This window comes from Acinonyx jubatus, chromosome D3, assembly GCF_027475565.1.
Source record: "Acinonyx jubatus isolate Ajub_Pintada_27869175 chromosome D3, VMU_Ajub_asm_v1.0, whole genome shotgun sequence".
Taxonomy (NCBI): Eukaryota; Metazoa; Chordata; class Mammalia; order Carnivora; family Felidae; genus Acinonyx; species Acinonyx jubatus.
The window spans coordinates 77,972,123-78,548,838 of NC_069392.1; the positions used below are offsets into that span (position 1 = coordinate 77,972,123).

The window sequence follows — 576,716 nt, forward strand, 5'->3', positions numbered from 1 at the left end:
TACGGCAAGTGGTTCAGATAGAATTCAAACCATGCTCAACAGCTGCTTGTGGATTACCACATACAATTCCATCGCAGGCCAAGGCTGGTATGTTTCAGGAAAGGGCTAGGTCAATTTAGAAGAATAACAATATTGAGCTTTATCTTCAGGAACAATCAACCACACCCGAAGTTTCTAGTGAGTATGCTCTGGCTGATTTCCAGACTACATTTATAAACAAGAATTGCTGCTTGTTTTCACACAAATACATTAATTTGTGAAGGGATTGGGCTAAGAGTACAAAGAATGATGAAAATCCAAATTGGGAGCAGCACTGAAATGCAAACAGCATCATACACTGATAAACTGCTTATGGATTTTCTGTCTTCGACTGATTGGAAAAAAAAAAAAAAACTATTTTGAGGTGATGAACTGTAACATGTTGGAAGTAATTGGTTTAGTAAGGAAAAGGGTGTTAATTTAGAAATATCAATACTACTACCCTCCTGGTGGATTATATATAGACAGAACAAAATCAGAGCTGCCCAGTGATCTGATAGTTTATTGTTTCATTTACCACCGTGTATGCCCCAGAGTTGGCACTCAGAATAAATGGGCTTTTGCATTTTCCAGAAACACAAGCGCTTTGCTACCTACTCCTTGCCATTTATATACAGAGGGAGAAAGCATGAAAGTCAAGGTCACCTAACGAAACAGGGATTGGGAGTAGAAGATACAAGGCGAATTGAAATTTCCAATAATCATATCAATAACACTTAGTCAACCTAACCTTCAGAAGAAAGCTTCCCTGAGGTTCTCCAGTTAGTTCTACCCAAGGAGAGGACCACTGTCATTCGATCTCAGAGACTCCTATGTTGTTCTTTTGTTACATTATGTAAATTGGAAGTATTTATTAATGGACTATCTTTATCTTGCATGTTGCATCCTAGACTGTAAGCCTTATGAGAGGAGATCAGTAAGTTTCTGGTTCACCTTTTTTTTTTTTTTTTTTTACCCCTTGTACCTCCCTACAGCACATTGTCTGTGACCCAAAACAGAGGCGTGTAAGAGAGAGCTCGGCTGGGGAGGGGGGCATAAGAGAAAGTTAGGGGGAGGGCTATAGAGAGAGCTTGGGGGGGGGGCTGTGCTCTTGATTAGCTGCCCCAACCCCCTTCCCAATGGCTTCTTGAGAATGAAATCAAAATCCTTAACATAACCCACAAGGCACTGGGTAGTCATGCCCCTTCCTACCTCTTTTTTTCTGTCTCTTGACTTCTTACTTTCAAGCTCCAGATTCATGGTCCTTCACTGTACTTGTTATAGCTCCTTGAATACATTGCCATCCCCCCTGTCCCAGGGCAACTGTGCACATCTCCCTTTCTGCCCTGAATTCTGAGCACACCCCTGTCCCCTCTTAAATAACCTGTCTCTCAGCTGTAAGTCAACCATCATTATTGACTTCTCAGACCAGGTCAGGCTTCCCATCAGAGTCTCTCATAGAACCCATATCGTTGTTCTCCTTGGTAACCCAAACCACAGTTGTTATTTTTCATTTGTTTGTGCGATTATTTGATTACTATGTTCCCTCTAGACTGTAAGCTTCATGAAGGCAGGAACTGTGATGATTTTTGCTTACCATACAATACCCAGGATCTTTGCTCTTCACCAAATATCTAGGGCTTAACCCTGTGCCTGGCTTTTGGTCCGAACTCAAAAATATTTATTAAAATGAATCAATCAATAAAAGAAACACATACACATCTTTTACGTTTCTTTTCTCTCTTCCTTAGGGATGAGCACCTAGAGGCAACAGACCTGGTTCTCAAAATAACTTCTGTTGGTATATCAATAAATTTGAATTCAAGTGACCTTGGTTTTAGCCAAGTCCTAACCAATTGTCCATGGCTTCTATGCTAATACATGGCAAGAATTTTAACTCACTACAGGCCACCTCTTTGCAATCTTTCAATATATAAAAAGGCACAGAAATATCTATCTCAGAGAGAGAGAGAGAGAGAGAGAGAGAGACTTCTTTCAAGGTATCACTTCTTACTATCAAACCAATCATTAATGAGCTTTCTAACTCAGACACTTATCACAGTTTATCACTTGTATTTTAAAACTCAGTCTATACCCACCCTGCCACATATGGTCACAGCTTGTTTACAAAGAATGCTGATCATGCTTTCAAACAAAACTGTTCCCATATGCTGTGATTCATCCCCCCTTCCTGCCTTTGCTTCATTTGTTTTAGAACTGGAGTTTAATTTTGAAAGGGTTGCTGTGACAGGAAGTGACTGGGGGAGGGAGAATTGGAAGAGGCAGATAGATGCGCTGAATGGTGCTTATTAAACCCACAGCCGGGATCAGACTGTTGGATTGGGAAAACCCCTTAAAGGAATACCAAATTCCCACTGAAGCCCTTCCTTCCAGTTTAAACCAGGGGAATGAGGAGGACACAGAAATGGGGGGAAGGCCTTCCTTTCTACAATGCATGATAGTCCCATTTACATTATGACTGAATCCAACATATGGTTCAGCTGCTGACCAGAGTGACATTTGGAAAAGTGGAAGCATTATCATCTCCAGAGAATATTAATGAAACCAAGGAATGAGGTGGGTGATTGCTTATTACAACTCAGTGCAAGAACTTTTAATGAAGTAAAATGTGATGTAACACTAACTGAGCATTCTTGGATAATTCATTCCTTCAGTAAATACTATTCAGTATCCATTATGCATCATAGCCCTTTCTAGGTATCGGGGATACAATGCTGGTAGAAAAAAAAAAATCCAGATAGATATCCCTGCCCTCACAGAGCTCACATTTTAATGGGGGAGGGTGAAGAATTAAACAACTAAACAAGAATAGGTATGTCAGACTTTGATATGGTTGTGGATGAAGTAAGAAAGGAAGAGCATTACAATGTGAGAGTGAGGTTGGATGGCTGGTATTTTTAAAAGAGTGGACACAGAAGGTCTCATCTATCAAGTGAAGAAGTAAGCCAGGTGGCTATGGGAGGCAGGAGGTCAATCTAAGTAGATGGAAGAGCAAGTGCAAGAGTCCTGAGGCAGGGACACACTTTGTATGCTCAAGGAACATCAAGGAAGCTAATGGTATGACAGTGGAATGTCAAAGAGAAAGTCAGACAGGTAAAAAGGGACCAAGTTAAATAGAGCTCTGTAAGTTGATTATGAAAACAGTATATTGTACTCTGAGAAGGGAAACAATGGAAGGGTTTTGAAAGATGAGTGACGTGATGTGAATTACATTTTTAAAGGTACACTGTGGCTGCTGTGCGGAGATTAGACCACAGTGAGTGGGACAATGGTAGAAGCAGAGTGGTCAGTGAGACAGGAGGCTACTGGAATAATCCAGACACTCTGTGGCACTCTGCAACATGGCTGTCAGAGAGGAAGTGGTAAACTGGTTTTGGTGGCTGCTGTAACAAATTATCACACACTTGGTGTTCGAGACAACAGAAACTTCCTCTGTCGCAGTTCTGGAGTCCAGAAGACCAAAGTCAGTATCACTGGACCACAAGCCAGGTGTTAGCAAGGCTGTGTGTTCTCTGGACTCCACTTCTTGCCTCTGAGCGCTTCTGGTAGCTGTGCCATTCCTTGACTTGTGGCCACATTTTTCCAATCTTCCAGGCTGACATCTTCGCACCTCTCTCTTCTCCATCTTCATATCCCCCTTCTCCTCTGGGGGAGATCCCAAATCTCCCTCTGTCTCCTCCTTAAGGATACATGTGATTGTATTTAGGTCTCATGTGGATGATCTCCCCATTTCAAGATCATTAATTTTATCAATGCTCCAGACCCCCTTTTTAAAGCCATTTTGGGTAATATTCACAGAGTCTAGGGGTTCGGGTATGAATCTTTTGGAAGGGGGGGCTTCTACAGTAGAAGTAGTAAGTCATGGATATTTCTTGAAGGAAGAGCCAATGGGATTTTCTGATCAATCACTTGTTGGGTGGGACAGAGAGGAGTAAAGTACAATCCTGAGATTTTTAGCCAGAGCACCTGGACGCTTCCTCAGAGGAAGATTCTGGAAAGAACAGGTTCAGGAAAGCAGATTAGGAGCTCATTTTTCTTATATGTTAGGTTTGAAACGTCTATTAAATATCTAAGTGGTGACTTGAGGAGGGGGTCAGACATAAATCTGGATTCCAGAGAAGGCCAGACAGGGATTAGAAATTTGTGAATCATCAGAGTAGTGTGGAATTAAAGCCACAAGACAAAGTGAGATTACCTCGCATGTGCTTTTGAACTGTGTCCACTTGGCCAAACAGAAGTATATTCCAGAATCTTTTTTCTTGTATAGTTCCGTATTAAGACTGACCAAAAAAGAGATGTGCATGAATCTGGGAGGCGGGAGTGAAGCAGCCATCATTACTCTCTGACGGTGTTTGATTAGCTGCGGACAGAGACAGACACTTAGGCACTGGTGGCTCCAGCTCTTCTCTCCCCCTCTCATCCAGCTCCTCTTCCCAACTGGTGGCCCTCTTGGCCAACAGTGGCCCCGAGCCCACCACCAGACTCAGAGGCAACGGCCTTCCCTAGACTTCTCCATCTCTCTGCTGTAGTCCCACAGTAGCAGGTGGATGTGCCTCTGGGAGTTCCAACTCTGTCCGTCACCCCAGTGCTTCCTACTCAGGAATTCTGCTCAGATCTCTTCCTGCCCCATGTCAGACCTTCCTTCCCAATGGTATAAGGTCTTATCCCAACAATAAATCCCAATTCCATTGTGGTTCTGCTTCTCTGGTTAAACCCTGACTACCCATATACCTGGGGAGTTAATCCAGACAAGGAAAAGTCTAAGAACTGAGCCCTGGGGCTCTCCAAAGTTTGGAAATCAGAGAGAAAAGGAGGCATCAGTGAAGGAAACTAAGCAGGACTGGCCACTGTAGCACCTGACATTTATACAATGAGGAGGGGAAGGGAGGGGGTTCTTAAAGAGAAGGAATATAATATTATAAATAAAAATTAAATATAAAAATAAATATACATTTAGAATGTGAAAAGAGGTTACATCAAATTACAATTTTTAAAAGCTGGAAAATACAATAAATCACATTTTAAATTATTTCACTGTTAATATACCCCTATAATACTTCTACCTGTACATTTTTTGGCTGCTTACTTTTTGATCAGCCTTTCATATTACAATTATTTTATACTGTTACTTTCTACAGAGAAAATAGAAAAATAATCATTCTTCCTTCTAGGATGACTGATCTCAGTTTTTAAATTATTTTTAGTTTGTATGCATAAAATGCATAAAATCTGTGCATTCACAAACAGGCTTCTTTGGTGTTTGTAATCCTGTTAGAAGTCTGGGCTCCACAAAAAGAGAACCTTCTAAATCTGGGCTGTAGTCGTGCTGAGTTTACGTCTCCCTGCTGGTGCCACCTGGATGGCTTCCCAGAACTGAGACCCAGCCACTGCCAGTGTCGCCACCACCCACAACTTTGCTGAGCCCAGTGGGGTCACCACCCGGGGCCCCGTGGGCAAGACGCTACAGCAGGAGCTGATGACCCTCATGATGTCGGGTGACAAAGGGATTTCTGCCCTCCCTGAATCAGACAACCTTTTCAAATGGTTGGGGACCATTCACGGGGCAGTTGACACAGTATATGAAGACCTGAGGTATAAGCTCTGCCTGGAGTCTGCCAGTGGCTATCCTTACGATGCACCCATGGTCAAGTTCCTCACACCCTGCTACCACCCAGTGTGGACACCCAGGGTAGCATCTGCCTGGACATCCTGATAGACCACCCTGCTGTCCATCGAGAGCCTGCTGGGAAAAGCCAACACCAAGAGCCCTTTGAACACCCGTGCTGCCAAGCTCTGGAAAGACCCCACAGCCTTTAAGAAATTCCTGCAAGAGTGGCACCCGGGTGGCTCAGCTGGTTAAGCAGCAGGCTCCTGACTTTGGTTCAGGTCACAATCTCATCGCTCAAGTTCGAGCCCCATGTTGGGCTCTGTGCTGACAGCAATGGAGTCTGCTTGGGATTCTCTCTCTCTTCCCCTCCCTTGCTCATGTGCTCTGTTTCTCTCTCTCTCTCTCTCAAAATAAATAAACTTCAAAAAAAATTTTTTAAAGAAATACCTGCAAGAAACCTACTCAAAGCATGTCTCTAGCCAAGAACCCTGACTCTCTAGCCTCTCTCCTTGTATTGTCTTTTTATTTCCTCTGTAGATAGTCTGTCCTTTCCTTCATTTCTGTCTAGGACTCTGTATCTTAAGCTGTGCTGTCATTTTTGAAATTAAGTCTCTGGTTGAGTCCTTGTGTTGAATATATTAAACAAATAGGTTTTTTTTTTTAATAAAAAAACAATCTTCTAAATTTGATTTCAAACAATCCTTATGTTTAACAAGATTTAAAATATACAGTACATGTATAATTGCGTTCTCTTATATTCCTGATAAGAGAGAACTTCCAATTTTAATAAGGTATCAAAGAATCAAATATTACAAAAAGAGAATATGATTTTACCCATCTGATGAAAAGGAGGATTTTGCACCGACTGCTTCTCAAACCTTCTCTTTGACTCTCACGTACTGGTGCTCTGTGCCAGGGGACAGACACATTAATATCATGATTTGACTTCTGAACAACACCTGTGCGTCTTGATGCCCGTTAAGTCAGCACGTTAGGCAGCGGGGGTATTTTTCAAAGCCATGCCTGCCCCAAAGGGATAGAGAGAACTCTACTAGACACAAAAGAAACTACAAAAGAACACAAATGTATCCCACTAAACCCCAACTAAAGCTATCTCCAACTAGACTTGCCCTAAGCCCCATCTCCAAAGGGCTTGTGGCCATTCTGCAAGGGAAAATTCGAACTTTCTAACCTGGAAACTTTCAAACATACATACAAGTAGACAGAATGGTGCAATCAATTCCCTATAGTCTCGGTAGGTCAGCCAAAGCAGACCTTCTGGGATGCCCCGTGAGCTAATTTGCTCAGTCAACTTAAATGGCACACTGTGGCGGGGCACCAAGGCCCAGCGCCTGTCAATCTTTGTTCGGTAGATCACCCATTTCGGACACGAATGCCTGACTCCGAGAGAAGGAAAATACCCAGGTTCCAAATCAGGCCATATAAATCTTAGTTTTGTCATTTATTTCCTGAAACATTGTCACCTGCAATACTGAGAAATTTCACTGTGTGTGAGTAGAGGTGAGTAAGAAAGTCATTCACTGTATGAAAAGTTCTGTAGAGAACTTCTCTCTACCAAATGCCCAGACGCTTGTCAACCACCAGCAGGTGGGCCCAGAGGCCAGACCCTGCAGCTATGGATGAACCAATGTGTGCCCCTAAGGTGAGAACAGAAAGAAGCAAGGCCTTGGATGACCATATGGCTACCTAAGGCCCCAGCTACTCATCTAACAGAAAAACCTCCAGGTCATCTTAACTCACGTCTCTCCCCAAGTCCTGGCTTTTGCCAAATTCTGACCGTTTTTCCTTCACGTTTCTCAATCGGCCCTACTCCTCTCCCTGTTCTTTTGCAGAGGCAGGGTTGTTCGAAGAACATGTGTAATATGGTTAAAACAAATAGCCAGACATGTTGGGATGAGCATTGGGTGTTGTATGGAAACCAATTTGACAATAAATTTCACATTAAAAAAAAACAACAACACAAAACAAATAGCCAGACAGGCTCAGAAAAGCCTCAGAACAGTCAGAGCCTGGAGAGGGAGGAGAGAGGAAGAGGAAGACAGTGTGAATCTTGCCTTGGATTGTGGGAACAGCAGGTGCTAAGGATGGGGAGAACTAAGCTGGTGGATGGATGGCTATGATCTCCGTTGGCTTGTCTGCACCAGGACCATGTGACTGGCAGGGAAAGGGAAAGTCTCAGAGACTCAAATTCCCTGCTCTGTCCATAACCACAGTTCACATCTGTTACAGTCAAGACAGTGTCTTCGCCTCTTCCCTGCCGGGCCTTATGCTGGGTTTCCCGGGGGTATGACCAGGAGCCTACCAAACACTTCCAGGTCCTTTATGGAGCACCCCGGATAACCTTGCTACTCTGGAGTCTACCCAGACCTGTCTCCTTCCCTCACAAACCTAGCTCCCCGGCATCACTCTCCCATCTCAGAACATTTCTCCAAATTTACCTTTTTTTTTTTTTGAGAGAGAGAGAGAGAGCACGTGCATGTGCACACGTGAGCAAAGGCTACAGGCAGAGGGAGAGAGACAGAATACCAAGCAGGCTCCACACCCAGTGAGGAGGCCGACTTGGGGCTCGATCCCATGACCCTGGGATCATGAATGGAGCCAAAACCAAGACTCTGAAGCTTATCCAACTAAACCACCCAGGCACCCCCAAAGTTTCCCTTCCTGACCAAAACTTGACTGCCCAGCCCAACTCCCCACATCTCCTGCCATCGTCATCAATCTCAAATTCACGCAGGAAGTCTTTTGCCCACAGATTGAACCAGGACATTCTGTTGCTCTGACATTGTCACTTGCCCAAAGAAAGTGCCTTCCCCTAGCCTCGTATGACACCTCCCACACACGGGCCATTAGCATTCTCAAAGAGCAACACAAAGAAGTGGCTTTGCCGTTTCACAGCAGAAAGTGGAAGATCAGATCCATGAAGTCTGTCCCAATATGAGATTAAATGTGGAAATAACCTTGACATTCAGAAACAAGAGTTTTTGCCCAAAACTTGGCTTTGAAAGACAGCTGAGCCACTGAGGGGGTCACAAAGACTCAGCAGGACTGAAGACAGGTATTTGTTAGTTTTCAATCAGCATTTGGAAATTGTGGCACTATACAATTTTCTCTAGTATTTTTTCTTATAAGAGTAACATTGCAGTAAAATTATGATAGAAAATTGAAAAATGTGAAATAGCTTATAAAAGAAAACGAAACCAGCTCTGATCCCACGAAATGGAAATAACTGCTATTACTGTTTTAGTGTATTGCCTGCATGTGTTTTTCTACTCATATGTAATACATTATTACAGCTTATTTACATACATATAGCACGAATTCCTTATTAACATAAATAGTTTGAATTATATCTTATGAGTATATTCTGCATCCCTGAGAATGCTAAAGAACAGCGTTACATGTCATTATGTAAATACTTAACTTTTTAAATGAGTTCATTGATACCTGACTACTCCTATAGAAAGTTTATGGCATTCTCAGATCAACAGAGCAGTGATCTACAGAGTATGGCTAAGCAGCTGTATGACCTTGGGCAAGTTTCTTAAATCTTGTGTGCCTCAGTTTCCTCCATTTAAAATGAGGATAATAGGGGCGCCTGGGTGGCTCAGTCGGCTAAGCATCCGACTCTTGATTTTGGCTCAGGCCATGATCTCACGGTTCGTGAGATTGAGCCCCGCCCTGGGCTCTACTCGGACAGCACAGAGCCTGCTTGGGATTTTCTCTTACCCCCTCTCAATTTCCCTCTCTCTGCCCCTCCCCCACCCGCACTCGCTCTCTCAAAATAAATAAATAAACTTAAAAAATATAAAACAAAATGAGGATAATAATAGTTTCTACTTTGAAAACCTCATGCAGCCATTAAAGGGGAAATAGTGTGTTAAGTGCTTAGACTAGTGTCTGACATGCAGTATTAAATACAGCTGAATTCTCCTTCATCATCTCTTTATTACTCCAATACTTCTTAATGAGCGAGTACATTTATAAGAAATCACATAACTATTCAAAGTTTGGTAAGAGTTATGGTTGACCAGCACCTTATTCGAGGTTCGAGTGACTTGGAAGCTGAACAGCAAACATTTCCCAAAGGCCAGATAGTGTAAGTGGTGAGAGATGAGTTTTGGATGAAGACAAATAAAGGTTTAATCCTTGATAACTGTGATCAGGATTGCTGCAATTAGTACAAAGGGCCAGTAATGGTTCTCAGAGCTTTGTTTATATTAGCTCATTTAAGCCTCACAACAGCCTTAAGATACGGGTATTATTATTAGCAGGACACTGAAGCATGTGAGGTTATGAAATTTACAGCCAGGCCACAGGCTAATAAAAGGCACAGCGAGGATTTGAACTCAGATGACCTTAGTCTAGAGCCTCTGCTTTGAAACACCGCTATAGTAGTCCCTCCTTATCCATAAGGGGTCGTTTCCAAGGCCCCCAGGATCCCTGAAACCACGGACGGTACTGAACCCTCTATGTACCACATTTTTTCCCCTAAACATAACAACCTGGGATAAAGTCTAATTTCTAAATTAGGCACAGTAAGAGATTAACAACAATAACTAATAATAAAATAAAACAATTATAACATACTGTAATAAAAGGTACCTGAATGTGGTCTCTCTCTCTCTCTCTCTCTCTCAAAATCTTGTTGTACAGTTAACCCTTGAAAAACATAGGTTTAGGGGTGCCTGTATGGCTCAGTCGGTAAAGCGACTGACTTCAGGTCATGACTTCAAGTTTGTGAGTTAAAGCCCCAGTTCCGGCTCAGTGCTGACAGCTTGGAGACTGGAGCCTGCTTCGGATTCTGTTTCCCTCTGTCTCTGCCCCTGCCCTGCTAGCACTGTGTGTATGTGTCTATCTCAAGAAGAAATAAACATGAAAGAGGAAGGAAGGAAGGAAGGAAGTTAGGAAGGAAGGAAGGGAGGGAAGGAGGGAAGGACGGAAGGAAGGGAGGGAGGGAGGGAAGGGAGGGAGGAAGGAAGGAAAACACAGGTTTGAACTTACAGGGTCAAACTTCTACGCGGGTTTTATTTTTTATTATTACAGTATAATACTGTCCGTGTACTCTCTCTTCCTTACGATTTAACATTTCCTTTCTCTACCTTGCTTGCTTATACAAATACAGTATGTAATACATATACAAAACATGTGTTCACCGACTGTGTTCTCGGTAAGGCTTCCGGTCAACAGCAGTCTATTAGGAGTTATATTGGGGGGGGGTCAAAAGTTACAGGTGGATTTTTTACTGCGCTGTTCGTCACCTCTGACCCCCGTGTTGTTCAAGGTCGTCTGGACTCACCTTTCTTCTTGCGACAATGCGAGATGATAAAGCGCTGGCCAGAAGGATGAGTGAGGGGAATGACGTCACAGCGTGACTTAGCGCCGGACTATCATCTACGTTCTGACGCTGCGTCAGAGGCGTCAGAGACGTCAGAGGCCGATCACCGGCTTCCGGCTGCGGTCGTCCAGGTAACCGAGACCACCGAAAGCGCGGAACTGAAGGTCAAGGGAGACTACTGTATATTGTTCCGCCTTTGAAGAAGTTATTTAACATCAGCGAGTCTCTTGTTAACTAGCTTGTGCCCTTTTCCTTGTGGATTTGAAGAAACGGTATGTTCTTGACATAAGCCCTCTGCCAATTACATGTATTGCAAGTATCTTTTCTGATTCTTTAAAAGCTTCCCTTTTGACCAACATAATGGAGTCTTTGTATGAACAGAAGTTCTTAATTTTTTTAAAAAAAGATTGTATGTTTTTATTCCTTTTTGAGTAAACTCTACACCCAAGGTGGGGCTCGAACTAACGACTTGGCAATCAAGAGTCACATGTTCTACCCTCTGAGCCAGACAGGTGCCCCTAGAAGTTCTTAATTTTTTTTTTTTTTTAACATTTATTTTTGAGACAGAGAGAGAGCATGAACGGGGGGAGGGCCAGAGAGAGAGGGAGACACAGAATCTGAAGCAGGCTCCAGGCTCTGAGCTGTCATTACAGAGCCTGATGCGGGGCTCGAACTCACGGACCGTGAGATCGTGACCTGAGCGAAGTCGGACACTCAACCGACTGAGCCACCCAGGCGCCCCTAGAAGTTCTTAATTTTAATGTAAATCCAAAACTTCAATATTTTCCCATATACTTAGTGACTTTTGTGCCTGTCTTTTCTTCTAGCATTGTGGCTTTCCTTTCCCTACAATGTCCTTGGAACTGCCTTTTTAAATATGGTGTGAGGTATGAATCAAGACACATTTTATTCCCATATGGATATCCAATTGACACAACACCATTTGTATTGAAAAATTGCGTTTCTTTCACTGCTCTCAGGGTCCTTATATATGTGAGTTTACTCCTGAATATTCTATTCTTTTCTACTACTCTATTGATTTACCTTGTACCAACATTATAGTAATTGTGATTTTAGAATAAATTTGCCCGTTTCTACACTACTGCTGACCCTTTGCATTTCCATGTAAGTTTAGAATCAGCTTGACAATTTCCACAACATGGCCTGCTGGGATTTTGATTGGAATTGCACTGAACCTATAAATTAATTTGGGAAGAATTACAATTTTACAAAATTGTCTCTTTATTCTCTCTTCCCAACCACAAACATGGTAATTCCTTCCATTTAGTTCAATATTCTTAGTTTCTTTTAATGATATCATATAGTTTTTACAAAGCAATTAAAAAAAAACACACATCTAACGGGTTTGTTCCTAGGCATCTGTGGTTTTGAGTTATTATTGTAAATGGTATTATTTTAAGTTTCATTGTACCTCCAATACAATGTTGAATAGGAGTAGAAAAATCAGTATCAGGCATCCTTGTCTCCTTCCCAACCATAGGCAGGAAGCCTATATTTCACCATTAAGTATGTTAGCTCTAGGTTGCAGGCACTAATTTTTATGTTCTTCTCCTCCACTAATTTCCCTTCTTGTCCATCCCTTCTCCATCTTCTGTAAAAACTTCTCAACTTCTCTTGCCTGCCTCTCTCACCTCTTATCCTCTCTTTGTCTTTGTGGGTTTCTGTATTTTTATTTCTTTAATTTTAGTGAGGTTCCAAGAAGGAATCAAGATAAACATGTGTTGAAATTGTCATGACTAATTAGAAGTCCCCTAAGAGTAGACATGAAACAATCCATCCTTTTAAGTTTATTTGTTTTGAGAAAGAGAGAGAGAGCAAGCACACGTGTGAGCAGGGGAGGGGCAAAGACAGAGGGGGCAAGAGAATCCCAAGCAGGCTCCATGCTGCCAGCACAGAGCCCAACATGGGGCTCTATCCCATTAACCCTGAGATCACGACCTGAACCAAAATCAAGAGTCAGACGCTTAACTGACTGAGCCACCCAGGTGCCCTGAAACAAACCCCCCCCCTTTTTTTTAATTTTTTTTTTTAACATTTTATTTATTCTTGAGACAGGGAGAGACAGAGCATGAACAGGGAAGGGGCAGAGAGAGAGGGAGACACAGAATCTGAACAGGCTCCAGGCTCTGAGCTGTCAGCACAGAGCCCGACACGGGGCTCGAACTCCCGGACCGCGAGATCATGACCTGAGCCGAAGTCGGCCGCTTAACTGACTGAGCCACCCAGGCGCCCCTGAAACAACCCCTTTTTTAATTAAGGTGTACTTAATACACTGTATGACACTTCTGTTTCCTAAATTGGCAGAGTTTTTTTTACAAGTTTCTTTTTAAATCTTCATGAATTTGAAAAAATGTGGGAAGCAGAAATATATCACATACATCAATTGTAGCTTCCTTAAGTGATAAAATAATAAAGAAATTTTATTTCACCGTAATTAGAATCTCACTTTGAGGTGCCAGAAGCCACCTTTATCTCCAATGATTCTTTTTAGTTGTGATTTATTTTTTAAGTACTCTCTACACCCAATATGGGGCTTGAACTCACAATCCCAAGATCAAGAGTTGAATGCTCTATGAACTAAGCCAGCCAGGCACCCCTCAAATGATTTTCTTTATAGGCTAATGTGCTGCTTTTCTGACAAATTCAACTCCCCACTTCCTGGAGGACTCCCTTAGGCATCCCTGAGTAATGACCATTGAGTTTTTGCTTACGTACCTCCTATGCCAAAGAGTTTATCCATGTATAGACACAAATATTTATCTCAATTTCACACTTAAAGGAGGTTCACTTAGACTTGCATACTGAAAATAATGGAAAAACCAACTAAACAGTGGCTTAAATAAAGCAGGGGTTTTATTACTGTCCTAGAAGAAGGAGTCCAGGAGTGGTCATCCAGGGCTGGTCTGGCAGCTCCCTGGGGCTACCAGTAACCTGCCCTATTTCTTGCTGTCTGTTCCTTCATTTTCAGGCCAAGCATGGCCTTTAGCACCACGTTTATAAGAAGTGTCCTCCACCTCCAGAAAAGGTGAAAGGAAAGTGCAAAAGGCGTGGCCTGTTGAGTCAACCCCTTTATAAGGAGCATCCCCAAAAGCCTCCCCAGGCAGCCTGCTCTTACATCTCATTGGACAGACCGTTTCACCTTAAGCACAAAGACTGAGGTCTATATTTTAGCAGGCCACCCTGAACCAAGGTGAGGTTGAGTTAGTAAAACGGAAGGATAATCGATACTGGGTCAGCAGCAAACAACGGAGTCTGTTACAAGACTTTACCTGTTTTCCCCTATTGATTCCTTTCCCCCATGAGAGAAGAGCAGTCAGAGCCTGTGACAATAGCTCAAAACTCCAGGGACCAGCTCTGAGCCATCTGGGAAGTGATGGCCATTAAGACGTGAAGTCAAGAACAGAGGAATCTCTGAGAATCTACAGAGAAAGCACAGTGGGTTCCTACTTCCCTGAGGAAAGGAAGCTTAACAAAGTCCCCCTGGATGACCTCCAGCCAATCTGGTGGAGCTAGGAGGCTGGCAGAGGGAGAGAGCAAGTTGAAGACCAAAATAGAAACAGCTGTTGGCTGCGTTTTCCGGCCCTAAGGGAATCGCTTGTGTACATGTTCCGTGAAACAATTCCGTTTGATCCATACACATGTAAAAATCATTGCCTCCTTCATTTTTCAAGTGCTTGGAGTTACTCCTTTCTTATTTAAGCCTTACATTCACCAAGGCTACACACGGCCATCAGCCTGAACTTGTAGAACTACCAACTGGGTACCCACAGGCCATATAATGCTTACTTACCACTCATTACTCTAGAAGTTTCATTTTTTTGTGGCCTACCACAGACTTCAATGTCGTGCCAGGCCCCAGGCTTAAGTTCACTGCTTGCTATCATTTGTCCTCCTAATAACCTTAACGTTAATGCAGTTTTTAAGATGAGAAAACTGGGGCTCCAGAGGGAGCAGTTCCAAGGTTCAGAGCCACATCTGACAGACTGATTCTAAAACCAGGTACATGGAACAAAAGCCTTCTCCTCGTTTCCTTGAAGCCAGAAAGAAGCTAGTCTAATGCCTTGGTTTATAGAGGAAAAAATACACACACAGCCCAGAGGAGTCAAGGACCTGGCCCAGAGTGGCAACTGTAGCGGGCACAGTGAATATCCGAACCCAGTCAACTCACCTCTTGACACAAAATGAGAGTCTGGCACTACCTGGTGCTTTTAATGTTTGGAGGGCTTAATTCTCCTTTTTGCCAGAGAGGGACATCGTTTTCAAAGCTGAATGTTCCTTCAAGACACTTCATTAACCACATTAGGGTTTTTACTTTATAGACTAACAGAAAACATAGTTTAAAAACATATCACATCCTGAATGTAAACAGCTAGGGGACCCTACTGGGAACCAGCTCTAAACACATTTGACTTTATGATTTTGCTGAAAACCAAAAACAAAGCAAATTGTCTTTAAATTTATTGAAATAACCCTTTTTTCCCTTCATCTCAGAGGAACCGGTTAGGAGCTCCACAGCTTGATAACCCTAGTCATCATCTGTTCCTTGGAGAGGTCCTCCCTGACCTGCCTTTCTAAAGGAAATTCCTCATTCCAGCACATTTGGGATTCTGCTTCTGGCCACAGCAGATTAACTTGCTACTAGACTAGCTCTCCTACAGTGAACAACTATAACACTAGACAAAAGCACATGGAATTATGGTTTCCAGAAGTTGGGCAAAAGGCAGCACAAGTCTGTGATCCCTAAGAGAGGTGTCCCATGATACCCTTTCTGCAGGCACTTTTTAGACTATGTCACGAGGAGGAAGCCAAACGGAGAACAGTGGTCTTGCTGAGCTAAGGAGAAAGAAGTTGGAAGTTCGGACTAGTAAGACAGTTGGAAAGTGGAGGGCAAGGTACATAGAGAAGGGAGTTATGCAGGGAGAGTTCCAGATATCTGTGGGCGGTGGGGGGGGGGGGGTACCCTTGAGTCTTTGTCTAAATATCAGGCTACTCATCTTAGGACAAGACACCATGAGGCTGATCCAAGATGCTGCAGGACTGAGCAGGTACTGCAGCCTACATAGGACTGGGACATGTTCAAAGACTGGCCAGTCAGACTGGAGAAATGTCATTGGCCCTGGGTACTCAATAGAGACCCCAGAGAGGCTATTCTAGACCTACACTGACACAGCTCTAAAACAGCCCTTGAACATATCAAGATGATCTACAAATTCACCACGAGCCAGAGCAAAATTCCACACTGTATTAAAGAAGCAACAGAGTCTAAACACTCAACTATGTAGCACCCATAGCTAGCTTACGATCAGTAATTTCCAGACATGTGAAGAAGCCTTAAGATCTGATCCACAACCAGGAGGAAAACAGCTAATTGAAAGACCTAGAAATGACAGAGATGATGCAATTAGCAGAGAAAGACTTACAGATAGATCTTTTAAACAGCTCTATTTTGTAATGGGCAAAATATTTGAATGGACACCTCACCAAAGAAGATATACTGACATTAGCATATTAACCCAGTAGTCATTAGAGAAATGCAAACACAAACCACAGCGAGATTCCACTACACGCCTATTAGAATGGTTAAAATTTAAAAAGACCATGTCAAGTGCTGGCAAGGAACCGGGACTCTCACACTCTTTTGGTGGGAGTAAAGACTGGTACAAACACTTTGGAATACAGTTTGAAAACATATTGAAAAAATAAACATACACCTACCATATGATCCAGCCATTCTACTCCTAGGTAATTATCCAAGAGAAAAGGAAGTATACGTTCACATGTTCAAAGACTTACATACAGATGTCGATAGCAGCTTTATTTATAACAATTCCAAACTGGAAACAAGGCAAATGTCCATTAAAAGATGGGTAAATAAACAAAGTGTGGTATAGGTCATGTCAAGATCCCTGTAAGGTTTTAAGATGTTACTCTGATTGCAAGCTAACCAGGGATCTTCATAGACCCAGACAGAAGACTTCTGAGCCACAGGCAAAAGACAGTTGAATACGCGTGGCAATAATGTAGCTACAGTGACATAACCACCTCCTTTCTCTGAGCTGCAGTCCCACTGGGTGATATGAAGAGTGTCAGGTGTTGCCTTCACACTCAGTGTGTGTGTGTGTGTGTGTGTGTGTGTGTGTGTGTGTGTGTGTGGAGGGGGGTGTTGTAGCAGAAGAAACATTGAGATTTGGAAGCCCTGACTTTATACAGGAGCTATTGGTAAACCAGTCCATTTTCTCCTCTGGAAAGAAGTCCTCTACCAGAATTTCTGTGAAGCAAATGAAGTCAACTTTTACTGGCAACTGCCATGAAGTGTTTAAGTCTTCTTTTGCTGCATAATCACCACAAACTTAGCATCTTTTAAAAAAAAAAAAAAAAGCAGGGGCGCTCGATCCCATGAACCGTGAGATCCTGACCGGAGCTGAAATCAAGAGTCGGATGCTTAACCAGCTGAGCCACCCAGGCACTTTATAACCCATTTATGTTTGATTCGGATTTTGTTTACAGTGCTGTCACTTTTGGTTTCTTTATCACAATTTCATCTTTGTTGGTCAATTCCCTCTTATGATTATCCATTTTTGTAAGAGGTCATGTGGTTTTATCACTGGGAGACAAAGAGGCAACAGAATGACACGCATTGCTGTCTGCGTACGAACTGAATAACCGACGTGCGTTGACCACCTGACCCACTGACAGACTTTGAAAGGAGTAACATGACTGGTCAGTGCTCATGATGTGCATCTTGTATTTACATAGTGACCTGGGGACTGAGGAACTACCTGTGAAGTTCGTCCTTCATGAAATTACTGTCGATTCAACAGCCTGCAAAAGATTTGTCTGAATTCAGCCTCAGTCAGTCTTTTACCTAGACAATTGCCATCCATGCGTCTCAAACCCGTCCGGGTTAATGATAACTGTCCCCAAAAGGCTTACTTCAAGTATTACGACTGTGAAATCTCCCCCAATTTCTTTCCACCTTGTCAGAAGTTATCAGTTTACCTCTGGGCTCCCACAGAGCTTGGGATATATATTAGTTATATCACATATATCATGAGAGCCCAGTGATCTGTCTATATCTCTGTCATTTGCTGCAATGTCGGTAGCACGTGGTAAGAACCCAGTAAATCTTTGTTAAAGGGACAAACAGAAGAATTACACAGAATACTTAGGTAATAAGAAATAGTATTCTCAGTTCCAGAAATGTGAATGTGGAGATCTAAATGACAGAATATAGTTTAATGCTATTTTATGCCTTTTCAAGAGATCACTTAAAAGTAGGAAGAAAATCAGCACCCAACTCTTGGTTTCAGCTCAGGTCATGACCTCACAGTTCATGAGTTCGAGCCCTGCATCAGACTCTGCACTGATAAGTGTGGAGCCTGCTTGGGATTCTCTGTCTCCCCCTCTTTCTCCGCCCCTCCCCATTCACTCTATTTCTCTCAATAAATAAATAAATAAATTAGAAGTAGGCAGAAAATCAAAGGGTCTGGGAAGCTAAAGGATTATAAACTCTAAAGAATGGCATCCCCCTGAATTTCAAAAGCCAGTGAAAAGTCTCATTCTGTGTCTGATTAGTACAGACTCCACCGCCCCAAGAACTAACCAAAGACAAATTATCCTAATACAGGCAGAAGAGCCAAGATAAATAGCAGCCTGCAGGCCCCCATTAAAAAGCCAAACCTTTCAAACTGGAGAGTAATCTACTTTAAAAATGTCTTGGGTAATAACCATAACATAAAGTTTGATGTCTGTTATTACTTCACAATGTATGCAATATGCTTTCCTCCGCTGCCATCCTGTCAAAAGACATTCCAGGATGGATCTTCTTTGGGGACTTGACAGACACATCACAAGTTGCCAGAGAAGGAAGGAGGTGACACTTTTGTCATCACAGACCAAGTATGAAACCAGAACAACTGCCAGTGTGCAAATCAGGGTGGTTTGGGAAGGATTCTTCCCCTGACGGACAAGCTTTTAAAAGACACCAAGATGATAAATACTTATTTTTATTTAAATGCACTCCCCCTTGCCCCCCAACAGCACATATTAAATTCCAATATCCTTGCTTAAACTGCGCCCTCCTGCAGCCAGGCTGTTGCCAGCACTGGATTCTGTGATCCACAGATAGATCCTGGCAAATTCACTTCCAACTCCCTCCCCCACTGCCCCTGGTGACAGTGAGGATGAGGATAAGAATGCCTGACCCTTGTGAGGTGTTTCAGGCCTTTGTATACCTGGCCCTCCTGGGGGAGTCTTTCTTTGACGCTGGTTATGGCCGAAACCTACAAGAGCAGCAACATAACAGGGGGATCCACTGACTTTATCCTGAGCCATTTATCTATCTGTCCTTCCAAGGTGTCAGCAACCCTGAAACAATGAGTCAAACCATCTTGACAGGCTTAGGCCATTTAGACCATCTACTCTAAAAAGAAACAGAAGAAATTAAAAGCCTTTGAAAATATGTTAGTTAAAGGAAGTGCCATTGTTTACGTGGCAGTAGCTGGCAAAAATAGTCTTCTTGGCAAATTTTCAGGAATTTTCTGCTTAAGCTTTTAGAAGCAAGTTTCTACTCCTTCTTATCCATACTGCGATTCTAATTATTCAAACTGAAAACCACTGTGCGATAAAGGATGACAACTCTGAACAAAGTGCCAAAGTCTCTGGAGTTTTCCAAGTAAGACGTGTTACAGTTTCTTGCATAGCAACCACCCAATTCTGTTTTCTTAGTCCTTAGAATATGGATCTAACAAAGCCGACATTTGGGGTTTGCCTCCCAAGTAAGGAAGCTGCCGTCAGAAGGAAAAAGAAAAAAGGTCTTCATAGATAGCAACCTCACCCTGATTCCCCCAAAGCAATTCAACATGTTTGTCCTTTGGATAAGTAGATGAGCACCATCTTGTCTCCATGTGAAATGCAGCACAGACATGGTAAGGCTATAAAATGGCGGCCACAAGCAAAGACTATGGAAAATTCAAGCACGACACAGACTCGGGCAAGCCAGTGATGGGGCGTCGTGGAGGCTGCTGGTGACTTTGGTGAGTCACTACCATGAGCCTTCTACGTCATTCTCCCCAGAGCTCTCCCAAGCAGTAACATGATTCTGATTGGGACAGGAAGCGGGCAGTAAGAAGCATTGGTGGAAGATCTCTTCCATGTCTCTTTCTTTCTTTCTGTCTTTCTTTCTTTTTTTTCTTTTTTTTAAGTTTATTTATTTTGAGAGACAGCACACGCATACAGATGGGGGATGGGCAGAAAGAAGGGGAGAGAGAGAATCCCAATCAGGCTCTGAGCTTTCAGTGCAGAGCCCAACACGGGGCCCAATCTCACGAACTCTGAGATCATGACTTGAACTGAAATTAAGAGTTGGAAGCTTAACCACCCAGGCACCCCAGATTTGTTCCATGTTTCTGATGGCTTTATACCGCTTTTCATTTTTGCTGCCTTCCTGGGTAAACTGATCCAGAGAACACCTTCGATCCTTCCCTCTTTTTTTCTTTTTTTTAATCTTACTCCTGCTAGCTTTTCTGTCCACCTGCAAAGCCTGAGAATGGGATTGTAAAGTCAGTATTGGATTTTAACCAACTTGGGTTCCTTCACCCAACCTCAGAGCTGACACACAAGGACTCAAGGAAAGCTTTTTGTAGGGAGATCCAGGGGTGCTGGGGTGAACGGAAGAATGGTTGGGCAGACAGATGCATGAAAGGAAGAAAAACTTTTCTTTCTTGAAGGAAAGAGTTTTTGCTCTGTTGACAGTCAGGTGAACCGGCTCAATCTGAAAAAGCTGAATTTGCTGAATAAGAGAATAGGGTATTCAGTACTGGTGACTGCTACAGCCCAGGATCTATTCAGGAGCAAGGCCAGAACCTCAAATTGCCAATCAGAAAAGCAACAGTAACAGCTGGGAGCTGGGGTCACCAGGAATGAGGAGAGCAGACAGTTCCCTGCAGGAGGCACTGACTAGCCATTGACAGCACTGCATCTAACGCAGCGACAGGGGTCACGCGCATCTTCAGTTCTCATCAAAGCTTCACCTCACTAGGCCAAACTGGTAATGCCATCCAGGCCCCACCAGCTCTGTCCACCTCGTGGAGGAGCAGGTCCCCCAGGTAAAACAAGGAAACCGGTAAAACTCTGGCCACACAAGTTCTCCATTCCAGGGGATGGCTAACAGGCCCTCACCTCATGATACTCCCATCTTAGACCCCGGTGAGTTTGGTCAGGCTCTGAGGCCCCGGAAGCATTAAGAACAGCAGCTCCAACCATCGGACTGACACGAGATAGGATCTCATAAACCGGAGTGTCAGTTAACATTACACAAAATTCGTGGCTTAACAAAGGAAACATCACTTGAAGGCTTCACTCTAAGGTTCAAGGAATGTTCTTGTGATGGTGCCAGGCCCTGTCACGGGGCCTGTGGTGGCATGTCTAGTTCACGCCAAATCTGGATCAAGACTGAGAGGATTTGTGTGCAGGGCTCCTGTGGGAAAATTCTCTCCTGCATTCTGGATTAGGTCATGGATGCCGTGGTGTTAAGGAGGGTGAAGGCTCTTCTCAAATAAGCCCAAGGGCAAGGGTTTGAAAGACAACCAGATTTATGACAAGCTTTCAACTTTCTGGTTTCAACTGAATCCAGATGCATAAACACCAAAAATATTGAAGGGAAATGGAAAGTCTAAGGAGCTCTTTACTTCCAGAAAAATACGGCTGAAATATTCCAGAAAAAAATCATCAGCAATCTTGACATTAAAGGGTGTTTAACTCCACCCCCTAAGTTTACGTGCTGATATCTTTATATCCACATTTTAGGGTGAACTATGGTACTCAAACTCGTGATCTAGAAAACTTTATGAATTAGCCATGCAAGTGCTGTGATTCAGTCTGATTCTGTAAGCTAAATTCCCCATATATATTCATTTCCTAGGGGTGCCATAACAAATTATCACCAACTGGGTGGCTTAAAACAATGAAAATTTATTCTCTCAGAGTTCTGGAGCCCAGAAGTTGTAAATCAAGGTTGCTGGGGGAAACCCTCCTTCTGAAGGCCTGAAGGGAAGATCCTTCCTGGCGTCTCCCAGCTTCTGGTGGCCCCTGGCCTTTCTTGCCTTGTGGCTGCATCACTGCCTCTGTCTTCACGTCATTTCTTCTCTCACAAGGACACTTGCTATTGGATTTATGCCCGCCCCCCCCCCCCCCGTCCCCGGATAATCCAGAGTGATTTCATCTCAAAACCCTTAATTATATCTGCAATGACCATCTTCCTAAATAAGGTCACATTCACAGGGTTAGGGTGTGGACATATCTTTCCAGCGGCCACAATTTGACCCACTACACTAAGCACACTCTGGACTTTCAGGTCTTTACAAAACTTCAAGTGCTTGAAAACAGCAAATATTCCCTTTCTTATTTTAATGCTAATGAAATAAAAGTGAGGAAACTTTGCTCCTTTTGCTTTATATACCACTTGGAAGACAGCTGGCATTTGCCTCAAATGTGAAGGATCCGGTGTAAGTGTGTCACATGCCTATTACAGACGTGTAGGCAACTTCAAAAGTATGTTTTCTTAATCGTGCTGTTTACCCTGGATTATGCACACACAACTGCAGTCTACTTTTCATGTCACCTGCTTGGGTACAGTGACTGTGCTTTCAGAAGCAAAAATCTACAAATGCTCGTATGCAGAGATTCCGGGATATAATGTTTCGGCAGCAACCGTCTGTTGAAAATGTAAAAGCAAAGCCAGTTATACTAGTCGTGGGATCTTTATAAATCACCCTGGGCTTCAGTTTTCTCATGTGTAAAATGGTATAATAATACCTACTTCACAGGGTTGTTACGAGGATTAAATAGTTCAGTATGTGTAAACCATTTAAACAGGGCCTGGCACTTTGTAAGTTTTACCATAATTTTTTAAAAAGCCATAAATAGAAATTGCACTAAACATTGAAGAGATACTTGTACAAACACATTCAAGGCATGCACGTCAATTAACGCTCTTGGATGCAAGTCACAGGAGATCGAGACAAAATTATGTTGGAAATGAATGGGAAGGGTTCCAAGATGGTTGGAACAAAGGGAACTTGGGCAGCAGAGGGCAGAGCCACAGAGATCTGTGAAGAACATCACTGAACTATTCTGTCCCATTGATTTCCAATCTAGAAAGCATAAGGTAAAAAGAATATACAAAAATCAGCATTTTAAGTGGAGTTTTGGAATGGTTCTTATCCGCTGTCCTTAGAAATCACAGCAAAAATAAGCCTTCTTTTTGTCAGATAAGCATGTGATGGAAGGTTACCTACTAGAAGGTATCTAGAGTATCTCAATCCAACCTAACCATCAATAGCTCCTGAACTTTGCATCTTAGAAATTTTCTCTCCTTTCTAGCTTGAAAGTCTTGCAAAGAACTCAGATTGGCCCAGATTGGGTCAGATGTGCACCTCTAAATTTGTCAACTATGGTGAAGGAAAAGTCATAAGAAACCACTTGGCTCCTGCCAGAGATACACGGTTAACAATGGAGGCAGACTTAGTCCCGAGGAGAGAGTGCCAAGCAGACATTGGCACAGCTGAGCACTGTGTACTCACACCATGTCTACACTGAACATCAGAACCGATGGGAACCAATTCGTGAAGAAAACCCATTATTTGTATACACACCGGGTTCGAACATGGTTGAGAGAGAGGAGTGACATGAAAAGAGAGAAAACGGCAAGAGAGAAATAAATAAAACAGAAAAACCAAGGAAGGCATAAAGCTTTAGTAATCGCCTTCTGTAGGCAAGTCGCAAGAGAGTAAGCCAATATTTGCTGTGATTTTTATTTTTCTGGTAAAGGCTATACATTTATGGCATAAAGACTTAGTCCAGATTCTACCAGGGCTGTCTGATGATCTGTGATGGACTGGATGCCATCCATATGGTACTACCGAAGAGTCCCACGTGAAAGACTAAATCATCATAGGCATAATTTATACAGAGGCAAGTAAAGTTGCTAGTACACTTTTTAAGTGTATTTATTTAGAGAGAGAGAGAGAGAGAGCACGAGCAGAGGAGGGGCAGAAACAGAGAGAGAGAGAGAGAGAGAGAGAGAGAGAGAATCCCAAGCAGGCTCTGCACTGCCAGCACAGAGCCTGACACGGGGCTCAAACTCATGAACCTGTGAAATCATGACCTGAGCTGAAATCTAGAGTCAGATGCTTAACCGATTGAGCCACCCAGGCACCCCAAATTGCTAGTACATTTTAAAGTTTTCCCGCATTAGGGGTTAAAATCTTTTCAGGAAAACAGATTCAATTAAACATGCAACACCCCAAAACAGTGTGACAAACTAAGGTTTTAAGCATCAAAGTATACGACAACATTTCTAAAGTATGCTCGCCAGTTGGAGGGGAGACTTTAAGATAGGTCTGCAGCCAAGCAAGTAGAAGCTGCTGGTATACTGCGATCTTTCTCCCTCCATAATGCGTAAATCAAGTTAAATTCCCTAAGTACTACAATAAATACACCTATTAACTTTGTTTGACCAAGTGCTTCTCAAATATATTTGATCAGGGAACCCTTTTTATTATGACATCTGTATCCTAAGTAAACGATGTTCTAAGGGACATACTTTGAGAAATGCTACATGGCAAATAAATACTGCAGTTTGAGTTGAAAATAGTTGTGATCTGTTTGTGTCTCTAAAGAAATTAGTAAGTGATACATTACTTCTCAAATGCCGTTGGTATAGAATGAGTTATTCTGTACTGTATTAAGTGCAGAAATCTCATCTACCTTTTTTACATACCATGCTGATGCAGAAATGTGAAAATGCTACAACATGTTACCATAGTACTGAAAACACGTACCATAACAATCCCATTTCAAAGCATCTTACAGAGGATGAGAAAATGTCAATATATAAAGAACGACTCTGGAAAGGTGAGAAATTACCAAGTTCTCTCTGGTCTCTTAGAGGAGTCCTTGGAACTGCCCGAAGGATGGGCGGTGGGGAGGGGGGTCCTCCCCAAATGACTGAGTCAATTTAGCTCACTCTCTTCAGGCCCCTTGACCAGCCGGTGTCTAGTGTAGATATAGGAGCTCACCAGGCTCTCCCCTGCAGAGTTGATGCCCCACCTCTGGAGACAGTCCCTCCCCCACCCAACACAGCTGCCACCTTCCTCCCCCTGGGCCAGCTCCACCAAAAATTACATTTTTCATGGCACAGGTATGTGTCAAAGGTGGAGGAGCAAAGGAGTCCCTAGTCTACTACAAGAAGTGTATAAAAGTAGGGGGTGGGGATGGTGGACATACAGGTTTCTAATATCTGAGTTGGCTGAAATTTGGAATGAGTTTTTCATGAGAAGCAATACTGTGAGTGATAAATAGGTTATCTAGGTATGCAGTCAAGCTCTATCATTGTTAGGTCATTTTGAGGGAAGTATTATGAAAATATATTACCATTTATAACATTTTCCCAAAAAACAAAAAAGCATTTTTTAAAAAACTTACATCCAAGTTAGCATATAGTGCACCAATGATTTCAGGAGTAGATTCCTTAATGCCCCTGACCCATTTGGCCCAGCCCCCCTCCCACAACCCCTCCAGTAACCCTCTGTTTGTTCTCCATATTCAAGAGTCTCTTATGTTTTGTCCCTCTCCCTGTTTTTATATTATTTTTGCATCCTTTCCTTCATGTTCCTCTGTTTTGTATCTTAAATTCCTCATATGAGTGAAGTCATATGATATTTGTCTTTCTCTAATTTCACTTACCATAGTACGCTCTAGTTCCATCCACATAATTGCAAATGGCAAGATTTCATTCTTTTTGATTGCTAATACTCCACTGTGTGTGTGTGTGTGTGTATACACACATATACATATATATGTATGTGTGTGTGTGTGTGTGTATATATATATATATATATATATATATATATATATATATATATCTACCACATCTTCTTTATCCATTCATCCATCAATGGACATTTGGGCTCTTGCCATACTTCAGCTATTGTTGCTAGTGCTGCTATAAATATTGGGGTGCATGTGCCCCTTCGAAACAGCATACCTGTATCCCTTTTTTAACATTTTTAATTTTTTGAGGAACCTCCATACTATTTTCTAGAGTGGCTGCCCCAGCTTGCATTCCCACCAACAATGCAAAAGAGATCCTCTTTCTCCGCATCCTCACTAACATCTGTCATTGCCTGAGTTGTTAATGTTAGCCATTCTGACAGGTGTGAGGTGGTATCTCGTGGTTTTGATTTGTATTTCCCCGATGGTGAGTGATGTGGAGCATTTTTTCATGTGTCGGTTGGCCATCTGGATGTCTTCTTTGGAGAAGTGTCTCTTCATGTCTTTTGCCCATTTCTTCACTGGATTATTTGTTTTTTGGGTGTTGAGTTTGATAAGTTCTTTATAGATTTTGGATACTAACCCTTTATCTGGTATGTCGTTTGCAAATATCTTCTCCCATTCTGTTGGTTGCCTTTCAGTTTTGCTGATTGTTTCCTTCAGTGTGCAGAAGCTTTTAATATTGATGAGGTCCCAATAGTTCATTTTTGCTTTTGTTTCTCTTGCCTCCGGAGACGTGTTAAGAAGTTGCTGTGGCCAAGGCCAAAGAGGTTTTTGCCTGCTTTCTCCTCGAGGGTTTTGATGGCTTCCTGTCTTACATTGAGGTCTTTCATCCATTTTGAGTTTATTTTTGTGTGTGTTGTAAGAAGGTGGTCCAGGTTCATTTTTCTGCGTGTCGCCGTCCCGTTTTCCCAGCACCACTTGCTGAAGAGACTGTCTTGATTCCATTGGCTATTCTTTCCTGCTTTGTCAAAGATTAGTTGGCCATATGTTTGTGGGTCCATTTCTGGGTTCTCTATTCTGTTCCATTGATCTGAGTGTCTGTTTTTGTGCCAAGACATTTGTGTTCTAAATAGTGCATACTAAATATAATAATACAGAGAATTAAAACACTGGTTAATTATGAATGGACTGCAGGTAGCTTCCTAAATCCTTAGAGTATCCTCCAAGGTTTATCCACGGTCCACGTGACATACCATGGCTTTTTTGTTCAGTATTTTCTCAACCTGATATGCTGCCTTTAATTCCTATAGCAATTCCTAATTTAAGCAAATGCTAACTAGCAAATGTCTTAAGTTTGATTTGGAAATCTGGTGTTAATAGTTAGAATGAAAAAGTAAATGACTTAAACAGAAATACATTTAAATAATATTTATTTTTTCTGTTATTCAATGTAAAAATATGCATTTCAAAACGCTAAGATATTTGATAAGATGCACAACAGAAAAGGCCTGTCTAGATCTCTGTTCCCCAAAGTCTGAGGGGTCCAGGTAACAGTGCGGCAAGGCGAGCCCACGGCTGCAAGTACACATCACTCTTTTGTCAGCTCACATGGACTCAGGACAACATGAAGACGTGCTTCAAAGAGCAAAATAAAGGCAAATCGCTGAGCACCTTTTACAATGTCATAATAAAATATTCATTAATTCCTCTGTGTGGAAATCTGGGAAAAGATGGAAGGTAAAACTAGGCATAAAAGGAGTTAAATGGTGTTTATAAAGTCGGTTTTCGCTGACTTGTGAAAAAACCGATTAGAAATCCTGAGGCAACGTGAAAGTTCACGGGTTCCGTACCTGCCAATACCATCATCCGTTACAGCAGCTGCTTAGTTGTCCAGCAAGATTTTATATCAGACACGGATGCAAGGGGCCTTACACTGAAATCTACGTCTCTTTCTTTCCTTGTACCATAGTGCTGTCACTGGTACGTGAAGTACTATCACGACTTATTACCGCACTTCATTGTAAGCAGAAAGTAAGAAAGTGCGTTTTGCCAAACTGCTTTCTGAATCTTCTAAATTGTATTTGTTCACTCACCGGCCAATTTAAAAAACATAGTAGTTTGTAGGGGGCTTCCTGGTCATTAGTGTGAACTAGTAGTGCAGTAATTTAACTCAAAAGGAATTCTTTAAAAAGTGGGACTCAGACTAGCAAAGCTTAGCATCAGCCAAAATCTACCGGCACGCCATGGGCTAAAGGCCAAGTCTACAGTGATGCATAAAGGTCACTTTGTGAAAAACCCAAGTAAAAATTACTCTCAAACTATTCTGCCCATTAGAATTAGTTTACAAATGGAAATTTAAATTTAGTGAGAGGACTCTAAGCCTTTGGGCTAGAATCTTCCAACCAGAAAGATAAGCAATTTTAACACTGATTCCTATGATATGGTCAGAAAGTTTAACCACTGACTTAAAGAATTCTGTTGAAACAATATGTGATAAAAGCTATGCGGGTAACAGATACTGAATCTACAAGTAAAAATTGATCCTTTAAAAATTTTTCCCTGAATCAGACACAAACACCAAGTATTTTCTACCTTTCTATCTACAGAAATTCCAATGGGAATCCAGAAATGGAAAAAAAAAACAAAAGGAAAAAAAAAAGGGACGGTCAACCTGCACCTGGCTGGGACACTATGAAAACCCTGAAGAGCACTAAGAAGACAGTGTCGCTGCACTCCGAGGGAAGATGGCAAACACCTGCCAACACTGTTTCTACTGAAGCTTCGGTAAGGTACAGATCCTGATTCTCTTTCTAGCGTTATCATTCCTTGCAAAACCAGGGCTGAGCGCTGATAAATATTTGTGGTGCAGCCGGGTGACCTGCTCCAAGCTCAGCCAGTGCTGGCTGTGGAGGTGAGCAGCACCGCCCCCACGGGAGCACATTCTCGGCCGCATCTAGGGGACGCTGCGCGGTTGCTGACCCGACTGTTCCGCATCTAGGGGACGCTGCGCGGTTGCTGAGCCGACTGTTCCAGGTGCTCTAAAAGCTCAGTGAGAGGGGCCGACAGCTAAAGGAAGAAACTGAAAATGGAGAAAGTCCACGATGCCCTTCCACAGACAGAACCACTATTTCACACACACAGAAACTCAAGAAAATGGAAGCTCCTTTATTGCAGATAACCTGTAAACTCAGAATTCCGCATGTCTTTTTCTCTGTAGGAGCAGAATATGCTGTATATCAATGTCCATTTTCTTACTGAATCCTTGATAAGAGTTTAGTGTAAAAGGAGAATGGGAAGCAGGATCCAGAGGTTGAATGATGGCTTGGGCAACATCATATGAGGTGGCTTTTGGGTTTGCCACAGAGTCTGAGTTTCTTTGTCATGAGCAGGTGGGCCAGGCCATTGAGAAACACCAGAACGATGGTCATGGACATGACAATCACGTAGTGGCTGATGCTACAGAAAGAGAAAAAGAAACATGTTATAGGAAGACACAACACACATGGGAAAGAGCAGGAGAGCTCTCTAAATAATGTTTCTAAATGTATACATAAAATACACAGAATTACAAAAGATACCAGTGATGGTTCTTAAGTTTATCTATATATTTATTTTTAGTACTCTCTACACCCAGCTCATAACCCTGAGAGCAAGAGTCACATGCTCTTTGAACTGAGCCAGTCAGGTACCCCGATGATCTGGAAATAGGTATCAAAACGTTAAAAAACAAATTTGTCACAGAAGCAGTGATGAGCACAAATATTTTGAGGTATGTCCAATAACTGCAACGTGTTATGAAAATGTCTGATTGGTATTGCCACTGCCTGTGTCTTTGTCACCAATAGAAACTGAATTTCAAAATCCAGCTTTTAGAAACAAAGACAATTTTCCGCCTCTAATTCTTGCTCCCTCTGAATAATATCCACAGACTCCCCAAGATATCCCCAGGTTTAGTAGTTTGGCATTTTAGAGCACACCATTCTGTGCTTTGATGGAAGTTAGAAGTACTTCAACAAAACTACCAGCTACCCTCCCCCCCCACCCCCAAAGCGTTACCCAAATTCAAATTCAGGGAAGTAAATGTTTCAGTCAAGGAATCTAAACAAAGGAAAAAGGATACATTTCTTTATGAATCTCTAAGTCAAAGCTACTATCTCCCAGATTCTGCTTTTTTAGACCTTTTATCACTTTTTAACACTTTAAATTATTTTAAATACTTTTAATATTTTAAATTTTTTAAAAAGCTTATTTATTTATTTTGAGAAAGAGGGAGAAGAGAGCACGCACGTGAGCGGGCTAAGAGCATGGAGCCCCACTTGGGGCTCGATCCCACAAACCGTGAGATCATGACCTGAGCCAAAAGCAAGAGTTGGACCCTTAGCTGACTGAGCCGCCCAGGTGCTCCTAAATTACTTTAAAACAAATACGTATTAAATATGACTTGGTTTCTTAACAAGGTAAGTTTCATGACACCAGTAGATAGGTGACTATCCGTAAATTTAATGGAAGTCTATTTATAAGAGGTATTTTATAGATCACTTAGCTCCTTCGAGTGGCCTGAAATCACAAACTTTGGGCCCATTTAAGCTAACATTATTGGCAGGAAACAGTCGTGAAGCTCATCACCTTCATGCAATTGAACCATAAGGCATTCAGCTTGTGAGATTTTCCATCAATTAGGTCTTGGTATCATCTCAGCACACCAGAGTTAAAGCAGCATTCAATTTCAACTGTAAATGAGTTTGGCTGTTCCCAGTCTCTCACCTTGACTATTCTGACATCATTTAAATCAGCAATTCTCAAGGTGTACATGTGTGATTGGTAGAGGGACAGGGTGTCTGTGTGGAGGGGCATATAGAATCACCAGGAAGGCCTATTCAGCCTGTACAAGGGGTGATAGATAAAAGGTTGATTGTACTTTTCAATCAGGGTAAGGGGCAACGGAAGCAGGTCAAATCTGTCGGATGTACTGGAGAAGACAAGTTTGAGAATCACTGATTTTTAATAAAGCTTAGTATTCATTATAAGAGTAAGGATATTTTATCACACTTATTAGTGATATTTCGGAGGATATTAAAATAGTATTGAACACAATGAGAAGTTATCATTATATCTAAAGAGAAATGACACTTGAGTTGCCATCTGTATTTTTGTTCAATTTTTTAATGTTTTTATTTATTTTTGAAAGAGAGAGAGACACACACACACAGAGTTCAAGCTGGGGAGGGGCAGAGAGAGAGGCGGAGACACAGAATCGGAAGCAGGCTCCAGGCTCTGAGCCGTCAGCACAGTGCCCGATGTGGGGCTCGAACTCACGAACCGTGAGTTCATGACCTGAGCAGAAGTTGGGCGTTTAACCGACTGAGCCACCCAGGCGCCCGTCATCATCTGTATTTTAATAAAGTATAACAACAGTGCATGCAGGAAACAACTCCAAATGAACACCACTATCAAATCAAACCAATCAAACCGATGATCCTGCCTCTATTCACTTCACACCAAACACATTTAGAACATAAATTTAAATGTTTTTATAGTTATGAAAATGACCTCAAAGGACTCTCTCTCTAGTTTTAAGAAATGCACTTCTTTCAGTACACCATATGAAAGGCAGTACTGTGTTCAGTTTATGACCTGCTACGAATGAAGATACAGTAGAAAAGATCAAAAGAAGAAAATACTACATTGTAGCTCTGTCAGCCCAGCTCAGTTTTATGGCCTGGGCAGAATATTTTTCACATGGCTGTTAAAAGAACACCTGATGCCACAAGGTCCTCCAGAGAACCACAGGCTCAGCTGACTACACTGGCTGGAGTAGATTCCTGTAAGATTCTCAATTTAACTCTGATAAAATCTGCTCAGAAGATGCATTTTGAAACATATTGGCCTATACGCATAGACGCAAATACCGTCTCAGGCCCTAACAATGCAATCTTTACTTTTTTTTAAGTTTATTTGAGAGACAGACAGAGAATCGCAAGCAGGTTCCACACTGTAGGTACCGAGCCTAATATGGGGCTCGAACTCACGAACTGCGAGATCACAACCTGAGCCGACATCAAGAGTCAGGCACTTAAACTGAGTGAGCCACTCAGGCATCCCAACACAATCTTTATTTATTTTTATTTGTTTTTAAAAGTTTTAAAAAATTTTATTTATTTTGAGAGTGAGGGAGAGAGAGAGACAGAGAAGGAGAGAGAGAATCCCAAGCAGGCTCCACACCGTAGGTGCGGAACCTGATGCAGGACTCAAATTCACGAACTAAGAGATCATGACTTGAGCCGAAATCCAGAGTCAGACACTTAACCAACTGAGACGCCCAGGCGCCCCTACAATCTTTATTTTTAAAGAAACTATTACTTATTTGTTAACCTGAAACTAATTGCTGAGGAATCTCGCAACCCTATTTTGAAAACCCACCGCATTCGCCACACTGACACTACGATCATCGTAACCGCACGCAGGCCACATTCGCAGGGCTGGTGAGCTCCCAGTCCCCTCGAGAATCCTGGGACACAGTCTCACCTTTCCTGTGTTCATAAAGCAATCACTTAGTAAGGACAAAAGGACAACATTCCATCCCTGTGTATAACAGGCATATTAGAGCTGGAGTTATTAACTGTATTACTAATAAAAAGGAGTTTAGAAGTAAAATTAGTCACACAGGAAAACTACCGCAGGAGCATAATTCAAATAACTCGGGCCTGGTAAGGAAACGCTGCCAATAAGTTTAGTAACATCTGCAACGTGATAAGAAACAACTCAGCTTTTCATATATACGTTCACACAGGAAAAATGAGAAACCCAAAACTTAAAAAGCAACTTTCTCACAAACAGAATGCAGGAAAAAGTACAACAATGAGCTTTTGATACGTGAACCTGATTGTATGGTGCTTTAGCTCGGTCTCTTGAAGCCTCTTTTCCAGCCATTATCCAAGCCTCTTCCTCGCAATAAATTAGATGCCGGGGCGCCTGCGTGGCTCAGTCGGTTAGGCGTCCGACTTCAGCTCAGCTCTTGATCTCACGGCTTGTGGGTTCGAGCCCCGCGTCAGGCTCTGTGCTGACAGCTCAGAGCCTGGAGCCTGCTTTGGATTCTGTGTCTCCCTCGCTCTCTGCCCCTCCCCACTCTCTCTCTCTCTCAAAAATAAATAAACATTAAAAAAAATTAAAAAAGAAATTGGATGCCGACAAAGATGCATGAAGCAACTCCTGCCCACCAGAGCCTGAACCACACGGCTCGCCGAGGCAGAGCGTGCTGTTACCGCTACACAGGACACCAAGAGAAGATGACAGAATTCTAACTTGTCAACAGGCGAAGCGGCAAAACAAAATCGTCCCGCTACAGCCCCAGTCCGGGTGATTCCATTAGAAAGCCTAATTTCTCTAACTCAGATTTCAGTTTGTTTCTCCATCCCAACCCCTGCCACCCCCCCCACGCCCCTCTGCAACCATCTTCCTTCCTTACGAGGGCATGTTTTGGACATGATAATATGGGACAAAGAAGACGAGCAGAGCAGAGCAAGGGGTGACCAGGAGAGTGTGTGGGGACTTATGAGGCACTGCCTTCAGCCTGATGAAGAGAACCGAGCTCTGAAGTCTGCTATTTCACCCGCCTTCGAGAAGTCTCTCAGGGCAAGCACCCCATTTCACCGAAGGGAGTTAGATCTGTGAGGGCAAAGCCCTGAGACGGAGCTGAAGTGCAGTTTAACCTAACTTAACTGCCTATGCCTTTATCACCTTTCCATCCCCTCTGGATTTTAACGCTCTATCGATGAGGGTGCAATGATTATACCAGGACACCAGACATAAACCAGGACCCTTCCAGATAAACCTGTCCATGTGGTCACCATATGTGAAGGGCAGCTCCCATTACAAAAAAATACTATTAGCACAAAATATTTCTACAGCGTAGTTTTTAACCCTCTATAGCATTAACCAATTATATAATATTTTCATAAATATCATAAGTAAATTATAGCATGAAACATGGAGTTAACATCCTTTTCTCCCGGCTAGCCCTGCAGAGTGGGTGGGGGTCATCAAAGTGTTCCTGACCTGTGGGTGCTAATGCACCATTCTGTTTCCCTTGGTGTGAATGATGCTCAATGCTTGTCTTATGCGTCTATAGTCTCTCTTTCTGCAATTATCTTGTGCTCTGATGAACACTTTATTCCCATGATGGTTGTGTAAAGGAATGCGGGAAACAGGCCTGGAGGTACCATGCAAGTGCCAGGGAGAACGTCATGCTAGATGTTAAGTACAAGTTTTGCAATGGCTCAAAGACTCTGAAAAAAGATCACGCAAGCACAGGTAACAAAAATAGACAAATTGGACTACGTAAAAATTGAAAACTTTTGTGCCTCAAAGGGCAGACTCAACTACTTTTGGCTCCTTCCCTCCTCATCGATATTTCTTCCTTCTTTAAATCCTAAATGTACAGTGCTCAAAACTCTGCAGTGAATGGTTCCTCTGCAACAATCACAAACAGGATCAGACACAAAGCCACTTTTAAAAAAGGGCTTAGCAGAGGTACAAAACAAAGGCTTTGGGAAATTCACCGCAAGTAGAGGCAGCGACAGGCAGTGGGGATACTACAGACCACGGCGGCTCGTCCAGTGCCGTCCTGCGGACCTGTGCAGCCTTCTCTACAAGTCACAGAAGCAAGTCACAGTCTCCGTAGGGCCACAGTGTCCTCATCTCTAAAATGAAGACAGTAAATACAGCTCCTGTGGAAAATATCTACTTGACAGTGTTGTGGTAAAGATCACATGAAATATCGTGTTAGTAGACACCGTAAACACTGCAGCGCAGCACCAATGCAGGTTATTTGTGGCCGAGGTATGACTGGGGCAATCCTCTGACTGGCATCCTGGACCTCCTACTTAAGTTCCAGCTTCTGTCCTATTTTGCCTTTTACCCACGTAAACCGATTCCCTGGTCTCCGAACTGCCTTCCTCATGTCTTTCAGGACCCCGATCTCAAATAACCAACTACTGGGAGTGCGGTCACTGTGTTGCAGTCCACGGCCATGCTCTGACCTTGTGGGTAAGTCTCGGCCTCTACTCTACTCTGTAAACAAGCTTACTCCATTTGAACCCCAATGCGGGCTCCAGAACCCCAGCTTTGACAATGGGTAATTAGTATTGATGTATCTAGGGACATTCATCCCTTCCGACTATGATATTCCTCATGCTCATGAGTTAAATGAAATGACAATAAAATCGTAGAGAGAAGTGAGGGTATTCCATGTGGTTTCTGCTCCATGTTTCTCCTTTTCTTTCTTTTCTTTTAATTTTCTTGATGTTTATTTTTGAGAGAGAGAGAGACAAAGTGCATGTCGGGGTGGGCAGAGGGACAGTGAGACATAGAATCCAAAGCAGGCTCCAGGCTCCAAGCTGTCAGCACAGAGCCTGACGCAGGGCCCGGACCCCCGAACCGTGAGATCATGACCTGAGCCCAAGTCGGACGCTTATCCGATTGAGCCACCCAGGAGCCCCTCTCCTTTCCTTTCTAACTGAGCTAGAAAGAGCTCTACACTTATGACTCTATTTCCTGATCTTCCATCTCATTTATCCATTTTCCTTTCATTTTTATCAGTTATACATGCAGTGCTAAAAACACAAAATAGTGGAGAAAGATTTATAATGAAAACCAACGGTCCTCCTTCCTCCTTACCCGCTTCTCAGGGTGGCTGCTTTAGTCACTTCCCTTTTTAGGTCTTCTGGTGCTTTACCTCCTGAATGTGATTGTCTTTATGGTGCTGTTAACTGATACATCGATTTAAAACATTATATATTCAGTCCCTGCTAGGAAACAGCAGAACTGAGCCTGCTTATACTATAACCCACTCGCTTCAATTTTAGATCTGTTTGCTATTAGCCAGTTTTTCTTTTATTTTTCCTTCTGAGTCAGTTTTGACGTATAATTTATATGTAGGAAAATGGAACTAATTTTTAAGTGTCCAGTTAGATGAGCATTGACAAATGGTGCACCCAGGTGACCATCATCACTGTTAAGGTGCAGAACATTTCCATTACCCCAAAAGTGCCCGCATTCTCTTCTACAGTCAGGCTCACCCTAACTCTCGGTGCTAGAAATGGGTGATGGTGATAATCACATTCCTACACAGTAGGAATGAAGCTAATGCTGCTGGACTGCACACTTAAAAAACATTAAGATGGTAAATCTTATTATCTGTATTTTACCACAATTAAAAATAAGATGAAAAGGGGTGCCTGGGTGGCTCAGTTGGTTGAGTGTCCGACCCTTGATTTCGACTCAGGTCATATTCCCAGGATTGTAGGATCGAGCTCTGCATCGGGCTCTGCGCTGAGCATGGCCTGCTTAAAATGCTCTCTTTCCCTCTGCCCCTCTCTCCCTGATCACACACACTCTCTCTTTATAAAAAAAAACAAAAACAAAAACAAAAAACCCCAGAAGTCTCACACAAAAATACTATATTTAACAAGAATATGTTCCAAACAAAATTCTGGCCTATGTCTAAGATGAAAACAAATTAATCAAACTTTGGAGAGTAAAGGGAAGTATGTCAAACACAAGAAGCAGTGTGAAGGATAAAGACTAGAATAACATCAATACTAATAGTTGCCTTTACTGAAGCTTATTAGATGTTGGACACTGTGCTAAATACTCTACATGGAGTAATTCATTCGGACGACTACACAAGACAGGGGAGAGGTGAGAGGGATTCGATCTCTTGCAGATGGTCTCTCAGCTAAAATGTGGCAGAAACTGTTCAACCCTAGCTGCCCTGGTCTAAAGCTCATGCTCTGACCCGTTATCTTGTCTGGACACTTTGGGATCAGAGGAGGAGACACCAAAACTTTCCCTAAGCATTCAAGCTTAAGAGCAGTGAAAACAAAATGGCCTAGGGAGGACCTTTACATGCCTGGCACACATTGAATGAAAGAGATTCAAATCAGATGAGGCAGGGAGGCAAACACGTCTATGAATAACGAGGCAGTACCGGGAGTGAGCTGCCTAAGAGGTAGGAAGAAAGGAGAGAAGATCTAACAGTCTCACCCAGGCCTACACAATTCCCAGCAACGCAAGTGCTGAATGAATGTTGACTGAATGAAACAGAATCAGTCTAGGGGTGCTTGGGTAGCTCAGTCAGTTAAGCATCTGACTCTTGATCTCAGCCAGGTCATGATCTCACAGTTCGTGGGTTTAAGCCCCATATCAGGCTCTGTGCTGACAGTGTGGAGCCTGCTTGGGATTCTCTCTCTCCTCCCTTCTCTGTCCCTCCCCCACTCGTGCTCCCACTCTATTTCTTTCAAAGAGAAGAAATGTAACAGATTAGAGCAATCATTCACAGTCAAATCACAACAAAGAAAAAATAGACTTTTGGTTCAGATTATACTTTAAATAACACTGGTGTATGTTTCCCACATTAAATGTTCTCATATTAAAGATTCTAAGGGGCAGATAATGACTACATGCAATTGAAACTGCCACATAAACTTCATATTGCAACTGAGCATCATTTCTCTAAAGAGATTGACAGATATGGAGAACACGCAGATTCTGGAAGTGACCTTCTCTGAAAATCCCGGTTGGATTCAAGCAGTGTCTCTTGCACCTTCCCTGCTCTCCAGGGTTCCCATCGATCCCTACACTGTCCCAAGAAAATGCTTGCTAATGTGCTAATGCCGAGAATTGGAGAGATGGGTCTCACTTCCAGAGGTTTAAAATAATTGCTACTTGCTATGCTTACCTCAAAACTCAAACTGGCACCTTCTACTAAGGTATCAAGTTCCTTTTTTTTTTTTTTTTTTACCGTACTGTTAAGAATTTCTACGTGAATATATACTGCACCTTGTTCCAATATCAAGCCAGCTGCCATAATCCTTGACCAAGAAGAAAAAATGCTGTAAAATAAAACAAAATAGGGCTCCATCAAAAACAAAGTTATTTGGATTCAGCTGAAAAACAATGTTTTAGGATTATGGGTTTCAGATTTCTGACCTCTTATAACCAATATCTAACTAGAAGCTAGAAGAATATGCCCTTTCCAGGAATTTTTCCTTGGACTAAAGCTAGGTATAGCATTACCATTCAAATGAACACAAAAGTGACATTTATGAATAACTAGAAATAAAGATAACTAACTTAATCCTTTTTTCAGTAAGCTCTATGCCCACTGTGGGGCTTGAACTCATGACCCCGAGATCAAGAGTCACAGGCTGTACCAACTAAGCCAGCCAGGTGCCCCAAAGATAACCAATTTTAATAAAAGACACTATGTAATACCAAAGACCTATGTGGAAAAAAGCCATAACATCCATTTATCAACAAATATTTATTGGCAGTGTACTATGTGCTAATCACTGTGTTAGGTCCTACAAATAAACTCTCTTGCAGGAGTTGTATAATCTAGTGAATAATTCAATAAAATTATTAGGGGTGTGTGTGTGTGTGTGAGAGAGAGAGAGAGAGAGAGAGAGAGAGAAGAGTGTTATCACTGGAAAACACAGGCAATTATGGGAGCATAGAAGAAGGGGTACATACCCCAGATGGAGTAGAAGGGAAGGCTGTCCCAATGAAAAGTCTACAAATCTAAGTAAAAAGTAATAGTCAGTTGAAAGAGGAGTCTGAGGACATCAGAGAAGTATGTTCCTGCGAGAGGGAATAACCCATATAAATGCCAAGAGTCCAGGCATAGCGTGGCAAGGCCAACGTGAGGCTGGTGTGGAGAAAACACGGTGCGAGGCGATGCAGGTCAAGTAAGCAGAAGTTAGGCCACAAATGGCTTTGTAAGCTAAATTAAGCAATATGACTCTTTATAAAATGAATCAGAATCTAAATTCCCTTCTGTTAACATGTCTTGTTTATTGGCCCCTTTTGAGCAAAATTGAAAGCTGATTTGTCCTGACATTATTATGTGTAATCAATTTCATAAATATACTGGATATCCAGTTCAATAGAACACAAAAATGCTCTCATGTAAATCAAGTGACTAGGAATCTGATTTGGGAAGTTATGCTACTTGGTGTCTCTAATCAGTTCTAGCATAGGATGTTGTATAGTGAAGAATTAGTTTTGCCCAAAGAGAGGTCTGGCCTTTGCCTTCAGTTACTTGGGGTGACATCTAGGCCCATGGGATGTCATGCCTGATGGGTGTATTTGCCTGGAGCCTTAGCCACTGGACAATCTTGTATTGGGGGCTCTGGGCCATGTGGTATCAGTTCCACCTCTAGAAGGGCTGGACGTTAAAGGTCAGCCAGGGGAACAAAATGTGATTGATCCCCATTAAAAAGTTGACACGGGGGCTCTGGTGAGCCTGGTTGGCAGGACTCTCTGTGTACGTCACACATGGATGCTGTCATGACTCCATAAGGACAAGAGGACCAGAGGTCCCCTCCTAGACTCTGCCTTCTGAGTTTTTTCCCTTGGCTAACTTCAATCTGTATCCTTTCCTATAATAAACCATAACTGTGAATATAACAATTTTCAGTGAGTTTCGTCCTTCTAGCGAATTGTCAAACCTGAGAGCAGTTTTGAGAACCCCCCGAACTTGCAGGTGTAAAGTATGTTCTTTTTGTGAATATACTCCACACGAGAGGCTCGCCTACCTGCTCTTTACTCAGAACTCACTTATTAGAGCCATCAACTTGGTAACATCTTCCAACTTAAAAAGCTCTATTTCCTCTTTCCTTCCTTCCTTTCCTCCCTTCTCTCAATCTGAGAGAAGGCTTAAAATAATCAACATTTCAAGCAGGGAAATGATGTATTACCTATATCTAAAGTTAGCTTTTCCTGTTAACTTCCTATGGAAGGTTCATTTCAGACATAATGCACCATGGAAGACTAGGTATAAAATGACAGATTGAAATAAATCAAGTAGGAAGGCTTCTGATACCTTCAGAAGAACACCCTTCCTGCACAAGTCATATAAAAAGAAAGTAATTTATATGTGTAAATTATGCCAGGACTTTTAACTTAATATCTAAGGATTTCATGTACAGAAATGCATTCAGATTTCTCTTGATTACATTAAATCAGCACTTAACTTCTCAATCTTATTTATACTGAATATCCAATAATGCCTTACCAAAGCCATAATGTCTGATATGACGAGAACCATGAGAAAAAGGCTGGAAAAAAATAAAGATAGATTACACATAATAGAACAGGCACATTTTAAAAGCACCGCAAAATAAAAATTACAACAACCAAATAACCCAATATTCTGTTAGCACTTTTTCTTCTGAGAATACTACTTTTTTGGAAAGGAGCTCTTTTCATGTTATCATTGGCAACTGACCTGCAGTGACGGGCCGGAACCCAAAAATGTTATTTAACATTTTGAATATTTATTTCAACAGTAGGAAAGGGACACGAATTATGATTTTTTAATTAAACTTTTTACCTTGAGATAATCACAGGCAATTACAAGAAATAACATAGGGGGATCTCATGTACCCCTTGCCTAGTTCCCCCCAAGGTAATATCTTACGAAACTATCATACAGTATCGCATCCAGGATATTGACAGTGATACTGTCAAGACACAGAACATTTCCATCATTACTAGGATCCCTCATGATGCTCTTTTAGAGCCACATGTATCCTCCCTGCACCAACCCTCTGCCTTATCCCATGAGAACCACTAACTCTTCTCCATTTCTATAATTTCGTCATTTCAAGACTGTTGTGTAAGTCGAATCATTTATGTAATACTTTGTGACCTTTTGGGAATCTATTTTTTTTCATTCAGCTTAATTCTCTTGAATTCATCTGAGGTACTGTATGTACCAATAGTTTCATCCTTTTTATTGCTGTGTAGTAATCCACTTGTGGATGTACCACAGCCTGCTTAACCATGTTAAGCACTGAAGGACATTACAAATAAAGCTGCTATAAACACCTGGGTACAGTAGATTTCTCTAGGAAAAATACTACAGAGTGCAATTGTTGGATCTCATGGCAGTTGTGTGTTTAGTTTTATAAGAAACTAAAACTCTTTTCAGAGTGGTTATACCATATATGTTCTCATTTGTAATATCTGAGAGCAATTTCTTGGCATCTTCACTAGTTTTTGGTGTCACTACTTTTTATCTTAGCTATTTTGATTGTCGTAAAACAATACCTCACTGTGGTTTTAATACACATTTCCTTAATCATTAACAATGTTGAACATCTTTTCTTCAGCTTCTCTGCCATCTGTATATGCTCTCAGGTCTTCTGTTCATTTTGTCATTAAATTGTCTGGTGTGTACTGTTGAGTTTTGAGAGTTCTTTATATATTCCAGATAGTAGTCCTTGGTCAGATACATAGTTTGTAACTATGCTCTGCCAGTATGGGCTTGTCTCTTCATTCTGTTAACAGGGTCTTCTCTTTTGCAGAGCAAAAGCTTTTAATTTTCATGAAGTCCAATTTATCAATTATTCCTTCTATGGACCATGGTTTTGGTGTCAAGTCTAACTCTTTTCCTAGCCCAAATCTCAAAGATTTTTCTTTGATGCTTTTCCTAAAAGTCTGAATCTGTGGTCCATTTTGAGTTAATTTTTATGTAAGATGTAAGATTTTGGTCAAGGCTTAAAAAAAAAAAATCACAGCATGCCTCCTTGATTTCCTTAACAAGGCAATGAAAAATTTAATGCTCATGGGTAATACAGAATCTTAGCTTTTTTAGTTGAAGAAATGGACAAATTTCCCTCTGCATTAAGGTATCACAGCAATTAGATAATAAAAGGGAGAAAATGCAAATCCTAAAATCAACTGGTGCTTTTCTCATAAGTCCAAATAGAAACCAACAATGGAAAGTGTTCATAGAATTTTAAATTTCTATATACACTACAGAGGTGCAAGAAAGCTGCCGATTTCTCTCATCTCATTTATAAATTTAATGTTCTAAAAAAGTCTTTCCTCCCAGGCAAACTCATGTGATCAATTATTGAATTTCATTACACAATTCCATTTCAACTAGTCTAAAATCAGTGCTCCTAGTCTAAAATAATCCTTGACTTCTTTTTAAGACATAATTGTTTTTCTAACTATAGGTCTGAAATATAGAAATGTAACTCAATAGTTCACATACATAGATATGTAGCACAAGTCAGACTTATCCTAAGTGAAGTGTTGTTACCATTCAAAGCAAGTCTGATGTAACAGACATACAAGAAGTGTGTTAAACTAAGAGTTTGTGGAGAGCGCAAAGGTCATCCAGTACAACCTTCTGTCCAAAGTATCAATTCTCAAAGTAACAATCTCGATGAAAGCATGGGCTTTAATGGTTCCAGTTACAGAATCTACCCCAATTTACACAGCCCCAATTATTTCAAACTGCTTTCCTTCTTTGAATCAAAATCCGTGAAACAAAAATTCTACCCTATGGCTGTAGTTCTTCGGGAACAAGAATTAAAAAATAAAGGCAATTTAAATGCAACAGACTTGGGGCGCCTGGGTGGCTCAGTCAGTTGAACGGTCGACTCTTGATTTTAGCTCAGGTCATGATCCCGAGGTTGAGGGATCGTGCCCCGCGTTAGGCTCCCACTCAGAGTATGGAGCCTGCTTATGATTCTCGTTCTCTTCCTCTGCCCCTCTCCCCCACTTGCACTCTCTCTCTCTCTAAAGTGAAAAAAATGAAAAAAAAAATGCAACAGACTTTTAAATATATTTTTTGAAGTTTTGTTTGATATTTTTAAATGTTTTTCTAAAACCATGTTTTACTGTGGGACACAGATGATGTTCTGCAACCCTTTTAAAGTAAAACACACCTGATGGTAAGAAGACTTACTATCTTCTTAGCCTCGGTTTCCCTATCTATAGAATGGGCAGGGTAACCGCTACTTCATAGTACTGTTGGGAAAATTAAGTCAAGTAATACATGTCAAGTATCTAATACAGTGCCTGCCTGCCTACTACTACTGATTTCTTTCTTACTCCTTGTAACAAAACTTGAGATACAATTAAGGACACGGTGAAAGATATGACCTCTGCCCTTACAGAGTTCATAGGGTGTGCATTAGTTTGCTGAAGCTGTCATAACAAAGTACCACAGACGGGCGGCTTCAACACCAGCGATGTGTTCTCTTGTAGTTCTGGAGGCTAAGTTTGAGATCAAGGTGTCAACATGGTTGCCCTCCTTCTGAGGCCTCTTTCCTTGGCCTGGGGATGGCCATGTTCTCCCTCTGTGTTCACATAGTCTCTCCTCTGTTTGTGTCTGTGTCCTGATCTCTTCTTCTTATAAGGACACCGGTTGTATTGGGTTAGGGCCCACTCAGATGACCTCATTTTACCTTAATTATTTCTTTAAAGGTCCTACTTCAAATATAGTCCCATTCAACGTATGTATCTGGTGGGCTGGGGGTGGTGGTGGTGTACAACTGAGCCCACAACAGGGTGTGAGACAGAAAAACAAGAAACAGTTCATCACCGTATGAGTTACCTAACTTACCTAGGAATTTGAGGGGAGGACAGCTGACTAAGAAAAGTACATCGGACAGTATGATGTTTGATCTAAGACTTAATTAACAGCAAGGAAAAAGCTTTTCCAGAGCAAATTTTGAACTATTCTGTGGAGACTGAGGAACAGAGAAGTTGCCCAAGTCACACAGCTAGTGAGGGCCGACTTTCAACACAGCACGTCTGACCTCAGGGCCTCTGCTCCCCAGCCATGACGCACAATGTCTCCCCAAGGCACTATCTCCTCTCAGAAAACTTCAGCACGCTTACCATTTTCCCATGAATGTGTCCTTTGTTTACCTTGCTTTACTCATATAGTGTTCAGACAAGAAGGCATAAAAGTAACAGAGTGTTCAATACCTATGGTGATCAAATCACTGTGACAGGAGGATGGGATTATTATTTTCCTGTCCTGGATGTAACATTTCCATGAAAAGCAGATGAGTTTGGGTGTTTTATCTCTAAGATGTTTTCCCACTACTCAGCACCTAGATCCTATGAGTCTGTCCCATGAATACCCCCTGATTCAGGAAATAAATACATGCTACTGGGTTTTTATACAAATGATAATGAATGTTCCCTCTTACCACCTCCACCGACACACTATGATTGCTCATCTCTAATGGTCTCTTAACTGATCTCCCTGCTGTGACTCTTGTCCTCGAGTTATTATCCATACAACAGACAAAGGAGCCTTTGAGCCCTTCCAGTGGCTTCTTGCCACAACTAGGAAAATTTTGGAAGTCCAAACTTTGGCCTAAATGGCCTCATATGATCTGGTCCCTGCCTACCTCTCCAGCTTTACTTCCTCCAGTTCTCCTGCTAGCACCTTCCACTTACGCCTGGCCCTGGTGCTGTCCTTCCAATACACGGTCTCACCTCAAGCCCTTTGCGTGCTCCACACCCTCTCTACCTGAAAGTGCTCTTTCTTCATACGGTTTCATGGTTCATTCTGTGTTTATTCCTGTCTCTGCTTAAATGTCTCTCCAATCTATTTTTCTTCCTGACATTTAACACAACCTGACATTTTATGGCAAACGTTTTATTTATTATTTGTCTCACTGAGTAGATGGCAAGCCCTATTCGCCAGTGTATTACCAGCAGCTAGAACAGTGGCTGGAACGTAACGGAAATTGAAAACATCACGTGCTAAATGAATGGTAGAAGCAATCGGCGTAAAATAAAATTGAAAATGGCTACTACTACACGTTGTGACATCTCTTTCAGATACAAGACTGACTTAACTTCTTCCTTTTGGGTCCAGAGAACACTACAAAATTTGACCCAGAAAAAATCAGATGCGGTGGAAACAACACCAGATAACACTGTAGAAAGCTAAAACCACTCAGGGTAAAATCTGTAACTGACAAAGCAATGATGGAGGAAGCAAATCTTCTTGACAAAAACCAGGTCTGTAACTGACCTAGGTACATTAGACCTGCTAGAGATAATAACCATTACAAAAAAAAAAAAAAAAATCACACCAGCCTGAGCTAAAAATTCATAAACTTTACGATAGATAAAAATTAGATAAAGGAACCAAAATTTTAAAAATTGACCTCAATAAAAATAATTTCAATAAATTAAAAATCAAAATGAAAACATTTGGAAGTAACTTAAAATTACCTCATATAAAATTAATTAAAAAATTAAGCTGGCTTAATAGAATTTCCCCTGGAAAGTGCTCTTCCAATAAAAGTGATTTGATATTGGTGTAATTCTGATTCAAATTTGGATTCCTAAATATGGGAGCATACATCCTGAAGATCAAAACATCTAACAGAACAAAACAATATTCAAAGTGATAGTTTCAAAACATCTTACATTCATTTCAGTTAGTGCAGGGCATGAGAAACTAGCTTTTTGGCTGCTGGATCACAATTTGACCACCCCCCCCCCCCCCACACACACACACATTCTTTTTCAATCACTACTGTTTAGCCATGGCTCTCTTGTATAGTTGAGTATGTACTCAAATATAGAACTGAAAATTATCCCTTTTAGGTCTCATTATTTGGTTGGTTGTTGAATCCTTCTGTAATTCTAAAACTCTTCTCATTCTCCGCTGCTGTCCAGTACTCTCTTATGCTTTGATGCATGATGAAGGTGAGGAAGGTCTTCAAATTCCACGTCACCTCATGCTGTGAAATAGACTGGGCTGAAAATATCCTTATCAGCTGTGAAAGACACTTTGGGTTGTCTGTTTCCAACACTCACTCCAAGCCCCAACTTCTTTCTCTCTAACCACCTTCCAGGTTAGAAGGAACACGTGCCCCTTAGAGTTCTGCTCATTCAGACATACTCTGAAATACGTTGGATGGGTCATTTGGGAAAGACACTGCTTCCCTGATGGGAGGGGAGAACCAGCTGACACATCTCTTTGCCTTTTCCCCTAATGGTCCTTCTTCCTACCTGGATGGTAGATATGATGCATGGAGGTATGAGGAGAAAGGCCAAACTCTAAGAATGGAAAAGCAAAAAGGCAGGGTTGCTGATGATATCACACCAGCTCTGGACTGCCAACCTCTGCACCCCATGTTATGTGAGACACATAATTCCCTATTTCAGCTACTATTGCTTAGATTTTCATTGTTTAAAACCAAAAACATCTTTTTTTGTTGTTTTCAAAAGCATCCTTAATGGATCAACCATTAAGTAATCTTCATGCCTGGATACTTCCTTTTAATGACCTCTACCCAAAATACACAAGTCTTCCGAGATGAAGCCAGTTATCAAGGCTGAGAAAATAGATAAGTTAATTTTTTTTTAATTTTTTACGTTTTATTTTTGAGAGGGGGGAGGGGCAGAGAGAGAGAGAGAGAGAAAGAGAGAGAGAGAGACAGAATGCGAAGCAGGCTCCAGGCTCCGAGCTGTCAGCACAGAGCCGACGCGGGGCTCGAACTGATGAACACCGAGATCATGACCTGAGTCGAAGTCGGAGGCCCAACCGACTGAGCCACCTAGGTGCCCCGATAAATTAATTTTAAAGTCATGAAAAATAAAATAATATGAACACAGCTTTTCTACTTCACCTTTGTTTAATCCTAACTTAAGCAATGAGTTAAAAGAAAAGCAGTTAGAATCATCTCACGGGTTTGTTATACTGAACCCATCCCTGGCATTATGGATCTAACAAGCCAGTCATTAGTATAAATTCTGCCTCCACCTTAACCCCTAGGCTTTCAAAAATTGTGTTGTAAGAAGATGCTTAGCAACATAAACACTGAGATTGAAAATGAGGATAAAAAGGAGAGATGCTATCAGTGATATTTATCAAGTGGCTACTTTAGCAAGTGGCAGGCAGGGAGCGATGGACTTGGGCTTGTGTGATGAATCAGATAAAGAAGACAAGGTGAGGAGCTGGTTCTCACCGGGCAGAAAAGGAATTGCCGGGCTCAGCCTGTGGCATATTAAATCTGAGGGGTCACTGTGACATTGAGGGGGAAATGCAAGTGACTTGTAAAGCTTTAGAATTCAACAGAGAAGACATTTCTGAAGTCTTGACTTTGTCTCCTTGGCCTCTGTTCTCTACCTTGACATTTAGTCTTTTGTTGTGCCAGTCTCAGGACAGTTACTACACACGTACCCACCCTCCACTTCTCATTCCACACGACACCAGCTCTTCCTTGTTCCACATTAAAATCCCTGCCAACAAACATGTATCCGCTCACAGAGATGCAAGAAGTGCATGTCATTTGCCAGGTTTTTTTTAATTGCATCTAACTATTTTTATGTGATATTGACAAGGTATGTTTTCAATGTTAAATTCATGTAAATATGCTGTAAAAATACTAAATTAAACCGGAAAGAAATTGCTACTATTTTTAAACGGTGGAAGAAAATCTTGTAAAATTATTACTATTACAGCAGATGCATAAGAATATGCTAAACTCAGTTCTAGCTTAAACTCATCAAAAAGAGTATGCAAATTTATGCTAATATTAGTTATTTCTTTCAGCATTGAATATGCCAGTTTGATTCAAGAATAACTGCTAAGAAGCTTCATATTTATCTCAAGTGTCTTTCAAAGAGCCTGATCAGTCCCATGCTGATGAGGCAATTTTATTGGTTAAAAAAAGCAAATAGTTGAGTTGACAGCTTCTCTTCCAGAGTCTTGATTGCGTAAGACTGACTGCTCAGAAATTTCTCAAAACTTAGAAGGAATAATTCCCATTCCACTTGTCAAATGTGTAGAAAACAAGACTAAGAAACTATGCAAATTATTGACATGCAGAACAGTTCATTTAAAGCCATGTAAAATGAAATAATGTTACACATTTGTCTCATACATATTTAAGAAATAACCCAAAAGAAGAGAATGATATCCCTTGTGTTTTGTAAGCACAGTTATATCTATGATAAACAAGTCATTAACTATAATTTAACATTTATGTTTTACTGTTTTCTTGGGAAGCTCTTTGCTAGCTTGAATAATATTCTAATAACATTTTATTGTTGAGAAAGCATATTTGTCTGCTAGAGGCTCTAATCAACTAATTTTCTCTAATGACAGCTGAACTCTGGCTACAAGGGTACAACATTTTTTCCCCATTTTTATAATAAACAACCATTTTACAGCATCTTAGTAATCACGTTTACTCTCACTGCCTCAACATGGACAAATCCAATGCTTCTTAAATATTCACCTTACCTTTTTGATGATAACTGCGTAGTTAACTGAACTGCTTCAAAAGCACACATCACAAGAACGAAGGGGATTAAAATCTGTTTAAAAGGACAACAGACCATGCCATGGGTAGTTGAAGAATTTGAAAAACTTAAAAATAAATGCTTTTTCTGCTTATAGCAGTAATTTAACCTCTCAAACAAATTTTATCTACGTTAGTAAAGAGCAAACTCTGAAAACCATGAGATCAATGATATATAGAATAGTGATGAAATGGATTTAAAAATCAACATCAATAGCATATGCAGTATAAAAAGATAACAAATATCAACACTCATTCCAAATAAAACCTAATATAAACTTTTGATTTACGTCATTATAGTAATTAATGACCTGTTCAAATGATTCCAAGAGAGTATGAGAGGCACAGAATGCCCCAAATCAAATAAATTAGAGAGCCTGATAATTTGATTCACAGATCCCTGAACCCATCTGGTCACTTGATACTTTAACTCTATATACATGATTTAGCTGTTCTGCCATTGCTTTTTATTCCTTTATCTTAATATAACTTTATTTCTGATTAAACAACTTAGACTCACTGTAAAATATTTATTAAAAAATTGAGAAAGTTATAATACAATTTATACTGATTGAAAATCCATAATCCAGAGCTAACACATTAATAGTTTGAGCTACTGCTTTCCAGTAACCAATTAAGTATGTGTATACACACACACACACATGCGCGCACTTGATATATAATAAAAAGAAAGGAGAGAGAAGCTAATGAAAAGAAATGATGTTCAAGACTGGATGAGATTGTTGCAAGTGAAATAAAATACAGTTTGGGAGGACCTTCCCTTCTGGCCACATCAGTCAAAAAAGCCATCCAGTGCATTATGTCAGTACAGCTCTGAATGTGGCTGGAGAGTAAAGATCTAGTATTTTAATTTAAACTTTTGTTTTTCTTTGTTTTTTTTTTTTAAAGGAAGTTCTTTTTTTTTTTTTTGAGAGAGAGAGAGAGAGAGCACTCAGGAGATTGGGGGAGGGGCGAGGGAGGGGAGAGAGAGAGAGAGAGAGAGAGAGAGAGAGAGAGAGAGAGAGAGAGAATCTTCAGCAGGTTCCATACTCAGCATGGAGCCTGACACGGAGCTCGATCCCACGACCCTGGGATCATTACCTGGGCCGAACTCAAGAGTCAGAAGCTCAACTGACAAAGCCCCTTCTTTACTTTTTTATTTTTTAATTATTATTTTTTTTTTTTGAGAGAGAGTTTCAGCAGGGGAGGGGCAGAGAGAAGGAAAGAGAGAATCCCAAACAGGCTCCACACTGTCAGCACAGAGCCTGATGCAGGGCTCCATCCCATGACGCTGGAATCATAACCTGAGCTGAGATCAATAGTCAGCCACTTAACCAACTGAGCCACCCAGGTGCCCCACTTTTTTCTTATTTTTAATGAAAGGCCAATACTCTTCAATAGACTAAGAAAAGAGCAACTACCATTTAAAAATGTAATTGAGGGTGCCTACGTGGCTCAGTCAGTTGAGCGTCCAACTTCCGCTCAGGTCATGATCTCACGGTTGGTGGGTTCGAGTCCCGTATCGGGCTCTGTGCTGACAGCTCGGAGCCTGGAGCCTGCTTCAGATTCTGTGTCTCCCTCTCTCTCTGCCCCTCCTCCATTCATACTCTGTCTCTCTCTCTCTCTCTCAAAAATAAATAAAAATGTTTTTAAAAAATTGAAAAAAACTAATTGAAAGTTAAAGAAATAACATGTTTTACAATAGCTCAGTAGAAAATGGGACATGAGAAAAACATCCTTTTGATATTTCTTAGGATCACATTTGTATCAATGCAATAACAAAAAAAAGGGGATATTAATCTAATTAAGAGACACATACTTTTAACAATGGTTACTTTTGTGATCTGAACAGAAGGTAATCAGATTTTAGGCAGATATATACTAACTACGTAAAATGTGCCAGGCACTGTGGTAGAGGGAATAAGACAAGCAGAGTGACCCTGCAGAAGAAAGGAAAGAACATGAATTACATTCCACAGGAGTCTGAACCTCCAGAGCTGAGGAGTCTGTCATGATCTTGGTGCCATGTCATCCAGCTGGTGCCCACTGCATTACTGTAAATGTAAGCACTCAGTGACATACCTGGTGAGTGAATCAATCACTTCTAGATACATGGATTATGAGAACAGATTATAACATGTTGGCAGTCTTGTGGGGAACATAGAGAATCTTTGGGAGCACTACAGCTTTGACCTGCACTGTACTTCCCCACAGGCTTTAATCATCTGTGCTGGGACTTCCCAGGATTTACACAGAATCTGTACTTTGTGGAAGTTAAATGGGCTTAAGCATAAGGCAAAAAGGTTAGCTATATTTTGGAGTAAAAGCTAAAGGGCCCTACCTCCCATACAGCATTGTCTGGGAAGGTATCTTCTTTCTATGCGATCTCACTCTGTCAGAATGACTTCATAATCTTAAGGTCATGTAATGTGTTACATAATCTATCTTAATGTCACAATGAATTGATAATCTTAATCAGTATCTTAATATAATAAGAACATAAGAAAACTAACCTTCCACATCATCAGGGCTCCCATCATAAAAGGACTAAACACGGTCAGAAAGCAATAGACAGAGGCAAGATCAAAGCTAAGGAACCAACATAAAGAAAAAAGATTTTAGAATTCACATCGTAACTTTAAAAGAATGTTCTACTAAAAAGGATGTTTCAACTACCTTTCTGAAAGCTACTCCTACTAAAACACAAGCTTACATCATATCAAGAATATCAGGAAGCCACTCAGATGAAGTAGATATGCATGTGCCGATGCACACCAATCTCCAAAATATATCCTTCGGGATAAAAAGTATGGTACAGAACAGAAATCTAACTTGTATTATTTTTTATTATAAATATGCTGTTTTCATTTAAAATTACCTGTTAACAGGGCGCCTGGGTGGCTCAGGCGGTTAAGTGTCTGACCTCAGCTCAGGTCATGATCTCACGGTGCGTGAGTTTGAGCCCCGCATTGGGCTCTGTGCTGATAGCTCAGGGCCAGGAGCCTGCTTCGGATTCTGTCTCTCCCTCTCTCTCTGCCCCTCCCCAGCTCACACTCTGTCTCTCTTTCAAAAATAAATAAACATCAAAAAAAAAAATTTTTTTTAATTACCTGTTAACAGAAGCTATGTTCCCAGTTCCAAAAAATGCTGTCACTAAGAAGAAAACCTAAACAGAGTTAAGGAAATGGCCAAAACAAGTCGGAATTCATACAAATTTCTCCTTCATTTAGAAAAGATATGCTTATTCTACCAGGAAGGTAACTTGATTTTTAACCTGTACACTTGGTCATAAATTGTCATAAGTGAATGTTCCATTACATGTCCTCACAAATGAATTTTGAAGGAACCAGGCTGAAGAGGCAATGTGCTAAAAACACGAGGCATGTGAGGTTATCCTCACTTGTCACTAGCACCTTTGGGAGGGCATTTTCCAATTCTCTAACAGAAGCAAGTTGGAGTGTTGTATCTGTAGTTGGCCACTGATGGTTTTTTCAAAAGGAGAACATGGACCCAGTGCATGTGACAGGCATCTTTAGGTGAAATTCTGTTTTAGTTGATATACTCTCACCGTGTGCCCACCACATGTGAAACGTGCCAGGTTCTTTGGAAGGCTCAGAAGGAAATAAGATACCATGTTCTATAATAACTCAACAGAGAATGAGACATGAGAAAATGCTAGACATCTTTTTGACACTTCTTACACGTAACATCTGTTTTAATGCAGTAATAAAAAGTATTAATCCTATTGGTATCTAAGAACTAACTGCTAGAAAAGTACTTATATACTGCCTGGTCCACTGAAAGGACTCCATAAATGTTAGCTACTATATTATTACAGACACATACACAAAAGTGGTAAAGAAACACTGAAGAGGATGTATGAATTATGACAACTTTCAGTGAAAAAGTGGCATTCGAGTTGGTGACTTGAGATTCAAATGTATTCATGGATCTATTCACTCAGCCAATCAACTGACCAACCAATATTTATTGTCTAGAATGAGTCAGAAGCAGAGCTAGGCACTAAGCATATAAATACGAATAAAATAGTCTCAAAGTGCTCACATGGTAACTAAGATTATGACAATATATAGAAGTACATGAGGAGCGTTTTAAGGTAAACGGTGGGGAAATAAAAGACATAGTCAAGAAATATTAACAGGTATGACAGAAGCTTAGAGTTTATTGAAGGATACAGTGAAAGAGAAAGTAAGATTAGTGGCATACTAATTAACTAATAGATTAGTGGCATATTAATAAAAAGCCTTCAACTTTACTGTGGAGACAATGACAAGCCCACAAACATTTTAGGTGAGCGATACAAATAAGAAACACCAGTGACAGTGAGATATTCAAATCAGGGAGACAAATAAATATAGGCAGGAAATACAATTGGGAAGTTATTTCAGTAGCTCATGTTAGGGGCAAGGAAGGTCCGAGCTGGTGCACTGGGAGTGGAAATGGAGAATGAGGGCAGACAGTGGGACTTCAGAACTGGACAAGGAATAGCTAAATATGACAACAAGTTTGATGGCCCGGGTGGTTGGGAGTATGGTGATGCCATTCAGTGAGATGAGGCCCGCCAGAGAGAGACTTTGGAGAAGGGTGGACCGTTGTTAGTTTCAGACATATATTTGATGATGCCCCGCAGAATACTGGACATATGGCTCATGAGGTCAGGAGAGGTCAAGGCCAGAGAAGTAAACCTCAGAGTTGTCTGCGTGGAGGCGTCAGTCAAAGCTATAGGAGAGGGTGACATTATCCAGGCACAGGAAGAGGAGAAAGTTAAGCGTAGAGCTTGGAGAAGAACATCACTCAAAATCAGACAAAGGAAGAGTAAGTTTTAGTGCAGGAGAATAGAGCTGATGTAAAAGCTACGAAGAAAACCTGGATCGTGTCCTGAAAGTCAAGGAAAAAGAAAAAGTGAACAGAGTTGAATGTTACAGAGTGGTCAAGTAAAACTCAAGACCAGACTGTGCGGTCAGGGAGCGCCTGCAGACCCAGTGAGGATACAGTCTCAGCAGGGACATCTGACAGATCTCCACACAGCTGCTACGTGCCAGGCACCGCTCTGAGCGTTCTAGGCTTAAGGCTATAGTACCTAAATGGGGAGGAAATGGTAGCAGCAACTATGGATTTTTCTTCCAAGAAGCTTGGGAGTAAACAGAAAAGACAAGATAAAATTATACTTTAGGGAGACGAAGGGTTCAGGGGAAGGAGTGTTTATTCGTATAGGGTGAGTGGAAGGAGCCTGCAAAGACAGAGCAAAACGGAGGGCAGAAGCAAGAGGCAGAGAGAGGGAGAACACCACGGTAAGTTCAAAGGGAATACCTCCCTGCGAATTTATTGAAGCTGATCAGCCAGCCTTCCCAAAGTGAGATTTTATTCCCCCATATTGTCCTTTAGACTTCTACCACTAATAACTTTCACACAATGTTGCCTCAGATGTGATCCGAAAACTTTGGGAGGAAGATATTACATAACATGAGTATAGTACAAAATACACACATAAAAAGATACAAACCAAACTCATAATAGTGGATTCTTCTGGACGAGGGAAATTAGAGTGGAGTTGGGAATTAAAAAAAAAACAAAAATAAAAACTTAAGCTTTAGCTGTAATGTTTTAGTTTTTTTTTTTTAATGTGTGACATATGTGACAAAATATTACTTGTTGATATCTTGGATGGAGGGAATACACACATATACATTTGTTTTTAGTATCATTCTGTGTGCTTTTCTACAGTTTCACCATTTTTTAAAAACACGAACCATATGAAGAAAATTACGGTTGATGGGGCTAACCCCTCCCAGGTGATACCACTATTAAGTGAAAAGGGGAAAACACCTTCTGACCCCACTAAACGGGAGGTGGCAGCGCCTTAAAGCCAAAGCCCAAACAAAGGATACAAGGAAAAAGGCCCTCCGGACGTCATCCAGACAGAGCTGTCGGAACTGGGTTATATCAGTACTGCAGGTGAACCGGACACTGGTGACCTGGGAGACAATTGGAAATATACGAACACACAAGAATGGTTCGCTTACTTCTACCCTCAAAGGCAACCTTCCAGTCTAAGTTACAAGAGCTAGAAAGTTATCCTGTACTGACCAAAGCAAACAAAATAAAGCTGTTCCTATAGCTTAATTACACCTTAATAAAATCTGCCAAAAGGCAGACTACGTTGCTAACAATATGCTGAATGGAGCTGTAGTACTGCTGAATGTATAATAAACGGGAGCTTTTCCTTATCCCATGTAAATGGTTTACTTTCAATCCCTATGTAATTCTTCCCTTTTGAAGTCCTGATTCTTCAGGGTCCTGACCTTCTAAAACCCAAATATGGCATGATATGAAAAAGCATGATGAAATCAAATATTTCTCTGTTTCTTCGTTATTCTGTTAATTCTATTTGTAGAAAAATTATTTTCTCTCTATAAAATATAAAAGATTTCTACTTTTGGTAAAATAGAAAGTCACTCAAGTCCAACAATGTGGATGCACTCTTGCTTAATCCCCCTCTCTCTATAAAAATAAAAACTCATGGGGGAGTTTAAAGGGAGATCTTCCCCTTCCTCCACTTTCCATGTAATTTTCTAGTAAATTTACTAGAAATTTAATACTTTATACTTTAATACTCCTTTATATAAAAAAATCTCTTCCAATAAAAAACAGAACTTAAAAAATGACACAAAAAATGTTACTTTTAAATTTAATATCCACTTAATATTAAAATATTTAATATTTACTATTAAGGACAGTCTGACCACTTATTTGAATCTGATCAAAACTGCTTTTCATGTACTGTTTTAATATTCCAGGGCTGAAAGTTAAAAAACAGTAATTATTTAATATACTTCAATAAAGTTCCTTCATTATTGAAATTCATTATTCTAAATTATCAATTACTTTCTGTAAACTCAACTGGAACCAGTTATGGATGGATCAATGGATCAACTACGAAGGTGCTTTTCTGCAATATTCTTTTTATCTGACCTCAGTAAAAGTGTAAATATTCTGTCACCAATTTCTTATAAATTACCTTCAGTTCTAAAATAAAGGCAAGAGACATCAATTTCACTGTATAGCTCAGCATGATAAATGTGTCCTTAAAATTTAGCTGGCTTTTAGCCAATTCAAAGTATACTGTGGTGAATAAACAGCTTAAGATTTGGACTGAGGCCACGATCACTAAGGCAGCAGAATAAACAATTTGGGATAGGACCACTAGAAAGAGAAAAACAACACAGAAAACACAAATGGCACCTTCTGATCAAATTCATGAACTGACTTGTGACAATGTTGAATATTCTTGTGACTAAAATAAATTGAGGGAAAGAAAAATTAGATATGAAAACAGAAGAAAATAAGATCAAGAACATTCTTTCCCCTCTACTCCTTCATCTACATTGATGTTTTTGTACATCAGTGATTCACAAATAATCCCTAAGCCCAACCTGTTTAATGCCTATAAAACAATGAAATCATGCTTTTCTGTTATAAGTGAAAATTTTTCTGACAAACGAATTGTTTCATTTTTATTACTAAATTCATTATGACTGCCTTAAATGGCAGTCATTAAAATTTTTGATGGACTAACACTGCAACTTCCTTCTAAAACAGAAAATATTTATTCTCAAATAAATGCAACAATGGTTCTGCCCAGCTACCTTCTGTTTGCAGGAAATACCACGTTGCTGCAGGGTTTCTTGCTCCACCTGTATCCAGACAAACATTAAGCATGACAATACTAATGGAAAGAGAGCTTCGTACCTAAGCAGTAAAGGCATGGGGGAAGAAGTGGGAGGGGAGGGGGGAAAAAAAAGAAAAAAAAATTAAACAAGTAAATTTGCAAATTTATGCTGAGAGGTCTTTCTCAAAATTAAAACATCCTTGATAACATTTCTAAGTCAGAATATCACAAAATTTAAATTTTCTAGGCTTTCCAGAAGAAGAAAGTGGGAAGGGAAAATTTAAATATCAACTCCAGCATCATCTTTTTTAAAATTTATTAAATCTTGAGATCACTACAATTTTAAAATAGTAGGGATATTTAGAAATCAGTGTAAGGTAAAACAACAAATACACAAAAAAGGAGAGAAAACATTAAGACAAAGGTAAAAAGTCAATTCTTGAGTTAAAATCATTAATAGACATAGAAGAACAAGCAAACATCCCAAATTTTAAAAAAGGGGGGGGGTGTAATACAGGCATAAATCTCTCAGAAAGGAAAAAAAAGGAGCTAATAAATACATGAAATATGTCTGACCTTACTGATAATTGATATGGAAACTAAAAGAACAGGAAGATACCATATTCGCTTATCACATTTATCCATTAAAAAATATAATAATGTCAACAAGAGTGTAATGAAAACTAACTCTCGTATACTCTATATAGAAATAAACATGTTCTGGAAGACCATTCAATACTGTGTATCTATAATTCCCCAAATAGTCATATACCATAATCCAATGATGTCACTTTTAGGAACATACCCTGAGAAAATAATCCAACATGTGCACTACAATTCTCATATGAAGATGTTTGTTGTAATACTGTTTACAGAAGGGAAAAAACAAAAACAAAAACAGGAAGCAAGCTAGGAAGTGATTCCATAATGTACGGTACATCTCTGGGGTGGTCTAATGTGGACATTATCAGGTGGACAAGGGAAAGGCTCAGGAGATAAGACAGTGGCAGAAGTCTTTTCTCATCCTCGTCCAGCTAAGTGTGCCACCCTGGCCGCCCCCCAAATATTCCCTTACAGTTCTTCTCACACCGTTGGAATCCCATGTTCATTGACATGTCTTTCCCGCTAGTTTGTAAGACCTCTGCCTGTGCCACCACTGCAGGCCCAGCTAACAGTAAGTATTTGCTGGGTGAGTTACTTATCCAAGTGGAAGTTTCAAAACAAAATCAAACTAACCAAAACAAAACAAAAAAAAAACCTTTATTTCTCTCAAATTTTTCACTTAGTGAACTCTATTCCAATTGGCACTATTTCCTAAACATGAGAAAGCAAAAGAAGCAAAATGCTTTAAACTCTATTACTGATCATAAAAATAAAACACTGAAGACCAGGCAGAAGGAACTATTGATATTTAAGATAGCATACACAAATCACTTGGTATATAAGATGTAGAATGCCCAACTCCCTCTCTCTGCCCTTCCCCCACTCATGCTCGCTCGCTCATAAATAAATAAATAAATAAACAAATAAATAACTAAATAAAAATAAACATTAAAAAAATAAAAAGGGGGCTCCTGGGTGGCTCAGTCGGTTAAGCATCAACTTCAGCTCAGGTCATGATCTGGTGGTTCACAAGTTCAAGCCCCACATCTGGCTCTGTGCTGACAGCTCTGAGCCTGGAGTCTGCCTTGGATTCTGTGTCTCCCTCTCTCTGCCCTTCCCCCACTCACACTCTGTCTCTGTCTCTCTCTGGAAAGAAAAAAAATAATAAAAATAAACATTTAAAATGATGTAGAATGCCCAAGCATATGAATAGAGAATATATACATGAGAAAATATCATTAGTAAAACAGGTACAGAAAATTACACAAAGCTGTGCCATTTTTGACCTATTAAAATCACATTTGAAGCTCTTATTTAAAAATGAAAATACCAAATACTGTGGAGGATATGATGAAATAGGACCTGTCATAGGTTGCTGGTGATATTATAAACTGGTACTGTTCTGAAGACAAAAGTCAAAAAAAAATTCACGGCCCACCTATACTACATGTGAGAAGTGAAAAAGGGATCTAATCTAAACTATGTAGAAAGCTTGTATACAAAAACGCAAATCAAAATATTATTTATGATAATATAAAATGGAAATAAATGATCAAAAATAGAGGAACAGCTAAATAAATCAAGGTTCATTCACATCATAGAATATTAAGTGTCTATTAAAATGATAGTTAGGAAGCCTATGAGCCACCAGGGAAAATGCTTCTAAAATAAAGTTAGGTAGGAAAAAAAAGATATAAAATAGTATATGGACTATAATCAACACCATGTTAAAAGACAAATACAGAGGTTAAGACTGGAAGAAATATACCAGAATATCAGGAGGAGGGGTAGGCTTAATAGATTGATTTTCCTCTTTATCCCTATTTTTCAAACTGTGATTAATACTATTTTTACAATGATATTTTAACAAATAATTGAAAAACAAATGTTGATTTAGAATGCCTACGTCCCAGCTATTCTTTACAATTTAGTTCAACTTCTACATGAGTCCTTGATGGCACCAATTCAGCTCCCCTCCTCAAATTCTTTCACTAGGCATTCCTTTATATATTTATTTTATTTTTTAAAATGTTTGTTTATTTTGAGAGAGAGAGAGAGAGAGAGAGAACGTGAAGGGGGGTGGGGAGATGCAGAGAGAGGGAGGGAGGGAGAGAAGAAGAGAGACAGAGAGAGACAGAATACCAAGGAGGTTCTGTGCTATCAGCACATGATCCCATGAACCGTGAGATCATGACCTAAGCCGAAATCAAGAGTGGGACAGTTGACTGACTGAGCCCCCAAGGCACCCGTCTCTAGGCATTTTTTTATATCTTATAATTTTCAATCAAATTAAGTCACAATACCTTAATTGTTGCATTTTGTAATTGCCTAACACCGTAAAATAAAGTCCTTATTTTACAGCAGCTTATGACTCTATGATGCATCTGGGGTAAGCTAACTGTTGTGCCCATTTGTCTGTCTAGTGGTCAGGACACTGGAGGCAGGAAAGGAAAAACAACTGTTGTTGAATTGAATCAAGAAGGTGTATGCTCTAAATAAAAGAGGACCACGATTTCCTAAAATATTTGCAGTTATATAGGAAAGCATTCTTTCCTAATATATGGAAACATAAATCTCATAGTTCTACAAATAGTGCTACAGATTTATTTCCTTTCAGAAACTATAAACTATGATCATTTTCATTTGTAAAATGTAGATGAATAAATCTGATAAAGACAATCTTCCTATGGGACTTTATTTCTTTAGACAATCAATATCTTGTATAAAGTCTGCATATCTGAATTAATAAACTGAAATACCAATAAAATGTCATCACAGGCTCACAGTGTACATAATAAAACCTTACAAAATTAGGATCTGCCACTTTGGTCTCTGCAAATTCAACAGGGCAGAAAAGGCATTTAGCTTTGTTTTATAGTTAGCTAAGCAAAGGGATAATATAAATAAAATTTTAGTGGGAAATGTTTAACAAACTTAGAACTACTTTCAAGCATTACAATAGCTTCCATTTGCATAAAAATAATCAAATGCTGATTAAAATGACTCCCCTTTATTCATTAAATCAAGGATACATTGTTAGAACTTAGGATTACTATTACTGTATTTCTGTAAAGTAATAAAACTGCATTTCTTTCAAATATCCTATAATTGTGACTATTCACTACTTTACATAGAGAATCCTCCAGATTGTCCAAAATAGTTAATGTGGAACAATGACAGGTGGACTATTAGTTTTGCAAAACTGATTTGACATTGAAAAATGAACTAATGGAAATTGTTAGACTGTGCTGTTTTAGGCTATTCCTGTTGCATTTTTCTGCAAAGGTAAATATGCTTTCTGATGTTGAATAATATATTTCTTAATACATTCATTAACAAGGTCATACTCATTACTACTGTTCTGATTTTATACCTGAATTTTTTTCTTTTTAGATTTTCTTAAAATAAATTACAGTAATATGTTTTGGTATCTTTGTGACTGTGAAATTGACGATTTAAAACATCATGAAATATTTTTTTACTAAAAATTCAACTTTAATCGTCCTTTCTTCTTTCCTTCCTTTCCTTCTAAAGAGCAAACAAGATCTATTTTTAGATTTGTTTGTATTTCTTAAATCTTCTACACATTCGTTCACGTTTGTTTATTGCTTTAGAATGTGAAGTTTCAAAACAGAAGAGGGATTACTGATTATTAAGTGACTACGTAGAAGCTGGCACATATCTCTGGACCCTCTCAAACACGTACTTTCTTTTTTTTTAATTATTTTTTTAATGTTTATTTATTTTTGAGAGAGAGAGAAATATAAACGTTTATTTATATTTTGAGAGAGAGAAAAAGCATGAGTGAGGGAGGGGCAGAGAGAGAGAGGGAGACAGAATCCGAAGCAGGCTCCAGGCTCCGAGCTGTCACTACAGAGCCTGACGTGGGGCTCGAACTCACAAACCGCGAGATCATGACTGGAGCCTAAGTCGGATGCTTAACCGATGGAGCCACCCAGATGCTCCTCAAACACATACTTTCTTAAGGCAACCTCTAGGTATGATCTCTTAATGAAACTCATGTGTCACCCCAAAATGCTGGGTTAGAATAGAAATGATTTTACCTTTTGTCTTCTTATCCAGACTAAAAACTAATTCATAGAAATTTTGATGGATTCTTATTGTAACTAAATTATTTATCCTGAAATTTCACCAATGAAGGGGAAAAGAATGAACAGTTTTAAGGTCACCTTATGTTTATCACTTTTGAGTAAGAACATGCTGACAGACTTCAAGCTTAATTTGAAAATTCAAAGTTCTAAGTCTCAAAGCAAGCCCCTCTTAAGATCTTATGAGGTAACTGGTGAAAATTTCCATGTTGCTTATATTACATCTTCACAGCTGTGCTCCAGATCTGGGTATGGAGGGAGAAAGGAAGGCAGGAGGTGTGAGGAGCTCTGGTAAGGGAAGGTTTTGCACCCTTCTGGATCATCTCTTATCCGAGGACTACAAGAGCTCCCAGGGCCTAGGCCACTAATAATGTTAGGGTCTACTATGAAAAGATTTTGGAGAACATCCCTCTAATTCTGAATTAGGACAACCAAGTTTCCCAAAGAATAAACCTACATCTTGAACCCAAAATAGATTTACAAAATCATCTACACTGGGAATAACCTGTTGATAGCACAGGGAATCCCTAGGTTTAGTCTACTTGAGATCAAGATCCTATATTTGGACCAAATTTAGCCCAAGTGAGTAGTGGTGATTTGAGCTGTCTGTGGTATCCAGTGTTGTTATAATGCACATATTTCGCACCCTCATCAGCATTTAAGTAAGGATGAAATAAAAGTCAAAGGCAAGTAAAGAATCCTTTTCTTCAAAAGCAGGCGGGACGATTATATCACTGTTTCACGGCCTTCTAGAGAACACTTCAAGCTGCTAGTTTTTGTGTTTGTTTTACAAGAAAATTTAAATCTTAAATAAAAATGGGCTCTTTAATTTCTGGGAAAATATTCTGAGAGTTTCTGAATCGAAAGAAATATTTGGAGTATGGTATACATAAGACTAAAAATTACAAGAAAAGATATATTCAAATAAGAACAGACAAATCAAGGCATCATTTGAAGTGCACATAAGTAATGTCACAGAGCTACAGTTCTTCCAAGTCCTTGTTTGAGACTTTAAGTTTCTCCATAATCAACCAGAACTTTCTAACACCGTAGTAAAATGACATTTTAGCAACTCCAAGAAATAAACAGAAAGACAACGACAACAGGCAATACTATGAAAACAAGAAAACAAAAGGTTTAAGATCAAGTCATATACAGTTCTTACGAAGCAGAAAATATTTCTAATTTTCTCAAGATTTACACATACTTCATTTCCAGAGGTAAAATATTCAAAGAGAAATGTCCATATCATTTAAAACTTGCTACTAAAAATTAAGCTCTAAAACCAGTGCATACCCTGTGCTTAGCAGTATGTAGGTTGACATCAAGGAAAGAAGAATGCTAAACAACCGCTCGAAGAGACTTGTGGGACTCAGCAGTGGCAGGACGAGGGAAAAGGCTGCAATAAAACAAAGGAGGGTAGTGTCAGTACAGCCAGCACAATGGACATGAGTTCAGACGCACTGATCCTAGGATCATTTATAGCAGCTATTGTTTCTGTGACCTCTCAATTGGGCTATACTTGTCCTAATCATTTTTGTAAGAAATTTGAAACTTGAACATTTTTTTAAAGTTTATTTATTTATTTCAAGAGAGAGACAGAGGGAGCAAGTGGGGAAGAGGCAGAGAGGGAGAGAGTGAGTGAGAGAGAGAAAGAGAGAGAGAGACAGAGAGAGAATCCCAAGCAGGCTCTGTGCTGTCAGTGTGGAACCAGACGCGGGACTTGAACTCAACAAACTGTGAGGTCATGACCTGAATCAAAACCAAGAGTCAGACGCTTAAACAACTGAGCCACCCAGGCACCCCTGAAACTTCTCGGACAGAGAAAACAGAGCGTGAGTGGGGGAGAGGAAGAGAGAGAGGGAGACAGAATCCAAAGCAGGCTCCAGCCACAGAGCCTGACTCGGGGCTCGTGCTCACTGACTGCGAGGTCATGACCTGAGCCAAAGTTGGATACTCAACCGACTGAGCCACCCAGGCACCCCAAGAAGGAGAGATTCTTAAAGGAGAATGCTGAGAACCTCTGGTAAATGCAGTGTGAGTACTGGAGCTAGAACATCATCAATTTTATAGCCATCGTGACAAAAACTGGATCAGGAAAGACTTATGAATGGATGCTACATCTAGGGAAAATTTTGATGAGCGTATTTGATGGCCTTAGAGTGTGTCCCCACAGACAGCTTATTAGTTGCAGGGAGAGGGAGAAACAGTAAATATACAGTGAAAAAACTGGGCAACACCTTGATAGGGTGATGGAAATTAACATCAACAATGAGGGACAGATAGAGACCATGAGCCTATAAATGTGACCTAAGAAGGGCACAGCATCGCTTATGCAGTATGCTGGCCGACAATGCATAACTCCAATTTAATTACAAAGAAACATCAGACAAATTCAAACTGAGTAACAGGCCATTGTAGGGTAGGGCTTGTGGTTGGTTATAGTCTTCAAAATGTCAATGTCATAAAAGACAAAGAAAGAAACAAATGCCATGAGCGTTGCTGGGTCAACTGAAAACTTACTATAAGGATGGTAGAATAGATAAAAGTGCTGAATACGGTCTTCAAAAAAGTGTACACATACACACATTCATAGACACAGATGAGGGATAAGCATTTGACGTGGAGGATGGCTTTCTGTAATTCTGGTAAGTGCACTATTCTTTAAACCTTTTTAGAAGTTTTAGAGATTTCAAAATGAGATATAATGCCATGCGCACAAATTGCGTTTTCTTTGCTTCTCTTCTGCCCTGTGGTTTACCCTTCAGTGGGTAAGAAAACCGAGGAAGTGAGCCAGGCTGCGCTGCAAAGGAATGAGGAAAAGCTGGGTTGCTACTACGTCTATCGGACCCCCAACTTGCCATATGTGGTTTCCGCTGGTATGTGCTAACTGTGTATTTGTGAAGTTATACACTATGACACAAAGACTTCCCTTTAATGTTACAGTTCTCGCTCAGAGTTTTTGTTTTTTCTGGGGATCTATTTTTTTTTTATTTTTTTTTTTTAATGTTTATTTATTTTGGGGACAGAGAGAGACAGAGCATGAATGGGGGAGGGGCAGACAGAGGGAGACACAGAATCGGAAGCAGGCTCCAGGCTCTGAGCCATCAGCCCAGAGCCTGACGCGGGGCTCGACCTCACGGACGGCGAGATCGTGACCCGAGCTGAAGTCGGACGCTTAACCGACTGAGCCACCCAGGCGCCCCTATTTTTTCTGGGGATTTAAAAACTAACATGTCCTATGACAGAGATCATTACTTATAAGTCACCACACTAGAATATTACCACTCCTTCCTTGCAGAATATAAGCTCCAGGAGGGCAGGGATTTGGTCCACCTTTATTATTCTCAGGGAAAAAAAATAGTGCCAGAACATAGTACAAACTGAACACATTTTTTTTTTCTAATGAAGGAGCAGTCATTAATATTGTTTAGGCAGAATGAACATAAATAGTAACTTCATTAAATCAAGATAACTGAAGGCCTGCCCTTCATCAATTTTACAGTAAGTTCCATCCAAAGATGGAACAACAAAAATCATTTAAAAAAAAAAAAAAAGGTTACACTGCATGCCACATTATTCACAAGTATCACAAAGTGTCTTTTTTTTTTTTTTTTTTAATGAAAAACCTGGACTTCAAGCTTGTCCTGGTCCTCTAGCTGGAAGAAAACCCCTACATCCTTAAATTACACTTGTTTTCTCCACATGCACATTTCGGGATCCTTAAACAAAGGTACTACAGAGGAATGTGTTTTGAAAATTTTAACTGGCTTTATAAAATGTGTAATGTGTTGGGAAGTGACTAATCAATGTTATTTTCAGCAAGGGAAATACAGATAAAATTGAACTGTTTCTTAGTCCCTGTGTAAGAATGGAGAATTTATGAACTGACATGAAATTTCAGGATAAGAATCTCTTCTCTTCTGGAATCACTTAGACTTTTATCAGATGTGAATAAATGCTTAGTCTTAGTATCAGGCCAATCATATTCTATCAAGTAATTCTTATTAACACATCAATGGAGACAAACGTTCTAATTTTCTTTGTCAAATTCTACCATGAGATAAAAATAATCACTGGTTATTATTATTTTCATTCAACAAAATTATTTCTTTCCATAACAAGAATATAGATGTAAATGGATAACTTCAAGGTATGACTTGATGTAACGTTAACTCATTTAATTTGACCTCTTACCCAATATTAGCCAGCTAATGATCTGATTAAGAAGAGGCAGTCCTTGTTTCTTGCGTAGACTGCTGTGGGTGCTATACATAACACACATAGAAAGCACTACGCTCAGCATCTGAAAACAAATACAAACACACAAAGAAAAGAGAAGGTGGTGAGAGACTAATTTATATACAAAAAGAATACTTAGGAAAGTGCTTCAACAACTGGAATCTAGCCCCAAAGCTATTGACATTGGACCAGCTCACCCTCTTGCAGCAAGGTTACAAGTTAGAACTTTGTACTATGCAGACGCCCTCCTTTACAAGCATGAAATGAGGCATTTTACACTTTCAACAACAGTTTGGTATACGTGATCACACTGTATCTATTTAGAAATATTCATTATTGGGGCGCCTGGGTGGCTCAGTTGGTTAAGCGGCCGACTTCAGCTCAGGTCATGATCTCACACTCCGTGAGTTCGAGCCCCGCGTCGGGCTCTGTGCTGACCGCTCAGAGCCTGGAGCCCGCTTCAGATTCTGTGTCTCCCTCTCTCTCTGTCCCTCCGCTGCTCACGCTCTGTCTCTCTCTCTCTCAAAAATAAATAAAAACATTAAAAAAAACTTAAAAAAAAAAAAAAGGAAATATTCATCATTAACTCTGAAGATTTCCTAAATCATGGAAACGCAAATGGTGTGACATGGTTAAGTGTCTTCCACCTCTGGCCCTTGCCCAGTCATATCCATTGATTCAACACATATTTGTGGCCTGAATGTTCACCTGGTACTGGGAACACAAGGAGGTACAGTACTCTTCAGGGAATATATACAAACTAGTGGAGAACTGGGAAACTCTCACTTGGAGGCTGTTTTCAGAAATACTGTTTGGTGGGAACATGGTCACTCCCGTTCATTTATGTGTCGTCCACAGCTCCCTTTGCACTACAGTAGCAGGGTGGAGAATTTACAACAGACTCCATACAACCCACAAGCTTAAAATACTTAGTTATGGGTCTTTAGAAAATTGTTCGCTAATCTCTGAACTAGAGGATTAACTGCCATTTTAAGAAATGACATAAGCTACGGCTGTAAATAAACTCTTAGAGATCAGATTAGCAACCTCCTCACCAATCCTTGAGATACATTAATTTCTCTTATATTTTCAGTGAATTTAGAAAAAATGCTGTTGAGTAAGTTATGACACAATCCTAGTATCCTTTCAATTATAAGATGCATTCTGTCAGAGATGTTAAAATGTTAAAAGATATCTGTCTTGGAACCACCAAAAATATGCTATACAATAGAGCAATTAATGCAAATTAATAAAGTTAACATAAAAAAGACATTTCATAACAGATTTACCTTATATTCAGGGCTACTTATAAAAAGCCCGTAAGAATTTTAACATATTTGCTCCTATAGAGTGGGATCCAGAAACATTCACTTCTGTCAAAGTATTCATAATTATATGTGAATTCTGTCAAAGTTACCTATGGGCTTTAGTGTAAAGCCAGTGAGTGTACCATTTTTTAAAAAAATTTTTTTAACATTTATTTATTATTGAGAGACAGAGAGACACAGAGCATGAGCAGGGGAGGGGTAGAGAGAGGGGGAGACACAGAATCTGAAGTAGGCTCCAGGTTCTGAGCTGTTAGCACAGAGCCCGACACGGGGCTCGAACTCACAAACTGTGAAATCATGACCTGAGACGAAGTCGGTCGCCTAACCAACTGAGCCACCCAGGTGCCCCAATACCATTTAAAATGAAATACGTGTTCCAATGTCTCGACAGGACATTTGACAAAATACTTCTTCTCTTTTTATGTTTTCTGTTGTTCTCCAAGAATAAATTAACATCTTTTAAGTGTTGTATATTTTTATTTTGGAGTATTCTTGGCTTTATTTTCTATTATCCTAAGCTTTGTTCTGAGGAAATTTTTTCAGAAAACTCCTGTAAGTTTTCTTTTGTCAGTGGTCTGGATGTGGTTTTTAATTTTTTTTTTTTTTTAGTGTTAAAAGAACAAACAAGTGGTTTCCATGCTTATGTAGAAAACAGCTATCATTTTACAGAATATGACATTATATATTCTCCAATTCTCACAACCCTATATTAGAGAGTATCTCTACAGATTGAAAACAAGCTAAACAGACTGAAAATCACACATCTAGTATACAGTATAACTAACTGGGAATTGACTCGATTTTGAAACATCAAGTTCAAAGTTCTTTTTGTCACAGCAAAGCCAACAACCAAGGTGAAGTCAACTTTCTCCTGGCACGTCATCTGAAGTCTTAAACAGACTATTCTTCATGTAAACATACTCAGAGGTTGCTCTCACTTCAAAGATTACCTTTGTCCTGACTCAAATGAGAGCAACACAGAATCTCAGTCCAGAGAAGGCCATTTCGAGTTCAACTGTTTTGGTCAATACGGATGCTTCTCAGGTCTCCTTAATCTCTGTTCTCTTGGCATCTCTGGGCTGTCTCCTGCTGAACTTTTTGCTATTTCATACCTTTTAGAGAATGTATTTCCATATGATATCTTACACAGAAAATTTTCTTCCCAACTGGCAGATATTGAGTAATGTAGACATGATGGCATCTTAAGAACATCATCATTAAATACAACCATAAGATATATTTTGGTATGTCATTAGCATGACATGGTGTTGAAATGTGTAACTGACCTGAAATAGATGTAACAATAGCTCTTCATTTATAAAACTGTCTTTTCTTTTTATGAGAGATGTTAAAACACACAGGGATAGCAGAAGAACCAGCAAGCCTGCGCCCATTCTGTTTTAAAACACAATTCACAATTTCAAATTTTCTTGATATATTTACTGAACACATATCATATAAAAATATTAGACATTTTACTCTAATGTAGACCCTCCGTATCAGTCATTTGGTTTTATCAAGATGAAACAGGTATAACAGGAATGAAAATCTGAGGATGAAGATACACGAGGGATGGGGTTATTTTTAACTTCTCACAATTTTTTAGGTATCTTTACCTTATTTCTTGACTTCGATTTTTTTTTTGATGTTTATGCATACCAGCCACCACAATTCTTAGGCTGACTTGGACAAGTTTACAGAAAACAATATAAAAAATAGTTAAACGTATCATCACTATCTACAATATAAACTTTCTGACTATACTATGAGCACTTACTCATACCAAAAAGGATCAACATTTCTAATCCTTAGTGTTGCCGGGAGGAAAAAATGGTTCCTTCTATTATTAACCTTTAGCCAGCGGCTCCTGGGTAAAGGAAGGGTAGGGAAGAGGTCACAAAGGCAGCAATGCAAGTGAGGCATTTGTACAGTACGGAGACCACAAATTACAGTTCTTCAAGAGCACTAGGTATAGTATGGTTCCTGAAGCTGCAGGAAACTGGTATCAAGGAAATGGTGTACTGATGTCGAGTTCTATTTCTCACCTCCCAAAAATCTGAGTAACATAGGACAACTGAAATTAGATTGAGTGCAGAATCTGGAGGCAGGCAACATGACAACAGAGAAAAGGAGTTGGTTAAAAAGAAGTAAGAAAGAGCAAAAAGCAGGGCTAAAAATAAATGCAAAGCAGGAATTCCTAGGAAAATGCTTGTTTGTTTTTGTTCGAAGTCGTTGAGAATTGTAAGGGGACAAAGTAGTTATACATTCAGCATGGATTACCATTAAAACTTATGAAAACAGCCATCTATGGTCAAGATACTTTGCTTTTTCTTTTTCTAAAAAATAATTTGGTATTTTAATTCATTGGCAAATATGATTTTATTTTATTTTACTTATTTAAAAAATTTTTTTAATGTTTATTTTTGAGAGAGAGACAGAGACAGGGTGTGAGTGGAGGAGGGGCAGACAGAGAGGGAGACAAAGAATCCGAAGAGGCTCCAGGCTCCGAGCTGCCAGCACAGAGTCTGACGTGGGACTCGAACCCACGAACTGTGAGATCATGACCCAAGCCGAAGTCAGACGCTTAACCGACTAAGCCACCCAGGTGCCCCTATGATTTTATTTTAGAGAACTTAAGAGGAATATTATAGCCATGTGATTTTTTTGCTTTTTCTTTTAATTTTATCCTTAAATGTTTCACATATCTATCTTTGCAAGTTTCTAAAGAAGGGAGGTGAGGTGAGAGATCAAATGAAGAGTAGAAATTTCTCCATGAACCAGGAGTCAAAATAAAGAAGTTGCAAAAATAGCTACCAGAACACCAACACAAAGTTAAATCACTGAAGAATTTAAATTAAGATGCATAGAGGGAGAAAACATAATTTTTAAAAATACAAATTAGATTTCTCATGTTTTAACAAGTTTGCCTCCTGAATTCAACTTTAGTAAAATATGCAAGTAGCAAATTTCTATGGAGACCATTTCTATAATCTCTTATTTTAGCATATAAAAACTGCTCAACTGTGTCAACACTGCTTGAGCAGGACAGAAAGGCAGAGACTGACCAAAGCAGAGAAAGGGACTTTGTAAAGATAAGAGGAGAGCTCACAAGAAATATGAAGCAAAAAATAAATGAAAATATTGGAACTCATCTTCTCACAGGCTATTATAGTTTATGACAGGTGCAAAATATTTTTACTTCGTAACACTTATTAATAAAGTATGGCTTAGAAGTATGGTCTTAGAGTTCAATACAATTTATTTTGGGCTCTGATAATAAATAAACTTTATGGAATAATTCCACTTATTCCATACTGGTATTTCACAGAAATGAGATACAAATGTGTTAATTGACAAATAACACATACTCAAAAATTAACACCTACTTTTAAAAAATATCAATCGTTTAGTTAATCTTCCTTCAGTCAAAAAAAGATACACTTCATCTATTAAAGATTATGTTAAGAAGCTAAAAAGAATTGTTTATACAGAGTTCAAAAGAAAGTAACAGATGGGCGCCTGGGTGGCTCAGTCGGTTGAGCATCTGACTTCAGCTCAGATCATGATCTTGCAGTTCGTGAGTTCCAGCTCTGTGTCAGGCTCTGTGCTGGCAGCTCAGAGCCTGAAGCCTGCTTTGGATTTGTGTCTTCATCTCTCTCTGCCCCTCCCCTGCTCTCTCTTTCTCTCTCTCTCAAAAATAAACATTAAAAAAAAGTAACAGAGATGATTATATGATTAGAAAATGAGAAGGACTCTTACATGAAGCAAAGATCATTTAGCCTGCCGAGCACAGACATGCGTATGTGCGAGCGCACACACGCACACACACACACACACACACACACACACACAGCCAGTTGAAGTGACTAAACATGGTAAAGCCATCAAAGTACAGAGCTCCCTCCCCTAGAGATCATTACATGCAGATTAGGAGAGACTTTCATTTTTCTAAGACATTTAAAGCTTAGACATGCTCAAAGGCAAAGACAGAGATTAGTCTATCAGTGGCTTTTCGATCTTTACGTTTTTGGCAACCGAACATTTTTCATATGAAACCTTTTACTGATTCCTTAATATACAAAAGCCTCTAGACTTCTTTTTTTTGGAATTTTAAATTATCACTGTTTGGCCCAATTTCACTTTTTTGAAGGCCCAGAAGTATCTCCAGGAAGCTTTAATGCTTCTCAGAGTCTGAGCCAAAATTATCACCAATGGTCTGATATTAGTATTTTAACTTTTGGTTTATTCACTAGTTTGTTTTGAAACTCATGACCAAGATTAGGCTCATATTTCATAGTGCTTGAGAAAAACAATTATATTGAAAAGAAAAGAAAATATTGTTCATACACTAGAAAGATATCTGGCTTTCGTCCTACAACGGGCATCAGTGGGAACACTGCCAGGAGCAAAGAGAAGAAAATCCAACTCAGTGAGATGCTCTAAAATAAATAAAAAAGTTATCTTTAGACAAATATGGTGAAGAAAATAGTCTTTAGTGTTTCATAGACTGCACTCCTGTAAAGATTAGATGTGAAGCCTTATAGCTGTTTAAAAAATAATACAGTTACTACTGGTGAGAGATCTGTTAACAGTAGGTACTGCATTAAATAAAGTCTCACAATAACCTCAAGAGGTAGGGTATATTACTCACAATATTTCAGATGAGGAAACTGAGATCAGAGATGTGAAAGTACATGTACCAGGTCTATGACTAGTAAATGAAACAGCCAGGATTGAAACCTGGGTCATATTTCCTAGCAAGTACTTCCATCAATTTATGTTATACCATACACTGATAATATCTATAAGAAAGCTGGCCTGCAACCATAATCAAGGGATTGAGCTCAGGGGGGAAAGAAGTCCAAGTATGTTTGTAATTAGATCAAGACAAAAAACTATTAATAACGCCATTCGACGGAGAATCCTAGAAGTTCTCTCATAGGGTGGAAAGAAGATTATTTCTATCCTCCTGCTACCTCCCTCAAAAAATATCAAAGTGGAAACATGAGCCTATTCTCAGGGCTCGGCGAAAGGTGACTCCTTTGACTTGAGTTCAGAGCACTGCCTCTGAAGCCATTGCATTGCTCTGGACAATACCATCATTTAGATATTTGGTACCAGTTCTGCACCTAGAGTGTTTCAATCGCCACGTGACCAACTCACTTTGATGTGAAAGTCTATGTGAATCACTGAAACATTAGAGGCAACCGCAGTCCCCCTGTCAAAAGGACCAGGCTCTTTATGTAAGGACACATTCTACTCTTTTCTTTAAAAATGAACAATTCCCTGAGTTAAACACATATCAAAACAAAGTAGCTACTAATCCGTCTAATGTCAAAACAAGTACTTATACCTTTGCTCGAGTCCATAGCTGGGTGATAAATGGCCAACCCGCAAATGCTAGAAGTCCAGCTGTAAGCATGTAGCGGTAGAAAAAACTGAGAACCTAGTAATGCATTCCAAAGAAGAAATGAAAAATGAGGTCATTTAAAAGGAGTTACATATGTATGAAAGAGGTCTGAAAATGCTGTAACGTGGTAAATTACTCACTAATATTTCAATTCCCAGGATAAAGACTAACAGGTATCCAACAAAATAACTTGGAGGAACGGTCAACAGTAATGTGACAAAGTCTTGAATAACTTGAAACCTGTTTAACAAGATCATTTATAAAAATATTATTTATACAATATATTGAGCAAAAAAAATGAGGTCATATATGATAAAAAATAAAAACTGCGTAAACCTAGAAATCAGGGAATTTTCAATTCATAGGCTATTCAAAAACTAATATAATCTCTAACAGATTTCTTTCAACGGCTTCACTTAACTAAATCTCTTTTTTTGAAACCTAGAAGTATTTCAGAAAAAGTATAATTTCTGAATTAATTTGATAATGATCACAAAAGTCTGTTTTTAAAACATAAACATTAATGATAAATCTTTGATTTTAGCTTAAACGTGAGTACATGCAATTACGGATACATTATCAGAAATAAAATACGATGAACTCAAAATGGATTAAAACTGGGAAAAGATTTAAATCCACCAAAGTTAATTTTATATTGAAATCTCAACTGTCTTAATAAAATAAACATATGTTTTCCTAATCTAGGTAGCGAAAAATATTTACATTTATTTTTTATTTTTTTAATGTTTATTTATTTTTGAGAGAGACAGAGTCCAAGTGGGGGAGGGGCAGAGAGAGAGGGAGACACAGAATCTGAAGCAGGATCCAGGCTCTGAGCTGTCAGCACAGAGCCCAATGTGGAGCCCAAACCCATGAACCATGAGATCATGACCTGAGCTGAAGTCTGACACTTAACTGACTGAGCCACCCGGGAGCCCCGAGAAGAAAAATTTTTAATGTTTATCTATTTTTGAGAGACAGAGAGAGAGAGAGAGAGAGACAGAGCATGACTGGGGGAGGGGGAGAGAGAGAGGGAGACACAGAATCTGAAGCAGCCTCCAGGCCCTAAGCTGTCAGCACAGAGCCCAACATGGGGTTCAAACCCAGGAACTGTGAGATCATGTCCTGAGCTGAAGTCAGAGGCTTAACTGACTCGGCCACCCAAGTGCTCCAGTAGAGAAAATTTTAATTGCACTTTTTCACTGAGCTAAATAACCTTTTCCAAACCCAATTTAAAATGTCACTAATTGTACACTCATTGTAATTAAATGTGAACCCATAACCATTAAACATGTATTACATACTTGAGTACTTTCTGCATTTCATCACTAGAAAAAAAATTTTTTTAGCATTTGTAGTGATTAAGTAGGTAATTATAAAAGCTCAGTATCATTTGGTTTATGATCTTTTTCTGCTTGAAAACAATGGCAACATAATATTATCAAAACTACTAAGGTGCCATGTAGAAAAGAAATGTTAACACCAGTCAAGAGGAGAATGCTTCTTTTGTTCTCAACAGCTGAATAAGCACAGAAAAATAAGAGATGACTTTGTAAAATCATTTAGAGGATTTTACAACAAGATTTTAGAAGAAAGGTGAATTTTTATGTTTTACTTTCTATGTATTTTCAAAAAGATAAAGATAGAACACAACATACATTCAAAATCACATTTCCTCTTAAAGTTTAAATAGATAAGTCACCTTCATAATTAGGACATTTGATAATTCAGGAGGATTCTGTAGTAGAATAGAAGTTTCTGCAGGGATAAAACTTCCCATTCTAAAAACTTTTAAACCAGAGTGAATGACATTAGAAAAAATCTGATTTAAGTATGTCTATCCAGCAATCCTATTCCTTTCAAACGGAGAAGCAACACTATGTCCTTCTGATAGTGTCTTTTTGCCTTATCCTTCTAAATGTTATATTTTAATTTTAATTTTTGGTACTTTTAGTATTTCAATGTTTTTAGTACTTAAGGATGAAAGATGTGGTCAAATCTGGAGTTAAAAAAAATTAGAATAAAAATACTTACCGTGTCATGACAAACATACTGGCCAACCCTGAATATACCCTTAATTCTGAGCTCTCATTTCCTGGTCTGCTTTCCGGGTCTGGTTTTGCTCAGGGGATGCTTGGACGCCCAAGACTTAAGTTCAAATTCTAGATTACTGGAGCAAATATAGAACAAGATGGGCAACGTGTCCCTCGCTGTCTATGAATGTGAACCAGCCCAATGTTTGAGTGGTTTTATATTTAAGTGCTTGAAACTCGCCTAGGAGCTCTGCCTCTGATGTTTTCTACAGCAGTAAGAACCCATTTTACTTCCAGCCTGTGAGGAGGCACTTCAAGGAGGACCTGTGGCACCCATGAACAATATCCACCATTCTGTATGTTCACATTACTAGTGTGGATTTAATTACCAACTCCGTTTATCTAGGTTTACATGATAGCTAGGAAAATAGCTAGGTTTACATGATAGCTAGGGCAAAAAAATGTGTGGAAAGAAAACATGTAAATTTCCTTGTGAAACCTGAAGATACACTGAAATCTGAGATGATAAGACAAATTCAAAATATAAGTTCCTCCTGGCATAGTACTGTCAATATTAATTACTCTATGTTTAGTCCAGATGTTTCTTAGAAAAGGTACACAAAGAAGGGAACGAGGTCAATACAACCTCACGGCAGTAAGGGAAAGGTAAAACAAAAAAAGACGTTTATATGCCACTTTCCTTCTGCTATCAATGAAGTGAGAAGGCTCAGAAATTGGAGGGCATTATAACTATCTCTGATGATTTATGCTACAGAAATCTAATGCACTTTAAAAATAGATTTCACTGTCAGCAAAGTGCAAAATAAGACAGCATGGGAGTGTTACTTACTCTCTTAGAACCGCATACCATATTGGCACTGGCAACAAACAATATATGTAATAAGTCCAGGGACAGCCTTGAAGCAGCAGGAAAAATGCTACAAAAACACCAATAGCTATACAACTACATGACAGGAGGTGGCTTGGTTTCTGAAAATCAAACAGAACATTGAAACGCTTCTAAATTCATGCTGATTGACAGGTTTTTAAAAGAGATTTTACAAAGTGAAGACATCTATTACATGATTAATTGAAGAACTGCATTTAAAAAAACCTGTCATTGGAGAAGCATTATTACAGGAAGAAAAAGCTGGCTATTCTGAAATTGTTGCTATTAGGCAATTCTCCATCTAAAAGTGACTATGTTCCTCAAGTTTGTCTGCGAGTAACTTGTTTGGAACTCTGAACATATTTCTCCTTAGTAACAATCTTATAAATGTTGATCGAGCTCCCTCACTAGCTCACAAAAGCTCATTTAATCCACAATAAACTGTGGGACTTAATCTTCATTTGGAACAATGCTTCTATCTATTCAAACTCCAACTTGACACGCTGCCCACGTTTCTCTCTCCACTGCCCAACCACAGTGTGTTCTTCTCTTCCCAACCACCTGCCAAACAAGAAAGGAGTTCCCAATGTGAGTCACGAGTGATGGCCTCCATGGGCTGTGCATGCCCGGGGTGCTCTGGGCCAGGAGTAATGAAGCAAGCTTCAGGGATAGACATTCTGACGATTGGAAACAAACGCACCCATGGAAAGCTGTGATGCTAAGAACAACCACAGAGGAAAAACACAGGAATGGAGGGGTAATATGGCATTCTCTTTTCTCTGTCCTTTGTTTTGTCTGTTTTCCCCTTGCTTTGCCAGCCAAAGCTAAATAAGGTGAGAATTAAGAATTACTCATTGTAGTAGAAGCCTTGTGGGGGAGAGAGACAAGAGGGTTATTTTCCTCTTTATAATTCCTCCTTACTGGCACAAAATGTCACCAGAAAGGAAGTAAAAAACAAGGATAAATTAGGACAGTTGGAAAAAGGAAGGTGAGACACAGCAATGTGATTAAGAGTGTAGAACTACACAGATCAGAATTCAAATTCTGGTTCAGTCAAAGTCCAAAACTATCCCGAGACTCAATTTCATCCCATTTATAAAATGGGAGTAATAATTCCATATCTATTTGTCAAGGTTGGTAATGCTTAAATGAGATTATGTAGAGCTTAACAAAATGCCCAGAATATTATAACAGCTTAATACATAATGGCTGCTGCTATTACCTTCATTTTTATTCTCTCCTCCCTACTTCTCTGCACTAGTCCCAGCAGGTGCTGTAGAAATCTGAAGGTGAATGGAACTGGAAATGGAGATGTGTGACACAGCATGGGGGACCCATAGCAAGGGGCAAATCTCAAACAGATGTGGAGATGGAGTCTCTAAAGCTGAAGGTGGCTGAGGCATGCATTCATCATTTAAGAGATGACACTGGTTTCACAGCATATTGAGAATAGGAAAATAATAACAACAGAAGTTTAAAAGAGTACATTATGGGGCGCCTGGGCGGCTCAGTCGCTTAAGCATCCAACTCTTGCTTTCAGCTCAGGTCATGATCTCACAGTTTCATGGGTTCAAGCCCTGCGATGGGCTCTGTGCTGGCAGTGCAGAGCCTGCTTGGGATTCTCTCTCTCTCCCTCTCTCTCTGCCCCTTCCACACTCATGCTCTCTCTCTCTCTCTCAAAATAAATAAATAAACTTAAAAAAAAACAAAAAGAAATGAGTACCTAAAAAAACATTTTTGAGGGATTTTCTAGAGTCAGTATAATATGGTATAATAATCTAATCCTTTGATACCTAAAATACACATTATCAATGATATTCACTCATAGGAAACGAAATCATAAAAAAATTCAGTTCAACTGAAGAAGAGATTGAAAGGCGTTTTTTTTTTTTAAAGCTTATTTCTTCATTTTGAGAGAGAGAGAGATAGACAGCGTGCCAGTGCATGAGATGGAAGAAGCAGAAAGAGAGGGAGAGAATCCCAACCAGACTCCACGCTTTTAGCACGGAGCCCAACACGGGGCTCAGTCCCACCAATTGTGAGATCGTGACCCGAGCTGAAATCAAGAGTCGGACACTTAACCAACTGAGCCACCCAGGTGCCCCAAAGGCTTTTAAATAGTAAGAGTGGGGGTACGTTTTCTACTTCCTCATGAATTGACTCCCCACCTTCCCTTAGCTCCTCAAAACACAACTAATGATAACAAACCATGCTGGCGCACTATGATGACTCTTCCCTCCAATAAGCACTTACTAAGCTGCACACTCTGGGTCTGCTCTGTACTAGGTGCCGGCCTCCAGGGAGTTCAAACCACATGGGTTGGTATGGACTCACGAGACTTGGTTCAAGGGGTTAATATTTGGGGATTTTATTAGGTAATACGAAAATAAAGGTCAACATGGGGCAAAATAAGGGTATTTCGTTCTAAAGCAAGTAACATCTGAACTGGCCCAAGCAAAGGAGAAGAGTATGTACAAGTTACATACAGAATACAATTATGAGGAGCTGTAGCAAATTATACTTAAAGAAAATACTCACTGCCTGTAATGGTGATGAATCAGAAATGACCTGTATAACTTGAGTGACACCATCACGAAGAAGTGACATAAATTTTGGAGTCAGGCATAAATTTAATTCCAAGGCTTTCTTCCATTTGCTCGCCAATTTGACTAACCCATTTAGCTTGTCTAAAGCTCTGTTTCCTCATCTGGCAATGAGGATAGTGTTTGTTTCAAGCCCACGGCTCCCTCCCCAAAGGCCTTCTCTATCCCAGCCGTACCAGTGACTTGCACTCTTCCAAAAGCCATGCTGCCTTTCTCCTCTTCTGGGGCCTGCTGCTCTCTCTGTGCGTCATCTTCCTTTTTTCTACGGAGCTATCCTATTCACCCTTTAAGACTTCACTTTGGCAACAGCCTCCCCGACGAAGCCTCCCTATACCCCACCCACAAGCATCGCGTTCTAAAAAGTACACGGCTGGGGTCATCTTACCTCCTAACTGCTCTCCATGCCTCCCTCCAGTTAAGACTATTGACCACTGGCATTTTAGTTTTCCTTCAGAACCGTTCAGGTTGTGTCACTTCACTAGGTTATAATCTCTCACTGAAGATGAATCAGAATGGTTTTGCAAACAGAACCAGAGGGTTCAAAAAAAATTTCACAACCTCACCTGTAATGGTCAGTTTGTAATGGTCAAAACTGACACAATGGTCAGGTTTGTGTGTCAAAACTTGGCTAGGCTATATAGTGCCCATTATCCTCAAACACAGATGTAGGTGTTGCTGTGAAAGCATCTTGTGGATGTGATTAAAGTCTACAATCAGCTGACTTTAAGGGAGATTATCCAAGGTAACTGGGGTGGGCCTGATTCAATCAGTTGAAAAGCTTGAAGAGCACAACAGCAGGCTTCCCTATAGAACGGAAGCATAGCTACCGAGCGTGGCTTCGGGTCTTGCCTGCAGGCTCCTGTCTGCGCCTCTTCACGGCCTGACCTGTGGCTTTAGAACTTTCCTAGCTAGCTCCCACAATCACAAGCCATTTCCTTACACTAAATCTACTAATACATAGATCCCACTGGTTCTGTTTCTCTGGTTTAACTCTAAGTGATACACCAACTCCTCACAAAATCCAATTTAAAATCTATAGTCTAGCATTTGAGGTCTTTGATTATTTCAACCTAACCTACACTCTTGGTATAATCTCCTCTTCGTCCCTTGAACAAACCTTCCACATTCTCCCCAAGTTGAACTTTTTATTCCAAAAGCAGCATGGTGTAGAAAGAGCATGAATTTAAGTATCGGCAAATATTAGTTCTGTCATTTTGTAATAGTGTGTCTTTGAAGACACCGTGCAGCTCTCTGAGCCTAAATTCCCCTCTTCATATCATGAGACTCCTAACTGTCAGATTTAAGGTTGTGTTAAGCTTAACTGAATAACACATGCAAAGCACCCAACATAGTCCTGGGATAGTGGAGCTCAATAAATATTACTTATTATACCAGCATAATAAACATTTTCCCAACTCTGCCTCTGTTTAGATCATCCAGTTTGCTTTATTCTCATCCTCTCCCTGTGGTAGTTAATTTTCTATCAAGACTTACTTTTTCCTGTTGTCATCGTCCTCTCTAAAGTGAGCTCTCCTCTATTTAATATATATCACAAACACTTAATATATATTAAAGTTGTCAAATGTCAAAGCTGTCTTTTGCAATGTAGTGTAGTATAAAACCTACGTCTGATAAGGTGGTCATGTGTGTACATCCTTACCTACTTTACTCTAATTCTAAGCTCCTGGAGGGCAGAATCTGGATTTTCTATTTCTCTGTATAGCCTATGCAGTAGTTAGCATTACATTGTACATCCAATTAAACATTCACTGCATTACCAGGTTAATGGATAAAGGAGAATTATCAGCTATGAAATTGTGTTGACTCATCAAGCTAAAGACTTCATATCTTTTCTCAACGACCAAAACAGCAAGATAGACGTGAAAAGATAATGTTTGGCACAAGTCTGTTCTGGATTCAAATCTTAATTCCTCCACAGCCTAGCTCAGAGTGGCCTTTTGCAAAATACTTAAACAGCTTTGGTTTCCTCTTTTGTAAAAAGAAATTATAATGCTTTCAGCACTGTTATGAGTTTAAAATGACAAAATAAACTCCAAGTACCCAGCAGAATGCCACTACTAAAACATGGTTGGTTCTGTCTCTCTTGCTATCGTGTCAAAAATTATCCCCATTCTAGCAATTTTACTCACATTCAAATAATGAAAATTACTTGGAGGGAATTATTTAAGATGCATTAAAGCACCATAAAAAATTGGAATAAACACCACTGTTCTTCCTTCCATTACAGAAAAATAAAATATAAAATTAGAAAAAGTTACCACTGGGAATGTCTGCAAACTATTATTATTAAATATACCATCCTGATTATATTGCCTTTTAGAGGACTTGGACATGGTAATAATTATTAGAGAGAATAAAGAAAATGCAAGTGGCATATTCTCCCCAAAAAATGATAATTAGCAATATATGTTAAAAGAGTAAAGTGTTTTAGTGTAGTAAAACCATATATGTACAGTTATTACTTACTCAGTTATATGAAGTATTATTAAAATTTTTTGAGGGTTTTTTTTTGCATTCAAAGTACAGTAAACTAGAGACTGATTCTTAAAATAAAGATAAATAGAAAGTTCTGAAAATTTGCATTAGAAATTTCAGAAAGTTGTAAGAAGGTAAGAATAGTTCCAGAAAAGCGCATACATTATTTAAAAAGGAACATTTTGAGTAAATGATTTTGTCACTTTCTAGCTACCAAACTTTTAATATCAGATAAAGCTAAATATACTGCTTTGAAGTAGTTTTCTGACCACCTGTACTAGAAAGATATGGGATGCTTACAACAAGCTAAGTAATTATTACAAGGAACAGATAATCCACAGCTAATGCCATAGGAAAATTTAAATTATGCAGCTATCTTTATAGCCCTCTTAAGTTATGGGGCCATTATTATTAATATACCTTTTTCCCAACCAAAGAAATAAAGATAACTGAAAAAAAGGGACCCAATATGACAAAAGCAAATGAAAGTAAGAGTTCGCTTAGTACACCTTGCACATTGTATGAACTCATTACAGTTGATTTGGTTCAATTTCTTTCTCCAGCCCTAGTGATTTCACACCATTATCTGAACTTCATTATATATTCTGAACATACCTTAACTTCTTTATTAACACCTCTAGTAAGGTTAAAATGAGACTTGATGATCAACAAAGAAGCGTAAGATGTCCATCCCAAAAAACCAAGAACAACATTGATGGCCAAGAAGAATCTGTCATAAGTGTGATAATAGGACAATCCTTTCAATGCAAGATGAATCAGCTCCTTGCAAAGGGAGACCTATGGAGAAAGGAAGACACAACTTGCCACATGGGAAGAATAAGAAGTTTTAAAGGAAGGAAATATATTAAAATTAGAGTGCATAACTGTAGATGATGGATCAAGAACAGATTTTAATTATTCGAGGAGCTTCTTGCAAAGTATAAGAACAATTCCTGGATAGAATGAATTTTGAATCTTGATAAGAAAGGGCATTGAAGATGTAAATTATGATATGTATAGTGATTTAACATGATTCATTCTGTGGAAATACCTACAGATGACACATGAAGGAAAGTAACGAAGGCTCTCGAATATTGGTCCCACAGAGCAAAGATACTTACATTTCTATCATTTTTCATTTTCTCATGTCAGATTACCCAAGTCAGTTATAAAGCATCATTAAAACAGGAAAACAGTAGCTCACTGTTTTAAAACCATAAACAAACATTAGAAATGCACGGTATTACTTAGGCAATTTGAGAAACTGAAAACAGAATTCTTTCCTTCTTTGAAACTATGACCATTTAAGAAAAAGAAAATTAATGAAAAACATAGCAGGGTAGTTCTTGAGAAGCTTCAAAGCGGCAGTATAAACAGTAGGCTCCTGATAGTGTGTAGATAAGTCCAAATGTACAAATATGCCATGTTCTAAGATGTTATGCATTTAAGTATGGTTATAGAAATTTGGAATATACTTTCTCATTATAGAAAATGGCAACTGTTCCCTTCCAACGCTAACCTTAAAAAGTCTACCCTGGCAATATCTGAAATAACAGAAGTTTGCCCGTGGCTAAAGCAGCTACTGAGAAAATCGAATCCTTACTTAAGTGTTCAGGAAAGCTCCTTGGCCTGCCCACTTTGCTCTCCATTGCATATCTCGCCCCTCCCCATACTCCAAACGGTGACCAGCTATTTCTAGACACCAAGCCCACATACTTACTGCTTCATCATACTTTCTCTGTTTTATGTAAGATCTTGCTTTTCTTACAATGTTTAGCTGTTTAGATTCAGGAAGCAACCTACAAAAGAAAAGGTTAGATTTCCAATGTCTCCTCGTTTCAATGACAAGTTTTCTTTCTTGTTTTTCTTTCTTAATTGAAAATGAAAGGATGGTAAAAGCTGAGAAAATAAAAACTGAAATCAAAAAAAAAAAAGGAAGAAACCTAAAGCTAAGTTGCATTATTGCTAGTCATCTGAACCCTCCCAAGAAATAACTTCTAAATTTGGTTCTCTTGACTCAAAGTTTCAACTCCAAACTATACTTATGAAGTCATATGATCCATCATTTTGAAGAAATGAAGTACTCTGGCTAATAAAGAAATTCTGACTAAAACAACGCAATTAACGGAGCAGCAAATCAGTGGCGTGAGCTTCAGTACCCAGAGCTTTGGGTGTTCATCCTACACAGACACAACAGACAAGGCCAATCCACTATGGATGGATCCTTGTACCCCTGAGCTAGACAGGGACTTAGAATTGTCATGATCAAAACTGCAGGCAATCAAAACCAACAAAGTTGATGAGCAATTTGAACCTCTTTACCATTCTTATACTACACAATATACTTGTGGTTCCCTTATCTTTTATTTCTCTTTCTGTCATTTTCCTGTCATTTTACCACAGTAGAACCCTTATATACACAAGAGAAATACTCCTAATACTGCATAACCAGGAAATATACCTAATGGCATTAAGTTTATGGAATGTAAAAACTGAAGAAATATAACCGGAACTCAATAACCTGATTGAAATAAGTATATTTAAACACAAAATTGAACGTATACTGCTTAATTAAAACTTATAAAGTGAATACCTCCAAACTTAAAAGGTATAAAAAAGTTTTTTAAGGCTTTATTAGGGTTAGATCATTTGAAATTGATATTTTTGTATGTAAAAAGCTACTAAATTAAATATTGACGATTTCAATGATTTAACATAATATAATCACTTATCTTTCTTCTACTTGATTCCAGAAATCTCTAAAGAGATAAGATGGGAGACCTGCAGGAAGTAAATCTTTTATGTAATGTTATTAATTGGGTGGGGGTCATAGGCTTCTTTCTGAATCTGATACTCTCTAGAAAATGCATATAATATTACATACAATATCCGAAAATTCACGAACCCCAGAAACTCATCTCTCTGAGTCCTATAAGCACACCTGATTAAGAACTGCGCAACTCCAAGGATCCCCAGATCTTTCAACTCAGAGGAACCCAATCACTATTTCAGACTGCAAGAAGTCTCCACCTCAGGACTCACTGGGATTTGGAGGAAAAAGATACCAGGAAGTGGGAACACATGAAAGAAACACAAGTTACTTCAAAATGTTGTCATGGTCCCATTCTTTGTCCTTCAGATACCGCACATTTTGGAATATTTTCCTAGAAGTTTTAGGACTGGAATCACTGGGCCAAAGAGCACCAGAATTCTCTGAAGGCTGTATCCGAGTCGAATTTTCCAAATTTCTATAAAATTCTTCTAATCGGTCTCTCTTCCTTGCTTTGATCCCCTCGGCTTCCTAAAACAGGAATTCCATTTTCTAACTTAACTTGAAATTGATATGGGCATCTTATTGTCTACTTTATCAATTCTAAACTTCCTGGACTATTGATGACCATCTCTTTCCATTCTACTTAATTTCCCATTACCCCAAATGTACATCCTCAGCTATACAATGGTTACACACTTCATTCGTCACCTATTCACATCTGAGTTTTTGTTCATAAAGATCCTTCCCTCTCTGCTTTCCAAAATCAAATCTTTATCACCCTTTATGGCCCTCTCCCAATCCCGCCTCACACCATTGGCATTTTAGTGTGGTCTACTATCAATTTCTCATCAATTAAATTTTAATTTCCATGTAGACCATTAATTATTTCTATTAAAAACCATAATACTATAATAATACTTAGCAAAGTACTAAGCACATAAAATGAATCAATAAATCTTAATTGATTAAAATGCTATCAAAATATTACAAATCTAAAAACAGGGGAAAGGGGCACATGGGTGGCTCAGTTGGTTGAGCATCTGACTTCAGCTCAGGTCATGATCTCATTGTTTGTGAGTTTCAGCCCCACAGCAGGCTTTGCCCTGATAACGCAGAGCCTGCTTCAGATTCTCTATCTCCCCTTTTCTGTGCCCCTCCCCTGCTAATGCTCCCTCCCTCTCTCTCAAAAATAAACATTAAAAAAAAATTTTTTTAAGGGGAAAAAATAAGAGAATAATATACATTGCCATTTTAAAAGCACCTAATTATTTGCTAAACTAACTTAAAAGATGAAAAGCAGGCTTGTCTGGAGCTAAATTTCTTAGGCTAATTTAATACATGTTCTCAAGCAAACTCTTAAGAATGAAGGAAGAAATATTTTTAAAGAAAAGTATTTATGCTATATTATGTTACATTTCATTACATTATATATGAAATTTTATATATGGAGCACTTAGGTAAAAAAAAAAAAAACAGCATCAGGCTAATTTATGCTTTTCCTAAAATTAATATTTATAAGTCTTGGGGTATACCAAAGGTGTTTTTTTTAATATTTATTTATTTTGGGGGAGAGCGCAAGCAGGGGAGGAGCAGAGAGAGGGGACAGAGGATCTGAAGCAGGCTGTGTACTGACAGGCTGACAGCAGTGAGCCCACTGTGGGGCTCAAACTCATGTACAGTGAGATCATGACCTGAGCCAAAATTGGACACTCAACTTACTGAGCCACCCAGGTGCCCTGGGACACACCAAAGGTTTATGGTATGTCTGGAGTTCATCAAAATGTTCCATACAAATCTCACTGTAGCATTAGGACATTAAAGACTTACAAACTTGTCCCCAATCAAAATTTTTTAGCTTTCTGTAAGTTGAGAAAGGTACAAAATCATTCTTAGTGTCACCTATTATTTTTAATTTTTTTAATGTTTATTTATTTTCAAGAGAGAGAGAGAAAGAGAGAGAGAGAGAGAGAGACAGAGTGCAAGCAGGGGAGAGGCAGAGAGAGAGGGAGACACAGAATCCAAAGCAGGCTCCAGGTTCTGAGCTGTCTGCACAGAGCCTGATGTGGGGCTTGAACTCACGAACTGTGAGATCATGACCTGAGCTGAAGTTGGATGCTCAACTGACTAAGCCACCCAGGTGCCCCAAATAATTAAAAAATTTCTAAAAGTAAAAAAATAGGGATTCAATTACATGACACCATTTTATTATTTTTTTTTAAGTTTACTTATTTATTTTGAGGGTGGGAGGGGCAGAGAGAGAGAATTCCAAGCAGGCTCCATGCTGTCAGGGGGACTCAGTCTTACAAACCGAGATTATGACCTGAGCCAAGATCAAGATTTGGGTGCTCAACTGACTAAGCCACTCTGGCTCCCCTTACACCATTTTATTTATTTATTAAAAAAACCACTTTTTTTTAACATTTATTTATTTTTGAAAAAGAGAGAAAGAGAGCACGAGCAGGGTAGGGGTAGAAACAGAGGGAGACACAGAATATGAAGCAGGCCCCAGGCTCTGAGTTGTCAGTCAGCACAGGGCCGGATGCAGGGCTCTAACCCATGAACTGTGAGATCATGACGTGAGCAGAATTAACCAACTGAGCCACCCAGGCGCTCCATACACCATTTTATTTCTTAAGAAAAAGAGAAGATCTAAAGAAATATGGTAAGATGTTGACATTTCTTAAATCTGGTTGTGGGTACAAGGATTTTTGTTATATTCTTCATTCTTTTCAGCATGTTTGAAGAGGGATACATATGTACATAGGACATGTATGGAAAGATGCATAACAAACTGCCACTTTGTCTCCAAGGAAAAAGACTATAAAACTAGAACTCAGAAGAGGTAACATATTATTATTGCTTGTATAATTTCTATTGTGTATATGCATTACTTTTTCATTCACATTTTATCAACCAGGTTTTAAAAAAAAAAAAAAAACAATTAAAACATTAAAATTTAACCACAGTTTCTGGCTATGATGGAGAATCTTGGACATACCAATGCTCCCACCAGGAACAACTAGAAAGCCTAATAGAATAAAATAAAAATCACTTTGACGGTGCTCGAGACTCACTGAGACCATCAAGACTAAGAGTTATTAAGATCCTGGAGAGAAGCAAACCGGAGAAGTAGTCCAGCATTCTACAAACATTAACTCTTAGGGCATCTGCCATTCTTATTTTTGGCAAAGGTTGAGAACGTGGGCATATATCTGCTGCCAAGAGGTAGAGAATCCAATACAGCCTTTGACAATCCTATAAGGCTGCGGAGATAAAAACTAAAATATGTGGCTGCCAATGCAGCCAGGACTTGAGGATCCAAAAGAGAAGAAAAATAAGAGAATAATATACAATTTTCATCCTGGATTTTTATTTTTTAAGTTTATTTATTTATTTTGAGAGAGAGAGTGTGTGTGTGCGTGCACTTAAGCAGGGGAGGGGCAGAGAGAAAAGGGAGAGAGAGAATCCCAAGCAGGCTCCGCACTGTCAGCACAGAGCCCGATGCGGGGCTCAAAGCCACGAAGTGTGAGATCATGACCTGAGCCAAAACCAAGAGTTGGAGGCTTAACTGACTGAGCCACCCAGGTGCCCCTCATTCTGGATTTTTTTTAAAAAAAGACATGAATGAAAACCTATCTGGAATGACTTAAGCTAACTTAACAGTTTCTGAGGTGAAGTCTTAAGAAGAATGGGAGAAGGAACTTTTATAAGCAATAACTTCTATGTGGAGAATTCTGGTAAAGAAACAGAGGTCACGTGCTAGTCAAAAGGGAAGTGAGCTGGACACCCAGCAAACTCTTCAGCTGTGTGGGACACAGCAGACAAGCAGCTCTGAAGAAAGACCTGAACAGGAGGGCGGAAGTTTTGTCAGTCTCAAGATACAGAAGAGACAAAACTTGGTGTTCAGGAGCCACTGAGGAAGGATAACACTTGCCTTCCACTGAGATGCCCTGGAGGCTATACTCCAAGAGCAGACACAACCAGAGGGAAGAGATGCAATGCGGCTGTGAGTCAGCTGTCATTCTGTTAGAGGATAAGGTAAAACCTCACTGGAGAAGGAGATAATCCAGAGCTTCCAAAACTTTTAATTCACAACGATAAGCATTCATCTAAAACCCACCAGACTCCATAGTAGAACCAAATGAAGACTGGAGAAGCACACTCACAAATGATATGGTTATTGGTGGTGTTATCAGCTGCACTTTAACTGTGGCTACTATACTCAATAATAAAGGGCAAGATAGAAAATTGCACCAAAGAACTGGCATCTATTTTTTAAATGAATTGAAATGGAAATTCTACAACTGAAAAAAAATGTAGTAACTGAGACTCAGAACTCAAAAGCAGCAAACTGGACAAAGCAGGAGAGAGATTTGGCGTATTAGAAGACAAGTCACTAGAAAATATCCTGCCTGAACTTTGAAGAGCAAAAAGAATGAAAAATACAGAGAAGACTATTAAAAAACTCCCAAATAACATACAAGCCCCTGTGAACGGCCCTAATATTTACACATGTAATGAGAATGCTAGAGAAGGAGGGAGAGAGAACTTGGTAGAATATTTGACGATCGTGGCAGCAGATTGTTTCTAATAGTAACTTGTATGAAAAAAAATTTCTTTATTGGCTAAATCTTTTATATTTAAAACATCAAGTTTTAAAAGAATCTATTACCAGCAGGTTATGTTTAAATAAAAAAAAAGAAAGAAAAGAAAAAAGTAGCTATGATAGCTACTATTTCATCTTTTTTTAGTTATATGAATATTGTAGAGGCAAGTAAACCATGTTTTAGGATTATCAAGAATTTTATCATTAATTATTCAATATCTCTAATGTTTGGAGGACAAAATCTCCTTAAAATGCTATCCTTTGAAGTGTTTTGTCTTTTACATCTTCTCAGATTTTTATTACAAAAATATTTCACTTGTACTTATGCATGATATTTTAGGAATACCTAGTGATATCTAGTCCATTCCTTTTTAGAATATTTATTTAGATTAAAGGAGAAATATTTCAAGAAGGTAAAGACAGAGAAAGGATGTTATTTCTAGAATAATCTGCATTCCGTTACACTGACCATTGATGTAGAATCTTATTTTCATCTTTTAAGTCATAACTGAGTAAATAAAAATTTTCCATGTATGTATGTGATATATAAAAGTTACTTTTTTAAAAAGAGGAATTTCAATCTTGAAGGGGGAAATTGCATTTATAGTATATCAGATGGGTGACATGGTAGAAAGATTCACATGAAAAACAGTATTTAAATTTGGTCTAAGTGAGGAACTTTAATCCATACCACCTAACAGAAACAAATACATTAAAAAGAAACAAAGTAGTTTTTGCCGGTTTTGGCAAAAAATATATTAAAATGTTTTGTTAAAGTTTAACTGCCCTGAGTTTATATAGTAATTTTTAAGTAAAAGAGAATCGCCATTTTTGCTTCTATTGGCAAGGTACGTTTCTTCTAAAATATCCCTTAAGAAACCTTTCTTGTTCTTTTTCCATTTCATGTAATTTTTTCCTTTAAAGTTTTGCTGGGCCTTACTTTGGCCTCTATTGTACAGTTTTCATATACAAAGTGTATTTCCTCCTCCTCAAGGTAAATTGACAGTCAAAACTTTTATGTTTCTCCTAGTCATGGAGCTCCACCTGCTGTACGTCCCTTGGCATAGCATTAGATCGGAAGGACCCAATCTTAGGTTTGAGTTTCTTTGTTGAATTCTACTTGTCAGAATAGATATTACAGGACTTTTATTCTTTTTCAGAAGTATTTAAGATATAAAAGATAAAATCTACTTATTTTTTTACAGAACAGGATAAAATAGGATATGCAAATACCATATGGATCCATTGGACTCTTTTACAAGATATGGTAAAGGACCTTAGCAATTGTATTTTTCTCACATCTTGAAACATTTGCTATTTCACCACCCTAGGAATTATTACATTATTCATGCTAGACAAGACTAAATAAGAGAATGGAAGAATGGTGGAATATCATTAAACTAAAATCTAGTGATGCTGGTGAAGTTGATCACGTAAGTAAAATTTCAAGACCATGAACCTTCTGATGTCAATACCCTAGATAAATTTTCTCAAACTTAAGAATTGAGGAGTGAATAATGTATTTCTAAGAAGGAAAAGGAAATATGGCATTTATTCAAGAAGTCAGGCCTTCAATAAACAATTATTTGTAACAAGAACTTGAGCTATTTTGTAGAAAAAAATCTGTGACAACTGTTATCTTTCTTCTACTATGATGTTTACATGCCAACAATCACTTGATATAGCTTCTAAGTGGATGATGTTGACATTATCTATAAAGGTGACTGTAAGAAAACAGATGGTATAAAAATGAATAAATTCATTGGATTACAGAAAAATAAAGAGTCCATGGTACTCAGATGGTAAATGGCAACAACTGTTTTTCCCAGCATACTGAACATATGTAATAAAAAAAGATACTACTCATAATAGAAATAAAACGTCCAGGAATAAAATAATGAAAAATGTATATTGTGGGGAAAACTACAAAATTTTACTTAAGGACATAACGGGGGATAGGAATAAGTAAATGTTGGATAGTAATATTCTATACTGTAAAAATGTCAATCCTCACCAAATTGCTTCCTAAATATAGTACAATAAGCAAAGAAATTTTCACTTTCATAAAACTCAAGGTAATGATTCTAACATTTATATGGAAGAATACATTTCTTTTTTATGCCCATTATTTTTATGATTTTGTGATTTGTGCCAATGATTAAACTACCTATTTATTTTTTGTTTCTTTTTTAAGTATATGCTTTATCAAAGTAATATATGCACATAATTTTAAAAAGTAAAAAACTGTGCAGAGGGGACAAGGACAACCAATAAACACCTGCCCCACCCTTCTCATCTCTCATTCCCCAGTCCAGGACAAAAACTTTTACAAGTGTCTATTTTTAGTTATTCTTGTAGTTACCTCCATTTTTCTTCATAATATGCTTTTATTACTATTTCTTGACTGGATGACCCGAGGCATTTTCTGTTGACTCCTCACTGATTCTGCCTGTTCCTGCTGTCTCCTTCCCCCTCAATATGGTTATATTACTATTTTTACCTCTTCTGTTGGCTACATTGGTCACTTTATTTTTAAGTAATCTCTACATGGGGCTCAAACTCATGACCCCGAGATCAAGAGTTGTATGCTCTACCCACTGAGCCAGGGAGGTGCTCCTACATCAGTCACTTTAATAATGGGCCTAGCAGTGCCTTGGTGGCTCAGTCGGTTGACTGCCCGACTTTGATCCAGGTCATGATCTCGTGGTTGATGGGTTCAAGCCCCATGTCAGGGTCTGTGCTGACAGCTCAGAGCCTGGAGCCTGCTTTGGATTCTGGGTCTCCCTGTCTCTCTGCACCTCCCCTGCTCATACTCTGTCTCTCTCTCCTTCAAAAATAAATAAACATTTAAAAAAATGTTCAAATAATGTAGTACCTAAACCTCTGTCTTGTTTTGTCAACTACGTCCAGAATCTCCACATTCTATGTTATGAGGACAATAGCGCCACTACTATTCCATTTATATTTCTCTTTTCCTCTGACTTCCAACATGTAACCCTGTAGGCTTGTCAAGGTTGGGAACATTTGCGTTCTATTCCATAATAATAATTAAGTCTTCCTTGCTTTGCCTAAGGTTTGAGTCTAAAGGCTGAAAACCAGTATTTACTTTATTATGATTATTTAAATACTGTTCACTGAGTAGTTAAGTTTTATGCTAGGATTAGATTTTCTCATCTATTTAACTGAAGCTTTGATCTATGTGCCAATGTTCAAATGAATTCTTCTTCCCACTTCCAGCAACTGTTCAAAATCAGCTTACATACTAGGTTGCTTCATATACGAAGCATGCTTTCTTGCACAGTTTGAAATGTTTCCTTTTCCCTAAAGCTTCCACTTGTCATTGTTTCAGAGGATGAAGAAATATATGCCTTCCTGTTTTCCTCCAGCTTCTTACTCCATCCATATGTTAAAATTCTTACTCAATCCACATATGAAAATTCATTTCCTTTCACTATTCTAATTTGGAGGGTTTGCCTCCCATTTGGACTATTCTTGTACAATTTATCGTTCTGTAAGTTTTTAGTCGCCATTTCTGGTTTTTAACATATGCATCCCATACCCTTTCTCATTTTGTGACGTGTGCTTTTTCTTATAGATACAATAGTTCCTCAGATATTTTTTTTTAAAAAACTTTCAAATGTTTTTATTTTATTTTTGAGAGAAAGACACACAGAGAAAGCGAGGGAGGAGCAGAGAGAGAAAAGGAGACACAGAATCGGAAGCAGGCTCCAGGCTCTGAGCTGTCAGCACAGAGCCTGATGCAGGGCTCGAACCCATGAGCCGTGAGATCATGACCTAAGCCGAAGTCGGACACCTAACCGTCTGAGCCACTCAGGGGCCCCTGATATTTCTGAGAACTTTAACATTGTAAGTTCTTTTCTTTTCCTTAAGTTATTTCCTCAGGAGTCAATTCTCCACTTTACCTTAAGACACTTTTTGGTCATATTGGAGGCTATTGAGAAATGGTGACTTTTAGCCAGACAAGTCTGCAGGCAGGGCTAAAGCTTTGCTCCAGTGTTCAGGAATCAACCATGCTGTAGGGTCCCCAGAGGACAAAAAGTTAGCAGTGTCTCTGCAGGCAGATGTTGAGCATCAAAGCAGGGCAAGTTCATGGTCAGCCAGCAGGCCTAAGTAGAAGAAGCCAGGCAGTGTGCACCTGAACTCTTCACAGAAGAGTACCTCTTCCTTGACCAGTTTTTCTAAAGCAGCCAGTCTAAAGTAACCCATAGTCTCACTTTCAATGTCCCATGTGTTTTCTTCGTCCCAGGAATTGATCATATATTTCTTGTTCATTATGCTCTGACTACACCACTACACTGTAAATAAACAGATGCATATGATATGTATATGACATCATATGGGGCAAATAGTAAAAACTTGCCTTATAGTCTCTATATGCATATATGGTATCTTACAATTAGGGAAAGTCTTCAAAAATAATTCCACCTTTGATGGATATAACATAATATTTAGGGTAGGTAATTTCATATGATTGTAAGTTGCAAAATCCCAACTTTGCTTGGTTTTTGCTCTCCTATTCACACAGATACACATATACCCAAAGTCAGGCATGTAATCACATTATTCAACAGGTAGTGCAATGTTTAAGCCTTTCTAGTTTATGAATACCACACTAATGCTACAGATTTGTCAAAAAGAATTCCAGTGAAGTCATTCAAACACTTCACTAACATCCATATTTTGAAGAATTTCTATTGATCTTGGTCAAGAGCAAAATCCTCCCTAATTACACGTGAACCCTTGCAAATTGAAAACGAACCTTGAGGAGGAGGAGTAAAGGAGGCCGAATAAACCTACCCAAGTCAGTAGTGCAGAGCCAGGTTTGTGACTCAAATCACAGGAGTGGGGACTCCAGATTCAAGGAAAAGAGATCTAGGACAGCAAAATCCTGCTGCCCTCCAAAGTCTGTTCTCCCCACCCACCCAGTAGTTGTCAATGTCTCCCAGAATTGTATCATCGGCCTTTTCTTGTCACTTTCTACATTCTCCTAGAGCCTCCTACATGTGTAACAGTTAACATCTTACCTTATGCTGATGCCTTCAGATCTTCATAACCAACTCTCAGGTCTATGTTGCAAGCCAAGTCCCTAATTTGTTGCCCTAATTTTATGTCTAATTTCTCACTAATTCTAACTAACTAATTGGTTTCTTCAAATGTAGGCTGAACGCAGAAACATTCATCCTTGCCCCTAACCATCTCTTCTTTATTTCTACAAGCCATCATGGTACCAAATGTCCCAATCAACCAGGCAAAGAGCCCCACACCTTCAATTAAGCCCTGTTGAATTTATCTCTTCAATGTCTCCCACAGCTCTCTGTGCCCCTTTATCTCCTTTACCAGCCACTCAAAGGTATCTGGTATCTGGCCCATTATTTATAAAAGCAAGAGAAGAGGCTTTCGTTTTGGAGTTTGCACTAATACAAACAAAAAAGAAAAAGTTTCTAAGTAACTCATCTATCCTGTCAGCACTCAAACTCATTAAAATATTCCTTCCTACAAGTTAATAAAAAATATGAGACTTACTTAAATGGTATAAACAAAAACGGTAAAGTAACTTCTTTTTTCTGAGTCATTTTCACCTGGGAACCAAGTATGAAAATATTTCATTATATTATAAGTGAGACACAAATTAATTTCATTTTGAAATACAAACATTCATTAAAATGGCTCTTTGGGGATGGTTCACTACTTTGAAACTAAATGGAATTTTATGTTACTATATTATTTCATAAGTATTTAAACAAAAATTTCAGATTATCATACTATCATAATGAGCTTAGAATTAATCATATCAAGCTTGCAAAAGAACATACTGTAATCTCATTAAACTGTATTTCTTTTACTATAGAAGACAAAATAAGCCAAGCTGCCTTGACAATACTAACAGAAAGTTTCAGTGAAATGGTCACCTCTTTAACTTGTCTTAATGCATATGATAGTTGTATGTGAAATGACAAGAAATGTTGCAGTCTCTAATACTACTTCTATGGGGCAAATTCCAATCAGTAAATTATAAGCATATGCAGTGGTCTTCGAAGGTCATTCTACACACTCGAACTGATTCCTGGGATCTGCACCTCACAAATGTTAAACTTTATGACACTAGTCAAAGACACAAAATTTAAAGATCATAAACTATAGAAAATAATTTCTTTACATTTTCACTTAATATATTTGATGTTAAAATTGTCATAGTATCTATTTTTGTGTGTCCTGTTTTACCGTGAATTGTTGGAGAATCTGTATTGCATTTGTAAACATGCTCTCTGCTTTGAAGAGATCAGTGTTGTTAAGATAATCTACAGGAAGGATGCCCTGTAAATAAAGAACACTGCTTTAGTATTGGTATTAATTTTACTAGTATAATATTATCAGTATTAACAACTCAGGCTATTCTTATAAAACAAAAAGAGTTACAAATGAAACAATAAAGATAAGACATGTAGAGGAATAAATTACTGAAATAATTAAGCAAAATGTTTTTAGAACCATAACTGAAATATTATTTTTTCTATTATTTTTTCTCACAAAGTGTATATAACAAAGTAAATAAAGCAATAGAGATGAAGTAAGTTCAATAAAACCTAATATCTATTGAAAGACTACTGTGTGCTGAGCAGTGAGCTAAGTGCTTTGCACACACGAAAAATCCCTATGGTGGGCCACAGCCGGTATCCTTAAAAAGGACACAATAAGAAAATTGAGAGTATACCGTGCATAGTAAGAGTAAGGGCTGTTTTGTTAATACACATACACATATACTTATGACTAGAAGGGTCACTTACAAGTTCTGAGTTAGAGGCCATTATTTAAAAAAAGTTTTTTTAATGTTTATTCATTTTTGAGACAGAGAGAGGGACAGCGTGCGAGCGGGGAAGGGGCAGAGAGAGAGAGGGAGTCACAGAATCTGAAGCAGCTCCAGGCTCTGAGCTGTCAGCACAGAGCCTGATGCGGGGCTCGAACTCACAAACCATGAGATCATGACCCGAGCTAAAGTCGTGCTCAACTGACTTAGCCACCCAGGCACCCCAGAGAACATTATTTTTTTAAAGTTTGCTTTGAAAAGCTAATATGAATGGCTAGTTGGAATGGATATTTTTGTTTGTTTTTTTGGCTTTTCAGCACCCAGTTCCCATTTTTAACAGCATTACCATTCTATGTTGAGAAATCTCCCCCATTGGATATAACAGTGGGTTTCTTTTTCTTTTTCTTTTTTTTAATGTTTATTTACTTTTGAGAAAGAGAGCAAAAGTGGGGGAGGGGCAGAGAGAGAGAAAGAGAGTGGGGGAGAGGAGAGGAGAGGAGAGCAGAGGAGAGGAGAGGAGAGGAGAGGAGAGGAGAGGAGAGGAGAGGAAAGGGAGACATAGAATCCAAAGCAGGCTCCAGGCTCCGAGCTGTCAGCACAGAGCCCGATGCGGGGCTTGAACCCACAAACTGCACGATCATGACCAGAGCTGAAGTCGGACGCTTAACTGAATGAGCCATTCAGGTACCCCAACAGTGAGATTCTAATGGAGCCCTACCTTCCTTTACTGAAGGATAAATAAATAACCCAAGCTAGCCCACTCAAGAGGTAAGCAGTGGAATCTGACTCCTGAGAGTCAAGGAACAAAAAGTACAAGTATAATACTATTCTCCCCTAGTGTTGGTGCACTGAGCACAACAGCATGGTTCTTTCTTCCAAGTCCCTGGCGCTCCCTTAGTTCCTGTTCATTTCCAAGCCTGGATTTTGAGCACCCCTTCAAATCAACAACCCAGTAATATCATTTTAATAAATTCCCTTTAAATGGATTCAGTTTCTGCTGCTTGCAATACAATTTATATATATTTTACCACTTATAACTGAAATACAAAGATAAATCTATATACATTTTAGAAAATAAAAAATTTTAAAGAAAAGCTATTAGGCTTCTGCTCTATGTTGTAGATTATAATACATACACAGTTAGATACTTAGAAAAAAAAGAGAGGAAAGTAAGTTTTAAATGTAACCAAAGATTATTCCGAAAGACATAAAAAGTAAATTTTACTGTACAGTAACATTTTTTTATTCTGAGAGCTGATAAGAAATTTTATTCCTTACCACTGAATTAAGGGGAAAGGGAACTCCAATAAGAGAAGCCATCAGTGGTGCAATATCAGCCTACAAACAGAAAATGTTCAATTCTAGTAAGTTTACAGACATCAATAAGAAAATTATATAATTTAATGCAACAATATTTTGGACTATAATCATGATGTTCATTATAATCCATTGCCTTCAAACATTTATTCAGTACACAATAGATATCAATCTCTAAAAATGTCATTTGCTACAGCTGCATCAACTTACACACTAGAACAAAAAGTTACTACCCTGGTAGCTAAGAACTTGACCACTTCATGTAATAGTTTTTCAGTATTATGAATAGGATGCCTTAACTAGACAAAAAGTAAATAGCAAGAGAAGGCTTTAACTGGGTAAAGGTACATCTTAAGAAATAAAGTATATACCAGAAGGTTTGGCCAGACAGTGAAGTCCAGAAAAGACATAAACCCCCAGTTTCCCGGACACTTGTGTGTGTCTCTACCTCCATTTCCTTATCTCCCTCTGGCTTCTCAGCCACCTACAACTTCCTTTGATCCTCCACCATCCCACAGACACTCTCCCTGAGGGTAACAGAGCTAATACCCTCTATTTTTCTAAATCCGACTGTTTTTATATTAGTCCTTATAATTTTTCAGGCAGTAAAGTGCTTAGATGTCAAAATGCCCAGTTCCAAATCCTTGCCTGAAATCTGAGTCCTTGGGCAGGTTATCTGACCTCCTCAATGCCTCAGTTTCCTTATCACTTATTTATTTTCTTATCATTTAGTTATTTAAAAAAAAACCCTTACAGAGTTATGGCATAATTAAAGGAGATTAAATTTATAAAGTACATGGCACAGAATAATCCTGCAGTGAATGGTGGCTACAAATGCTCTTCTGATTATTTTAATCACTTGACTTTTCAGCAGCACCGCATACACCATTCCCTTCTTGGCATCTGTACACCACACACGCCACTCAATGTCTTCAGTCTCACTGGGGCTCCTTTCCAGATACTATCTCTAGTTCCCCATTTAAAGTTGGAGTTTGGTCCCAGGCTCTCAGTGCTTCTCACGTTTTACCATCTGGACTCTCTTTACTAAGTACCATCCCCCAGAAAACTGGAAAACTCCAATGGCCTCTAATTGCCTTGTGCCTTTCCCCCCGGAATCCACTGTTGGCCTCCTCCAACCTGTTCTTCCTGCTGCATCCAGAGAAATCCTTTCCCCAAAAAACAGATCATGTCACTCTCCAAGCTTCATATACTTCAAGGGCTTCCTCAAGCTTTAGGATTAAGTCCATAGGCCCATAAGGCCCTTCGGGGTCTAGTGCCCACCCAGACATCAGACCACAGTCTCAGTTTCTCTGTGCTCCTTTAATACACCATGTATCCTCTTACCAGAGCTCTGTGTACATGTTGCTGCCTCTGCGTGGAAAGGGAGAGGGAACACCATGTGCCTGGTAACTCCTACTTAATTCTGCAGTCTCAGCTCAAACCTCTATTTCTCAGGAAGACTTTGCAGACCATACAGTCTATCAGATATGTCCACTCTATACTCTCACAGCTTCACAGCCCTCTTTTGTACTAATTATCACACTGTAATTTTACATGTATTTGTATAATAATTTGCTTAATATCTGTCCTCACCCCTAAACTGTAAGCTTCCCAGGGCAGGCATTTTGTCTACTTTTCCTCACCATTATATCCCTTACACATATCTAATGTTAATGTTTGCATAGTGTTTTACACCACTGTGGACACATAGCAATGTTGGTGAAAGAATGAATAAAGAAACTCTCATCTTATGTAGATTTGAAGTAGGAGTAGTCACAGGGCAATAGCTGAATCTATATTTAGATTTAAATCATAATCCAGTCTGGCTATATGTTTTATGATTTTCAAGTTATTCCCTATCCTTCTGATGGTGATTTTTGCGGCAAATTAATTAAACTGTTATTCTAATTTTATACATTTCCATTTATTTGGGTAATATGTAGCCATCCCTCCTAATGTACTGACAGAGAACAGGCTTCTGCACCCACAGGCCTAAAAATGAGATTCTAGACCTTGGTTTATCCACCACAATAAGCAATGCCAGTTTGTAAGGTGACCTGGTGAGGGTAAAATATTCCTGCCACCTTGGAGGTCATATACCAACAATGCCTTGCCTTCTACAAATAGTGAAGATGGCTGTTTGCAGAGCATATCTTCAACAATGAAAATTCCATGCTTCATATTTACACATAACATTACCAGTCTAACTTGATTAGGTTGGCCACGCATTTCCCTGTAATCTAAAGTTTCTAGCTGAGTAATCTATGTTCTTGTTATCTTTTTTTCCATTGCATTTGTAAGCACCCTGGGTAGAATTAAGGATAAAATATGTGTTAATAAAAAAGAAATGGTAACTCACATACTACAGGAAAAAAAAACCCATAATAGGGTTTTATTAGGTCTGTGCTTAGAGCAACTAAGCCAGGCAACCATGACAAGAAATCACAGGAATTGAACAGCCATGCAGATTTCAATTTACATAATAATTCTTTAATTAGCCAATGTTATTTGGAGGGAATCTTCTTTCAGTTTTATGTGGAGCTTTTTCTATTTTGCCAAAAGAAAGATTAGTTGGGTTAAAATATTTGCACTAGAAGGATTTCTCTTGGTAATTGAAATGTTTTGAAAAATACTTTATTATTAATACTCTTGTTCAGATTTTTTTTTCAGCCTAAACTTCTTCTAGGAGAGAAAATTAAATGTGAAAGTGACTAAATTGAACTGAATACCTGATGGATATCTTGCCTCTTCCAGCTCTCTAATCTCCATTCTGAAACAAAACGAGACACAACAGCTGATGTTAAGATTTAAAAAAAAAAATAGTTTCATTATTAAGAGAGATCAATGTGTAATGTGAAACAAAAGTACTGGGAAAGTCTATTTTAAGTCAACTATGAACAAAAAAAGACACTTAAACAGGCACAGCTGTATGTTTTTAAAACCAGAATTTAAAAGAATAGCTTTAAAAGTAAATATTTGATGTTTTCTGTGATGATTTATTAAACTTTCAAAGTGCTCATTTGCAGATCATTGTTTCAAAGCATCAAAAGGGTAAGGAAGGGAAGATGGAAGTAAAAAGCACAATGACAACAGCTGTCAGCATGACTAGGACTAATGACAGTCCCGCTCCAGGGAGTAATTAAGTAATTGATGTCTGTTAGACAACCTAAGCCCTTCTTTTTTTCTGTAATGGCAGTTGCTTGCAAAAATACTTAAAAATGTAGCTGTGATGTTCCTACTGTCCACGAATCCCAAATGTGAAAATCCTATAGTGAGTTACAATTAAAATTGCCTTCAGACATAACCTCATTCCCCTATTTTTCCACATATAAATTCAGAAATTTCAATCACCAGTAATCAAAACAAATGATTATGAGAGAGCATGCCTTCATTTAATGACTTTAAGATATATTACAAAAAGGGTTCTAAGATATTTTTATGATGAAATTTCCTTTAATAAGCTAGCAAAGTTTAAAAATACGTTCCTGGTTCTACTAGTCAGCTACTAAAAATTCACCCTAATTACCTGATAAGGAAAAGATGCACATTCCCTTTCCCTCTAACTTATGACACCTAATATTCATAGAAGAAAAAATGTATTCCTCTGTACTGATTCCTGAAGTCAAGTTATTCTAAAATATTAATTCACTGAGAAATCAAGAGCCAAAGTTTTATATCCTCAGTACAAACATTCTATTGAACCCAGCTTCTATTAGACCCAATCTAATTCATTTACCACAGAGCATAGGAATATAAAATGCTGAAGCTGCTTTAGCAAACAGTGTGGCAGTCTGCAAAAAATTAAACACAGAGTTACATATGGCCCATTTATTCCATCACTAGGTACCTATCCGAGAGAAATGAAAACATGTCTACACAAAAACTGGTACACAAATGTTCATACATTTGTGTCATTGGCACTATCAACAGTCAAATGTGGAAACAACCCAAATGTCCATAAGATGATTGGATAAATAAAATATGGTCTAGACACACAACGGAGTATCATTCAGCTGTAAAAAATAAACTATTTATACATGCTACACTACAGATGAACCTTGAAAAAAATTATGCCAAGTGGAAGAAGCCAGACACAAAGACCCTACAGTGAGTAATTCCACTTATAGGAAACGTCCAGAATAAGCAGATCCAGAGAGGGAGAAAGTATAATGGTTGCCAGGTGATGGGGGGGGGGGGGGGAAATAAGGTGTGACTGCTATTGGGGAAGGGGTTTCTTTGGAGGTGCTGACAAAACAGTTTGTAATTAGACAGTAGAGGTGATGATACAGTCTTGTGAGTATGCTAAAAAGAAAACCTGAAAGGTACCCTTTTAAAACATGAATTAAAATGGCAAGAGAATTTTATCTCAATAAAAAAATAAATTCAAGAAAAGAGTCTAAGGAACTTTTATGATGCAAACCAAAGAGTTTTCTATGACAGAAATATATAAACATGGCTGTGAGTGTGAATCCCTGGAGAAGATTTTAAAAAGAAAATTTCCAGGCCTCACCCAGACTCATGGAATTAAAATATCTAGTGACAAAGTCTGGAAATTTGCTTTTTGTTTGTTTTTAAGTTTATTTATTTATTTTGAGAGAGACAGAGAGAGACACGTGGAGGGGCAGAGAGTGAGGGAGAGAAAGAGAATCCCAAGCAGGGTCCCCACCATTAGCACAGAGCCCGGTGTAGCACTCGAACTGACGAACTGTAAGAACATGACCTGACACAGAACCAACAATCAGACATTTAACCGACTGAGCCACCCAGGTGCCCCAACGGAAGTTTATTTGTTTTTTAATCTGTATTTTTAACAAGTGTTTTGGATAAGTTTTATGCAAATAATCTGGAGTGAGGCATTTGAAAGGAATTTGTTTTGTCCAATTAATAAAAAGTTTGGAACTCTTAAAAAAAAAAAAAACCTTACCTCACAAAATAAGCAGAGCTCCAGGAAAAAAGAATTCATTTTCCTCATGGATTAGGAAGGAAGGGAGGCTTGGGTAACACAGAAAGCCTTCAAAAGTACTAGAGACAGGGCAAAATCAGTTCCAGGTGTGAAATGTCAATTGTGACATATGTGTGATTTATCTGATTGATAGTCTTTGCAGGTTAAGATATGACTCAGTAGTTTAATCTAAATCCCAGCAATAAAAATAGGCTTGTGGAAAAAAAGTAATAGTATAATTTATATTTGTAACTTCATAAGGCAGATAACTAAGACTATATATTTCAATCTGAATATTATAAACCAATAATGAGAACTATACAAAAATAACACATAAAAATAGTAATGATACAAATATCAAAATGAAAACTGTAACTTGAAAAGTGATTTTTTTAAGTTAAACTTTGGTTTTATTTTATTTTAATGTTTATTTATTTATTTTGAGAGAGATAGAACGGGGAAGGGGCAGAGACAGAGAGAGAGAGGGACAGAATCCCAAGCAGCCTCCGCACTGTCAGTGCAGAGCCCACCGAAGGCCTTAAACTCATGGACAGTGAGGTCATGACCCGAGCCGAGAGCAAGAGTCAGACAATTAACTGAATGAGCCATCCAGGCGTCCCCCTAAACTTTGGTTTTATTTAAAAATTTTTTTTTTAATTTTTTAAAATTTTATTTAATATAATTTATTGTCAAATTGGCTTACATATAACACCCAGTGCTTATCCTTTAAAATGTCGTATTTATGAAAACAATAAAGGTAAATGTTTATACCTTTCAAAAATGCATCATCAAATTTCTGAGCTGATACTTTTTGGGGATACTTGATTCCAGCTCCCCAAGTGACAAAAGGAGTTAAAGTCTCTGAAGGATGACCAGCCCCATGGGAACCTACAAATAAGACATCAAGAGTATTAAGACAGGGATATAAGAAATTATACCTAAATATTTATTTATTGTTTAATCGTTTTAAAGAATTGACCCATATGTATTTCTACTTCTAGCCACCACACTCCCAAATGCGTGCAACTCTGCATAACAATTAGTTTTAAAATATTCCCAAAGCAAGTCAGAGCATCAATAGACAGGCAAAAACAAAACAAAAAGGTCTGTTGACTGGTTGAAAGAAGAACAAGAATATTAACAAGAAGACTTGGAGGAGATGCGACCAGCGTAGTGCCACATGGGACATGCAGTAGGTCAAGGCCAGGTCTGTTCTGGAGAGGACAGCGAAGTCTCTTGATGAGTTTCTTCCAGGCCACTCTGGCTGGTGTAACCAAAAGCCCTTTATAGAGTGGAACCGGCTCACTAGAATTCTGTACTGTGATGTGGGGACCCAAACTTCATCTTTGCCTTGTTTTGTTCTCTGTGCACACACTGTGTTTGCCTTGGGAATCTCACAGAAAGGACAAGGTCATGTAGGGTAGACTTCCAGGAGCTCCAGGATTCCTGGTTATACCACCTTACTCTTACATTATCATCACTTACAGTTAACGCTAGGTAGATAAATAATAGGATAGGCACTTTTTGTTTTCTTCTCCATACTTTTCTCTAATTTCTCATTTTAAATGAGAATATGTTCCTTTTATAGTTAGAAAAAAGATCCTTTATATAAGATCAGGTTTTTTACACTAACATGTTAAGCATGCAATTGCCTGTTAGACATTCTGCATATACGAAGACATTTAATCCTCTTCCACATTACAAGATGTCTGCAAGCTACATTTACAACTACTTTAATCATAAAGTACGTGTCACTTAGAGACAGACTAACCCCAGTCTGTCATTCCATGGTCAGAGGTAAAGATAAATGCCGTTTTCCCATCATTTCCATAAAAGTGTTCAAGAATGGACACCATTTCTTTTATTCCCGCATCCACTAGTTTAATATTGTCCTTATATTCCCTGTTTAAGAAGAAACAGAAGAGCACATTAAAGTTACATTAATTTGGAAAAATAAAATTTCTTCAACATGAACCTAATATGAATCATCTGAAGTTATTAACTCCTAAATACTTTTATATCTCATCCTTAATATTTTAAAATCAGAGATCTTTATATTGTTAAAGGTAACAATCTCTCCTTTTAAAGAAGCATAAGAATCTGAAATCGTTTTCAGAAATAGTTTAAAAGGAGAATACTCTCCAATATTGATTAGCAAATATATTTTAATGAATACTTTTTACATCTCAAATGCATTAATTATGATTTTCAAGTTCATGCATCTCATAATGCACACTATATTGTTTTTGTCACATTAATAGGTATCACTGTTTCAAGTAGAAAATGTTCTCATCCCTTAGAGTGTTTGTGACATAAAACATTAATATAACATTATAAGCAAATTATATTTAAGCTTCCATACAGTTGAATAGGTTGGTTTGGTATGAATTCTATCACTTAAAATAGTCCATCATGCTAAAGAAGGGGAGCATGAGGTATTTATTACTGGTAGCTAACCAATAGGCATTATTCACAGACTTAGCTAAACCAAATTCTAAATAAAGAACAAAAGTAAAACATCGATTCTTCCTCTTATGGTCTGCAAAACTGAGAAAAATATTTGCTATTCTATATAAGGAGTTCTACTGAAATAGAACCCCTGTATACAGGGGCGCCTGGGTGGGTCAGTGGACTAAGTATCTGACCTCAGCTCAGGTCATGATCTCACTGTTCGTGAGTTTGAGCCCCTCATCAGGCTCTCTGCTGACAGCTCTGAGCCTGGAGCCTGCTTCAGATTCTATGTCTCCTTCTCTCTCTGCTCCTCCCCAACTTGCACTCAGTCTCTCTGTCTCTCTCAAACATGATTAAATGTTAAAAAAAATTTTTAAAGGGGTGGCTGGATGGTTCAGTCAGTTAAGCATCCAACTTCAGCTCAGGTCATGAACTCATGGTCTGTGAGTTCAAGCCCTGTGTTGGGCTCTGTGCTGACAGCTCAGAGCTTTGAGCCTGCTTTGGATTCTGTGTCTCCTCTCTTTGCCCCTCCCCTGCTCACGCTCTGTCTCTGTCTCAAAAATAAATAAACATTAAAAAAAAATCTGAATATTCTTTTTTCTCTGCCTTGATAAATGAAGAATATAGAATATAAGTAATGTGATAATTACAAAAAATACATAATACTTTAAAAGTTCAAATAGAATACCCGAGTCTCTCAAAAACATGAAATTAAACACAGCATTAAAATTACCTTGATGATGGTCGGTGAGCATGTCCGTTTGTATCTATTCCTAATAAATGTAAGAAAAAAACTATTTTTTCTTCATTTAGTTTAGAAAACAAAGACTGGTTGTTTCTGGCAGCATGAAAGAATTCCTATAGGTAACAAATCAGTTAAAGAAATTTAGTCCATTTATTTTACGTAAAAAATAATTCTGATGAAAACCTTGAATTAAATGTATACATAACTATAAAATTAAATTATTTTATTTTAAGTTTATCCTCAGAACCAACCAATACAAAGTCCTTATTGTCAGTTCAGACATCAACGCTTGAATCATGAGTGAGCTGGGCTATAATTAGGCCAAAAAAGGGTTACAGAAAGGGGACCTTGATTTCACGAAGATCTCCTAAGCGCTGAATAAAATATACCAGGTTGAATTAATATGTTGACAAGAGCCAAAAATAAAACAGTACAAGTGGCGACAGTTTAGGAACATTTTATCATTTTTAAATGTTTTAGGAGCCAGACTACTTCTTGTCCTGTCTCATTGCTGCCCTCGTCCAACTGTTAGTGCTCACTTGAACGGTGTGAATAGCTTCTGAACAAGTTCCTTTTCCCCAAGACTAGAACCTGTTCTTCACGCCGTGTGATAGAAAAATGCCCACTTAATAAAATATGGGTCGAAAATTATTATATTGTTTCATAATTGCAAACTGGATTCACAAAGCCCTTCTAAGACAATGAATTAAACATCTACTTGCATACACATGAATATGTAAACAAGTTTCTGTGGGGAATACTTATAAACTACTTTCAATAAGTCAACAGGCTCTGCCAAGATACGTAATTGTCATTCACATAACTCTCTCTTAGTAGATGGTAACTTTAACGAGGAAAATGTCATTGCCCGACAAAAGTCTGAAGTATTTTTTGAAATAATCCTTCATTATTACAAATACCAAAAAATACAAATGGTGCCATTAGAGAAACCTGCTATTCAAGAATAGAAGTAAATAAAAAAAAAAACAAACCATAATATGTAACCTACTGCCATCCTCCTCAAAAAGCATAAAACTGCCCCCTAGCTTTCATATACATTCTACTTAGCCCCTCAGAAGTTTTAAATTTAGATGGAAGTGGTGAGTTCTTCAAGAGAATGAAGTTAAATTCTAAAGATATCATTGAAAGCCGACAAAAACCAAAAAAAAACAAAACAACAACAACAAAAACTAGCAACTTTAGTTGAGGTACGTTTATAATTTGTTCCATGATTGGTAAAAAAAAAAAAATATTCAGCCATGTAAGAAGTGCTATTCATTCACATATGGACACAAGATATGAGATGCTATGAAATTCTATTCTTGCGGAGCTCAACCTGTTAGATTCCTACTGGCTTTTTAAAAGTTGGTCTTTTGGACCAAAGAGGTTTTGAAATATACCCCTGGCTACTTTCCCCTTCATATCTAGTATATTCAGGACCATCAGCCCCCGCTTTTTCTCCTCCCCTTGCAAAGGCACTCATTCATTTCTGCACTCCACAAATATTTGTTATGCATCAAGGGAGACTGCTAGATGACTACCTCAACACGCATTCTCCCTTTCTGAGTAAAAACCTGTGATTTCGTGAAACATGGCAACGCTCCAACCTTAAAACCCAATTTCCCATCCTCTCTCACAGCTAGATGTGCCTTAGCGGTTGTGGCCAACAAGATATAAGTCAAATATTTCAGTCAAAAGACTATAAGGACCCTAAGGCTCTTTGAAATAAATATAATCAGGAAAGAAGGTCCTTTCCAATTCCTTGCACTGTTGACCTAAAACATTGAAGTAATGGCTGCAACTCCAGCATCTCTTGGATCATGAAAAAACTTGGAAGATAAAACGCATGCTCCAAGGATAGAGGAGAAATTCAAGACCGAGCCTTAATGACACCGTGGAGCCATCATGGCAATCCTGGACCGCACCAATCCTGGGCTGCCTACTGCTGGCATTAACTTTATGGAGATAAAAGTAAACTTTTAAGCCATATTTCTTCCCTATTATACAGAACTGAACCTAATCTAAACTAATACTTGTATCTATGTACCAGACAATTCCTTGATAGGAATTTAGAGATAACAATGGGAAAAGTCAGTGTCTCTGCCGCTAAGATGTAAATAGGATGGAAGGGGGATCAACTGTGGTATAGCATAAAGAAGCACTTAAGACAGTGGTATTAAGGGAATATGGAAGAGAGTTATCTAAGTCTAACTGGAAGTGAGGTACAGCAAAGGAAAGCCATGGAAGGCCTATATGAGGAGATGATGTACAAAGTGAGTTTTGAAAAGCAAAGAGATTCAACATGTATGAACCTCAAGGGCATTATGCCAAGTGAAACGAGCCATTCACAAAGGACAAATACGGTATGATTCCAGTTATATGAGGTAGCTAGATTAAACAAATACATAGAAACAAAGTGTAGAATGGTAGTTGCCAGAGGCTGGGAGAAAGAGGAAATGGGGAGTTGTTCAAGGAGCACAGAGTTTTGGTTTTGCAAGATGAAAAAGTTCTGGAGATTGGATACACAACAATGTGAATGTACTTAACGCTACTGAACCTGTATACTTAAAAATGGTGAAGATGGCAAATTTTATGTTATATGTATTCTACCACAGTTAAAAAAAAAAAAAAAGTGAGTAGACACTCCCATGGATTTGTTTTGTTGGATTAAACATGAGTCTTTAGGCAGGTCCCAAGTCCAGATTCCCTCTCTAGCCTTATCTCAGACGTTGCTCCCAGTCAGTATTCCTGCCGCACTCAACTCCTTCCTTCACTTCCTCAAATCTATTATGCTGGCTCTTCCCTCAGGGCCCACCATTTATATAATGCTGTTGGCTTGAAACAGGCTTCCACACTGCAATCTAGCTCCATTTCTTTGTTTCCTATGCTTCTTCAGGGATCATCTCAAAACTCTCAGGAAAGCCTTCCCCTAACTGTCTGAATCACAATTTTCTAAAGATACATTCTTTAAATATATCATATTACTTCCCACTGCTGATGATTTCATGTTTACTGTTATTATTATACATATGTACCACATTTTATAAAGTCATGGGCAAATCTTTTTTTCTAATCACTAGCATATCACCAACACTAGCAGTGTTGAAATAAAAGGAAGAAAGGCATAAAATCAGGCCAGCCACAAACTATATCTTCCCACCCACAAGGAATCAAATCCATGATTCCAGAGCATTTTTAGCTACGTATATGAAATTAGAAGCCAAGTGCCTTTCAGCATATGCTGATATAAGTAGATTCTCTTACAAAGCAATAATTAGAAAAATAATTTGCTAATTACTTTCTGAAAGAGATTTTATTTAACCTGAAAGTTTTCCCTGTTGACAAAAGCATATGTTAAAAGAAAACAGAAAATTTCAAGAAGATCCTGATGAAAGAAATAGGGTTTATCAAAGCATGCACTGAATACTTAATTCATGCTAAGTAAATACAAAGAAAAATGCCGGCATATACTGAGGAACACATTTACAAACTAACAAAAATGGCCACATTGTGAAGAAGTCCACAATGTCAGTCCGAAAGATAGTACCAGTAAAGCAAGAATCATTAAAGGTCAAGCAATGAATGCTTCTTACAACAGATAAATTATAAATTGTAATTTGTAAATGAGAAACAATGGACAGGAAGAAAAGAGAGCCAATGTCCACAATTAAGATTTTCACACAATTTTTAAAAATGTAAATTCTATTGGGTAGCTGGTGAAACTATGATAATTGCCACTATCAAATAGTCCAAACAACTTTACTTCTTAGCAACTCATGGATAGTTTATTAGGACTGATTTGCTAATTTATGTTTGCTTACCTTTCTGGAAAGTACAATTTTTTAAAAATCATCTTATTACAAATATATCAATTTGAACAGCATTTTCAAAAGCATTTTTCATACATCTCACATGGTCCCTCTACTGTTGGAGACTATCGTATGGTCAAAGGAAGATCAAGATTTACCTAGGATTATTCAGCAAACTGGGAATGAAACACAGGTTCCCTGAATTTCCAATCTATGGCTCATTTTACGGTCAGAAACATGGAATTTTAAAAAGTTATCTTTTCACATTATTAACTTTTTAAAATTTTCATTAACTAGGGGTGGCTGGGTGGCTCAGTTGGTTGACTGTCCGACTTTAGCTTAGGTCACGATCTCGCAGTTCGTGAGTTCGAGCCCCGCATCGGGCTCTGTGCTAACAGCTCAGAGCCTGGAGCCTGCTTTGGATTCTGTCTCCCTCTCTCTCTGCCCCTTCCCTGCTCATGCTCTGTCTCTCAAAAATAAATAAACATTAAAAAAAAATTTTTTTTTAATTTTTCATTAACTGGTTATTACAGAATGTGCAGTTTCTTAGAATCCAGTCTTTCTAAAATAGTATGCTACAAATACAGGACTTTCAAGTTCATGCAAGTAGGAAAAAATTAAGATGCATTTACTAACAAATCTCTCTAGTACTTTGGGTACAACTATGTGTGCTGAAGACTATCAACTCAATAGCACGCACCTTAACTTTATCAAAAACCCAAGTATCCAGTTTTGTTACATCATGGGCACCAAAATCTTCACTGTCAGCGCCATAGGTATATGTAAAAACATGGTCTCCATAAGCACCTAAGGAGGAAATTTGGGGAAAAATATTTTCAACAATTTTTTAAGCCTTCATCAAATATGAAACAGTCATTTAAAGATTCCTGTGAGTAACCAGAATTTTTCACAAAGCATTGTGTATTATGACAGGGAAGAGAAAGATAGGAGGAATAATTAACATTTATTTTATGTGCCTCAGACCATGATTTGTACTTTAACACATGCTATTGTTTTTTGTTTTCACAATAACATTCTAATTTACAGATACACTACATGTAAGTTAATTAACATGGCCAAAGTCACAATGCTGATACACAACAGCACAAAAATAAACACCAAAATCTGACTCCCTGTACAGATTAGCCTATTCAAAAAATTTGTGTGTCTTCAGATCTACAATTTAGAATAGATGAAGTCATTCGGTTTCCAACACTTCCTAAAGCAAGAAGAAAATTCAAACATTTCTCTTATTCCTAGAATATGTGTATTTTTCTAAATATAAGAGAATAAGTATTGTCTATTGCTACATTCTCTGAAGGAGTCAACAAACATTAATCTTACACATTTGCAAGATTTTATTAAGAATCTAATCAACTTAGTGAATTTCTGAGATACACTCTTATAGGTCACAAGGAAGAGATATAACAAAGGAATAATCTCTTATAATAGCAATTCGGCTCCAAAGATACTACCACTGCCCAGCTATTCCACTTCCCACATCCTAAGGAAAGATCTCAGTGGCTTTGTTGGTTACCATTACCATAAGAAATGGAACATTTCTATTAGATTGTTTTTGATTCAGGCGTTGTTCCTGTCCTATCAACTACAGCCAGAAGTAAGAAGGTAAACTTAGTGAGTCCTAGACACTTAATCCATCCTCACCACTGCCAATCCCCCCAAAAGCTAAACTGCTTTCCAAAGAAGGAAGTGTATATAAATGGCAAGCAGTCTGGGGTTTTTTGGCTTGACCTACATAAGGATGTTCTATGAATATAATATGTAAAATTCTGAATGTATATTTTGCTTTCAGGACATACAATAATACTCAACAATTCCAATTACTAAGATTACGCTTATGGCTAAACATAAGGTTATAAAACCTTTTCATTAGGTGAAATGACCAATCATTCTATTCTCACTAAAAAGCATCTAAAAGGGGTCCCTGGGTGGCTCAGACAGTTAGGCATCTGACTTGAGCTCAGGTCATGATCTCACAACTTGAGAGTTCGAGCCCCGCATCAGGCTCTGTGCTGACAGCTCAGAACCTGGAGCCTGCTTCAGATTCTGTGTTTCCTCCCTCTCTCTCAGTCCCTCCCCCACTCATGCCTTGTCCTTCTCTCTCTCTCTCTCTCAAGAATAAACATTGAAAAAATTAAAACTAACTGAATAAAAAATACAAAGCATTTAATGACACAAAATTCAAATGGAATCCAATTGATTTTTAGAAAATAATATATAAATGAATTTTCTAATCAATGCACAGAAACAAACACAACAAATCCAAATGGCATGATCTTGAATATGTAATAGAAATTGTAAGTTACAGCATTTAAATCTTTCTGTGAATATCAACAAACGTCTTATAATTTATCAAAACAAAATGAACCAGACATCAACATCATCGTCATAACGAAGAATTACGTGATAAGCACGTTGCTAAATGTCTCACGAGAATTATCCAATTTAATCCTAAAAACAAACCTATGAGACATAGATTATTATTATCACATTTTTAAAAAGGCAAATTGAAGGTCAGGGAAGTTATCTAACTTTCCCAAGATTATAAAGCTGTTAAATGTTAGAGCCATACAGCACTTCATTGAATCCAAAAACTAACAAGTATATGATGTGCCAATATTTCAAGTACAACTAAAAGAAAGAATCAAATGGACATGTCCATCCATTGTAATACACATCCCTATGTCAGAGATGTTGAATATTAAAAACAAGCAACTCAAAAATCAATAAAATACAGTAAGTAATATATAAAAATTATCATACCGATTTATTACCTATACCATGTGAGGGAATATAATCAATGACTCTTACCTTTGGCAAACATAGTCAAGATATCAGGGCTTCCCCAGCTCCATGTGTACTTGCTCTCATTAATAAGAGAATCAAATTCCACAGGATTTTCCTTCCACCCTTCAGGTCATTGAGAGAAGAAGCCAATAGTGAAAACAGTAACATATACCTGGTGAAGTATTAGTATAACCCCTAACGTGGTATTCTTCAACTAATAACAATGAGGATTAATTGCAGAACAAATGCAAAACTGGTAAGAGATTTTGTTACATGTATTATACCATAAACTATTTTAAGATTTTATTTTTAAGTAATCTCATATACCATAATTTTCTTTGAAAGTTTACAATAGATAATTTCCTTCTTACTAAAATACAGAATTTCTTTTTAAGTTTTGAGCTCTAACATCTAGGAAAACCATGGATCCATCCAATCAGATTGTTTCAGGAGCACAGGACGACAAAACCAAAGCTTAATTCTTGAATCAACACCAGTGTGTGTTTATGAGTAAGGCATGCTAAAATACTTGCCAAAAGTAGGACAAAACACACATCACTTTGTGTCATGATTCAGTGTTAAGCAATATTTATGCAACAAGTTTTTCATATAATAAAGTCATCCATACAGACAATACCTTTGGCAACTGCACTGACATCTTCATAAAACCCAGCGATCAGGGCCACATGACCTGGCCGAGACTCAGTTGGCACACGGGTATGAGATAACCCCCAGCTGCCTTCATGCATTATGATATTCCTAAAAGATATTATTGATCAATAGTTAACACAGACTATGATTAAGTCCTGTTAGAGCTTTAGAAAAAGAAGATTATTCCCGAAGGAATCAAAATCAAAACGCGAGTCAAAACTTAAGAAGGAAAGGAATCTTTATGGGGCACCTGGGTGGCTCAGTCGGTTAAGCGTCCGACTTCAGCTCAGGTCATGAGCTCATAGTCTGTGAGTTCTGATCCCAGCTGAACCCAGACCTAACCCTCTGACTAGTTGGATTCAGCACTGTAAGTAAGCCAAAGTGAGACAAAGAACCATCTTACCACTACACATGTGTATGAAGCCATAAAGTATTCAGATGGCTTGTTACCCAAGAAATAACTGACATATACAATATTCCATCAAAGTGAGATTTCATCAGGTGTGATATGTATGGTATTACGGTCATGCAGGAGAAAGTCCTTCTTAGGTGATACACGCTGAAGCGTTTGGTGGTAAGTGTATGAGATCTTGCTTTCAAATTATGCAGGAAAAAATAATTAAAAATTTAAGCACGCGTGTGTGTAAATGTGCGGGTATATTGAGAAAGAAATGTAAATATGAAAATAATTAAAAACTGTTAAACCTACAATAAGGGTATACAGATGTTCATCATTATAATCCTTTCCATTTCTCTGTGCTGAAAAATTCTCAAAATAAAAAATTGAAGGTAGGAGAAATGGCTAGACTCCTAATTAGGAGTTAAATTACATTCCTAAATTTGAGATTAAAACAGGCATAAGTTTTCTTTTGCTAAAAGGTGGTGTCAATATTCTTTAAGTTAAAAAATATATATATATTCTTTAAGTTGTATCCCAGAGAAAGCAAACCACCAGCAACACCATTGCAGGTGACGGACCAGCAGAGCAACCTGCTATACAAGACTGACTGCACTGGTAACGGTTTTCAAAATGAACGCCTGACACCCAAAATAATAACTACTAGGACTGGTTTAGATACTCTTTTTTTTTTTCTTAATGTTTATTCATTTTTGAGAGAGAGACAAAGCACGAGCAGGAGGGGAGCAGAGAGAGGGAAGACACAGAATCTGGAGCAGGCTCCAGGCTCCGAGCTGTCAGCACAGAGCCTGACGCAGGGCTTAAACCCACAAACCCAGAGATCATGACCGGAGTGGAGCTGGATGCTTAACAGACTAAGCCACCCAGGCGGCCCTGGTTTAGATATCCTTAAATACTGACTTACTTCATACTAAAACCAATTTCGGTTAAATGCATGCATAATAAATAAAAAGTCTAAAAACTACTGAACCACTTATTAAGGGAGAAATATTTTTTAACTTCTTCAGTTATTTAATGAAAACTGAACTTTAACACAAAGAGGTAGGTATAAAGAAATTTGTATCTCTCTGTTCAAAAGCATTTTCATCAGTTCATGGGGCGCGTGGGTGGCTCAGTCAGTTAAGCGTCCAACTTCAGCTCAGGTCACGATCTCACAGTTTGTGAGCTCGAGCCCCACAACAGGCTCTGTGATGATAGCCTGGACTGCTTCGGATTCTGTGTCTCCCTCTCTCTCTGCCCCTCCCCTGCTCATGCTCTGTCTCTCAAAAATAAATAAAAGTTAAAAAAATTTTTTTTGGTCAGTTCAGATATTTTTTAAAAGACAAAGGGAGGAATGAATAAAACCTTTCACAAACAGGTTTAAAAGAAACTAGAAGATTACTGAAATTGTAAACACACAATGGCTTACAACACAAGGCACATCAACCATGCACGCCCTTGGCCTGCCACCCACCACCCAAATGAGAAACAAGTGCTACCAGCAAAGCTCGCCTTTTCCTTCAGAACCAGCATATTTTTATCCTATTAATTTGCAATGAACTATATTTCTCTTTCTTTGACAACTAGGAAATTCATCAAAATACATCACCCAAATTTTTAATTATTTGTAGAAATTCACGTGACATATTTTTGTGAACCGAACTTAACTCTGGTTTGATTTTCTTTTCTTACTCATCTTTTCCCACTGCCCTGAGTTGCTCACTTATTTACTTTGATCCTTTAGTATATTATACATTTATCTAAGCCACCGTTAATTTATTTCAGGAAATTAACAGGAATCCAAGGTCCTTCATTCTTCTAGCAGTGAACAAACACTTATTAATCGCCTACTATGTTCTAAGGACTGGAAATAAAGTCGTATGCAAAACAAACGCCCAGGCTTCACGGACCCTGCACATGCTAAGTACTATAAAGAAAACTAAAAAACACAGGAAACAGGGGCACCTGAGTGGCTCAGTCATTTAAGCGGCAGACTCTCAATTTTAGCTCAGGTCATGATCTCACGGTTCGTGAGACTGAGCCCCACTTCTGACTCCATGCTGACAGGGAGCAGAGCCTGCTTCTGACTCTCTCTCTCCCTCTCTCTCTGCCCCTCCCCTTCTCACACTCATTCTGTCTAAAAATAAATAGACATACATACATATATACATACATACATAAATCACAGTAAAGAGATAAAAGTAATGATGGCAGGTGAGAATGGGGAAGATGGAATAATATTTTAGATAAATATCCACTTGAATCTGAGTTTCACTCTCTCTACAACAGCATTAGAAGGGCTTTTGAGGGGCTGGCCACTAATCGGAAAAATAATAATTATTTGTAGGAGCGCTATAAGTTTAAAAACTTAAATATTTCTCTTCAAAGCCACTTCATAGAATCTAAAGTCACATTTAACAGTGACATAGACGTGGAAGGGCTTTCTATATTTTATAGGTGTATTCTGAGTTGAACTCTGTATTTTCTAGTTAAACACCATCGTAATTAGCAATTCATTAGTACTTACTCTTGTCATTATTTTAGAAATGTAACCGGCTTGTTTTATAAGTATAAGATAAGCCAGGTTTGGAAAATTAGGACAAGTTGGGCCAAGCAGCTAAGGTCACACATAACTCCTGGGAAGAAAGAAACCTGTTAATCCACAGACAAAGGCAGATATATATGTGTCCTATTGTCTTTCTCACCATCACTTCTATGTCCACCATGAGATCAAATAATATCAGGATAACATTTTCTTTGTATCAGTTAACATGCTTACCTAATAAATGGTGCTCTCGAATTTCCATTTTCATCTAATTCATAAAGCGTATCTGCCCGCAGGCCATCCGCAACAAACAGTACTAATCTTTTTGCCGGAGGAGGCAATGGTGTGAACTGAGGAGTCATTCCATGAACCAAAGGAGAGGTAAAATAAATATCGAAGATGGAGCCGAAGAACACAAAATGTACGAACAATCCCAAAATAAAGAAGAGCAGCATATCCAGTGTGACCAACTAGTCTTCGAGGAAAACTGAGAGAGGGGACAAGATTAAATCTGGGTAAACCTTAATGCAATTGTACATATTTTTAAATATTTTGATGACTGCATGTAGAAGTGAACATATATCATAAAATATCACATAATTTACAACTTCACTTTCATTTATGGTGGTAACAATGAACATTATTTAATAATGAGATAATACTGAAATAAAATATGTGATAAAATACACTCGCACAAAGAGAAAGTTCAAGTATGATACACAATTAGCGCCACTAAACTATTTATGTAGAATAAATGTAAGTGCATGCTAAGTTCAAAAAAACTAACACAGGATTAAAAAACAAAGAATTAAATGAGTGTTAAAATGAGTCAGGGTTCAGTCAAATCAAATCCTGTATAAAACAGAAAATCATGCATGGTGCTGTTGGCTGCTCATATGACCCCACCACTGATATTCTTGGAATTTAACATTACTTAAATGTTTGCGGATTTCTTTTGACTTTTGGTTATCAGCTCAGGACACTTGTAGATTCTCCTGATAATCACCAAGTTGAGCAGGTAACATGCATTTTTGTCTATTTAGCTGAATTATAGGAAGGAAAAAGTAGTTAAACTCCAAGTGTTTCAGAAAATGTATACTCATTAAGGGAACACTTTCAGTTCCCTGAACCAATATAAAAAAAGCAAAGGTTGGGGCGCCTGGGTGGCGCAGTCGGTTAAGCGTCCGACTTCAGCCAGGTCACGATCTCGTGGTCCGTGAGTTCGAGCCCCGCGTCAGGCTCTGGGCTGATGGCTCAGAGCCTGGAGCCTGTTTCCGATTCTGTGTCTCCCTCTCTCTCTGCCCCTCCCCCGTTCATGCTCTGTCTTTCTCTGTCCCAAAAATAAATAAACGTTGAAAAAAAAAATTAAAAAAAAAAAAAGCAAAGGTTATATTCATTTATGTTTGTGCATATATTCTGTGCATAACTGTGTGTGGGGTACAACCGAGAACACCAAGAAGACATAGTCACATATCTGATAAGCTTACAAATACTTACAGAAAGAAAAGTAAGCAATATGAAATATTTAAATAATACTGTAGGACAGTATGCCATTAACTGCCAAGATCAAGTCCATGGGAGTGTTTTCCAAGTCAGTCTATAATTTACTTTTGTTGGTCAATCTCCCTGCAGATTAAAAACAACAACAAAGTACTCTTAACTTGTCTTTCTTGTAATATAACTACATCAGTTACATACAGTGACCCTTGGCTGGAAAACACCAAAGATGAAGTCGTTTTAATTATAGACACGTCTTATTCTTCCTGGCCTAAAGAATTACATCATGGAAGGTGGCAAAATACCTTGTAAAAACCCTAAATCATTGGAGGGGGGAACCCTTATCAAGGTCAAGCACATCATAAAAAGAATATGAAATACAGTAAACAGCCAAATTATGGGCCACTATTTTCCTAAGAGAATTAAGAGTCAAATAAGTATTAAAGACATTCCACAAAGTATAAAAAGTCCCTTAGTGAGAAGATGCAAGACCCTCAGAATACATATTCTGCTTTTTCTAATATATATGAGCTTCAACTACACAGCAAGCACCATCTTAACAATGGTATTCTGAACATAAAACAATCACTGTGATACATTTGGAAAATGCAGAAAAATCACCTATGATTCTACCACCTAAAGAAAAGTCAGTTACATTTCTTATAGTTATTATCCATTCTACATTTTTATAAAGGCTCACAATTTTATATATTTTTATATATATTTTTCCCTTTATTATACATTAAGATTTCTTTATTACTTAAAAAAAATCCTCTTGGTACATACCATTTACCATTACCATGCTCTATTCTTTTTTTTTTTAATATATGAAATTTATTGTCAAATTGGTTTCCATACAACACCCAGCGCTCATCCCAAAAGATGCCCTCTTCAATACCCATCACCCACCCTCCCCTCCCTCCCACCCCCCATTACCATGCTCTATTCTATGGGTACACTGAAATTTTCTTGATCACCCCCATGCTGTTAAATATCGAAGTGTTTTTTTTCCATTTTTTCACTATTAAAAGTGTCAACATTATTTGTAGTTTTTATATTAACTTTTTGACATTTCACGTGTTTAACATACTGTGTATAAATGCAATACTGGGTCAAAGGCTATGAGCCCCTCTAAGGCTTTTGATACACTGTATCCAGATGCACTTTTTTTTTTAGCTAAATACTGATTCTCCTAATGATAAACTAATGTAACACATGCAATATAGATTTCTCTTGTTTATCTCACAAGCCCTCCTAAAGAAAAAGCTATCCCTTCAAATAGACGCAGTGTAATTTGATGAATTGAAAAGGAGACATTGAGAACAATACTCTCAGTGACAAGACTTCAAATAGAGAAATTGTTATTAATAACAGTGTTTCAAGAAAGGAAGGTATGGTCAACTGTGTCAGATAAAGACTGGAGTAAGAGTAGGGCTGCACAGTGACTTGGTGGCTGAAGGGTGTCGTTAACCTCACTGAAGAATTGCAACAGAGTACTAAGGGCTGAGCCCTATTAAAGTGCTTGTTTGGAAAGTGAACAGGAGGTAAGGAAGGGAAAGACAGTGGAATGAATACAGCTTTTTGGGAGAGCGTTAACTCTGAAGAAGAAAAATGAAAATTGACATAGGGCCACTAGATGGTTTTCTTCTCCTAGAAATAAATTTGGGTGCTGAGGAATGATTCTGAATGCAGAAAGAGATGAAAGCTGGGGAAACTGCAGGAGTTACAAACCCTTGTGAAAGCCAGAAAAGATGGGACTGAGAGCACAAGTGGAGGAGACGACCTACTCCTGGTTAGCCTGGGACCTTCCTGCTTTTGGCCTTGAAGGTCTTGCAGCACGGGGGAAACCTCTCAAGTCCACACAATCTATCTTGGGCTCTTCGGTTGACTCCTCCTCTCAAATTTCTCACATCTGCCTCTCAAATTTCTCACATCTTCTCAACTGTCACCTCCTCAAGGTTTCTCTGACCACCAGAAGTAGACCCCTCCCCTTCATTTTCCTTGATTTAAATAATCACACATTCTGGGGCACCTGGGTGGCTCAGTAGGTTGAGCACCCAACTTTGGTTCAGGTCATGATCTCACAGTTTGTGAGTTCAAACCCCGCATCGGGCTCTGTGCTGACAGCTCAGAGCCTGGAGCCTGCTTCAGATTCTGTGTCTCCCCCTCTTTCTGCCCTTCCCCTCTTGCACTCTCTGTCTCTCACTCTCTAAAATAAATACACATTAAATAAATAAATAAATAAATAATCATATATTCTGTATTTATAATAAAAATATAATATCTAGCAGCCCATTTTTCAATGCTAACAAGGAATTCTGCTATAATTCTTTCAGATCCAAAAAACTATCTACTAATGGATGTTTTTAATTTTCTTAAACATATGTCATTAAATTAAAATTACCCCTGTTTTTCTTTTTGAGTGTAAGGGCTCTCTGTCATACCTTCCACTTATTTAAACGTTAATTATTTTAAGATCAACAGTCTTACTAATTTTTTTCTGAAGCATTCTAAAGCATTCTAAATTTTCTGAAGCACCTACTTTTTAATTTTTCAATCAACTTTATTAAAGTATAATTTATATATAAAAATGGACCCATTTTAAGTTTTATGTTTTGGCAAGTATGTACTCACATAAATAAACAGAATCGAGATCTAGAATAGTTTTCTCTTTCTAAGAAGTTCCCCCATGTCCCTCTGCAGACAATCCCTGCTCTATAGTCCTGACCATAAGCAATCACTAATCCGTCTTCTGTGATTCACGATTAATGTTGAGAGGCGCCTGGGTGGCTCAGTTGGTTATGCGTCCGACTTCGGTTCAGGTCATGATCTTGCGGTTTGTGAATTTGAGCAACGCATCAGGCTCTGTGCTTGACAGCTCAGAGCCTGGGGCCCGCTTCGGATTCTGTGTCTCCCTCTTTCTCTGCCCCTCCCCTGCTCATGCTCTGTCTCTCTCTCAAAAATAAATAATAAACATTAAAAAAAAATTCAAGCAAAATGTTCAAGCATTAATGTTGAATGTTCTAGATCATCACTGAGATGGAATCATAATACATAGTTTATTATATCTATTTTCATTTAGCATGTTTTTGAGATTCATGCAGGTGATTTAGTTGTTTTTTCCTTTTTAATATTAAGAAGTCTCCCACTGTAGGGATATACCACAAATTGTTTATGTATTAACCTCTTGAAGGATATGTGAATTGTTTCCAGTTTCTGGCTATTATAAATAAAGCTTCTTAAAACAGCAAATGCACAGGACTTTCTGTATACATGCTTTCATTTCTCTTGGGTAAATATGCAGAATGAGAATTGCTGGGTTAAATGGCAAGCAGATGTTTAAATTCATATAAAGAACTGCCAAACTTTCCAAATTGCCCTACACACCTGTTATACACTCTGTTTTTTCAGAAAGTGCTTTAAAACTTTATTGACAATCTATAATTTTGCTATAAGTGCCATTTAAGAATTTAACCTAATTTTTAGAGTAAGTGTAATGTGCTTTACATTCTTTTATATATTGTGTATCACATATCTCCATAGTAAGAGTATTCAATTATAGCACTAGCTACTTACCATTGACTGTCTACTCTGCATCAGATCCTGCATTGGGTACTTTACTTACATTCTCTCCTCTAATCCTCAGAATCTGCTTTGTCAACTATGTATTAGAACCCCATTTTCATAGCAAAGAGTCTAATGGGGCCTAAGTGATCCTCCCAAGATAGTAAGGGGAAGAGCTGAGATTTGAATCCTGGGTCACATCACTGGAGAGCCTGAGCTTTTTCTAACACTTATTCAGATAACCAGTGTGTCCAGAACTGATCTCAGTATCTTTCTTTGAGGGGCTGGATGGCATTATGGGAAAGAGTGTGTACCGAAGCATTCCACTGCAGGGATTCAAATCCTGTCTTCTCTACTTACTGGCAGTGTGACTTAAAGCAAGTTATTTAACTTCTTTGTGCCTCAGTTTCCTCATCCGTTAAATGGCGATAACAATAGTACCTTCCTGAGGTGTTATTAGAATTGAGTGAATATGTGTAAAATACGCAGAAGAACACCGACCAGAGTCAGCACTCATTAAGTATTAGCTAATATTGTTCCCGATGTACATGAAGCTGGACTCATCATGTGAGAAAAACTTGTTTGCCGTCCTTGTTGAGTTTAAAATCTAATTGAATAGATGTAAATCTCTTAGAGAACCAAATCCCAAACTATGTTTCATACCAATGCGTCAACTTTAGCTTCATTGCTCTGCTGCTACTTTCCTTATCTGTATGGGTATTTTTTTTTTTTAAATTCTGGTAAGAACACTTAACATGAGATCCACCCTCTTAAATTTTTAAGTGTACAATACAGTTGTTAACTATACGCACCATGTTGTACAGCAGATGCCTAGAATTGATTCATCTTGCAAAACTGAGATTTTTCTAGCTATTGAACAACAACTCCCATTTCTCCTCCCCCCACCCAGTCCCTGGAGACCATCATTCCACTCTCCACTTCCATAAGTCTGACTCTCTTAGATTATCTCACGTAAGAAGGGTCATGCAGTGTCTGTCCTTCTATGACTAGCTCATCTCAGCCAGCGTAATGTCCTCCAGGCCAGAAGTGTCTGATAGCCCCAGTTGCTCCATTTATTTGCCAACATATTTGGTGTTTTATCCTGCTTAATTTCACCTTTCCTAAAGTGGGAGTGTCCTTGTAACCTACTGTGGTTTTAATTTACAGTTCCCCAATGACCAGTGACATTCAGCAACTTCTCATGTTTGTTTTTTTTTAATTTTTTTAAAATTTTTTTTTAATGTTTATTTATTTTGGGGACAGAGAGACAGAGCATGAATGGGGGAGGGGCAGAGAGAGAGGGAGACACAGAATCGGAAGCAGGCTCCAGGCTCCGAGCCATCAGCCCAGAGCCCAACGTGGGGCTCGAACTCACAGACCGTGAGATCATGACCTGAACTGAAGTCGGACGCTTAACCAACTGAGCCACCCAGGCGCCCCAACTTCTCATGTTTAACGGACATTTTCTTAATGCTCTTCCCCCCCCTTTTCATTTTTTTAAGCTTATTTCTTTATTTTGAGAGAGAGAGAGGGAGAGAGAGAAGGAGAGAGAGAGAGAGAATGAGAATCCCAAGCAGGCTCCCCACAGAGCTGGATGGAGGGCATGAACCCACAAACTGTGCGATCGTGACCTAAGCCAAAAACAAGAGTCAGACACTTAACCTACTAAGTCACCCAGGTGCCCCTCCCTTTTCATTTTTAAGTGTTTTTCAAAAAGCAGTCCTTTTAAATTTTGGTTAAGTTCAATTAATTTTTCTTTGACTTATTTATTTTGTGTCCTACATAAGGAATTTTTGTAAGTGACAGCACTTTTTTAAATACAGATTTTTAATCTTTTTTATTTGAAAGTAACTTCAAACTGAGAAAATAGTTGCAAGAATAACGGTACAAAAACCAGTATACCCCTTAGCCACACACATCTAATGTTCACACTTTCCCCATTTCCTTTATCATTTTTTTGTCTTGCCTCTCCTCTCCCTTCCTCATCTATCTTACCCCTCGTGTACGTACATGCACACCCACGTGTGTATGCACGTGTATACAATTACGTAATATTGTTTTGGAAGCATCTGAGGATAAGTTACATACTCTGTGGCCCTTAAGCTCTAAATACTTCAGTGTTTATTTCCTGAGAACAGTGGTACTCTCTTACAGCAGTTGTCAACTTCAGTAAATTCAACATTGGCATTTCATCTCATCTACCATCTGTACTCCAATTTTTGAAGTGCCCCAATAATGTTCTTTATAGCATTTTTATAGCTCTACTGAGGCATAACTGGTCTATAATAGATTGTACAGATTTAAAATGTACAATAAACACAGGCGAGATAATGAACATACCCATAACCCTCAAAACTTTCCTCATGGCTGTGTAATTCACCCCTACATACTCTGTATTTTTTGATATTATTGCAAGTGGTAGTTTTTATTTCAATTTCTCCTCGTTAGTTCTTCAATCACCAATTTTTATACACTCACCTTGTATCCTGCAACAGTGATAAACAAGTAGCTTTTATGTAGATACCTTTCAATTTTCTAGAGATAATTATATCATCTGTGAATAAAGGACTTCTTCCTTGTCAATATAAATGTCTTTCATTTTTATCTCATGTTTAGTGTACTGTCCAGAATCTCCAGTATTCTCCGGATGAATAGAAGCGGTAACAATAAAAATCCTTGCCTTGTTTCCAATCTTAGGGTGAAAGTTGCCAGTTTTCCAGGCTCTGTAGATTTCCCTTATTAAGTTAAAGAAATTCACTTCTACTCTTGATATCACTGTCACATCCTAAAATCATGAATGGATGGTGGATGCTGTCAAATGCTTTTTACTGGACCTATTGAGATGATCGTGAGTATTTGTTTTTTCTATTTCAGTCTCTTAATGTGGTGAATTATATTGATTGGATTACAAATGTTAAAACGAGCTTGCATTCCCACTTGGTCATTATTAAGTAATATCTTTTCTATAGACTGTTGGATTTCATTTGCTAAAATACCGTTTAGCATTTTAAAGCAATGTTTATGAAAGATATTAGACTATAATTTTCTTTTCTTGTGATGTCTTTGGTTTTGGTATCAATGAGTTTGGAAGTATTGCTTTTATTTTTTGGAAGAGTATGTGTAGAATGTGTATTATTTCTTCTGTTACTGTGTAACAATTTGCCAGTGAAACCAATGGCTTGAAGTCTTCTTTGTGGGAAGGTTTTCAACTATAAATGCAATTTCTTCATATATATAGGGATATTCAGATTATTTACTAATTGTTGAGTGAGTTTTGGTAGTTACATCCTTTAAGAAATTTGTCCATTTCAGGGGCGCCTCAGTAGCTCGGTCAGTTGAGCTTCCGACTTTGGCTCAGGTCATGATCTCATGTTCTGTGAGTTCAAGCCCTGCATCAAGCCCTGTGCTGACAGCTCAGAGCCTAGAGCCTGCTTTGGATTCTGTCTCCCTCTCTCTCTGCCCCTCCCCAACTGGCACTCTGTCTCTGTCTCTCAAAAATAAATAAACATTAAAAAAATAAAAAAATAAAAGAATTTGTCCGTTTCATACAAATTGTTAAATTTATTGGTCTAAAATTATTCATAACATTTTATTAAATTATTCTCCTTTTTTCTATCCTCCAGTCCAGGACAGAGTCTATCAAATATCATATTGAGTTGTTTAAAGTAAGCCAATTTTCAAGCACTTAATTCATTTCAGTTAGATCTTAAACTCTAGTCAGAGCTAAAGTATACATGGTATATTTGAATATACAGAAACTCACACTGATTTAAATATCTCTTGTTTATCATGGAAAAGTTAGTACTCTCTTTATCATGATTACAAATAAGCAAACACCTAGATCACTTCTCACTTTCATTTGCATTTACAAATAACTCTCTGGACTTATCTTCTCTTTTTCCCATTGCTATTACACAGCTTTTCGGAATAGAGTAACAAAGTCTGTGTGTTAAAGGATCATATAAATTTTCTACTATCCAAAAGCTTATTTAAGTAGTGAAACAAAAATTTTATTTGAGAATGTTGACCTTCCTAGAGCTGTAATAGCCAAAACAAAAATTGTGCTGTTGTATAAGAACAGCAGGATCCCAGTCATATCACTCCTTGTCTTAGTCTCCTTACTCCTAAAAAAAGACACCGTCAGCCTGATTCTATGACAGAAGTCCAGTGGAAAGTAACCAAGACATGTAAGGTACAAATGTAAAGTGCTAGGAATACTCTAAACAACTAAATTGTTGATTAAAGCAACTCAACTTTTATTTTTATTTTTCAAATGGAACTCAAAATAGCTGAGTTTACATTATTTTGAAAGAAAGTAATAGAAAAGAAAAAGGCATACTGTATTTTTCTATTCCAGTCAAGTCAACTTCATAACTCCTTGATTACAGACTTGGAATATTCATTATCACCAAATATTAATGACATACACACTGTATTTTTATTTAATATTTCTCAGTGTCCAGTTGGGTTCTATTTTCAAAAGAGCTTGTGTTTTTTACTTCTCCACATTCACAACCACCACAAAAGTTCATCATTTCCTTACCTGGACCACTGCAAAAACCTATAAATGGGTTTCCCCACTAAACTCCATGATACAAATTTTTCCCTTCCTCAAAGTAATTATCATATATTGTACTCTACAAATCCTACTAAATTTCATTGGTGATTATATTTTATTCTAATTGGTCTTCAGGAATTTTATACACAGGTCTTAACCCCAAACTCATGTATTCCTAGCCTATTTTCAAGTGATCTTTATACTTAAATAATTTATTTCAATATAAGGAAAATAAGGTCAAATAAGGATATTAAAAAGAATTCCAGGAAGGAAGGCTCCTGGGTGGCTCAGTCTGTTGAGCGTCCAACTCTTGATTTCAGTTCAGGACATGGTCCCAGGGTAAAGGGACTGAGCCCTGTACTGGGCTCCATGCTGAGCATGGAGTCTGCTTAAGTTTCTCTCTCTCTCCCCCCACCTCAGGCCCTTCCCCCACTAAAATAAGAAAAATAATAAAGTAAAAAATTAAAATTAAAAAAAAAAAGAATTTCAGGGGCGCCTGGGTGACTCAGTTAAGTGGCCGACTTTGGCTCAGGTCATGATCTCACGGTCCATGAGTTTGAGCCCCACACTGGGCTCTTTGCTGACAGCTTGGAGCCTGGAGCCTGCTTCCTATTCTGTGTCTCTCTCTCTCTCTCTCTCTCTCTCTCTGCCCCTCTCCCACTCACACTCTGTCTCTCCCAAAAGTAAATAGACATTAAAAAAATTAAAAAAAAAAAAGAATTTCAGGAAGGAAAATTAAATGAGAATATAGCTGATCCTTTTTTCTTTAACATCATGTTAGAGATAACTACTTAATCAGGTAATAACTTGATTATGATCCCATATCTCCACCAGAATGCAATGATACTGAATTTAGAATCTCACACCTCATTTCCACAGAAAATTCCAATTAATAAATGCAGAAGGATTGAGGGAAATATAAAATTACAACTAGGTAAACACCACAGTAATAGTTATTGCCACCAAGATCCATTGATAAATGCTAAACTGAGTGGGCGAAAGTTTGAAGCAAAACAGGATATTTGCAGTCTCAAAAGAATCTCTCCTAAATATATATTAATTACAAAGGAAAAAGAGTAACTTACAATGGAGAAACCCCTCAGACATCACCACACCAAGGGGTCAAGGCTAACCTAACCAGTAATAAGATACATTAACATCATATAACCCTAATATGGAACACTAAGAAAGGCACGACATAATATTTTTGGCAAAAGAATATGTGGTATACTTTCCAAAAATGCTAACCTCGATCTATTCAGGGGAGTGTATCAGATTGAGAAACAGTCCACAAAAGAATGGACCAGTACTTTTCAGAAGTATCATAGGCATAAAACACAATGAAAGACTGAGGAACTGTCATAGAATGGAGGCTGAAGAGACATAACTAAATACACTAAGGAAACCTGGATTGGATCCTGAGCCAGAAAATATACAATAGTGGAAAACCTGGTGAATTTCAACTAAGAACGGTAGTTTAGTTGATAGTATTGGACAACTGTTAATGTCCTGGTGTTTGATAATTATACTGTAGTTCTATGTTCACATTAGGTGCAGTGGGTGAAGAGTGTATAATAACACAATCACTCTCTGTAGTATTTTTGTAACTTCTCTACAGATCTAAAAATATTTCAAAATAAAAAGTAGAAAAAAATTACTTTGGAGCCTAAGCCTGTACTCAAAAGATAACACTGGCTAGAGCCAGAGTTGTAACCACCACAAATTTTATGGATAGCTGTGATTTCATGTAACCTTTGTTCTTGTAAATAAAGGTTATTTCCTAAGCTCACAGGCTTGAAGCGATTTAATGCTCACATCAGCTTCAACCATACTAAAAAGCTCATTATTTAAAGATGGTGTTTTGCAGTTCTCTCAGGCTTTTCTTCAGTTCACTCTTCTTTCAGCTTCTCCAGCTGGATAATTTCGATTGGCCCCAGCTCCACATTCTTCTTTCCACCTGTCCAAATTTCTGTTAGATTCATCTAGTGAATGCTGCATTCCAATTATTGTACTTTTCAGCTTCAGTATGTCCATTTGGTTCTTCTTCATAATTTCTATCTCTTTACTGATGCTCTCATTATTCATGCATCACTTTCTGATTTTCTTTAGTTTTTTGTCCATCATTTCCCTTGCCATTTTAAGCATATTTAAGACAGTTTACTGAAGTCTTTGTGTAATAAGTCCAAAGTCTAGACTTCCTCAAGAATCATTTCTGTTGATTTTTTTCTCCTTTGAATGAGCCATATTCTCCTGATTTCTTTCTGTGCCTTGGAATTTTTTGTTGAAAACTTGCATTTTTAATATTACAGTGTGGTAATCCTGGAAATCAGATTCTCCTCCTTCACCAGGGCTTACTTATGTTGAATTTTGATGGTGTCAGTCATCTGTTTGTTTTGCTAAGCCTGACCAATTTCTCCTTGCATGGAGCTCACAGATCCACCAGATGTGGAAGGGACCTATTAGGTCTTTTCCCAGCATGCATTCCATGCATTTGGGGTTATATGTGGGGGAAGGGGGAATGTGAGACAAAAGTCGGCCTCTGCATTGGTCTCTCAGGAAGCCACCAGATCATAGTATTTTAAGAACAAAATCCAAAGTAAATACCAGTAAGTCACACCAGGAATACAGGCCGCAGTCCCCACAGGTGCTGCCCCTGCCACATCAGTGAATGGAGATGGTAATCCAGTGGGTAAAAACACCACTGCGTTCTCTTACCAAAACCCAACTGCCCTTTTCTTCATTAAGCAGTCTGCTAGTTGCCATAAATATTGGATCAGATTCTAGAGTTCCAAAAAAGCCAATTCTATCACTCTTTGACAGCTTGTTTGTTTCAGTAGAGGAACTGTTCTTTTAAGGGCCATACTCAGCCATTTTCTGTGATGTCATCTAGAGACTGTGTTAACTACTTTTGATAGCTAATAAAAATATAGAAACCTGCCATGTGAGGAGCAAATATTGCCAGTCAAAACTGTAAGAAAGTAGTTGAGACCTGCACGCAAGAGATTATCAGGTAAACTAGTAAGCTATGTAATTAACACTAGTTCATATGCTTCTTTATACTTAATATTTTGGGGTGTATATTTTTTTCAGCATGAGGTATGTCACTTCCAAGTGACAACGGTATGTGACTTTACACGTGTCATGTAAGAACTAATTATCAAATTTCCTCATAGCCAGTAACCACCAGAGGTTGCTAGTTATGCAGATGATTCATGTTCAGCTGTACACTTGAGAAGAATTCGCATTTTTTTCTTCATACCTAATGTCCTTTATCTGTTCCAGGATATCACAGTACAGTTACCTGTCATGCCTCCTTAGGCTTCTCTTGGTTGTGACAATTTCTCAGAGTTTGCTTGTTTTGAAGACTTGCAAGTTCCGAAGAGTACTAGTCAGGTATATTGTAGGAGGCTCCTCTATTGGAATTTGATGTTTTTTTCATGGTTAATTAGAAGGGGGTTATGGATTTGGGGGAGGAAAACTCCATGTGTAAAATGCCGCTCTTAGCACATATCAAGGGTGCATACCATCAACATGACTTATCACCATCGATATTAAACTTGATCATCTGCTGAGGGAGTGTTTGTCAGGTTTCTCCACAATAAAGTTAATGATTTCCCCTCCCCTTTCATATTATGCTCTTTGGAAGGAACCCACTATGTGCAACCAATACTTACGGAATGAGGAGTTATGGGGAGTTATACTCTATCTACTAAGACCATCAAGTACCTACATAAATTATTTGCAATTCTTCTACGCAGAGGATACACATTTTAAACTCAGCCACTTATGTGATTAAAAGCTGTCATTCTACAAGATTCGATTAACATTATAATCACCAATATTTCCATTCATGCTTTCCCCATTCTACTTAGAAATTAATTTTTACCAGTATATATGCAAAGTCCTTACTCCTTTTATGAGCCTATTCTAGCCAGCATTATCAAAAAATTTATGTTATTTAAATATTTAGGCACACATGTATTCTATTATAACTATACTACAATTCATTTGAAAATTATCCTGATAGACGTTGTCCCCGATTGTCATTACTACAAAGAATTCTGCAATTTTGCATACCTCCCCTGGTAAAATTGGGAGATTCTCAGAAGACAAACAGAATGATGATTCATTACAAAATTAATTTGGCGGATTGCAATTACCTTTTTCTCTTTTATATAAAATGAAATAGAAGGGAATACAATAGGATAGAGAATACATCACAATAAAGTACTTCAGAAGTAGTAAGGTAAAGGATTGTTTTGAAAAAGTATTGTTAATTTTTCTATGTATGTGCATGCATACGAATATAGCACACTGTAGTGAAATATCTATTTCAAACTATTTTATGTACACATAAGTTTGAAAACCATGTCTGTTAAGTGGAATTGCTAGAATAAACCGTATTCTCAACTTCACAAGATAGTAGCAAAGTGTCAATCACAATTTAGATGTATATCGACAGTATATGAGATTCCTATTTTCTCTAAATCCCCACAATTGACTGGCATTATCCTATTTACCTTAAGCCAATCTAAACAGGACAAAATGGCATCCTGTGGTTTGGGCATCTATTTGCCTTATTACTAGTGAGCATGAACATCTTTTCATGTTTTTACTGGCCAGTTGGGTTTCCTATCTTTTCAACTGTGTGTGTCTATATCTTTTGATCAAATAGGATTATAGTTGTTGGCCTTACTTCTTTGACTTGTACATTATATTATATGCAGTTGTATGTGTGTGTGTCTCTACATATAGATAGAAACATGTATATACTTACATAAAAATTGTGGTGGTTTTTGTTAAATAGAAGCTTTAGAAGTTTAATGTAACATAATTCACCAAATTTATCCTTTCTGGACTGAACTTTTCTGTGTTTTCTACGAGAAAATTTCTCGTCTTATGTTGCATAAAAATAGTTTTAAATTTTTTTCACACGTCATTATCTAGAACGTATTTGTACATGGTGTGAGATAGAGCTCTAATTTTACGTTTTTAACCAATGGACAGAAGCACTAGTATAGTTACCACTTTAGAATGTATTAAGATAAATTCCACATCAGATACAAATACAGGCAACAAATTTTAAATTCAATTCTTGTCTTTGGCTATTCGTAATAAAAACTGGAAACAATATCTAACAAAAGGAACAGATACAGTTTTTATTCATAATGAAATACCCTACAGCATTGAAAATTAGTTAAGCCCACACCTATGCCAAGGACATACCTCACAAATATAAAAATTGATAAAGAAAAATTTTAAAGGGATTGGCTGTCCTTTTCTCCCCAACACAGCCAAATTTTTTGAAAATAATATGACCTCTTTTTCCTTGATCTTCTAAATCTCAAACAAATTGAGACTTGTTTCCATTACATCAGAGAAAGAGAGAGCTTTCACTAACATAATGTAGCCAATATTGCAAAATCCAGTGGCTTTCAGTCTTCCATCTTCCATTCAGTTTGTGTCTATTGACCATGATCTCTTTCTTAAATAGCTCTCATTTCTTGGCTGTTGTGGACATTCCTCCAGTTTTCCTTCTACTTCTCTGTCCAAAGAAGAATGGTCTCTGTCTGGTCATTGCGTTTTAGAGTTACTCAAAACTTGATCTTAGGCTTTTATTCTCACTTTTATACTTCCTATTGTTTTTAAGATTTTATTTTTAAGTAATCTTGATACCCATTGTTGGGCTCAAACTCACAACCCCGAGATCAAGAGTCTCATGCTTCACCAACTGAGCCAGCCAGGCACCCCTCCGTCCATGTAGGCTTTTTTGATCCACCCTTGGCTTCAGCTCGCACCTATATGCAAGTCTTACAAACAGCTCCAAATCTCTGTATGTAACTCCAACCTTAACACAACCACTTGAGACACAAACTGAATTATGTTTAAAACCAAACTCACGATATCCCCCGTGAACCCTGTTTAGGTAGTAACCCCCCTACCTCCTTAGTGTTTACAGTCTCAGGGGATGGCACCACCTTGCACTCAGGTACACAAGAGAACCAGCAGTCATTCTTTACAACTTTTCCCTGTATAGCCACATATTACTTTTTGATTTTGCTTTTTTCAAAATGCAAATCTGAACATCTCTCCCCTTGTGTAAAACCCTTCAGGGCCTCTCTCCCATCCTAATCAAGACTAGAAGCCTTAATATGGTTAACAAGGTGTTACAGGGCCTGGCCTCTGCCTCCCTTTCTAGCCTTGCCTCATGACACTCCCCCTTGCTTTAAGGCATCTCGCCACATTGGTCTTTTTCATTTAAGTGGCCTATGCTTCCTACTGTTATAGACCTCTGCATAATTCGCACTTCCAACCCACCCTCCATCCTCTCTCACTCCATTGTTTCATGACATCTGCTTGCATTTTTCAAGCATTACTTCCTCAGGGACTATGCAGTCCAAACCAAAACCCAAAACCAGTACTTCAGTTTGTTAGTACATAGCTATGTCCTTTATGATTTGGATTAATGTCTGTCTCTATCACTTAACCATAATTCCATGACAGCAAGACCGGGTTTCTCCAGCACTCATTTGCTTAGTAAAGACTCAAATGTTTGCTGAATAAATTATTTAGGATTATCATTTCAAATGTACATGTAATATGCACTATAGCCACTAGAGGCTGCCTTGCTTCTCTTTTTATTCCTCCAGAAAACAGGAACTATGAAGATTCAGGATACTTAAAAAAACAAAACAAAATAAAACAAAACACCAAACTTTTATGCTTAAGTCACTTACTATACATAAAATGGCAGTGATTCCAAAATATCATCCTTTACATACTACCTATTTTATTATTGCCCAGCACATGTATATTAAATAACATTATTACTTAATATTTCTCTTTAAAGAGAATAACATTTTATTCAGATTTATTGAAAAAGAAAACTCTGTCATCGTCGAATCATTTGGAAACCTCTCAAAATAAATGAATAACTACAAAAAATTTTAAAACACCTACGTATCCATGTTCCAATAAAAGTGATTTAGCTTATTCCTGTGGAATATTTACCATGCATTGAAAAACCATTAAAAAATTAGCCATTTCTAAAACTTTAATCAACCCAAAATTTGCATTTAAAATGTTATTTGTGGTTATTTTAAGACTATTAAAGCCAAAAATTATTTTTTAAGCCCTAAAATATTTGAACTGTTTAAAAGAAAAAACAATATTTAACATTTCATTGCTAAGATACAAGCTTAGATGACTGTCCTCATTATTCAATGAAACTTTAGCCGTAAAGACCTACACTAATGCAAATTTTGCTAAGTAGAAAATTTCCCAACCACATTCATAATAAATTATCATAAGTAGCAATCAGCAATTATTAATATTCTGGTTTGTGCCACTTCTTAAACATTTTTATTGATAATTAAACCTTTGTGTATTGCGGAAAAGCAAAGCACTTACTGAGAAGATGGCCAGTTGATGTGTTGTGGTCTTGAAAGGTCATATAAACAAGTCCATGATTACAGGTTGTGAAGAAGAATCAGGAAACTACAGATTTGTATAGGAAGTCAATCATGGAAGCAATTCTACATCCAACTTCTTACAGCTCTCTGAGAAGACATATTTTAAATCTGTTTTCAAGTTACATTTTGGAAATCAGACCCTAAATTAAAGATACTCCCTTTGCACCCTACTGACTTGTTTTTTTTCCAGCTTTAGCTACTAAATAGTTGATATTTGTTTTATTTTTTAAAACCTCTCAAATATTTTCAATATATACTAATATTGCACTAATTGAAAACTGACTATAGTAACAACATTTATGGTGTACTAGGTACCAAGCACTGTGACAAGCACATTCCTAATTGTGTACTTTCATTACCCCCTTGACAGATAGATGTTAAGGGAGACTGAGAGAAGTTAAGTAATTTTTTTAAGGTCTCGCAGCAAATAATAGGTAGAACTGGGATGTAAACTCTGGGCTCTCCTACGTAATAAGCAAAAGCCTCTTCAGGGACTCTAAGTGCAGGAGATTCAAAAAATTCCATTACAGGGATGGAAATACTGTATGTAAATAATCCATTTCCAATCATGCCCTTTCCATGCCAATCACTAGTCCCTCCCATTCCTCCATTCCAGAAATTGATTCCCTTTCAATCTCTCTGGAAAATTCAATTACAGTAAATATCAGCAATACTTTGTGCTAATAAATAGTAACAGGATACAGCATTAGCTATTTTGATACTATTTTCCTAAGATCGGGATCTTTTTTTCATATTTTTCTACAATGTATAGCACAGAAAAATATTTAGAATTTGAACATCAGCAGCTAACGTTCTATAAAAAATATTTTGAGGGGCGCCTGGGTGGCTCAGTTGGTTAAGCATCTGACTTCGGCTCAGGTCATGATCTCGCGGTCCCTGAGTTCGAGCCCCACGTCAGGCTCTGTGCTGACAGCTCAGAGCCTGGAGCCTGTTTCAGATTCTGTGTCTCCCTCTCTCTGACCCTCCCCCGTTCATGCTCTGTCTCTCTCGGTCTCAAAAATAAAGGTTAAAAAAAAATTTTTTTTAATAAATAAATAAATAAAAAATATTTTGAATTCCTAAGTACTAACAGTGTCAAAAAAAAACTTCTAGCAAAAACAAAAGAAAAAAACCCCAAAGCCTCATTCAAATGAAAATCTTAGTTTACTGAGTCTGGGTAAACTGAAAGCCGACACTTAACTGTTGGCATACTTTTACACGTAAACCAATAACCTGACCTATGGTTATATAAGAATGCTCTATTTTTATTTTTCCACAGAGCTAAAGGAGATACTTTACTACTTCCATGTAACGTGTAACTTGCCTGATAACACAATTACTGCCACCTATTTATTTTGGTGCTTACAGGGAGCTATACAGACAGAGAGGAAATTTAAAACCTTGCAAAAGCGGCAATCTATGGGTGAAGAAAATAGAAGCTCTTCGGAATAGCGTTCCAATGCTGTTGACTGGAAACTAACATCCCTTTACCACTCGCACGGTGATCAGGGAATGACATAGAAGATAAACGTCGAACTTCCAAACTTAGTATACTCTAGGTGCTAACATTTGATAAAGGAAATTAAAAGTGTCCAAAGCATCCAAGCTTTAAAATAATCACGTTCCACAGTCAATACCTTATTTTCAGCCTAAATGGCCAAGTCAGAAAGACTGCAAGGCATAGTGGGAGAAGAATGGCTTTGGACATAATAAGAAAACTGACTTTAAACTTCCTCGGAATGCTTCCTAGTGTTGACTTGACCAGCCATTGAACGTTTCTAGACTTCAGTTTACTTAGCTCTCTAGTGATGGGGCTGCATTTGTGCAAACTGTGTTTTAAATCCTAAGTGCTCATTGAGCCCCTCAGAGCTTGTTACACAAGCCGAGGCTTTAAGAATATTTATCCACAGATCCAGGGAAATCCAAAACCCAGAGTTCTACAGTCCAGTTACTTTCTCCACCTCCCGCACCCCACCCTTTTGTGGCACCAACTCGGTGGCTAGAAGGCGGTCTTCCAGAAGTTCCAGCAGCCGGTGCTGTGGCCAGGCCTCCAGAGCGGACAGTCACTTGGCTGGGAAAGGAAGAGAAAGGATGTCAAATTCTAACAACTGCCCTGAGCACCTGCTACACGTGCGAGGGCAATGTCACCACCTGGCAGCAAACAACAGCAACAATAAAGTGAGAAGTATTACGGAAGCAGCGTGTCCGCAGGCGTGAGGCCAGTTTTGGTGCCACCACACCTCTGCGCTCTGGTCCCCGGGCTTACCTGGGGCTTAGCCGGGTTACGCGTAATCTCGGGAATGAGGCCTCTTCCGCGCAAAGCTAGCTCTCCTGCAGAGTTACCCTCTGCCCCCTGAAAGGACAGCCAAGAGAACGTTCCTAAACCACAGTCATAACTGCCTCTCAACCGCGGAACGCCCCCGAAACCTACCTGCCCAGAGGCTGCTCTCGCGATAATTCTAGGGCCCGTCCTTCGTAACTCCATTCCCTCCCTCCTCCTCTGGCCAATCAAACAGGAGTGTGGGCGGAGTTTTGCCTTTGAGTTGGGAGCGGGCCTTTCAATCTTTGCTCTCCGGCGTTAGAACGGGCGGGGCTGGGGCGGGGCTGGGGCGGGGCGAGGGGGCAGGACATGCACTCTTTCTCGCGAGACTGAAGACCAGGAAGACGCCTGCAGAGCCCGGCTGCTGGTGCAGCAGTGGCTGAGGCAGCGGGTGCTGCTGCATCCGGACCTCCTGCCTCAGAGTCTCCTCCTAGTCTCCGGGTGGGGAGGTGGGACGTGGCCAGGCCAAGGTTGTGGTAGTGCGCAGTGCCCGCTGCGGCTTAGGGGGAATTGAGGCTGAGGCCTGTCAGAGCCAGTCAGGGAGGCGCCCACAGTCCTGACAGGATAAGATGGCGGCGATGGCGCCTGGAGGTGGTGGCAGTGGTGGCGGCGGTGTGAATCCATTCCTCAGCGATTCGGACGAGGACGACGACGAGGTAGCGGCGACCGAGGAGCGGCGGGCAGGACTTCGGCTGGGTTCCGGGAGCGGCCTAGATCCTGGCTCTGCGGACTCGCTGTCGCCCCAGGATCCCGTGGCCTTAGGGAGCAGTGCGCGGCCAGGGCTCCCTGGGGAGGTGTCGGCGGCTGCGGTGGCACTGGGGGGCTGTGGGGAGACCCCTGCCCGCTTGTCCATTGACGCGATCGCGGCTCAGCTGTTGCGCGATCAATACTTGCTGACCGCTCTGGAGCTGCACACCGAGCTGTTAGAGAGTGGCCGCGAACTGCCTCGGCTGCGCGACTACTTCTCCAATCCAGGCAACTTCGAGAGGCAGAGTGGGACCCCGCCGGGGATGGGGGCGCCGGGGATCCCTGGAGCAGCTGGCATTGGAGGCGCAGGAGGTCGGGAACCGAGTACGACGTCTGGCGGGGGACAGCTCAGTAAGTGAACGCAGCCTGTGTCTCTGGCGAGGTGGTTGAGATTGTCGAGCAGGTAGTGAGCATTAGAAACGTTGTAGAGAGAGAGCTGGAAAGGGTGGGAGTCTTTGCGGTGGAAGCAAAAGGATCTGGCGGCGACTCTTCTCTCTTGTGTGCCTCCAACCTTGGGCTGGTCTTGCATTTGCTCCTGGGTTCCCCTGTTGGCGTCGGTCTCTAAAATATCCAGTTTCCAGTTCACTGGCTGTTACGGGGCTACAGAAGGCTCCCTTGCAAACTGGCTTATCGCCTTAGTCATTTTTTTTCCTTTTCCTCTAATCTCCTGAATCACCACTACCAGGAAACTGTGTTTCTTAAATTGCGCGCAGTAAGTCTTTGACTCAAAGTCAAGCGAGAGCAAAGAATGGGAAATGTTCTCTCCGCAAAGTCAGATCCTCTAAAGACCCTTTGTGTTTGGAGTGGCCTTCGCACTCAAAAATTGGATTTCCTGCCGCACAAAATGTGTTCTGTTTAACTAAGTCCATTCAGTTCCATTTCGATGCCTTAATTTCAGTAGTTTCCAAAATTGCGAGAAATCTAAAGAGCAGGGCGGTGGAGTTCTGCCTGTAGTCTATCTATCTCGTGATGCCACCACCTCGCAGGCTTCTTTTTCCCTGCATAACGTAGGAATTTACCTTTTTACCAAGTTATAATCATTCTTAGCACGATAAAGTAATTGTTTACCCCATCTGGCGTATATTTATAAGCGTTTCTTACGGCTTGAAAACCTACTCTCGAGGATGTCTTCTGCATTACCGGTATCCTCTTCCGGCAGGCAACTTAGATTTTCCCTTACTAATGGTGTGAGAAGTTTTAGTGTGTCAGATGAGGCCAACTGGAATTTACTAAGGAAGGTTAAATGTACGATTTTTAAACTGCAGCGCAGTTGATTGTTTTGTCTCTCCGTTCGCACGGTGCCAGAGAATTCTGTTGCCAAATCTAGACACGGTGCAAGTGCAAAGGGTGCATTTTCCATCAAGGTAAATCCCAGGCAGATTTCTGTCTTTGATACAAAATTTTCTCAGTAGGTACAACTTCCTTACTCAGTATGTAGGATAATCTTCTTTTCAGGAAGAGCTGTTCTTGTTGCCGGCCGGCCTAAATGTCTTCTTTGTCAATGCTTCCCCCTCCTCCCCCCCATGTTTAGTTAGTTGCTTGTGTCTTTTTTTTTTTTCCCCCTCAGTGTCTTGTTTCATTGTACTACTTGCATATGTAAACCGTGGTCTTTAATTGTTTTGTATTTGGTTTGTTGACAGCATCATTTTTCTCCGTTAGATAGGTACTTCTGGAGGGACCTCTATACTCTTCACACTTTGTATAGTCCCTAGCCTATTGTTGAACGTAACTTAATTACATCTTCTGTTTTTCTACTCTGTTAATATAATGAAATAGGTTATTCTTTGCTTTGTGACTTCGTTCTAGTTGAAAGAATTTCTTAGCCTACCTTATGCAGCTTGATATCACTGTTACTAGTGAAAATTTCTCTTTAAAACTTTCTGTATATAGAAATAGTTATATTTAGGGGGGCCGGAGTGGCTCAATCAGTGGAGCATCTGACTTCGGCTTAGGTCATGATCTCATGGTTCGTGGGTTCGAGCCAGACATCGGGCTCCTTGCTGTCAGAGCAGAGTCTGCTTCGGAGCCTCTGTCCCCCTCTCTCTCTGCTCCTCCCCTGCTCACGCTCGCTCTCTCTCTCAAAAATGAATAAACACTTAAAAAAAAAAAAGTTGTATTTTTGATTTAAACTCTAAGTAGTATTTTCAAAGTGAATACAAAGGACATGAACAAAAAAGAAAAAAGTAAAAATTATCAGTAATCTCACCAATGATATTTGCCTTTCCTGTCTTTTCCATTCATATATATTTAAAAAACTAATACTGGATTAAATTATTTTGTATAGCTTTATGTTATTTGACAGGCACTTTTTTATCATCAACTTTGATGTAAGATGGCATACAACAAAATGCACCTATTTTAAAGTGTATAGTTTGATGAGTTTTGAAAAACTAATCGCTATTGCAATTAAAATATAGAACATTTTTATCATCCTCAGAATTTCTTCATATTTCTTTGCATTATATCCCCAGTCCCACCTTTAGACATCCACTGATCACTAACTATATCTATATAACAATTTTGCAGCCTGGGCACTATCAAAATTTTGGGCCTGATAATTTAGAATGTTTAACAGGATCTCTGGCCTCTCTATCCACACTAGATGCCTGTAGCAACCATTCCTACTCCATCTCTCAAGTTGTGACAACCAAAATGTCTCCAACATTGTCCAACGGGAGAGGGAGGCCAAAATTCCCCAGATTAGGAACCACTTCTATACATAAGTTTTGCCGGCTCTAAAATTTCATATAAATGGAATCATGGAGCGCATATATTCTTTCCTGTATGGTTTCTTTTTGCATAAACACATATTTTCATTTCATTTGGATAATACCTAAGAATACAATTGTTGGGTCATATAGTTACTATATACTTAAGTTTATAAGAAGCTGTCAAACTGTTTTCCAAAGTGGTTGTACCATTTAGAATTCCCATCACCAGTGTATGAGAGTTCCACATCCCCTAAACACTATTTTCAGGCTTTTTATTCAACTTCTTCTATGAGAGATTGGTGGTATCACGTGTGTTGTGTTGTTTTTTTTTTTTTCTTTTTCCCCAAATGTTTATTTATTTATTTTTGAGAGAGAGAGCAGGGGAGGGGCAGAAGGAGAGAGAGAATCCCAAGCAGGCTCCTGGTGTCAGCACAGACATGGGGCTGGAGCCCAGGAACCTTGAGATCATGACCTGAGCTGAAATCAAGAGTTGATCACTTAACCAACTGAGCCACCCAGGTGTCCCTCATTGTGGTTTTAATTTTTGTTTCCCTGGGAACTAGTGATGCTGAACTCCCTTTTCCTGAGCTTTTTGCCATTAGTATATTTTCTTTTGTGGGAAATGTCTGTTCATGTCTTTAACTGAATTTTTAAATTAGGTTTTATATATTCTGGACCCAAGTCCTTTATTAATATGTGTTTTGCAAATACTTTTCCCAGTATGGTTTGCATGTCATTTTTTAAATTTCTTCCAAGTCCAGTTAATCAAGTTTTTTCTTTAATGATTCATGTTTTTTGTGTCCTAATGAGAAATATTTGCCAATCCCAAAGTTGCAGAAATTTTCTCCTACATTTTCTTCTAGAAGTTTTATGGTTTTAAGCTTTTGCATTTAGGTCTGTGATGGCAGGACTGCACTTCAATTAAGGTTATAAAAAAAAGAACTATTTCTTAAATATTCTTTCTATAAATGTGCAAACATAGCACAAGCTTTAGTACAGTTTAAATACAAATGCGTTGTATATATCAAAATATCAGTGCCTATAAATTTCTTAATCTAGTTAGAAAATATATAAATGCTAAAGTAAGTCTGTAAGACTGTGCTTAGTACCATGTTTTGAAGATTTTGACTAAGCTCTGGAATGCACAAATTATATTTTAGGAATTCAGAGGATAAGTGTTCCTTTAGGATTGGACTACTGCCTGTTTTTAAAGATCCCCTATGTTCAAGTTTAGTGTGTTGATTATTGGTAACTGGATTATGATTTTATAAAGCTCAATAAGAACGTTTTGGTTGATTATACAGTGTAAAAATTGATAGTTTGGATTATCTAAAACATTAAGTTATTTTTATTTCTTTTTTGTATATATTTTGATTGATATATATCAATCTGAAAATTTATCATACTTTGGAATATTAAATATGTAACCAAAAGTAGTTTCTTTCATTGATATCTAAAAACAGTTTAATTTTGCAAGATTTACTGAATTATTTACCTAAAAGTCTGTTGACCTTAGGTAAATATTATAGTATGATAGTGCTTTTAAAATACTTAAAGAAGTCTTCATACTGTATTTAATCTTTTTTTCTTGACTAAAAGAGTAATCCATGTTTGTAAAACATTCAAATGGTAGAAGAATTTTATGGTTTGAACAGACACACACCATTTATATTTTTTCTCTGTATTTTTGCCAATTGGGCCAGAATAAACTTCCATTTAGTAATTGTTTTGCTTTTCAATTAGATTGCAAGATAAAAATTATGGCAATGTCATTGATTTACACTGAGCAGATTGTAGTATCTTTGCCAGAGGAATGCTGGTTCCACTTTGAAGTTTTAGAGCACTGATCGAAATCGGACTGTAATTTCAGAGATGAGCCCAACTTTTTTTTTTATTTAGTAGAGACAGTAGGTGATCAGACGGAGAAGACAAATGACTTAATGCCTGTCAGTAATGGATTTCTTTTATTCTGTATTTACCATGTCTTCAAGGTTTTTTTAAAATTTTTTTTAAATGTTCATTTTTGAGAGAGAGAGAGAGAGAGAGAGAGAGAGAGAGAGAGAAAGAGATAGAGTGCTAGTAGGGGAGGGGCGAGAGAGGGAGCCACAGAATCCAAAGCAGGCTTCAGGCTCCGAACCGTCAGCACAGAGCCCGACCCAGGGCTCAAACCCACAAACCACGAGATCATGACCTGACCTGAAGTTGGACTCCCAACCAACTGAACCACCCAGGCACCCTACCATGTCTTCAAGTTTTTATAAGGTAGCTTGTCAAGAGGCAGTCATTTATGATTGTGATAATTTCACTTGTGAGTCTACAGCTCTCTTGAGTCATTTTCCTCCTTTTCAAAGTTTTCTGTTTCATGATCCTACCTGTCTTTTCTCAGAATTCTCAGAGTGCATATCTCACTGTGTTCAGTATTCCTTTTTCAGTATCACCAATGCTAAGCTGTCATGATGACAGTCTTCCAACGTTCCCATCTTTTTCACTTTACAAAGTACTTCCTCCCTCGTTAGGTTGAAAGTGGGTTTAGTGCTTCCTCTGGCTTCTGAGAGAAAATATCAGTAAATATTGCTAAAATATTTCCAAACTGTTTCAATAAAATAATTTATTAGTTTCACTGCTTTTAGTGAATGAGACTTTCCACTATTGTCTAGACCATATACGTTCCTAAATTTATCTGTTGTATAACTGGCATTTTTCTTGCCAATGCCTTTCTTGTATCAAAAGTAGTCACAGAGTCTCACTGGCTAGCACGGTGACTTGAATATAGTTGCTATTCAATATCTTATGTTGATCAATATATTTATTAAATTGTATAATCAGTTAGGATTGTGGGAATCCAAAAGATGTTTAATGCAGGTCCTTGAGCTTATGTTCTTGGTGAAAAGGCAGCAGGACTAACACATGAAAAAGCTATAGAACAGTGACACAAATAATAGTGTAAACATTCAGATATAGAAAAATTATTGCTGATTGTGATGATGAAATGGTATTTGTGGAGAAAGTGGAATTTTGAATAAATAGTAACTTTATTATTTGGCCATATTTAGACTCTTTATCGCGAGTGAGGAAAAGGAAAAGGAAGTGAGGGTAAAGGAAAGATAATATTTAGTTTATATTTTGCCTTATTTAAAACATCTGGGACCATGCTTACCATTATCTGGCTCTCCACTAAATAAAGTGATTCCATTTGGGTACTTGTAAAAATGCAGTATGATATTTCAAGCCGTTGTGGTATTTGGGCTGAAAGGAAACAAGATAGGGATTTTAATCAGAGAAAGCAGACCTTATTTCTGTCAGAAATTGAAATTATACTTTCTATTTTTCAAAAAGAAAGTGATCTTCAGAATGTATGCGTGGTTTTTTTTTTTTTAACTTGATTGGAAAAAAACCTAGAATTAATGTAATTTTCATTTTGCTTAGTATTTTTAGGTCAAAAACTAAGTTTGGATAATTTGTTTTTATATGGCTTTAAAAATTTTTTTCTTAAATGTTTGTTTATTTTTGAGAGAGAGCGAGAGACAGAGTGTGAGCAGGGGAGGGGCAGAGAGAGAGGGAGACACAGAATCGGAAGCAGGCTCCAGGCTCTGAGCTGTCAGCACAGACCTTGATGCAGGGCTTGGACTCACAAACCACAAGATCATGACCTGAGCGGAAGTTGGCTGAGCCACCCACGTGCCCCATTTTTGTATGGCTTTTAACTGTGCTTCTCTCCCCCGTGTTTGTTTGGTTTTTTTTTAACGTTTATTCATTTTTTAGAGACAGAGACAGAGCATGACTGGGGAGGGGCAGAGAGAGAGGGAGACACAGAATCTGAAGCAGGCTCCAGGCTCTGAGCTGTCATCACAGAGCTCAACGCAGGGCTTGAACTCAAGAACCAGGAGATCATGACCTGAGCTGAAGTTGGACGCTCAACCGACTGAGCCACCCAGGCGCCCCTCCCCCATGATTTTTTGATGAAAAACATTTACCTTGGTCTAAAAATTACAAATACCGAGAAAGGTCTTAAATATTAATGGCTTATTTTTACTGGCTTCTACCTATAAGTACTGAGATTTGATGATAAATTATGGTTTCTAAGTTATTTATACTAAAAATATGCTGTTGATGTTTAAGTAAATAGTGTTTTGCTATTTGTCCGTATTTTGAACTCTGTGCCTCTTTGATTTGAGGAGATTTACATTAGTTTTATTTTGTTTTGTTTGGAGTAAGTTATTTCTTCATACATGTCTGGCACTTGTCTACTTTTTTGTTACTTTATATTGAATATCTATTAGTTGAAATTGCAAAATAACTGTAAAAAAATCATTTTTTGCTCACAAACTATTGGTACCTGTGTACCAGTTTATCTATTCTTAATCTCCTGTTGCCATTTGTGACCTTGAGGATCAATGTTGTTTGGAAAGGAAATCTTCAGAATCAGTTTATAATTCTTATTATAGTGTCGATACAGATCTCTTTTAAGATATATTTAGCATGTGTCAAGTGAAGAAAACTATTTTATACCAAAGTTTTTTATTGCATTGCACGGGGTGTCTTGTAAATATTCTGTGCGTGTGTATGGAAGTAGAATTACCATTAGAAAAGGACCTAGCAGGGCACCTGTGTGGCTCTGTCAGTTGAGCTTCTGACTCTGGATTTTGGTTCAGGTCCTGATCTCCTGGTCGGTGGGGTCAAGCCCTGCCCTGCGTCAGTCTCTGGCTGGCAGCGTGGAGCCTTTTGGGATTCTCTCTCTGCAGCACACCCTCTTCCCCTTCCCCTGCCTCTCTCTCAAAATAAATAAACGTTTAAAAAAAAAAAAAGGAAAAGAAAAGGACCTAGCAACAGTCTTAAAGTTTCTAATTTTTCTTAAAGACTTTCTTTACCATCATGGTGAAAATTGAAAAAAAAAATTTAAGTTTCTTTATTTATTTTTGAGAGAGAGAGAGTGTATGTGTGTACAGGGAAGGAAAGAGAGAGAATCCCAAGCAGGCTCTGCGGACGCTGGGCTCGATCTCACGAGAACAGTGAGATCATGACATGAGCCAAAATCAAGAGTCACATGCTTAACCAACTGAGCCACCTACGTGCCCCAGGAATTAAAACTTTTTTGTTTTTTGGTTTTTTTTGTCAGAGATGGATGTGTAAGGAGAGTTAACCAAAGAATGTAAGGTGGAATGATGAGAATTACGAATGTATCACCAAAATCTCTAGTCCATTTTATCAGTGTTCTTAAGGATGAATATTTGCATTTTGTGCCCTTTAGTACGTCATAATAGTAAGAATACTGATTTTTGTCTACTAAACTTTTATTTATTTTTAATGTTTATTTTTGAGAGAGAGAGAGTGTGAGAGGGGGAAGGACAGAGAGAGAGGGAGAGGGAAACACAGAATCTGAAGCAGGCTTCAGGCTCTGAGCTGTCAACACAGACCCCGACACAGGGCTTGAAATCACAAACTGGGAGATCATAACCTGAGTTGAAGTTGGACGCTCAACTGACTGAGCCACCCGGGTGCCCCATCTCCTAAACCTTTAAATAAGAGGTCCGTATCAAAAAGGTAGCCTGTATTGATAGGTAATTTTTGAATCTGTAGTCTCACTGGACTCTTCCCAACAATTTTTTTCTACAAGCAATATTCTCTTCTGATTGTAATTTTGATAAAAATATGTGTGACACGAAGGCTGGAACATAAAATATGGACTCCTGCACTGTTGGTTTGATACTCTGGAAAGTAACTTGGCAATATCGATCACTTTGTAAAAAAACATATTCTTTAATCTCCAGTTCTACTTCTGTAATTTATTATAGACATATATGTTTGTTTGCATTAAAACAATTGAACCATCATTTTTTAAATATCATTTATAGGTAAAAGTGTTAAAGATTTAAAAAACCCTAAATATCAACAGTAAAGATTGGTTAATTAAAACAGAATAGTCTATATGTGCTAATGTGGAATGATCACCAAGTTCTATTATAAATTGAATAAATTAATAACAAGTGTATATGTTTCCATTTATGTACAAAAAAGATATTTGCATATGCCTAGCATAATTTAAAAGGATACATACAAACAATGGAGTATTACTTGGAAATCAGAAAGAATGAAATCTTGCCATTTGCAACTACGGAGATGGAACTAGAGGGTATTATGCTAAGCAAAATTAGTCAGAGAAAGACAAAAATCATATGACTTCACTCATATGAGGAATTTAAGATACAGAACAAATGAACATAAGGGAAGGGAAGCAAAAATAATATAAAAACAGGGAGGGGGACAAAACATAAAAGACTCTTAAATATAGATAACAAACAGGGTTGCTGGACGGGTTTGGGGAGGGGTAGTGGTCTAAATGAGTAAGGGGCATTAAGGAATCTACTCTTGAAATCATTGTTGCACCATATGCTAACTAACTTGGGTGTAAATTAAACAATACATCAATTTTAAAAAGCAACAACAAAAAACAAAAATAGAGTCTATACCAAAAAAAAGGATACATACAAAAGAGGCTAAACAATGATTGATACTTCAGAGGAGGATTGCCGATTGGGAGATGGGCACAGGTCCTTACCTTTCCTTGTGTGCCCTGTTATATTTTCCCACAAATCATGTAGTTAGTGGCAGGACTAGGATTCCACCCCAGATCACTAACTTCAAAGCCTACACTCCTTTCATTACAAACAACTGCTGTTCTATGTCTGCTTTAAAATAGCTCAGCAGGAGTTCTTAGGTCATTTTAGTGTATGATTGGGCAACATAGCTTAATTCATTCAGAGTATATCTTATTAACTCCATCAGAATAGCCACCCTCCTTAATGCAGAAAGCAGGTCAGATAGTATAAAATTGACCATTTAAAAAACGGTCAAAGTGACAAACCGTAGCACCACACACTAAGGCAAAGGTGAATACTCTGCCTAAAGCATCACTTAATTTCATCAAGAGGTCCATGTTACAGAGTGCTTCACTTAATCTATATTAGGACCTGCATACCCTACATGTGATTGTAGGATATCCAGGTTGTAGACCAGGATCAGCTGAGCCTCACATTAGAGCCAAATATGGTCACTAATGGTTCTTCTGAATGAAATAATCTTACATGGGCGAATTCATTTATACTCTCTTTTTCAGTCTTGACGTTTTGCTGCACGGTTACATCTCAAGTTTCTGGTGTAGTCACAGAGCATGACTAAGCCTCAAAGAAGAGAAGACCACAATGGAACTCATGGGTGTAGCTTTCTTCCCAGCAATCAGAAATGATGTGCATTTGTTTTTGTAACCAGTTGGTCCTGTTGTAGGTGGATAAGATTGCTCACTCAAGGTAGTGTCATCATATTTTCTGTTATTTCTCACCCTCTCAGTTCTGTGCTTGTGTGCTGCCTTAGTTAAGGCCTTTAGCTCACATCTGGACCATCATTTTTAACCTTCTAACTGGTTCATGTGCCCTTAATCTCTTCTTCCATCATTATTCTTACTTGATCTTAAAAGCTATTTATTTATGCCACTCCAGCTGAAACCTTTTAAAATTGCTTCCTCCTGTCTAAAGCAACTTTTTCCAAACATTTTTTTATTAGCAAAATTGTATATTACAGAAAAAAAGAATTTGCAAACCTGTTTGGGAATTTACAAACCTATCTAGGAATTTTAATATTTTCCCATTTTTTTGCATAGTATATGATAAAAGTGATTTTAAAATATTTTATTATGGATATATATAATAAAGTTCCTCCTAACATTTTGTTTCTTTCTGCCTTTTCAACCATGCTGTCCATATACAAAACTTTTATTGTGCTCCCATTGTTTACTCAGTGTCCCTTAAACATAATTTTTATATATGTATGTATGTGTGTATATATATTTGTTATTTGATAGCTCAGCCTGGAGCATGTCTTTTTTTTTTTTTTTAATGTTTACTTATTTATTTTGAGAGAGAGAGAGAGAAAGAGAGCATGCTTACATGACAGCAGGGGAGGGGCAGAGAGATAGGAGAGAGAGAGAATCCCAAGCAGGCTCCGAGGTGTCAGTGCAGAGCCCGACCAAGGGCTTGATCTCACAACTATGAGATTGTGACCTGAGCCAAAATCAAGAGTTGGACACTTGAACTGACTGGGCCACATAGGCGCCCTCTAATAAACTCTTAATAGTGAATTTTGGGGGTGTTAGTTTTAGCTGACTAGGTTTTTTTTTTTAATTTCTTTTAAATGTTTATTTATTTTTGAGAGAGAGAGACAGAGTGAGAGCAGGAGAGGGAGACGCAGAATCTGAATCAGGTTCCAGACTCTGAACTGTCAGCACAGAGGCCGACACGGGGCTCAAACTCACAGACTGCGAGATCAGGACCTGAGCTGAAGTCAGACACTTAACCGACTGAGCCACCCAGGTGCCCCTCGCTGACTAGGTTTTTTTTCTTTTAAGATGTTAGTTGGAGTTTATGCCTCATATCTGTGTCTTCTTTCATACCTGGAACCAAAGCCTAAAGTAGGCAATTTATAAATGTTTATTTTACACGAGTATTGAAAGGAGACCATGTTTTGTCTTTGTGTCACCAGCGCCTAACACCATGCCGGGCAAAAAGCTTTGAATAAATGTGCAATATGTGCTAAAGAAATGACCTTTAGGTAGATAGTAGTATCCTCTAAATATGTGAGTTTAGCATATTCCTTGTGAGAATTAGCCTTTCCCTCTGTAGCCTATTCCCTCAGCTTTGCCTGAGCAAAGCCCAGTCAAGTGTGATCTTTCTGAGGCCATTCACATTATCAAGCCCAGCTTACCTGGAGCCTGGGAGATCTGAACCTCCGTGCCCTGAGTTATTATTCAAGAGAACTTAATGGCTTAGAGCTCAGGCCTCCACATCGGAGAGCTTGACTTTACATTTCTGCTCTGCCGCTTGCTAGCTGTGCAACTCTGCGTTGTTTGTTTCCTCTACTGTAAGAGGCAGATGGCGGTGACTCCTCTTGTGGAGGGGCTGTTTGTTATAAGGTTAAAGAAGGTTACATGCGGAAAGTGTCTGGCACAGCATCTGGCATAGAACAAGCGGTCAAAACATGTTAAAAATGCAATAATAATAATTTTTTAATGTTTATTTATTTTGAGAGAGAGCGCGCGCACATGTGCAAGCAGGGGAGGGACACAGAGAGAAGGAGAGAGAGATTCCTAATCAGGTTCCACGCTGTCTGCACAGAGCCCGGTGTGGGCTCTTTCATGAACTGTGAGATCGTGACCTGAGCTGAAGTTAGGAGTAGGATGCTTAACTGACTGAACCACTTAACTGCCCCCAAAATATAATAATAATTATTGATAATAGTTACTAATACCCCTCCTTTTTACCTGACAACTGTTCATATGGCAAAATCCTCCAGCACTATAGAAGTTTTAACTTAAATAAATAGTTTGTTATAAAGTTTCTGCATTTAAGTCTTTTCTTAAGGTTTAGTCTTGTGACTTTGAAGCCTAGCCCATTGTGGAATCTTGTGACAAAGAGAAAAAGACAGCTGACTGCAATCTGGGAGACTTGATTCTCTGCCTTACAGATTAATTCATTGAATCTTTAACATACAGTGATCTGATTGTATCATTGTTATCTATATACATGACTTAATTCCAGTGACTTACAGGCTTATTTAAGGCAAGGACCAACTCTTACCAAATTTATATTCCCCACTGAGGATTATTAAATACTGAATGAATACATAGTTCTATGTTCTCATCTGTGAAAATGTGGGGGTTGGGCTATCTCTAATCTAGTTTTCAAATATTTTGAACGTAGGGGTCAGTGAAATGAGCCCCAGCATTGGAGAAAAATTGAGGATCAGAAAAGATCCATACTTAATTTAAGTGGTTAACATATTAAAATGTTTATATACAACCTCAGGTTTAAGGATGATTTATTATTTTTCTATATATTGAATTTCTATAGTTTATATTTCTTTGTTATTTACTATGACATAGATTTATTTAGGCATGGTTCAGTAAACCACCTTTACAGAAAGAATTCAAATATAAAGCTAATTGTTTGGTAATACTTTTCTCCCTATCCTTTCATTATGAATTGGGTACTTTCATGACTTTTTAATTATCAAATGCTCACATTATAAAAAGTATTAAATGCCTTTGGGGGTAAAATACCAAAACACCAACAAAACTAGATGGTACAAAGAAGAGTATATAGTGAAAATTTTTAATTCTTTTTTTTTTTTTTTATGTTTATTTACTTTTGAGAGACAGAGAGACAGAGCATGAGCGAGGGAGGGGCAGAGAGAGAGGGAGACACAGAATCCGAACGAGGCTCCAGGCTCTGAGCTGTCAGCACAGCTGACAGAGCTGGTGCTTAACCGACTGAGCCACCCAGTGCCCCTACTTACAGTTAGTTTTTAAAGTACTATGTAATTTCCATAAAAGATACCTTTTCAGTTTTTCGAACTGTTGTAAAAGTATATCCTGCCAATAGTGCTAAAATATTAAAATAAATATATGTGAGACTTTCATATGTGATTTATGAAATTAATCTGCATGCTTTATAGTCACACTGTGTATAATGAATTTAGTTCTCAGACTTAATTTGAAACCTACATACAGGTTTTACCGGTTTGCCAACTATGATGAAACTTGTGAGCCATTCAGTTTCTTGAGTTATAAAGTGAATTATTAAGAAGTTACATAACCCTAGAATTTGAAGAAATGCTTTGTGGCATACTCCATATTAGAATATGATAGCTTCTTTCTTAATAAAAGAGGTTAAAAGTTTCAAACTCTTTCTCTTTTAATAGTATTTAGAAAGGCACTTACCTTGGAAAAGAATTGTGGCTGAATCTAAAGAAGCATGTTTCTCTTAAGGCTATAGTATTACCTGTTATTAGTCTGAAAATCCAAAGTACTTTTACAACATTTGTTATAGGTTATTTCAGTCAAAATTGAAATTATTTTCTTCATTAGTAGTTTTTTTTTTTTCCTGAAATAGAACAAATTTAAATGAATTAGGAGATTTTTACTTTTGTGACATCTTAGTTATTATTTAGACAGGTGTCAGATTTTTTTTTTTTTTTTTTTTTTTTGAAAACAAAGTTGTGGTTAGCCTGGACTAAAAAAACATTTGGAAAATATTTTTCAATGGCCATAATAATGCCAACTTGAAAACTGTGTGTATGTTTGCTTTCCCCAAGGACTTTCCCATTATACAGAGGAGTTCTTTGAAAATTTCAGAGAAATACTAACAGTATAATGGAGAAATAATGTATGGTGGTTAAACAGCTCTAACCTAGGTCTGTATGTATGATTAAACATAATATGAAGAGGAAAAGAAAGACATACTTAGAAAACTAACATTAGATGGATACTTAACATTAAAAAAATACTGATCTGAAATCAACAACCAACAGCATTCTTTTTTTTTTTTTTTAAGTTTATTCATTATTTTGAGAGAGAAAGAGCAGGTAAGGGGCAGAGAGAGAGAGGGAGAGAGAGAATCCCAAGCAGGCTCCATGCTATCGTCATGGAGCCTGATGCAGGGCTTGAAGCACGAACCTTAAAGTCATGACCAAAGCTGAAACCAAGAGTCAGATGCTTAAGCAACTAGGCCACCCAGGCACCCCACAACCAACATTGTCCTTAGCATTCCATGAAAATCAGGAATAAAACAGTGAGGACTGATGTCACAATACCAGAATATTGGTTGATAAAAGTTCATCCTATTGGGTATACATGCTTTATACATAATACACATGTTGGAGAGATCAGAATGAGTTGCTAAGATGTGACTAAGAGTAGAGGATATAGTGCTCAGGTGGAGTTTCTGGTTAGGGCAGTAATGGCCAGATAAACTAATATCAGAAAATCTAGATGTTAGATACATGGTCAAAGAATGTGAATAGAAAATTTGCACACACACTTAAAGTAAATGGCTAATATATTTTTTCAAAGAGTGTTCATGTTCACCAGGAACCAGAGATGCATAATTAAGGAAGGTATACTTTTATGGTATGTTAAATTGGTGAGATTAAAAATAATAATACCAAGCATTGCCATTACTACAGATGGAATTTAGATTGCTGTATATACTTATTTTGGAAAGCAGTGTAAGGAATATGTATCACTAGCCTCCATGGTAAGGCAGATTCTCACCATATAAGCTTTAATTTCAAACAGTAGAGGGAAAACATTAAAAGAATTTTTTTTTGTCATTTAAGACAATAATAGCTATTTTCTAGTGTTACAACTCTAATATCAAAATCTAGGAGTCAGTGGATCCTAGCAGTGTTTAATGTAACAAATTTCATTATTTTTACCTTTTTTTACTTTCTTTGTCTCATATATAGATATTTCTCAACCCTCTGTTCATCCAAAAATGCATCCTATTTTTTATGCTTTTCAAATTAAGCTGCAGATAACAGTATACTTTCCTCTAAATGCTTTAATATGCATGTCATTAATAAGAGCTCAATATCTAGAATTATTTTTCTAGATATAAAGACAATAAGATATAGAAGTCTTTTTTTTTTTTTAATGTTTGTTTGTTTCTGAGACAGAGAGAGACAGAGCACGAGCAGGGGAGGGGCAGAGAGAGAGGGAGACAACAGAATCCGAAGCAGGCTCCAGGTTCCGAGCTGTCAGCACAGAGCCCAATGCAGGGCTCGAACTCACAAACCATGAGATCATGACCTGAGCCAAAGTCGGTCACTCAACCAACTGAGCCACCCAGGTGCCCCAAGATATAGAAGTCTTAAGTGTACCATTTAATGAGTTTCAACCAAAGAATACACCTGTTATAACCCAAACTCCTGCCTATATATACATTACTTTCACCCCCGAAAGTTCTCTCATGCTCCTTCCCAGGTAGCACCCCACTCCAAGAACCACTATTATGATTTTTTTCTGCCATAAATTACTATTGCCTGTCCTAAAACTCCACTTAAACGAAATTTTATAGTGTGTACTCTTGTGTAAGGCTTCTTTCATTCAGCATAAAGCACTGAGGTTCATGTTGTTGTACATATCACTAGTTGTTTTTTGGTTGCTGAGTAGTGTTCCTGAGTACAACTCATTTTTAGTGTGAACTTTTTTAAGTAATCTCTCCACCCAACATGGGTCTCGAACTCATGACCCCGAGATCAAGAGTAGCATACTCTACCAACTGAGCCAGCCAGGTGCCCTTTCAAGGTGAACTTTGGACACTTCTGTGTTTACTATTGCTGTTATTTCTTGGCTCATGCATAAAATTATGCTGTAATGAGGGATACTGTAATATTTTGGGTTTTTTGTCATTTTTGTTTATGCTGTGTTGAAACTTAAATTAATAGCAAGTTATTATTTATCAGGTATAATTAAATTATAAGGAAATTAAATGCTTCTCTGGATACAAACACAGTGTTCTAAGAAGAGTGCTACATATAGAATTTTACTTAGTTCACCTTAATAGGAATTTAAAGGTAAGGTACATTGATAATGACCTAGCTCTATTTGAAGAGTGAAATCATTTCAATCATTGCCACGTACTGATTGTTTTAAAAGAAGATGATGAGGGGGTGCCTGCCTGGCTGGCTCAGTTGAAGAGCATGTGACTCTTGATATTGGGGTTGTAAGTTTGAGCCCACATAGGATATAGAGATTATTTTAACAAAAACATTTTTTTAAGATGGGGGAACCCTAGGTGGGGTCCAAATCTATGTTTCTATGATTTGCATTGAGTCGTCCATATTGTGCTTTCTCAACACAGCTGGTCTATTTCCTTACATCAATATAAGTAGTGAGTACTGCGTAAAGCGGCTCATTTTAATAAAAGACAACCTAGCCTCTAGTTTTTCCCTTTTTTGCATTAGCCAGATAGGTCACCCTTAGTAAGTATCAGCTTTGATTTCTTCACTTAAGTGAGAATGTTTTATATAGTGTTCTCTGTTTAGGGATACTTACAAATCTGGTGAAAGCTAAGGACTCTCCCCCACCACTACCGTGCACTTAAAACACAGAACCAGTGAGGCTCCTCTGTTCACCTTCTGTATCTCGTATTATAAATTCAATAAATGAAGTCTGTAGGAGTCATTTTGTTTTCTCTTTTTTACTTAAACCCACATCGTTGTATTAGCAGGACATGTGGTTCTACATTAAAAACGTAAACTGAATCTGACCACTTCTCACATTTCTGCTGCCACTTTTCCAGCTTAAATCTGATTATCTCTTACCTGCATGACTGTAATAGCCTCTTTTTAAAATTTTCATTTTATCGTTTTTTAAGTTTTCATTTAAATTCCAGTGAACATGCAGTTAATACTAGTTTCAGGTGTAGACTTTAGTGATTCGTCACTTCCATACAACACCCAGTGCCCATCACAAGTGAGCTCCGCTCCTTAATCCCCATCACCTGTTTAACCCATCCCCTCTGGTAACCATCAGTTTGTTCAACAGAAAACATCTGTTTCTTGGTTTGCTTCTCTCTCTCTCACTTTTTTTTCCCTTTGCTCGTTTGTTATGTTTCTTAAATTCCGCGTATGAGTGAAATCGTATGGTATTTGCCTTTCTCTGACTTACTTCACTTAGCATAATACTCTCTGGCTTAATTGCTGTGTCTACAAACCACTTTTGCATATGGCATATATAAGCCAAATATATGAGCCAAAATGATTTTCTAAGAATTGGATGCTTTGTTGTTTCTCTTTGTATTTGAAATAAAATTCAGACTGGGGCGCCTGGGTGGCTCAGTCGGTTAAGCATCTGACTTCGGCTCAGGCCATGATCTTGCAGTCCGTGAGTTCGAGCCCCATGTCGGGCTCTGTGCTGACAGCTCAGAGCCTGGAGCCTGTTTCAGATTCTGTGTCTCCCTCTCTCTCTGACCCTCCCCCATTCATGCTGTCTCTCCCTGTCTCAAAAATAAATAAACGTTAAAAAAAAAAAAAATTCAGACTGTTTACAGTGGGTTTCAGATTGTTTACACTAGCCTCTGTTGTTCCTGACTCAGGTCTGTTTGAAACTCTTCTACCTCATTCTCACCTCCTCAGAAGGGCTTTCTCTGAGCGCACTAATATTACACCCCAACCTGCAACTACCTACTCTTCTGGCCTTGTCTTCTTTTATTTTCTTTATGCCATTTTGATCCTCGGAATTAATTAATTGATTGATTGATTTTCTTTTTTTACTTAATGTTCTCGTCTCCACTGTAGACTTTTCTCTAAGAACGGGGACCTTGTCAGTCTTGCTGACTCAGAATCCCCTGCACTTAGGATGGTGCCTGACAGATAGTGATAGGGTGTGAAGGGTGTTCAAGCGTTAAGTGCAATTCACTAAGCCTTTACCTAATTGGAATATTTGAGTCTCTCATTTCTTTTTATTGTTTCCTAAACAGGAAAACAGCAATATATTTTTATAATAAAGGCCCCAACACTTGCAAAATCCTACAGTGTCTTCGGAGTAGGAAAGCTAGGCAGTTGTGTACTATCTTGGAAACAGTAGAAAGCTGAGCTAGTGTTTACTAAGGAGGAACCACCTTCCTTGAAAAGCTTCTTTGAAAAACCAGTTCTGCATGTGTAAGTGTAAAATTTAATATAGAAATAGATTCCTCTGCAAAATCGATTTTATTAATGTATTTTACAGACTGGTTCATTCCTGTACACTATATAAAATGTCCTTGCTGGTCCTTTACATCCCAGCCTGCCTGACCCCTCGTAGCTTCTATACACTGAAATCTTACTACTTACACCATGCTAGGCCTCCACTTTGAAAACTCCATATACTTGTTTGTTCTTCCTCTCATTAGTTAACTTGGTGGACATTTATTCTTTAGGGCTCAGTTTAAACTGTTTTCTGATTGGGGCACCTGGGCGGCTCAGAAGTCTGAGCGTCAGACTTCGGCTCGGGTCATGATCTCACGGCTTGTGAGTTCGAACCCCGCGTCGGGCTCTGTGCTGACGGTTCAGAGCCTGGAGCCTGCTTCAGAGTCTGTCTCCTCTCTCCCTCTCTCTCTCTCTCTCTCTCTCTCTCTCTCTGCCTCTCAAAAGTAAATAAACATTAAAAAAAAAAAACTTTTTAAAAATATTTTCTGATTGAAGCCTTCCATGGCTCCATTGAATCTGGGAGTCACTGATAGTGAAGTGGAATCTAAGAGACAAGACAGTTGTGTTTAAACAAACAAACAACAACAACAACAAAAACAACTACATCACAGAGATCTAATAAGAGTTGAGATATTTTTGTATAAATTAATTTTTCCTTTTCTATCGTTGTACTTTTCTGCATCGTACTTGATCTTTTGGCATACTATGTCTTTCTTCTGTCTTTTTCACTGGTTATGTACCCAGAATTGACAACAGTACCTGGCACAGATTATGGTGCTTCGTATGTGTTTGGTGAATGAATAAATGATGGAACATTAAAACCACCCTTAGTATGGGAATCATATAAACACAGGCCTCAGGCCATATTTGGTTCAGGCCTTGGCTGGCCAACCGCTGTTCTAACACATTATTTCTTTTAACAAATGAATGCTTTTAAGTTATAGAAAATAGGGAAAGCAGTTCTTTTCAGAATGTGTTCTGAGTAACATTACCTCCTTGTGGTAATACATAGATACTCAAAAAAGGAATGTGTTGGATAAATGATTTCGGGAAATGCTATCTTATTTTGCTTTACCTCACGACTTTTATGATTCTTTGATACACTGATGTGCTCTATAAAACCTGAGGTTACACCCATACACACCTGTATATTTGTTTCTTTCTTTTTTTAAAACTCTTCTTAGGAGCATCTTGAGGCACAAGGACCTTTGGTGAAAAATATTTAGGGAACTGATTAAGTTTACTTGCCTTCATTTGAGAAGGATATTTTTGTTGAATACAGAATTTGAATTGCATTTTTTCTCATTGCGACTCCAGAGTTGTTCCTTTTTTTTAAATTAATAGTTTTATTTAGGCAGAATTTATCTTAAAATTCACCCATTTGGAGTGTATGATTCAGTTGTTTTTAGTATATTTATAGAGTTGTGCAGCCATCTCCTAATCTAAATTTAGATCATATTCATCACCCCAAAAAGAAATTTCTCACCCGTTATCACACATCCTATTCACCTCCATCCTCCAGCCCTAGGAAATTACTTAATCTACTTTCTACCTCTATAGTGTTGCCTATTTTGTACATTTCTTACATGTAGTATGTGGCTATTTTGTGACTGGCTTCTTTCACTTAGCATACATTCAAGCTTCATCATGTTGTAACATGTATCAGTATTTCAGTCCTTTCTATTGCTGAGTAACAGTCAGTCCTATGGGTGTATATGCTACATTTTATTTCTCCATTCATCAATTAATAGGCGTTTTGTTCTTTCCACTTTTTTTGCCGTTGTGCGTAATGCTGCTGTGAACAATCATATACAAGATTTTTGTGTGGACATACGTTTGCATTTGTTTTGGATGGAAGAGGAATTGGCTTGGGTCATCTGGTACCTCCAGTGTTTAGCCTTTTGAAGAATTGCCAACTATTTTCCAAAGTGGCTGCACCATTTTACATTCCCACCAGCAATATATGAGAGTTCTAATTTCTCCACATCTTGGCAAACACTTGGATTTTTTTGTCTTTTTATTAAAGTAAGGTATAATTCATGTACCCAAAATTCACCATTTAAAGGGTACAATTCAATTGTTTTAGTGTATTTACAAAATTATACGATCATTACTCTTCTGTATTCCAGAACATTTTCATCACCCCTAAAAGAAATCCTATATCCATTAGTAGTCACTATTCATTCTCCTCTATCACCACTGATCTATTTTGTGTTTTATGGACATGCCTATTCTAGACATTTCATATGAATGAAATAATACAGTATGACCTTATGTGTCTGGTTTCTTTCACTTAGCATATTTTCAGGGTTTATCTACATTGTAACATGTGTGAGTACTTTTTCCCTAATACTCCATTTTATGGATATACCACATTTTATTTATCCATTCATCACTTGATGGACATTTGATTCATTTGTGTTTTGTTGTCATTGTGAATAATATTGTGAGTGAACACTCATGAACAAGCTTTTGTGTCAATGTAGGTTTCCATTTCTCTTGGGTATATACCATATGAGAATTCTATGTTGAGGAACTACCAAACTTGTCCAAAATTGTGGAGCCATTTTACATTCCAGCCAGCAATGTATGCAGTTTCTGCTTTCTCCACATCCTCTGAAATACATGTTAGCATTGTCTGCTTGATTATAGGCATCTCGTGGGTTTGAAATGGTAATTCATTGTGGTTTGATTTTCATTTCCCTAATGACAAATGGTGTTGAGCATCCTTCAGTGTACCCATTAGCCTTTTGTATACCTTATTCTTTTACAAGATTGCTTCAGCTTTGGGGGTGCCTGGCTGGCTGAGTCAGAAGAGCATGCAGCTCTTGATCTTGGGGTCGTGAGTTCAAGCCCCACATTGGGTGTAGAGATTACTCAAATGAATAAACTTTTTTTTAAAAAAAGATTGGGGTGTGCCTGAGTGGCTCAGTCAGTTGAACATCTGACTTCTGCTCAGGTCATGATCTCACAGTTCATGGGTTTCGAGCCCTGCATCCAGATTTGTGCAGGTGGCAGGGAGCCTGCATCAGAATCTTGGTCTCCCTTTCTCTCTGCCTCTTCCCACTGTTGCTCTCTCTCTCTCTCTCTCTCTCAAAAATAAACATTAAAAAAAAAAGATTGCTTTTTCTAGGATTAATTTCTCAATATTTGCAAAAGAAGGGGGGAAAAGTCAGCAAAGATTTTTTTTTTAATTTTTTTTTAACGTTTTATTTATTTTTGAGACAGGGAGAAACAGAGCATGAACAAGGGAGGGTCAGAGAGAGAGGGAGACACAGAATCTGAAACAGGCTCCAGGCTCTGAGCTGTCAGCACAGAGCCCAACACGGGGCTCGAACTCACGGACCGCGAGATCGTGACCTGAGCCAAAGTCGGCCGCTTAACCGACTGAGCCACCCAGGCGCCCCTCAGCAAAGATTTTTTTAAAATAGGGATTGCAAGGTTTCCATTGAATCTGTGTATTAAGGATTTTTGCTGCACTAACATGGATGGATCTTCTCATCTCTGAGCTTGGGGTGTCTTTCTTAAGTATTTTATTCTTTTGTATGTTATTGGAAATGGATTTTTTTAAATTTTTTTCATGTTTATTTATTTTTGAGACAGAGAGAAAGACAGAGTATGAGAAGGGGAAGGGAGAAAGAGAGGGAGACACAAAATCCAAAGCAGGCTCCAGACTCTGAGCTGTCAGCACAGAGCCCAGTGCAGGGCTTGAACTCATGAACAGCAAGATCATGACCTGAGCCTAAGTTGGACACTTAACCAATTAAGCCACCCAGTCATCCCGGAAATGAAATTCAAAAATAAATTTTTTTTTTTTGCCTTAGGATTGTTCATTGCTAGTATCTAAAAATTTGAATTTTGTGTGTTGATCTTATGTTCTGCAACTTTTAGAAACTTACTTCTTAGGTCTAATTATCTTTTAGTGGGTTCCATAGTTTTTTTATATTTAAAATAGAAATAGTTGTACTTCTTCCTTTTCAATCTGGATATCTTTGGTTTCATGGGGTTTTTATGAGGAATCAGTAGTCATTCAAACTGCTGTTTCCCTATATGTAAAATAATATTTTTCTCTGGCTGCCTTTAATATCTTCTCTTCTTTATTTTTGGTTTTCAGCAGTTTGATTATGATGTGCCTAATTTCTGTTCTCTTTAACTTCATTAGTGTTTTTTGAGCTTTTTGAATTTGTATCTGTCCCATCTCTTGTCTTACCCATTGTTGACCCCAGTTTCACATTTATCAGATTTTTCATTATTTTCCCATAGGTCCCTGAGCTCTTAATTTTTTTTAATCTTTTTTTTCCCTCTCTGTTCTTAAGATTGTATAATGTCTATTCATCTATCTTGAAGGTCATTGACTCCTTCCTCAGTTATTTCCATTTTGTTATTAAACTGTTTAGAGGATTTTAAATTTCAGATAATTTCCTATATTAGGATTTCCATAGTTATTTTTGATATTCTCTGTTTTTCTGCTAAGACTTTTCTCCTTTTTTTTCATTGTATGCACATATTCTTCTACTTCACTGAACATAGTTTTAGTAGCTATTTTTAAATCTTAGTCTATTAACTCCAATATCTGGATTATCTTCGGGTTGGTCCTCATTGATTGTGTTTAGTCTTGAGACTGGGTCACATTTTACTGGTTCTTGTGTATGAAGTAGTTTTGGACTGTATGGTGGACAAATGTGTGCTATGTTGTTATATTTTTTCAAAAAGTGTTGTTTTTTTCATTGGAAATTATTTTCTAGAATTCAGTCTGCAAACTCTCAGACAGTAGCTCAAATTTCATTTCAGGTTTGTTTTGTTTTGTTTTGTTTTTTGTCTTTAACAGGACTGGTTGCAATCTGCCTGTGTGCACATTGTTAAGGAGTTAGCCAGAGTTGGGAGCAGGGAAACTTTAGTTATTTTAAAGTAGTTTAATTGAGGGGTACCTGGGTGGCTCAGTTGGTTAAGCGCCAAACTTTTAATTTCAGCTCAGGTCATGATCTCACGTGAGACTGAGCCCTGAGCTGGGCTCCACACTGAGTGTCGAGCCTGGTTGGGATTCTGTCTCTCCCTCTCTTTGCCCCTCCCTTGCTGGTGTGCTCTCTCTCAAAATAAATAAATAAACTTAAAAAGAAAATAGTTTAATTGGTGTAAGCACTTTTACCTTATTTATTGTTTCAGTAAAATTTATTTATTTATTTTAGAGAGAGAGAGCAGTAGCAGTAGCAGGAGCAAGGGGCAGGGAGAGAGAGAGAGAGAGAGAGAGAGAGAGAGAGAGAGAGAGAGAGAGAGAGAGAGATTGACTTTAAGCTCCACATGTGGAGCCTGACATGGGGCTCGATCCCATGGCCCTAGCAGAAATCAGGAGTTGGATGTTCAGCCAACTGAGCCACCCAGGCCTCCCTGTTTTAATAGAATTTAGAATCATAGTTTTATTAACTGATAATAATCATAGGTAAGTGAGTTCTAGTGTTTTATCTTGACAATTAAATAAAAATAAATTTCTTTTATTTTTCTCATTATTACAGATCGAGCTGGGAGCATCAGTACTCTTGATTCTTTAGACTTTGCAAGATACTCAGATGATGGGAACAGGGAAACAGATGAAAGAGTGGCAGGTGAGTAACATTGTAAAGACAGATTTGGATTCTTTCACATTCAAGAAATAATAAAATGACTTGAGGAATTCTCTTCCTTCTACAGTTTGGTATATGAATATAATTATAAAAGGTAATACCAAAGTTATGTCACTGATTTATTGGCTATAGGGAACATCCTAATCCCCAGCTTCCTCTCCCAGTCTTGCTGTGCATTTCTGGTTATGCATACCTAAAATTTGCTTAGTTCTGTTTATGGGCAACAGTTGACAACCATGTACTTCTCTAACTGGTGTAAAACCGTTTCCTTTGATCTTCCAAACCAGAGCTGATATTTAGGTGTTACATATCAACACAACACTACTGACTGTGAAAATTGGTTGAAATACTTCTGTGCTGGTTGGTCAATAAAACTTTGTCTTGAGACATGTAAATGCTCCTTAGTCTTCACAGCATCCCTCCAGAAATTTCCCTTGACCTTGCTCTGTGCCAGAAAATAAAGGGTTAATATGTGGCACAGCAGAGGCCTCCAGGACCTTGTTTATTCCAATAAGAAGACCAACACTCTTTCTAAATGCTTGGTTATTTATACCAATCTCCTTCCCATCTCCACCTTCCCATCAGTTCTGCCTTCTAGGCAGCACCATTGTATCTGTAAGAACTTCAGAAGACCAATTTGTACTCACTGTGTTCTGCCCTCATCTAATGAAGCCAGTAGGATTCTGGTCGGGGTCCATCCAGAAAATTACCAATGTAGCAGGCTTGGCTCCTTTAGCGTCCAAATAGCTGGTACCTGTCAGGTGCCTCAAAGCTGTGGCTATCTGTAATTGAAGTCATTCTTGAGTGCTTTATAGGAATTGTAGTTTTCATAGAACATTGGTTCTTAGATAGGGAAAGCAGACAGACATCAGTTAGGTATTTTGCTCTCCACCAGAATGGTGAACCCTCCTGGTACAAGAGGGATGCCACATGGGACAGATGGAGCCCATGGGGGCAGTATGGGATCAGGGAATATCCATAATGGCAGGGAATACCCATAATGAGGGTTCCTTTCTAGACCAACTCTGTTGAATTTTTCTTCCATTTACTGTGAGAAGTTTATTACGATCTACCAAATATTTACCTTTCACGGTCATTATGAATAAAAGTGAGTGCCAATTTTTATGTAGCACTTGCTCTATTCTAATCACTGTTCTAAATGTGTATTAACTCATTGACTTTACAGGGTTGTCATCATCCTCTCCTCCCCAGTAAACTGAAGACACTCAGAGGGATTATATAAGACTTAAGTGGCACGGCTAGAATTTAAATGCAGATAGCCCAGCAACAGAGCCCACACTGACTGTCTAATACACTACCTCTTAGCAGGAAGAATGAGGTTTGACCTGATTAAAAATGACATTTCAATATATGATTTTCATTCATTGCTCAAGAATAGAAATAATGAATAATTTTAAATCTCAGATGATATTGTATGTCTTAGGAAACAAAACTGATGAAACTGTTTTCAGTTTAGCAGAAGCTAAGAGGATTCAGCAGTGTAAATAGTAGCAATATCAATTGAATGGGGGAAGTCACTGGAAGAGTTTAATGTGGCTCCCTATGTGAAATCATGACTTAGTCATAAGCATTATTTATTGACTGTTGTATCAAAACAATAAATCACATCAGTAATATCTTAAAATTAACAGATTAAATGGAAATTATTTGAATACTTTGGGGACTAATTTATCTTACTTATTTTAGTATTTGTTAAGTATTGTGTTGTATAATTATATAGTATATGTTAGATGTTAGATATTTTCTGTTATATATTAAATATTAAATACATGGTAATTTATTAGACTAATCAAATATATCTGGTTTTGTACATTGTGTTATTGTTCAAATGGTTATGTAATTAGAAAGTAACTCCTATCCCAAAATTGATCACATAATTATCTTATTTCCTTTAATTTCAAAAACCTAAATTTTAGATTTAGTCAGATTTAAGGGGTTCATCATTATTCTCATTATTTAGGTATTTTAGTGTTTCTGTTTAGGGGAAACATTGATGTAAAAGCAAAATGTTATATAACCAAACATAACTAAGAATGAAATGTTGTAAATACATGGTGGTTTTGACCTTGTAGTTTTAATCTAAAGATTATACTCTGTGTCTAGGTTTGGGGAGATAAGGTAATTTTTGATCATTATACAGTGCTAATATGTAAATAAATGCTATCTTTCATCTTCATTGGAAAAGGGAAGGAAAACATGTGTTACAAGAGAGTAGCATTTAGACCTAGCTTTTGTACCATTGCCTATTATTGAACCTAGTATGTGATATGTGGGTGACACTTTATGAAAAAGTTTCAATTAATCACATTCCCATTTTCAAAAAGATTTTTGACTCTTTGCTAATCATTGGTAGTAACTAAAAAGCTTATCAAAAGACCAATAATCCAGAAAAGATTCTGTCATCTGTGACTGGATCCCATGTAAACCTCACTAAGAAAGAACAGAAATGTCTTTATTAAATTTTTCTATACTCATCTTGGGCAGAAGGAGTTTATAGGTAACACAGGTATCGGTTTGAGTTCATTTTCAGCATCATTCTTACCATCCTTTTCCTAAATTTAAAAATCTGGTTATTTTTTCAAGTCTGTATAGGTTTTCTTCAAAGAGGAAGACATCTCAAAATGAACTAATGTTTCTTGAGCGTCTGCTCTGTGCCAGGCACTGTGCTGGAGTGCTTTGTGTAAAATATTTTATTTATTTAATCTTGTTAACAGTCCTGAAGAATAGGTCATGATATCCTTATTTTATAGATCAGAAAACTGAGGCTCATCACGATTAACAAATTTGCCCAGTAGCCTCTGTATGATAAGGGATCAGGACATAAGTTTTTATTCCAGAGCCCACGATATATCTTTTATTATCAGCCTGTCACTTTAACCCATCTGTACATTCATATGGATAGCAGAATCATGCCTTTCCCATACAAGATGATTTCAACATAGCCATTTTCTTTTAAAAGAAGTAAATTTTTAAAAAGCTTTTCATTTTAAATATTTTCCATTTCTGAATTTAGAAGTGTAAATTTTCACATAAAAATGATTTAAAAAGTAGTAGACACCAAACCAAAATGAGCTTATTAACCTTAGTGTTCTGTATGTTATTAAAGAAATATAGTGTTAGTACGTATACAGTTCACCCCTTAAATTTTCAAGTTTTCTTAAAGATAGCAAGGGACATGTCTATTTTAAATGTTGAGACTGCCATTTTAAAGTTTATTTTAGACATTCTAAGCATCTGCTATGTGTTAGGCACTAGATATAGAAGCATGAAATAGATAAAGTTTCTGCTGTCAAGGAATTGGTCCTGAAAATGTCCGTATCTGTAATATAATTAAATATTCAGTACTTTAGAGACTGTGGTAAGGACCTTGTTAATTTTGGAACCACAGATAACCCTGTCTCAGTTTCACATGATCTGTCTTTTAGCATCAGAGTCTCTGAATATCCATTCATTCAACTAATATTTATGGAGTGCTTACTCTACTCAAGGTATTATGCTGTTCTGTTAACAATAACCAACAAAGTAGACATTTGAAGCCTTTACAAAGCTTACATAATCTAGTGTACATTCTAAAATGATCTGATTTTTGCCTGGGAAATAACCTGGCCTGTTCCCTGACGAAGAAGGAGCATCAATAGCCCTCTCATCCCTTAACTCTTGGCCTGCAGAATACATATCCAGATTTACCAGATTAAATAAGCCCATTTGTCTCTTTCTTATGTATTTCTCTCGTGGTACAGATATCTATACTTCCTATTAGTAATACATTTTGTTTTTCTTATTTTGACCTTACTTAAATCTTTATGATTTCGCGTGATTTGAAATGGGATAGATGCTCCAACAAGGCTTTAAAGGCAACAAGCTTTTAATATGGTTATAGGGTGTTATGATTTTTTTTAAGTTTATTTACTTGAGAGAGAAGGAAGAACGAGCTGGGGAGGAGCAGAGAGAGAGAATCCCGAGTATGCTATACGATGAGCACGGAGCCCGACATGGGACTTGATCTCCCAACTGTGAGATCATGACCTGAGCCGAAATCAAGAGTTAGATGCTGAACTGACCTGAGCCGCCTGAGCACCCCTAGGGTGTTATAATTTATATGATAAGTCATAAAGGTCTGAACTAGGACAATTGCAGAGACAATTGAGGTGAATAACTTTTTAAAGGGTTATTCAAGGGTTGGAATTAATATGGCTTGGACATTTAATAAATGTGGACTGAGTAAGCACAAGGGATAAGTGAAGAGTAATCTCCAGGTTTCCTGTTGAGGCATCTGGATAGATAGTGGTGCCATTAATGGAGAGAGGCTGCAGGAGGAAGAAGGAGAACAGATTTGAGAGGAGGATGAAATTCATTTAGATAGAATCAAATTCAAAACCTATGAGACATTCAGGTGGGCATGTCCTCGAGATAATTAGGTAGGACTGTATCTTTGGGAAAAGGTTTAAAGATTTTTGAATCTTCGGAGTAGTTGTCACAGTTAAAACCTTAAGAGTAAATATCAATCCAGTGGGGTATGTAGGGTAAGAAAAGGACCAAAGATAGTACCCTGAAAAACATCAGCTTTGGGATGAGTGACAGAGGATTCTATGAGAGAACCTGAGCAGGTTCTCACTAGGATGAACAGAAAACTAAATGTTTATAAACTATGGAGATTGCCTCTTGCTTCCATTCATTTATTTTTCACCATCTACTAGTCTTGCCTAACAGTAAGTAGTATTCCTTTCTGACGTTTATAATAGGCAGGGAGAATTCTCTAAACCCTGGAGGGGTAGTGATGGTACTGCCTTACGATTTTTGTATCATTTTAGGAATAGATTTGTATTTTAACTCAGATTCTTAAAAGAATTTTCCTATTTCTTAGAACTGTTCCTGGGATAATAAAAATGGGGAAATAGTTGTGGTACCTGGCTCAGTCAGTTGAGCGTCCAACTTTGGCGCATGTTATGATCTCACGGTTCGTGGGTTTGAGCCCCATGTCCGGCTTTGTGTTGATACCGTGGAGCCTGCTTGGGATTCTCTCTCTCCCTCTCCTTCTGCCCCCCCTCCCTTGTTCACGCTCTCTCTCAAAAATAAATAAACATTAAAAAAATGGGGAAGTGGTATTTTATTATGAAGTCAAATCTCTTTGAAAAAAAAATAAACCAGGAAATTCTGACTTGAAAGAAGACTGTTTGATGTCTACCATGGCAAGGACCTTGGCTCAGCCCTGTTGATTGGGACTCTTCAACAATGAACAGGAACAGGAATGAAGAAATACTTGACTCTGATCAGAGTTATATCAGAGTTATGGAAAAAATTTTCTAAAATAATATTTTGAGTTCTGTGCCAAAATATCCTAGACTAGCAAATATTTCAATATATTTGTGATACATAGTGATACATTGATTGGGCCACAAAGGATTGATTTTTTTTTTTTTCTGCTTTGAAATTTAACATTTTACCTTTATGTAAAGTCATGAGAACATGATCTTGCAGCACTCAGATACCTCTGGTAGAATACCGGTACTCCAACCCTCGTTGATAAATAGCAGTTACAACCACTCTAGAGTTGTTTATACTGGCAATCATTAATTATTTTGGTAAGATTGTAATATGTAATATTAGAATATACCTACACCTTTGCACTTACTACTTTAGTTCCAATAAAGTTGCCTTCAGTAGGGTTAGGCTACTCGTAGAGGATTTGAGATAGTGGAGTGAGCAGGTTGGTAGTTGGTTCCTACAGTGTTTTTCTGTTGTTGTTGTTGTTGTTGTTGTTTGTTTGTTTACAAACATAAACATCCTCAAACATTTTTATGAAGAATTAAAATATGTGAAAAATACTTGGAGGTTATTTGGTACAATGTATCTCTTTTGGTACAATTTATCTCTTTATAGAATATTTAATTTTAAGCTTTAATCCAGTGTTTTTTAATAAAGAAGAGACAAATTTGTCTATGTGTAAATATAACTATTTAGACTTTCTTGTGAAACTTTCTCATGTAACTGCAATTACTTGATCATACTGTGCCTTTATAGAAATGTCCTATAGCTTCAAATATATATGCCTTTGTCTTTCAAAGTCTATATTGTATATTAAGAAACATGCAGCAGAGTGAATTCATTTTGATAAGCACTATCTTTTCAAAGCATTGGTAACTTTTAGTGACATTTGGCAATGTATTTGTAGATGTGCATAAAAATATAAATTCTTGCCGTCTGACATGGGTTTTTCTGGCTTTCTGTGCCTTGATCATTCAATGTTTTGCTCTTAGTCACCTAAACTTTTCACCAATTGAATTTGAGTTTTTCACAGTTTGTGTTTTAACCTTTTTTTTTTTTTAATTTATTTTTTTCATATTTCTATCATTCTGGTGCAGGCATTTCTGATCTGCAATTGTTCTGTAATATGTCTTAGTAAATTGTAAGTGATACTGAAAGCATAATACATATTACTGATTTTACTTAAGGCATAGTTAAGTATTTTTAGATCCAAATCAGTTACCTAGAGCTTTGAAATTAAACCTGTTTTGTACTTACACACTGAATGTGTGCAGTCGGATTTTAAACACAAACTCTGTTTCCAGAAGTGTAAGTTTTAGGAAAAATGTTTTAACTTTGTTGCACAGAAATGTTTGCAGATCAGCATTGCTAACTACCAAAAAAGAAGTAACATACATGTCATCTGACTTTTAGTTGTGCTTTCATGTTGCTGCAGTGAAGTTCTGTGCATCAAAATAATTGGCCTTCATGTACTAGATGTGATTCAATTACATCTTAAGTTTTTAATGGAAATATGCAAACTGAGTGAATCCTAATTTTTCCATATATTTTTATAGCTGTATTGTCTCTGAGAGCATCTCATTGCCATCTTCTTTTTCTGTTTATTAGCCAATCAGGAAAAACTTGCCATCTTTAAATTTTTTAATTTGCTGGATTTTATGCAGAACTATTTAAATAGTATAATTTTTAAATATCTAGTTGTGACAAAGATCACTTAATTTTCCCAGAGCTTTACTTCATGGAAATGGCTTCTCCCCCCGCAGTTAAGCTTGCTTTTTCTTCAGAGCAATATTTATGTATTTTAAAGACAGTTCCCAGTAACGACACATATAGTTAAATCTTGCCTATGATGAAACATTTTAAAGAGCTTTTAAAAATGTTTCCTCAGATGCATGTTTATCTTATCAATAACAAGAGAAATCTTTGAGTTTCATTAGTTAGTATCTCTTAACATGAAGAGATATCTATTTGGAGAGTTATCAGAAACTTTGAAATCCTACCTAATTTTACTTAGTATCCTTAGGTACTCTGCATTTAGAATTAACACATTTACTTTAGAATGGTCTTAAATAAAAATTGAAAGACAAACTGTTTCTACCCTTTGGCTTTAAATGAAACCTAAAACCCATAGGAACATTTTTTGAGATATGTGTTTAACATATCTATGCTTGTTTGTAGAAAACAGACATTTGTTGGTAGAAAAGCTTACAGCTATGACAACATTTGTTAAATATTTAAACCGTATTTCTTCAATATCTTAATGAAGGGATATATTCACTAATGTTTCTGTATATTGATTTATGACATTATTCTATATAATGCATTTAAAAATACCCTTACCTTTTTTTTTTTAAGTATATTTTCTTGGACTTGATCTAAGTTTTTGTCTTTTCCCCTAAACTATGTCACCTGAAAACGTTCCGTTGCATTTTCTTACCTCCAGTGAGGGAAGTACAAGCACCCAGATGACTACTATTTTTATTTACCTAAATGAGAGTATGCCATAGATTTTATTTTTAAATAGAGCTATTCCTTGTCAGACAGCTAGAACATTTGATCAACAATCCCCCTGAATTGTAAAACTATGGAAAACATTCACCAGTTTGCTTGCAAACCAACTCTGCTGCATGCGTTCACAAATTTCATAAAGATTGCATGCTTTCTGTTTTCAATACAGATTGTATTTTTTTTTCATACCCATCCTTGCTTTTTATTTTTTTATTTTTGTTTCCCCTTTCTTGGTTGGATGCCTGTGTGTGTTTATTCCAAATCCCTGTCCAGTCCTGGAGTTTGAACTACGGAAAGCCAAGGAGACCATTCAGGCCCTCCGAGCCAACCTGACAAAGGCTGCAGGTGGTGTACATAAAACTTTTTTGAGACTTTTTCTACTTTGACGATGTAGAAGTAGCTGAGACATTTTCAAATGTAAAGTAGTAAAGTATTATTTATATTTTCTTCCACCAGAACATGAAGTTCCTTTACAGGAACGAAAAAATTACAAATCAAGTCCTGAAATTCAGGTGGGTAAATGACAGACCTAAAAGTATCTTCCACATAAAATGGTAGCACAAGTATTGATGGAAGGACGCTTATAGTATTGTATCTTTTATTTTGCCTGTAGGAACCAATCAAACCTCTTGAAAAGAGAGCTCTAAACTTCTTAGTCAATGAATTTTTATTGAAGAATAACTACAAGCTTACATCAATAACCTTTTCAGATGAAAATGATGATCAGGTACAATTACTTTTTTTTTTTTTTTTTGACAATGATTTGTTTCCTTTTCACTTACAACGTACTTACTTTCTTTTTTACCTAGTTTCTTTAGTTTTCTAGAAGTCATACAGTAAACTTCTGTAATGCTAGTTACCAGACACTTGTGCACCCGCACAGTCGAGTATTCTTTTGGTCATCCTCCCATTGCCACACTCCACTTTGTCACTGTCTTGCTCCCACTACCTCTATTTCATCTTATTAAGATCTCCGCCTTCTAAACAGCTCTGTTTTCACGTCAGCCATCTCCTGCCTACTACTTTAAATCCTTCCTTATCAATTCTAAACTCCAAAGCACTCTCAACTTTTGTTTTAGCTTATCCTCCACCTGCCTCACCAAAATTAGCTTTTGTCTGTTTATTATAATCTTGCCAAACAGAAGGGCTGGCATCCCCCTCAGCATATCTGGTTCCTTCGGAGTTTTGTGCTTTTGTTCGTTCTTTCCCCTTGTCGCTGAAATACAATTAGTTCCCCTGTCCCCTTGTTGCCATGTGCCTTGTAAATACCTAAACCTTTTCCATGAGCGTGCACACAGGTCATCACCTTTCCAAGATCTTTCCTTCTGCCTCAAGATAGAAACTTTCTCCTCTCTCAATTCTTGACAGTTCTTTAATTATAGTACATATGATACTTTCTTTATGTCCTCACTCTTGAATGGTGAAAGCCCCTGAATGGCAACAATATTTTATTCCTTTTTCTAAACACCTGGTAGATATCCAATAAATGTTTGTTGAATATAGATGGATGAATGGACATTTGAATCATATGTGCAATAGTCATTTAATAATTTTTTTAAAGCTTAAATCTGTTTAGTTCTTGGTGTAAGCCAAGCACTGTGTTAAGACCTTAATATACATTTTATTTTATCCTTACAAAAATCCTCAGAGGTAAGTATACCCATTTTACAGATGATATGTTTAAGTTTCTAGTTAATTTATAACAGTAATAAATGGAGACAGGAATTTCATACTTCTTGAGTCTGATTTCTCCAAAGCCCCCACTTTTAATACCTGCCTTATATCTGCTTCAGATTTAAACGTCAATAATGGCTATTGTCATTATTCAAATAAAGTCTCAAAGGAATAAGAGTATCACATTTAGAACATTCAGATGAATGTGGCATAGTTTCTCAAAGAAGGTTTCCCAAATAAATTATAAATAAATAAGTTACAAGATACCAAATTAGTACTAAATTTTGATGTATTAGAGAAAGAATGATAGGACAATATATTTGCATGTGATTGATTACTCTGGAATTTTATAAAGCTCTTCAAAAAAATCTTTGCCCTTAGAATGCTTGAGGTGCTATGCCTTTTTGTACTTTAGTAATAAAATTGTGTTAGACTGAATTCAAGAGAATGCTTTATGTACAGCAAACCAAAGAGCAGCTATTTGGATTCTGAAAATTGTAGAAAGCATTTTTAATAATATAAATTAGATTAGGGGCACCTGGGTGGCTCAGTCAATGAAGCATCCAACTCTTGATCTCTGCTTAGGTCAGGATCTCATGGTTCACGAGTTCCAGCTGCACATCACGCTGTGCTAATATTGCAAGGCCTGCTTGGAATTCTCTCTCCCTCTGTCTCTCTGCCCCTACCCCACTTGTGCACACTCTCTCTCTCTCAACATAAATAAATAAACTTAGAAAAAAATTTTTAAGAAAAATAATATAAATTAGATTCAAACAGCTATAACAAGAAAGCAAGCAGATTAAATTGCTTGCTTACCCACCAGAGATTACACTAAATTTATGTAGTTTAGAATAATAAAGGAAGAACAAAATTAATGCCATCAATGAGTTTACTTGTAAATAATGGGTACAATTTATGAACTAAGATTTTCTTCATATAGACATGTTCTATGATTTCATGCAAATATTTAAGTATATTTTATAAGTTGAAAATTAACGCAATTTAAAAGTTAAGAGTTAACGTTTTTGAGAGATTTCATAAAAAGATTTCATAAAATGTGCAACAATTTGACATCTAAAACAGTTAAACCTGTTTACCTAGAACATCGAGAAACTTACAAGAATAATATTAGACAGTGGAAGATAGATGCAAAATAAGTTCACAGTGTTGTTTACCTACTTGAACCTTACACTTTGACCTTACAACAACATTATGATTATGTTGGGTTTTCAAGATATTAGCCTGTAAGGAATAAAATGAATCTCAAAAATGCAGGATAAAATTTCATCATAGTTTTTTTTTTAATGTTGTTATTATTTATCTTTCAGGATTTTGAACTATGGGATGATGTAGGATTAAACATTCCAAAACCTCCAGACTTACTGCAACTCTACCGAGATTTTGGAAACCATCAGGTGACTGGGAAAGATCTTGTGGATGTGGCCAGTGGTGTAGAAGAAGACGAATTAGAGGCTCTTACACCAGTTTTAGGCAACCTTCCTCCAAGCCTTGAAACTCCTCAGACTGTAGAGGTGAGTAATACTAACTAACTAGTCAAGTCCACAAAAAGTTTTTAAACTGTGTAAAAGCATGCTATGAGATCTTGAGTTTCTGTTTTTCTCCCATTTTGATTTTAGAACTCCTTGCTAGTACAGAAATTAGAAGATAAAATTAGTTTATTAAATAGTGAGAAATGGTCTTTGATGGAGCAAATCAGAAGACTTGAAAGGTTAGTACTTAATCATCATTTCTAAAAAATCTCTTAAAGATTTAAAAGAAATTGGCACGTTATATAAATATATAAGATAACATTTCAGTTGTAAGACGTAATTTTTCATATTCTAATACTTCTGAAAAAATGTCTTTTAATTGCTTTCTATATTTAATATCTTCTTCCCCCCACCCCCTGCAAAAGTTATTAAGTAATTGTAGTAATCGTATAATTGATTAACTCTTGGAATCAAGGAATAAGATAGTGTTTATTAGTTGTGTCAGTATTAATAACTCCCTCACACTAATGTTGTAAATATTTCCCACAGATTATCTCATTAATCCTTCTTGTAATTCTGTGGGTTGGATGCAGTTTTTCCCATTTTGCAAATACAGAAAAGTGCCAGTTCAAAGCAGAGTTTATAAGGCCATTTTTATGCTTCATTGAGTTTGTAGCTATACTTTTAGGTATATGAAGCATTCGTGTATATGGTACAGAAAAGATTAATCAGTTGCCAACCAATTTTCTATTAATATGTTATATGTTTAATGAATTAAATCTATTGCGAGGTTTATGCTCTTGCCAAAGTTTTAAGAAATATACTTGTTCTCTGATAATTTCTCTTTCTTTCTACAGTGAAATGGACTTCCTCAAAAATGAACACTTTGCCATCCCAGTGGTTTGTGACTCTGTTCAGCCTTCTTTGGATCATAAAGACTCTGAAGACACTGGACAGAATCCAGTTATAAATAGTTCAGACAAGGAAAAAGACAAGGATATCCATCTCTCAAAATCAGATGAAGTGGATTCCTCTATTCCTAAGGAGAATTTCCCAAGTTCTCTCTCCAGGAGAGAAAGAGAAGAAATGCCCTCTTCTTCTCCATCAAGTAAAAACACAGTCCATTTTGATAAACCCAATAGGTTGGTATGCATCCTGTGTCTTGAAGTGCATCTTTCATGTATTTTGTTTCTTGCCAAACTGGAGGAGCTTCATTGTTTATTTTGCAGGTCACGTGTATGAGCTTTTACATTTGTCATGAAATGAACACATAGCAAAGTACATGTCTCAAAAAAACCAAACAACAGCAAAAAAAACCTATCACAAAGTCATTACTAAGTGAAATTATATTAAAGAGGATTAGAACATAAATGGGGGAGCTTCTATCTTAGCCAAGTACTTAAACTCATAAAATAATATGTATGTTCTATGTGCTTTAAGCACTGGTAGTGGTTGGTTTTTAACTTTTCTCTATCCAGTCATTAACAGACTCAGTATGAGCTGTTGGTATTACAGTTACCAATATAAATAGGGGAATTGTTTCTGCTCCTAGTCCTTTCTCCTGTGTCTGCTCCCATTACTAATATTGTATTATTAATATCCTCTTGATTCATTTAATTTTTGTTGGGTCTCAGTGATTGAACTTTGATGAGAAAATAATGGCACCTGCCCTTTTACGATCCAGGTTTTCCAGTGGAGGAGAGAATATAATTAAAAATGTTTTTAGGTTGTAATATGAAAAAGTCATTTTAAGAAAAGAATATTTACTATACTCTTTTTTATATTTTAGGCACAGTTCTAAATTCTTTATGTATCCTAATTTATTTAATCCTCACAAATACCCTATGGTGTATTCTGAACCACACAGTCATGCTTCCTCTCCCTATTTTTTTTTATAGTTTATTTATTTATTTTTGAGAGAGAGAGAGAGCAAGCAAGCCAGGGAGGGGCAGAAAGAGAGAGAGAGAGAGAGAGAGAGAGAGAGAGAGAATCCCAAGCAGGCTCTGCACTGTTAGCACAGAGCCCAGTGCAGGGCTTGAACTCATGAACCGTGAGATCATGACCAGAGCTGAAACCAAGAGTCTGACGCTTAACTAACTGAGCCACCTAAGGCGCCCCTCCTCTTCCTATTGAATAGATGGATATTACACCTAATATTGGGGTATAATAGGAAAGCATGACTGATTTCTTTTAGACTTTACTCATTGTTAGTAAGAAGTATGTGATTTTTGTATTTTATTTTTTTAAGAAAATCTTTCCACTGATGAGCCACAACCTTTTGTATACCCACTAGCCATACTTTTTCTTTAGGTATAAGGGAGGTTACAGAGTTGAAGTAGATATGGCTCAGTCCTCAAGGTACATTTTTTTTTTCTAGTAGGGTAAGATAGAGTCATAAAAATCTGTTATGATATGCAACCATAAAGGCATTTGTAGTAGTTCTTTAGTATTTAGGAGTACTTCCGTTTGTTTCTTTTGATATGCCAAAGCCACTTCCTAGAGAAAGATGGTCGTTCAATTTGTTCAACTAATTTTTTTAGCCCTTAACTAACTATGTGCCAGGTGGTATCAACAAGGAATATAGTGGAAGGCAAAACATGCTGTGATCCCTTCAGTCACAAACCTTATAGTGTGAGAGATGAGCAGTCAGACAATCATAATAAAGTACGAAAAATAGTAATATAAGAGAAGTGCAGCTTGCTTTGGGAACACACAGTCAGGGCACCTAAGCTAGTCATCAGAGCAGGAAAGGTTTCAGGGAAGAAGTGTCTAACCTGAGACCTAACAACCAAGTAGGAGTTAACCAGACAAAGAGGTAGGAGGAAGGGTGTTCCCTCTCAGGGAGGAGAGGAGAATACCGCACGTTTGGGGAACTAAGAAGAATCTAGTAAAGTTTAAGCAGAGACTAAGACATATAAGCCATTTTACCTCATGGGACATGATGGTATCTAAGTTTTAGAGAGTCGTCTGGGGTAGAGGTGATTGGAAGGTAGCAAGACTGGTAGAAAGAAGACTAACAGGGCATCCGTTGGAAGAATCCAGGTAAGAAATGAGTAAGCCTGACTTGTACTAGAAAGAAGCGGGTAGAATTTTAGATAAAAGGTAAAAGCTTGGTTGGATTTGAGGTTAAAAGAAAGGGAGAGATAAAGGCTGATTTGTGGTTTCTCGCTTGGGCAGTTCAATGGATTATGGGAGAGTCTCCTGAAAGAATACGGGAAAAGGAACATAAATGAGCAAATAGACTCAAATTTGGTACATTACTGTAACTGTCATCATAGAAATTACTGAATGCCACTTTGTAGTGTATACTAAATAAGCTCCGTTTTGTAACTTTTAGTGTTATCCCTTTGTGGATTGAGCACGTGAAGTACAACTCAGTCATGTTTTATGAATACTACTACATAGAAACTAGTGTCTTTTTAGAAATATAAATGTTTTAACCTCATTTATTTAACATGAATAGGTTAATGTTTTTAATTACAAAAAAATACTTTCTTTACAAAATACCTTGAATGTTGACTGAACCTCTGCTTCATTTATTTTAATTTTTCCCTCTTTTATGTGGGTTTCTAACATTAAGGTTTATCACTTTATCATTAGATAGGGCTGCAAAACTTTGATTCCTGTCAGCAACTTGTATCCACTATCTACCTTTCTGGGACCACTGAGAATTGGAGACAAAAAAGTCCTCATTTCAGATTTTGCAGATCCTTTCTATAATCATTGACCTGCTGTACACTTCAGGTTTGATCCATTGATATTTACAGGCTGCTCACTCACATAACATCAAACAACTTTAAGATCAGCAGTGACTGCTAATTTTTTCCCCTGTATAATTCTCTGCTGAAGTGTCCTTCAAGTCATTGGTGGCTGAAAAATCTAGTCAGCATTTGAGGGGCAGGATTAATGCAGGAATGGGAGTTATAATGTGCCGCTTACCTTCTAAATGCCAGTGGTAACTATTTGGTATTGTCCCCTTTTCATCCAATTTTTCTTCTAGGAAATTGTCTCCTGCTTTCCACCAAGCTCTACTTTCCTTTTGTCGAATGTCAGCAGATAGTCGCTTAGGATCAGAGGTAAATTATACCATTTTTGTCTTGGAACTGTATTAAAACACTTGGTTTTTCTTTTCAGTATCTCATCCAAAAGCAACTGTGATAAGACTATTTCAAATACCCATCTATTTTTTAAAATAATGCTCTAAGAATAGTTCCTAAAATTTTAAACTTTCAAGGACGATAGTTGATTATTTCTCTGTTCTTTGGATTAAAGTTTATTTAGTATTAAATTGACTTTTTGTAGTCTGTTTTTAATTTGTTATGTCTACTGACATATGGTAATACGCCTCTCTTTGGTACAATTCAGAAAACCAATGTAAGGGTACACATTGTTTATATTTTAGTTATTTTTAGATTACTCCATTATTTTTTACTTCATTAGTAATGGTTATCTTCAATTGCTGGGTCTGTTAGGTCTCAGATTAGGTTTCCTCAAATGCTTTGTAATTGTGGGAGGTTGGTCTTGAGAGGGTATTTCATGAAAATTTTTTTCTATCTTTATACTCACTTCTCCCTTTCTGGTTGTTTTGTGGTTGATCCCACTTGACCTCCCGCGGGCTTCTGTTTCACAATGTCATTGAGAACGTGAAAGAGCTAGAGGCTGGTTTGGATGCATTTCTGGCCTCTGGCCATCCTCCCTGCAAGACTGGGTCAACCTCCACGGGCCTCCTCTTGCATGCAGCTTCGTTCTATAAACTATCACTGTAATCATAGATTGTAGCATTGTGGGCATCTTTTCAAGAATAAAAAAAAAAAAAAAAGATCATTGAGGCTGCCTCAGTCCTATGTTATCCCTACTTGTTCCCAGAACTGCAGCCTAGTGGGGCTCTTTGGATTCACCCTTGCTTCTTACTGGTGTTTTTGATCCATTTCTGGCTTACGGAAATGTTGATCCTGTTTGGGAACACAGTTATTGTTGACAATGGTGAAGTTCTTGTTATTATCACTGCCATCATAAGTTGGAATTTTGGATGTGTATTTGGAGCAGAGGTGGCAGGGTCTAAAGCATGAACTTCAGGTACCATCACACATGGAAGTTCTACACTGTCATCATAATAAATACTGTCATCATTTATTAATTCTTTGGTTTTTCTAGGTGTCTCGGATTGCAGACAGTGAGAAAAGTGTCATGTTAATGCTGGGACGCTGCCTGCCACACATTGTTCCTAATGTGCTGTTGGCAAAGAGAGAGGTGAGACACATAAAAGTGTTTTCATCCCAGTAATCTCATCGTGTTGTCCATTTTTTGTCATTTTGAAGTTTAGTGTTATATTTTTATTTTGTTAAAGTCTATTACTTGCAATCATATTCTTACTTTTGTGCATGCATCTCTGCTCCTAGAGAATGGTTTTACACCTCTGTCAGGTGAGTTCGGTAAAACTGCATGGTATTCATGTTTTCCCAATTTTGCTTAAAGCATCATTAGCTTCTGCAGCACTAACTATTACTGTAGGTCCATTTATGTGCCATGAATACTGTCCGTTTTTTAACTAATTTATTTGATCTCTGCCCTCGATACGATATGCTTAATATGTCTACAAAAATAGACCCTGTGTGTTGAAAATTAACTGGGACTAATGATGTAACTTTTTTCCTAAATGTACTCGTAGTTACCTATTGTTAGTTTTATTATATTTGTCAATAATTATACTTGTCTTATGATGATAGGATAGTTATAGCATTGACTACAGTAACTTTTGAAAGTACCTTCTTTTGTTTTTCTTGTAGCTAACTTGTTATTGACACTGCTTAAAATATCCAAACTATAGCAGCCAATATATTTTAGCACACTTAGCCTTTGTTGTGAGCCACACTGTAGAGAGTTATCTTTAGAGTTCCATTTAACCAAGAAAAGACTAATAAAAAGTTACTGTTATCTAATTTAAATGCCAGTGGATGATTTCTTTGTAATCAAGTTTAATAATTTACTTGAATAATTCAGTTTATGAAATCGACTTCCAGTTCACAGCATTTTTTAAAATAAAAAAACGGGTTAAGAATATTTTAGAATGTATCCTATAAGTTTCTTCTATCATCTTCTTAATATTTACCACTGATTTCAATCATAATCCATGGGACCTACAGTATGATAGGTACACAATGCATTGGCAAAACCATATAAAGCTTATTCTTAATTATTTGTTTAGCACAAGAAATTTGTACTGATCCTCAAGAAGACTTACATGTAGAGACTTACATGTAAAACATATTAAAAATGTTTATTCCTATAGGTGTTTTGGATTTAAAAAAAGATTTAAAAGACTGTTTTCTTACTGGTGGTTTTATTTTACCTAATATATAAAAATAGTGGTGAGATATTAATACATGTGGAAAATTTTCTGTATCTTGAAGGATCAGTGTCCAATTTCAGATTGTTTTGCAGTTCTGCCTGGCAGAATGGTGTTTGAGCTTCTTTTCCTTTTTTAGCTTGTAACATAATCAATGCAATGCATTAATGTTTGCATCCCTTTTACTATATTTCCTTAATATAATCTTTAAAATATCACAGAAGCCTAATTGTTATGAGATGCAGTTTAAGCCTTTTTTATTTTAATTTTCCCTTTTTTTATCATAAAAGACTCTACCACTAAAATCTGATTGTACTGCATGAAGTATTTATGAATTTGCATCATCAGTAATCAGATACATTATATATAAATATATATGTTAAGCATATGTATTTATACATACATATTTTGTTTGTGGTATGTTTACTTTTCTGGCTGACCTTAGTTTTTGTATTTAAAAAATATATACTTATAATTTCATGAAGAAGTGATCGTTTATCTGTATAATTATTTGTACGTTATTCTATCAGAAAATTTACCATTTGTATCAAAAGTTGTATTTTCTTGAAATTAAATTGGTAAATAATGAAGTTTATTTTGGTTTGGTTTGAAACCAATCCCAGGGCATGAAAGGACAAAACTTTTATTTCATTTCATCCTTTGATATTAGATTATTTTTATTCAATATTTCATCTTAATTCCTTAAATATATATTTTTAAAAAGGTCTTGTGATTAAAAGATATTTTGATTTTTCTTATTTCTCAAGTTTTTATATAATCTCTTTCAGTATAAGCCTTTTTGTTGGTATGCAAATACAATTAAAACGTCCTTCAGTAAACTGATTGGTCATAATAATATCCTAGCTGCTTAATTAGAAAGAGGATTTAAGGTTTTGATTAAGTAATATATTCACCAGGTTTAACATCTTTTTAAATGTAAGAGGATAAACAACAAAAACTCTTCCCCTCTCCCTGAGCCACCATCTCACATGCAATAAATATTATTAGTTTCTAGTATATTTTGTTAAGTCTTTTGCCCATTTTTTAATTGGGTTGTTTGTCTTTGCTTTTGAGTCATAGGAGTAAGAACAATTCTGGATATTAAACCCTTTTATATGATTTGCAGTATTTCCTTCCATTTGGTAGGTTGTCTTTTCACATTTTTGATAATGTCCTTTGATGGACAAATGTTTTTCATTTTTATTAAGTCTGATTTATTTATTTTTTCTTTTGTTGCTTGTGTTTTTGGTATCAAATTTAAGAATCTATTGACAAGTCAGAGGTCAGGAAGATTTATTTATCCCTGTGCTTCCTTCTAATAGTTTTATAGCTTTAGCTCTTAGATTTAGGTCATTAATCCATTTTATATTTATATATGGAGTGAGGCAGGGATCCAGTTTTATTCTTTTCGTGTGATTATCCAGTTGTCCCAGCACGATTTGTTGAAATGTTTCCCCACTGAATAGTTATGGCATCATTGTCAAAAATCATTTGTCTGCAGATGTTTGGATTTATTTCTAGACTCTCAGTTCTGTGAGACCAATTCTTTTGGTCTTTTATGCTTATCTCTATGCCTGTACCAGCCACACTGTTTTGGTTATTGTAGCTTTGTACTAAGCCCCTTGCAGTTCCATAGGAATTTGATACTCCACTTTCATTTCTGCAGTAAAGGTCATTGGAATTTTGATAGGGATTGCACTGAATTTATAGATCACTTTAGAGAGTACCACTATTCTAACAGCAGTAGTTCTTCTAATTCATGAACATGGAATTCTTTTTATTTATCTATGTCTTTAATTGCTTTCAGCAATATTTTCTCATTTTCTGTGTACAAGTCTTTCACCTCCTTGTTTAACTTGTTCCTAGATGTTTCATTGTTTTGGACGGTATTATAAATGGAATTTTTCCCTTAATTTCCTTTCAGATTATTCATTGCTCATTTATAGAAACAGAAATGATATTTCTGTGGTGATTTCATACCTTATAACTTTCCTGAATTAGTTTATTAGTTCTAGTAGGTTTTGGTGGATTCTATGTGATTTTCTTTATCTAGAATAACATTATCTGCAAATAGAGTTTTGCTTTGTCCTTTCCAATTTTGATGGCTTTTATTTCTTCCTCTTGCTTAATTGCTCTGGCTAGGACTTACCGTACAATGGTGAATAGAGGTATTTTGAGAAAGCAGATATTTTTGTCTTCTTCCTGATTTTATGGGGAAAACTTTTAGTCTTTCACCATGGAGTATGATACTGGCTGTGGGTTTTTCATAAATGCCCTTTATCATATTAAGAATATTTTCTTCTGTTCCTAGTTTGCAATATTCTTATCAAAAAAGGGTATTGAATTTTGCCAATACTTTTTCTGCATTGAGATGATTTTTATCCCTTCGTTCTTTTGATGTAGTATAATATGTTCTTGATTTTTCATGTGTTGAACCACCCTTGCATTCCGGGGTTGATCGCACTTCGTCATAATGTATAATTCTTTTAATAATGTTGTTGGATTTAGTATTTTTTTGTACATTTTTGCACATTTTTTTTCACATTTTTGCATCTAAATTCATAAGATGTATTGGTCTGCGGTTTTAACATTTATGAGAATTGTCTGGCCTAACATCTGGTCTGTCCTTGAGAATGTTCCATACTTGAGAAAAATATATATTTTGCTGTTGTCAGGTTTAGTGTTCCGTATCTGTCTATTAGGTTTAATTATTTTATAGTGTTCAGGTGCTCGATTTCCTTACTGATCTTCTATCTAGTGGTTTATCCATTATTGAAACTGAGATATTAAGGTCTCCAAATATTATTTTAGAGTTGCATTGTATTTTTTCAGAGATACTTTGTGTGTGTAAGCAAACTCAAATATATGATCTTTCTTCCATGACTCACACAAATGGTACTACACTCTATGCACTATTCTTTGCTTTTTTTTTTTTCCATATAACATATTTTTGTTGCTTTCTATGTCAGTACATAAAGAACTTTCTCATTCTTAAGGTTGCATAATATCTAGTTGTTTTATAGTCTCATTTATTTTTTATTTTCTTTAATTAAAAAAAAAATTAGAGAGAGCACAAGTCAGAGAGAGGGACAGAGGGAGACAGAGAATCTTAAGCAGGCTCCAGGCTCATTGCAGAGCCCAACACAGGGAATGGTTCCATGACCCTGGGATCATGACCTGAGCCAAAATCAAGAATCTGACTCTCAACTGACTGAGCCACCCAGGCATCCCTTTTTATAATAGTTTTTTAAACATGTTTTAAATTAGTGTTTTTTCAGATATTATTGGCCACACTCTCAGTAAGAGAGGCATTTTACCTGATGTGCCAGTATATAATTACAGATATAATTAAAATGAAAGTTTGGGAAAAAAATTAAAAAATTAAAAATTCAAAAAATAAAAAAATTAAAGTTTGACAAATCAAGCCTTACCTTTATGAAATATAAAACATTAAAATAGAAGATAATCAATATCAAACATGATTTTATAAATATTTTTAATTAATAAAGAGTATAGCTAAATAAATAATAAAAAAGAAAAACAATGCTCTTTATGATCCATTCAATTGATTTTATGACCCATTGTTTTAAAGGGGGGTGACATAAAGGTTAATTAAAGCTATCTAATAAATTAAACTTTTATTTTTAATAAAAGTGGAAAGTGCAGTGAATATAGATGTTAGTGTTATTTGTTTTTTAAAAGATAAGTAAACACCCTCACTCAATCTTTTGGTCACAATGATAGCATTTTTCTAAATTTAACATACCATATTTCAAGTCTAAGATGCCATTAATTGTAATAATTAAGTACCTTTAAGAAAGAATTCCAATTAAATTATGACATCTTCTCCATTGTAAGGTACATCCCAATTTCAGAAGTAATAAAAAGTAAAAAAAAAATTTTCCTCCTATATGCTGTTAAGTGATGATAATCTTTTTTTTTTTTACCAACTTACATATACTTTTTTAAGTTTATTTTTTTTTTATCTTGAGAGAGAGAGCGTGCAAGCAGGGGAGGAGCAGAGAGAGAGGGAGAGAGAGAAATCCCAAGCAGGCTCCATGTGGAGCCCATTGTGGGGGTCAAACTCACGAACCATGAAATCATGACCTGAGCCAAGATCGAGTTAGACGATTGACTGAGCCACCCAGGTACCCCTACGAACATGTTCTATTGATTTGGGAAGGAAAAGAAATCATGAACAAATTTTCTTTTTGTAGCTTATATAGTAATTCATTTTAATGGGTTCATTGAAGAACTTCAATCTTTCAAACCAAATTATAGAATAGAATAAATATATGTATTTAGTAAATAAGCTAAAGAAGTTGATTCTTCACAAGCTCTGCTTCAAATGCATTTGAAGGGGAAATTCTGTAATTTAAAAATAAGATTTCATAAAAGATTACTTCTAACAGCATTCTTAAATAATACATCTAAATTTAACTTTTATTTTCATTCTATGCCAAGGAAATATGTGCCGTTCAGCTAGCTGACTCGGAAAAGCAAAGAAGTCTGGGCCCGGAATGGGGATGGGCAAGTGGAAATGGGGAATGAGTCCAAGCCTTTTTTTTTGAGAGGTTGAAATTGTTCCAAAATTAGATTGGTGATGATTGCACAACTCTGAATATACTAAAAACCACTGAATGTACACTTGAATTTTTATGATACATAAAATAAATCTCATTAAAGCTGGAAAAAAAAGAGACAAAGGAGAGAACCAATTGTCTAAAAGTTTTATATATAGTTAGTATCTCTAAAGTATCTCATCTTACGAGAAACCAAATTTTGCTCTTTTATATTGGCATTCATGTTTGCTCCCTGGTGAATTTTTTACCTATGTTTTTAACTAAGCCCAGGTAATTATAACTGAATGAGAGTGTTGAAGAGGAAAAGGTTTCACTTGTACCCTTCTAGTTCTTTGGCTAGTCTAGTAATCAGTTTAACATAGGTCAGATTCATAGGAGAAAAATAAATTCACAGTTGTATGGGGGTCCCATAGCAACATAAGACCCAAGGACAAGCTGGGCAATTCAGTTTCCATCTTGAGCAAAGGAATGGGGTAAGAAAGAGGAGGAGGGTGATTCACAGGACAATAAGAAAAGAACAGATGTTTGGTGATTAGATGTTTCTCCTCCATACAGATGAGTCATTCAAATAAAATAGCTATCTCTTGGTGATAGCTCTTTCTGGCCAGGCCCCCTATCTAAATTCTTTTTGGTAGTTTAAGAGAGAGGTAAAGTTTTTCTTGGGGCTGCTGGATTTTGATTGGCTTTAGCTCAAAAAAGTCAAAGTGACACATTTTGGAGAGACTTGTTTTGAACCCCTGCAAGAGTTATGCAATAGAATAGTCAATAAGGATAGTAAAACAGTATGGTGAAGTGGTAAGCTTGGTCCATCTTCTTTACCTATTTAATGTGTATGTGTATGGATGTGTTAATTTTGGAAGTAAGTCACATACTCTTGAGCAGTATCAGAGTTTTAAAGTCATTCAAATATTTTACGTAGGCTTCCTGAAGGTTGAGCCTCAGGAATTGTAATAATTCTAAGAATAGGTATTTTAGCAGCCTTTGAAGTATAGAACTTTTCCAGAGGTGAGTAATCTTGTTTTTCGTGTTTTTTTTTTCCTTGTGTGAGTCTTTGTAATATTCTTTCCTTCTTCCTTTTTATTTCTTTTTTTAAAGTAAGCTCTATGCCCAACATGGGGCTTGAACTCATGACCCCAAGACCAAGAGTCAGTCACATGCTCTACCAACTGAGCCAGCCAAGCACCCCTCTTGCTTTCTTGCTTTCTTGTTTTCTTTCTTTCTAACTCTATTACTGTCAACATCTCGACAAGTTTAAGCTGAAAATCTAAATCAAAAGGTGTACACTTATCATAACTTGAATTTAAATTGTAATTTGGTATTGCTTAAATTTCTAGGCAAAAGACTAGATGGAAAATTTTAAAATAACAACTACCCAAAAGTTTTAAATGAAGCTTGAGTTATAGGAAATAATTTTTTTTAATGTTTTTTATTTTTGAGAGAAAGAGCGCAAGCAAGGGAGGGGCAGAGAGAGAGGGAGACACAGAATTTGAAGCAGGCCCAAGGCTCTGAGCTGTCAGCACAGAACCTGATGCAGGGCTCAAACCCACAGACCACGAGATCATGACCCATGACCTGAGCCAAAGTCACGCTCAACCGACTGAGCCATCCAGGCACCCCTAAGAAATAATTGTAATGAAAGAGTAAGGGCAAACAGCGAACTATAATTTACTGGATTAATATATTACCTTTCTAGAACTGTAGAATTTTTTCTTCTTGACAGGAAGCACTCAAACATTTCCTCATTGGCATCTGATCTAAATGTAATGCTTCCTTTTCTGTTTTAGAATTCTTTCAGATCTTGAAGTCATTATCTTATCAACATTTCCGTGCTTTTTTTAATGTTAAAATTTGCCTTCATTCCCCCACCCAACATCTAATCATTCACATTGTTTTAGCTCCTTTTTTACCCCATCCCCATTTTTGTAGTCTAAAGGTACTAATCTTTAAAAGACTAAGAAGGTTAAGTAAGAATATTCATAAAATCAAATGTAAAATTCTCTAAAGACATTTCTATCTCTGCAGTGATTTATTACCATTAAAAGTTATTTTGTTTTACTTAAGAACTGAAAGGAGAATTAAAATGGTATAGGCCTTTCTTATTTAATTCTGTACGAAAGTCTATTGGCAACCTAAGAGTTTGAGGGGTGGATGATCCTCCATATAGAGAGAACCAGCTTTGTTACTAAAATTGCAAAAGTTATTTACTTGAGTAAAATGTAAATTACTAAGCCTTTTAGATTAATGAGTTCTAAAGGCCTTAGAAATCTCTTTTCCAAAATGATGATAAAGTATTGGAATGCCTTCTGCAAAAGGATTACTGCACTGATTTCCTCTCTAGTGATCTGTAGGACATCCGTTTTACATTTCACTTCAATACACATTTACTGAGTACTATCAGTTGCTAAAACATGTTTTAAATAAAATATTTAAGATTTCTGTTGCCGTGAAATGTGGACACAGTAAATTTTTGTGTGTAGGGAGATGCATTACCTTTTGGAATAGGTGTTTTCTCACCATGGTTATTATTTTTCATCAACATGCAATCTTAAGTCTAATTTGCTTAAGGATCTTTTAATGTGCAGAATTCTTAAGCTTTAGATATGATGTCTAACATTTCTCTCTTATTCTCAATACATTTTTTAATATGCAATCATTTAAAGACATTTTTGAACCACTGTCACCTTGTCCTCTGAAGGAGATTCAGCTACCAATTTTTAAATGTTTTATTCAAGAATTCGTGTTTTCAAAACACTAGACTTCTTCAACTAGAGAGATGATACCAAAGAGAGAATATTGATTCAAATGTATAAATTTATGAATAATGTTCAAATGGTAAAGCAGATTTAATAAATTCTGATGTGGATGTATCAATACTTCAGAAGCTTGAAAAATATGAATTCACAGTAAATAAATGTGAACATACAACAGCAAATACACACAGAATTCATTATTTCAAGAGTGGTACAAATAGAACTTGTGAGTAAATAAATGAATGATAGAGGAATTAAGATATTTGGAGCCAGTCATAACTTAACAATTAAAACCCTTGATTCTATGAGAAACAAACTCCTCTTTCCTCTTTTTTCTACCATCACTTACTGGGCCTCTTCTCAGCTCTGTATTTCTAAAAGAGGAAGAGACTGGCCTACGTTATACATAACTGTTTTAGGCATTATTGTGCCAAGATGTACCTAATTCTCCTTGGCATAGAATATCATCCAAAAATGTTAGGCAGTGACTTCCTATATGTTGTTAATTTTGTCAGCAAGAAATAAAAGCAAATAGCAACATAACATATTACTGTGATTCAGAAAAGGGAAAAGTATTTTCCTTCAGAGCCCTAAATTCATAGAATTTGAGAGTCTTGAGGGTACAAGAAATGACAAAGGTTTTCCTCCCATGAGTGAATTGGTTGGTAATAGCTCCTGTCTTGAGAAGTGCTTTGGTAAGTCCTGTATTAAGACTTTTTGAGGCCAACTTTGATCTCAGAAGGAAAACTTAACAATTCCATAAGCAATAGATAAGGGAATGAATGTATATGAAGTATTTTCCATTTCTACCCTAATCTTAATTTTTGTATGTTTTACTTGTAGAAACTAAAAGTCAGAGAGGTTTGTGATTTGTCATTAGGTTTTCAGTTTGGCACATCTATAGCCATATTTCAGTTAAAAGATTCTTTATAGTAGGACATAAACTTCCTCTCTGATTAAGGATCACTAAGATTCATGATGTAAAAAAAAGGGGGGGAAATGTAAGGCACAAAGAATAGTTGAACAATTATTTTGCTATGCTTGTTTTTGAGATAAAGAAGCTAAATAATTATATTTTAAACTGTATGTATATAGTTGTAATTACAGCAAATATATTACCTGTGTTTCATAACTTTATCTTTAAAGAGTGGTCTAATAGAAAGAGAATGGAGGAAGATTATGGAAAAGTATATATGTAGAGATAACGGAAAGCCAAGAAGAACATTGAGGAGAAAGCAAGAAAACTTGGGAAAGAAGAATCTGACATGAGGGAAAATACAAATAAAATATTTGGGGCTTTTCTTGATTTTCACACATTAAAATAATTTCTCCTTTTGTTAGTGCCTTCTAGAATAACTGCTTTTTCATCTTTAAGCTTCTTCTCTCAGTGGGATATGCTGATGATGCAGTGTCTTAGTACTCTCATGCATGTCTTAGTAGTATCATTGGCTCTTAGCAGTCTAAATGGAATCCTCTAAGGATTAGGAGAGTCCTTGAGATTAATGGTCTCCTATTCTAGTATTTCATAAAAGATTGTTCAGTTTCTGTAAAGTCAAGACTAATCCATCAAGCATCATATTGAGTCTTTGGTGAAAACATTACTGAACAATACAGGATCCATATCTATACTTTGCCTTCCATTCCCAGTACAAAGTCATTTTCCCTCATTACTTTTTGTTTCTTGTCCTTTTCATTTGCTCAGTAATGCAAAACCTACGGAGGTGCCCAAATAGAAAGATGACTGAATAAACGTTTCAAATTCCTTTTTACTTCTCAGATGTATTCTTAGCTCTCCTCTCTATCTTCGTACTTTCAATTTAAGATTTATACCAGGTAATTATAATTTTAAGATAATATGTAAAGACTTTAGAAATAGTAGAAAGGAACTTCAAGTCGTTCCTTTAAGTTTCAGTCTCAGCTCCTCTAAAAAATGGCATCGTCCATTTCTAAGGAAGCATCTTCAAAACAGGAAGATACTTGCCCTACAGTGTAGACTTTTCTACAGGGTATCACGCGTTACTACATAGCAGTCAGTTCCTGTTTTAATCTACTAGCACTTTTTGGTGGGTAGGAAGATAGATGGGAAAAAGAAATGGTGGGGTTGTAATCATTCTGTTCTTATTACATCATAGTTACGTCTTTAATATCTTACTGAAAAGTAACGATAAAATATTATTTTCTTAATTTAGAAAGTTTTTTCCCGAAAGTATCACTTCTGGACTTTTATTCTCATTAGATTTGAAAATCCATTCCAAAATGAAAAACATTAATATCTTTTTCATATACATTAGAATTTTGTCTTACTTTAATTAAAATGTGAAATAAATTTGGTTTAAATATTTCTTTGGAAGAGAGAAATAAACTTTTGTTATTACTTTCCTGCAAAATATTGAATTTACCTCTGCACGTTGAATGTGCAACAAGTACGATATTACTAAAAATCTCCATTTGAACATAAACCATGTCTGCTGATACTCTGTAGCAGTGCTGAGAGCATTGAACACTTATGGAAATGGTCTTCTTTTTAATGAGCCATAGGGTTAAGTGAGAAGGTACAGAATTACTACTTATATGTAATCTTAATAAAAACAGATGATACTGTACTTGCGGAAGTGGGATGAGTTATCTTGATTTTCTGTTACCTTTCCAAGCTTTAAAAGATAGCTAGCTTCTCCAAGTTTTTGTTTAAAAACACCTTCAAAAACAAAATTCCTGTGTCAGCTTATTGTGTTCTATAGTCCAAAAACTAGTAGACGATTGGGAAGGACTGGATAAGAAAATAAGGTTAGTTGAATCTTCAGTAACGTTATTTATTACATTGTGATTCACACCTGTCTGCAACCACCACATAAATACATGTTTCAGTGTTTTCTCTTGAATTACCAATGTTACAGAGTTAGAATTTGCTCTTTTGTATGTTGTGATTTATTTCATTTTAAATGTCCATTTAAGAATACTCTGGGGGAAGAAGAGCATATTCTGCAACGCATTTTTACTTTGACTTTTTCCACCTTCATATTTCTTTAGGAGTTGATTCCCCTCATATTGTGTACAGCATGCCTACATCCTGAGCCTAAAGAAAGAGATCAGCTTCTCCATATACTTTTCAATTTGATCAAGAGGCCAGATGATGAGCAGAGGTAGGTATGACTACTTCTTTGGGAAATAAATATCATGTTGATTGATTTCATTTCACTAATGTGGCACCAAGATTAGCATTTTAATCTAAATGCCTTCTTTCTGTCCCGGTGTTTATTTTAACAAACAGAGGAAACACTGGCCTCATTCACAGAGTTCTGCAGTGCCTTCGTTCTTGTTATTCCAGTTACTCACGTTGAATTTGTACACTTTTATGTTAGTTACCTTTAAACTTCTAATTCAAATATTTCTTTGCCTTTATCTTTCACTTGTGATTTCTAAGAACTCCTAAATATTCCCCCTTTTTCCCGCAAATGAATTACATAGATCACAGCTTCTTAACAGGCTCCACAAAAACTAAAATATTTAATATATGAATTTCCGCATCATTGGGCTGTCTGTAAACCAATTACTATGTGGCTAGAGGGGTATAGTATTTTTTGTTTGTTTGTCGTGACTCAAGTGCTCACAACTCTTGATACCTGATTGGAGAAATTAGTTCTGTCTGAGGGTGGTAAAGGGACCCACATCAAGGTGACTTCCCAGAAGAACAGGGAATAGGTTGCGATCAAGTGATAATGATGTCTACCTTAGAGAGTAAAATCTTTAAATAAAGGTGGAGCTTTTAAGTGAAGCTCTGCAGGTGTGAACGTGAACAGAACATCCTTGTGGGTCAATAGGTTTGACTAAGCACTGGATGGTAAAATATGGGCATTTGAAATGTTTTTCTGTTATAATTTTCTGTCTTAATGGAAAAGTTTTGCCTACACTTTTGCAAAACAATAGTATTGTACTTTACGATTAGGTAGATAACTTTACATATTCAATACTTGTTTTACTGACTGTCACTTTTTACCTCATCTGAGAATGTTGGAAAATCATAAAACAAGTAAAGCTCAAAATTTTATATATATATTTTTAAGTTTATTTATTTAGTTTGAGAGAGAGAGAAAGTGTGAGTGGGTGAGTGGCAGAAAGAGAGAGAGAGATCAAGAGAGACTCCCAAGCAGGCTCTGTACTATCAGAGCAGAGCCTGACTTGGGACTCCAACCCATGAACCATGAGATCATGACCTGAGTCAAAGTCAGATGCTTAACCACCTGAGCCACTTAAAGCTCAAAATTTTATTTTTTTATTTTAATTTTTCTTATTTTTATTGAGATATAATTAATATATAACATTGTGTAAGTTTAAGGTATACAGTAGGTTGATTTGATACATTTATATATTGCAATATGATTACCATCAAAGTGTTATCTAATACCTCTATCATGTCATATAATTATTATCTCTTTGTAGGGAGAACAATTAAGATCTAGCTTCTTATCAACTTTGAAGTTTATGATACAATATTAATGACTATAATCACTGTGCTGTGCACTATATTTCCAGCATTTATTTATCTATTAGTTCCAAGTTTGTATCCTTAAACAGCATATCCCCAGTTCCTCCACACCCAAGTCCCGGTGACTACCATTTTACTCTCTTTTTACAAGTTCAGCTTTCTAAAATTCCTCATATAAATGATGTCTTACAGTATACATCTTTGTCTGATTTTCTCACTTAGCTTAATGTCCTCAAGGTCCAACCATATCCATTTATATTAGCATGAAAAAAGGGTAAGATTCCAAGGAATAAATCTTACAAATGATGTTAAATATTTTAAAACCTTACAAATATTACAAAAGACCTAAACATATTTTGGAAGACCTAGGTCTAGTCCATGTTTATAAACAGTAAAAATCTGTATAACACTTTTCCAAAAATTGGTCTGCTATTCTAGTCAAAGTCTTTATTTTTTTTAATACAACTTATTGTCAAATTGGCTAACATACAGTGTATACAGTGTGCTCTTGGTTTGGGGGGGTAAAAGCTCAAAATTTTAAGTACAAGGTATCTCTTAACTCTGAGAATAAAAATAGTCATATAGATTTTAAAACATTATGAGTATATATCTCTTTCCTGTTCTTACCAAAATATACCTGAGCAAGTGGAGAACATGTCCTTTCAGGATCCAGTCAGGATGAATCTACACCAGCAGTCCTCACATGCTAGTCCAATAGAAAGAAGGGAAATTTGGGGCGCCTGGGTGGCTCAGTAGGTTAAGCATCTGACTTTGGCCCAGGTCATGATCTCATGGTTCATGGGTTCAAGCCCCACATCGGGTTCTGTGCTGACAGCTCAGAGCCTGGAGCCTGCTTGGGATTCTAAGTCTCCCTCTCTCTGCTCCTCCCTCACTCGTACTCTGTCTCTCTCTCTCTCTCAGAAATAAACAAACATTAAAAATTTTTTAAAAAAAGAAAGAAAGAAAAAGAAGGGAAATTAAATCACTGTATTAGTACTATTGATTGCAAACTAAAAATTTTCTAAGGACAGTTTGATGGTGCTAAGAAAATTAATATTTTTTCTCCTTGAAAAATACTCTTCCCTATCTTGACAACTTAATAATTAAATACCATTTATTACATTGTTATTTTTAAATTTGCAAGGCAGAAACCTCGGATCTCTAGGCTGTTTTCATACTCTGCATGGAAAGCTAATAGCTGCCACCTGGTGGCCAAAAGTACCTATTGGCCTTACATCAGGTTGAGCTAGGTCAGGAATTCAGCACTCGTGCCCACGCTTAAATTTTTTACCTTACAGATATAAAAGTATTTACTGAAATAGACTAATCAGTCGACTTACCGTGTATAATGTGAGTAACAAATTAACAAAGCAGAATGTTTAAGTTAGCATAATGTATTTGTCATATAATCACTTGCTACTTTTCCTGACTTAATAAATCTCAGGCTTCTCTGTCTCCTAAGAAGAATTTCATTTTATGCTTAATAATGGTGCTTTTTGCCAGTTCTTTGCTAACAACCATAATTGCCACCATATTCCTACCTGCATCAAATACTAGTCAAATAAGCCCTGTCCTGCGATTTAGTACAAGTGAGAACATTTATTTTTACCATTATGGGAGCCTGTTTCCAATGCTGTTAATAATCGATAGGCTATCTGACCTTTTCTGTTTTCAATCTGTATTTCAAAACTGTTATACTTTTTAGAATTAACTTTGCTGGCTAAGAAGTTTGCCTTCAGGGGCCTAACATTTTTTCAACAAGTTGATATATCTTTACTATGTAGATGGTGGCTCATGATTTAAAGTCATTTCGCATGACGGTTTCATGCAAGTGTTTGTAATGCCTACATTTCACCTAAGTTCGTTTACTAAAAGAGTCAAACATTTATGAAACCAATATATGTGCCTTCTCATTCTTTTAAGACACTAGTGGGGAAAAAACAATATTCAGATACTACGAAATTTTCACTGGGGAACAGGCAGCTAAAAAGCTGTCAGTAACCTTGGGAATTTCTTTCTCCATTTTTCTTTTATTCATGTTATTTGCCTTCCCAAAGTAAGAAATAGAAAAGCAAAGGAAGAATTGAGAAATAGGCATAGGAGATGATAATATAAATATAAAGGGGAATCAGATAGATAAAAATACAAGATTGTGGTAAGTGAGAAGAAGCTGTAATATACACTGAAGATATACTGGCTCAACATTTTCCTCGTTGTTGTCCAGATGTTCTTTGTCATTATTCTCCTCAACCTGAGAGAATAGTTATAGTTAATCTGGCTAAATTAAATTGAAATTTAAAGTTATTATTCAGTTTAAGTTGACTTATATTGCGAAATAGTGAGCATTGCTTGGGCTTCAAGTGCCGTTTCTATAATTAATGTGAATAAAACATTCTAATTTGCTTTTTCTTGAAGTTGGCTACTTTAAAACATCTATTGAAGGGGCACCTGGGTGGCTCAGGCGGTTAAGTGTCAGACTTCGGCTCAGGTCATGATCTTAACGGTTCATGGGTTCAAGCCCCACATCGGGCTCTCTGCTATCAGCTCAGAGGCTGCTTTGGATCCTCTACCCCCTCTCTCTCTGTGCCCTTCCCTTCCTCCCTCCCACTCTCACTCTCTCTCTCTCAAAAATAAATAAATCTTAAAAAAAATTAAAAAGAAAACATACTTATTTTTCCATCAGGTTTTACTATTTTGAACTAGATAACCAAAAATGGAAAAACTTACAATTCTGCATTTTATTTTATCTTATTTTATTTTGTTTTGTTTTGTTTTGTTTTGTTTTATTACAATTCTGCATTTTAAAGTCATTTAAAATGGAACTTCATTCTGAAGAGTGAAAAAATATATTTAAGATTCTAAACTCTTGTAACTTTCAAATCTATCAATTCAAATGAAGTTATTATATTGGTTAAATATATACTGTTCTGTGACAAATTACACCAAAAGAATGTGGTTTAAAATAACACTCATTTTTTTTCACAGTCAATATGAAATTTAATCACTAGGCATAATTGAAGATACAAAAATCAAATCATGAAGCATATATACTATTAACTTTAATTTTGAATCTTTCTAAGGCTCAAAACTTTCCAAAATAAATTTCTTATAGCAGAGGATTTGTTTGTTCATAACTATGAAGCCAAAACAAAAAAGAAAAAACTTTAATCGATTATTGATATCTTGGTGGTGTTTTCTTCCTCATTACATCAGCTTTGTGGTAACAACATTGCTGGTGATTAGTTGATTTCTGAAGCCTGAGCACCCAAATTCAAAGGACATACAAAGCAAACAGGATATTCTTATTTCTAGAGACAGAAAGGTTTGCTCTAACAAAGTGATTCTCAAAGTGTGGTCCAAGTATCCTTGGGGTGGGGGGGGGGGGGTCCGTAAGAGCTCTCAGGTGCACAAAGTGAAAGACTTTTTTTTTTTTTTTTTAATTTAAATTTTAGTTGACATACAGTGCGATATTGGTTTTAGGGGTAGAATTCAGTGATTCATCACTTACATACAACACCCAATGCTCATCACAAGTGCCCTCCTTAATACCCATCACCCATCTAACCCATTTCCAGCCACCTCCCTCTGTCAACCCATAGTTTGTTCTCTTTCATTAAGAGTCTCTTGTGGTTTGTTTCCTTCTCTTTTTTTCCTCGCCTTCCCATACTTTCATCTGTTTTGTTTCTTAAATTCCATATATGAGTGAAATTGTATGGTATTATCTTTCTCTAATTTGGTTATTTCACTTAGCATAATACATATTAGCTCCATCCATATCATTGCAAATGGCAAGATTTCATTCTTTTTGATGGCTGAGTAAAATTCCATCGTGTGTGTGTGTGTGTACACACCACATCTTTATCCATTCAGCAGTCAGTGGAAATTTGGGCTCTCTCCATAGTTTATCTATCGTTGATAATGCTGATACAAACATTGGAGTCCATGTGCCCCCTTCGAATCTGTATTTTTGTGTCCTTTAGGTAAATACCTAATAGTGTAATGGCTGGATCATAGGGTAGTTCTAATTTTAGTTTTTTGAGGAACCGCCATACTGTTCTCTTGAGTGGCTGCACCATTTTGCATTCCTACCAACAGTGCAAGAGGGTTCCCCTTTCTCCACATCCTTGCCAACTATTGTTTCTTATGTTGTTAATTTTAGCCATTCTTTTTTTTTTTTTTAAGCACAAAGATATCACTAATTTTTTTTAATGTTTATTTTTGAGAGAGAGAGAGAGAGAGAGAGAGAGCGCGAGCCCGAGCAGAGGAGGGGCAGACAGTGCTGCGCTGACAGTACAGTGCTTAATGCACGGCTCGAACTCAAGAACCATGAGATCATGGCCTGAGCCAAAATCAAGAGTCAGGTGCTTAACCAGTTGAATCACCCAGGAGCCCCTAATTTTAGCCATTCTGACAAGTGTGAGGTGGTATCTCATTGTGGTTTTGATTTGTATTTCCCAGATGGTGAGCGATGTTGAGCATCTTTTCACGTGTCTGTTAGCCATCTGGATGTCTTCTTTGGAAAAGTGTCTATTCATGTCTTCCGCCCATTTCTTTTCTTTTTTTTTTTTTCTTTTTTTCTTTTTAATGTTTATTTATTCTTGAGACAGAGAGAGACAGAGACAGAGCATGAATGGGGGAGGGGCACAGCAAGAGAGGGACACAGAATCTGAAGCAGGTTTCAGGCTCCACGCTGTCAGCACAGAGCCCGATTTGGGCTCACGAGCCCTGAGATCATGACCTGTGCCAAAGTTGGACGCTTAACCGACTGAGTCACCCAGGCGTCCCATCTTCTGCCCATTTCTTAACTGGCTTATTTGTTTTTTGGGTGTTGAGTTTGGTAAGTTTCTTTATAGATTTTGGATATTAACCCTTTATCAGATATGTCATTTACAAATATCTTCTCCCATTCCATAGGTTGCCTTTTAGTTTTGTTGATTGTTTCCTTTATTGTGCAGAAGCTTTTTATCTTGATGAAGTCCCAGTAGTTCATGTTTGCTTTCGTGTCCCTTGCCTTTGGTGACTTATCTAGTAAGAAGTTGCTCTGGCCAAGGTCAAAGAAGTTGCTACCTGTGTTCTGCTCTAGGATTTTGATGGTTTCTTGTCTCACGTTTAGGTCTTCATCCATTTCGAATTTATTTTTGTGTATGGTGTAAGAAAGTGGTCCAGTTTCATTCTTCTGCATGTCGCCATTCAGTTTTCCCAGCACCATTTGTTGAAGAGACGGTCTCTTTTCCATTGGATATTCCTTCCTGCTTTGTCAAAGATGAGTTGACTATATAGTTGTGGGTCCATTTCTGGGTTCTGTATTCTGTTCCATCGATCTATATGTCTGTTTTTGTACCAGTATCATACTGTCTTAATGACTACAGCTTGTAATATAGCTTGAAATCTGGAATCATGATGCCTTCAGCTTTGGTTTCCTTTTTCAGGGTTGCTTTGGCTATTCGGAGTCTTTTGTGGTTCCATACAAATTTTAGGATTGTTTGTGCTAGCTCTGCGAAAAATGCTGGTGGTGTTTTGATAGGGATTGCTTTGGGTAGTATAGACATTTTAGCAGTGTTTGTTCTTCCAATCCATGAGCGTGGAATGTTTTTCCATTTCTTTGTGTCCTCTTCAATTTCTTTCACAAGTGTCTATAGTTTTCGGAGCATGAATCTTACCTCTTTGGTTAGGTTTATTCCTAGATATCTTACTGTTTTTGGTGCAATTGCAAATGGGGTCGATTCCTTGATTTCTTTTTCTGCTACTCCATTATTGGTGTATAGAAATGCAGCAGAATTCTGCATGTTGATTTTATATCCTGTCACTTTGCTGAATTCATGTATTCTAGCAATTTTTTGGTGGAGTCTTTCGGGTATTCTACATAGAGTATCATGTTGTCTGCAAATTAAAACAACACTGATTTTTTTATATCGTAGTTAGTGTGAGTCAGTCTGGGCCCTTGCTTCCGGGTCTCTAATAAGGCTGTAATCCACATGTTGCCTGGGCTGGTCCTGTCAAGGCTCAACTTGGAAGGATTTGCTTCTGAGCTTATTCACATAGTTGGTCATTAGCAAGATTCAGTTTCTCATGGGTTTTTGAACTGAGGGCCTCAGTTTCTCACCAGCTTTTGGCCAGAATTTCCTTCAGTTCCTTGCCGCATGGGCCTCTCCAGGATGGCTACATACTTTATCAAAGCATGCCAGCTAAGAAGGCAGTAGAAAGGGTCCAATGCTGGATATCACAGACTTTTGTAACCTAATCTCAGAAAAGACATCCCATCACTTCAGCCATTATTCTGTTCACTGGAAGCAGGTCATTAGGTCCAGTCTACAACAGCATGAATATTGGGAGGTGGACATCATTGGAAACCAGGTCAGAAGCTGCCTACTGCAGTTACCTTGGGTATAAAATTCTGATGTTAGAAATACCATTTTACTGGTGCAAATATCAGCTTATGGGGACTCAACTGGTTAAGCGTCTGACTCTTGATTTCGGCTCACGTCATGATCTCTTGGTTTGTGAGATCACGCCCCATGTTGGGCTGCACGCTGACAGCCCAGAGCCTGCTTGGGATTGTCTCTCCCTCTCTCTCTGCCCCTCCCCCACTCACACATGCCTTCTCTCTGTCAAAATAACTAAATTAACTTTTAAAAATGTAAGAAATAGCATTTTACTGGGGGTGCCTGGGTGTCACAGTTGGTTGAGTATCTGACTCTTGATCTTGGCCCAGGTCATGATCTCACAGTTAGTGAGTTTGAGCCCCACATCAGGCTCTGTGCTGATGGTGTAGAGTCTGCTGGGATTCTATCTCTCCCTCTGTCTGTCCCTCCCCTGCTTGTGCTCTCTCTCTCTCAAAATAAATAAACAAACTTAATAAAAAATTAAAAAAAAAGAAATATCATTTTACTAATATGATACCCTAGTTTTGAATTATAAAAATACTGGGGGAATAGGAGCACTTGGGTGGCTCAGTCGGTTGAGCATCTGACATCAGCTCAGGTCATGATCTCACAGTTTGTGGGTTTGAGCCCCTCATCGGGCTCTGTGCTGAAGGCTCAGAGCCTGGAGCCTGCTTCGGATTCTGTGTCTCCTTCTCTCTCTGCCTCTTCCCCGCTTGAACTCTGTCCCTCTCTGTCAAAAATAAACATTAAAAATTTAAAAAAAAAGAAAGAAATACTGGGGGAATAATCACTGATTGTTTTAGTGGCTAGAAACGGAAGTTCTTAGATGCTGAAGCATTAGACATACTATCTTAGAATGCATGGATGGGAAGTTCATTTAGGAGGTTATGAGATTCAACTTCACACCAATAGAGGATAACTTCACAACATCTCACAAATGGTGTTACCACTATTGGAAGAACGAGTCTTAAGGAACTCATCCTCTTGGCGGCAACCTAGTCCATTGTAAGAAAAGTCTAATTTGATTGTACAAAAGTACTGTGTGTGGTGTGAATTACAGAGCTGGCTTTTTTTTTTTTTTAAATATTTGTTTATTTATTTATTTTAAGTTTATTTTGAGACCGAGACAACGTAAGTGGGGGAGGGGCAGAGAGAAGGAGAGAGAGAGAATCCCAAGCAGACTCCGTGCTGCCAGTGCAGAGCCCAATGTGGGGCTTGAACTCACGAAACCATGAGACCATGACCTGAGCCAAAACGAAGAGTTGGACACTTAACTGACTGAGCCACCCAAGCGCCCCATTGTTTATTTACTTTTAAGAGAGAAAGAGAGCGAGCCAGCAGGGGAGAGGGAGAGAGAGAATTCCAAGCAGGCTCCGCACCGTCAGCACAGAGCGCAACACATGGCTCGAACCCACAAACCATGAGATAATGACCCGAGCCGAAATCAAGAGTGGGTGCTTAACTGACTGAGCTACCAGAGCTGACTCTTTTGAACCCTTAGTCCTAGCTGTGCTTTCTAATGTAAGTATAAGTCTTTATTCATTTGTATTATTTTTCAGGCAAATGATACTGACAGGTTGTGTGGCGTTTGCACGCCATGTTGGACCAACACGTGTAGAAGCTGAACTTTTACCGCAGTGCTGGGAACAGGTAAATAACTGTATGGCGTTTTCTCCTAGCTGTTATACTCTGGTTTATTATAAGTGTTCACATTTTCTTTTTTAAATGCCACTAGGAATTAGTGGAATTATGTGGGATCTAAATTATGCTGCTTTTTCTGTAGTCCAGCACAGTGATTTAATAGCACTTAAGAGTGCTCTAGGATGCCTTGCTTTTATTCATTCTTCCAACAGATACTTAAGGAACTAGTTCCAATGACAGGTACAGTGGTAAACAAAAGACAGAGACCTTTTCATGGGGAGATAAGAATAAACAAATAAATGATATGTCTTGTATTACTATAAACTGTGAAGAAAAATAAAGCAGGATAAGGGTTAGAGAATGATGGAGAATGCTATTTTAGAAAGAGGTCAGAGCAGGAATCCCTGAGAAAGTGATGTTTAGGCAAGGATCTGAATGAAGTGAGTTACTGCAAATACAAAAGCCCTCGGGCGTGCTCAGTGAGTTCAAGAGAGAGCAAGAAGGCTGGGTGTGTGTGGGTGTGGGTGTGTGTGTGTGTGTGCATGTGTGTAGGTAATAGAAATAATATATGTATTATATGCTTGTATATATTGAAATCTATACAGAATATGAAATGTAAACTTGATGTGGGAAGTTTTTGTATTTATAATCCAACTCACTATCTACTACCAGTACTTTTGGTTTTATATTGAATTTTAATATTCCAGTTCTATGTAGAACTCAGGATCATTGACTTTCTAGACTTGATGTTTAGGTCATTAAGCGGGTTATTTATCCACCTTAAAAAAGGTGAATTTCTTATAAAGGCAAATGTCATGGCCTTATTTATAATAACATAGTCACTTGTGCTTTAAAAATACTGGTCTCTGGAATATCAGTAAAGTGTGTGCTCTTTTAGAATACTATTCCTAATTTCTTTGAGTATTCATTTTCTTCTTTAAAATTTATTAGAGTTTGATCTAAATTAAATATGTAAAAGGAACATTATATATAGTCCTGCTGTCTGTGACAGTCCTTTATGTCCCCTGTAGGTTATAGTGCATGCTAATTTAGGATGAGGCTGTAATCACTGAAAGTCACATTAACTTAGAAACAACATATACAACTTTGAATTTACAATTCTGTACCATTATTTATATGTACATATAGTATTTAACAGTTTTTTCTATTTCCTTTTCTTCCTATTGAGTTTTATTGAGATACTCAGATACCTTACACCCATTTAAAGTGCACACTTCAGTGGTGTTTAGTGTGCCCACAGACTTGTGCAACCATCACTACGATCGATTTTAGAACAGTTTTATCACCCCAAAAAGAAACTCCAACCCTTTGAACTTATTAGTTCCCATACTTCCAAGATTATTTTGGCTATTCTGGGTCCCTTGAATTTCCATGTGAATTTTAGGATGAATTTGTTAGTTTCTGCCAGAAGCCGTCTGGAATTTTCATGAGGACTCTGTAGATCAGTATGGAGAATATTGCCATCTTAACAATGTGAGCCTTCCAAACCATGAATTTAGGATGTCTTTCCATCTATTTAGTTCCTTTAAATTTTCTTTCAGTGATGTTTTGTGGTTTTCAGAGTATAATTTTTATACTTTTCTGTTCAACTGATTCCTAAATATTTTATTCTTTCTGATACTATTGCAAACAGAATTTTCTTAGTTTAATTTAATATTGGTTGCAATACAAAGAAATACAATTGATTTTTGTATGTACATTTAATTTTAAGGCTCACTGAGCTAGACTAAAGAAGCAAAATGAAAGTTTATGTACAGCATACTTTGACATCCAAACCATTCTGCTTTCAGGATTACTATTTCTAGATTAAATTTGATTTACAGATATTAGTTATAAACATCTTTACCACCACCTCTTCTATAACCTGAATAAACATGGATATCGGGGATCTATCTAGCCGACTACCTCCAATCTGTTGCCCAGTAGATTGCTATGTAATTTCTTTTCTTAATTTTAGGCATCCAATACATTAATGAATTATGTCACCTTTTCATATGGGAATATGAGAACAGATATACTTCTTTTCCAGTCAAGGAAAGATTTATATTCTATGAAGAAGACATATGGGAACAAAACCCAGTATGTGTCATTTTTCTGTTATTTTTGTTATGGTTCAGTGTAGTCATCACAGCAAAGCCCCATCATCTTGCGTATACAAACAGGAGTGGATTGAAGTCTGCTTACTTTAAAAACAAAATCATATCACTAGTCAAGGGTTCTGGTTAAATCATTGATTGACTTACTTCCGAATCCCTTAGTTGGAAAAGAGAACTGATGAGTTATTCCTGGCACCTATTAATAAGCCATGTCTGTCATATTCAGAAGGTGGGTTTTTCAAATTTAAATATAAACTAATGTTTCTAGGGCTGGAGAAAATTGGTCCTGACATCCTAAGGAAAGCCTAGCTGTAGGCAAGCCCACAATCTCTAGACACCTCGCCACATTTTCATCTTTGCTTTATCCTTTTTTCTTTAACAGATGACCCTTGTGACCTCATTTTTTAGGCTCTCTCTGAATCCCTTATTCCTGATCCAGTTATAGCCACACAGGGATCCCCAGAAGTGGAAAAAAAAGAAGCTTTATTGCATTCTTAACAGGATTTATTGTGAAAAGTAATTCTCTGTTGGAAGAAAGGAGGTTCTGTTGTTCATGTTTGATTCATTTATTTTTTACTCTAGATTAACCACAAATATCCGGAAAGACGTCTACTTGTAGCAGAATCCTGTGGAGCATTGGCACCCCACCTTCCTGTAAGAACTGCCAGTTTTTCTTAAAAACTTTTTTTCCTTTTAAGAGGGGCAGAGGGACAGGCAGAGAGAATCTTAAGTAGGCTCCGTGCTCATCCCACGACCCTGGCATCATAACCTGAGCTGAAATCAAAAGTTGGCCACTGAACTGTCTGAACCACTTAGGCGCCCCTACCGTTGATAGTTTTTAATCAATTCTTATAGAAAATAAAAATCTAAGCGTGTAACAGTTTGCATTTTTATATTTGAATTTTTCTCACCCAAAATTAATCATACTATATACAATGTTCTTAATCCCTGACAGTAAACACTATTGAGAGGTTCTTGTGTAGGTATCTATGTATTTTTTTTAAATTTTTCATACTGTTAATACCGCCACATTTTGCCTCTTTCAGCATTTGCATTTTTGACAGTGTTAAATTGCCCAGAACCAAGATAGCACAGATTTATACTCCTGTCATCAGTACATTCGAGTTCCTATTTTACCATACCTTTACCAGGATCGGGGTATGGTGAAATCTTTTTTAATATTCTCCTGTATTATAGGAGAAAACCAGTATCTTGTTGTTGTGATAAATCATATAGACAGATTACGAGTAGGTTGGCACATCCTTTTATTTACTGTTCCAAGACAGATGAAGAACACCACAAACACAAAGGGGCTAAAAAAGCTGTTCTGCGCTGCCCCTGATACCAGAATGTTAAGCAGTATTAATAACAGACTTACTGTTTCCTCCATGGATCTCACTTGCCTTATACCTCGCTGCAGTTGATCACAGTAAAATACGCGTGGTCATGGCTTACATGGAGTAATGCCTCCTGATTTGTCCTGCGGGTTCCCTGTGGCCTACTGAATCTAACTGCCACAGCTGACCTCAGTCCAGATCAATGTGAAGCAAATACCCGGCTGAAGTTTACTTAACTTCTGTCCTGTTGCCCATGCTGATACCAACCAAGAAGCCATTTGAAGATCTTCCAGGCAGTTTGGGGGCAGTTTTTATCCTAAAGGATAAGTAAACAGGGCTGTACTAAAAGACATATTCACCAACCTAAATGTGCCCAAAATGTGCTAAAATTATATATATTTTTGTTTCTAAGAAGTCAAAGCAAAAAGTAGGTCATTACAAAAAATTTTTTAATGTTTATTTTTCAGAGAGACAGAGACAAAATGTGAGTGGGTTAGGGGCAGAGAGAGAGGGAGACACAGAATCTGAAACAGGCTCCCGGTTCCGAGCTGTCAGCACAGAGCCCGACGCAGGGCTCAAACTCACGAGCTGTGAGATCATGACCTGAGCTGAAGTCGGACGCTCAACCGAGTGAGCCACCCAGGAGCCCCTAAAAACTAGGTCCTTTAAAAATGACTGCAGGGGCACCTGGGTGGCTCGGTCGGTTGGGCATCTGACTTCGGCTCAGGTTATGATCTCACAGTTCATGAATTCGAGCCCCACGTCGGGCTCTGTGCTGACAGCTCGGAGCCTGGAGCCTGCTTCGAATTTTGTGTCTCCATCTGTCTCTGCCCCTTCCCTGCTCATACTCTGTCTCTTGCCTCTCTCTCAGAAATAAACATTAAAAAAATTAAAAAGAAAGAAATGACTGCAGATCTTGCCCTGAATACTAAAATCACACTGTGAATTTATGAAAATGGTCATCTTCTACCACTATTTTATTCTAACCATTATATGTAAACAAGTTTGGGTTTGAAGAATTTTATAAATTGATCACATTACAATGGTGCAAAGAAGGGAAGAAAGGGGAAGAATTCGCATAGCAATAGCTCTTTATTTTACTTTCAGCCATTAATTAGGCTAAAATATTCTTTAACAAAAAAGAACTGTGTGAAATTAAGACACAACAGTGGTTGCCATTATATTAAATAGTTGCCTCGAGAATAGCAGCGCAGTTCCCTTTGAAGTCTTTGTAAGTTTACTCCCATATTGTATCATCCTGTTTGAAGTTTTTTTCTCAGTTCTTCAAAAAAATGGGAACACCAGGATTTTATAATGTTTGCAACACTTCTACCCCAGCAAATGTTTTGATTAACCAGAGTGGAGTTTGTAACCCTCCTGTTCTTATAACTCTGAGAGCTCTTCTCTGAGGTAAACAGGGAGGGTAGAAGAGTCATTGTTGGTTTATAGCAGAGGGTTGACTTTGTCAATTTTCCAGAAGTGCTTGCTACTATGTTACTATGTGCTGTAGGGTTTGAAAGAGTTGCAGGTATGTATTGGGAGACAATTGATACCAAATTCAGGGTAGATGTTATCTTTAGAGAGGAAGGGTGGAGGAGAGTGAAACTTAAGCTGTATCTGTAATGTTTTATGTCTTTGGAAAATGAAGACTTAAAGGAAAGTTAGCAAAAATTAATGTATATTTCATCTGGATTTTTGAATGTGTGGGTGTCTGTTGTATTATTTTCTATACTTTTCTGCCGCTAGTATAAAATAAATAGTAAAAACATGTGTTTGTTTACTTTCAGAAAGAAATCCGTAGCTCCTTGGTTCTCTCAATGTTGCAACAAATGTTAATGGAAGATAAGGCAGATTTAGTAAGAGAAGCTGTGATCAAAAGCCTTGGCATCATTATGGGATACATTGATGATCCAGACAAATACCAACAGGTATGTTTTTCACAATGAACCCCATTTACTTCATTATAAAATTCCAAACAATTTAATATTCCAAATCTCTGATTCAGCTACACGATAATTTATAATAGAGCTGCTAGGCATGCCAGTGTTCACCCATTGCAGTTAGCCACCTGGTTTTATTTCGATTCAAAAGAAAGAGCACTATGATTCATTGATAGTATCTCCCATGGTTTTGTGGCAAGAAATTGGCAAAAAGCGTGCCATGTTTACCACCATTTCTGTTTGGTTTCCGCTTCAGTGGATACATGACATTTTCTTTAAAGAAAATGGGAAGGATAGGGTTATGGATGGCTTTCTTTCTTGCTTAAAGTGTTCTCTACATGTACTACAGTGTATATACTTCATTGCTTTTTATTAAGGTTTGTTTTTTTTTAATTTATTCTTTGAAAAATCTAAATTTTACCTGTTTCATTTTGGCAGGGTTTTGAATTGCTGCTCTCAGCCTTGGGTGATCCCTCAGAAAGAGTAGTTAGTGCAACACATCAAGTATTTTTACCAGCCTATGCTGCCTGGACTACAGAACTTGGAAATTTACAGTCTCATCTTATACCTACATTGCTGAACAAGATAGAAAAACTTCTCAGGGTAAATGCTTTCTTTATTTATACAGTTTATAGAAATGTAAAGAGTGTGTTCTAAGTCCTCTTGAGAGAACGCTGGGGAGCAAAGACAGAAAGTACCACCGAGCTGAACATTCTAATTATTTGCCAGGTAAAGATTTTATTGGTCTGGAGCCAAGAGAGGTTTGAGGAAGTTCTGCTTTGCTAAAGCTCAACGAGGAAGGTCATGATCTGGGTTTATACGCTGAAGTCGCACCTTTGTGCAACTCATTTGTACATTATGCAGAAAGCTAGCTCTTCCTGGTATCTTCCAAAGGTTTAAAGATTTTGGGTAAAATATCAGCTAAGATAACTAAAATATTAGTCTCTAAAGCTTTCTTACTTACACGATGTCAAAATGCTTTACTTGTGTTTCTTTCACTGCAGTAGTTCATTTTCTCACTTCTTAAAATGAATGTTTTCTGTTTTCCCCAAGTAAAAGAAATGAAGAAAAATTAAAAGAAAGATAGTAACTTCCTGATCTAATTTTTGTACTAAAAGTCCCTCTTAGAGTCTAGAAGAAAAACTAACATTTCTTTAATGCCTCTTATGTGCATTAAGGGAGATACTGTATAAATAATATATATTATGTCATTCTTATAACCCTTTGAATTATATTTTGGTTTTGGTGTGGAAACTGAGCATTTTGGTAGCTTGCCCAAGGTCTTACAGCTGTCAGATGATGGAACCAGGATCTGATATTGGTCACTGACACCTAACTCTTACCCGTTCTACCCCCAAATTTTAAAGAATCTTTAAGGCTCTTGCATAGTAACTACTCTGTAGACAGTCTTATATGTATTTATTTAATTTAAAAATTGGGCTTTTTCTTCTATAAATTTCAAGTTGGGTAGTTAAGAAAAACTGTAAACAAACAACTAGACTGGAAAATACTCATTTTTATGAAACCTGGGAAATTTTTTAAGTATTCTTTAAAAGTTTGTGTTCTTTCTACCTGAGATTTATCCATACCTTGTTTTTCTTAAGTTCCATTTCATAACATGGTTAATTCTATTTTGCTATCAGATGTACCTGAAGTATTCAGCGTAGCTAGTAATCCTTCCATGAAGAGATTAATTTAGAACTTGATAGTGTGTAACTCATATATCTGGTATATCTGACATAGCTTTTATAATATTAGTAATATAATATAATGTATTTATTAGTAAACACTTTTATCTGTAATGATTCTATTTTTCACTTTAACATGTGGTTTCTGTGTACCATACTAACCCTTTTACTCTTTTTTTCTTTCCGTTATCTCTTTTGTTTCCTTTTGAATTTTTTTTCTCCTACCTTTCATCTATGCATCGAAGTATTTTAAAGTCCTTTCAGTGCTGGCACATACAGATGCCACCAAATCTGTAAAAGGAGATCGGATGTAGGAGAAGGAAAATAGCCAAGGCTGTTGCTGGTTCAACAGTTGAACAGTTAAAGTGATTCCTATAACTCACTTTAATTTCTTTATCCTGACTTACAAAATTTCAAAGAATAAGACCCTCTTGAAAGAAGAAAAGCCTGGGGGCACCTGGGTGGCTCAGTGGGTTAAGCGTCCGACTTCGGCTCAGGTCATGATCTCTGGGTCTGTGAGTTCGAGCCCCGCGTCAGGCTCTGCGCTGACAGCTCAGAGCCTGGAGCCTGATTCAGATTCTGTGTCTCCCTCTCTCCCTGCCCCTCTACCGCTTGTGCTCTCTCTCTGTCTCAAAAATAAATAAATATTGGGGGGAAAAAAAAGAAAGCCTATAAAAGAAGTTTCATACAAATGGTAATGACCGATGTTCACCCTGAAGTTTTCCATAGAAAAGATTATATTGCTTATTATAGTGCCTCAGTGCTTCCTCACATTTTCCTGTACTTAGAGAAATTAAGAAAAGATTCATGGATATCTCCATTAGGTGTTGTGCTATGAGTCTAACATACAGATTCTTAATTTTTTAATTAATGGCCACAGAAAGGAAGAGCATTATAAATACTTAATTTCAGCAGACTAAAACTAGCTTCCACCTCCTTATGTTTCAGGAAGGAGAGCACGGGCTGGATGAACATAAGCTCCACATGTATCTTTCCGCTTTGCAGTCCTTGATCCCCTCTCTCTTTGCGTTAGTGCTGCAGAATGCGCCTTTCTCCAGCAAAGCCAAGCTTCATGGTGAAGTGCCACAGATAGAAGGTACTGAACTGAACTTGTGGAAGGAAGATGTAGGACATTAGCAGCTTAGCTTCCCAAGGAATTGCTTTTGGTTAAACTTCTAAAAATCACTTTATATGAAAGCATAATTACTAAAATATATGTGTGGAATTTCGTGGTCACAGAGTGTATGACAGCTAGGGTCAACTGCGGCTTCGTCGCTTATGGATAAGCTTCATGGTATTATTTTCTAATATTTGTGCTTTCTTTCCATTCCTAATCTATAGTCATTTTACCACTTTTTTTCCCCCAGTGGCTGAAATAAGTTTTCTTTCATTCATAGAGTTGGATTAATGAAAAGATTCACCTAAAGTTACTAGTGCCAGTTTATGAAGCTTGTCATTTCCACTTTCTTTCCACTTTCTCTCCCCGACCTGTTTCATCTTATTTTCAATAGGGGAAGGTAAATGTAATTACTTTCTTCTACGTCCTTGACAGGAATATAAGCATATGCAACAGAATGTTTTTCTCCAAAGAAGGAATATGACTTATTTTCAGAAATAGGTGAAATTGATAGCAAAGGCCAGTATTCTCTTGTCTCGATGTCCACCTAACCAGTAAGTGACCTCTGACCCACAGCACTTAGTAACCCCACTGCACCCAACCCCCAGGATAAATGGCTGTAGAGCAGCTGTTACTCTGTATGAGATCCCTTTGCAGAGTTTTCAGGTTTGTGACATTGTCCATGTCTCTTGCCAACTTCTGGTAGACAAAAGAATTCTAACATTGAGAACATCAGTAGATACTTAATGTTTTGACAGTTGGCAGTTTTCGTGTAAAGGAAACTGGGAGTGGTTTACCTATAATCTTTGGGATACACGAAGCACAGCGCAAATGTTTGAATGTCTGTTTTACTGGAAAAATTGAGAGTAGATGGGGTTGAGTTAATTTAATATTTTAAAATATTACTGAGGAGAAGGAAAATTCAGGCTTTTAAGCAAAGTCTTCATAAAGCATTCACAGCTGACTGCTTCAGGTTCCACCCCTGCATGTGTTAAGGTTCTTTGTCTGCCTAGGGGCTTTCCTGTCTAATTCCCACTCTTTCTCTTTCTGTCTTGCCATATTGGTGTGCTAGGGCTGCCATACCAAAATACCACAAACTGAAATCTATTGTCCCCAGTTCTAGAAAGCGCAAGGTTTCAGATCACGCTGTCAGCAGGTTTGGTTCCTTCTGACGGCTCTGAGGAAAACGCTGTCCCATGCCTCCCTCCTCGTCTCTGGTGGCTTGCTAGCAATTTCTGTCCTTCCTTGGCGTGTAGATGCATCACCCCAATCTCTGCCTTCATTTTCATATTCCGTTCTCCCTCTTTGTGTGTCTGTATGTCCAAATTTCGCCTTTTTATAAGATGGGTAATATTAGACTAGAGGCCCACCCTACTCCAGTATGACCTCATCTTATCCAATTACATCTGCAATAACACTGTTTCCAAATAAGGTCACATTCTGAGGTTCTGGGGATTGGGACCTCAATGTAGGAGTTTCTAGGAGGGTACATAGATCAACCTATAATGTTTGCCTTCATTCATGTATAAAAATAACTCTTGAATGTTGATGCCAAGCATGTGCTAGGGACTAGATGAAAATTGTCAAAACAACTGCTTTACCATCCTGAATATATTTCTTCCAGGGTTTATTTGACCTTTCTTGTGATTATGTCTTCATCATACCAAAAATAACCTTTCCTTTTTAATTCTTTTAGGCTGAATATGACTCTCTGACTTTTTAACAGCAACCATAAATGTTAATATTATTATGCCCACTTCTTAGTTATAAATCATTTATTTTAAATGAGAAAATATTGTATTCTTACGTAGGGTCTGTATATCCATGTCTATATGTCTATCTATATATACATCCATATATTTGGGATAGAACTTATGATAAGTGAAGATTTATTTTCTCTTATATAATAGAAACACAAATAGTTTTACTACCAATTTATTTACAGCGGTAACTAATATTTATGTCAGGCACTATTTTAAACACTTGAGATACATTCGTGAATAAAATAGACACAACTTTCTGCCTTCAGAGGGCTTACATTCTAGTGAGAGGGAAATACATTAAAGAGTCGTAATGGCTGTTACTTTGCTGGATAATTGTGACTGTTTTGTTGACAATAAAATGCTGGTATTTTGCTATTCTATTAAAATGACATTCTGGGGACCTTTCTATAGTTCTATATTGTTAAAAATCCTGTTAAATAGAACAATGTTTTGAGACTCCTGAGCCATTCTGTTTACTTACCTGTAATAATTGAGTTATCCAAATAACTGCTTATTTTTTGACATTATTTTGCTTCTCTTGGACCTACCTTTAAGTCTTTAGACCTCACTTTCCCCTGTAGTTAATCTTGACCTATCTATTTGACTTTAAACTGTTCTATTATTTTTCAGTTGTTTATTAGTATTTATGAAGGAATGACATTCACTCTATCATAGTGCAGCAGATTGTGACAGGTGTTATATAACCGTGTTTGAAATTATATCAGCTATGCTTTGACATGATATATTCCCTATGAAGTACAAATATCCCTCGCAGTCCAAATCTGTTTATTCCTGGATTGAGATACAGTGAGAATTCAAGCAGAAACCTCAGATAGTGAGAGGTACCATGTTACCCAAACTCATTTATTTGTTGGTTGGTATATTATGATAGCAAATAGGAGAGTTCAGCTAGCAAGGGATGACCTCTGTCTTTAATATATTGTTAAAAGTCTTGGGCAGCATAAAAAGACGGTAACATCTTAATTTTGTCTTTGAACATTTTTAAAATTATGTGCATTTCATGTTTTCTTACGTTTAATAATAATTATGAAGCCATTAATATATTTTGAGAAAATTCTGTATTTTTGCATGTTTTAGGATATTAGCCTCTATGCAAGAGTTGTTGGGCAGTTAGGAGTTTCTAACAGTTAATGAGCTGTTGGCATGCGTTACCATTTAATAGCCATCAAGAAGTATTCTCTATTTCATTGTCATAAGTAGTCTGGTGGAATTATAAGTATTTCTGTTTTTTTTAAACCAAATTCAAATCCATGTTTCAGCTAACATCTTATCTTTGGGCCAATTTTAACTTAACCTAAATGCAATTTTACTCTTTATTAGCAAACTATTTCATTACAGTGTTCGTTTACTATAACTATTTTGTCTCCTAAAATCTTAATTTTTGAGATGTGTTAAATTTGTTCACATGTGACAGGAATTTGTTTCACTTTTTAAAAAAATTATATGATTAACATATTTCAGTTTTCTATTTAAAGTTTATAATAAGCAATTAAATATCAAGAGACAGAGTCTTATTTTCCTTTTCACAGAATAGTTAGCTTCACACACTGCCACTTTTCACATGATTTATTTTGCTTCTATTATTTATAGTGACTAGGTTCCCTCGGCCTATGTCGCCTCTTCAAGATGTGTCTACTATAATTGGAAGTCGTGAGCAATTGGCAGTGCTCTTACAACTTTATGATTACCAGCTGGAACACGAGGGTACAACAGGCTGGGAGACTTTACTGTGGGTTGTCAATCAATTGTAAGTTACTGCCTTCATATTCATTTGGTACGCCTCCATCAGTTGATGGAAGATAGCTCCCTATGCTTAGTTTTGGCACTGAGGGACAAAATATAACAAAATATACAAACAAAACAAAAACATAACTTGGCATTATCTATGGTAAACTTCTTTAGGAGAGGAGATTTATACCATTGGATATGTAGGTATTTATCTATGAGGATGGTGCTGCCAGAACATGTCAAAAGGACCTGTCTGCTGCCTTGTTGTTGTCTAATAGTGATGATGTATTTTAAACCACATCCAGATTGTCATTTTTGAAGCTACAGTGGATGCCTTGTTAGCCAAGCACTTAATGTGAAGCATCAAATCCAGTGATCTGTGTCTCATTAACTCCATAGGCAAAACTCTACCGTTAAGGTTCCATGTGTTTTATGGCAAGCAGTTAAAATTTAAGAAGTTTATAGAGTAGAATAGAAACTGAAAACCTTTTCAGAGTATCTCAAACCTCTCCTTTGATTTGCGGTTTTACTGGCTATGAAAAGCAAAGCAGGAGGTTGTTAGATTTGCATTGTTTCAGACATTGGCAAGGAAACAGTAATTTATATGTATCCCCTGCCTATTTTTCTTTCCTTTCACATTCAGGTTGCCACAACTTATAGAAATAGTTGGCAAAATTAATGTTACTTCAACTGCCTGTGTCCATGAATTCTCCAGATTTTTCTGGCGCCTTTGCCGGACATTTGGCAAAATTTTTACAAACACTAAGGTAAAAACTTGTGTTCCATATTTTCTTATTGCAAGAGATACAGAAATGTAATGTGTTAATTAACGCTGTGACAGAGTAAACCAAAGCATGAGCTCTTCCTTTACCTTATAATATCTTAGAAAACTGTGATAGTAACAGAAAATTCTAGTAAATAATCTTCTTATGTTTATTCACGTTTCGATGATTTAGCCTAAACTTGGTTTATATCCAGATTTGGATATAACACCTACGCACTGGGTATCTTCCTAGCAGAGGCCGTATCAGAGGCCTTCACTGATTCTTTGATGTGCTTCTCCTGCCTTCCCATCCACCACACATTCGGGGAGCAGCTGTTTGCTCAGCACACTTTGGTCAAAACCTCAGGCGACTGTGGAACCAGCGTAGCTGCTCTAGAAGCCTTGCTGCAAGACCAGCTCTTAGAATAGTGTGGACACTTGAGATTCATGCTGCATATTTCAGTCGCTGCCAAAACTAGTATTTGTCACATCTGCATATCCAGGTTACTTTACAGTTTTAGATACTACAGTTGGAATGTCCTTAGATCCCAGTTTCATCTTTAATCCATTTGTCTTGCTAGCGTAGTGTTGGGGCAGTTCTTTAGAGCGCTAAGAAAAGCATAAAAAGATACAGTTGTTATAATCAAATGTTAATCAAGACGTTTAAAAGGTAAGAATTTTGTGGAGCTCTTTACTATTAACTATTACTTTACTCTGTGGGTATTTAAACATTTAAAGCAAAACAGTTTGGTATAGCAGACTGGACAAAATTCAGAAAGTGAGTTATAATAAATACTATTATGTTTGTGACCTATAATAATAAAGTTATCTGGGCTTAGCCTTGGCATGCATGAAATGAATAAATTACTTTAGTGTCTTTTTGTTCCATAAGTATGGTGCTGTAGATTAATCTTCAAACAGTGGGCTTCGCCTCCGTTTAAGTTGTTTGTTATGCCTGACCTGCCGCTAAGAGGGCAAAAAGTTAGACCTTGATGCTACTGGTCTAATAATTAGATGATGCTACATCTAATTATTAAATAGAATTTGATTTTATAGTTATCAACATTGGCAAAAATTGTCTGACATCTCCAAAAGAAGGAGCTATTATTAAAAAAAAAAAGTAAGTAGGAGTTCATTTAAACACTTAGCAGTAAGTGGTTGACTTCAGTGCCCTGAAACCTGAAATCTGTGATAATGTTAATAATAAAAAATTGAAATTAGCATTTACTAGCTTAAAAAATTGTAGGTAAATTCTATATTTGATGCCTAAATTTCAGTTTTAAGGAAGTTAAAATTTAAGCAGATGGATATTACATGATGAATATGTTACTTATTGAATACCCTAAATGAATGGAATTTGCTCTTCATTCCTTTTAAATACAGCAAAGTTTTAAAAAATAATTCTAATCATATAATAATATTTACCTAAATAATCTTTCTGTCATGAGGTTTTAAGATGTAGTAATTTCAAGCCCTTAAAGTCATCTTGGAAATTATTTTAATTTAGTGAAGGAGAACAAAAACCCTTCAGAAAATACCTACTGACTTGAATTGATTTTGAAAACATTTTTTCTCTAAAGGTGTTGCTTGTAGTAACTTGACTCTTCTTTTATTCTAAGCCTCTTATGAATTGTTACATCTCTGGGGCACCTCGGGGGCCCAGTCAATTTAGTGTCCGATTCTTGATTTCGGCCCAGGTCATGTTCTCACAATTCATGAGATCGAGCCCCACATCGGGCTCCATCCTGACAGTTCACACGTGCATTCGCACTCTCAAAATAAATAAACTTAAAAAAAAAAAAAAGAATTGTTATATTTCTGATCACTTAAATCGTCCATAAAGGAAAATAAAAAAATAAGAAAATAAATCAATTAATCAGATGAATCAATGAATGTAGTAGTAGTAGCCATAGTAAACATTTTATTTATTTAATCTTTAATTGATCCATGGACTGAAACTTTTTGGATCTTTTCTTTCGGTTGCTTAGGTCAAACCTCAGTTCCAGGAGATTTTAAGACTGTCTGAAGAAAACATTGGTAAGTTCATTTGTTATTACTTTTTTTTAATTTTAATTTTTTTAAATGTTTTTTTTTATTTTTGAGAGAGAGAAAGAGAGAGAGAGTGTGAGCAGGGGAGGGGCAGAGAGAGACAGAGACACAGAATCTGAAGCAGGCTTCAGGCTCTGAGCTGTCAGCACAGAGCCCGACGCGGGGCTCAAACGCACAAGCTGTACGACCAAGACCTGAGCTGAAGTCGGATGCCCAATCGACTGAGCCACCCTGGCACCCCCATTTATTATTACTTTTAAAACAATTGGATATCTTTACTCAGGAAAAAATACTATATTCATTGTGTGCCAATTGTATATAAATGAACTAGCAAGTACAAGTGAAAAGGAAAATTTATTTCTTGGTTTTATAACTGTGTCACATCTACCTCTTTCCCATGAGCTGGTAGTGAGATTCATCTTTATTAATTTGCTTATAAATACCTACCTTCCTTGCAATTAAATTGACTTAAGGCTGAGTTTCTCAAACAGAGTGCTTGTACCCTTGTAGGTTTGAAGTGGTATATTCACAATATTGAAAAATATAGAATAAAGGATCTCTACTTCCAAATTAGTTATTTAAATCTTTTAAAATGAAAACAAATATAGTGGAAGAGAATGTAAGATATGCATATATGTTTTTAAAATGAAACTACATGCTTGAGGGGGCACCCGGGTAGCTCAGTTGGTTAAGCTCTTGGTTTTAGCTCAGGTCTTGATCAGGTCGTCAGATCTAGCCCCACTGATAGCACAGAACCTGCTCAGGATTCTCTCTCCCTCTCTCTGCCCTTCCCCCACTCGCACTCATGCACACTGTTTCCTCTCTCTCTCTCTCTTTCTCAAAATAAATAAACTTAAAAAAAAAACAAAACCCACATACTTGAATGGGCAGTTGCAGTCCCTCTGTTGATAGTTTTCACTCATTTGTCTTAAGAAGTCTAGTTAGAGCACCATCAGCCTAAGAACTTGTTTCCTTGTGGATCTTAAATTCCTGTGTATTTTTCTAGTTTCTACGAATAAATTGTAGAAAATGTTAGAAAGAAAAACGTATAGCCCTCCTTTTTTTCTTTTTTTTTTTTTTAAACTTGGTTGGTTTTGGACATATAGGTAATTATTATCACCGTCCTACCTTAGTGATTTGATTTGAGTGATCTGCAAAACCCATCTTAGGCTGTCCTCAGAAATAGAGATGAATAAATATATCTTTTTCTTCTAAGTTCGAACATGATGAGATTTTTTTTTTGATAAATGCTTCCCAAAATTTATATTATCAGGTGTTAATGTTTAGAATGCCTAATAGTTGGTATTATGTGTTTAGTTGTTAATTCCGATGATAAATTAGTGAGGAATATTTACATATTTTAAAAACTGACAGCTTTTAGAATTATTAGTTAGCTCTAAGTGTTTAGTAGTTCATGTAGGAAGAGATTACTAATCCCTATATGTATAGTCTATATCTATGAATCCAACTTATGTCTGTGTTCCTAACCTCACATTTAACTCTCAACTACCATAGTCACACTCAACCAGTATCAGTAGTCCCCCAAAGAAAAAATTACTCTTACCGAGAGCATAAACAAACCTCAAGTGCTACTTGATGTGAAAATGGAACTCTCATTTTTGCTACAATTCTTTCAGGGCAGTTAGTCAAATTTGTTTATGTACTATTTTCTGAAAAGAATTTCAAACCATATAAAAATAGAAAAAAGTACTAAAATTTGGGGATACATAAAAGCAAACATAAAGCACTTAAAATAGTGCCTAAAGAACAATAAACCAGAGCTGTTGTTGCTATAAATAATGTTATATCATCTCTGAATTTCTTTTTTGAAATCATCTACAGATGAATTTATCTTATTTTACAGTAGTCACAGGGTACTCTCCTGTGTTGGAATGCTTTCCCCTCTTCTGCCTCTGTACTTTGCCTGCATTTTCCCAGCGACAATAGGGTCATCTGGCTGAAAATCCCTATAGAGGATGCAGGAGGGGCTTTGGAACTAGACTAGTACTGGAAACTAGATAGTATCTCATATCAGGAAGCAGATTAAATAATATATATCCAGATGCCACCTTTTAGCTGAGTGCCTTTACCTTTTACCGAATACTACAGATTGAAAGCATAAAAATTTAAGACCTGTTTATACGGACTGGCACTTGGGAGAGTTCAAGAAAGCTCCTTGGGGCGCCTGGGTGGCTCCGTCGGTTGAGCGCCCGACTTCAGCTCAGGTCACGATCTCGCATTCTGTGGGTTCGAGCCCCGTGTCGGGCTCTGTGCTGACAGCTCAGAGCCTGGAAACTGCTTCGGAGTCTGTGTCTCCCTCTCTCTCTGCCCCTCCCCGACTCATGCTCTGTCTCTCTGTCAAAAATAAATAAACATTTAAAAAAAAAAAAAAAAGAAAGCTCCGATTTCTGAGTATGGAAATAGAGTATAGCATCTCATTTTGGTTATTAGAGTTCTTAACATCTATCAAAAATGTTTATGCTACTGGCTTTATAAAAAGTATTAAACTATGTTTTTACAACAACCATGGATATGTATTTTAATCAAAATTCTTTTCCAAAGTAATAATATGCATGCGTAAGCCTTGTAACCAGTTGGAATTTTAAATATAATTTGCATTGTGACTTTTTGCTTTACATTTAAAATACATGCAGATTTTTAAAATTGTTTTAATGATCTTAGATTCCTCAGCAGGAAATGGGGTCCTCACTAAAGCTACTGTCCCCATTTATGCAACAGGAGTCCTTACGTGTTATATTCAGGTAAGAGAAAAATCCTTTTACTAGAAAATGTAAAAGCACCTTCTGTTTAGAAAGATACATAATATTACGCTTTATATTATATTATAAAAGTAATATATATTAACAACATAGATTAGATTAGATTATGGGTTCATGTTACCCATAAAGGAAAACAAAATTTATATATTTCTTTTGTTCAATAAGTAATTTATAATGGAGAGCATATTTGAATAAGTCTTCATTGAACAAATCTTGAACAAATAAATTTAGAGATTGTGTGCTTCTTGATATTTTGTTAGAAGTGTTAGATTGCACTTACTTATCAAAGTTTCATTGTGTTTCATGATTAATTTTTCATAAATTAAATAGCAAATAAAGCACATGTATTAGGTGGAGCAAACTACAAAATGCTGTAGAATACTGTACTCTATTACCATTTTGTGCAAAATACTTTTTAATAATACCTTATTTTTCTTAATTGTTACTACATAATAAATTACCCTAAAACATAATGGCTTATTATAACCCTTTTATTTGCTCATGGGCTTTGCTCAACTTGGCCTCTCTTTTGTGGTCTTGCTGGTGGTCAGTCACTCATGTTGTTGCATTCACCTTTTTGGTTGGAAGGGAGGTCAGCTAGGGTGACTGAGCTTCAGTCTCTGTGTTGTCTTGGGGCCTCTGGGGCGGCACAGCCAGACTTAATACGTGGTGGCTCAGGGCTGCTCAGGGCTCCTCAGAGCGCAAAAGCAGCATCTGCTAGGCGAAAGCTTAGGCTTGGAATTAGCACATCACTCTGTTGCCTTCCCTTGGTTAAAACAAGTTACAGGCCCAGCCCAGATTCCAGAAGAGGGCACGAAATAAAGGCATGAGCCAGGAGGTGCAGTTCATTGGTTGTCACCAGTATAACAAACTACCACATTCTACTTAACCGTTGTTTTAAGGAAATGAACATGGTATATATTAACGTAGATCAGTCATTTTTAAGTGTGAGGCAGCCCCACCAGTCAGGTGAAAGTATGGATTCAGGATAAAGCATTTTTAGAAATTGGAATTTCTTTCCAATTTGAGCATTTTTAGAAATTGGAATTTCTTTCCAATTGAGGAGCACCTGGCTGGCTCAGTCAGTTAAGCGTCCAACTCTTGATCTCAGCTCAGGCCATGATCTCACAGTTCATGAGATTGAGCCCAGCATCAGGCTCTGTGCTGACAGTGCAGAGCCTGCTTGGGATTCTCTCTCTCCCCCCTCTTCACCCCTCCCCTGCTTTATCTCTCTCTCTCTCTCTCTCAAAATAAATAGATAAATGAACATTAAAAAAAAATTAGAAATTAGAATGTGAGGGGCACCTGGCTGGCTCAGTAGGTAGAGCATGTAACTCTTGATCTCAGGGTCATGAGTTCGAGCCCCACATTGGGCATAGAGATAACTTTTAAAAAATAATAAAAATAAATAGAATTTAGAATGTAAGAATCAAAAAGGAAGGCCTTTTTTCCTGAGTTTTCCCCCATTAATACCTAACATTTCTTTTGCCTTTTGAATTCAAAGTATAATTGTACTCTTCTAACAAAACAGATTGAGCTATCTTACAGTTTTAAAATGTAGTCCTACAGTATCACATACCTTTCAACAGAAGCTCCAGTTCTGTTAAAGTAACACAGTATTCCTTTAAACTATTCTTTTCTACCCTGGTTTCGAAGACTGCCTCATAATATGAATACACACACAATCCCTGTGTGTAGGGTATTTTAAGTCCTGTAACTTTAATAGATTGTCTCTATTGTTCTTAAACTCATGAAGATTTAAATCCTAGCATATTGCCAGACACAATACTATGCATACCATTTTCCACTCTCTTTAATTTGAAAAGCTGTGAGTTGAAAACTGTTTTGAATCAAATACATTTTTTTGTCTTGAGATTTCAAAAATGAGAAATAGAATAGGATTGTACTAAATTTTCAGATTAGAAGAATCTATGCTCATTTGGAAGTATGTTTCATAGCTCTTATTTCACACTTCAGGTTTTTCAGATTTACAGTTTGTTTTCCAATTTTATGTATATTTTGTGTTTTGACATAGTAGGCAACTAAAATTGGGTAGAGTCTCTATTCCGACATTGCTCTGATTCTGGTTTGTCAGTGTTCTAAGCTTTACATTAAGTAGACCGTCATATGCCAAAACTGCTCTGACATTGTTCGTGCTGATCATTACTTTTGTCAATCCTTTATTCATTCTATTGTTTTTAATCCTTTATTCATTCTAAATGAACCTGATTATGTAGGAAAAAAAAATGGTTGGTGGCAATCCAGTATTCTTCATAGATCTATTTATTAATATTAATGCAGAAGCTATTTATTGTTGGCCTAATACATCCATAATGACAGAAAACTTAACTCTAATTTATTATATATTTATTTCCTGACAGAATGTCAGATTCCCTTCCTTTATAGACTCAGGTTAATTTAACATACAAAGTGATTTTTTAACCTTCCTAATTTAGCACACTTATTTTTTACAATATATTTCTTAATAAAGTACAATATAAGAAAAAAGAAAATACTGATTATTTTCTGATTATGAAAATGATGGTTTATTAAAGAAAGTTTGAAAATATAGATTATTTTTTTAATGAAGGATATGACTGCAAACAGACAGGGAGGCAAACCCATAAGAGACTCAAATACAGAGAACAAACAGGGTTGATGGGGATGCAGGGGAGAGGGGGAAATGGGTGATGGGCATTGAGGAGGGCACTTGTTCGGATGAGCACTGGGTGCTGTATGTAAGTGATGAATCACAGGAATCTATCCCTGAAACCAAGAGCACACTGTATACAATGTATGTTAGCTAACTTGACAATAAATGATATTAAAAAATAAAAAATAAAAATTTAAGAAAGATACAGGAAAAGAAAGAAAAAGAACACAGTACTCTGTATTTCAACAAGCATGTAGCTTCTTACCACTAAGAAATTGCAAGAATAATTTCTTGGAAACAATTTTCTGTTAGGGGGATAGCTTTTACTAGTTTGTATTTAAGTGCTTAGTGCCAAAATTAGTGGGAACTAAAATTTGTAAAAATAAATTTTAATAAAAGAATATACCTTTGCATTTTCTAAAGCAGAACTGTCTAATAAAACTTCCTGCAACAGCAGACATATCTGTATCTGAACTGTCCAATGAGGAAGCCACTAGCCACCCGTGGCCATTAAGCACTTGAATTGTAACTAGTGCTACTAAAGAACTGAATCTTTTATTGTACTTTATTTTTAATTTAAATTTACATAACTGCATGTGGTGAGTGGCTACCATAATGAACAGCACAGGTCTGAGGATCTATGAATCAAGATAGTCTTTGTCCTTTTACCATTGTGATCACAGATAGATAAGTTTAATACGTATCTTTAGTTAAAATGCTTCTGAGACTGGATATTTCCCCACATTTGATAAAACTTTATAATTATAGATACGAAATTAGTATTTTAGTTCTACTTGATTGCTTGGAAATTCATTATCAGTCTTTATCCTCTGTAGGAAGAAGACCGAAAACTGTTAGTGGGATTCTTAGAAGATGTAATGACCCTGCTTTCATTATCGCATGCTCCTCTTGATAGCTTGAAGGCTTCTTTTGTGGAACTGGGGTAAAAATCATAGCTTATGTTTGTTTTTTAATTCATGTAAAGTTTTTAAATTGTATTTATAAGATACATAGTTTGAGTCAAAAAATATTGGCATCCACACCAAATCTTTTGGTTTTGAGGCCTAGTTTTTGTCCTTTTAGTGTTTGGTTTTTGGTTTCAATTATTTGTACATTCTCAATATTTTGTAATCAATACATTGTAATAGAAGAGTAGGGGAAAGAGTATAGACATATGTTTTCTTTGAAGCAGCTGGAGAAATAAAGTTCAGATTTGAAGAAAATTTAGTTTCCCAAAACTGAAAAAGGAGCTCCAAGTGAAAGTTCATTAGCTCCTTTTTCCATCCCATTGCCTTATCCTGCTCATAATCACATCATCTAGCTGTTAATGTCATTTTTATCTCTGTCTTTATTGCAAACAGGCTTGGGCACTTGGTAACAATACAGTCTTGCATTTGAATAGGCCTCACAGCCAACTTCTCCTTCCATGTCAGTGATTTGAGTTGATCTGATTTGATCCCACAATAAACATGTGACATAAATAGGACAAGTATTGCTTCCCCAATTTTTATACATACAGAAATTAAGACCCCCAGAGGTTGTAACTTACCCATCTGACTCAGTCCAGTGCTCTTTCTTTTTTTCCTCCTGGGTAAATTTTCTTTTATTTTTTATAATTTTAAGTTGTATGCTATTAAAGAGTTGAGATTTCTATCAGAATTGTAAATGTTTACAGAACCTAAAAGTATAACTCCTGAATATGCTAAAAGTTTGTAGCTTTGTAAGGTGACTTCCTTTTTTAAAGAGTCTTGGATGTAACCTGTTAAACCATACAGAGTAATTTCATATTTTTTGCCAATATTTTTATCATTAATATTACTTACAAATGTAGTATCTTTCAGTACACCAGTGAGACACTGTGGCCCTCACTTTTAACACTGAGTTTTTTCTTTCAGTGCAAATCCAGCCTACCACGAGTTATTATTAACTGTTTTATGGTATGGTGTTGTCCATACTTCGGCACTTGTGAGATGTACTGCTGCTAGAATGTTTGAGGTATGTAAACAAATTGCTTCTCTCATTTCTAATTATAATGATTTCCTTTGGAAGATGGAGAAGGGAATGTTTTTTTTTTTATTAAAGGCTTTGCATACTATGTTATGTTGATGTATATTTTATGGCATTGAATAGTATCTAGTTGTGTACTGTGTGATGGGGCAGAAATTTAGCTTTGATATATTTAAGAATGTTTAAATATTGGTTAATTGGATGTTATTGGTCCCTTGGATGTTATTCTCAGTTCTACTTCTTAAATTTTCTTTTAAATCTTATATTAATTTCCATCTTATATAAATCTTTCCTGACTATACTTTTCTATTTATTGAGATAAAATGGCTACTAAAATAAACTAAAACAATATAAGATATATTTAAAGTTATAAAATATAGTTGGATTCATGAATAACTTTAAAAAATCAATTATTGCAAATATGGGGATACTTACTTTGTTGATTACTCTACTTGATTATTTCCTCACAAATCATGTCTGGAATAACATCCCTATACATTAACTGTCCATAGACTTATTAGGAGAGAAGAGACTGTTCATATAATTCAACTGGATTTTCTTAAAGTTGCCACCTACCCAAATTAAGTATGAAAATTGAAATGCCTATCTTTTGAAATTCAAAATATCCATCATAGAGGAAATTATGCCATAGCCTACTTTATTTATTTATTCATTCATCCATTCATTGGTTTATATTTCTAGAACTTGTATTTGAAGACAAAAATTAATTTAGAGTGTTCTTTCTGCTCTTGAGTCTTGCCATAGAGCCTAACTGCCTGGGTTCAGTGTCTGTCTCTGCCACTTAATGGCAAGTTCAAACTTCTCTGTGCCTCAGTTTCCTCATCTACAAAATGAAAATGATAATAATTATCCATCTCAAAGGATTTTTGTTAATATGAAATGAATTAATACTAGTAAAGCCCTTAAAACAGCATCTGGCACATAGGAACTTAATAAATGTTAGGTATCATTATCATTATTTTTTTTTTCCTTATCATGCTGTTATTTCACAGAGTAATATAATAGTTTAGAGAATGTATATATATCCAGGCTAAAATTATCCCTAATATGCATGTGATTCTTAAAATATCTGAAAGCGTTTATTTCCATAAAGAGAATTGGATAATTCAATTCTTCCTGAATTTCAGAGTTTTTCCACAATTTAAGATAAATTGCCATTTGAAGAATAGAGCACTGGTATGTTTAAAATACGTACCTTCTAAAACTTTTAAATATATAAAATCGATGTGTGAACTCTAAAGAAAATTCCAGTCTTACCAGGAAGTTGAATATCCTCTGTCCATGTTACTGCCTCAGTTATTGTACATATTTGATTTAAAAAACTATAATCAAGTGTTCTTTGTGAAGGTGAATGCCAAACTTAAAATTCAGATTGATCTGTAGTAATAAGTTCCTGTGAGTATAAATAATTTTTGATTATTCAGTATGCTGAAAAGAGTCATCCGTGAAAGAAAAGTGCATCCTTTTATATAAAGAACTGTGTCTTTAATACACTGTCATTATAGGATTTTATTCTAAGACGCTAAAAGCTACTTCTTTCTCTTAAACCATTTGCTTCTCAAATTATGTATTCACTGGTAAGCATACCATATAAATGAAAATAATTTAAATAAAATGAAACATCCTCTTTTTATTTGTTTTTGGGTTCTTTCTGCCTTATTTCTTATATGTGGCTTTTGTCTGGTTTTGGTTTCTATGTTTGCAATCAGTGCTGGTTTGGAAACTATACCTATGCTTCGGCAGTTTTCAGCGTTCTTTCAGGTTGATTATGAACTTGAGTCCAATTGAGAGAATTATTTCAATATTTTTTCCAACTCATTTGTGATAAAATTTTTTTCAGTGATCATGCCAGTAAAATCATCAGTAGAAAATATTAAAGTTACTTTTGTTGTCAGTGACTCTTATAGTGAGCAAAATTGTATTAAAAAAATAAGTATATTTCAAAAGATTTTTTTTATACTAATACATTATAATTTACAGTTGTGCCTGCTTCCCCTCGCCCGCAATGAGTTAATTCAAAATAAAAACATAAAAAGCAGGACATTTAGGGTCACTTGGGTGGCTCATTCAGTTGAGTGTCCGACTTTGGCTCAGGGCCTGATCTCACAGTTCATGAGTTCAATCCCTGCATCAGGCTCACTGCTGCCCATGCAGAGCCTGCTTTGGATCCTCTGTCTTCCTCTCTCTCCTCCCCTCCCGTATTCACACCCTCTCTCAAAAATAAAAATTAAAAAAAAAAAAAAAAAAGCAGGACATTTATAATAAAAGAAAATTTTTTATGTGAGACCGGAAACTATTGGGAAGAAAGCAAGAAATGGATCTACCAGGAACATAACATGAGACACTTAGTGAAACTGAACACTAAATGTAGCTCTAAGTTTTCAGACAGCAGGACAAAAAGGGCAAACCCAATTTTATTATTTTCATTGTTAAATAATAGGCCAACGTATTACTTTTGGAAGTGACAGGTTATTATTGAAATTGATTTATAAGGAAACTTTATCATGTGACATAATGGATTTCCCAAAAGATGCAGAAAAGAACTTCATCTAATGATTTCTCCTATCAGTCATAAGGAAGCTAAGCCTGTAACAGTAGGCCACCTCAAAGAAGGCCTGGGTTTGTGAGACAGATGTGACAGATTAGAGTCCATTTGCTAATTTGGCTTTTTATTGCCTCTAAAACCCTGGACAAGTTACTTAACTTGTTCTCCAAGGCTCAGTTTCTTCTTCATCTGTTAAAACATTGATAATAATTGTATTTAGCTCATCAGGTTTAAAGATCAAATGATACATTGTACATAAAGCGCATAACAATCGATAACTCTTAAATTTTACTTTTTGATTTTCTAGCTTAATAAAGAAATTACACTTCAAACTGCAGAGCAATGAAAATTTAACTCGTCCCCTAGATTAGGCCTCTTTTTTTTTTTTTTTTTTTTAATGCTTTTTGGCTGGCACAAGGTAGCAGACATTTTAAGATACACTTTACTGATTCAGATCTAAGCTATCTTATTTACAAAAAGGTACAGAGAAGAAAGTTTTATTTAACAGTATTTGAACTTCTCTCCCCTATTTCTTTCTGCCTGACCTCTGGAATGTTTAAGGTAATAGCAAAAGTTCTTGTGTCATTTTATTCCAGCCTAATTATCCATGTATTTTTATAAAATTTAGTTCAGAATATTGAAGTAGATTTTAAAGGGAATCAGTTGTTGAATGGTAACAGATTATTGTCAAGTTAGGAATCTTCACATAAAGTGAGCTCTGCTGTCTCTGATACGGCGTGTGGGAAGAATGTGTTAACAGGCACACAGTGTTGGGTTTTTGTTACAAAAATTCCACAGCCCCCTCCATCTTCCCCGAGGCCTAGTTCCACTGCAAGGTGACCAGATTGACAAGCATTTAGAAGTAATTTGTTTTTAAATTCTGACATTGAGAATGTAGGATTAGGATGCTGCCCTTTTATTTTTTTTATAATCTTGTTTAATGTGTATTTGAGAGAGAGAACATGCATGAGCGGGAGGAGGGGCAGAGAGAGAGGAGAACCAGAATCTCGAGCAGGCTCCACACTATCATCACATGGATCCCTACATGGTTGTCAACCTCCCCAACCAAGCCAAACTCAGGAGTCAACGCTTAACTGACTGAGCCACCAGGCACCCTAGGATGTGGCCCTTTTAAAAACAAAATGTATAACGCTCCAAAATATTGTCCTCCTGTTCTAGATTTAGGGTTGGTTGCTAAATGAATTATTTTACCATTAGGTTATAGAAATAGGTCTAAATGTGCTTATCATGTTTATTTTCTTATTCATTTGAGCTTTTAGAGAAATGTAAAACAACAAACTGTAAAGGCTAACTACTTGGAGCAGTCAAAACAGTTTTTTAATTAATAATTTCTTTTTTCAAATATATCATAAATCTTATATCCTTGTAGTACTCATAATTAAACTCACATTTCTTGAATGCCTAATCTTTGCAGACACAATATTTAGGCATATTTTGTACAGTTAGTAGCACAATGATCCTTTAAGGTAGATAACAGTGTTACCATTTTCAGATGAGAAAACTGAGTTTCAAGAAGATTATGTAATGCATCTAAGGCCACATGGCTGATAAGTGGAGAGCTAGAGTCTGAACCCAGATCTAATTCCCACATGTACTACTTTCCACTCGGGCTGCATTATGTGTCTTTGTACCTCAAAAGAGAAAGCTATGTGATGTAAAAGGTTGGGAGTTTCCCTGTGATTTTTAAGTTGACTTGCCGTAGAACAATCAGAAGCAGTTTAGTGGTGGCTGCTAGCCATTTGAGTTTGGTTTAAAAACAGTCCAGTTTGTACCTTGTTGGTCATAATAAAACGACACCAGATTTTCTTCAAGAATTTTAACCATAGAATACAGTATATATCTTCTTTTTACCCAGAAAGAAAGAAAGAAAGAAAGAAAGAAAGAGACAAAGAAAGGCTTTCTTTTAAATTGCATTTTAATCGAACATGGAAATTGCATGGAGACTTTGACCAAAAGTACAAACTGCCATTGAACTGGTGATACACTCTGTTTTTGTGTACTGCTAAGCTATTTAAGCTTTGTTTTCCTCCCAAGCATTCTCTCCCTTTATTAAAGCACTCTAGTAGCAATATTTGCTTAGCTTCTAATTTTGGTTTTGCTTTTGTGTTTTCTCTCTTTCTCTTGGTCGTTCCTTTCTTCTTCCCATGGCACTGTGTTTGCTCTTTCCATGCATCACCTGTGAATACCCCCTGCGCTGACCAATCAGCTGTTGGTGAAGGGGGTGAATGAAACTCTGGTAGCTCAGAGGGTTGTTCCTGCTCTCATTACTCTCTCCAGTGACCCTGAAATGTAAGTGTCATCCCTGCCTTTTACATTCAGCATCCCTTTCAAAATGTGCCTATCAAGAAATAACCATCAGCTTTTCAATTCATTAAAGAATAGATTTATCTCTTCAAAATAATAATATTGGATTATGTTCACTTGATTTTAAACTTTATTATACTGTTCATGTATCTTTTTTTTTAAGTCAACCTTCACATTTGGAGGCCATGTATTGAAAAGAATACATTAATAGTATTCTCAGTAGACATTTCCTAAACTTAAAATATGCTGATGGACTATTTCTTCCAAGCCAAGAAAGGATGCTCTGCTAATCTCACTAACATGTTGTTACCAGTAAGTATAGTGGCATGAACCAAAGGCTTAACATTTTAATGTCTCGTGTGGGTGACTAAACCAAGAAAGACCAATGAGTCTGCCTGCCCATCCTCAGTCACAGCTAACCCAGTTCTCATTCCAGTTTACCAAACCATTTTTTATTGCATGTTGACTGGTTTACAGCTGACTCTTCGAGGCATGAGTGAAGCGTTAGTTGACAAGCGGGTTGCTCCGGCCCTTGTTACCTTGTCCAGTGATCCTGAATTGTGAGTTCCACAGACTGCGACCTTAAGTTATCCTGTCTGTCTTTTTGAGCATTCTTCTTGGTCTGCTTTTTTTTAATTTAATTTGTCATTGCTAGAGACTAATACAGTATATTTACCTTATACTTAACTGTGATACACATTTTAATAATCAGCTTTTCATCTCAAAGAAAGTTTCAGTTTCTTTCTTTTTTAATTCTAACAGCTCTGTCCGGATTGCCACAATTCCGGCCTTTGGCACTATTATGGAAACGGTTATTCAAAGAGAGGTAGGAAATGATTGAAATTTATTATCTATGTACTGTTGAGGTGATGATACATTATCATCCATGCACCCAGTGGTAGGGGGAAGGGAGTATTATAACTTTTTTTTATATCTCTTAGTTGGTTGTGGGCCAGAGGAATATCTCAGGATTTGAAAACATGATAGCCTTATCCAAAGTGTATTTTCATATCCTAAGGAAATCTGTAGTCTATCTTCTCAATTAGAGAATTAAGTGCAAGCCAACTCCTAGATGTTCTCTTTTAAGCCTAGCTGAGTATTGCAGTCTTAGGTAATCCTTCAAACCAGATCTAGTTCCAAAGCCTTCCATTATCCAATAGACTTCTGGATAGTCTTACGTAAATTCCTGATTGCCAGTTTACCCAGATTTGAAGGCAATTTGACTGATAGCTTTAGGACCACAAACCTATCTCAGTTTTACAAATGGAGGCTAGAGGGCACCTCTGTTCTCGTAACTGTGATCAGTGATGTGCAAGTCTAGTGGGCTGGTATCCTCTTGTTGTAGTGCACATCACTGTGACCACCCTCTGTCACGTCCACTGCAGGAGATCATCAAGGTCTTTCTGAAAGTGTATTTTGATTTAGAAACTTGTGATTTAGTTTCACGGGTGTTAGGTTCTATCTGCAACATTAACTCTAAGACACTTCTCAAAATTAGTATCAGAATTTCATTCTTTGTTATCAAATTGGACATGTTTTTATACAAACGAGAACCCCTACAGATTAGAAAATAAGTCATCTGTGGACATAGTACATAGCCACTGAAATGGAAATACACATTTTACCCCCCAAAAAAGAAACACTATTTTATGAAATTCCTTTGTCATACAGATTTTCTAATAATAAAAATTAAACAACTTTGTTACTTATGGGGTGGGAGGGGGGAAGTTTTCCATTTTTCCCTTATGTATTTCACTGGTGAAGCAACATTAAAAAATATCATTCTGCAAAGCTTGCAGTCTTGGCAGAATTTCAACATATTCTTAAATCCTAAAATAAAAATGTCTTTTAGGGAAATGTGAGTAAGATATAAGTCATTAATGACTCATTGCTTTCAGAAGGTGAATAATTGGGTAACCTACTGTGATTGGTTTTGAGAATTAAAATTTAGGTACAAAATCACTATAAATATTGTTTTTCTCTAAATACTGTGGGGGTCTTTTGTTTCTGTAGTTTTTAAGGGAATGTTTGTATTTTCAAAAAATAAAGAAAGAAGAATCAGCAAGCATAAATAAAAATGTGTTGTTTAATTCCAGGCTTCTACTGTCATGTTGATATAAATCATTTGAACCCATGCTGAAAGCCATGTTTAATATGTATCTTTCTCTTTAACAACTCTACTCAGTTTTTAAAATTATTTGAAATAACTGTAAAATATCTAATTTTAAGTTGCTGGAAAGAGTGAAAATGCAGTTGGCTTCTTTTCTGGAAGATCCTCAGTACCAAGACCAGTATTCTTTGCATACAGAGATCATAAAAACATTTGGTAGAGTTGGGCCTAATGCAGAACCAAGGTTCCGAGATGAGTGTAAGTTGCATTTTTTACCCTTTTTTTTTTCCTGACTTGTAACGTAAGATCAAAACCAGAAGCTCCTCTCAGGATTTGTCCTATATTAAAACTCTCGTACACTTTATCTTCTGTATACTGAAAGGTAAAAGTGAACCAAGCTGATTATTGTGAACTGATCAGTAATACTATTTATTAACGGATGGGTTTTATACGATACACCGATTGTTGTAACACATATGAAAAGTACCTCATAAACACTTTGAAGTCATTTTTAAAACATTTTTAAATAACTGAATTTCAAAATACTGTGCTGAGTTGTATTCAGAGCTTATTATTTAACTCTCATTTTTAAGGAAATTTTTATGTGTTTCTAGACATGTTCTTATGAAAAATGTGCTTTTCTTGCACTTACTGTGCCATTCAGCTATGATAAATGATTTTGTTTTATTGCATAGCTTTTTGATCTACTAAATGATCTGCATGATTATCTGCTAAAGCATTTTCTCTAGTTTCTATAATACCTCTTTTACTGTGGGCCTCAGCCTTTATGACAGTAATTTCCTTTAGTGGCATCAAATCATCCAGTAATTATTACTCCAAAAGCTTGTCAGTTATCCCTGCTGTACTTTAGTCCTTTAATTTTTAGCAATTTGACATGCTCTAGAGAGGACCCCAAGTTTGGCTTCTTGAGTCATTTTGGTTTCTAGTACAAAATTGGATTTTCCCATGGTCTAGTTGTTGCATATCCAGCATGATATTTTTAATATACAAAAAACGTTGTTAGGATTTGGACAGCAGTGTCCAAAAGGTCTGTGGAGGGCATGACCCTTACTGAACTACAGAAACGCAATCACGAGATTATTTTTTAATGGGTAATAATGTTGATAACATGAGGAGAAAATAGCAATATTTCACAATTAGTTAACAGGAAAGTGTTGGTATTTTAGTTAGCAATAGGGATAGTTCCACATACGGTAATATCAAATTTACAGGTGAACCTAGTAAAAACTCTGTAGGTACTTTGACCGGCTTTGTTGAGGATGTCATTGCTCTGAAGTGGAGAGACTAAGTCCTGGCTCTTGGATCAAGGAATTGGCTAAATCGGCAATGAGTCTTTGGTGTGTGCCATGTTGTCGAGTTAATAACTCTCTAGAACGGGATCTAACCTTTTTGTGTGTGTTCAAAGGAAAGGTTTATGCATCACAGAGAAGAAAGACATTTTCTTTTCATAATGGTCCCAAAATAACAAAGGTTGGCTTGGGAAAAGATTGAGGATAGACGTTTCCACTGTTTGAATAGGTGTAATAAACCTATAATAAAATAGGTGTAATAAAGTTTACTTTAAAACTTTATCCTGAGGAATTTAATGTCCTATATTAATAAGGCTAATGGTAAAGTAGAGCCCGTATTGACAAGGATGTCATACTGTTATCTATCTGTATTTATGGACAATTGCTTTTAGGAGTTTAGAGGAAGGACAGAGAACTGTTGGGTTGTAATATCTTCCTTGGAGTGGCGTTTTGGATATTTGTCATTCTGTTTTTTAAAGAATAGAGGACATTGGTTGACCCAGTGGCCTTTTTCTTTCCCAACTCTTAATTATCACGGGACCTTTGGGTCTTGATTTTATTTCAGGGGCCATTGGTTTAATCTGGAACACAATGCGGTCGTTTTGTTGTTATTTGTTTTCAGCTTTTTTACTTTATAAGGCTCTCTGAAAATGTTCAGTCATATGCTGGAGATTTTCTAACATGGCAATTTTACATTTCAAGTTAGTTTTTTTAAAAGTTCTCTATTTTAGTTTTGAGCCCATTTACAAAAATAGAGGATAAGAGTCCTTTTACTTTGGCTGTTGAATCTATCCCAAATATTTTTTGAAAGTTCATTGAAATCTATTTTTATAAAGTCTCCTATTGATTTATCTCTATTTCGTCTGTAGTTTAGACTGTGTCCAATCTGTCCTTAAGAAAAAGGCTTCTGAAATGGCTTTAAGTTGTCCATTTCCTATTTTCCTTGCCCACTGAAGGTCAGTTGTAGAATTATGCATATCTTGGTTATTAAATCTTTTAACCACTAATTTCCTTCTGAGAGGTTATCAATTAAGTAAATTAATTGCTACAGAGGTAGTAGCTAGGATAATATATATATAATGAACTGTTCTTATAGTAAATTTTTCTCTATCTTTTGAGATTTAGGAGTATCTTTAGTGATAGCCTTTAGTTGGCTCTAGAGTTTAAAGTAACTTCTATAAATTTGTTTTCTAGTTAAACAGTTTTAAGGGGTGATTGTGCAGTATGGTTATTGAGTTCCTGAGAAAAACATTAAGGAAAGGATTGCTTATATAGGTGGTCAGAAAAGGAGCAGGAGGAATAAATAGGCCTGGTGTCAATAGATAAAGAAGTTCAAGGAACCTTCTAAAGATTTGGGTAGAAGTGAATCCAAAAATTCTCTAGAGAGACTATCTTAGAGCCATCATTTTGTTGAGGCCTCAGCATGCCAGTTACTGAATTGGAGTTTCAGTGAATTCAGGGAAATCAATGAACGTTTGGAGTTTTTGTCTCCTAATTTTTTTCTAGAGTTTCTCTTAAGTATGCTGTTATTAATTTTAACAAGTCAAAATTCCCTAAAAATGGCCATTGGTATTCTAAGTTATTGTGGGGGGGGTTTTGCCATTTGCTAACGTAACTATAAAAGTTGTGATTATATTGTTGGTTTACTGAAGAAGCAGGAGGTTTTTCTAGGAAGAGATTATGGCTTTCACATAGACAAACTCAGTGCAAACATGAAAGAAGTCACTACAATTGGTCAGAAGTCTGTGCTTATGAAGGGTGTTTTGGGATCCCTAGCCAAGCAGAGATTAGAAAGGGGCCTTATGAGCAACACTGTGGTAGTCACTGACCCTGGAACCATTTCTTCAAGGAACCCTGGTTTTCGTGGGAACTGGTATTTAGAAAACACCATCTTGGGCAGTAGACGTGCTCATTGCTACTGAATTGGATGCTGTTTCTTGGGCCATCCCTTTTATTTTAGCAGTAGGTTGTCTATGTTTTTGAAATTTCACATTATTCATTGAGACAGAAGGTGACTTGTGAGCCCTTTGAGTGACTTGAACTAAACCACCAGTGCTATTTGACATTTGTCTTGCTAAGAATTTGAGAAAACTAAAGTTAAGAACTGTTTTATGAAATTAGTCAGAGAAAGACAAAAATTATATGACTTCACTCATATGAGGACTCTAAGAAACAAAACAGATGAACATAAGGGAAGGGAAACAAAAATAATATAAAAACAGGGAGGGGGACAAAACAAAAGAGACTCATAAATATGGAGAACAAACTGAGGGTCGCTGGAGGGGTTGTGGGAGGGGGGATGGGCTAAATGGGGAAGGGGCATTAAGGAATCTACTGGAATCATTGCTTCACTATATACTTACTAATTTGGATGTAAATTTTAAAAAATAAAAAATAAAGTTAAAAAAAAGAATTGTTTCATGAAGAAGTGAAATAATTTGATGTTGAAGAAGAATAAGAATAAGAGAAGAATAATTTATCTTTTGTTTAATAACAATGGTAATACCTGATTTTTATTTGTAAAGATAAAACTTATTTGTAAAGATAATAGTAACACAAGAGGTAGGTTGTTTACATTTGTTTATTTGGTTTTCATCCTTCAAATTAGGAAATTTAATTTCAGTGAGGCCAAGTGACCTGTATACATCCTCATAATAAGGTTATAGTGCCAGTGCTATGGTCTCTTCCTCCCAAATGTTCTTATTCCGGAAAACATGCTTTCCTCTCTAGTATGAAAAAGCAAGTAAAGGATTTGGGTAACCTTTTGAAATCATCTAGAAATTAAAATGAAATTTTATAAATTTTAAAATGAAAAAAATTTTGTTCAACGGATGAGTGTGGTGTGTGCAACGTTTTAGAGAAAAATCTAAATTTCTTTTTCTTTTTTCAGTTGTTATACCACACTTGCATAAGTTAGCCTTGGTGAACAACTTACAAATTGTGGATTCTAAAAGACTGGATATTGCCACCCATCTTTTTGAAGCTTACAGTGCACTTTCCTGTTGTTGTATCCTTGCTTTATTAATGTGTATCTATATTTATATGACCAATCTTGCGGTGGAATCTCCGTTATTGAAGTTTGGAAACTAATTTTTTTTTCTCTTCGACTTACTTATATAATGATTATAGAAAATTAAAATTTTGATGTGACTCGCCCCACTCCTTATTCTAGCTCTCATAAGTTTAAAAGATCATTTTAAGTCCTCTGTGCTTTTATGTTTTATAGTTTTGAAAACATTGACTAAAGTTTTGTCTATGTTAATTGGCTATGTAACTGAGCAAGAGATGATCATAGCTGAGGCTTCTGTTAATCATAAGGAAGCCTTGTATGTGTTCTGGCATTTGGGTCTTTCAGTGAAGGTTTAACCATCCATGTCTGGTGGAATGCTGTGGCGAGATATCACTCATTGAAAAATACAGTGCCAACATGGCTGATCATCTCCAGTGATGGTAGAACCGAAGGTAAAGTCAGGGCACCTGGGTGGCTCAGTCAGTTGAGCATCTGGCTCTTGATTTCGGCTCCGGTCATGACCCTAGGGTTCTCTCCCCTTCTGCCCCTCTCCCCACTCATACTCTCTCTTTCTCAAAAAAAAAAAAATGGGGCACCTGGGTGGCTCAGTCCGGTAAGCGTCCGACTTCGGTTCAGGTCATGATCTCGAGGTTTGTGAGTTTGAGACCCACATCAGGCTCTGTGCTGACAGCTCAGAGCCTGGAGCCTGCTTCAGATTCTGTGTCTCCTCCTCTTTGTCCCTCCCCTGCTCATGCTCTGTCTCTCTGTCTCTCAATACTAAATAAATGTTTTTTTAAAAAAAAATGTTTTTTTAAACTGAAGGAAAGCTCTAAGATCATCTAACTCATGTCAACTACTACATTTTATAAATGATTAAACTAAAGCTTAAAGACATTAGTGACTTCTATTTTTTTTATAGTTAAAAGCAAAACTGTGACTATAAAAAGAACTTTAGCTGTCCTGTTACGTGCTCTCTTTACTGTCCCAGGACTAGTAAAATAAAACCAAGAAGGAAGCAGAGATCAAGATGAGCAGAGTGAGCTCCAGCTTCTCTGTTCTCCCATGAAAGGCAGGCGAGGTCAAAAAAGAGGAAATAAGAGATTGAAAAAGGATTGAAAGGCTGACTACTCAAACAGAACTATAGAAGCTAATGCTAGACAACATAATCAGAGAATTCTAACAGGAAAAATGACAGTAGAGAGAGGTTCCTGGAGGACACAGAAAGAGTTGCATTGATATTTATGGTTCCATATTGTTATATACCAGTTTGAAGTAGTAAGTAAAGTGAACAGGTAATTTTAAATAAGGTAGATATGTTCCAAAATACCACTGATGGCTATTTTGGTATATACCAGTTCATTGGCACTGGATTCTTGACTGGAATGTTCCCAATGGGAGATTTTGTTTTGAATAAATCAAGCAGGGAAAGTAGAAACCTAGAGCTATCTGTTAAGGAGCTATTTGTCCTTTTGGAAATGTTAAAACTTTAAGTTCAGTGCATAGTTGAGAGCATTTTATTTTTAGGAATCAATTAATATAAATTACCTCTTCCTGTGGATGACATAAGCCATGTTTTTTATAATGCAAATTATAAAGTGGCAGAGACACTGTATTTTGGTAATTTTGTACTTCAACTATCCATGTATCTTCTATAAGTTTATTTCCACTAAAAGGAGAACTTGCTATTATTCTTGATTTATCTCGTTGGCATTTTCTACTTAGAGAAAATAGAGGAAGCAAAAAGAGGAAGTGATATTCTGAATTAGTAAGGAACAAGTCTTTACTAATGGAGAAGTGACAAGACCCTTTCAAGAAAGTAATAATGGCATGTCAAAGAAAGAAAATATCGCTATGTTTGTACCTTCCCTAGACTTTGTGAAAGTAGATGTTTAAAAACTTAAGCAAAAGGTGATGTATAATCTATGGCAGAGAGTTCCTTAAGGAGTATGCCTCAAGGGAAACTGAAAAGTCAAAAGATCAAAAATTCTAGCTGTATAAAACCACTTATTCCAAGTGGGCAAGGCAGTGGTTTCTAAAGAGAATAGAATCTGTATAGAAAGAATATTATTGTGTGTTTAGGTATGTACACAATATAGAATAATATAATAAAGTCTTTACACCAATATAGTAAGGGGAAGAACATCTTAACAATAGACCCTGTTTGAATACTAAATGTGTTAGTTCTGAATGAGTCATAACTTGTGTCAACAGAGTGGCGTGGCCACAATAAAATCACATTGTCCTGTGATCCAAATCTGTTCTGCTGTTCCACTGCATTCTAACCTGATAGAACACAAGAGTATTCCTCTCAACATCATATTTTAATAAGGACATGGAAAAACTATAGTGTTTAACATTAGGTATAGTAATAAGTGAAGAAATTATGTTTAAAAAAAATCAAAGGAATTTAGAAATGTTTAAGCTGGAGAAGAGATGGCTTGGGGATGAAAAGGTGATTCAAAAATTATTTTTTTAAATATTATTTTAAAGGTTATATAGAAGAAGGGTTAAGCACACTGTGTAACTCAGGTGTAGAGCTAACACAAGAAGGTTACAGAGAGTCTGATTTTATTTATAAGAAAAACTTTCTAATTTAGCTATTAAAAATGGATTGAACCTCTTACGAAACTACGAATGTCCTATCAGTGTTAGCACTTAGAGACTTTGTGGCCATCACTCACAGATGAGGTAGAGTTGATTCCTAATATCAGATAGAATGAAATGAACTCTAACAAAGATTGTGTGATTCTACAGGGAAAGGGTAGAACCAAACAGTTAAGTAGAAAGAGAGGGGGGAGATTTAACCCTTTACCAACAAATAAGGCCATCTTCAGCTTCTCAATCGGTATCCATATTTCTCTAGATCAGACTCTTGACTGCCAGTTGAAAGGTCACTCACAGTTACATTTTGGTGGTATTTTCCCCATATCTAGAAAACAAAACTATGTAGCCATTATGTTGTAGCCCTCTCTATGACTACAGGAATTGGTTCAACCAAATGTCATCTATATTTTTAGTACTTATAAGTCACTTGTTATAGGAGGCTTGTTTACAAACAGCTTTTATTCATAACTATTTTTTTAAGTTTATTTAGATCATAACTGTATTTTTAAGGTAAAAGTTATATATTATACTTAATAAAATTCATTATTTTTTTTTCCAAAAAAGACTGGTAAACTTTTTTTTTTCTCTTTTAGAAAGAGAGTGTGAGCTGGGGAGAAGGGTGGGGGGAGATAGAGGGAGGGAGGGAGAATCTTAAGCGGGCTCCATGCAGAGCACGGAGCCCAACGTGGGGCTTGATCCCACAACCCCGAGATCATGACCTGAGCCAGAATCAAGAGTCAGACACTCCACCAATCCAGGCACCCCTAATTAACCCATCTTTATAAGGGAACTCATTTATTGGCATTTCACCTTAATATGGTAAAACATTAAATAACTATTTTTAAATGGCCAACAACTATGATGAGGTGAGAATGTGATGTTAATAAACAGTTGTTTTCATGAGAAATGCACCCTTTTTCTTGATCCCTTTGAATGTCAGAATAATCAGTAAAACTCAAAAGTGACCAGGAATCGTAACTAATACTAAATTTATATTATTACAACAAAAGTTCTCTTACCCAATTCATTTAGGACCAATAGCAGGTCCGTTTAATAGGATGGTTAAAGCAGGACATCAAGGAAATAGTGTATATAACTTATTTTAACTTAATATACATATTTTCTTTACCAATCTTTTGATGTAGGACTGAGGCATTTCTTTTGTGTAAGTCTGCTGAGTAAAGTATCTTTCTTAAATAAAACCCATCCATAATGTAATTGTGATTTTCAGTTTATGTTTCTTTAAAGAGGATCTGGAAACATTTCTGATACTGGGTGTAGACCTTTTTCAGATTTTTATATTTTTCCTAACCTTTTACACTTGTTTCATACATCCATAATTAAACAGCCACATTTTAAGCAATTGGCCTTTACCGTTTTTTTCTTAACTTTTCGACTTAGTTGTCATGGAAACATTAATTTTCATTTCACACTCATTTAAATATCCAATTAAATTACATGATTTACTGTTTACACTCATCATGTGTTTACATAACATGTAATTAAATTATGTAATGTTACAATAATCCATACCACTGACGTAAAGGATTTGTGGGAATTAACACAGTTGACTCTTGATAAGTAACTAACTCAACAAATGAGAATTATGCTTGAGGGAAGCCTGTTTGCTCCAAGTGATCTGCATGCCTAAGGCGTCATTGTTATTATTCTCTTGTTCTGTTGGACATACCAGTTTGTTTGTTTTTAATTCCCTTAACTCCCTGGTCTCAAGTCATTTCAGAGGATTTAATGGTTAATCACTTTTTACCTGGTCTCAGATGTTTACGGACTGACATGGAACATCTTTCTCCGGAGCACGAGGTGAGCTCCTATGATGATGAAGCCACTGATTATCTGAGCCATGTTCCTATGTTTTACTGTCTCCTCTTCAGACTTGCATTCTTCTTTGTGTGAGGCATGAGTATGATATGCTGTGCTTTTAAATTTTAATATTTTATATTTTAACATTTGAAATATAGTGTAGTGTCATCTTATGGATTTTTATTTACTGGTCGGGAGATCTTGAGAAACCCCTTTATCATCTTTGATCCTCTGTTTAATTCTGTATAGTAGGGATAACATACTTTCCTTCACTGAATATAGTCAGAATCTAATGAGCTAAGGTAAACGGAATACTTTCTGATCTGTAAAATGCTATACAATTTTTATCTCAGACCATTAACTTTCTTAGAAGGAAAGTTTCTGTTTTCTGTCTCAATTTCCTCAAAACTCTTTTATTCTGTTTTTCTTCTTGTTTCCTCCAAAACCCTGTTTATCATTTATTTCCTATCCTGCATTTTCAGCTTGTTTATCTACCCATTACCATGGTAGGTTTGATTTTTTTTCTATTTTTCCAGATTTTTACAGAGGAAGCTTAGATTATTTATTTTGAAACTTTTCTTTTCTGATACCTGAACTTAAGACTAAGTGTATCCCTTGAGATACCACCTGTGCATTTGCTACATTGTGTCTTCATTATCGTTCAAAGTAAATTCTCATTTCTATTACTTATTGATCCCTGAGTTTTGTTTAATAAGGTCAATTAACATTTAATTCTCCTATGTTTTTATCAGGTTTTTTGTGATCTTCTGTTAGCAGTTAAAACACATATTAAAGTTATGATTGGGAATTATCTATTTCTCCTTTGCTTGGTGTGTTTTATAGATACCATTTATCAAGTTGAGGAGGTATCAGTCTCCCAGATTCCCTTTCCAACCTTGGTAGAAGACTAGAGCTTTATTTTCTAAACTTGGGCTATCCCACATAGCTGAGAGCAGGAATGAGTGAGGGCTATGATGAGAAGAGGGAAATTAAGTGAAGGCATAGTGATTGAAACCTCATTACCTTTCACCTTCTTGGATCCAAGAATGCTGGCAGCTAGGTTTATACCCACAGGGGGAAAAAGATAGAAGTTTGGTTTTTGCCCAATTCACCTTAAAGTGAAGTTACTCATGCATGAAGAGATTCTAATCAGCATTTTAGTGCCCTAGTCTTTAGTGGACATCCCAAGATCACCAGCCATTTGAGAAACCTCTCACATGAAAGATGTAGATGAAAACATACATGCAAGAAAGAGAATACTGGAGGAAACAGACAATGCAGGGAGCAGAAGAAAAAGTACAAAAAACTCCCCCTTTTTAGGGGGATGATAATAATAATAATAAAGGAAAACCCAGCTAAACAAACAAAATCTAAAGGGCACCTCTGTAGCTCAGTCAGTTAACCGTCCAACTCTGGATTTCAGCTCAAGTCACGATCTCACAGTTCGTGAGATCGAGCCCCACATCCGGCTCTGCACTAACAGCACGGAAACTGCTTGGAATTCTCTCTCTCTCTCTCTCTCTCTCCCCCCCCTCTCTCTCTCCCCCTCTCTCTCCCTCTCCCTCTCTCTCTCTCCCTCCCTCTCTCTCTCGCTGCCCCTCTCCCACTCACATGTGCACATACTGCCTCTCAAAATAAATAAACATTTAAAACAAACAAGCAAAATCTATAATCTGTGAGATCAGAGTGGAAAACCAGAAAAGATTCAAAGAAGGATGAATCTAGATCTAACATGCATGTGACAGAAGCCTCATTTAATAACCAAAGTCCTCACTATAATCTGCAAAGCACTGTAAGATGATCTCCCCCCCCCCCCCCCGCCCACTTCACTTCTCATCTTCTACCCTCTCGCCTGCTCACTCTGCACCCACCACTCTGGTCTCCTTGCTTAGAACATGATGGACATACTCTCCCTTAGATGGAGCCTTTGCTTAGCCTCTTCCCAGTGTACAAAACACTTACTCCTTCCTCTCCCCCAGGCTTTTCCTTACATGTCATCTCCATGAAGCCTGCTGGGGACACCTCCGTGTAAATTGGAACACTCTGTGTCTTGACCCCTGGCTCCCCATATTTTAACTCAATACTCTTTTCAAAGCCCTATCACCTTCTAATGTATTATATAACTTACCAATTTTTTGTATTTATTGTCAAGAACATAAGCTCTCCGTAAGGAGGGAATGTTGTCTGTCTTATTTGTGCATTCTGTATATCTAAAAAAGTTCCTGGCACATAGTAGGCGACAGTAAATACTGGTTGTTTAGTGACCTCCATACCCAAACGCGGGCCAAGAATATTCAAGACCATTCAGTTTCTGGTGAAGTTGCCAGCGATTAGAGGAGCAGCTTAGGTCCCGCCACCCTTTCCATCATTCATTCAGTCTCCGTGCAAACATGATGTTAACTCTTAGATGCCCGTTATATTCCCATCTATATTTTAGTAGCCACGGACCTATACCTGGTCTCTGCTTTAGACATTAAAACAGAGCATCTTGCTGTTTGCAACCTGGAGAAAACAAGGGGGCATGGGACAGAACAGCTTTTCCTGGAAAAATAATGTGTAACCATGGTATGTGTATATGTGAAATGTCTAGACATATCCAAATTTTACTTTTAACATTAGATGGTAGGGAAAGCTAAGGGAGAATTAATACCAGATTCAGAAGGAAGGTTAGTGAAGATTATATGATTGAGGTCTTTTAAAGCTATTTCTGTACCTACCATAGCAATCTAATGTGAATTCCTTTAACGGAATAACTGCCAAAACCTTACATTTTTAAATGGTCATAGTTTATGGGACTATTGAAATTAAATTAAAGAACTTTAGATTAAACAATAGCATTTCACTGTTGTAAATTGTAGTTTACTAAAGTCCTTTTTTTTGAAATCAGGTTATTTTAAGTTCCATGATAAAGGAATGTGAACAAAAAGTAGAGAACAAGACCGTCCAAGAGCCTCAAGGGTAAGACATGAATTCTTTTTTTAAGGCTTCGTATTAACCTTAATTTCTCTATCTAAATTTTCTACAGATGGGTATGGTATTTTATTTTGTGTTACTTTGTAGTCATTTATTTGGAAGGTAAGAAAAGTATTTACATCAGCAGTTATCAAATGCTGATTTATGAACCACCTGCATCAGAATTATCTGGGGAATTTAAATTTTAGGTCTCTACTCCATGCTCTGTGCCGTCCTCTCAACAGTCTGATTCAGCCTAGGGATCTGTGTATTTAAAAGCTTTCAAAGACATTGTGGTAGGCAGCTGGATTTGGGAATCACTGGTCAAAATAGTTTTGTGGAAATTTGTGACTGGAGTTGTAAGGCATAACTTGATTGACTGCATAAAGGACTATAAACTTGTGAATGTTCTATTCACGTGCTCCCAACCAAACTAACCAGAATTCAGATTCATTGAAGCTAAACTACAAGCATGGATGTGAAAGAGTAAAGTTGGGCATTCAGGAGAGGAAGTAATTTACAAATAGACCGTGTGTACTCTTACCTTTTGACATAACCTTGAGCAGTTAATCATAAAGAGACTCTGTTAGGCATAAAAAGCTCAAAGGCTTTTCCTTTATAAAACTAACTAGCAGGAATAAGGAATACCTACCAGGCTAGGTACCCATACACACACTTACCCCTCCACACCCCCAACCTCCTCCCCACATATGTATGCTTAGAGCTTTTTACCTCTTACTGCATGTAAGAACCCTTTCTGTAGCCTCCTGGGATGGTAGGAACTGTTCTACAACTGTAACCTTGGAAAGTTAAAACAGTAAAAATAGGTTTCAATTCTGAACACAAAATCCATAAAACTAACTACCTAAGCAAGCACTTCTGTTCAATTGTCATACATTAAGTATTAAGATTATTTGGTGCCTTGTTTAAAATGTAAAGTTTGGGGACAAAACTAAAAATTATGTGTGAAAATATATTCTAAATGAAATTTCATTAATTAGCATACAGGAATTAAGAAAGAGAAAAAAATAGGGGCACCTGGGTGGCTCAGTCGGTTAAGTGTCTGACCTCGGCTTAGGTCATGATTTCACAGTTCGTGGTTCAAGCCCCGCGTCGGGCTCTGTGCTGACAACTCAGAGCCTGGAGCCTGCTTCAGATTCTGTGTCTCCCTCTCTCTCTACCCCTCCCCTGCTCATGCTCTGTCTCTCTGTCTCAAAAATAAATTTAAAAAAAAAACATTAAAAAAAAATTTAAGAAAGAGAAAAACACGTCTTTGTAACTTCCCAAGATTGTTTCAGTTATATGACTCCTAAAAAGAAAAAGTTTATTTTTATAATCATTATTTTTCCCTATTATTCAGATCTTCCGTATTATTTTTTTAGATTTGTATTTTAGGTAATTTTGAATAAATACAAAATAAATAACAGAGTGAATTCCCATGTACTCAGCACTCAGCTTCAATAATTGTCAACTCCTATTTTATTTCATCCATGCCCCTCCTATATTCTGGTATGTAGCTCTTAAAGATAAATGCTATTTTTTTAAAACATAATGTCATTTTCACGCCAAAATAACAACTTCTTAATATTATTATCAGCTAGGTAGCCTGTGTTCAAATTTCTAATTGTTTTGTACATGTCGTTAGTGATTTGTTGTTTGTTTTTTTCCTTACAGTCTGTTTCTTTGAGTCAGAATCCAGAGTTCCATACGTTGCAATTAGTTGACATGTCTTTTAAGTCTCTTTTAATCCATAGGTTCCCCTTCTATCTCATTTTTTTCTTCATATAACTTACTTATTAAAGAAACTGAGTCTTTGTTCTGTACAGGTCCCACAGTCTGAATTTGGTTGATTGCATTTCCCTCGTGTTGTTTTAACATGTTCCTCTGTATTTCCTGTAAATTTGGTTGTTGGTTCTGGATCCAGAGACTTCATCAGATTCAGGGCATGTTTCTTTGTTTTGCATGACTGCTTCATAGGAGGAGGTGTGTTTTCTTCACGAGAGAGACAATGTCTACTTCTCTCTTTTTTTGGTGATAGTAGCATCTGTTAATGATCAATGCCTAGCTCCACTAATTCATTAACCATTACTAAATACATTAGAATAAGATGTTTTAGTAATTCACTGTTACTAAATACTAATGTACATTAGTATGTAAATGTAATACTAAAGTAGATACATTACTATTTAGTAATAGTGAATTACTAAAATATCTAATTCTATCATTCACTCTTCATTGGTGAGTTAGAATACTTCAGGAAAGAAAACCTTCCCCTATATGTACTACAGTTACCCAGTGATAGAGTTTTTTATAGTAAAGTCAAGGTAAATGTTCAATTCTTTCTCTTTACTCACCAGTTTTCTAAGATAATGAATTGATTCACCCTCTAATGGTGACTGTTTTGTTCAAGTATCATAAACACATGTATTTTCAAATATTTGATGTAATTAAATGCATCGTACTTACTATCTTTTGATGCCCATCAAAATTATCCCATCTTTGGCCATTGCAAGCCTTTTCAAGATGACTTCCCAAGTCCTTTTGACCTTAATTTACCAGATGGAATGGTATGGAGAGAGAGAAAAAAAAAAACATTCTAGGATATAGTTTTGAAGAAGATAAGCCAGGAGGCACCTAGCTGGCTCAGTTGGTGGAGACTCTTGTTCTCGGGGTCGTGAGTTCAAGCCTCACGTTGGATGTAGAGATTACTTAAAAATTTTTTTTAAGTGAAAAAAAAAAAGAAGCCAGGCATTTAAGGGGTTGGGTTCTACAGATTCAAAATCAACAAAAATGGCAACTGGTTTGATTTGAGTTGCAAAGGAAAGATCTGAGATTTCACAGAAAAAAGACAATATTACCTTATAAGGCAGCCTGTTTCATTTTTAACAACTCTATTCTTTTACAAAAAAATACCCTGAGTTAAAGTCTCTCTAAAACATTTACTCTCTAAAATATGTTTCATCATCTGGTAGAGGGGTGGGGAAGCATTACAGACCCCTTTGTAAAAAGGATAAAAATGTAAACTTTCTCTTCAGGAAAAAATGCTGCAATGCAGTTGTTCTTTGTTGGAAAGCTTTGTGTAAAATAGATACCTGGGTCCTTTCTACCATATGGAAAGAATCAGAATAACTGGGGTTAGGCCAAGGCATCTGGGTTTTCAAATAGTTCTCCAGGTGATTGTGATGTATATCAGTAAAGCTATGCAAATATATATTTATATCTAATTTGGCACACATAACGTTAGTGTCTGTCTTCTAAATTTTCTCTTCTCCATAGTGAACATCTCAGACTCTTTAACATCATTGTTGCCCTCCTCTTAGAATATCACTAAAACTCGATAGTACTCCAAGTATTATCTGACCTGTGTATCCTGTTTTTCTCAATGCAAACTAAAATCATACTTACCTTTCGGCTTACAGTATTGTTCTACAGAGAGGAAACAGCACTGTAAACATTAAAGAAAGGCATCAGAGAAAAGATAGGACTTGAACTGGGACCTTAAGGATGTCTAGACACCAGATAGAAAGAAAGAGATAAGTTAAGAATGTTCTGAACATTAAACTCAGCAAACTTGACTCAAGGGGGTCTAGAAATTGAACAGTAATGGTTGGTAAAAACACATACACACAAGATTTAGATTGCTATGTTTCTTGAATGCCAAGCATACTTTATCTTGTTAGGTAGTAATTAGCCATTGAAGGTGTTTGAGAATGGGTAGGATATGATGAACTGATTATTTCAGAAGTTAATCTGATCGTGCAAGGAGACCAGATCTAAGACTATTGGAATAGTTCATTTGAAAGGTATCGTCAATGGGAATAAAAATAAATGATAGATGTTTCATTGAGTAAAATCAGAGTATTTGATGATTGGTTTTAAATAGAAGAGAGGGAGCCATTATATTCACTGTTGGGAGGAGAGGAAAATGGTAAAACCACTAACAAGGAAATAAAAATGGCGGGTCATTTCTAAAGTTAGGGGGTGAAAAAAAGCTTGATGTTAGCTTCTCTAACAAACAATAGTGTTATGGGACTTTTCCCAAACTCCTAATGGAGATGATGTTTGAAACTTCAGGAGTAAGTTTTGTAACTGAAGAAACAGGAACCAAATGTTGAGCCTGACGGAGGTTTACTTTGTGGGAAGAGAAAAGGCAGCAGGCGAGAAGTAGAGACAAGGAAGAGGCCAGGTTGACGTAATAGCAGAAGAGGTGTGGGAACAAGAGATTTTCAGGATGGGAGTCGTGGACTGGCATTTAACTTACTAACTCACAGTGCACACCTTTAAGGACTACAGAAAACCAGCAATTCTTGCTGGCAGCCCGTAACTTCGTCTGTAGTTTCAGTGGACATCCGTTGAGCCTCTGTACCTCGCACCCACTGCCCTTGCTTGACATGTTCAGACATACTCTCTTCTTCAGTCCTCAGGATATTTTGCAATAGTAATTGCAGTCTGCATTTTTCAGTTGAGGAAATTGAATCAGAGTGATCTAAAGCATCTTGGCCAAAGCCACAGGCCAGTAAAGTGGGTTTATTGTTGATCACTGAAAATTGTACTTGATCAGTATTCTGTTTGGTCGTATGGTAAATTAGCAATCTTTAGTAGTTATTTAGATTGTTTAACCTATACAGGAGGTTGGTCAAAAAGAAAGAAGAAATGGAGTTAAAATTGTTGATTGAAACTAATGCAACTAATGCAATTGAGGACATTCTCCCCCCTCTCAACGCCCAAATAAGTAATAACGTCACAGGGTTGTTACCAGCACAGTATAAAACCTTACTGTGATTTAATTTACTCTTTTGTGAAAATAGGGATAATATCTATCTTCCAGGGTTGCTCTGATTAAACGCAGTGATGCTGATAAGAAGAAGAATAACTACTAACACTTACAGCATGCTATTACATTCCTGACACTGCTAATAAGCACTGTACGCTTATATAATTCTTAATAGACCTATGAGGTAGGTAATAGAATTATCTCCATTTTACAGATGAGGATTACATTACAGATGAGATTAAATAACTTGCCTAGGGTCACACGGCTGGTAAATGACAGAGCCAGGATTCAGTCTCACTCCATACTTGCTCCTAACCTCTCCACCGTTACTGCTTCCTTCATCAACCATGAACATGAAAGCTCCTGACCTAGTAGGGTGCATAAAAACGCCTGTCGATATTAGTTTCCCTTTCGTGCTACCAGTTCAGAATGTATTTACTACTATTATACTGCTGAAGAACTGAAAAAAATGGATATTCTAGTTTTTTAATTGCTTTACTTGAATTTTAAAATTTCTTTCCTAGCTCAATGTCAATTGCTGCAAGCTTAGTGAGTGAAGATACAAAGACCAAGTTTTTGAACAAAATGGGCCAGTTGACAACATCAGGTGCCATGTTGGCCAATGTGTTTCAGAGAAAGAAGTAAAAGCAGGAAGGAAGCCCCCAGTAAACACTAAGATGGACCTCAAGCAGACTGGTTCCTTGTACTTGAAGTACTTGCCTTTTTTATTTCCTTGTTTTATGTTCTTGCATTATAATTTTATCCTAACCTCCAAAGATATTTGCACTGCTTTTGATTATTGCTGTATATCTGTTAATTTTGGAGTTCTAACTGTGGTGATAGAAAATTGAGTTTATAGTCTGTACCAAGTCCCTCTTTTGTGTTCTTGTCTTTCAGAATAATTTTATATATATATATATATATATATATATATATATATATATATATATATATATAGTGAAGAGGTGGTTTTTTTTTAATTTTTGGATGGGATATTAGCAAATATCTGTATTATACACTAAGCTATTACAATGGTACTTAAAATAATGTAAATTTGAAGTCACTGTTATAAAGTAATAAAAGTGGAGATTACTTAAGTATTTAAATTATGAAAGAATAATACAGACTTTTTATTGTTTCGTAACTGACTAGAAAGAGCCACCAGCATTACTCTGTGCCTTTTGGACTTCAGTTTGTGTGTCCGTAGGAATTGTATGCATTCCATTCACACGGTGTTTTATAATGCTGTGATGAATTTGAGTTACAAATCCTACAGTAAGTAGATAATAATGAAACTTTCCACATTTCAGAGCTCTCATGAATATTCTTTAAGTGCTATTCAAACCTCCCCAGCATTTACATGCATATAATGGACTTACCTGAGGAAAGACCACACGGTAACACGGGGAGTAATAACCAAGGTGAATTTTACAAACTGATGTGTAATAGATTTAAATATTCAAAAATAAATGTAAGTAAGAAGAGCTAATAATTGTGAAATTCTTTCCCAAATTTAAATACACAGGAAAACATGGTTTGAATTTGAAATTTAACACTTACTTATGTAAAATATTTTATTTAAGATATTTTCTAACGATTTTAATTTCAGAGATTATCTTTTCATTCTGTGTGTTACCAAGAAGTACCGAAAAGTTAAGGACATTTGGGGGCTGCTTTTTTTCCCTCTAAACTAAAAACGACATTAGCTAAATTATTATTGGTTAGTTAACACCTTGTCCCTTAAAGTCAGTGACTATTCTTGTGTTTGATATATATTACACAGAGTCTTAAGTCAGTGTACAATTCCACTGGAATTTGAGAGTTGTCTATAAAGTAATGCAACTTGAAGTAGAGAAGAGTGGTACTGGCCATAGAAGGGGGATGATTGGTTTGAGGGGTTAATGTGAGGCCTTTTTGAAAAAATGAATATTTTGATAAAGAGAATTCTCGTTTGAGCACAGTTGATGCACATAGGTGATTCCCATGTTTGTTGTATAAACTGGTTTAATACATTTGGAACATAGTTGGATTACATTCTCTTCCTGGGAAAGTTAGCTTACCACACATTCAGGCTTATAAAATAAGTTGCCCTAGACAAAGCCATTTAAAAAGTTCATTCTGAAATTATTTCTTTTACCTATAGTGAAACAATTGTTAAAATTAGTCTTTCAGAAACTGTTGGATTCTAGGCATTCCTGAGAAATTGAAAGTGGCTACCTTTCATGTCAAAAATGTTGATCTATTATAAATAAACTGTTTTTGCATACTTGTTTTTGTTTTGTTTTTGGCTATGTGTATTGTATTTTCATTTTGAAACACTATATATCCTATATCCAAGCAGAAGGAAATGAGAAAGCATATATTCACTAAAACATACTAATATGTTATTTTAGGAATATAGTCTATATAAATTATTTATTTAGTTTACTTTTACTAAAAACAGATTGTTGCTATAAAATTAACATATTGCGGAGACAGCTTAAAGGAAGTGTTAAGGCTCTCATTTACTTTGAAATACAGTAGAATAAATATGTCCATCACCAGATGAATGACTATAATTATTTTTATTAATTCATGAATCTACTTATCTAAACGCTAATGGTTTCCTTAAAAAACAACAGCTAGTAAGATACACAGTGTGTTTCAAGGGAGTCTCCCTTATGCTGTTCAATATCTTAATGTCAGTAAGAGTTCACATTTATTCTCACAGTTATTTTTGAAGCAAACTGTAGATTCTTTAAAGACAAGACAGACTAACCACACTGATCACGGAGACTGTGTGTTCTTCCAAAACAGACCATAAAACTCCCGTACCCACTCTTTTTTTAAACAAATAAAAATGGTACAAGTTTAAGTATTCAACTTAACAAAAAAACGAAGTTTGCAAAGTAACGAAAAGCTAATTTGAAATTATGCCTGTGTTTCTAAAGCAAGCCAGAGATTAAAAATTTTTCCGAAACCCAGAAATGCCATCGCTAGCAATTTTGCTGAATTATTTCAAGAACGATGCTTGAATGGTAGCAACATCTAACTTTATAGATCAATGTCCTTGACCTTTATTTGTTTGCATCAGTCACCCCTTTTGAAAGATTACTTTGCTAAACATCAAGTGGACTTACAACCTGAATGAAATTGTAAGTAATTTCAATGAAATTTCAATTCAAGTTGCTGTCAAATTTCTTAACAGAAAAAAACAAAACAAAACTGGTTCAAATAAATAGTCTCTGATAAAGTTTGGGGAGGTGAAATCACTGTATTGAATTGCCTTTTCATGACCCCCAATTTTTAAGATAACCTATTTTCAACCATTACTGGAACTTTAAGAACAGAACTTTCTCTAGACACCATCTTGTTGATCTTTGAACTGTGAGAGCTAACTGCGGTGAATATCTTGTGTTGGTCACCAATTTCTTAACTATTTTTTGTAGAAAGAATGTATGTTTAAAGAGCTTTATAATTAGCAATTTTAATTCATAAAGTTCTCTAGATTGGCTAGGTAACAACATTCCAACTTTGTGTTGGATGTTAACTCTTTCATAAGCAAACCATGAAATAATTTTAGTTTTTCATATTAATAGATATGTGTTTGAAAGTCCTAATGTAACTTCACAGTGTGCTTGTTTTGTTACTATTTTATTTCAGTGCATTTTTAAAATAATAGATTAAAGATATTTGTTCCTAATAAAATATAATGTATCTGGTAGATTTCTACACATTGGCAAATAACTGAACTGGATTTTAGGCTATTTTCATACTACATATGGATGTTTTGCATGAATTTCATCTGTGGAATTAGCACTCTAGTCATAATGTCTTGAATGACACATCAGTCTTTTCATATTTTCCCTTCAAAACTACAAGAAACTGTGCTTTGTTGCCTTCTTTATGGTTTACTTTGTTTGCATGTTAAAGAAAACTCTTCAAATAAACATTTCTATTCACTATACGACCACACCAGTCATAACATGACAGTTAATGCAAACTTAACACAATAGAAGTTTTATTATGTCTTTCTGATAATACATAAATAATTCTTTCAGTTTAATGTGGTGAAAATGTAAATTATTTGCTTTCCTTAAAAGAGTCTTCAGAAATAGCTGGAAAATTCTACCCAAAGCGTGTCTATATGGAAGAGTATATACTATTTTAATTTCCTTTTATTTCATTAAAGATCAACCCATTATATTTATTTCAGTAAGATCACTGCATGAATAGAACTTCTTGAGGGACTTTAATGTAGTAAAATTTATGTTGTCTGTAAATTGGCATTTTGTGTTATATGTTATTAACTTTTTTATTAGTTATCATTTGTTGATAGTCTGCTTTATAAAATTTTTTTAAACTACCCATACTTTTGAATTGTTGGCCTTTGCAACCTTAGATATTTTTAGGATATTCATTTTCAATGAAGCTGAAAATGTTATAAATGCCTTTTGTAATGTATACATTCCTAAGTAATATAAATCTAATAATTTCTCATTGACTCTACAGTTTTATAGATTACATTTTTAACTTCCTCTGTGCATAAATCTCCCTGTCCTGTATCAAGTATTGAACCTAAGGTGAATGCTTTTCATAACATAAATCATTTTTTAATTTCTTTTTTGTAAGAATTTCATAAATATAATCCCCTTTCTAACAAATTCTTTTTTGTCTTACCATTAAAGAGCATGGAAATGATAACATGCTCTCTGTTCCTCACAGAACTTTATGAAAATTACATAATAGTAAACCTGAAAGTGCTTTAGCATTTAGTATCATGAAAGTTCAAAGTAGAATTAAAAGTTGTAAACCACTGAATAACTAAAGCATGGGTAATTGTGGCTAACCCCTCCCCCATACTTTTGTTTTCTAGTAAGCGTATAGGTTACCATGACATGCATGATTTATCTAAAATTGCAGTAGAAGGCAGAAACCACTTTTGATTGTTACTTTTGCCTACTTTTAACTACTCCCAGAGTTTCCAGCCTAGTGAAGACTGGTAAGGTAATTTTACTTTTTGTTTACCAAATCTTGTCATTAAAATTTTTTTCAAAAGCCTAAGTAAATTAGTTCAATAACCAAATTTTTCATTACATAATCTATTTAGATTTTGTAAAAGATTTTACCCTTTGCCACATCACTCATGTCTCTTAGTATATAATTTGATTCTTATAGTAACTAGCTTTCTTTGGTATTTGGTTTGAACTTGCAGGTTCCTTGTAACTAAACTTGTCATACTAATGGGAGAAGAGCAAGAACTGCCATTTCTTGAAAATAGTCGGTTCCTAGTGTTACCTAAGAGAAGGGAACTCTTCAGTTAACCACTGACCAGTGATTTCAAAAGTCAGAATCCTGGTTTCTTGCAGACACTACAACTAAAGTTTTCAGATCTTAGGAGGTCAATACTACGTATCAAATTTGGAGACTATTTTCTTTTAGTTGTCATACTACTGAAACACTTAGTGTTGTAATGCAATCATCCTCAAGAAAGTCATGGAGAGATGACAGCCTAGAGATGGAAAATGTCCTGATTTTCAAAACTGAGGAGGCAGTAGATTTTACAACATGTGGATTACCATTCTGAATCTATATAAAGCCTCTTCTGTCCTTTTCTGACCACTTAATCCAAAGTAACCCCTTTAATTCCCTGAGATCATCCTGGTTTTCTTCTTCATAATTACTCTTCTCAATACTCATTTTCTTGTTTTTTATTGTCTGTCTCTTTCACTAGACTCAGCTCCATGAGAGAGAATGTTGTCTATCCTTTTCAACCAATGTGTCTCCAGTATTTGAAGAATGCCTGGTGTATGATAAGTACTCAACATTAATTGAATGAATTAATGAATAAGAGCTTGATACCAATTCCGTGAAAGTTTGCCAATTAGATTAAAAGGATGATTTATGAATCCCTCAAAACAGCATGAATTTACTGAGACTACATGCCAGACTAACCTAAAGTCCTTTTTTCATAGAGCTATTATTATATGTTGTTGATCAGGAGAATTGTGTGATCTTGTGCATCTTGCCCTCAGCAAAGTATTGGGTTTGTTTCTTATAGTGAGCTTATTTATAGCCAAGGTAGAAAATATGGAATAAATAAAAGTCCCTAAAAGAGTCGTGCCACGTGTGTATGGCCTTAAAAGGTTGACAGAAGTTGCATTCATATCTGACTCTCTGGGCAACCCCTCTTATCAACAGACCTCATCAAGTCTTCCAAGTGATCTGTAAGTGTGGAGAAGCCATCCCTTTCTAAAAATTGTAAAGTCATTCACCATTCGATGTACATTTATGGAGTACCTATTTTGTGCTAGGTGTAGGGATGCAATGAATAAGACTGACCTAGAGCAGAGCTTACAGCCAGGCAGGGAAACAAGTGGAGAGAGAAGGACTGAGGAGGACGTACTTTAGTTAGGTGATTATTTTTATGGTTTACTTTGGAAGACACCTCTGAGGTGACACCTGAAAACTAGGAAGAATAATAGGCTTTAACCGTGTGAAAATAGGAAGAGAACAAAGAACAGTATGTGCATAGGCAATGAGATGAAAAATAGTGCTATGTTCAAGGAACTGGGAAAAACAAATGGCCCATATAGCTGAGACACTATCAAAAGATGAAATTGGAGAGGAGTATGGCCAGATCATATAGGGCTTTGTACACTAGACTAGAAGTTAGAAAGGGAAGCCTTTGAATAGTTGTAGTGGAATGATTTAACCCAATTTGTGTTAGATATACTTCTGCTTTATAAGAATGCTTTTGAAAAGGAGAGGAGTAGACGCTGACAGCAGAAGCTAACAAATGCAGTAGTCCAAGGAGGAGATGGTGGCAGCCTGGACAAAAAGGAAGGGAAAGGAGCAGATCTGCACATAATTGGAAGTAGAATTGGCATGACAGATTGGGTATGAAGAGTGAGGGAAAGGGAAAAACCAAAGATGCTTAGACCTCTGCCTGCAATAACTGAGTAAAATAATGGGTACTGACAATAGTGAAGAAGTAAAGAATAAGTTTGGAGAGTTAATCTACAATTTTGTTTTAGATGTCTAAGAGTTAATCTGTGGAATTCAAAATGTCTAAGAGTTAATCTGTGAAAACTTCAAGGAAGAAGTTAGTTCTCTGAGTCCGGATCTCGGGCTAGATTATGGAGTCCTGAGTATTTTCCGTAGAGCGATGGGACTAAATGAGATGGCCTGGGAGAGAGGAACCATGGAGAAGAGGATCCAAATGTGAACCCTAGGACACTCCTCCTACTTCAAAATCCAACAGAGCAAGAGGAACTACTAAAAGGATCAGGAGTATACAGTGAGTTGGAGGGAAACCAGGAGAGTGTGGCTTCATGGAAGCAAAGAGAAGAGCATTCTGAGGAGGGTCAGTTGCTACTCCTACGTCAAGACGAGAATGGATCTGAAACCCATTGAAAGATGAAAGTCATTGATGACCTCAATATAGTTTCAGCAGTTTAATGGAAATGCAAAGAGAGACAATGACTAGAGGTGACAGCTCTTTCAAAACAGTTGGCCATAAAGGGGAGCAGAGGTGCTGGTAGCTAGAAAGGAACATGAGGTAAGGAGGGTGCTGTTTAGCCTTGGTTTGTAATGGGAGAAATTAGGTCAGGTTCATATGCCAATGAGAATAAGCCAGTAAAACGAAAGATGATGATGCAGAAGCAGTAACAAGCAAAGACTGTGAGAGTGAAATCCTTGAAGAGGCAAGAGGGGTTGAGATTCAGAGCACAAATGGAGGGACTGGCCTCATTATAATAGGGGAGAAGCAGAGGTGCTCTTGGAGGTGATTCGGTAGATGTAGTGGTGGGAAGGTTAGGGGGTTTCCATTTAATTCCTTCTGTTTTCTCAGTGAAGTATGAAGCAAAGAAATTGATTTGGCTGGCATATGGAAAGTGTTAGAGGTTTGAGGAGAGAGAAGGTAGAAATGTTTGTCTTCGAGAATGGCAGAGGGAATTACTAAGGGAATTGCAGGGTTTGTTTTGAAAGCCCATTTGAGAATAGTTATTGTGAATTTAAAGAGGGCTAGTTTACTATAGATACGTCAACTAATTGGAATTTGAAATAAAGAATTTAAATAAAGACAGCTAGTTAACACAAGTGATTTTTTTTTTTTCTCCAGCCAAGAATAACTATTCAGGAACAGGTATGAAGTATACAGAGAATAAACAGGGCTGAGTTCTAGATGCTTCAGAGAAGGAGAAAGGACAAGGACATGAAAGCTACTTGTGTAGGAATGATTATAATGATGGGCCATAGAATCCAAACTGGAGAGGGGGAAAAATGAAATATTGGAGTGAGGGGGGGAATAAATAATCTGAGAAATGGGTCCCAATAAAATTTTTAAAATATGTTTTAGTGAGAATATTCAAATAGGTGAACTGGATAGAAACTTCCTTTGGGAGTAAAAAACGAAAAGCAAATAACACACCTGATCTACCTCCAGGCTGTAAGGTACAGGAGTTTGTGAGAACGAAAATAAAAAGCCCCCACTTAAAAGCTTAGCAGGAAAGGTGGTGTCTTAGGGGTAGCCAGGATTCAATTACAGTTGACCCACTTATACATGGATTTTTTTTTTACAGTACAATACTGTAAATGTATTTTTTCTTCCATATGATTTTCTTAACATTGTCTTTTCTCTAGCTTACTTTATTGTAAGAATATGGTGTGTAATGCATAAACATACAAAATATATATTAGTCAACTGTTTATGTTATTGGTAAGGCTTTCAGTAAATAGTAGGCTGTTAGTAAAGCTTGGGGAAGTCAAAAGTTATATGCAGATTTTTCACCGTGTGGGAGTCTGTTCATGAAACATACTGCTCTGTCGTTTTCTTGTAATGTCTGTGTCTGGTTTTGGTATTAGGGTAATGCTGGCCTCATTGAATGAATTAAGTATTCCTTCAGTTTCTGTCTCCCAAAAGGGACTGCAGAGAAGTGGTGTAATATCTTCCTTTAATTTTGATAAGAATTCATCAGTAAACACATCTGGACCTAGTGCTTTCTGTTTTGAAAGATTCTTAATATTTTGATTCTATTTCTTTAATATAAGCCTATTGTGATTGTGAGTTTTGACAAGATTGTATCTTTCAAGGAATTGGTCCATTTCTTTTTCTTTTTCTTTTTTTTTTTTAAATAATCTCAGTGTGGGGCTCAAACACACCACCCAAGATCAAGAGTCACATGCTCTACCAACTGAGCCAGGCAGGCATCCCAGAAATGGTCCCTTTCATCTAAGTTATCTAATTTGTGTGCATAGAGTTGTTCGCAGTATTCCTTTATTATTATCCTTTTAATGTCCATGGTATCTGTATCTTAAGGTAGAAGCTTAGATGACTGATTTTAGATCTTTCTTCTTTTCTGAAATATGTAATCAATGCTATAAGTTTCCCACTAAGTACTGTTTTTGCTGTCTCCCACAAATTTTAATAAGTTGTGTTTTCCTTTTCATTTAGTTTAAAATATTTTTTAATTTCTCTTGAGATTTCTTCTTTGACCCATGTGTTAGATACAAACTGTTTAATCTTCATATATTTCGGGATTTTCCACCTATCTTTGTTTTTGATTTCTAGCTTAATTCCATCATAATCTGAAAGCAGACATTTTCTGATTTCTATTCTTTTGAATTTGTTAAGATGTATTTTATGCCCCAGAATGCAGTCTGTCTTGGTGAATGTTCCATGTGAGCTTGTGAAGAATGTGTTTTCTGCTGTCATTGGATGAAGTAGTCTACAGATGTCAGTTATATCCAGTTGATTAATGTTGAGTCAACTATATCCTTACTGATTTTATGTCCATTTCTGAGAAAGTTGAAGTCTCCAACTGTAATAGTGGATTCATCTATTTCTCCTTGCAACTATATCAGTTTTTGCCTCATGTATTTTGACACTCAGTTGTTAGGCATATACCATTTTAGGATTGTTATGTCTTCTTGAAGAATTTACCCCTTTATCATTACTAATGCCCCCTTTATCCCTGATAACTTTCCTTTGTCTAAAGTCTGCTCTGTCTGAAATTAATACAGCTACGCTTGCTTTCTTTTTTTTTTTTTAAGTTTATTTATTTATTTTGAGAGAGAGAGGAGAGAAAATCCTAAGAAGGTTCCACACTGTCAGTGCAGAGCCCATCGTGGGGCTCGATCTTACAAAGTGTAAGATCATGACCTGAGCCAAAATCAAGAGTCAGACACTTAACCTACTGCCCCATCCAGGCACCCTGACTCTTGCTTTCTTTTGATTAGTATTATCATGGTATATCTTTCTCCATCCCATTCACTTTTAATCTATCTGTGTTCTTTTTGTTTAGAGTGGGTTTCTGGCAGATAACATATAGTTGGGTCTTGTTTTTTTGATCTACTTTCACAGTCTCTTTTGACTGGTGCATTGAGACCATTGAGGTGCACAGTATTAATATAGTTGGATTAATATCTACCCTATTTGGTACCGCTTTCTACTTGTTGCTTTTGTTCTTTGTTCATATTTTTGTCTTCTGCTCTTTCCCTTTTGTGATTTTAATTAAGAATTGTATATGATTCCACTTTCTTTCTTATTAGCATATCCATTTTACTTCTTTTTTGTTTAAATATTTTAGAGAGAGAAAGAGCACGTGTGCATGTGTGAGGGAGGGGCAGAGGAGAGAGAAAGACAGGGAATCCCAAGCAGGTTCTGTGCCCTCAGCACCGAGCCCAATGTGGGGCTTGAACTAATGAACTATGAGATCATGACCTGAGCCAAAATCAAGAGTCAGATGCCTACCCAACTGAGACATCCAGACCCCCCATGAATTTTTTTTTTTTTTTACTTTTTTTTTTACTAGAATTTCCAATATATATTTGTAACTAATCCGAGTCCACTATCACAGAACACTGTAATGTTTCAAAGGTAGTGTAAATAACTTATAATAACAAAATAATCCTAAGAATCCTAATTCCTTTCATTCCTTGTATTAGTATTGTCATTCGTTTGACTTATGTGTAAGCATATTTACATAATACACATAAGCATACATAAACCTTGTTGATATTACTATTTTTAAAAAACGTTTGTTAGAGTAAGAAAAATATTTATTTTACCTTCACTTATTTTTTCTTGCAGTGCTCTTCCTTTCTTTATAGAAACCTGAATTTCTGACCAATATTATTTTCCTTCTGTTAACATTTCTTGTACAGCAGATCTACCGGCAACAAATACATTCAATTTCTGTTTATCTGAGAAAGTCTTTATTTCTCCTTCACATTTGAAGGGTAATTTCACAGGTTACAGAATTCTAAGTTGGTGAATTATTCCTCTCAATACTTTCCATGTCTCCACTCTTCTCTTACTTGCATGGTTTCTGAGAAGTTGGAGGTCGTTCTTACCTCTGCAGGTTAGGTGTTTTTTCCTTCCTCTTTCAGGATTTTCTCCTTATCTTTGATTTTCTATAGTTTGAAAGTAATGCGCTTATATGTACTTTTCTGGCTTTTATCCTGATTGGTATTCTCTGGACTTCTTAGATCTGTGGTTTGGCATCTGATATTAATTTGGGGAAATCCTCACTCATTAATGTTTCAAATATTCCTTTTTTTTCTTTCTCCCTTTCTTCTCCTGGTATGCAATTTTGTAGTTGTCCCACAGTTTTGGATATTCTGTTCTGGGTTGGTTTTTTGTTTTTTTTGTTTGTTTGTTTTCCAGTGTTTTCTGTTTACTTTTCATTTCTGCAAGTTTCTTTTTTTTTTTTAATTTTTATTTTAAGTAGGCTCCACGCCCAAGGTGGGGCTTGAATTCATGACTCTGAGATGAAGAGTCACATGCTCTACCAACTGAGCCAGCCAGATTCTATTGACATGTCCTCAAGTTCAGAGATTCTTTCCTCATCCATGTCCAATCTGTTAATAAGCCTATCAAAGGCACTCTTCCTTTCTGTACAGTGTATTCTATCTCTAGCATTCCTTTTTGGTTCTTTCATGGGATTTTCACCTCTCTGCTTACATTGCCCATCTGTTCTTGCATGCTGTCTATGTTGTCCGTTAGAGGCCTTAGCATATTCGTCATGGTTGTTTCAAATTCCCAGTCTGATTCTTCCAGTATCCCCGCCATGTCTGGTGTTCTGTTCCTTGTTCTGTTTCTGCAAATTCTAATTTTTGCCGTTTGGTACGCCTTGCAACTTTTTCTTGATAGCCAGATATTAGGTACTGGGTAAAAGGAACTATTGTAAATAGGAGTTTAAGTTAGTAGTGTTAGTAGTCATAGTAAGTTGTGCAGGAGTGGGAAAAATATCCTCTAATCCTATGATTAGGTCTTGGTGTTTTGTGAGCCTGTGCCTCTGGACTGTGAATTTAAAAATCATGCCTCAGTTTTTCTCTCCCCCTGAGGTGGGACAGGATGGTGAGAATGGGCCGGAATCAGAGAATTCCCTTCTCCAGGTTAGGCTCTGGTTAACTTGTTTCCCCTGAGCACAGTCCTTCTTAAGACAAACAAAGTACTCTGGTTTATTTCAGAATGGATCCTTTTCCTTTCCCTCTGCCAAGGAGATTTTTCTCGGGTATTTACTGTGAGAACCTGGTTGAGCTCCTGGAGGCAAAACTTACAAAAGTTGGGCGGCGGGGGTGGGGGGGGGGGTTGTTGTACAACTGGGTCCCCCTACAGTTTTGAACTCAGACTTGTCCACGCTGAGCCTCCAGCAAGTCATTAATTACAGTTCTGGTCTTCCTGCCCCAGCACTGATTCCCATGGAGATTTTAGCTCGAGAGTTCCTAACCTGGTCACTTGTGACTCTCTGTATTTGCCTATCAATCTCTCCAATTTGGGGGGGTGTGCCCTGTGACCTCACTTCTTTTATGGATTTAAGAAGATGTGTTCATTTTCCAGTTTATTCAGCTTTTCACTTGTTGTTAGGACTCGGTGGTAACTTCCAAACTCCCTTCCTGCAGAACCGGAAACAGGAAGCAGCACAAATTTTTTTAAATGCAAAACACAGAAAAGAGGGTAAAAGTCATAAGACATTGAAGGAGAAAAGAGAGAATGGGTAGAAATATTATTTGACAAGCAAATGGCCAAGAATTCTCTCAAACTGACAAAAACCATCAAGGTCAATGAGAACCACAAACCAGGATAGATTCTAAGATATGTAGAAAACTAAGCCTACATATGTTATAATAAACCTGCTGGAAAACAAATACAAAGAGAAAATCTGAAAAGCAGCAACTATAAGACTGATAGTTTACTCGCCAACAGAAAACAAAGGAATAATGTCTTTAAAATGCCGAAAGAAAAATTGCTGCTGCCCTAGAATTCTACAGTCAGCAAGAATATCTTTTAAAATGAAATTGCTGGGGTGCCTGGGTGGCCCAGTTGGTTAAGCGGCCAACTCTTGATTTCGGCTCAGGTCATGATCTCACGGGTTCATGAGATTGAGCCCCATGTCAGGCTCTGTGCTAACAGTGCAGAGCCTGCTTGGGATTTTCTCTCTCTCTCTCTCTGTGCCCCTTCCTCCCCCAAAATAAATAAATAAACATTTAAAATGAAGATGATTTAAGATATTTGTAGACAACCCTCACCCACCCCACCAAAAAACAGAAATTGTTACCAGCAGATCCACGCCAAATGAAAAATCATAAGAAATTATTCAAGCAAAAGGGAAATAATCCTACGTAGTACCAATACAGTTAAGATGGAAAGACATATTCCTATTTAAACAAAAGAAACTTCTTACCAAAATCAACACAGCAGAGCACCTGGCTGGCTCAGTCAGTAGAGTGTGCAATTCTTGATCTTGGAGTTGTGAGTTCGAGCCCCATGTTGGACATAGAACCTACTTTAAAAAAACAAACAAACAAAAAACTTTAAAAAACCAACACCAGAAGAAACAAAATCTTGGTAGTTCTAAATCTGTTAAAGAAGTTGAACTTGTAATTTCAAACTATGCCACAAAGAAACCTCAGTGGCCATATGGCTTCATCAGTGAATTCTACCAAATACTTAAGACAAAAATAATGGCATTCTTACACACCCTTTCAAAGTTCTTCCATATATTTCAGTCTCACCCAGCAACATCCCGACACCAAAACTTGACCCAATTCAGGAAGAATAAGGCCCATCTCTTAGATGTGTAAACTCTCAGACTAAATATTAGCACTCTGAATCCACCATGTGAAATAAAGCACCTATCCTTCAATGGTGAAACGATGAACAAAAGGTAATCTATTCACACAACAGAGGACTGGACAGTAATGACCTGGCTGACTCTCACAATGGTGAGCAAAAGCCATATACAAGGTAATACTACAGTGCAGGGTCCATTTATATAAAGTCCAGAAGCAGACAAAGTGAATCACTGGTATTCTCAGGAAATGTATCAAGAAGGATGAGGGGTAATGATTAAAGGGGCTTGGGGGTTTCTGGTAATGTTCTACTTCATGGTTTGGGTGCAGGCTCTATATATGTCTTCATTTTTTGACATTAGCCAAACTGTATTCTTTATGTATGTTCTACTTCAATAAAAGTACTCTTAAAAAGAAACCGTTCTGTGTCAATCTAGGTGGCAACATCAGTTGTCTTTTATGGCCAGTCTGAACCTGACCGATTCGAAAGTAGAACTTTGCCATCAGCATGTAGGATGATACCTGTCCTTGTGTTCATATGTAAGGGACACAGAGCTACTTTCTCCATCATCTCATTAGGGCTGAGAAGAAGGGAAGTAGAGGACACATAAATTATCTCTGTTTCCACTTGAAACCGTTTTATCTGTAACAAAATATCCAAAAAGTAGCGATAACTACGAGTTTAATGGTTCAGAAATTCATTTATTTTGAATACCAAATCGGTAGCACTGAAAAAATTCTTGTCCCCCAAAGCAAGCAAGATAGGTTTCCATGGACACAGTTCAAAATGTGTCACAAATTTTCATATTATGTTTGGGTATCATTACCGGATAGTATTGCACCCTAATTTATCTCTGAACGGACACTGATCTATCAATGCCTTACTTCTGTTTAAAAAGTGTTGTATAGGCAAGATAAGAAGAAGAACAGAACATAACAGCGTAGGTAATAAAAACGTTTGTGTTTATTAGTAGGTTTTCACTGAAAGAAAGATTTGTGAAGTCCTGTGTTTACTTCATAGCTTTGCTTTTTTTATGTATTCTCTTTACGTGACCACAGTCACAGTAACTATTTTTACATCACCATGTCAAAAAATAAACATTTCATTAACAAGATTATGCCTGTTTTCTGCCGCCTAAATAAAGATTACAGTGTTATATTAAGATTAAAATATTACATTAGGATGTAATGTAAGACTTAAAAGCCATCCTCTAGAAACAAAAATGAGAGCTATACTTTTATGTTACCTTTTTGAATCTGAAAATTAAACAGTTCATGCAGAAGTGGGAAACAGTGGGGATTTCCAGGGTGAGATGCACACTATCCATATAAAAAAGCCTATGATTCCTGTATTTGCACAATACACTTGGTTTTTCCTTAGTACAAGTAAGCACAATTCATTTTCAGGTCATTATTTTTTAAAAATCAGAAACATTTAACTTTAGTAAATATTAAAATATCTATTGTTTAAAATGCATTTTTACATTTATTACAGATAACCAAAATTCAGTTATACATGTGGGATTTCTTAAATCGTAAAGAACATTTAAAATAGTTTCTGTAAATGTTGAGCAACCTCTTTAGCTATAATTATGCATCCTTCACCTAAGAGAAAAATAGTATTGGAAATAATTTCCACATTCCTCCTAAGAATGCTATAGGAAAGAGGACATCCTCAGGCCCATTGTGATGGATTTTGTTGTTAACAAATGGCATTCTACATTAATATTTATAAAATATTTGAATTATGTGAGTGGTAATTCTGTAAATGTAGAAACGGTCCTCAAAAAGTAATTTATAGTGTTTTTTTTTTAATTAAGCTTTTTTTTCCCCTAGTTGATTTAATGTGTTAACATGGGCATTCTATTGTTCAAAGTGCTTCCAAAACCAGCACACTCACCTCTGGGGCTTTCCAAGCAGAAGTTTAAGTCCTTTCATCTTTTTTGAGAAAAGAAGGGGCTAACATTGGACATGTGCCAGGAGCAAGCTGGTATTTCTCATGAAGTGCCACACTGAAAGCACCCTCTCCCACATGTCCGCTCCTTGAGGCCAAAACCAGCCCTCATCTGCCTTTCACACCACTACTTTTTCTAGAAAGCCTGTCTCCACATTCCAGACAATAGGCCACATACCTAAATAAAGCCGTCACCTTTCCCTTCTGCAACTCACTTGATATTAAAAATCTGGTGCTTAGTGAGGCAGGAGAACACTCCAGAGCCAGAACAGCCAAGGTTTGAATCCCAACTCTGCCCCTATTGGCAAGTGGCCCTGCGGCAAGTTATTAACCACGCTGTGCCTCAGTTTCCTAATCTGTAAAGTGGGACTAATCATATTCCTTACAAGGCTGTTGCAGGAATTAAATGAATTTGCATGTTTAAGGATGCTATTGGTGTTTGCTGTCATTATTGTCTTTCTAGAAACTCCTTTTGCATATATCAATAAAATCACGTTTATGATTGTTTACAAACATGGGATGATATTACTCTGTAACTTGCTTCTTTTACTTAGAGGGCAGTAGACGTCTTTCCAAAAACCACTTGATTTTCTTAAACAACTGCATTATAGTCTATACTATGGTCAACTCAATTTTTTTTTTTTTGCCATTTCTCCATGAAACTCACATTTTTCTCTTTGTGGTTTTACAAAAATGCTAAGGTAAATAAACATCCTTGCATGTCTCTCTTTATGTATTGATGGATTAGATTCTCAGACACGGAATTGACTTGTCAAGCGATATTCACATTTTTAATTTTTTTTGTTTGTTTAATCAACACCACTGGAGTGCTTTCCAAAAGCACAAAGCAGGCAGGCAGGCTGCACAGTAGGGAGCTACGGAGCAAAACAAGTAGGAAGACTACATGTAGCTGCACAAAGCCGGGAGGGGGAAATGGAAGTATGCTCTTTGACCTCAAGTGGCAGAATTGTAGCTGAAGGTAGACTGCGGTTAAGTTACAGGTGCATATTGTAAACCCAGAGCTAAAAAAAATAAAACAAGGACGCATATAAAATAAGCTAACAGTGGAGAGAAATGGCACCCTAAAAAATAATCCAAAAGAAGATGGGAAAAGAGGGACAAAGAAGGAACAAACAGAAAACAAATAGCAAGACAATAGACTCACATGTCACCATATCTATAATCACATTAAATGCGAGTGGTCTGAAAACTCCAGTCAAAGGATAGAGACTGTCAAATGGATTAAATGAAAAGGCAAGAGCGAATCATACGCTGTCACTCTAAATAGATCTAAACCTAAAGGGAGGGTCCAGGCCCCAGAGACGGCGGAAGGCGGGAGGTCTGCGCCCGGGAGGCTCTGGCCACGCTTCCTTTACCGGGTGCCTTTCCTCGCCTGGGCTCTGCCGGCCCGACGCGCCCCCGAAACCCACTGAGGACGGGACGGGGCCGATGCTTCTCCTTTCTCCTTCCCATAGCCCTCTCCGTCCTCTTCCCCGCCCCACTGGCCCGTCTGTGGCCCCAGGACATTTCCTCCCCTTCCCTGATCTGGCTCCTACAGAGAAGTTTGCTTTGAACCTTTGAACCCACCAGGCAGCGTCACGCCCCCTCTGGCCGGGGCGACCAACCTCGCAGGGCCTGTGTTGCAGCGAGGGGGCGGCAGGAGGGGGGGGGAACAGGGGGCCTCGAGGCGGGGTCGCGGGGGGCTGGGACAGGGTCCAAGATCCGCTCTGCCGCGCTGTTGCGGAGAGTGAGGGAGGGAGGGTGCGGTACGTTGGGTCCTCCGGGCGGGCCTTCCTCTCACCGCTTCTCCCCCCACCCCGCGAATTCTTGTCTGTCAGTGGGGGATCCTTGTCACCGTCCCCTCGCCTTCTCCAGCCCTGCAGAGCCCTATAAGTCTCAGGCATCTCCATCCATGTTGGCCAGGCTGGTGTCCAAATGGGCAATGACTGCTGGTAGCTCTATTGCCTGGAACAGACTTCCAGCCTGATGACCAGATGCCAAGTGACAAGACCATTGGGGGAGGAGAGGACTCCTTCAACACCTTCACTGAGACAGGTGAAGTTTGCACCGGCACCTGCCTCTAGCTCTTCTACCCAGAGCAGCTGATCAACGGGCAAGAAAGATGCCACCAATAACTAAGCATCACTAACAGTGCCCACAATAACAATGGTCGTGGGCACTCTACCATTAGCAAGAGCATTGCCCTCCTTGGTCAGTGGACCGAAAGTAGCCCCCCCGGGGCACAGGTTTTCAGGGCTTCTTGGTTTTCCAGTTTTGTGGGGGTACTTGTTCTGGGTTCCCCTCCCTGCTGATGGAACCTGTCACTTATGGCAAGAAATCCAAGCTGGAGTTCTCCATTTACCAGGCCCCCAGGTTTCCACAGCTGTAGCTGAGCCCTTCAACTCCATCCTCACGACCCACACCATCCTGGAACACTGTGATTGTGCCTTCATGGTAGATAATGAGGCCATCTATGACATCAACATTGAACACCCAACCTACACTCCCCTTAACCACCGGATTAGCGCAGTCGTGTCCTCCATTGCTGCTTACTCAGATTTAATGCAGCCCTGAACGTTCATTCAACAGAATGCCAGACCAGCCTGGTGCCCTAATCCCACATGAACTTCTCTCTGGCCACACGTTCCCCCATTATCTCTACTGAGAAAGCCTACCATGAACAGCTTCCTGTAGCACAGATCACCGAGGCACGCCCTGAGCGAGCCAACCAGATGGCGATATGGGCCGCTTGCCGTGGGAAACACGTGGCTTGATGCCTGTTGTACCAGAGGGATTTTTCTGTGGCCCACGAGGACGTGGCTGCCCTCGAGAAGGATCACGAGGGGGTTGGAGTGGAGAGTGCCGAGGGAGATGATGAGGGTGGGGAGCATTCACCGCTCTGGTGCAATTTGACATCCTGTCCTCTGGGGCTCCTATTTCCATTGTTCTGCGGAGCTGTCCATAGTGGGCCTAACTTGTCAACAAAAGCAAAGTTTCTTTTTTATTGTTATTATCAAGAGGATATTGTCATTTATTGATGACACATGATAATGGATGACACACAAGCTTTCATCCCACCTATAATTTTATCTGATACCATAATTCAGTTTAGATATTGCATCGGATGTGCCAGCAATCTAGCCCAATAAACTCCATGACTTTGCTCGGGTGACCCTTTTAATGGTGAGCTCCAGGGCACAACGCATCAACTGTCGGTTCAACGACGCCAAGGTTTGTGGAGACAATGGCTTCTGTGCCCAAGCAGTTTGCCAGTAAATTTCAAACGGAACCTGGTAGCTCCCTGAAGGAATTCCAACACACATTGCCGAGGCAGTTGACCAAGACGGCTTCAGAGTAGACTCACTTTACACAGCACAGTTTTATAAAGACACATGTATTCAGCATCATGATCAGACTATTACATTTAGCAGTCAATAGCATGGATGCAAAAAAAAACAAAAAACAAAAAACACCAAAAACTACATTAAAACCCTTTCTTGGAATGCTTTACACTTCCCACAGAACAGAAACTAAAACAACATGTCATACAATTAGTCACAAAAAGAACACAGTCCTCGAGTTTTTGGACCATACGCATGAGTCTTGTCTAAAACACGTCCTCTTTGTAGCAGCTAGGCCCTGCCACCACTGTGCTTGGCTGAGTTCACCTTGTAACCTTCCCCGTCACATCTCTGGCTCTCCTTTCCTGCTAAGCTTTGTTTCCTGACAGTGATTAAAACCTTCTGCCACCACCATCGCTACTGCTGCTGCTGGAACCGCCACAGCCACCTTGGTTTTGTGGTTTGGCAAGACGCTGGCCTCCACCACCATAGGGGCCAGACTTCTGCCTCCAGAATTCCCTCCTTCCATGGGACCAATATGTGAAGACTGTTGTCATTGCCGAAGCCATTATAGCCTCTGCCACCTCCAAAGTTTCTTCCTTCGTTACCAAATCCAGGGTGGCCATCCGCACTGCCACCATATCCACAACCATCTCCACGGCCACCAAAGCCACCTCACCCACTGAAGTTTCCTCCACAACCGAAGTTGTCATTCCCACCAAAACCACCGCCGAAGTTTCCAGAACCACTTAGACCTCTTTGGCTGGATGAAGCACTAGCCATCTCCTGCTGAGATAGAGCTCTCCTTACTTCACAGCTGAGGTAGTTTGGAATGACAATCTTGTCTGCGGAGTCACGGTCATCAAATGTTACAAGAGCAAAGCGTCTCCTCTTGCCACCGCCTCAGTCAGTCATGATGGCAATCACTTCCATTTTCCCATACTGTTCGAGATAATCTCTTAGATGATGGCTCCTTTAAGGCCACCGACAACAATCTTTTTCACAGTCAAGCGGCTACCAGGTCTTTGAGAGTCTTGAAACAGCCCTGTTTGGTTCTACAACTCTTCCATCCACCTTGGGCGGCCCTGCATTCATGGCTGTGTCCACCTCTTCCCCAGTGGCATCTGTGACAAACCCAAAGCCTCTGGAGTGCATGGTGTTTTCTCCCCTCATTACCACACAGTCTGTGAATGTTCCCCGTTGCTCAAAATGGCTCCTCAGACTCTCATGGGTTGTTGCAAAGCACAAACCTCCAATGAAGAGCTTCCGCAGCTGTTCAGGCTCTTTGGGACCCTCTGACTTTGATGTGCAGCAGTGGGAGGGGAGACTTTAAAGATACTTGCCAGTGTCCATAGACAGAAAGGCTGATGTCTCTATTTTAAATTTTTTTTTAACGTTTATTTATTTTTGAGATAGAGACAGAGCATGAACGGGGGAGGGTCAGAGAGAGGGAGACACAGAATCCGAAACAGGCTCCAGGCTCTGAGCTGTCAGCACAGAGCCCGACGTGGGGCTCGAACTCACGGACCGCGAGATCATGACCTGAGCCGAAGTCGGCCGCCCAACCGACTGAGCCACCCAGGTGCCCCTGATGTCTCTATTTTAAAGGTAAAAACAAGAAAAAAGATAGAATGAGATATCCCATGTAAATGCTATTCATAGGAAAGGTGAAGTCGCTATATAACTAATGCCAAAGTAGACTTTAGAACCCAAAGTTTTATCATGGATCAAGGAGGCCCTACCATAATGATGAAAAGTCAATTCATCAAGAAGACATAATAATCTGGAATGTTTATGCTTCTAATCTAAGCGTCAAAAAATTGGCGGGAGGTGGGGGGGGGCGGGGGTGTTGAGACCTGAAAGGCAAAAATAAACAAACCCACAGCTTTTGTTGTAAATTCCCAGTTTCCTCAGAACAACCAGGCAGAAAATGACATGATATTTCAAACGATTTGACCTAATTGACCTTTAAAACCCACTTCGCCCAACAACCGTAGAAGATCCTATGGAATATTCACCAGGATACACCATGCACTGGGCCGAAAATAAGGCAAGCAGATATAGCACTCAAGAAATTCAAAACAACCTTCTGTTGACATCAGGCAAGTATGTTCACTCAAAAAGTTATCCATACAAAGGAGCAGGTGTATGTGTGCGTCCAGCATCGACCTAGAATGGGAGAGAAGATACACTCCTAAGCAAGGAATAGCAAGCGACCAGAACAACAGGTGCAGCACGCCCGACAGCTGGCGGGTTCTACAGCAGCAAAAGGACTCATCAAGGCTAGTGCCTGGATGGGGTGGGGGGTGTGGGCGGGGGGCGGAGACAGGATGGTGTCTCTCACCCCAGAGAAGGGTACTAGAGGAGAGGCAAGAGGAAGTGGCTGCTGGCCAGAAAACTTTGAGGGAGGATTGTATGAAGCGTGCTGGATGGCATACTGTGGTGACCTTTGCATTGTACTCCACGAAATCCCCAGCGAAGATCCTCTTCTGGTTAATTCCCGATGGTGGGGTATCCACCCTTGCTTGGGAGGCCCCGCCTGTTAGGGCCGAGCGCGTGGGATCCAGGCGGGCGTGGGCCCGCGGGCTAGGCCGCCCCCGCCGCCCCGTCCCCTCCCCTGGAAGCCGGCCCGGGATGTCTGGGTGCAGACCGGTCCGCGCCCGCGAACGTGAAAGACACAGCAGGTCGGGTCGCAGGCAAACCTGTCCGCGTGCAACCTGCAGAGCCCAGGGTTGGAAGCTCCGGGCTAACTCTCGCGCCCGCGGCTGCAGAAGATGCGGGAGGCGGGGCGGCGAACCCCCGCCCTCCCCACCCCGTCGCCTTCGCAGTCCTCACCTCGCTGTGCCCCCGGTGTGCCCGCGCGCCCAATAGAAGGCGCGCGCCCCGCGCTCGGGCACCACCTGGCGGGCGCCGCCGGCCCGGCCGGAGGGGGCGCAGCGCGGGCGGGCGGGGACAGGTGGCGGGGCGGGGCGGGGCGGGGCGCGGCGGCGGGGCGGGCCGGCCCGAGGTCCCAGACAGCCGCGCAGCCCGGGCCGCAGAGGCCGCAGAGCGCGGCGCCCGCCCGCCCACCGCGCCATGGCCCCGCGCGCCCGGCGGCGCCGCCCGCTGCCCGCGCTGCTCACGATCTGCGCGCTGCTCGGCCGTCTGCAGGTAAGCGAGCCGCCCGGCCGCTCCCGCTCCCCGCGCACCCGGTTCCCGCGCGCGACGCCTCCTCGGGAGCCCGGGGAGGAAATCGGACGCGCGGGCTGCGAGACGTCCTGGGACCTGGACGGAGAGGCGGGAGACGGCGGAAAGGCGAGGCGCTTCCGCGGGTGGGACGGCGGAGGGAGGGGAAGGGCGAGTGCAGAGATCTTGGGGCGCAGAACGCGGACTTGCGGGACCCCGCCACCCGCGCACGGGCTCCCAGAAGTCCACGTAGGGGCAGCCTTTGAGGTCAGTGATTGTCCAGACATTTCCGGAGCGCCAAGTTGGCGCGCAGGGTAGCTTCTGTGCAGACGCGGCCCCTGTCCCCCTGCGAACGGAGTGGGCGAGGGGAGAACTCAGAGCCGCACGCATGCCCACGCCGGGTACCCGCTCCTGAATGCGAGTTCTCCTCCCAGGCCACTTTGAGTCCCTCGGGACGCTAGGCCATCCCCTCTGCCTGGCTTCGCACCCTCTCCCCACCTCGGTTTCCTTGGTCATCCGAAGATCAGTGCTCTTCGCCTCACGGGGACGTCTAGAGCGCGCAGTGAAAGCGAATTTGGCAGTTTCTGCAGAAAAGCCGACATAAGATTTCCTTTTTATGCTCCCTTGTTATTACGTCTCGTGCTCCCCTCCGACCCTCCCCGCTGACAGCTTAAGGGCCACCAGGTCGGGTTCTGGCTCCGAATGACCGGAGAATCACTTGTCCTCCGAAGCACTTTGATGATGTTAGGACAGAATACTGTTTGCATTTGGAGGAACCGAGGCACACGGGGTGCCGCAAGCCTGCCGGGGAGCCCCAGGCTGAGGCCTGTTGCGCAGGAGTTGGGATGGCGGTGGTCATCCTCTCTGGTGCCGGCCCTCCTGGGGCTCCCCAGCCCGGGATGCACCTGGGGCTCCCCACGGGGGCCTTGGGCCCTTGCCCTGGGAGGGCCTCCCGGCTTCAGCGTGAAGAGTGCGCGGTGCGGGGTCTTCGCCGCCTGGTTTGGTCAGAGATTTCTTCCCCACCCCACCCCACTGGGTGGGGAAGCTGGTTACTGATTTTCTGTCCTCCTGGTGGAGAGCTATCTGGTGCGGCAAACCCAGCACCACAAATTCTGTAAAAACCTTGCGTAGTTGGAAGTGCCTCGGAGGGAAGGGTAAATGGCAGTGGTTTTCTTGGTTTGGGCAGTTTCAGATTTCCCTTCTCTGTTACAGTTGGCCGAGGCTGTTCTGTTAACATGGGTCTGCAGAATGGCCCAGAACCCTGCGAAGACAGGCCAGCCGCTTGTAGAGCCGTGTTCGGGGCCAGAGAAGGTGGGGTGGGGGAGCCAGCCTAGGGGGAAAGCCTTGACAAAAATAACAGGAGTGTGCTGTAGGCTGGAGCAGACACGCTCATGAAGGTTCATTCCATTTCGTTCCGACGGGTATGGGTCTCAGGATAGTTGAGGGAAAAGAAGGCGGAAAAACCTAATGGAATTTTTTCATTTTAAGCACGTCAGGCGTTGCTTAATGAAGTGCTCAACAGGTTGGACAGGGTGCTACCTTACTTGAACCAAAGGACCAGGGCTCCAGTGAACAGTTAGCCACCTGAGAAAAACCTGTGCAGTTTCAAAAAAGCATCTCACGGGGCGCCTGGGTGGCTCAGTTGGTTAAGCATCTGATATTGGCCTAGATCATGATCTCCCGGTTCCTGAGTTCGAGCCCTGAGTCTGGGCCACTGTGCTGACAGCTCAGAGCCTGGAGCCTGTTTCTGATTCTGTGTGTGTCTCTGTCTGCCCCTCCCCTGCTCACACTCTGTCTCTGTCTCTCTCTCTCTCTCTCTCTCTCTCCCCTAAAACTAAATAAACACTTAAAAATTAAAAAAGCATCTCACACTACTATTGCAAAATCTGTATATGTACATATATTCGTAAAACGCAGTAGGTTCCAATATGAACAACAAATGCTGTCAAAACAAAATTATTTTTCAGAGATAGCTTTCGACAGGTGCTATTTCCCCTCTCTTTCCCTTTTGGCCACTTGAATTCCATGCAGTTTTTAATCACGTCTAAACAGGAAACAAATGACACTGAGACAGTTGTAATCAAATGAGAGAGGTCTGTGCCAGTCTCACCAGTGGAGATCCATGAACTCTGACAGCCGAAGGTAGCTGCCGTGCTGCTGTGTCCTCCCCAGGCGAGAATGTGGTATGTTCACTTGTGGTGTGTGGTATTTTGTGTAATGAGTGCTTCTTTGGCCAACCTATTCTATTCGTTCAAAGCCAGGAATTGTATTGGCGATCCGTGGAGGTTGGTTATCACATCCTGGGCGAGGCTTGAAGAACTCCTTAGTGAGAGGCAAGGGGTATTGGCTTTGTAAATCGCTGGCAAAACCAGCTTCTAGGGAGCGCTTTTTGTACAAGTATTTATTTTCATTTACATTATGCTACACAGATGTATTTATTTAAAAAAGAATTTTTTAACGTTTATTTATTTTTGAGACAGAGAGAGAGCATGAGCAGGGGAGGGGCAGAGAGAGAAGGAGACACGGAATCTGAAACAGGCTCCAGGCTCTGAGCTGTCAGCACAGAGCCCGACGCGGGGCTCGAACTCACGGACCGTGAGATCATGACCTGAGCCGAAGTCAGACGCTTAACCGACCGAGCCACCCAGGCGCCCCTGCTACACAGCTTTAAATGTACCTGGAAGGCTGACAGTTTTGCCCTTTAAAACATTTCTGTGATTATCTCTCTGCCTATATTTGTGAGGGAATTTGTTTTCAGACATAAGAAGAGTATTTGCCCACAGATAAATCCTTTTGTGTTTTTATGTTGATAGTTCCACTGTTTATTCCAAGTAAGGAAATACAGAAACTCCCTGTTTTGGGTGCCTGGGTGGCTCAGTCGATTTAAGTGTCCAACTTCCGCTCAGGTCCTGATCTCGCTGTTCGTGGGTTCAAGCCCTGCATGGGGCTCTGTGCTGACAGCTCAGAGCCTGGAGCCTGCTTCGGAGGTGGAGGGAAGAACTGAACAAGTAGAACTCGAGCAATCAGGGTGGGCTTTGGAGGAAGGGGTTTCTGCCATGGTCATTGCAGCATGGGTAGGAAACGAAGGGTCAGATTCCAAGAGGCAGCTGGGGAAGGAGAACTTTCTAGTCGAGAGAATGGCATGGCTGATTCAGGCCTAAAGGAATCTTAGGGAAAAACAAACAAACAGACAAACAAACAAAACATACCACTTTTTTTTTTTTTAATGACTTTACAGATGGTACAAAGCACTTAATTCAGGAAAGCCAACAACAGACAGGACGTGAAACATTTATTATAGTTTTTGAGATAACTCTTGTATGGCTCCTGGTGAGATGGTAAGGTAGACTGATCAGAAGCAGATAAGCCACAGGGCCCTGGGAAAGCCTGTGGGGAGACCCCACGGAGGAAATCCCCTCGAGTGGAGCTCTGTGTTGTAGGATATACACCTGCCCGCTGTCTTCCTGGCCCCCTCCCATCCTGGAGGGAGGCCTCAGCTCTATTGCAATACTTTGTTTGGAGAAGCACACCCTTGTGGATCCGTGGTCGTTAGTTCATTTTGTTGATAGCAAGGGTTTCAAATGTCTCCCCTGCTGTTTCCTTCCCACTGTTTCCCCCAAGGTGACACATTTGTAATATAAACACATTCTCTGGGTTGATAAGGAAATATGAGCTTGCTTTTTCAGTTATCTACCAGCGATTCTTACACCAGGAAAACTGAAACAATAAAGGTGTATCTTTGAAGGTCAATAAATCAGTGTTTTATGAGGCCATGGAAAGGGGACTTCCAAACCCAGGCCTCCTTTGCGGACAGGGTTGTGTGTAAGAAGGCGCCGTGTGAACTTTATCTGTCATGTCAGTGTTAAAATTTCCCTCACTGTATTTTCCTATTTTTGAAGTACATGGGAAAAAAATATCAGTGTTTTTTTCCCCACACGACGTGTGCAACGGACTAAGAATTTTGTCTAGGCCGTTCTTGTTTTGGTTTGTTTTTGGCTTGGTGTGTTTTTTGTTTTTGTTTCGCTGAGATGGGTCTGCACCCTGGCCATCAGCTTTACAGGTGATTCGCCCACAAGGGCACCTACCGTCCCGGCCAGGTGGCCGCCCTGTGTCCCTGCAGCATCCTGAGCCCCACCCACAAGGGGAGCACCCCCGCCTGAGCACACAGCAGCCTGACCTCACCTCGGAGCACCCCGAGCTGGCCTGGGTAGCATTCTGCCCGGCAGGTGATTTTCCTTCCCAGCACTCCTCCTGGTTGGTCGGAAGTCATCCACTTTCTCTTTGTGTTTCCCTCTGCTTGCAGGGAGTGGGCTTCCTATAGGATCCCCTGCTAGACACTCATTTCATCCTTTCTACCCCAAAACCCTGAGCCCAAAGAAACCCAGACTGAGACGGCCGGCTTCAGCAAAACAGAAGACCTGGTCCGTCTGAGGTTCTTAGTGAGCTTTTGAGGTTGAGCCCCAAGTGGGCGGTGAGTCAGATTACACACAGCCCCATGTCTCTGTCCTCATTCTGAGAGACGCTGTCAGCCTGTTTCCTGCCAGAGAGACCGACGTGCCCAAGCGCCCCTGGCAGGCTTCCCCTCCGTCTCCAAAGTCAAGGGCTGGCACCCCCGTCCGCAGTTTGAAGCACATTCTTTGTGGATGTGTGCTGATGATTTGATACCTGTATTTGTTTTGTGGGCCCCTCCTCTTCCAGCCTTTGATGTCTGTGGGCTCCCACATTCAGGACAGGGAACTCACTCGTGAGCAAGAAAACAACCTGTACTCATTTATTTCAACAAAGTGAGCCCGTGGTTACCGCGTGTGGGACACCCCACAGCAGGCTGAGGGGACAGAGACCCCCCCCCCCCACAGCCCCTGTCTTCGGGAGGCGCACTGACGTTTAGGATACCATACAGGAGGAGACCGGTTTCCTGGGAGCATTTTCCACCTGTGGTGGGCACCCAGGACGAGGAGTGCTTTAACCTGCTTGAAAGAGTCTCTCCTTCCTTTCCTTCCAGTTTGTCCAAAGCCCAGAAGGAGGGACAAGAGGGCAGCGTCTGGGCTGGGGACCCACGGGTGGCTGGGGCCAGGAGGTATGACTGCAGTGTTTTCAGGGAACTCGTAAAAGGATGGCATTCCTGGATTTCCAAGGGCACGTGGGGGGGGGGAGGGCAGCACCAGCACTCAGGGGCCTTGAGGCCTGCAAAATAGTTTAGATGCTATCTTGCTGTATTGTGGGCTGGGAGGGTCATGATCAGATGCGTGCCTTATGGGGAAGGGTGTGTGTTGGGTGGGTGGGTAGGGGGGCAGTAAGGAGGCCACTGCCCTGGTTTCGGGAAGAGCTAGCAAAGGCTTGAATCAGGTCGGTGTAGTGGCGAGAAAAAGGAGAAGCCAAGTGCAGGAGTGATTTCGGAGCCAGCGGAGTTGTGCTAGGTGCCCACAATACAGGGGCAAAGGATGTGGTCGGACCTATTACTTAAAAAAACCAAAACCAAAACAAAACAAAACCCAAGGTGATAGATGTCAGAATAGAATAGCTGACCATTTGGATGGTGTTTCTCACGGCTTATGAAGGAAACTTCTGTCTCAGGTTCAACTAAAGGATTTTTTTCACCCCCTAAACAAGCAATAAAAGAGGGTGAATTTTAGGCTATTGAATCCCAGCTGCTCTGGATTATTTTATCGTGAGGAGGAGCCAAAGTTCTTCACACCCCATACAGGTAAACAAGCCAAGAGCGCCCAAGGCACCAGGATCCACAGGAAATCTGTGTGCTCCGGAATTTAGAACCATATCCTGTCCTAAAGGTGTCTTTGAACCAGAAGTTCAGGATGTAGGCAAATCTAAAACTCAGGACTGAAGAGAGATAAGCAGCCAGGGATCCCAGAGGGTCCATCATTAAAGCAGGTGCGACCTGACCCGCGGTCTTCCCACACTGGCCTCAAATATGTCACCTGCCCCCAGACAGAAGCAGTGTTTACCTTGGACCTATGGCTTAGCAAACACTTCTCGCTTGCACAAAACACAGTTTCCTGGTGGCTTGCTAGTGCCTAAGAGAAATGTTTCCCTTTCTCTCTGCTCAGCTCCCTCCTGCCCACCCCCCCCCCCCAAAATCTAGCAGAGCAGGTGACGCAGAGGCCCGTCTGGCACAAGCAGAGTCCAAAAGCTGCCAGGTTTCCAAGTGGAAGGAAGAACCGACAGCAAAAACTAGCCTTCCAGTTTATCAGAGTAATAATAACTTATTACATTTCCTGTGCGCTGTTGAGAGTGCAAGAGCCACTTCCTCCAGCTACCAGAAATTTGAAGACTTTCCATTAAAAATGAGGAAGAAAAACCCTCTAACTTTTCGTGAATGCGATGGTTAAACCTGGCAAGTGGGGAGAGAGGACTGCGGTATTGCATAAATCCCAGGAAACACCACAGTGTTTGCACGTGTGGGTTCTCATGACATCCCCAAATGCAAAAAGGAACCGCTTCCCTAAGGTACTGATGTAAAAAAAAAAAATGTTACTCTTTGTCACGTGTATCCTTACAAAAGCAAAAGTGTATCCTTAAGTAGCACAGACAGCTGCCAGACCCATATCCAGTTAAAGGAAATCTGTAAAGAGCCCTTCCCTCCTGTCAACTTTGTACCCAAGATACAAAGGCAGGATCCGTGTGAAATTTTTTATGGTCATGGAGAACCTCTTCCATTGGAAAGCATAGTAGAGATTCACGTCTGCCTCTGCTACCCCAGTTAATAATTCCCAATATCAGGAACTTCCCTGTAGCAGACCTAAATCTAATATGTCACAGTTTGACCCCATTTCCTCAAATTTGTTCTTTCATAGGGGTAAAGATCAGTTGGTCAGTGTTCTTTATTTTAATGTTTCCATTGTTGAAGATTGTTACCCGCAACTTCCCTCTGCCCAGAGTTATTCATGCTGGTTCCTTTAACCTCTCTGTCAGCCTTTTTTCCTTTCAATTCAGTGGATCCTGATTTTGTACTTACTGGCAAAAACCACAAACGAACAAGAGGCCAGAAGACCCCGTCAGACTTCTGCCACACCGCCTGTGACCAGGAAGGCTCCCCGTCTAGTAGGGAAGATAAGACAGTCTGGCACCCCTTGGAGCCACGAGGGTCTAAAGGTCTGCCAAAGAGGAAGGGCGAGATGTCCATGGGCACAGGGCGGGTGGGGCGGAGGGAGCCGAGTGGAGAGCCGAGCAGGGGCTGCATGACCTGGTCCTGGAAAGGCAGAGATGACTCCGAGGGCAGACAGCAGGGGAAGGGGCAGCGGTGGGGACAAGCAGAGCAAACTGGAAAAACTGAACCCAGTCCTGACGTCTGGAGTCCAGGGCTGGCCGGAGACACCAGGAAAGGATAAGACCACCTTGAGGGGGGGGAGGGGGTGTGTGCTTTGGTTAGTCATGAAGGGCTGTGTGAACAAACGTCAGGAGCTGGGACGCTGCCCTGTGGAGAGTGTGGCCCCTGGACCCAGCATCTGCACTACCTGGGAACTTGATTAGAAATGCACATCCTCGGGGCGCCTGGGTGGCTCAGTCGATTGAGCATCTGACTTCGGCTCAGGTCATGATCTCACGGTCCGTGAGTTCGAGCCCCGCATCGGGCTCTGTGCTGATAGCTCAGAGCCTGGAGCCTGTTTCGGATTCTGTGTCTCCCTCTCTCTCTGACCCTCCCCCGTTCATGCTCTGTCTCTCTCTGTCTCAAAAATAAATACACATTAAAAAAAAAAAAAAAAAAAGAAATGCACATCCTCAGGCCCTACCCGGTGTCTACGGAGTCGGAAATTCTGGAGGTAGGGCCCAGCAATCCAGTTTAACAACTTCCCCAGGGCATTCCGATGGCAGCGTAAGGTTGAGAACCACTGTTAACAGACCAGGGGATGCAGTAAAAAGGTTTTGAGCTCGGCTCTAAATTCATAGTTTGTGACCGAGTACGTTAAAAACACCTGCCATTTGTTGAATCCCTCTTGTGAGCTGGGGATGGGATGCCTCTTGTGAGACAGGTGCTGGGTGCTTTACATAGATTATCTCTCTTGCTTTTTTTTTTTTAATGTTTATTTATTTATTTTTGAGAGAGTGAGAGAGAGCAGGGGAGGGACAGAGAGAGAAAGAGAGGATAGAATCCCAAATAGACTCCACGCTCAGCCAAGAGCCTGACACGGGGATCGAGCCTACGAACCGTGAGATCATGACCTGAGCCGAAATCAAGAGTGGACGCTTCACCGACTGAGCCACCCAGGCGCCCTTAGATTATCTCTAATCCTCAGTCCACTTTGGCCAGGACGGTGGGGAAAATGAGGCCCAGAGAGGCCCAAGTGGCACAGTTCATTAGTGTTGGTGCTGGAGCTCCTCCTAAGAGTCCTCTCCAAGGGCATGGCCTTACCCCCTCCGGGGAGCTGCTCGTACAGTCTGCATGGCAGGGTGGGGACCAGAGCAAGGCAGTTTAGGAGTGGGGGCGGGAGGTGGGGACAGAAGCAAGCTTTTTAGTGTATCAGAAATCCTGTAACCAGTCTGCAGTTGTGATCAAGGGTGCACGCTCATGTGGGCTTTCTCTTACTGTTATCATGCAAAAAGAAAAATGCTGTGACTTTAAGGCCAGTAAAGTTTAAACAGGCACCCGGAGCACATAGCACAGGGTCTGTGGGCCAGTGATCCCTGACTCAGGAGGAAAAGAAATGTGATGGATTGAATCACCTCTGTCATTTCCTGAGGCAAAGGCATCTCTGCCTCCTCCGTGCTCCCCCAGCAGAAATAAGCTGTGCGATAGCCCTGCTCCTGCTCCTGCTAGGACACCCCACGGTCCTGTGTGTGTCCTCCACCCCCCACCTCCCTGCCACCTGCTCGGCTCTATCCTGGTTGGGGTGGGGGTGGAGACAAGATGGGCTAAAGGTAGGTTAAATGTAGTTCTGTTATATTTTTTCAAAAATTTTTAATGTCTATTTATTTTTGAGAGAGACAGTGTGAGTGAGGGAGGGAGGGAGAGAGAGGGAGACACAGAATCGGAAGCAGGCTCCAGGCTCTGAGCTGTCAGCACACAGCCGGACGCGGGGCTTGAACTCCTGGACTGGACCGTGAGATCATGACCTGAGCCGAAGTCGGACGCTTAACCGACTGAACCACCCAGGCGCCCCAGTTCTGTTATATTTTTAAAGGCTCCGTATGTCTCAGTATTACTATGATTACAGTGAATTTGGGGACTCCTCTCTTGCCCCAAATTTGGATGTGTCTACCATGGCACAAGTCTAAATCCTTCCTATTCCCAACAATTGTTTTTCAATGCCTTACAACTCACTGCACTAAGTAGTGGGAGAAAAGTTCCAAAAAGAAAGAGGGTCAGAACGCACATAGCCTCTGGTCATTGTCAGGGCTTGAGATTTCCCCTGGAGTGAGAGAGGGAGCCTCCAGTGGGGTTTGGGTGGGCAATAACACATATTACTAATGCACAATAGCAAGAAACCTAGAAACAGACCCCAAGCCTGTGACAATGGAGCGTAAGACACAGGGGCAATTAAATTCAGTGGGAACACAACCGGAATCGGTCTTAAATGTTAACCCATTCATTTCTAATAGTTACAAGGTTTAGAAACGTCTTTAATGAAATCATAAAAAAATTGCCCCCTTCCAATGAGCTCAGGTTTTCTATGGCCCACTTGGGGTCCCTGTGATCAGGCCGTTAAGGTCATACTTATGGGTAAGACTACAAATGAGCAAACCATCAGAATGTACAACTGATCGGTTGTCGCCTGAACTGTGCAGAGCAGTCCTCGCGGGCCTGGGAATGCATAGGTGATGAGGTCCAGCTGCTCCGCCTGGGGAGCAAATCTCCAGTGACCTCACGGAGGGCTCTTCCGGGGTGAGAGGCACTCTGTTCCCGGGCGTTGGTGACGGGCAGGAGGCAGGAGCAGCTGTATGTGTGCGGGTTGGGCAGATCTGTGTTCTGTCCCTATTAGAAAAGAGAATTTGAGGGGCACCTGGGTGGTTCAGCTTGTTAAACGTCCGACTTCGGCTCAGGTCATGACCTCATGGTTCGTGGGTTCAAGCCCCACATTGGGCTCTGTGCTGACAGCTCAGAGCCCGGAGCCTGCTTTGGGTTCTGTGCGTCCCTTTTTCTCTGCCCCTCCCCTGCTCCCTCTCTCAAAAATAAATAAACATTAAAAACAAATTTAAAAAAAAAAGAAAAGAATTTGAGCCTGAGGTTTTGGGGTTTTGTTGGTTGTGTGTGTGTGTGTGTGTGTGTGTGTGTGAGAGAGAGAGAGAGAGAGAGAGTCAGTGGGAGGCGGGGCACGAGTGAGTACAGGGCAGAGAGAGAGAAAAGCTGGGCTCACCCAAAGTAGGGCTCTTGTTTTACGCAAGCCAGGACTGCCGCTCAGCCGATGTGGGACTCAAACTCATAAACCATGAGATCATAACCTAAGCTGAAGTCCGACGCTTAACGGACTGAGCCACCCAGGCGCCCTGGAGAAGAGATTTCTAATCTCATTTGCAACCCCCTCCCCCGCCCCTGTATCTCTAATTTTTGCCAAATTGGTGGAACCCTTCCAAGCCCAAGCTTGGGAGTTCAAATTTGATCCAGAACTAGTAGAAAACTGTATCTTCTGTAAAGGGAAGTTATGAGATCACAGTGGTCCTTCAGGTAAAGTATTCAATTTAACAGACTTTGAGCATTTGCTACACGCCTAGCGCTGGTCCAGCCTGCTCACCACTAACCGTCCAGGGGGCTCCTGCATAGACCTTGAGGATGCAGGACGTTAGGGAAAGTAAAGCCTCTCGCATAATACCTGGCACACACTAGGTGTTTTATAATGGCCAATTCTTCCTTCACTCCCATTCAGGATAAATGGCGTGTGTATCCAGCAATGGGAGAAGTGGTTCTCAACATCCATTATACAGACAGAAGGATCGTGCAGTGCTCGGGGAAGTGACAGTGTTCTGGCTCGGGGTCTGTAACGTAATCTCTGACCTCGCTACCCCAAGACCAGCGGCGATCACCTGGAAGCCTGTTAGAAATGCAGACTCTTGGGGCCTGCCCCAGACCTACTGAATCAGAAGCTGCGTTTTCATAAGACCTCCAGGTGATTCTGTGCACATTCGAGAAGCAGTGGACTTCACTCCGAGGGCCAGGGGCAGTTTCTCTGGCCATTGTGGGAGCTAGTGACCTTCTAAGCTTAATACATTCCCAGAGTGAAGGCAGGGCCCAGAAAGAGCCTTGGCCTCCAGCAGACCTGCAAATGCTCTTGGATTTGCAGGGCTCACTGCCTTTTAGTACAGGAAAGAAGAAAAAGTAGTTCTCATCTCATATGAATACAAGTTAAAAAAAAAAAAAGATTCAGGAAGGGCAAAAGGAAGGGAGGGAGGAAGGGAAGAGAGGAAAGAAAGAAGAAAGAGAAAAGGAAAGGAAAAGAAACAAAAAGAAAAGGAAAGAAGGAAGGAAAGAAAGACCTTAACTGGGAGAATAAAGGAGCATTCACTGGGGCCTGTTGGGTGATACCATAAGGAGTCGAAGCCATCGTAATTACTGTGTTTAGGAAACAAACCGTCCTGACACTTTCCTTTCAAGTAGCCCACAGCTGCAAACTTGTCTCCCTCTTTATCTGTCTGGGAGACAAAGACACTTGCAATTAAGGTTTTGAAATGCAAGGTTATTTCTTCATTTTCCCCAGGGCCACATGTTTTCTTTTCAAGGAGCAGAGATAATGAATGTATTGTGAGGAAAGTAAGAAAGAGGGTGGAGCAAAAATCAATGCACCTTTGATAGGCCCCTTCTGAGTAAGTGCGGCCTCCTGGTTTTCCTTAAGGAGCACACCTGGAGCCAAGGTGGTCAGGGGAAGGTGCTGCGGGGTCCACACAAAGCAACTGCCAAGATCGCCCATCAGGTCAGTTCAAGGCTTGCTAAGTCAAAATGGCGTCAAGAGAGAAGTTACTTTTATTTATTTATTTTTGAGAGAGAGAGAGAGAGAGAGAGAGAGAGAGAGAGAATCCCAAGCAGACTCCTCGCTGTCAGCGCAGAGCCTGCTTCGGGGCTCAAACTCAGGACCCTTGAAGTCATGACCTGAACCGAAATCAAGAGTTGGACGCTTAGCTGACTGTGCCACCCAGGCGCCCAAGTCTATGTTTTTAAGGTGTTTTTTAATCAAACCTGACCTCAGTCAGATTTTTTTTCTGTGCGTAATATCTATTCCTAAAAAATCTTACGGCAAAATGTTTAAGATTGTAAATTTGATGTTATTTTATCACAAAAATAAAAAAAAATTTTTTTTTAACTCTCAGGGCAGATGATGGGGCATCTGGGTGGCTCAGCCGGTTGAGCGTTCGACTCTTGGTTTCCGCTCAGGTCATGATCTCACAGTTCGTGGGTTCGAGCCCCACTTCGGGCTCTGCACTGACAGCTCCGAGTCTGGAGCCTGCTTGGGATTCTCTCTCTCTGCCCCTCCCCTGCTTGCTTGCTCTCAAAATAAATAAACTTAAAAAAATAAAAAATATCTAAACAGGGGCGCCTGGTGGCCCAGTTGGTTAAGTGTCCGACTTAAGCTTGGGTCATGATCTCATTGTTTATGGGTTCGAGCCCCACGTCGGGCTCTGTGCTGACCACTCAGAGCCTGGAGTCTGCTTCCGATTTTGTGTCTCCCTCTCTCTCTTTCTCTCTCTCTACCCCTCCCCGGCTCGCTTGCTTTCTCTCAAATATAAACATTAAAAAAATTTTTTTTAATAAGTAAAATAGAACTATGGCAGATGTTGTAAGGCTGCCTACTAATGAAAATAGCATGAAGTGCTTATTATTTAACCTTTGATGGTGTTAAGTCAACGTCCCAGGTGAGCCTAAAGTCAGCACCACACAGTCTGGGTGCTGCAGGGATGTACTAACTCACGATCCGGATGATTCTGGAATCAGTTGTGTGACTTCCTGTGCTATCCTCCCTCACTGCATTAGTCATATGGACCTTCCTGCTCTTCCTGATCAAGCCTTGCACACTCTCGGGCTTTTGCAAATGCTCCCTGCTCCTTACGTCCACCTGGGAATACTCCTCCTCCTGATACTTGCTGTGAACTTGGTTTGTTCCTTCACTTTATCCAGGTCTCCACTGAATGTCGTCTTACCAGAGGGTCCCCTTCTGAGCCCGTTATAGCTTACCCTGTTTTATTTCTTCCGTCACACCCATTACAACCAGATTTCACTTTATGTTTATTTATTGTCTTGTGTGGACTATAAGCAAGGACGCACTCTTTCTCCCCAGGACCTCCCTGCTCCCTCTTCTCTCTCCCTCCACCTGTCCAAGCACCTGCCTTCTTGTCACCCTGCTCTGTCTCTGCCCCTCACCTCTCCCTGCATGGCTTTGTGCTCCTCCCTCTGTGATTGCTTCCCAGTCCAAGAGCTGGGCCCACGTTCTCGCTCTTTCCCTGCCAGTGAGGGCCATATCCAGGAGCTTAATGGGACTTGGCTTTTTCCAATACATGCACCAGTTCCTGAACCGCTGTGTGGGTCTCTGTTACAGTCGTCTTTCCTCTCTGTCTGTGCCTGTATCCAGTGCTAGATGCTTTGAGAGGCCAGGGATGGGCTAATTTCTTTAGTCTGGCACCAAGCCAACCCCTTGCCCAAGTACGTGAGGGCTCAGTACAGACAGCTTTGAAAGTGTGATGATAGAGCTTTTAAAGAGATAGATGCTGCCTGTCATTAAACCCTAGACTGGAGCAGAATGTGTCTGCTGGTCATGAGCTTGATGAATGACAGGCAAAGGAGGGAGTGGCCTTGGTTTTTATTTGCACAGTGAGTAAATGAATCACAACCCCCTTTATGGAAGGTAGTCTGCACGTGGGGAGGGGGTTGATTTCATATTTGTGATTTTCCGTGAGCCGGTAGGAGTTGACCAGCTGTGATGAATGCCCTTCGAGTTGGCATTTTCCCTCCTCTTTGTCACTGGAAGCATATTCATTAAATGCATTTTAGAATGCCCCAGACCCTTCAGCAGCAGGTCAGTTAGCAGAGTATTTGTGACCATCGTGACTTCCTTCACAATCTCTGAAACAAACTAGACACATTTTTTCCTGTTAATCAGAGACTACTTGAGCCTTGTTTATAGCAGGTGTTTTTTCTCTTTTAAAAATGTTTTAAAGTTTATTTGTGGAGGAATAGGTTCTACTTACATAAGTGGGTTCGAAAAAAGCTTAGGGTGGAAAGCCGCCACCGTGGGGCAATAGCACCCAAGGTGAGCTAGCGAGGTAGTGTAATGGGATCACGAGTAACTCGTTTTATCACCTGCAGAAAATTACTTAACATCTGACGCCAATCTGTTGCACTTTGATCACAAACTCCACTTGCCCCCAGACCCTTTGCTTCTTACACGCACAAATTAATGATTCTTGTCTGATTGTTTTCTCCACGTTCACGTGTGTAAGATCTTGTTTTCTTCACGTTCACCACGTGGGTAATGTCTTGTGAGCTCGATAAATACGGAGACGAAAGCGTTGTCTGGGGTTCTGGTCTCCTCCTGGACATTAGTCTTTTGTATTCAATTCTGCGTCCACTCTCTTGCTGGACAGAACCCAAACTCGTAGTCTGTGACATTTATTTATTTATTTATTTTGAGAAAGAGTATATGCAAGCGGGGGAGGGGCAGAGAGAGAAGGGGAGAGAGAAATCATTTATTGAGGGCGGAGGGAGAGAATTGATTGATTGATTGATTGCAGAGAGAGAAGGAAAGAGAGAATCCCAAGCAGGTTCTGTGCTAAGAGCGCAGAACCTGCTGCGGGGCTCAAACCCAGAACCTAGACGTAGTGACCTGAGCCGAGATCAAAAGTCAGATGCTTAGCCGACTGAGCCACCCAGGCACCGTAACAGATCTTTTTTTCTTCAAGAGCTGTGTGTAAGATATACATCTGTGAAATGAATTATATTTTATTTTTTTTTAAGCTTGTTTATTTTGAGAGCAAGATCAGGGAGGGGCAGGGGCAGAGAGAGAATCCCAGGCAGTTTCTGTGCTGTCAGTGCAGAACCCAACGTAGGGCTCAAAGCCACGAACCATGAGATCACGACCGGAGCCGAAACCAAGAGTCGGACGCTTAACCAACTGAGCCACCCAGGTGCCCCAGTGGGTTATATTTTAAACATTCAGGGTGTTTTCTGTTTAAACCCTCTGATTCTCTGAATCTACTTGCATTATGACTTGGGCCATATACCTGGCTGATTTAACGGTGTCTCCAAGTCCTTGGTGTGTGCCATAGCTCGGGGTCTCCCCAGCGAGGGGAGTATGCTAGGTGACCTCTTGGGTGCGTGGGGGGGTCTCCAAAAGCCGCCCCTTTGTTCTCTGTGTGCTTTTACAACATGCGATCTTTATAGGTGCCTGTGTCCTGTTCTGAAGTATGAAATGTGAAGCTTTGGTTTGAACAAAAGAAAAAGGAGTCTATTACTCTGCACACCTGTAGGCTTGAATTTCTATCAAGTTTATTTACAATGAAAACGTCTAGAAGGGCATTTGGTCAGAACTCAGTTATGTCCTAGTTAACAACAGTCACTGGCAGATACGATCTAGCAGCCGCTTTATCAGCAGACGCCCTGAGTAAACTGTCTCTGCCCTCACCCAAGAGTGGCTTATGTCACGGACTGAACCCCCAGACAGAAAACCACTGAAATGACTGACCGTTTGTCACGATTTCAATCCCATGAGAAAAGCACTTCTTTATGTGAAATCACACATGCTTTAAAAAAAATAAAGCTCTTTGATGAAAAACACTCCTCCCCCCACCCTGCCCCCAATCCCCAGAGCTAGGTTGGCCCCTAGCTGGCCAGAGCTAGGTTACAAGTGAACAGGGAAGGTGCGCTCAGGGAAACTGTCAGGACCCCAGAACTATACTGCAGGTCCCCACTCTTTCTTTGCCATCCTTTTTCCCCTTTCCAGTGACGGTGTTTCCTTTACCCCCTCGGAGAATGATCTGATGTAAGTAATGTACGCTCACTAATCCTCAGGTGTGCGCGTGAGCATTTGCCCCCCACCATTGACCTCTGGCCAGGGGTCCACCACTGTGCTGAGTGAAAAATGCAGTTCCCTCACTTTATTCCCCCACAGCTTGCTAGAGAGGTCTTATGGCTTCAAAGTGAGGAAGCAGAGTCTCAGTTTTTAGGAGTATTGCTGCTTGCCAGGACTACCTGATTTACGTGAATGGTCACATCTGATCCTCACTGCAGGGGGAGGAGTGCAATTATTAGCCCCATTTTACAGGTGAGAAGACTGAGGCCTTAGAATTGCCCTCTCCCTTGTCCTCCAGTTGTAGACACGGAGACGTCAGGCATTCGTCTATCCCAGCCAAACTGGAAGCTGAATTTGGAGGACTGGGGAGAAAAATCCTGCCCTGAAGTCCACTGCCCTAACCACTGTGCCGCCTGGCCAGGCCCTTCCTCCTGTTTCACCTCTTTCCAAGTTCTCCTGGCCCCTCCCTGTGTCCTGCTAAATTCCTGCATGCTGGCATGTCAGGCTTTGAGTTGGTCGTTCATTTTTCTTTTTTACTGTAGGGACCAATCTTATCAGACTTCTGAGCTACCAATGAGTCCTGTGACATTTCCACTTCTAGTTATGAACTTGCAACCAAGAAGCGTGAGGGCAGGATGCTTTCTTTTTATCACTAGACATGACTCAAGACTAAAGTAGAGACCGGCATCTGGAAGCTCCTGGAGGAGAGGAGCTAAGAAAGGAGCAAAGCTGAAAAGGTCCCCCAGAACATCTCGATTTGAAGGGGTTTTGACACACTAACTGGGGTGTCCGTGAGGGGAGACACTTGAGATCTCTCCGGCAGCCAACCCAGAAAAAAAGACCCTCAGCAGAATTTGCTGGGTCGCCCTGATCCCTGATCCGTTGAGCCTCATCTTTTGTTTGTTGTTCATTTGTTTCTCGAAACAAAGGCTTCAGAGACAGTTTCTTAGAGTGAGACAGTCCTAGTTCTGGGGGACACAGGTGACTAGTAATCTCTTTGTATTCTATTCTGAGTAGGAGCAATTTCAACAGTGACTTTCTTTTAGGATATTGTTTCTCAAGGACAGCAGGACTATTAAGTGAGGTGTAATTTTCACATTTCATAGTTTCTCTCTTAACACAAACCATGTCTTTCAATTCGACTGTAACAGTCAGAAATTTGATACTATCTTGACTTAAGTTATAACCAAATTTCTCAAATATAGTCACGGATGATATTTTATAAAATAAAATCTATGGAAAATCCCTCGTTTGTTTTTCTGGGTTGGGTTCTTTTCCTCTTGATTTGGCAGAAGGGGCCAAGCTTCTTTCTGCTTTGTTATATGTCAGTATGAATTTTCAGCAGAGCCAGCAAGTAATTTTAGTATCCATAATGACTTTCACTACAATTGGGTTGCTTAACAGCACAAAAAATAAATATTTAAGTCACCCTTCCCTACGGGATCTAAATATAGACCCACCGGTCTCTGTAGCTCCACTGGCAAAGATGTTATCTTTCCTCGGCTTAGGGTTTTTCAGAATTAGATCCAACGTGGCTTTGCATTGGAAGATAAATCCATGCAGCTTTATAAAGAGAAACTTGATGTCCAATTTATTATCTTCCTTGTGCCTCACAAAGCCTTGCTCCGGCTGTGGACACGCTTATTCCGGGCGAGTTCGTCATCTGTTAAAATAAACAGCCTGTGTGCCCTGAGAAAAAAAATATACACACGACACAAAACATACAAGAGAGTAAAGCAACAGAAGGCCAGTAAGTTAAATGTATCGTCTCGCCATTTTAACTCCTCTTTCTAGGGCTTTCCAAGGAATCTATGTGGGGGGGGGGGGGGGGGGTTGGCAAAGCATATTTGCTATAAACAGACTCCAGCGTTCCTTATCAATCTGGGGAAAGTCTTTAGAAAACAAAGGCTAGTTGATATAAACCTGTGGGTCAAACATCATTTTTGTAGTTTATTAAGAGCTATAGTAGAGGGGCGCCTGGCTGGCCCAGCGGGTTAAGCGTCCGACTTCGGCTCAGCTCATGGTGTCGCGGTTCCTGGTGCTTCGGCTCCTGTGTCTGCTTCTCTCTGCTCCTCCCCTGCTCACGCTCTGTCTCTCAAAAATAAATAAACATTTAAAAATATATATTTTAAAAAAGAACTGTAGTAGAACCCTGTCGACACATGGCTTTTTTTTTTTTTTTTTTTTAAATAAGACTTGTAAGTACCATCGTATTCCCCAAAACACAAATGCTGCTGACAGGCCTGACCCCAGGCTGGCCTCCAGGGCACCTGTTCTGTGGATGAGTGTCCCCAGTGGATCACAGGTGAGTTCTCCCTTCACACCTGCAAGGGGGGTGCAGCAGGGGATGGGCGGTGCTGGCACCTGCCGAGAGAAGTGACAGGGAGACTTCCCCCAAAGCCTGTGGTTACTTTTGAGTTTTGAATCCTGTCACTGTATTCTTTATTTAATAACTGGAAAGTCAAAAAGTGGTGCTGCTTTGTTCCATGAAAACAACTGTGGCTCAAAAGCTCTATTGTTTCAGCAGCAAACAAGCCAATCATAAAGGAGTTCTGGAACAAAAAGATCTAGATAACTAACAGGTCGTGCGTGTCTCGATGCAGTTGCCAACGGCCTTTTGCGGTTGCATCTTGAGCAAAGAAAGGAGACTGCAGGGTTAGCACATCACCCCTTCTGCTAACTTCCCCTACGCCCCAAGTGAGTGTGCTTTTGTAACATTTGAGCGGGAATGGCTTTTTGTCAAATTCCTGCCTTACTAGGATCGCTACCGATAATAAGAGCCACCTCACAACCACCGAGAGCTTGGCCTTGGAGGATGGAGGTAGGCCCAAATTCTGAGCAGCTGGAAGGGAAGGCCTGAGGACCAGCAGGGGCTCCAGGAGCCTGGGCGCTCACCCCAGCCTGGGTGCTGGTGAGACGGTAGACCTGAGAGCGATGATCTGTAGGAAGGGGGTGCCTGGGTGGCTCTGTTGGTTGGGCATCTGATCTTGATTTCAGCTCAGGTCATGATCTCCTGGTTTGTGGGATCGAGCCCCGTGTCAGCACAGAGCCTGCGTGGGGATTCTCTCTCTCTCTCTCTCTCTCTCTCTCTCCCTCCCTCCCTCCCTCTCAAAAATAGATTAAAAAAAAAAAAAACACACCTACAATCCTTAGGCAAAAGGAGGGATCGGACTAAGAGAGACTGGGGGCCATCCATGCATTCACACCAAAAAATGGCTTTCAAAGGATGTACTTGGCAAGACATGCAGGCAGGAGGAGACCGGCATAAGAGAGCTCCGGGCATAAAGGAGAGGGGGCGCAGGCTAACTGGAGACCAAGCTAGGCAGGCAGGACTCAGGGACTTGGAAGCTGGGGGCACAAGCAGGTGGAGCGAGCCTGGCCTGCAGCATCGTGAGACAGGTCCCCAGGGGACCAGCAGAAGCAAGACAGGCCGGTGGATTTCCTAATAGTTACCAACCCAGGTACTGCAGCCGGGAGAACAGCCCTGGAGCCCGTCCTGGGAGTGGAGCACGGGATCCGAGCGAGGCCAACACACGGCCGGCTCCGCATGCTGTGTGTGAGGTCAGGGAGCCGCTCAGGCCTGTAGCAAGAGGGTTCGTCCTACAGCTGCATCTCTGCAAGTGGAGGCAAAGAAGGTTGGCAGAGAGAGCCAGGATGGAGGAGCAAAAAGGACAAAGGCATGGCTTGCCTTCTCCTGAGTGTGCAGGCACCCTAAAGAAAATTTTCCAGATTCTTTTTATTTACCTGCAAGCCATATTTCCTTACGTGTACGTATAGGTAGCCTTTTAGGTTGTATATATATTCCATTTTGAAGGTTTGAAGGCATCCTGCAGAGCATATAACGTGCCTAAAGAACCAAATAGCATTGTAAGCTGTGCCTCGAATTAGATTAATGCCCTAATTGTCTGCCTCACCGTGGCAAATCTTCCAGTAGCAAAATTGTTGCCGCTGCTGCTTAAAAGATCTGTAATGCTATAGCTCTGTCAAGTAGATATGTCGGTTTGGGGGTGATGAAAATGTTCTAGAATTATATGGCCATGGTGGTTGCACTGCTTTGTGAGTATACTAAAACCCACTGAACTGTACCCTCTCAAGGGGTGAGTTTTATGTGAGTTATATATTGATTTTTAAAAAAGAAGACAACGTTCGGGTGTAAAGTCACAGTCAGCTTAGGAGAGAGAAATGAATTCGAAGGAATTGTCTGTTGAGGAGCTGGGACATCTGGTCACCTCTGGAATCAGTGACTTGGCCCTTTTTGCCAGAAGGTGTGAAATCCCTGGGCTCAAAAATGGATGGGCGGAGTGAGTCACAGCCACACCCCTGGATGGGCAAACGAATTGTCCACATGTTCACATCAGCTGGTGCTCAACAGGAACCAGGCTTTGGAACCCAGGACACAGCCTGACAGTGTGCTAAGCAGCTGCTTCAGGGGTAGACCTTTTACCAAATTCCCCTAAAAAGAACCTCTCTGTGGGTAACATAAAGCCTATGCTTATCTTCCAGAGACTGCTGCAGCTTTCATCTGGGTCAGAAGCAATTGATAACCTTTACTGTCTGAAATGAGGCCTGACCACATGTTTCTCTTGTTTGCCTTTGTCATCAGTAAGGCAGGAGTGTTCGCATATCATCAGGCTCAGATGAGTCCTAGTTGGGAGAATTTGCATTGACCACACTCAGCTTTGCCGGTTCTCTCCTGTTCGTCTTCCACGTGCATCTGTTGCCTTGCCAGTCGCAGACCAGGGCTGCCTCCGGGGGAACGGATTCCTATTACAACAAAAAGAGAGAACGGAATGGAGGGATGGTTTCTGTTATGTCACCCTTCCTGGTTTCCACTGGGCTCGGGGCTCGGCCCTTAAGCCCTATCCCGCACCAGCTCGCGGGGAGCATCCAGCTTGCCGGGTCCCAAGTCCCCGGGAAGGGTTGTCTGGGCTTAGTCCAGATACAGCCTCCCTGGCACACGTGACCCCAGGAACACATTCAGCATTCTCACCGACCTCAAAGTAGCCCTCCCTGCCCCCTCCCTCCCGGAAGCCCTGTGCCTGGCCCGCGGGAGGCCGGAGAGGGCCACATTGGCTGCGTCCCCCCCACCCCCACTCAGCTAGCCTCGGGTTTTCTGGCTGTGGTGTTTTCTTCATAAAACTTCCTTCCATAACTGAGGTATTTTGAGAATGCTGGGCTTCTTCTAAGCTGTTATTTCCACACCTTCCAACCAGGCTCTTTAATATGCAGATGAAGCCCTCTGCCGGGGGCGGGGGGGGGGGGGGCTCAGTCATTGCTGTCCCCCACCACTCTGCTGATGGCCTCCCTCGCCACCCTGACCCCATGCGCCATTTTAGGCCTCGGAACCGTTCTAAGTTCTCTCCCTTCCTCCCTCTCCCTACCTCCCCCTGCCAGTTCCTTTTCTCTCATCTGGCCCATCTCTACGCATCTTGTAAGACTGAGCTCACTTATCAGGGTCCTTAGGACACCCTCCCTGGCCTTCTCAGGCTGAGGCAGCATCTGCCTCTGCGGGGGACGCACGCCGGTGTGTATAAGCCCCTTGAGGGCAGGGTTTGTAACTTCGGATCCCTGAGCCCCAGCAGGCGTGCAGCCTTTGGTGACTTTTGAGCCAAATCCAGCTGTTGTGCCACACCGTTCGGTTTCTGACCTGCCTGCCTGTCGACAGGACTGTGGTGGTGTTTCTTGCACACTGAGAAAGCTGATGCAGAAGGAGCTTTCCTGTGGCAAAGTGATAAGAATCTCTGAGTGATTGCAGGGGACTTGGCTTTTTGTTTTGTTTTACGTAGATGGGCAGATCTGGAAATTGTATCTAGAATTGTACAGAAATGAAACAGAGGCTCAAAAAGCCTAAGCGGCCAGTTGCGGGGGGTGGGGGGGGGTGGGGGGGATCCTCTCAGCCAGCAGGCCGCAGGACCCAGAGCTCCAACCCTGCAGTGTTCTTGTAACACGTTGTTGTCCCACTTTAAAAAATTCTCCGTGTGTTTCGATTCTAAGAGGTAAGCAGTATTAAACATCTTTTTTTTTTAATTTTTTTTACATTTTCTTTATTTTTGAGAGAGAGAGACGGAGACAGAGAAGAGCACACGTGGGGGAGGGGCAGAGAGAGGGAGACACAGAATCCGAAGCAGCCTCCAGGCTCCGAGCTGTCAGCACAGAGCCCGACGCAGGGCTCGAACCCACGAACTGTGAGATCATGACCTGAGCCGAAGTCAGTTGCTTAACCAACTGAGCCACCCAGGTGCCCCTAAACATCTTTTAAAGCTCAGAGAATGTCTGGGCTGCCTGGGTGGCTCAGTCGGTTAGGCATCCGACTCTTGATTTTCGCTCAGGCCATGATCTCATGGTTCATGAGAACCATGGCTCTATGGTTCTCATGGCTCTATGCTGATGGTATGGAGCCTGCTTGGGATTCTCTCTCTCTTCCTCTCTCTCTGCCCCACATGCGCGTGCTCTCTCTCTCTCTCTCAAAATAAATAAGCTTAAAAAAACTCAGAGAAAGTCTGTAAGACCAAATTTGACATCCCTTGTGGACAATATGTATATTAAGGGGCCTCCTTATGTTCTACAGTTTTATGACCAAAGTTGCTGAGCATGTATCTGTCCACCATGTGACCGTAATCCATCATATTACCATGAGCAGAACTGGAATATTTTTAAATGCTTAAATGGGTTTTAACGCCAGTACCGACTGGTTTCATACATTTGTAGTGGGGAATATAGGGAAGTGGCATTGCAGGGAGGCGGTATCACAAAGAGCAGTTTCAGGACTGTTGATGGTGTTTTCCTAGGCTTGTCAGAAATGGAATTTGGTGATTCCCTTTTTGCTGTATCCAGAAAGGACTTGTGCAAAATCTCTACCTGGTGTCAATTTCCTTTGCAGGTGACTTTTCAGATCACCCCTCCATGTACCCATGAGAGGCATTATGAGCGTTTTGGACGATGCTGTCATAAATGTGAACCAGGTTTGTGTGTCTGAGTCACCTTTCCTTGCCCCTCAAAAGCGGGTGGAGCTCTCATTTATTTCTTAATCCAAGGAATAACTTCTATCCTGCCGGGGATTAAAAAAAAAAAAAAAACGAAATTGGATTGACTTTTTATGGCAGTGGCAGGTAGCACTGTGTGTCACCCTGAAGACAAAAACCTTTCTCTCAGTAGATAAAATCATTTAAAAATCAAAAGCAATTGCAGAAACTGGTACTTAATTTATGCTGGAACACAGTTTTCTAAAACGCTATTTCTTGAGAAACCATGGTTTTGAAAACCATATTTTAGCACTTTGCAATTCAAACTTACAACATACAAAATGTAACTCTTCTTTGAAAGTATTTTACAGAAAATTTGGTGGGGGGGAATACCATACTGGAATTGTTGCTGCTGAAAATTGCCTACACCCTATTAAACCTTCTCCCCACGCACCTGCTGAGGGGCAGAAGGCGGACCGGTTACCTCTCCCCCATAGTTGGTCTGCCAGATTGTGGCCAAGTGTTTCTACAGCCTCAGTAAAGCCCCAAGTCCGTGGGGTCCTCACTCATTCATTGTTCTAGAAACTGCGGTTACATTACAAGAGGATCCTTTAGATATTCAAGATGTAAATATTTTTCAGATGTGCAGAGCAAGAGCTGGTGATTTTCGTGAGCATGCATGCATGTGTGTGCGTGTATGTGCATGTGTGCGTGTGCATGCGTGTGTGTGTGTGTGTGTGTGTAGTACTCTTTAGTCAAACTGAGTTACCTGTGAGCCCCCAGTATATGTAGAACAAAAGAAGTTAAGTCTCCAGATTGACAGCAGAGGGGATTTTGGAGATGGGAGGGCAGGGGTAAGGTGAAATTCTTGTTTAGCCCCCAGGGAACCCCTCAAGTTCTACAGTTACCTGTTAGAAAACCATCCTCCTTTTCCCTGGTCAGCAGAGATGTAGGGTGGAAAGGATGATGTTTTACTTAGATGAGCTAAAAGGCCGCTCACCTTGAGCACAGCAAACCTAGGAGAGGCTGTTTTAGCCAGCTGGGATGCCTGAGAGCCCATCACTGATATGTGGCCTCATCCCTTGTATCCTACTGTGTTAGGGGACTTCCTGGGATCACAGTCCTTTAAATGGTCCAATAGATTGGTGTATTTTTGTTGTTATTTTTCTTGGGGGGGTATTTTCAATTGGTGCATTTTTTTCTCTCCTAAATTAAGGAAAGTACATGTCTTCTAAATGCACTACTACCTCGGAGAGTGTATGCCTGCCGTGTGGCCCGGACGAGTACTTAGACACCTGGAATGAAGAAGATAAATGCTTACTGCATAAAGTCTGCGACTCAGGTAAGTCAGGCATATCAGCAAGTGTGAATAAGTGATATTTTTGATACGGTGGTGCTATCTCTTTTGGGGGGCATAGGGAGAAGCTTTGACCTTGGACCCCGAGAAGCAAGTGCTTCAGATCCCGAAGCATTGTGTGAACATTCTTCATTTAGAACATTTTTTTTTTAAGAGAGAGGGAGAGAACCCCCAGCAGGCTCCACGCTCCGCACGGAGCCCAACGCGGGGCTCAATCCCACAAACCGTAGGATCGTGACCTGAGTTAAAATGAAGAGTTGGACACTTAACCAACTGAGCCACCCAGGCATCCCTTCATGTCAAACTTTTGTTCGAATATAATTGAGACCAGGAGAGGTTGGGTGACTTTTCTAAGGTGAACAAATGAGAAGCAGGACTCAAAGCCAGATCTGACTCTCAAGTCTTCCTGAACCGTAAGTGTCTTACTATACAGTTTGATCTCCCTATCAGACTGCTAATTTTTTTTATTTTGACTCAAAAAAAAATTTTAATTATAGTTTAATTGTAGGAATCAGGATCAAAATATGTCCCTTTAGTCTTGACCTAGAGGTTCCTTTGCCTTTTTTTTTCTTTCCCATTTAGTTTCTCTGTTGCAGAAACCATCTTTGTAATCCTGTGAAGTTTCCACAGTCTGATTTCTGCTGGTTGCGTTCCCTTTGTGTCATTTAACAGATTTTCCTGTCTCTTCTATTTCCTGCAAAGCGATTGTTAGGTCTAGAAGGCTCATGAAAAGCTGGGTATGTTTGTTTGTTTGTTTGTTTGTTTGTTTTGCAAAACTGCTTCATAGTTGGCATGATGCAGGGATCATATAGTAGCTAGCTGCTTACCTCTCTCCTTGTGATATGAGCGGCAGTCGACCATCATGGCCTCGATCCATTTTCATTAGGAGCTGTAGAAAGGTGACCTTCTATCACACCTTCTTCATTATAGTTGGGGAAGCTTCCCTCCTCAACTAATTGTTACCCTGAATTACAGTATATACAGGAAAGGCAGAATGAATGCTTGTAACTTTATTTACCACTTTTCAAAACAATGCCTAGATCACCAAGCTTCTCCAAAGGATTTGTATGAATATTACGAACGCAGCCATTTAGACATATTTGAGGTATTTTAATCTATTGCAGTTACTAGTTGTATGGGTGCTCAGATTATCTTACCTCCTCCAGCTGGCCCCTCAGTCTTTGCTATGACCCCAGGTGACTTTAAGAGCTCCCCTTGCCTCCAGGCTCATCTTGGACATTTCCTGCTTCGAACCTCAAACCAGCCATTTCTTTAAGAATTCCTGACTGCATCCAGAGGAACATCTTATTTAGCGACCGCACTCTGGGTGCCAGTGAGGCTCACTGTTACCAGACTGATCCTTGTTTATAGGTTCTTTTCAGTGGACAGAATTAGGAGAGAAGTATTTTTTTTAAACGTCATAATTTTCTAATGTGTTAGAGACAGCTGGCAGATTTTGGCCGCAAAAGGTAACATGGAAACTCCACCGAGCAGAAGCATCTGATCAAGTCTTTTTTTCTTTCCCACTGCTTAGTAATGACCTTGACTCACTGCTGTCTCTTGGAAATAAAGATTCATTCTGTCTCCTGCCAAAGTCAATTAAAGCCCCCAACCTGGTACGTTAAGATACTTAAAAATAACGTCAAAATTTTTCATCACCACACCGGCTTACATGCACTCACATTTGAGTGGGTCGTGGAATTAGAATTTTCCAAGGAAGTGACCCTTGTCCATGTATGTTGCGGCATTAGGCACATGTTTATGCAGATTGGCCTTGGTGCTATACAACTGACCTGGGCCCCGGGGAGCAGAGCGGACACAGGAGGGAGGCAGGAAGATTTCTCAGCAGGAAGATTTCTCAGGTTCTCCATGCTCGGGTCTAAAAAGAATGGGAATAGGAAACATCCCCTCCCTGAGGGCTGGAACTTGGGCTTCTCTAACAGAATAGCACAGACTGAGTGGCTCAAACAACAGACCTTTATTTCTCCCAGTTCTGGAGGCTGGAAGTGGGAGACGGGGGTGCCAGCATGGTTGGGTTCTTGGTGAGTGCCCTCTTCAGGATTTCAAGATTTTCTTGCCGTGTCTCCATATGGTGGAGAACAGAGGAAGGAAGCTGTCTGCTTTTGTACAGAGGCACTAATCCACTCATGTGTCTCCAACCTCATGGCCTAACCACCTCCCGAAGGCTGCACTTCTTAGTACCATCACCCTGGGGGTTAGGATTACAACATGAATTCTGAGAGGACCCACAATCTGTCCAAAACAAACTTCTATAAGTACTCAGTATAAGTAAGGCTATTTGGACAGGCCAGGTGAGATGGGGTCCTATAGGGTACTAAAGTCTGTTTCAAATAATATTGTATTATATCGTGTGTGTGTGTGTGTGTGTGTGTGTGTGTGTGTGCAGGTTGATTCCTGTTATTCACAGAATAACATCAATGTTCTATAAAGTCATCACAAAAAATGAACTAGCAAATACTGAACCACTGCTCCTAGGGGAAATACAGGGTTAGGTTCCTGGGAGCCTCTGGTCACAACATCTTTGTTAACTGATCCATGTATAACCTTGTTTTATGTGTGTTTCTGTTTAAAGACACCTTAATAAATATTCTGATTCATTAACATTGAACTTACAACCAACAGTGCTGAAATTCATGCCTGGACAAAGTTTATCTTAGCATATATCTTCTCCATGAGACACATCACAGCCTTCTTGAGGGGCCTGGAAATACCAAATGGCACTTCTGCACAATGACTGTGGGCCATTTTAAGCAATGGCATCACTAACAAAAAGCACAGAAATGCCAAAAATGGGACACTAAACAGACCACAAAAAGGACACTTGATTCCAGTAGGCACAAGAAGGCAGAGTGGGACTTTGCTTGACCTCAGCTGACAGCATGCATGCCTGGCCAGTGGCTTGAAATTTCCACTGTTCTGCATGTGTCCAAGAATGACTGCAAAAGTGCCAGGAGTCCTGAGGTGGGGTTACAATGAAATTTTAGCGAGTGGGTGAAATGGCAAATATGAATCACCAAATGGAGATGGCCTTGTATAAGCATGACTTCTCTTCCACAAAAAGGGGAAAGGGCAGCTTTGGGTTAAGAAGAGGAGCACTTTGCAATGTGTTGTGAGAAAAGAGACAAGTACCAAACAGATTGCCCTGAGTATTTGGGGAGATTAACTTCCAAGTATGTCATCAGGCTCAACTTCTGTAATGCATTCTCTGATTACGCATCACACTTCTCTGATTACACTGTGACCCCTGTTTTCACAGCTCTGAATAATCTTGTGGTCCTGCAGGATGCCATGATGAATCCCCGGTGTCCAGATCCCAGTTCTCTTAGGTTCAATCTAGCATTAGTGTTAAGACTATTGATCACATTTGAATTCACTAAACATTAAGCAGCTGTGAAATCTATTTTGCATTAGCCCAAATAGACAATAATCATAATTCCCCGCTTCTTAGTCCTCTCACTACTATGAAAATTGCCTTTAAAAAAAAAATTACAAGACTCGGAGTGCCTGGGTGGCTCAATCAGTTAAGCAAGCATCGGACTTTGGGTCCTGTCATGGTCTCAGAGAGGGAAGCCTGCTTGGGATCCTGTCTCCCTCTCTCTCTGCCCTTCCCCCACTCATGCCCTCTCTCTCTCTCCCTGTCTCAAAAATAAATGAACATTAAAAAAAAAAAAAACTCACAAGACTTAATTATTGAGAGAGAGAGAGAGAGAGAGAGAGAGAACCCTGCTGGGCTGTTTTAGTGGAAGCACTGGAAGGGGGAGCTTGGTAGTTCCCGAAAACCCAGGCCCCAGTGATGCATTTGCGGGGAGCCAGGCAGGTGCCACGTCCCCGTGTTGCAGGGTTGCCCTAAGGTGGAAGGTGAGCAGCTGTGTCTCTGTCTCCCGCAGGCAAGGCCCTCGTGGCCGTGGAGCCCGGCAACCGGACGGCCCCGCGGCGCTGCGCCTGCACGGCCGGCTACCACTGGAGCGCGGACTGTGACTGCTGTCGCCGCAACGCCGAGTGCGCCCCGGGCTTTGGCGCGCAGCACCCGGGTAGGGGTTTGGTTCGTGCGTCAGGCGGGCTCTCCCGCGGGGGCCGGAGCAGGCTCTGAGAGGCGTCTCTGCATCATTCCCGCTCCGGGGAAGCAGGTGGCACGGGAGTAGCTTGAGGGCCCCCTTGAGCAGGGCCAGGTTAACCTCGTCCAGGGAAATGTGGGCGCGGGGCGCCCCACCGAAGGCTCCATCCGGGACACCTTGGGATCCCCGCTTAGGCGGGCAGGGGTAGCGCAGACCCTTTTTAAAAATCCGGTGCAACCCCGCTTAGGCGGGCAGGGGTCCTCAGACCCTTTTTAAAAATCTGGTGCAACCCCTTAGAAGGCTTTTGAAAAACCATGTGCCCCTGGCATATTTTTAGGTTGGCAGCTAACATTTTTTTTATTGCCAATGTAAAGAGTTGCTAAGGAATTAGTTTCCAAGGAATTATAACAGCAGTAACACTTTTAAAAATGGAATTCAGTGGCATCTAAACAGCATAGCAATTTGATAGCATCATCATCCTTTTAAAAATGCACTAATGGTCCTTCACTCTTGGAAGTTTTATACAGTTCTTTTCCCTCCTTTGATTTGTATCCATTTCACTTTCCCCATAGAATTTTATCCTAATGTATTTTTATGCTTGGAGGGCTTTTACGAATCACCTTTTCATAGAGTTTCACATCGCAAATGTACACAGATTAGAGATTGTAATTTTTAACAATTTCCCGTGACTCAAGGTTCTAAGAGTTAAAAACACTTCCGGACTAAATTTTATTACAGTTATTACCCGATTGTCAAAAATATATTTTGATATAATTGTAAAAAATTTATGAACTTAATGAGTGGAGTTTTTCTTATTCATATATTCATGGTTGGCTATTATTTATTGCTAAAATGCAACAGAATTCAACATTCGTTCTATTTCCACCAAGTGCTGAGAAACTTGGTCCCATAAATCACTAAATGGCTAAAGAAACCTTCTGTTAGGCAAGTATCTGTTCTTTCAACACTTTCTTGGTTATATGTCCAGGCCTCAGAATGGTGTGACATGAAAAGATGTCTGAGGTTTTTGAATGTTTATTTATTTTTAAGAGAGAGTGTGTGTGCACGCAAGCAGGGTAGGGGCAGAGAGAGAGGGAGACAGAAGATCTGAAGCAGGCTCGGTGCTGACAGCACTGAGCCCCTTGTAGGGCTTGAACTCACCAACAGCAAGATCATGACCTGAGCCAAAGTCAGACGCTCAACTGACTGAGCCACCAGGGTGCCCCTCAAAGGTATTTTTAATGCTATCTCAGTTAAGAACTCAGTTGTGTTTTCAATTTTGTTGAAAGTAAAGAAATAGATATCTCCTTTAAAAAAATTTTTTTTAATGTCTATTTATTTTAGAGAGAGAGGGAGGGAGGGAGGGGCAGAGAGAGAGAGAGAGAGAGACGCAGAATCCGAAGCAGGCCCCAGGCTCTGAGCTGTCAGCACAGAGCCTGACCCAGAGCTCAAACTCACAAACTGTGAGATCATGACCTGAGCTGAAGGCCCACGCTTAACCGACTGAGCCACCCCGGTGCCCCAGAAATAGATATCTTCTTGACAGAAAAGTATTTCTTAGAGTTATTTACTGCCCTGACTTCTGGAAAGCACCCCAAAGCAGTTTTTTCAAGATGTAACAAATGATTCTTCATATCTGTTGATCTTTCATTTAGAGGCAACTTGTTTTAACCCAGAAGACTTGGACAGGATTAGAAGAATTAAGATGCTATTCATTTCAATTTTTATGGAAGAAAATGTCCATCAGTCACACTGGTCCAGTCCGCCCTTTTTACCAAATGTATCAACTGAACCAGATTTTCTCTTGGTAAAAGTCTGACTTGATTTTTTTTTTTTAGTTATTAAAATAAATCTGGGGAACCTGGGTGGCTCAGTAGGTTAAGCATCTGACTTCGGCTTAGGTCAGGATCTCACAGTTTGTGAGTTCGAGCCCCGCGTCAAGTTCTGTGCTGACAGCTTGGAGCCTGGAGCCTACTTTGGATTCTGTGTCTCCTTCTCTCTCTGTCCCTTCCCCACTTGTGCTCTGTCTCTCTCTGTCCTTCAAGAACAAATAAATGTAAAAAAAAAATTTTTTTAATCTCTTTAAACAAATTGAAAAAAAAAAATCTCCCTGTGACAGCCAACTCCCTTTTGAATTTGATTCTAAGACAAGGCCCAGAGCCTTCCCACAAGTTTGCCACCTGCATGAGAAAAGGTGCCTTTTCTTTGATGGATGTTGTCTCCACCGTATTCCTTTGGAAATGGGCGTTCTCTGAAAATAGGTGGAGGATGGAGGGGGTGAAGTGGGTGAATGAAAATCTCCCTCGTGCCCTACCTTGCAGTGTATTTGAATTCTGAACAACTCACCCTGGTCCCAGATACCCCATTCTGTTGTCACACTCACATTTTGCCCTCGACAGACAAGAAAAGGCAGACACTGTATGGAGGTGCTCTGAATGCAGGAGTTTTGCCATTACCGATATTTCGATTTGTTATGTTGTTTTGTTTTGGCGTCTCAGAGGTTTAGCACCAGAGCAGGATTTGGAGCGGGCAAGCAGCCTGCCTTCTTTTGTAAAGTGGGGAAAGTGTGATTGTGTCCAGGGAAAGAGGAAAGGAGAACCTATAGGATGCCTCTGGCAGGTCAGTTGTCTCAAATAGTAGATGTGAGAGTCCAGTGCTTGGATTTAATGCCTTTAAAGCCATGTGTGACTTGTGGCTCCTTAGGAAGTCTCTTTGTTTCTAAGGGTTACTCTTCTAGAGTGTGTTAATATTTTTCAAAGCTGTCTGAATTAATGTGAGCAACTAGATGTTAACTGGGCTTCTGTTAATATCGTTTCAAAGTGAATCAAACTACTAGATTGGGGATTATTAGATTAATTATTAATAATTACTTTTTTTTTTTTTAATTTCAGTCAAAGTTAGTTAACATATAGTGTAATAATGGTTGCAGGAGTGGAGCCCAGTGATTCATCTCTTACATTTCTCACCTAGTGCTCATTCCAATAAGTGCCCTCGTTAATGGCCATCACCCATCCTCCCCCCCCCCCCCCACCACCCCATCAGCCCTCAGTTTGTTCTCTGGATTTAAGAGTCTCTTATGTTTGCCTCCCTCTCTGTTTTTATCTTATTTTTCCTTCCCTTCTCCTATGTTCATCTGTTGTGTTTCTTAAATTCCACATTTGAGTGAAATCATATGATACTTGTCTTTCCCTGACTGACTTATTTCACTTAGCATAATACACTCTAGTTCCAACAACGCTGTTGCAAATGGCAGGATTTCATTCTTTTTTGATTGCCCAATGATATTCCACTGTATATATAAACCACATCTTCTTTATTCATTCATCAGTCGATGGACATTCAGGCTCTTTCTTAGTGTGGCTATTGTTGACAGTGTTGCTATGAACATTGGGATGCATGTGCCCCTTCAAATCAGCATTTTTGTATCCTTTGGGGTACCCTACTTATTGAGGCAATTACAGAAATCAAGAATCTACTTCCCATTTGACTTTGGACAAAGAAAGTGCAATTTATTATTTTAATGCTTTATTTATGAAAATAAATCACAGGAGTGCTTTCAAGCGTAAATTAACTGCTTTAAGAGTAAATTGTGATTTTGGCACTGATTGCCTGATTATGATATCACATAGCAGCCAATGTTCATTGATTGGTTGATCGGGGGAGGGGAGGGGAGCGGGGAGAGGAGCAGAGAGAGAGGGAGAAAGAATCCCAAGTAGGCTCCAGGCTGAGCGTGGCTCCAACCTATGACTCTGAGATCATGATCTGAGCCAAAATCAAAAGTCGATGCTTAACCAACTGAGCCACCCAGGCGCTCCACCAATGTTCTTCTTTATTGGAATTACCAAAGGGGCATCACGTGTCGGTTACAGTAAGGATAATAGACCTAGGAAATTGGAGATATTTCCTATTTTGATAACATAGTTGATGAGGAATGTTAGAGATCTGAAGAAGGCTTCCTAACTACAACCAATTTCTGCTTGCACTGCCATGGATTAAGGCAGGGGTCCAAACTCCATCCCACCACTGTGTTTGTGTAAATAGAGTTTTATTGGAACACAGCCATATCGTTGTTGTTGTGGTTTTTTTTTTTAACATATTGTCTATGGTATTTTCATGCTTCAAGTAATTACAGAGATCAGAAGGCCTGCAAAGCCTAATATATTTACTGTATGGCCCTTTTTAGAAAACATTTGCTACCAACTCTTGCTTTAAGAGAAGGAGATCCGTAGGGTTTTTGGGGGAAGGGTTGCTTTTGTTTCTGTTTTTCTTAGAGAAAACTTTGTTACAAACATTCTAGTGTCCGGACTGGTAAGATTTAGCTGGTCAGGAGTCATGACAGGAAGTTTGCCTTAAAAGCTGTGAAAAGGCTGCCATCCTTTGTAGACAAAAGCTGCTATGAACCCAAAAGGCTGAAAGGGGAGATCGGACAGGTGCCTGGTTAAAACAAGGCAGACAGCAGGCTCCCCACGTGACCAGGACAGCGGCTCTGAACAGCAAAGCATGAGTCCCTAACTCAGACGCTGATGTCAGTAACCTGACAGTGAGCCAGTTACCTTTCTAAGGGTGGTTCTGGGACGCTGGGCCCTCTACAGCCAAGATGAACCAAAGCAATCGGCCGTAGGCGGTGACAATGGGAGTGGGGAGGCTGGAGGCACTGGCGGGGCTCCTGATCTCGGGTCCTCGGGGCCTTCAGCCTGGCCGATCTCTAAGTGTGCCTGTTTGTTTTGTTTGTTCTTTTGTCCATTTTGTTGACAGTGCAGCTCAACAAGGACACAGTGTGTGAGCCCTGCCTTGTGGGCTCCTTCTCAGATGCCTTCTCTTCCACAGAAAAATGCAAACCTTGGACCAAGTAAGTGACAACAGAGGAGCCAAGAGAGTTTGTTGATTTTATTTTATTTAAAAAAAATTTTTTTTTTAACATTTATTCATTTTTGAGAGAGAGAGCACGAGTGGGGAAGGGGCAGAGAGAGAAGGAGACACAATCCGAAGCAGGCCCCAGGCTCCGAGCTGTCGGCACAGAGCCCGACACAGGGCTCGAACTCACGGACTGTGAGATCACGACCTGAGCCGAAGTGTGAGGCTTAGCCAACTGAGCCACCCAGGTGCCCTGAGTTTGATTTTAAACTCCACCTGCACTGTCTTCAACTTGATGTGTGACAGGAGCTCTGTACTACTGTTTAGATTCAGTTGGATCGAATCTTTGACTTCCAGTTGCAGCTTCTTTTTTCGTTTTTCTAACCTTATTTACTTGAGAATGACTTATGATGTTTATTATCATTCCCTCGCCGTTCCCACGCTTCCCAGCTTCCCCACACCACCGGTGTATTTGCCCAGAGGTGTGTGTGTGTGTGTGTGTGTGTGTGTGTGTGTGTGCGTGTGCGCGCGCGCGCGCATATGGAAGCCTCCTGTTCATGTAAATGTTTGCATACTCTACACATCTTGGGCTTCTTCACATAATATATGCTAACGGGAGCTCATTCCATGTTTGTTGACTTAGATCTTTGTGGCTTTTGGTCGCTAGTGTTTCACCATAGAGCTATACCATCATTTTATTTAATAATTTCCCTTTTGATAGTCATGTAAGTAGTTTCCAGTCTGTCACAGTAATAAATAATTCTCAGTGCATCATCTCGTATATATATACTGTTTCGCACTTAATGTGTGCGTGTGTGTGTGTGTGTGTGTGTGTGCAGTGAAATTATATGCATACATAGTGGAATCCCTGGGTCCTTCCATTGTGTGCTTTTTATTGAATACTAATATAAATACATGTATTGAATCCTAAAAAATTCCCAATATAGTAATTCTCATTAGATATTTATTTTCTAATCCACTTACTCACGTTTTGTGTTGAAAAAGATTTTTTGTGTTTTCAGCTTCAAAAGAGCATTCAGCAAAAGTTTATCACTCAGCCAAGGCCACTGAACCATTTGGCATCTTTACTGAAGACACCAGTGCTCTTTTCCGGAACACAGTCTCAGACTCGTTCTTAGAGAACCCCGGCAGTGGTTACTTTTGCTCACTCATTTGTCCACCCTTACAGTGTGTGACAGGCACTGGGGATTCCCGTGTGCAGGAAGACCTCAGTTTTTCTCCCGAAGGAGCTAGCAATCTAGTGGAGTAGAGCCCTGTGTAGCGTTGTTTTTTAAAAACAAGAATATGACACCGAGTACTTAGCCAATTCTACCTCCACAGCTGCAGCGTTCTGGGAGAGACGGAAGTACGTCATGGGACCGATAAATCAGATGTGGTTTGCAGTGCTTCTCTGCCGTCTGCAGAGCCACCAAATGGTATGTTTAAACAGAGCGGGTTGGTTGTAGATATGCCCAGTCTCGTCCGCTCTTCTAGATGTCTCCCAAAGTACATGCTGTGCCGGAAGGGGTTCACCTCAGTTTCATCCCATCTGATCCGTGGTCCCCCTTCACTCCCATCGGTGTTCTAACTCGACATATGTTGTTTACTTGAAACTTTCCTGCTGGAATGGATGACTAATAAAATATTCATATATGCAAAAATAGAAAGAAAGAAAGAAACAAAGAAAGAAAAGAAAAAAAGAAATGGAGCTATAAACATGAATTAAAATGCCCCAATATGGCAGGATAGTGGAGATCACAGTAAGGGTGTCTGTGGGAGATTTTGGTCACCAGCTAGAGTTAGAGTATCGCTATTGTTATATACGGCACGTTTTGTAGGTCAAGTTAATTTGAAGTAGCTTGAGTGATCAACGCTTGACGGAAAAGTTGACAGCTTTTGTCAGCTGGATGCTGGTTACCAAGGGGAGTGACATGGGGCAGAGGTGGGTCCAGATATGGCAGCACTGGAGATGGCACACACAGCAGGAAGACCCTCGTAATGAGGCAAGAGAACCCAGGCCACAGATTAATGGGGCTAATTAAGGGTTTAGGTTTGACATTTTGGGAAACAGGAGGACCCCTAGGCGTTCCGCACATGGAGTTAACACAGAGCAGCATTAAAAAAAGACCATTTTAAAGATAACATTGGAAACAACTGAGAGAATGAAAAGCTACAATTTTTTTTAAATGTTTGGGGTTTTTTTTGTTTTTTTTTTGTTTTTTTTTTTTGAGAGAGAGAGAAAGACAGAGCATGAACGGGGGAGGGGCAGAGAGAGGGAGACACAGAATCCGAAGCAGGCTCCAGGCTCCGAGCTGTCAGCACAGAGCCCGACGCGGGGCTTGAACTCGTGAACCGTGAGATCATGACCTGAGCCGAAGTCGGACGCTCAACCGACTGAGCCACCCAGGCAACCCAAAAGCTACTCTTAACAAGAGAGAAGGAAAGGAGAGGCGGGAGTCCTGGAAACCAGGGCATGTAAACCAAGAACCCATCATATAAAGGTTCTAGTAACGAAGTGATCAAGAGGTATGGGAGAAATGGTTGTGTCACATTGTGTTGTAGATGACCTACCTGAAACACTTTGCAGGACGGCCATGGTTCTGTTCTCACGACCGGCAGAACCCTGGTGCCACGTTGTTCTTTGGAAAGAGATAGGATAAGGGGCTTCCTTTGGCCTTGGAGGCCGTCCAGCTGGAGGGAATGAGGTGTCGTTCTTGGTAAGCAAAGATGGATCTAGATGGCACGGTCAGCATGATTAGAGTTGTGCTAAAATAGCAATGTTTAAAGACAGCCCTGGGCTGGCTTGCGGAGGGACGCCGGGCGCGAGGCTGGCAGCAAAGCCACTTTCCCCCTTCCAGAGGTCAGCGTTCTCTGCACACCTGCCATCAGAGTTGGGGACCGTCCTTCTTCTCTGCTGTCAGACCAGCATCCTCCACTCTGGGGTTTGATTCAAAGGGTTTTGTTTTTAAACAACAATTGCAATAACTAGAGAATGATATGAAATCATCTTTAACACCTTTTTCTTATTTTCTTCCAATACAGAATCCAAGATATACTTGCCCGGTTTAATTATTCTGCTTCTCTTCATATCTGTGGCATTAGTTGCTGCTGTCATCTTTGGTGTTTACTATAGGAAAAAAGGGAAAGCAGTAACAGGTATTGTATCTACACTGGTTTTTGAAAAGTAATCTCAAAGAAAGCAGATACCTTTCTAGGTTCAGGAACTGATGACTCTTAGGCTGTGTGTTCACGCAGGATAGATCATCAGGTGTGAATGAGTTGCCTTTTTCCAAGAATACCACCGTTTTTAAAAAATATTGAAAAAAAATTTTTTAATGTTTATTTATTGTTGAGAGAGAGAGGTAAGTTGAGAGTGGGGGAGGGGCAGAGAAAGGGAGGCACAGAATCTGAAGCAGGCTCCAGGCTCCGAGATGTCAGCACAGAGTCCTACACAGGGCTCGAACCCTGGAACCGTGAGATCATGACCTAAACTGAAGTCAGACACTTAACCAACTGAATCACCCAAAATATTTATTTTGAGAGAGAGGGTGAGAGAGACAGAGCGAGCAGGGAAGGGGCAGAGAGAGAGGGAGAGAGTGAGAATCTCAAGCAGGTTCTGTGCTATCAGCGCAAGAGCCCGATGTGGGGCTCAGTCTCGTGAACCGTGAGATCATGACCTGAGCCAAAATCACGAGTCGGATGCTTAACCAACTGAGCCACCAGGCACCTCAAGAATACCAACATTTTTAATGCACCCACTTAAAATAGAGACAAATGTTCCAGTAAATGGCAGACATAAAGTTTTGACTGGGGTCTTACCTTGCAATACGAAAATGAAATTATGAAAATAAAGTATCTTCTATTCAGTAAAATTTAGGTGCTTGTTCTTAGAATGAATAATCGGGTGTTACCTTATAGCAAGAGCAACTGATGGTGCCTTTTAGTCTCACATCACATTTGGCTTCTACACGACAAAGCTGAAAGAGTGTCGTTTTTAAGAAAGGATTCCTTGGGGCGCCTGGGTGGCGCAGTCGGTTAAGCGTCCGACTTCAGCCAGGTCACGATCTCGCGGTCCGTGAGTTCGAGCCCCGCGTCAGGCTCTGGGCTGATGGCTCAGAGCCTGGAGCCTGTTTCCGATTCTGTGTCTCCCTCTCTCTCTGCCCCTCCCCCGTTCATGCTCTGTCTCTCTCTGTCCCAAAAAATAAAAAAAAAGTTGAAAAAAAAAAAAAAAAGGATTCCTTGAGCGATTTCTTCATGCTTTCAAGGTCAGATCTTCCTCTCTTGGAGCACCTGTTGTCCTGCCATCCTTTTTCCATTTTCAGTTGCTCGGGTGTTTGTCATATCCACCTCGGCTTGGCTGTGGTTCGATCACTTCTCCTGTATCACACGCATGGACTTCATGAAACCTCACATATCTTGCTGTTTCCATTAACGTCACGTTACTTGATGTAACACGGGGCAATCAAAAGTTTTTAAACAGGGAAGATGATGTTCGAAGATGCTTATGTTAAGCAGAGAGCAGTGTTCTGTTCTCTTTGAGTCTACTCATTATTGAATATTTTTACTTAGCGATGCTCCACTTCCCTAGCGACCCAGTAACTAGGGATTTGAATAATGCACGTTCAGATGGTGAGGGTCACTTGTGGAGTTTATGTGAGAGAAACAGATTTCTGATCTTTTGTTTTTTTAGTTTTAGTCTCTGTAATAATCTCTTACAGCCATATCTTCTCAGTGAGAAAGACGATGGGTCTACCAATTACCGAATGAAGGTTTAGAGCTGTTGGCTTTCCCTTCATCTGTTCACGGGGCACACGTTTTTTGGCTACCAGGGATGGGACTGGCCCTGGGGGCTCGTTGCTGAGCACCACAGTGAGACTGAGTGCTAAAAAGGGAAATTACGGAGCTCTAGGTGAGCAGATAACAGGGGGTCCTCTGACCTTGGGGCCAGCAAGGGTCTCCCAGAAGAGATACGGAGCTGAGATCTGAAGGCCAGTTGGCACTAGTTAAGGTTAGTGCCGCTGGAGCAGAAAGTCAGCACCAGCGTGAGATGGAACTGGACGGGGAGGGATGGCCAGATGATGGAGCGCTGCGGGCTTGGGTTTGGAGTTTGCTCCTTATCCTTAGCAAAGAGCAGTGAAAACAGCCCTCTGGTTGTAGATGGAAAACAACTTTGGGGGTGCAGTAAGAGTGGATGCAGACATACAGTTAGGAGGGCTTTTGCAGTCATCTGGGAGAGAGATCATCTTAGTAATTATGAGTATCCCCTCTGCGTACAAATATCCTTTCTTAGTACCATTTGGGATTATCTAGTACTGATCCCTCCAACGGAAGAGCTACAGGTTTCCTTTTATTTGGGGTAACTTTATTTTTGTGTAATTTCAAAAATACAGAAAAGACGCGAAACTAATAACAAAGGTCATTGCAGTAACTGACACATACTGAATATTTATCCTGTGCCAGCACGCTTACGCGTTTTACGCGCAGTCGTGAAATCACAACGGCACCATAAGGCAGGTGCTGATATTTCTCCCGTTTCATGATGAGGAAACTGAGGCTCAGAGAAGTGAAATGGACCGGACAAGGTCATGTAATAGGGAGCATTAGCTATTATCATGACCTGATTATCTTCTAATGGAGAATGGACAGCACCCCCCCCCATCAAAGTCAGGGGAGGTGGGCTAAAATTCTATCTTTGTAGAACATAAATTCATAGGTTTTATGGACTCGGGGCCCGCTGGAGCTCAGGGGGGCCTGCCCCAGCCTTCTGGCATGCAGTTTCCCTGTGTTGTACAGACATTGGAGTTAGGGTACTGGAAAGTCAGTGTCCCAGACCAGTGTCTTCTTTATTCCCCCTGCAGTGCCCAGCCCCACCTGCCCATCCCTCTTCCCTCGTATCAAAGAAAACTTGCAAAGGGAAGGAGAACCCCTGAAGTCCTAGCAGCCGCTCTGAGTGTGCCCAGAGGAATTTGGAAGAACGTCAGTGCATGATACTTGGGCTTTGCAGAGATCAGAAAGTTCTGGTTTCGGTAGGAAGAGTCTTTAAATTGGTTGATTTTTTTTTTTTTTTTTTAATGTTTTCACTCTCAGGAGCTCTCACTGAAAAGACTTGCAGAGGACTGTGGTTAGAGATACACGCAGCTGACAGAGTGGTCAAGAATACTGAATTAGAGGAAATAATAATATGAAGTTCTTATCCTTACTTTGTTTTTCTAGCTAATTTGTGGCACTGGGTCAATGAGGCTTGCGGCCGCCTAAGTGGAAATAAGGTAACTTTAAAAGTCTTAAGTGTCTCCTTAACGTACTTTTAACAGTAGGCTGTTGACTACTAACATGTAGTCATGTTAGTACATCTAACTGTAGCGGTTAGTAGTCAAATGCCGAGCCCCGCTGGGAAAGGGGTAAAGCCTGGAGGGACGGAGCCTCCAATCCCAGGATTGGTCGCTACAGGATAAGCCAAAGCCCACACAGCTGCTCATCTAAATGCTGTTTTCTTTGCTTTTCATGCCACGCATCATCTCTGTGCACATACATCAGTTATGTTGCTTTCTGGTGCCAGTCTTGATCGCCTAGGACAGATTCTGAGTAGGAAAGAGCTGCCATCTTCCTTTACTCCAGAATGATTGAAAAGAGTTATTTTGGTAACTTTTAATTTTGATATATTCAAAATTATAGAAAAGCAGTGAGAATAGCACACAAAAAACTGCCACATGCCCTAAACTCAGACCCAGCAATTGCTTATACTGTATCATTGGCCGTCTGTCTGTGTGTATATGTCTATGTGTGCTTTTATTCGTGGTGCATTTTAGAGTGAAAGGCAGACATCATGCTCCTATACCTTTAAATGCTTCAGGGTGAATTTCCTAAGAGCAAGCACATTCTCTTACATAACCTTAGAGCCTTTATCAAAATCAAGAAATGTAATAGTGTTACGAACTATTATCCACATGTGCTATTAATTATTAATATGTCTTCAATTACCTGATTCTGTCCCTTAAATCTATTGTCTTTAAGACATGAAGAATATAAACTTTAAACCGGGAGCTCATCCTGATTCTCCCAATCCCAATCCCAATCCCAACACCACAGGATTCATTCGGTCTTTCCCTTACCTGGATTTGAATCTCCCCTCTCCCATTCCCAACAGGATGAAATGTGGCACCCGTTACTGTCAGCATATTTGCTCATTGGCTCAACGACGGAACACAGAGACAGTAGTTTCACAATTACTAAACTGTACCACAGCAAAAAAACAAAGCTACTAGCTAGAATTCATTATTTGTTTACAGTTTTTTTTTTTTAATTTAGATTGAACGTATATGGACAAAACACTGTGTTCTAAAGTTGAGTTAGCCCTTTGCCTTATTTGGGTGTGAACGTGCTGTTCGTGGGAAATGCAGTTTGATTCATTCGTTTCTGGTTGGATTCCATTTTAGGGTTCTCCCCCACTCTGTAACGTTAAATAACACAGGCAAAATACCATCGTGAGTGGTCCATCTGTACTTGTCACGGTGGAAATAATTACTATGAACCATTTTCAGCTGTGTTTAGCAGGAACACGTTCTAGTAAGTGTGGGCATTAATACCTGTGCCTTCTGAATTGAAATCTGCAGGAGTCCTCAGGCAACAATTTTAGCAGCACTCATATGGAAGCCTCTAGTCAGCGTGAAATTTGTGAAGGTGTCTTACTGCTGACTCTGGAAGAGAAGATGTTTCCCGAAGATATGTGCTGTCCAGACGGCGTTGGCCTCTGTGGTGGTGTGTGCACAGGGGGTGGTCCCTGTGCACAGGGAGAAGATGCTGGAGTGCTCACCTTGGTCAGCGAGATTGAGGGGGACCCCTTCAGGCAGATGCCCACGGAAGACGAATATGTAGACAGGCCCTCCCAGACCCCAGACTCTTCACTGTCCCTCCCTCGGCCTGGCAGCAAATCCACACCCCCTTTCCCTGAGCCCCTGGAGGTGGGGGAGAATGACAGTTTAAGCCAGTGCTTCACTGGGACAGAGGGCTTGGTGGATTCTGAAAGCTGCAGTTTCACGGAGCCCCCGTGCAGGACCGACTGGATTCCCATAGCCCCCGAAAAGTACTTGCAAAAAGAAGTGGAGGGTGGCAATTGCCCCCACTGGGCCGCCAGCCCCAGCTCAGCAGAGGGCTGCGCAGGCTGCAGAAACCCTCCCGGGGAGGACCGGGAACCCCTCACGCCTACCGCGAAAAGTGGACCTTTGCCCCAGTGCGCCTATGGCATGGGCCCCCCGCCTGAAGAAGCAGCCGAGGGGACAGGCCAGCCCACGGACGGGGCCGACGTAAGGCTTCCCGGCTCGGTGAGGGGAGGCCCGGGGTCTGGAAGCCCCTCCAGTGACCAGCCACCTGCGTCTGGTAAGTGATTTTCCTGGTCCCTTCCTTCTGAGCTTTAAAAAAGGCCTGTTCTTTATGCAGTGTTTGAAGGCAAGTGTCCCAGACCATTTGGGGAGGAAGGATGCTAACGTGGGGAAAATTTTGCTCGCACGTTTCCTCCTGATAGACCTCTTTGCAGGGTGGGTTTTGACCCCGTCCGCACGTTGGGTTTGTGACGGGTGTGTGACTGTATCCTCCAGCCCCCGGGACTGTCTTCATTTACACATGCCTCACCGCCCGCCCCCGGCAGTGAGCCTCCCAAGGCAATGGCAGCATTGACCTCGGGACTGGCTGAAGTCAAGGCGTTCCCTCAGATTTCTGGGTTCTGTTTGTGTTTTTAAAGCAACCTACTCCTCAAAACTCCCGAGAAAGCTTTTATAATTTTCAGGGGACAAACATCGTTTAGTTAATTCTTAATCAATTAATATTTATGGAGAGTATCTCGGTTCGATACCAAATTCATGATGCAGTATAAATGTCCTTTGATGCTTTATATGAGAAGCCCCTTTTACGGCCACTGCATATAATGTATTTATGGAACCAGGAGGATAATTTTACAGTTTAAAATCATGATAGAGACTTATCGTTGCATCACTGTTTGAGCACGAATGGCCCACCAATTATAATAACTTTTTCCCCAAGGCTAAGACGCCATCTGTTTTATCATAGTTATAAGGAACTTTGCCGCTGGTAGTGTGAGCTCTGGGTTTTATCTACCACGTGGGGGGTCAGGGATCTCTCTGAGAGTCTTCCGACAGCTTATAGACACTCTCTCCAGAAAAATGAATAAGTGCACCTATACCATTTAAAGGGCTTCACAGGGGGTGCCTGGATGGCTTGTTCAGTTGAGCATCCGACTTTGGCTCAGGTCACGGTCTCGCGGTGCGTGTGTTCGAGCCCCGCGTTGGGCTCTCTGCTGTCAGCACGGAGCCTGCTTGGGATCCTCGGTCCCCTTCTCTCTCTGCCCCTCCCCCGCTGGTTCTCTAAATAAACAAACAAACAGACTTAAAAAAAAAAACTATAAAGGGCTTCACAGACTCCTCCCACCCTCAAAAAGGAAAAGGAAAAAAGCCCATTTGTGGACCACCTGTATCCTAGGATGCCTTTTTCTTTTTCTTTCCTGCCTCTTTATTTAGACCACAAGTAGTACCAGCGGCTGGTCTTTGAATGATTTTATGACCCTGAGGTAGCTAGGTCCTACCCGAAACACAGAGTCTCTTCTGCCTCATGCTGGCGATGGCCCCTGGCTTATTTGATAGAAGAGTGTACTTTAATCTGTCTTCTAAGCTTTGCGGTTTTGCTGTTAACTACACAAATTTCCTGACGTGTAAATTCTATTGTATCAATTCTCAGACTGAAAGGAGGAGATGCGTTTGGGGATATTTTCAAAGAACCGATGTGTTCTTCCTTCAGAAGACCTCAGCGTTAAGATTTTAAGGAATTTCCATAACTGAAAGTTGGGCTCTACTCTTCGTTTCTATGATTCTACTTCTTTTTTTAGTGGTTAATTTTCTTCCTATCGGTCATAGAGACATACGAAACACTAGCGTTTTGGACTGTGGGGAGCTGGGAAACCAAAGCTGAGTGTGGCCGTGGCCATGTCTTAGTAAGACTGCCACTGTGTGAACAACTTCAGCAACTGTTGGAAGAAGAGTTGGCCGAATTTGTTTATTTTTTTTTAAAGTTTATTTATTGGGGGGGGGGGGGTGCAAGTGGAGGAGGGGCAAAGGGGAGAGAGAGAGAATCCCAAGCCTTCCCAGTCTCTGTCAGTGCAGAGCCTGACGCGGGGCTTGAACTCCCGAACCGTGAGATCATGACCTGAGCCAAAGTCGGATGTTTAACTGACTGAGCCACCCAGGTGCCCCATGTTGGCCAAACTTAAAGAGAGATTTTTTTTCTTAGTGTCACAAAGCCAAAAGCTAGATCTGTGGTCTCCTGTAAAGAGTTAAAACAATGCCCTAGTCTGTTTTTTATTATCATTTCTTTTCTCCAGCACTAAACAGCTAGGCATAGAGGAAAGAAAAAAAAAAAAGTGTGTCATCAACTAAGTGGTGTTAATTTGCAGAAAGTTTACACTGCTTTCTCTCTGTTCATCTGGTGCTTAGCCATGCAAAACATCCGTGAGAGCCCGCGTGTGGATGCCAGCAAGAGGGCCAAGTTCATTCTAGCCCGAGGAGAAGCAGCAGCCAGCCTGATTTTTGAGGCTGTGCTCTTCTCTCCATAATTGCTTCTGCATGAACAAGCCTTCTGGTTTCTGGTCAAAATAGCACTTCCTCATTATTGCTTTTTTTTTTTTTTTTTTTTTTAAGATTGTCATAATGTACGTTCTATATAATGTGTGAAAGAATGGAGCTTGAGTGAAAAATCAGAGGGAGGTCTATTCGTATTTGATCTCCTGAAAGCCACTGTGCTCTCGAGGACTTGAAGGAGGTGGCTTTTTTTAATTGGGTTTTAGATTTTTAGGTGTGGGTTTTTATGTTTTAAACTTCCGGAGGCGCCTGGGTGGCTCAGTTGGTTGAGCATCCGACTGTTGGTTTTGGCTCAGGTCACAATCTCACGGTCATGAGGTTGAGACCTGCATGGGGCTCTGTGCCGAGCACGGAGCCTGCTTCAGATTCTCTCTCTTCGTCTGCCCCTTTCCCCATTTGCACGCTGTCTCTTTCTCGCTCTCTCTCAAAAAGAATAATGTAAAAAAACTGGCAACCAAATCAAGTGGTTTCTGGAAACAATGACACGATTGGGTACTTCCTCAGTAGGGGCGGGGGGATATCTCCTTCACACCCAGCATCCCTTGGAAGCGAATGATGGTTCTCCAAACAGTTCTACAAGCATAACTTTTAAAAATAATATCCAGCGTTAAGGCTATTTTCTCAATGTTATAATTCTTTCTTTTTAATGTTTATTATTTTGAGAGGCAGAGACACAGCACGATGGGGGAGGGGCAGAGAGAGAGGGAGACACAGAACCCAAAGCAGGCTCCAGGCTCCGAGCCGGCAGCACAGAGCCCGACGTGGGGCTCGAACCCACAAACCATGAGGTCATGACCTGAGCCGAAGTCGGACGCTCAACCGACTGAGCCACCCAGGCGCCCTTCAGTGTTGTAACTCTTAAAGAACGGTGAGAATTGTTAGCAAAGACCCATAAGGGGAACGCATACATTTGGTTATGTCTTCTATAACCACTTCTTAATTTACATCTTAAATTACTGTCCTGATGACGTAATGGTGGTTACCTTGGTTACAAATCCTTTCACCTGGAGCTTGGAGAATTCTCACTGTGTCTAGAAAATTATTTCCTGTGGAAGAAAGAATAATGGGTCTGTAGTGACTGGTGACTTGTTTTCAGCCCCTGAAATCACTTACTTGGTTCGGCCACTTTTGAGCTGAAAACCGTTGTTTATTTACAGGGCCCACAGTGATTATTAACGAACACCAACTACATATTGATTTTTCTGCCATATCTTTATTGACAGTCTACTGAGCCACGGAGACTTGGGAAAGCTTGCCAAGCAAGTAGGGATTGAGGTGAAGGAGTGGACAACTGAAGAAATCAGTAACTTGAGATCACAGCCTGCTCTCTCCTTCCCCCGCTCACCCACCTCAGTTCTGGCCAAAGCCAGCCCCTTTTAGTACGAACACCCCTCACTCTCCTCTTCTGTGCTTCTGTTAGTGCCAGCCACCCCGCCCGTGCACTGGCCCTTTTTCCAGACCGCCCACTCCTCCTGTCCTTCCAGGTCCCAGCTCAGATGCCACTTCTGGACAGAGAGGGCAGGCGTGCTGCCTGCACGGCGCCTTCTGTGTGCTTTCTGTCCTTCTCACTGAGCCCGGCACCCCCACACCTTTATCAACGAGCCGTCTCTAGACAGCCGCACCATTCAGTGGGAATTTCCATGAGCTTTGCCACACCTGATCTTTCCAGTCTCTCCCAAGGTGACTTAGTCACGGCGTGTCCGTCTCATTCATTCATTCAGCCAGTCATGAGTAACTAGAGAACAAGAGACCATGTTTGTTTGTTCCCTAAACTCACTCTCCACCTCCTACTTCTTCAGTCTGTTCTGGGGAGCGGGAGGCCAGGCAGGGGTCTGAAGGGCTGACATTAACTATCCTGGACAGACCTCAGTGTCCTGGGTAGAGGAGGCAAAGGTGAGCTGGCTCATGCAAATGGCACAGACACACCAAGGGCACTGGAAGATGAAGGGCACTTGCCCGTTTCTCCCATCCCTGGGTCCCCCTCTCTTGACATGACTATTCTTGACCATCCATTTCCACCCGGAAAGGACAAATAAAGGCTTTCCTACCTCAATTTTCTTCCCTTTCCCTCCACTCCCCCCAGGCAATGGACAATGCTCTATCTTATTTATTTATTTATTTATTTATTTATTTATTTGAGAGAGAGAGAGAGAGAGAGAGAATAAGTGAGGAAGGGGCAGAGAGAGAGGGAGACACAGAATCTGAAGCAGGCTCCAGGCTCTGAGTGGTCAGCACAGAGCCAGGCACTGGGCTCAAACCCAAGAACTGCAAGATCATGACCTGAGCCAAAGTTGGACGCTTAACTGACTGAGCCACCCAGGGGCCCCCAGTGGACAATGCTCTGTTTCTAACTTTCTTTTCTCTCCTGTTGGAATGCCGTCCACTAGCTTGGGTTTCACTTTTAGCTAAGTACTATAAGGGCAAGTATTAGGTCAGTGAGTCTGTAAGTTAAAAATGACATTTTATGATTTGGTTATTGGGCAATATTCATTGGTACTAAAAGTCAATGTGTTATTTGAAAATATATGAAAAATTTGTTCCCTGTATACTTTTATTCACTCCTGCTTGCTAGCTCTCTGTTCTGATGGGGCTCGCTCTGGAAGAGTTTCATTCGTAAGCCATTCTAACTAACTTTCGAGCATGATTCAGAATGGAACTATTAAATACTGGTTCCCTGCCCTTATCATCATATACTCCATTCCTTCCAAATGCCTAAAACAGAGCTTACATTTCCATAAAAAGGAAAATCACATGAGAAGCATATGGGTTAAGTATAAAATAAGATTTTAAAAAATTCCAAAAGAACTCCGTGTAGCCTGGGTAGTTTGAGTGTATTTGTGTATATTTTTAGTTCTGTTCCTTGGAAGAAAATCTACATGACAATTGGGTGGTATTATTTGCTATAGTTCTTCTGATTCAGTATTCATACGTTATGCATTTTAAACAACATAATAAGCTTTTGAGAAGAGTATGTATTACCTTGCTTAAAAATGTGAATTCTGCCAGAAATTGAGTTCTTAAAATGAAGCTTGTTTTCTCTGCCCAAGAAATAGAAATTCCATGGAGTTGGCCATTGTGATGCATGGACTTATTAAAGTGTAGACATCTCTCTGATCATGGTGGGACATTTCATTTGGCCATTGTTTCTGTTGACTTCAGTGCTATTTTTAGCTCTCGGGTTACCTGGAAAATCTGCTAGTTAAGTCACATGAAATATTAATCTTGACTGAACCAATCCATGTTTAATGTTAGAAATTCTTTGAAATTTCTAATTTAATAAAAGTCATCATGTCATTCTGGCTCCCAAATCCCACTTTTAGGTAGCTTGAAATACAATTCCCAGTCTCCCTGTGTTGAGAGATGAGTAGACTATTAAAAAAAAATTTTTTTTTAATGTTTATTTATTTTTGAGAGAGAGAGCATATGTGAGGGAGGGTCAGAGAGAGAGGGAGACACAGAATCCGAAGCAGGCTTCTGAGCTGTCAGCACAGAACCCAACGTGGGGCTGGAACTCATGACCCACGAGATCATGACCCGAGCCAAAGTAGGACACTTAGCCGACTGAGCCAGCCAGGTGCAGTGAGTAGACTATTGTGACATCCTGATTATCTGTTATGAAGCCTAGACCTTAAACCGCTGCACTGCTGCTTTACGTGGGGTCTGCGCAGCAAGTGATGCCTATCATGGCCTAGGAGTCCTCTCCCTTCTGCCAGTTGTCTCAGGAGCTGCTGTTTTCACAATCGTCGGTTCTTTTGTGAGGGAAGCTCTTTCTTTCCCGTGCCTCCAACCCCATCTTTGTCCTCAAGTGACATGAAGTTACAGTCACTGCCGGGGGCAGCCTAGCAGGGGAAAGCTGTCGGAAAGGCAGCTGAGGAAAGTTAAGGAAGGTGGGGAGGGACCCTTGCTTTGCTTGTTTTCCTGGAGGCTCAGTAGAGACGAAAAGCCTCAGGCCTTTGTGAGGCATCTTGGATAAGCCTCATCTACGCCATGCTTCCCTTGTTACGTTTTCTTTTTTTTAATGTTTATTTATTTTGAGGGGGAGAGAGAGAGAGAGTGCGAGAGTACAAGTGGGGAAGGGGCAGAGAGAGAGGAGAGAGAGAAAGAGAGAGAGAGGGAGAGAGAATCCTAAGCAGACTCCCGCTAACTGCACACTGTGCCGTCAGCACAGAGCCTGTCGCGGGGTCCATCCTGTGAACTGTGAGATCCTGACCTGAACTGAAATCAAGAGTCAGACTCTGAGCCACACAGGTGCCCTCCCTTTTCATATTTCCCTTAGCTACCAACAAGGTAGCTGCGTCCCCCTCTAAGAGCAGAACAATCTGGGGCTTTCCTTGGCACTCACTGGAAAGAGCTACCCCTTCAGGGGCCGCTATCAACTGCAGAAGCCACGGCAACCATGCTGAAAAGGAGGCCCCTCGGCACCCACGTGATCAGGCAGCTTGCTGCCATGGCGACCTGCTAACTCGCCGTCCCAGGGCCTTGCCCTCTCTGGTCAGCTTGCATAACCCTATACAACCTTTGGGACCTGAAAGGAAGAAAACGCATTTTAAGGAATGATTGCTATTGAGAAGAACAGTTCAGGACTGAGGTGTATTACAGGATAAGGATATTACCAGCTGCTTCTAAATTGACCTTGATCGACTCTCGTGCTGCGGGCAGGTCATAGCGGACTTGGGTGAGGAGAAACGAGACCATGGGGGTTTAGTGTAGAACTCTACAGATGAGTGTTCAAACCAGTGACAGCCGTCATGATGAATTATTTCAGCGAAGAAAACAGAAGTTGTTTAGATTTCTAGAGGGAAGTTCCCTCTCCGTCTTCAGGACATGTTGAGATCCTCCAACAAGACAGGGATGGAAAATAACATTACCGCCTGGCACATTGCACCAGTCCGTTTCCCTGCGAGTTGCACACGCACAGACACTACATTCCAGGGGTAGTGATGCCATCTGCGCACCTGAGCCTGGTTCTCTCTTTCCCAGGGATTTTCAGACCCATCATCTCATTGGACCCTTGTGCCGTCCTGCGGGTATTCATGCGTTCATTCTTTCGTTTAACAGGTATTGTGTGCTGCTCCGTGCGGCCGCACCCTGCCAGGCCGGCGGGGCTTGAAACTTGATTCTCATTTCACAAACTGAGCAGGCCACAATCTGGAGAGGTGTTAGGTGGCTTGTCCCGCATCCCACAGGTAGGGAGGGCTGAGCGGCACAAGACCGGAAGCTTCCAGACCCCTGCTCTCTCCTCTGTCCCTCCCCACTGCTCACTCTCTTGTACTCAGGCAGCCACTGACAGCTCATCACTTTAGTCACCAGTTGGCCCCTTCTGCTCGTCAGGGGCCACGACACCGGGATGACACTGACATAATTAGATGCCAGGCAGGTGAGTCTGTATCAGGAGGAGCCGTGAGGAAAGAAGGCCGTTTGGCGGTTGCCCATCCTGGAGGCAGTGTTAGCGGAGGGGGAAAGCAAACCTGGAATGCTCACACACAGGGCAGCCCGCCCGGCACGGAGGGAGCACTCAGAAATTCTGGATTTGGGGTGTTGTTCCCATCACTGTGGTTACCATGGAAACATATCATGGGATCCGTATTTTAGTGGCACCAGAAGATAGCCCCTGCAGCTTAGTGTCTTACTAAACATTTAGTTCTCTATCGGTACAGAAAATTAGATTCACGAACACTTCAGCAATATTGAAAGATGGCCAACCTACGGGATGTCACCTCCAAAAAGAGTGAAGCTAAACGAAAGCATCTGTGTAGGGGAAAAACCCAGGGTAATACTTTTTTTAAGTGTATTTATTTTTTGAGAGAGAGAGAGAGAGCACACGCACGCGCATGGGGGAGGGGCAGAGAGAGAGAGGGAGGGAGAGAACCCCAAGCAGGTTCAGCACCGTCAGCGCAGAGCCCGATGTGGGGCTCAAACTCATGAACCATGAGATCGTTACCTGAGCCGAAATCAAGAGTCAGATGCTTAACCGACTGAGCCGCACAGGTGCTCACCACCACCCCGCAGAGCAATACTTTCAAGGGCTGCCTGCCAGGTCAGGACCCACTCCATAATTTCCAGAACCCACTGGAAAATGAAAACACAAGGTGTCCATGTGCAGAAATTAACAAGAAATTCAAGATGATGACCGTAGAGCAGTAAACCCGGCGTGGCCTTCTGAGTGTGGAGCCCCACGTAGCTGCACAGGTTACATGCCCGTGAAGACGGCTGTGATGCCACTTACTGTCATTGAGAAATCAGTAAAGCTTTTTAAGGAAGTTGAGTCTGTACCAGTTTACTACTCTCAAAAAAGTCAGCGTGGATGAAACAGGCTGGGACTTAACCGAAGGTAGTTTTTGTCATTAATTATACCTTGGGTAAAGGAGAAAAAAAAAAACACATGTGAAGAATAAAATTGTTTAAGAATCTCATACTCATTCTAGATAACTTTTCTTTACGTCCTAATTGTTAGGAATTTACAGGTCTTGTCCACCTCCCCCACTCTGTCCCCACCTCCCCTCAAAGAATAATATTCTTGATCCGGCCTATGAATCAAAGAATTCTGAAATGTGTAAATGTATCTTGGGCAAAAGGATTTGAGTTCCATTTTGGAAAAAGAGAGGGGAAGGGAAGGAGGAAGGGAAAGAAAAAAGAATACAGCTTCTATATCAGAGATATTGTTTGCCATGAGGCAATTGGCATGGGATAAAATTCTTAGTGTGAATAATTAAACAGGATCTTGATGTACAAGACGATAAAACATGGGCTTTTACTAGAGCTCTGACAAGATGAAGATTCTGACAAGGAAGAAGGTAAACAACAGTGGATTCATGATGATGATTTGTTGGAAAATAAAATTTTAAATGAGGGAGAAATTGTATATACCCTGACCTAAGTAGATAAATCTCAGTATGAAGACGGCAAAGAAGATGGGAGATTAAATTCAAAACCATAAATCAATCACACAGTGGTTAGCGATGCCCTCTGTGTAGTTTTACGTTATAAGGACGAACAAGAGCATCACCAAGTCACTGACATTGTCACAACAGACTAGAGGAGCTGTACTGAGAAAATCATACTTTTTAAAAACTTAATTTTTTTTTGAAGGAGAGCACAAACTGAGGAGAGGGACAGAGGGAGAGAGAGAATCTCAAGCAGGCTCCACACTCAGCAGAGAGCCTGATGCGACGCTCGATCCCATGACCCTGGGATCTTGACATGAGCCGAAATCCAGAGTCAAACACCCAACTGACTGAGCCATCCCGGGCGCCCCTCTTGAATATCTTTTTAAATTTAAAACATAGAACTTAACGTTCACGCTATTTTTAGTAAAGGCCATATGTATTGGGTGTTGATAGTTTCCTGAGACTTTTTTTACATGAACCTCACAATCTTAATTTCTACTCTCTATGTCTTTAGTGTGGAATGAGAAATTACAGCCATTTGCAAAGCAAATGTGAGTGTGAGATCCTTTTGCACGTTTCGTGTGTTTCATTTTGTTTCTTTTCTCCACAGTTCTCTTTCCCACACCACCGCACCAATTCAGCAGTTTGTTGAAGCGGTCTCTTGTCTCGAGTGCTCTTATTTGGGTCCTTGCAAAGCAGTCAACTTGGGTTTTTACAGAAACATTTCCCCCCCTTTTTTTTTATTAAAAATTTTTAATGTTTATTTTTGAAAGAGAGACAGAGTGCGAGTAGGGGAGGGCCAGAGGGAGGGAGAGACACAGAATCCAAAGCAGGCGCCAGGCTCTGAGCTGTCAGCACAGCGCCTGACGTGGGGCTCGAACCTGTGAACCACAAGATCATGACCTGAGCCGAAGTCGGACGCTTCACCAGCTGAGTCATCCAGGCGCCCCAAACTTTCCCCTTTTTATCACACTTAGATTTTACCACTTCACAAAATAGTTAATAACATTTACTAATGAGTTCAGCTGGTAAAAACAGAACTGAGAACCACCTTGGTAGCTGGTGGGAGCAGGAAGGCATAGACGTACTAGAAAGTAGACTGCTAGTTTAGAGTGCAATGTATGTTCTGAGCACCTGTTGAGATATTTCAGAGGAAATGGAGAACGTGGAGCCATCCAGCTAGCTGGTGAACGGGAATACTAGCTGGCCACCCCCGTGTTGCTTGGGGGGGTTATTAGGCAAATAAATCCCCACCACTACCTATCTTGAAATATATACTGCATACAACTGCCTGTGGGAGGAATAGCATGAGTCATAGATCTTCAGATTTGTTGCTCACATTTTATTTTTTTTTAAGTTTTTACTTATTTTTGAGAGAGAGAGAGAGGGAGAGAGAGCGCAAGTGGGGGAGGGGCAGAGAGAGAGAGAGAATCCCAAGCAGGCCCTGTGCTTCAAGTAGAGAGCCCAATGCAGGACTTGAACTCCAGAACTGTGAGATCATGACCTAAACAGAAATCAAGAGCTGGTCACTCAACCGACTGAGCCACCCAGGCGTCCTAAGTTGCTCACATTTTAAATCTTATAGTTTCATGGGTCACTGGGCCTCCATTTCAGCTTCCCTGGAGGTATCTTGTGGGTAGAGGGAAGGCTCCCCAAAGGGATTCCCTGTAAGCTGTTGGTATTTTAGACCCTCCAAAACAAGCCTTCCAAATTTGAGGAAAATCTCTTCTTGTGGAGGGGTGATAGAAGGTTAATGTTTATAAATTGTTATAAAGCTGTGTCACAGTAGAGGAGAAAAAAAAAAGAGGAAGTTAACAGTGAGGAGCTGTTTTGCTGTTCACCTCTCTGTCAGAATGAAAGATTTTGTTTTTGATACTGAGTGTTGGGACATTTCTGCATCTACTTGGTTTATGGCACTTCTTTTCACCTGGGACATTTCTAGCTATCAGTCTTTAAATAGAAGAATAATAGGAGTAGCAAGTTTCCTAACATTTGTTGAACTTTCTATTTTCCAAAAGGCCCATGAATTAAAGACTGGCCAAATCCAGTCACCCACAAAGAAGTGATATAGAGCACCCCCCCCCCCCCACCCAGGGACAAAACACTCCTCAGGCTTCCGAGGAAAGAATGATTTACAGGATTTGTTTTTTTTCCCATTTTCGTCTTCTGAATCTCTTTTGTTCCAGGAGTTAAAAACGAAGTGTTAAGGAAACTGATTTAACCTAAATCAGTTAAATACTAAATCATGCTAAATACTGAGCCTGGGTGGCCCCCTGGCCCTCCAAGGCTGAACTGTCAGGGACCTGCGTGGAAGGTACAAAAAGCTAGGACAACTGGTCAGAGTCGGGAGGCTGGGCTGAAGTGGGCTCCGGGGTCCTATCTGGCAATGACCTTTCCTCCTGCCCTGCGTTCCCCTCCTGATGCACTGGACCTGACCAGGCCACTGGCTGTTTGCTGCATGTAGATCTTGCGCATGCACATGCATTCCTAGGTAGCAGCTGCACCTGTGAGTCTTCCTCCCAGGTGTGCTCTCAGCAAGCTGAGTCCCACGTGGCAAACGACGACTGGAGCGTGGCCTGTGGTCTCGCTGCTCTCCTCTTTGCCCCTCCTTCTTCTGCCGCAGTCAGGCCTGCTGAGATGCAAAATGTTGGAGCCCCTCGGAGTGTCAGATGCACTTTAGAGACGGTGTCGGTGAGGAGAGGCCGCCGCTAGAACAGCCTGCTTTCTTGGGAAACTTCCCTATCACAAGACCAAGTTCTCACCAAGGGCCGATGACTCATCCTCTGCGTGTTCTCTCTTCCTCTCCCCTTGTAGGAAATGTGACTGGAAACAGTAACTCCACGTTTATTTCCAGCGGGCAGGTGATGAACTTCAAGGGCGACATCATCGTGGTCTACGTCAGCCAGAACTCCCAGGAGGGCCCGGCGGGGCCCGGCGGCGGCGGCGGCGGCGCGGGGGAGCCGGTGGGCCGCCCGGTGCAGGAGGAGAGCCCGCCGCGCTGCGACTCGTTCGCGGGCCTCGGGCCGCGCTTCCCCGACCCATGCGCTGACCTGGAGGCGCGCCCGGGCGGGGGGCTGCAGGAGTGCGGCTCCCCCGGGCCCGACAAGGCCTCGCGGCCGGTGCAGGAGCAGGGGGAGGCCGACAAGGGCGCGGCAAGGGCGCGGCGCTGAGCGGCGGGTGACTCGCGGCGGCCCTCGGCCGCCCCCTCGGAGCCGCTCTGCGGTGGGGCGGGCGCGGACCTCGGGGCCATCCAGCCCGGGCTCGGCGGGCACCACAGGGGCCGCGCGTTCCAACTTGGAGGCGGGGAGCCGCACGCACCTGCGCCTGGGCGGGACCGGGGCCAGGGGCGGGCCGGGAGGAGGCTCGCGCGCCTGTGCCCGGGCGGGGCCTGGGGACGGAACGCACCTGCTCCCGGGCGGGGCCTGGGGGCCGCGCGCACCTGCTCCCGGGCGGGGTCTGGGGAACCGCGCGCACCTGCTCCTGGGCGGGGCCTGGGGACTGCGCGCACCTGCTCCTGGGCGGGTCAGGGCGGCAGCCCGGATCTGCGCCCAGACGCCCCTCTCTTCGGTACATCGTCAAATTACCTGACATTCTCCACCTATCTTGCTCTTTATAGAATCGGGCACTTTTTAAAAACCTGCATTTGTGGTCACCATTCACTGTTACCCACAGTCACGTATCAACTGATGGACACGGGTAGGCGTCGCTCCACTTTTTACCTCCTTGTAGGGTTTTCCTCCATCCCCTCCCATTCCCCATTATCATTTCATCAGTAGTTTGTCTCTTTATGGCATCTGTTTTAGTGATTGTTCTGTTCTTTTTGGGTCTCCCCCCCCCATATTTGTATTTCACTTCCATAACATTTTTCTTGATACAACCCCCCCCCCTTTTGTTTTTACTCTGTAACGATTTTCTTGAAAATTATCCTTAGGGTGCTGGTCTTCTTTACATATATTTGCACCCCTTCTTGCAAGTAGGCTCCCTGTGTTTTGGAGACGGTTTTTTTGGGGGGGGGTAGGGAGGTCTGTACTAAGCACTTTTGGGAAAAGGCTAGGACTGTGAAGCTTGGAGGGAGGCTCAGGGAGCAAATGGAGTGACTTTTTGTTTTTGAAATTTTTTCTGTGTTCTCGTTTTTTTAGAGGAAGGAAAAAGGGAAACCCTACTTCCCCCTGAATGTTTTTAAGACTCTGTCAATCCTCAGGCAGAACTAAGTGGTAGTGTGTCCTTCTTTCCCCCACTCCCAAAATGGTTCACCCCTGAGGTGAATGTATTTACTCATTCCAGTAGAGGCCGTCAGGTCCTAGCTGAATCTCTAAAGATCCAAGTTGCTGCAGCTTGGTGTTCTTACTTTAAACAGAATCCTCATATTATGCATTTAAGAAAACTTATCACTGAGACACTTTTCTCTTAGACCAGCCCTCTCGTGAGGAAACACACAGCATGAGTCAGATTGAAAAGAATTACCTGGGTTGGTCCATCCGTTGTGGCGAGTATTTAATCTCCTCAGATGCCAGGGGCCACAGGTGCCCAGCTGAAGGAGTGGCCATCATTGATTTCTCCCTACTGGTTGCAGATCTCTTGGAAATGCTGGAAAACTATCAGCCAGTTATGAATTTTAATGGAGAAGCAGAGGGTGGCTCTATAATTTATGGGACTCCTTTGCTGGCAAAAAACAAAAACAAAAACAAACAAACAAACAAAAACCCCTGCAGGGAGTAATTGCATTGCCAGGATGATTAGTTTATGGGAATTTACTATCTGTTCTGCCCATTTTGTTAACATCCATCCAAAAAGAGATGTTATGGGGCACCTGGGTGGCTCAGTCGGCTAAGCATCTGACTTCAGCTCATGAAGTCATGATCTCATAGTTTGTGGGTTCAAGCCCCACGTCTGGCTCTGTGCTGACAGCTCAGAACCTGGAGCCTGCTTAGGATTCTGTGTCTCCTCCTCTCTCTGCCCCTCTCCTGCTCATGCTCTGTCTCTCTCTCTCTCTCTCAAAAGTCAATATTAAAAATTAAAAAAAGAGATATTATAAAAGTGGAAGAAACCATTATACCTTTTGATATGGAATGTATTAAACAGACAAAATATGGTTCACAGAGTAGAATGCTGAGCTAAAGACCCAAGTTTCTGCTATGACTGTTATCATCTCACTGATGCTACTTCTGGCATTCTGCGCTTTCATTTTTCTTTCTGTAAAAAGCACTAGTGATCGTTTTTGACACTTTCCTCACCCAGAGATAACAAAAGGATGCTACAGTGAATGTTAAAGTATCTTGAGCTCCTTAAATAAAAAGGTGCTAAATAAACACATAAGAATCTACTTTCAGAAAAAGGTAGTATTCTTTCCTACCCTGATCCCTACATTCCATATTGATCCAAACACAATTAAATGGTAGAAATGTATCGCAAAACAGGTCCGTATCTGTGTATTACAGAGATGTTTGTGACAAATGTAAACAGAATATAATGAAGACAATAATGACAAATTGGGGAATGTGACAAAGAGATTATTAAACTTATATTTGACCATAAAAAATTTTTTTTTCATGGCTTGTTTAAACAGGGCTCTTTGTAAGGTAATGGTGTGACTTACTCCTGATCTCTAAGTTGTGCTGTGGTGTCGGATGTTGGTTATATTGTGTCTTATTGGTCGAACTCTCAACAACAGAGTTGGGGCAGAAATTGCTTCGCTTTGATGGTATATCTGCTGTTGATCTCATAATAAGAAAATTCTTTAAAATACAGGCTGGCTGTGCAGTGAAAGAGTTGAAATGGATTCTAGGGTCTCCTACCCACATTTAACTCAGTTACCAGAAGAAGGAAGAATTCATTTCTCTCTCTACCTGTAAGTGCAAAGAGCAGTTTGAATGTGATGTACTGGAACCTTCCTCTGGTGGGGGAGGGGGATACATCCCTGCGGTGAAATAAACCACTAACTTTTGGGGTCCCAGATCCATGAGCTGGCTTAGCTTGGTTGGGTCTTCAGGCCTGGGTGAGCCCGGGTAGGCTGACTTACCCACGTGCGGTCTGCAGGCTGGCTGGCTGGGGTTGGCTGGGCCAGACTAAGCCTGCCCACATGCCCCCTCATCCTTCCAGCAAGCCAGCCAGACCTTTTCTGGTGGTGGCAGAGTTCTGAGAGAGCAAGCACACGCGTGCCAGGCTCTTTGAGGCCTAGACTTAAACTAGCATGCTGTTACTTCTGCCACAGTCTTTTGGCCAAAGCGAGACATGGGCAGCCCAGACTTAAGAGTTGGGGAAAACAGACCCCCGGCCTTTAATGGAAAGAGGTGCAGAGCAATATAGGGAGAGGGAGGGATGCAAGGAGGGGGAGAGTGAGTCCCTTTTCCCATCTATCTACCTCACATCCCTTCAATGGAGAGGACTGTGGATGCCCATGGAGAGACCCCCACATCCACGGTTCAGTAGTGAAGTTCCTTCCAAAGCCAAGTGCACTTTCTTGGGGAGCTGGGTCTACTGTACTGCATTCCATTGGCACAGATCATGGCAATGGCACAGTTTGGAAAGTCGGGAAAACTGGTGAAACACCTGGGCAGAGGAGCCTGTTATATTGACAGATAAGAGATGTCCTGTTCACTCTTCATGCTGAGTCAGCAAACAACTCTTTACAGTTAGGTACTGGGCAAAAGATGAGCCTGACCGAAGGTTCTGTCTCTGGTGGAAGAGGTGTCATTTCGAAACGTCTGCCCGTTGTCTGAGGGGCCGTGACTCCCCTTGGCCATCTGCTTTGGGGAGCCGTGGGGTCCTGTGGGGCACCAGTTGCATAACCCCCTTTGAGGAGAGGGAGTAAGCGTTCAAAGGCCTAAACGAGTTGTCGTTTTTATTTAGTGTGCTTTTTATGTCTGGGCCCTGAGCACCCCTGAGAAAGGGGCTGAAGCCAGCTGGAGAGTCCTGAGGCATCTGGGGACATCCTAGGGAGTTAGCGAAGACTTTGGACATTGCTGTGCTCACCAGAGGAGCTTCTAGGAAGAGGTTATCTGTGGAATTCCTGCCGGCCGCCAAGGGAGGGCCCTGCTGGTTGGTGAACAGACTGCCTTGCTGCAACCGTAGCCTTGCCAGAAAGAGGTGGGGACCTAAAATCGGGCAGTGGTGGGGCCAGCAGCAGGCACAGAATGTCCGGTGCAAGCACTGAAGCCGAGCCCAGCAGTGAAGGGGGGCACAGACGCTGGGAATCCTGGACGGTCATTTCCACGGCAGCCCCACTCAGGAACCGCCTCCCTTGGTGAAACAACCCAGTGTCCCGTAAGGTTTGAACAAGGGGAGCACAGAATACATTTCCAAGTGGAGAAGAACACAAGTGGATCGTGACCCTCTAAGATCCTCTTTGCCCTGATTTCTCATGCTCTTCTGAGCCTGACACTCAGTCTCTGTCTCTGTCTCTCTTTCTGTCTCTCTCTCTCTCTCTCCCTCCCTCCCTCTCCCTCATTACTACCCAGTTATCTTGACCCCAGGGTAAAGTTGAACCTCCTTCTTAGTTAACAACTCTTTCTTCCACTCCCCTTCGTAAAGCTGACTGTGCAGGAACACTTTCCAAACAACAACAACAAACTCTTCATTTAAGAATAAGGTAACTGGGGAGCTGGGGTGGGGGGCGCCTGGGTGGCTCAGTCGGTTAAGTGTCCGACTCTTTATCTCAGCTCAGGGCATGATCTCATGGTTCACGAGTTCAAGCCCCACACCCACTCAGGCTATACGCTGACGTCACAGAGGCTGCTTGGAACTCTCTCTCTCTCTCTCTCTCTCTCTCTCTCCCCCTTCCCTGCTAGCATGCACTCTCTCTCTCTCAAAATAAATAAATACACCTAAAAAAAAGAATAAGATTAGGAATAGCATAGACGTTAAAATGACAAATTGCAGGACTTTGATAGTAACTTCATTCTACTGCAAGGCACCGGTGAGGTTCGCCTGTTCCCCTATGTAATGGGACGAGCAGAAGAGTAGCAGTCAGACCTGAGGTCAAAACTCAGCCCTGCCGCTCGCTTACGGACTTTCCTCCTGTGGCTTGACTTCTTAGCCTTATCTCCCACATATGTTAATTGAAGATGACAATATTAGCGTATATACGGTTGGTGCGAGCATGAAGTGAGATGAGTCCCTGTGCACCGGCAGAGCTTCTAGAAGATGGTGGCTGCAGAGCCCCATCTGTCACACGTCACTCTCCCTCTGTCTCCTACAGCTCTCCATCCCTGGACTCAGCGGTGGTCTCAGACCTCATGCTCACTTCCTGTAAACTCCCCCCGCCGTCCACCTTGGACGCCCTCCCACTCTTTTAAAAAAAATTGTTCATGTTTATTTATTTGGGGGGGGAGGGGCAGCAAGAGAGGGAGACACAGAATGGAAGCAGGTTCTAGGCTTGAGCTGTCAGCACAGAACCTGATGCAGGGCTCGAACTCACAAACCATGAGATCATGACCTGAGCCGAAGTCGACCACTTAACCGACTGAGCCGCCCAGGCGCCGCTCCCACTGTTTGAAGCTAGGTCTGAGGGCTGTGCCTTTTCCGTAGCGAATTCACAAGACTGTGATGGTTGACCCAAACTTGTCATCTTCTGCCATCACCCTTGGAGAGAAGGGGGCTTATGTCCCATGTAGCCCATAATATACTGCCTTAACTGGCCAGGACAGTTAGAAAGGATGCTGGTGGGCCTTTCTCTCCTGGCCTCAGACATTTGGGGAAACCGAGGGATAGCAGGTTGAAAGGCTGTGTTTCTTTTTCTCCCAGTGTCCCTGATGTCTCTCCCAGTTTGGGAAAGATAGGATAATAAATTAGCCACCAGCTTGCAAGAGGTGGCTTATAGGCCCAAGCCCCTTCGGGGGGGCGGGGGGTAACTGGAGTGTTTCACTGTGACCCAGGCTCTTGATTTCTTATGGGCAGGTGTAGCCCCGGAAATAAGCTACGTGGACTATAAAGTCATGAGAAAAACTACATTCTTTTTTTTTTTTTTAACATATTTCTAATCCCTTCTAGATGGTATTTCTTTTTTTTTTATTTTTTTATTTTTTTTAATTTTTTTTAACATTTTATTATTTATTTTTGAGACAGAGAGAGAGAGAGAGAGAGAGAGCATGAACAGGGGAGGGTCAGAGAAAGAGGGAGACACAGAATCTGAAACAGGCTTCAGGCTCTGAGCTGTCAGCACAGAGCCCGACGCGGGGCTCGAACCCACAGACCGTGAGATCATGACCTGAGCCGAAGTCGGACGCTTAACCGACTGAGCCACCCAGGCGCCCCAGAAAAACTACATTCTTAAGATGGGACTCTTATGAGTTGTCTTAATTTAGGCAGAGGCGGCAAAACATCTTACCCTAAAGTAGAAAAGCAAATTCAATTTATTGACTTTTGCGACCTATTACAATGGCAAAGAAACCATGGGAAAATGCATATTTAAAGTGCTTAAAAGAGGGGCGCCTGGGTGGCTCAGTTGGTCGGGCATCCAGCTCTTGGTGTCAGCTCGGTCTTGATCTCGGGGTTGTGAGTTCGGGCCCTGCGTTAGGCTCTGTGCTAGCTGTGGAGCCTGCTTCAAAAAACAAAAAATAAAAAACCACAACAGATAAGTAAAGTTCTTAAAGGAGCTTTTTTTTAGATATTTACTATATCAGTGGAAAAGCAAACATAATTTTTGACATCAGGTTTATTGAGTTTGTGATTTACCTACAGTAAGATTCACCCTTTTTAGGTATACATTTTTATTATAAATTGTGACAAAAATATAGTTGTACAGCCACCACAATCAAGACATAGACTATTTTCAGCACCCTAAAACTTCCTGTTTCTTTTTCTAATCAGCCCTCTTTGTGCTACCCCTGCACCCTGGCAACCACGATCTATTCTCTGTCCCTATAGTTTTGCCTTTTCCAGTATGTCGTGTAAATGGAATTATATAGTAAAGTAACCATTCGAGTTTGGCTTCTTGCCCTGAGGCTCCATCCAAGTTGTTGGAGACGTCAGTAATTTGTTCCTTTTTGTTGCTGAGTAGTATTCCGTGGTATGGATGCTCCACAGTTTATCCATTCACCCACAGTTGGATTCTCTCCAGTTTGGGACTGTGTATATAATTGCAAAATTGTTTTTCAATCAAAATTGTTTTTCAAAGTGGCTGTGCCATTTTGCATTCACATCAGCCATGAATGAGAGTCGCAGTTGATCCACATCCTCATCAGGACTTGGTATTGTCACTTGTTTGTTTTGTTTAATTTTTTAAAGTTTGTTGAGAGAGAGAGAGAGAGAGAGAGAGAGAGAGAGAGAGAGAGGGTATCCCAAGCAGGCTCTGCCCTGTCAGCTCAGAGCCTGAAGTGGGGCTCAGATTCACGAACCATGAGATCGTGATCTGAGCTGAGATCAAGAGTCAGACGCTTAACCGACTGAGCCACCCGGGCACCCCAGTTGTTTGTTTTAATCTGAGCCATTCTGCTAGATGTATAGTATCTCATCGTGGCTTTAATCTGCAGTCCACAGCTGAGCATCTTCTCATATGCTTATTTGGTTATCTTTATCTCTTACTTGGTGAGACATGTGTTCCAATCTTTTGCCCACTTTTTTTTTTTTTAAGTAAACTCTATGCCCAACATGGGGCTCAAACTCAAAACACTGAGACCAAGAATCACGCGCTCTACCAACTGAGCCAGCCAGGGGCCCCTTTTGCCCACTTTTTAATTGGGTTGTTTGTTACCGAGTTTTGAAAGTTCTTTAGATATTCTGGATACAAGAATATATAGGTTTTTAAGGCCTTTCTACTTCAATGGCAAAGAAACCATGGAAGAATACATACTTAAGGCTTTTGGAACATTCTGGAAGTATTTACTATTAGAAAAAATAAAGATATTAAAGTTTTTTTTATTTTCTAAGGAAGTTAAGTCTCAGGAGATGTATACCAGTAATGTTTATTCAAAGTAAATATGTCCACAATGAAACCGCATTTCACAAGAGGACTCGCAGTGTCAGGGCCAAGAGCCACCATGTGCTCAGGGGACTGTCATATCCTGTAAGGCTTCATGGAATGCACAGCAGTCACATTTCTAGGGAGCACGCTCACCCACGGAAACTGCGTTTTGTGAGTAACATGCTGTTAGACATGTCTTTTATCGGCCAAAGAAACATGGAATGTTTTTCTATTGATATTTTCTGATTTTTTTAAACTTATTTATTTGCATTCAAGGTATTTAGCATACAGTGTAGTGTTGGTTTCAGGAGGAAACCCAGTGATGCATCCCTTACCTATGACACCCAGTGCTCATCCCAACACGTGCCCTCCTTAATGTCCGTCACCAATTTGATTATTTTTTTTAATGTCTATTTATTTATTTTGAGAGAGAGTGAGAGTGCATGCATGCCAGCTGGGGAGGGGCAGAGAGAGAGGGGGAGAGAGAGAATCCCAAGCAGGCTCTGCACTGTTAGCACAGAGCTTGATGTGGGGCTCAGTCTCACGAACCGTGAGATCACGACCTGAGCCGAAACCAAGAGTCTGACTCTTGGGGCGCCTGGCTGGCTCAGTGGGTTAAGCATCCAACTTCAGGTCAGGTCACGATCTTGCAGTCTGTGAGTTCAAGCCCTGCATCGGGCTCTGTGCTGACAGCTCAGAGCCTGGAGCCTGCTTCGGATTCTGTGTCTCCCTCTCTCTCTCTGCCTCTCCCCTGCTCACGCTGTCTCTGCCTCTCAAAAATGAATAAACGTTAAAAAAAAAAAGAGTTGGACACTTAACCGACTGAGCCACCCAGGTGCCCCCCATTTCATTCTTTTTATATTAATAATATTATATTAATGAGCTACTGGGTGAGGAGAAAAAAATGAAGACAAACTCCATTATCCTCTGTGTGTGGAAATGAAGAGAGCAGGTGGCCTTGGGAATAGATAGATTTTGTTAGCAGGGGAAAGGCTGTTGGTCACATGAATGGAGGGCTACGTCATGTCTGTTGGCCGGAGGGTGACAGGGGCTCTTGTGCCCTGATGAATGCCTCCGCAGTTGGCCCTTGTCTGCAGGGAGGAAGCCCAGCACCTCCCAAGAGGGTCAATGCTAGGGAGCTTCTCGAAGGATCAGGATCATCCTAAGTGAGGTCCCCCAGCAGGAAGGACACCAAAGGCTCCAGAGGGACTCTTGTGCTGGTGGTGGGGTTGGAGCTGGACAGGCGGGGGCCCCTGCAGGCCCAGCCTCCTCCGACCCAGCTCTGGAGACAACGGCCGGCCGTGCGCGAGCAAGGTAAGTCTGCCTTTAACCCTGGGGCCTCGCCTCCCCTCAGCAGTACACAAGTGTCTGTATGACTGGGACAGTGCTAGACAGTGACCAGAGGCTGTGACAAGGCACAACTGAGCTCGCTAGACTTTCTCCTCCTCTCTGGGGTGTTTGGAATGATAATCTGTTCCCTTAGACTGAGTAAGAGCTTGGGTTTCTTGGAGGACTAGAGGGGGAGGCTTCACGTGTGAGCGATTGGACATATGGGGTTCCAGCAATTAATAGGAAATAGGAAAAATAAAAGAGATGTGGCTGTATTTACACATGCAGGTGGTAAAGAGGAACATGCCAGAGGGGGACAGATGATGGGAAAAGAGGAATCAGGATGTTGTGAAGTTGACCACTACTACCCCTCCCTATCCAAAGGACCAAACAAAGTCTTTCACGTGGACTCCATGGCCCCACGCCTTCCTGGTTCATTTCACACTATTCTCTTCTACTCCAGTGGCCCTGGTCTTCTCTCTAGTGCACACACCGCCTGCCTCAGGGCCTTTGCATATGCTGTTCTCTCAGACTTCAGCTTTTTTCCCATAGTTCTTCCCCTGGACCTGACTTCTTTCCTGTGAGATAGACAAGGAAGGTATTAGTGACTCTTTTTAAAAGAAAAAAAAATCAGAAAACAAGGACAATCTAGATGAGGAGAGGCCATGACTTGGAGTAGGGGTCACTGATGAGAAGAAAGTATCAGAACCAGAGAGCCTCTCTGGCTGCCCCTCCCCATCCTCTTCCACGATTCCTCTCCAACTTCCCTGCCCTCTTTTCTGTGTTTCCTCTTTCCGTGTCCCTTTCTCCTTTCCTCTATCCGTCTCTGTTCTTGTCCCCTTCCTCCTGAGCCTCCCTCACCCCAGGGCCCCTGACTGCAGAGGGTGCCATGGTGAGATCTTCTTGCTAGAGCTTAACCTTCTACCAATTGCTCTCTTAGAACGTGGCCTCTTCCTAGAAATTACCCTGTTTGTTCCTCTTGCACCCGTGGGCGTATTGCTTCTATTCACGGTGAAGTCCAGACTCCATCTTCCCCAGGAAGGACCCCCTCAGACACAAAGGGCCGGGTTTGGACGCTGCCTCACCATTTCAGCCAGTGGCAGCGTGTATGGATCCATAGCACTGTCTTTAAAAAATGGGTTTTTACACCATTAAGCCCTGCCTGGTGGTAGTTGAAACCCATGGCAATGCCTCTGACCGCTTCGGTGGTTTGTACAAAGGTTTCGGGGACTAGGAACCCAGTCAGGTGAAGTCACATCAATTCAGAGAAGAATCTCAGGAAAGCAGGGAAAAATGAACCCCAGAATGTCGGAAGGGTAGGAATGACATAGCTCCAGATACTGCCCTTCTGTTCTTCCTCCTTCCTGTTCCTCCCCGTCTCCCTTCATAATTTTTCTCTGCACGGTGCGTGTAACGGCTGCTCTCTTACCCAATCTTCGGGTCCCAAAGGCTTCCATTCCTAGTGTCCACTACCTACTGGCCAGATATGTTTCTGTGTGTATGTAATATGTAAACTTTGTGTAGGTATATTTAGAGTATATGAGCTATCCAGTTTCTACATATGACAGTTCCAAATTCTGAGAGATGGACTCTGGTCAGCCCAACATAACATAACGAGAGTATCGTTCATAGGCTGTGTGGGTCACCCCAACCAGCTGTGGCCAAGGAGGGTCACTAACCTAAAACAAGGCCACTTGGGACAGTCAGACCTGTGGCAGGAATGTGTCCAGCAGAGGACGGAGGAGGGTGGACCATGTGTGCACCCTAAACTATGCGTAGCCCCAAACTGCTTAGGTCCGATGACAAGCGCAAACAGGATGAGGTCACTGTAGGACCTTTTTTTCTTCCTAATTCTGCTATTGTTTATGACTCAAGAAGAGATGTATTTTTCTAGTTGGAAGCCATAAGAAGAAGTAGCAACAGTTTAAGGTTCTGCTCTGGAGAAGATGGGGGGAAAGTGGGGCTATTTAGATAGGCATTCCTCGTGAGTCTTCCTTTTTAAAACAGGCATTTTTATTAAGCCGGAACTGGCTATGATTCAGAGAGTAAAGGAAGGATAGAGCAACAATTCCTGATGTATGAAGCAACCGTAGAAGAGAAGGAAGTCCCACCATTTGCAACAAGGATGGGCCTTGAGGACATCACGCTAAGTCAAATAAGTCAGACAGACAAAGACAAATACTGTACAGTCTCACTTAGATGCAGAATCTAAAAAACCAAACTCACAGAGACAGGGACTATAATGGTGTTTTCCAGGGGCATGGGGGTGGGGGAAACGGGGAGATGTTGGTCAAAGGGTACAAACACCCAGTTATAAGATGTGTAGGTTCTGGGGGGTTTAATACACAGCTTGGTGACTATAGTTAGCAATACTGTATTAAATATTTGCAAGTTGCTAAGGGAGTTGATCTTGCATGTTTTTACCACACACACACACACACACACACACACACGCAAAATAGTAATTTATGAGGTGATGGAAGTGCTAACCTTATTGTGGCAATAATTTCACAGTATATACATGTATCAAATCAGCCATTGTGTGCCTTAAACTTGCACGATGTTGCATAGCAATTATATCCCAACGAATCTGGGAGGAAGATAATTCCTGACCATAAACGATACAGACCCTAAGCCCTGCAAGAGTTTAAATGTCAGGCCTGTCAGCACAGCCGGGGCCCTGAGCTCTGACCAGGATCCTGTCCCGGTGCCGAGCTGTCATTTAAGGCTGAGTCTCTGTTCTTGACCTTAAATGCCCATTGTAAATAAATCCACCTGTGGCTGCCAGCAGGGAGGGGGCAACAGCCGCAATCACTGACAATTCTGTTGCAGGAAGAAGAAGAGAACGTGGGTAAAGAGCAAGTCTCCCCTCACATCCGTTAGCACCGGGGCAAAAGACCGCCATTTGCCTGAAGCAACCTGCTGAGTAATGTACACACAGGTTATGTCACTACAGCAAACCTATGAGGGGACTATTGTTAACGTTACAGAACAGGAAATAGGGTCAGAGAGGTTAATGAACTTCCACAAGCTCGCAAAGCTAGTATGTGGATTTTGCACCCACGCTCCAGAGTTTGTGTTCCTGCCCGCTCTTGTAATGATTTTGCAGACAGCGGGGCATGTTCATACCCGGTATGTTTTCCTTCCTCTAAACTCTTCCGTTTTTAGCTGTAGCGAAATGATGTACATAGGGTTGAACTGCTGTGAACGAAAGAAGTCAGTAATGAAAATAATTTTAAAAGACTGCAAAGCTCTTCATTATAATCTTAGTTCCTCAAATTCAATAGCGAGCCCTCACACTCTGCATTAGATACTTTATATCCTAAACCTACAGTCTGTGGGCCCGCGTCCCAAAAAAGATCCCATTCTGTGAGTAGGATGATACTGCTTATCCTCTTTTAGCACGTAGAGCAGATGTAGATTCATGTACGGTGTTAGAAGGATGAGCAACCCCCCGTGGTGGCCGATGGGCATTTGCCCGTGACGGCACCCCACCACGTGTGTGCTGTGGACCCTCTAGATCTGTGTCGATGACTGCATATTTGTTACAGCATTTGTTATAAATAAGGAAACAGCCACCATGACATGGCTAAGACAGCTTTAAAGCCAAGCAAACAAATATAAAGCCAGCAGTTACTTGACACGCCCACATCCCAGCATCCATGGATGGTGTGGTCGATGAGTAGACAACGTCCATGGGACAGAGAACCTTTTCCAAAAGGGACAGATGGTGACCACTGTTTTCCAAGAGCACTGCAGTTCAGCCACGGGCCCTGTCAACTGAGGGCATTGCCTCCTGCTCAGACAGAAGAGAGCAGGTGTAATGCAGCACCTGCTAGACCTCGGACGGGCAAAGGACCCACCCACCCTGCCCACAGGGCATCAAGGCTGTTGACAAAGGCTTATTCAACATCAGTATGATGCCTAGGAAGTCACAAAAGGCCCGGTTCTTCAATCAGTTTTATTGAGACTATATTATTTACATGCAGTAAAATTTACCTTTCAAAAAGATCTACAGTTCTATAAATTCCAACAAATGCATGTGGTCATATAACCACGCCACAATCAAGACCTAGAATGCTTCTGTTATTCGCAAAGTTCCCTCCTGATCCTTCGTTGTCAGTCATTTCCTCCCCACACCAGCCCCTGGCAACCACTCATCAATTCTCTGTCCCTGCAGCTTTGCCTTTTCGGCAATAAATGGAATCATATGGTGTGTAGCCATTTGAGGCTGGCCTCTTTCTCTGGGTACAATGCTGGTTTCTGCACGTATAAGGAGTTTGTTCCTTTTTACCACTGAGCAGTATTACTATGTAGTAGTTTATTTGTTTGCCGGTTGAGCCACATTTGGGTTATTTCCAGTTTGGGGTAATTATGGATAACATTGCTATAAACCTTCACATACAGGTTTTCATGTGGACGTGGTTTGCAGGCTGGACGGTCTGGTAAGCACATGTTTCCACTCCAGCCGTGCATGAGAGACCCCCTTGCTCCGATCCTCACTAGCATATGGTCTTGCCCACGAATTGACTCTAAAAGCAGTTAAAAATAGTTGCTAATGACGGGCAGAGTTTGTTTTGTTACCTAAAAGCAAGGATTCGATACACTTTAGATCAATCCGAAGAAGTTAATGATGAAATAAAGTGTTGTTCTGGGTAACTGCACCCTTAAATTATGGCTTTTTCCCAGTCACTATTTAATTAAAACTCTTACAAACATCCTAGATACCCAGGTAGCAGGTAGAATAGCAATTGATCTCATGCTCCACGGATATTTTTAAACATTCAAATGAGGTTGTATTTTCATTAAAAGGAAGCTTTCGACTTCCTTAACGTTGTTTTGAAAAGATTGCGAAGATTCCTGTGCTCTGGGGAAAACCAAAACCAGAATTAGAACAATGGCAACCTTGGACTGTTCTCATTTCTCTTGCAGGAAATGGCTTTTTTTTTTTTTAAGTTAGCTGTCTATATGCTACATATGGATTATCTACTTCCAGAATTATACACAAGCAGTTTAGAACATTGAGTTGCTCCAAATTTGCCTTGAATTCACCTCCCTTCCCAAGACAACCGATTTTTTTCCAGTTAACCCAGGCATACGTACTCCAAATGAATGTTAAATAATGAGCATCAGCCCAAATGGAATATAATTGGAGTATTAACTCTGTGATCAAAATAATTATATAAACCAGCGTCAGGACAAATCCAACTTGAAGTCGTCACCATCTTTGGGGCATTGATTCTGCAGCTGTCCTTCAGTAGCCTGGGAAATTGAGAATAAAACGGAGCTATGTCGGCCACAGAGTGACGGGAAAAGACACGGAGGAGAACCACGTGAGCAGAACTTTTCTTTCCTCCCGGGCCTGTTTTTCCAGCAGTAGTTCACAAGCCAACTGAACATTATTTGTGAAATCCACACGTGGAGGCTTCTGTGAAGATTTTAGCTACTTGTCCCTGGTAGAATTGTTGAATGTTTCAATTACTAGGTAGACAAGGGGCTACCGATTTAGTCTCACAATGGCTTCTAGATGGTTCTGAGGTTGGTTGAGACTTACAGGGCTATCCTGGGAATAATGAGAAGGCAACTGTCAGTCAGGTCCTGACCCTGAACTACCAAAGCCCCAAAGAAGCTGAAAGGTAGGCAGGGAAAGTCTCACAAAGTGGCTCTGTGACTCATGATAACCTTCAGGAGTCCAGCAAAATTATGTGTTTCCTCAGCAATTAACCCCAATAAAAGAGAACAGTGTGAGGATAGAGTGGAACTAACAGTGGTTAAGCAACGACGATGTGCTAATAGTTCATGCTGGAGTCCATTTATGAACTTTCAAATCCTACCCACCGACCTGTGAAAGAAATATTGTCTCTCATAATTACTCATCACTGGGAAACTGAGGGTCATAGAGGTTGCTAACCTTGCTCATGTTACCAGTTAGGTGGCCAAACTCACAGTCCCACCAGATCTGACCCCCAAAACTCCGCCCTCACTTGTGGTCCCAGGAAAATACGGGATGCCCACTTAAATGTTCAGGGAAACAACAAATATGTTGTTAGCATTTGTACGTCCCCAATACTGCACGGAACATGCAGATATTAAAAAGTATTCCTTGCTTAGCTGAAATGTAAATTTAACTGAGCTATACTTAAAAAAATATAACTATATTTTTGTTTGCTAAATTTCACCACCCTGGCCCTCACTGAAGTTTTCTGGCCGCCCAATGGGATTGCCAGTATTCTGCTGTTTGTTCTTCCGTATTAGATCATTGCACGAAGATTCCTTCCCGTTGTATACATTGGGGGATGGAGTGAGGAGGAAGGGGTCTGAGGGCGGGCTCCTCCTGAGCACAATCATGAGTGGGAAAATAATAAGCATTTCCTTTTTTCGGGATCACTGAGCTATGCTGGGGTTGGAAAACGCCTGGCTGGCCAGGTCGTTTTCCATGATGTCCACGTGGCTGGTTTTGAGCTTTCCAAAGTTTGTCTTTGTGGAGCCCTGGCCTCTGAGATACTTTGTGCACAGCTAACTTTGGGAAATGCTACAAATGGCACCCCTTGGAGAGTCGTGGGCACAGGAGATCACTGTAGGTCCTGAGAAAGCCTATAGGAAAGACTGCAGTTGGCCTTCTGCAACTAAGAAGCTGTCACGCTCCCTGAAAACAACAGTGGGAGCCCCTGCCTGTGGGATGAGGGAAAACTCGGCCCTTTCTCGGGTTCCCTTCTGAGACTGTTTCTGAGAATCCATGAGCCATGTTGATATGTTCTTTTTAATTTGGGGGCCTCGGAAGGGAGCTGGGCCAGCAGTACTCAGCTGCTAGCACTGAGCTTATGTGGCGCACAAGTCCTTAGAGGTGCCGCTGTCTGGATTGAGCTGCACCCCGTTTACACGTCCCCTCCCGCCACCTTGTCACCTGCTTGCCCAGGCTGCTGGGCTCCTCCAGGTTGGTTTGCCCTGGGCTTTGGCACTAGCCTGCTCCTTAATTCCATTTTTCCAGCACGGAAGAGGCAAGCAGTGTTGGAAACCGGATGACTCCCAGAACCTCCACAGTGTCCCCTGCACGAAGTGTGTCGGTAAGTGCTTAGCAACCGGCTAGACGAGTTTGATTCCTAGTGTGTGTACTTCCTGTGGTGTAAATACCCCGCCGCAGTGGCTGATTTCATCGAGGGGAGTTGGGAAGAAATGCGCAGTGGTGCGACGTCCAAAGAATTTCCACCAACTGACACGATAGCCCTCAACAGTACAGGTAATAGAAAATGTCGTAAAATAATTAAGAAGCAATGAGCTTGAGTATTTGTTAACTCTATTTTTAATATCATTTATTAAATGTCAGTTGACATAATTTAATTTTTAAAGTTTATTTATTTATTTTGAGAGAGAGAGAGAGCAGGAGCAGGGGAGGGGCAGAGAGAGAGGAAGAGAGAGAATCTCAAGCGCAGAGCCTCATGCGGGGCTCAAACTCACAAACCATGAGATCGTGACCTGAGCAACATCCAGAGTTGGATGCTTAACTGACTGAGCCACCCAAGTGGCCCCGTAATTTAATTTTTAATGACGGCCATGCCTACCAACTAGCTTGCAAAATTCATGACAATTTTGCCATTTGTCGAAAGTCCACACAGCTAGCTCCTGCACACCACTGCGGCTTCAGGGTAACTTGCTCCTTAGCCTCCAGCCTGGCTCCAGATTGCACAGCCTACAACTCCCACCCGCCATCCACCTCTCCCGTCCCCACCCCAACCAAAGGAAGGCCCTTGAAACCGTTTTTGCCCTACCCAGAATCCAGGCCTGACTTTCCCCCAGAAAGAGTTTCCCCCAGAAACACTCTGCAAATTAATGAAGACAGACTTTTCTATTACAAGAAATGCCTTTACCTTGAGTCATCCTATTTCAGAACAGGATACTTGCCTTAGTTTGCATATATATAATGGGTATCAGTGTATTTTTCCCAAAGCAAATGAATTAACTGCACCTCCAAAGGTGACTTCTAGACTCTAGTTGGAAGTCAGCACAATGGAGAACCACTAAAGCTTCAGAATTGGGGGCCAGTTTTTTTCCCCAAGATTTCAGAGACTTCTGGGCCAAATCTTAGATGGGGCTCCGAGCCTCTCAGCATCCCTCTTCCCAATTGCTACAGAAGAAAAGATTTTCCCAGACATGTGGCCTATGGGGGAGGCTGGTGTTGTTGGTTGTATTGCCTTTCCCCAAAATATGTTGGAGTCCTATAAATGTGGCACCTATAAATGTACCTTACTTTGAGGGATTGCGTTGGGTGGGGGTGGGGGTGGGGGTGTCTCCTGCCTCTTGTCTTCCTCCTGTGGACCACACTGCTTCAAAGAACCTGAAAACCTGCACAGGAATAAACAGATCTCTGCATAACTAACCCCGGGTCATTCTGTCCTGATCCTAAATCATCCTTAACTTGTGACCCATGCAAACATGCATTCACCTCTACCCCAAAGGTTTATCACTAGCCACAGACATTTCTCTCCCCATGCCTCCTAAATAAATCACTTCCCAGCTAGGGTCTGAGAGTTCTGGAAGTCTCAGGAATTGAAATAGTTCACCTTGGAAAATCTTAATTCAGTTGGTTTTTGTCTCACAGCAGATGTTATATAAATACTTGATTATTGATAACATTCCCACTTCGCATAAATGTTTCTGCCATGTTGAAGGCGATGAGAAGAGAAATGATATAATTATGGCAAACTAATTTTACTAATTACTCAGAGCATGACAGTCAGGGGTTCCAAAAGATGAGTGGAGAGAGGACCTGGGTGCCGAGCTCTGAGGTTCCAGGGTACACGGTGGGCCAAGCACTGGGGTATATGGGGGTTGGAGAGCAGCCAGTGTCCTCGGCTGACCAATTCAGCAGCCAAGGGTATGGCTGAGACCTTTCTGGTTCCAGCTCCCAGACCTGTCCCTGCACCTCTTCTTCTGATCCCTTCATTCACAGCTTCCTGCCCCCAGGCCTAGTTGTTGGCATAGTTGCCCCCAGCCGCCAATCTAGGTGGCCAGGCCCGCTACCCCTAGAGGTTCAGGAGGGGATGGAACTCCTGAGCTAAGTTCAGAGGAGGAGGTTGTCCAGGCCACCATTGTGGCAACTCCCACCCCAGGCCATCTGTACCTGCTGCCACTGTGGGCGTGTGCACGTAGATCCTCTGCAGGGTTTTGCCCGACTATTCCCGAATTGTTATGTTGTTGTTTTACTGCTTCTGAAATACCTAAATCCAAGATCCAGTTGCCTGGGAACCCCTGGAAGAATAATCCTTCCAGAATTCTGGCCCCAAGTGGCTAAACCTGGGATGATGTTGCCCATGGTAGGTCATGAGAGGTGACGTGATTCGTGGCCTCTAATAAATCTCTCCTCCCTGCATCTAGGACCTGGGTCATCTCCTCCCAGTGGCTCACAGTGGCCTATGTGCACCAGCACAGGTGACCCAGGCAGAGGCTTCAGAAGCACAGCTACATGGGCGTCTATCCTTGTCTGCCAGAGATGTCATATGGAAGAGAACTGAGGCTCCCTGGCTGGAAGCCGCAGACATTTGCATGAGGCCTTCTCAGACCCTATAGCTTCATGAGTAACCCCCCCAGAGGACTGCCCAGCTGAGCCCAGAATGGTGAGCAGGTAATGGTGGCCATTGGAGCTGCTAAGATTTGATGTTGGTTGTTACCCAGCAATAGGTGATTACACACTACCCTTGATCTGCAGAACTTTCTTTCATTCACTCAAGTCATACCTTCCGGAGCACCTACTGTGTACCAGACTCATTGACAGGGAGCAGGGATACAAAGAGGAACATAGAATAGCTTCCAGCAAAGAGCTCAAGGTTCCAGGTTAGAATATACGACATCCTGGTCAGGGCGCCAATAAGAGGTTCATGGCAAAGATGGGATCTCTCCTTCTTTCTCTCTTGAATTAAGTGAATCCTTCATAAGGCACTCCTATCGAGTGCCAGGTTCTGTGCCAGGCACAGCGGTGAACACAAGAAGCAAGACCCATGGAGCCAGTGGCCTTTAAGACAGACACTCCTGGTCCCGTGCTTGTCTTTGTCCTGGGAGGAGACGCCTGCTCTTCTCGCCCCAGTACGTATGTGGTCTACCTGGGCGGGGGGGGGGGGTGGGTAGCAGAAGGAATAACATTATTTCCATAATAAATACTTTTGAGCAAGGCAACCATTTAATATTCTTTGTATCCAAGTGATTTAGGCCAAAAAGTAATTTCAGCGAAGATGTTGTTAATTGAGATGTTGGCAACAATGGCATCTCCAACGCCTTTCTGTGAGACGCGTGGTGGTCTTTCCTGGGCAGTGAGTATCACGGACTTGATTTCTCCTTCCCTTCTCTCAGCCACCTATTTATGAGTGGCCTGAGAAGGCAGAACGAGGCAGGAGTTAGACGTGGCTTCACATCTCCTAACAATAGCTGGGGACAGCAGGATGGCTCCTTTGAGGGCATCTGTCTAACTCTTCTGGAGAGTGGTGTCATTGGAGGTGTCCCAGGTTGGGTTCTCTGGGAAGCACACTCTGAGATGGAGATCAGCCGCTGAAGTTTGGTAGGGAGTATTCTCAGGATCAGCGCCTGGGGAAGAGGAAGGAAGGAAGCGGGACTAGACCGGAGAAGGCGAGCTTCAGCCAACCCCATGGGGAGCTCAGAAGCTGGCCTGGCTTTTCAGATTTGTCTTACACTGAGGGGCCAAGGCCTTTATACTCCTGAGTCAACCACTCATTGGCTTCCCAGGAAGTAGGGTTCTCTGGGGCACAATAACTGTTTTCAGGCAAGGTAATTCCTCAAGGGGGATGACAGCTGAGGGCCACCTGCTGGCAATATTTCCGGCAGCTGACAATCTAGTTCTTTACTTCTAAATGGGATCTGGGTACATTCCAACATCTACCACGGAGGATGAACAGGATCTGTCCTCAAGATAACAGGAACGTTTTGTCAGTGCTGAACTCTGCCTGTCATTCTTTTTGGGCACCTGTTCTTCCTATACAGTAGGTAACTGGCTGTGTCTCCTACAATGTTCTCCCATTTGACCATTTCAGAATAAGCATGATTGTGATGATAATGGAGGTGAGGAGGAGGAGGAGATCTGAGTTAGGAGATAAGCTATTCGTTTAAAGACTTGCACTCTTAAAATACACATAAGCAATGCTCTGTTATATTTGCTGACCAAGAGGGGTGCCTGGGTGGCTCAGTCGGTTAAGCATCCGACTTCGGCTCAGGTCATGATCTCATGGCTTGTGAGTTCTAGCCCCGCGTCAGGCTCTGTGCTGATGGCTCGGAGCCTGGAGCCTGCTTTGGATTCTGTGTCTCCCTCTCTGCCCCTCCCTCTCTCGTGCTCTGGTCTCTCTCTGTCTCTCAAAAATGAATAAACGTAAAAAACAATTTTGCTGACCAAGAGACTGAATAGATGAACACATTTTTTAGTCGGCTCGTCAGTATCCGGCGGGAACCTTTTAACAGACCAGGTTTCAGCCTGAGGAATCCACGCTGGCATATGGGGCTTGTTGCTGTGTGTGGTCCAGGCCTTTTGGGTTATGCTGTCAATCAGATGAGCTGGGGAGAGGAGCCAGTCTTCCCTTGGCTCACGGAGGGTACTATGGCCTTGATGCTTACAAGGATGTGCGCAGTGGAAGCCAGGAGATAATTTAGTTCAAAAATTTTTTTCTTTCTCAGAGTCACGAAAGGTATTTATCTCTGATCTCCACAAACCGTAAGTACAGAAAAGTGCCATTTTATAGTAGGTAAAATAATGTACTTAGTCCCTTCATCATCTGTCCGAATTCACATACCATATGTGAAAACGACCCTTTTCTCTCATCAATTACAAAACAGATATAGAAAGGTTTTTCAAACTAGTCACTATAAGGAGTCTGTTAAAATAAGCATCTCTGTAAGACAGAAATTTTCTAACATGCACAGAAGTAAAAAGATTAATATATGAACGCCCCATGTACTCACCACCCAGCTTCAATAGTTATCAATATCTTACAAATCTTACTTCACCTATCCCCTTGATTTTTTTTCTGGAGTGTTTTGAAGTAAATCCCAAACATCATGTGATTTCACCGGTAGGTGAATATTTCAGTGTGCCTCCCTACCTGATAAGGATGTTTTGTTTGGTTTTTTTTTTTTAAGATAACCAGCATGGCACTATCCTAAAAATTTTGCCATAATTCCTTGACTTCACATACTCTTCAAACTTCTTTGTCTTAAAAATGTCGTTTCAAGGTTGGTTTATTCGGGTTGAGACCCAAAGAAGATCCATACATTGCATTCGATTTGAATGTTTCTTAACCCCTTTTATTTGATTCTGTTGCACACTTTTTAAAATAATGCCATTGATCTGTTTGAAAATGGGTTATTTGTCCTGTAGAATTTGCACATTTTAGATTTGGCTGGTCGCTGCCTCAGGGTGTCATTTAACCAGTTTCTCCTCCAACTGTTTCTCCTGTAAAATGATATTTACGTCTTGAGTTGTGATTAGATTCAGGTTCAATTATTTTAGGCAAGCATTCTTCCTAGGTGGTGGTGCACCCTACCTATTGTTTCTTGTCACGAGGTGTGTTATTTCTGCCAATCCCATGTTTCCCAATGCCTGTCTGTCCTAGATCAGCCAGCGGGTCAGACTGATCACTCCATTAGGAAGCCTTTCATCTTTAGATGTTCTTTCTCTTGGGGACATGCTACCCTTTCCTGCCCTCAAAGGCTCGCCTGATATTTGGCAGCATTCACCGATGAGTGTAGCCTAGATCCACTATTTCAAAGTGGCAAAATGGTAATTATTAAACTTTCCGAAGTTATTGGCTGGAATTCTTAATATCCTTTCTGAAGTTATTGGCTGGAATTCTTCTGTTGAAACAAATCAGAAACAAAAGACCTTCCCTCATGAATTATCAGGCAAGAGTCCATTTCAATGCCATGGTTAAGTGTGTGATATTGTTTGATTTATGTTGACCAAGGGACTCCTAAAGAAGAGAATGACTTAAACATCCATAGCAGCAGAATTTGGGAGAGAGCCTGGCCGCTGGCCTGTAGGCTCGATGCCACTCTCTTCCTCCGTGTTCTTTCCAGGCCCTCCGTAGGGGCTTTTAGTCCCATTTCAAAGCCACATCAGCTGGGACCTTGCTGTGGCAGTCCTGTTCTTTTACTTTGGTCTTTATACTTTGCCTTGATAGTATCTATGCTCTGCCTGAAATATATACAATAGTTTCCCTTATTTTGGGGAAAAAAAAAATCCTTCTCTTATGCTGTAATGCCTAATGTGTGAGTTCCTACAGAGTTTCTACTGAGATGGTGTAGCCATCTTTCAGTTCGGTTTCCATTCATCTCTTATACCTCATGCCTTGACCAAAGCAAATCCTACCATTTCCCAAATATGGGCTTCCTTCTTCCTTCTTCCTTCTTCCTTCTTCCTTCTTCCTTCCTTCGTCTTCCTTCCTTCCTTCCTTCACTTCTTTACTCACACTGTTTCTTCTGCTAGAATTTGTCAGAGCTTCCTGTCCCCAAAGATTTGGTTCAAGTGCCGTGTCTTCATGAAACCATTTCTAATCATCCTGCCAGAAGAAAGAGATCAAGTTCCCAGTTGCCCAAAGAAATGTGTACCTGTGTGGGATATAATCTATTAAACTTTTGAAGAGATCTGCTAAATAATGCAGAGAGACAATAACAGACGCACACAAAATTTAGAAATGGAAAATAAAGGAGAATACAAGCGCATTATTCTGGTTAACAGAGCTGCCGTGATTGAGCCATGGATCCAAGCTTCCCAAGAGCTTGAGAAAATGAGAGAAATGCTTAAGTTATGTGATTTTCAGTACTGGAAGAAATCTTTTCAGTTCCATCGTGGTATAGGAAAATTTTCTGGGCTCCAATTTCCGAAATAAAGTTTTCAGAGGGGGTTATATGGGTGGTATCGTGAACATCATTTTATAGCAAGAGCAGAAATAAATTTCATGTGGCCATTTCTTATAGCAGCATTAGATAATCTAATGTGGAGCTTATCAGATTTAGTTCAAGTATCAAGGCTTCTGATGTTCTAATCTGATCAAAGGAAATTCAGAATACTTACAGGAATAAATGGAACGCACATGCTACATAGGCAATCATCTGGGTTGACCACCTTTCCCATCCAGCGCGATGAGCTGGGTAAACGATAGTTTAAGTTGAACCTATTGGTGAGAGTATACATCGCTTGATCCTATATTTTGCTGCACAAGGGTTGGTGCATATAATTTGGAAACCAAGTAAGCAGATGGTAGGGTCAATAACCTTCTGTGGGAATTGAGAAGTTAATCTGTGTTCTCACTCAGATGGAAGGTCATTGTGTCCATAGTTAACTATAGACAAAGCCAGGGGTTCCCTAAAAAGGCTGTCTTTGATGGGCTCCTGAAATTGAACACCAGGATCTCTAGAAAACATTTTAGGGCCTAGACATTTTTCAAAATAGCTTTTAAAAATTATCCTACAATCGTACTATGACCTCAGTAGCTTTCTTCTAGAATAACTGGTTCTCTACGATATGGCTCCTGTCTGCCTCCATGGGAATGTCCCTATGTGGCTTGACAAGGAAGCTTTCTTCAAGGCATTATTCCACGCCATCCAAATATTCAACACTGGATTTTGCAGAATGTCTGATGAAGATACTTGTTGCTTTAATTTATTTAAGAAGTTTTTTACTCTGGAAAATTTCAAACATACATAAAAGTAGAAATACTGTAACTAACCTCCAGCTAAAACAATTATCTACATTTTAATCTGCTTGTTTTTAATTATAACAGTAAAACACATGATAAAAGAAAAAAAAATCAAAGAGTACCAAAAGACATTAAATAAAGTCCCTTTTGCCTTCTACTCCAAGAAAACCTCTCTTAACAGTTCTACAGTATCCTTTCAGAAATGTTCAGCACATATATGTATGCACATTAGTTCTTTTTAAAAAATGATCACACTGTTTTTCTTACAGGTATTTTATTTTTCTCTTATACATACTGGTTTTCACCTGGCTGCTTTTTTAAACTTAATAAAATACCTTGGAGAGATTGCCATTCTTCTGGGTATAAATCCACTTCATTCTTTTATTAGTAACAAAAAATCTCTCTCCTTTTTTTTTTTTAACAATAATCACCTTTATGTACTTCTGACTATATACCTACAGTTGTTCATCTTTCTTTACATATATTAACTCTTAATCCTCACAACATCTCTACATACAATTATCCCATTTTACAGATGGGAAAACTGAGGGATGGAGAGGTACACAGCTGGTGAGTGTCAGAGTCTTATGCCCTTAACTACCTCACTGGCCTGCTTCTATGTAACACAATGTTGTCCATGGTACATGCTATTCCATTGCATGGACCTACCATACTTTATTTCTGTGGGTGGATGTTTAGATTGTTTCCAATTTTGCCTGCTTTATTAGCAATGCTGCTGTGACTTCTGATTAAGCGTGGAAATTTGAACACTAGCATTTATTGCCTATCTCTCCTGAGACCCCACTAATGTGACAGGAAAATTGTATGCATGCACAAACACCCAGAAAAAAAACCATAGGGACGAAGATAACAGGGAATAGAAGGTGAAAGTACCAACATTTTGGAAGCTGAAAAGTAGATAGATGACCAGTAACTAAGAACAGATCAGAGAAAGTTGAAACCTTCATGGTATTGGGCGAAACCAAGAAGCAGATCTGTTGGTGTTTCAGAATCTCAGAAAGGTCAGGCACCTGGAGCTTCTGAAAGAAGGAAGGTGTGGCTGAAAACAAGATAACTGGTTAAAAATGTTTGAGATGATAACGCTTTTAAACAATAATAAAGCAGAATAGTCTCATGACCTTGGAATCGGGAAGGATTTCATACAGAAGAAACAACAGGCACTAACCATAAGGAAAAGACTGGTAGATTCAATGACTTCTCTTCATCCAAAGACACCATAAAGAGAGGACAAAAGAAAACCACAGAGTGGGAGACAATGTTTGAAATACATGTAAATACAACATAGTATTCAAAATACATGAAGGACTTTTGGCAGTAAGAAAATAAGAAAAAGAGCAAATTTTAAAAATAAGCAAGAGACTCCAACAAGCTCTTCACAAAAGAGAAAATCCAAATAGTTGATAAACAGGGGGAAAGCTACCCAATGTCATTTTTCATCAAGAACCTGCAAAGGAAAGCCATAATGATATATGCTTACGTACCCGGCATATTGGTAAAATTTGAGCAGTTCTAATAATACCAATTGTCGACAAAGAAACAAAGGCACAGACACTGCTGGTGGGAATGAACCAGGGGTAGGGACCTTGGAGAACAGTTTGGCATTCTATGACCAAGTGTGAGGTATGCATCCCCTATGACCTAGATATCTTACTACCAGGCCTACAACTGTGATTCTGACACCAGTTCTGATGTGGGTTTTTTTTTACCCCCACACCAAGCAAATCTCCCACACCAGATCCCACAGCCTAAAGGCTCAGTCCCACAAGACTGCCCCCCTCCCTTCCAACACCAACCACAAGTCCAAGATGTTACCTGGTTCTTCTGACCAATGGGCTGTAAATCAGAGGTTTCCATGACCCCCTCCTTGGAGTCATTAATTTGCTACAACAGCCCACAGGACTCAGGGAAACATTTTACTCATAGATTGCCAGTTTATTATAAAAGGATATCACTCAGGAACAGCCAGATGGAAGGAAGAAATTCATAGGGCAAGGTATGGAGAAGAGGTGTGGAACTTCCATGCCCTCTCCAGGAGCACCTTCATGTGTTCACCAACCCAGAAGCTCTCAGAACCCTCTCCTTTTGGGTTTTTATGGAGGCCTCATTACAAAGGCATGATTGATGAAATAATTGGTCATTGGTGATTGAATCAACTTCCACCTCCTCCCCCTCCCCAGAGGGGAGAAGATGGTGAGGGTGGGGCTGAAAGTGGCAACCCTCTTAGCATTTGGTTGGTTCCCTTGGGAACCAGCCCCCCACCCCCACCCTTAGGTGACCTAGGGACTTCTCAAGTCACCTCATTAACATACCAAAAGACGCCTTTATTACTCTTACCACTTAGGAAATCCCAAGGGTTTCCTGAGCTCTGTGCTGGTCACAGGATAAAGACTAAACATATATTTCTTATTATAAATCACAATATCCCAACACCCTACAGAGATCTGTGCAGACAGGCACCAGGACGTATGACCGAACAGGCTCAGGTCATTGTTTCACAAAATAGCCTCAAAGTAGAAACGACCCAAGTGTCCATTAACAATAGAATAGATAAGTAACTTCTGGCGATAGGCATTGGTTCTGTGGGATCCTGTAAACAGTGAAAACAAATATAGACTTCATGCAATAATACAGATGAATCGCAAAAAAAGGTTGAAAAGCAAGACGCAAAAAATGCAACATGTCATTTGTAGAATCTTTAAAAACATCTAAGAGCTGGAAAATGTTAATTCTAATAATGTTATTTGTCTGGTCAGGCACGACACAAAATCCCAAAGTCCATCGAGGAAACTCACGTGGCCCAAGCTGCCTCCTGGGGACCTTTCCAGGGTCTCTGTGCATCCCAGCCTCAGGAGATCTGGCCCTGCTTCAAGGCCAACTCCTGCTTACCTGGCTTGCCTACCCCCTAGGCCTGCCCCTCAGAGCCCTTCTTATCTCTCTGCTGAGCTACCCCAGCCAGCCGCCCAGTCAGCCTCCCTTGCCCAAACCCCCTGCCCCCCAAAGCGTGTGTACACAGTAGCCTAACTGCAGGCCTGGGCAATGAATGCGGCTCTGTGGTCAAGACGGTGGGCCCCTGGGCTCAGACGTGGGGTTCACATCACTTAAAGGCTTTGTGATCTTGAGCAAGTTACTTAACCCCTTTGTGCTTCCCTCTCTCACCCCCAAAACGAGCATATTAATAGAACCCACTTCATAATGGTCATTCTGAGAAATAAACCAATTAGTGTACCGGGCCCGGCCTAAGTACCTCAGAAATATTCATTATCATTACCTGGAGAAGGTACAAATGACATCAGTGATGTGAATCCCCCATGTTGGAAACTTCTCACCGGGCAGTTTTCTCCACGGCATCTGCATCTTGTCCATCATGGCCACCCCCACCCCCCGCCAGTTCTTTCCCAAGGCCATACTTCTCCATTTCTGAACTTCCTTTGCCCCTACCCTTTGACTCCGTTCTGTAATTTCTCAGACAATGTAGCTGCCCCCTGGGCCCCTACTCATTTCCAGGCCTGCTCCTGCCTCTGCTCAGCCAGAAGCTCCCACACACCCCCTAAGCACAAGGCCACCCACCTCAGGTGACGACAAATGCCAGGGACAGCAACTCTTCGGTCCCCCCAGCTCCACTGAGCAGGAGGGAATTCGCTTTCCAGTGGAAATGAGTGATGCCAGTGCCCTTCAAATGGAGAAGCCACTACAGTCACCTCCGGTCTTCAATTGCAAAATGTTCCTTGTTCCTTATGAGCAAATGCAGCCGTTTTTCCTGTTTGACTTGCCTCAGCCGTCTTCCCAGCGGAACGGAGGGTGGGGACACCGTGTTCCCCGCTGGTTCTGCGTCTGGGCTGTCATCCTGACCAGCCGCTGGATGGACACCGTCTATGGAGTCCAAGGTTGATCAGGTTGGAGAACCAGCTATCCGCATAATCCTCATACCTGACCCCGAAGGCACACTGTGATCTTTTCTCTGAAGGGACATTCAAGTTGGGGGGAAGGGCAAAGAGTTCTTATTACAGGTGCCTGGGAGCCCTGATCTGGCCCTCTTGAGAGCCACTGGAGGCTTGGCTGCATGTTGTTTTGGGGGGCTCCCCCCCTCCAGTAAAGTAGAAGAGAAAGACACCTAAAGCCTTGGAGATAAGAAAATTCACTTTGTAAAAAGCAGGACTCTTGGAGCAGATAGTCACAACGTGATGGGAAAGCGTATTTACTTTAGAAGCCAGTTAAGCCGGGCGCCTGGGTGGCTCAGTCGGTGAAGCATCCGACTTCAGCTCAGGTCGTGATCTCACAGTGTGTGGGTTCGAGCCCCACGTTGGGCTCTGTGCTGACAGCTCAGAGCCTGGAACCTGCTTTGGATTCTGTGTCTCCCTCTCGCTCTCTGCTCCCTCTGTCTCCCTCCCCCACGTGCTCTGTCTCTCTCTCTCAAGAATAAATATATTCTTTTAAATTAAAAAAACATAAGCCAATTATGCCTCGTCTCCAAACAGGTGTGGTGTGGGATCCACAACATTCAGAAGCAAAATATGTCCCTTTACCATATTTTTTATCCAAATCCAATTAAACATAGTCTGTGCCTCCACTTGACAAGAATACCAAGAAATGCACTATCAGTCAGGTTGTGGGGTGCCCCCTGCTTGCCTAGGATGCTATGAGTCTGTCCAGAAAATGTGGGGAAAGGCCTTTGGTTTTTAGGCCATCCTGAATGATCCAGTGGTCCGCTCCCAGCTAACTGTGCCAGCTGCTGGGGCCTGTCGGAAGGTGGACGGCCATGTTCTTCCTGAGCAAAACTTGGACACAGAGATCTTTAGCCTCACAGCTTTGGGTTTGGTTGTCTGGTCACCCTATCAGAAGTCCTGCCACCAGCGGGGTGCTGCAAAGGAAGTCGGGGGCAGAGAAACCCACCCAGTCAGGCCTGCAAGATCTAACCCTTGTCTCAGGGGCCAGACCACTCCTCACTTTCTCAGCCCCCTTGGCCTCTTGGTAGGCTGGGCAAATGGAGATTGGACTACAGAAGAGAAGGCGATTGATGGAAACAGATTCAGGAGTGATATGAACAAGGGCACTCGGGCAGCCTCCGGACCAGGAAAAGGGAGGAAACATTCTCCTGGAGGCTGCAAAAGAAACACTGCCGGGTCCACACCTTGGTTTTAGCCCAGTGAGACCCATTTCAGATTTCTGACCCCCAGAACTGCGAAATCAGTTTGTGTCATTTCTTTTCTTTTCTTTTCTTTTCTCTTCTCTTCTCTTCTCTTCTCTTCTCTTCTCTTCTCTTTTCTTTTCTTTTCTTTTCTTCATTTGCCTATAGCTGGCATACAATGTTACATTAGTTCCGGGTATACAACATAGTGACTTCTCTGGTCGCCGGCCCACTTGTCATTGTCCACCACTACCTCAATACCATTGACTAGATTCCTTTTTTTTTAATGTTTATTTATTTTTGAGAGAGAGAGAGGCAGAGCGTGAGTGGGGGAGGGGCAGAGAGAGAGGGAGACACAGGAATTGACAAGGAATTGACTATATTCCTTATTGCTGTGCCTTTCATTCCCATGACTTATTCATTCCATAACTGGAAGGAAGCCTGTAACTTTCCCCTCCACTCATGCCCCCCTCTCCTTTTCTCTGATAATCATCAGCTTGTTCCCTGTATTTACAAGTATCATTCTGCTTTTTGTTTGTTTATTCATTGGGGTTTTTTGTGTTTTTGGGTTCCACATATAATGAGATCATACGGTATTTGTCTTTCTCAGTCTGACTTATTTCACTTACCATAAAATCTTCCAGGTCCATCCATGTGGTCGCAAATGGCAAGATCTCATTTTTTTTTGATGGCTGAGTAAGATTCCATTGTGTGTGAGGGTGTGTGTGTGTGTGTGTGTGTGTGTATACACACACATCTTCCTTATCTATCTGTCTGTTGGGAAACACTGGGCTGCTTCCATATCTTGGCTGTTGTAAATACTGCTGCACTAAACATGGGGGTGCAGGTATCTCTTCAAATTAGTGTTTTGTTTTCTTTGGGGAAATGTGTGTCATTTGAAGCCTCAAGTGCGTGGTCATTTGTGACAAATGCAGACCCTTTCGTCAGGGGACAATTGAGCTCTGTGGCCCAGACTTTTGAAAATTAAAGTTTTAGCAAGGTTACAGAAACCCAGCCCCCCCAGGACCCTGAGGCGAGGCTGCGGGCCTGCCTTGAAGGGGGATGGGAAAATATCTTCATCTCCTTCACACGAGCTTGCAGCGGGATGTTAAGACACAGCTGATTTCTCAATCACATGATCCTGTCACTCGGGAACATTTGAAGCCCTAGTCATGGGGCTCTCCTCCAGGACCCCTGGAACTGGCGGGTTTCTGCAGTGCCTCCATAAAGCTTGGGGCCTCGCAGGTCCAAAACCAATGCTTAGGGGCGCCTGGGTGACTCAGTCGGTCAAGCGTCTGACTCTTGATCTCAGCTCAGGTCATGATCTCCTGGTTCGTGGGATGGAGCCCCACGTCGGGCCCTGTGCTGACAGCCTGGAGCCTGCTTGGGAATCTCTTTCTCTCTCTCTCTCTCTCTCTCTCTCTCTCTCTCTCTCTGCCTCTCCCCTGCGTGTGCACAGGCTTTCTCTCTCTCAAAATAAATAACCTTTAAAAAACATGTTTAAAAAAGATAAGTGAAACCAATGCTTAAATAACTCATCCTTGGCTGGGTGAGCCTCTGTCATCTGGACTACCGAAAGTCTGCCGACCAGTTCTTCCTAAGAGGAGCTCCGATGATGGCCTCCTAAGAAGGGCTCCCTGGGGAGAGGCAGGGCTCATTGGAGACCCACCAGCAGGGTGAGTCTGGGCACAGTGCAGCTGAATGCGGGCACAGCAGGAAGGAGGGATGAGGTCCAGGCCGTTCATGCGGGGCGTTGCCTTGGCTGGTGTCTGGGCAGGACAGGGCTCCCGCTGCATACTGTCAGGCTGCAAGAACAGGGCATTAACAGGTAAGAATCCCGCTTATGGGGGGGAAACCTACAGCCTGTGGGTTAATCGTGCTTTGTTTTGCCTTCCTAAGATAATATTTCATATTTCTGGGGCGCCTGGGTGGCTCAGTCGGTTAAGCGTCCGACTTCAGCTCAGGTCATGATCTCACGGTCCGTGGGTTCGAGCTCCACATCTCACCGTCCGTGAGTTCGAGCCCCGCGTCAGGCCCTGTGCTGACGGCTCAGAGCCTGGAGCCTGCTTCGGATTCTGTGTCTCCCTCTCTCTCTGCCCCTCCCCTGCTTATGCTCTGTCTCTCTCACTCTCAAAAATGAACAGATGTTAAAAAAAATTTTTTTTATTTCATATTTCTAATGTACATGAAAGGAATCAATCCTTTCTACTTTTCTCGTCAAAACTTTAGGTCGTCTGGTTAAAGGCAAGCGTATCAGTGTCTCATTTCTGCTGTAACAAACGACCACAAACTCGGTTCAGAAAAACACAAATGTGTTATCTTCCAGTTCTGGAGATCAGAAATCTGAAACGGATCACGGGGCTAAAATCAAGGTGTTGACCGTTCCTTCTGGAGAGCTGGGAAGAACCTGTTTCCCTTTTTCAGTTTCTAGAGGCTGTCCAGGTTCCTTGGCTCGTGTCCAGGTTCCTTTCCTCCTACCTCTGCTTTTGTTGCCCCATCTGCCCTAACTCTGAGTCTCCTGCTTCCCTCTCTCACTTCTAAGGACCTTTGTGATCACGCTGAGCCCACTTGGATGATCTAGGATGATCTCCCCATCTCCAGATCTTTAACTTAATTACATCTGCATAGTCAGTTTTGCCACGAGAAGGATCATATTCATAGGTTGCAGGAGTTAGGACATGGGCATCTTTGGGGGCCATTATTCTGCCTACCTTAGCAAGCCAATTTACTAAGATATTTTTAGAACCTAGCTGTAGAACACCTGTTCATGGAATCTTCTTGAGGGAGCCTAGTGTTGTCCACAGATGCCTGGCATATACTAGTGACTCTTTGCTTCTTTCTCTCCTAGCTGTCTGTGTCCATTTGTTCACTCATGAGTCCTTCCTTTCCAATAGACAGTCAGTCCTTAGAAGCAGCTGTTGGAGATGATCCCATTGTGAAATTTCTAAGGCTCTTCACAAAGGGCCTCCAAGGACCTATGGATGAACAAGTTCTTGATTAGCCTCTAGCTTCCCTCCCCCAGGGTCTGAGGGCCAGCTGATTGGTCCATTACCAGAAAGAAAACATTCTTGTTTCTAGCTGATCAGAAACACACATGCTTCCAGAAGATGGGGCCAGACATTGCCTTATTTGTCCCTCAGTGTCCCCCCCCCCCATTCAGAGCTTTCTTCCATGTGCTCCTAAGAGGATCTCTGCTTTCTCTCCCTCCCTCCCTCCCTCCCTTCTTCTCCTTCCTTCCCCACCCCTTCCCCAGGATCCTGGCTCCATCCCGGCAGCAATCTACAGGATCACGAGGAACATTCATCCTGCACCATCCAGGAAGGCAGAGCTGGGTCCCTCCTCCTGGCCTCCTCAGCACAAGTCACAAGACTTACGGGTTCCTCAGAGCAGGACGTGAACAAGACAAGCCCTTCTCACCAGGGCTCTCACACTGACCACGAATGTGTATTATCCTATCGAATATGTCTGCCGAGCTCATCTGTCTTGCCAAGACTCTCTCTCCACAGGGGTAGGGCAGAGGAAGGAAGGCTTTAAGGGGAGGGGGCAGTTTCATTCTCCCACAAACAAACAAACAATTGAATAAATAATTGAATGAATGAATGCATGAATGAGTGATTGATCCCATGTCTTTAACCCCCTCCTATCTTCTTGTTTTGTTAACGTTTATTCATTTTTATTCTTTTTAATTTTTTTTTTAACATTTATTTATTTTTGAGACAGAGAGAGACAGAGCATGAGCGGGGGAGGGGCAGAGAGAGAGGGAGACACAGAATCGGAAGCAGGCTCCAGGCTCTGAGCCGCCAGCCCAGAGCCCGACGCGGGACTCGAACCCACGGACCGCGAGATCGTGACCTGAGCCGAAGTCGGACGCCCAACCGACTCAGCCACCCAGGCGCCCCTGTTCATTTTTATTATAGAGAGACAAGAGTGCGAGCTGGGGAGGGGCAGAGAGAGAGAGGGGGAGACAGAATCCAAAGCAGGCTCCAGGCCCCCTTGGTTGGGGGTTTTGAACCAACCAACCACGAGATCATGACCTGAGTTGAAGTGGACACTTAACCAACTGAGCCACTCCGGAGCCCCCCGCCCTCCCCCCCCCCCCCCATCTCATACCTCATAAAACACCGGAAACTTTGGTCTGACGAATTTGCCTTTACTGCAGAGATCAACCAGCACCCACATCTGCTTGCTTATGTCTCCTGCATCCAGTACATACCAACTTTCTGCCGTGACTTTGGCCTCTCAATATAGTGAGAGACGAGCTTGACTACGAGAGCAGTCTGTCTTCCCTTTTGGTATGCTGGCAACTATGAAATTCCAAAAATGTCAAGTTAGAAGGTTACTTCATAATTTATGCTCCAGCCATCTCAGTATTATTTTCTCAACTGTAATTGTCAAGGGCCCCACAACTGCTTCCGCCAAAATCTGTTCATTACCACACCAGTCACGTTTCTGGATATTAATTTAAATGCATAAAGCATGCTAGCACCTTCCTGCCAAAATGATGTGTTGTTACACGTTACTCTCAGTTAGCCCAGGCTAGCACATGCTGTGATGTCAAACCTGTGCCAGGAATATTCTCCTGTGATCTTTCAGGGTGATTCTAGGTGTCTGAGCAAAACAGAGTCCCCTCTTTGAGGAAAAAATCTCCCAGAAACAGACTCAGTGAGGCTCCTCTGGGAATTGCCTGGGCAGTAACAGCGCCTCTGTTTGACTAACCAAAACAGTCAAAAGTTCTGTCTTAGGAGGGGCGCCTGGGTGGCTCAGTCGGTTAAGCGTCCAACTCTTGATTTCAGTTCAGGTCACGATCTCACAGTCATGGGATCCAGTCCCTCATCGGGCTGAGTGTGGAGCCTGGTTAGGATGCTCTCTGTCCCTCTCTCTCAGCTCCTCCCTCTCCCACTCTCTCTCAAAATAAATAAAATGTTAAAAAAAAAAAAAAGTCCTGAGACTTTTAGGAGAGCAGGGTTCACTCTCCTGAAAATTACTTGGGGAAGGTGATTTCTAGTCTGTGATGTTTTACTAGAGGTCTTTGGGCATAGGTGGAAACAGGAAAAAAATCTCTGCTAGGACCGTGGATTTTCCAGTCTAGACTGAGACCATAAGTGGGTGTGGCTCCATAAAGTCCCAATTTATTTGAATATCAAGCTATGAAGACTTTGAAATCAATCATATCGGCTGTGGCGATTAAGGCGTGTCAAGTCAGCTCTGGTGTAATGACTACTTGTAACGCTTGCTGTCACAACCCCTTGATCACGAATGACACCCTCATTAGTAACCAAACCCAGATCCAGGTCTGCTAATGGCCAGCCTGCTGAAGTCAGCCCAGTCAGCACCCACTCCTCCAGCTAATGCATCTCTCTTACTGTTCTCTTTAATTTTCCTACATTTGTCTCCAAACTCTGACAGTTTTCCATTCATCACTACGACTTAGGAAAGGAAATGTGATGCATAAAATATAAAACTGGCAAAAACGTCAGAGAAGTCACCACTTAAGAAATGAAGCATGATGTTCTGCTTTGTGCTGACGAATGTTAACATAGGCTCCAACTTCTGACGGGGCCAAGAGGCAGAGACGGTCTGTAGGACATCCACAGGATTTCAGTTCTAAAGGATCAAGCAGGAGGTAAACGTAGCTAGGGTACCTGTGAAAAATCAGCAGTGCTTTCAAAGGTGGAGGCACAACCTTCTAGATTAGAACTGTCCCTACAGAACTTTCTGAGATGATGGAAAATGTTCTGAATCTGTGCTGTCCAATATAGTAGCCCCTAGCCACCTATGGCTATGGAGCACTTGAAATGTGGCTAGTTCCACCGAGCAAACGATTTTTACATTTTCTTTAATTGTAAGTAATTTGAATATTTATGTTTTAAATAAACATTCATTTTTGAGAGAGAGTGTGAGCGGAGGGGGAACAGAGAGGGAAGCGGACAGCCGCAAGCCTGATCTGGGACTCGAACTCACGAACCTGATCGTGACCTGAGCTGAAGTTGGATGGTCGACCAACTGAGCCACTCTGGTGCCCCTAACAATTTCAGTTTTTAAGTCGACATGTAATGAACATACAGTGCTATCTTAGTTTCAGGTGTACAACATAACGATTCAACGATCCTATTCATTACTCAGTGTAGTCACCATCTGTCACCAAATAATTTAAATGTAAGTAGCCACAGCCCAGAGTTAATTCATAAAGTCCTCATAGGGGAGAGGTGTGCACGTTTGGTCTGAGAGAATTGAGCTACGTCACACCTTGTGCGAACCTAACGATTTCTGTATGGCTGAAGCAGGCTCACATGGAGCCGAACCAGCATAAATGCTGGAGGCTGTCTTACCTGTACCAGGTGAACCTTCTTTCCACGTTTTGGAAGTTTTTGAGTGAAAACTTAGTGGAATGACTGGCTTTCATTTTTTGAGACACGAGCTCACTCAAGGAAAGAACACATCTTTGTATTCCCGGTATCAAACGCCGTAGTAGCAATGTAGTAAGTTAGCAACTTCTTGCTCAAAGAAAGCCAGCATCCCACCACTTTTCCTGCTTTTTGAAATTGGGTGGGAGCTTTGCCACCGGCCGGCCTGTGCCCTTGGTCAGGTGAACTTCCGGGCTATGGTCGTTGTGATGTGATGATTTCCAATTCACGCTTCGCCAGCCTCTCTGCAGCCATGAGAGCCTTTGCCAGAATCCACATACGTGAGCTCTCTGGATTGCCCGTGATTGGCTAGTATAATAGTGATCCTATAAAACGGGGAAATATGGTGAGTTTGTCACCCCCGATTGTTAGCGTTCACGTTCAGGGCTAAAACGGTAACGGCAGATTGCAATCTTAGGCCAGGAAGTAATATTCAGCTGTCTCCATCTCACATTCCACTTTCCTCCTTTCTCTTAAGTCATGACATCAGGTTTGTCACTGAGAGTTGTCACTTCTCTCTCGTGGATCTGGCTCTTCAGTCCACCCCTGCAAAGGCCCCCAGTGCCCTGGAACTTGTTCTTCTGAGCTCGGAGGCCTGCTGGCTGTTGCTCTCGTGCTCTCAGGACAGCGAGGCTGTCGGCTCCTTCCTCTCTGGGTTGCGCATCTCTGCGCTTATTTTTATTTTCCACTTCCCAGCAGCAAGATCATTTTCTGTGATACGGAAACAAAAGCGTTATTGACTAGTTCTGAGTAGCGCTGTAGTCCTTCCAGGCATTTACACTACCCGCTCCCTCAGGCCGTGAGTCGTCTTCCTGGTTCCGTGGCTCAGGTAGATCAACAAAGCCCTCTGAGTTGACCACGCATTTTTCACAAGCCCCAATCGCTGTAGTCTCTGAAACTTCCTGACATGGTTCTTGAAAGGGCCAGGTTCCTCTTGGATGGATGGCCATAGGGAAGTCACCCAAGGACCATTTGCCTGTAGGCACTGTCTTAGAACAATTTCTCTGTGCTGGGGACAACCCCTTGTTTCTATTTTCAACGGGTCCCCGTATTGACTGGCTGCTCTTCCAGCCGCCCCATCTGCTCTGTGCCAGGCTTCCTTCTCTCACTCAGGCATTACAGGGAGGGCCCCTCTGGACATCTTTCCTGCTCCCCTCCAACTCTAAATAAGGTCAGGAATATTTTTGAAATCATCCAAGGCAATTTAGTGCTGACAAGGGCAGGAAAAGTCAGGGGAGAGGATTAAAAGTAACAGAAAAATGATAAGAAAAATTTGACATCTGCGATTGTCATCCCTGGAGGCTATCATGACATGATTAGTCTTGCTCCTTCTCAGTCCCTCATGGGATCAGACGTTGGCCCTTCCCATCCCTTCTATCCCCTCGTTCATGTGTGGGACACTCCTGGGTTTCCCTCCCTTCCCTTTTCTTCTCTCTACCTTCCTGCCTTAAATGAAAGATGCAAAGGTTAGACTATTTGATCCATAAATCGGAAGTCCTCTCTAAATCTAATAACTTTTAATCTAATAACTTTTCTTTTCACGTAGTGTAGTTTACCTGAATCCACATTCCTCCTCCCATCTCTGTGCATGGGACGCATCTGAAAGCTTGCTGGGCAGCTGTACTGATTTTTAGAGACACCACCCCTCATCAGGATCATGTGGAATTCTCTTAATACTCAATATAACTCTCAGTGTGTGTATAAAATATACGGCCAACCCTTATTCACAGTGGTTATGATCCATAAGGGCACCATGAGCACTGAATCGGTGAATTAGGAACCACTGCTCCAAGGGACAATACACGGTTAGTTTTCTTCCAGTTTTGATCACATTTCTTTCATCAACTGGTCAGTACATGAATTGGCTTTATGTGTGTTTCTTTCTTTTTTTTTAAAGTCAGTTTATTTTGAGGGAGAGAGAGCAAGCACGAGCAGGGGGAGGAGCAGAGAGAGAATCCCAAGCGGGCTCCATGCTGTCAGCACAGATCCTGATGCAGGGCTCGATCCCACAAACTGCAAGCTCACGACCTGAGCCAAAACCAAGAGTCGGATGTTTAACCGACTGAGCCACCCAAGCGCCCCTGTGTGTGTTTCTTTTCAAAGACACCTTATTTAACATAGATTGTTAATTAATTACATTGAAGTCCCAACAGTAGCATTATAACTCAGGCCCAAAGGAGGCTTTTCCGGCACAAGTATTTTCCCCGGGAGGCACACCCCAGCCTTCCTGCCTCACCAGGCAGCGCTTTAGCTTTGTGTGTAGGGGCATTTTAAATGGTGAAATCAACAAAAAGCACAAAATGCAAGAAACACGACACTAAATAGATGGTGAAAAGGACACATGTTTGCAGCGTGGTGGCTAAAACAAGGAGATACAGCATTGCCTCATTCACCCTCAGCTGGGAACGCGTCACATCAAGTGGTTCAAAGTTTTGACCACTCTGCACATCTCAGCAACTGACCACAAAAGCACAAGTGTCAATTTGGGGGTTATAAGTAAATTTTAGTGAGTAGGTGAGTTCACAAATATGAATCTATGAGTGATGAAGATCAGCTGTATACACACAAGCACAGACATCCACTCATACACACACACACACACACACACACACACACACACATCCACATACATGACTCCCAGGCAGATCTCATCTGTCTCTGTTGTAACTACCAGGGCGAGGCGTGATGGGAGCCAGGGATCACGTCCGGCTCAGCGCTGTGCACACCATACTTTACGCAGCGCCTGGCACATTGTCCAGTAAGGCCAAGCCCACACTCACAGAGACTCTACGCTCCCTCCACCATCTACTCCAGAAACATAGCCCACAACGATTAGATGTGATTTTATAAAAGCTGCCAAGGCCATTTTAAAGTTGCTCATCACGTCTTCACCTACTTTAGATACATAACTTTTATTATGATTGGCCCACTGAGGTAGCTCTTTATGGATCAAAAGCACACATTCATGTAGTTTCCAAGCCGAGAGTGTCTATCGTATATAAGTAGCTTGTTGATTCGACCACCATCTGGGATCACTGTGGGACTTTTATCCCCCACTTTTAATAAAGTAATGAACAGGGTAGTCCATTGGCTCCGTTCTGTGTGTTTTAACTCACTATTAATGTGGCTATGGCTCTATAGGCATTTGGGCTTGGGGGGCCCAAAGAGGGGAAATGAATTCGAAAATGTGTTTGTTAAAAAGCTCAAGATCTTTTGGAGGAGAGAAAATAGGCGTATTTCCACCTAGTGGCCAAAAACAACATGTGGTAACGTTGAAACGGGTCTGGACCATTAGGTATTTGTCTCTATACCTAAACGTGAGCTGGTCTTCTTGTGAGGCAAAGGTTGGGGTGAGGAAAAGGAACTAGATGGGTCAAGGGAAATCTGTCAGGATGGCTGTGGAAGATATTATATGAAGGCAGTCCAATATAAGCTTTCAGAAACTCGAAACTGAATTCCAGCTTCACCACTAAAGAGCAAGGTGATTTGGGACAAGACACTCCGCTGTCCAGTCTCAGCTTTCTCACCTGTAAAGTGGAAATGATACAGCATAAGCCTATTTTAAGAATTAAATAAAATGATGCATAGAAATCAATTAGCACAGGGGCGCCTGGGTGGGTGGCTCCGTCGGTTAAGCGCCGACTTCGGCTCAGGGCATGATCTTGTGGTTTGTGAGTTCAAGCCCCGCGTCGGGCTCTGTGCTGACAGCTCAGAGCCTGGAGCCTGCTTCGGAGTCTGTGTCTCTCTCTCTCTGCTCCTTCCCCACTCATGCTCTGTCTCTCAAAAATAAATAAACATTAAAAAAAATTTAAAAAAAAAAGAAATCAATTAGCACAGTGCCTGGCACATAGAAGCAGTCAGTAAGTGACAGGCATTGTTGTTATGTCTGTTTGAAAGGAGGGATGACAGCACTTATGTGTTGCAAACACGCATGCATTACCAGTAACAAGCCAACAGGATTGTAAAAATTGTAAGGAATAAGAATGTTCTATGCTTTGGTGCAGTAGGATCTATTGAATTATCTATCAAATAGATAATATAGGGGGTGCCTGGGTGGCTCAGGGGTTAAGCATCCGACTTCGGCTCGGGTCATAACTCATGATCTCACGGTCCTTGAGTTCCAGGCCCATGTCAGGCTCTGTGCTGACAGCTCAGAGCCTGGAGCCTGTTTGGGATTCTGTGTTTCCTTTCCTCTCTGCCCCTCCCCCACTCGTTCTCTCTCAAAAATAAACATTAAAAAAATTTTTTTTAATGCATAATGTAAATAAGAGAGAATCCTAGATAAAATGACTGAAACTTTCTGTATATTTCTACTTGACTCTATTTCAGTGGAAATGCACAAATAATGTTAAATGGGTCATATTTCTTTCCTATCCATCCACCAAAAATAAAGGGCAGTAAGTTAATGACAAATGTAAATAGAAGATGTTCCAAATAAATAATGGGCCCTTACTGCATTTTCAAGGAAATGGCACATGTTTAAAATATATTTCCAGGGTGACTGGGTGTCTCGATCGGTTAAGCATCCGACTTTGGCTCAGGTCATGATCTCCCGGCTCGTGAGTTGGAGCCCCACATCGGACTCTCTGCTGTCGGCACAGAGCCCGCTTCAGATCCTCTGTCTCCCTCTCTCTCTGCCCTTCCCCTGCCTGTACACTCTCTCTCTCTCTCTCCCTCTCTCAAAAATGACTAAACATGAAAACTTTTTATGAAATAGATTTCTAATCTTATCAAATTAACAGTATGTGATGTCAGGGTCTTGTCTGGTGTTGCATTCATAGCCTCTGGTAACAGGTCTGGATGCGTGGGAACGTGGGAACTAGAAAAAACAACCCCCAGCCGCTCTGAGGACTCCCTGCCTCCGTGCTCCCTCCCCACCCTTGAAGCCAGTGTTGGTCTTGTGGTTTCCGCCTGCTGTTGTCCCTTCCTATTTCTCATGGGTTGAATGTGTCCCCAGAAAGATATGTCAAAGTCCTAACCGCCAGTACCTGTGAATGTGACCTTCTCAGGAAATAGCGTCTTTGCAAGATAGAATCAAGATGGGAGTTGACTCTGAAGGAGGCTGAGCCCCTAATCCAATTGACTGGTGTCTTTATAAGAAGAGAGAAGAAACACACACAGAGTAGCAGGTGAGGACCCCAGCACACTCAGGGAGGACAGGGTGGGAGGACACCATGTAATGCTGGAGGGAGAGGCTCACGTGTCCTGCCTACAAGCTAAGGAAGACCAGAGATGGCCGGAAACACCAGAAGCTGGAAGGGAGGCTCAGAGCCTTCCCTCACACCTTCAGAGAGAGGATCGCCCTGCTGACACCTGGATCCTGGACTTTCAGCCTCCAGGACGGGGAGAGGATACATTTCTGTTGCTTTAAGTTATCGGTTTGTGGTACTTCATTAAGGCAGCCCCAGGACACAAATAGACTATTCCTCCCAGAAGGTCTAGGGTGGCTGGGTGGTGGGAGTTTGAGCAGTTTTTAATTCCCTGAAATTCTAACCCTATAAAATTATAGCAGGCTGCCTTTAAAGGAGAGGGGCAAGAGGGGACTAAAATCATTTGTGTTCAGAGCACATTGGGCAACAGGTGATGTAGAAAGAAATTGAACATGCAGAACCTCGTACAATGTCAGCCACTGGAGGGGTGGGGGCAGACGGGGATCTTCCTCTCTCCAGGGCCGGGAGCCAGCTTCTGAAGCCTGGGATGCCAGCTGGTCTGCCTGTTTTCGTGAGGACAACATGGATTTAATCTGCCCGTGCCTGATCTTACACGGAAATTTCCAGGACATTTGCGTTGTCCTCTCTTCTCCTTCCCCACCACTTTCCAGCAGCCAGGGACTCCATCCCAGTGTAAGAGATCCACTCTGCCCCCCCTAGTCAAGAGGAAATGGAACTCAAGTTGGTAGGCTTTGAACTAGCCTTGCTCGATTAACATACACCCTGCTTACCTCCACGATATGTGAACTCGGCTTATTTGGACTGAGGAAATGCCCAATCATCCCATTGACACAGAGCCTAAAATAAGAAGCAAATGCCAGACTCCTTACGCAAAAGGGACTCCCCTGGCACCATAAAGCTTGTAATGGAAAATAATTCCGCTAGATGGAGCTCTACTGAAGGTTGAGCCTTGACCTCATGTTCAGTATCGGCGGTTATGGGAGCAATTCCAGAATGAATGAGAGGATCTCAAGCAGGACTACCTGCGACCTGGGACAAACTTAGAAGAGGATTTTACTCATCCTTAACGTTTGATGTAACCTTCAGATTAGGCAGAATTCTGGCTGCTTCCCTCATTAATAGTCTCACCTGTGAGCAGGTTCCTTCTACCTCCCTACCCTGGAAGGGCTCAGGATCCACACACAAGCAAACCACAAGGACAGATGGAAATAAGTCAGAGGAGGTTCTCGGGGCCCAGGGGCTTAATACAGGGGGCAACCCCCAGCCAGGTTAGCCTGGTGCCTGGCATGGAGGGGTGGGGTGGACAGAGAAGGCTTCGCCAGCATCTCATCAGTGGATGCCATCTGGCCCTTGCTGGACTGAAGGGACGCTCTGGGCCTGTTAACAACCTTCTAGGACACTCTAAGTGATGGGATGGATTGACGGACATGGTTGAGTGCATTTCTAGTTGGACAAGATAAAGGGCCTGAACGGACTTCTCCCATAAAGATCATTGTAAGTATTTTAACACTGGCAGTTCTGCTGGGCATCAGGTAAAAACAAAGGGGACTAAATAAAGAGTAGTAAAGCTCTGAGAAGAGCTCTCTGATGCCACCACCATGTACCTTGAAAGAGGCCTCCCCTTTGCATTAGCCATGGAAGACTTTTCTTCCATATATATATATATAATGAATCAGTGATTCATCACTTACATTCAACACCCAGGGCTCATCCCAACAAGTGCCCTCCTTAATGCCCGTCACCCATTTAACCCATTCCCCCCACCCACCTCCTCCTATAGCAACCCTCAGTTTGTTCTCTGGATTTAAGAGTCTCTTATGGTTTGCCTCCCTCTCTGTTTTTTATCTTATTTTTCCTTCCCTTCCCTTATGTTCATTTGTTCTTTTTCTTAAAATTCCACATGTGAGTGAAATCATATGTTTATCTTTCTCTGACTGACTTATTTCACTTAGCATAATACTTTCTACTTCCATCCACACTGTTGCAAATGGCAAGATTTCATTCTTTTTCATCACCAAGTAATATTTAATTCTACACACACACACACGCACACACGCGCGCGCGCACACACACACACACACACACACACACATACCCCACATCTTCTTTATCCACTCATCAGTCAATGGGTATTTGGGCTCTTTCCATAATTTGACTATTGTTGATAACGCTGCTATAAACATTGGGGTACATGTGCCCCTTTGAATCAGCATTTTTTTATCCTTTGGATAAGTACCTAGTAGTACAATTGCTGGGTCCTAGGGTAGTTCTATTTTTAGTTTTTCGAGGAACCTCCATACCGTCTTCCAGAGTGGCTGAACCAGCTTGCATTCCCATCAACAATGCAAAAGAGACCCTCTTTCTCCGCATCCTCACCAACATCTGTTGTTGCCTGAGCTGTTCATGTTAGCCCTTCTGACAGGTGGGAGGTGGTACCTCATTGTGGTTTTGATTTGCATTTCCCTGATGATGAGAGATGTTGAGTATCTTTTCATGTAAGACTTTGCTTTTTCGAAGTGACAAAGCGTCCTTTGAATACCAGCTTCATGACATCCTCCTCATCCTCAATTTCCCCCACTGTGAGTTGGCAAGAATAGTTCTTTCCTTGTGGTATCGTGATAAGGTTTGGAAATAACACCTGGAACTTTCTAGCAAAGGGGCTGGCATATAGCGCGTCCTCAATAAATAACTTTCTCCTTCTCTTCCTGCTGCTCTTCTCAGAACTTAGGAGCAGAGGGGCCCTAGAAACACAAGAGGTTGATGTAATGATTACGGATGAATCACCGAAGCGAAGCTGCGGAATACCTTGGCACAGATTTTTACCATAGGCGCATCTAGAGCAAGTTCCACTCTACCTCGCCAGCGTCGGTGCTGATTATTGGGTTATGACAGTGGGGAGGCGAGGGCGGGGCGCCCTGCTGTCTCCCGGTTTGCCCGCTGAACGGACCTAAGCACGGACCCAAAAAGTCAAAGCCAGGTGTGCTGACCTCCCCCAGATAGTCGGCACAGGTGCCTCAGCAGCAGCTGCACATTCTGAGCTGTCCCCGGGACATTGTGCAACAGACGAATCGGATTTAGGGTGCCTTCCCTTTCTTCTCCCATATGCCTTTCTTTCCTCGCCCATCAGAGTTACAGTCCCCCGTCTTTCTGCCTTTTTGTCCTCCGTCAAAACTTCACCTCAGGGAAAAAATTGATTACCAGCAACTTTAAGTCAACAGACATTCGTGAACTGCTCTCTCTCTCCCTAGACAGGAGTTTTCCTCATTTATTCACCACCGAGAAGGTGGTGCAAATGTTTTGGAAGGCAGGGATCTTCTGGGGTCCCTGAGATCACCCCCCAGGGCACCTCTGCTCTTCCCTCTCTCCAGGATGCTGGAGGCACGGTGCATTTGCAAAGGCGTCCTCGGTAGCAGGTGGAGGTTTGTAATCGTTGGGTACCAGCTACTGGCGTTCCTGAAAAATGGCAGCAAACATCCATAAACAAACATCAGAGATGAAATACAAAACGCTTGGCATTTGGCAATATTTTTAAAACAGCGTTTACCAGTGTCTTGCCTCTTTGCCAATTGTTAAAGTTGCCAAGTATCTCTGTAAAATTTGGCCTGGCCCCCCACCTCTCAAATTATGACCTTGGCTCAAGGAAAACATGATGTGAATTCAAGCAAGCCAAATGTATGCTTGCGTTTGCCAAAATATCCTGATTTTATTCTACTCCTTTGTCAAACGCGTAAGGAAAGGGTGGCCTTAGGATGTGGGATAGATGCCTGGCTTTGACAGCCGGGAGGCCAAAACAGGGGTGGCCAGCGTGGAACTCCCTTAGCCAGCATTCTGGGCTCCCTCTTCCGCAGAAGGAGCTGTTAATCAATCTCAGCCTTTGTTCTCATGGGGCAGGGACAAAGCCTCACAATCCTTCCCAATGCGGCTGCTTGAGAGTGGGCGCTGAGCTGAAAAGTCTCATTAGAGTTTAACGTGGGCGCCCCGTGGGAAGGTCAGAGCCATCTACCAGTTGTGAAGTCCTTTAAGCCACCTACCAACTGAAGGGTAGGTGTTTCAAAAGAGGCAACGGGTTGCCCCGAAAATTCCTCCCAACTCCACTGTTGGCTGATGCCTAAAATTCTGTCACTTGACCATCCATCCCTAGAGTCCTTAACCTTAATGCCTACAGGGCAGACCCTGTGCTAAGTGCTATGTTTATAGGAAGCAAGACCTTTGCTTTCTGCACGTATCACACAGCCTCAGGTGGGTAGGGTTTGAGAAGGAGCCAGGGGGAGCATGGGAGGCAGAGGATTTAATCCCTGAGGGAGAAGAGAACAGAAGGAAGGCTGCAGGGCTAAAGATTTCCCTCCCTGTCCTACCTCGGGCTGGCCTTCGGTTAACACAAGAGAACGTGAGTAGAAGCTGACATTTCCCCCCAGAATCATCCAATGCCCGTATCCAACAGGATTCGGGCAACTCTCCCTTTGGGCAGAAGAGAAGCAGGTGCAAATATCTGCTGTGTGATCAAGTCACTGGAAAAATGTTAAGTATCTGTGCTGGTGCTGTTGTTACAAAATTATATATTGTTGTTTTCTCCTTGTTATTACAAAACTATATATTGTTACTCCCTCTGAAAGAGTGAGTGTTACCTTTACAGGACAGAAACTCCCAGAATGCTATGCCTGCTCCAGCACCGGGCCTCCCGTATTTCAAACCTAGAGTGGATTCTTTTTAACAACTCCCGTACCATTCACACAGTAAGTTGAATAATATCACGAATTTAAAGAAATTCGGCAGGGAATGAAATTTTTCTTTTATTGCACTTCACATACATAATCATGGAAGTTAAATAAATTAATGAATAATAAGTAAATAAATAATAGTACATTACCAAAAAAGGGGACGGGAGTAAAGACGTCTTTTTTTTTTTTTTTTTTTTTTAAGGAAAGGGAGATCTTTTGCCTACATGTCAGTAACAAATAGAACATTACAGTTTTTGTCTTTGAGACATGTCTACACATTTGACAATGATTTCATCAAAATCGATCCTGAATTGTCCCCTTCAATAGGCACATAGCCAGATTTGCCAATGTGTCACATAGTTCATCGGGGAATATGTTTTGCTCCTTTTAATTGCTAAAGTTTTCTCTCCTTTTAAAAATAGAAGTGTAGCTGACATACGCTGAAGTTTTCCCTATAACAAGAGGCATCTAAGTCGAGAAGGAAAGCCTTAAACATAAAGATAAATTTGGCAGATACCCATCCCATGTCACAGCAAATTCCAGAAAGGGCAATACAGTTCACATCTTTGTTTCTTTGTTTCTTCAGGACCAAAGAAAGCTAGCAGCTCTCAAGTGTCTTCACCGTGGACAAACTTTCACCAAACGCCCATCGCCGGCAAATGTATCACAAATTTCTATTGTATTTGGGTCTCAAGTTTTACACGTGCAAAAACCAGAGAAAGTATCCAAAAGACGGCAAATAGGGACTTGTCTGAGCCGTTGTGTTCTTGTCCAGTTCCTAGAGAAAGTGATTCGGGCTTCAAACACTGCCCTTTGAATTTCATCAGGCAATCTAAGACTGGAACCTTTGGTCATTTCTCCTAATGTTTCTTCCCTAAATTTGATTCTTTTATCTATTTCCTCACTTTGTTGTTGTTGTTGCTTTGCAGAAGTAATTGTCCTCTCCACAGTTTGTTTGCACTGACCTCAAGGAATCATTTTAAAGTGTTGTGTGCCTTGTTCAAGGTGGATTCTGCCAGTTTGCAAATATTTTTGTATCAACTTCTTGTCTGGGTCTTCAAGGCTCCCATTGTTTCCTTCTCAAAGGCTATTTGGCAACAAAGGCGTGGCAAAGTGAACTTCCAAGTGGAATACAGCGTTTTTTAAAAGGATAAAGAATAAGAATGTGCTAATTTAGGCTTAAGGACATAGTGCTAAACTCAACAGTAAGCACAGTTGTCTAGAACTTGGACCAACGAAAGATTATTCAGGGCAGAATGTTGGATCAGTAACGTTACTTAAGATTTGCCAGTGCAAGGTTATAGTGAAAAACAGACCAACTTTCAGATGGCTTTGCTAACGGTTTTAAATTCTCTGCAGACAATGACCCCTTCGTCTCTTCCTGCACCAGGCAGAGCCCTCCCACTGCCCACCTTTTAACCCACAACCTTTATGTAGAAGAGTCACTGCCTCCACACTGGGGTTCGGATCTCAGGCACATCCCCTTCTGCTGTCACAACCCCACAACTTCTTGCTGTCATGCTGGTTTCCTTATAGAGGATTAAACAGATGTATTTATTTTTTTAAATAAAGTTTATTTATTTTGAGAGACAGAGAGTGTGGGAGGGGCAGAGAAGGAGGGAGAGAAGGGATCCCAAGCAGGTGCTACACAGTCAACGTGGAGCCCGATGCAGGGCTTGAATTCACGAACCTGAGCTGAAATCAAGAGCTGGATGCTTAACTGACTGAGCCACCCAGGCGCCCCTAAACAGATGTAAAAACCGAAATCCCACAGGTTGATTTTTCTCCCGTTCAAGCTGCAACCCCTTGCCTGGGAAGGGACCCAAGGATATCAGAGTCCAGCCCCCACTCCTCTAGGGTCAAGGCCAGCTGTTCGCAGGGAATACGGGGTTCCTTCTGGGCCTTCCCTCCTGCTCCCTGTACATCCTCTTCTTCCTGGCATCTGCAAAGTGGGGTTCTTGTTTCTTTCCAACCACTAATTACCTTTGGGATCCTGGAACAATGACTTTTCTTCCTGCTTCCTCACAAGCAGACTTTCAACTGAGTCATTTGTAAGCCTCCTTCTAATGTCCCCAGGCGCTGGCTGTGAGGTCAGATGACTTTGGCCGCCCATCCAGGGCTCCTGCACATGATGCCAGTGCAGTGAAAGGTCAGCTCCTGGCGCCCCCTCTCTCACACTGTTCCCTGTGCCCCATCCCCAGGGCACCGCGGACCCTTCAGACTGTCACGTTTCCTTGTTTGGCATTTTCTGAACCGTTGGGCTCTGGAGACTTCCAGATGTCTTTCTGTAACGGTCAGAGCGGGATTTCCTGGGCAAAATGTTTCCTCTGCAAACATTCTTGTTTGTCGTGGCACTGCCCTCAGAATGTGCAGGAAGGATTTCTAAAGGACAACTCCAGGGACGCCTGAGTGGCTCAGTCAGTTAAGCATCTGACTCTTGGCTTTGGCTCTGCTCATGATCTCATGATCGGTGAGTTCAAGCCTCACATCTAGTTCTGTGCCGACAATGGAGAGTCTGCTTGGGATTCATTCTCTCCTCCTCCTCCTCCTCCCCCTCCTCTTCCTCCTCCCCTCCCCCTCCTCCCCTCCCCCTCCTCCCCCTCCTCTTCCTCCTCCTCCCCCTCCCCCTGCTCTTCCTCTTCTTCCTCCTCCCCTCCCCCTCCTCCCCTCCCCCTCCTCCCCCTCCTCTTCCTCCTCCTCCCCCTCCCCCTGCTCTTCCTCTTCTTCCTCCTCCCCTCCCCCTCCTCCCCTCCCCCTCCTCCCCCTCCTCTTCCTCCTCCTCCCCCTCCCCCTGCTCTTCCTCTTCTTCCTCCTCCCCTCCCCATCCTCCTCCTCCCCCTCCCCCCCTCCTCCCCATCCTCCTCCCCATCCTCCTCCCCCTCCCCCTCCTCTTCCTCTTCCTCCCCCTCCCCCTCCTCCCCCTCCCTCTCCCCCTCCTCCTCTTCCTCCTCCCCCTCCTCCCCCTCCTCTTCCTCTTCCTCCTCCTCTCTCTCTCCCTCTTAAAATAAATAAACTTAAAAACAATAAAAAATAAAAGACAACCCAGCCTGTACATGCCACGCACCAACCAGCGGTGGAAGATAGGGATGGAATGGTTATTCCCATTTTACAGATGGGGCCCTTGAGTTCTTGAGGGTTGAAATGCACTGCCATGGTGGCGCACGCAGCAGAACTGGGACTAAAACATTCCCATCCCCGATGTCTTCGTTACTCCTCCAAACCCACTCCAAAGAGCTGAGCTCAGGCTTGGCCCACGCCCAGTCATCCCAGCGATACAACCGCTACCCAGCATGCACTCGGCTGCGGAGTATGAACAGATCCCGCGCCTTGCCTCCAAGAATTTATGTTTCGAAAATCACAAGATTTGCACAGTGAGCATGAAGATGTCTGTAGAAATAGAAAAAAGGAGTGAGAATATAGCAATCGCTTATTTTTATGCCTTCATATGTTTTTCTATCAGGACATAAAAATCTCTTACCTCTATCTGGCAACAACATATTTAGGAAACGGTCCCCCCGAAAGCTATAGATCAGGGATGACAAATGTGTGACATGTGCCCTCGTAGTCCCTGGGGACCTTTGTGGTAGATGGTTCCCCCCCCCCCCCCATCATGGCTCTCTTCCCACTTAGCACAGATGCGGCCTCAGAATCCTTCCTAACACAGCCCGCTGCTTAGGTACATAATTGACACATGATTTCGAACGGTGGGCCAACCTGGGATTTGCTGTCCTGTTACACATCTGAGGCTTATTATTCTAGAAAACGTAAAAAGAGTGAAATTTGGGTGGTCTTCCCTTCCAGTGGGCTGCTGCTTGGTATGTTTTCTCTTTTCTACCCCTCCCCCCACCCTTTTCCCCAGCCCCCAGACAAAGTGCTCAGTGCAGCCGATGGCCAGGCGCTGGGTAACCATGGTTCGAAACAGAAGTTCCACACCTGAGACACGTAAAACGTTTGTAGAGTGACAGCGGTTTACAACGTAAATGATTCCTTTGCAAGGCACACCTTCCCACCCACCCCTTGCAGACTTCCTGGAGCAGGTGTTCTTTGTAAAAGACCCCACCCCCCCCCACCCACCAGCCAGATGATTCTAATGTTCCCCACCCCCCTAAGAATTGGAGCTTGAGAAATTATCCTTCAGAGATATCTGCCATGTCTCGGAGGATTGAGTCTTGAAGAGTGAGTCAAATTGCTTGGAAATTATTTGTCGAGAAACTCAGCCGTAGGAATACGGTGGTGAGGGAGGTATGTTGAGCACCAGCTGTGTTCTTTATCTCCTTGCATGGCATCCACTCCCCCACTGTCAACATTAGTGACTTCCAGGACCAGGAACGTTATAAGGAGCCTCAACCCCTGTGCTGGGTTCAATAACGTTTCCCCCAAATTTCACGTCCACTCGGAACTTCAGGATGTCGTGAAGGGTAGGGTTGAGGTGAGAACATACAGGATTCGGGTGGACCCTGAATCCAACGAGCGTGTCCTTAAAAGAGAGACACGCAGAAGAAGACCATGTGACTACAGAAGGCAATTGCAGTAATGCGTTACAAGCCAGGAAAAGGCACGGATAGTGAGCAACCACCAGCAGCCAGGCACAGGCACGGAAGGATTCTCCCCAGAACCTTCAGAGGGAGTGTGGACCTGCCACGGCTTGATTTGGACTTCTGGCCTCTAACACTGTGAGAAAATGCATTTCTGTTACTTCTTTTTTAAAAATGTTTATTTATTTATTTAGAGAGACAGAGACAGGGGATCTGAGGCAGGCTCTGTGCTGACAGCAGCGAGCCCGATGCGGGGCTCGAACTCACAAACTGTGAGATCACAACCTGAGCCAAAGTCGGACGCTTAACTGACTGAGCCACCCGGGTGCCCCCGCCATTTCTGTTATTTTAAGGCGCCAGTTTGTGGTAATTTGTTACGGCAGCCCTAGGAAACGAATACACCTTCCAAATGATAAATCTCCCAATTCTTTAAAAACATTTTTTAATGTTTATTTATTTTTGAGAGCGAGAGCAAGCAGGGGAGGGGCGGGGGAGGCACAGAATCCGAAGCAGGCTCCAGGCTCTGAGCTGTCAGCACAGAGCCCGACGTGGGGCTCAAACTCAGGAATTGCGTGACGGTGACCCGAGGCAAAGTCAGCTGCTTAACCGATGGAGCCACCCACGCGCCCGGCTCCCAATTCTTTACTCAGGCTCTGCTCTGAGGAGAAAGGAAACACCAGCCAAGATATCACACCTTCCTGGGTGTAAATCTCCCTGTAGCGCAGATGGGGAACCTGAGGCACAGTCTTGCCCACAAAGCAGCGATGGGCTTCGTGGCTGGCAGGAGGTCAGTGGTTGTGCGAGAGCCGAGAGGCCACAGCGGCCCCGTGGGCTCAGCGGCCCAGCAAACGGAGGTAACCCTGTGGGCTACTGGGTGTCAGAAACAGAGTCTCAAAAATGCAAAACGTGAGACCCTCTGTGAGCGATGGTTGTAGACCGTGGGAAGAGCGGGGGTGGGGACCTCGGCCGGACAGGTCTGTAACGGGTTCTATCACCAGACACCTGACCTCCTCGCGTGATCCCTGGTCGTGAAGATACCGTCCATCAGGCCGCCCTGCCTGAGAAAACGGCTTTAAAAATCAGCTGCTCGGAAGAGAATACGAAAGTATTTCTCTTTCTCTTGTTTGAAGTTTTTCAATTCACTGTTTTTCGAGAGCTCCTAGATGCAGCTCTTCTTTTTTTTTTTAATTACATTTCTTTATTTTTGAGAGGCAGAGAGAGACAGAGCATGAGTGGGGGGAGGGGCAGAGAGAGAGAGGAAGATAGAGAATCCGAAGCAGGCTCCAGGCTCCGAGCTGTCAGCACAGAGCCCGACGCGGGGCTTGAACCCACGAACCGTGAGATCATGACCTGAGCTGAGGTCGGACACTTAACCAACTGAGCCCCCCAGGCTCCCCCGAGAACCGCTCGATTCTAAGCTCGGGCTCCCAGCTGGCGGGGGCTGACCCCTGAAAACTTGAGGAAGGGAGGGATCAACAGAAGCAAATGAAAAGGAGGACAGAGCATCTGCCAGCAGTGTCTTTGCATCCCTTGGGCCTTCCGTGTGTTGCCCTTTCCCTCTACCTTCTTCCCCGGGACAAAGCTCACTTGTGCCCTGCTCATCTGCCTCTTTACTCCTCTTATCTCGCTAAGGATGACTCAGAGGCACTGCTGGGCCAGGGAAGTTCTGCAGACTGGCGTGGTAGCCATTGGATGTCTGTAGCAATAACATGCAGCTAGAGGAAGGCCTTTGTGCGCCAGGAGAAAAGGCAGTGAGACCTTTGGCTGTGGGTTTCCAAGAAAGGCAGCGGCTATTTCATGCCGCACAAAGGGCTGGCTGGCCCAGATAGATAGAAACCTTGGGACTGCTCACATCTCCTTCCTGGTAGCCTCCCCTGCCTAGCCCCGTAACAGAAGGAGCTACCCAGAAGCACAGAACACGGCTGAAACATTACTGCCTTCAGACGGGTTCTAGGAAGGGCCATTTTGTATTCTGTAGATGTGCACCAAACCTATGCTTTGTTTTCACCATTCCTGAACCGTATTTTGATAAATTAGAGTGATCTGGGGGGATGTATTCCAAATAGAGGTTAGTTCCTCCCCACCCCCACACCCCGTCCCGGGCATCACGTTTCCCAGGATGCTGTAGAAATTCAGTGATGCAGAAGGATGGTACCTTTTAAAAGTCGGAAGAGGCCCAGGAAAACTGCCATACAGCAGGGTGGGGAAGAGGGGTCAGTAGCCTCTGGGGTGTATGGGCGGAGCGATCCTGACCTGCTCTTGACCTACACCCAGATCTTCTACAAACTATTAATTCCTAAGTAGCTCTCAGCTGCAAAGTCATCCCTCCCTGGGGCTCTAGTTAGCTCACCGGCAGGATGGGCAGGGAGTCCTCTGTGATCACCCAGGTCCCATCTCTTCCTAATATTTCCTAATCTTGAAACCCATTTAGCACTCAGGTTACCCTCAGATGCCCAGTGGTCCTCTTGGATGGCTCAGACTCCTCCCAGCCCTGAAAAGCTTGCAAATGAAAAAGCAGAGAACTTGTAGCTCGCTGGTCTCCCCTTCCCAGCCAGCAAGCTTGCAAAACAGCCCCCCTTCCTGAGGAGTGGGGAAAATGAATCCGTTAGAAATAAGAGGGCGACAGCTCAGGTCAGGGAACAATTGACAAGGGGCACCTTCAGGAGGGCTGTTAGAGAAGATGAGGCCTGTGGATTTCCTCCCCATAAATTGTCACAAAGTTGTAGACGCAGACTAATAATCGTGTTGTCTACTATGTTGACTGCATCAACTGCAGCTGGGAAGGGGCGGGGAGAGAAAACTACTACGGTCAGCTTCCAATTATGCTACGGTAACTGTTTAAACTTTATTGAGTAAATAATTATCTCTGGGAATTTAACAAGAAACAAAACACAGCATAACACCCATTAGTCATCTGTTAGAGGTCAAGGCTTAACTATATATTTAACACGTGTTTTTTTGGTTTGTTTTTTGGGTTTTGGTTGTTGTTGTTGTTTTAATTCACCCTGGTTCAGCGTAAGTGGTGAGCTAATCATACCTCCAGGGGGTAAATGACTAGTTCTTTGGATAAATTGGGTTTTTGTTTTCATCTCTTCTTAGAATCTTTAGGGTTTGTGATTTATTTTGAACCAAAGGCAAGAAGGGAATAGAATATGCAGGTGTCTCGAGGTGACCCATGTGAGAACCAGGTGTGGGGGTGGGGGGAAACAAGTCAGGTGGGTTCTCCACGGGTCCAGTGCCCAAGGACCCAGAGAGGTGCGTGAATGTCGCTTCGAACAAGAAGGGAGGTATACAGCAGAGGTTTGGACACACTGAATGGTCTTTTAAAAAGAGTAGTTAGCGAGCCCTCTTATAATATCTGTGCTGGGCTCGAAACAAAGGCTCCGTGGACAATAATGGCAGATTCAATGTTGTGATAAAATGGAGAGATGGGAATCTTTTTCCTTTTGATCGTAAGAAGTCAAAGCCTATGTGCGTGGCTGGTGTTGACTCTGCCGTCGATTCAGAGGACGGCTCTCTCTGACTGAGAAATTAAGGAATGGGTCATCATCTGGGGCCCTGGCCTCTGAGGTAAGGTTTCCTACTCTTGGTCACGGTTACATCTGGATTCTCTTCCCACCCGGGGCACATTTAGGGAGTTGAAATTGCCATGGCCAGAAATGCGGGCGGTTACGGTGACTTGGGGCTAAACAGTAGAGCTCTGTCCTGACCCAGTGCGGGGTGGGGGCTGTGGAGACTCTGGAGGGAGGTGCCAGAGAATTCAGAGGTAGGACCCCCTGGCGAGATGGAACACTATGTATTCTCGTGCTTCGAACAGGTTCAGATACAGCTGAGCCATTTGCTAGTGACGGGGCAAGAACTTTCATGAAAAGGTTGGGCTACCTGTGGATTTCCTCATCTTAAGGACACCACTCCCTGAAGAACCCTTTTGGTTTGCAACTAAGCCTAATTCCTTGCGGGGAAAGAAGAAAAAGTGTACAGAGTTTGTGCTTCCCTTCATCTTTGTTGGCTAAGCCATCTGGTTCTAGTTTGAATCTCCAGGGAGTGTGCGCTGATTGGCCTGGGTGCTACTCTAGGTGCCCCTTCCCTGGCCAGCGCACCTGTCCCCCAACTGCCTGGAGCTGTTTCTCTGGAGAGCTGGCCTGGCACACGGAGCCTGCCTTGCTTGGGGGGATCCCCTCTGCCCGCAAGCACCCTGCCCCATGCAGGAAGCACCCTGTGACTGACCAGCCCCTAGGGGCCAATGACAGGAGGACATCAACATGGGACAACTCTGCCTTGCAGTTCGTGTTCCAGAGCTTTCTTCAGGTCGAGTGACCTTAGGTCTCAATAATTCCCTAGAGAGTTTTGTGCTCTTAGGGGTCATGGTGGCCTTCTAGCCACAATCCTGCATTTAGGAGCAGAGGCCCGCTCCTCTCGCTGGTGAGTGTGGTGCTTAAGATTTACTCCAGCTGTGTCCGGAGACTGGTTTCTGTCCCCCTTAACCAGCTAACCCCGGCGTGCAGCTTTGTAGGGGAACGGCATGGGAGCCAGCTGAGGCCTCCGACTCCGGGAAAACAGCCCGGTCTCCCAGAAGAGAGACCAAGGCCAAAGCTTAAGGCAGTAATAACAACTTTGATTTATAATGAGAACTATTTGTACATAATTACTGAAATATCGATTGCACATTCAGCAGGGTGCTTAAATTAAAGACAAACCAAATCTGGCGACAGCACCGAAAGAATCTTCTTGCAAACGGTTGCCGTTTAGCCCTTTCCTACAATAATCTGGTGGGATTGTATAGAGTGCAGTTCAATTTACTGAGCATTGCCTTCAGTGATGACGGCTCCTCGTTGTGCTTGAGGGGTTCCCAGTTGAAGGCAGAAAACAGTTACCATGATGCAATGTCAGTTCTATGTAGGGCAGAGTGAGGTAGGAACAAGGATGGGGGTACAAATCTGGCGGAAGGGATCAGGGAAAAGATCAAAGGTGGACCAAAGGGAGGAACAGACTCTGGACACGAGAGAAGACCCGTCAGATAAGCCAGCATGGAAGGAGCTTTAGGGATTGCTCTCAAGCCACATTTTACAGCTAAATTCAAATATAAATTCATAACCATTAACTTCATATGGGCCTTTGAAGTGTGATTGCTGCCTGGTATATGCGCTCTTATTCTGCAAACTTCCCAGGACCTGCCTCCCGTTACCTCTTAGACGCCCCCCCCAGCCCCCCACTTTTCCACCCACACTGACCTCTGCTAAGGAAGTCAAATACAGCCGGTGCACCCTACCTCTGAGCCACGGTATTTGCTGTTCTCTTTGTCCTTCAGTGGTCTTCCCCTTCAATATTCTCATGGGCTGCTCCTTCCTCCTTTTCAAATCTTTACCCACATGTCTCGGCGAGGTGTTTTTCTGTCCTTCCTATCTAAAATACGGCTCTGCTCACACCCAGTATTCTCTATTCTCCTTCCCTGAGTTATGTTCTCAAAATATCATGCTCTGTATTTTACTGACTTGTTATAATCTATTCTGTAACCTATGTGTGCACAGCGACTTTCGTCTGTTTTGTCCGCTGCTGTGGTCCCCCAGCCTCCAATGGTAGCTGACTTGTGGCAGATATTAAATACGTATTTGTTCAAGGAATAAAGTGACCTCCTCAGCTATATTTTAATTTGCTGTTTCACCCACTCAACACGGTGCATTTTTTTTAACTTTCACATTTCTATTTTTCATTTTTTCACATTGACTTAAAAAAAAAATTTCTCCCCCCCAAATCCTCCTGGTCATTTTTTTTAAATTTTTTTTTTTTTAACGTTTATTTATTTTTGAGACCGAGAGAGACAGAGCATGAACAGGGGAAGGGCAGAGAGAGAGGGAGACACAGAATCCAAAATGGGCTCCAGGCTATGAGCTGTCAGCACAGAGCCTGACGCGGGGCTCGAACTCACGGACTGTGAGATCATGACCTGAGCCGAAGTCGGACGCTTAACCAACTGAGCCACCCAGGTGCCCCGGTCATTTTTTTTTTTTTATAGTTTCTTATAGCTTGCCTATCTTTATGATTTTTCTTTCTTTCAGTCTTTACATACTGGACACATTGTCACTTTATATATTTTTGCATCTGCTCTTTTCATTACCTAAAGGAAGGAGGTTGTATTCCGTGACGCATAATTTCTACTGATTCTCACTCATGGTGGCCTGTTTGCTTGTAGGTTTCAGGATCTTTGATTGGTTGATCCTAATGTGGGGGAAATCCTGAGGGCCTAAGATGGGGCTGCTTTGATCCTGAGAGGACGTGAGTCTGCTTCTACTGAGGGCGGGGACCCCGTCTGAGTGTAAATGCAGGAGTCTCCATTTCTCCTCCCCATCACCTTTGGCTGCTGGCCTGTTCCTACCCTCGTCATTGCGTCATTACCATCATTACCGCGCCACCCCTGGCCTTGGAGCTCAAGGCAATCCCGCCTCCCGCATTCCCTTGTTCCCCAATGTTCCTCCTACTCTAGATCCCTCGCACTTCCCCTCCCCCCATCACTTAACAGGATCCCAACAATGCCATAAAGAGCCTGTTTTACACAGGATTCGTTGTGCAGCATACGATACTGCTAGACGCAATCCAGGATTTCCTTCTGCTCCCATGCACGTCTGCATAATTATAGACTCTTGTTTGCCAAAGGCGGGCCGGAGCGGTCTCATGACTCTTGCTGTCTCTCAAGCAGGGCACCTGGGAAACAGTGTCCCCTCTGTAAGTCCTGATTTGCCGGTTAATAGGTAAGCACCCAATCAGGCAAATTAACATGCTTCACAGCTACCCCCCTTTAAGCGCATGCTCTAGTTCCGTGCAGTAAGGCCGTTCCTAATGATCCACACTCACGTTCTGGAGAGAGCTTCCCTGCGTTCGCTCCCGAGGATTACTGCAGTGTTGCTGGTACGATTTTCGCCCACTGCCACCTCCAAACCTATTGCCAACTGTGGTTTGGAGCGGCTGGGCCAGCATCCCAGAGGCCTGTTTGTTTGTCCTAGTATTCATTACTACTTGGCTCGCGCCCCATCTGCCAGTGCAGAGTTATTTATATCGAATCGGAGAAGTCCTGGTGAGCTTCCCCGTGTAAGTCACATCCTCAGAATGTCTTGCATCCCCGAGGACTTGGCACGTGGGATCCTCGCAGGAAACCCCTCCCTGGTGACCCAGGGGGAAACTCCTGGTCTCCCTGGGAAGTGGCAGCTGGTCCAGCCATCTGCTTGGCTGATAAGGCCTTTGCATCTCGGTCAAGAGCGCTGGCCCACAAAACCTGCAGTGGAACTTGCCCAAAGAGGTGGTGACAGCTGAGTCACAGAGGATAGCATTGAAACTGCAGTCCTGGGGGATGGAGAGAGCCTCCCAGGAGTGGAGCCAGGGTGCTGAGTCATGCCCCTCAGCCCCGCGTTACGTGCTGTGTGTCAAGGCTTCCAGAAGAAGGGGACGCTGGCTGCAGGTCACCAATGCTCCCAAGCCCCCGGGGGCCTGTTCTGTGAGCTCTGCAGGTCTGAGAGTGAGCAGTGCCTCCCCCTTTGATGACTAACTGTGGTCAATGTCACATTCTAGCTCTCATGTTTTCATCAGCTCTCATGTTTTCAACCAGCACAAACCTCACTGCAGCCAGCGTTTCACTGTGAGACACAGGATAGAGCCAAGTGAAGGTCTAACTCAATTAACAGATTAACATGAGTCCACAGGCGCAGATCTCTACAGACATCTGATCAGCCCTGAAAGAAATCAGGCTGGGGGTGGAAACGGTCCAATGATCATTTTAAATGAAACAGAACAAAGCACCGGTCCGCCAAATCCACACTTCCATGGGCGTTTGTAGCAAGCAGTATCAGAGGCATGATGTGGGGGGAAGGAGCCCGTGAGAAAACGTATGGCCTGGCAAAATGTTGTGCTGAAAGTAAATTTTCGAATGGAATGTATTTATTTACAAGTGTGCCACGCGCTATCAAATCACGGTGTGGGGAATCTGCGCCTAAGAAGCCTGCCCCATCCTATAGCTTCTGGAAAGGAGTTTCTGCCAGGGGAATATCAACATTGCACCACCAGGCCTCTGTTGAAATTGACTGGGCGCAGGGAGGTGGCCTAGTGTGGGTGGTAAGTTTCAAAACAGTTTTGAAACACCCACGGTGCTTGGCATCCTGGGTTCTGTGGTAGGCAGAGTCACACTGGTGCTGTTTCCACATCCACGGAAGGTTATTCTGATTCTACTAGGGTAAAAAGACCATTTCTAGTTCCAGAAGAGCAAAACCAGCTGTTTCTGGATTCATCTCTTTTTCTCTTAAATGTAGCCTGTTGTCACAGACTGTTGTCATTGGTTAAATTTTTCCCTTTGCGCTGAAAGATTCCTTTGTCATTCTCTGAAGGTTAGTCAGAATAAATATTACAATTTGGACTTTAAGCTTAGGACAAGCAGATATTAACTGTTCTGTCACTTTTGTTTCTGGAGAAAGGCAAACAGATTGCGGTTTGTAGAAATTCTGCAAAGTTTGACGGTGTTTAATAGAGAAGCTGTTCTTAGGGGTTAGCAGTCGATTCCAAAGAGGAAACGATATAAGTAATTAACATTACCCCCTTTTGTTCATTTGTGAACATTTAAAAATATTTTTTAATGTTTGTTCATTTTTGAGAGAGCGAGTGTGAGCAGGGGAGGGGCAGAGAGAGAGGGAGACACAGAATCCAAAGCAGGCTCCGGGCTCTGAGCTGTCAGCACAGAGCCTGACGCGGGGCTCGAACTCACGCACTGCAAGATCGTGACCTGAGCCAAAGTCAGATGCTTAACCAACTGAGCAATCCAGGCGCCCCATTAGTGAACATTTTAAGAGATTTTTTTTTCATTTGGTTTTTATCGTGGGATATAAAAATATCAGGAATAAAAACAAAAACCTTTGAAATTTGATTGCTGTATCTGTTTCTCTCCTGTTCCCAAACCTTCAACACCCTGCCCCCCTCTTAATTAATGACAATTGATCTCATTTCACCCAAAAAATGGAAGACTTCAGCAAAGAACTCCTAAGGTACCACATCCCTCCATCTCTCGTCTCCCTACTTCTGTCCCATTTACTTCATCTTCTCTGGATTCTGTCCTTCCTCCCAATACAAAGTATCCCCTCCCCTCCCACTATTCAAAACTGCTCCTATGACTATTTGCTCTCTTTTTGGCCCTGGGTCCCTCCTGTGAGCACACCGATTTGCTGTCATATTCCCCATCTTTAAAAACAAAAAACAAAAAACCATGGACCCCACATGCCCTGTAGCTATATCCTCATTACTCTGCCTTCCTTTACAGGAACTTCTCTATATGGGGCTATTTCGACCACCTTTCCTTCCATTTTCTCCAGAACGCACTCAGGTTGGCCTTTTGTTCTCACTACAACAGTGAAATGTCTTTGGACAAGTCACAAGTCACCACCATGGTTTCCAGTGTCAGAGTCAGTGGTGCTGTCCAGTGTCTGGGTTGGGGAAAGTGTCCCCATCAGCCCAGTTCTGTGGAATGCTTCGGGATAGCCTCCCTGCTTCCGAAACCCTTGTCCAAGCCTGGTTCTCTGACTCTTTCAGCAATGACGGCACTCTTTCAATAAATTCCATTTCAATTTAAATTAGCTAAGAGCTGAATTTTGATGCCTGTAGTAAAGAGCGCTGAACCAGTTCGTCAGAGGAGCTAGACTGATTCGGTTCTCCAGAGTCATTCCTAAAGTACAGCAATCTGGGAGATTTGCCTGGGCTCCTCACCCAGGGGAGAAGGCCAGAGGTGGGGGGGGGGGGGATTGTTGTGGTTCCATCTGCTGATGGCTAAACAATGGCCTATCACCACCACCCAGATGCATCGGCCACTTCTCCCAATGCTGCCCCTGGGTCATGGCTCTCCCTCTTTCAGGGTTGATCGTGATACTCATTCTGTTCAAATTTGTCCATTCAAAAATGAGGTGAACAACCTAAAAAGCAAAATAAGCAAACAATATGAACATGCAGGGCTTCACAGAGGCTGCACCAATAGCCAATAAACACAACCGAAAATGCTAAAAGTAGTAATTGAGGACATGCGAGTTACAGTCTATCAGAATAACAAGACTTTAAACCGGTACTACTGAACTGATGAGATTGTAGACAACGGGCGCTTGAAGACACGGCTGTCTTGAAGAGCAAATGAACAATATCTACAAAAGTGAATGCTGTGCAGACCTTTTGGCCACAGCTATAGAGAAAGCCAGAGGAAGATGCCCAAGATTGTGTACAAGATTATATGCGGCAACGTCGTTTTTAATAATGGAAAACCAGAAACCGCCTAAATCTTCACCATTAGAGATCGGATGAATAAGTGGCATTTACATACGAAGGAGTACTAAACAGCAAAAATGAATGAACCCGAACTCATGTTCAACATGAGTAAGTTTCATGGACAGTTTGTGGAACAAAAGCAAATTGCAGCAAGAAGCATTCAGTATCCTTATAAAAGTTCAAAGCAATGTGAGAAGGGAGGCTATATTTTGCTTAGGGATACATGCCTGTGTAGCAAAGTTTAAGGAAATGCATGGGAATGATAAACACTAAATCATGAATCATTGCTATTTCTGGGTGTAGGGGTGCAAAGGTGGAAAGAGGAGAATGTAATGAGCAAAACTCTCACTCTACTCTGTTCATTATGTTTTAGGTAATAAGCTGGGTTGTGGTTGTACCTTCTTAAAGCAGCTAAACTCTTTCATAGTAAACGCTTCGTGAAACAGAGGGATTAGGAAAGAGGGTTTGCCAGAGAGGTTTTCCCAGGTCCCTTGAGGACAGCTGTGGGTCCTGCAAACACTGATTTTTTTTCTAGAAGTGGCGTCGGGATCAATCTAAGCACTGATTTGGCCAGCATTTCCTCCAGCATCACCCGGTTTCCTGGTTCATGAAATAATGGTTCTGTTGATGTTAAATATCTGCCTCTTGCAGCATTTGTCACGTGATCTGTTGAGGGGAAATGTGAGCCACTAACAATCATTTTGGTTCGCTTCATCTCCTCCGTTCCCATCTCCTTGTTATGAATGGGTTTATTTAGGAAAAAAACCAACAGGTAACTGATTTCTGCCAATGCTTTCTTCTCTCTGACCTCTTGGTCTTGTGCTCACTAGCCTTCTACAGAAGCAGTGGGGAAAAAAAATAACCAAAGCATTTGAGTAAAAGAGGAGGGTGCTGCCACTGTGGGCTTATCAACATCCTTGTGTCATAACAAAAATGATAGGAATGTCCTCTCCATGTCCCCTCCACAGGACAACGGCCTTTTACTCCACGAAGAACTGTCCACCAATACGTTGGGCAGTTGTAATATCATGGAAAACAACACTAGGATGTGCAAGGGACACGGGTACAAATTTCCTGGAAATAAATTGGCAGTGTTTATCAAGTTCCTTTCAAATGCTCATGCCCTTTAACTCAGAAATCCCATTTTTTGGGGGGCGCCTGGGTGGCTCAGTCAGTTAAATGTCTGACTCTTGGTTTCAGCTCAGGTCATGATCTCACAATTCATGAGTTCCAGCCCCCTGTCAGGCTCCAAGCTCACAGCATGCAACACGGAGCTTGCTTGGGGTTCTCTCTCTACCCCTCCCCTGTATGCACATGCGCTCTCTCTCTCTCTCTCTCTAAACAAACAAACAAACAAACAAACTTAAAAAAAAGAGCAGATTGACCCTCTCTCAAATGCCAAAGATTAAAAAAAAAATCCCATTTTTTGAATACTACACAAAGGAAATCATCAAATGTTATCAAATATTTATGCCCCCAAATTACCAGACCTAAAGTTCCCAAACAAGGGACAGTTAACAAAATTGTAGAAAATCCTAACAATGTACAATTAAGAAGCCACTGAATGTGATGTGTATAAGAGACAATCATAATAGCACTTTAATTGGAAGAAGTAGAATATGAAAATGTAATCTACAATATCAATTCTATTCTATGAACTGACCACCATCTATCTGTCTAATCAAAAATAAAATATATAGGAATATTAGCAGTAATGCTCTCTGGGTTAAAAAAAAGGGGGGATTATATATATAGCAATTAAAAAACAGACTTTTCTGATTTTTCCAAAGTTTTCTACGATGACTATTCCTTTAAGAATGAGGGGAAAGGTTATTAAAAGAAAATCACACAGCGTTGAGAAATAGGTACACTACATGGAACAGAGAATGTTCTTCCACAATCCTCCCCTGGGTCTCCTTGTCGCTGGCTGTAAGCAGAGACGTTAATGTCCCCTCCTTGGGGTTGGGAAAACCCGAGATGTAATTGAGCAATTGTTGTAGGCTGATTGTGGACAACATAGTGAGATTTACCTCCACCGGGTTCCCACCTTAAATACCGGAGAAAATGCCCTCCGGCTTTAGGCGGGGGCGGGGGTAGTGAGGAACCATTTTGAAATACAGCAGAGCAGTCTTAACAAGGCCTGCCCCGGGGGAAGACTGGTTAACCAGAGCCTCACCTGCTGGGGTCTTATCAGGGCCTGTCTGACCTGGGGAAGGGAATACCCAGCTCTGGCTTGTTCACACCAGCCTGACCCACCTAAGGGGAGAGAAAAGCTGGGAAACACTTGTGTAGTTCACAGTCCAGAGGCACAGCCTCCCTGGAAGACTGACACCTGTCCCCGAACTGCGGGATACCTCCCTTTCCCCGCCACATTGCTAAAGGCCTGTTTATATCCGTTCCTCTTACCCAGACACCATGCATACCTGCTACCTAGAAAAAATTATAAGGCATATCAGAAGGTGAGAAGAGACAGAACAAGTATCCGAACCAGACATGGCAGGGATGTTGGAATTATCAGACTGAGAATTAAAAAAAAATTTTTTTTCAACGTTTATTTATTTATTTTGGGACAGAGAGAGACAGAGCATGAACGGGGGAGGGGCAGAGAGAGAGGGAGACACAGAATCGGAAACAGGCTCCAGGCTCTGAGCCATCAGCCCAGAGCCTGACGCGGGGCTCGAACTCACGGACCGCGAGATCGTGACCTGGCTGAAGTCGGACGCTTAACCGACTGCGCCACCCAGGCACCCCTAAAATTTTTTTTTAATGTTTATTTTTAAGAGACAGAAACAGATCGCAAGTGGGGGAGGGACAGAGAGAGAAGGAGACACAGAATCCTAAGTAGGCTCCAGGCTCTGAGCTGTCAGCACAGAGCCCGCTGCAGGGCTTGAACTCACAAAGCACAAGATCATGACCTGAGCCGAAGTCGGACGCTTAACCGACTGAGCCACCTAGGCGCCCCTCAGACTGAGAATTTTAAATAACTATGGTGAATGTGCTAAGTGTGCTAATGGATAAAGTTAACAGAATGTAAGACAAAACAGGCAATGTTTGCAGAAAGACAGACATCCTAAGAAAGAACCAAAAGAAATGCTAGAAATAAAAAACAATTGTTAACCAGGGGGCGCCTGGGTGGCTCAGTCAGGTAAGCATCTGACTCTTGATCTCGGCTCAGGTCATGATCTCATAGTTCATGAGTTGGAGCCCCGCGTCGGGCTCTGTGCTGACAGTGCGGAGCCTGCTTGGGACTGGGTCTACATAAAGAAAGAACATCGAAGAAGGAACAAGCAAAGATAACATACTTATTTTTTTTTAAGATTAAAAAAAAATGTTTATTTATTTTGAGAGAGTGAGCGAGCGGGGGAGGGGCAGAGAGAGAGGGAGACACAGAATCCGAAGCAGGCTCCAGGCTCTGAGTTGTCAGCACAGAGCCCAATGCAGGGCTGGAACTCACAAACCGTGAGATCATGACCTGAGCAGAAGTCAAATGCTTAAATGACTGAGCCACCCAGGTGCCCCTATTTTTTTATTTTTAACCATCAAACAGACAACATTTTGTTCAAGATAATGATGGCAACAATGTATTCAACTATATATACTTACATATAAGTGAAACCAATGAAGGCAAGGGACAGGCAGAAGGAATTAGGATTATTTTGTTATTACAAGGCACTCACACTGCCTGTGAATTGGTATAGTATTATTTGAAAGTGAACTTGGATTCGTGTAAAAATATATTGCAAATTCTAGGGCAACCACTACAAAGTTCAAAAAAGAAACAGAACTGATTTGCTAAAGAGAGAAAGTGAGATCATATGAAATGTTCAATTAAAACCACAAAAGGAAGAAAAAAAGCGGGAGACAAAAATTGGAGCAAAGGACAAGGGTAACCAATGGGAAACAATCACAGATATGGCAGATATGAATTTAAGTATATCAGTAATCACTTTGAATAGCTTTTCCTGATCGAGGCGGAGGAGGGGCTAAACATCAAAGCATCGTGAGCTCCCGGAGCAGGATTTCAATGTACGCCCCCCTCCAACAGGACTGAGGGCTCAAACATACTTGTGACCTCTAAGGCAGAGCGTATCAGAGTGTGACGGTGGTACGGGGGTCATCCTCTGTCAGCCTTCAGGTAATTCTGGGATTCTCACCCATTCCCCACCTACCCACCGCCCTTCTTCAGAATCTCGGCCTCCAACGAAGATGCTGTTTGAATGTCAGGCATGAAAACCCACATGGTTTTGGCCTCGTGGGTGTAACATCAGAAATCTCATAATCAGCCCTTCCTGCCCCTGCACAAAGCCTGTCCTTCTTGGTCACCAGGGTCCAGAATTCCACAGTGAACATCATTCACTGGGCTTGAGGCTCTGGTAGCAGAAATGTCAAGGTCATTTGTGGGAAGGGATTTGGGCCAGGTGAACTGTGAGATCTAACATTAAGATTCCACAATTCTGTGCTTCGTTCCTTCAGGGTGAATACATCCCAGCTTGGTACTTGAAAGGGGATTTGGATGGACAGTTGTAATCTGAGGAGGTAGGAATAACAGGGAGGACACAGACGAAGTTGGGGTTCCTCAGCTATACCTGGGCTTTCCTACAAGCTAACTTTTCTCCTCTTCAAAGGGCGTGGGGCCAGGGGAGGGGAATCGATCTCAGGATGTGAATTGAAAAGCCTGACCGAAATGCCGATTGACCTGCAGCTTTGTGGGGGGAGAATCTGAAGCTAGAACAGAAGTGTCAGGGAAGAGCCCACTTGGGAGAGGGCCGTGGATCGAATTTCGTCTCTCCCAACTCCTATGTTAAAGTCCTCGCCCCTGGAACCTCAGAACGGTACCCTTATTTGGAAATAGAGTCATTGAGGATACAACTAGTTATGATAGGGTCCTACATTAGGGTGCACCCCTAATCTAATCTGATTAATGTCCTTATAGAAAGGGGACATTGGTAGACAGATACAGAGGGAGAACACCGTGTGAAGATAGGAGTCATGCTACCATAAACCATGTAACTACCAGAAACGAGAAGAGAGAGCTGAGTAGTTCCTTCCCTAGAACCTTCAGAGGAAGCATGACCCTGCAGACATCTTGATTTCAGACTTCTGGCCCCCAGAACTGTGAGGAAATACATTCTGTTGTTCTGAACCTCCTCGTTTATGGGATTTCTTAAGGCAGCCCTAAGGAACCAGTACAGTGAGCTTGTAGGACAGACGAAGGTATATCAAGCCCTACGCCCTAGGGGGGTGTAGAATTGTTTCTCCAGCTGCCTGAGGCCCCAGAGGCACTGGCTTCTGATCCCATCATAGCTCTGGGGGCCCCTGTTTCAGAATAAAACCTCCCTCCCCGCCCCCCACCCCGTGCCACCAACCCCCCACCCCCACCAGTGAACAGGAAGGGTGAAAAGAAATGCCCATCACACAGAAGCCTTCTGCTGGTGCAGTTTATTTAACTGTCTGGTCCATTTTTATTACAATACACCACCATACAAGTGAGTCATAAAATTGGATATAAAAGGAGGGTAGTATCATTTTTAATCCCTTTAATGTAATATAATGGGGAAATTAATCATTTATTACAGCAGACGATGAAAACCACTCAGAAAAGAGTGTTCTCTCCTGCCTGAAACTTGGCAGTGGAGGGTCCATTTCCCACAGTTTTCTGAAATCTTGGCATCTTTTAAGTCTTTGGCAAAGGAGACCTCAGATAATTTAAATAAAGGGTTTTGTTGTTGTTGCTGTTGCTGGTTTTGAAAGCTTCTTTGTTAAAGAAGATTCTAAGAGGCAAAGCGAAACCTGGGCATGCAGGTGAAGCTGTCATTCTGAAGACGTCAGCACTCGGGGATGTCACCGCAGAGTGACAAGGGAAGAAACTTCCTGCTGGCCACCCAAAGGGAAAGGCCGAGTCTAACTCATTACTCATATTACCAATTGCTTGCTCATCTCTACTGAGGACTTCAAGATATTTTGCAAAGGGAGTTGAAACTGTATAATCACCCAAGGGATAGACATATTTCAGCTCAATTTGCAACAAACTGGGGTAAAAAAACACATGGAGACAAGGCCAGTGGAGACAGCTGGGCCACCCAGATTGGCCAGGTTCCTGATCCAGAGCCTTCTCGAGCCTTCTCGAGCCCGCTCGACCCGAGCAATCACACAGCAGTCGCTCAAGGCATGTACATCAAGTCTTCCTGGCCTGAGAACATGCTAATTGTCTCTGTAAGGCTCGTCCAGGTCCCTGACAAACCCACGCTGGTCCTTTCGCTGTTCCGGCTCAGCCCAGAGAAGCAGACGACCAGATGCCGCCATCGACAGCCACCGCCCTGCCTGCAGAAGCACAGCCAGGGTGACATCGTGACATGCGGCCACTGGCTGCCCAGTCCGAAGCCATCAGTATTATTTAGAAGGCTCCAGTTGCCATGATGTGCCAGCTGTCCAGCCTACTGAGCAAGGACATTGGATCTGCTCCAGGCAAGCCGAAAACACCAAAAATGAACAAACCACCAACAAAAGGAGGAGTTGTTAAAACAACTCAAAAAAAAAAAAAAAAAAAAGTCTCTGGCCTTGTTGGCGGATCATGGATTCAAATGGCAAAGCACAGGAACGTTTCCAAAGACTTTTTGACGCGAGGATAAATAGTGGTTCCAAGAGTCTGTGCCTTCGGCAGCGGGGCGGGAGAGAGCTTCCAGTTAAGAATGTGATACACTGACATGAGTTGCGTGAGTCCAGCGGCTGGTGGCCTTTGTGAGCCACCTCCTGCCATCTTTCGTCAACAGGGCTGTGAAAATCGGCAGGAAGACCCCAGAGCAGAGCTCTTGGCCTCCATCCACGCTGGGGCCGCCCTTGCTCAAGGATCCTGAAGATCTCCCCGGATATGGCCGCGATGAGGTATGCTCTCTGCAGGGGCTCCTGCCTCTGGTCCCCTTGTCCTTCCTGCCCCCCTCTGCGTGACGCCTGTGGCTCCGGAGGACACAGCCCCTCCCTCCCTCGGGTTTCCGGTGAGCAATATATGATTTCTTCTCCTTTGCAGTTTGTCGGCAATGTATTGGGTGTATGTTCTGTGCCCAGTCCGTAGCCAAATGCAAGATGGGTGCAGTCAGTTCTGGAAAATGTCTTGTGTTACGTAGATGCACATCTTTTGTATAGAAGCGGGCCTCGGTATTCGAATCCATTCACGTCCTAAGTTTTGCCAAGTGGCAACCAGAGATCAGATGGCAAGGGGTGCTCTTTCTCCAAACTGCCCTTTTTCAAAACAGTTTATCTAAATAATTCAGTTCCTAGTAACGGAGACTAAGAACAGAGCAGACAAAGGAGGAATTGATGCTTCCAAGAGAACTAACGAGCTGGCTTCTCAGGACAGTATTCGTTATCTACCTGAGGCTTTATTTCCAACTTTAAAAAACATGAGTTTGACATAGAGTCCCTCTCAGGAATGGGTTTTACTGTACTTTTAAAAAATGGTTTATTGTTTCAAATATTAAAACAAAAAGAACAGGTATTAAATCTTTAAAACTAGTGCAGAATTCCCATGCATTAACAAATCACCATTTCATTTGCTGCATTTCCTGCTGGTGTTTTTTTTTTTAAGTATATTCATATTTTATACTTAGTTGCACAACATAGATGGAAACTTACTGTCCCTCCCCCCCATTTTTACCTTAAGTCATAAGCAGAAACCATAAATGCCCCACTTTGACCTTAAACTCTCATCAGCATCTATGAAACTTTCATACTAAGGTTTACTCCTTCATGATATTCAGTCTCATAAATATCCTACAATTTGCCTACCATTTGCTGTTACAAATATCTACACTAAAGGTCTGCATGTGTCTATCATTTTTTCCTTAGGTGGAATATTTCCCTAGGAAAATTCCTAGTATTAGGATGATTTGTCGAAAGGGCATTTTTGTTTTATTTTATTGTTTTTGGTAAATTGAAATGGGTTTTGTTTGGAAAATTTCACAACAGCTTTTGAGGTCATAGGAGCACAAGGGTGTTGCAAAACCAAGGCTGGTGATCCCAGTGCCCGGCACTGAGTCTGCCCAGGCAGTATCCCTGGCACAGAGACGTGCCAGGCTGACCTTTATACACGAAGGAGGGTTTTTAAGAGCAGACAGGGAAAAGAGACTTACAAGTAAAACAACACAGACATGGCATACAAATGACTAGACTAGAAAAATGATCTTTTGCCCTCATTGATTTTTTTTCCTGCCGCTTGTACAGTGTGTTATGAAAAGTAGCTCCCAGTTTTCATTTGTCTGTGACTCATCAGAAAATCTTTTCAACACATTCAGGGCTAGCCATGAGCCTTATAACATGCACTCAACAACTATGTCTTGAACCGAATGGAGGGGAACTTAAGTTTTGTAAGACTTCATTCCGATTCTCCATTTCTGTAGTGGACATCCAGCGTGAGCAATAAATAAACCATTGTTGTTGAAGGCACAGAGATTTGGGGGTTACCTGTTACTGTAGCATAACCTAGGCTCTCTGAGCTGATATATCACTTGTCAAGTGCTTTCTTTCAAAAATGGCCAAATGCACAAAGGTATTTATTGCAGCATTATTTATAATTGCAAAGGAAGAGAAACCGGGAGTTACTGAGAAAACAATGCAATTCCAATCACTGTATCATATAATCGTTACAATTAGTGTCTCTAAAGACTTTGAAATTACGTGGAAAATCCTCACACGGTAAGATTCACCTTAAAAGGAAGACAACTGTGTATACACACGGTGAGCATGACATTGAAGAATGATGTACATGGAAACAAGGAGGAAACAATGCAACCAAATAACCATGACAGCTTTCAGGTCAAGCGGAGTTTTTTCTCCTTCTTTCTCCTTTTCTCAGTTTTCTAAGTGTTTTTAAAAGTGTGCATTCATCTTATGTTTTGCAAAAGGCCACTCTGCCCAGGAACCAGTGTTTTCTTACCTATTTCTCTTATACTCATGGATTCAACAAATATTTATTATCAGGCATCTCCTGTGTGCATCTTATGGTTCTATGTGCCAACAAAGCAGTCACGAATGATGCGGACGATGTTCTTGTTCTCAGAGCTTTCATTCTAATGGAAAATTAGAAGCAGAAAATTTCTGTAGTAATTATCTATTTAAATCACTTTGAGACTTTTTGGAAGGAAAGGAAGGAGAGGGGTGTCTAAATGGGAAAGTTGAGGGGCTCCTGGGTGGCGCAGTTGGTTAAACGTCCAATTCTTGATTTCAGCTCATGTCATGACCTCATGGTTCCTGAGATCGAGCCCCGCATCCGGCTCTGAGCTGACAGTGCTGGCCTGCTTGGGATTTTCTCTCCTCTCTCTCTGCCCCTCCCCGGCTCGGGTGTGTGCACATGCGTGTGCTTTCTCTCTCTCTCTCTCTCTCTCTCTCTCTTTCTCAAAAAAAAAGAAAACATAAATAGGTAGATAAATAAATAAATGGGAAATTTGACCTCATTTTTCTTTACGAGATGTTTAAAGATCTGGGCTATACATTTTCTGTTTAAAAAAATTTTTTTAATGTTTGTTTATTTTTGAGAAAAAGAGCGAAAGAGCGGGGGAGGGGCAGAGAGAAAAGAGGACAGAGGATCCGAAGCAGGATCTGCACTGATAGCCCAGAGCCGGATGTGAGGCTCAAACTCACAACCTGTGAGATCATGACCTGAGCCAAAGCTGGATGCTTAACTGACTGAGCCACCCAGGCGCCCTCCTTTTCTGTTTTAATTAAAGTCATCTGCTAAGACTTTAAAGTAAGTCTTCAATCAGAGTTGTGTCTATATCTTACAGTTTTCATTAATATTAATAATTGTTATTAATATAGAAAACGTTTCTCAATCAGAATACTGTTAGCTCTTAACTGGTACCCTCATAAAGATGCTGAGCAGAGACATGTGAAGCGTGTGACAGGTGCATGTTTGTTGGAAAAGCCAAGTTTTGTGCAAACGTTCAGCTTGATCCTCTGAATCAAAGGCCAGACTCCTAGAAGAGCAGAAAGGCATAGTCCCAGTGGTGTAGGAAATGGGGGGAAGAGGAATTTCCTCTAGCTCTTAGGGCTGTCTGACTATGTTCTCCCAAGGCTAGCAAAGCAAATTGCTCTGATGAACAGATTTTTTTCCTGAAAAGAAAAAAAAAGTATAAAACACTTACAAATAAAAAACCAAAAAGAATGAGCAGGGCACTCTGATTTTTAATAACCTTTATTGTTTCTCTGATTATAAAAATATATGTTCTTTGTAGAAAGTATAAATAATGCGGGATATTAAGAAGAATATAAAACTCATCTTTAATCCTGCCACGTAACGATAACCACTGTTGTTAATATGGCGAAGCTCTATGCAGTCTTTCTTCCAGGGCGGAGGCTGGCAAACTTTGTTGGCATAGGGCCAGGCGGTAAATATTTTCAGCTTTGTAGCCTTTATCTGTTGCAAGTACCCACCTCTGGCACAGCAAGGGAGCAGCCACACACAATACCTGCACGAATGAGCGTAAAACCGCATTTATGAAAATAGGCAGCAGGCCCGGTTGGGTCTCATCCGTGGTCTGCTGACCGCCTATTCTAGAGCATTCAATTTGGAGAGGGACAGGCAAGGACTTACAGATTCATATTTCCCCTCTCCTCTCCATCATGTCCATTGCCATCATCCTAGTGGAAGGATCTCATTACTGTTCACTGTGTTCAGCAGTCAACAAGTAGTTGCTGAAAGTCTATTGCTATGCATTTGAACCCGGTGAGTGGTTTGTGAGCCCACCGCGTCCCTGCCCTCCGTCCCTGCCCTCCTAAGGTTAGGCGCAGTAAGATTATAAATATGTAAATGATGACAGGTGTGCCCAGGAGACCTGTAGGTGCTCGGGGAACATGTACCTGGTGGGCCTAACTGGACTGGAGGCTCAGGGACAGCTTTGGCGGGAGGGCCAGCCAAAGTGAGGTCTGAATGCCGAGCGGGGGATGCCTGGGCCACGTGCTGGGAGAAGAGCGTCAGGAAGAGGGAACGGCCAATGTGATGGATGAAACAGGATAGCCCGGACACCCGGTGGAGCTGTGGGGGGACCCATGTGGCCCGAGCACAGAGATACCACAAAACCAGCAAGAGGCGTAGGCAGAAGGCAGAAAGTTCAGGGCTTTTGCACTACCCAAGGCACCCCCTAAAACTCCACCTGAAGCATTTTGGACTTGTTCCTGCATGAGGAGCCACTAAAGGGTTTTAAACAGGGGAATCATGAAATTAGCGTTATTTCAATGGCTCCTGAACTCAGCACCCTTTCCCCCAGCAGCTAGGAAGTCTCCCTTTCAATCCTTTCTATGCACTGTTGCAGAATGATCTTTTGAGTGTCTTATCCTGTCTCTGCCCAGGCACCTCTGCCAGCACCGCCGTGGATGTGTAATGAAGATCCGACCCCTGGGTCCTGTTTTAGAGCCACCAGACCTCTTGACATTTTTCCTTACTCTTCCTTCTCTTCAAACTAAGTCATTTGCTATTCCCTGTATACACCCTCTATCCAATCCTCATGCTTTGGTTCAATCCGTTTTCCCCATCTAGAATGGCCTTCCTGTGAATTCTGTAATCCAGGCCCACTCCGTCTGTAGCCCCCCCACATCCTAGTGCGTGTTCAGGTGTTGCGTGAGCTCCTGATGTCAAGAACAGAGGTAGCCCTCTGTCCTCCAACTTCCGTAACACCGTGCCTTCCCTCTTTCTACCCACATCACGTACGTCTTGTATTGGAGTCCTTGTGCACTTGTCTTCTGTCCTTTCCTTGATGGTACAAAGGAAAGAAACATTGTCTCTTTAAAAATTAACAAGAACTGGGGCGCCTGGGTGGCTCCGTCAGTTAAGCGTCCGACTTCGGCTCAGGTCATGATCTTGAGGTTCGAGCCCCGCATCGGGCTCTGTGCTGACAGCTCAGAGCCTGGAGCCTGCTTCGAATTCTGTGTCTCCCTCTCTCTCTCTGCTCCTTCCCCACCCATGCTCTCTGTCTCTCTCTCAAAGATTAAACATAAAAAAAAATTTTTTTTTTAATTAACAAGAACTGTTTGTGGAGAACTTGATGGCAGGCACTGTGCTAAGTAATTTGCATATATTATTTTCTTTCGTGTTTACAATAACATGGAAGGCTTGTGATAATCACATTACTATTTTACACACGAACACTGAGTTGCTTGCCCAATGTTATCCAGCAAATAAAAGATGACGCTATGATTTGAACGCAAGTGTACCTGACTCCCAAGACCTCTCCTCTCTGTAGATGTTTCCATCACTGCTTAGTGCTTACAGTAAGTTCTGGTTGGTGAGCAGCACGATAAGAGAAAGAATCATTAGAAACACCTAAAGAACAAGGGCTGCCAGGGTGGCTCGGTTGGTTAAGCATCCGACTTCAGCTCAGGTCATGATCTCACGGTTCGTGAGTTCCAGCCCCGCATCGGGCTCTGTGCTGACAGCTCGGAACCCGGAGCCTGCTTCGGATTCTGTGTCTCCCTCTTTCTGCCTCTCCCCCGCTCACACTCTGTCTCCCTCTGTCTCCCAAAAATAAATAAATGTAAAAAAAACAAAAACAAAAACAAACCTAAAGAACAATTCTGCCTAAAGCTTGACATGACCTCACACTGCCTACCTACCAATTTCCTACTTAGCAGGGGTAGTGAACCTCTTTTTCTAGTGAGGATGGGGACTCACAGGAAGAGATCCATCAATGTTAAGGCGGCTAGGTTTAGCAAATAAAAATACAAAACATGCGTATTTTTTTCATGGATGCCCCAAACTTATTGCTTATCTGAACTTCAAGTATAACTGGGCCTCCTGTATTTCACCTGGCAACCCCAATCAACAACTCAAGAAAAAGTCAAAAGAACACGATTATGTTCCAAAACACCAGAGGAGAAATAGAATGCGTTCAAGTTTCTGTTGTTTCTACATTTAATCTCCAAAACTCACGAAATGTGAAGCCTGACAGAGTTGATGTGGCAATTTGTTACTAACATTTTAGTAACAGAATACAGAAATATATTTAAATATACATATTTTTAAAAATATACATATTTAAAAAAAAACGAAAATAGAGGCACCTGGGTGGCTCAGTCGGTTAAGTGTACAATTCTTAATTTGGGCTCAGGTCAGATCTCATGGTCGATGCTGACCGTGCGGGGCCTGCTTGGGATTCTCTGTCTCCTTTTCTCTCTCTCTGTCTCTCTCTCTCTCTCTCTGTCTCTCTGTCCTTCCCCTGTTTGCTTTCTCTCTCTTTCTCAAAATAAATAGACATGAAAAAAATAAAAAAAGACTACTTGTAAAAAAAAAACCCATGAAAATAAAAATCACCTATTATCTTGCCACACCCAGAGGCAATCATTTATAATAGATGGAACATTTTCCAATTATTTGTATTTTAGCAGCCTTCCACTTGGAAAGCTAAAATGGGAAAAACCTGAACATGACAATGCTTCTTATGGAAAGTAAGTATTTTCAATTTACCTGCGCTTCAACAGGAAAATGAAGAATGTAAAATCGTATGCAATGAAAACAACACACTTCCCGCCCCTGCCCTGTACATACTTCCTTCAGGAAGGGAGTAAAAATAAGAAATGGGAAGCAATGACAGAGGAGAAGAGGAGGAAGGGGGACAGGGGTGGAGAGGGAGAGAAAAAGGAAGGGGAGAGTAGCGCGGGACCAAAAGACTAAGACACAGAAGGGAGGCGCAAGTACATCAAGAGTTTGGACAAGGGCACCTGGGGTGGCTCAGTCAGTTAGGAGTCTCACTTCGGCTCAGGTCATGATCTCACAGTTTGTGAGTTCGAGCCCCGCGTGGGGATCTGTGCTGAGAGCTCAGAGCCTGGAGCCTGCCTTGCATTCTGTGTCTCCCTCTCTCTCTGCCCCTCCCCCACTCATACTCTGTCTCTCTCTCTCAAAAATAAACATCCAAATTTAAAAAAAAAAAAGGGATTGGAGAAAATATAAGCAGGGGAGAAACACAATGAAGGAGAAGCTTCGAATACATTCTCAAGGGAGGGCTTGATTATTTGTCTGTAATCTGCCTTGGGGCAAAAGGAAAGCAACATGACCACAGACGAAGAGAGACTCACACTTGCTAACAGCAACTTTGCCAAACTCAAGTCCTGGGAGCCAAGGTACAGAGGGCCAAAAGGAAGTTTTGTTTGTGTGTTTGTTTGTTTGTATTTAAATATTTGAAAAAAAATTTTTAATATTTATATATTTTTTGAGAGAGAGACACAGTGTGAGCAGGGGAGGGGCAGACAGAGAGGGAGACACAGAATTGCAAGCAGGCTCCTGGCTCTGAGCCGTCAGCAGAGTTACGTGGGGCTTGAACCCACAAACCGTGAGATCCTGACCTGAGCCAAAGTAGGACACTCGACCAGTTGAGCTACCCACGTGCCCCATAAATATTTTTTAATTTAAATTTTAGTTAGCAACATACAGGGCAGTATTGGTTTCTGGAGTAGAATTCAGTGATTCATCACTTACATACAATACCCAGTGTTCATCACAAGTGTCCTCCTTAGTACCCATCACCCACCTCTCTCCATCAACCCTCAGTTTGTTCTCTATCATTACAAGTCTCTTCCAGTCTTTATCCCCCTCTCTCCTCTTCCTATCCCCCTTCCCATATTTCGTCTGTTTTGTTTCTTAAATTCCTTATATGAGTGAAATCATACAGTATTTGTCTTTCTCTGATTGACTTATTTCGCTTAGCATAATACATTCTAGCTCCATCCATATAGTGGCAAATGGCAAGATTTCATTCTTTTTGATGGCTGAGTAATATTCCTGTGTGTGTGTGTGTGTGTGTGTGTGTGTGTGTGTATGTATTACATCTTTTTTGCCCATTCATCAGTTGATGGACATTTGGACTCTTTCCATAGTTTGGCTATTGTTGATAATGGTGCTTATATAAACATTGGGCTACCATAAATACCCTTCAAGTCTGTATTTTTGTATCCTTTCAGTAAATACCCAATAGTGCAATTGCTGGATCATGGGGTAGTTCTATTTTTATGGTTTTAAATATTTTTAATGGAAACACAATATATGGAAAAGTATAGAACTTACAAATGCACAACTTGTTGAATCCCCAAAGTAAACACACTAAGGGAACCACTACCCAGAGCAGGAAGCAGGACATTCTGAGCACCCCAAAATCTTCCAGTGCATTCCCTGTCCTCCCAGGAACGACTTCTCCACAGGTAACCACTATCTTGACTTCTACATCATGGATTAGTTTTGCCCATGTGTTCTGACCTTTATATATATATATTTGTGTGCAAATTAAATGAGATTTTACCATATATACTCTTGGTGATCTGGCTTCTTTTGCTCAGTATTATGCTTGTGACATTCGTCAACAATAGTTCATTTTCATTGCTATCACAATTTTCCTTTGCATGAGTATGTCACTCTTACTGTTGGTGGATATTTAGGGTTGTTTCCAATTTATGGCAGTCATGAGGAACGCTGCTATGACCATTCTGAAACATGTCTTTTTTCGTACACACACTTATGCATTTCTGTTGGGAACGTACCTAGGTGTGAAAATGGTGCATTGTGGGGTGTGCATATTTTCTTAATTAAAAAAAAAATTTTTTTTAGTGTTTATTTATTTTTTGAGAGAGAGATACAGTGTGAATGGGGGAGGTGCAGAGAGAGAGGAGTAGACACAGAATCTGAAGCAGGCTCTAGGCTCTAAGCACAGAGCCTGATGCAGGGCTCAAACCCACAAGCTGTGAGATCATGACCCGAGCCGAAGTCGGCAGCTTAACCGACTGAGTCACCCAGGAGCCCCTTTTCTTAATTTTTTAAAATGTTTATTTTTGAGAGAGAGAAAGACAGAGTGCAAGTGGAGGAGGGGCAGAGAGAGAGGGAGACACAGAATCCCAAGCAGGCTCCAGGCTCTGAGCTGTGAGCGCTGGGCCCCACGTGCGGCTTGAACTCCCGAATGGTGAGATCATGACCTGAGCTGAAGTTGGACGCTTAACCAACCAAGCCACCCAGGTGCCCTGCATATTTTCAATTTTAGCAGAAATTACCAAATGGTTTTCCAAAGTAGTTTTACTGGTTTGTACTCTTAGAGCATATGAGAGTTCCAGTTGCTTGACATCTTTACCAGTCTGTAGTCTCATCAGTTATTCAGTTTTGTTTCTATTTAGCCATTCTGATAGGTACGATGAGGTATCACGTCGTGGCTTTGATAGTGTTACCATGATGACTAATGAAGTTAATCATTTATTCATATACTTATCAATCCTTTGCTCATTTTTAAATTGTTTTCTGTACTTTAAAAAAATTAATCTGGGGGCGCCTGGGTGGCGCAGTCGGTTGAGCGTCCGACTTCAGCCAGGTCACGATCTCGCGGTCCGTGAGTTCGAGCCCCGCGTCAGGCTCTGGGCTGATGGCTCAGAGCCTGGAGCCTGTTTCCGATGCTGTGTCTCCCTCTCTCTCTGCCCCTCCCCCGTTCATGCTCTGTCTCTCTCTGTCCCAAAAATAAATGAACGTTGAAAAAAAAAATTGATCTGTAGTTCTTTATATATTCTGGGAAAGAGTATGTACTTTGTAAAATGTATGTATTGCAAATATTGTTTCTTGCCACGAAGCTTGCCTTTTCATTCTTTCCATGGTTTCTTGTCTGATGAACAAGCTCTTAACTATGATATGGTCTTTTCTTTAGTATTAGTGCCTTTTGTTTCCTACTTAAGAAATCTTTGTCTACTCTTGGGGTGCCTGGCTGGCTCGGTTGGTAGGGCATACGACTCTTGACCTCAGCGTTGTGAGTTCAAACCCCGTGTGGGGTATGTAAAATTAAAAAAGAATTTTTTTAAAGAAATTTTTGTCTACTCCAAGGTCATCAGGTTTTCTACTATATTATCCTCTAGAAATTTTATTATTTTACCTTTTATATTCATTCACTCCTTATTGTCCTTTTTCAATTAGGTGTATTTAATTACTTCTTTCTTAAATATATGAAAGACTTCACCAGTGACGCCAGGTAACCCTAGATTTTTCTTTGAACCAAAGTTTAAATTCAGTTTCCTGGGTAGATATTAGATTTAGATTTCCTCTTTCATCTTGTATCAGTTTGGGTAAGGTATATTTGCCTAGAAATTTATCCACTTGATCTAAATTTTCTTAGTTATTGTTATAAAGGTATTCATGATCTTTTATGTTACCTTTTCCAAGTCTGTAAGATCTTTAGCAACGTCCCCTTTTCAGTCCTAATATAAATAATTTGTGCCTATTCTTTTTTTCTTTTTCAGTTTTGGTAGAGATCTATCCCATTTATTAGTCTTGCCAAAGAGCCAACTTTTGGCTTTGTTGGTTTTCTGTATTGTACATTTGTTTTGCATTTTGTTAATTCATACTCTTTATTTTTTTCTTCTCTTCTACTTTCCTAGGGTTTAATTTGCTGTTCTTTTTGAACTTCTTGAGATAGTTAGGTCATTGGATTTTCAGCTTTTTTTTTTCTAATTCATGCATTTAAGTCTATCAATTTCTAAGTACCTCTTTGACTACATCTTATACTTTTGTTTCCATTCAATTCCAACCTTTTTTTTTTTTTCAATTTCATTAAGATTCCTTTTTCTGTAATTCTGAAAAAATGTTAACTGTGTTGGAGCAGAAGGTGAAACAAGACAGACCACCAGTCGATAATTTTGAAAAAACTTTTTTAATGTTTATTCATTTTTGAGACACAGAGAGAGAGAGAGAGAGAGAGAGAGAGAGGGAAACAGAGGGGGAGGGGCAGAGAGAGAGAGAGGCAGACACAGAATCTGAACTAGGCTCCAGGCTCTGAGCTGTCAGCACCAAGCCCAACATGGGGCTTGAACCCATGAACCGCAAGATCATGACCTGAGCCAAGGTCGGACACTCAACCAACTGAGCCACCCAGGTGCCCCCAAGAACGCTTACAATTTAACAACTAAAATACAAACTACCCAACTTAAAAATGGGCTATGGACTTGAATAGACATCTCTCCAAAGAACATATACAGATGGCCAAAAAGTACTTGAAAAGATGCTAAACATCATTAGTTATAATGGAAATTCCAATCAAAACCATAGTGAGATACCTCTTTATACCAACTAGGATGACTATTATAAAACAAAAGAAAACAGAAAACAAGTGTTGGTGCGGATGTGGAGAAATTGGAACACTCATCATTGCTGGTGGAAATGTAAAAATAGGGCAGCCACTCTGGAAAACAGTTTGGCAGTTCCTCAAAAAGCTAAACATAGAATTACTGCATGACCCCGCAATTCCACTCCTGATATATACTCAAAAGAATTGAAAACAAGTATTCAAACAAATGCTGGTACGTGAATGTTCATGGCAACAGTAGTCACAGCGGGTAGAAACAATGCAAATGTCTGCCAACGCACGAATGGATAAACAAATGTGATATCTCTGTACAATGGAATATGACTCAGCCATAAAAAGAGCTAGAGTTGCACAAAATCTGTGAATGTATTAAAAACATTGAACTTAACAAACTTATGCTCAGGACCTACTGAAGTGCGTTTGCTAATCTCTAAGTGATTGGTCTACAGCTTATCTTGACGGTAATATCTGCGAGAGTGGGAATGCCAAAGTGGTGTTTAGGGAGGGTGTGTTTTGGCGCAGAGAGGAGCCTTCAGTCCAAGTACTGAAGCTCCGGGTGAATTTTCAGCATTGGCCCATGGGTCTGAAGTGAGGTTTGGGGTCTCCCAGAACAGCATCTGGCTGTCGCTGATGCAAAGGCACATCAGCTTTGCTTGAAGCCATTATGATTTCTTTCTAAAGCTGTTCAACTTCAAATCTGCAAGGAAAGTCTTGCAGTTAACAAGCCTGATTGTGAAATATTTATAAGCCCTAATATAGCATTTACTCTGCTGTTAAGATATGTTGATAGTGTTAAGATTAGCTCAGGGCAACACTGCGTCACCAGGATCCTGGCAGACTTAATACATATAAGGTTTTTCTCACATCACCCTCAAATGTTCCTTCTGCCTTTTAAAGTAAATATTCCTTCCTTGGCATTCTTTGACACTCTTCCCTTCCTTCCATTCCACAGCTTCAGTACTTAACACTGCTTCCCCTCCACCAGCTCAAGATCATTCCAGCGCATCTGACGAGATCTCAGACTTTGAGAAAAGCGAGTCTCAGGATGCCATCTGGCTAACCATTAGATGTGTCCAGACAGACACTTTGCGGATTATCTCCAGGAAGGAGAAAAATAGAAGAGAGTCTCAGAACTATTTATACAATGATACTGCAGGGTTTGGCCTGGAAAATAAGAAACTAGGACTTTAAGGTTTTCCACTGCGTTTCTTCTTTCTTGTGTTTCCTGAAGTTTAAGTTATAACCATCTGTTCCAGAAGATATAAAAATCCTGAATTCCATCTTCTTCCACGTTAACAGAACACTAACCCTTTGGGGAATCTTCTATTAATGGAGGTGCTCAATAATGGCTGTACTAAAACCACAGCGTAAAACAAGCACCGAGCTCCGTCTCATTACCTATTTACCTCATTTGCCTCTTGAAGCTAATGATGAAAGGGGCACCTATCTCCAAAATGCGTCTTCTAATGTGGATGTTTGCCCGTGTGCTGACACCGACGTGTTTTTCTGTCTGATGACGGTGTGGAGGAGGAGGAGGAGGATGGTAATGATTGTAGGTAGACCCTGTCTTGCCTCCAGTTCTTATTAGAGACCAGTAAATTACCCATTTGGGCTTATTCTTTTACTCATCTTTAATGCTCAAAATATCTCCACATCATTCCGAGTCGATTCAGAGGCAATTCACGCGTGGTGATTGATTTCATTTGCTTTCATTTTTACAGGCTATCAGACACTATCTGTGTGAAAAACACCTCTCTAAAATTCACCATCTGCAATGAATCTCACTCACCACTCTGTCGCCCCCAGCCCAGTTCTGTGGGTCATTCCCGGTACCTTTCCAATAAGCCAGAGGGAAAACGTGACATGACGGCTGCATAAAATAACCTTTTCTGTGGCACAGAGACCCATTGTTTCCTTTTAGTTAATGTGCTAGATAGATTCCAATTTTCTCTCTCAATAGGCTCTCTCTCTTCTCAGAAACACTTTCCCTTCCCCTTCCCATTAATAAACCTTTACGGAACATCCACCATGTTCTAAACACCATACTGGGGGCTGGAGATGCGGAGATAAACAAAGTCGAGTTTTTCTCCCGGAGTAACCGAAATCCAATGTAACGGGCCATGTGAACAAACACCTACAGCACAAGGAAGCGAGGGCTTTAGGAGAAAAGAGGTGAATGGCACGGAGGAGGAAGGGCTCGCAGAGAAGGAAATAATCCACCATGGGGGATTTTCTCGTATTTGATGATGAATTTTGTATTTTACCGTTTCGCATACCTTTCAAACCTCTGTGTTTTCAACGCTTATCTCTTTCATCTTCTTTTACCGTGACGCTACCTTTTGTGGGCCTCACGGATAAACAGAACCCCTTATTGCATCAGCTGGATCTTTGGGATCCGGATGAAGCAAAGAGAAAGATCTGGGGCATGCCGTCATGGAGCGGCTCATTGGTAAAAACTCTCACAGGCATTCTGAGAGCTGAGGGAGATATGCCGTGTGTCACACACTCTCGCGACAAATATGTCTCAATGAGTCAGAAGGCACGAGGAGAGGGAAATCTTCCCTCTAGCTACAAAGAGAGAAGAGGAAGAGAAGGTTTGGAAGGCTAGAGAGGTTAAATTCATGCGTCTTTCCAGAGAACGGAACACACTCTGATATAATTGAATGACTGTGTCACTGCCAGCGTAAGGCATTTTAAGAACTAAAACTAAAAGCAAGTGACAGCTACTCAGAACGTTGTCCCCTTCTATCAGGACCCCAAGGCCATGGTGAGGCCGGAACAGGTGTCTTGGAACTAGAAGTAAACAAATGTTTTAAAGTGGGTGTTTGGAGGCCGGGAGATGGGCAAAAGAGAGAAACGTATTACCTGAGAAAGATCAGAGAACGTGAAATCTCTTTCTCTCGAGGAGGTAATCATGTTCTCCCATAAGAGGAGTAGTCAACAGCTCATTTTGAGGGAAACTGAATGCACGGAATAAGACAAAGAATTTTCTGGGAAGTGTTCAAGGCTTGGCTGACCTAACAGGAAGATCCGCCCTTGGGGTCAAATGTGGTTGCTCTACAGTACCCCCGGGTACCTGAGGGGTTTTGGCTTAGGAAGGATTCTTTGCACTAACTGGGTGTTTTAGGCAATCTGGTGAGACGCCTCTGGGAAAGGGCCAGCAAGCAGAACTAATTTAAAAAAAATTTTTTTAACGTTTATTATTTTTGAGAGAGAGAGAGAGAGCGAGCAGAGAAGGGGCAGAGAGAGAGAGGGAGACACAGAATCGGAAGCAGGCTCCAGGCTCTGAGCTGTCAGCATGGAGCCCGACGCGGGGCTCGAACTCACACACCGCGAGATCATGCCCTGAGCTGTAGTCGGCCGCCCAACCGACGGAGCCACCCAGACGCCCCAGAACTGATTTTTTAAAGTTAGTGTCAGAGGTGATGGGTGTGTCTGGACACAGCAAGCTGTGTGTCCCTCGGGGCAACCACCAGAGTGCTCTTGTACCTCAAGTGAGAAGCCAAAAGGGGTGTTTCACTACAACTGGGGGCACGCACAGCTGGCTGGGGATGCTCCCTGGAGACTGAAAAGGGCAGAGATGCTTTGCCTCTGCTCCGTGGGGGCCGGCAGCCCGTGGACTTCAGCTGTGGGGCCGGCCCAGCCTGGGGTGCTCTGTAGTCACCCCCACCCTGGCCCCCGCCAACCCCCAGGGCACTCGCACAGGCAGAGACCCTGTGGGACAGGAGGACACAAGAGCCAGCAGGCTTTGGGAAGTACCAGGAAGTCCTTGAATGCAACAGGCCGTGCGACCGGATAGTGGAGCTCCTGGTGGGGGACCTTCCATAGCTCTACCAACGAGAGCACCGGCCCCTAAGGACAGTCAGCCGCATTTTCCCACCACACTGTTCGACCCCATACTCTTCCAAGATAGGGAAGGCACAGTGGCCTGCTGCTCATGTTCTGACATCCCTAGGATTTTGTTCACCCTGTTTTATTGAGATATGTGCATCCTGGCTGTTCAGAACGGTGTCTTCGAACCTTTCTGATCGCAGGCTCCATCGATAAGACATTTGAGCATGCATCGTCGAATGCATTTCTTTCCTTATAAATTACAGACATAAACTCCTGTATGGTATGTATGTTATGAAGCAGACACAAAACTAGAAATCACAAAAGAATGAGCTAAAAATTAAGGGATAAGCAGAAGTTCTATTATTTCCTTCCTGTGGAGTTCTTTATGCATCCTACAGGATACACGGACCCGCTTTGAAGGTCCCGGGAGATGGTAGGAATCTTCTGGTAGTGACTGGATGGACAGTCCATTACCAAACCACTGTCTGTCATCAGCGTATGTCACAGAAGCAGCTTAGTGAGAATGTTGGCTCTATTCTCACTCAAAAGCATCATAGGAAAGTCACCAATCACCAAGGGAGTGAAATGGCCTTGTCACAGTGGTATATGATTTAAGTTCACCCCTGTGTCTGGGGATTAGCTGTTGTTTTCACATAAGTAATCTGAATTCCGGCCAACATGCAAAGGAAGGATTGGGAAAGTTAGGGTGATAGCTATGAACTCGTTGGAAAAAATAAGGACGGGAGAGTCATTATATGTAATTTGTCAGATTGTTCTTTCTCTTTCCATTACTACTGAAAGGCACTTTAATGACACTAATTACATCTGTCTATTAAGTGTCTTATCTGATCCTCTATAATTAAATTGTGATGAGTAGGGACACATAGAAGAAGGCTCATTTTCCTCTGGTAGTTATTTCCGTAAGATTTGCTCAGTTTAAAAATCACTCCCTTTAAAATTACTATGTCGAGTTCTGGAGTGTCCCATTCAACAGAAACAGTGACATCTTTTGGGACGATCCCAAATCATCACAAAATCATTCTCGGTTATTGGAATTGAGTTCTGGAGAATCGTGTGCAATTGCACATGGACTTTGCTCATACTGCCCAGTCCCTTCTTTCTCAAGGTAGTAGTGGGATTTTAGAACGATTAAATTACTGTGAAGGTGTGGCCTCATATTTTTCTAATGGACACAATGTGTAACAATGACATCCTTGGCATCTACATAACATAGCCCCCCAAAACTACCTTTGCCAATAACATGCTTACTGCTAAAGATTCAGGGAGTAGTTTTTAAAATGTATACTCAGGAGACAAAAGACATACCCTTGAATTTTATACCAAAGTAGTTGGATAAATCACATTTTATTCACTAGATCATAGGCTTCCTGATGGCACAGATTTTGTTTAGTTCATTGTTATATTCCTCTCACCTAAAATTGTTCCTGGCATAGAGAAGGCACTTAGTGAGTAGTTCCGGACCAAATGAATGAATTTATAGAAAACACAAAGCCAACATATTATCATCGATACAGAACTATACATTTGCCTAAGGGACAAAGAAGAACTATCTTTGGGGGGGGAAATGTAAGTGAGATCATTGTAATTATTAAAAAAGGAGTGAATGAAATGGGAGTGTTAATGAGAAATGAAACTTTAAAATTTCCTTTCAAACTGTGCCCAAGGAAAGCTTGATTGTGGCCCAATGTTTAATACAGACGTGAGGAAGAGTAGCATGTTCTTACAATACGTTGATTTTTAAAAATTTGCTCAAAATGCACCCAAAGTAATGTTGCACAAGTGGTGGCTACGGGTCAGGAGATCCTGGAGTAACGATCTGTCGGAGGAGAGGGAGATTTGCCTCTGAGAGCTGCTGAATTCACACAAGGAAAGGATGAATGGCGACCACTCACGAGTAGATACGGGTAGAGCACTGCTCTGGGTCCCCAGGCTACAGAGAAGACATGGAAGTCATAAGCAAAGAAGCAGGTGTGTGCATGGAAAAACGCCCAGGCCAGGGCGAAAATGTGGACCAGTGCGGTATCAGGACACAGGAGAGCTGGCGGGCTCTGGCGCAGGGGCCGGGGACACGTTCCCACGCGCATCTGAGCGGACCTGCCAGATTAGGAAGGAGGGGAGGGGCGCCTGGGTGGCTCGGTCGGTTAAGCGGCCGACGGTTCGTGGGTTCGAGCCCCGCGTCGGGCTCTGTGCGGACGGCTCGGAGCCTGGAGCCTGCTTCGGATTCTGTGTCTCCCTGTCTCTCTGCCCCTCCCCCGCTCGTGCTCGCACTCTGTCTCTGGCAAAAATAAATAAACTTACAAAAAAGCGGGGGGGGGGGGGAATGGCTTTCAGACATCTGACACCCAGGATGGACACGAGAAGGACCGCGGTAGCCGGCTAGGGCGGCCAGAACGGAAGAGCACGCTGAGCAGCTGAGACAGCAGAAGTTGACTTTCGCAGAAAGTCCAAGGTCAAAACTCTGAGGTTTCCTCTGAGGCCTCTCTCCGTGGCTGCCACGTGGCCACCCTCTCGCTTCCTCTTCACGTGGTCGTCCCTCCGTGCGTGCACCTCCCCCGTGGGTCTTGATTTCTTCTCCTAAGGACACCGGTCAGATTGGATTAGCGCCACCCGCAGGGTCTCGTTTCAACTTCATCACCTCTTAACTCACCTCTTATCTCCAAACACGGTCGCAGTCTGAGGTATTGGGACCAGGGTTTCAGCCTATGAATTTTATGGGGAGCACAATCCCATCCCGTAACAGAATGTAAAGCAGCTGTTCTCAAAGTGTGAGGACATGGTCCCCTGGGGGTCTCCGAGGCCCTCTCCGGAGGTCTGCGCCGTCAAAATTATTATCACGATAATGTTAAACGTTATCTGCCGTTTTCGCGGTGTTGCCACTTGCACGGATGCTACAAAAGCAAGGGGGTGAAACTGCTACTGCCTTCGTGTGAGGTGTGGCCGTGGCACCAGCCTGCACCAGCAGTCATGGATTCTTCCGTCCACGATGGGTTAAAAAAAAAAAAAAAAAAAAAAAAAAGGGCCAGTTTTCCCAGGAGAATGTCCTTGAAAAAGATTAAATCTTGACTTTCACTATGTCTCTTATTCTGTGTGATGAAACAGGAAGTGCACCCAAAGCACTTCGGCTGCAATTCAATCACCATGGTGATCTCAAGGGAAAGCACTTGTACAGTTGTTAGAGTTGTGGACTGAACTAACTGCTCTCTTCATGGAACACTCTTTTTACTTGAAAGGACAACTGCCCCCATGGGCAGGACTATGGTTGTTCAGACCTGACTGCTTGGCAGGTGTTTTCTTCAGAATGAACCAGGCGATCTTGTCACACCAAAGCAACTGGCGTGTTTGTTCCTTTGAGCTTTTATAAGCAAAAATTCGACTTTAAAAAATCTTGTATCAGACATCATAAGTCTGACAGCTTCCTAGTACGGAAAGACCTTTCAGAGGAGAGCAGCGCTAAAATTATATAATGAAATCGGCCAGTATTTAGAAGACCTCCACAACTTAGTGAACCAATACTTTCCAAATAATCAATGCATGATCGTTATGAAATTATGCCTGGGCACGAATGCAAGGTCCATTCAAAGTGCAAGATGGAACAAACTGAGGGTAGATGGAGGGTGGGAGGGAGGGGAGGGTGGGTGGTGGGCATTGAGGAGGGCACCTTTTGGGATGAGCACTGGGTGTTTTATGGAAACCAATTTGACAATAAATTTGATATTAAAAAAAAAAGTGCAAGATGGACCAAAGAAAGGATTAATGCAACGGACTGGGGAAATTTCACTGATACAATTTCAGATTCCCCATTGCAGCTAACCTCAGGAAACTGTTCTTGTCTGCTTTTGGCGAGGTTTCATAGGAAAATATCCACAACCTTATGAAAAAGCTATGAGAATTCTCTTGTCTCTTCAAACCCACATCTGCATGAGGCCAGATTTTTTCCCCCACGTACTTAAACTAAAACAACATATTACAACAGAGTGAATGCAGGAGATGTGAGAATCCAGCTGTTTGATATCAGAGCGCTATTAAGCCTGATAGCGAAGAGATTTGCAAAAATGTAAAACGACGCTACTTTTCTCACAAACTGTTTTTGGTTTTGGAAAACACAGCTATTCTTTGTAAACATATATCATTTATGTTAACAAATGACAGATTTATTACTGCTTTTAAATGATGTAATACTTTTAAAAATTATAAAACCGTACAGAAGTATAGAGCTATAACTCATATAAACCAAAGCCTTGGGAGTTCCAACAAATTTTAAGAGTATAAAGAGGCCTTAAGGCCAAAAAGCCTGAGAACCACCGTTGTAAAGGCACAACTTCTGCCAAAAAAACACACTCTGCAATGTGTGGCAATGACAGCAAAAGAACTGAAATGACAAGAAATTTCATTGAGCAAAGGCATCAACCAGGCTGCTTGCAGGGCACAGCTGTCCGTGCAGGGCACAGGAGCTTCAACAACTCTGTACCTTGATGCATGGGCCTGTTCAGATGTGTTTGCAACAGATTTATGTACTGATTTCTCAGTCAAGTGGGGGAGGGGCAGACAGAGAGGGAGACCCAGAACCGGAAGCAGGCTCCAGGCTCCGAGCTGTCAGCACAGAGCCCAACGCGGGGCTCGAACTCACAGACCGCGAGATCGTGACCTGAGTCAAAGTCGGACGCTCAACCGACTGAGCCACCCAGGTGGCCCAAGAAGATACTTTTGATTAGAGAGAATAGGATGAAACCGTGACAGACCTGGAAACTGAGGTGACTGAACCGGCAATAATCTTAAAATTTGAGCTAGAAGAGAATTTAAACATTACCCAGTCTCGTGGTGTTATTTTAGAGATGAGGAATCTCAGGCCCAGGGATAAGGTAACTCACCCAAGGACACATGTCAATTTGTGGTAGATGGGACTCTTGATTCCCAGCAAAGACAATCTTTCATTCATTCTTACATCACACTGCCGAGATTAAACTGGGACCTGTCGCAAGAGGTAACACAAGCCATTATAGCCCCTGGGTGAGAAGAGAACATTCATTCCATTCTTTTGCTTGGCAAATGATGAAAGCACGGTTTCGGCGACATTCACCTGGGTTCAGAATGCAGGAAGACCTTTGAACTAGGTGCCTCAGTCCATTCAGGCTGCAGTAACTGAGCACCATAGACTGGGTGACTTATAAACAGCAGATGTTTATCTCTCACAGTTCTGGCGGCTGGAAGTCCATGATCGAGACCCCGCTGAGGGTGGGCTTCTTGGATCATAGAAGGGCCGTCTCCTCACTGTGTCCTTACGTGGCAGAAGGAGGGAGGGAGTTCTCTGGGTCTCACAAGAGAACACTGGTCCAGTTCATGAGGCCCCATCCTCAGGACCTAATCACCTCCCAGAGGCCCTGCCTCATAATACCATCCCAATGGGGATTAAGATTTCAACATAAGAATTTGGGGGGAGACAAACATTCGGTCTAAGGCAGTAGGGTTAGATAGAGTGCTTCTAATCCAGGGTTGACGTTCTCGACCCTGACGGTGGCCAGGGGAGAGGAAGAGTTAAATCTGAGATACAGGAGTTAGTGACAGGTCAGAAACGGAGATAAAGCTTTGGAAGGACTCAGAGAAGACCTCTAAGGCTTCTTGTTTCCTGGAAAGGAGACCAGACAACGCGTGTTTGAAGCTTAGCTGGTTTCTGATTGTACCCCATTCAACGACTGGTTATCATTCTTCAGAAAGCTCACAACAATTTAAAACATTTTTTTAACGTTTATTTTTGAGAAAGAGTGTAAGTGAGCGGGGGAGGGGCAGAGAGAGAGGGAAACACAGAATCTGAATCAGGCTCTGGGCTCTGAGCTGTCAGCACAGGGCCCGACACGGGGCTGGAACTCACAGACCTCGGGATCATGACCTGAGATGAAGTCAGATGTTTAACCGACTGAGCCACGCAGGCGCCCCTCACAATTTGTTTGTTTGTTTGTTTGTTTGTTAAATTCCACAAACTACATTCTCCCTCCATTTTTGCTTTTCTCCTAAGTTGCTTCCTGTTCTTTGACCTACAGTAACATCGATATCACTGAGAATGGCCACAGGACGGTTACACGTCAGTAAGATGAAGCATTAAGATAAATAGTTGGTTGATTTAAAGAAGAACACTTTGCATGAATGTTTCATGAAGGCTTCTGAGGAAGGGAGTGGGCTGACTCTTCTCAGCAATTGCCTCGGTTCTACATTCACTCAGGTCCCCCGTGCCCGGATCTGCTCTGCAGATAATATCACAGGGATCTTTAAATGAAAACAAAACGAACAAAAACCAGTGTTTTTATATCTAACATCACCAAAGCACTATTGTAGTCAACAAGTGAAAAGGGCAGTCTAGAATAAAAGAAGGTTATGCATGCAAATTGCACTTTTTATTCTAATAAAAAACCCACACCTTGGGGCGCCTGGGTGGCTTAGTCGGTTAAGTGTCCGACTTCAGCTCAGGTCACGATCTCACGGTCCGTGAGTTCGAGCCCCGCGTCGGGCTCTGGGCTGATGGCTTGGAGCCTGGAGCCTGCTTCTGATTCTGTGTCTCCCTCTCTCTCTGCCCCTCCCCGTTCATGCTCTGTCTCTCTCTGTCTCAAAAATAAATAAACATTAAAAAAAAATAATTAAAAAAAACCGCACACCTCACTGCTTTGGGTTTTGTAACTTTTATAAACCTGATTTTGGAAACAAATAAACTTGCGGAATGTCTGGAATGTAGCGGTACTTGTGGAGATTAGGAAGGCTATGGGGCAAAGAACTTTTTAAAATCTATGAAAAATGCTTTACTGTCATGCATGCTGGTTTCCTGGGTTGATTTCTCAGCATAAGATTCAATGTAAACTACAGTAATAGTTTCTTGCTTTTATACAGTCTCTTGGTCAAAACAAGGTATTTTCCTTGTCATATGCACTAAGATTAGAAGTTTGTCCTTGAACTCCGCTGTCCGATATAGTAGCCACCAGCTATATGTGGCTATTCACAGTTAAATTTCTGTGACTTAGGGGCACCTGGGTGGCTCAGTCGGCGAAGCGCCTGACTTCAGGTCATGATCTCAGTTTGTGAGTTCGAGCCCCGCCACAGGCTCTCCGCTGACAGCTCAGAGCCCGGAGCCTGCCTCAGATTCTGTGCGTTCCTCTTTCTCTGCCCCTCCCCTGCTCGTGCTCTGTCTGTGTGTCTCTCTCTCTCAAAAGTAATCATCAAAAAAATTTTTAACAAAATTTGTGTGAATTAGCATTAAATAAGATTTAAAATTCAGCTCCTCCTTCCCAACTAGCGACTTTTCAGGTGCTCACTACTTCATATGGCTAATGACTACCATATTGGCGTGTGCAGATACAGAATATTTCTCTTGTTGCAGAAAGTTCTATCGAACAGTATTTATCTAGAACATATTCTGTAGTTTTCATTTTTTTAATATATGGCTGTATAAAGATCATACCTGCTTTTTAAAAATGTTTATTTATTTATTTTGAGAGAGAGAGAGAGAGGCAGAGAGAGAGAGGAAGAGAAAGAATCCCAAGCTGGCTCTATGCTGTCAGCAAGGAGCCTGGTGGGGACTCCATCCCACGAACCATGAGATCATCACCTGAGCCGAAAGCAAGAGTGGGAAGCTTAACCGACTGAGCCACCAGGTGCCCCATACCTGGTTTTCAAAGAATGGTAGTAATTTGAAAAACTGATTACATAAAATAAGTTTGCTTTGGAATTCTGTTTATAAATTCATGGGTTTTTAAATGTTTATTATTTATTTTTGAGAGAGAGAGGGAGAGACAGAGCACGAGCAGGGGAGAGGCAGAGAGAGAGGGAGACACAGAATCCGAAGCAGGCTCCAGGCTCCGTGTTGTCAGCCCAGAGCCCGACGCGGGGCTCGAACTCACGGACCATGAGATCGTGACCTGAGCCGAAGTCGGACGCTTAACTGACTGAGCCACCCCGGCGCCCCCCCTTTGGCTTTAAGTAATTAAAATGAGCACAGCCAAAAGCATGTGTTTGCAGAGCAGTTTTTTCCCAAGTTGCTTATTCTACCGTGCCAACGCTCATTTATTCATTCACAAAATATTTACTGAGTGCTTTCTGCGAGCCAGTCACTCTTCTGGGCTCTGGAACAAAGCAAATAAAATCCCTGGCCTCATGGAGCTTACGTTGTGCCCAGAGGGATGAGAGGCACATATTGTTTCTGTTTCCACAGCCAGACACAAAGGTATTATGTGCCAAACCAGTGAACAAAATGAGAATAACCCAGTTCTTATGCTGTTGCTCATTAAGAAGTCGTAGAAAGAGGCAAATAAATATTAACATAACTTCTGATTTTTAAAAAGATTTTATTTATCTTTGAGAAAGAGAGACAGACAGACAGAAAGCACAAACAAGCAGGGGAATGGCAGAGAGAGAGGGAGACAGAGGGTCCGATGTGGGCTCCGTGCTGACAGCAGAGAGCCCGATGCGAGGCTCGAACCTGTGCACTGCGAGATCATGACCTGAGCCGCAGTCAGACGCTGAACCAATGAGCCACTCAGGCGCCCCATAACTTCTGATTTTGAATGATATTCTCATCATCAAAAGCAAAAAAGCCTTGCAAAAAATTTTAAAAGATGATTTCTGCAGACATGTTTGCCTGACGAAGTGTGTGAAGCACTTAAACATATTTTCCAACGTCACCGTCTTCCTTCGTGGAGTCAGAGTATCTACAGTTGGAAGCGGCTTTAGCCTCTTCTGTTCCAGCTTTCCTCCTACTACACCCAACCATGAAACCATTTCATCTCTAGCTGAGCACTTCGGGTAGCAGAAAGCTTAGTGAACAGCAGGGGTGTGTTTTTATCCGTCCCAACTTTCTTTGGTATTAGGGTTTGTATTACAGTATCCCATATCCATAGTTAAAGGTTTAGAAATAACAGATAAAAACAAAAATGTTACAGGTGCCTGATTGGCTCAGTCCATTAAGCATCCAACTCTTGGTTTTGGCTCAGGTCATGATCTCACAGTTTCACGAGTCCAAGCCCCATGTTGGGCTCTGTGATGGCAGGGTGGAGCTTGCTTGGGATTCTTTCTCTCTCTGTCTCTCTCTCTCCTCCTCCCTCACCCGTGCTGACCCTGTCTCTCCCAAATAAATTAAAAAACAAAAACAAAGATGTTAAATTAGTTGTATTCTTGCAATCCAAATAACCACTGTCAGCATTTTGATATATATTCTTCATGAATTTCTCTGCCTCTGTCCCTGTATCTCTCTACATACATACAAATGTATTTCTATTAAATTAAAATTGTACCACTTGTATCCTGCTTTTTCTATTTGACCATATAGCACAAACGTATTTTCATTCAAATAAGTATAACTCTACATCACCATTTTAACAGCTGTATGATATTCCGTTCAATGAAAAACACACATATATATATCATGATTTATGTCAAAAGTTCACGTTGTTCTAAATGTTCATGATCATAACCAATATTGTGTTGAACGTCCTTGTACACATATCTTTGTGACAGTGATAACTCTCAGCGGACAAAATCTAGATATGAAATTCCCGAGTCAACGTTTCGGCACATATTTAAGACTTTCATACCTATTACCAAATTCTGTCCCAGAAAAAATTGTGCATTTGCCCTTATTCCAGCAGCAATGGGAACACCCATTTCCCGAAGCCCTAACCCACGATACTGTTCTTGGGAGAACATCACCTTTGCTGTACTTTTCACTCACGGGATCCCAGCTTGCTCCTGGCACAAACTTTCTAGTGTTTGAATAAAACTGTTGTGTCCTGCAAAGTCTCCTCCTTTTTAGACTTAATATCCCTCTGATATGGATTAATAAATTATTGTCAGCCTGGCACCTGGAGGATCAATAGTTCTGTCCTTGATCTTTCCCGGCCCCACATTCTAATAGATGACTTGGAGGAATCTATAAAAAAGCATGCTTGCAACTTCCGCTCTACATTTATTTAGTGCCTACCGGATGCCAGGCACGATGCCTTGTTCTTAGGGCATAAATACAAATGAGCTCTTGTCCCCGCCCTGAAGTGGTCCCTGGAGCCATCGAGCTGGAGAGGTGTACGATGGGGCTGTGTATGATTTCCAACATGGCGCATGTGGTAAATAATCTTTGTGACAGAGGGCACCAGATGCTCTGTCCCTTTCACAGGCCCACAGCACGCTGGCTGGGAGACTTTGCTCTGGTCGACAGTGTATCAGGCCCTGTTCTCTAGGACAATCCTGTAGAAATGATCTTTTGGAGTGTCACGCCCTTCCCCCCAGTATGGTCACAAGCAGAAATACGTTTCCAATACACCTGGACACAAATGTCCGCGGGCTTAACCATGCCTCTCCCTCCCCGATTATTTATTTGCTCTGACAATTTCCCAAGAGAAATTTTGGTTGGCTGATACAAGACTTGATGCATTTGGGGGAATTTTAGGACCCAAACACATTAACTTTAAGGAGATAAGCTGTTTCAGATTCTTCTGGGAGGGCAACTAATACCCAAGTGCGTAAATACCCCAGATGGTAATTCCAAAAGTCTGCTGTGAAACTAGGCTGGGATAGAAAAAGAAATCCAAACTCTAAAACATCCAGCACTTGGTGACTGACGGATGATTCTGTTCCTAATCTTAAACATCCAGAACTTTCTTCTACCCCTGCCAGCTCTCTCCTGTGCCCTGCTTCCTCCTGTGCCGCAACAGCCAGGTCTTAGTTCACTTTATTCTCAGAGAATGGGATTGTGGCACACACCAGGAAGCCCTCGTGTCTGACAGGATTTGACCCAAGGAGCAGCCCCTCCCTGCTCTGGGCCTCCTGGTCCGGTGTCCTGGTGGAGCCAGAAGGACCTAGAACATGTTACCGTACTTCGAACTGTTGGCTGTTGGATGCCAGAATCGACCCTTCTTTCCAGAGAAGTACAATCAACCTGTGGTTCGAAGAGGGAAGTAATGAAGCGTGTCTTGTTCTGTTTCAGATTTATACGCTTTAATCTTTGGGTCGGTGCCTGACATTTCTCTTGATGGCTCCTGGTTGGCTGGAGCAGAACAGTGGATCTTGCTTCTTGTGTGTTTTATGAACCACGATCCGCTCATAGGAGCTCAGGGAGTGGACTGAAGCTGCCTCTGACTTCTCCTCATTCTCTTTTCCACAATTCTATGGCTAGAGGGGAGAGAAACAATATGCCTGCCCTCCATCCCCTCCTGGGTCACTACCCTGCGGGGTTAATGGCATTCTAGGTCTTCACTTGCCAAGTCAAATTCCATTCGTAGTCTCCACAAACAGCCATCCCTAGCCCTAGAGGTGCACACACTGGCAATGCGCCAAGACCCCCGCAAGGTGACAGCAATAGGAAGAGGCCGTGTAGGCCCCAGACATGGGCCGGAGGCTGTTTCAGCTGGAAATCCCCAGGCCTTGGCCCCCTGGAGCATAATTTGGAAGGGGGAGTGCCAAGAAAATAGCGGGCAAGGCCTCTTAGCCCGTGGGCCCTTGTGCTGTGAGGGGGGCAAGCTGAATGTGGCGAAGCAGACAGGCCCAGCATGGGGGGCACCCGGTTTGTGCCTCTGGGCCATACTGTACACATAACCACACACACGCGCGCGTGCACACACGCTCTCTCTCTCTCTCTCTCTCTTCATTCCTTCCTCCTCTTTTTTAAAAAGATTTTAATTTTTACTGAGATAATTGTAGATTATTACAGTGAAACAATTACAGTCACGATGATAACAGAGGTAATAAGAAATAATACAGGGGCGCCTGGGTGGCTCAGTCGGTTAAGCGTCCAACTTCAGCTCAGGTCATGGTCTGGCAGTTGTAGGTTCAAGCCCCGCGTCAGGCTCTGTGCCGACAGCTCAGAGCCTGGAGCCTGCTTCGGATTCAGTGTCTCCCTCTCTCTCTGCCCCTCCCCTGCTCATGTGCCGCCCCCCCCCCCCCGCCCCCTGCTTCTCTCTCTCAAAAATAAACATTCAAAAAATTTAAAGAAATAATACAGAACATGGACATGTTGACTGGGGTGTCTACATAGAGATATGAAACATCCTTTATGGAGCAAAACAAGAAAAAAATAGGGGTAGGCCAGAGGCAGGGGAAGGAAATTCTAAGCAGGAACCTGCTGTCCATGTCCTTATGAAGTTATATCTGTCAAGGAAGGAGGACATGTCATTGGACAGTTTGTTAGCTTGATTGATAACTTTTAAATATTTAGACAAACGGCATGTGACCTCCCTTTGCACCCCTGCCTCACAGCCCTGCAAAGGTTAGAGGTGGGCCTAAGGGCTGGAGAGAGGTTCATTCCTAAGTTAATTACCCTTAGAGATAGGCTGAAGATTTTGTAACCTAACCAGAACCATCTATGAGGCCCGGGGAAAGGTCCAATCCCTCCCCCGGAGCGCCTCCAAAATTGTGGCAGCCAAGGCAAGGAGTAGGGTGGGAGTACTGGGAGTGGCGTGTGGAAACCGGGGTTTGGGAAAAGATCCTTTTAGTAAGACTGGAATCAAGAACTCTTGTTCCCTTGGGGTAAATGATCCATGTTGAGTAAATTTGTCTCCTTCTCTGCTTTGGTATTTTCTCTTGTGTTCTTGTTCTTTGGAGATTTCCCTTAGCATCCCAGCAAAATTCCGCATGAAAAGCTCCTATGGGTCTTGGCTGAGAGGCTAGGGCCACCCCACCCCCTCCCCGTGCCTACGGGCTTGATTAGCTGGTAAGCTCGGGGCCCTGGGACAGGACCCAGCTGGTGGAGCCCCAGGAACATTTTGCGGCCTCTGCTTCCTTGTCCTTTACAGGACCCGCAAAAGACAGAGTAGCTACAGGAAAGGCAGGGCCTACTCCTGTCCCACCCTAGTGCCCAGCGTGTGTGTGTGTGTGTGTGCGCTCAGATAGTGTTCGTTGAATGAATAAACAAAGGTCCTCATCCACCATGGTACACAAGGTGTACTCGATAAATTGTTAAGGTAAAGACTTATCTTGGGGGTGCCTGGATGGTTCAGTCGATTGAGCGTCCAACTCTTGATTTCGGCTCGGGTCATGATCTCACAGTTCACGAGTTCGAGCCTCACATGGGACTCTGTGCTGACGGTACAGAACGTGCTTGGGACTCTCTCTCTCTCTCCCTCTCTCTCTGCCCCTCCCCTGCTCGTGCTCTCTCTCTCTCTCTCTCTCAAAGTTATTAAATAAACTTAAAAACATTTTTTAAAAAGAGACTTATTTTTAAGCATTTTCATCAATGAGGGATTACTAACAATTGACAAGAAAATATAGACAATATATAATTAAGTATGTATATAAACATACTGATCATAAGATTAAAATATAATTATTTTAATTAAAATTTAAATAGTAAATAATAAATTGTTTGGACTGTTTGACTGAATATATTTGAACTAAATTTATCCCTAGAAAGTTTGATCATTTTGTCTAAAGAGAGAGAAAAACAATTTGTTGTGTTACCAAACGGAAAACAGGGGGTTGATTTAGAATAGCTTCAAGTACATGCATCATAATTTCTTCCTGGTTTCAGCCTACAGAGCGTCATGTTCTGAATTGTTTGTAGTGTCCTTGATGGATCTGCCCTTCCTTAAGATGTTTATTTGTATCTGTAGAACGAGTTCATCCACCAAGACAAGAACCATTGCTTCTAGGACAGGTCTGCCAAGTGAGCCTACTCAGGTTGTCTCCAGATATTTATTCCAAATTTAGGAACAGGTCCCTAGATTGTTGTCTCAGCAGATGTGTTTGTAGTATTTATGCTTAATGTTAAAAGCTCTACTCTTTTTTTCCAAGTTTACCAAGCACTATGTAACTTACCTTTGGCCAGGATGTATTAACATGTTACCATGATTCCGTTCAAGGCCCATTCTGTCGCGTTCTTATTCACATCAGTGAACACTAAGACATACAGATCAGTGGAATAGAATCAAGGGTCTAGAAATAAATGCATACATCTATAGCTACCTGACAAGGGCTCTAAGCCAGTAAAATGGGGGTTCAGTAAATGGTGCTGGGACAACTGGATCTCCACAAGCAAAAGTATGAATTTGGACCTCTAGTTTACAGTATATATAAAAATCAAATCAAAATGGATCCAAAACCTAAATTGAGAAACTAGACCTATAGAATTCTTAGAAGAAAACCTAGGAGTAAATCTTCCTGGCCTCAGATCTAGCAATGGATTCTTAAAAATGACATACAAGCAACAAAAGAAAAAAAAACGAATTGTATTTCATAAAAATTGAAAGCTTTTGGGCATCAACGGACTATTCATCAAAGTGAAAAGACAATCTACACAGTGGGGGGAAATATTTGCAAATTATGTATTCAGTAAGGGACTTGTATCAAACACATAAGAAACTCTTAGAATTCAATGATAAGAAAAGACAAACAACCAAATTCAAAAATTGGCAAAGGACAGGCACAGACATTTCTCCAAAGAAGATATGTAAGTGACCAACAAGCACATGAAAAGATGCTCCACGTTATTAGTCATTAGGAAAATGCAAATGAAAACCACAGCGAAATACCACTTCACACCCATGAGGATGGCTACAATCAGGAAGAAAGTTAACAGAAAATAACAAGTGTTGGCAAGGACGTGTAGAAATTGGAACCCTCCTACATTGCTGGTGGGAATGTAAAATGGTGCAGCCACTGTGGAAAACAGTTTGGTGGTTTCTGGAAAAGTTAAACAGAATTACCATATGATCCAGCATCCTAGGTATATACCCAAAATACCTGAAAACAGGTATTCAAACAGAAATCTGCACACAAATGTTCATTACAGTACTATTCACAATATCCAAACAGTGGAAACAACCCACATGTCTGTGGATGGCTGTATGAACAAAATGTGGCATATTGATACGATGGAACATAATAAGTCCATAATTCTCCAGTGCTACCTGCTACATTCTGCAATGTGGATGAACCTCAAAAACATTATGCTAAGTGAAAGGAGCCAGACACAAAAGGGCACATTATATATGCTTTCGTTAAAAAAAATTTTTTTTAACGTTTATTTATTTTTGAGACAGAGAGAGACAGAGCATGAACAGGGGAGGGTCAGAGAGAGAGGGAGACACGGAATCCGAAGCAGGCTCCAGGCTCTGAGCGGTCAGCACAGAGCCCGACGCGGGGCTCGAACTCACAGACTGTGAGATCATGACCTGAGCCGAAGTCGGACGCTTAACCAACTGAGCCACCCAGGCGCCCCTATGCTTTCATTTATATGATATGTCCAGGATAGGTAAGTCCAAGATAGGTAAATCGATAGACAGAGGAAGCAAATGGGGATGGGGGGCAGGAAATAGGGAGTGGCTGGTTAATGGATACAGGGCTTCCTTTTGAGGTGATGGAAGTGTTTTGGAACTAGACAGAAATGATGGCTGCACAACGTGGTGAGTGTACCAAATGCCTTTGAACTCTATACTTTAAAATGATTGTTTTTATGTTATGTGAATTTTACCTCAACAAAATACAGGGGGAAAAATGACAACAACCAGGCCCTTGCCCCTTTCCCAGATACCTCCCTGGAGCTGCCTCTGTGGGAATGAAGTCCAGTCCCCAGAAACCTTCAGATTTATCTTTCAGGTGCTGAGCCAATCCTCAGGGGGCAGGAAACACAATGCAGCCTTGTCTTAACATTCCCTGGGGCACAGGAAAAAGTCACACATGCCCGGACAGTTCCTGATCTTCCTGTATTTCCCTCTTCTTCTTCCCCCAGCCCTCTGCTAAGCAAGTCTTGGATATTGTACCAGGACTGGCTACCTAATTTGTGGACTCCAAGGCAAAGTGAAATTGTTAAGATTATTAAGAATTTCAAGATGGCAATAGAGCATTTAGACAAGCGTAGGGCTCTTCTCTTCTGAACACTGTTCTGTCTGCACAGCTCGCCTACCCTGGTGGTCCCCATCCCTGTCAACTGTGCCTGGCTCCATTGTCACTTTCTAGCACCATGGACTCTCTCTCTCTCTGGCAACGATGATTGCTTGTATGCTGTCTGAGCTGCCTCGACCACTCAGCTGTCCCCACAGAGCTGTCTTCTGAAGCCAGATGTGTTTAATGTCCTTTCCACCTTTCTTCTCTCACCCCACCCTTCCCAATGCTTGGGACCCAGTTTGCTTGAGCCCTCAGGGAGCCATGCAGAAACTCTAGCTGCCACGAGAGCTCACTGTCCTGACAGGAGGGATGTGGCCCTGAATGTCAGGTAATGGGAGGAGGCGTGGCGAGACTGAGGCCCTGTACCGGTGGAGGGGGTCAGGCCTGAGGATCCCAGAGGCTCCCTCCAGCCCTGAGATTCTATTTAATCTAGGCTGATGTGTGCTGTTACACCTATTTTCACAGATGAGTAAACTGAGACTCAGAGAGGTTAAGTAACTTCTGCACGTTCACATAGCTGGTTACCTGCTTCATTTCGTGTTCAAGTGTAACCTAGGATGATTTGAGACATTTGTTTCTTTTACTTTTGGTGATACTGACTGATATCTGGTTACCTGCTACGACTCTGTTAAGATCAGGACTTTTTTTTTTTAATAGCTTTGCTGGCCAGGTTTCAGTTTCGTTTCATTTTCTATCACTTCAGTTTCAGTTCTGTTTCTCAGGATACTCTCTTTCCCTTTTCAGTGGTAGTATCTGATCCTGTTATGACTATTTCTTTGTGATTCCTTTCTGATTAAAATACACCAATTATTCTAAGGCAGATATTCCTAAACAGGAAGTTTAAACAGATTTAAAACTTAGTAACAGGCAGATTTCGTGTAGCGTTAAGCAAAATGTGTCTGCTTTGTTAGTATCATAATTTTGCCCAATAGCTGTCTCAGCGTGTATGTACCCATGGCCGGACTTGCCTTGTGTGTGCAGTCCTTGATGTGAAAGACGACCGACCAGTCTCTGACACACTGATCAGCCAAATGTAATGAGCCAGAAAGGACTGCAAACTCTCTGGCTGAGCTGGTATCCCAGCCATAAAGTGGAGGAAAGTACGCTGAGTCTCTTCTTCACAGCTTATTCTCAACTCTAGGGAAATCTGAACAGTCCAGGGACTCCGTGGGCAGTATGACCGGAAAGTTTGAGGAAGGGAGTCAAAATAATGACCGAGGGGTTAGATCACTCTTCAGTCTTGACAACACTGAGAAAGAGAGAGACAAGACTGAACTTCTATTTAGACAATCACATATTCTTTGGACACTGAATCACCAAGATATTTGAATTCTAAAAAATGTCTGCTTGAAACTTAAGTCCTTGATGCCCCCATATTTGAAATTATATTGTTTTCCATTCCAAAATGAATATTTGCTGGATTTTGACAGTTTGGAAAAAGAAAAGTACAAAGAGAAAGAAAACATTCTAAATGCAATTTTGCCATAAAAATGTAACTCCTGTTAACATTTTAGTATACTCTCCTCCATTTCTGTTTTCTACTCATATTTTTGCATATTTTTTGCTGTATGTAAACTTTTATTTCTTTTTTTAAAATTTTTTTTAACGTTTTTTTATTTTTGAGACAGAGAGAGACAGAGCATGAACAGGGGAGGGGCAGAGAGAGAGGGAGACACAGAATCTGAAACAGGCTCCAGGCTCTGAGCTGTCAGCACAGAGCCCGACGCGGGGCTCGAACTCACAGACTATGAGATCATGACCTGAGCCGAAGTCGGACGCTTAACCGACCAAGCCACCCAGGCGCCCCTGTAAGCTTTTATTTCTGATGTTTTTTACTCAACAGTATATTAAAGCATTTCCTCGTGTTGATGCACATTTTACCAACTACCTTTTTAATGATTACACAATATTGTCTCATGTGTATATGATGTATTTGCCCATTCACTTACTTTGGGATATTAATGTTGAAGATTATCCTATTATGCAGATGTTTGCATATAAAGTCTTTTTCTTTCTTTTTCTGATTTACGATTATTTCCTTAGGATACATTCCCAGAAATAAGTATATTAAAAGGTACAAAAAATTGTAAAGATTATTGATACATGTTAAGTTGCTTTACAGAATGGTTGTAGCCCTCTACAGTAGCCTATTTAATGTAAGTATTATTGGTAAAATCATCTCTTTAAACTTATGTGAAGCAAATATTCCATTAATGCAGCTTGCTACACATTGAATTTATATAAAAATGCCCTTTATTTTGCCTATGCCTCTGAAAGGGTTTTAGCAGTTTACTAATGTGACTATATTTGAATTTAAAAATCAGGCTTTAATCAGTTTACTTATTCGACACAGAGTCATAAAAAGAAGTGTAACATATGGTCCGTGTCCCATCAGATAGACAAGAATGATACATAGACAAACGCGGGGAGAAAAGAGTGTCGCTGAGCTGGGTGGGGGGGTGGGCGGCAGTTCAGAGGGAAATGAAGCTCAGGGAGCAAGATGGGTGGAGAAGACAGGTTAGTTCCTCTCCTCTGAGAGTGCTAGAACCTGACTCTGCAGGATGGTAAGACTTACAGACAGACAGACAGGGGGACAAGGGCCTTCTTGACTAGGAAAACAGGATTCACAAAAGACGATTCATCATAAACATTAGAAAATGAGGAGACCGTAGGCTAAAATTTGCAAGTGATGTAGACTATATTTGAACACTAAATTCTGATGTTCTACTTCCTGATTTTTATTCAAAGAAGTCAGCCTGCAGAAGCTCATATAATTTTAGAGCTCAAAGAGATTGTAGCAATCACTCAGCCCAATACCTCCCAGATCCTATATTTTTGCAAAGGAGGAAGGGAACATTGGTGAGGGATTACAAGCTTTATGTCCTAATTTCCAGGACAGTGCTTTTTTTACGGGGCCCTATACTCTCAGGCACACCATGTGGGAACCTGACACAGGCCAGGATTATTTAATGCTATACATGGTGTTATATGGTTACACACACACCCCACCACCACCACCATTCTCACAGAGCCTGGGAAAATAATGCAGAAGTGGGGAGTCAGGTAGGAGTCATTATGTAGATGTGACAGAGTGACTGACTTTTGAATAGCTTCAAAATTTCTTTCCATACCTGTAATGGGATATTTTGAATTGAATGATTAAATGAATGATATAACTATTGGAACTATTTGTGTCTCGCATACTTAAATATTTGTAAAGAAAGTCTACAAATGTAATCATCATATAAATTAAACTTCTTCTCTATCCCTTACTAAATAGAAGCCACCCTACTAAATTTTATAAGGAATGCTATAAACAATAAGGTGGAGGATGTAGTCTAAGGAACTCACAATTTAACTGAGGAAATAAGACACAGAAATATATATATACAAGTGTAAAATTATTTGATACGCCTTTTATATAACTTCTATTACCTAGTCAATGTCTCACAAAGAGTGAACACTCAATACATATTTGCTAAAGGAAGGAAGGAAGGAAGGAAGGAAGGAAGGAAGGAAGGAAGGAAGGAGAAAAAGACCATTTCCAGGCAGGATTTTCCATAGAAGAGTTCCTGAAAGACAAGATGTGGGCCCAGTCCTCGAGGATGGTTGAGATTTGGAAGAATGAGGAGAAGATAAGGAATATTCCAGACAAGAAATAAAGCATGAGCCTAACGTGCCTATTCACGGCAAATTAGATAAACATGTTCTCTGATTGCTAAAAATTAACTTTCCAAAATAGATAAATGCAGTATAACCAGACATGTGAGCATACACATAGCTGAAAATTAACAGTATACCTCTCCAAGAGGTAATTTGGGGGCAAGAGAAAAAATCATTCTATGAGATAGCATTGAAAAATAAATAAACTATTTGTTCTCCAAAAGAATAAACACACCTAAAACAAAAACCACACCCTAAAAACTTTTCCTCAATTAGATTGCTATAAACTAGAACAAGTAGGAGTGGAAAATATACCATCTCCTGAAATGTCAAAGAGATATTAATGATTAGTGATCACACAGTTGCAAGATACTGTTGGACGCTGATTTTCTCCTGATGTAAAAGGTATGTAAGTTCAGTTCTGTGTCATTGCATGGGGACAAAGGTGTTACAAGTACACATGGATCACTCACTCTGCATATGATACCTTTGCCCCGTGCCTTTTATACAGTGAAAGAATTACAGCTATTATTCTAGGCTCTAGTGCCTAACATGTAAAGGCTTTCTTTCCTCCTTCAGGAATTTTAAACTTAAGAAAAGGCATGTGCTATTCACAGATGCATAACATACGTAAAGAGTTTTTGTTATAATTTTCTTTCTTCATTAAAAGAATTTGTGTTTTTTAAATGAAAAGGGGCCTAATGGTTATTTAATCTAAACCCTGAACATTGCTTGTAGATACATAGTTATACAATAATACACAAGGATGGGAGATGGGGGTATGTTTACATACACGCCTTAGAAACGGTAAATGAACCTATATCTTACGAGGTAAGTGAACTTATATATAAATCTAAACAGCAGTAAATGAACCTATACATAACAATGTTTCTATATTTTGCATGAAGCAGAAACAACATGAACTAGAGCAGACTGGGAAAAGTTAAGAATGTATACTGCGTCCCTATAGAAACCACTAGGGAGGAGGATTACCAGAATGACTGAGGGAGAACCATGCCAAATCCTTTTCTCCAAAGCAGTGATAAAGTTGGACAAAACTATCAAAAACAACCATTTTGGTACTCTGTAAATTGACCAAAGTCACACAACAAATTGAGAAGAATTTATTGGTGATAAATTCCTAAACTTCAGTAAGATCGGTGGAAGTCTGTGGCATTTTAGCCTGGGGCTGTTCCTTTCCATCCCTTCCCCCAGCTCCATAGTGGCATGGTTCTACTCAGGCAGAGTAGGTGATGAGAGGGAGTGGTCAGAAGGGACTGAGATCAGCAACATAAAATAAAAAACCATGATACATTATGACCAAGTGGGACTTATCCCAGGAATGCAAGGTTGGCTCAACAGCTAAATATCATTTAAGATAATACACGATATAGTGGAATAGAATATAAAAACCACATGATCACCTTAATCAATCTAGAAAAATCATAGGACAAAATCTAATACCTATTTATGATAAAAACCTTCAGCAAACTAAGAACAGAAAGGAACTTCCACAATCTAATAAAGGGCATTTATGAAAAATGTACAACTAACATTATGCTCAGAAGTGAAAGACTGAAATTTTTCCCCCCACTAAGATGGGGACTCAGGTAAGGATATCCACTCTTAGTTCTTCCATTTCAACATCGCACTAGAAATTCTAGCCAATGCAAACAGAGAATTTAAAAAAGCACACTAATCAGAAAGGAAAAAGGGAAACATCTTTATTCATAGACTCATGATCCTATTTATAGAACATCTTAAATAATACACACACTACTAAAATGAACAAGTAGCAAGGTGTGGAGTACAAGATCAACATACAAAAACGAATTGTATTTCTATATACAAGCAATGAACGATCCCAAAATTAGGAGATCAGTATAATCTTAAGATAAAAATGTAGTACTCCCAAACCACAGCTTATAATACATATACTCCGTACAAATATACACACATATATACATGCACACACACATATAATCACAGGATTATTGGAATATTGGAAATGAAATGTGTAGTAGTTACCTGTAGGCAGCTGAGTTTGGGCTAATTTAAAAATGTTAATACTAATTGAATTTTTTAATCATATTTTTAATAGTGAACATCTGTGGCTTCGATAGTGAGGAAATAAGTGGCAAATGTTATTTTAAATTGGTCCTTGAATTGAAAGGATGGTATAGTATTTGGAAATGTAGCTTTGGGTGGCCACCTGCAGTTTGAATCATGCCTCAGTCATTTTCTAGCATGAAACCTTGGAAAATGGCTTAACTCTCAGTCTCGGTGTCCTCACCTATAAAATGACATTTATCAGAAGAATGTTATGAAGATTAACAGCAACTATGTGTAAAGTGATCAGTTCAACAGCACACAACTCAATGCTCAATAAATGGTCTTTATTACTGTTGCTGTTGCTTAGAAAGACTTATGCTTTGCTGTGGAAAAATGATTCTTTTCTCCTGGCTGTTATTTCTTTGCTCTTTTTCCAATCATTAGAATCATTAGAATAGGGAACACGCTGACCAATAAGGATGAGGTGGAGTTGGAGATAATCATGGCAACTCTGCATTATTAGAGTAGCTCTGTGTTTGAGTCATTCGGTTGCTACGTGACATCGGCTCTTGAGGTCACTGCTTAAGTCTATAGGCAGGATGTGTAGAAAAAGGGGAGTCGTAAGGTGAGCTGGTGCCATTGCCAGAGCTGTCCCAAATGGGAGCAGAAGCTACGAGGAATCCCCAGCATGGCTTCTCTCCTTGCCATTGGCTATTTAATGCTAGTGAGACCTGGCAGTTAGAGGGCGAGGTGTGGGAGGAGAAAGGGAGAGGGATTTTGAGAACTCATAGTGTGTATATGAGTCTTAATTTAGCACCAGGCCATCGTCTCCTCCATATGGCTGACTGCTTGAGTCACCAGTTGAAGCCCAAGACTTCTCAGAGGTTAGAAGTCAGGAAATGACAAGTTAGTCGAATTTCTTTGATCATTTCCAACTCTTCTGGCACGGCAGCCAAAGCCTTCTGATAGAATGGAAATGGTTCTGTAGGTCATCCAAATTTCAACAGCCAACGATGACATATGCCGTGAGTTTGCCAATCTTACCCAGGCACAGCTAAATCTGAAAAACAGTAGACCTGTGTGGATAAAATCTTTATCTATGCAGATAAAATCTTCATGTCTGGACTTAGCTTACATTTCTGTGAAATAAAACTCTTCTCGTGCCTTTTTAAAAAGTGACATGTTTAAGAATTATGAAGAAAAAAACCTTTAAAACCTTAAAGTTGTAAATGTTGATGGAACATTTTAAATACAAATATTGAATGCAAGAAAAAAACACTTTTTTTGAGAGAGACACAGAGCGCGAGTGGGGGAGGGGCAGAGAGAGAGGGAGACACAGAATCTGGAACAGGTCCAGGCTCTGAGCTGTCAGCACAGAGCCCGACACGGGGCTTGAACCCATGAACCGCGAGATCGTGATCTGAGCCGAAGTCAGACGCTCAACCGACTGAGCCACCCAGGTGCCCCATGAAAAATAAATTTTGACTTGATGTTGAAGAGGAACGTAAGGATTTTTAAAAAATATTTCAAGTACAGTCAGTCTACAAAACTAGTGTTCTGATGCGTAGATGTGCTCTGGGATAAATGTGGCAAGAGTGTTGTTTAATTTAGGTTATATTTGCTTAACTTGTATCCACATAGTTCCATCAAACTTAGTTGAAAAGGTGAAAAATAAAACAAATACTTTTTCCTACATCACAAATTGGGGGTTTTTTAACTGAATATTTATTTTGAGAGGGAGAGAGAGAGTATACACGTGCTTGTGGGGGAGAGGCAGAGGGAGAGAGAATTCCAAGCAGGCTCTACACTGTCAGTGCAGAGCCCCACATGCGGGGCTCCACCTCTCAGACTGTGAGATCATGACCTGAGCCAAAATCAACAGTCAGACGCTTAACCGACTGAGCCACCCCAGTGCCCTCCCATTTTTTTAAGTTTATTCATCTTGAGAGAGTAGTTTTTTAAAGAACTAAAAAAAATTCACCACTTATTTATATATATGTTAGATGTATGACTTAAACATATTTTTAAATTAATTAAATCTTAGCATCAGTTTACAGGGTTTAAGTAAGTCTTTAGTATTTAGTATTTCCCTCTCTACATAAACATTTGTAACCAGTCCTCTAAAGTTGCTAAGTAACATTTAAAGTTTTATAGTTTTTAAAAATTCTTCCAAATAATTTTTTTCCAAGAAAAAGATAGTACTCTTTAAATGGTAGTATTTGGATCTAAATATGTATAAATTAAAATTATACCAAACAAGAACAGCAGACCATTCAAGGTACCACATATAAGCCACGATCTAAGAAAGTGATCGCATTTACGCAGAATTGACAAGATTCAGGGGGAGTGACACCTCTAAAGAAATTTAAAAGGGACGAGTAGGCCGAATGTTAATGTATTTATTTCAATGTGGAATATCCCTTTCTTTGAGAGTAGATTATATATTTCCATTCACTAGGATTTCTTCTTTCCCAGCATTAAGTCAATGGGAAACTGAATCGCTAATCAAAAGGTTGTTGGGTTCTGCATCAGAATCCAGGGTGAAAATTGCATGGTCTTAGAGACTTTTCATGAGAGTGAGGGAAAAGCCCAAAGCACTAGTCTGTCATTCTGGGTACGGAAAAGCATCCACCAGATGCAATGACCGTTTACATTGAGAAGTCCTGCATTAACCTTGACAAACGCATTGACTCTCCATTTTCCCTATTTAGATTACAAGCAATCTCCTTAAATCGCTTTTGATAGAAAGCAGATAATACAAAATTAAGGTAATTTCCTTATGCTCCGCACGGAACACCATCCTTCTGGTACTTCACCGTGCCTTTTGTAGTTTGGTTCCAGAGGATTATTTTGTACTCTTCTTTAGAAATGTTTCTGTCTGAGGATGACCTTGCTTGCCTTTGGCTGGGCCCCAGGTTTCCTTCAGAACACATTGACAAACTGACTCTTGGGACACCTTCTGACTCTGCAAGCCATTACAGGTTGATCCTAACCAGCTTCACTCTTTACTTTTTTGGAAGGCCAATATATCGAGGTAACAAGTGCAGAAAACCAGTTCTCCACTAGGCTTCTATGTGTCTTGCACAAGTCTTATTATTCTATTTTATATACAGTTTTAAAGATGACGCTGGTCAGCATTTTGTCCCATTTATAAAATCAATTAATGAAAGTTTTGTGTTAAACTGCACTCATAAATGTAATATATTGTCTTTTACCTTTCACTCGTCCTGTGGATGAGGATTTGTAATCTCCCTGTTTCCCACTTGGTTTTGAAAAGAAAATCACGCCTGCAGAAAGGTGAAGTTCAATATTCACCCATATACCCTTTACTTAGATTTGGCTGTTGTCACTGCTTTGCCACATTTGCTTGGTTTCTCTATAATTTTTAAATAAAAAATAAGTTGTAGATACCATAACGTTTAAACCTTCAGTGCTTGAGCAACTATCAGCCGAAAACAAGGGCAATTTTTTATACAACCACAAGGTCATTATGTCACCCAAGAAAGTTAGCATTGATAAAGTAACCATGTCTAACTAGAAGTCCCTATTCAAACTTACCGAATTATCCCCAATATGTCTTTTTAGAGTCTTTTTTTTTTTAAAGTCCAGGATCCAATCACAGATCATTCACTGCACTTGCCTCCTTAGTTTTCTTTAGAACAATTTGCTTTCTTTCTGTATTTGCTTTCATGACATTGATATTTTTTTTAAGATTTTTGAAGATTTTAAGTTGTCTTATACGGTATCCCATAATCCAGATTTGCCTTATTTTGTCATGATTAGATTCAGTGTAAACATTTTGGCAAGAATACCACAAACAGTATGTTCTTCCAATGATGTCCATGACATGAGGAGGAATATTAGATCGTCCCACTACTGGTAATGCTCATTGTGACATGTTAAGGTGGCATCCATCAGATTTATCCACAAATAAGTACCTTTCCCCCTTTTAACTGAGGCATTATTTTGAGAGCACGTGAATGTTCCTTTTGCCAGCAACTTTGCACCCAGTGGTGAATCGACTATTACACATGGTGGTTGCAAAATGAGAGTTTCCTCACACTTTCCTTCTAAATTTTTTGGCTGGCATGCTTCTGTAGAGAAGATCTTTCCCTGGACCTTCGTCCACCGTTTTTCCTCTGAGAATCTCTATGGACTTGGATTCTTTTTTGATTCACTGGTACGTTATTCTTTGTGATACTCAAATTCTGCTGGATTTGCAGAGTAGGAGCCCCTTCGTGTGCCAATTTGACAGAGTTTATTGGCTTGGGTGTCCTTTTGACATATCGCAATAGGTCAGGATTTCTAAACCAACTGGCAAGAAGTGTGGGCTACTCTGATTCGGTTACTGATCAAGATCTATCTATGCAGCTGGCAAAGGTATCACTCAAACCACATAGGATCTTTGGAAGAAGGCTGGATGCTTGAAAAAAATTAGGCTTCTTTTCTGAATGCAAAAAGATAAGATACAGTGGGTTTAAGCTGGGTTCACAAAGAGCCCACCAATAATTTGATGTAACCATATTTAAAGAAGTATACGAATTCAGCAAATCCCATTCCAGAGAACACTACTGGGGCAGTTGTTATTTTCCTATCTAGCAAGCCAAACTTCCGAAACTTCAAATCTACTGTCCATGGGTCCCTGGAAGGCAGTATCATCAGGGCGCCTGGGTGGCTCAGTCAGTTAAGTGGCTGACTTCACCTCAGGTCATGATCTTATGATTCATGAGTTTGAGCCCCACGTCGGGCTCTGTCCTGACAGCTCAGAGCCTGGAGCCTGCTTCAGATTCTGTGCCTCCTTCTCTCTCTGCCCCTCCCCAGCTCACACGCTCTCTCTCAAAACTGAATAAATGTTTAAAAAAAATTAAAAAAAAAAAGGCGGCAGTATTGTCTTTTTTGGGTAGACAGGCTTTACAGTTGGGCAAAAAGTCTATTTGCAGACATCTCATAGAACCAGGCAAGTACCAGTTCCTGAATTTTTCTTTTTTTTAAATGTTTATTTATTTTTGATATATATAGAGAGACAGAGTGTGAGAGGGGAGGGGCAGAGAGAGAGATGAGGAATCTGAAGCAAGTTCCAGGCTCTGAGCTGTCAGCACAGGAACCAAAAGATCATGACCTGAGCCCAAGTCGGACACTCAACCAACTTAGCCACCCAGGCACCTCTGGTTCCTGAATTTCTAGCATGAGCCAGTAGCCTGAAGATTTTCCAAATCAATCCACTTTAATTTTTTATGTTTATTATTTTTTTTAAAATTTTTTTTAACGTTTATTTATTTTTGAGACAGAGAGAGACAGAGTATGAATGGGGGAGGGTCAGAGAGAGGGAGACACAGAATCTGAAACAGGCTCCAGGCTCTGAGCTGTCAGCACAGAGCCCAATGCAGGGCTTGAACTCACAGACCGCGAGATCATGACCTGAGCCGAAGTCGGACGCTTAACCGACTGAGCCACCCAGGCGCCCCTATGTTTATTATTTTTTAAGAGAGACAGAGAGAGAGAGAGAGAGAGAGAGAGAGACAGAGTGTGAGTGGGGGAGGGGCAGAGAGAGAGAGAGAGAGAGAGAGAGAGAGGGAGACACAGAATCTGAATGAAACAGGCTCCAGGCTCTGAGCTGTCAGCACAGAGCCCAATGCAGGGCTTGAGCAAGATCATGACCTCAGCCGAAGTCAGACACTTAACCGACCGAGCCACCCAGGTGCCCCCTAATCAATCTACTTTAGAATCAAGTTTATTTCCAGACAGGCTTCAAAGATTGGAGGATTCTCAGGGCGCCTGGGTGGCTCAGTCGGTTAAGCATCTGACTTCTGCTCAGGTCATGATCTCACAGTGTGTGAGTTCGAGCCCCCTGTGGGGTTCTGTGCTGACAGCTCAGAGCCTGCAGCCTGCTTCGGATTCTGTGTCTCCCTCTCTCTCTGCCATCCCCCGCTCGTGCTGTCTCTCACAAAAATAGATAAACATAACAAAAAATAAAAAACAAAGGTTGGTGGATTCCAGGGCTTCTCCAAAAGTTTCAATGTACAAGTGGGAGAACTTGGGCCACCTGGTAAATCTAAGTTCCTAAGAATCTTCCTGACAAATGAAGCCACAACTCTAGGGAGACTCTGAATTTATCCAAACACTAATCTTCCAGAAAAGGTGCCATACACCCATGTTGGGCATGGATTCCTAGCTTACCAATGAGAATACTGTCATAGCATCAATACTGATGATTTCTATGTCAAACATGTCTGATAGCATGCTTTTGTAAACCTTACCAAGACATATCTTTTTAATTTTAAATATACAATTTTTTCCTTAAGTTATAGATCAATGAATAATTCATCTGTGTTGTTTCCAAGAACTTAACAGCTTTTTAACTGTAATCTTTAAAGATATTATTTAATAACTCTTAAATGTATGATATAACTAAACAAAAATATGAACTAAACAAAAATTTATTTTTGAGGTACCTTAAATCCTTGACAATTTAAGTGATCGAAGGTATAGACTGTAAGAACAATGGCTTTGGACATACGTATTGCTTCCTTAGAATCTATGTTTTCCTTGCTTCTTTCCAACAGACCTGGATTTTTTGGGGGGTGGGGGACCGACATTGTTCTGACAAAGCTGACTCCACTTCTGTGGCTCCAGTGAATAATCAGTAATGGGCATGTAACCTAAGCCAATTCATGTAGAATGAGTCTCAGTACTAGTCTGGCAATGTTGGAACACAAATGTTTTCTTTTCCCTTCTAGATATGAACAAAGAAAGATTCAGGTAACCCCAGAAGTAGTTGGCAGTTACTTTTGGTTCCTGGTGCATTATTGTTTGTTTACTTGGCAAACATTCATTAATAGCAACTGTGTTCCAGATGGCAAAATATAAAATTGAATAAGACTGATGTTAAGATACTTCTGTTCTAATGGAGGAAACAGATGTAGTGGGAGAGGGAGCAAGTAAGTCAACACTCACAAACACTGAAAGAACAAATCCTTGGTATGGATGAGATTACTAGTTTCGTCTGAGCTAGAAGTAGCTGTCTTTGGGCATCCTTCTTATAGAGTAGGTATCATTATTAGTGTGCTCTGAACCATTCAATTAACTGTGCTTTTACTGAAATTTCTTACAGTAACCCGATTGCAAAAGGGAGGGTTGCAAAGCCTCTGCTCAATCCTCTATCACTGGCTAGTATCTTAATCCAAAGTAGAATCATAACTTGAAACCAGTTTTCTGGTTACATATAAGTGTTTAGGCAGTAATGTCAATAATATCATCTTTCATTGCTAAGAAGCAAATAAACACAGTGAATGTGCATTAAATAGTACATTGAATATGCCTTAAATGTCATCTAGAGACAAGAGACAATAGCACTACTTTGTGTCCTTAAAGATGTCTTTTATGGCACATATTCCTCTGTGAACAACTTCGATACAAACATACTCCCACCGTTACCACAGTACCAATATCTGTCCTATCTGAATAATTATCCAGGAATTATGTAAAATACCAGAGAATCTAGATCAGGAGTTCTCAATAGGTAGGCCTGGGGGGAGGAATACCTTCCTAGGGCGTCTTATTAGAAACATCTGGGTAGTTTTCCCAATGAAACATGCCTACATCTCATCCCGGGATTTCCATCTGGGCTGCTCCCAGAAAAGCATGCAGTACATTCTTCTTACCCAGAGAATGTGTTCTCTCTTTCACATACAAAAGTTGGAAAAAAGTTGAGGCCTGGTCTAGTGAGTTACAGTATGGAAAGAGGGCTCTGAAACAACGCACTGGGGGGGGGGGGGGGGTAAATGGCAAATTGTGCACCTGATGGATGATGATAACCAGAATATTAAATCATTTTATACATGTCATATATATTCAAAAGCTGGGATCACTGAATTTTCTAATATTGGCCAAAGATAGAAGGACAAAGGTCAACATTATTATTTTTACAAATCTCAATTCTAATATAAAATTTATGGGTCAAGTATTGTTGAGAGTTCCTACCAAATGGCTTCCTGTTGCCAAGGAAAATGTAAAGACCTTTTGCCTGAGTTACTTGGAAAAATGCCTCCCAAGGTTAAGTATTACCTTACTACACACGATATCCCAATCTGGACAGGTGACTCAATACAGACCTGTATCCAGCCAGACTAAGACGATTATTGGTTGCCTAAGGTATTTCACCCTGAGCTTTAGAAATGTGGGAGTAGATGAGATAGAGTAGAAGATTCCAGGGAAGTTGAAGCTGACAGCAAAAGGGAGCAAGGATTGTTAATTAAGTCCTTAACAAAGTTTTCTGATTGTAATGATTTCTAAGTAACACGCAAAGAATGTAAAGAATTAGTAAATTACCTGGAAGAATGGCTCTCATATACTTTGTCAATCTTAAATGTGTTGAAAATAATTCCTTCTCCCTGCTTTATTGCTGAAACTGATTTTAGGCTTCAGTTCAGCCTTTTACTGAATTATAAATTAGCTTCTTAGGGCATAAACGTGAGATAAAGGGCTCAGCGAATGCTCTCCCACAGATGCCCCAATATCTCAGAGTTACGGTGTCATTTCTGTTTTTTACATACTCCTACTATACAGCTGTAGTAAGACTTAAAACAAAAAGGATTTAAAAGTAATCCCACCTTTTCAAATTAACCTTCAAAAAATCCAGATAGGTACTAAAAATTGGGGCTATATTAAAAAAAAAAGCCACAATGTGAGAAAGACATTTTGAAGGTACTCAAACCTTTAAAATATAAAAAGCTAAACAAAAATAAATAAAGTTGAGAGCCTGTCAAGGTGGTATCTTATTAAGTTCGAATCACAGGGAATTTACACGGGCACAAGGATCCAAAATGTTGGCGTCAGGCACAGAAACGTTATTTAGCAAGTAAACCGATCCCCAGAAGATGGAGGCGCGGGCGGAGAGGGACTTTTGCTAAAAAACTGTCGTGGAAATTATTTCCCCAAAACGTTACAGATCAGAGGTAACCGTTAGGCCAAGGGCGTCCACATCAGCACGCCCCCCACTCCGCCCAGAGGCCGCGGAACTCCTCGGGTCGCGTCGCCTCCGCGCCCCCAGGGCCGCGCGTCCCCATCTCCGCACCTTGTAGCCGGCACACGCCGTGGGCGCTCGCTCAGCTTTTAGGCGTCCGGGCCCCCTAACCACAGCCACAATCCTGCCTCCCGAGCCAGTTCCCCGATCTGCAACTCAGAGAGTCAACACAACCGATCCTTGTGAAGTTGTGGTGGGAATTATGCCACTGCTGACTACCCGAAAGTCGGCCAGGCTGTGGAGACTGAAAGAGCTCGCCTTGGGTTAGCGCGCTCACTTCAGAAGAACCTCCACTCCTAGGACACGTTCAGTGCGGCGAACGGCGCTGGCCGAGGTGGGGCGGTGGCCCAGGCGAGGAGACAGAGCAGGGGAGTCAGTAGTCAAAAACAGGGCTAGGGCCCTCGGAAAACGTGAAATGACCCCCGTTAGTCCTCTCACGTGGACCTCGCAAGATACTCGCCGCGCTCGGCGCACCTAGCGACCCAGCCACCGCCCCGCCGTCCCACCAACGTCCTACCCTAAGCTGGCAAAGACCAGATATTAGGACCGCGCGGAAGCCGCCGAGAGAGAGGGGCGGTCGCGTAGCGGTTGGGCGTGGCTTCTCGAAGAGGCAGCCCTTGGGGGCGGGGAGAACTACGCAACTGTCAACTCTGGCCTCTGATTGGCTGAGGTGCCTGCGCGGAGTCCGCAAGCGTCTCCGCCCGGCCCGGCCGCTCCTCCTCCTCTCCCAGCCGCTGGGTCCACACCGGCTCGCGAGGGAACCGCTCAGGCGCCGCCGCCCCAGCCCAGTGCGGACGACGGGAGAGAGGGAGGAGGAAGGAGAACACACTCGCTTGCTTGCTCCCACCCGCACTCGGGCTCCTAGAGCCGGCGCGGAGCCCAGGGGGAGGAGCTGCCGCGGGCACGCCCCGCCTCCGGCCCGGGAAGACGACGCCAGCGACCCCGCCGGCCGGCCACCGCCCCCCTCGCCGGCCGAGACCCGCCCCCGGCCCCGGCCCTCCCCCGGCGGCATGGAGGGGCCCAGCTCTTGACGGCAGCGCCGCCGCCTCGGCCCCCGCCCCCCCTCCCGGCCCCGCCCGCCTGCCCGCCCCCGCTCGCATGTCCGCGCCGCCTTAGCCGAGGATGCTGAGGATGAAGCTGCCGCTGAAGCCGACGCACCCTGTGGAGCCGCCGCCCGAGGCGGAGGAGCCCGAGGCAGACGCACGGCCGGGCGCTAAGGCGCCGCCGCGCCGCCGCCGGGACTGCCGCCCCCCGCCGCCGCCTCCCGCGGGCCCGCCGCGGGGCCCCCCGCCGCCGCCGCCGCCGCCGCCGCCGCCGCCCCGGGGGCTCGGGCCGCCTGTTGCTGGCGGAGCAGCGGCGGGGGCGGGCATGCCGGGCGGCGGCGGCGGGCCCGCGGCGGCGCTGCGCGAGCAGGAGCGGGTGTACGAGTGGTTTGGGCTGGTGCTGGGCTCGGCGCAGCGCTTGGAGTTCATGTGCGGGCTGCTGGACCTGTGTAACCCGCTGGAGCTGCGCTTCCTCGGCTCGTGCCTGGAGGACCTGGCGCGCAAGGACTACCATTACCTGCGCGACTCGGAGGCTAAGGCCAACGGCCTCTCGGACCCCGGGCCGCTGGCCGACTTCCGAGAGCCCGCCGTGCGCTCGCGCCTCATCGTCTACCTGGCGCTGCTGGGCTCGGAGAACCGTGAGGCCGCCGGTCGCCTGCACCGCCTCCTGCCCCAGGTGGACTCGGTGCTCAAGAGTCTGCGCGCGGTTCGGGGCGAGGGTTCGCGGGGCGGCGCGGAGGACGAGCCCGGCGAGCGCGGGGAGGACGGCGAAGGCGAGGAGGACGCAGAGAAGGAAGGTTCCGGCCCGGAAGGCAGCGGCGCCGAGCCCCGGCCCGGCGGCGGGCTGGGCTTCAGGGCCCAGGAGGAACTGCTGCTGCTTTTCACCATGGCTTCGCTGCACCCGGCGTTCTCCTTCCACCAGCGGGTCACCCTGAGGGAGCACCTGGAGAGGCTCCGCACCGCGCTCCGCGGGGGGCCCGAGGACGCAGAGGTGGAGGTGGAGCCGTGCAACTTTGCCGGCCCCCGGGCCCAGGTAAGGCGCGCGAGCCTCCGTGCACCCGCGTTGCGGTCACCGCCCCGGCGGCCTCCCCGGCCTGCCTTTCGGATACCTCTTGGCCGAGCCTCAACCCGGCGCAGGTGGCTCGGAGTACCCACCCCACGGCTCCCAGCCCGTAACACTAACTAATCTTCGTTCTGCTGGGCGGTTCAGTTCCACTCTCCCCCCCCCCCCTTCCTTCCCCCCCCCCCCCCATGCACACTCAGGCACCCGCCATAACAGAATGCTCTAGAAGTCTCTTCCGTGCCGGAGTTGCCACGGGAAACATGGGGCTCTCAGCCCGGTCCCCTTCTCCGAGGCAAGGTCTCGGGACATTTTTGACTTGGAGCATCTCTCGCCCCAGGTGCTGGGAAAGGCAAAGCGCAAAGGAGACTATTAGCTGCAGTCTGGCCCCGGGCAGCGCCTTCTCTTTCTCGCCATCTGGCGCTCTGGTTACAGTTTAAAGCTCTGCCTTATCCCCTCGCAGAGGTGTTCTAAAGGTGCGCTCCCGGCGTGCTGCCCGTGTCTTCAGCACAAAGGGGCTCTTTTCGCTCCGGCAGTGCTGAGTTTAAAGGGGTCGTAGGGTCTTTTGGCTCCTGATTCTAACTTGATGTTCCCAGAAAAAACCCTGAGGTGGAGAGCGGCGAATCGACTCAAACTGGATGGGTATTAGCGCAGGTTGTCTGGGTAAAAAAAAACAAACAAACAACAACAACAAAAACTGTCTTAGAGCTGGCTGCTCACGCCCTTTACCTCTGGCATAATTTATTTTCTATCAGGCTTCAGTCTTGCCTACATATTTGAAGCAGGGGTATTTGTCGGGCCTTTAATGTAGGCATAAATGTTGTTTTCTAAAAGTTGTTAAACACCAAAATGTAGTCGACAAGAACCCAGACGAATCACTTGTCTCAAACATAAACGAAGATGAAATTATGTAGAGCTGTAAAAGCATCTAATAATAATCTAGGCCCAATATGAAATCCTTGATCCTAACAACTTAATGGAGGGGAGGAGAGTAGGTTTCAGAGTAAAAAACTGTGTGTGCAATAGAGTAAAAACTATGTACAATAACTTTATTTTCGTGGCGCACAGTTATTTAAAAGGTAGTAGTTTGGTTGCCATCCTTTTCAACTTAGGTGATCTCTAGGATGATCTACTGGAAAAAGGGGATTTTTCCCTTTCCCTTCTTGAAAGTTAATTCAATTTATGTGTCTTATGTATCTTTCAGTACTCTGGAACTAAAACCGGACTTTGTAATTTTTCTAAGGGCTGTGTGGACTCCATATCCATCGAATCGAGGAATTCAGGAGCTAGAAGGGATTTGGCAATAATCTAGGCTGAGCCCCTCCTTTTTAAAATGAGGCTTCTATGAAGTGACTCACATTGTAGGATATATTTTATCCAACTCCAATGTAGTAATGCTACTACTCTATTTTCTTGGTGAACTTGAAATTTGGTCATGTAGTGTGTATTTACTAGTAATATGCAACTGTGTATACTGTTGGTAAAAGTCCTTTTCCACTCCTAGCCTACTCACTAAAATAATTCCAAAAAGGCGTATAAGTCCCTGTTAAATTTGGAGAAGAAAGCCTGAAATCAGAAGCAATACTTATGTCTTATTTTTTAAAATTTCTTATATATTGCCAAGATAATCTTAGATCGTAGATATAGTAAAAATGTCTCACAGTGGAAGTTATATCATTCCATTCATATCATTCCCGCAAGGATAACCGATTTCTGATTTTAACTGCCAGGAGTCTGTTTTTCCTTTAAATTTTGCTTGTAATGAGAGGGTCTGAAGGCGACTAGAGAAGGGGAGAGATACGTGCAACCTAGAATAATGAGATTTTTATCTTGACTGCAGTGTGTGGCCTTTTCTGGCATCCAGTGAGTGCTGGGAGGAGTGGGCAAAGTGAGGTCGGGCACTCTGCCATTAATTTCAGGACATTATTTCTCAGGCAGTGCCCTGTGTTGGGGCCATCAGTTGAAATGAGTGAATAAATCATAGGGGATACACGTACTACAGGTGACGCTGAAGGCTATTTTTAGACATCGGTGGCGTGATGAACTTTTTTCTCGGTTAGCATAGGGTTACCGTAGCAAATCATTCACGTCTCATTAAATTGTTCTGAGCCCGCACTTTCCGCTTGTTAGCGTGGACTCCGTGGCCCTCATCTGTGGCTTGTTCTGGCCTTGAAGACATTTCCGCGGATTTTGTTGCTCCCAAGCTGTCACTCTAAAGGCAGTTGATGGGGGTGGGTAGATTTGCATTTTCATTCGCTGCAGTCCAGACCAGCTGGTCCTCGGCCTTCCGCCGGCTGTGCGCGGCCGGCGGGAGAGGGCCCACCTCGGAGTCTGTAGCGAGGCGCCCGAGTGTGGCACGTCCCTCTCGAGGAGGCGCCGCTGCGCGTCCGAGGGCCCCCGGGTCACGCGCCGCCGCGGACAGGCGGACCCGTTTGGGGACCCATCCCTCGGGGCACCTCCCCTCCCCCTCCCTGCAAGATGGCGGCTGCGGCCGCCCACGTGACTGGCGCGCCGGCCCCGCCCCTGGGGGGGCGGGCTGAGGCCGGGCCGCGCCTCCCGGGGGCTCCCTTAGGCCTCCGCGGGCTAGGCCGGGGCGCGGGGCTGAGTGGAGAACCACGTGGACGCTGTGCTCCGAGCAAGGCAAGGGGAAATTCGTGTGGCAGCCTTTCATTGCCCCGGAAGTAACCTTTCAGACACGTGTGTAACTTTCCGCCAGGAATCATTCCGTTTCTTATTACTTTGATCCATACAAAACGCACGTAAAGTGGAATTAATTTCCTTTTCCATTAGAATAAGTGTACTGGCCCGAAATAGCGTTTCTGGCTCTTTCAAGACTTGTATTCGATACCTAATATGCAACAGCCTCTTTTTGAAAGTTTTGTGTAAAAAAACTAGTAGAATCTGTGCTTTAATACGAATTTTATGTTAATTATATGCCTTTCAGGTTGACCAGTGCCAGCAAGTGTGTGGTGACATACCGTCGTTACGATGCAAATAGTCGAGGTGACAGTCCACAAACTTACCACTAGAATATGCTAATTAGTTCATTTTAGACAAATGAAAGATTTAAGTAGATATTTATATTTAAAAGTAACATGTCTTGAGTTTTGTTATGTGATTTAGAGTAAATGTTACATTGGATTATAGCTTAAGTATTGCCTTTAGGAGACTTGTGCGTGAAGTTCATGTTCTTCAAGTGCTGTGGACTGCCAGTCACTTACATAAAATTCAACATACAGTATTAAGTGTTTTAGGAAATTTGTGCGATTGACGTAGTTCTGTGTTAATAAAGTTACACACTGCATATGTAGCATACCTGGAAAAAATCAGTTTTAAAAATGGGTCCCTTATTAGTGGGGACCCAAACTTAGTGGTTTGTTAACAGTAGCAACAAAAAACTGTATTTTAAAAGATACTAGTTTTGAAAGACCGCCAAGCTTCCTATCTTTGCATGCATAAGGACGCTCTGTTCATCAAAATGGATATTCTGCATTTGGAGATTTAGCCCCCAATTAACAGCACAAAGGCAGAAAAACATAAAATACATAAGCTATCATAGTAGTGGTTAGTGGTTAATATTGTTGGTATGGCTGTGTTCTCTGCAGGTCGTGTTTTCAGCATCCTCAAAACAGTTGCTTGGCAGATAGCTTGAATAAAGCTTAGAAACTGAAATTTTCAGATAGTATTTAGTGCAGTAGATAGTATTTAATGTTATTTGGACTCACAAAAAACATACTTGAATTCAAAAAAGTATTAAGTGGCCGTGGGTCCTTTCCTTAGAAAAATCGATCAAGATACTAAAAAAAAAAAAAAGGAAATTTTGCAAAATTGTGGCTTCCTCATGGCACAGGTGAATTAGCCATGTGGTACCTGACAGAGCAGTAATCTCAACTCATTTGAATAGAACACGTAGTGTACTGGTAGTGTTGGGACCTGGAAAAGAAGACTTCAAAAAGAGTTTTGGCATAAAGGCTCCTACTCTGAGATAACCAGCATGTGTATGTGGCAGCTATCCTATGAGAGCACTGTCTAAAAATAAGAGAAAAGTCAGCAGTCAGGATTTCTGCTGTTATTATATTAGGCACTAACAAGATGCTTTCTTTCTGAAAGTGATTTTTAAGAACGGCTCTAATCTCCTGGGTAGTAAATACTTTTATTTAATTGTTGGCCACTGCTGGGGGATTTTTAAATGAACAGTGTCACTGGAGTAGTGGGCGCTAAGAAGGCTTTCCTCACTCCTACTGTGGGGATAATAACAGTACTTAGGTGAGATTGTGAGGATTAAACGAACGAGTGCTTGAAGAATAACGTCTAATGCATGATCTTCAATAAATGTTGGCAATTATCGGTAAAAGTTAAGTCTTGTCTGGAGGGTGATGGGAGAAGAGTGGGTAGACCGTCTTACAGACTGGGAGTGGGGAGCAGAAGCAGCCATGCCTTTTATAGGAAATTTTAGGTTGGTTTGGCTGCAGCGAAGTATACAAGCAGCTCAGCTAATAAATGCCATTTGAAAGAGGCTTTGAGAATATCAGAGTTAGTGATTATTTTAGTAGAAAAATGGGAGTGACTGAGATCCTCCACTGTGTAGGGAAAGTCTTTCTTAGACCACAGTAGGAGGAGAGGGTGGTGGAGATGGGAAGGAAGCAACTTCTTTTCCTCAAATTAACTAGTATGGTATATCTACACCTTTTATGATATTTTTGTGGGGCAGGGCATGGGAAGTGTGCCTTAGAGGCTACCAAAGGCCTTGAAGGGTGATAGCCCGTTTAGCACTAGACTTGGCTTAAATTCCTACTCTGCCGCTCTGTGACATTAACCAGGCTACTTAAGTCCCTGAGCTTCAGTTTTATCTTCGAAATGGGGATAACAACTTTCATTTCAGGTTGTGGTGATTGAATTAATGAGATAAGATGCAAAATAATTCACATCCTGTCTTGAGCATGAAGTTCTCTTGAGAATGATGCTCAGTGCATTTTTCTTTTCCACTGAGATGCCACCATCCAGATGGTTAAATCAGTGGTTTTCAAGAACGGACGTGTTTTTTTTTTCTCTTCACCACTTAATAAAAGTCCATATGATGCAATATTTTTCATATTCTCTATTATCATACCTCTAAATTGATTGGTGTTCAGGAAGGATGGGTAATTGGAAAGGTAGTGTTTGAGCCATGTATTTGGGCTGTTATTTGTTATTTTTATTTTTTTAATTAAGTAGGCTCCATGCCCATCGTGGGGCCGGAACGCATGACCCTGAGATCAAGAATCGTGTGCTCTGCTAACTAAGCCAGCCAGGTGCCCCTGGGGCAGTTATTTTTAATATTTACATTATAGAGATCCAGTGTGTTACAAATAAACCCGAAGGAAGCATTTCTCTGGGTCACAAATTATTGAAATACATATTTTCTCCATATCGGGTTTGGGGATAGGAATAGGGGAATATATGTATTCCATATTTGGATTATCATTAACTCCCAGGCAACTATACTTAAATCTTTATTCAGTTTTCACATTTAGCTAGGAAACTGGCCTATAATTTAAAGCTATTTTGCAGTTTTTTTTTTAAGTTATATGATTGTTTGTTACTTCAGAGCACAGCTTGGAATCCATGCACTTAAAGGAACATTTTATACTTTTTCTATAGAAGCTATTAAAGTGGCTAATTTTTAAGCTGATTATTTTTGTCTTTGAGGTATTAATTTTTTTTTTTTTTTTTTTTGGTAAGAGCAAAAAAAGACCTGCACTACCCCGGAAGCAGACTGAGCTCCACTTTTATCAACCTTTTTTCATTATGGAGGACTTGTAACAGAGGATGCCTTGTCACAAAAGCCTCCTTCATGCAGTCTATGTAAACAGTCACTCTGGAAGCGTGTTTGTGTTTTAGGTGGCAGAGCTGCTGGGTGCCCATAGTCCATTTCCCTTCTGTTCTTCCTATGCTCCAGGGAACATTTGGCCTCTCATTCCCCTCTAAATGTCTTCGCTCGTTCGGAGTGTTTCATGCTTATTCAAGAAGTAATTTATTTGAGGTCAGATTTAGGTTTTAAAAAGGTCACTTTGGCAAGTTGTTTGGTCTTCACAAGTTTCAGGCTGCTCCGAATAAAGTAGGGGTATCATCGCCGTTTCTTGCATGTAATTGCTGTGAAGATGAACCTGATCACGTGTGTGAAAATGCTTGGCAGACAAGGGTGAGTTGTATATATCATTTGATCTGTCCATCGTTCAAAGAGGGAATAGCACAATTTGCAGTGGATGAACAGAAATGCAAAAGTTGGAAGAGCTGATAGGGTTTGGGTTACAGGGGACCTTGACAGTCTGGTGAGAGGAGTAGGTTGTCAACACGCTGCTGTGAAAGCCATTGAGGAGACGTGTGCACGCGCCAGTGGTGTGTCTTCCTAGAACAGCCACTGACGCTTTAAATGCGATGTGTGTGAAAAGCGTGAATCGTTGATTCAGGAAAAAAAAAAAAATCTTCCAGACTAATCTGGTTCTCTCAGGGAGCGATTTTACTTCTTATCCCTCTGATTTGCTTGATGACCCTAATCCTCTCTTCCCCTCCTACCCTGAATCTACTCTTTCCTCATCCTTGCTGTCACCGTTCTCTTTTGGGACTTTATTCCTAACGGATTCCACTTCTGTCAGCCTTCCTACCTCTTAAATGTTGGATACTCCTGCCAGTATGTCTTCCTAAAGTAGTATTTAATCATCTCACCTGTCTCACAGTGACGGATGGAGTCTGGCCTCCAGTAGGTCTTGGGACTCAAAATCCCTTTTTCCCACTTTTTCGTACATCATGCCTCCCAGTCAAAGCTGGCCTATGTCATCACCTCTTGCATGATGTTTTCTGGAATTGCCCCTGTGATTCTTCGCTGCTTCTGAATTCCAGTAGCATGTATATTCTGTGCTGTAAATTTGGTACTTCTATGATTTTTTTCTGTTTTTTTTTTCAAAAATATTACTTTGAAATATTTTTAACTTATAAAATTGACCTTTCCGCCTAGATTTTAAGTTCCCCAAAGGCTTAGACATGGTGTTCCTTTTTTTTTTTTTTTTGGTCAGCATTGCATATATCATACAAAATCACTTAAAATTTCCTATGCTTAGGCTTTTTAGACATGGCTCTGAAAAATACCAATATGATAAATTACTTTAAAACAAAGTACATTAGGAAGTTTTTTTTTTTTTTGTCTTGTATGACTTCTATTTTTCAGCTACTTTAACAATATTTGTAGCTATATAGTCTAGGCACAACTTTTTTGGAAATCATAAAAGGAATTGCTTCTTTTGAAAAGCATAGAACAGTATATATTTGAACTGAATCTTCAATGAGGAAATGCTGAGTAGGTGTATTTATTAATTATTCTTTTAAAATCAGACCATTTATAGTCCAAATTAACTAAGTTTTGTGTGGGGGGGGTATAAATTGTTGCAAACGTATGGATGATGTTTGATAGAATGGAAAAAGTCATAAATTAGAAACCATTTTCTTATTTGAGTAGTTGTTCATAGTTCCAATTTATGATTTGTTTGAGGACCAGCAGGAGTCAGATATGGAGTTGAGATAGTACCTTGCTTAGGATCAGAAAATTGAAAACTTAACTTTGGTCACTGAAGTGAGCCATCTACAGTCTAAGAGTTGGGGAAGTTTTTGTTTCGTATTAGGAATATCTTGTTGGGATAGTAAAGAGACGTGACTTTACCCCGATATAATTGTCTTTTGGGGGGGGGAGTATCAAATTATTGAAATTCACTGCTGGTGCTCGAAGCGACAACATGATCCCATAGTGTTTGGAGAGTACTTCTTGTGGAAGAGGCCATCATGCGAACAGAGAGGGTGCCTCATGGCAGCCGTGGCGTGTGGCTTTGTTAGTTAGGGAAGGTGCCTCCTCTAACAGGTGGCGTGAAACACAGTCCTCCTAATGCAGTGTTTCTCAATCTGTCATGTTTACCAACCGATAAGTCACTGTCAAGGATCCTTTCTGAACTCTGTAAGCTTCCATTTCTGCATGCTTCCAGGAATGTTTCCCCACCAGAGCTGAAGGCTGTCCATACCTTTGTCCGGCCTTCCATACCTTTGTAGTTTGTGGTCCAATATAGTTCCCACCTGTCCACGTGTCAGCTACACGTGCCACCTACACACGGCGCTATTCACGTTGAAAGCAGCAACCAGAAGGCAGTTTTACAAGGAAAACCTCAAGGCCAGTGACGTTTTCCTGGAGTGAAAACTGCTGCCCTCGCTTGTCTTCCATTCTCCACTGCTCTCCTCCTCAGTAGCCTTCTTTATCAGCCTTCTTTTTTTCTTTTAATGTTTATTTATTTTTGAAGGAGAGAGCAAGAGAGACACATTGTGAGCTGGGGAGGGGCAGAGAGCGAGGGAGACACAGAATCTGAAGCAGGCTCCAGGCTCTAAGCTGACAGCGCAGAGCCCGATACGGGACTCGAACTCACAAGCTGTGAGATCATGACCTGAGCCGAAGTTGGACGCTTAACTGACTGAGCCACCCAGGCGCCCGCCCTTAGCATTCTTTTGCCAACTTCCCTAATTGCGCATCCTACGAGTTCAGTTCTCTGGAAAAGACAACTTCAACAATTTTAATGGTTTTTACATTTGTAATGAATTCACAGAGTTCCACAAAATGCACAGAAAGATACAGTGATGTTTCCATCTGTCATCGTGTTCCACCCACCCAGTTGTAGTCCACCCCTACTCTGCACCGGTCACTGCCGTTAGTGCACAAGTGTCATGGTGAGGAGAACTTGCGTAGCTGCAGTCGCTGTGGCCAAGTCCGGTCTGGGGGCCGTGGTGGTAGAGAATACACGCGGGCTCAGTGAACTGTCTGCCCTCTCTCCCTGCCCCCGTTCAGTAGCTACAGTGCACTTACCCTGGCTTTAAGATGGTTCTTTCGGCCACATTCATCTCGATGAATCACCTTATCCCCACACTTGTAGCCACACTAAGTTCGGAAGGAAGTGAGCCTGCGATCCTAGCAGAAATGCACCTGGGCGGTCTTGGAGCGGCTGAGTGTCGCTGTCCCTCCTCTGAATGGTGCTGCAGTCACGGACGGTACAGCTTTCACACGCTGCTTACCAGTCTCGTCTCTTCTCACACGGCCTCTACCTTTCCTCATGTGCTGGAAGGTGGTGCAGACAGAACTTTGGGTTGGGGTGCACTGTTTCATGGAGTAGACATGAGGCAGGCGCCTGCCTGGTCCTCCACAGCCTCTTCAAGAGGAGTGAGTAACTCTCACATCCTTCCCAGCTTCTTCCCTCTTTTTCCACCGAAATGGATAAAATTGGCCATCTCAGTATTGTTGCTAGTAACGAATCATTTTCTAACATGCAAGGCTTTCTATGAATCTTGCATAAATAATAGCTGCTTTAGTTGCAGCCTTGGTTATTGAAAGAAGGGAGTTTAAAACCTGTAACTGTATAACAAGTTATCCCCAAACTTCCTGGCTTAAATCAACACCATTTTGTTATGGTTTCTCAAGGTTCTGTGGGCCAGGGATTTAGACAGGCCACTAAGAGCAAGGACAGCTCGTCTGTTGTGGGGTGTCTGGAGATGCAGCTGGGGACTGGAGGTCATCTTTCAGTGTGGTCTCTCTAGCGTGGCATCCTCAGGGCAGTGGCACTTCTTACACGGTGTCTCGGTAGGCCCAGGCTTGCAAGGCTTCTTGCCCTGCCCTCTCCCATCCCGGAATGTTCCTTCCCTCATTCTGTTGTTCACGCAAGCCTCGAGAGCCAGCCCAGACCCGCTGGCTGTGGAATTAGATCCACCTTTCAGTGGAAGGGGTATCAAAGTATTTCTAGCTATATTTAATCTACCACGAAACCTTAACAGGAGGTTGTTGTGTGGTAATGTTAGCATCCTCTGTCTCAGTGGATGAATGTACAGACATCTGAAGAAGTTTGTACATTTTTTTTAAATTTTTTTAAGTTTATTTATTTTTGAGAGAGAGAGAGAGAGAGACAGAGCACAAGCAGGGGAGAGGCAGAGGGAGGGGGAGACACAGAATCTGAAGCAGGCTCCAGGCTCTGAGCTGTCAGCACAGAGCCTGATGAGGGGCTTGAACTCACGAACTGTGAGATTATGACCTGAGCCGAAGTCAGACGCTTAACCGACGGAGCCACCCAGGCGCCCCAGTTTGTACATTTTTAAAAAGCTGAGACAGTCTTAATTTCTGCTTTTTTAAAAAATACAGATTGCCTTGGTTTTTTTTTTTTTTTTTAACGTTTATTTATTTTTGAGAGAGAGACAGAGCATGAACGGGGGAGGGTCAGAGAGAGAGGGAGACACAGAATCCGAAGCAGGCTCCAGGCTCTGAGCCATCAGCCCAGAGCCTGACGCGGGGCTCGAACTCACTGACAGCGAGATTGTGACCTGAGCTGAAGTCGGACACTTAACCGACTGAGCCACCCAGGTGCCCCTCCTTGGTTTTTTTTTTTTAATTAAAGTTTTATTTACTTTGAGATAGCATGAATGGGGGAGGGGCGGGGGGGGGGGAAGAGAGGGAAAATCCCAAGCAGGCCTTTCACTGTCAGTGCAGAGCCTGATGTAGGGCTCGAACTCCCAAATCGTGAGATCATGACCTGAGCTGAAGTCACAAACTTAACCAACAGAGCTACTCAGGTGCCCCATCTTGGTATTTTTAAATTTATTCTACATCAGGGGACTAAAGGAAACATGTAGAAGATTGTTAGATGAGCCAAAATAAACTCCCATCTACAAAGAACAGAACAACGGTCACATTGGCCTCCTTTTATTTGTAGATGGAGTTTATTACCAGAGAAGAGTGTCTGTCCAGCCACTTGACTGTTTCACAGACTTTCCCTACATTTGAGACATCCCACGTCAATAGTTGGGATGGATATGCACGTATAAAACTGAGATCTGAGTAATCTCTGGAATGAACGACCTGTCAAGCCTGCCTGTGTTACGTGACATGTGGATTTGAGCTAACCAGGAGCTCTTTAGTGCAGACATGCCATAGACAGAAAAGGCTTTGCTCAGATGAGTTACAGAAAGAAGAGCACACACATTCTAATGTATTTTGTGTTCCTGTGCATATTTTGCAGGCTTAGAATTTTTAAGCTTCATCTTCTTAATCCAAGCAGAGAAAAATTCTCCACTTTTCACTTGGTCCTAACACTTTCATCTAACTAGTCTTTGTAGAATGCCAATTCTGCCATGTCATCTATCGTGTGTTTTCCCAGGAATCTGAACTTGATAGAACAGTGGGTGTAATTCCTGTCTATAAGATTCCATTAAACCAGTACCCATATTTTATGGCTCCCTTCCCGCTACTCAGAGTTAAGAAAGCATATGTGACATGTGGCAATGGGAGACGGAAGAATGGAGAGTTATTCACCGTTGAGATCAGTAAACCTGATTGTGACCTCTGTGGCTCATGAGGCATTAGATTATAAAATTTACAATTTTATTAGTTTAATAAAAATTTAGATAGTTTCTAAACTTAGTCTAACTGCTATAAATGGTTTTATAGCATTGATGCATGCTGACATTTGTGAGGGGTGGGACTTAATTAGTAGGTATTTTGTGGGTTGATGAACTTATGTCCTTAGATAGAAACTCCAACTCCATTTTTCTCTCTAGGTTATTAAATAAGAGGCCCTTTCTTGGCTATTAAAGTGTGTAACTTGAGACTTCAAAAATGTGATCTTGATTGTGAAGCAAACTACTTTCTCATCGTTGTTTCAATATATTTGTGGAGGCAGCGTAATAAAATCGTTTTAAACATAAAAAAAAAAAAAAGAGGTTAGAGTGGGAGAGAGCCAAAGCATAAGAGACTCTTAAAAACTGAGAACAAACTGAGGGCTGATGGGGGGTCAGAGGGAGGGGAGGGTGGGTGATGCGTATTGAAGAGGGCATCTTTTGGGATGAGCACTGGGTGTTGTTTGGAAACCAATTTGACAATAAATTTCATATACTAAAAAAAATAATAAAAAAATAAACATTTTTTATGTTCTATTGTGGTAAAATACATGGAGATAAAGTCTGCCATTTTAACACCTTTTTGAGTGTAGCATTAAGTCCATTCACATTATTGTGCAGACATCACCACTATCCATTCCCAGAACTTCTCTTTTATCCCAAACTGAACGTCTATATCCATTAAGCAACTATTCCTCTTCCCCCTTTTTTTACTCTAGGCCCTGGTAACCACTATTGCTTTTTTTTTTTTTTTAATGTTTATTTTGGAGGAGAGAGAAGGAGAGAGAGCCAGAGCAGGACCTGGGGAGGGGCAGACAGGGGGAGACAGAGAATCTGAAGTAGGCTCTAGGCTCTGAGCTGTCAGCATAGAGCCTGATGCAGGGCTCAAACCCATGAACTGTGAGATCATGACCTGAGCTGAAGTTGGATTAACCGATTGAGCCACCCAGGCATCCCTGCAGATAACCACTATTTCTACTTTGTCTCTGATTGTGACTATCCTAGGTACCTCATTTAAATGGCATTACACAATATTTGTCCTTTTGTGCCTGGCTTATTTCACTTAGCATAATGTCCTCAAGATTCATCCATGTTGTAACATGTATTTTTTAGGCTGAATAATACTCAGTTGTGAACATATGCCACATTTTGTTCATCTGTTCACCCGTCATTGGGGCATTTGAGTTTTGACCTTTTGGCTATTGGGAGTGATGCCACTAGGAAAAAATCATTTGCTCAGGTTGTTGCTTTCAGTTCTTTTGAGTCTACACCTAGGAGTGGAATTGCTGGATCATATGGTAACTCTGTTTAAGTTTTTGAGGGACTGCTGTGCTGTCTTCCACCACGGCCTCACTGTTTTTTTACATCCTTGCCAATAGCTGCTGTTTTCTGTGTTTTTGGATTATAGCCATCTTAATAGGTGTGAAGTGGTATCTCATTGTGGTTTTGATTGCATTTCCCACATGAAGATTGTTTTTTTGCATATTTTGCTTTTGTATTTGAAGGTGTTGTTTTTAACTTATGAACCACATATGCGCAGTATAGAAAAATATTCTATAAAAGATGGTCAACGTACTCAACTAAACTTCTTCCAGCTAACACAGGTATTTGAGAGGATTACAGTGCTTTATTCATATCAATTTGTGAAGTCCTTAGAGCAGTGTTAGGCCAATGTGGTTTTAGTCCTTTGCAGTAAATGATTATATGGTCTGGAATAGGATATAGGTAAGTTTGTTGTTAGAAGAATTCCTGTGTCTGCCTTTTACTGTAATTTTGAAAATTGGTGAATGCCATCATGTTAAATGTTTTGGAAATTGGATGTTGACAAAGAGATCTTTGCTTTCCTTCTCATTAAGTGGTTCTGTAGAGACAAATACTTATTTCTTTGAGGTTCTGCAGGAAGACAAACTATAAGGCTGAAGCTTAGCTCCCAGGAGTATCTGATGCGATGCTTTATTCCCAGAAATAGAGCTATAACCTGGCAGCCCAGACCCAGGGTCAGGCCAGCATGCAGGATTAGACAGCAGAACAAAATATTCTCAATTAGGACTCTTGGGAAGCATAGGGTCTTCTCTTTACTTCATTTCTAAATTTACACAATTTTTATTTACAAATTTTTTTAATGTTTTTATTTATTTTTGAGAGAGAGAGAGAAAGAGAGCGAGCGAGCATGAATGGGGGAGAGGCAGAGAGAGAAGGAGTCACAGAATCTGAAGCAGGCTCCAGGTTCCAAGCTGTCAGCACAGAGCCGACGCGGGGCTTGAACTCATGAGCTGCGAAATCATGACCTGAGCTGAAGTTGGAGGCTCAACCAACTGAGCCACCCACGCGCCCCTACACAATTTTTAAAAATTACCATATAGTATTTATTGCAGATTTATAGAATTGTAATTGTCTCTTGAAACTGAGGTGGTTTTGGTCTGAGTAGTACTTTGAGATTCCAAACGTGAAAGGGATAAGGTGTGAGTTGTGATAAAGAACTGTTAGTAAGGCTGTTTTATTTTTTGGCTTAATCAGTGTGTTGTGATAACAGTATATACGTGCCAGTGCTTTGGTTCTGGAGAGCTGTAAGGTTAGGAGGCCTCTCCGACTCCCAAGCAGCCTTTCTCCTTGGAGTAAAACTTCTTCCAGTTCACGGATGACCGTGATGGGCTGAGCAAACTCCGAGCACCCAGTCGCCGTTAGGTGGTTTAAACATTACTAATTTACTACAGTAAACTCACTGTACACATTCTTATTCAGAAAGATTTGGCAGATCTTGATAATAACCTTTTGTAAAACTTTTCCCTACCAGAGCATCTTGTTAGATTATCACTAAAATCAAGCAGTGAATAAAAATTGCTTAGTAATTAATGTAAAAAATACAATTCCTGTATATGTGGAGGGTTAGCATAGAGGAGAGCATCTTTTATATGTGTTCCTTTGATTCTGGTCACTTTGGTTAGAATTGACATCATTGGGAATTTTGAGTAACAACGTGCAATGTGTCCCAAGAAAACTGGGACAGTAAATAATTGATAGGATATTACTATTAAGTGAAAATAAGTGTTGATGCTTCTCTTTTTCCTTACCGGTGAATACCTTTTACAATTTGTGCCTTTCTGCCTTGACTGTGTAATCACCTATCTGGTCTCTAAAATTGCCGTGAAGATAGTTTCTGTTAAAAGCATAAGACTTGACTCTGGTTTATTTGGACGGAGTTGTCTGTTCTCAGTCTGTGGAGTGGATGAACACGTGCCCCTCTTTCTTCTCTAGAGTGACTCCGCTCACGGTGACTACCCGCAGAGTCATGAGGCCAGCGTGCTGGCACGAGCCCTGATACCTCACGACGGACTTCCTGCGGCGCCGCACAGAGCCCAGCGAGAAGGTAGGTTTTCTGTCCCCTTACCGGGGACGGCTGCAGAGCACTGTTTACGTTGGTTGACCCAACTCTTCTCCCTCTTTTTTTGGAGTAGAGAAATCTACAGGTCCTAGGTTTGGCTCAGACGCCCGGCCCCCACTTTTCTGAGTCTGCGTCTGGGCTCCTGCTTTACAGCACTTGGCCCGGTCTGGCTTGTGCCGACCTGGTTCTGCCTTGTGGTCGGTTGCCTTAAGTCTAGTCGCACACTTCTGGAGGGCGGAATCCTTAATGTATTCCTAAAGTGTTTGGGAAAGTGCTTTATCTGGAGAATGTGCTCAGCATCTGCTGAAAAAAGAAATTTTACAGAAGTTCTCTGTTAGAAAGTGAAGCCATGTGTTACAAGTCTATGCTTCCTGCAGTAATGCAGTTTTCAGGAGGACCGGGATGGTGGCATTGGAAGGACGTTGTCATCTGTAAGGAAATGAGTTCAGATGCTCACTTCTCTTCATTTTTGGGAGTCCATTACCCTGGGCGAATAATTGTTGAGGGGAAAACAGAGATGGAAAGTGTATGTGCCACCTGGGCGGCCTCAGATGTGTACCTCACGCTCAGTTATAGCAGCTTAGAACGACATCATTTTGTCTTCTTCCAGTCCCATCAGTCATCTTTCTTGTGTTATACATTTTTCCTCATTCAGGAAAAACAGGTATGAATGTTTAATGTTTAAAAAAAGTTTATATAATTACCTATTCAGGGCCATTCAAGACCCTTAAACTACTTGACTCATAGATTCCTTCAACCAGCCCCGCTGCATCTGTGAGTAACCTAAAGCAGAGTTTGCTTTTACAACGAAGGTCTTTTTCTTCTTTTTTTAATAAAAATGTTTTAGAAAAACAAAAGACTACATCCAAATGCTGACAACCGTAAGGTAGTACTGTAGGTGACTTTTCGTATGTTCTTTAGTTTTAAACAAATGTGTGTACTCTGTGCTTCTTAGTTTTAATTTATGAGGGTTGGAGGGTCTCCTGTTACCAGCCATTCCCCACCGTACTTCATCTCCCTCCTGTTGATTCCGATCGGTCATGACAGGGGTAACTTGAGACCAAGGCCGAAGACCCAGCCACGTTCCCTTACACATAATGCCCTAGTGGTCCCCTGCCCCTTACTTATTAGCCCCCCAGTTTGCAGAAGTGGGGCTGCTTCGTATTTCTGAATGTAGATTAGTTCAGACGGTTTTTCTTAAATAGCATCGTCCCTCATGGAAGGTAGCAGGAAAGCTGTTGAAAGTGGCAGACCCTCCCCTCCCCCACTTAGCCGCTGTTGTGCTGCCGCTGGTCAGGAGTTGTGGGCGTCTTACCTGGCTTTTGAGATTTTCTTGCGTTTCCATCCTCAACATTTCTCGCCCACGGCGGCGGGGGTTGGGAATTATCCCAGAAGCGGCCATCAGACACTATATATTTGGAAGGTTGGCACAAAATACTGGTAATGGTATCTCCTCGGTCTGTTATGAATGCTTACCAGCGAATTTCTGTATCTTATGTTTCATTGCCCGCAGTCCCTGATCTAGAACAATCTTCATTCTTCCTGTATACTTCTGTTACTTTCTGTCTTCTGCTTCATCTATTTTAGCTTCTTCCTCTCCAAGTAAATCCCTTCCTTTCCTTCTCCATCTCCCGACCCCTGAATTTAACAGGACCCCAGTCTGTGGAGTCACTCTCCTGACTTCTTCCCTGTGACCTTTATCTTGTTCATTACTGCCAGTCTCATTATTGCTTAAGTGCTGTTTCTTCTATTTATACCCTGAGCAACAGTTTTTTTTTCCCTCCCTTAAGTCCTTCTATTATGGTTAGTAGACTGGCTCTCTTCAATTTGTAAAGAGATTTACTTCCTGAAAGATGATGTTTTCGTTATTTATTTATTTATTTTTTTAATTTAAAAAATTTTTTTAATGTTTATTTTTGAGAGAGAGAGAAAGAGAGAGAGCGCGTGAATGGGAGAGGGGCAGAGAGAGAGGGAGACAGCAGGCTCCAGGCTCTGAGCTGTCAGCACAGAGCCTGACGTGGGGCTCGAACCCATGAACTGTGAGGTCATGACCTGAGACGAAGGCAGAGGCTCAACTGACTGAGCCACCCAGGTGCCCCAAGATGATACTTTTATTAAAGGATGTGTAACATGAGTAATTCGGGGGATTGCACGTTTGCCTGCTTCTTCATTAACAAGCTGATCATCTTACCTAGTTCAATTCAGAGTTCCTAATGTAACTTATGACCACGATTTTATCTGTGTAATACATTGTGAAAAATTCTGCTATAGTGAACCTTCATAGTTCATTTTAACGTTTGTAATGCCATTATATGATATTAAGGGTCATGTTGAACAATTTCTAAATTCCCAATTGGAAAGAACTTTTTATCAGTTTAATACATTACTTTTGAAGGTTTTTTTTTCAATGTAAACAAAAACTATACCTCTTTTGGTTTATACCTACCAAGCATAAATAATTGAATAAAGTGCTATGTTTGTGATAATTTGAATAACAAGCAGTTTTGAAGATTGTCCTCTAGAAAACGAATCTTTGTTGTAGGTGCATTTTATTTTATTTTATTTTATTTTATTTTATTTTATTTTATTTTATTTTTTTGGTGCTCAGCGGAATGCTTGAAACTCTTTAGGCACTCAGCATGCTGAATGGATATAGAAAAAAAATTGTGGATGAACGGCACATTGCTATGCTTCTGCATTTTTTTGTTTTTTTTCATGGTTTAAGACCAGTAGTAAAGATGAAGATAAATAGCCTAATTGTTCAACATTTGTCAGTGGGTAGCTGAAACACGCGTCTAGTCTCTGTAGAACACGTCAGCATGTTTTCTTTCTTTCAGCTGTGCACATCGAGAAGATAATGTTGAAAGGAGTCCAGAGAAAAAGGGCTGACAAATATTGGGAGTACACCTTCAAAGTAAGCCCCTCTCGCCCCCAACAGATGTCCCATGTACTGTTAAATGACCTTGTGGGGAAAAATGAAAAATTGATCTTTGGAAAAACTTACAGTGGGTTTGCTAATTTAAGAAGAAGCTGTACTTATACGTAAGTTTGTCCTTACTCAGGGAATGTACTGTTTTCAGTATGTACTGCATGGTTTGCTGAGTTTTTAATTGTGTCACATTGAAATTACTCTGATGATTTTATTCAAAATAAATAAGAGCCTTCAATTTAAGGTGGAAGTTGTGTCTTTAAAAGTAAAAGTAAGCATTTTCACTAGTATTTTTTAAATCAAGATCACGGGCATTGTCTTTTCCTGGAATGGTTTTTCCCTGATACTTTTCTCTTCCTCTTCTTTCTCCATGAAGGTTTTATTCCCTGGCCTTTGTTGCCTTGTCCTCTCATCTCTAATTGCTTTCCTGTCATGCTGTCCTTTAGACAGCTGTCTAATTAACCATAGAGTCCGGCTCTGTTACTCCCCATGTCTCCCTTTTGCCTGTTGACTGTAATGTGGATTCCTTGTCCACGTCTTCCTTATTCCTCCCTGCTTGGGCTTCACTGTCTGGCCCTTTCTCCTGAGGTTGGACTGAACGCCTTGAAGCCAAACGGACCGACGCCACGTTTCTGTGCTCCCTCACTTCAGTTCCTCCCCAAAGGTATTGCTTGCCACACTTTAGCTGTACCTTTGTCACCAAGTCATTTCTGATCCTCCAGCAGAATGTGTTTCCATTCATTCAAGGCATGCCACCATCATAAATTTTCCAGACTCTTCTATTTGGGTTACATGTTTTTCCTCTCTAGTTGGTTAGTATCTAATGGAGAGCAGGAATCTTCATCCTCCGTCATCCCGCCATATCTGACTTGCTTAGTATGTTTGGTGAATGAATTTCAGAACTCTGGCTTCTGCTTTGTGGGAGACGTATCCTCAGTTTACAAATTTTAAATCCTTATCTCCGAATGTTTTACTTAACCTTTTTGTAACGCATGGCATAAGCCGCCGTGCTCTCTTCATTCAGTTACACTAGCTCTCCTTTTGTTGCTGGAGCTCTTAGCTTGTTCCTTCCTGAAAGCCTTTTTCATCCCCAGCTTAGCTCTGGAACAGTCTTCCCCAGACCATGGCACAGCTCATGTCCCTTCAAGTCCTAGCCTGGCTTAAACGCTCCCTCCCATGAGGTCTTGCTTGGCACCCTTCTGACGTGCTGTCCTGCTCCTGTGCCACGCCGTGTTCATTGTCTCTGGAGCCCTGCTCACTGATGGGAATTCTTAAATATTCATTTGTTGAAATGGGTCTCCACGAATTAGACCCTGACCTCAGCCAGCAGAGACTTTGGCCATCTTGTCCCCTCCTGTGTCCCTTTCACCGAGAACAGTGTCTCACATAAGTAGCTGCTCAACGAACGTTGAATAATTAAAAAACATCTAAAAGATGTGCCAGTTAATAAGGATATTTGCTTTAAGGGTTGGTAGATACAATTTTGCATCTGTTCTTAAATATCTGATTAATAATGGTATGATTACTTGGTGAGCCTTAGGCATTTGCACAGTTTGAGTGTCTACTTGGCTCAGATAATTGTAATGTAGACGTTATCAGTGGACTGTCATCAAGTCCATGAAATTCAAAGTGTCTGAGAGGTAAAATGGCATAATAGATTCCAGTCTGGCTCTTCTGCTCACTTAGGGTCACATCTAAGTACATTAACCATTTTGAATTTTAGTTCCTCCATCTGAAAATGGAGGTAGTCAGACCTGCCCTCCACACTTGAATAGGATTTTAAAGAATTGAGGTAAAGATGAAATCTCTTCATAAGCCATAAATCCCCATAAAAATAATACTATAGTACTTACCACAGAGGAGCAGTAAACTCTAGTTATTTCTCTGAAAAATTTATATGTAATAAGTTCCAGGAGGTACAATTTTTACCTTTCTTGGTATATAGTTTTATACCGTCAAGTATCATCTTAGAGTCCTTCAACTTTCCCTTTTGAAAAATTACTAAAATAGTCACATTTTTAAAGGCAACTTTTTAAAAGAACCATGCGATTTGAAAGGAATTATTAAAGTTTTTTGAGTAGAGTATGTCAATGTACAGTTAACTTTAACAATTTTGAAGAAATTCTGACAATGCCAGATTAACTGTATATTTCTAATTGTTAATCTTAAGATTTAAGTAAGGCCCTTTGTTTTACACATGGCTTTTTTTCATCTGGTTCCCGCCTAAGAAATAACCATATAATATGTGTGTTTTTTTTAAATCAGGTAAATTGGTCTGATCTTTCAGTCACAACAGTAACAAAAACCCACCAAGAACTACAAGAATTTCTACTGAAGGTAAAATTATAGATTTTGTTGTTAAAATGGTTTTTACGTAATATGTAGAACCAAAAACCTCAATATCAAAACAGACACCAAGAAGATTTAACCACGTTATATAAAGGTTGACTTAGAACTCTCCACTGTCTGTACAAAATGTCCTGTTATTCTAAACGTAAATTTTCTTACATTACCGATACAAGGAAACGGAGGATTTTCCACGTTAAAAAAAAAAAAAAAAGGAACCTGATTCCTGGTTCCTTGCCGAGATAACTATTAATGGTGGCAGCTTGCAAGGGTACTTCTTGTGGAAGAGTGCGTCTGCAAAATGAGTTAGGATTTGTTGTGGTTCTTAGAGGTGACAGCTCTTCGGCTCCGTCTGTGGATTTCCTTAAACACGTGTCCATCGATTCCTTCTTTGAGTTCCGGCTTCCCCTTGTGATAGAGACACAGAGTATTGAGAATAAGGGATCGTGGAAACATACAGATTTGCAGAAGTAAAAGGTTTCTTAAGTCATTTTGTTCAAATTCCTGCCTGTTCCTTTGACGCTAATTTCATTTTATTGAAGTGTGTATGGATAGAGCTCAGTTTTAAAAGGAGGAAACAGGTTTAAATGGTTAACCAGTACCTTCGCTATTTTACAATAAGCAAATATATTTTAAAGTTTCTTGTTAATAAGGAGATAAAACAAAGTCCAGAAACAGGAAACTTTCCCAACTCAGTTACTGACTTTTGGGTCAAGGTGTGATGTGGTTATTGAACTTACAACATCTGAAATTTTCAGGACGGTACTGGTTTTTAAATTGTGGGTCTCCATTCTTAAAGCTGAAAGAGGCTCTTCGTCCCCAGCTTGCGGAACTTGGGGCAGCGTGGTAGTGCTGGCTCTAAGGAGGACATTGTTGGATGGACTGTCAGTGTTTGTTCCGCTGGAAATACCCAGGGACAGCTTGAATATTTTCCTGCAGCTTACTCTGAACCGGGCCCTCTTGGTTCAGGGACGAGAATGCCTTCTGTTACTTCAGGATAGTGACCTAACTGCGTGTAAAGATGGGAGGGCCGTGCATTTCCACTTGTCGAAGGTCATAAGCTTGTGAGCCGTCAGCTGTAGACAGCGTGGTGAGGAAGGAGAGCAAGCCGTGGGAGGACCGGGTGTGTGTGCACTGTCTTCCAGAGAAAGGAGACAATAGCTCCCCGCTGGCGGTCTGCCTGTTGAAGGCATCTGGGAGGGCCGCCCTGGACCACGGCTGCACGTGCACTTACAACATCTCTTCTGTTTATGTCCGACTCTTCCATCTCAACAGAGTAAATCTGTCAAAGTTTAAGGGCAGGTCGTCATGAGCAGGTGTCATTTGGGTCAGAGAGCAATGTGCTTTGTTTCTTTTTCTTGTGTTGCCCTTCCCGTGACAGAATTCTAATGCTCGATGGTAAGTTGCAGGGATATAGAGGCTAAGGCTGAAATACCTTGCGGTGCCACCCGTCAAGGCCGGTTACCTAACGTGTTAGGGCGGAGGTGCTACCAGCCTATCCCGAGTGGTGCTGAGAGACTTAATGAGAGAGCACATGACCGGCTGCCAGCCTGGGGCCTGGCACCCGGCAGAGTCTCTCCTCTTGGGTTTCCCTAAGCTTTGGCTGGTTCTTTGTCTTGACAGATTTCATTTTTTCAGTCCTGCAATTTTTCTGAAAGCTCAAGTGCTCTAAAAAAAGACAGCCCCCAATAACTGATTCAGTCTTCAGAATCATGGTTATGATCCTCCCAGTTAGCCAACATTTGAACATAGAATTTTTTAAAGTAGGACAGATGCCATATCAAGTTATGTTAAAAGATTGGCAACATTGTATGCTTCGAGGCTAATTGCCTATTATAAAATATCCCCTCAAGTCAACACATATCTTTTCACCTTTTTACCTTCCTTTTAAAATCATCTACAAAAGTTAAGAGCAAAACCTGTCCTTTTGATAGCCTGTACATACTAACAACCTTTAACTTTTGTAGATGCTGTTTAACTGCACTTACTGTTTGCTATAATGTGGAAGAGTGAGTTTGAGGTCAGTGCTTTCCAGTCCTTTTTTTCTCCGTGTATATGGCAGCCTCTGTCCTCGCATCCAAGCCCCCTTGCCCTGCTGTTGCTGCTTAGAAACTGCATCTGACACCTGTCTGTTTCTCATTGCGAGAATGGCAGCTCCGTGGAGGCAGGGTTTTTGTTGCATCTTTCACTGCTGTATCCACAGTGCCTAAAACAGTACCTGGGACAGGGTTCGATTTGAATATTTGTTGATTGAATGAATGAGTGTTGAACGAGAAGAGTTACAAAAAGTAAATTGTAATGGGGTTTTGTAGATGGTTCTCCATTAGGCCTCAGTGTTTTTAAAGAGAAGCTTGTAATAGTGAGGAGAAAGATCTTTCAGTAGTCTGAGCTGGTTCAAGGCTGAGTTGGGGCCCAGCTCTGGGAGTCTGGGTACTGGAAGGAAGACCGAGAGGTGAGGAAATTCAGAAGGGACTAGAATAGAAGAGACATGATTTAAAGCTGTATTTTTAGCAAATGTGCCTTCCTCTAGGACTGGAAATAGTCCTTGGAAATTGAAGATAAAAACCACTTGAAAATAAAGCATTTTGCAAATACTGATGACTGCATATCCGCACTCTGCCCAATCACATGAACAGTCATTGACTAGGTGAAAATTTATATACTCTTGCCTTCCTGCACTTAGAAGAACCATCAGTGATTCGATAGTGGAAACATAGTTGCCCACTGAAGCAGGTTTTCTTTGGCTGTGTACAGAAATTCAGGAGATATGTTTAAAATGGGCAATATGAAATATGCCTAGTGTCCTTAATCTGTATTAAAATAGTGTAAATGTTGAAATAGCCATTTTTGGGGAAATGTGTAGATGCAGAACTTGTTTCTTCCTGTTAGTGATCAGAGGACATGCCCTCCACAGTGGTGCGTGGCCAGCAGGGCCCTCAGCCTTACTGGGTTATAAAAGAACCAGGAAGAGCTTCATTCTGACAAAACATCTTGATGCCATAGTCTCACTGCCTAAAATTAGTAATACTTTATGCTGTTGTTGTTAAATTTTCCATTTCGGAATCGTTGACTCAAAACGCTTGTTTGTCAAAAGAATACTTGCTTTGGGTTCTCCAGTTCAACACGTAAACTGACAATTTGTGTAGATCGTTCTGTTCCTGCAGCGCTTTCGATACTGCATGAATGGCTCTACTCTTAATGTTAGTGAAAGTACCGGTAATCCAGGAGTTCATTGTGTAAAGACCATCAGAAGTCAAGTTTCAAACATCAGAAAGCTAATTTTATAAATCAATTTATTAGGAATTTTAAGAAGCTAGTTAATAAACAGAATGACTTAAATTTTGTTTTTTAAATAAAAACTTTCTTGGCCCAGCGATTATTTTGTGTGTGTGTGTGTGTGTGTGTGTGTGTGTGTGTGTGTGTGTCTGTGGTTTCTGGTCCATTGCTGTGAGGGCACCTTCATCATGTTGAGGGAAAGGTTCCTAACCCTTCAATTAGTGCTTTTTATGTAAGCAGGATGGAGAATTTTCACCCCATGTTTCATTTTATTTGGTGCATAGCACTGGTGGTCTGACATTGCCTGGGATTCAGATGTGAAACAGGAGGTACTAAGGTGATCACTATAAATGCAGGGATAACACTTTACAGAGTACTATTTGAGGATTAAAATAATTGTAGCTACGCTATGCAGAATGTTCCGTTTAACTAAAGAACCTTGGCGTGGGTGTCATTTTCGTGTGGCATGTGGAACTTAGAATGGGAGGGATATGCAGGCGTGTCCCAGAAGCACACTGAATCCTGCCGGGGTTATTCTTCACCTTTGCAGAGCCCCGATGTGTGCCCAGAAGGCAGAAGACTTTCCTAGTAGAAAGATCTATGCTGCTTCAGTACGGGGCCTATGTCTTGAAGATGTACAGAGGAACTGCTTTGGGATGATTACTGAGCAAGAGACATTTGTCTCCCTTTATGCCTCTGATTTGTAACATACTTAGCAGTAAGTGAGAAACTTAACATTGGCCTTGCGGTTTTTCTTTTCTAGCTCCCAAAGGAAGTGTCTTCCGAGACTTTTGACAAGACCATCTTAAGAGCCCTGAATCAGGGTTCGTTGAAAAGGGAAGAACGGCGACATCCTGACCTAGAGCCCATCCTAAGGTAACAGTTTGCCTGATGCTGTCACCACAGCATCACAGACAGGTTCGTTGGCAGTGGAGGACTTAGAACAGAGTTTGAGGGAGATGACAAGAGATTTTTTCTGTGGAGTACTTTTTAAAATGGAGTTTTTATCTACATGTTATTTTAGGTCTAGGCTCACAGCAGGAAACATCAAACTAATTATTTTTATCGTTGGACTTTTTTGGCTCTCTGATATCATGAATAATTGCTTCTAAAATCTGCAGACATTCAGTGAACCTCCTATTTTCTCCATAAAATATTTATTGAAAGCGTTCCTTGTCCAAGAACTCAACGTGGGAAATGTTTTTTGTTCTAAGTTGTCAAGTAAGACGGAAGATCAGGCTAACAGGTTGGAAGGTGAAGGGAGATGAACACTTCCTCGCACGCCTGCTCTTCTGTCCGGTGGCGAGCTTGCAGCGGTGATGGCTCGGCCCGGTGATGGTGTGTCCACGCTGGCTGAGGCCCGGGGGTGGGTCGGCCCCCGGAGCACCCTCCGTGCCCGGGCCGTGACGAAGAGGCGAACACACCGGCGAGCTCAGCAATGGTGGCACAAGGTCCTGTGTGGGCAGGACAGGTGTGGATGTGGGTAAATGTACTTGTTTCGTGATGGGAAGTTGAAGGATCTCTTGCCTGATGGCTTGTATTTTTTTTCCTAAAGTAAGAGTTTGCTTAAGAGTGGATATAAGGGGGGGGGGGGATCAAGGGTTTGACAGCAAAAGGGACTTAAACAGTAGTTGCGGGGGAGGGTGATGAACAACCCGATAAAGGAAACCCCGTAAGCTGGCCAGGTTTGGAGCCCATTGAGTATCAGTAAATGATAGTGGTATCAGTCTGTCGTGCTGTGTGGATTTTGAAAACATCTTGCGAGCATTTCAGGTTCAAGTGTTAGGATAGCAGGTCGTTGGATAAGGACGTTCTTGGATGTGATGAAGGGACAGGTGGGGCAAGGGAATTTAGGGAAGAGTGTGAGGTTTTTGGACACATTCACAGAGCGAAGATGGAGTCTGACCGTAGAGTGAACCGCAGCTGGAGAAGAGGTGTCAGGGAGTAAGCAAGTAAGTAGGCAGACAGAATCAAGTTGAAATGAGCCCGAAATGTGTGGGTTAGGGCGTTCTGAGGTGAGAGAGTTCCCGGTGACTGTTAGAGGTTTGGGGTGTGGTCTCCGTAGTGGGTGGTAATTGTTTTGCTCGCCCCTCTCTGAGGGCTTCCCTTTACGGGAGAGAAATTAAGGAGTAATGGCCGAGGAAACAAATGCTGTTTTATTGGAAACTTCCAGTTATTAGTAAGTAAAATAAGGAAAAGCAACGTTGGAACATCTGTGGCTTTGAGTCAGGGCTTGAGTGGGACTTCCTTTCTGCCCTCTGAGCCGAGTCTGAGACGGCCCAGTGAAGTAGCCTTGCTGAGGCAGAGGTGAACAGAGGTGGGCCTCGTTTAGTATAGCGGCCCTCTGCCTCTGACGGGGGAGGGGGGCACCCGGTGAGCCTTTTCAGGTTGGGTGGGGCTGGGAAGAAGGGGTGAGTGTTTACTCCTCAATGGAGAGAAGCCGAAATCTGGGAAGGAGGTGTATCCATTTGTTCATCGTGTGACAAGGTCCAGGATGTGCGTGTGGAAGTAAATGACTGGAATAAGAGAGGAGATGGAAGACAGAGGTCACTGGTGGAAAGGCAGCCAAGCAAAGAGCTCGAAGGGTTTGCCGCTCACCCACGTGGAGTTTGAAGTGCCCCAGGGCTATGGAACGCTGGGGGTGGAGGAGACGGTGGGGGGGCAAGCTGAGTACGAATGTGGGAACATGACCAGAAGGTAGGTATGTGACCACCTTGGCAGGTGGAGTGGCTGAAAGGCGGCTTTGAGGGGTGCCCCCACCCTTGCAGCCCTTGTGAGTGGGGAATGGGCACCCCACCCGAACGGGCCGTGAGGACAGCCAGACCCCAGGGGCTAGTGGGATTTTGGTCTGAATAAGGAGGTGCAGATCCGTTCCTTGAAGAGCCCGGATACGTGGGGCCTCGCAGAGGGCACGGCAGGAAGGTTCAGAGAAAGAACAGGAGCGCTAGGGCGTGGTCACAGCTTTCCAGGGTTGAGACCGGTGAGGGTGGGTGGTGATGGTGAGGAAGAGTTGGTTGAATTCCTGGGTCTCCTGCGCTACTCAGAAGTCATGGGCTTATGCATCCCTGGGGATGTCGTTGAGGTGCAGATTCAGACTCCACAGTCCCGCCGTGTGCACTGTCCTGGGATTCCGGTAGGCTGCAGAGATGTTCGTGGTCCGTGCAGTGCTCGTCGAGCAGGCTCTCAGACCACTGCCTCTGAAGTGGCTCAGGAGGGAGCTTCTCCAGCTGTGACACTTGGGGGGGGGGGGGCGTGGAGGGGCATCTGGCAGCATGGACGGGGGTGGGGGGGGGAATCTGCGCTGGAGGAGGGAGTGAGGATGCTGAATGGCAGCCTGTGGGGTGTGGGGAGCCACAGAGTGTGCATCTTTACGTCTTCGGGAGCAGATCGCTGCGTGCCGCTACCCTGGCTGTGCTGGCTTCAGGGTGCGCTTTGTTCCAGCCTGACGCTGCGTGCTGCTAGGCCTCGGGTTCAAACCGAGCTCCTTACCTTGCCCGAGATCCCGCGGCTGACCAGTAGTAGCCTCAGAGTTCTATTGCATACTGCTCCAATTCAGAGTGATAAAATATAATACAATCTTGGTGTGTTACAGTGTTCCATATAGTCATTCAGTGTATTTAGGTAGTTTGGGGCTTTCTTGGTAAATCTGACAACTGCTCGACGTAGAACATTTGGAAGACACAGAAAAGTAATGAAAAGATGACAGTCATTCAAATAACTTAATATTGGCCTTTTTCATTTTTCCTTTTTTTTTGTTTTGCCTGTAATATTAGATGTGCAGTTTTCTATCCTATGTTCTCAAATTCTAAGCATTTTTTATTCTTCAAGATCATTTCGAGTGGCTACAGAATATCTTCCCCATCTGGCCGTACATCATTCCTCTGACGCTTTCTCTGTTTTGAGGAAGAAAGACCATTTTCTGGGGTATTTTCCAGAGTTTTGACCATTTTTGTGCCTGAAACATTTTCCAGATTTATGAGTAATTACTGAAGAGAGATTCTTTGAAATTGATTTACTGATTTAAAGAGTAGGATCCTCTTTTAGGATCCCTAATAACACATATATTATTATTATTTTAATGAAAAAGTTATGTAAGTAGGAGTACATGTTCTTAGTGTTTGAACTTCCTTGTTTATCACAGCTTGACTGGCTTTGAGTATCACTTAAAAAATATTTGCTAATTTGACAGGTGAATGATGATCTCATTGGCTTAATTTTCATTTTCTTTATTAGTGAAATTCAGTATCTTTTTTGTAAGTTTAGCCATTTTTATATTTTGTAAGATCATCTGTCCTTTATCAATTTATCTTTTTGAATCTTAGTGGTTTTTACAACTTATCTTTAGTAATATAGTATTTTTCAGTTAGTGATGATTTTTTTTTTTTTTAAAGTTTATTTATTTGGAGAGAGAGAGAGCAAGCAGGGGAGGGGCAGAGAGAGGAGGAGACAGAATCCCAAGCAGGCTCTGCTCTGGCAATGCAGGCCTAATGCGGGGCTCAAACTCAAGAACTGTGGGATCATGACCTGAGCTGAAGTCAGGAGTCAGATGCTTAACTGAGCCATTCAGTCACCCAGTTAGTGATGATTTTTGAAATGAAGTTTAGAATATTCTGTTAGGTTTGTCAGTCTTTGTTTCTATGTTTCTGTTTATGTCTTCACTAAAGAAAGTCATTCCTAGGTTGTTTATTAAATGTTGGGTACATCACTGTAGATATATGGGGGGAAAGTTAGGCTGGAACTATGTGTCATTCATTACATCAAAGTTAAATCTAGATGGCTCAGAGATTTAAATGCAAGAAAGAAAACGTGAAATTTCTAGTATGTTTATGAAAAAAATTTTTACTAAGTATCATGATACCTAGAAACCATTAAAAATGGAAATTTAAGTATTCAGAAATCCAACTTCTACATAATTTAAAGAACAAAATATACTACAAACAAAGTGAAGACAAACTTCAAAGTCAGGGCAAAAATACTTATAATAACTTCTTTCTTATTAAAAAAAAAAAAACCTCCTAAAAATCAGTAATGTAATGAAAACTAATAGTCCAAAGCAAGGGAGAAAATGGGAGCATATATGAACAAATAGCACAGAGAAACTGGACTTTCAGGCATCATTTGAACATATGAAAAGCTCATAATCAGAAATACAAATTAAAACCTTGAGTTTTGATTTTTTAGGTGGCTACTACATTTAAAACATTTTTAATTTAAAAATTTTCTGAATTTAGGGGCACCTGGGTAGCTCAGCTGATTGAGCGTCTGACTTCGGCTCAGGTCATGATCTTGTGGTCAGTGGGTTCGAGCCCTGTGGTGGGCTCTGTGCTGATAGCTCAGAGCCTGGAGCCTGCTTGGGATTCTGTGTCCCCTCCCCTGCTTGTGCTCTGTCTCACTCAATAATAAATAAATATTAAAATTTTAAAAATTTTCCAAATTTAGTTTTAATTGAAATATGTAGTTGACATCCAATATTGTGTTAGTTTCAGGTATGTAACAGTGATTTGACAATTATGTATAATACAGTACACTTAGCACAAATTGTGTAGCTACCATCTGTCACCATACGGAGTTATTACAGTATTAGTGGCGATAGTCTGTGCTCTGTTTTTCATCCCATGACTTAATTTATTTTATAACTGGAAGTTTGTACCTGTTAGTCCCCTTTGCCTATTTCACCCATCCCTCTACCCCCTCCCCTTGGTAACCACCAGTTTGTTCTCTGTATGTGAGCCTGTTTCTGTTGGTTTGTTCATTTGTTTTTTAGATTCCACATATAAGTGAAATCGTATGGTATTTGTCTTTTTCAGGCTTACTTCACTTAATATAATACCCTCTAGGTGCATCCATGTTGTCCCAAATGGCAAGATGGCATTCTCTTTCAATGGCTGGGTAATATTTCATTCTGTATACCACATCTTCTTTATTCATCTATTGTTGGGCACTTAGGTTGCCTCCGTGTCTTGGCTATTTTGAATAAGGCTGCAGTAAATACAGGGCTGCATGTATCTCTTCAAATTAGTGTTTTCATTTTCTTTGGCTAAATATCCAGAAGTGGTATTGCTGGATTGTATGATATTTCTATTTTTAATATTTTAAGACACTTTCATACTGTTTTCCATTACTCTTTTCCATAATGGCTGCACCAGTTTACATTCCCACCAACAGTGCATAAGGGTTCCCTTTTCTCCACATTCTCACTAACACTTGTTATTCTTGTCTTTGTGATACTAGCCGTTCTGACTGGCATAGGATGATATCATTGGGTTTTGATTTGCATTTCCCTGGTGATTAGTGATATTGAACATCTTTTCATATGTCTGTTGGCCATCAGTGTGTTTTCTTTGGCAAACATATGCTCAGGTCCTCTGCCCATTTTTAAGCAGATTATTTGTGGGTTTTTTGGTGTTGAGTTCTAGAAGTTCTTTATATATTTTGGTTACTAGCCTCTTATTGGATATATCATTTGCAAATTTCTTCACCCATTCAGTAGGGTTGCCTTTTCATTTTTTTAATGATTGCTTTTGCTGTGTATAAGCGTTATTTTTTAAGTTTATTTTGAGAAAGAGAGAGAGAGAGCGTGTGCGCACGCACGTGCGGGGAAGGGGCAGAGAGAGAATCTCAAGCAGGCTCCACACCAGCAGTGCTGAGCCTGATGAGATCATTACCTCAGCTGAAACCAAGAATCAGATGCTTAACCAACTGAGCCATCCAGGTGCCCCTGTGCAAAAGCTTTTTGTTTTGATGTAGTACCAATAGTTTATTCTTGCTTTTGTTTCCCTTGCCTGAGGAGACTGATCCAGAGAAATATTGCTAAGGCCAGTGTCCAAGAGTTTACTATGTTTCCTTTTAGAAGTTTTATGGTTTCCTATCTCACGTTTAGATCTTTAATCTGTTTTGAGTTTATTACACCAAATTTTTGTGTATGGCTTAGGAAAATGGTACAGTTTCATTCTCTTGCACAAAGCTGTGCAGTTTCCCAGTACCATTTATTGAAGAGACTGTCTTTTTCCTGTTGTGTGTTCTTGTGTCCCTTGTCATAAATTAATTGCCCTTAAAAGTGTGAGTTTATTTCTGGGCTCTGTATTCTGTTCCATTGAACTGTGCATCTGTGTTACCATACTGTTTTGATTACTGTAGCTTTGTAATATAGTTTGAAATCTGGGATTGTGATACTTCTAGGTTTATTCATCTTTCTCAAGTTTGCCTAGGCTGTTTGGGGTTTTTGTTGGTTCCATATGTTTTAGTGGGATTTGTTTTAGTTCTATGAAAAATACTATTGGATATAGGATTACATTGAATCTGTAGATTGCTTTGGGAAGTATAGACATTTTAACAATATTCTTCTAATCAGTAAGCGTGGACTATCTGTCTTCCCATTTATTTGTGTCGTCTCAGTGTCTTACAGTTTTCAGGGTACAGGTTTTTCACCTTACGTGAGTTTCTGTTCAACCGGTTGAATATGCAAAGATCCAGAAGTTTGGTAGGTACTCATGGCCAGTTACATAAACTGGTAAAATTTCTATGGAAAGCCGTTTGGCGATATCACAACTTAAGTGCTGATAACCTTTGACGACTTCCACTTCTTGTAATTTATCGTACAAGTGTATTCCCAGTGTATGCAAAGATGAGTGTTTCAGATGTTTACTGTTGTAATATTTGACTACAAAAGACTAGAAACAGCTAGATGTTGATGGAGACTTGGTTAACTCATGGGACATTCATTCACTGGAATACCGTGTGGCCTTATTGAAAAAGAACAATAGAGAGCAAGAGCAAGGTGAGAACAGCTAGTAGAATGTCACCGTTTTAAAGGATATGTACATGTTTGTGTGCAAAGATTATCTCTGAAAAATAAGCAATAAAATAGCAGAGAGGCTTGCGTCTAGGGAAGAAGAGGGGCTCTGACAATAGGAATGAGACTGGCTGGTCACTTGGTAACCTTTGAGTTTGGGCCACATGTATTCACTTATTTAAAAAAGCTTGAGGCTGTCCATCTTTCGAAACACGATCAGTGTACTTTTTGTGTATGTGATAGTTTCTCTTGTTGTTCCTTTTCATCAGTTTGGATTTATACTGTTGTACCAAGTGAAGTCAGGATCTAAATCTATTTTTCTTTCCAAACAGTGAATTGATTCTTTCCTATATTACTGATTTCCTTCATTCATAGGTATGTAACCTGTTCATGGATTTTTCCTTGCGACAATCTCATTCTTGTTCCAGGATCACTTTTTAATTATTAGAATTTTATAGTTTGTTCATAGCTGATAGATCTGGTTTTCCTCCCCCGGTACTATTTCTGAAATACTCTTCCACGTTCTCAGATATTTATTATTCAGCTTAATCTGTTACTTTAAAACTTCATGCATGTGTGCTCTGGGAGCTATGCTAAACTATGGTTCAAGTCTCAGGAATATCAGTGTCTAGGTTTTTTGTAGGACTTGACTTTTAAAGAGTGATCATCAGTTCCTGTCCTCTTTTCCCCCCGCCCCTCCTGAACAAGAAAGTCATAAAGCCACTCAGTGAAACAGAGCAAGGCAGTCAGCAGCAATGGTTTTAGGGGGTATGCCCTAATGGACTAGCAAAGGGACCCCAAGTGGAAGGAGGAGTCATTCAGTCATGGGGATGGTGCTGGGAGGCTGGCACAGTGTGTCAGAGGGCGTGCACCTGAGAGGCGGCTGGCAGGGCATTCGAGCTCTGCTGGTGTCAGGAGGGCACGTACACGGGAGGTGGGTAGGGCAACAGTGGAAAAGCATTACCACGGGGAGTTGACCTAATTAGTATGTTAAGAATAGTGAGGACCAAGTGTCTCTCTGTTGGAGAAGGGAGTTACACTATAGAAAAGAAGAAAACTAGAATGAACCCTGAAGTGTCTGATTGGAATTGAAGATATTGGGTGTATCATGATTTGGGGTATATATAGGAAGATACAGAAATATGGTTGTGTGTATACACATATATTCCCTGGCTCTGTTTATTGAAAGGGCCTGGGGGCACCTGGGTGGCTCGACAGTTAAGCATCTGGCTCAGGTCATGATCTCCCTGTTTGTAGGTTCAAGCCCCACCCACGTCGGTCTCTGTGCTGACAGTGTGGAGCCTGCTTGGTTTTCTCTCTCTCCCTATCTCTGCCCCTTCCCAACTCGTGACTCCTTTGTGCTCCTCTCACAGTAAATAAATAAACATATAAAAAGAAGAAAGGAAAGAAAGACAGGGTCTGGAAGCAGCCATAGCCTGTAGCAATGGGAATACCTGGTGTCCAGAGCTTGACTTATGATACCATTCTCCACCAAGGAGCACAACTAGGGCTCCTTGGAGGAAAAAGCCGATTGCAGGGCCAGGGCAGGAAAAGTACAAGATGAGCCTCTTGTACCCAAAAGCAAGGAAGTGCTCAAAGAATTAAGTGGTTTGGTCAAAAGGACACAGAAGCCAGTTTGAAGGGACTCCTAGTGGTCAGATCTGGAGCAAATCGAACATCTAAATAAATAAAACAGTAATATTGAATAAAATAGGAAACCATGAGTCTGTGTTAATGTAAATAATAAATGAATAGATTGAACATTTGAGGATATTTACAGTATCAAAGTCCTTTCCCACAAAATAATGCTTATTATTCATAAAGGGAGGAAGAGTGGCTTTAGAGTGGAGAAACCTGACAGATACCACTTTAATCCCTAACTTGAACTTGATGAGTGAGGGGGTCAGTCAGAATTAGCACACAATAGGCTGTGGCAAAAGAACACAGCCTAGCCCTGTTACATTCCTGCTGTGAGGAAACATCAGACAGACCCACATCGGGACCATTCCACAAACTACAGGGCCTGACCTCTTAACACCATGAGGAGCTGTGGTGGCAGCTGGGCCTTTGTGGTGAAAAGGACACTTAGGAATTAGCTGGCAGAACTTAAATGGGGTCTGAGGATTAGGTATTAACTTTTCAGTGTTAGTGTCCTGATATGATTGCAGTAGGGATGTCTTTGTAGGAAATGCTAATGTCTTGCCAGGTGTTGGGGTGTCAGAGATGAGGTATTTATGGTTCAGAAATAGATTTTTTACCATATTTGCAACTTTTCTATAAGGTGGAGATTTTCAGAGGAGAAAAACTACGAAGGAGCCACTTTTAGAAATTTGGCTCCTGGCCAAGATGACAATTAAGAAGTGTATGTCTGACTCCTTATTACAGCTTTTAGGGTTCTCCTCAGTGATAATCACAGAGGCGTGTGTGTGTGTAAGTCCTTTATAAAGGTGCTATTGAAGCTGTTCGTGAAGAATGTAAAGGAAGGGGTGATGCCAAAAGTCTCAAATTGCCCTTTCTCCAAATTTGGTCACTAGAAATAACCTTCATTAAAAATCTTACATAACTTTTCAGAAATTTTCTGTGCACGTACATGACTTTGATTTTATGTATTTGTGTATATTTCCTACACTGTGCACATTGAATTATCCTATACAGACTTTTCTGCCACTTAATCTTTTCATTAAATATACATACATGTACACATTGGCACATGTAAAAAGACTGCTGCTTTTTTATTTGCTACATAATCTATTTTTAGTTGTATCCTAACTAATCATTATGTTTTATGGCCATTTGGAGTCTGAATATTTTTAAACTGCTACAACCAGTATTACAGGGAATGTCCACATATGTTTCTTAACACATTTGATACATTTATCTGTAAGAGAAATTTCTAGAATTGAAGTTGGTCATAAGTTATACATTTTTTAATAAGTGATGTTTCTAAATTCTAAGGAGGTAGCAACGCTCTACACCCCAGAAGCCTTCCTTATGTTTGTATCTCTGCAACCACACAGCAGACATATACTCTCAACCTCTCATTTTTGCTAGTCTCAGAGAGGAAGACTTTCTCATTTTAGTCTGTAGTTGAGTCTGTATTTAGTCTGTATGTGCACTTTCTTGTGAATAGTTTTTTCAGTCCTCCCCACTTTTTATTGGTCTGATTTGTAAGAGTTATTTGTTAAAGGACCCGTTTGTTGCTACTTCTTGGCCGTGTAGACAGTTTAATTTTTTTTAGATAGATTTATCAATCTTTTCTCTAATGGTTTCAGAGTTTTATATCCTGCTTGGAAAGATTTTCCTCTTCAAAAATGTTATTTTTAAAAATGGCTTATTGTCTAATATTTCCCTTAAAAATGTTTTGATTTCTGTGGCTAGCTTGTAGTCTCAACAGCATTATTGATAGGCTGTCAGGGCACCTCATTCTCAGTTTGTGAATTTGTGAATTTTAGATTAGGATGATTATCATTCATGTGATTTAAGAAAGGTAGTGATGATAAAGGAAGGGGGAATTATAAGTGAGAAATAGGAAATGAGTTTATAAGAGAAGTAGAGATTGGGTTGGCACAGGACACTGCATAAATACCATTCCAGATACACTGTATGTTAGGAAAATGAAAATATGCCACTGAAATGTGCATTGGGATTGGGTAATTTCTGTCGTGTCCGTATATAATCTTGTTTTTCTAATTTAATATGTTAGCTTCTAGCCAGTTAGATTTGGAAACAAACATAGGTGTGATTGCTGTCTTGTGGTTATACGTTGCTGAACCTTGACTTTAGTCTGTATTCTGACCTCGAGCCTGTGCCTTTCTCTCCGGTTTGGCTTAAATGTACAGCACCGTGTTCCCACAGCAGACATGCGGTTGATTTTTGGACTGGTAGTCGGTGTCCAAGCTGTCTTTCGGGACTCAAGTCTTGAATTAAAGGTGTGTCTGTCTGTCTTTGGACCATTTGGTTTGTGAAAGTAAATGGGTCATAGGTTCTACCACTGCCCTCAGGTCTCGGTCCCCAGTCTCAAGTAATGTGTGCAGACTTGGGGATTTAGATCAGCTCCTCACTTCGTTTGTCTTCCATCTCGTCGTTTCTCGTTTGTCTTCCTATTGAATATTTATTTCCACATCTGCATACCAAGAAGCAGTTTTGCCTAATGTACAAGGTGACTTTGGTCTGTAAGGGTCATCTCTTGATAAGGTATTTAATGACTTGACAGTTAATCTGAATGACAGGTTAGGAACCTTGGGGAGAAATTTAAGAATTTTAAATGAGTATTTAAAGTGTTCAAAAGTAATGGAAGTGGATTTGTATGTTGAGTAGGGTGACGGCTTTATGTACTGCGTGAGTGTCATAACCTTGATGAACTAGTAGTATTCCCTATGAGGGAAATGACGCTCGAAGGCTAAGTAACTTATTTAGAGTAGATCAGCTTTTATGTGGTGGAGCTGGTATCCAGATCCTTGAGGAAACTTTCCATTAGTTTCTGTGATGTAACTATATCCGTTATTGCAAGGTCCGTTTTGTAGAGAAGACTTGAGTTTGAATCTTTTAATTACACTAGTAAAAGGTGAGGAAAGCTGATTTTCAAAGATAACAGCTTAGAATCATGGGAAGGATACACAGCGGAGTGAATCATCAGCTAGTCAGGCCTTGGGATGTAGTAATACTTGTCTGACCAGACACTGCATTCCATAGTTTCCGGGACTCCTAGCACCCCAGCTCTTAGGTTCAGAGTGTGGGAAGGCTCCTCCATGTACAGCCATGTGATGAAAAGGAACACCTGTGAAGAAGAGTAAAGCAATTGCAGTTCTTACCTGGCAGGAGGATAGCTATTGGGCCACTTGGACAGAAGGCTGAAATAACTGTTTTCTTTATTGCCAGAAGTGAAACCATGCCGCTAGATTATAGAAAATTAAAAATAAGCCCATTTACCAGATTTTTGCAAATAAGTTTAACTTTTATTCACTTCTTCCTATGGGAAATACATTAGAAAATAATACTCTTTTCCTCAGAAAAAAGTATTTTTTGTTTGTTTATTTTCAGAGAGCGCATGCACACATGCAAGCAAGGGAGGGGCAGAGAGGGGGAGAGAGAATCCCAAGCAGGCCCTGCGCTGTCAGCTTAGAGCGCTTGGGGCTCGAACTCACGAACCGTGAGATCATAACCTGAGCCAAAACCAAGAGTCGGACGCTTAACCGAGTGAGCTACCCAAGCGCCCCCAATATACTTATAATACTGAATTAAACTGCCACATAAATTTGCCTTACAGTCTAAACTGAGACTCTTGTGGGTTTATATTACGTGAAATTAACACCTCTCTTTTCTTTTATGTGCAGGCAGCTATTTTCAACTTCATCCCAAGCTTTTCTACAGAGTCAGAAAGTGCACAGCTTCTTTCAGTCCATATCACCAGACCCTCTGCACAGCCTCAGTAAGCGTCTTCTCCTCTCTAGAAACCGGATGTGTTCTTGCTTAGCGTTCCTGTTTCACTGTGCTGCCTTGTATGGGGCTGGCAGTTGAGGAATAGCGGCCTACGATTCAGAAACGTGTAGTTTTCAGTGAAATTGACACTGCAGTTTTACAGAAAATAGTGTGTCAAAGCTAAAGTCACAAAACAGACTGATTGCAAGGGAAAGGCCAGCTGTCTCCATCTCGTGGACATACTGGGTCCTCCAGGGCCTTGTCACCTGGTGTACAGGCTTTGGAGGTGCTGCCCTGCCGGGCACGGGGGGTGTCACCTCTTAGAATCTGCCTTTCCTCCCGGGTCCCGTGTCCCCGTGTTCCCGTAGTGACCTCCGCAGCCTCCCTGGCTGGAAACCGGGCGTTACTCTTTCCACTTTTCCTCTTCACATTCAGTCATTTACAGGCCAAGCCATGCCGGACAGGGGGTGCCTTCCTTTCTGCCCCTCCTTATCAGTCCGTTGTGGGCTGTTAAGCCTTTCTTCCATGCACACCTTGCACAAAGCCTCCTCACTCATGTCTCCGGTTCTGGTTTCTCACTTGACTTTAACCTACGCCAGGATTACCTCAGGGATCAGTTGGTTAATCCCCTCTTCAAAACCTTAAAAGTTTGATTTGAAATTCAAGCCCTGCCGTGAGCCTCCTTGTGCCTCATTGCTAGTCTCTCAGGCTCTGGCTGCTTGAAGGCTTGGCATCTACTCAGTATACCTGCCATTTCCTGTCCCAGTGTCTTGGCTCATTCTGCACCTGAACTTTTAAATGTCCTTCCTTTTGGCACAGCGTGTTAAAATCACACCTGTTTTAAGACCCAACTGAAATATTACCTCCTGAAAATTTCTCCCATTTTTTTCCTTCTGTTCCTGTAAGTTGCTTTTGCCCTCATGTTTCATCCTTCCTCACAGTCAGCCTTATGTGTGCTCCTATGCACATCTATCTCAGCTGCCTTTTTAAACAAATATTTTGCCAGGAACATTGATGTGGGCTTTAGGAGAATGTGCTAACTTAAAGCACAGCCATTATGGCAAGTGGCTGTTTATTTTTTTAACCTTTCCTTCTGCTATCAACAAAGTCCTATTCTCTTGTACCTAAAGAGGAAAGAAAATGCATATTTGCTCGTTTTGAGGTGGAAGAAAGAGAATTTAGAAAAAGTAATATGATTGGATATGATAACGGGTTAACTTTTAAAGTTTCTCTCTCTCTCTCGTGTGTATGTGTGTGTGGGGGGGTGGTGAGGGTGGGAGATTCTTGATGACTAGTTGATGAGACGAGATGAGTGACTCCACGGTTAAATTTCTGTCTGAACAGTGACAGTAGCTGGTTGTTTTTTAAAGAGAATCCTAATCACCCTGGAGCTGTATAGATCTAACAGTCAGTGCTTTCTTCTGCTTGAACCGAGTGGAAGTACTTTTTAAGGAATATCTATAAATAGCGTTTGTTTAACACATGCCGAAAACACAAAGTTAAATTTTTAATTCCGATTTTAACAGGCGACCCAGGAAAACTGGCCCAAGTGAGTAGCGCATATATAAATAAGAGAAAACTCATCACGAGAGCTTTACAGTATTTAAATTACATGCATGGTGCTAAAGGGAGTAGTACATTGGAAGACCTCAAATTGTTGCAAAATTAAAATGTATTAAAGGACATGTTTTGGGAGTGTGGAAAATGTGGTCAGGATGTCCACATTGTTTCACCAGGGAACACACTGTTGTCAAAGTTCATTTGCACTTTTTTGAAAAAAATGACAGCTCTACCTTTTGTCCCCAGGGATAGACAGTAGTACTTAGTCTGTGTCCTGACACTTGAGAAAACAAATGTTAACTCCTAGCTGACTTCAGCATATCGCGGTCTGGAACCCCACCAGTCTGCACCTTACCTGAGGACTAGTCCGGGGCTTTCAGAATGTGCCCCGTGGGCCACTGCTCTGTAATAGAATAGAAACTCACGGTGGACACTTGAGAGGCTTTGTAGCAGTTGGACATTGCCACACCTGCTTATATTTTATAAAAGGAATGCTTCACAACAGATTAGAAATTTGAAAAGCCTTCCCACACCACCGATGTCTGAGAAGCACTAATCTAGTGCATCCCCTCCTATTGCACGTGAGCCCCTGGGGCTGGCGGAGGTGAAGCCCCTTGCTCCAGACCTGTGGTTTTCATGGGGAGAGCAGGCTCCCTGATTCAGGGTCCCCACTCCCAGTCCAGGGTTCTATGCTGTGTCACCTTGGTGTTGTAAAGGTCCTAACTAGTAGAAATGTTCTCTTTACCACTGACTCACCACTCTCCTCTTCTTGGGACAGAAGGAATCATTCTGTGTGTTTTCTTTATTACCTTTTTCCTAAAAAGTTAATTGGTATTGAATACTTCCTGCAGATAACTTACAGTCCTCTCTGAAGACTTCTAAAATATTAGAACACTTAAAGGAAGACAGCTCAGAAGCTTCAAGTCAAGAAGAAGGTAAGTGTGGATTCACTGGAATAAGTCATTTTGCCTGATATAGGCACAAGGATAGGCAGACCATTAGAACAGATTAAGGAGCCAAGAAACAGACATATGGAAACTTGGAATGTGACAGGTGGCATTATAAATAAGTGAGGAAAAAATAGACTATTCAATAAATGATGTTGGCTGGCTTTCCAGTTGAAAAAATATTATATAATTAGATCCCTACTTACATCATGCACAAAAATTTCAAGTAAGTAACAAAAGATAAGTACATATAAACTTAATGTAGTATATAAAATGTAAAACTGAACTTTTAAATGTTGATAACCTGGGACAAGAAGGCTTTCTTGACAAAGCAGAACGTGACCGTGGTGGAGATCTTTTTTCTAAAATAAAACTGAACTTGTAACCAAAAAACAGGCAGTTAGAAGATATTTACAGGCTATTCACAGTTGAAGAAAGACTATACCCAGACAATAGAAATATTCGTTCAAAAACTCAGAGCATCAGTCTAATTGACAGTAAGGACAAAAGATAAAGATAGTTAATTCATGGAAGAGGAAATGTGAATGGCAATTAAGCAGTGTTTAGCCTCACGAGTAGTCTGAAAAATGCACACTGTAAAAACAACGAGATATCATTTCACGCTCCCCGAATTGGTAAAACATTTTCAAGTCCGACATTACCAGGGGTATGAAGTAATGGGAGCTCTGATCCGCTGCGGATGGGAACATAAATTGGTACAACTCATTTGGACAGAAATTTGACACTGTGTAGTGAGGTTGGAAGTAATTAATTTCATGCCACCGACCAGCACTTCTGCTGCTATGAAAATTGTTGTCCGTGTGTTCAGGGGATGGAGACTGACGTCCTCACAGCAGCCTTGTGTGTAATAGCAAATACCTGGGTATCACCCGGGTGCGGTAAATCTTAATAAAAACACTCAGTAGAATACTTCAGCTAGTTTATCTCTGTAGAGGGAGGAAGTCAAGTGGAATGGAGAAAGGCCTTCAGATGTTTCTGTGATATATTTTGTTTCTTAATGAAAAGAGGCAAATATAGTTGACCCTTGAACAACAGAGCGGTAAGGGGCGCTGCCCCCCTTGCGGTCGAAAATCCATGTATAACTTCTGACTCCCCCAAAACGTAACTATCACTAGCCTGCTGTTTGATCAGAAGCCTTACCAAAAATGTAAACAGTTAACACACAGTTTGTATTTTAGATGTATTATGATACTGTATTCTTATAATAAAGTAAGCGAGACAAAAGAAAATGTTAAGAAAATCGTTTACGTTACAGTAGGACTGTAGCGTGTTTTTGAAAAGTTGCCCCTTTAAAGAGTTTTCTGTGAAAAGTGCTTAGAAGCGTTCTGCATGGTCTGGTGATCCTGTCACCGTCACATAAATCAGTTGCGTCATCCTCTTGGATTTTTGGCAGCAGCATCTGGTATAATAAACGTTTCTTCCTCTACCGTAGATGTGTTACAGCACACCATAATCCACAAGAAACACACCGGCAAGAGTCCCCTTGTGAAGTACGTATCTAATTCCTAAAACAATGTCTTTGTACGTTTGCAGTTCACTGTGTCACATTTACTTTAATCACTGAGACGTTTGCCTAGAAGTCTGCTGTTTCACTGTTTGCTTGTTACTTGTCCAGCCTTGTCTGTGTCCTCTTCCTTTTCCTTCCTTTCTTGCTGTAAGGTGGTTTTATTCTGCTTGTCCGTTCTGTTAACTTTGAGAGTTAGGCAATGTTTTCGATTCTTCTAGTGGTAACGAGGGGTCATGAGATTGCATTCTACATCCTGGACTCTCTAAGGTCTGGTACTAATGGCGCTTGCAGCACTTCCCCTGTGAGGACCTTTATTCGCTGCCATTTCACTTACCCCTCCCACCTTACAAATTGTGGTTGTCCTGTACGTTATTCTCCCTGTAGTTTAGACCTTGTGAAACCTACCTTCACCTGTCACTTGGATTCTGCCGTTCCACTGCCTTCATTCTTTCCCGTGTGTCTTAGCGTCCGTCCATGATTGTTTCCTTCCTGCTGAAGGACTGCAGTAGTTCCTGTAGCTCTGTCTGCCATTGATGCATTTACTTTGTTTTTACCTGGGGGAAAAAAAATGTTTATTTTGCCTGCACTTTTCCTGGATATAGGATTCTAGGTTTGGCAGTGACTTTCTGCAAGTGCTTTGAAAGTCAAGTTTTTACTGTCTTCCTGTTTAATGCCTTTGGTCCCTCGCATGATAGCCTCAGCCCGGCCCTAGGACCCTCTTCAAGTTTCCGCTGTCCCACCCAAGCTGTAAGACTTTCCACCTTCTGCCTCGGGGCCCTGGCTGATTCTGGGGACCTGGCTGGCACTCAGACCAGCATAGTCCAGAAATGCAAGTTAATTTGCCCAGGGGGTCAGCACTCAACTGATGGGGGGGCTCCAGCTTCCTGTCCTTTGGATAGATCATTCTGGGAGGTCCCAGCTTGTTTGAGCCTCTGTTGTTATGTTGGCAATCTCAGTAATGGACCCTCACAAGTTGGTTTTTCCTCTTTTCCTCTTTCATTCTGCACACTTTTTGTTTTGCTTCCTGAGCTCACCTCCCCTACCAACCATGCCACCCCAGATTCTCCTTCTGGGGAGAACTAACAAAGACAGCTGGCATTCATTGTTTCAGCCTTGTTGCTCTTTGGAAGTGGATGTGCTTTTCACAGCCTGATTGCTTTTTAAGATCTTCTCATCTGGTTTTGAGCATTTTTCTAAGATACTGTTTATGGTTGTCTTTGAATGAATTTCACTTCTTAAGCCTGAAGCCTGATATCTTTTGATTTTAGAGAAGACCAGGCCACTACCTTTTCAGATACTGCTTCCACCTGATTCTCTTGTTTTCTCTTCTGAGACTTGGGGTACTTCGTGTGTTAGACTTTCCACCAGGCCCTGTGTGTCTCCTAAGCTTTTCCGTGTTCTCTGTATTTTCTTCTTCTCCAGCTTCAGTCTAGTTTCTTCTGGCCGAAGTTCCTCCTTACTGACTTTGTGTGTCTGCTTCTATCCATTGAGTTCTTTAAATTTTTTTTTTTAATGTTTATTCCTTTTTGAGAGACCGAGCGTAAGCAGGGGAGGGTCAGAGAGAGAGGGAGACACAGAATCGGAAGCAGGCTCCAGGCTCTGAGCTGTCAGCACAGAGCCTGATGCGGGGCTCGAACTCAAGAACCGTGAAATCATGACCTGAGCTGAAGTCGGATGCTCAACCGACTGAGCCACCCAGGCACCCCACTATCCGTTGAGTTCTTTTTTTTTTTTTTTTTTTTTTTTTTCCATTTTTCATTTTTGGGACAGAGAGACAGAGCATGAACGGGGGAGGGGCAGAGAGAGAGGGAGACACAGAATCGGAAGCAGGCTCCAGGCTCTGGGCCATCAGCCCAGAGCCTGACGCGGGGCTCGAACTCCCGGACCGCGAGATCGTGACCTGGCTGAAGTCGGATGCTTAACCGACTGCGCCACCCAGGCGCCCCTCCGTTGAGTTCTTAATTTCGGTTTCTTTTACAGTTCCAGAATTTAAGTGTGGTTCTTGTTTGTATTTCTCGGGACATTCCCCAAATTTCCCATCTTCTTGTAGTCACTGACCTATTAAACACTGTTATTTTAAAGGCCATGTCCAGTAACTTCTGTCTCTGGATTCTCTTGGAGTCTGTTTCTGATGTCTGTTTCTTCTGTTTTTCAGTCACATTGCCCTGTCCTTTGACATGCCTTAGATATACAGAGTACTTAGCTATCCTCTCAAGATTGGGGTTACACTCCAGCTGTGAGTGGCACAGGATGACCATATATAGTGTCTGAAGACAACTTGCACTTGTTACTAATTTCCTTAGAGGCAGGTGTTATTTATTAGATAAGATAGCTGTGTGATAATTTATTCTCATAGCATCCTTTTTTTTCTTAGAGATATCACTAGGCATTCTTTTAAAAAACATACACACACACACACACACACACACTGAACAAAGGGTTACTATAGCTTCTTCATTATATGAGACAGTATAGGTTTGAGTACTGAGGACAGATTTTTACACCTTACAAACTTCTTCTGATAGCACCATTGGTACAAGTTGTTCTCCGTTGGATGGGCTCACTGTGCAATATTCTGAACAGAACGGAATTGTGGATTGGAGAAAGCAGAGCTGCCCCGCCGTTCAGCACCCGGAGCACTGTGTGGCCTTAGCTGACCAGGTATTGGAGGGTTTTGTTCTTGTCTCCATGCATTGCTGCTCTACAAGAGTTGAGTTCTCTTAAGTAGTATTATGTCAGATAGTATAGCTGTTAGACTTTCAACTTAATTGGAATATATGGTGTAAACTCTTCTGACACCTGAAAAAATATCTTGAGATTGCCTTTATTGCTCAGAAAAGGAGTACATTTTAATGCTAATCTTACAATGTTTATTCTAACTAGGGATACATCAAATGGTTCTGCCAGATTTTTTGCTTTTGGAAGAATTATTCACATTTCAGTCACTATCTTGCTGTTGGTGTTGTGAATTTTGAGCCTGACCGTCCCTCATGAGAAGTTGGATGTAATGTAATGTAATTAGGAAATTACATTGTAATTTAGGAATGTAATTAGGAAATATTTGCTTTCTCCAGAGTTGGTGTAATCAGAGCGCAGAATGCTCGCAAGCACCGTAGATGCAGGGGAAGGCTTACTGGTGAGGCTATGGTGAGAGCCACCTTCTTTTCAGAAAATATATTTGTTAACTGATGTTTATTTCCGGTCAGCACTCAGCTCCAAATGTCAACCTTTAGTGGAATGTGGTTTTACAAACGAGATGTTCTGAGAAGTTGTATGTTACCTTAGTCATACTTAATGGCCTGTTTTCAGAGTCCATTCAATTATACCTTTACTCTCTCTACTTCAGCGCCTACACCTTTTCTTCTTAAAGTTGATAAAACTGTGTTGTACTTCAGAAGAACACTGTTGAACATGTAAGCAAATGCCAGTGATTTGTATGTTTTGTTTTGTGCTCAGAAGAAAGAATACGGGGCCATTTTAAAAGCAAAATTCAAAAATAGGTGTTTTTCTTAGATTAATATTGAGTATCAGAGAATGTGCAAATTTTAGTGGTTCAGGTAGGTACCTTCAAGAAATAAGTTAGAAATCAGAATTTGTTCACAATATATAACTGGGAGTGTGTCATTTTACTGTTTGATAGGAGAAAAGAAGGATATCTACATGAGTGTGGGTTAGTTTTAGTCTGATTTCCTTTTATTCTTTCCATTAGCATTCAACTGAAAAACGAAGCTTATCTTCAATAAATAAGAAGAAAGGAAAGCCACAAATAGAAAAGTAGGTTCAATTTAATGTTTCCAGTAATAGGAATTGGTAAGAAAGGCAACATGTAGGCTTTGACTATGGGCATGTTTTGTTTATGTAGAATAAATAGTATTTTCATTACATTTTTATTTCTAGGCCTAATTTTTTTAATTCAAAATAGTCAGCAAATGCAGATGATCAAAATAAAGCTATTGTCAAAATATATTCAGTGTGGAGGGACAAAACTCTCCGAACTGTACACTAAAGGGCGAATCTTGCGTTTAGATTATACCTTACTAAAAATTGTCTTACTATAAAAAACAGAATTTTAGTAGTACTATTTGTTGTGTTCTCTAGAGAGCCTTATAAAAAAATGTCAGTAACATGTATATTTTGGGTTTAGGGAGAAAATTAAGAAAACTGACAACAGATTGAATAGTAGAATAAATGGTATCAGACTCTCAACTTCCCAGCATGCCCATGGTGGTTCTGTGAAAGGTAAGAAAGTTGGTTTTTCTTTCAAATACCCGTCACCTACATGTATTTGGCATGATACCTGTTTTAGTAGCTGTCGAGCTGTGGTGTCAGATCCTGAAATTATACTGTTAACCTTGCGCGGACGGGAATAGCAGGTTCTGAATTAAACCATTCTGAAGTATTAATGGAACTGATTTAGGAAGTCGGAAGCAGCCATAGAGGTGAACCTTTCCTTTGCCACAGTTGTGCTTCCCCACCGTTTCCTTCCTCTGCAGGCCACGGGCTCCTCACTTGTCCACCTCTCGAGCCTGTCCCTGCTCCAGAGCACAGGTCCGAGCATCTGGGGGGTCCTTTCAGCCCTCATGGAAGCCTGTCCCTGTCCTTGTGTAAAGTCATTTTTAGAATCTTGTTGACGTTTTCATGTTTTAATGACTGTCCTTTGTGGGCTTTTACGGAGTTCTAGGGGAATGCAGACACTCAGATTTTTATTGTACTACATTTGTATAGTTTCCATTTACCTGCTTTTAAGTTTTCTTTATTTTCAGGTTTTGTATTTATTTGAGAAGTGTCCTTTTTGCTGGTTCATTAATAACTTTTCTGTGTTACGTGTACCATTAATAGCAAAGACAAAAGAGAATAAAAGGCTCCTAGACCCCTAGCAGTATGTTTTGTTCATGTGTGTACCTCCCACATTTGTTGATTGCACTGATTGCACAAATTAAGGATTTTTTTTTGATATAAATTTTATGCAAGTATTAGTACATTCAGTTGTGATGATACAACATAAATAACCAGAATATATATATTTTTTAATGGAGTGTGTTTTTAAACCAGGTACTTATTCACAGAGATTGAATATTGATACAGGAAATATAGTTACATTTTTCCTCTAAAATCAGCTGGCCAACTTACTGAATTAACTAACTGAACTGTCCTTGGGGAAAAAATGACATGGGGGAACAAACATGTCGTTTATGAGTATATTGTAACACTTAACTATCTTTGAGGTTTCCTGTGGTGGTGGTGGCAGCTAAAAGGAGGAGGAAAAAAGCTAAAATAAGAATGGCAAAAGGTCTCTGTCGGCGGATGGTTGAAAATTACTTGTGGCAGATCTCCCTGTCTCTGTTCTTCCTCCTTCCAGCTCACTTCCTACACTGCCCGCATATTTGTCTCCTAGGTCACATCCTAAATCGGATCATTCCCCAGTTGAAATTCCTGTCAAACGTATCCCACCCTCAGAAGATCGCTCTCTCGTCCCTCATGTGATTTGGGAACTACTGCTCACTGAAGAAGCACACAAGTCTTCTATCCTCTTTAGCCTCATACTTGCAGAGAAGTTCTGTGGACTTTGATCTTAGACAAATGTGGGTTTGAGTCTTGTCCTCCAGTTTCATAAATGTGTGGCCTCTCTGCAGCCTAATTTCTCTCATTTCAGAGACAGGACTAATAACCTCCCGCCCTGGATTGTAAGGATTAAATATGGCAACATCTGAAAAGCACTTAACTAGTGCTGAGCACATAGATGTTCAATAATTTAGTTCTTTTCCCTATTCTAAGTTAGAAGAAAACATACACTTGTAGGTTATTAAGAGCTTATAAATAGCATCCCAAACTCCAATTCCTTTTTCTCTTTATTTTCCAATACTCTGAAAATACAACCTCAGGATTTCTTATTAAGATAAACCTTATTCTTTGTCATGAAGTGTGACTATAAATAAAATATACTTTGTACAGCTTTGCATTGATACCAGATGTAACTCAGATGTTTGCTGACTCCAATTTAAAACAACAACAACAACAACAACAAAAACCTCTGTTGATTAATTTCCTTTGGAAATATTAGCTTATAAAGAAGGAATTACCTTTAAGCATTCAGTAAACGTAAGATATATTTAAGGTTTTGTTTCTTTGTGGAACAAATCCTACATGTCATAAAGTAGTAGATAGTGTATTGGAGTTAAAAATGTCAGATCCTTCTGATTGGTAGGTTGTCTGGGTCTTTCTTAGTTTTAACTTTAAAATTTAACTTCTATTTTGAGTAATAAGACATTTATGTTGTTGAAAATTCTAAAAACACAGAAGGGACCAAAAGTCCCTCACTGCCTCCCTTCGTGTTGTGTCCCCGAAAAACGGTGGCAGTGCTTGCTATTTGTCATCTGTTTTCTTTGCATTGTGTTTGTTTTTAAAACCTCAAGCTTTAAGTTTCTCTGCTAGAAGGATGTGTGCTTTACTTCATCTGCATTATTAAGAACTTTTTCCCACTGCATCACCTGTGTTTCTTCCACCCCATTCGTCTGTTGCTGATTGTGGCACCAAGAAGTTTGGGGGCAGTGAGATGGTTGACCTCTCAGTAATTCTTAGGACAGATTTCAGTGACTTCAGAGTCTCCAGCTTCCTATAATAGCCCACTGTGTTTCTGTCATCTCATGTATCTAAATGGCTCTTAAGTCTACCCGACTTCTCTTTGTTCATAAATACTAATAACCAGGATTTTTATTGTTAGAATAGTGTTTAATACTGTAAGGTTTTGCTTTTCGTCTTCTTAATAACATGCACAACCTTTTACTCTTTGAGACGTGATAATAAACAAAAAGGTTTATGCTTCTATTTAAAAGGAGAGTTTTGGGGGGGGCGCCTGGGTGGCTCAGTCAGTTAAGTGTCCGGCTCTTGACTTCAGCTCAGGTCACGATCTTGTGGTTCATGAGTTCGAGCCCCACGCCAGGCTCTGTGCTGACAGCGCAGAGCCTGCTTGAGATTCACCCTCTCCCTCTCTGTCTGCCCCTTCCCTGCTCATGTGCTCTGTTTCTCTCTCTCTCAAAATAAATAAACTTAGAAAAAGAAAAGGACGGTGCATGAAACATCCTTTGGCATAATTGTTTCATGCTCCCCTTCCACACTCTGACTCCATAGGGTCACATAATAATGATTTCTGATGATAAAAATTCCAAAGACTCTGCACCTTCCAGGTGATCAAAAAGAAAATTCTGTTTAGTATAGATTTAGATTTATGTATTTAGTTCTTTGAAAACTGCAAATTATTATATTGGCAGTTTGGTGATGAGAATATTTACTGGCTAATATAATCGAGAGTAAATCATTCTGTAAACTGTGCTTTTGAGAAATAGCTGCTTTTTTTTTTTAAACCTAGTCTGGAACTTAGCTCTTTGAAGTTTCAACAACTCCACTGTAGTTTCACTGTCTGAGTTGTAGTGAGCAGATAGATCTTGGCTCACCCTCCCCCCAAGGGCTCCCTGTCAGCCCATCATTTCTGGCTTGAGATTGTCATTGAATCTTTGATTCTCTTCACTGAATTGTTCATTTTGTTCATTATGCTGGTTCAAATACTTACATGCACAGTTTGCATGTATGCCACAGTTTGAGAGGTTTCATTTTTAGTAGTCCAGTTAATGCCAGGCTTTTTGGCCACCGTGGCACATTAGATTGTCCTCAGGTGCCGTTGACGTTCACTTGCGTCCCTTTCCTTAGTCATGTCGTGACTGGAAATTCAGAACCTATTACCGTGTGTAAGTGCACTCCAGAGGACTTTTCTGCAAAATTATTTCTTGTCCGAGTCGCTCCTCTGCCACTTTTCTTACAGCTTCATGAGATCTTGTGCAGTTTTCCCTTGGCGGTTCGGCATTTTATTACCCAGAGGGATTCTGCATCATCTGCATTCTTAATGACTTTATTCTTTAATATTGATTTACCGTTTGAGTGGTGGGTCATCTTTAACAGTACTAACCTCCTTATAATTTAATGCCTTTAAAAGACACGGGTCAGTCAACTAATTTGCGTATTACACAAACCATATCTTTTTTCTAACACCTATTTTGTCCAAGTGATTACCTTTTATTGATTCTGCCAGGTTGCCGAAGAAGTGGTTCACTCATCTATAGTCCTGAAATCTCTCCAGAATTCCTTCTCTATGGGGATTTCTGTCCTAAACGTGTGTTGGGTGCTTGCTGCGAGGCAGAATCTCTGCTGGCTCAGCTGGGTTTACAGGAATGAATGGAACAGTGACCTAAGTTTGGGCCAGTGCGGGAGTGTCCAGTACTAGGTGTACCAGTAATCTTTTCTCTGGGCCCCGAACAGAAACAGCTGATTGGTCGGGGCAGATCTGCACCACAGCCCCCGCCCCACCCCATGTTGGCTTCTGGGCAGAACTCAGGGGACTAATCAGTCTACTAGATGGGGAGCATCTTCCTCTGTTTCAAATACTCAGGCATAGTGATTCGACCAAATAAACATTCCGGCAGTCAGTTCTATTCCTGAGTTCTGATAAAGAATGTATTTTCCAACAAGCTCTGAGGAGTTAAAATGTCTAGACTCAGAAAATGGCTCCGTGTGCTCCTACTGAGCAGACCCTATGATGAACTTTAACTCTGATTTTTTTAAAGTCAGTAAGATTGACTTGTCCCCGTGCCTTTGTCTTAAGAATATACTTGTTATTCAATTATTTTCAATTAAAATTGTGTTGTAATAATGAATTTTTACCTCAAGGCCCAGCTTTTTAGGTGATTATAGAAAAACTAAAAGAGCAAACTTTTTACAGCTATAACTAATTCTTTTTTTTTTTTTTCTTGTTTTTAATGTTTATTTTTGAGAGAGACACAGAGACAGAGCATGAGTCGGGGAGGGGCAGAGAGAGGGAGACACAGAATCCCAAGCAGGCTCCAGGCTCCGAGCTGTCAGCCCAGAGCCCGACGCGGGGCTCGAACTCAATGAGCTGTGAGTTCATGACCTGAGCCGAAGCTGGACGCTTAACCGACGGAGCCACCCAGGCGCCCCGGCTATAGCTGATTCTAATGGTTCGATTCAGAAATTAATATACTTAACATGATTTTTTAAGAATAGAATTGTTGTTTTTAGATGTGAATTTGGACATTGGATCTGGACATGACACATGTGGAGAAACCTCTTCAGAGAGTTACAGTTCTCCCTCTAGCCCACGACACGATGGAAGAGAAAGCTTTGAAAGCGAAGAAGAAAAAGACAGAGGTTTGCTCTTTGGAAGGGATGTGGGGATGGTGGAGGGAAATGTGTGTTGTCTCTTAAAATCTGTCAAACGTAAGTAATTTTATGCTCCTATAACTGTCATTATTACTTTTAAATTTCATTGGTATAAAGGGTGCCTTAATGACCACTGACTCGGAAGTTCCTAGCAGTGTTGATTTTTTTTAAGCTTATTTCACTGCATATGAAATTAAGTAGAAAGAAAAGAGTCATAATAAAGTAGTTTACTAGTATAGAAAGATCGGAAATGTGTATGTTGCTAGAGGTACATATTTATAAGTTTCCTATCTTCTGATGGATTGATTCTTTCGTCATTATAAAATACTCTTTTTTTTTTGTCTCTAGTAACTGTTTTTGGCCGAAAGTCTATTTTATCTGACAACAATAGAGCCACTCCAGCTCTCTTTTGGGTATTGTTTGTAGGGCACTACTTTTTCCATCCTTTCACATGTGTTTTAAAATTTTTTATGTTTGTTTGTTTGCTTATTTATTGAGAGGGAGAGAGAAATCCCAAGCAGGCTCCCCACTGTTGGCTCAGAGCCCAACGTGGGGCTCCAACTCATGAACTGTGAGATCCTGAGCTGAAACCCAAGAATCAGACGCTTAACCAACTGAGCCACCCAGGCGCCCCTTTCTGTCCTTTCACTTTAAGGATGTTTGTGTCTTTGAATCTAAAGTGTGTCTCTCTTAGGATACAACAGCATAGTGTTGGATTATGGCTTTGTAGCCATGCTGCCCATCCCTGCCATTTGATTGGAGTGTTTAATCCCTTTAATTTTACTGTAATTACTGATAACGTAGGATTCACATCTGCCATTTTGCTATTTGTTTTCTGTATGTCTTAGGTCTTCACTTCTTCCTCAAATAGAAGATCAGAGTCGGCCAAAAGTGAGACTGTAGTGCTTTCTCAGTGCTTTCCTGGGTTTACATACAGCCCTCGACATTAATGGCTGTATGTAAACAGCCCTGACATTAAGCCATTAAACATGGCCTTCTAGATTTTCAAGAATCTGTGCAAGCTCTTCAAAGCCCCCTGCGGACATCTCATTCTTCAGTTTTTCCTTTTAAGGTTTTTGGTCAGTCTCTTGTTAGTCCCAACTGGTAGTGCTGCCTCAGGCAGCCAGGTTGTTAAACATTTGCTGCTGATTGATTGTGACAAATGCCCTGTGGGTAAGCAGCTGTTAACACAGAGTGACCTGTAACTGCTAGATAGACAATGACAGTTTTTTGGGGGATGGGGCTTTAAATAGCTCCACCCATGTTTCTTCTGGTGGCTGCTAGGCTGCTAGTTTTTATAGCTACTGTAGTTGCAAAACTATTCCTTTATAAGGCTACTTCTGAGCTAGAGAAAGCATGCTGGAATTAGGGGAAGTTAAAATGCCACAGTGCTCACTTTTCTTAAGAGATTTCTTAAGAGTTTTTCTTGAATAAACACTCCTCAGATTGCTGTAAGCCTTAAGTTAATTTCCAGAGTTCTAAAAAAGTTGATTTTGACAGTTTTTGCTAGAATTCTTGTTCCTTTTATGCAGGAGAGGAGTGTCAGAGATCCTTACCTTACTATTCTGGAAATGACATTTCAAAAATGTGTATGTTGAATGGGGATGTCATTCTTCACACATGGTAAAGACATCTGATTGGTAACATCTTGGTTATGAACATCTGCTTAGTAACATTTTGGTTCTAAGGTGTACCCATGGTAGTAGGAGGTATTGAATGATTTCTCTTGGGCCACCTGAAGATCTGTAGAGATCCTTCTACCGTAGCTTTCTGAGACCTGAGCTTCTGTGTCAGAGCGTCCGGTCAGGTCTTCGGGAGCTATGGCCCTAAGTGCTCCTGCATCACATACAAATAAAACCGATCTTTACCGTGCAGCTGTTGTGAAGTCCTATCAGACATAGTGTGCAGTGACTCTACAGACCCCAGCTCTGCTAATCTGAGGCAACGGTGTACTTCTGGTCTGCAGTTTTCTTGTGAAAGAAAAAAAAAAAAAAAAGGAAATAACCACCTAGAGCTATTACGAAGGTTAAATGGGAGAATTTTTATGCCTTCTCCAGAATAGACCAGCGTTCAGTGTGTTTCATTTCACATGCCATGCCCAATTCTGGAGGACGTACCAGTAATCCTGGGGTGCTTACGCCAATAGTGCAATTTGGCCTCTCTGAGAACTGTGAGGAGTGCATCTGTACCTTGGGTTACTTTGCAGCCTCCCTTTCGTGTCGTCAGATTTGGCAAGTTGGTGGCTTAGATGGCGGAACTTGCCCTTTTTAGGATAGGCTCAGTTATCAAGTGGCTAAATGAGCCTTCCCTAAATGAAGAATCATTTGGAATATCTAAAACCAGCAGGGGGGGGAGATGTCCACTGTGATAAAAAACTCTAATCATTTTTAGAATTTTGAGTACACAAAAAGGTTGCTTTAAAAAGCATGTGACTTTGTTGTTCTGTTGGTCATTATGGGGTTTTGTTTCAAGACTTTTATACTTTTCAAAGCCAGTGCAAAAAAGGGAGAGACCATCCCTGATTTGCTACATGAGTCCTTACAGTGCTCAGAAAACCGCTTGGTATCATTTAAACTCATGGGGCCAGTTACTATGACTTAAGATTTAAAGTAAGCCCAATTCAAATGGAAATTTAGTTGACCACCTGAAAAATACTGTATCTTCTTTGGACTTAAATGTTTACCTTTTGGGCACCTGGGTGGCTCAATCAGTTGAGCGTCCAGCTTCAGCTCAGGTCATGATCTCACAGCTTGCCACTTGAGAGCCACGTCGGGCTCTGTGCTGACAGCTCAGAGCCTGGAGCCTGCTTCAGATTCTGTGTCTCCCTCACTCTGCCCCTCCCCTGCTAGCACGTGCACATGTGTGTGCGCTCTCTTTCTCTCTCTCTCTCTCTCTCTCTCTCTCGCAAAAATAGATAAACTTAAAAAAATGTTTATTTATTTATTTTTTTAAATCTACGTCCCAAATTAGTTAGCATATAGTGCAATAATGGCTTCAGGAGTAGAATCCACTGATTGATCCCCTACATATAACATCCAGTGCTCATCCCAACAACTGTCCTCCTTATTGCCCCTTGCCCTTTTAGCCCATCCCTCCGCAACCCCTCCAGGGCCCTCAGTTCTCTATATTTAAGAGTCTCTAATGTTTTGTCTCCTCCCTGTTTTTATATTTTTGCTTCTCTTCCCTTATGTTCATCTGTTTTGTATCTTAAATTCCACATAGGAATGAAGTCTTACAATATTTGTCTTTCTCTGGCTAATTTCACTCAGCATAATACACTCTAGTTCCATCCATATTGTTGCAAATGGCAAGACTCCATTCTTTTGATTGCTGAGTAATACTCCATTGTGTGTGTGTGTGTGTATGTGTATACATATGTACATATATACACACACCACATCTTAATCCATTCATCTGTCAATGGACATCTGGGCTCTTTCCATACTTGGCTGTTGTTGATAGCGCTGCTATAAACGTTGGGGTGCATGTGCCCCTTCAAAACAGCACACCTGCATCCTTTGGATAAATACCTAGTAGTGTGGTTACTGGGTCGTAGGGTAGTTCTATTTTTAACTTGTTGAGGAACCTCCATACTGTTTTCCAGAGCAGCTGCACCAGTTTGCATTACCACCAACAGTGCCAAAGAGACCCTTTTCTTCCTTCCACATCCTCGCCAACATCTGTTGTTGCCTGAGTTCATTTTAGCCATTCTGACAGGTGTGAGGTGGTACCTCCTTGTGGTTTTGATTTGTATTTCCCTGATGGTGAGTGATGTTGAACATTTTTTCATGTGTCTGTTTGCCATCTGGATGTCTTCTTTGGAAAAGTGTCTCTTCGTGTCTTTTGCCCATTTCTTCACTGGATTATTTGTTTCTTGGGTGTTGAGTTTGATAAGTTCCTCATAGATTTTGGATACTAACCCTTTATCTGAGATGTCATTTGTAAATATCTTCTCCCATTCCATCGGTTGCCTTTTAGTTTTGCTGATTGTTTCCTTCACCATGCAGAAGCTTTTTATCTTGATGAGGTCCCAATAGTTCATTTTTGCTTTTGCTTCCCTTGCCTCTGGAGATATGTTGAGTAAGAATTTGCTACAGCAGAGGTCAGAGAGGTTTTTTTGCCTGCTTTCTCCTCTAGGATTTTGATGGCTTCCTATCTTGCATTTAGGTCTTTATCCATTTTGAGTTTATTTTTGTGTATGGTGTAAGAAAATGGTCCAGGTTCATTCTTCTATATGTCTCCATCCCATTTTCCCATCACCATTTGCTGAAGAGACTGTCTTTATTCCATTGGATATTCTTTCCTGCTTTGTCAAAGATTAGTTGGCCATGTGTTCATGGGTCCATGAAATGTTTATCTTTTACTGTGTATTCCTCTGATGGTGCAGCTACGGATAAAATGCCTTGGATAAGTTATTAATTTTTGGATACTTTTTTGAAAAAAGTTTAGCAAGAAGCACCTCGGTTATTAAGGGAAGTTTATACTAGAACCACTTACTGATAAATTGAATTTCTTCTTTCTAGTAATTGAGCTAATAACACTGTTGACATTCTGTGTCAGTAGGCAGGTTCTGTTTAACCTTTCTTGAGAAAGACTGCTGTTAATGATTTGTTTTTGGTATTATATCAAAAATTTTTAACAGCTGACTATAGCTACTGTTACCTTAATAAATGTAAACATTTTAAGTACATTGTCCAGTTCTGCCTGTATTTATGAGCAAAAAGACATTGAAATAGGCACAATATTTAATTGCATGGTTTCCATACATATTATTGCAGTGTCTGGGTTTATGATGTTTACATGCTGTGAACTGGACTTTCTCTTTTGCCCTTTTTATACCAAAAGTCAGGAAATCCAGGGGAAGTTTAGATTGCAGTTATTTCTGTATACAAGCGTAAGAGTGATTGCAGTAATAACACCGTATGAAGTATAATTTTGTATTTGCCGCTTCACTGGTTCTGCCGTTGGAGAAATGGCAGCACTCTTACATTTGTCTTGCTTCTTGTGTTCTAACACCATTTGTTTTATGACTATAGTCGTGGCTTTATTTCCCCGCTGAAATATTTAAGAGTAAGAGCATTTATTCCATTGTCTTCCATTCCCTTCCTCTAGATATTTGGGTTAAATGCAATCTTGTGATTGAGCTCCTTTAAATTGTGTCATGTACGGGAGACATCTGTGAAGACCTTGGGTTTGGAGTACAGAATATAAATTAAGTGAATTGCCTAAAATTGATGCAGGTTAAAAAATATCCAGTCCTTTTCTCAGTAATCAGGTGATACCAAATAAATCTCAGTCTTTGTATTGTGCTTCATTCAGCCTCCAGTTAACCTTTTTGTTGCTGATCTCTCCCTGGATTTTTTTTTTAATTAAAAACTTAATTGTTTTAGAGTGGTTTCAGGTTTACGGTAAAATAAAGAGGGAGGTACCGAGATTTCCCATATGCTTCTGCCACATGAATAGCCTACGCCATTATCAGCACCACTCACTAAAGTGATACGTCTTTTGTCAAGGATGAACCTCCACTGACGCACTGTTCTCACCCAAAGCCCATTGTTTACCTAAGGATTCATTCATTCTTGGTTGTTACACGTTCGGTGGCTTTGGACAAATGTATAATGACTTACATTTACCATTATGATACCCTACAGATCGTTCTCACTGCCCTAAAAATCCCCTGTGCTTCATCTCTCCCCCCAACTCCCCACCCCTGGCAACCACTGGTCTTTTTATTATCTCCGTGGTTTCGCCTTGTCCCAATTCTCTTTTAAACGAAGTCCATAGACAACCAAAAATTCTTGGCTGTCAGGTAACCGACGGACACATTTCCTCCACTTCCAAACTTCCAGAGTTCATTTTAGATACATAGTTCAAGTTTATTTCTAGCAAGAGATCGGAGTTCCGCTTTGACAGCTGTTTGTGTTTGTTTTCCTTAGACACAGACAGCAATTCTGAGGATTCTGGGAATCCGTCAACAACCAGGTTTACAGGCTGTGGTTCTGTCAACCAGACCGTCAGTGTCAAGCCACCTGTTCAGATTGCTTCGTTAGGAAGCGACAACGGAGGCCTTCTAGGAGACCCCCTACATGCGCCCAAGTATCAGCATATTTCTTTTATGCCAACTTTACACTGTGTCATGCACAATGGTGCCCAGAAGTCTGACGTTGTCGTCCCTCCACCCAAATCCGCTGACGGCAAGACAATAGGGATGCTTGTTCCCAGTCCCGTTGCAATTTCTGCAATAAGGGAGTCCACGAATTCTACCCCTGTTGGAATACTGGGGCCAACAGCTTCTACCGGAGAATCCGAAAAACACCTCGAATTACTGGCTTCCCCTTTACCTCTTCCGTCGGCGTTCCTCCCGCACAGCAGCGCCCCTGCTCTGCACCTGACAATTCAGAGGCTAAAGTTGCCGCCGCCACAGGGGTCCTCCGAGAGTTGCCCGGTTAACATCCCGCAGCAGCCACCCGCGAGTCTGAGCATCGGATCACCAAACACTGCCTTTATCCCCGTCCATAGCCCAGGTAGTTTTCCGGGATCTCCTGTGGCTACCACGGACCCCATCGCAAAATCTGCATCCCAGGTGGTGGGACTCAATCAAATGGTGCCTCAACTCGAGGGAAGCACTGGGACAGTCCCTCAGCCTTCCAATGTGAAGGTAGTTCTCCCAGCAGCCGGCCTTTCGGCCGCACAGCCACCAGCTTCCTACACCTTGCCGGGCTCCCCGCTTGCTGCCGGCGTGCTGCCCAGCCAGAACTCCAGCGTGCTCAGCACGGCGGCGGCGGCGGCCCAGTCCGCGGGTGCGGGCATCAGTCAGGCCCAGTCGGTTCCTCCGGCGGTTCCCACCCACACCCCAGGCCCCGCCCCCAGCCCGAGCCCCGCTTTGACACACAGCACCGCGCAGAGCGACAGCACGTCTTACATCAGCGCTGTGGGAAACACGAACGCTAACGGGACAGTATTGCCGCCGCAGCAGATGGGCTCGGGTCCTTGCGGTTCTTGCGGGCGACGGTGCAGCTGCGGGACCAACGGCAGCCTTCAGCTGAACAGTTACTATTATCCCAACCCGATGCCCGGACCAATGTACCGAGTCCCGTCGTTCTTTACTCTGCCATCCATCTGCAACGGCAGCTACCTCAACCAAGCACATCAGAGCAATGGAAACCAACTTCCTTTTTTTCTGCCTCAGACTCCGTATGCGAACGGCCTGGTGCACGACCCGGTCATGGGGAGCCAAGCCAACTACGGCATGCAACAAATGGCGGGGTTTGGGAGATTCTACCCTGTGTATCCAGCACCTAACGTAGTTGCCAACACGAGCGGTTCGGGGCCCAAGAAGAACGGGAACGTTTCATGTTACAACTGCGGTGTAAGCGGGCACTACGCACAGGAGTGCAAGCAGTCGTCCATGGAGGCCAGTCAACAAGGTAATCATGAGAGCTCCCAGAGGACTTGTTTTTGAGTGTGCCCGCTTCTCCCCACCTCACTGAGCGCGGGGAGCCTGTTGTGGCAGAAGGAGCCGGTGTGTGCTCACTTACGGATGGTGTGCTTTCAGTGACAGATCGTGCAGAGGCAAATGGGAAAACATAGCGTAGACCCGGGCCACCCAGCGCGAGGGAGTTGAGGAATTCAGTTTCCAGTGAGAGCCTAAGAACCGTTGAGGCACTTTTGAAGGAATATAATGGGAATTTGTGTCACATGATAGCAGATCTCTTGTTTGCAGCACTTTTTTTTTTTTTAAGCTACAGTCCTGTTTTGTAGAGTCAGCGAAATTTTTAAATAGGAAGAAGTGGGAAGTAATTCTAGTCACCCGACAGGTATGATTGTTAGTTATAGTGTGATACGCGTATGCACAGCCGGCTGGCCCCATGCACACTCCCCCCCCCCCCCCCCCCCCGCTCCCCACCACGCTGCCCCTTCCCTTCCCAGCAGATGCTTAAAAAAAGATGCTTAATGCATTTTAAGGAACAAAATATTTAAGCACTGGTTTGGGAGCAAGGGAGTTAGCTTGAACTCCGTTTAATGTTCTCGCCACCAGGAACAAGAAAGATGTTCTTAAATAAGTAGGAGTAAGATCACAAACTCAGCGTAGACGTCAGACTGTTCTCTCTCACTTGGATTTGGCTTTTGTCAGTTTTGCCAAGTCTCATCCAGAAAAGAAGTCTTGAAGTGCGAATGTGTATTTGGCATTTTGAAAGGAAGATTGGGTTTGCTAGCTTTAGGTTGGACTTAAAGCACAAACTTCCTCTTACTTTGGAAGGTAATCCTGTGTGCCATTTGGGACCATAGTAGTGCGGAGGAAGCTGCCTTCTGGCGAGCATGCCCTTTTGTTATCTTGTAGTGGTTGTGATGCATTGCGTTGTAAGCAGTGACTTAGCAGTTCTGTCTTTCCCGTTTTAGGCACTTACAGACTGAGATACGCACCTCCCCTCCCCCCTTCTAATGATACGTTGGATTCTGCAGACTGAAACGCGTAAAGCTTGACTGCTTAATACCCTGACGTGTTGGGGAGTCATGGTGGGGTGTGGAGGGGAGGAAAGGAAAGGTATTTTGTTTGTGTTTCTTTGTCTATACATTTCCTAGATTTCTATGCACTTGGGGTTTTTCATTTCTGTTGTACTGATGTCCAAAACAAAAAAGAATGCGTTGCTTTTGAGCCTCTGGTCTCCTGGTTCAACAACAGGCTTATCTGTATGATACATGTAATTTAAACCTCCAAACTATCAAAAGGAAAATGTTTGCTGTGCTTTTTTTTTTTTTACACTGAATACTTGCTGTGTGCAATGTTTACTGAATCTTTAAAACTGTGTATTTGACCTTTTTTCTTTTTTTTTTTTTTTTTTACAACACTGGTGACAGTCATATGGTTTTGAAAAAGAGAAACTTTGCTTCTTCCCAGCTTTTCTCACTTTCACCGCAAAGGACACACGTCTCCCCGCCACCCCCTTTCCTGTGGCCTGTAAATCCAGGGTGAAGTGCTTCACCTTCATCTGAGAGGAGAAATCAAGTTCCCCAAATCGTGTGTATATATGTAATAAACAGCATCACGTAAATACATATATGCAGTGCTTGTTGTCCAAATCAAAATTCAAGTTAAGTGGAAGAGAGCGGAAGAAGTAAAACCATATGAAACTGAAAAAATATGATGTATGAAGCGGACAAAGAGCTTTTTCTTAAAAAAAAAAACAAAACAACAACAAAAAAAGTTTTTACTTCGTCATACTTTTTTAGCCTGTTGCTTCAGAGAGACATAAAGTGAACAAACGTGTGAGTGTTGTGTGTGTGTGTGTGTCTGTGTCTGTGATGAAAGTCGACGGCTGATCTCTCTTGTAGTCTGTCACCGTGTCGTGCTAAAGAGACACTACCGGAGTAAAGATTGCTTCTTTTCTCACGCCGACTGTAGCAGTGATACGTTGTGTTCGAGATGTGTGTGGTCTGTTGCAGTCCGAGCGGAAGCTCTGGTTTCTGCGAAAGTCAGGTTCGTTCCCTAACCCGTCTCTCTCGTCGCAAAGTCACTTTGATAAGTTTCCCACTCTGCGTGATCATAATGTGAAAGACTGGCTTCCGAGTGTGTTCAGACAGTAGTAAGCATGTCTGTGTCCTGTCACTAAGTTTAATGCTGCTGTTTTCAAAAAAAAAAAAAAAAAAAAAAAAAAAAAAAAAGTTTTTTTTAAAGCCAATCTATGTACTAAATTGCTTCCAGGTAATTTTTGATTTCCTAAAGTGCACTGAGATTATCTGGAAGCCTTGGGTGTATTTTTGGAACTGCTGCATTCAACAGCGATGAGCATCCGCCCCCGTACAGTCAGGGGTTCCGGGTCGGGCTGGTTTTGTTTTCCCATTCCTCAGTACAGAGCAGAAGGGATAGATTCGTGTCGTGTGGGGCAATGTCAGTGCCCAGCAGAGGAACCTAAATACTTGGTCTGGGTTCAGAAGCCCAACAGATTGCTAGATAAAAGGAAAAACTTGAAGAAAAGAGAAGCTTCATTTAATGCTTCATGGGTAGCATTTATATTTATAACAGCAATGTACATTTTGAAACTAACTTTCAGGGTGGGAGTTCGGGGGGAAGGGAAAGGGGTGGGTGTCAAGGGGTAGATGAAAGCTTTAATTTAAAGAAGAAAGTTCGCATAAAGGAAATTATTTTGATTAAATATATTTTATTTGATCTGGGTATTTTTGGACCACATTATTAAATTAATTGCTAAGCTGCCGTTGAGTTGTTCCAAGTGAGAGTTTTGATGAGCCACGTATGGGCCGTGTTGGGAACCACTTGCCAGTTGTACTTTATGGAGCTTATTTTATGATTTAAAATACTGTACTGTATATAGGAGGTATGTTACCTTCTCCTTATTTGTATGTTTACCATATACTTTGATATTTGAAATGTTATGTACTGGAAAGGCCACTTATATTTCTAGAACAGATTGGATTTTATGCAACCCTTTTTCCTTGAATTAACAGCAATAAAAAAAATGAAAAACAGCTTAAGAATTGTGGTTTATTGCAGATTTTGTAAAAATGAAAAGGAGGAGGGCCTCACACACGGTGATTTGTTTTTTCTTTTTCACGAATCGAGCCGTTTTCCCCTGGGACGTGGGGCGGCAAATCCCAAAGTTTCTTTACCACCTGGATGTTCTTCAGTTTCTTCTCCAGCAGCCTTGCTTCGGAGGTCACCTGTGTGACCACGAAGAGGAGAGACTGTGTTTCCGGGCCCACCGAGCGCACGCCGCGTGCCCAGAGCTGTGTTTCTGGTTGAGGCTTCCCTCCCCCAAAGTGTAGAGAACACGATTTGCTTTTGCAGATTCATTACGATGGTGTTTTTCCGGGCGACTCTCCGTGCGTTATTGACTAGCTTTTATTTCACCGGTTCTGTTGGCCGTGACCCAGTCTCCAGTCCGTTTTTATGCAGTCAGTAATTTACGGGGAGACCCTTTCCTTGTGTGCACCATACAGTCACATCTGGTGTGGCGGTCCCTGAGGTCTCGTCGCGTGGCCCAGGCCCTGTCTGTCCTATGGTTGTCCCCCAGCATTCATGCAATAGTGGACACTCAAGGGCTCCAGCTGACCAGGCAGCAGACGATTGTCCAGAGGCATCTAATGAATGTCCCCTCTGGCCCCATTTGGACGGTGGGTTCCAAATGATCACAGCATTCCCGAGGCCCCAGCCCTCCCCTTCTCCCCTTCGGCTGGCACCTGTGCACCTAGACGTGGGACACGCAAGCTGTAAGCCACCTTCACGTTAATGCGCAGGCTGCCCGTGTCCTTACCTGTGTCCCCTCCTCCCTCCTTTTCTGCCTCTGCACCAAGGAGCCCACGACTGTAAACTTTATCGTCCCCGTGCCCTTCCCCTCACATGTCACATTCTCCTCCCTCACACACCGTGTACTACTTTTCTTGAGCTTTATGGAAAAGGTGTCTCGTACGTAGTCTTGCATGACGGTCTCTACTGGTTTGGGGTCCTGATGTTACATTCCTGCAGTGTATTCATTGTCTCCAACTTTCCACTGTTCTGTTGTGTCTCATGGGGGAAAAACACAAACACACAATTTCCATTCTGTCCACAAACATGTGGGTGCTTTTTTTTTTTTTTGCTCTCACTGGAGCGTGTTTGTACCATCTCCTGGTTCGTGCGTGCGAAGGTTCTTTAGGATATAAATCCAGGAGTGCCAAGTGCTGGGTTGTAAGACACACAAAAATGCTCAGTTTTCCAGGATTTGCCACATTGTTTCCCAAGTGGTTTACACTCGTGCCGACAGCATCCGGTCCCTCAGTCCGTATCCTGACACCCTCCTGCATGGAGGTGACGGTGCCATGGAAGGCTTGGCATGGGAGGGCCAAGCATACCCTGGAAGAGCCCATGTCAGGCTCCGTGGAGGAGGGGAATGTGGAGAGGGGCAGGGTCCGGATGGTCCCAGTGTAGAAGAGGGGACGCAAGGCAAGGCTCGGGAATGGAAGCGACTGTGTTTTGTGGGAGGAGGAGACGAAGGCCGGTGTAGGAGATGGATCGTATGGAAAGAGTTGTGAGGTGTGTGGTTCAACAGGTAAAATAGAGTCAAGCTGGAGACTTTGAGGTCAGTTGAAAAATTAGAAATTACCAAGTTTCAAGTAGAGAAAGAACACGTTAATGATGGTACAGTAAAAACTTGGCTCGCGAGCATAATTCCGGAAACATGCCTGTAATCCAAAGCACTTGTATATATCAAAGTGTATTTCAGGAACCATCGACTCGGTTGCGATCATGTGGTGTTTGGCCGAAGGTACGACTTGTATGGCAAGACATCACTCATTTATCAAGTTAAAATTTATTAGAAATGTTTGCTGGCCTTGTGGCACGCTCGCAGAACAGGTTCCTCGCAATCCAGGGTTTTACGTATTTAAAGAAACGTGGATGGTTGAGGAAAGAAAATCTGGCCGTTCGAAGGCTGGTTAGGGCACCGGTGAGGCAGCGGGAAAAGTGGAGACAGAAGGAGGCGAGGGGAAGGAGCCTGGGGCCTCTGAGCTTTATTTTCCCCAGAGAGGAAATGAGACTTTATTTTAAATTATAGCCATGAGGGTCAAATGAAATCACACGCGCGAAAGTTCGAACGTAATGAAATGGCGCCAAGGAGGCACGCCGATGTCTGTTGAATTCTTTTTTGATGAACAGGAGAATTCACCGGTTGAGAGACCTGGAAACGCGGAGGGGAACTGAATCTAGGAGGAAGGGGTGGTGAGGAACCTAGCAAAACACAGTTCTGCATCACGTTGGACTCAGTCATTTCAGCTCTGTCCACTGATAAAAGACCCCAAACATTCCCTGTCCTCAAAAATTAACTCTAGTCGGAGAGCCTACCAACTAATGGCGGCTGTGGGCTGAGTCGTGCGGTTCTGATTATTCGATACTGGAGTAGAATACGTTCGCTCACAAGGCAGATCCACATTTAACTTTTCACGTAAGTGCTAAAAATCCAATTTTTCTGACAAGGTTCCGGAAAGATGAAAGCACGGTGTAAAATTTTTTTTTTTTTTTTTGGACAGGTAGCATCTAGTACTTAAAAGCTTCGTCCATTTGAGCTTGGAAGACGTCTTTTTTCAATTCTACATACTGGTTACAAAAGCACTCTAAGGTTGTTAAGGCAGTGAAGCCGAATGGAGGCAAGCGGTGACAATAGTTCGACCCCATAACCCTTCCATCGCTTCATCTCCAAAGAATAAAGAAAAATGCTGACTTCCCCCACCCTGGCCACCCCACAGAAAGGGCCATTTATTTTCAGAGAAATGAGGTGTGGGGGAGTAAGTGAGGAAGAGGGGTGCTCTGACTTTAAACGTGGTCGCCGTATCTCCGGACCTTCCTTTTGGGGGGCGGGTGGTGAAGGGGCAGAGGGGCCGGCTCTTATGAGCATGAAGGGCTCTGGGGTCCCAGGTGTCAACTCAGGTGTACCCATCACAAGGACCGTGCACAGGGGGGCAGTGCTGTCCCCCAGAGAATGCCCATTAGCACATTGGCTTTAAGCAGTTTGGATTCCGAAGGTCCATCTAACGTCAGCATTTGTTCACTGCTTACGACACAGCATTTGTGCCTGTTAACATGCAAGTATCTTGAGACACTGACCTAATTCTTAAATGCATTCCTCCTTTGAAAACTGTGAGCCCTCTGGGTTGGAGCGTGGGTACATGTTGCCTGACCTCTGTGTGTGTTTGCAAATGTCTGTCCATCTTGGGAACACAGAGGCTGTAGGCTTCGAAATTTTCTGCTCTGGAGACTGGGGCACATCACAGACGGCATCAAAGACCCTTCTTCCCGCAATCTCCCTCTTGTGCGGTGACAGCAGTTCTTGCTCACCAGAGCTGTTAATCCTCAGATCCCGTTTTGCTACTTGAAATTTGGGGGGGGGGTGGGGTGAGGTGGGGGGCCGGGTGGCTCTTCATGTTTTTTTTCTTCGTCTTGCAGCTCCAACTTCATCCACTGTCAAAGGAGGTCTCAGCCAGCCTCCCTCACCAAAAGAAATTGCTAATTGGGAAGCAGCGTCACCTGGTGGGGGACAAGGACAATGCAAGCAAACGGATGTTCTTTCCCACTGACCTAACATAGAGACAATTGAACGTAACACAGAAAACATTTGAGACTGTAAGCCTGTGCCCAAAACCGTAAAGAATGCAGGCAGCTGGCCATAAATGTAACTTGAGCAGTCTCCTCTTTCAGCGACCGCATTCTCAATTTATCACAAACATCTTAATCCAGTACTGCTGGAACTTCACAGTTTCCTCTGCACTTTCCCCTGTGCTCATTGGGCAGCACAATGTGAAGGGTATGGGATCTTCCTCCTTCCAGTCTTACAGGTCAGGAACTCGGGGTTCAGAAGCGGTGAGTGCCACAGACACGCCGATGTCCTCGTTGGCGACCAGCCCCAGCCTCACATTGGTGCTTTATCTCACGTGCTGCTTCCTGCCCCCCACTGGTGCTTCTCCGCTCAGCCAGGGGCAGTGACTTGTTCAGCCTTGTAAAATGAGAGAGACCACCCTGGGGCCCCTGCATTGCTGAGAGAGGACGGGGCCCAGGCCCGGTCAGTCCAAACGTGTCTTTTCTGTGTCTCGCTGAGGGACTTGAAGACGTGGGATAAGGGAAGGTTTTCGGAGATGGGAAACCCCGGGACTTTCAGAGCTGGGCTTTAAGCATCCGCCTGTCTCAGATAAATTCGGGGAGCAGCAGCTCTCGCCTACATGCACTAAACATGCAAATACCTCTCTTGAAACACTGAGCTTTAAATTATCCCCAGGTGTCTCGGTAAGTTGAGCATTACGCAAATATTCCATTCATTGCAAGCCTACAGAACTGCAGAAATGGAGCAGCAGGGCAAGCAGGAAAGGCAGGCCTGCCACTGTAACCTGGCACGTCCCTTGCATGCTGGGTGCCTTCCTCACGCACACTTGTGTAAGAGGCGGCGTCCGTCGCGATTTTGTTCCAGCGCCCGCCCACGGCACACGTGGCCTTTCTCGGGTTTACTTACAGAGCGGAGATAATGTTCACTCTGTAAAGTAGTTGCAGAGGTTAAATCCGGCAACATCCATAAAGCTAAATGTGACACACAGCAGGTGCTCGAGGAATTCATGATTGCTAACGCCTTAATGCCCATTAGAGGCCAAGACAGCGTTAGCCCACGTAAGCATCCAACAAGCCTGGGGGGCAGGTGTTCTGCCCCGCTTTGCAGCTGGGGAGATGGCACGGAGGCCAAGTACCCGAGGGCACAGAGCAGTTGCGTGACACAGCGGGATTGGAACCCGCGGCCCTCCCTCCTGGGCGTCTCCACTGCTTTGTGCCCACGTCACCAGATTTTTGTAGGCCCGTCAGTGTGATTCTGCGGGGCTTCCGGCGACAGGATCGGACAAGGGGGACTCGCAGGCAGGCTCCGTCTTAGCCTCTGTCACCTCAGAACAACCAGCCCTCCTAGACCTTTCTTTTTCTTATCTGAACGCTGAGTGCTTGGTTGGGAAAGGGTGGTAGAAATTGAACGAAATGATCTCAAGATTCTGTGACTTGAAGCTTGCTTTTTTCACTTTAAAAGGTTTATCAAAGCTTTCTAATTCTTTGCCTTTACGCTTACTTTTGGCTTAACCGATTTGAAGGCCTTGTTGCGGGTGGTCAGGAACACAAACCCGAACCCCAGCCGTCTCCGTGTGCTGATGGGAGGGGAGACTGTTTTCTGGGCCCTTGGGGGGTAAGAGTTCCGAGAGAAGACCTCAGGCGAGGCTACCCAGTCTCTAGATGGCAGCACGAACAGTTCTGGCTGTATGCCATCTACCTGAAGAGTAGTTTCTGTTCCTCCTTACCCTCTAGCGTGACGTTTCTGGGTTCTTCTCTACTCGTAAAGTTTTCATTTGCGGGGCCTTTGAGTCAAAAAATAAAGCTCATATATACCGAGTCTTGTGCCAAAGGACACGGGGTTGAACATAGCTCTCAGACTGGCAACCCGTAAGGTCCACAGATAAGGTCCCTGACACGTGCAAAGTATGTGAAATTCAAGTTTCAACGTCTACAAATTAAGTTTATTGGAACACAGCCACTCACGTACGAGTCATGACGGCTGCTTTCGTCCTACATTGGCAAAGTTCAACAGTTACACCAGAGCCTGAAAGCCTTACAATCGGTCTGAAAAAAGCTTGTGTACCCCTGACCTCTATCGACCTCCTCTAAATAAAGATGCACTTTCCAAGGTCTTTAAGGTTCCAACGTGGGAGTGTAGGAATTTACACTCTGTCCTTTTGGTGCTGTGTCCTCTTAGCACAATAAAAGCATCTGGTGCTTGAGGAGGCCTGCACACATTTAGGCAGCCGCTTAGCAAACACCTCTTGGCTGGGACCTCAGAGGGTCCTAAGGGGCGCAACTAGCTGTGACGGGGTGACAAGCGTGGGATCACAGGGACTGGAGAGGTGAACTCCGCCTGCCAAGAACTGGGGGAGGATTTTCAAAGGCACAACGTCTTCATTGGGCCGAGAAGGACGAAGTCCGATGTTCCCTGGCAAAGAGGGGAGACTTGGCAAGGCAAAGAGAACCGCATGACCACACATGGGTCTCGGAAGACACACTGCCACGGAGGGTGTGTGTCGGGCCAGGAGCTGAGAAGGCAGGCGGAGCTAGCGGGAGCCTGCGGGGGGAATGTCGGTGGGTCGTGTGTGGAATGGTTGGCACGACGACGGAGGAGCGGGCCTATCCCGCACCCGGGAGGGAGGCGGGAGAAGCAGGTCGCCAAGAAAATCAGGAGTTGTTTTGCTCACTGGTGAGCTTGTGGCGCTTAGTGACACGTGCTAGTCCCGCGCTGGTCCCAAAGATCACCTGCTGCAGTCACCTGAAGGGTTTAAATAAAAACACAGGTCCCCTGGACTCGCCCTTCCGTACCCAAACTCAGATCTACAGAACGGAAGTTCCTGTTTGGGAAGAGTTTGGGGAGTGGGAGCAAAGCAGAGCCGTCAAAGAAGGTTGAGAATGAGAACCCCGAAGTACCCGAAGATGGAGAGAGCGAGGGTGTGCCCTTAACGAGCCCCCCCCCCCGAAAAGAATTGGCCATCACTGGCAGGTGCAGCAGGGATCAGGAATCGCGGCCAGTGCGGGGGTCGCCCGGGCTGGGCCGATGTTTCCTAGAGAAGGGGCGCGGGGTGGCAGGGGGAAAGGGACCGGCGACCCGGGGGCGCCGGGCTTGAGCGGGCCCGGCGTGGAACGGGAGCCGACGGGCGCCGGGGAAGCCGCGTCGCCGGGCTCGGCCGGGGGTGCGCAGCGCAGCGGCGGGACCCTCCCTACCGCCGTAGGGAGCCGGGGGCGGAGAGCGGGGCTTCCCCGCGGAGACCGTGCGTTGGCTCCACCGCCGCGGCCTTTCCTTCCTCCCGTCCCTCCGCCGCCTCCCGCTCGGGCCTGAGCGCGGGTCCGCGGCCGGCAGGGGGCGCTGCCGCGGCTGCGGGCCTGGTTCCCGGCGGCCGCGGCCTCTGGTCCCCGCTAGGTCCCCGGAGGCCCCCACCCGGTCCACAAGCCACCCCTGAGCCTCACGCCACCGGGGGACGGAAGAGAGTCCCCGGGCCACCGGAGGAGCTGTCTTTTTACGGGCTGGGCTCGATGCAGGAGCAGCGAGGCCTACAGGGAAGCCACATCTGACTCCGGGGGATTTATGGTAATAGGAAAAGGTGAGTGGCTGAACTTTGCCTTCGGGACAGCAGGGGTGAGGGGAGGGAGGGCAGCTTGCCTGACAGAGGAGCACGAACTCCGTTTCCGGGGCAACGTTGACACCGCTAGGCAAGCACTTTGCAAGCATTTCGGGAGGATCTAATTACAAACCAACAAATGATACCATACGTCTGTTTTTAGGGAGGTCCCTGGACAGTCTTTTAAACTCCGTCTAATTGCTCATTTTCTTTAAAGGCAATGTGACATAGTGATCGTCGAAGTCTAGTTTGAATCCTACAACGGCCACTTGAGCTGGAGCCTCGTCCGAGTAAGCGCCCTTACCTGAACATACAGGTTGCAGGCGTGTCCACGGGGCACTGTGAGGGTTAATACACTCAAGCGATAATGCACTCACTCCCTAGCCTACAGGGAGCTCTAACACATCGGTACATTCCCTTCAGAAATGTTTTCCTATTCCAAACCCGCCTCCCTATTTTAGGGCCTTTCAAAGTTAGGAATGCCTCTTTTCTGTGGACCAGACTGCACTTTGTTTTGTTTATGTTAACCGTTTTTATTCCATACAATCATTCTCTACATGCATTTTATAGCTTTCCTTTTTATGACGGATGAGCCAATATTGAAACTTGGCTACTAAGGCCCCTGGTTTACGGCCGGTTCACTGCTGAGTCGTGCATTCTGTGGGTTTTGACAAATGTATGACATTTTGGCCCCATTGTATCTTACAGAGTAGTTTCCCTGCCCCCTCCCCCATGCTCTGCCTATTCATCCTTCCCTCCCATCCCCAGCAACCAGTGATCATTCTCTTGTCTCCATGGTTTTGCCTTTTCCAGAATGCCATCTAGTTGGATTCATACAGCACGTAGCCTTTTCAGATCGCCTTGCGAAGTAATTCACATTTAAGGTCCCTCCGTGTCTGTTCGTGAAATGATAGTTCATTTCCTTTTTTGCTGAAGAATCCATTGCCTGGATGGACCACAGTTTATTTATCCATCCACCTACTGAAGGATATCTTGGTTGCTCCCAGGAGTTGGCGATTATGAGTGAAACTGCTCTAAACATCCGTGTGCAGGGTGTATATGGACGTACATTTTCAACTTATGAGTAGATACCAAAGAGTGCAGTCGCTAAGCCGCATGGTAGGATATGTCTAGTTTTCTAAGAAACTGTCGAACTGTCTTCCGTTTTGTATGACTTCCATTTTGCTTCCCCGCCAGCAGTGAATGGGAGTTCCCGCTGTCCTCACCAGCAGTTGTCAGTGCTTTGGATTTTAGCCATTCTAGTAAGTATGTAGTGGTAATTATTGTATGAATTTGCAGTTGCCTAATGACATACAATGTGGAGCGTCTTTTCATATGTTTGTCACCTTTTTTGGTGAGGTGTCTGTTCAGATCTTTCGCTGATTCTTAAAAGCTGGGTTGTTTGTTTTCTTATGCTGACTTTTAAGAGTTCTTTGTATATTTTGGATATTAATATTTTGTCCAGTACGAGTGTTGAAAATCTTTGTCTTTTCATTCTGTTTCTGCTTTGTTCTTTCCACTGCAATGAAATGGAAATGTGGGAATGTTAAGGGACAGAAACCAGTCAGAGGGCTTCACTCTGTCTTTACATTTGTCGGATGCCACACCGAGCAGTCCCCAGTGGCACTTCCTGGTGCATTCGTCAATGTGCCAGAAATGGATTCCTCAGTGTTTGCCCAGCCCTTGACCCAGAGCTGGCACAGGTCACTTGGCAGTGGGTGTAGACCCTGGGGGCATCCAAGTCACTTCCATGTAGGGACAGCCAGGCACTTTCAGGGGGCTTGGCCACTGCTGACCCCTTTTATTCTTTGCCCGGAAGACAGAAATCGTGGGCCTCCAGTGACGTGCCCCCCCATAACTTCTTCAACCTTATTTGGGACACAAAGGCTGAGTTCCTCTGCGATTTATTTATAGAGACATGCGTAGTAAAAGAAGAACTAAGCCAGTTTTTAAATGCAGGCTTCAAGCGGGGGCTGCAGGTGTGGCCTGTGGCTCCTCAGTGCATCTGTGACTCCTTTCTGGAACACCCCCCCCCCCCACACACACACACACAGACCTTCGTAGGGCCTTGGCAGAACAAAAGACAATAAGCTAGACCGTTAATCCTGTCTGCTTCCCACAGGATGGAAAATCAGTGCGTGGGCAGTGAAAGGGAAGTCCAGCCTCACGGAGGGGCTTTTCCTGTGGGTCTCCAGAACATTCCTCCCACCCCACCCACCTCATGACAAACTGAGGCAATGTCCTAATGCTTCCGGATAACAAAGCATCTGAGGCTCTGAAGTTCAGTGTGAAAATACGCACATGTTCGGCTATATTGGAAAGCACGGCAAAGAGAAAGTGAGATTCTCCGCAGTGTGTATGGCCCCAGGGAAAACAAATCATTGTGCAAAGCTGGTTCTGAATCCCAGCTCCCTCCTAAATCGGACTTTCCGCCTAATGGAAAGTGGAGGTGTGTTTGCTGTGGCAATTCATTCTTGATTGAATACAGTTGGAAAAGTCCAGTGAAAGTGGCGGAATGCAGTGGGCCAGGGGCTTATCCCAGGGCCCTCCGCGCGCCGTCTTGGGGGGCCTGAGAAACGTGCACTCCAGGGTCCACCCGGCCCCACAGTGCAGCATACCTGGGAGGGGTGGGGGGGGGGGGGCTGAGCGGGGACATCTCATAGGCTTCCGGGCTGCTCAGATGTGCACTGATTTTGAAAATCATGAAGTTAAAAGCACAGAGTTTAGAAACTTAAAACCTGGATTTAGATGCGATGTCCCGAGGCTTCAGAATAGCTAAGTATCTTCTCTGAAGTTCAGTATTCATTGAATATGAATTAATTCAATATTAATTGTGGGCCTACAGTGTTGCCTCATAATTCCTTGAACCTTATGTGGGACACAGAAGACTGAGTTCCTCCTTGTTGTATTTGCAGAGACACGTGGAGTAAGGATAAGTGAGCCAGTTTTTAAGCTGAGGCTTCCCTGTAGGAGTTGCAGCAGCCGTGTGACTTTGGACAAATATGTAAGTACCTTAATTAAGCTACCGAAACTACTGAGGCTAAAGTGTTTGCGACACACGCTAAAACATACGAGAGCTTCTCTGAAGATAAGGAAAAGGGGTCTCAGAAAGTATAGACCGTCCTTCTCTTCTGCTACTGTGTTTTATTCCATAGGAGGTAATGGTAATGACGAGGTTTTGATCCTTATCATGCACCGGGCATTATCCTAAGCACTCCATGCCTTATTTAATCCTCAAACAATCCTTTGAAATAGGTGATGATTATGGTACCCATTTTATAGATGAAGAAGCTGAGGCAGAGAAAGGTTAAGCAGCTGGCTTATAGTCACACAGCCAATAAGGTGCCGAGTCGGGGTTTGAACGTGGGACCCCGGAGCCTGGAGCCCTCCCGTCTCCTTGGGTCTGCAGCCCAATAGTAAACTGAAGAAGGAAAATTGCAGTCCACTTCCTGGGCAACAGGGGGAGTCTAGTTCCCCTTTAGCAACCATATCGTAAGAATGTTCAAATAATTATTATTCCGGAGCCTACAGCAGAGCTTTCTCTGATGAGAATTACAAATTGTATCCTTCTTGAGATGCTTACAGTCTAAACCTGAGACGCCCAGCTTGGTAGCCACTAGCCACAGGCGGCTGTTTAGGTTTAAATGAACTGATCAGTGGAATATGAGAGTCCAGCTATAGAGCCCACACAGACACCAAACACTGATCTTCAATAAAGGGACAAAGGTGATTCAGTGGACAAAGGGTGATCTTTTCAACAAATGGTACTGAAACAATTGTATATTCGTATTGAAAAAACTGAACAATCCCCGCCTTGCCCCATATGCAAAGTAGTGCATTTAACGGTCCATTTAACTCAAAATGGACCATACATCGAAAGGAAAAAAGATCTGTAAAATTTACAGATGAAAACGTAGTGAAAAAACCTTTGCGACTTTGGGCTAGGCAAAGATTTCTTAGGTGCTCCACTGAAAACATGACCCATAAGAGACTAAATTAAACTGGGCTTCCTCAGAATTAAAACTCCCCTCTTTGAAAAACATTCAGAAATTAAAAAGACAAGTAATCACCTGGGAGAAAATATTTGCACATCACGTATTTGATAAGGGACTTGCGTCTAGAATATGTAAAGAACCTTCAAAACTCTGTGATAAGAAAATAATATAATACAAAATGAACACTTCACCGAAGAAGATATACCAATGCCAAATAATCCCATGAGATGTTACTCAACATCATGAGACAGCAGGGAAATAAAAATTAAAACCGCAATGAGAGAGGTGCCTGGGTGGCTCAGTCGGTTAAGCGTCCGACTTTGGCTCAGGTTATGATGGCACAGTCTGTGAGTTCAGGCCCCTCGTCAGGCTCTGTGCGGACAGCTCGGAGCCTGGAGCCTGCTTCCGAGTCTGTGTCTCCCTCTCTCTCTCTCTCTCTCTCTCTCTCTCTCTCTCTCTCTCTGCACCTCTCCCACTCGCACTCTGTCTCTCTCTGTTTCTCAAAAATAAACATTAAAAAAAAAAACAGCAATGAGATACCCCTATAGACCCGTCAGAATGGCTACAATTATTGACTGATCATACCCGTTGTTGGCCGGTTCATGGAGGAACAGGCAGGAATGGTACCACCACTTTGGAGAAGTTTGCCTGTTTCTTAACAAGGTAAACAAAACACCCACCATGATCCAGCCATTCTACTTTTAGGGATTTACCCAAGAGAAATGAAAGCCTATGTCTCTGCAAAGATTTGTGCAAGAATGCTCATAGCAGCTTTACGCGTTCATTGCCAAAAAGTGGAAACCACCAAAAAATCCATCAACAGGTGACCTTGTGGCATCTCCACATAATTAAATATTATTCAGCAATAAAATGAAACCAACAGAGACCACGTGGGTGAATCTCAAAATAATTTTGCTGACTGAAAGAAGCCAGACCCCCCCCCAAAATATATATATATACAGAAGGCATGATTCCATTTATGGTATATCCTAAGGAATGCAAACTAATCTCTAATGACAGAAAGCGGAACGGTGCTTACCTGAGTGTGTGCATGGGGGGTGGGGGTGGGGGCAACGACAGAGGGATATAAAGGGGTGGCATGAGGAAACTTCTGGACATGCTCTGCATATTCACTATTGTGATTGTGGTAATGCTTTCACAGGCACATGTGTCAAAACATCAATTTTTACACTTCACGTGCAGTTCATTGATGCCTTTTATACCTCAAAATGGCTGTTGAAACTCTTAAATGTTTAAATAAAATTTAAAATTCAGTTGCCCTAGCCGTATATCCAGTGCTCAATAGCCTCATGTAGCTAGTGGCCACCGTATTGGATGAGAACATTCCCGTTATAGCCGAAAGTTCTATCCCACAGTGCTGGTACAAACACAGCATCTCCTGCCCCAGGCTGGCAGGAAGTTCTACTAAAAAGGAACGTTTCTTCTGGCCAAAGAGCCCACTGCCCCTTTTGTCTACAGAGCAAAATGGATGGTGGAGGGGAGGGACATTTGTCACAAGCAATCGTCTGCCATCAGGACAGGCCATTAGAAAGGGGCCAGGTGGCAGGTGCTGCTGGAGGGTAGGGAAAGGGGGTAGGGAAACCTCAGGATGAGCTCTGAGGCTGGGGAGACCTCCTGCTAAGTGGCTTGGGAGGAGGAGAGGGAGGAAGGGGAGGAGGAGGGAGGGGCGCAGAGGTAGCACTGACAAGTGGCAGAATCGTAGAAAGCTTGTCTCCTCTAGCGATGGATCTTTTGGTTCAAACTGGACGAGGGAGACAGGACCCTGGACGGGAAGGGATGGGGCCGGATCTCAACAGGATTAAAGACAAAAAGCCACAGCCGGGAGAATCCAGGTCCCCTGACGCTGGGAATCTAAGGTGTTGGTGATTAGGAAACTAAGTAGACGTTGTGATTGTGTGAGGACTGTCGAGCACACCCCTTTCTTCAGTCGCACCGTTTGGGAGCACAGGTATCATGCTCTCTACCTGTGTTCCTCAGACTCCATGCACCCTTAGGTGACCTACCTGTCCAGTGTGTCCGGGGGGGAAGCCACAGCCCCTCCTGACAATAAGTGTTTAAGTGCGTGAAATCAGGCACACAGAATTACAAAGAAACCCCCGGGGGTGTTAAAAGGCAGTTCTGTGCCCAGAGCCTCTCTGTGGGACCGGGAACCTCACTGCAGGGCCAACGAGGCCCCGCAGCGAATCTGTTCTGGCAATTTGGCAGTTCTCACCCCGATGATTCTGGAATGCAACGGAGTGAGGTGTGGCTGCCCTGGAAATCGGGCCTTTTGGGGATGTAGGGAAGGAGCCCACAGGACAGAGGACTCCTGCCCTCCCCAAGGGCGGCCGCAGGGTCGTCTCAGCCTGTCCTGCGACCAAGTTCAGGCTCCAACTCCTCCTCCTCCAGTATCTATGTTTGAAAATATCCATTTGACAAAAATATGTTGGGGCGGAGGCCTCAGTGCAGCGCTGGGACGAGACCCTCACGTTTGGGGGCGCAGGGGCTGGAGGAGGGGGTGGGTGGCGGGGGGGATCCCGACCCCACAGCCTCCCAGCGGGGGGTGCCATTGGGGTGGGGAGGTGGGGGAGGTCGCATGCGCCCCGAGGGCAGCCTGGGGCCGTGGGGTCCCCTGGCTTGTTGGGCAGCTGCGGGAACGGCGAGGTGGGTGCATGGGGGGGGTGGTGAGACTCCTCGCGGCTCGATCCCCAGGCGGGCGGGGACACCCCTGCTCGCCTCTCCTGCCCCTTGTAGCACCGAGAGAGAGGCGCCCAGAGGACCTCCCTGCTCCAGAGGAGGCTGCCCCGAGGGCTGCTGTAATGCCAGGACGGAGGATGCTGACTGTCCAGAAAGATGCTGGCGACAGCCCGGTCCCACCTGCGGTGGCCCCTGCTGAAGGCCGACGGGGCCCCAGGAGGACGAGCCAGCCCGGCCGCCTGCACGCTCGGAGCCGACGGGGGCCTGGAGGCCGGGCGGGGAGGTGGGCGCCGGCCAGTGCTCGTCTGCAAGGAGGCGAGAGAGGACACTTTCCAAGAGGCGAGAGACACAGCTTTCCCCAGGGCTGGTGGTCTTGAAAACGCTCCCCTGCTCCCATCAGCCCATCCCCAGGGCCTCAGCCGGATTGCGCCCTGGAGCCCAGACTGGCAGGCAGGCCCTTTGGGGTATCTTCTCCCCTTCTCCATCGCCCCGGGATCCTACCCAGCTGCCTCAGGTTTGCGGTCTCTGCATTTGGCTCCATCGTGAAAGGAGAAGGGAGAGATTAGACCTGGGAATATCTGCGGAACAAGAAATGTCTTGCGCATGTGAGCACTCGGTCGGTGCTGGGTGAGTGAAGTGTCCTTCCCAGAAGCAAGAAATGATGATTCTCTGAGTGGACGGTTTAGGACCGCAGGCCTGATTAGAAGAAATCATGAGGGCTTCCCACCCCTAGATCTTTTCCCGACGGAGACAAGAAAAGGCCCTTCTGAGCCGTCAGCCTCCTTAGAACAAGCAGATGGAAAGGCAGGAAAGAAACAAAGCAAAAACAAATGGCCTCATTTATCTATTTTTAAAATGATACATGTGAGACATGAAGACTTGTTCAAAAACATTTTTGTGTTGAGAGTTAACAGTTAAAAACTCTGGTCTCGGAGCCCCGATCTTAATTGTCTCCCCAGGGATGACTGCTGTTAATGTGAAGCGTGATCACTCATCCCACTGTCCTCTGGCCCCTGGCCCCTGGCCCCTGGGCCTCTGCCTTCCTCCTGGGACCACCTGCTGTCCCACCCAAGCCAGCCACACCTGTAGGCCTTTGCGCTTAAGTTTCCTTCCACCTGGAACCTCCCCCCACCTCTGCCCTTTCTTTTCTCTTTTGGGAAGGGGTATTTTATTTTATTTTTATTACTGTATAACCTTCATGTAGTAAAGTGCACAAACTTTAAAGTGTGCAGCACAGTGAGCTTTTACATAATTCTGTACATAGATATTCACCAGAGTAGAGATATAGATGCCAGCAGGCTAGAAGGCTCCCCCCGCCCCCTGCTTTGAGTCAGTACCCTTCCAGAGGCAACCACTGCTCTGACCCCATCACCACAGATTCCTTTGGTCTGTTCACATGTCCTCTTGTGTCTCCAGCACTTTCTGTGGGAGCTCATTCCCATCTTCCAGGTCTCAGCTCAAATGTCAACTCCCCCCTTCCTTTCCATATCCCTACCCTGTCCATTTTTTTTTTCAGAGCCCGTCACAGTTTGCAATTTCTGTTGGTTTACGTGTACACAGTTCTTCTCCCCAACTAGAAGGTAAACATCCTCTTCTAGTCACTGCTGTCTCCTGAGCCTGAAGCACAGTGTCTACTGTGTGTAGACGATCAACAAGTATTTATTCAGTGAATGAATGTGTGTGTAAATGAAAGGAGGAAATGCCCCAGGTATCAATTTGTACAGTCCTGAATCTAGAACTGATTCTAGCTTGCCCAAATGCTGGCCTCTGCCTCGGGCCGCTGAGCTTCTTGTTACAAGGACAATATTCACCAAATTCAAATGTGAAGACGCAGAAATCCTGGAGCTGTTCCAGCCTGCCTGCGAGCGGAAAGGGGGCTCCTTCTCACCCTGTATAACAGGATTTCTTTCTCCACCAGAACGGGCTTTCGCTGCGTGCTGTGGAATCAGTGTTTTATAAACCAACTCCGCTTTGGCTCCATAAAAAGCCTCTCAACAGTGGCAGTCTCTACTGGCGTGAGAGAGGATGCCGTTTTTTGAAACTTCCTTTCTATGTTGTTATGTTTTAAAAGCCAGCACATAATAACCTCTTAAAGAGTTTTAATCGTGGTGAAATACACTTAACATGAAATTTACCACTTAACCAATTTTTAAGGATACATACGGTTCGGCAGTGTTAAGTACATTCACACTGTGCAACCAATCTCTGAGCTGTTTGCATTTGCAAAACTAGAACTCTGTAGCCATTAAACGGCTCCCCATTCCCTACCCCCCCCCCCCCCCCCCGTGAACCTGCAGCAACCACCATTGTACTTTCTGTCTCTGTGAATTTGACTACTCTAGGAACCTCACGTTGAGTGGAATCTGTGATATTCAGTATTTGTCTTAGCGCCCGGCGTATTCACTTAGCAAAATGTCTCCAAGAGGCAACCATGTTGTCACGTGGGTCAGAATTTCCTTCCTTATTAAGGCTGAATAATAATTCCAGCGTATGTGTGTGACACATTTCATTTATGCTTTCATCTCTTGATGGAGACTTGGGTTGCTTCTGCCTTTGGCTATTGTGAATAATCCTGCTGTAAATAAAGCAGAGCATCTCTTCGAGGCCCTGCCTTCAGTTGTTGGGGGCATTTATCCACAAATGGAATTGCCGGGTCATATGGGTAGTTCTGCTTTTAATTTTTTGAGGCACTGCTGTGCTCTTTTCCGGAGCATGGCATCATTTCGTATTCCCACCAGCAGTGGATAAGTATTCTGATTTCTCCACATCCTCGCCGACCCTTGATATTTTCTGGTTTCTGGAGAGTGGCCATCATAATCGGGGGGAGGTGATAGCTCATGGTGGTTTTGATTTGAATTTCCCTGATAGGCTGTGATGTTGAGAGCATCTTTTCAAGTGCTTGTTGGCCATTTGTACATCTTCTTTGGCAAAATGTCTGTTCAAGTCCTGTGCCCATTTTTTAATCAGTTTGGTTTTGTTGGTGGTGGTGGTGTTGGTTTCTGAGCACATAATATTTTTAAACTCAGAAAGGAATGTTATAAAGAAAGGGGGAGAGAGCATCCAGAAGGCCAGTCAAGAGAGTGTAGCGGTTAAAAGCTTGGGCTCTGAAATTAGAACGTTCAGTCACCATAATTATTGAGTGCCTTCTATATAAGTCAGGATCGGCTAACTAACACACGACCCTAAAAGCTCAGTGAACTAATGCAATAAAAGTCTTGCTCGCTTACCTCAAGCTCAATGGGATCTGAGATGGAAAAAGGATGGAAGCTAGGGAGGGTCAGTAGGTCATCCAGGGACTCTGTGTCATGTAGTCATTTAGGGACCTGGGCTGCATCCATCCTGTGACACTGACGTCCACAACATATGGCTCCAAGGTCACCTTGGGAGGGGATAAAAGGGAAAATTACATAAGGGTAACTTTTTATGGACCAGTCTTTGCCTGTCTTACATCAGTCTAATCTTGTAACGCCGCCCCACCCACTACAAAGGAGACTGGGAAACATCCTTTTCCTGTGTGCCCAAGAGGAAGGGAAATTGCACTGTCTCTGCAACAGTACGTCGCTTTGGTCACCAGACCATCTCATTCTTCTTCCCACACACAGAAATACTCATCCCCTTCTCTAGGGAGACAACCCAAAGTTGCATCCAGGATCTCCAGGTCACGTACGTTCTTTTCCCTTGAGACCACATGATCCGGTGACCAGTGCACTAAGGGGGATAAGTTGTCTGCCCCACACCCCACAGCCGACACACAGTCATGAAGTAGAAATAACGAAACTCCCATTGAGAAAAGGAAGAGTTCTGTAGCCCCTGGTCCAGGGAAGTGATAGACTCCTTCCTGTGAGACAGGCTTTGTGAGGGTTCCCTGCTCTGGGAAGGGCGAAGTTCCCGGATTAGGTTCTGGTCTGACCTCTGAAGGGCAGGCCCTGCCCATTTTCCTCCATGATCTCGTCCTCACCTCACAGGAGTCTTTCCTTTCTCCTGATCTCCCCGGACTCTACCTGAAGCCTTCTTTGGGGAGGAATTCCTTCTTCTTGACAACATCCAGCTCTTGGAGTTGTTCTTCTTGCTTACGTGTCTGCCAGAGTCAAGGACGTTTTTAAGGGTGACTTCATGACGTCTCAGGCACTAATCCTCTCAGAAGGTCATGGGCTTGGTGAGGTGGGGAGACCTCTGCAAAGGGCAAGGCCTACTGGAAACCCACACAGAGATATGCACTGGCTGGTTGGACACAGGAGTCTGGCCCGTGGGGAGCGGTCCGGGCTGGAGAGGGACACTGGGGAGCCATCACCATATTGCTGGCATTTATCAACAGGCTGGTGCGCGTAGACAGGCCAGAGAGGAGGTCCAAAGACCGAGCCCTGGCTCACTCCAGTGGCCAGAGAGGTGAGGAGGCGCCCACCAACAGAGGAAGGGAAGGACCTGGGAGTAGGTGAAAATCCAGAAGAGTGTGGTGTCTGGGAAGACAAGTGACGCACGTGTCTCAAGGCAGGGGTGCTGACAGGTCGCTAAGGTGAGGGCTAAGGCTTGACAACAGAGGAGGCCACCGGTGACTCTGGCAAGGGCGGTTTCCACGGAGCAGCGGAGTAAGAGGCTGAGTGGCGTGGCTCCAGCCAACAAGGGGAGGGGAAAAGCGAGTGACCGTGACTGTGAACAGAAGAGTCTTGCTGCAAAGGTGAGCAGGGACAGTTGGCCCCCGCACCCCGAGAGAGGGAGGGCACAGGGTGTGACGCAGATGCTGGGGGGGGTGGGGGCGGGGCGGTGGGAAATGAAGTCTGAGGAAATGACACTCGTAGTGTGAAGTTAGGACCCGGTGAGCAGCTTGGGGGGGGGGGGTGGACGAAGAGGCGTTTGAGGGGGTCTGAGGAGCGGAAAGCAGGCAGGAGTGGACCGGGGAGATGGGCGAGTGTGGGGCAGCAGGAAGGGCCCTGGGTGGTCGGTCGTGTGCGTGTGTGCGTAAGGAGAGGCGGCCCCGTGGGCTGGTGACTCTCTTCAGCAGACACAGCCACGTGAGCACGGACATGGAGCCGGCAGGGGTGTGATTTAACTGAGGCGCCCATGTTCTCAGGCGTTTAGACAAGACTAGGCCTCCAGCTGTCGTGGGCCCAGCTATCCCGGGGCTCTGGTTGTCCTGGGCCTCTACCTGTCCTGGGCCCAGGTATCCTGGGCCTCCCGCTGTCCTGGGCCTCCAGCTTGCAGATGGCAGGCCTCCATAGTTGCATGAGCCAGTCCCTCGTAATAAATCTTTCTGTAGATCTGCATATATCCTATTGGTTCTGTCTTTCTGGAGACCCCTATTACAAGGCATACTGGGGAAGTGAGGAGGGAAGGGTGAGGTGTGGCGGCCTTAGGGAAGAGGGAGGGGTAAGTCCTGGAAGAGCAATGGGAAAACCTGGCCCTCGCTGGCCCGGAGGGGAGGACGGGCATCACCTGAGGGGCTCCCAGCCGCAGTGCCCTCAGGACCGAGCCCGGTTTGGTCTGAGCGTGAAGGGGAAGAGAACATTCAGGGAAGAGGTTGTAAATGCAGGAAGCCTGGGGAATCGGAGAGGGTAGGAGACGGGATCCCAGGAGGGACGCATGACACCGTGAAAGGCTTCATGCATCAGGGGAAAGGCTTTGGGTCTCAGATCTGTAGTGGACACACCAGGCTCACAAGACAGGGGTGCAGTCCTGATGCCAGAGCCCAGACTCTCCCCTGTGTCCCAGGCTTCTTAGTGGGAAACACGGGAGTCTCTTGTCTACCTCCTATTCCTGAAAACCCTAGCACTCCAATCATCTTTCCTTTCCTACAAGAAGACCCCTAGGTCAGTGGTTTAAACCCTTCTGGGCTCACAGATGCCTCCAAGGTGCTGGACAAACTCTATGGAATTTTTCCCAGAAAAATGCACAGGCCCGCAAGGTGTCACCCGCTGCTTCCAGGGGTCATGAGTTTTCCGAGACCCATCCGGAGCCCTCAGGATGATACGCCCTGCCCTCTGGCCTCCACCTCTCAAGGAGGTGAGAGGCAGGTTGGTCCTGGAACAAAACGGCCCAGTGGCCCTGATGTGACCTCCATCAGTAGAGCCGGTTTTAAGGGCCAGGTGACCACGCCACCGTTTCCGCAGCTCGCCGCCTTGTCGGAAATCTCCCTGGCTGCTGCCTGGACACCAGGGCAGAGGAGGAGGCATTTAGACAGAAAAGTGAGGAGGGGCCTCCTCAGCCGGGAGTCCGGGGGGGTGGGCGTGGTACGGCTCTGTGCCACCCAGGGCCCGTGAAGATCATCCTGCAGCCCCCGCACGGCACTAAGTAGGTCACCTGGCCTGCTCAGGAGCCCTTTGGAAGTGTCCTCCTCAGTCAGCAAGGCAGCCCTGTCTGGGAAGCTTCCGGGCACTCCTGTCTTGTGAGCATCCAACACCACCCCAAAAAGCCGGTTGGGGCGTGGCTAGGACTTATGGGCACCCTCCCCCCAGAGCCCCACAGGGAGTCCCTCTGATGGATGCTTCGTGCTCTTTTCCAGTCTCCAAATTAACAACCACCTCCAACTGGAAATCACACTTCCGCGTGGGAGCAGAAAAGGCAGCTGTGCAGACAGACCAGGGCTTGGAAGTAAGTAACCCCACGGAGGCAGCAGGCTTTAGCCGGAAAGAACCTGCTCAGGAGGCCTGAAGAGGTTTGCACAGATGCCCCTGGGGAATTCGCAGGACCTTGGCTTAGCTTGCTGGCCAGACATGTCTCATTCTCTGGGTCCCCAGGAGTCCCTGGCTTTTTCTGTCTTTTCCTGTCTTTTCATCTGACGCTAAAGAAACCCAGCCATTGTTTCACACTGGAAAGGGAACAATGCATTTGCCTTCTCCTTCTCCCCTCCTGGCCTCCCGTTTACTGGAGAAGATGAAGACTCTAAACAGTAATCACGATAAAAGCAGCCCTTAACCTCACTAACGATAGCAAGAATAAGGAACATCAAAGTAAGCAGCTATCTTAGTCATTAGGGCATTAAAATGTACTCAGGGTGGATATGCTGAGAAACCAGGGCTCCTGTGTGTTTTGATGACAATGCTGAGGCCTAATTTCTAGGCAACTGCTAGATAACCAGATCCCTATCACCCACATAGAATATTATCATTTCCTAGACCAGTAGGGCCCATGCTATCTGCTCAGGTTAGGCCCTTTTCGTCGTAAGACTCTTAAGTTACTTAAAAAAAAAAAAAAAAAAGTTCACTTTCAGGATACCCGTGACAGGTGACGACTGGCATGGGACACTATCAGGGGTTGGGGGCTCTGCACGCTGGCCAGCAGGACCCTAGTCCCCGAGCGTCTCTGCTTCTCCCTAGACGCCCTCCCCTGGATGTTCCCCGGCCCTCCACTGGCTTCCTCTACCTACTCACAGATCCTGTTCTCTCCAGACCTCTCCAGATCTCTGAGTCCCCTTCCATCACCGACTGCCTCTTAGCTCTGATTTCTGAGAGAGTAGTGGACTGGCCCTTGTATTAGTTTGCTAAGGCTGTCCTCAGAATTGGCCCACATCTGTTCTGATCAGCTATGGAGAGTGTGTCTTAGGCCGCACGACATGGCTACAAGTGGGGACAGCTTGCTTCTCCTAGAAAGGGCATGCATCTATCTTAAGAGACCCCGTAACATGCCATCCAGTACATAGTTTCAAATACACTGGCATCTCATCCGAAGCCACTGCCAATTACTGTCCCAGACAGAGTAGGGCAGGGTTTCAGAAACTGCTTGCTCATCACAGAGTCACTTTCATCCCTGGTTATGTTGGTGTCCCTTCCAGATATTTCTCTCCATTCAGCAGTCCATTTACTAAATGGTTCATGTAAACACAGCCACTATAGTTACCATATGACACTGAAGTAGGAAGGACAAATTGCATGGGCACAAAGAGCCACCTTCTTCTCACTTACCTCCTGGACCCAGAAACTCCAGTGATGGCAGGGTGGCGACATCATCGTGAGTTGTCCGCAGTCAGTCGTGAGTCTGCAGATGCCATCCTAGCCTCACGGTGCTGCACCTCCACTATTAGATTAACCACCGGTGGGCAGTGGGAGAATTTGGGGTCCCCACGTGGCCTCACTCCTTTGCCCCGCAGTGACTTTTGGTTACTCGATGTGACTTCTGGAGACTCTGCCTGCTGGAAGATTTATTCCACACTGCGGCCGGTGCCTACACCACAGGAAGAGCCACCTGGCTTTCCAGCTCTGTTCTGAGGCCTCCGGATTAACTGAGGGACCAAGAATCCTTGCAACACTCCTTTGAGGGAGACATGCCCCTTTTTATTAGGCTGGGATTTTTATGATGCTCTAGCCCCTGCAGAACCTGTGGGAGCTGCCCCTCAGTTTCTTGCTCTGGGGTATTTGGGCTTATAGATGGATGATTTTACAGCTCCATGGGTTTGGATCACCACGGCCAGCTCTCAGTAGCTACCACTGGGCCTAAAAGACCATAGTCCCACAGCCTTCTTTGCTTACTAATGACCCGGGCTAGTGGCCGGCATGGAGTGCGAGGGCGTGAGAGCCTAGCATTTTCCTCCTGGATCTGATTTTGACCTTATTGCGTGATGGCAGTGGAGAGCTTTGACACACAAGTTGTGTGTGGGTGGGGCAGGCACAGAGAAACACCCACTGCAGGCTATCATGATGTTGTATGAAGTTCAACGACATTTAAAAATAAACTCAGTCACTTTGGCAGGTGGTCAATGGGTTGGCATTTCCATACACAGTGTCACTCACCCCATGGAGGGCCCCAGGTGGCCCACACTCGGCTTCCCCAATTGAGATCACATGTGAGCCTCCAAATAATCCTGGTTTTAGGATTCCCCGTCTTACAACGGGGGAAAGTGAGACAGAGAACATTTAAGTGATTTGTTCAGGGTGACAGGGCAAGAGTAAGGACCTTAATTTCTTCACTTTTAGCCCTATTCTGGGCCTTTTATTTGATGTGAGAAAGTCTATATAATTTTAGCAAGGAGGTGTGTCCACGAGGGGTGTTTCTCAAGAAAGGAAGGGCAGCCTCACTAAATGCTTAAGGTCAACGTCCTTTATGCCTCCAGGCTTCCTCGTTGCCTGTCTCGGTGCCCTTGTTATCTCTGTTAGAAATTCACTTTGCTTTCTGCGGTGCTCATTACACATTGTTCTGCTGGGGCAGAACGAATAATTAACTCGTGGGCTTGGCCATCCCTTTGTCCTGAGCACTTAGCGTGCTCCCTCTTTCTCCTCTGGAGATCAAAACCTTCATCCCTTTTTCTGGTTTCCTTTGATGCAAGCCTTTATGGCTGGGAGGATGTGCTTGTCAGTTGCTGTTCTAAGGACTCACGAAGGTCATCATTTCGGTCCCTGCTTCTGTGAGAAGGATGAATTTGGAGGAAGGCAAGCCACTAGCCCTCCCCTTCCTCCACTTCGTTTGTTTGTGTGTTTACATCATCTCTTTTCAGCAGTCATTGTCCTGTGTATGAAAATACGAACCCTTATTTTGACAGCTGGGCAGTGTCTTTGATTTTGGAAGATGTCACTTGGGAAAAAAAGGGGGGTGACAGCAGATGGGCAGCAGCCAGTCCGCGCTGCAGTTGCCCTGCACACAGCTGTGGGTGGCTACAGTGGGATTTGGGATGAGGGGTGCCTTTCTGTCTGTTCCGTGTTTTGCCAAGTTCCCGGGGCTGGATATCATTAGGCTGCAAGCCGCGCGCTCTGAGCTGTTAGAACCAGGAGTTCCCGGCATCAGGGAAGAGGGAAGGAGGTGGACGGAGGAGACAGGAGAGGAAAAGTAAGAAGAGAGCTGAGAGCCCCCCAACAGGTGCAGTCCGAGTGCCGGGAGTGGGCCATGATGCGGGGGGAGAAATCCCAGGCAGAGAAAGGGGGATCTAAGGAGGTGGTAACAGAGTGCCGGGTGCATGGATGGGCCAGTCGCCCAAGTTGGGCTCTGTCCTCGTCTGTTCAGGCTGTTATGACAAAATCCCACCGACTGGGTGGCTGGGAAATGGCAGAAACTTCTTTCTCGCATTTCTGGAGGCTGGGTGTCTGAGAGCGGATGCCGGCGTGGCCTGGTTCTGGTGAGGGCCCTCGTGCTGGTTGCAGACGGCTGACTTCTCGCTCTTCCTCACGTGGCGGATGGAAGGGTTGGCGTCTCTCACAAGAGCACTGACCCCACTCACCGGGCCCCACCCTCCTGACCTAGGCGCCCCCCCAAAGGCCCCACCTCCTAACACCATCACGCGGTGGGGTGGAGGATGCCAACACGTGAATCTGCAAGGGGACGCGCTCGGTCCAGAGCAGGCTCTTCCCTGAGATCTGGAAACTCTCCAGCCATTTTTGCTGATTAACGTCACAGAGGCTGCTGCCTCCGTAGCACAGGCAGCAGGAAGCTTCTAGGGCCGACGGCCCCCTCCGGAGCTCTCATCCGCCAGGGAGGGTGAGAGGTAGAAAGCCATTTGCCAGCTGGCCTGCTCTGTAGGCTGCCTGTCCAGGAAACTAAATGTGTGAGACTTTCTAGCTCTTTCTCAGGGTCCCAAGGCAGACAATGGATGTCCATGGGGGCCACGGTATTGCCGTTCCCTCAGGGTCATGGGGCCCACCACTGCCCAGCTCACATGTCAGCCCAGCTGCAGGACCAGCTCAGCAGCTCCCCACCAACCCTTCTGATGCCAACACACACACACACACACACACACACACACTCACACACACACACACACTTCTCCCCTGCTCCCTCCTTCTGTTCACAGTTTTCTGTTCCGGGTGCCCCTTGTCATCACCACCAGCAGCAAGTCCTACCCGAAGGCCCACAGAGACCAGGGCTTTGTGGGGAATTCTGGCCCAGCACCATTCCTGAGGCTCAAGGGTCAAGCCAGGAATCCCAGAGACAAGTCTCTGCTTTATTACTCGCAGAGATGAGCCTTTGAGTAGAGCTGGACGCAGGCACGGGGGTGGGCACCTCTCTGAGGTGTGTGACAAGGGCATCAGCCATTGGACCTCAGGGAGGACAGCCAGGCCCCTCCCTGGGCCCCTGCCCTTCGAACTCAGATCATCCCACTAAACCAGGACTAGCCTTGACCATGCGGCAGAACCACAACCCCAGGGGTGTTGCTGGGGAGGCCTGGAACGTGCTTGGGGTCCGCTGCTTTCCCCCTTCCAGTCTGCAAACTGTGAGCTGAGAACCTGCTGTCCCCCAGGGGTGCCCTGGAGACCTCCGTGGAGCCAGGGAGGCCACCCCTCATCCCCACCACTGTTCTGGTGGGAGCCTTGCTGGCAGCCATTTTTGCCTCTGCAGTCATGGGGAGCTTTCTAGGAAGCCAAGGGGAACCCTTTCCATGTACAGCACACTCAACTAATAGAAGCTGAGGACTCCAGGGAGGAATTCCAGCACTTTCTGAAGAAGGGCCTGGCCACACAGTGGCCCAGCTTTCAACTGGAAGGAAGAGGGGGCAGGGAGGTGGGGTGGCTGAGTCCCCCTGGCTTCCACAGGTTTCTCGTGGTCGTGTCCTTCCCGTGTCGGAAGTCTTCCAAACTGCTGCCCCCTGCCTGTGGCCCAGCAAGGGTGGGGGTGGGGTCCCAGGGTGGGGCTGGCAGGGGACCAGTCCCATAGGGGATCCACTCCCTCCCCTGTTCTCAGCTGGCAGTGGGGGTGGCTGTGTGGCCCCGGGAAGGCAGAGGCGATAGCACACCTTGTTGGGGAAGCCGCTCTGTTGGGTCCTTATCTTGCTGGTCTCTAGGCCAGCTTCTCCTGGCTGTCAGCAAGGCGGCCATGGGCCCGAGCTGGGGAAAGTGCTGAGGAGACAGGTGGTCCCCCCGCCCCCAGCACTCAGTGTTGCAGACAGCTCGAGGAAAACATTTGCCGAGTCTTACAACTGGGAGGTCCCCGAGATGGAGAAGCTGCCGAGAGCGGCTGGCTCCCGTGGGGACTTTGGCCAACAGAGCAGAATGTAGGCAAGAGGAGGATGAGACGGACCCCAGTGAAGGCCTTTACAAAAAGGTCTGAGGAAATGGAATGATTGTTTAAGACTGAAGAGATCAGGTAGCACGGTATTAATACTTCGGGAACAGTGCCGGTATGAATATCACAACAGCTTGTCAGTTCTGACCTCCGTCACACGGCAACTGGCATTCACGTGTGACACACACTTCTGGGACCGTGAGCCTGCATACACCCGGGGCTGAGGTGGGACCGTCCTGCCTCTGCTGAAGAAAGCATCCTAGGGGCATCTGGGTGGCTCAGTCGGTTGAGCCTCCAACTTCGGCTCAGGTCAGGACCTCACAGTTTGTGAGTTTGAGCCCCACATCAGGCTCTGCACAGATCCTCTGTCTCCGCCTCTCTCTGCCCCTCCTCTGCTCACACACTCTCTCTCAAAAAACTAAATAAACATTAAGAAAAGAAAAGAGAAGAAAAGAAAAGAAAAGAAAAGAAAAGAAAAGAAAAGAAAAGAAAAAACATCCTAAAACACATGCCCGTGGTGGTGACTTTGTTTTAGAGACAAGACTGAATTGCCTGTCATCTGTCAAAATACTGTAATAAACCAAAAGGCCATTACTTTAACTAATAATGACAAATGACTGGCATCGTGCCTTTTAGTAACATAAACCAAAAAGAAACTCAGTGAGGTTGTGGGGTGCCTGGGTGGCTCAGTTGGTTAAGTGTCCAGCTCTTTTTTTTTTTAGAAAGTTCTTTTTTTAAATGCTTATTTATTTGAGGGGGGAGGGAGGGGCAGAGGCAGAGGGAGACATGAAATCTGAAGCAGGTTCTGGGCTCTGAGCTGTCAGCACAGAGTCCGACACGGGGCTCAAACCCACAAGCCATGAGATCGTGACCTGAGCTGAAGTCAGGTGCTTAACCAACTGAGCCACCCAGGCGCCCCTAAGCATCTGGCTCTTGATTTAGGCTCAGGTCGTAATCTCATGGTTCGTGAGTTCGAGGCCCATGTCAGGCTCCATGCTGACAGCTCAGAGCCTGCTTGGGATTCTCTCTCCCTCTCTCTCTGCCCCTCCCCCACACACTTGCTCTTTCCTTCCCCCCCCCCAAACCAAACCAAACCAAACAAAACAAAACAAAACAAAACAAACAAAAAACAATACCAGTGCAAGTAACTTACAGAAAAAGCTAATAAACACTGAAAACAGCTATTTGTTTCACAAAAATTCTCTTTGGGTATGTGTTGATAATATATATCAGTTTACAAAGCTGTAGTCAATATGTACATACAATCTCACATTCTACTTTTCTTCACTAAGTATTTCATTTACACATTTCCATTTACTTGCACATTATCCCAATATCTGGTAGCTAACTATTTTACGGATTCATGTTTCCTTATTGAGTATTAATGGCTTTCATTGTTTATTTTACAAATAGTGGTGCTATGTATTTTGTATGAAATTGTTTCCATTTTGAGGTATAGCCTTTCAAAGTGAAACTATGGGGTCAAAATGTATAAAGGGTTTAATATCTCATTACATATTCCCAGATCTCTTTTCTGCAAGAATAAACTTATTTTTAGTTCCACTGGCAATGTATAAATAACCAATTTCCCTTAGGCCTAACAGATTTTTTTTTCTTTCTTTTCTTCCTCCTTTTCTCCTTCTCCTTATTCCTTTTCTTCTCCTCTTCCTCCTCCTCCTCCTTCTTCAATAGTATGAAATATTACGTAAAGAATCATTTTAATTTTTTAAAGTTTATTTATGATTTATTTTGAGAGAGAGCCAGCGGGAGAGGGGCAGAGAGAGAGAGAGAGAGAGAGAGGGAGAGAGAATCCCGAGCAGGCTCTGAGCTGTCAGTGTGGAGACCCACGTGGGGCTCGATGCGGGACTCGAACCCCTGAACCGTGAGAGCGTGACCTGAGGAATTTGGACGCTTAACCGACTGAGCCACCCAGGCGCCCCAGAATTAGTTAAAATTTTCATTTGGGAAGTGGCGATGAGCAGCTGGAGCTCGTGTTGGAGCGCATGTGACCGAGCAGAGGGAAGTGTGCAGCTGGCCCAGAGCACATCCACCCCAGCCCCTACCCCGGCCCCTGGCAGACAAAGCGTGGACGGCGGGAAGCGAGCGCTGCACTGTCGGCATCTCGGGGACACTGAGGAGAGTGTGGCCTGGTGAAGCCACGGAACGCTACAGGTCACTGCTAAAGAGTCTCCGTGCTGTCTTCTGTTCCAAGTATGGCAACCACGTGTCCTCAATCTGCCACCGTTTCAAACAGTGGCTGCAGTTGTCCCCTTCGAGGGCTCCCGTTCTTTTCAAGCCATGCGTCCCAGATTTGAATTTGGAAAATATGGCCACTACTATTTCCGTACATTGGTCGCACCCACGCCGCTAGATGCCAGCCTCAGAGTAAAGACTGTGTCTTATTCATCATCCCAAACCGTGCGGCCCCTCCCCTCCTACTCCCCTCCCCTTTCATTCTGAAAGCGGTCCTGTTTGCTCTCTTGTCACTTGGAGAGTTACTCTTCTTTGAAAATACAGGTTTTAAAATAGCCCTCAGCTCTTGTCTCCCTTCCAAGCCGCGTGTGTGCGTGTGTGAAAAGACACACGCAAATTCTGCAAATATAGCTTTCCTTAATGTTTCATATGTAGCAATATAGAAGGTAAAGGCAACGATATTGCCTGTCAGGTGAATTCTTCTGGATACTTCACTGTGCTGATGACAGCGGAGGGGTATTCGAAGTCACAAATGTCACTGCTTTCACTTAGTATCCAATTTAAAGTTGGCACGGCCAGTGCAAGGTATGAGCTATACGTGTCCTTCATAACCGGAGCTCTCAGCCATGAATCCCTAGCTTGTAATAATTATAAAGATGGAGATAATAAACGCTTTTAGGAATTACCTACTGGTCCAGCAGACCCACACAGCAAAGCGTCTAGGGTATCAGGAGAAGAATTCTGGCAAATGCTTTGACTCTAAATTCTTCACACTCCTCTGACTTTACGGCAGACCCCAGCACTTAACATTTTCTCCCAGATTCCCCCTGTTGTAACTGTCCAGGACCCAGACTGCTTGAACTGGCACAGTGTTCAACATGCGAGGAGACCGCGGCCATCCTCAACCTAGAACAGCTGGGAATCAGGCTTGGGCTGCAGATGGGGCGGGTGAGTGTGGAGTGGAGGTGATAGCTTAGCATTTATGAAACGGTATATTTGATCTGGCAGGGACCGTCTGTCTTTTGTTGTCCATCAGATTTAAAAATTCTCCACAAACAAACTTGAACCGCCAATTCAAGGCAAATGAAAAAGTGTCCTTTGGAAAGTGAATATCGTCTCCCTCATTTGTGGCCTCCCAGGACAGTGGCTTAAGTGGCTGATGTGGGCCAAGGGTGGTACAACGTATCTTCCGCACCTCCCGACTCTGTCTCACCTGGCCCCAACCTCAAGCTTCTAAGTCCAGGAGACTTTACGCTTCACAGCTGTCTGTTGCCCAGAAGTCGTACTAGACCCGCTGTGGCTTGCCTGCGCTAAGGCCGTAGGGCTTCAGGTCACCCAGCGAGTATCTGTTTTATCCTTCTCCTTTCTGCATGACATTAGCGGGACCTGATGCACAGCAGAACGGAGCAGGCCGGGAGCTCATCCATGTTACCTCTGAGACATCGCTCCCAGGGGCCAAAGACGAAGCAAGGCAGGAGCTCCACTAGCCTTGGAGGATGGAGGTGGGACTCTGGACTCGCGAGTCCGGAGTGTCCACTAGGGGGCTGTCCATGTAGAACTCCAATGGCCATCGGGACCAGGGAAGAGGTCTGTCATGAACAAGAAAAGGCTGGGCCTGGGGACAACAGGAAGGGCGCTGAGCTGAGAGAACTGGCTCCTAGGCAGGCCAGATTGCCTATCAGAGCAGGTGGGAAGGGCTGAGATGAAACCTTGGTTCAGGACCCCTCGGTAAAGGTGAGAGATTCTGTGACCCAGAAATCTCTACGGGGGACCTTGGCACTAAGGATCGTCCACTCATTCAGCATATATGCTGAGCTCCTCTCACAGCTGGATAGTGACCTGGGAGCTGGGGACGTAGCAGTAGTAGAAAGCATGGCTCCTGCTTCTATGAAGAAAACAAAAAGCAAAAAACAAAACGAAAACAAAACCATTCTGGGGGGAGAGCTGGGATGGACAGCAGGATTTAGGGTTAATAACTAGGTCCCAGAGCGCACACCTGAGCTAGGACTTCATTGTAAACCCTGCCAGATTACCAGTCAAGTTCCTGCCTTCACTATGGGTGGCTCAGGAACAAGATGGGACTCTGTGGACAGAAGAGCTGTCAGTGGGTCAGCGGAGAGCACGGGAAGCAGCCTCAGACGGTTATCTGCACACTGTTCCCAGCAGCACTCTCACAGCAGCCAAAAGGTGGAAACAGCCCGAAGGCCCGTCCGTGGATGAGTGGCTAAAACAAAATGTGGGGCTCCCGGGTGGCTCTGCCGGTTAAGCGTCCAGCTTTGGCTCAGGTCACGATCTTGTGGTCCGTGAGTTCAAGCCCCGCATCGGACTCTGCGCTGACAGCTCAGAGCCTGGAACCTGTTTCCGATTCTGTGTCTCCCTGTTTCTCTCTCCCTCCCCCACCCATGCTCTGTCTCTCTCCCTCTCAAAAATAAATACACGTTAAAAAACATTTCAAATCAAATGTGGCCTGTACACACAATGGAATCTTATTCAACCTTACAAAGGAAGAATATTCTGCCATGTTACAACCCGGATGAACCTTGGGGACATCATGCTAACAGAAAGGAGCCAGCCACAAAAAGACAAATACTCTATGATCCTACTCACAGACAGTTCCTGGAGCAGTCACATTCATGGAAACAGAAAATAGAATGGCGGCTGCCAGGGGCTGAGTGGGGAGGAATGGGAAATTCATGTTTAATGGGAACCAAGTTTCAGTGTAGGGGGTGTAGAAACAGTTCTGGTGATGGATGAGGGTGATGGGTGCACAACAATGTGAATGTCCCACTGAAGTCTACGCATAAAAATGGTTACGACGGTTAAGTTTTATATTATGTATATCTTACCACAACACATTTTTTAGATGTTTATTTTTGACAGGGAGAGAGCATGGGTGGGGGAGGGGCAGAGAGAGAGGGAGACAGAGGATCCGAAGCAGGCTCCGGTTGATAGCAGGGAGCCCGAAGCGGGGCTCAAACTCACAAACCGTGAGATCATGACCTGAGCCAAAGCCGGACACTCAACCAACTGAGCCACCCAGACACCCATAAATTTTTTTTTTTAAGTCCATAATATAGTAGATAAGCTTCCTTTGAACTCACAATTCGTTTCCAGGTCATCTTCCCCACTTGGTATGTCAACCCCATGAGATTTAGCAAGCTCCAAAAGAATAAACTAACATGTTCTCTGGTGGAAAAATAAATAAAGCAGCACACAACTGGGAAGAAGCAGGAGCAGGGGGAATCGTGGGGGATGTTGGCCCTTTCTATGAGCTTAGCCTCAAATGTTATGTGCATCTCTAACAGGTTCTCAGGTGACGCTGAGGGGGGACCACACTTTGAGAACCATAGGCCTATCCAAATCTCTTTAAGAGTGTCAAAACCACAGTGGAGGGGTTCTGGAATCATAGCAAGAAGGTTTACGTGGAAATTTTATTGCAATGCTAGAATCCTGAGTCATTTAGACATTTGTACTTTTTTTTAAATTAGTTTATTTATGGGGGGGCTGGGCAGAGAGAGAGGGAGAGAGAGAGAGCAGGCAGGGTGGGGATAGAGAGAGAGAGAGAGAGAGAAAATCCCAAGCAGGCTTCATGCTGTCAGTGCAGAGCCCACGTGGGGCTCGATCTCATGAAGATCTCACAAACCGAACTGTGGGATCATCACATGAGCTGGAATCAAGAGTCAGACGCTTAACCCACTGAGCCACCCAGGCGCCCCAAGACATTTATATGTTCTAAGGCTTCCCCAGCTGATTCTGATGTAGTAGATTCTCGTTCCCCAGGGAAAGAAATGATGCCCTCGCCCACTGGTTCTCAAAGTGTGGTCTAGGAATCAGCAGCAGCAGCACCAACTGGGTACTAGTTAGAGAACCACATTCTCAGGCCCCACCCCAAACCTACTGAAGCGGACGCTCTACGGGTAGGGGGCCCAGGAATGTGCTTTGACAAGTCCTTTGGGTGGTTCTGAGTCACGCCGAAGTCTGAGAACTGTGAGCTCTGTCTTCTGACACCTCCCTTTTTCACTGACGTGCTGGTGACTGAACCAGGGCTTTTGGACAAGTGGGTATGTAGTTTCCCCACGTCTGTGACTGGTTACTGAAGAAAAGGACAGTTTATTCTTTTTTTTTTTTTTTTTTTTTTAATGTTGGCCTGGAAATGTGATTTGGGCGTGACTGGGGTTGGGAAAGTTAATGAAGAGAATTACGAATACTCTGACACCAGAGACCACACCTAGTGTAATTCAGAGAGACTTCAAAGAGGCAAATTTTCACTTAGTAAAAGGAAAAGACTTTAATGACTGGAGGGCCCTGGTCATGGGGAGGGTTTTCTTGGGGTGTAGTGACTGTACCCTCATTGGGTGGGTTCCACGTGATGGCCATGAGGAAATCTTAGAAGGAAGTGGACTCAGTCAAGGGTCCCAGATGACTGCCTGAACAAGGTCAGTTTCAGAGTCACCCAGCGTTGTTAAAAATAAATTCTGGAGTCCCACTCATGACAGTTCGGATTTGGCACCACTGGGGAGGGACCCTGGCATCGCACTGACCCACAGGGGACTTTAAAGTGTTAGGTCTGAGAATGTCTAAACAGGATATATCTGCCATTCCTTCCCAGTCCTACGACTGTCTGAAAGAGGCTAGAAAGGTTAGCTTCTAAAGGTTGGAAAATGAAGAAAGATCAAATAATTTTCTCCTTCAGATAAGACATCTACACTAAAAATTAAAATGGATGGTAGTATTTTTGGCTTTACTAAGGGCCTTCGTAAGAAACAAGTTTAAACTACAGCAGAAAGGATTTGCATTAAAACAAGGAAAATCTCTGGGGCGCCTGGGTGGCGCAGTCGGTTAAGCGTCCGACTTCCGCCAGGTCACGATCTCGCGGTCCGTGAGTTCGAGCCCCGCGTCAGGCTCTGGGCTGATGGCTCGGAGCCTGGAGCCTGTTTCCGATTCTGTGTCTCCCTCTCTCTCTGCCCCTCCCCCGTTCATGCTCTGTCTCTCTCTGTCCCAAAAATAAATAAAAAACATTGAAAAAAAATTAAAAAAAAAAAACAACAAGAAAAATCTCCTAGCAATGGGGGATTATTAAACATTGGGATGGGCTAAAAAAGTTGATTGTGGAAGAGTCTTCTCTAGAGACTTCTAGAGCTGGGAACCTTTCTCATCTGTCTGGAAGGATGTTGGGGGGCTGGTGGGGAGGGCGGTGATTTTAGGCTCCCTTCCCGCTTGGATGCTGATGTTCCATACACAGCAGCATAGTAAACTAAGGCAGACCGCTTCCCTCAAGGGTATGGAAGAGCCACAATGAAAGCTTCCCTCGTTAGCAGATTGCTAATAAAACCAAGTCAACAAATGGTGGACAGATAACGTACTCACGCACTGACAAGACCTGCGTCTGAATAGGACAACCCAGTTCTTTCAATCCAGTCACCAACCCCCCTGCGGATAATCTCACAGGCATCAGCTGTTGTCTTTAGCATGTATTTGACCACGAGTACCAAGTCTCCAGTACAAAAACAATTACGAAAGGGACCCCTCCTGACAACATCTTTCTGAAGTTCTGGTGTTGAGGTTCGGTTTGAGTTAGACATCAAGGCCGAGCACTGAGAAGGGAGGACCTTACGAGCAAGAGGAGGCAGGAAGGAAGCCTCTGAACAAATACAGATAGGAATAGCAACCGGAGAGAACAGGCCCCGCCCTGGATGTAAAGTGACGGGCTGACAGGGAGCCAGGGCAGGGAGACGGGGCCCAGAGGTGAAGCCAGCTGGGGCTGGGCCAAGGAGACACGGGCATCACTGCATTTCAAACCCGTATTTCTGCCTCAGGAAAGATAGTCCTGAGGAGACCCTTGTATTTCTTCAGTTGGAAGCGTGACCAGAATGGACGCAGAACTTGTGAAAACCCTTCCAGGTGGTCCAGAAAGTCATCCTCTGTCAAGGAGCAGGTTTGCAAAATGCAGCATCGTGGTCTAGGAATCAAATGCTGGCCCTGGAGTCAGGTGACCTGGACTAAGACTTTCCTCTATCACTTGACCATGGACAAGTTGTTTTGTTTTTTGAAATACTTCCGGGCCTCCGTTTCCTTACTTGGAATACGAGGACAGTAAACAGGCCCGGGATGACAACTGAGGGCAGGGGCTGGCCGGGGGTACGTGCTCGCTAACTGTTAGCTTTTCCCATTTTTCTAAAGCATTTTACGGCTGAACTCTCCGATCCACCAAAACGGGGCCTCCCGGACGCCAGGCTGACACCCGGCACCTGTCTGTGACGGGTTTCCAGCATAACTTGGCAAAACGGGAGAAATAAGAACAAAGTCGTAGTACGTGTGCGTGTTAGCATTTGGTAGCTAACGACAGCTTTCTTCCTCGGAGAATGCACAACGTCCTTTGCTTTTGGAAATAATGAGCACGGTAGAAGGTACTTTTAGCTTTATGTTCTTGAGAGCTTTAAGTTAGCCCTTGTTTTTTTCGTTTCTGGTCCGTGAACTCCAAGAATCTGGGAACCATTCTTCTAAAAGGTGTGAGGGAAGGGGGCGCCTGGGTGGCTCAGTCGGTTGAGTGTCTGACTCTTGCCTTCTGCTCAGGTGATGATCTCGCAGTTCGTGGGTTCAAGCCCCGTGTTGGGCTCAGGGCTGATGGTGCGGAGCCTGCTTGGGATCCTCTCTCTCTCTCTGCCCCTCCCACTTCTCTCTCAAAATAACTAAATACACTTTAAAATAAATAAATAAAAGGTGTGAAGGAGATCCAAAGAGGGTGGGCAGGGCTCTCTGGGAGATTCTGCCTGATGCCCCACAGGCATGAGCTCACAGCATACAGGTGTCTCTACCTCTCACACCAACATGAGCCTCTCTCTTCATGCTTCTCATGCTCTTCCTTTGTCCCCTCCTCCCTCTCTCTGAGTAGATTCTAACCTTATTCTCTCTCTCCTGCTTTTGCTCTGGCCCTTGCAGGGCAGTAGAATATGCGCCCCCCCCCCCAAAACATGCCACTTTGGCCTCAGGATTATTTTGAGCTGAGAGCAACTGAGAAGAAGCAGATACAAGAACAGCTCTCTGCCGTCGCCTCTTCACCCAAACGCAGGACAAGACTCTGTAAAGGCGCCCAGCTTCCCTCTCTGCCAGGAAGGACAGAAGTGGACCGCTGGAGAGAACTCTCGACCCTTACCTAGACGACAGCAGACACACCTACCTAACGCCTCTATCACCCTTGTCTTCCCTTAGTCCCCCGACGTGATAACCTTCTCAGTTTGCCACCCTACAAACTCCCAGTCCTTCTCTTGGTCTCGCTACTTCTCTAAACATTTATTGTTCTTTGGTTAGGATGCTGTGTAAGCCCAAGTTCCAACTACCCCGTGAATTACTCCTCACTGAGCACGTCTGTGCACACATGATGCACCTGTTAATACAGGTGTTCCTCTTGTTAATCTTGAAGTTTTTCCTCCCCTACACGCCTTTGGGCTATTCCTGCCACCTCTCCCCTCCCCCCGCCTTTATTTTTGACTTTCTTCCCTGCCCTTTTACTCCTCCCCTCCACACACTTTCGTCTCTGTTCCTGGTTTTGCTCCGGATTGTTTTCCCTAGCCACAGGTGCTGTATCTCCGGGTGTGCCCGGCTCACCCGGGTGGCCGCACGCAGATGCCGTGCGCGGTGTGGCCGATGCCCTGCCGCGTCCCCTCCTGACGGAGGCCTGTGCTAAGAACAGAACAACAAGCGAGGCCCTCAAGATTGATCTTCCTGTCTCCGCACAGTGACATGGCATTAAATTGAGATGCTTCCTTTTAGCACCAGAGGATGGCTCATTGCCCATATCCCTTCCAACAACAGGGACACATTTTGGGCACTGAATTTGAGGGAGAGGAGTCAGGCTCCATACAAACCTGAGGATTACAGCCGAGGCACAGCCACGAATCTATTATTTTAGCAGTTTCCTTGAAACGTGGGGATGAGACATTTCTCCTCTTTGGAGAGCCAGCTTGGCCAGTCTGTCGCGATTTGCCTGGGACTTTCCTGGTTTCAGCATTAAAAGTCCCGTGTCTTGGGAAGCTCGTGGCACACTAGGACAGTCGGTCACCCTAGAGCCGGCAGTAATCAAGCCTCTACTGGGCTATTTGTCAAAGATTGAGCACAAGTAGGTTCAGTTCAGATAGTGAAAACAGTGAGAAGAGAGTGAAGAACCATTTAACTCAGAGTAGAGAAACCTGAGGGTGGGGGTGGGGCAGGGGAGGCTGTTTTGGTGACAAGTCTCACGTGTGTTCGCCGAGTGGGCTAGGACGTGTGTCCAGCTGCTGTCCATTTCTCCCAGAGCTCAGAGGCAGAGGAAATGGGTGTGAGTGGAGCCCGAACTTACAACGCCAAATTTCCTGACAGTAAGTATTCTTAGACTCCAGAATGAGTTTCTAAAACAGATTAGGTATTGTCTTTAGAGGTAAATTCCTAAGGGCTTTAAAAGCTTAGGTGTGGCCCGAGAGCTGGAGGGATGGACAAAAGACATTTCCAAGATTCCTTCCAACCCTAGAATTCTGTTTCCATCTCCCCATCTATTATGGCTCTGATTATTTTTTGTGTCCTCTTTTGCCTGTAGTTAAATCGTGTAGAATGACCAGGAAAAAGTGCTTTGATTCTAGTCTCCCGGGGCGTGAGTCCAGCTTTTCCAGAACATGATGGAAAGGAAAGATTAGCATGTTTGTTTGTTTGTCCCTAAGGATGCTTAAATTTAGAAAAGGTTATTTATTGGTCAATTTCATGACAGCAATATTAGAGGTTTAAAACAGGGAGAAACATTCCCTGTGGTCCTATTCTCCCAACAGCCTGAGTGACCCACTTTCTCTTCCCACTCACTGCCCTGAGATTTTCCTGGGATTTCATTAACGTTTAACCTGGGATCCAACCTTACCCACACAGGATTCTTACATTGTGGCAAGTGGGCCTTACCGAGAGATGAAAGCAAAAGGCAAACAACCTTAAGAAAACTTAAAAAAGCATTCTGTGTAATTGAGTTATTTCCAATGTTTAAAATCAGCTTAGTTTTCCTCCACAGAATTGTCTCACATCCTGGGAAATCAAGCTGAGCCATCTGGTGAATTGTTGTGGTTAAAACTGAGAGAGCTTTGGGGTTGGTGGTGGGTCCTTGTTGCTTTAGGGATGTGTCTCCTTCAGACAAACACTTCTGTTTGTTGGAAACTGGGCACTGCCTACATGAAATCTGAGCATCTCTTTCCACTCTGTTCTTCTGAAGTTGCTACTTCTCGCTGATCCCAGCCCACCAACCCTGAAGTCAAAAGCTGATGGCAGAAACCCTTTGGCTGATCTCCTTCTGATCAGCCCCTTACAGGAGTTGCTTGGTGTATGAGTCAGGGTTCTCTAGACAAACAGAACCAATGGGATGTGTATATATGGAAAGGAGATTTGTTTTAAGGAACTGATTGGCTGGCAAGTCCAGACTCTGCAGCTTGGGCTGTCAGGTTGAAGAGCCGATGTTGTGGTACCAATCCGAAGGCCATCGAGCTGGAGAATTCCTTCTTGCTCTTGGAGATCAGTCTTCGTTCTGTTCAGGCCCACCCACAATACGGAAGACAGTCTGCCGTTCTACTTAAAGTCCACCAATCTAAATGTTAATCTCATCTAAAAATACTCATACAAAAAAAAAAAAAAATCCAGAATAATGTTTGACCAAATATCTGAGCACCGTGGCCCGGCCAAGTTGACACATAAAATTAACCATCACGCTTAGATTCACTCTGCCTGGGTGCTCAGGGCACTCCCCTGTCCTCACCCTGACTCTGCCCCCACCCAGAGTGCCCCCACACTCATACCTGTAATCTTGTCATGGGTTGCCCGATGGGGGAGAAGGCAGGGGAGGAATCTATGGTCCACACACTTAAATGGCTATGAGAAAGTCAACCAGATGTAACCCAAGTGATAAGACCAGGGCTGGGAAAAACTCTTAACTCAAAGAACATCTTGATTCTTACATAAATGGCTGTTTTTAGGTAAGAATACAAAATAGCTTTGGTTTGACCTTTGGATGCAAACTAGATGAAATAAATTATGCTCAAGGGTGGTATGAAGTAGGAGGCCCTGGTTTCATATTTGGGGCAGTGGTTGTTACAAAGCCACAGGGCCGCCATTGAGCACGATACACTGTGAGCAGAGGCCAGCTCTTGGGTATGAGGGAAGGGGACCACTGGCCTTTTCATATATGATTTCAGCAGCAAGCCTGGGGGGGGCTCCCTACGTGGGTTCTTCCTTTAAGAAGAGGAAAGATGACTTCTGTCGTGTTTTGCACTGGGCATCGATTTAGCGATACAGATTAATGATGATGCTTTGTGGTACCAGTAGAATGTTGTCGATGTTGGGGGGATCGCTCTGCATTGTACTGTTTACATAAAAGAGGTTCTTTCTTGTGTGCGTGTGTGTGTGTGTGTGTGTGTGTGTGTTTGTGTTTTGTTGGCTTTCCGAGTCATATCTTTATCAGTAAAACTCATGTTGTCATAAGCAATAGGTACAAGTATAAAATTAATTTTCTGATTTCATGTTAGTTTCATCCCTCAACTGCCCATATGATTCTCCTCTCATAAATACACATTCTGGGTCTCAACCTTCATACATCTCACTGTATTCACTTTGTCACTCACTGTGGTGTGTCTGAGATGTAGCCTTGCTGATATGAGCAAAGCTTACTGCTTCTGACTGTTGTCTACTTTTTCCATCGATGCACGTGCCACGGTTTACTTATCCTCTCTCCCTCGGAAGGACAGATTGTTTACAGCTGCTGACATGGAAATGTTTATGCGAACGTGCTGACGTGCGTCTCTTGGGGCACCCTCGGTTTCTCTTTGGTGTCCCCCAGGAACAGTATTTCTGGGTCACACAAAGCATACACGCGTGCATGTTCTCACCAAATACCGCCCAACTGACCTCCCAAAATGGTGGCAGCAGGTGACTCCTGCCCATCTGTGGTGCCGCAAGGGGTTCCATTTCCCCACATCCCTAGCAGCACCTGCCGTTCGACAGCTTTTCAGTTCTTGCTAGTCTAATGGTTGGAAGGTAATGTGTTGTTTTCAACATAAGTCTGCCTTTCTCTGACTACTGAGGAGTTTGAGGGGCTCCTCACGTATTTGTTGGCCATTCCAGTTTCACTTCTGTGAACTTCTTTTTCATAGTTCTGCCCACTTTTCTATTTTCTTCTTGCTGACTTGCAAGAGTTTCTTAGATATTCTGGATTTTAAGCTTTTTTCCCAGTTTTGCAAACTCTCCTTCTTTCCAGCACATCTCCTGTGTGCTACCTTTGTCTAGGGTCTTGGTTTAAAGGGTGAGCTTTACTTTTGATGTCCTTAAATCCCTCTATTTTTTTCCTTTGAAGTTTGTACTTTTTGTGCCCCTGCTCAAACCAGCTAGTTTTTGCTATCAAACGAACCGCTCCAAAGCATAGTGGCTTAAATCAACGATGATTAATTGCTGTGGGTTGGGGAAGGGGTGGGTCTTCTGGACCAGGCCTGCTTCCTGGGGCTGGATAATCAAGGGTGGTGGCCTTCCATGATGGGGTCATCGCTGGGGTGGCTGGGCTTCTCGCTCCACATGGCCTCTCGGGCTCCTGGCAGCTAGCCCAAGCTTCTTCACATGGTGGCCTCAGGGTCTCCAGAAGCAGGGGAAGGTAGGCCCCAGCGCACACACTCATCGCGTGCTGTTCCAGCCTCTGCTTCTTCATATTGCTCACACCCCGTGGGCCAAAGCAAGTCACATGGCCAAGTCCAGATTCAAGGAGTGGGGAAAAAAGACTCCACCCACCTCCTGATGGGAGTAGCTGCAAAATAGGTGTGTGCGTACGTTTTAAGAAGCAGTTTTAGGGGTGCCTGGGGGGCTCAGTCGGTTGAGCGACCGACTTCGGCTCAGGTCATGATCTCACGGTTCATGAGTTTAAGCCCCGCGTCGGGCTCTGTGTTGATAGCCTGGACTGCTTAGGATTCTGTGTCTCCCTCTCTCTCTGCCCCTCCCCCACTCATGCTCTGAAATAAAGAAATAAATAAACCTTAAAAAATAATTTAAAAAATAAGCAGTTTTGGTTCACAGAAAAATTGAGCAGAAGGTACAGAGATTTCCCACCTAGCCCCCCACCCCAGCATGCATAGCCTCCCTCACTCTCAACATCCCCCTTGTTACAATCAGTAAACTTTCATTGTCACATCATTGTCACCCAGAGCCCATAGTTCGCCTGAGGGTTCACTCTTGGTGTTGTATATTCTGTGGGTTTGGACAAATGTCTCATGACATGTGACCACCTTATAGTATCATACAGAGTAGTGTCACTGCCCTAGAAATCCTCTGTGCTCTGTCTTTTGTTTTATTATTCCCAATCTACCTTATTACTCTAAGCTTATAAAGATATCCTCCTCTATTTCCTCTTAGTAGCTTTATAGGCTTAAAACTATTTGGTGTTTCTTTCTTTAGATTGTGATTTTTAATGTAGTTGAATAAGTTGTCTAAATTTTTAAATATTTCACTTGTAATTACATATTTGGACTTATCACACATTAATATAATTGCATATTATATAATTATTAAAAATACATTTAAATTAAAACATTTTTAATTTAAATCTATTTTTTTCCAGAATGAACCACATTTTCCAAGATCCGTTATTATATCATCTGTCTTCTTCCCTCCGATCTGTGATGGAAGCCCTGTCATATACTGATTCCCCACATATATGTAGTTCTGTCCCCAAACTTCCTGTTGTATTTGCCTTTCCTATATTGATGCTTGTAATATGGGTTACTATCCGATAGAGCTAGTACTTTTTTGCTTTTCTTTCTCAGAATTCCCTTGGCTCTTTGTGGATTTCTATCCTTTATAAATTAAAAAAAAAATCCCAATTAAAAAAATCATCTTGAATTCGTCCAGTTCTGGGGATCGAAGGTACGGCATGGTGACTATAGCTAACAGTACCGTATTGTATACTCACAAGTTACTAAGAGAATGGACTATTAATGTCCTCACCGTAACAAGAACAAGAAGATGGTAATCATCTGAGGCGAAGGATGTGTTGGCCAAGCTTATGTGGTAAACATCTCACAATGTATACGTACGTGTATCAAATCATCACATCGTACCCCTTAAGCTTACTTAATGTTATGTACCAGTTCTATCTCAATAAAGCGATCATCTTGAGATTTTGATTAAAATTTCATGGATTTGGAGATCAATTTAGGGGAAATTAACATCTGTTCTGTGCTAAGCTGTCCCATTGGCACGTATCTCTGTTTATTTAGGTAGTCTTTTACATCCTTCATTACTGTCATTATCCATAATTTCATGTGATATATTTTTTTTTTTGGTTAGGCTAATTCATAGATATTTTACAGTTTTTGATGTTTTTTCAATAATACCAAACAATGTTGGTTTTCTTCCCCCCTGTTTTTTTTTTACCAGAGTTCAAATGTTATAGGCGTGGCCTAATGGAATTAGTGAAATGTAGTAAAGCCCTGGATCTGAGGAAAAAGCATAATATCCAGAGTTATAACAATATTAATATCTGAGGCAACACCACTTACCATACCTTCTAAAATGCACTGACCGGTTAGTTTCAGAGTGAAATTATCTGGTTGAAGTGTTCACCCAAGAGATTTTTGGTAGATTTTCTCTCCCGGTAACCCAAGATGTCTGCCTCAGCAAAACTCACACAGGTATGAGGTCACGAATGACTCTCTTCGGAGTCTCCTTTATTTCGACAGTTCCCGAGTGTTCAGGAGAATTAACTGCTCAACTGTAGAAACTGGGTCCCAGAGAAGTTTCAAAACCCAGCCAGATGGGAGTGAGTTTTATGGCACACGTGGTCTTATACCCCAGCAACAGATAACCGGGGTCGGGGGAGGGGGGGAAGCTTGCATTTCCATTATCAGCACAACGCCTGTACTTTTGCTTTGTTCTGGGGGATAAACACAGAAACATGAAGCTCGAAACTTATATACCTGCATTTCCATAATGCTGGGTGCTGGGGGTTGTCATTCCTAGCTCATCGCTTGTCATTTTTTGCGTAGAAAAAGAGAATATAGGGGCGCCTGGGTGGCTCAGTCAGTTGAGCGTCTGACTTCGGCTCAGGTCATGATCTCGCGGTGTGTGAGTTGGAGCCCCGCGTCGGGCTCTGTGCTGACAGCTCAGAGCCTGGAGCCTGCTTCAGATTCTGTGTCTCCCTCTCTGTCTGCCCCTCCCCTGCTCATGCTCTGTCTCTCTCTGTCTCAAAAATTAAAACATTAAAAAAAATTTTTTAAAGAAAAAGAGAATATAACAAACCTTTTGAGAAAGACATCTTTAGACAGCTTGAGAGTGCTTCGTCTTGTTGCTGCCTGTGTGTGTTTAGCAGAATGATTACCTGGTCTGGGGAGCAAATACCATAAGGCTAATTTTTCTTTTTGTTAAAGACGATTCCCCCTGATTTTTTTGGTTGGATTGCTTTTTTGCTATATTTTTAATCCTTTCCTTTTTTGCATTTATTTTTTAATATCCGGATCCAGGGCAAGTATTGCAGCTAATGAAGAGGTGGGACACAGTAGGACCTGGGGAGCTCAGTTCAAAGTGCCAGCATTCCACTGGGGTGGGCCTTAGGCAAGACTCACTTTTCTGAGCTTTCGTTTACCCAAGTGACACACGAAGGGTTGAGATGACCTCATATGTCCTCTCAAACAAATTCTGGGTATCTTCTTGGACTCTGAGCATTTGGAGATAATTCTTGAGGTTTCTATAAATAAAAGTGAAAATTGGTCACTTCTTCAGACCAGTGGGAAGTTTAGGAAATACAGTAATCACCATGTGTCTGTAATCCCTATGGAACCGAATCAGAAACTGCTGAGACGGTGGGGCATTCACAGGATAGCGAGGAGCAGAGTGCTGGCTTTACCTATCTTCCCTAAGTCCACGGTTCTTCTTCTAGCAATTTCTTGAATTGCCATGAAAATTGGAAGGGATGAGAATTTCGGTTTTCCGACAAGATAGAAGGCTCACAGATAACGTGAGTTATCTGTATTTTCCGACCGAAAGGTGACTTTACCAGAAATTATGCTGAACATCTAAGGAATTAATCTGGATGAGTGAGCTCAGCCTGACATAAAGATGCTCTGATGCCCTTCTTAGCAATGATGCTGAAATAGCAACAGCTTCAGTTTGCTGAGGCAGTAACAGCTGCCAGGGGAAAAAGAGAGAGAGAAACTAGGAAATCAACGCCATTCCGAAGCTATAAGGTAGCAATTTAGAGGCTAGACTCTTGAAAAGCTTATTTAAGCAATCACTCAACCAATATCTATTGATTGCCTACTGACCAAGATGTCACATGTGCCTTCTCTGCCTTTCAGGGGCTTCTGATTCAGTTAACAGCCACCGTCTCTGCTCCAGGCCAGTGAGCCCCAGTGTCCACTTGGCTGTCTCAGCAGCCCCTCAGCCGTGCGTGACTGTGTCATTGGATCTTTGACTTTTCAGTCTCTTTCTCTTCTCAGGTCCCCAAACTAGGAAATCCACCCACTGCTGGGATCTGACCCATTTCTGGCCATTCCTCGTTCTTAGAATCCACTTCGGTTACTCTTGTGTTGGCCTTTCCAACTCCATCCTATCTTTAGCCCCAGTTCTGCTGAATTCTGAAGCTAAAGACCTTCTCTCCACCCATCCTTGTCGATGTGGCGCGTTGACGGTCCTAGGTTCCACTTCTGCATCTGCCCCAGCAGATCCTTATCCATCGACTGGAGCCACCCTACAGCCTGTCCTCTACTGGAACTTGACTTTCCCTTGGACACACAAATGTGCCTATTCACAGCCAATGTGAGTTATGTCCCCTCATCCCCATGTCAGGTCATGAACCACCGGACATGCCTACTGTAGTGTCCAGATGTGGCTTGCTAGGCATTGAGCAGAGCAGACCAGAGCAAGAACAGTATCTCCTGTGTTCTAGGAACCGTGCTTCTTCAGAACTCCCACTGAAGACCCAAACTGAGACTCTTCTTGAGTTAGAGCTGTAGAGATAAATTCATTACAGATCCAAGGTTCTGGATGGGAAAGGTATGGGCTTCCTCCAGAAGTGAATGATTTTCTCAGGTAGAAGGAGCAGGGTGGCAACAGAAAGCATTCATTCCTTGGTGCCTCACCAGCAGGAGGACACAATTCCCAAGAGTCGACATCTGTGTAAGTTTTGGGATTACCAAGCCTACCTTTGGTAGTTTATCAGGGCAGACACAGTAGTTCAAAATTAACTTCATCTTTCTTACCCCATCATTCTCTTCCTCCTCCTGTTGCCGACACCATTGTATAGCCAGCTGCCAGGTCTGAAAACCTCTACACCCTAATAGAATACTTTTGAGTGTATCTGTAAAAATTTTCCCTCTATGACCCCTCCTCTCTATCACCTAGTTTGGTCCTCATTATCTCTCAGCTAAGCCAATGCAATAAGTTCTTACCCCTGAGATTTCCAACACGACTCTTTCCAATCCCCATCTCCACTCCAACATAGAAGCTTCCCTTTGCCTTAAGAAGGGAAGTTCATGTTGCTTAGTGCAACAGTCAAAATCCTCCATGAGTTGACCTTCGCCCATCTCTCATCAGCACATACCCTGCAAAATAAGGTGGAGAAAGGCCAGATGTTATCCCTGGTCTGACCCGATATAGTAGCTCTCAGATTATTTCTGGCCTGCCACAACAAATGTCTCCTTGTTAAACAGGCCCTCTATTTCCACCTTTGACCTGAGTTCCTGCCATGCCTTTGCCTGGAATGCCCTTTTGGCATCTCCCATCTTCTCTCAAGCTGTGCTCAAATATCCCCACCATCCCACATGTCAGAATGACTCTCCTCTTCTTTGAGCTGTTATGGCATTTAGCATCTTTGATCTCGTGCTGAGTATGGTTGCTTATGTGTCTATCTTTTCTACCAGCTTATAATCTTTTTTGCATCTAGAGACACATAATACTCCTCTTCTTGGTTGTCAAAGGCATTGGTCATTGTAGGTACTCAAGGAACGTTTGTTGAAGCGAGTCTGTCTAAATATGCACCTGAGTGTCTGGCTCCAGAGCTTGATACAGACATACATGCACACCTGTGCTATAGGCACCCCTGTGTAAATGCACGTTCAGGCACACACACATACACCCATGCATGCACACGCTAACGTACATGCGTAGGATGCACACCTACATTTGCACACACATTCGCTCATGGGTGTACACTCACATGCACCGCTCACATGCAAGCTCACAGTGAATAATATGCACATGGGCACACACTTGCACCTCAGGCAGACCCACACACACACATGTCCACACACACATGCACACATACAAACCCACACATGGAGACACATGGACACTCACACCTTATTATTACCTGCTAAAGAGGTGTTTTGCCAAAAGCATTTGGATGTGGACTGGTGAGGGACCCCAAGTGCAGCCAATAAGGGAGGTGAGGCACCAGGGTTATATTTTTGAGGTACCCTTATTCCCTATATTCTTACAGGAGGAGGGGGCTCTTTTTATGTAACACCCCTCAGCTCAGAGAAGATGGAGTGACTTGGTTGATAGGAAATCAGCGAAGAACAAACCAATGTGACTGGCTCAGACCCTCTCTCTTTTCCTCTTTGGGAGCCAGCCTGCTGTCCAGGCACGAATTAGGGGGTGAGCTGGGGCAGGGCAAGGCCAGTGTGGGAGGCTAGCGTGGTCTGGGCTGCTGTGACAGGAGTTCAGTATTGGAAAGCCTATTTGCTCACAGATAGAAGTTACGTCTTCGGTATCAGATTAATAAAGGTGATATTAGAGCCCACCCTTGCCATCTCTCTTGCTTTCTTTCTCAACTGGTTCATCAATCAGACAGGGAAGAAGAATGTCATCTCTTGGGAGCCCTCGAAGACCCTAACAGGACCTGAATAATTTACCACCTCTCTACTCTGAGCACGTGACTTCAGATTCACGTAAGGCAAGGAGGCCAAGGAAATGGTTGCTTGTTATCAGCTGATACGTTTCCTTACTGCTTGTGAAGCGTAAGCATCACAAGGTGTAAGACACCACTGCACGTATTTACTGTATATGCCTTGCTCTATGGTAGTTCCGTGATGCATGACATATATATGATGCTTCTCAGCTCTCCCAGTGTTATAATCTCCTCGAACAAAAGGCCTCACTCATGTTTGCCTCAATTGGTTGACAGCTTTTTGCTGGCAAGTGCCCTCCTGGTCTGTTGGCTTCATCTCCCTGGGGAGTTGGTCTCAAACCCTGGGATGTTTGTCTTCCTCCCCTGGGAATGACATCATTGTGTCAGCTGTGCCTTGTCAGGGATCTTATCCAGTAGGATCTGTATCTTCTTCACTGTGATATGTCACTTCTGAAGACACAGAACAGTAGCCCTATCTGTCACAGCGTGCGTAATTCCGGGGTGAGACACTCCCTTCCTCTGTTGTCCTGTGACATTCAGAACTGATTTCACTTCTTTTTTTAATGGGTTTTAAAACAGGTTTTGAAAATTGAAGTATAGTTGACACACAGTGTTGCCTTAGTTTCGTGTATAACAGTGATTCAACAACTCTGTACATTAGGCTACGCTCACCACAAGCATAGCTACTACCTGTCACCATACGACGCTATTAAGATGCCATTGACCACATTCCCTATGCTGTGCCTTTCATCCCTGTGACTCATTCATTCCATAACTGGAAGCCTGCACCGCCAATTCCCCTTTACCCATTTTGTCCATCCCCCACCCGCCTCCCCTCTGGCAACCCTCACTTTGTTCTCTGCTTTTATGGGTCTGTTTCTACTTTTTGTTTGTTTGTTTGTTTTGTTTTTTAGATTCCACATATAAGTGAAATCATATGGTGTTTGTCTTTCTCTGTCTGACTTATTTCACTTAGCATAATACCCTCTAGGTCCATCCATGTTGTCACAAATGGCAAGACCTCATTCTTTTCTATGGCGGAGTAATATTCCATTGTGCATGCACATGTGTGTGTGTGTGTGTATTACATTTTTATGTGTTTGTCTATTAGCTATTGTAAATAATGCTGCTATAAACATAGGGGTGCATATATCTCTTCAAATGAATGTTTTCATTTTGTTTGCATAAACACCCAGTAGTGGAATTACTGGATCGTATGGTTCTATTTTTAATATTTTGAGGAAGCTCCATACTGTTTCCCACCGTGAAGGCACCAATTTACATTCCAACCAACAGTTCTTCCTCCACAGCCTCATTAACACTTGTTATCTTTTTGATTCTAACCACTCTGACAGGTATCTCGTTGAGGTTTTGATTTGCTTCCTTTGATGATTAGTGCTGAGCATCGTTTCATAGTCTGTTGGCCATCTGTATGTTTTCTTTGTAAAAATGTCTATTGAGGTGCTCTGCCCTTTTTTAAATCAGATTATTTGCTTTTTTAGTGTTGAGTCATATAAGTTCTTTATGTTTTTCGGATGTTAACCCCTTATAGAATATGTTATTTATAAACTCCTTCTCCCATTTACTAGATTGCATTTTCATTTTGCTGGTGATTTCCTCTGCTGTGCATAAGCTTTTTATTTTGATGTAGTCCCAATAGTTTGTTTTTACTTTTGTTTCCCATGCCTGAGGAGACAGATCCAGAAGAATATTGCTAAAGCTGATGTCAAAGAGATGACTGCCTATGTTTTCTTCTAGGAATTTAAAAGTTTCAGATCTCACATTTAGGTCTTTAATGCATTTTGAGTTTATTTTGTGTATGGTTTAAGAAAGTGGTCTCGTTTCATTCTTTTGCACGTGTCTGTCCAGTTTTCCCAACACCGTTTATTAAAGAGACTGGTTTTCCCCATTGTATGTCATTGCCTACTTCACCATAGATTGATGATATAAGTGTGAGACCATTTTCTGAGTTATTTATTCTGTCCTATTAATCTATGTGTCTATCTTTGTACAGGCACCATATTGTTTTGATATTATAGCTTTGTAGTATATCGTGAAATCCGAGATTATGATACTTGCAGCTGTGTTCTTGTTTCTCAAGATTGCTTTGGCTCTTCAGGGTCTTTTGTGGTTCCATACAAATTTTAGGACTCTTTTTTCTAGTTCTGGGAAAAAATGCTGTTGATATTTTGCTAGGGACTGCATTGAATCTGTATGCTTGGGATGATATGGGACATTGGAATAGTATACGTTCTTCCGATCCATGAGTATGAACTATCTTTCCACTTGTTTTATGTCATCTGCCATTTCTTTCATTAGTGTTTTATAGTTTTTCAGAGTATAGGCCTTTCACCCTGTTGGTTAAGTTTATTCCTAATACTTTATATCCTTTTTGGTGCCACTGTAAATGGAATTGGTTTCTTAATTTCTCTTCCTGCTACTTCGTTGAGTTGATAGAAACACAACAGATTTCTGTATATTATTGTATCCTGCAACTTTACTGAATTCGTTTGGTACCTGTAGTAGTTTTCTGGTGGATTCTTTAGGGTTTTCTATGTATACGTATCCTGTCATCTGCACCCTTCTGTTGTCTTTAGGGTGAGACAGAGTCAGAGAAGAGTCAGAGAGGGTAGGGTTAGAGTCCAGGTCATTTAGGGCCATGAGGAAAGGCTAAAATGACAGTGATTATTGGAGGGAGGGGCTGAGGAACAGGTTAATAATTGTGGTGTCTAGAACCTCGGGGGTTATTTTATAGACGTGGTGACCACCTAATCCACCTCCAGTAAGGAACGAAGAGGAAACAGCCTCAGACTACAGCAGAGGGATCGAGTCCTAGAATGGGAGCAGCAAGGGCTTGGCGGAGTGGCCTTCTCCTCATGGCTTGACAACTCAACGAGATGTTAGTCTGCCTGGCATGGTCAGCGTTACCCTGCACAACAGTCTCAGAAAGAAAGAACAAACCTGTCATGCCGAAACCACTTCACCAACTCCTCTTCCCCAAAGAGGAGAGTTCCGTTGTGATTTTGTCGTGTGTTTGCTTTGCCTTCTGGTCTGGGGAATGCAGCGATTGCTGTCGGCTGCCCTCACCCCAGGTTGCACTCAGATATCTGCCGGACTGCGGAGCCCATGGATACGAATAGTCCGGTTATTTCTGTCTCCAGCTAAGTTCGCTCCCCATCTTGGAGGGCGGTCTGCAATTGCCAGCTTTGGAGGAGGGCTGTAGAGAGTATTTTCATTTTAAAAATTATAATTAAATAAAACAAATGCTTCTAGAACCGTGTGCTATTTCCAAGAGTTTGAAATGGGAATGAGAAACTCAAAATGTAAAGTATTGTATGTACCATGCCATGTGATGCTGTTAGACATATAATTCCTTTTGATGACATCCCCACGGGTTGCTATGAACCCTCTGACCTGCCCCCACCACCCTCCAGGTGAGGTGAAGCCCCTGGCTTGCACACCAGTTCACGATTCCCACGAATGTGGCCTGTGCCACTGCTGGTGTTTGAGACAATGTCAGTGACACAGAGATAACCTTCCTTTTTACTTTAAGACTTATGTATCTATTTTCTTACATGTAGGACAAAAATAATTAAAGGACAGACATTTCAAAGAAATGTGAAGAGAGGCCCAGAATAACGTAACAAAGGAACATTATAGGGAGTGCAGCATTTGGTATTTGCCATTCGGAGGGAGAAGAGTATCAAAAGAGTGTGGTGGGGGGACCATGGTAAGATACAAGAGAGGGGCGCCTACGTGGCTCAGTCGGTTAAGCGTTGGACTCTTCCTTTTGGCTCAGATCATGATCTCACGGTTGTGGGATCGAGTCCCACATCAGGCTCTGCAGTGACAGCACAGAGCCTACTTGGGATTCTCTCTCTCCTTCTGCCTCCCCCCACCTCTCAAAATAAATCAATAAAAGAAAGATATAGGAGAAATAATATCAGATAGAAAATGTGGCGTCTGTCAGGGGTGACTTTAAGAGCAGTGATAAGGCATGACATGGGCTTTGGAGAAGATAAGATGGAGTTCTGAGATTGAGATACTTAACTCGACCACATATGCAGTGATGGCTATTTATTTCCTTCCTTCCTTCCTTCCTTCCTTCCTTCCTTCCTTCCTTCCTTCCTTCCTTCCTGGTGATCTCTGGGTGTGGTGGCACCATAATTAACTAATGATCACTGGTGGTAATCATGCTTCTGGAAATAGCAGAATAGGCTATTTTGTATCACGTTTATTTCTGAAAACAGCTAGAAAAGCTGGACTAAATACAGGAACATTTTTTGAGGCATTGGGGAACCACCAAGATATTGAGAATTTGCAGTGCCAATGTTAGGGTGTTTTCTCTGACCACAGTGAAAGCAGGCCAAATATAAGGAATAGGAGTGGAGGAAAAAATCTCCATATGTTTGGAAATTCGGCACTGACAATACCCATGGGTCAAAAAAGAAATCACAATGGAAACCATAAGATATTTTTATTAAGCCATAATTAAATTTCCACATTTCAAAACTTGAGGGATGCAGTTGAAGCCAAGTGTAGAAGATATTTGTAGCTTTAATTTTTTTTAATGTTTATTCCTTTTTTGAGAGACAGAGCATGACTGGGGGAAGGGCAGAGAGAGAGAGAGAGAGAGAGAGAGAGAGAATCTGAAGCAGGCTCCAGGCTCTGAGCGGTCAGCACACAGCCCAATGCAGAGCTCCAACCCACAAACCACGGGATCATATGAGCTAAAGTCAGATGCTTAACCAACAGAGCCACCCAGGCACCCCAGATATTTGTAACTTTAAATGCCTATATTAGAAAAAATTTTAGAAGCTGAAAAACCAATGACCAATGATCTAAGAATCTATCTAAATAATTTAGAAAAGCAATCAGAAAGTCAAATCTAACAGTAAAAAGAAGGAAAAAAATAAAAAAGCAGAAATTAGTAGGATAGAAAATAAATCTACGAGTGATAAAATGAATAGTGCCCCAAGTTAGTACTATAAGTTTTCCTCTAAGCATTGATTTGGCTTCCCTTCATATATTTTGATATGTTGTGTTTTTGTTTTCATTTTTTTCAAAATATTTAATAGCATTTCTTGAGATTTCCTTGAGGATATCGGACTACCTGAAAATCAGGAATGTCTATGCATTTAAAGGATACCATTAAAGCAAACCACACAGGGGGAAGAAGTCATTTATCACAAATATAAGTGACAAAGGGCTTGGATACAGAACATATAAAGACTTCCTACGAATCAATAAGGAAAAGACAACCCAATAGAAAAATGGGCCAAAAACTCCAAAAAGAAACAAAGAAAGAAAGAAAGAAAGAAAGAAAGAAAGAAAGAAAGCAAGCAAGCCTAGGCATTTCACAAGACAGAATATCCAAATGGCCAATAAATATATGAAAAGCTGTTCAGCCTCAGTGGTCATTAAAGATATGCAAATTAAAACCACAATGAGATACCTTTATATAGTCGTAACGGTTAAATATCATTATTAAGTGTTGGAGAAGATGTTGGAGAAGATGTGGGTCACCCCAAACTCTCATATGCTACTGCTGGGCTGGTAGAAATGTAACTTAGTACCACTTTGGAAAACTGTCTTCACAGAATCTAAAACTGAATGTTTTTATACCCTATCACTCAGCAATCCCATTAGGCATACAGCCAAGAGAAATGCAGAATTGTGCACACCAAAGACGTATAGATGCAATCTAATCTCTGGAAACTAAATATGTCACCTTGCATGGCAAAGGGGACTTTGCAGATGTGATAAAGGTGTTGAGATGGGAGATTATTCTGCATTATTTAGGTGGGCCCAATGCAATCACAAAGATCCTTCTAAGAAGGACTCAGGAGAGTCAAAGTCAGAGAGAAGAGGCAGGGATGGAAGCAGATGTCAGAGAGGCGAAAAGATGCTGTTACTGGCTTTGAAGATGGAGAAAGGGACCGTGAGCCAAAGAACACAAGTGGCCTGGAGAAGCTGTGAAAGACAGAAATGGATTCTTTCCAAAAGGGTCCAAAAGGAACACAGCCCTGTGTACCCATTTTAGACTTCTGACCTCCAGAACAATAAGATAACAATTTTGTTACTTTAAGCCACTAAATCTGTGCTAATTTGTTACAGTGGCAATAAGAAACTAACATGTGGTCCAAACTGCCAACAGCCCAAATGTCCACCACGAGCCCCATGTACAAATAAATGGTGGTATATTCCCCCTAATGGAAGGCTAGCCAGACATTTAAATGATCAATTACGGCTTTGAACAACATGATAAATTCTCACAGATGTGATCTTGAGTAAAGAAGCCAGACATAAAAGAAGACACGTCATATGATTCCATTTATATGACATTGAAAGCTGGTGCCCTCATGGCCTTCTTGGGTGTCCCACAGATCAATGTGGAGCTGTAGAAGTGAATCGAGTTACATGGAGGCTCCAGTCGCGATGGCCCCCTCCCCTTCAGGAACTCGGCAGAGCTAACCACAGGGATAAGATAATGTGAACAAGTACTATTTGGAAATTTTTGTTTACCTTAGGTTCTTGGCTTCTTCGACAACATCTGTATTCAGAGGCAGTCCTCCATAAAATTGAACAATAGGATAATAGGAGGAAAGGCATTCCCTTTGATTACCTTTCAGAGGTGAATAATGGGCTCGGAAAGCTCACTGTTCTGCTTTCTTTCTGAACTGCCAAGCAGGAAGCCGTCTCCAGGGTGGAGCTGGCATTTCCCCACATAATAGGGGGCCTCTCAAGAAAGAATGTAAGGGAGTTTTTGGCTGTTTTACAAGACTTCAGTCCTAAGAAGAATTCCTTAGGCTGCTGTAACAGAGGGCTTTGCAGATTAAGGGTCTTGGAACAGATCCTCCACGGAGCAAAGCCGGGCACCGCTCCTTGACCGGCGGTGGGCAGAGACATGGTTTACGTGGCTGGGAACGTTCCACCTGAGTCACCACATCTGAGGCGGACAGGGTGATTAAGAATCTGCATGTTCAGTCCCAAACTATTTTGTACAAAAGCAAGTTTGGAGAATGAAAGCCACTGGGCAATCTGTACTTTCTTGTCTCTTTAAGATCATGCAGTGGAAGTGGCAGGTGCTGAAAAAGGCCACATGCTCAAGTAACATGGCAGCTGGCTTCCCACAAAGCAGTCCCATCTATTTAATACTGCCCATTGGCAGCTGGGATGGCACTTAAGTGCTTCAGGGGGCTCCCTCTTGTGCCCATCGATCTCTTCCAGGCCTGATTTATTCTAGATAGTCAAAGTTCCACCTTAGTGCAACGTACTCTCAGGATGGGTCCAAATGTTTCTCTTGGAGACCCGTTCACAGACCTGTTGTGGTTTTTTTCATCTATTTGACAGAGCGAGAACGTGGGGGAGAGGGATAGAAAGAGATAGAGAGAGAATCTCAAGCAGGCTCCATGCTCAGAGCAGAGTATACTGGAGGCTCGATCCCATGACCCTGAGATCATGCCCCGAACCAAAAGCAAGAGTTGGACACCCAACCAACTGAACCACCCAGGTGCTCCATGTTGTGTGTGTATGTGTGTGTGTGTGTGTGTGTGTGTGTGTGCGCACGTGTGTGTGCTTAATATTTGTTGTTGATGTTTTGTACAATGCTGATCCTAGACCAAATTTGTGGTGTGAGCCAGAGCCTTCCCTGGAGTTCCCCAACCTGTCAGAAGTCTCACCTCCCTATTTTGGGTCTTAAGCTCTTTGCCTAAACAAACCCCTCGCGAGACAAAATCTGAAACCAAGTCATACCAACAGGTGTGACTGTCAACAACTACCAGCTCAACTAGTTGCCTCCATCATTTTCAAGGAGGTCAGGGTCCGAAAGCAAAGGAGTCATGCACCTCAAGGTTTTAGGGAACGGTACGCAAGAGAGTTTGTTGCTCAAAGGAGCTATCCTGGTGCCCCAGAAATCACATCAAATAGGCAAATGACAGTTTCTGATGTTCCCTGCATCTCCATTTTAATATCTCAGAATTGGCAAGTAGGGGTTTAGAACAATAATAACCATTGATTCATTAGTTGGTTCAATTCCAGGTCTCCCTCAGCCCTGAGTATAGCAACAAGCAATTTGCACACGTCACCCAAACATCAATTCCTTCCTCATGAAAAAAAGTTATATTTATAAATGGAAATGATAGGGTTTCTTTTTCTTATCTAATCTTCCAAAGTGCCAACCACAGCAAGCTGAGCATTGCAAGCTTTCAAGGGTTGTTTATGGGATAAATATTAGAATATTACCTACTAATGGGCCCCCAGTTATTGCCTTGGTGTCTATCTCAGCAACGGCGTGTTAACATACATCAGCTAAAATTTCATACATATCTATCTGGTGGGAGAGAAGACTATGTCAAAAAAGCAGATTTTTTCACCATATTTCGCTAAGATTTCGAATTTCTCAGGAAGCCAAAAAAATGCTATTTACTTGGACTGACCCAGAATGCAACACTTTTAATACCAACTTGATATATTTATGACTTGTCTTGCAAAACCATGTCCGACTTGATTTTTAAATTGGCCTCTACATCAGCAATATTTCCCCCCGATTTCTTACTTTTAGCAATAGTATCTCTTTTTCTTGTTTTTATTGGAAATGCTCGTGTTAATTCATACCAACAAATATTTATCCTTGAACCCTAATGCTTTGTTTCTAGTTTTTAAAAGGCTTCATATGATTGATTCCACCTTCACACATGCCTGTGAAATAGAAAGAGGGTCAACGAGCTGAATGTTTACCGTGAAGGAGACACCATAGTGTCTAAGCTGCTCTTAGAGACCCAGCTGCAGGGCTGGGGTGGGGACTGGGGTGGGAAATGTACAGACAGGGAGGAGTAACAGGTAGAAGCCTCAAGTAGCTCTTTGCCCCCATGGAGAGATTGCAAAATGTTAGATTGTTCCTTGTCAGTTACCTACCCCAATGCTTTTTGAGCCAGATCTGATTTTCAAAGAAAATATTTAAGAGGTGGAACAGTGGCAGCCCAGAGGTTAGCACTTTGTTGCATATTGAGTTTCCCTGAATTCTTGCCAATTGTGGAAAATCCCATGGCTTTGTGTTTCCGTGGACTCTCAGTATGGATCCCCTCCTTTCTGTCACATGCCTCCCTCCCCGCTGCTTGGGACCTGGGTAGTTGCAATAGAGATCTACACATAGAACACCCTGCAATGTCACTCTTCAACGGAAAGAAATAACTATACAGTTAGTTTGGAAGTTGTCTAGGAACGGAGGTCACATTGCTATAGCTTTGCATAAATTGTGCCTGTGTTTTGGCAGACCGTAAGTGGGTATGAACATAACACTCTTCAGTTCGTATGTGGGGTGTGGTGCTCAGAAAGTCCTATCCGAGAACACCAGCTTAATGGACCGTTTCCCGTGTTGATGTGAGGTGTGGGGGCATCCTGACCATGTATTGTACAAATTTACCACATAAACTGATAACCTCCCTTCAGCAGTTTAGCTGTGGTGTCAAGAATCATAAAAATGTTCATAATATCATAATAATATCATAAAAATCATAAAAATCATTTAAAAAGTCAAAAATCATAAAAAATTTTGTCTCATACAATAATACCCCTCACTGCTGGGGAAATTGATCCCAAGAAATGTTTAGCTGATTTTGAAGTATTTTTGCTTCAAGATGTTTTTTTTGTGTGTGTGTGGTGGAATCTATGAGGAAGGATGCATATGGAAAAAGGGACATATCATCAATTATTCAGTATTATATTATATATAATATAATAATATATTATATATAATATAATATATAATGAGTATATAATAAACAGAATGCAAAATTGCTCACGTCCTATGATTAAGAATATATATATGTATATATATGTATAAAATATGTAATATATAATATATATGTTATATATTATATATTATATATACATATAAACAAACACACTAATGTCTGAAGAGCAGAGCCTGGAGCCTGAGAAGGAATACAGAAAATCAGAACGGACGTATTCAGACGCTAGAATTGAGGTGGGGATTTTTTTCTTTCCCCTTTTATGTTGTTATAGTAAAGGTTTTGTAATAAGCAAAAATAGATAAAATGCAACATTAGAACAACTATAAGGAGAGTCAAAAGAAAAAGACAACAGATTGCTGGTCTCAGAATTTTTTGGCTCGAGTCAATTTTGTGACACGGTTGACTATAATGCTGCTTAAGTGCCACTTGTCGTATTGGGTTTTCCAACACGAGGGAGTAGAAGACAGATTTAATTGTTTGGTGGATGTCTTTGGGGGGAGGACTTACCAGCATTCCATGTGCCTTATTATTATTATTATTATTATTATTTTATTTATTTATTTTTTTTTACTTTAGAGAGAGAGAGAATCTCAAGCAGGTTCATTGCTCAGCGTGGAGCTGACACAGGGCTCGATCCCAAGGCATTCAGAGCATGTCACCCCAAAATATTCTACTTTGGCATGTTGATTATTTTGAGTTAAAGGCCATTGAGGGATAGCAGCTGTAAGAAAAGCACCCTGACTCTTCTTTTCTTCTTGAAAGCAGGGGAGAAACTCCTGTGTGAAAGGTGTCCTTTCTGTCCCCGGGGAGAGAAGACATTCTTATATCACCAGAGATGGGGAACTGGGGCTGAGAATCTGTACGAACAGACCTTGTTAAACTCACCCTTATCTTCCTAGTTACTGCTCCACAGTTTACTACCCGGGCCCAAACCTCTTTGTCTCGTCTTAGCTCCAGAAATGTGTTATTGTTCTTTGTGGAAGATGCCACGTGAGCTGGAATTCTAAGCCGCCATTTTGAGTTACTTTTCCTCTTGGTTTCTGTTGTATGATGTGTGATGCACATGTCAGTCAACTGTTTTCCTTTTGTTAATCTTTTTGTTGAAGAGTCCCAGCTGAAAACCTAAGCCGAGTAGCGGTAAAGTTTTGCCTCTCCTACTGCCGCGAAGGAATCCTAGAGGAATAATTTCTTGGGAAACTTCCAGACGATAAGTAGCATGTGAAGCCAAGAAGCAGACCCAACACATGCCACAACAATACCAGTATGAATGACTATGATGTGTTTAACATGATAGGGGACAGTGCAGGAGAGAGAATTATGTGGGGAAGAACTTCAACAAAGAGAGGCACAGAGAGCACTTCCCAAGAGGAGAAAGCTCAAGCAAGATCCAAATGCTTGGAGTTCAGGCCATGTCCCAGTTCAGGCTGGCTCTGAAGGATGAGATGACCAGACAACTGCTTTGAAAAGAAGGGACGGACATTATCTTGTTCCCCATTCGTTGTGTTTAGCACAACCTGACACGGAGTGAGAATTGAGTCAATGATCCTGAGTGGATCAACGAATAAAAACGTGTGCTCAGGATGGACTGGCAGAGAGTGGGAGCAGGGAACGCTGGAAAGAGTTACGAGGGCCTGAACCGGGGCGGGGGGGTGGGAGTGAAGACAAGAATGGAGGGTCCAGGCTATGCAGTAGCAGAACCGGCAGAAGAATGGGAGTTGGCGCTAGGAAATGGATTCTCGCTTGAAAACCTGGGACAGGGGGAGCATAGGAGGGGGAGGGGCGGCTGGAGTTGTAGCTGGAATCTGCGAGGTGTATTTGCAGTGCTGCAATATAGGCCTCCTCGGATTCGGTCTCTTAACTCATAATTGTAAGCACATTAAAATTTATTGCAAGGTGCTATTATGGCCACATGGGACCAAGAGAAAATGAGATGAGAAAAAACTGTCTCCAAGGTAAACGGGTAAAGTTGCTCAGGAAGAGGGGCGAGGAGTCATCTTATGGAAATGAAGGGGTCTAAGGAGTCCCTGAACATCTGTAAATTGTACTGATACACAATTTACATGGCCACCTGGTGGAGCTGTGCCTTTGTCCTCTTTGTCTGCTGTCAGGGGCTACCGGTCCTGGAGAGAGGACTAGCTTTGAAACAACTGATGAAATAAATTTAATTAACTTGGAAAACATAAATGGGGCCTCAGGAGACTTCTCTCTGTTTGGCCACAGTTTAAGACACCGTCACGTGACTGACTCTTCGGCTTCCTGCCCTGACTGAGACGCTCTGACAGTTGTATGTTTTCACTAAAGGTATGTGTCTCATCCTAAAATACATTCTTATATGACTAGAGATTTAGTCCTCAGCCTTGGGGTCTTTAAAAACAACAACAACAACAACAACAACAACAACATTAACATTGAATCCACTGTATACAGCATGAGGTCAAAGGTAATCTTGCTTTACAGATGAGAATCAGTCTGTGTTTTGTTTCCGGATGGACTAGAAGCACATACTCCAGTATTCTTTTCTGTATCCTCTGATTTGAATTGAAGTAAAGGTTGTCTGTTGAATAAGCAAGTCAGAGACCTCAGCTTTGAGCTAAACTGGTGGTTCTCAAAGCCCGGCCGGGGCCCTGGACTACCAGCAACGGCCTCATCTGGGAATGTGCTGGAAATGCATACTCTCAGGCCCCACTCCAAACCTACTACTGCAACAGGGTCTCGGCAGCCAGGGCTCAGCAATCTGTTTCAACCAGCTCCTGGGTGATCCTGATACAAGGACCACTGGGTTACAGACTAATTAACTGTATTAGGGTTTTCCAGAAAAACAGAACCAATAGGCTACATATGGAGATATATCTATGAGACGATTCATTGTAGAAATTGCCTCAGCAGTTACGGAGACTGAGAAGTCCCACGATCTGCCAGCTGAAAGTTGGAGAATCAAGAAAGCTGTGTTGGAATTCGGTCAGAATCCAAAGGCCTGATAGTCTGGGGGCCGATGGGTAAGTCCTGATCTGAGTCCCGAAGCCCAAGAGCCAGGAGCAGCGGTGTCTGAGGGCAGGCGGAGATGGGTGTCTCAACTCAAGCAGAGAGGCCACATTTGCCCTTCCTCCCCACCTTTTTGTTCAGTTGGGACCCTCAGTGGATTGGTTGGAGGATGCCCGCCGTGGTGGGGAGGGCAATCTACTTTATTCCGTTCACCGATTCAAATGCTAATCTCTTCCAGAAACCCCCTCACCGACACACCTAGAAATAATGTTTTACCAGCCCTCTGGGCCAGGCAAGCTGACACATAAAATTAACTGTCACCATAACTAAAACCAGTGTTTAGATCGAGCATCAGGCAAATTGATACCTTTACTTTCTTTCACTCGTTTCAATCACTGTGTCATTTTATGAATATTTTATGGGGTGCTTGGCATATATCAGATATCACTAGACGTGCCTGGATGGGAAGGCAGTCGAGGTTCCTGCTCTTGGTAGAGCTGCAGATAAACGTACAGGAGGCCCAGTTAAAATGTGAATTTCAGATATGTGATGAACACAATTTTTTTTAGTATAAGTATCTCCCAAATATCGCATGGGACATACTTATACTAAAAATTATTTCTTGTTGATCTAAAATTTGCATCGAACTGGGAGCTCTGTATTTTTATTTGCTGAATCTGGCCACCTTATTCTTGTGGCACTCCAATTCTGGTGGGGAATACAGACCAAAGTAAACTTATTTAACGAAGCAGTGCTTTTCAGTGGTGGTGGATACAAGTAAGAAAATATAATGGAGTAATATGGTAGACAGCGGCACTGGATAGACTGGTTAGAGAAACCCTCTCTGAGGAGCTGGGGGCCAGCTACACGTGGATCTGAGGGAAGAATATCCCAGACAAAAGGAACAATTTGGTGCAAAGTCCCTCGGGTGAGAAAGATCTTGACATGTTCTAGGAATTGGCAGAAGTCAGACCAGAGTAGAGAGCAAAAGGTATCCTCTCACTGGAGAATCTTCAAACACAGAGGAGTCCCAAGCCTGGCTTTCTGTTTTTAGATGATCTCCTAGTTTTTGCAAGGAGAATGGTTTTGCAAGAAGAAGGAATAAGAGTAGGAAGCAGGGAGGCAGGTCAGGAAGGACTTATTGAGGTCCGGGAAGGAGATGGTAATAGCTGGGACTGGGGGAGGAGTGATGGGTATGGAAGAAAGGTGCAAATTCAGGATCTGTTTTGGAGAGGAAGTGACAGCACTTGCTAACAGATGGCATGTGGTGGGTGGAGGAAAAGGGGAACCACATGGGTGAAGGTCCTCGTCACTGAGATGGAAAAAGACTAGGGACAGGTGGGTTTCAGTCAGGGGAAACTGAATTTCGTTTTGGACAGGTTGCATTTAAGCAATCGATCAGATATTCAAGTTAGGAACTCGAATGGATCATTTCAGGCCTAGAGATTTGCGATCTATCAGCATATACATGGTATTTAAACTATGGAACTGATTAATATTACCTGGGGAGTGACTGCAGGTAAAGAGAAAAGGGACCAGGGTGAAACAAGGCACTGCCATGCTTAGAGGTCAGTCAGGTAGATTTGGAGATTCAGTGAGGAGACAATAAGGAAGTCCCAGGAGGAAGTACCACCGCTTTGTTGAATGAAAGACTATCACAGCTTGATCAGATGCAATTACAAATTATGTGTATCATGAACAATTTCAAAGAAATTTTTGCTCCATTTGGCTTTTCTTTAAAACAGTGGCTGAGGGGCGCCTGGGTGGCGCAGTCGGTTAAGCGTCCGACTTCAGCCAGGTCACGATCTCGCGGTCCGTGGGTTCGAGCCCCGCGTCGGGCTCTGGGCTGATGGCTCAGAGCCTGGAGCCTGTTTCCGATTCTGTGTCTCCCTCTCTCTGCCCCTCCCCCGTTCATGCTCTGTCTCTCTCTGTCCCAAAAATAAATAAACGTTGAAAAAAAAAAAAAAGTAAAACAGTGGCTGAAAAAAAACAACAACCCCAAACTCATAACATGAAATCTATTTTCTTTAAGTGTGCAATGTTGTTAACTACATGAACGCTGTTATGCAGGAGATGGCTAGAGCTTTGTGTTTGCACGACTGAAACTGTATCCATTGAATAACAACTCATTTCCCTCCGACTCCACCTTAGCTCCTAGTAACCACTATCATATTCTGTACCTCTGTGAGCCTGGCTACTTTAGGTACCTTACATGAGTGGAATCTTGCAGTGTTTGTCCTTCTGTAACTGGCTTATTCCACTTAGCATCATGTGCTCCATATTGCCATGTATGGCAGGATTTCCTTCTTTAAAAAAATTTTTTTAATGTTTATTTAGTTTTGAGACAGAGACAGAGCATGAACGGGGGAGGGTCAGAGAGAGGGAGACACAGAATTTGAAGCAGGCTTCAGGCTCCGAGCTGTCAGCACAGAGCCCGACGTGGGGCTCGAACTCACAGACCGTGAGATCATGATCTGAGCCGAAGTCGGATGCTTAACGGACGGAGCCACCCAGGCGCCCCTCCTTCTTTTTTATAGGGCTGAATAATATTCCATTGTAAATGTGTACTACATATTTATCCACGTCTCTGTTAATGGACATTTGAGTTTCCACCTCTTGGCTATTACGAATAATGTTTCAGTGAATATGGGTATGCAAATATCTCTTTGAGATCCTCTTTTCAATTCTTTTGGATAAATACCCAGAAATGGGATCTCTGGATCATATGGTAGTTCTATTTTTAATTTTTGGAGGAACTTCTATCCTATGTCCCCAGTGGCTGCACCACTTGACATTTCCACCAATAGTGCACAAGGCTTCTGGTTTCTCTGTATCCTTGCTAACTCTGGTTATTTTCTGTTTGCTTTATAACGGCCATTAAAACAGGTGCGAGGTGATAGCTCATCGTGGTTTTGATTTGCATTTCTCTGATGATTAGTGATGCTGACCATCTTTTCATATACCTGTTGACCATTCATATGCTTTCTATTAGAGAAATGTCTATTCAAGTCCTTTGCCCATTTTTAATTGGGTTATTTTCTTCCATTGAATTTCAGGAGTTCCTTATATGTTTTGGATCTTAACCCCTGTATATGGTTTGCACATGTATTCTCCCGTTCTGTAGGTTGCGTTTTCGCTCTGTGAACGGTTTCCATTGCTACGCAGAAGTGTTTCAGTTTACTGTCATGCCACTTATCTATTTTTGATTTTGTTCCCTGTGCTCTTGCTGTCATATCCAAGAAATCATTGCCAAGACCATTTGGTTTTCTAATATTAAGAGCAAGTGCATTATTTTTCCCATGGTGCAGTGCTCCTCCAAAACTTGTATTTACATTTTACCTGCAAAAACAAATCATTTTATTTTTAATGATGACCTTTTGACCTGAATTCACAAAGGAATTAGCAATAACATCATGTATTTCACCTTTCGCAGAATAAACCTCCCCAAACTTTACGCCGATTCCATGACTTGTAAGAAACAACAAATAAATGCCATTCCTGGGCTGACCTGACTTTCTTTTTGAAACATCCGATGATGCCCATATCAAACCACTGTCACCAGCCCTTTGCAAAGTCCTGTTGCTGCTAAGGGAGCCAACACAAAGAGTGATTGCCTCAGGTCTCCTATCTGCAAGAGAATTCGAAATAAAAAAGAGCAAGATGAATTTAGGAGAACAGTTATTTGATATACACAAACACTCACACCACAGAGTGAGGTGCAAATGACAGCTACACATGTCAAATTGTTGTCTGTGGGAATAGCTACTTAACTTCTTAAAATAAATGCTACCTTGAAAGAGATGCTGCTATTTCTTGAGCAGTGCCTTCTGGTTTTCCTGTGATCAGTGACAGAACAACAGCTCCCATGGTGGATGTAAATATCAACAAACATCTTGACCAAGCCATTTAAAGGGCCCACTTCCAGTATTGCTATGGGGACCGATGCTTCTTATTCTGGTCCCCATGCATTACCTGCTTGTTTTCTCTGAAAGCTTCTAAGAGTTTTGTTTTTTTTTTAACTCCTCATGTTTTCCTTTTACAATGTTATATAGCTTGGTGTGTGTGTGTGTGTGTGTGTGTGTGTGTGTGTGTGTATGTTTTCATTCTAGGTGCTCAGCGGACTCTTTAAATCTATGAAGTCATGTCTTTAAATTCTAGAGAAAATGTTTCTTTCTGTAGTTAATATTGCTAATTGCCTACCTAGGACATCTTTTCTTCTTTATTACTAGCAGAGTATCTCTACACGGGACGGCCAGTGCCTAACTGGAGTTTCCCAGCCACCCTCACTGGTAGATGCAGTCATGTGACACAATTCTGTCCAATGAGGTGCCAGCTGCTGTCACAGCGTGAGAGATTTTGCCCCTCTTCTTCCGCAAGGCACACCATTGCAAGGCCTGAAATAGGAAAAGGGTTGGCAGAAACCAGCCAATTCCCCCAGGGCCACTTCACCGCACAGCTCCAGGGAGCGCCATTCACGCTCAGTATACGGAATGATGGCTCCCTAGAGTCCGCAATACGGTGTCCCTACAGAGAAAGCAGTGCCGCACTGTGGTGTTGGGAGGCGTGGGCAAGTGGGTGCAGGTGGTCTGTCCAATAGGATCTCTGGGAGCCTTACTGTTTTCAGTAAGGCTTTGTATTCTTGCCCTATGCTATGCTTCCTGTCCCCTGGATCAGAATATCTCGGGTTCACCTTCAGACAAGAGCAGATCTATCATCTGCTGGATGATAAAGGGGCAATAAATAGCCCCTGACTGTGTGGGGCAAGGAGGAAGGTCTGAGTCTAGCTCCTTCTCATATAGACTTATGAGCGACTCCTCGTGGTTTTAGCCCCATCCTGACCCCTGGATTCAGAGATGTCTGTTGCTTCCAAACCCTCAGCCTCTTGAGGATCCATGATGGTTTCAATGTATGTTTGTTGGCTTCTCTGGGTGTAGACTTTTGGCAGAATGGAGAAAACTAAAACAAAAGTAGACGCCCTTTGTACAACCTCTTTACATCTTCCAAAAACGTGTTGATATTCTTTGCATTCCCTCTCCCATTCACTTCCTCCTATCTTATTCCTTTGTTGCTGCCTTAGTGGGTTTGGAGGGGGAGGGGAGATGCATTCAATCTGCAGAGTTAACGGGAAGTTGACAGCGGTAGCTGAGAAGACAAACCTGGGCGAGTCTACGCTAAGAAATCTCAGGCTTTTAGATCACATCCATACCCATACGGATTATTAAAAGAATTGCAAGTTAGAAAGGAAAGCATTAATCTACTTCGCAGTTTTATCTAGAGATGCCTAAATCTAAATAAACAAATATCTCAAATAGTTACCCAGTTTCCTCTTGAATGACCAATAAAGCAGCTGCAGATGGTTACAATAATAAGAACCATTGACTCTACTCAGCACTATCAGACTCCCAGCCCATTGTCTTTCCAGGCCATTGTCTTTCCGTTAGACCGTGTTGCCTCTCACAGATGCCGCTGCTGGAAAAGTTGCAGATATGAAGTATGGTAGCTGACACTTGCACAACGCTTCGTACGTGCCCAGAACTTCTCGCATTTTCACCCTCACAACCGTCATTGCCTGCAGTGACGGTGGATTATGACCCCAGGCAGGATAATAAGGCACAGAGCAATTAAGCATCTTGTACAAGTCACGTGGCTAGAAGAGTTCAAATAGAATGAATGGTTCAAAGCCAGGATTTGAACCAAAGAAGTCCTACTCCAGAGACTTCGTTTGTATGACTGCGTAAGGATAAAAATATCGAAGGTACATGATCATCTATAAATTCAAAAGCACTTTCACATTCTCTCGTTTGATCCTCGACATCCCCCTGCGTGGTTGAGAAAACTAAAGCTTCTGGCCTGAGATAGTAAGAGTAAGGTAACTTACTATTTTACCTAGAGAAACACGGATGAGCTGTGTTTTTAAGATTTATAGAGCTTTGTAGCCCTGAGCTCAGCTACGTGGCTGGTTCATTTTGATGATTAGGAACATTCATTTACACAAAATTCCAAGAAGAGGCATTAGAAGGGTAATAGAAGTATTCAAATGCGAGTCGCAAACTGTGGGCTCAGACCTCAGAAAGCATTTTCCCATGGAAATAACGTGAGTCATGGTGAGTAGGTGCAGAAGGGCTAACCCACAAATACCAGAATATTTCTCACTGTTGCCACAGTAACTGCAGCACTCCGGGGCCTGGGTGGGGAGTAGCCCAGCCCAGAAGGGGGGGTTTGGGGGCAGCGGCGGTGTCCCTCCCTGGAGGTATGAGGCCTGGAGGTGAAGAGGTATCTCCGGGGCGAATGCAAAGGCCAGTTGTAAGCTGAGTGTTTGTAAAGTGGGAATGGCTGGGCACACTTTATACATAGGACTCCACCCAAACCCGTGCCACTTAAGTACAAGGGAGTAAAAATTGCCGTTTAATCAAAGAGACTTCCTGGAACAACACACACTCCCCATCTAAGGGCTCCTGTCATGGGAACCTGAGTTTCTATGCTTATTGAACCAAGGGTGGACAGAAGTCAAGTGACAGGCCAGCTGAGAGCCATTTGTAAGACACTATGTCCAAATGAGTCCGATTTCCTGAAAAAGTTCTGCTTTCTCTCTAGCTGTTGGGTACCTAGTTTTACTATTAACTTACAGATCTTGTATAGAGGCCCTTTTTCTCCCAGGGTGACATTAGAAGACTCATATTCTGAGTTAATGTGATCAGTCATTTTTAATGAAGCCTTCTGTGTTTTACCAGATTCCAAATTAGGGATCTTTTTGGGGATAAAGCATTTGGCAGCTTGACCCAGAATAAGAGCTGGGTATTATTATGCCTTAATTAATTATAATCATTATAACCATAATAATCATTCATTCATTCAATTACTCATCTATTTCCTTCACTCATTCTAAAAATTACGTGAGGTGACCCAATGTAATAATGATGATGATCTGAGCCCATGAATTTGTTGGATATCCTGCAATTGTAGAAGGTAAACATTTCTATGCAGAGGGCTGGTTTTTCCTCTTGCCAGTGATCAGAGATTGTTTTCTTTTATTTTTTGTATTGTGTTTTTTCTTGGAAGAAATTAAACAGGTCTTACAACCCAACCTGCCTCCTGGCCACAAAGTATCCCTGCTATTTATTATCAGAGAGACTCTGATAAGAGAGCAGCCACGTTAAGGGGAGCCCGGGTGGCTCAGTCAGTTATGTGTCCGACTTCAGCCCAGGTCATGATGTCGCGGTTCGTAGGTTTGAGCCCTGTTCCAGGCTCTGCATTGACAGCTCAGAGCCTGGAGCCTGCTTCAGATTCTGTGTCTTCCTCTCTCTCTCTGCCCCTCCCCTGCTCGCGCTCTGTCTCTCTGTGTCTCAAAAATAAATAAGCATTTAAAAAATTTAAAAAAAAATAATAAAACAGCAGCCATGTTAAATTCTGGAAGATTTGTGATGACCAGAAGCTAGGTCAGGGACCAAGGATCAACACAACCGTCAGGGCCCTGCAGCTGGAACGTTGGGAGACTGTAGTACCTTCTAGTGTCCTAGAGTAAGCAAAATCTACTTGCGGGATTTTTCTTATTCTGACCTCAAAACAAACCAGGAAAAACAATCGCATTTGAATGATCTCCGTGTCGGGAGCCAGTCAAATCGAGGGCTCCACAGCCCCTCCTTCCAAGATTAGGATGCTTAGTGATAAGTCATTATTCTGGTCCAGGCCACCCTTCCATCCTCACAACACCAGCCCTACTAGTGATAGTTGGTTGGCTTCCCAAAGAAAGACAAATTCTCCTTTTATTCATTTACTAAGAAAATAGAGGCCGTTACCAAAGCTTGTTTCCCTCTTCTTCTTACCCTTCCAGCTATACAGTGCTCTACATCTAAAATCCAACCTGCTGGGGCCCCTGGTGGCTTAGTCGGTTGAGCGACTGACTCTTGATTTTGGCTCAGGTCATTATCCCAGGGTTGTGGGATCAAGCCCTGGTCAGGTTCCACACAGAGCATGGAGCCTGCTTAAGAGTCTCTCTCTGTGTCTCTGTCTCTCTTTCTTTCTACCTTTGTCTCTCTGCCCCACTTGTGAGCTCTCTCTCTCTCAAGTAAATAAATAAATAAAATCCATCCTGTCTTCTATTTTTGGTTCAAGGTCAACTTTTCCACCTATGTTTTGATCCTCTATTCTTTTGGCCCCTGGGACACTTTTTTCATTGAATGAAATTCCCATAACACGAAATTATCCATTTTAAAATGAACAATTACTGGCATTTTGCATACTCACAATGTTGTGCAACAATTCCTTCTATCTAGTTCCAAATCATTCCATCATCCCAAAAGTAAAACCCTGTACCCATGAAGAAGTCACTCCCGATTTCCATGTCCTCCTAGCCCTGGACAACCACTGATCTTTCTGGCTGTATGGATTTACCTCTTCCAGATCTTTCGTATACATGAAATCATATTATAAGTGACCTTTTGTGTCTGGCCTCTTTCACTTGGCATAATGTTCTCGAGGTTTATTCATTTTTGTTTTTGTTGTTTTTTTTAAAGTTTATTTATTTATTTTGAGAGAGAGAAACCATTGAGTCAGGAGGGGCACAGAGAGGGAGAGAAAGAATCCCAAGCAGGTTCCACACTGTCAGCGAAGACACCAATGCAGGGCTCGAACTCATGAACCGTGAGATCCTGACCTGAGCCGAAATCAAGGGTCAGACACTTAACCGACTGAGCCACCCAGGCATGCCATGTATCAGTACTTGGTTTTTACTGGCTGGATAATATTCCATTGCATGGCCGTCCCTCAGTTTATTTATGCATTCGTTCATTGAGGAACACTTATGTTGCTTCTGCCTATTTACTATCATGAGCAATGCAGCTGTGAACATTCAGGTACAGTAAGTAGGTGCTTTCAGTTCTTCTGGGCATAGACGTAGGAGTGGCATTGCTTTGTCCTATGATAATTCTATGCTTCACTTATCGAGGGGCCACCAAAATGTGGTTCCTCCCAAGCCTCCTCCTTCCCAGGCTTTCAGGTCTGTCTGCCACTTGCCTGGCCCCGCATCCCTTACCCCGGGCATCTACGAGCAACTTTTCCTCTTTACGTGCTTCTGCCTCTTTTGTGATGTCAATCAACCATGTACTGGATTTTGCTCAGTCATTTCATTTCTCTAATTTTTCCTCAAGATTCTTCTCTCCTCTGGTATCTTCCCTTAGGTGAAAAATAATTCCATTCTCACCCATATAGAAAGCAAAGCATCTCCGTCCAATTTCTCTTCTTTAAAGAGTTGTCTACATTCTCTCTCTTCGCTTCAACTTCCTGTCACCCCTTAAATGCCCATGTTCTGGTTTCTATGAAAGCTCTGCTCCCTGAAGACCGCACGTGACTTCCCAATCGCTCTCAGGAGCGTCTCACTCCTCTTCTTGCCCGGTTATTGTTCCTTGTTAACCTATCCCTCCTTCCTTGACACTTGCCCCCCTTGACTTCCGTGACACCTGCTCATTTGTGATTCCTGACTTTTATGATGATTCCTTCTCTTTTGTAGGCTTGACTCTCTCCACTCAGTCCTTAAACTCCAGGGGTCCTCCAGGGCTTAATCCTTCACCCACAGTCCTTGCTACACTCTCTCTAGGTGACCTCATCCACACTCATTGTTTCGACATTGTCTACGCACAGATAACTCCCAAATCTCTTTCTCTAGCACTTTTGTCCCCCCTCTTGAAGAGGACTCAGCTATCCTATTGCCTATTTGAGGGCTAGATTAATCCACATTTCACAAATGCTAAAACAGAGCCTAAACTATATCTTCCTCCTATGTTCTTTTTTTTTTTTTTTTTCTAATGTTTATTTATTTTTGAGAGACAGAGAGAGACAGAGTGGAAGCAGGGGCAGAGAGAGAGGGAGACACAGAATCAGAAGCAGGCTCCAGGCTCCAAACTGTCAGCACAGTGACGTGGGGCTCAAACCTGCCAACCAGCGGGATCATGACCTGAGCTGAAGTCAGATGCTCAACCGACTGAGCCACCCAGGCGGCCCTCTCCTACGTTCTTGATCACAGAGGGGAACACCTCTTGTCACTAGGCCAGAAACCTGAGTGTCATTCTAAACTCCTTCCTGTCCCGTACCATCAACACCCAGACAGTCACTCAGTATTTCTCAAGGTGGTCCAGTTTTCTCCATCCTCATTGCCAATGTCCCCGTCCAGGTGGGCATCATTCTCTCTTGGACCCCTATGTCTGAATCCTCACCAGTGTCTCCTCCTCAGTCTTATCATCCTCTAATTATTTTCTTCTGCCATAGCCCCTTCTTTGATCTGCACGTCTCATCTCCGGCCCGTCCTGCCTCTGACTTTGTTAGAGCAAATCTGGACTGCAGCTATCTCCGTGCATTCGCCATGATGCTTTTTGCCTCTGTGCCTCCCTCCTCCTTCTGCTCTGTAACTCCTACTCAAGTCGTCCTCAAAGCCTTCCTTGACCCCATCTTCAAGGTCCCTACTCTGAGGTCCTGCTACATGTCGGTCCCTTTCCTGTGGTTGCATCCAAACCCCCTTCTGTAGTGATCTGTGTCCATGTCTTTCTCTTGGAAAGGGGGTTGGAATCTCTTTGTGTACCCGTCACCTGGCTCCGTTCCTCCTACATTGTTTTGGTCCTCAAAATTAGTAGAATGAATGAATGAAAGAATGAGTAATGACATACAGATTATCCTCCCTTTCTGTGGGAAAGCATCGGCAAAAGAGAAATTAGAGGCAATAACTAGAGACAACGTGAGAAATACTTCAAAAAGAAAACATCACACTGTTGGTTAATCTGATTTTTTTTTTTAGTCATGACATTTAAAATATTTTTTTTTCAACGTTTATTTATTTTTGGGGGGACAGAGAGAGACAGAGCATGAACGGGGGAGGGGCAGAGAGAGAGGGAGACACAGAATCGGAAACAGGCTCCAGGCTCTGAGCCATCAGCCCAGAGCCCGACGCGGGGCTCGAACTCACGGACCGCGAGATCGTGACCTGGCTGAAGTCGGATGCTTAACTGACTGCGCCACCCAGGCGCCCCTAAAATATTTTTAAGAGTAGCATTTGGGGGCACCTGGTTGGCTCAGTCAGTTAACCATCCGACTTCGGCTCAGGTCACGATCTCACAGTTCATGGGTTCGAGCCCCACATCAGGCTCTGTGCTGACAGTTCGGAGCCCGGAGCCTGCTTTGGATCTGGGTCTCCCTCTATGCCGCTGCCTCACTTATGGTCTCTCTCTCTCTCTCTCTCTCTGTCTCTCTCTCTCAAAAATAAATAAACATTAAAAAAAATTTTTTTAAATGCCTATGAAGTCTAGAAATTCTAAATTGGGAAGGATTATCAGAGGTCATCTGTCTCAACTTCCAGTTTCTAAAGTACATAGTTGAAAAAAATCATTAAAAAAAAAGACCTTTTAAAAATAGTTTCCTATACCTTAGACCATCCTTGGATGAGGAGTCTTTCAATATCTGGAGCTGCTGAACTGAAACTGTTAAATTCCGACACTAAACTAACCTCGAAGGACCCGACTGGAGAAGTCTGGGTGTGGAGAAGACGTGGCATTGCCTAATAGCACACAGGGAGCACCTGCCAGAGGCTTGCGCCTTCTGTCTGGTGTTCCAGGTAGCCCCGAGCAAGGACCCTTACTTTTCCAGGTGCTGATGGTATCTCTGTCACTGAGAGGGCACCAAGTTTACTTGCCTCCCTCACTCTTGCTGTTGAACCGGCTAACAATGATTTTTCAAATGCTAGGGGCTGGGAAAATCTTCCTGATTTTTGTTCATTTAGGTCTATTTGCATAGGGTAGATGTGCCTGGCAAGTACGATTGAATGTCTCACAAACTGGAAGGGCTTTTACACTATGTGGAGATAAGACTCATTTGTTACTTTTTAAAGCAGGGAGTGGAGAAGGAGAGGGAGATTAGAGACAAATAAATCATTTTACTCCCTAGTCTGGTGAGGAGGAAGAGTGATGTCAAATCATCCAGGGACAACCAAGGAAGAACAAAGAAAAGGCAACAGGTAGAACAGGTTGTAGAGATGCTGGGAATATGCCATCGTGATACATTGCATCACCTGAAAGTTGCTGATCGCAAAACAAGGATCGGGGGCACAGGGCAGGGCAACAATAATAATAACAACAAGCAGAGTGAATACGAAGCCACATCTGGCACACGGATCATAAAGTCCTGTCAATGTCTGGGTAGAGTTAGCAGAGGAAAGAAAGCTGCCAGATCTGGAGTTGTAGGGAAATCGAATAGCCCAAAGGGTGGATGTCAATGAAAGGATGCCCTAAAGAACTGGGAAGGGTTGGGGCATCTGGGTGGCTCCATTGGTTAAGCGTTTGGCTCTTGGTTGCGGCTCAGGTCGTGATCTCGTGGTTTGTGAAATGGAGCCTGCTTGGGATTCTCTCTCTCTCTCTCTCTCTCTCTCTCTCTCCATCCCGCATGTGTGCTCTGACTCTGTCTCAAAAATAAGTAAACAATTAAAAAAAAAACAACAACAAAGAATCGGGAAGGGCTAAGGTCAGTCTAAGGCAGTGAGTCTTAAGATGGAATGCTCCTCCTAGCATCTGACGAGTAGAGGCCAGGGATACTGCTCACGGTACAACGCACGGGGCAAAGAACTTTCCAGGCTTGAATGCCAACTGCGCTAAGACTGAGAGAGAAACCCTGACCTAAGAAACTTTTTCAACCTGATAGACAACCCGAGGGAGCTTGACTGGCTCCATCAAGGGCTGCATCACAGGTCCCATCCCTAGTCTGACCAAGTAGTAGAGGGTGCTTGTGCCGGATTACAAGATCCCACGTCCCGAGACCTCACATCGGTGGCCAGAAATCGGCTGCAGTGACGGTATTTACACCATGGAAATTGGCAAATACCGCAAAGCAAGACTTGTGCCCCCCACACTCTACATCCCGGAGAGCTGATTTTAAGCGGATAGTACCACACCACTGCTTCTCGGCTACTGGAGGAATGAGACTAACTCTCTTTGTCCCCCTGTTTTTAAAGAGTGCCGCCCTTGGACAGGTGAAAGTGACTAAGTCCTTTATCTTCCTGCCTCCAGCCCTGGGAGCATCTCCCCGTATCACCTGGATGGCTTGTTAAACCACAGTTGGTTGGGTCCTGCCTGCAGGTTTCTGATTCAGTAGGTCTGTGGGGCCCAAGGAAGCATTTCTCATAAGTGCCCTAGGTGATGTCGGTGCTGCTGGTCTGGAGACCAGGTTTTGAAGACCACTTTTCCATGCTATGTCTGTGAATGGCCTTGGTGACTCCCAGGACTTTGTCATCAGGAAGCAGTTCAGCAGACTGGACTTGAAGGTAATGCTTCCTCATCTCTCAAATACTCATATAAATGGTCAAGACGTGACCCATCGCCTTGTTCAGGCTGCTTATATTCTAGTTTTATTTCTCTAGCCTCGGAATCCTATGAAGACAGATCATGGGGTTATTGTGGGTGGCAGCTAATGGAATAATCTCAAACGTGGGGTGCTAAGTAACAGGGCAAGTTTCCAAGCTTCCGGGAAGTCCTCTCTACCCGTCGTGCCCAGTGGTCTAGAAACATGAGAACTTTTTAACGAGAAAAATTTCTTAAAAAGCGTGAAAATGATATAATTGGGGGGGAGGGAAATGAAAGTTAAAAATTTCAAGAAGATCAACATTCGTGTTGATCAACAATAGTGTTCCAGGTGCTGCGGGAAGCACAGGACTCTGTTCTCCCTCCGTCCCCTCAAGGGAAGATGCCACCTGAGGCAGGAGTGAGCCATGTAAGTTTTATGGACTGTGAGAGGGCTTAGTTGCATACCACTGGGCATCTCATCTCCTCAGCTCCCCATTGACTACAGAGCCATACGCTCCCCCCCGTCATTGTCCCCCGCCGCAGCCAAGTGGAAACCACGGCCGTCCTGTCCTGTGCGATGCTGAGCACATTAGCTCCAGCTCGGCTCCCTCAAGCCCAGCCAGCAGCTGGCCCCGGGGCTCACAGAAGACTCAGGAAAGCACATTACCAAAACAGGCCACTTGCAGAGGGATTGTCTCATAAGGGTCCTGGAAGGAACAGATGGAACTTTCTGATGGGGTAATTTGAGGAGAATTTAACTGAGGGAACATTTACAAAGGCATAGGCAGGGTTTCAGGAAAACAACTCCAGGGAAGGAAGAGTGAATTGACTACCCAGTGGAATTCTAGGATGACCTCCAATGCGTCACAGCCTTGTCAAATCTCCTGCCCTTGAGTGTGGGTGGACCCCATGATTTGCTTGTAGCCAACGGGATACCACAGATGTGATGGATGTCACTCCCGTGGTTAAGTCACGGTGGAAGACTCCTACATCACGGTAGACAGGAGGAGAGATCTCCCTGCTGGTCCGGAGGAAGTGAGCCGCCCTGCCACCAAAGGGCCACATGGCAGGGAAGTACGGGCGACCTCTAAGAGCTGAGAGCAGCCCTAGGCTCACAGCCAGTAAGAAAGCAAGACCTCAGCCCAACAATGGCCAGAAACTGAATTCTGCCAATAACCACATGAGCTTAGAAGGGAACACTAAGTGGGGTGCCTGGGTGGCTCAGTCAGTTAAGCGTCCGACTTCAGCTCAGGTCATGATCTCGCGGTTTGTGAGTTCGAGCCCCGCATCGGGCTCTCTGCCGAGAGCTTGGAGCCTGGAGCCTGCTTCGGATTCTGTGTTTCCCGCTCTCTCTGCCCCTCCCCCGCTCACACTCTGTCTCTGTCTCTCTCAAAAATAAATAAACTTAAAGAAAAAAAAAAAAAACCACTAAATTCCAGGAAAGAGTGCAGTCTGGCCCACACCTAAATTGCTGCCTTGTGAGACCCTGAAGAGAGCACCCAGCTAAGCCACGCCCCCCTTAGGCACCCTGGCTGGGCTGCTTTACAGCCTAAATGTTTGTGACAACTCTCCCCACCCCCCACCCCTACCAAAACTCCTAAGTTGAAATCCTAACCCCCAATGTTAGGGGGCGGTTAGGACAGAGTAGGAGGTGGGACCTTCACAAGGTGATTGGGTCATGATGGTGGAGCCCTCAAGAATGGGATTAGTGCCCTCATAAAAGAAACCCAGGCAGCTATCTTGCCCTCTTTCTGCTGTGTGAGGACACAACGAGAAGGCAGTCATCTGCACCCCACTGGGCTGGCACCCTGATCGCAGACTTCCTGGCCTCTAGAACACTGAGACAAATTTGCTCTTTGCCCAGGCTGTGGCACCTTGTTATAGCAGCCCGAATGCCCTAAGACAATGTGACAGAGTGAATGCCTGTTATTTTAAGCCACTGAGTTTGTGTTGATCTGTTAAGTCGCAAAATATAGGTGTTACGTCCCCTTAGGAACCCTGAGGTATGGGGGAGGAGCAGTTTCCAGAACCCAAACAGAGGGCAGACGGGGGCAGAGCTGAGGCCTCTGGTGGGCACAGGGCCACTCTGCAGCGGCCAGAGACAGAGGGAGCTGGAGAATGAGGGCCTGACCTCACACTCACCTGTCCTCTGCACCCCGCCCCCCCCCCCCCCCGCAGTGTTCCAATTAATGGACCCTGCCGGAAGGCAGCGAGGTGGGGGCCACTTACACTGGTCTCATGGGTCAGCTTCTCGGGGCACAGAGCAGGCTGGAGAAAGGTGGGCGATGGATTTGGAGGGACACGTGGAATATACCTCTCGTACCAGGGGATGCTCAGGCCCATCGTGGGAAAAAAAATAAGTGTTTCCTTCATAGTGTTACCTATATAAATGGACAGCAAAAGGAAGGGGAAAAAAGTGAGAGTTTTGGTTTCCATGGTAAAATTAGTAAAGTATCCTAAAAACTAAAGTGACTCAAACCTTTCCTTTTCCCTTTGTTAAGTGGACTAATCACAGCCCGCAGTCACAAACATGCTTTCCTCGAGAGGCCCCTGTACGAGAATTACACTAGGGCCCCAGCATTGTTCAAGCTCTGGAAAGAGACAATTTCTATACTAAGGCTGGCCATAAATCAGACATTTCTGTAGTTACTGGGCAAATGGGATGGTCTCTAGAGAACTGTTCCACTGTTATTTTTTCCCTAGTTATTCCTAAGAAGATACAATTTATTCACTGCTCTGATAAGAATAGATTGTTTAAACACACTGTATCTCATTTTACAGCCGGAGAGTTGATGACCTATGTAAGTTTGCTGGGGCTGCCATGGCAAAATGCCACCAACTAGGGTGACTTAAATAACAGAAAATTTATTGTCTCACAGTTCTGGAGACTAGAAGTCCAAGATCAAGGAGGGTTGGTTCCCTCTGAGGGCTGTGAGGGAGGCTCTGTTCCAGGACTCTCTCCTTGCTTCTGAGAGCCTCAGGTGTTCCTTGGCTTATAAACGATGTTCTCCCTGTCTCTTCACACTGTCTTCCTTCTCTGAGTATCTGTCTCTGTGTCTAATTTCCCCTTTTTATAAGGACATAGTCATATTGGACTAGAGCTCTCTCTAATGACCTCAACTTACCCATCTGCAAAGACCCTATTTCTGAATAAGGTCATGTTCACAGGCACCAGAGGTTAGGACTTAAACATCTTTTTGGGAGGAGTGGGGGGAGGGACACAGTTCAACCCATAAGAGGCTCTAAGCCAACCTACAGTTTAAAGGCAAAGCCTACTTCTAGTAGCCAAGTTGAAGATTCCATTGACTCCTCATTTGTTTCTTGCTGGTGAAAATATAAAATGGCGCAGCCATTGGGTAAAATAGTTTGGCAGTTATTTAAAAAGATAGACATGGGCCTGCCATATGACCCAGCCATTCCATTGCTAGACATCTACACAGGAGAAATGAAAACGTATGTTCACACATGCATGTCAATAGCAGTACCAGTCATGATGGCTCAAACTGGAAACACTCGAAATGTCTGTCACCTGTGAATGGATAAACACCAGGTGTTTAGAATAGAATATTCTATTATTCTATTCTATTATTATTATATTATATATATTATATTATATTATATTATATTATAGAATAATATTAAGGCATAAAAAGGAATAAACTACTAATAAATGGCACGACATGGATGAACCTTGAACACATTATACTAAGTGGAAGAAGCCAGTTACAAAGAGCACACAGTGTATGATTCCATTTATATGAAACATCCAGAAGAGGTAAACCCCTAGGGACAGAAAGTAGATTAGTGGTTTCCTGGGTCTGGGGTTAGGAATGAGGGGTCAACAGGCAGGAGGGATCTTCTTGGAGGGATCAAAGTGTTCAAAAGCTGGCTTGTACTGATGGTCGCACAAGTCCGTAAATGCACTAGAGATTATTTAATCGGGGGCGCCTGGGTGGCTCAGTCGGTTGAGCATCCAACTTTAGCTCAGGTCATATCTCATGGTTTGCGGGTTTGAGCCCCACCGTGGGCTCTGCACTGGATTCTCTCTCTCCCTCTCTCTCTCTCTGCCCCTTCCTCTCTTGGATGCTCTTTCTCAAAATAAATAAATAAGCTTAAAAAAATTTTTTTTAAAGATCATTTCATCATACACTTAAAATGGATAAATTTTGTAGTATATAAATTGTATCTGAGATTTAAAAAAAATTTTTTTTAATGTTTATTTATTTTTGAGACAGAGAGAGACAGATCATGAACGGGGGAGGATCAGAGAGAGAGGGAGACACAGAATCTGAAGCAGGCTCCAGGCTCTGGGCTATCAGCCCAGAGCCCAACACGGGGCTCAAACGCACATACTGTGAGATCATGACCTGAGCTGAAGTCGGACACTCAACCAACTGAGCTACCCAGGCGCCCCTAGATTTTTTTTTTAATGTTTATTTGTTTATTTCGAGAGTAAGTGCCAGAGCAAACAAGGGAGGGACATAGAGAGAGAGGAAGAGAGAGAATCCCAAGCAGCCTCCACACTGTCGGTGCAGAGCTGGACGCAGAGCTCAATCTCATGAACACGGAGATCATGTCCTGAGATGAAATTAAGAGTCAGACACTTAACTGCCTGAGCCACCCAGGCGCCCCTCAATATAGGTGTTTTGTTTTGTTGTTTTTTTTTTTAATCTCCCGGTGTCCTTAAGGTAAAAATCAAATCATTTATTTGTAGGATGTTCTTCAACAGCGTGTTAAACAAATATATCAAAGCCTGTTTTATGTACCAGTGTGGAACCATATCCAAGATAAAGAGTAAGTGAAAAAAAAAAAATCCAATCCCAAACAAGGTTCAGGACAGCATGTATTTGTCTGCATGTACATAGGAATTTTTCTAGAAGGTTAACACAAGAAATGGGTAACAGTGCTTTACCCTGGGGAGTAGCAATGGGATAAGGACTCTTCCCTGAAAACACTTATATTTTTGAATCTGGTACCATGTGCATGTTTTCAAAAACATAGGTATTTGCACATTTTTTAAAATGTACCAGCACACCACAAGCCAAAATATATGCTCAACCCTGGAGATGACCTTCCAGAAAATGAAAGTAGTGGATTTTCTCCCCATGGACCAGACTGTCCCCCCATGAACCAGACTGTCGCTTAGGAAGTGGTCCTTCCAGATCTGATATTTGGCCTTTTGTGCTAAGAATGTTTATGCACCTCCGCCAATGAGCCATTTTCCACAAGAGGCCATGTTGTAACTATGTGGTCATGTTCAAGATTAGAGATTCCGTGTCTTTCTGGTCTGTCCTACCCACTTCATATGGGGAAGTTGGGAAATGCTCTTTCATGCAAACTGTTCCAGGGCAAGGTACTACATAAACATTAAATCATTAAGATAATACATGCCTTGGGAGGTGGGTGGAAGGCCCTATTTATAAATTTGCATTCTTTTTAGAGTACTTGCTGGGCCACAGTTAAGAGGGGGAAATAATGTATTATACTATTTGTTTTCCCTTGTGACAATGTTGGCTGCTGTGTAGGATGCTTATGTTACTACTTATCGATCCCTCTTTATTCTCTCTTTGCTGTCGTTCTAATGGTGTCATGCAAATTGAGAAAAGGTAAGGGTTTTTTCTAAGTGCAATAAAATGGCATCGTAGAAGAGATTTCCTATAACCAGGCAGTTGGTTTCTAAAGAAAACAAGAGAGACTTCCCTGACCATTCTCAGAATCCATTAGACACCCAAAGCATGTCAGTCATTCATTCTTTCCCGTTCTTTCCCCTGGGATGTGTGGTCCTGGTTGCTGTAGGCTCTTCTACTTTGCTGCCAGGTTCCTTCCCCAGGGTAATGCTCTGGGATCGCCCAGACCTCTATGGCTTCAGAAGACTCCCAAGCATCGCATTTGGGACCATATCTCACCATGCCCAGACCCTCACCACATCGGGCTTGTCAGCCGAGTGGACCATCAAGAGGCACGTGCATCTTAACGCGGAGCTGCTATCATGCACGAGTAGAGATTTTTATGGTCTGCTTCAGAGTGGGGTAGGGGAAGGGAATTATTATCTCCTCAAAAATGTGTTTCTTTAATCCAGTGCTCTAAAAATGAGATTTTTTTAATTCAAATTAGTTGTAGCCAAAGGAAAGAAAGTAAAGAGAAGCATTTATTTTTTTTAATGTTTTTTTTTTATTAACGTTTATTTATTTTTGAGACAGAGAGAGACAGAGCATGAACGGGGGAGGGTCAGAGAGAGAGGGAGACACAGAATCCGAAGCAGGCTCCAGGCTCCGAGCTGTCAGCACGGAGCCCGATGCGGGGCTCCAACTCACAGTCTATGAGATCATGACCTGAGCCGAAGTCGGACGCTCAACCGACTGAGCCACCCAGGCGCCCTGAGGAGCATTTATTAATGACAAGGCCCTCCTGCTTCTCTTAAGAAAGTCTATTTCCAAAGCAGGCTGCGTAAAAATGGATCCAGCCACAATGTGCCCCAGTTACATTTATTAGGACATTATTAATTTGCTTAATGATGAGCTGTCACACTGTTCTTGTATCCTGTCCCCCCAAAAGCAAAGATGCTACAACTCCTAGTTTGCAATGTTGATTTCTACTTCATTTCAGAGAACATGGAAAAATGGAAGATGGTATATAAGGACATCTAATCAAGGTAGATCTTCACAATTCCTAATTAAGCACCTTTCAACCTCTTTGAATTTATGCTAAAATTAAATGTTTCTCTGAATGAATTGACGTATCTGAATACACAAAGGTATGCATGTGAACTTAATCGTCTACTTTTCTACAAATAAGACATATCGATGTGTTCATAGCACCTACTGAAATAACCTGGCAAAATGGTTTCAATGTAAATTCATCCCCAAGCTTTTTTTTTTTCCCTAATACTTTCTGTTCTAAGTATATTTTGTTACTGGTTTCTAGTTCTCATGCAACAATTCGTAACTATTAGCAGCTTCCACGATAGAGGAAAGTTGGGGTGACAGCTTAGTGAAAGCAATAATTAGAGGCACATCTATCCATTTCTTGTTCTCCATCTCCCAATCCAAAGGCACATGGCAGTAAATGTGGGAGCTGAGATTTGAACCAGCTGTCTTGACCACTTTGCACTTGACCCATGCACTTGACCACTTTGCTCTAATGACTGGGTGTGCCTCCTTCTTGCCATCCTTACTCAATCTGGACATTATTATTTTGCCAAATCTTTGCCACGCTGCGGGGTGAGATGGTAAAATGAGCTTTAAAAGCATGTTTTCCATATTCTGCTTCCAGGGGAAACACACTGACTGGTAACTGGGGAAGATCGGTGTCCCCAAAACACAGCAAGAAGAATGGTAAGGGCTTCAAGTTGCTTCCCCTTAGAAATCAAATCATAAGTCACAAAAAAGCAAAAAAGAAATGGAGGGGGAAAAAAAAGCAAAAAAGAAATTGTCAAAAGGACAATAATTTCCCAGTTCCGATGCCCTCATTAGAAATAGATCACTTATGGGCGCCCGGGGCGCTCAGCCAGTTAAGTGTCCAACTTCGGCTCAGGTCATGATCTCATAGTTCGTGAGTTTGAGCCCTGAGTGGGGGTCTTTGCTATCAGCAGAGTCCACTTTGGATCCTCTTCCCCCCCCCCCACCTGCCCCCTCCCTCACTTACGTTCTCTGTCTCCCTTAAAAATGAACATTAAAAAAATAACAAAAACAGTTCCCTTAATTCTAAAAAAAAAAAAAAAAAAAAAAAACCCAACCCGATAGATCACTTAAAAACAACTTTTTTTCTCTCTCTCCCACTCTCTCTCTCTCTCTCTCTCTCTCTCTCTGCCATATTTGGTAAAGATATTTTGTGCTTTGTATATTGCAACTAAGACTTCAAGGTCATTATACATTTCACTTTGGAGAAAGTCTACCTTTGACTTTGATTTGGATTTCTTCTTTGACTTGGATTTAAGAAGACAAAGAAAAATGTACTGTTAGGAAGACAAAGAGAAATGTAGTCCTATGAACAATGTAAGGTAAAATTCTTTATACAAAATGAGTATTTGCTCAGCATTAATGGAGCTAATATTTATCCCACAGAGCAGCTGTGCACAAACAAAAGGCATCTAGGCGAAAGGGCTTCTGAATTTATGTGGTCAGAAGAACGCTATTGGTTGTAGAAAAGTTAATCTGATTCCGATAAAACTTAGTATGCTTTCAGTAAAAGAGAGAGAGGCATGATCATGGTAACCCACATTAAAAAAAGGCAGTTTGATGTCTGTCAAAGCTAAGTGTAATCACAAACACCCAAAGAATTAACTTCCATATGTATTCCAATTGTTTGTTGGAACTTTCATTTCAGACTCTAAATAGCTGAAAGGATGGCTGTATTTCCTAGTAGGTTTTATTTTTTATTTAAAAAAATTTTTTTAATGCTTATTTATTTTAGAGAGAGAGAGAGAGAGCAGGGGAGGAGCAGAGAGGGAAGGAGACACAGAATCCGAAGCAGGCTCCAGGCTCCGAGCTGTCAGCACGGAGCCCCACGCGGGGCTCAAACTCATGAACCACAAGATCATGACCTGAGCCGAAGTCAGTTGCTTAAACCACTGAGCCACCCAGGCCCCCTCCTAGTAGGTTTTAAAAGAGAAGGTGACAATGTAATAAGAGCCTGCATAGTGCGGTTAAAAGGTTATGATTTTTAGAGTAAGACAGGCTTAAAACCCAATTGTGCTACTTATTAGCTAGATGAACTTGAACTCCGTTGAATCTTTCTGAACCTCAGTTTCCTCTTCCGCAAAATGGGAATATTCATTCTTCACTCAGTCATTCAACAAACATCTGTGTCCTGCTAATGTGCCAGGCACTGTGCAAGTCATAGCAACACAACCGTGAACAACAGCAACAACAAGAGCCTTGTCTTAAGGACTATGTGTCCCAGGAGGGAAGACAAAGATGACGAGCCAACCAATAGGCGCTATGTCAGGTGTGACTTATGCTTTGGTCATTTTCTTCTCTTTTTTTGTCATTTTATTTTACTTTTTCATCATGATAAGTGGACTCTTTAATCCTTGTACCCTATTGCCCCACCCCACCTCCCTTCTGGTAACCATCAGTTTGTTCTGTATACTTAAGAGTCTATTTCTTGGTTTGTCTCTCTCTCTTTTTTCTTCCTTTGCTCATTTGTTTTCTTTCTTAAATTCCACATATGAGTGAAATCATATGGTATTTGGCTTTCTCCCACTGACTTATTTCGCTTAGTATTATACTCTCTAGAGCTCCAACTGTGTCATTGCACGTGGCAAGATTTCATCCTTTTTTAGGGCTGAATAATATTCCATTGTGTATGTGTATGTATATGTATACATACCACATCCTTATCCATTTATCTATCAATGGACACATGGGCTCTTCCAGAGTTTGGCCTTTGTAAATAATGCTGCAATAAACATAGGGGTGCATGTATCCCTTTGAAATAATATTTTTGTATTTTGGGGGGTAAATACCCAATAGCGTGATTCCTAGATCATAGGGTAGTTTTTTTTTTTTAATTTTTTGAGGAACCTCCGTAGTGTCTTCCACAGTGACTGTACCAGTTTGCATTCCCAGCAATAGTGCAAGAGGGCTCCTTTTTCTCCATATCCTTGCCAATACTTGTTATTTCTTGTGTTTTTTTATTTTAGCTGTATTAGTTTTCTTGGATTGATGTAACAAAGAAAATACCGCCAACTGGGTGGCTTAAAATGATGGAAATTGATTCTCTCGCAGTTCTGGAGGCTGGAAGTCTGACATCAATATGCTGGCAAGGCTCCAGGGAAGAACCTTTCTTGCCTCTTCCCAGTTTCTGGTGGTTGCTTACATCCTCGGTGTTCCTCAGCTCAGAGCTGCACTATTCCAATCTCTGCTTCCGTAGTCACTCGGCATTCTCCCTATGCCTCCCTATATGTGTCCTGTCCTCTTCTTGTAAGGACACCAGTCACATTAGATTAGGGTTCATTCTAGTGCGTTATGACCTTGTCTTAGTTAATTACATCTGCAAAGACCCTATTTCCAAATAAGGTCCCTGTCTGAAGTTCTCGGTAGACATGACTTTGGGGAACATGGTTCAATGTACTACAAATGCTATGAAGGAAAATAAAGCAGGGTGAAGGGAAAAGAGTGAAGAGGTGCTATTTGAATAGGGACGGGTCATTCAGGGGCAGGCCTACATGAGTGAGGGAGAGGCACGTTGCCATTCATCCAGGGGAGTAGCCCCCAGTGGGGGAGACATCACAGCAGTGCAGCCATCCAGAACTGGAGCTTGTTTGGTGGCTTCAAAGGACAGTGGAGAGAGCTGTGTGGCTAGGGAGAATGGGCCAGCAAGGGATGACAAGGTGAGGAGCCGGAGAGGTAGCCAGGAGCAAGATCGCTTGTGGCCTGATAGACTAAGATGAGGATTTTGGAATCTCCCTATCTCCTGGGAATTTAGTGAGGCTAAAGGAGGTATGATTTCTTACCCACTGAGGACCTGCTGAAAGGCGCGTGGAAATTCCAGCTCTCCTCCCCCTTGCTTCCCTTGCCCTCCAAGCTCTAAGACGGCACATTAAGAAAGTTCTCTCTCTGGGTTTGGTGTGACTGTCATCTCCAACTGAGTTCTTTTCTGCTTAACTGGTCACCTGATGAAGGATCTAACATTTTCCATCATTGAAGGGACAGCATTTTAGGGCTTGTGTCAGATAAACTCCAGCAAGTAACTTTTCCTAAGGAGAACACTTGGTAAACCAGGACACCTGCAGAGCAAGGTTAGCTAGTTGGGTTGGAAATAAACCTCTTGTCCTGTAGTCTGTCCTCACCCCTGGTCATCTCAGAAGCCCTTCCATAAACACTGGAGGAACATGGCTTAGATTCTAGACCAGTCTCTTATGTCTTTTATTTCCAAAGTGGCCCTGTGATTGATCTAAGTTAACGGACTTCAGATGTTCACGTAACATTTAAACCTCATCATTGTACTTTTCGTTTGAAAGACATTTTAATGCGCAAAAAGAAGTGTGAGACAGTATTACAGTATTACGTACGAATACATTGCCCACAGGTGAATCGTCCTTCTATCCCCAGGACTGTTTATCAGGCATCATAGATGTTTGCAAATTTCTTTTTTTTTTTTTTATGTTTATTTCTTTTTGAAAGAGAGGCGCGAGCAGGGGAGGGGCAGAGAGAGAGAGAAGGGGACAGAGGATCTGAAGCAGACTCTGCAGTGACAGCTTCTCTGCTGACAGCAGTGAACCCGATGTGGGGTTTGGACTCACCAGCCACAAGGTCACGACCTGAGCCGAAGTCGGACACCCAACTGAGTCACCCGGGTGCCCCTAAATGTTTGTAAATCTCTAATTGAGCGGTGTCAATTTCATCACTCCTCCGTTTGTGTTTAAAATATGCATTTCACCTCCGGCCTGGCTGGAAGGAACATATCAGGTATTGCTATCAACCCTCGTGCTGCTAATTTAGAAGGTGTTGACTCTGGGATTCATGTTTCTCATTGTTAAAAAGGCTCCAACATCCAACGGGACCACCAAACCAAAGACAGACCTCAGCCTGACTGCATCCCAGAAAAAGAAGCAGAGGACATCTGAGTACACTGCTTTCCCACGAGTCAGGACCAGCCACGTCCCCTCCCCCAAATACGCATACATTTTAGCTCTTTACTGCTTTACAGAAGTTTCTGTGATCTGTGTGGGAAAGCAGCCATGTAACAGTGGCACTGTGGGGCACTCCCCAACTTCTGATCCTGCGGGCTCGGGAAATCCTGCTCTGCCCCCCGAAGAGTAATCTGGTTGTCGCTTCGGTGGGAAACTGCTAAATACACCTGCACAAAAGTGTGTGCTAACCAGGCTGCTTGGGGTTCTGTTAATGGACTTGTGTGAGCTTTTTGGATTCCAAATCAACACCGTTCTTTTAACCATTCGTCCCTCCGATGTGTCTGAGGTGGCGATGTCTGGAAGGCAGCAATGTGGGAAGATAGACACGCACATGGGAAATTTCAGTGTCGTGGTGGGCTTTTGAAAAGTACAAAACTAGACTTTCTGTTCGTCTTGCCTCTGTTTGGAGAGTGTGGACGTGTGTAGGAAATTTATACTAGAAAGAGAAAATGTTTATGAGAGGTTAGGGAACATTTGCTACCAGTTGTACTTTTAGTCCTGAAGCCAAGCACTCAATTTCACTCAGCAAAATGAAATAGTCACATCTTTCTTGAGATTTAACATAATATTTGGTATTTTGAATGCAGCCTTTGACACGCCATTTTGTTTGTTTTCTCGTGCTTCCTTCTTGTTTGGGGTGTCAGTAATGCCACAGCCAATGACAGGCAGCTGATCAACCAGGAAATGCAGCCAAAAGGAAGATCCTAGCCAAGCCATGAACTTTAGTCCAAATGCTCATCTCTGACACAGACAATGCCAGCCCTTGTGTGGAAAAAAAAACCACGACAACCAGGGACAGAGCTTTGTATGGGCATGGTAATGACAATATGCCCTAAGATCCACTTTCTTATTAATGCAGGGTTTGTGCGACGGCACCATGAAAGACAACTGTGTATTTACTGAAAACAGGGTCACAGTCATTGTATGGTGTCCTGGAAAAATACAAGGTCATTCCAAAACCCAAAACCTTTTTTAATTTAAGGCTTATTATAGGGTGTGAACTTAATCCTTAGATTACAATACCCTCTTTAGAAATTTTTCATTGTTTATTCTAATGGTCTGGGCCTCGTTGACCCTCTGAGTACTTGACCTTAATCATTCCCTTTCCCTCCCCATTGAAACTCCTATTTTCCTTGGTTTTCTCTGCTGCTCTCATAATGGAGCCTTTTTTCTCTCCTGACACTCTAAACGGCACTTAGGACATGTTTATCTTCAAGACCTCTCTTTTATTGCTCAGCACCATTTTTCCTATAGAGCTCATTCTCTTCTAGTCTAAATAATTACAAAATCTCTATTGCGAACCTCGTCCTGCCTCCCAAGCTCCCATCTCTTGTTTTTGATGGCCTGAACATCTTGCCTCTGCTGCAAATGATACTTGATTTTAAACCCAATTTATTTCTCCTCTTCCCTCCGTCCAACAAAAAATATGGTCCCTCTGATATTTTTATTAAAACAATTTTTTTTTTAATGTTCCTTTATTTTTGAGAGAGAGAGAGAGAGGCAGCACAAGTGGAGAAGGGGCAGGGGGAAAGGGAGGCATGGAATCCGAAACAGGCTCCAGGCTCTGAGCTGGTAGCACAGAGCCCGATGCGGGGCTCGAACCCACGAACCGCAAGATCATGACCTGAGCCGAAGTCAGACGCCTAACCTACTGAGCCACCCAGGTGCCTCTGGTCCTTCTGATTTTTAAAAATTTAATTTTTGTTTTCATCAATGTTATTCATAAACAGCCAAATAGTTTTACTTCATAAACTGGCAGTTCCCTGCTCCCTCATTTCCTTCTCCCTAAAAGACAAATGCTTTCAAACATTTTAACTATTTATTTTGGTATTTCTTCCTTATCAAAAAATAACCTAAGTTGCTACTTCTTGCGTTTTTCCATTGGAGGCATTATAAATCTTACCATTAGTATCACATGCTTACACTCTCTGTCCAGGCATCCTCCCTGAAGACTGAAATCACAATTTTGGTTAGATCAATTTTCAACAATTTTTTG

At 41.8% G+C, this 576,716-nt stretch overlaps 4 protein-coding genes, 5 long non-coding RNA genes and 3 pseudogenes across 45 annotated transcripts; 8 read left to right on the forward strand and 4 right to left on the reverse strand.

Annotated features, from left to right (window-relative positions):
• The first annotated feature begins 5,398 nt into the window (after positions 1–5,398).
• LOC106979382 (ubiquitin-conjugating enzyme E2 C-like) lies at positions 5,399–6,139 on the forward strand (annotated as a pseudogene).
• Positions 6,140–11,114: 4,975 nt separating this feature from the next.
• LOC128312365 (uncharacterized) lies at positions 11,115–35,026 on the forward strand. Its single transcript, XR_008291532.1, has 4 exons — positions 11,115–11,275; positions 11,831–11,890; positions 28,406–28,583; positions 34,768–35,026. It is a non-coding gene; the product is annotated as an uncharacterized LOC128312365 (long non-coding RNA).
• On the reverse strand, positions 28,945–132,767 carry PIGN (phosphatidylinositol glycan anchor biosynthesis class N). 11 transcript variants are annotated; one of them, XM_015077234.3, is made up of 33 exons: positions 132,734–132,767; positions 132,569–132,655; positions 132,295–132,373; positions 130,241–130,389; positions 114,709–114,837; positions 113,446–113,698; positions 110,256–110,377; positions 109,643–109,741; positions 107,511–107,617; positions 102,990–103,114; positions 101,577–101,707; positions 100,577–100,693; positions 97,593–97,633; positions 94,825–94,884; positions 92,964–93,056; positions 92,265–92,320; positions 81,062–81,140; positions 79,957–80,139; positions 74,204–74,343; positions 71,461–71,560; positions 71,264–71,356; positions 70,258–70,349; positions 67,197–67,305; positions 64,538–64,646; positions 61,637–61,739; positions 55,606–55,708; positions 53,848–53,934; positions 51,049–51,104; positions 50,452–50,527; positions 47,881–47,954; positions 39,874–39,916; positions 37,638–37,690; positions 28,945–29,255 (listed from the first exon to the last, which is right to left on the reverse strand). In XM_015077234.3, the coding sequence occupies exons 6-33, from the start codon at positions 113,664–113,666 to the stop codon at positions 29,132–29,134; spliced, it is 2,796 nt and encodes a 931-aa protein (XP_014932720.2). In that variant the 5' UTR covers positions 113,667–113,698; positions 114,709–114,837; positions 130,241–130,389; positions 132,295–132,373; positions 132,569–132,655; positions 132,734–132,767; the 3' UTR covers positions 28,945–29,131. The 11 variants fall into 11 exon arrangements, with proteins under 11 accessions (XP_014932720.2, XP_053061776.1, XP_053061777.1 ...); XM_053205801.1 differs by having other exon boundaries at positions 130,241–130,410; positions 132,569–132,739; XM_053205802.1 differs by lacking the exon at positions 132,734–132,767 and having other exon boundaries at positions 113,446–113,696; positions 114,767–114,837; positions 132,569–132,727.
• Positions 132,768–132,941: 174 nt separating this feature from the next.
• Positions 132,942–247,078, forward strand: RELCH (RAB11 binding and LisH domain, coiled-coil and HEAT repeat containing). Of its 9 annotated transcripts, none has more exons than XM_027069116.2 (30): positions 132,942–133,720; positions 157,110–157,199; positions 165,285–165,356; positions 165,468–165,523; positions 165,625–165,738; positions 168,014–168,217; positions 168,323–168,414; positions 169,033–169,317; positions 172,176–172,251; positions 173,330–173,425; positions 173,575–173,598; positions 184,882–184,994; positions 194,280–194,370; positions 197,061–197,132; positions 199,603–199,743; positions 200,194–200,358; positions 202,392–202,539; positions 205,935–206,091; positions 206,716–206,839; positions 208,824–208,872; positions 211,567–211,646; positions 215,154–215,260; positions 216,213–216,312; positions 221,118–221,200; positions 221,978–222,041; positions 223,445–223,583; positions 227,526–227,642; positions 231,982–232,070; positions 234,958–235,028; positions 245,510–247,078. In XM_027069116.2, exons 1-30 carry the CDS (start codon positions 133,192–133,194, stop codon positions 245,604–245,606), a joined length of 3,645 nt encoding a protein of 1,214 aa, XP_026924917.1. In that variant the 5' UTR covers positions 132,942–133,191; the 3' UTR covers positions 245,607–247,078. The 9 variants fall into 9 exon arrangements, 8 of the variants coding, with proteins under 8 accessions (XP_026924917.1, XP_026924912.1, XP_026924913.1 ...); XM_027069111.2 differs by lacking the exon at positions 245,510–247,078 and adding an exon at positions 240,321–242,062; XM_027069112.2 differs by lacking the exons at positions 221,118–221,200; positions 245,510–247,078 and adding exons at positions 221,693–221,775; positions 240,321–242,062.
• A 10,894-nt stretch (positions 247,079–257,972) lies between these two features.
• Positions 257,973–259,441, forward strand: LOC106979378 (tubulin alpha-1C chain-like; annotated as a pseudogene).
• On the reverse strand, positions 259,183–262,223 carry LOC106979377 (heterogeneous nuclear ribonucleoprotein A1-like; annotated as a pseudogene).
• Positions 262,141–318,570, forward strand: TNFRSF11A (TNF receptor superfamily member 11a). 5 transcript variants are annotated; one of them, XM_053205804.1, is made up of 11 exons: positions 262,141–262,296; positions 285,136–285,217; positions 286,434–286,559; positions 290,483–290,626; positions 295,406–295,499; positions 296,846–296,940; positions 298,547–298,660; positions 301,718–301,770; positions 303,115–303,877; positions 315,846–316,224; positions 316,271–318,570. In XM_053205804.1, the coding sequence occupies exons 1-10, from the start codon at positions 262,222–262,224 to the stop codon at positions 316,199–316,201; spliced, it is 1,902 nt and encodes a 633-aa protein (XP_053061779.1). In that variant the 5' UTR covers positions 262,141–262,221; the 3' UTR covers positions 316,202–316,224; positions 316,271–318,570. The 5 variants fall into 5 exon arrangements, with proteins under 5 accessions (XP_053061779.1, XP_053061782.1, XP_053061781.1 ...); XM_053205806.1 differs by lacking the exon at positions 262,141–262,296 and adding an exon at positions 280,091–280,952 and having other exon boundaries at positions 295,411–295,499; XM_053205807.1 differs by lacking the exon at positions 285,136–285,217 and having other exon boundaries at positions 262,172–262,296; positions 295,411–295,499.
• Positions 318,571–345,402: 26,832 nt separating this feature from the next.
• On the reverse strand, positions 345,403–373,326 carry LOC106985118 (uncharacterized). Of its 9 annotated transcripts, none has more exons than XR_008291540.1 (5): positions 372,774–373,326; positions 372,475–372,623; positions 371,194–371,327; positions 351,426–355,027; positions 345,403–346,901 (listed from the first exon to the last, which is right to left on the reverse strand). It is a non-coding gene; the product is annotated as an uncharacterized LOC106985118 (long non-coding RNA). The 9 variants fall into 9 exon arrangements; XR_008291541.1 differs by lacking the exons at positions 345,403–346,901; positions 351,426–355,027 and adding exons at positions 358,742–360,124; positions 362,802–362,918 and having other exon boundaries at positions 372,774–373,246; XR_008291538.1 differs by lacking the exons at positions 345,403–346,901; positions 351,426–355,027 and adding exons at positions 358,742–360,124; positions 362,817–362,918 and having other exon boundaries at positions 372,774–373,245.
• A 46,025-nt stretch (positions 373,327–419,351) lies between these two features.
• On the reverse strand, positions 419,352–429,714 carry LOC128312366 (uncharacterized). The gene is made up of 2 exons (XR_008291543.1): positions 428,778–429,714; positions 419,352–424,151 (listed from the first exon to the last, which is right to left on the reverse strand). It is a non-coding gene; the product is annotated as an uncharacterized LOC128312366 (long non-coding RNA).
• Positions 429,715–429,810: 96 nt separating this feature from the next.
• Positions 429,811–496,188, forward strand: ZCCHC2 (zinc finger CCHC-type containing 2). Of its 6 annotated transcripts, XR_008291542.1 has the most exons (15): positions 429,816–430,802; positions 445,530–445,641; positions 448,494–448,570; positions 450,851–450,922; positions 454,971–455,083; positions 467,333–467,427; positions 469,829–469,912; positions 471,378–471,435; positions 473,978–474,113; positions 475,162–475,226; positions 475,597–475,691; positions 480,540–480,668; positions 486,617–488,107; positions 489,081–489,225; positions 489,540–491,174. XR_008291542.1 is itself a non-coding variant. In XM_053205808.1 (14 exons), exons 1-14 carry the CDS (start codon positions 429,849–429,851, stop codon positions 494,742–494,744), a joined length of 3,612 nt encoding a protein of 1,203 aa, XP_053061783.1. In that variant the 5' UTR covers positions 429,814–429,848; the 3' UTR covers positions 494,745–496,188. The 6 variants fall into 6 exon arrangements, 5 of the variants coding, with proteins under 5 accessions (XP_053061785.1, XP_053061787.1, XP_053061783.1 ...); XM_053205808.1 differs by lacking the exons at positions 489,081–489,225; positions 489,540–491,174 and adding an exon at positions 494,614–496,188 and having other exon boundaries at positions 429,814–430,802; XM_053205811.1 differs by lacking the exons at positions 489,081–489,225; positions 489,540–491,174 and adding an exon at positions 493,701–494,539.
• Positions 496,189–498,366: 2,178 nt separating this feature from the next.
• Positions 498,367–505,494, forward strand: LOC106985110 (uncharacterized). The gene is made up of 4 exons (XR_008291544.1): positions 498,367–499,612; positions 500,473–500,702; positions 501,266–501,354; positions 505,100–505,494. It is a non-coding gene; the product is annotated as an uncharacterized LOC106985110 (long non-coding RNA).
• Positions 505,495–505,504: 10 nt separating this feature from the next.
• On the forward strand, positions 505,505–510,176 carry LOC128312367 (uncharacterized). 2 transcript variants are annotated; one of them, XR_008291546.1, is made up of 3 exons: positions 505,505–505,669; positions 506,559–506,622; positions 506,791–510,176. It is a non-coding gene; the product is annotated as an uncharacterized LOC128312367 (long non-coding RNA). The 2 variants fall into 2 exon arrangements; XR_008291545.1 differs by having other exon boundaries at positions 506,961–510,176.
• The last annotated feature ends 66,540 nt before the right edge of the window (positions 510,177–576,716 follow it).

Coding starts and splice junctions, on each gene's coding strand:
- PIGN (XM_015077234.3), bottom strand. CDS start 113,666: ATGCTGCTCTTCTTTATTTTGGGATTGTTCGTACATTTTGTGTTCTTC. Junction 100,694..101,576: donor CCATGGAATGACAGACTGGG/GTTAGTCTGTCT, acceptor TCTTATTTGTAG/GTTCCCATGGGGCTGGTCAT. Junction 64,647..67,196: donor TATTGTTACATCTATTTCAG/GTCAGTTACACA, acceptor ATTTGTTTTCAG/ATGCTGAGCGTAGTGCTTTC.
- TNFRSF11A (XM_053205803.1), top strand. CDS start 285,055: ATGGAATTTGGTGATTCCCTTTTTGCTGTATCCAGAAAGGACTTGTGC. Junction 296,941..298,546: donor GTCTGCAGAGCCACCAAATG/GTATGTTTAAAC, acceptor CTTCCAATACAG/AATCCAAGATATACTTGCCC. Junction 303,878..315,845: donor TGACCAGCCACCTGCGTCTG/GTAAGTGATTTT, acceptor CTCCCCTTGTAG/GAAATGTGACTGGAAACAGT.
- ZCCHC2 (XM_053205808.1), top strand. CDS start 429,849: ATGCTGAGGATGAAGCTGCCGCTGAAGCCGACGCACCCTGTGGAGCCG. Junction 467,428..469,828: donor AGACCCTCTGCACAGCCTCA/GTAAGCGTCTTC, acceptor TACTTCCTGCAG/ATAACTTACAGTCCTCTCTG. Junction 488,108..494,613: donor CATGGAGGCCAGTCAACAAG/GTAATCATGAGA, acceptor TTCGTCTTGCAG/CTCCAACTTCATCCACTGTC.
- RELCH (XM_027069111.2), top strand. CDS start 133,192: ATGGCGGCGATGGCGCCTGGAGGTGGTGGCAGTGGTGGCGGCGGTGTG. Junction 206,092..206,715: donor CTGTGGGTTGTCAATCAATT/GTAAGTTACTGC, acceptor TTTCACATTCAG/GTTGCCACAACTTATAGAAA. Junction 221,201..221,977: donor CTCTCCAGTGACCCTGAAAT/GTAAGTGTCATC, acceptor TAATTCTAACAG/CTCTGTCCGGATTGCCACAA.